Genomic DNA, 444,746 nt, shown 5'->3' with positions numbered 1-444,746 from the left:
ATTTTTTCCGGTATACCTACTGACCAGACGATCGAGCAGACTTTAATGCGAGATATTCATGTTGGTGGTGGCATTTTCAAAACATCTTGTGAAGAAAGTAATGTTGCCAAACATATTGAAGGAAAATGCGATACTGCTCTAACGGTTGCTTCACTCGCAAAATTTACTGGAACTTGTTTTGACTCTTCACATCAGCACGCAGATTCAACAGATTCTCGTATAAAAAGAGATGCTGCTGACGTAAAATTGATAATACAATTTTTCACTGAAAATAATCCATTTCCATTTGATAGAGAGTTAGTTTCTTTTCCAGTGGCGTGGTTGCAGATGAAACGATTAACGTTCACAGAGCATTTGAAGTTGGAGTTGAAACTATGGTCCAGTATGATGGACAAAACTTTTTGGAATTATCCTTGTCCCGAAAAAATAACGTAAGAACCATTTTAATCCATTCCCACGCAATGTATCAGCGTATATCGGTATTAAAAGATTCTCCAGAAGATCTCGCTAAGTATTTCCAGTATGAACTTGCTCCATATCCAGTCGCACTTTTCGATAAAGATGGTATGCGAAAAAGTGAAAAATCTAAATTATATGATCTTGTGGAGCCCTTAGACTTTGATAGCTTTGGACACCCAGACGATTTCACGTATGTAATAGATGGTGGTTTACTGCTACATCGAATGAAAGTGAATGAAAAAGAAAAATTTGCTGACATATGTGATAATTTTTACTGTATATACGCCGCAATTACAAAGAGCTGTTGTATTTGATGGCTATAGTGAGGATGGTACAAAATCTGCAGAAAGAGCAAGAAGAAAAAAAAAAAAAACAAGCTTACGCTTATAAAATTAGTCCAGAAAAAGAGTTAGAGGTAGGTTGGGACCTTTTCTTATTAAACAGCAAAAATAAACAACAGTTCATTGAAATGCTCAAAGAGAAACTGATCGAAAAAATATACACGTTGAGCAAGCAGTATCTGATGCTGATTTGCTTATTGTTAAAACAGCAATTTTCGCTAGTACAAAATTTGATAGAAAGTTGTAATAATATGCTCTGACATTGATGTTTTAATTTTATTAAATTGTTTGCATGCAGAAGATAAGGAAATTTATTACTACAAACCATCGCAAGGATCCGTGGACTCGAAAGTTTATAGCAGTAAAAGTTTTGTACAAAAATATCCAAATGCTACAAAATATCTGTTAGTGTTACATTCCTTCACTGGGTGTGACACTACTTGCAGCTATTTTAATCGTCAAAAAAAAATTCATTAAAACTTTTGAAACATCGGAATATCTGTTTGATCATGCTAATACTTTCTTACTGCCAAATCGAACTGAAGAACAAATTTTTGAGGCAGGAAGATATATGGTTTTAGCCTACTATGGTACACAGTTTCAGTCCATCAATGATTTCAGGTGCCATTCTTATATAACTGGTGTTATAAGAAATACTATCAGAGGAAGCTTGAAACTAGAATCTTTAATACCAACTGAAGATGCTTGCTTACAAAATTTTAAGCGAACATATTTACAGGTTCAAACGTGGTTAGGACAGAATCTAGACCCTACCCAATGGGGTTGGAAATGAAAAACTCTTTACTGCTTCCAATTCCAATGGAAAAAGCTGCAGCTCCTGATGAACTACTGAGAACTTTATTTTGCAATTGTGAGACAGGATGTGGATCCAGATGCGGGTGTAGAAAGGGAGGTGTACACTGTTCACCAGCTTGCTTAAAATGCAGAGAATTTGGTTGTACAAACAATCCACAACCAATCCTCAACAACAACGCTGACATTCTAGAACAACAATTAGCAACTACTATGGGAGACGATAATACTGTTTGAAAAATTAAATAATGTAACTTTTTAAACAATTTAAAAAAATTGTAAAAATATTTTATTTATTAATAAAGTGTACTTTGGTTCATTAATTATGTTTCAAATTATTTTTTATATCGGTACCCTTTAAAATAAAAAAAAAAAAATTCATGAAAATCGAATGCAATTTAGCACTTTTGCCCTTAAGGGTTGCCCTTTGACCCATAAAATTGCAGGGAAAATTAAATTTATAAAATTTTTGTTCTAATTCTTTAAGTTGCTTCCCATTAAAACAACATTCAAATAAATTTTTATGATAATTAACGCTACATACACATTTTGCCCTTAAGGGCTGCCCTTTGGGTTTTGGATGATGGAATATATAAGTTTCAAACATTTCAATTCATTTTTTAATCGCTGCCCTTTTAAACACACTCAGTAAAAATTTTATTGAAATATAACGAAAGTTACCAAATGTTGCCCATAAATGTGCCCTTTTTAACCCTTAAGTTGGGCTCATTTTGTATCTCACATTGGTATTTAACTAATTTTTAATATTTCAAAAAAATTTGGGCCTTTAATTAATTTTTTTCGAAATTTTATAACTTTTTTTATTTTACCCATTTTTACCCCTTTTTTAACCCTTAAAGGGTTAAATTCAATTTTCCCCGCCCTGAAAACTTATAGCGTTTTTTCTACACATCATAACGAACAATTTGAGCTATTAAAGATTAAAATCGAGGCTGTGGTTTTTTTTGTTTCACTTTTCGATATTTACGGTTTCAGGTGCTATACTATATTTTCGTATCATAATGTCTGTATCAGCCATCGAATTTGATTTGGTATGATGCACTTATGCCATGTTTTTCAACCCATATGTTAAGGGAACAGTGAGACACTAGTTCTGTGGGATCAGTGAGACAGTAACTGGGTACAGTGAGACACCTGTCTCACTGTTCCCATCAAGGCTCAGTCTTTCTATCACTTCTTTATAATATTACATTTTTCCTCTATATCTAGTACCGTATCCTAAATATTAGGCTACTTTCTTTTCAGTGAATGTAATGTGATATTGTAAGGTAATTTACTAGGAATTTAATTAAATCATATATTATATTTTTCAACAAATTTATACTTTAAATTGTTCGATAAACTTTAATTCAACAACTTAGAATGTTTTGTTATGCTATTTACAAATAAAATAGCTCACAAATAATAGACCATTGCACTTATTTATTTGTTTCAGATTTCGTACAGTATGCCAAGGAAGAAGAAAACTGACAAGAAAATTGGTAGGTTTCCAGAAACCATTATGAAGGAAGCAGTGATGCTGGTTATGGAAAGAGGACAAAGTGTTCGAGAAGCTGCTAAACAAAAGGTATTAGCTTTCCAGACATTAAGCAGATATGTGAAAAAATACAAAGAAGATTCTTCAGCTAAACTGTGTCCTAATTATACAGTAAACTTGATTTTTCCTGCTGAACTGGAACAGTTACTCTATGATTATCTAGTGCAGTGTTCAAAAATGTTTTATGGCTTAACTCTGTTAGACTGCCGTCAGTTAGCATACGAATTGGCCGTGAAAAACAAGCTGAGTATTCCTGAAAATTGGGAAACACAGAAACTGGCTTCTGTCGATTGGATGAAAGGTTTTCGTAAAAGATTTCCCAACTTATCTCTAAGGACTCCAGAAGGATGCAGTTTATCTCGCGCAACTGGTTTTAATAGGTTCAATGTTGCTACTTTTTTTGACAAATTGGAAGAAGTTCTACTTCAACATCCTAATTTTGGCAATGGACTTCGTGTATATAATTTGGATGAAACCGGAACTCTGACAGTTCAAAAATCCTCTAAAGTCCTAGCCTTAAAAGGAAGTAAACAGGTTAACAAAGCTACAAGTGCTGAGCGTGGAACCCTTGTAACAACTTGTTGCATTGTCAATGCTCAAGGAAACAGTATTCCGCCAGTCATGATATTTCCAAGGGTTCACTTCAAAGAACACATGACATTAGGTGCACCTAATGGTACATTAGGTTTGGCTACCAAAGGTGGGTGGATGAATTCAGAGTGTTTTATCCAGGTAATTGAGCATTTCATCAAACATTCATCAAGTTCAAAAGAAAACCCAACATTGTTAATAATGGACAATCATGAAAGTCATTTGTCTATTGAGGTGATTGACTTGTGCAAGGCAAATGGAATAACAATCTTAACTATACCACCTCACTGCACAAACAAACTGCAGCCTCTGGATGTGGGCATTTTGAAGCCATTCCACACCTTTTATGATGCTGCCATAGACTCTTGGATGATGTCTCACCCTGGTGAGACATTTTCTATCTATAATGTTGAATTGCCTATCCTAGAGCAATGACTCCAACCAATATTACCAGTGCATTAAAAAAATGTGGGATATTTCCATTTGACAGACATACTTTCACTGATGATGATTTTTTGCCCAGCTCTATCACTGACAGGGAACAATCTGCAAACAATATCACGCAAGTGTCTGAACCTCCAGGCCCATCTGGAGTTACCAATACAAATTCCTTATTGATACCACAACACACTGTAACTTCACAACCTCCTGAATCTCCAAGTAAATTGTCAATTCCGCAAGATCGAAGCCCAATAGCCCAGCCATCAGAATCTCCAAACCCAACATGTGGCTCAAATATGCAAAAATTCATCAGCCCAACAGACATCAGAGGGTATCCAAAAGCAAAACCACGAAAAACAACCAACAGATGTGGACGCAAAGGAAAAACAAGGATTGCTACTGACACTCCTGAGAAGTTAGAATTATTGGAGAGAAAACGAAAACTGAATGAAAATAAGAAGAAACCAATGAAAAAAAGATTGTTCAACCCCAATATTGAAGAGAGTGATGCAGATGAGACTGAAGTAGTTCCTCAGGTGATGAAGCTATAGATTCGATTTCAGAGCAATATCCAATCTTATTTGAAGATTTAAACAGAGAACCTGTTCCTGATGACTATATTCTAGTAGAATTCAAAACAAAAGAGAAAATATATTATGTTGGTAAGGTTGTATCCAAACCTGATTCAAACTTACCAGAGTTTGAAGTTTCATTTATGAGGAGAAGCTCTAAATGTCAAGGTAAATTCATTTTCCCAGCAGTACAAGATTTGGCTATAGTACTGCAGAGAGATATAAAACATATTTTGCCAAATCCTACAACACAACATGGATCAACAAAACGGCAGCAGGCGTACCTCTCTTTTGAAATAAATTTGAATTCACTTGATGTTCGTTGAACTGTAATGCATGTCTCACTGTTCCCACCTAGTTGGGAACAGTGAGACAAAATGAAATTCCAGATTTTTAATTTTTTTGTATTTTTTAAATTGTTCAATCAGAATAAGAGTAACTCTTCAATCATCTACAACACTATACCAATATTGTTTCAAGAGATCATTTAAATATATATTCATTTTCAATGAAATAAATTGTATTGAATTTTTGAGTCTCACTGTACCCACTCCTCCCCTACTAAATAACTCGAGTTATTATTTGACACTGAAAAGGATATTTACAAAATGTGATTATAATCGCTTTCTAATGATTCAGAAATCACATTCTTCCCATTATCCACGCACAAGTCTTGAGCTCATGTGGACATCACCTTCAAAAAATGTAGTTGGTAGTTAATTTCCGAAATAACGATTATAACATTTATATTGTTTTCGTGGTGGAAATAAAATGTATTATCCACTTATCATTCATTATTAATATTCCACTAACAATTCATTAATGATAATTTCCACAAACAAGCTATTGAGATTGAATGAAATTCTCAAGTAACCTTTATCATGTTTGAATCATGAATTGAACATAAAAAGGATACTATTGTTTTTTGAAAATGCGATTCTTTAATATTGATAAATAACGTTACATATTGAAAAAAGAAGAGAGGATAGAGAAGAGTTTTTCTTGTATGTTTTTTCTGGAATAGTAAGGACTGTTCAAAGCCTTTTTGGTCTGAGACTGTTCAAAATGTATAATATTTCATCTACTGTACAATGATATAAAAATAATATGGTTGCATCTCAGTGAATGCAATTCAGCATGGAGCCGAACCAACTAGTTCTGATCAGAATTCACATTCACAAGCTTTGTTTTATTTCCTCCGTCGCCTTATTGAACGTATTATAGATAGCCCATTTTCGAAAAATTGAAACTTCATCTCTGCTTGTATAATTTTCAGAGCACCAGTCGAAATCAGGAATGCATTGAATTTCAAACGAATGGAGTGGTCGATGCAAAGATTCCATACTAGATCAAATCCCGGGAGCGTTGAGGATTTCAAGCAATTTGAAATTGAAATAAAAAAATGGTATGCAAAATATGGGGAAGTAAAATTTTCTAAAAATATCAATTTTTGAAAAAGTTATTCAATTTACCAAAAATAACTGAACAAAAAGTTATTTTTGGTTATTTTTAGTGAATTGAATAACTATTTTAAAATAGTGTGTATCTGTGTGATATGTTAACTCATATTGATGCAGCATGTAATAAAGCACGGCAATACAATTCCAAGAGAAAAAAAATCATAAATTTCATTATGAACTTCCTTCATGATACCTGCTTCAAAGGCTGATACCTCTCTCCGACTGAAACCGAGGACGGTCATAGTATAATCTATTGTCCGTATAATGTATTGTCTATACTACAATAGCATTTGACTTCTATGATGACTTCTGCCGAACGTCCTGTCCCATTCTGAGGGCTGCCCGAGAAATCTTTTGTATCAATACCGCAAGAGGTGGGGCAGCCCATGCATGCATCATCGCCTCAACATATGCATGCATGATTAACATACAACAGTAGTTCCAAATTGTTATACCTACACAAACTCTATCTAATTCTTAACTCCGTCCTAGGTGGTTTTGGTGAGAGAAGTTATATGTGCTTGTTGTAAGCATTAACATTTTATATGAGTTGCACTATTGTTAAATCATTGTTGATCAAGTCATAAGTGCTCAGAAAAAGTGAAAGCAAAAAATACTTGATAATAGGTCAGAAATTGAACACAATATTTTTGGATTTTTCCAATGAATTGTCAATGAAATTTGGAAGGAATAATCCTTTTTGAATTGCGCGTCAATCTACAAGTAAAGTGTTCTTCTATTGTATCCTTTAAAAGACGATTCAAAGGATATTAAATAGTATATCCAATAAGAAATTTTGGATAATAGACAATTCTTTCTTATTATTTCTCATCAAAACTTGAAAGTGTATTCTCTCACAAAAACGTCATTGAAAGATGAATCCTAATGTAAAAAAGTTTTATTTCTATCAGAATAAATTTTCAGGAAATTGACTGGCCAGGCTCTCCACTGCATTTGACCAGTCACAATAAATCTTGAACCTTTCAGTCAAAGCTACCTCCATTGGCTGGTTGATCTAGGGGTGGATACGTTTCAATAGCTAGTCAGTACTTCTTAGAGTTTTTAGAGAAAAACGTCAGCAATCTACAGAGTATGAGAAAAACGTAATTTGAACCACCCATTGAGTCCACCCATCATGATTCGATGTACCAATCGATTGAAAAGGTCAGCTTGAAGTTAAAAGCCAATAAAAAATTGAATCATTAAGTTTGATAATTTTTCAACAATAGAATAGAAACTCATATCAACTGAAATAGGTACTATCGCTATTCTTGTAAAAACTCTTCTTTCATTCTAAAACTCTGGGAAAGAAAGAATTTGAATCCGTACTCTTATTATGATAATCTTTGAAGAATAAATCTATATTCGATACAAAGGAATTCAATTGAGATTGCTAAATGCTAAGTGGGACAATGAAAAATACTATAAGATTTTCTGTCTTCAGGATGCTTCGTAGTATTTAGCGTTATCTTCAAGAAAGTTTAAAGAATTTGCAGTGTCGAAAAATGTAAATCATTGTTTCATTTCAAGTTGAAATATTTATTCCTCTCATTCTCATTCCATTACTTCTTTGAATATTTTCCATGCAACATGATTCATATTTAATGCTGATCTGCGTTATTTGTAGTTATATGCAATGAATTGAAATAATGAATTTGGTTTCACCTATTACATGATTGGCATATATTAATTAATAGTTGGAGCATTGTCATCATACCAATCTTACCCTATTTTCTTGTATTTATTTCATATTATTACAATTATTATTATTATTATTATTCAAAATTATAGGAATTGCAAGTTTTTAGTTTATATTGTTTTTTGTTCCTAAATGATTTGTTTCAAAAATGGGTAGGTACTGATTCAATCATCATCAATATAATATCGTATTGCGAGTACCTATACACATACGCTTGTGGCCTGCCTCTGTCACTGTCCCTGATGATTAATGACACTCAAGTCCTCCCATTCTTAGCGTCTGCCTATCCTTATTGTTATTCTGAAAAAAAATGGATCGCTCAACGGACTGCTAACCCCCAAAGTCGCTCATCGGACGTAACCGATCTTATGGATCTTGTAATATCATATCACGGCGGTAAATAAATGAATATGCTACATAAAACATCATCGCGAATATATGTAGGATACCTCTATATTAATAAAGAAATTTGAAAATTCATGCTGTTTCAAAATAAAAAACATGTTTTTTTGAATATTTGTAGGATGTAATAAGGGGTAAAACCTATCTGGATGGGGGCATGGAACGATCGAGAGAGAAAAATACCCACTCTTCAACGCCAGTAGAATGGAAACAATAACTGTCAACCCATGCCAATGCTCAATCAATATTGAACAATAGATCTCTTAATGCCCCCATCCATATAGGTTTAGAATAATAAAATATATTTTCAAAACCTAATCCAAAATCCAACACTCTAGTCCGCAACTCACAACTCGATATAATATTATGTATTGTTTGAAAAATATCAATTAGCACTAAGAAATTAGTTCTTTGATAATATTAAAATGGGTTATAAAATCGTTATAATACTAAACTCATTTATTGCGTAAAACACACCATCTGATAGCAGGATTTGGTTTTCACCAAATGATGGGCATAATATTATTTGATTCGCAATTTGATTGTACTGTATATCAATAAAAACTGGTATATGCCTTCACGGTTTAGATGTATGTCGCATCTTGATAAGCTTTGCAGGAACTCATGTTACACCAAGAGCTACAGAGAATAGACTGTCTAATCTCTAATAGTTGGAAATTATAACTTCAATGGACCTGTAAAGACTACGGAAATGGGAATCTCCGAGTAAAAGTATAAGTGTGGGATAACATCACTAAACTTAACAGGATGGGGGCATACGATTCATTGCACAAGGGTCGAGAATGTGCTAAATCTACCTCGCAATTGTATTGTTCTCGCTTGACCGGCCCATGCCCCCATTATCTAGTCAATAATGCATGTAATAAACCCAAAATAATGTGGAAGATAATTAAAGACAACCTATCATTGAATAGTAAATCTGCTTCACGCCAAGAAAATGTAGACCTGAGTTCTGAGAACTTTAACGTGTATTATGACAGCATAAATGAGGTTCTGGCTGCAATACCAAATAGCTTAAATACTGTCTCCCACTATTTAAATAAAGTGAAAAAAGAGGTCAATCTTTCTCATCCCGTCATGTAGCCGTAGAAGAAGTGATTCTCGCATTGATCTCTCTAAGTAATAGTAGCTGTTTGGATATTTTTCATTTGAATTCCTTCATATGTGAAGCTAGCAGTCAGCATATTTGTGAAGTCCTTTGTCATATCTTTAATCATTGTATTGTCTCCAGTACCTTTCCTGATATGCTCAAGCTGTCTAAAGTAGTGCCGATTTTTAAAAAAGGTGACCTCAACCTATGTAGCAACTATAGGCCAATATCTATAGTACCAGTTTTTTCCAAAGTTTTTGAATTTCTAATAGCTCAGCAGATGGTTGATTCCATTGAGAAAAATAATTTGCTATCTTGCAGGCAATTTGGCTCCAGGAGAAACCACACTACAATGTCAGGCAGTTATGTCTTTCATTCAGGAAATATTTAATGGTATGGAAGGTAAAAAATCTGTGAACGCAAGACTATTTGATATGTCAAGAGCATTTGACACTGTCTCTCATGACATTCTACTTTCTAAACTTGAAAGTTTTGGTTTTAATTGTAGATCTGTAGCACTTATGGAGTAATATTTAATGAACAGATTTCAGGCAGTGTATTTTAATGAAGATATGTCTGGATACAAGCCTGTTATTAATGGAGTGCCCCAAGGTTCAATTCGAGGACCATTACTGTTTATTATCTGTATGAATGATTTGCCAGGCAATATTGAGGATGAGAGCACAACTTGTTACATGTATGCAGATGATGTGTGCCTGAAGTGAAAGAAACCTTATTAAATGAAAAATTAGAACTGATGTCTGATTGGTGTAATGCTAATAAACTTGTTCTGAATTTGAACAAAACGCAAAACTTATCTGTATCTTATAATAACTTGAATTCAGGGCATTCTGTCAAATTTCTAGGCATCAATATACAAAATAATATGAAATGGAGGTGTCATATTGACTGCACTATCCCCAAGTTAGGAAGAGGTGTTTTTACGTTGAGAAGATCAAAGGAAATAGTGCCTCAAAAAATCTTAGTAAATATCTACTATAGTTATGTGCATTTACATCTTTTGTATGGAGCTATATTATGAGCCAATTGTAGTGATTCCTATTCACTTTTTGTGTTACAAAAAAGATCAATAAGAACCATGTGTAATGTTCCTCCCCTTACGCATTGCAAACCTCTGTTTGTTAGATTGAGAATTATGTGTTTGCCGTGTATTTTTATTTTTCAATGTTTATTATTTGTAAAGACTAGCTTGCTCTCATTCTCTAGTCATTTTGATGTTCATTCGCACAACACAAGAAATAGGTTAAACCTTAGAAACGAATATTGTCGGTACAAATCTAGTCATATTAGTTTTAGGGCTTGTGCAATTGGGTTTTATTATCAGTTACCGTTACATATAAGAGGCTTACTAGTGGGTGAATATAAACTTAAAATTAAGGATTTTCTTATAAGAAACTGTTTTTATACCAATGATGAATATTTTCCTTTCAATGTGGAGAATTTTTAAGATGTTGATGTGATGATTTATTGTTGTTTTTATGTAGTATGATTATTTATGTAATTTTCTCATGACGTGGCCTATACAAATTGTAATTTGTCTTTGGCAATAAATGGATTTTGATTTGATTAGATATAGGTTTTACCCGTAATAAGTAAACAGCTCACCAATTTATTTCCAGAAAGCTTCATTTGTTCTATTAGTAGTGTTTAATCAATCTACATAATCAGTACAGTAGCAATATTTTTCAACTTCATTCATCAAATTTATTTTACTACTTTTCACACTACTATAGGATTGAACACAAAATACTGTAATTTTGTCAATAACTTCACTATAAATACTAAAATAACTCAACTCTCCTATTTTTTAATGTTTTAATTGAAGAAGTGAGTAATTTTCAGTTGAATTTTGCATTTGAATAAAACATCATGTTCAATAATTGACTCACATCTATTCAAATAACAGTCGAACAGGTTGTCTGGTAGGCCTATACTAATACCGAATACCACATCAATCATAATTTCCTTCTAGTGATTTTTCACAAAATAAGTCGAGCCTCTCTATAACGAACATTCACTTAACGAAATCCTCTACACAACGAATTTTTACCTTGTCCCTTGACATTTAAGAGTTTTGGCTGCTTATTTACCTCTAACGAATTTCAGTAGACCTCTCAGCAAAAAAGTTTTCTCTCCACTTCAACATACAAAATGTAGTGTGTATAGGAAGCAGACGGTCATTCTCAAGAAATCGTTTAGTTTCAGCAGAAAGGTTGATAGACTGAAAATAATGGCAATTCAGGTAGGAAGAAGATAGAGTGGTAGACAGTCAATAGAGGTTGAAACACATGTCGGAAATTGAATGCAAGTTATTGGAATAGAATTTCAAGGACTTGTCATTCGTAGACCAGGCAGGTGAACGACTGGACTTTCTCATTTTTGCTTTTGTCACACATTTCAATTCTTAGAACTGACTATGATGATGATTATGATGACTGTGACGAGCGAGAAGAAGAATCCGTCAGATCAGGGCCGGATCCATGGGGGGGGGGGCAGCGGGGGCATGTGCCCCGGGCGCCGAGTTGAAGGGGGCGTCAAATTATAGTCAGCATTTTCTTATAAAGATATATAGGTTAAAAAAATAATAACTGCTTTAGGTGTTTATATCTGACATTGTTAATTTGATGATCCAATAGTGTGATATAGCTCTGTGCACATTCTAAATTTATTTCACTAAAATATTTTGGCAAAACCAACAGAACAAAATAAGAAGTATTTTTATAGCCGCAATATACTTCCGCTGTATAAACTAGCCTACTTTGTTCCATGCTCAGCCCACTCATTAAATTTAGTTGGGCTTAATTCAGCAGAGGCATGTGTTGAAGCACAAATCTATTTTGGAATTGTAAATAGCCTTTACAACTACATTCATTGGTTAACATCAAAGTGGGAGGTTTTAAAACAGCATGTTCCTCTTTTATTAAAATCAGAGATTAAAACAAGATGGTCGGCAAGAATTGAAACTGTGGAAGTTATTATATAAACACATGGACAAAGTGCTCTCTGTTCTTAAATAATCAGCCACCCATGAATTTTCATCTCCAGAAACAAGAGCTAAATTTCTCATTTAAACATGAAGAGCTCAGAATTTGTTGTGATTACATGCTTCTGATATTCAGTCCTTAAAAAAATTGATCGAGTGAGTAAGTTTTTGCAATGAGAGAAGACAACAGTAGACAATGCTGCAAGAAACATACAAGGTCTTTCAACTTTATTATCATCAACTAGGGAGGTAACTATTTCAGATGCAATTACTGAGGCAAATTTTTTATCTTGCAACATGGACATAGCAGCAGAGTACAAGGAAACAAGCAAACGAAAGAAAAAGAAAATGGCAGAAGACGCACATGAAGATGAAAATACAAATTTGAAGAGATAAGGTACGGGAGAAGTGATTTTCAGAAGATCACTTTTTCAAATTTGTGACAGAATTATTACTGAGCTGACGAACAGGTATGATGCATTGAAAATGATTGCTGACAAGTTCAGTTTTTTTGTGTGAGGCTCAAATTAAAGCACTAGACATTAAAACTTTGAAAAGTAAGACTACAGAATTGGCTACAACCTATGCAAACTATTTGAACGAAGAAGAACTTCTAAATGAAATCGAGAGTAACAAGTGTTCTAAGTTTCATGCCCTAACTGTAGAAGATGAACTGGAAGCCGCAACAGCAACATCTTTGCTCAGAATATTTTTTAAGAGCAAGTTGTTAGAGGGTTATCGAAACATATGTGTAGCTCTAAAAACATTTGTAGCACTTCCAGTTTCTGTGGCATCTGGAGAGAGAAGTTTCAGTAAATTGAAACTTATTATAAGACCTATTTAAGAAATACCATGACCCAGCAAAGACTAACAAATTTAAGCATCATAAATATTGAACATGAAAGGCCTTCTTTGCTTTCTTTTGATGAAATAATAAACACATTCTCAGCAAAAAAAAACCGAAAAATTAGAATCATTTGAAAGATGTTGCTTTTGCGGCTTCCAGTTCATCTTCTACAGTTAGGGCAAGAAACTTATAACTCTCGATTTTATTTAGAAGTTCTTCGTTCAAATAGTTTGTGTAGGTTGTAGAAACTTAAATTATCTTGTAGATCTATTTTTTTCTTGTAACTATATATTTTCTCGATTAACTGACTTATCATTTCACTGCATAACGTTTTTGTTTTACTTAGTCTGTTATATCTTACGATTTACTTCATTCAATAATTAATCTTAAATCCTTGATTGATTTCATAGCTTCAATTGCAGATTCTGCCTCTGGAGAATATTTAATGCTAATGCATTACCTGGATCATGGAGGTGTTTGGTGTGAAGGTGTAAAACACATGAAGGTGTTTTAGTAAGCACAAGAGAAACTTATGACACAAGAAGTATAATTATAAGTATAATTTTCACTTGAGTTATTTATCAGACAATTTTCTAACAATTTTACTTCTGTACTTTTTTATTCAAGTAATTGGCTAGCACTGAAGATTTTTGTGATGAGTGACTTTTGCTACTGTACTGTAATGATCAAGAACTCCATATCTGTCATTCCTTGTATATTCTGATTATCGCAAATTATGAATTTGTGAATATTCTTTGATTAGATTTTTTTTTTATTAAGATTATCCACCCACTTATTATTCTATTGTTAAAAATGCATTGAAAATTAATCCCTAGTATTAATAGCAATATTCATATTTTCTAAATATTCTCACATCAACAAGTTAATTTTAAAGTCGGGGCTTTGATTTTTCCACCATTGTTTTCAATTATGTATGTAAATGAAAATGAACAATGAGAAGACTTATATTATCATTAAAACTGCCTTCTAATTCAACCCAAGTTTTATTTCAACGTCGTATAGGCCTATGACTAATATAGTAATAATCCCTCTCATTATTGTAAATCGGTCGGTGATGGTCGATCATGAGGGGGTGCCAAAAGTAATCCTTGCCCACCCTCCCCTAGAAAAAATGGTGAATCCGGCCCTGCGTCAGATCAAGAAGTTATAGAAGCTTTCAGAAATAACAGGCAAGGATTAAAACTGTGAAATAGTGTACCAGACAACCTGTTCGACTGTTTGAATAGATGTGAGTCGTTTATTGAACATGATGTTTTATTCAAATGCAAAATTCAACTGAAAATTAATCACTTTTTCAATTAAAACATTAAAAAATAGGAAATTATTTATTTATCATCCTGTTGTTTGACACTTCATCAAATATCAATAGGTCTTTCATGCAACGTTTCTAAACTACTTTACACGGTTAAACGGTTATGACTTGTTTTAAAAAATTAGCTGTGACCATATTGTACAGAGTTTGAAAATATGATCTTCCATGAATTTGTCTCAATTTTTTGGCTCTCGAAACTATTTATTTTTTCAAGGTAACGAATAATTACAAACAATAACTTTCATTAAAAATTTATTTCTCAAGCCGAATTCATAAGATTTAAATATTTATTTAAATATGTACGAGTAATAAACTGATATATATTATACAACACATCCACAAATTTCAGCTATATGAAAAGGTGCAATTCATTTTTATATGACTTGTATCAAATCATAAAAAAAAGAAAATTGAGTGAATACATGTTGAGAATATATATGAAATTAAAACTCATAATATATGAGTTGAAAATATGTGATATAAAATGGTAATAAAAAAATTAGGTGAGGTAAGCGATGATTTTATATATATGTTATAATCCATGCATACATGTAGGAATCACTTGCGAGACTTACAAACTCATTCTGAAACTGCTGCTTGCCAATTCAATAAGGAACATTTCCGAGTCAGTTGAATTTGGAAGTTTATTTGGAATTATACAGTATTTTATTTTTTTAATTTTATGTTTGCAGTGATAGAAGTGACAACTTCAACAAGCTTTTCTTCTTATAATCGAATTCATAGAAATTTGACTGAGTCATTGTCAATATTGTAGAACCGTTCCATAATATTGAATAAAAACTGAAATATGTTGTCAAATTCTACACTGTTTGAATTCATAGAATGTGTACAACAGTATCTGTGATTATACTACTTCCCCGCCCGCTTCAAGCCGGTTCCAATGTTCAATAGGGTATTAGCTGTCGGGGAGACTAGCTGTCGGGGAGACTAGTTGTCGGATACGATCACGACAACCAGACCCCTCATAGACCTATCCAGCAGGGGATTTACTGTCGGGGAGACTAGTTGTCGTGAGCGTGTGAGGAGTTCGTTCTAGTAGGGGATTTACTGTCGGGGAAACTAGTTGACGGCAATGGTATATTTTGCCAGGGGATTTACTGACGCCTGTGATCAAAATAGCGAGGAGACTAGTTGTCGGGGAGACAGGTTGACGGCGACCCGTTTGTTCTCATCAAAACATGCCAACTTGTGGATTGCATACTGGAAAAACGGAAATGATTTAGATCTGAATTTTGCACATAGTTTTTAAAAATATCAATCTTGAGGCACCTCAAAGCCCAAATTTCAATTTTCCTTTTAGATTTTTCAGAATTAATGTTCAAATTCCATTCATGTGACATTAAGTTTCATATGGAAATACGGCATACATTCTATACAGAGTGAGTCATATGTATGGGAACCTTTCAATATGTTGAAGACTGTTGTAGATATTATACTGTAACTTTCAGGATAGATTATTGGTCAAATACTCTACTTTTTGACGTATAACTGAATTTCAACCCCTCATATTAAGAGGGGGACTTGGGGATTGTAACTCGAATATTTTAAATGTAAGCACCCATTGTTTGGTACATCATTTTAAAGGCCTTTTTAAAACAAGAAAGATAACATCATTGAAAATCTGGTGTGGTACACTCACACAACTTTCCTTGCTCATTGATCTATGAGCCTCATTCTTAAAAGAGGATAATTTCGGGGAATAACATTATGCCGATTGGCGGCTAAATAATTAAAACTATACTATATTATACTAATTGTTATTGTTTTCAGAGTACATTTTCCTTTGTTTGAATGAAATTATGAAATTTGAGGATTTTTTAAAAGTTGTCAAAACAGCTGTTCTATACATAAAATATCGACATGTGTTCTTTTGAATAAACTGCTCTACCTACCTACCTCACGCACGAGAAGGAGGTTATTACAATGTAAATTTCTCAGGGATGGGGTGGATCCCCTGTTAGTTTCCCAGGGAGGAGACTCATGCCAGTTAATAGAGCTGATAAATAACTATAGAGGGTATGAATTTGAAATAAATCGGTCAAGTCATTTTTGGGAAAATCGTGATAGAAATTTAACAAAATTCATTCTTTTCAGGAATATTACGGAGCTCCTGCAATTTTCCCAGAAATGAGACTCATGTCAGTTGATAGGGCTTATACATAGCTATCTAGGGTATAAATTTGAAGAAAATCGTTAGAGCCGTTTTCGAGAAAACCGTGAAAAATATGGTTTTTAGCCATTATCCGCCATTTTGAATTATTGAATTTTATTGAATTTCTTACTGTCGGATCCTCATGGTATAAGGACCTTAAGTTTGAAATTTCAAGTCAATCGGTTGATTAGGAATGGAGTTATCGTGTTCACACACACACACACAACACACACACACACACACACACACACACACACACACACACACACACACACACACACACACACACACACACACAGACCAACGCCCAAATATCATGTTTTTGGACTCAGGGGACCTTGAAACATATAGAAAACATGAAATTAGGGTACCTTAAATTTTTTGGAAAGCTATTACCTATGGTAATAGGGCAAGGAAAGTAATGAAACGTATAGAAAACATGAAAATAAAGGTACCTTAAATTTTTTTGGAAAGCAATACTTTCCTTACCTATGGTAATAGGGCAATGAAAGTAAAAATGTTCTAGGTTACTTGCATCTAGAATGGCGGTCGATTGAAATTTTCGTTTTTAAGGAAATGATAGTTTGAACTCAAATATTTTGAATATAAACACCCATTGTCTGGTACATCATTTTTAAGGCCTTTCTAAAACAAGAAAGATGACATCACTAAAAATGCTCTATGATACTTTTATCCAAAATGGCATCTGATTTAACTTTATCAATCATTTCTTTAAAAACTAGAACTTCAATCAGCCGCAATTTTGGATAAAAGTATCATAGAACATTTTTATTGATGTCATATTTCTTGTTTTAGAAAGGCCTTAAAAATGATGTACCACACAATGGGTGTGGGAGCCAGTCTGTGTCAGTCTGCATCAGGCAGCCAGTTATCACTCCCATTGCACTGTTCAAAGCTACATGATCAGAGTTATTTTCCTACTAAGGAAAAAACTATCATCTAGAGTGAACCTGCTTCAGAGATTGGTGGGTTCTTCATGGGGGAGTGGGGCTGATACTCTTGAGGACAGCAACTTTGGCTCTCATCTACAGTGCTGCAGAGTATGGGGCTCCTGTATGGTTGGGTAGCTGCCACACTCATCAGATTGATGTAGCCTTGAACAGTGCAATGTGAGTAATAACTGGCTGCCTGAGACAGACTGGCTCCCTGTTCTCAGTAACATTTCTCCACCACATCTCAGGAGGCAAGAGTTAGCTAGCAGAGAAATGAGCAAGATATGCAGGCTAAAAGAGCTTCCAATTCACAAAGATCTGCTTCTGGATTTTCCTACTCCACTGAGGCTCAAATCCAGAAAACCTTTCTGTCAGATCCCCCCACAGGCAGAACACCCTCAAATAGACATACTTCATGGAAAGAAAGTGGATTCAAACACCTTGGGAATTTGAGCAAATCGCTTGCTTCTCATGAAATAACAGTGCTTCATTGTGTGCTGCTTCTTTCGGTCAGATCAGGATAGAGATGCTTTAGATGATCAATTTAAACAGGAAATTAAGCAACATAATTGACCGAACGTAGTGAGGTCTATGTTTTAACTCTGATTTTCTTATGTCTGTCCTTATGTAACCCAATTACGGCCAAACGTGTTGATAGAATTCGATGAGATTTGGCAGGAATATTCCTTTTCCAACTGGGCGTCAATGTATACACAAGGTTTTTTGAAATTTTGCATTTTAAAGATGATATGAGAAGAAAAGGAATTCCTTCATACTCTCTGATATCACTATACAATATATCATCTACTTTGAAGATAGGACTAATGAGAATATAGAATTATTCATAATTAATCAGCTGACAAGTGGATTATTCATTGCATGCATTACACAGATGTTTGGCCATGTCTATTTCTATAAGGTAGGATTTCAATATTTTTTATTATGCATGCCCATCAGTATCAATATTCTCATATTTGAAAAACAAATTTAATAGGTGATTGCAAATGAAATCAAAAATCATTAAATGAACTGGATAATGCTGAAAAAATTATAATATTCTTGAATGAAAAAATAATAATTTTAAAATAGTTGAGAAATATTTTTATCAGATGAAAAGATTATCACGTAACTGGATAAATTATCATGGGATACAAATTCAAACATGAACTGAGTTAATTAACATAAGTGAGTTTTTGATCTTGGAGAAAACAAATAATAGTATTTAAGAGTAAATTATGATTCAACTGTGATTGTGATTCAACTGAATCAACTAGAATAGGTGACAACAGATACTTGTGGATATGAAAACTGCGTGAGGTCTACTGTTCACAGAACTACTAGTAAAACAGTCAAATGGATCTACTTAAGAGACTTATTAATGCAGTTTTCTTCTTAGGAAAACAGGAATTGGCTTTTCGGGGGTATTATGAGAAAGAAAGTTTGATTAATCAAAGGAGCTACATTGAAACTACTGAAGTACACTGCTGATTACGATCCTCTTTTAGCAGAAGACTTGGAAACGCAACTGTTTTCAAAGGGTTTTCCAGCAAAATTCAGAACAACCTCATTGATGCGGTGGGTTCGCTTTATTATTGTCAATAAATAAAGAGATTAAGGAAGCAAATTTTGTGGCCGTTTTGGTGGGTGAAACAACAAATGTATCAAATAAAGCACAGTTGTCTATTGTATTTCATTATGTGGAATGATGGACAAGTAAAAGAACGATTTTTAGGTTTCACTAACATAAGCTTTGACAAGCATGCTTCTGCTATTTCAATGCATATTTTTGAGTTTTTGAATAATTTTGAATACAGTGAAAAATTAGAAGTACAGACATATGATGGAGCAAGTACAATGACTGGTCATCTATCTGTTTTACAAGCAAGCATCAAAGAGATCCATCCTGAAGCACTTTTTGTCTATTGTTATGCTCATGTTCTGAATTCAGTTGTCACAAAGTGTAAGTGAGATTCCTGAATGCAAAATTATTTTCAGCACGTTAAATAGATTTGCTGCGTTTTTCTCAAGATCACCAAAGCATGTCACTTTTTTGGATGAATTTTTGAAGAGAATGTTGCCCAATGTTTGTCCAACTCGATGGAGCTACTCATCTCGGCTAGTGAACACAGTGCATAAATTTAGAAAAGAACTCTGTGAAGTTTTCTAAGCAATGCTAGGACAACCTGAGGAGATAAGAGTATATCCTTGCAGTACTCCATTCAATGGATCAGTTTTGGAGGAGTTCCAGTTTGTTTTTTCCTTAGAGTTTTTGACAAAATATACATATTCTTTTTGATGTTCTCCAGCACCAGGCAAGTGACATTGTGTACTGCAGAAAAAAATTGGAAGTATTCGTGAGACCATTTCAAAACAACGTGATGACATTGAAAAAAATTATGAAGAAGTTTTGAGTGATGTTGGACGGACCCCCAAATAAAAGAAGGCAATTCAACTACAGACGAGTGTACTGCAAAATTCATTTCCACCTCAGTGGTTTTTCTAACAAACAAAATTTCTGATACTAGCACAAGAAAATCCTACAGAACTACACCAGCGTCCACTGCACAGCTAAAAAGTAACTGGGTGGTGTGCTATGTCATCTCACGGTATTGTAGGCCCTTACTTTTTTGAGAACGAGAATGGCTTTGTGACTACAGTCACTTCGGATCGTTATGTTGCTATGCTTCAAACCTCTGTTGTGCAACAACTACTGAGATTTCCACAAATCATTGATACAGCATGGTTTCAACAAGATGGTTTAACGTCACACACTGCACAAATATTGATGGCAGCTGTACACCAATTGTTCGGGGAATGTGTAATTTCGAGAAATGGTCACATTTCATGGCCTCCCAGATCCCCTAATTTGACAGCTTGTAATTTCTTTTTGTGGGGTCACCTTAGAGCAAAGTGTTCCTTAGTCGACCTGCAACAATGGAAGAATTGAAAGCCAAAATTCGAGAATCCATTTTAGAAATTCCAGTAGTAATGTTACATCAAACCATTGACAAGGTGATGAAGAGATTACAGGAATGTTTGAGTAAAAAAGGAACACACCTGCAAGATGTCATCTTTAAAAAATAAATGTTACTGAATGTTCCAGGCATCATCTTCAAATCAATTTACTGTCGATGCCCAAAGTTTGAATTTGCCTTGCTGTCGCTTTTACTGCAATGATGGAAGATTCAGTTAGCCTTGGATCTTTCCATGCTTTTTCCTGCAAGGCCCCCGAACTTTACTTCTTTCTCGTTGCAATGTAAAAAATTAATGACACCTCTGTTCTGCTCTTCATTAATTATTATTAGATTTTTGTTCTGTTTTTATGTCATTATTTGTGTCACAGTACACTAAAAGTTTCTTAAATAACTGTGTGAACCTTAATCAGTTATCTCAAATGTATTACAGTTTATCTACTTTTGTGAAAATGTATTGCAATCTCGTCTCTTGTTGCTGCTTGTTCAACTCAACTTATGCGTACTCAAGTGCTTCAAATTATTTCTAAAATAGGATTTCAATATTTTTTATTATGCATGCCCATCAGTATCAATATTCTCATATTTGAAAAACAAATTTAATAGGTGATTGCAAATGAAATCAAAAATCATTAAATGAACTGGATAATGCTGAAAAAATTATAATATTCTTGATTGAAAAAATAATAATTTTAAAATAGTTGAGAAATATTTTTATCAGATGAAAAGATTATCACGTAACTGGATAATTATCATGGGATACAAATTCAAACATGAACTGAGTTAATTAACATAAGTGAGTTTTTGATCTTGGAGAAAACAAATAATAGTATTTAAGAGTAAATTATGATTCAACTGTGATTGTGATTCAACTGAATCAACTAGAATAGGTGACAACAGATACTTGTGGATGAGAAAACTGCGTGAGGTCTACTGTTCACAGAACTACTAGTAAAACAGTCAAATGGATCTACTTAAGAGACTTATTAATGCAGTTTTCTTCTTAGGAAAACAGGAATTGGCTTTTCGGGGGTATTATGAGAAAGAAAGTTTGATTAATCAAAGGAGCTACATTGAAACTACTGAAGTACACTGCTGATTACGATCCTCTTTTAGCAGAAGACTTGGAAACGCAACTGTTTTCAAAGGGTTTTCCAGCAAAATTCAGAACAACTCATTGATGCGGTGGGTTCGCTTTATTATTGTCAATAAATAAAGAGATTAAGGAAGCAAATTTTGTGGCCGTTTTGGTGGGTGAAACAACAAATGTATCAAATAAAGCACAGTTGTCTATTGTATTTCATTATGTGGAATGATGGACAAGTAAAAGAACGATTTTTAGGTTTCACTAACATAAGCTTTGACAAGCATGCTTCTGCTATTTCAATGCATATTTTTGAGTTTTTGAATAATTTTGAATACAGTGAAAATTAGAAGTACAGACATATGATGGAGCAAGTACAATGACTGGTCATCTATCTGTTTTACAAGCAAGCATCAAAGAGATCCATCCTGAAGCACTTTTTGTCTATTGTTATGCTCATGTTCTGAATTCAGTTGTCACAAAGTGTAAGTGAGATTCCTGAATGCAAAATTATTTTCAGTACGTTAAATAGATTTGCTGCGTTTTTCTCAAGATCACCAAAGCATGTCACTTTTTTTGATGAATTTTTGAAGAGAATGTTGCCCAATGTTTGTCCAACTCGATGGAGCTACTCATCTCGGCTAGTGAACATAGTGCATAAATTTAGAAAAGAGCTCTGTGAAGTTTTCTAAGCAATGCTAGGACAACCTGAGGAGATAAGAGTATATCCTTGCAGTACTCCATTCAATGGATCAGTTTTGGAGGAGTTCCAGTTTGTTTTTTCCTTAGAGTTTTTGACAAAATATACATATTCTTTTTGATGTTCTCCAGCACCAGGCAAGTGACATTGTGTACTGCAGAAAAAATTGGAAGTATTCGTGAGACCATTTCATAACATGTGATGACATTGAAAAAAATTATGAAGAAGTTTTGAGTGACGTTGGACGGACCCCCAAATAAAAGAAGGCAATTCAACTACAGACGAGTGTACTGCAAAATTCATTTCCACCTCAGTGGTTTTTCTAACAAACAAAATTTCTGATACTAGCACAAGAAAATCCTACAGAACTACACCAGCGTCCACTGCACAGCTAAAAAGTAACTGGGTGGTGTGCTATGTCATCTCACGGTATTGTAGGCCCTTACTTTTTTGAGAACGAGAATGGCTTTGTGACTACAGTCACTTCGGATCGTTATGTTGCTATGCTTCAAACGTCTGTTGTGCAACAACTACTGAGATTTCCACAAATCATTGATACAGCATGGTTTCAACAAGATGGTTTAACGTCACACACTGCACAAATATTGATGGCAGCTGTACACCAATTGTTCGGGGAATGTGTAATTTCGAGAAATGGTAACATTTCATGGCCTCCCAGATCCCCTAATTTGACAGCTTGTAATTTCTTTAAATGGGGTCACCTTAGAGCAAAGTGTTCCTTAGTCGACCTGCAACAATGGAAGAATTGAAAGCCAAAATTCGAGAATCCATTTTAGAAATTCCAGTAGTAATGTTACATCAAACCATTGACAAGGTGATGAAGAGATTACAGGAATGTTTGAGTAAAAAAGGAACACACCTGCAAGATGTCATCTTTAAAAAATAAATGTTACTGAATGTTCCGGGCATTGTCTTCAAATCTACTGCCAATGCCCAAAGTTTGAATTTGCCGTGCTGTCGCTTTTACTGCAATGATGGAAGATTCAGTTAGCCTTGGATCTTTCCATGCTTTTTCCTGCAAGGCCCCCGAACTTTACTTCTTTCTCGTTGCAATGTAAAAAATTAATGACACCTCTGTTCTGCTCTTCATTAATTATTATTAGATTTTTGTTCTGTTTTCATGTCATTATTTGTGTCACAGTACACTGAAAGTTTCTTAAATAACTGTGTGAACCTTAATCAGTTATCTCAAATGTATTACAGTTTATCTACTTTTGTGAAAATGTATTGCAATCTCGTCTCTTGTTGCTGCTTGTTCAACTCAACTTATGCGTACTCAAGTGCTTCAAATTATTTCTAAAATAGGGTTTCCCAATAACAGATCTGGTTTCCCCATTATGCTAGGGAATTTTCGACGCATCAATCTAATGAATTTCTTTGATCTAAGTTGATGTACAACTAAGCATCTGTATGCATCTTCTTTGGCTTTGCTCCTAATTCCAGTTACTTCCAACTACACACATAGGTCAGACACTTTTTATAATCATTCTTGCCAACATTAGTTTGTTGGCTGGTCCTCCAAAGAACTCTAAATATTATCATTCATTAGTTGGCAATTTGAAGCTCCTCTCCCAAGTAGCTACTAAGTAACTTAATGGTGCCCTTATTCTCAGAAGGCTCCAAGAAGACCGTGGTCCTCTGGGCCAGATAGATAATTGCGAGATTGTAATTACTGAACTAATTAATGAACCAGGGACCTGTGAAAAATAACCTACAGTACACATATCTTTCCCAAAAAAATATGTAACTCATTCGTTTGTCAGTATCTGTTACCTGTGTTCAGTTACTATTTCAGTTCCAGTTATGCCTATAAGTCGATCATAAACAAACAAGAACTTTCGTTTTCATTTTCAAAAGTTTCACTTACAAACTTATTTGCATTCAGGAAATGGGTATTTGCGCCTACCTTTCCATTTCCTATCCTGCACTCTCAATATCTATATTATTACTAAAAAAACATTGAAAAAATATAATATCAAGATATGTATATCACACCAATTGGCAAGCTACAAAGGCTTCATGCTTCATTGACTACTTAGCTAACAAAAATAACCAGCAAATTCCGTCACATTATGGAGAGCACTGCTTTGATTTGTAAAAAAAATTTGAAAAGGTAACCGAATACTATGAAGAAAATCATCAAGAAAATGATGCTTTGGAAAATGTTACAAAATTCTCGAAATTAGTTGATGAATTTCAGAATTTGTTTGACAGTGTTACGATTCCTAGCAAAAGTGAGGTTAGCTCTGTTGTTGCTACCCCAACCTCACAAAGTAGGCATTTCATAAAGTCAACTTTTCACATCCTCATCTATAATGGTGAAATAAATCATTGGAAGACTTTCAAAAACATTTTTACTGCAGCCGTGCATGAAAACCATTAATTTTCTGACTCAGAGAAGTTTTGATGTTGAGCACAAGGCATGATCAAGGCATGATGATAAGACAGTGAGCGTGGTAAAAAAAGGTAAAGAAACTACAAAACCACAAATGGTTGTAGATTACAATTCAGGCAAGTCATACATTGATCTTTCAAATCAAATGAGTTCTTATAATTCTGGTTGTCTTAGGAGAAGCATAAAATAGTACAGGAAGTGGCATTTCATCTTCTCATCAATACTGCTGTGGTCAATGCTTTGTCGATTTACAAAATAGTGACTCATAAAGTAATGACCATTACTGACTTCAAGGAGTCAATTGTTGACAGTTGGCTGAAACAAGAAAATAGTAGAATTGAAAATCCTCCTCATCCCCAACCCACTTTAGCCCATGCACTGATCAAGACTAAAAGAGGCAAGTGTATAACCTGCCATTAAAAATTGACTAAGGCCATTGATCATAAAACTGTCGTTTCAAAAACAAGAAGAGTGACATCAAAATGCAACATATGTGACACGAGAATGTGCAAAGAATGTTTCTTTGAACTACACAAATCCATAAAAAAATAAATGTAGCCGACATGAATGGATGCAATATATTCAGACTTTTATTCCTTTACTCATGAATCTTCATGACATATTTTTTGTTTTATGGACATGCTTCTATGAACTTTTACTTATGAATTTTGTAAACATTTTTGTATTTTTATGTTTTTGACTTTTTATGTCAGTAATAATTTTACAATCCAAAAACTGTTATTAGAGTCTTGTTTATTCCTTTGTCTATTTATTTTCCCAATACATTTAACCAAAGTAACAATTTCGATCTCAATTACATTTGATGTGTTGTGACTCATTATTGGTACCCTTGCATGAACGAGTGAAAATCATTCATCAGGCCATGTGTACCAAATGTTTTTCAACAGAAATGACAAAATTTCTAATAGATGTTGGAAGTAGGATATATTAGAAGCTAAATTTCAGAAAAGAATATGCTTAGATGGCTTAGATGAAAGTGTTGCGGATTATTGCTTGGCAGTCAACGTGTTAAACAGTAGAAACAACTTTTAAAATGGCTGATCTTTTTGGACTTGTTTTTCATTATCAAAATTTGGGAATAGAATACTTTTGTACCTGGTCTGTCGTTCTTTTTCAATTATATTCATATGATTTGCGATTGCACCAAAAAATAAATAGAAGTATAATATAATATTTATTATTTTCCAGATAATATAATATTTTCTAACAAAATATAATACGTGTATATTTATTATTTTTTACAAAATTTAATATGTTTTCAATATAATAGAATTACGTTTATAGGTTATGTTATGCATAATAATTATAATGTTAACATACATTTTTGCATTTTGCAACAGAAAAAGCTTCTTATGGAGTATTGTTTAACAGGCTGCAATTTTTTCATGTAATGTATTCAAATATAATTATAATTAGGATTAGGATAATACAAAAATATACTTTTTGGTTAGTGATATCTATTACATTGTGACTGAATTTGGATTCTCAATGATTCTCATCGTGAGGTAAGTTAATGTGGACTACTAGAGTTGAAAATATTATTTTAAAATAGCAAATTTAATTTATTTATAATAGGCTAGCAACTCCCTTATTTTGGGGTATTTTCAGAAATCAAGATAAATATCCTACCAAATTTCCTACAGGAATACAGTGTAAGTTGTATTATAATAGCTACAGTACATATGTACTGTATAGTACAGTACCTGTTCTTTTTACCATATATGATAATAGGAATATGATAATAGAAAGCTTTATTAAAAACAGCCATAATAACTTCCTTGTTTTCAGATATTTTCGAAAATGGGACTTACGCTTTACAGAATTTGGGGTCGCTGAATCCCAACCCGAAATCAGAATCTTTCTATCTTCATTTTCAAGAAAGATAGATTTTGAGAAAAAGTGATGACTGGAGAGACGTAGAATCACCATGTGAAAGCGGCGATTTGTCCGCTAGTATCTTGATCCAAGCCGGTTTCGTCTTGCCTGAGGGGAAAAGATGTGACAAAAGGAGGTTCCTGGCTCGGGGTCACCATGTGAAAGACACGATTTGACTCAATGTACTTCGACAAAAAAACGTGAACACTGTTCAGTGTTCAAGTTGCAAGTCTCCTATTGTGTGCAAGTAGCCTTAGGCCTCTTTCACATGGCAGAATCCTTGCTCCTGAAGATCATATTACAGAAGATCATATTTCATATTTCGCAGCTCTCCTGTGCTTTTTCATGGGGATCTTACAAATAAGCCGACGGATCTAACAATTATGCCAACATTTGATCTAAGTATGACTCATCACTTTTTCTCAAAGTCTAACTTTCTTAAAAATATAGATAGAAGATTTCTGATTTCGGATTTGGATTCAGCAACCCCAAATTCTTAAAAGCGTAAGTCCCATTTCCAAAAATAGATTTCCAAAAATGAGGGAGTTATAGCTGTTTTTAATACAGCTTTCCATTATCATATGATTATATAGTAAACATACAAAGATAACAATACTCCTGCCTCACGAAGAGACAGGCAAAGGTTTTAAGAAGTTTTCAAACACCTAAAACGTTTAAACATAAACATTTTTAATTTTTAAAAGTTCAAAATAATTAAACTTTAAAAAGATGAATCCAAATATGAACTCATAAATCATCTCCACTCATCACCCAATAAAATACGAGGAAAAGGACAAGTAAACTTCACTGAATTTCAGTTGTCATTGTACAATCTAGTTTATCAGGTTCAAATAGTTGAATATAACCCCAAAATATCAGTAAATATTTCTTTGCATCAATCAGAAAAATCTATTATAAACATTGTGGTGATCTGAATCGACCTATGCGAAATAGGAACTGAAAGAATAAAAAATGTCATTCCATTCCAACTAAAACGAAACTGATGTCTGTGTTTGTATTAGAACTGCTGAGTGGATAATGCATACTGAGAAAGTTATGAATAGTCCAGACCAGCCTGGCGACTTTGATGCTTTTGACACCGGAATCTGGTTTTATTTTCATTAAAGAATGAAAACCATGTATCATAGTAAAAAGCAGTTCTATACTTTGTATTATTATATGAGTATTGATTAACATAATAATGGCTTGTCGATTTTAGTCGCTGAGCTGTATCCTCAGTCATAAAACTATGGACCAAGCATGAGCTTTTGCTTTCTATGTTGTATACCGTCGACACAAACTTCAGCTTTTTTGTTGTTCGATTTTTTGCCGTTTTTATGAATTCTGTTGAATCAAACATAATGATATTTAACAAGTTGCGCTGAACCTGGAAGAATTCATAGGAACGGTAAAAATCAATTTTACGGAAATCGATGTGCATGTAACTGGATTTAGAAGATCAATACGATAATGTGTTCTATCATAATTTAATAATTATTATCACAGAAATTTTCAAGTGGAAACGTTGGGTGCAAACCTACTGCCATGGGGAGACAAATAAATTTATGAAAAGATTGATAGCTTGAATAGTGATCTGGATATCTGTTACATGTTTTTAGTTCAAGACATAATATGTCTTAGAATAATTTTTAATCTGTTTTGTCAATCGGCAGGAAAACGTTGGTTTTTCAAAGTTATCTTACTCCCTTATTTTTGGGTATTTTTCAGAAATCAAGATAAATATCCCACCAAATTTCCTACACGAATACAGTGTAAGTTGTATTATAATAGCTACAGTACATACGTACTGTATAGTACAGTACCTGTTCGTTTTTACCATATAATTATATGATAAAAGAAAGCTTTATTAAAAACAGCCATAACTTCCTTGTTTTCGGATATTTTCGAAAACGGGAATTATGCTTTACAAAATTTGGGGTCGCTGAATGCAAATCCGAAATCAGAATCTTTCTATCTTCATTTTCAAGAAAGATAGATTTTGAGAAAAAGTGATGACCGGAGAGACGTAGAATCACCATGTGAAAGCGGCGATATGTCCGCTAGTATCTTGATCAAATCAGGTTTCTGCTTGCCTCGAGGGGAAAAGACGTGACAAAAGGAGGTTCCTGGCTCGGGATCACCATGTGAAAGACACGATTGGATTCAATGTACTTCAACAAAAAAACGTGAACACTGTTCAGTGTTCAAGTTGCACGTCTCCTATCGTGTGAAAGAGGCCTTATAAAATGGTAGATTTGAGCAGAACATCTGTTATTGCTCCAATCAAGATACAGAATTCTCATATCATTAATGAAACTTTTACCTATGTTCATAATATTATACTAGTTATTTACGTTTAGAATCAAGTAATATTGAAACATTTGTTGATTTTATCGCTAAGAGGAATAACATTGATAAGAGTCACTTAAGTATGATGAAATTGAATTTGAAATACCTACACTAAGAATAAATTGAATAAGAGTCAATCAGTTAATTATAGGCAGAAAAGAGGTCTTTTGAATGGTTTAGGATCCGCTATTTCGTGGATCACTGGGAACATGGATGCTCAAGATAAGGAAAGATATGACAAAATTTTGCAGACAGTCCAATCTAATGAATATCATCTTAGTAACAATGTAGACAAGCAATTTGCTGTAAATCAGAAATTAATTAAAGAATTCAATAATGAGATGAAAGTAATCAGAGCGAATAATCTAAAAATCAGCAATTACCGTACTTTAATTCTTTGTTCAATGAATCCAACCGAATGGAAATGAATCAGCAATCCTCTTTGTTATTCGACTCGCTCCTGCTACTGAATAATAAAATATCTGACATTGTAACCAGTCTCGAATTTTGTAAATTGAAAATACTCCATTCTTCTATTATTTCTCATGCTGATATTTTTCTCCTACAAAAAACTCAAATGGCGGTGATTTTAATGTAAATTTGATAGGTCACGATTGTTTCAAAAACGACTTACTGAACTTGTTTGAATGCTTTGGTTTGAGTGTAACAATAAGGGATATTACTAGACCTGGTCTTGATGGAGTTTCAAATGGATCGTGTATAGATAACATTTTAACTGATATTCATAATAGTCTATGGTCATCTGAAATCATTCACACTCTTTTTTCTGATCATGATGGAATTCTGTTAAGGCTTAATTTAAATAATAGGAATGTTAGAACTACTGCAAATAATAAGTTTAGATTAATAAATGATGATAATGCTAGAATCTTTGTCAGTTATCTGAATTCCATTAATTGGCTGTAGGTCTACTCCACACTTAATTATAATGATAGATACAATAAATTTTTCGAACTTTTCATGAGAGCTATGAATGGTTCTTTTCAATTGAAATCTGTAAAATCTAATAATTGCAAACAAAACAGTGAGTGGTATGGTAGTAGTCTTAAAGCATTAAAGGTCAAATGCGATGGCCTTTATCATTTGTATAAAACCTTCAGAACACCTGAGTTGCTCTCCCTCTATAAAGAATCTAGAAAGATGTACAGGCTTGAAATAAAGAAGACAAGAATTTCGTATCATAATGCAATTATAAGTAGTTCTATTAATAAGAGTAGGGCTATATGGAAAATTGTAAATAGTTTCACAAAAAATAAATGTAGTAATAGAACTCAAGTTGATGATATAACCTCTGAGGATTTTAACAATTTCTTTGTAGAACATATTTCGCAGTTGAGCCAAGATATACCTGTTAGTGTTGAAAATACAGCTTTTTATTATTGTAAGTTGACAAGACCAAGTGTGAATTTCTCTTTCAAGCCAGTGACTATTGAAAAAGTTTTCCATACAATTTTAGGTTTAAGTAATAGTAAGTGTATTGATATTTATGGACTTAATGCTTCGATTCTGAAAATAGCAGCTGATAAAATAAGTGAGGTACTGGCTTTTTTATTTAATGATTGTATTATTGCTGGTTGTATGTATCCTGAAAAGTTGAAAAATGTAAAAGTTTTGACTATACATAAAAAGGGTTCTAGAAAGGAGAAAAGTAACTTCAGACCAATTGCTATTGTACCTGTTTTCTCCAAGGTTTTTGAGACTTTGATTCATGAACAGATGTCATCTTATTTTGAGTCCAACAATATATTCACACATAAGCAATTTTGTTTCAGGGCTGGTAGAAGCACAAATGATCCTATTGTTGGTGTTGTTAGTGGGGTTATAAGCAACATGGAGTCCGGTGATTCTGTGGGTCTGAGGTCATACGATTTTTCAAGAGCTTTCGACACTGTTCAGCACCACATATTGGGAGATAAACTGGGTTTCTATGGCTTTACACCAGGCGCAGTGCGACTTGTTTTATCATATTTGACTACTGACAGGAATCAGTTTGTATACAAGGATGGGGTTTTGTCAAATGGCAGATTGGTAGAGTTTGGCGTACCTCAGGGCTCTATTTTAGGCCCTATTCTCTTCAATATCTATGTAAATGATTTGCCGATTAATATTGATGGAAACAGTCTGGATGGTTACCTTTTTGCTGATGACTTTGGCTTAAAAATTAATTGCACATCCAAGTTTGATCTTGAAAGAGAACGAAACCATAGTTATTTTATTCTAAAGGACTGGTGTGCAGCTAATAATTTGTCTCTTAATGATGACAAAACCTCTGATATAATTTTCAATTTCAGAAAGCAGAAGGATGCTACACCACTCAAGTTTCTAGGTGTTATGATTGATTCATGTCTGTCATGGGAGGCGCACATTGATTTTTTGTCATTTAAACTCTCTAAAGGCCTGTATATGCTTCGCTGACTATGTGTAACTGTTGATAGGCCTGTGCTGATGAATATCTATTATGCACATATTCAGAGTCTCCTATCATATGGAATTATGCTTTGGGCTAATAGTGTTAAAGCCAATTCAATCTTTGTCCTTCAGAAGAAGGCTATTAGAATCATATGTGATTTGCCTTTCAATGCTCATTGTAGACCACATTTCATAGAACTTGGATTGCTGACATTGCCATCACATTATGTTTTTAATATTTTATGTCATGTACAAAAAATTTGGATAAATATCAAACAAACCAATACACGAAATAGACATAGACTTAAAATTCCGCAATATATAGCCATTCCAAATCTCAGAGAAACTGGCACTACATGTCAATAAAATTATATAACTCCACACCAGACAAATTGAAGCTACTAGCATTCACTCAATTTAAAAATAAAATTAAATATGTATTAGTTAATGAATGTTTGTACACAGTAAATGATTTCTTTTCTATAAACTGGGTACCATTTCCCTTATGATATAATGAGTAACTTTTGATCTATGCTTTACATTACTTGTTAATTGTATTTTTAAGACTGACTAATGAATAATAGTGATTTAAAAAAGATGTATTTTGACAAAGTCGATGTATTTTTTGTAAATATTGAATGACTAATAAAATTCTATTCTATTCTATTCTATAATGTCAGCTTTATTTCAAATAAAATTAGTGTGTTATGGAAACCAAGCAAAGTACATTGTGGAATATTTAAAGACCATATTTCATATTTTGGGAACGTACCGCTATTGTCAACTGTTTATGAAACGTTTTTTCTATTGTCTTATCCTGTCATTGTCGGTAACGAAATTTTAACAACTATTGCGCATCCTTCTTTTGTTCTTCGAAATGACAAATTATTTTCTGGAAATTGTGAACTCATTTATGAAGATTATTATTGTAGTGCAGTAAGCTAACTTAATGATATATGTATTGAGCAATAATTCTAGATGATAGATTCCTATCATTTAATAATTATTATTAAATGATATGAATCTAGACGGATGTAGTAAGGTATTTTGAAAGACGGAGATTCTTTCATAAAATATGTAGAAATAGTTGATAGTTTTATATTATTTAATTTTAGTACATGTATGGTTCTGAATACTGATGTGAACAAGAATATTACTCTTTTTCTTAATAAGAAAACGCAATTGTTGAAAATTAATAGCTCAGAAACACTGATTGGTTACTACAAACCAAATATATTTTGGGAAAACGAAATTGTACTTCCAACTGAATTTGTAGAAAACAAACGACTATCCAACTTCAACTTTGATCAAGTACATACTGCTAATATAAATTTTCAAAAACTTGATGTTCTAGATGAGTTACCTCTGACCGATAATCGAAACCTATGTATTATTCTATTGCTTATTTTTACTGTAATTTTATTGATTGTTATAATATTTCTCAAATGGCTGTTTATCTGGCACAAACTTTGTAACTTAATCGGTTGTAGGCCTAAATCTGAAGTTGAAAATGATACTGTGCAGCGTGAACCAGAACAAATATGCCCCAGACTATCATGTACTTAGTTCATAATACTTTAAATATAATATATATTTTTTCTTTCTTTGAAGCTGAGGGCAGCTTCACTCTTAGGGGGGAGGAGTTACATTTGAACTGGTTAATCCAGCACAAACAATAAATTCTTCGAACAATTCCACTCCTGGAAAATCAAAGAAGGTGTATAATACTAGCCTAGTTACAAGCACAAGCAACAACAATGCATTGACCTCACCAAGAAAGTCCAATACTTCTTGTCAAATATGCAACAAAATTGATCATATCATATACAATTGTCCAACACTTATTAACATGACAATTGATGAAAAATACAATGTTATCAAAGCTTTGAAATTGTGTTTCCAATGTTTGGGTAATCACAATCTCAAATTTTGCAAATCTACTAAAAGTTGTAAAGTCTGCAATTCGAACAAACATCATAGTCTGTTACATGCTGGGAAGTCGTTCAAATCTGAACAATCTTCACAAAATTCGCCTTCTTCTAATAATGAAAAGGCCTCCAAAGTATTGTGTAATACAATTTTGTCTGCTTCAAATTTTTCTGATTGTGTATTGGGCACTGCTGAAGTTATTGTATTTGACTCCTACAACCAACCTCACACTGCTCGCGCAATAATTGATTCTGCTTCACAAATCACAGCAGTAACCAAGAAGTTAGTTGATAAACTACATTTAAACTCAGTGATGTCTCAGCAAAGGTTGATCGATATTGGTTCTGCCACTACAAAAAGTTTTGGTGAAGTTAATTTGAAAATATCCTCTCCAATTCAAAGGGAGTTCAATGTAAAAACATCTGCTGTCGTTCTTCCATCAATTACGTGTAACCAACCCACTGGTTCACTAAATGCCAAGCTATTCACTAATTTTTCCAATTTAAAATTAGCAGATGAGAAGTTTTACGAATCCAGTGAGGTGGATATTCTTATTGGAGCTGAAATCTTTCTAGACATACTTTGTAATCAAGCTCAGGAAATTACTCTCAAATTCGAAAATTCACCTGGAGCTCTCAGCACTGTATTTGGTTATGTAATTATTGGTCCAATTAATTCTATTGGCACGCAATCACCTCGCACCACCTTGCTCACATATGTAGAGCCTGTCAATTGCTCAATAAATTTTGGGAAACTGAAGAAGTCAGCATTCAGATAGCAGAAGATCCATCGCATAAGTTCTGTGAAGATTTCTATACTGAGACCACAAAGCGTCTTCCTTCTGGGAAGTATGAAGTAGCTTTACCATTCAAGGTTCAAAATGTAAAGTTAGGTGACAATCGCCTGTCCACTATGAGAAAATACTTTTCTCTTGAAAAACGTTTAGCATTAAATGATACTATGTGCCAACAATATCATGATTTCATGCAAAAATATATTGAATTATGTCATATGTCAAAAGCACTCACCTCTTCAAACTTTGTAATTCCTCATCACTGTGTTTTAAAGGAAGACAGCTCTACAACTAAACTAAGAGTTGTATTCAATGCTTCGGCATCATGTAATAATGGATCAGTATTGAATGAAGTACTACATGTCGGTCCTAAAATTCAAAATGAATTGTCTCAAATTCTGTTGAGCTTCAGAATGCATAAAGTTGCTATTACAACCGATATTAAAATGATGTACCGGATGATTTCTATCAGAGAGGAAGATCATCAATACCAACATATCTTCTACCGTCCTTCAGCTGAAGAAGATTTGACTGAATTTCAACTCAACTGTGTGACGTACGGTATGACCTCCTCTAGCTTCCTTGCGCAATGCACCGTGCTTCAATTAGCAAACGACTATGAATGAATAAGAATTTCCACTTGCTGTTCATTCCTTAAGACAACACATGTACGTAGATGACATAGTAGCTGGTGCACCTAATATACCAGAAGCCAAACTATTGATTTCTCAATTGAATGATCTGATGTGAAAGGGAGAAATGCAGTTGAGAAAGTGGGCATCCAACATATCAGAAGTAATTGATGATTTCCCAGATGAATTCTTGGAAAACCCGTTAGCATTTTCCGACTCAACACAGAATATCAAGGTGCTTGGCTTCCGTTGGAGTCCATCCTCTGACAATTTCTCATATGTGGTGACTCCGTTTAGTGAAAAACCAACTAAACGTTCAATATTGTCTTATATTGCGAAATTATTTGATCCACTAGGATTACTTGCTCCCGTTATATTTACATTCAAGTATTTTTTTAAATTGATTTGGTTGGCCAATTTAAGTTGGGATGACCCATTAAATGATGATTTGCTTCGTCAATGGAACAGTATCTCTAATTCAATGTTACTCCTTACAAATGTTCAAGTGCCTCGCCACATTGATACCACCTTTGTAAATGTTTCTCTACTTGGATTTTGTGATGCATCAGAAAAGGGGTATGGTGCATGCACCTTCACATAGCATCCAATGATCGATTCATTTCCATGGATCTGGTAATGGCAAAAACAAGGATATCTCCTGTCAAAGTGAACACCATTCCTAGACTAGAACTATGTGGGGCTCTGCTTCTTGCAAAATTACATAAAAATGTATTATCTGCTTTTGGAAAGTGCATCTCTCGTTTATATTTGTACACTGATGCAAAACTAGTATTGACTTGGTTGAAAACTCCTGCCCATAAACTCAAAATTTTTGTAAGTAATCGAGTTATACAAATACTTGACTTATCTTCACCAGAAAAAATTCTGGATCATTTCAGTGCATAATCTCGTAAGAAGTTGCATTAATCATTGTGTAAAATGCACTCGTATGCGAGCGACACCTCGTCAGCCTATTATGGCAGATCTCCCTGAATTTCGAGTAAATCAGTTTGCTGCCTTCACACATGTTGAAGTTGATATGGCTGGTCCATTCACCACTAAATCCAGTCCACTCAGAAATGCTAAGCAGTATAAGGGCTACTTAGCTCTTTTCATTTGTCTGACCATTAAAGCTGTACACTTTATGTTGGAGTATGTTTCTGAGCTCACAACTGCAGCTTTCCTTGCCGCTTTTGACAGATTTGTATCAAGAAAAGGTCTTCCTTCTGATATGTACTCCAATAATGGTCTCAATTTTGTTGGAGCCTCCCGTCACTTATGTGAAGTTTCCAAATTTTTACAAGAAAATCAAAATGAAATCAATGATAATTTCATACAAAGAGAAATTACATGGCACTTCTCACCACCAGGTAGTCCTACATTTGGTGGAATGTGGGAGAGTAATATTAAATCAGCAAAAACACTGATAAAAACCAAATTGGAGAAACACCCCTCACCATGGAAGAGTATTCAACTATCTTCGCACGAGTTGAGGCTATATTGAATAGCCGTCCAATTCTGGATTTGCCACCAGATCCTTCTGAAAATGCGTTGTATCTGACACCGGGTCATTTTATATCTGCTCGTCCATTACTCCAAGCTCCTGAATTTCCTCTTGATGAAAAGATTTCAATCAATCAACGTTGGAGTAGTCTAAAACAGATAGTGCAAGCATTTTGGAAAAAGTGGTCCACAGAATATCTCCACACGATGATCCAAAGAAACAAGTGGAAGAAGTTCACAGAAGAAATCAAACCAGGACAACTAGTGCTGATTCAAAATATGAATACGCCTCCCTCTGTCTGGCCACTGGCCAAAGTTGAAAATGTACATCCCAGCATTGATAAGGTGATAAGAGTAGTATCGCTCCGCACCTCAACTGGAATTATCAAACGATCTGTTAATTGACTGATAATACTCCCCATTGAATAATCTTCTTTCTTCAAGTGTAAATAAATCTTTGTTGAATGTATTTTCTTCGAAGATACTCATCTTTATAGAATGTTTTACTCACCTTTTTTTTATATAAACTATAAACTTTAGTCTTTTCTTCACTTCGTTTGTGCTATGTATCATTCATATTCTACAAACTCTTTATCTTAAAATGAACCTTGTTCATTTTATGTGGGCGGTATGGTTAGCATTCTCATAAACTTAAAGTGTGTGTATTGACTATTGACTCTAGCAGTACCTACCCCCTCCTCACCCTTCCACCTTGTTGTGACGTTCTCCAAGAGATCTTCAGTTGATGTCCAGATGTCATCGGTTTGTGTTGATTGCTCGCTCAATCACTCTTTCAAGGTAAAACCTCATTTCAAATATTGTTTTTGAAAGTTACAATTTCATTCTTATAGTAAATCCTCGGTCCTCCGTCGTAAACCCTCTAAACAGTAGCTATGCATTGTTATTTACTAGCCATTAGTTTAGTTGCTTTTTCGAGTCAGTCTGTTGCCAGAGCTCATAGAGCACACATCGCTCATAACCATGTATTAAGCTGCTTACACATATAAGCGCCTCCAACCCGCACCGAGCACGCTCGTTCCTCCATCAAACCACAGTCACTCCACCCCCGTACCCATCATGAACGTTATGGAAGATGTTAGATCTTCTCGCATTCCCCGGTCGAACTACTCTTGCTCCCCGGTCGATCATCAATCGCTCTGCTGGAGTGACGTTTGGTTGCAGAGCAGAGCGAAAGTCTGTACGCACCTATAGATATATTAGTATGTTGAAATAAATAATTATTTTAAAAAGCCAGTTGGTTATTCCAGTTCCTTAACTTTAGACAAAACCATATAGAGCCCAAGTTATACATTGGCTGTGATCCTGTTGAAAATACAGATTCTGTTAATCTACTCGGTCTAGAGATAGAATCAAAACTTGCATGGGATTTGCACATCGAAAAATTAATAAATAGATTGAGCAAAGGCTTATTTGTATTAAGTCAAGAAATATGGTGAAATTAGTACCTTTATCTGTTCAAGAATGGTTTATTTTGCCTTATTTGTTTCACATGCAGCATATGGTATTGAGTTGTGGGGTGGTTGTCCAAATATACACTTTCAAAGGGTATTCAAACTTCAAAAAAGAGCAATCCGCTACCTGGGTGGTCTTGGGTTCAATGATTCGTGTAGGGAGGCTTCTGTTGACTTGAACATTCTAACCCTGCCATCAGTTCACATGTACAAACTCATTATTTTCACACACACACAAACATTTCCAAACATAAGACATGTGCCGATGCACACAACTACATATACCGGTAACACAAGAGGAAAGAACAGACTAGCCACACAGCAACACAGGTTATGACTTTATGAGAAGATGCCAACCTATTTGGGAGTGAAATTACACAATAAGTTACCCCTTCAATTGCGGAACATGACTGACATTAACAAATTTAAGTAAGAACTGTACAGTCTTCTCATATCCAAGACACTGTAGAAGGTAGAAGAGTTTATGTCTTGATTAGTTTTGTAGGTAGTGTGTTTCATCATGTGAAACACTCCAACTATCGTAACACGTTGGTCAGATTCCTAGACCGGTGGCATGACTCAGTTACGAGTTAGCAAGCCTAGTAGGCCGTGATAAAGTGTTTGTTTGATGTTATCAGTGCTACCAATGGCGCAAAACCAAAGAATCAAATATTCGCTTCAAGAATGTGTTTTTTTGTTAAAGAATTATTACAACTTTGATGGTGATAGAGAAGTTATTACGCAACTTTTTTCGAATAACTTTCCTGATTCTCATGTACCAGGTCGCAATTATTATCATTCATCGGCTTGCCAACAAGTTTGAGCAGACTGTCAGTATCGCTGATGCTCTGCGCCAAGGTGCACCACACACTGTTCATACAGAAGAAAATGTCAATCTTGTCGCGCAGACCTATGCCTTAAATCCACACCAGTCTGCAAAACATACGGCTATGCAAATGGGTATTACATGTCGTTCACTTCACCGGATAATGAAGGAGATCGGATTGAATGTGTACCGGCCAGTTTTGTTGCAAGAATTACGAGAATCAGATTATGCTAAGCTCTTAAATTTCTTTGAGTGGTATCTCATTATGAATGAAGCTGATCCACAATTTGCAAACAATATTCTTCGGAGTGACGAAGCCATCTTCAAAATGAATGGAAGAGTAAACAGGCACAATTGTGTTTATTGGTCTGATAAAAACCCACATTTAATCATGCAACGAGAAGTGAATGCTCCAGGTGTTATGGTTTGGGCAGGTGTTAGTTATCACAGAGTGATTGGACCTTATTTTTTCGATACAAATGTTAATGCTGAATCTTATTTGGCATCACTGGTAGAATTAAGACAGACTTTGAATGAAGATACTGTATACGTTTTGAAGGCCATGAAATGATCTTGCAACAAGATGGAGTACCGGCTCATTTTGGAATTGAAGTTCGCACATTCTTAAATGAGAATTTCCCTGACTGGATTGGAAGAGGTGGCCGTACTGCTTATCCTCCAAGTTCTCCTGACCTAACATTAATGGATTTCTCCGTATGGGCATTGTTAAAGACAGAGTGTTCACAAATAACATAAATAACTTGGATCACTTGAAGGAACTCATCACTTACGAATTTGACCTCATAAATGGAGACCCTGTTTCGTTGAGTCGAATGGTTTATGCAAATGTACAATGGTACCTGAAGTGCATCGAGTTAGATGGTAAACATTTTCAACATCTTTTATAATTTGTTTAATACCTATTTTATACCTATGTACACAAATCAAATAAATGTAATAGTGTGAGAACAATTGATAAATATTGCTTGATAAATTGACAACACAGAGTGGCGTGACTCGCTCCCGTGCGCTCTCTCTCTCTCTCTCTCTCACCATCTCTTCCATTGCATTTGCTGTAATTTGGTGTTGGATGACACCTATTGTCTTAGTACAGGCTACAGCGTTACTGTACAGGATTATTAGCATTTTGAAATTGATTTTACCTGCTGGATTGAGAGTTGTAGTCAGACGTAGTTGAGCAGTGCTGGTGTACGGTGCTATGGTTTCGTTTACTCTGATTGTGCATTTGGGTGAGTGTTTAATAAACTATGGAAATTCATTAGATCCATTGCTCAGTTCATTACAAAATTTATTATTCAAACTCTAAGACAAGCTTTTCACCCGCTATCACCCAGGATATCAAAATTTATTTCAAAAGTTATTACTTTCAAATTCCAGTGTATACAGAGAAAGAGAGAGCGAGAGAGATGGCAAGATTTTTTTAGTATGTTTCATATATAACTTAAGGAAGAAATATGTTTTGATTTATTAGATGTGTTTTGTATTATGTAGAATGTGAATTGTTTATTAATCGAGATTTTTTTCTGTAACTTATTGATTGTTCAGTAATGCAGTGTTGCGCTATTTATGACTAGTAGATTGTTTAGGTTTGTCCCTTTTATTGCCATTATGATTTTTAATCACTCCAACTTTTGCTTTCTATAATGAGCTTGTTTTATTGAATGTGTTTTGGATTACGTAAAAGGTGAATTGTTTGTTAATCAAGATTTTACTGTAACTATTGATTGCACTGTAACGCAATGTTTTGCTATTGATAACTATTAGATTGTTTAGGTTTGTCCCTTTTATGATTATTATGAGATTATCTTACTCCCAGTTTTGCTTACTTAATGAGCAGATTATTGAAATTTCTTTACATTATGTGTTCGATATTCTTGAGTAGAGGAGAAAGAGGAGTCCTAGGACAGAAAACTTGATCATGTTGGTTGTTGATGTTTTGCTTCAATCTTTGGGAACTTTTGCTTTTATGTAGTGCTCAGAGAGACACATATTAAGTAAATTGAGAATAATGGAACAGAATTTGATTTTCTATAGAATTTAGTTTGATTTTGTTTAATGGAATTAAGTTTGATTTTTCATGAAAGTTAGTTTGATCTTTCAATGGGTTTTAGTTTGATCTTTTATGGAATGTAGTTCGATTCTTTTATGGAATTTAATTTGATCTTTAATGGAGTGTAGTTCAATCGTTAATGGATTTTATGTTTAAAATATATGCTTTTTTAGTTGAAACTTGCCTGTAACTTGTCTGAAATCGTGAGGGTTGGTGACAAATGATATTCTTATCGATATATATTAGGTAATAAATTTATCTTTTATCCCAGCTTGTGTCCTGGTTATTGTGTCTTAGTCATTAAGTTTACCCCATTGTAAGAGTAGCCTTGAGGAGTTCTGCACTGGTTACATAAACATAAATCACTTTTTGAGTAAATATGTTGTTTTTAATATCATTTTATTGCATAATTGCAATTTTGCACCCTGACTTATGCTCACCCCTGTTTGTATTAATATAGATTTTAGTATTTGATTAGTTTGTAGATTCATAATGTGTATTAATGTTAGATTTTAGTGACGATGTTCAACTGCATGATGTTTTCGTTTTGTTGTGTTGAATAAATAAAATATTCTATTCTACTTTCTCTTTTATTTTCAATTCATGTTTTGTAATGTGTTCATTAAGTTTGGCTAAAGGTGCGTACAGATATATGCGCCGCGAACATGAGCAATTCACTTTCATCAGCTGACTATATCTGTATTTTTACAGAAACAGTAAGTTATAGATATAAAAAGCTTGGCATCAGCTGATTAAAAGTGAATTGCTCATGTTCGCGGCGTGTATATCTGTTTGCACCTTAATGTATGAGGCCACCATTGAAGCCTGCTGAGGATTATTTTTGTGTTGTCCAACCATGAAACTTGCATTGTATGATTGAAACTTGTATGATTTTTACTTGGAAGAAAACTTGAAACTTGTATGAAACTTGAAACCATTGAAGCTTGTATGATTTTTACTTGGAAGTTTAGTATTCAATGTCTAAGTATAAATGATGAACATGTATAACTTCAGACCTAATTTTATTTTATAATTATTGAGATAGTGTACTTCCTTTTATATGGACAGGCTTTCTTCTTTTATTTTCATTGCAATAATGTGTTCATCAACCCATATTACTGTATGAGGCCTATATAAATACCATTGATGCCTGCTAAGCTTTGATGATTTATTTTTATTGGAAGTTAGGTTCCAATAGCCTAATATAAATGTCAATGTAACTTTGTATTGATAATCTTGTCTAATAATAATTGATAAACTTTATATTTTCATACATTTTATTATCATAGCTATAAGTTAATCATAGCTAAAAGTTAATAACATCATGATGTATTAATATTGCAGCTTCATGTACTTAATCTGTTTATAGATAGATCTTGAATACAAATTTTGAGATTCAATAAAATTGAGCTTCATTATTATAAATAGTACCTTTTACACTATTCTATAATGGTAAACAACAATGTTTCAAGTTGAATTGAGGACCTTGCTGGAAGAATGGCACATGGGCTTATGTGCCCTTTTTCTGGCAATTGCTTTAACCCTTAAGTACTATCCAATGCATGGGTCTATTAGACCCTGAGGGAAATTTAGATTTGTTAAATTCCTATACTGGCCACCCTGGGCTATCAACACTCCAGGTATATTCTCATAATAGAGTTGACCTTCAGTTGTGAAAGTGACGTTGCGACCCTCTAACTGGTTTTGCTGTTATTTACGGAAACCTGTCTATCAGACCCAGCATAGTGTTTAGCAAACATTTTACTGTGTCTGTGAGACCCAGGCATAGTAGTTGAGTGAAGTATTACATGTATGATGGATGAACCACCGGCATGTTCGAGTAGGCAGAGACAAGTCTATAGTGTAAATATTAATGATAATTTAGAAGAGTTTGTTCTTGATGTTTTATTTGAAAGTGAGGACGATGATGATAGTGATATTGATCCAGATTTTGTAATCGAGAGTGATCATAACAGTGATACAGAAGAAGAAGCAGAAGAAGAAGAAGTGATAGGAGATAATGCAGGAGCAAGCTCTCACCCTTCAGAAGCCACACAAGAATTACCAGGACGTGAAAGTGAAGATGTCAAGATGGAAACAGATCAACCACCTCAAAGACTTCACAGAGATTCACAACTCTATTATTATGGTAGGCAAACCAAAGTCATGCTAAACAAAAAAATTTCACCATTTAAATGGAAAAAACAAATTCCAGTCCAAAATGTACATACAAGGCAACATAATATTGTTATCAATTTGCCAGGTTTACATCCCAAAGCTTTGTCTCTTGGCAATAATCCAAGTGTTGAATCCATTAGGAACTTGTTATTTTCTGAAGAAATCCTAGAGGGAATTTCGAAGTGGACTAACAACAAAATCATAAATCTCAGAGTTCACTATAAAAAAAGGAATTTGTCATATGTGCATGATTGTGACATGTTAGAGTTAAGAGGTTTTATTGGACTTTTAGTTTATTCCGCAGTATTCAAGGCTGGTGCGGCATCTGTACACAGTTTATTTTCAACAGATGGTACAGAGCGAGAAATATTTTGATGTACTATGACAAAAGAAAGGTTTCTTTTCCTACTGCAAGCCCTTCGCTTTGATGATCCTAGAGATAGGGAAGAAAGGAAGAAAGATGATAAGGCAGCAGCTATATCAAATATTTTTACAAAATTCTTCCACAACTGACAAGAACTCTACAAACCTGGTGCTCTGTTATGTGTAGACGAAATGCTTGTCCTCTTTCGAGGGCGTTGTGGTTTCAAAATGTATATACCACAGAAACCTAATAAATATGGCATCAAAGTTAAATGCCTCACAGATGCTAGGACTCATTATTTGGTAAATGCCTATATATTTATGTTGGAAAGGAAGTGATGGTAAATGTCTCACTGAGGAGGTAAGAAATCTGTTAATACCCACACAAGCTGTCCTAACTCTTGCTAAGCCACAGTTTCATACCAATTGTAACATTACAATTATGTTAATAATCTTATGTTATATTTATATGTTATAATTTTATGTAAATAAATAAATAAATTACCACTGACAATTGGTATTCTTCCATCAAACTTTCAAAAGAGCTATTGAAAAGAGGGTTGACTACAGTCGGTACAATAAAAAAAACAAAAATGAAATTCCAGCTCTGTTCTTACCAAATAGAGAAAGGGAGGAGAAAAGTTCTCTTTATGGATTTACATAAGAACTCACTTTACTGTCATATGTCCCAAAGAAAAATAAAGCTGTCCTCATGATTTCATCCATGCACCATGGTAGAGAAGACGACCCTGCAACTAACTAGCAAAAAAGGGACCAGTTATGTGCAAACTACTCATCAATCAGGAGAACAAGAAGATGGCCTATGAAAATATTTTTCACATTAGTAAATGTGTCAGCCGGCGTAAATGGATACATTATTCACCAGGCTCACAAATCTACACCTCGTCTAATAATAATGGATTTTATGAAGGAGTTAGGCAAGGCATTGGTTTCTCCTCTCATGCAAAGGAGACTGCAGAAAGGCTACATTGGGCAGGAGCTGAAGCTAAGCATGAAACGAATCCTAAAGATTGAAGAGGAGGTAGCACAACATACTGAGGAAGTCTTCGAAAATAGAAGAAGATGCAGCTTTTGTTCACCAAAAATTGGAAGAAAAACAAAATTTCCTTGTAAAAGGTGTGGTATACCATGGCATATACTGGGTGCGGCAGGAAGGGTGGATGTTTTTAGAACAGATAGTATTCTGATTTGGGTAGTCAGATTGGGCCAGCTGAAGTGAACATGTGTTCGGTAGATCATACCATTTTTTCTAGTCATTGTTTAATCGGCATCATGGATTCGTGGAATGTGCAACATCGTGTGTTTACTTACGACAGTTTTTTGCGTAATAATGAGAGTATCATTACAGTTCAGCGCGAGTTTCGTCGTCATTTCAATCTTGCGAGAAATGAAAATGTACCCACTCGTAACACCATTTTACGTTGGGTAAAATCATTTCGTTCAGTAGGAACAGTAATGAATAAACGACCACCAGGGGCTCATCGCACTGTACGCACTCCACAAAATGTGGAAAGAGTTCGGCAAACCATACTCCGTAGTCCTAATTGATCTGCTAGGAGACATTCTTATGAACTGAACATCAGTGATCGGTCAGTAAGGCGTATTTTACATAAAGATCTAGGATTTCATCCCTACAAAATGGCCATGGTTCAACAATTGAATCCTGGCGATTATGTAAAGCGGCTGAATTTTGCTCGAGAAATGGAGGCCATATTTGACCAAAATGAAAACATCATTTTGTTCACGACAGATGAAGCACATTTTCATTTGAATGGTACCGTTAATCAGCAGAACTATCGTTATTGGTCAGATGAAAATCCAAAATTAATGCGTGAGAGACCATTACACAGTCCCAAGGTGACAGTTTGGTGTGCTGTGAGCAGTATATTTGTTATTGGTCCATACTTTTTTGAAGACAACGGGACCACTGTAACTGTAACCTCAGAACGTTATAAACAGATGTTCACTGAATTCTTCCTTCCTGAATTAAGAAGGAAACGTATTCCTATCCGGCAAGTATGGTTTCGGCAAGTATGGGCGACAGCTCACACAGCAAGAAATTCAATGGAAGCAATTCGGGCTGTTTTTCGTGGTCGCATCATTTCTCGGTTTGGTGACATTGATTGGCCTCCTCGTTCTCCAGACCTGTCCATGTGCGACTACTTCTTGTGGGGTTTCCTGAAGTCACGTGTTCACCAGCATAAACCACGTACACTTCAAGAACTAAAGGGAGCAATTCGTGAGGAAGTCGAACAAATTGGCAGGGCAATGTTAGAAAGAGTACAATCCAACTTCCGAGAGCGGCTTGTAAAGTGCATTGCTGAAAACGGCCGTCACCTGTCAGATATTGTTTTCAAACATTAATTTTCCAAAATTGTAAAATAATGTGAATATTGTTCTGTAAATTAATGTTTTTTTTATGCATAGGTAACGACATATTACTTTTTTGAAAACCGTTCATCCTTTCTGCCGCACCTTGTAGAAGAAGATGGTAGATGTCACGCACATGTTTGTGCTGAATTTCTGGTGGAGCTGGCGTCATTTTATATCCAATCATCTGTTTTTAACAAAAAAGTTTTATAAATTGCCAATTGGTGTTGAAAACCTTGGTTGGTGGTGATGACGCAATCTAGCTGGCTGGCTACTGCGCACACATTTTGAGACCCCTACTGTTTTCATCTGAATACCATGTGGTATATCAATCTGTTTGGAGTGCACCAGGAAGCTATGTACAGTGTGTTTTGAAAAAAGCAACGAATAAGTTCAAACAAACTTCAGACTGCAGTTTAAGATTTAAATTTTTTTAAGACAGTTTAAGATTTTTCCCTAATTTATAACAATATTTTATTTTTTCTCTAATTTTAAAACAATATTCCATCTTTTAATAATTATTATACAATTTTAAACTTGATACCTCTTTTATTTTAATTATAGTTCCCCAGTACAAACCCCATTATTCAATATTATTTACAAAACCAAAGAATGTCATCTTAACTTGACAACGTATCAAATATAATACGTTGCTTTCAATATTTTTTTTATTTTTCTCTGTACGGTATTTCATTTGGGAGCTGGCACAGTATCATATGTGATACGTTTCTCTACTCAGTGGGATAGTGCTGCCATCTGTTAGTGTTTGTTATAAACAACAGAGCTTGCTGGAAGCTTCAGTGTCAACAAAGATGTCTGCCAAGTGGAAAAACGTGTTGCGTGACAAGGTAAATTATTTCAAATTTCATTAGTTACACGTTTTATTTCAAGTTTAATTGATCAGAATTTGATCTACAAATGACAGAGATTGTATACATATGTTTAAATAAAAACTTCAATTGATTTTAGTATCATTTTTTGAAGATTGAAATTATCGTATCACCAGTAATACATTGCCAAGTGATGAGAGACATAACTCCTTCAAGCATAGTATCACATTTGATACACTGCTCGACTCATAGATGATCACTTTCTTATTGCTATGTATCACTGATAATACATTGCTCAGTTCTATATAGCTTGAATATTTAAAGGAAAACTAATCTACAACCAAAATAAATTATAACTTGTATTAGAATTCACTCAATTATAATATCATAATGTGTTCATTCATGTTATAATTTATTCTAGATGTTGCTGACGATGATTTATTCTAGATAGACACTGTTACGAGCTGAGCCACCCAATCCTAGTTAGTTTAGTCTTATTGTATTGACATTTTGCATAATAATTTCCATGCATGGCAATACGTTGTTGATACAGTATGGATAGAATAGACTCAATTAATATTGTTTTATAATATAAATTAGCCTAATAAAATCCATTTTTTTTTTGTTCCAGATTCCATAAAGGAGAGTAGACTATATAATGTCTCTTGTTCCAAAAGCATTTGCTGATTCAGAGGCAGAAGAATCATCTGATGATGAAACAACATTGGCTGATGGTCCACAAAAGAATTTAGAAGAGCACAGTAGTCTCACCATCCTTGACCCAGTTGATGAACAGCTCATATTTGAAGACATTTCAGATGCTCCTATGGAGATATGGACATTCGATGTGAATCAATCAGGTACAGGCTCATCTCCAACTGCTGAAATGATGCATAGTGCGCTTCCTGGAGTATCCTGCAATTCACCTGCTACAACAGTACAATCACCATTATCTGTTGTCACAGATGAACATCAGTCCAGTAATAAAAGTGAGCAACCATCACCATCTGTTGATAGAGACGAACAACAACCTGGAGTGTCCAGAATCACGACTCCGCCTTCCAGAACAACACGTGCATCATCCATTGGAAGGACTTCCAAGGAGGGAAGGACACATTTGCAGAAAAGGATATCTCATCCAAATATCTATACAACATTGTCGCAATATTGAATAATACATCATGTAAATAATGTTTGGCAATATTGCGATAATATCAAAACAACATTGTCACAATATTAAATTATATATTATTTGAATATTGTTCAGCAATACTTAATAATATCTATACAACATTGTCGCAATATTGAATGATTTATCATTTAAATATTGTTTGACAATATTGAGATAATATCTGTACAAAATTGTCGCAATATTGAATGATTTATCATGTAAATATTGTTTGACAATATTGAGATAATATCAATACAGCATTGTCACAATATTAAATTAAATATCATGAAAGTATCGTTTAACAATATTGAGAAAATATCGATACAGCATTGTCTCAATATTAAATGATATACTATGCAGATATTATTAAACAATTTTCAGATGATATCAATACAACATTGGCACAATATTGGATGATTCATCATGTAAATATTGTTTAGCAATATTGTCATAGTATCAATATAGCTTTGTCTCAATATTGAATGTTATATCATGTAATTTTTTCAGCAATATTTAAGTAATATCTATTTACTTTATCAAAATGTAATGTGAATATTGATCCAGCAATAATGTTGTAATTATGGCTCAATATTTAGTGTTAATTTTCCATATCCATGGAAAAGTTCCGTAAAGTTGTATATATATAGTTCTTATAATCTGTCAGAATATAATAATTTGTCAAATTGTTTTTGAAGAGATATTGTGGTTTTTCTCCATAATGAAAAAATATGACGATTTGTCAAATATTTCTCAGTAATACAATTATATTTCAATGACATCCTTGGAAAAGAAATCTGGTGTGTGGTACACTCACACATCTTTCCTTGCCATTTAAATTGGTATATTGCTGTGTCAATATAGTTTCGATGTACTCTCCTGAGAGAGCTCAGGATCAATAATAGTCATTCGCCAACCGTCTATAGTCTGTGTAAAATGAGTTGAGACTTGGCCCTCCATCCGAAGAAATTACAAGGGTTGCCAAATCGCGTAAAATTGCAACTTTCTCAAATTTCCAATTAAACGTCATAATTGGATGTAGAATATCATCCCCGATATCCTAGTAGTGCTAAAAAAGTTTCAGGGTTGAAGGATTAAAAGGAAATTTAACTTTTATGATAAAATTGGAAACATCGCGAAGATTTGTTTTTCTTTTAAATATCACTTCTCTCAGAATGATGGGGCATTATAATGCGTTATAATTTTATATCAAATTAACGGGGAGAATGTCTCCTTTCTATTAGTGTCTGCGGATGATGTTTATCCGACCAATAGTTATTTTTTAATTAATGATTATGTTTGTCAATGACGAGACATTCCGTGCAGAAAATATGAAATTTTCGACATGCTAGAAACGATTTTTGCTTTCACTACCCACTTATCTTTCGAAACAAAAAAGTTTCCAGCATGTCGAAAATTTCATGTTTTCTGCTCGCTATGTCTCGACATTGACGAACATAAACATTAATTGAAAAATAACTTTTGATCGGATAAACATTATCCACAGACACCAATAGAAAGGAGACATTCTCCCCGTTAATTTGATATAAAATTATAACGCATTATAATGCCCCATCATTCTGAGAGAAGTGATATTTAAAAGAAAAACAAATCTTCGCGATGTTTCCAATTTTATCATAAAAGTTAAATTTCAGCAATAATTTCCTCACCTATGGTAATATGATATAGGGCAAGGAAAGTAAAAAAGGTCATTTTAGTTATGGGCTCGAAGTCGTGCTGTTAAATCCAATATCTACACTCACCAAATGCATTTTAGAGGTTGTGATAGCTTTTTTTGAAAGATGTTTATCGCTAAAAATATGGTGAGAAATCTCGCCAAAAGCCAAGATTCGCCAAATAGTTTATCAATTTTATGTGAGGTATTTTAGGTCTGTTCACAGTAATGTCGATTGAAACTTTCCCCGATGCTAAGACATCGGTTGGATAGAAAAGCATGTACGGAAAAAAGTGAATAGAGCTGCAGTGTGACTTATGTGATGCTATTTCGAGATATAGCTAAATGGGCTTCCGCAAGCGACTGTGCAACAACCAACCAATTATGTCAGTGATTTTAAACTATGTCTCACATAGCTATGTTTGATTTTATGTAACGACTCTGCAACCGGGCATTAAGAAAAGAAAAAAACATCAAAATCAAATTTCATATTCTCGTAACAGTTGTTCTATATAAAGTTTTCTAACTATTACCTTCCTTGCCCTATTACAATAGGTGAGGAAAGTATTGCTTTCCAAGAAAAAGGTAGCTGAATTTATAAATTTCTATACGTTTCAAGGTCCCCTGAGTACAAAAAAAGTTATTTTTGGATATTAGTCTGTATGTGTGTAAAACTCTAAAATGTCATGGGACCAGGTAAAAATTCGTTGTTTAGAGGATTTCGTTAAGTGGAGGTTTGTTATAAATAAGTTCGACTGTAATTACATTACAGAGAGTGAGAGAGAGAGAGAGAGAGCGCGAGTAGGTGGGAGAGAGAGCGGAAGAATAAGTATGAGGGGAGGAGATAGAGAGGAATGATAGAGAAAGTGAGAGAGATTTTTCTTGTCCTCTTGTAAGAAGTTCTCATCGAACTTCCCACTATCACTATAACTATATGTATTCAACTATAGCTACAGTATTTACAAAGCAGGGACCTTGCTCGATGGAAAAAGTTGAAAAGTAGACAATGATTCCAATTCTTCAATAGCTCAGAATTCAAAAGAGTGTGACAACGCCACTAACAGGATTTTTGGTGAAGAATATTCTTGTCTTTGCTGGCAGGTACTGAAAACTGAATCCTAAACTTTAGCCTAGTACTGCTACTACTATCAAGTTTTTCTTGATACATCGCAGTAGTCTACTGTTGCATAATTTGAAGTAGGCTATAGTACATGAACGATACATAGCGTTCACTGTCACTACGTAATCTGAGTTGTGAGTGAACTGTTCACTTATTACTGATCAGTAATTATCTGTATCGGATGAGTAAAAGTAGTACCTATAGCCTAATCATCTTCTAGAAAAATAGCTAATAAATGCTGAGAAGTATGAACTTCTGAAGAATGAATTAACCTATGAAATAGGAAGATTTGCTGCTTAAACTCTCACAAGTCTCTTCCTATCCTGATTTATAGTATCTATCAAGATTATAGTAAGTTTACAGCAAAATAATGTACATGTATCATGTAAGGTTGTTATCTTCCGTATCATGTGAATCACGATAATAATTTGTCTGTGTAAATTTTAAGATGTTATCTATAACATAGCATAATAAAGGAATGAATTGGCTGATACACGTACGGGATAGGAAATTCACGAATGACGCATCGTCACAGCAGAATTACTGTACTGATTAACTTGAAATTTTGCATATTGTTTCTTGATTTACCGAGGATGGTTATAGGCCTATTTAAATTCCCTCAACATTTCAGTGGGTCAAGTTTTCAGTTTGTTAAGTTTTTAATTAGACCCTCGATACATATATTGGACGACACCCTAAAGGATGTCATGTTGAAAGAAAATCGTCCTAGAGTTCCCTCTAAACCCTTTCCACCATTTTCCTCTTTTGTGGGAAATGTTTGAAATGGAAAATGTGGAAGATGTCAGAACTTGCTAATGAACAGTTTGTATAAACTGATTTGGTAACAATATTATACCTACCTCACTTATTCATCTGTCGCCGGCTGCTTACTTTCCTGTGAGTCCCTCAGTGGGGAGTGTGATCCAATCACATAGTTTGTCGTAGTCCCAGCAAGCCCGGGAGATTTGAATTTCTCTCCAAAATTTTCAAGTCAATCTACCCAAATAGCATACACTAACAAGGTTATTTTGTATTACTCAGATCTAATGTCAATAAGCAATAAGGATTATACCGTTAACTTCCCACCAAGCGTAACTACTTATACTGCACTGATTAAAATAATAATTCAATTTCATCGTTCGGGGATCACGGAATCATCTTATATTTTGTAAGTTGACTATATTCTTTACAGGTATCGATTTTGATGTCCAGGGCTACCATTGATTAACAATTCTCTTTTAACAATTCATTTAAACACAACATAATGTTCCACCATCATTAATTTAATAATAGGTACTATTAATTCTGTGAACAGTAGACCACGCGCAGTAGACACCGATATCTCGCCTACATAATTCACTCTGTTGAACATTGGTAACTGCGTGAGGTCTGCTGTTCACAGAGCTACTAGTATTAATTATTATTATCATCATTAGAATGCTAATAATTTGTTGTAAACACAACTACCAAAAAAAGCTTACCGACTTGAAAGCAGAGAAAAGACGGGAGAAAATAATAAGCTACTGTAAGTTATCAGTATTGCATGCCTCATCGCTTGCAATGAATAGTACACACGACAGCTGATATTTCATCAAATTACATTGGGATATTAATTGAATGCAATAATTATTATTAATAATTCACTCGACAGCTGATGTATGATGAATAATTCTATAGTCTGATTTTTATGGTAATATTGGCGTTCAAAAGAGACTCCTTTTCCTTTTGTATTATCGTATCCTTAAAATGCTAAATTTCAAAGAACCTTGTATATACGTCGACGCGCAATTTGAAGAGGAGCATACCTGTTAAATTTCATGGAAATCTATTTCCGCGTTTCGCCGTAAATGCGAAACATTGAAACATAAACATATAAACATAAAGAGAATATTTTTAAATAGATTTTCAACTTGAAAATGACCTAAGTTATGATCGAAACTAGTCGTTGTAATATTTTAAATGATAAAGGGTACTATAAGTTTTTATATTCTCTTCATGTTTATTATGTTTTTATGTTCCGCATTTACGGCGAAACGCGGCAATAGATTTCCATGAAATTTAACAGGTATGTTGAAAACTTATAGTACCCTTTATTATTTAAAATAAATTTTCAACTTGAAAATGACCCAAGTTATGGTCGAAACTAGTCGTTGTAATATTTTAAATAATAAAGGGTACTACAAGTTTTCATTTTCTCTTTATTAATTTGTAAAAGAGTAGCCCATTCAAGTGAAGTATTTTTAAACTTGAACAGAAATGCAAAACCGTCGACTTGAATCTTAGACCTCACTTTGCTCGGTCAATGACTTAAAAATGCATCTAAATAGCAGAACATGTTGTTTTCCAATGAAAATAGTTGAAAAGATAATGTGATTTTTATTTAATACAAGTACAATCTGTAAAGATATGTAGCCCATTTTATGTGGTACAGTTCATGCATCTACTATTTAATTTTATACAAGTGAATAATCTTGTCTTTGATAAACTCTGTACTTCATCCAATACTGAGCGGCTTCTTCATAATATCTAATCTACCAAAAACGCAATAGAATCCAAGTTTCTCTAGAATATTCTTTAATTTTTCTCATTTTTTTGTCTTTAATGCATTTATTTATTCATTTATTAGGTTATCATAAACAATACAATGATCGGAGAAGAAAGAACAGGCTATTGCCCAAAACGTCTTCAATTTCCTAATTCAGTTTCAAATTACAGCATTCATGCGATTTAACAAGAATATTAATATCCCTTCTTTGAACTGCGCGATATGATGTGCAGGCTTGTGTGAACTTTTTGTACTCTGCATTTTGAAAACACGTAAGTAAGGATGAACTATGGAGGAAATCAATGTTCATGTTCCAGTAACACAAAAATATAGCCTGGTTGAATAGGTAGCATAAATATGATTAATTTTGTGATTCCCATTTTGACTAAGTAGTCTAATTTCTAGATTTTTTAGTAGATAGTTTCTACTATTCTCAGTAGATTTTTAGTTCTGCTGATGAAACAGTCAGTGCCATTTCGATTTTATATAAAGATTCTACTCAAATGAAGGAATCGTGTATTGAAAAATAGTAGCAGAACTAAAAATCTACCTGAGAACCAAAAACATTAAAATTTGTCAGACTAGAAACGTACTTTCGAAATATTCCAAATACACATTTTATGCATTCATTTCTCATCTAAGGTCAATCAATACTAAGCTCAAACGAATACTTCGAATTCTTCAAATACAAAATATGCAAAACTCATCTACCTCAAGTAAATGTCAACTTTTCCAATGAATAAAAATCATTTCCCTATTTTTGGTAGACCCTTTTTTGAACCAGCAATCTATGAGGTACGGTATTACAGAACAGCTTTCTGCTCAAGGAGAAGATAGTATTTCATTTTCTAGTAGGGCATTTGGCATTTTCAATTCTTCCAACAAAGAGAAGTTAGCCGGGGCTGATGACTTTAGAAAAACTCTGAGCACCCAAAGTCCAACTCACTGCACACACACACACACACACACACACACACAACACACACACACACACACACACACATCTTCTCTCTCACACACACGTAAGCTACTCCCTCACACAGTCTCTCTTTCTCACACACATACTAAGGGTTAAACACACACTCTCTCTCTCACACACACACCTAAACTCTCTATTCAATACTATAACGGTATATACATGGCATTGTATCCAACCAACACTTCCACAACTATCAGGTTGAAGTAGGGAGGGGGTGGATATTTCTTTTCGAATAAGGCAACAGGCAACCACTTCTGCTCAGCATTCGTCTCTATGACTGGTCTTTCGTTCAAGTTCAAGACATTCCTTCAAGAAGTGGTTTGTTAGCGTTTGCTGTTGCTGTTTTTCCTGTTGCAGTGTTTGTTCCTGTTAGCGTGTGTTACGACGTCTGATCAGGTGAGTAAGAATTAAAATTGTTTTCCTATCATAAATTAATTTAATTCAATTGAAAAAATTTAATGAACAATTCACAAATTTGACTTTGATGTCCTCAGATCCTGCATTGTTTCGAGATCTTAACTGAAAATTTGAATGAGAATTTTCAATCTACACAGCATAACTCAAAAATAAAAACTATCAGAAAAAAATGATATTGCTCATAGGTAGTCAGATTGCAAATAAAAGAATATCTTACAATAATAGGCTTCAGAGTCTGAAATTTTATTTTTTGACCGAGATTTCTGGAGTGATAGAAGTTTTTATAAAGAGTCTCAAAAGGAAACAAATTGAGAGTGATAATTTAATTTTATAAGAAGCTTTTTAGGCCAGAAACACTACGATTTTTAACCGTGTACCTACCTATAAATTCCACTAATTTAAATATAACCTAGCACTTAGAACAAACTCAAAAATTATTTGCATACATAATCTGTTTTCTAAGTTCAGTTCAATTTGTGATGTTTTTGGAAATTGTAAAAAAATCACAGATTACATTATGAATTCAACAGACATAATGAAATAAAAACACACATATGTTTTGTCGAATTCTACACAGTTTTATTCTGTACAGGACCATGGATTCGTGACCACACTGATCACATTTTTCAGTCAACTTAAAAATGTGACCTGTGTGGTGACGAAACCATGGTCCTGTACCGAATAAAACTTTGTAGAATTTGACAACATATGTGTCTTTTTATTTCATTATGAAACGGTTCTAAATATTGACAATGACTCAGTCGAATTTTCAACAGACATACGTGATCCCTTTGAGAATATTGTACTTCAATTTTATTATTCAACTTAAGTATTTTGTTTTTCATTTCTTCAAAGGAGACATAAAGTCGTCATGCGCCGACAAAACCTCAGAAGGACGCACAATCACAAGCATAATGGGGAAGCTGGTGACGCTCGACGTAGCCGTTGAACTTTTCTTGGAAGGGAGTGCAACGGAAGGATCATAAAATAGAGAAGAAACCATTCAAGGATCTGCTAATAGCCAAAGTTATGATTGGTAAGATTCCAGATAATTTCTCCTTCTTTAGTTTACTGTCGCTTGCTTTATATTTCATAAACTACGCTAATTTGGCAATATCAATATCAGGTAGACAAAATACCACTTGAATAGAAAATTCGACTTCACTGACTCAAAAAATTCAATTTGTCTTTAAATATTACATCCACAAACATCGTGGTCAAGTGGTAGAGTGGACATTACTGTCCAAACTTCGCCACGTCATTGAAATAAAGAAGTCATCCTATCCTATTGAATGAATAAAGTAATCATTCCATCCAGGATCTGGAATATTGAATCTCTAAGTTGATTTTTTTCAACTTGGGAGGTGGTCATTATTAGGCTGATCATTAATTCGTATCGGAAATATTAATTGATTTGTCTTTGATTAATACTTCATATAGCTTTGAAAGGGTTTGTCCTATTGATTTGAGGTAATCACTATTCAATTCATACTGGAATTCTATATTGGAATAGAATAGAATCGTTGCCTTCATTTCAACCTCGGAGGGCAAAGTTAGGGCGGAAGGAAGTTAGGTGGTATCATGCACAACAAGACCATCTTTCAATTTCCAATAAAGAAATACTATATGGAGAACTAGAGATAAATTACTTTCATCCAAATAAATTTTGTTCTATTTTGAGTTTCTAGGATATCAAGATAATAGGCCTACTAGAGACTCCATTGTCTAGGACACTCTTAATCCTACATAATAGAAGACAATCATGATTTCATTACTGATTATTGAATATTTTCATCGGAAATTCATTAATACTACAATTTTCTTACAACATGTTCATTAGATTCGCTTGTTCCTTTTAAATTATTTCACCCCGACTTTTTATCGGGTTTTCTGAACCCTTTCCTGTTCATGTTTCATTACAATCTGCCTATTACATGATAAATCATGATCCATGAGGTATTTTTCCTTCTCATCTTATCTTCCTAGCCGATTCCACTTAGAACAAGTAGTTTTGTTCATACATTGTTTGTTCTTTATACATTGTTATTTGTACTTTTCTCTCGCATTGTAATGAGTAATGTGTGAGATTGGTGTTCTAATGATTTTTTTTTGTTACAGCTGCTACAAAACGGTGCTGGCCAAAATCAGAGTTGAAGCAAGTCCAATTGAAAGCGGCTACATGGCTTGCACAAGCCCAATCAAAGTTGGACAAAATGTAAGCATTCATCTCACAATCAATTTCTCTAGAAAATCTGTATTGGAAAAATGTATTACACGACCATCTTCCCATTCGAAAAATTTGAGCTAGGATTCAATATGACTGATCCAAGATGGCGGACCAAATTTTTAATGTCATGATTCAGTGGAAAATTTTAGCACAATCCCCCACGTCACCTACCATCAAATTACCTCTATGAAAAGTATCAAGCCGTTTCCAAACCTTTTACTCACTCTGTATTGAGCTGTTTCCTGAATAAGCATCTTTCGCCCAAGGTTATTAAAAAAAAAGATCTGATTTCAACATTACAGAAACGTGATATCATTAATAAAACATTGGTAAAAATGTAAAACTCAATTGATTATTATTTTTTTGTATTAAAGCAACCTAGTGGATGTTATGAGCCATAAAAGCTCAATATGATTAATATTTTCAATGCACCAGTCGTGATCTCCAGTGTAGTCGGGCGATCTCTGATCTGTAGCCTACTATTTTTCAGGATCCCCATCATGTTTAGTTCTCTCAAATCAGAATAATCTTGTTTTTAATAACCTTGTCTTTCACCAACCAACAAAATTTTATCGGGTACTCTAGCTAACTACATTCTGGAGGGAAAGTTGATTGGCATGATTGTGTAAAACTTGTAAAACTCTTAGAAAATCGAAAGACTAAAATTGATTCAGATGTGCTATGGTTTGACTTTTTTTTCTTCTTTTGATCGGGATTTCTGAAATTTGAGTCACTTTAACACAATCACTGCCATCTAAGGTTTTCTCCAGAATCGGATTCTCTACACTTTCTATCAATAAAAAATACAAGTTTATGATTTCATATTCAATTATAACCCTTCAGTATAAAAAATACAAATTGATCATCTATTTTCTGCTTTGTATTAGTTTCTTTCTGATTTTTTTATTATTTTCATTTTTTTCCAGGAATCAGCCAACACCAGCTACAACAGACCAGCTAATCGACATCGATTGTGAAGATGAGCTTGTCAAATAGATAAGAATATAGTACATAGAAAAGATAGTAGTGACATCATAAACAATAAATTAGTAATTGATTATAATTACGGTTTTTAATTGAATAATCAATCCCTGAAACCTCAATATTGTTGAAAATATTAATTGAAATTTACAAAATTGCAAAAATTTATTTAGGCTATAATATATTTTTTAAATTGTGAAATGAGGGTACAGTTACACTATGAGCAAGTTTGCTCATATAAGTGCTTTCAAGCTGGTAGTGAAAACATACAGGTAAAAACAGAATCTGGTAACATGCATAGAAACACCTCATGACATGCACAGAGAGAATAGAACTAATCCATGAATAATGCAGAGTTAGTTCCATTCTCTCCGAGCACATCATAACGTGTTTCATCCATTTGAAAAAATGTTTTTCACCTGTAAGTTGGCACTAGGTACCTAGGTGCTAGGTTCTCACAACACTGTGGAATAATTTTCTCACAATATTATGGGATAATTTTTCCACAATTTTTTGTGGAAAAATTCGGTTGAATATCAATATTGTGTTAATATATTTTAATATTTCAGGAAAATATCTTCCCAACATCAACCAATATTTTCAAATATCGTAGGAAAAATATTGAAGGTTTCATAAAGATATTGTCAGAGTATTCTGACAACATTGACCAACATTTACAACACATTGAACAATGTTGTGATAATTTTTGTCACAATATTGAGACAATATTTTTTAAAAAATGTTGTCTCAATATTGTGACAATATTTTCCAATATTTTTTCAAAATATCTTAGCAATATTTACCAACATTGCTATAATATTTTCAAAAAATATTAAAGGTTTCATAAAGATATTGTCAGAGTATTCTGACAACATTGACCAACATTTCCAACACATTGAACAATGTTGTGATAATTTTTGTCACAATATTGAGATAATATTTTTTAAAAAATGTTGTCTCAATATTGTGACAATATTTTCCAATATTTTTTCAAAATATCTTAGCAATATTTACCAACATTGCTATAATATTTTCAAAAAAATATTAAAGGTTTCATAAAGATATTGTCAGAGTATTCTGACAACATTGACCAACATTTATAACACATTGAACAATGTTGTGATAATTTTTGTCACAATATTGGGACAATATTTATAAAAAATGTTGTCTCAATATTGTGACAATATTTTCCAATATTTTGTCAAAATATCTTAGCAATATGTACCAACATTGCTATAATATTTTCAAAAAAATATAAAATGTTTCATAAAGATATTGTCAGAGTATTTTGACAACATTGACCAACATTTACAATATATTTAACAATATTGGGAAAACATTCCTTCCAATATTAAGACAATATTGTTTTGCTACTTGGGTGAGACACCGTATCAATATTTTAAATATTTCTTTGATGATGCTCTTATAGATTTGATAGTAGAGAATACTAATTTATACTCTACACAAGAGTCCGGTAAATGTCTAGGTATAAATAAGTATGATATAATGGATTTTCTGGCCATAGAGTTACTTATGGGGGTTGTCCAAATGCCCAGCTATACCGATTACTGGTCAGGTAATCTCAGATTTGATAAAATAGCCAATATAATGCCATTGAAACGATACCAAAGTATTAGGAGGTTTTTACATTTTGCTAATAATGAACACATGAATGATGATCGTTATAACAAGATTAGACCTGTACTAGAGCACCTAAGACAAAAATGCGTTTCATTAGAGCAGGAGAAAAAAACTCTATTGATGAAATGATGATCCCCTATAAGGGTACCCGTGCTGGCTCTAGACGCCAGTACATGAAGAATAAGCCAACAAAGTGGGGATTCAAATTGTATGTCAGAGCCGGCATCTCTGGTATAATACATGACTTTATTATATATGGTGGGGATGATACATTTAGGAATAATGTGTTCACAGATGAGGTGCAGCAACTTGGTTTTGGTGCTAAAATAGTAGTTGCACTTTGTCAAAGTATTCACAATATGCCAGGATCTGTTGTGTACTTTGACAATTTTTTTACATCTCTTGAATTAATGCACTACTTGCGATATGAGTTGGGAATTTTTAGCTTAGGAACAATTCGAACTAATCGCCTTCGAGGTTGTGAGCTTTTATCTGACAAGGAATTGAAAAAAAAGGGCCGAGGTTCATTTGATTACCGTGTAGACAATGAGGAGAATGTCTCCATTGTAAAATGGTATGATAATAAACCTGTGCATTTATGTAGCACTTACATTGCTACTGAGCCAGTCAGTAAAATATCACGTTACTCAACTGAGCAAATAAACGCATTGAGGTACCATGTCCACAAATTGTAAAAGACTACAATCAGCACATGGGAGGAGTTGACCTAGCCGATATGCTGGTAGCTCTCTATCGTACAGGTCTAAGATCGCATAAGTGGTATTTGGGGATATTTTCACAGCTATTAGATATTAGTGTGAATAATATTCTTGGCTGCTTTCTAGGAGATATCATGGTCTGCTGAAAATAGGCGGAAAGCATGTTATTTTGAAGGAATTTCGAACTTCAATTGCTCAAAGCTTGTTGCTTTATGGCAGACGCAAGAGAACTGCAAAAGTAGAGCAAGTACCACGGCCCGAAAAAATCATCAAGACTCCCAAAACTCTTAGGCCTTCACCAGATGTGCGATATGATTGTACAGATCATTTTCCAATTTTCGGTAAAAGGGGGCGATGTATGCACTGCCCCACGGGACAAACAAATGCTATGTGCACAAAATGTCAACTTCGTTTGTGCTTCACTGGTGAGAGGAATTGTTTTCTACTATTCCATAAGGAAAAAGGAAATACAGGAAAGTAGATGTAAGTAATTGTATAAGATTGGTACCCTACAGTAATGTACTATTGTACTGTAAATAGCAGACTAGATTATAAGGTTTTAGATTATAAGGCTTTGCTTACTTAGTATGTAAATAATTCTATAAACATTTTTATTTTTTTTTCATTACTATTACTATGTAATTTACATCATTAGCACTTGGTTCACTATATGACTGTTACCCAATGAATGTATCTTGATTTTTCAATGGCATAATAAGAGAGGGGGAGATACTTCTAAGCTGAGTAAATAATTCTACAAGTGTCTATAATTTTTATATTTCTTCATTACTATTTTACTAAATAATTCACAGCATTACCACTTAGTATATGCTAGCAATTAAATGTATATTTTGATTTCTAAATTGCATATTTTTTTCCAATACCCTGTATATTGTAGCTTGCAACTTGAATTTTTGGAAATTCACAATAAAAATTTATTTGTTATTAGAAGATAGTGAAAATATCTCTGCATTATCAGAATTATAACCATAAACCAAGTTACTATGGTAATAATACTAGTATTTAGTATTAGGTATTATTATGTTTGTCTATGGAATTACTAATGTAATTAATTATTTGGTTTGTAATTTTTTATGAAACAGGCCCAAGGAATTGATAAGAAAATCATGATTATTGTAGAACAATATTCATGAAAAATTAAGATAACTATTTCAAAAAGTTTATGAATTTGATGACCAGGTAGAGTATCAAGAATTATACATGAGCATTAGAACCTTAGATGCTGCATACTTGGTAATGTATCACATGTAATACATACACATTATAAGTTGAGGTACAAGGTACTTGGCATTGTATCACATATGATACATATCATAACTTTTTTTCTTATGATTTTTTTTCAAAAAAATAGTTTTATCTCATCAAGGACATCTATAATAGATTATTCAAAGAAAAAGAAATCATCCCATCACGATATGTGTAGGTCTGCCAAGTTAAGGGTTACTTGGAATAATATCTTATATATTTATTTGTAGGGGAGGTATGTCTAAAATGACATACCAGGGTAAAATGACATACTAGGCTGTTTTGCAATAAAAGGTAATTTTCAGAAAGGGGGGAGAGAAATTTCTTGTGCAGCAGTTGGTATACAGCCATTTCAAACTCTCCAGCTGATTGGCACAGCTCCAGTTCAGTTGCAAGAGCCTGCTATGTGTAAGTTGATTGTTTGGACTAACCTCAAATTTTTCAGTGAACGAGATTTTTACCCTAGTATTTTCGCAAGGTAAGGACAAACCTCATCTTTTTATAAGTTGTCTTATTCTTTGGACTTGTCTGCAAAAGAATTTGTAACTAAAAAGCCTCTGAACAGGCATGGCCCTACGGACTTTGCCGCCCTGGGCGAGATCGGCAACCGCCGCCCCCCCCTCTCAAGTATCCCGTCTAATTGTTAATCCCGGGTTCCACCCCTTCCTTGAGGGATCGTCCAACTTCACTATTGTGTCTCTGCTGTAATGCGATCGCGCCATTTGCAACACAGAGTCTCAGGAAACTCTAAATAATTATGTACTAGGAGTCCTAAGTGTAATTGTACATTTTAAAATTATTTTTGTTTCATGAACTGTTTTATGTTTCTGGTTGCAGATATATTTTTATAAGCCGACTAAAAATTTACCCAAAGGTTATCAGCTGTTCAAGTTACAATTTATTGACATTTAAACAAATATTTGATAAATATAAATATTGGGGAACAGTAACACAAAATATCTGATTAAACTATTTTTATGTTCGAAACAGGTACACATGAAGAAAACAGGCTGTGCAAAGGCTAAAAATAAACTTTCTACTGGTGATATTTTTCAAAGTTTTTCGATTTGTGTATTATCAAGCTATCAAAATGAAAAAGTTCTTTTAGGAAAACATTTTTTTCCAATCATTACTTTTCAAGACATGAACGCCTAAAGTTTAAATTTTTGGGACAGAACATTTCAAATTTTGTACGAGATAAATCCATGAAACTCAAAGGAATTCTTCATGGTTGATTGCATAAAACAAAAATTTTTTGAAAAAAATACGATTTAAAGAAAGTTATTCAATTTACTAAAAATTACCAAAAATAACGTTTAGTTGAGTTATTTTTTGTCATTTTTGGTAAATTGAATCTCTTTAAAAAAATGATATTTTCAGAAAATTTATGTTTATTCAATCAACAATACCATGAAGAATTTATCCTTTGAATCTCATAATTTTATCTCTTACTGAATTTGAAATGTTCTGTCCCAAAAATTTAAACTTTAGGCGCTCATATCTCAAAAAGTAATGATCAGGGAAAAAATGTTTTCCTGAGAAACCTTTTTCATTTAGATAGCTTGATAATACACAAATCGAAATACTTTGAAAAATATCACCAGTGGAAAGTATATTTTTAGCCTTTGCACAGCCTTAAGACATAGACTGCAAGAGAGTCTTAGGTCTTCTTAACTTGCTGAGTAATTAAAACTAAAATTTCTACAATACATTAAATTTGCTCAACACACCTGTTTAATTAAGTAGAACTCGTCTGACTTTTGCTTGGGAGAATTCTTCACCAATTCTTCAAGATTTAGGGACTGAGCTACTTTATGTTCACTAGACCACTCAGACTTCCTTGGACATCTTGGAAAAGTCTTAATTATTAGCTTCTCAATTAGAAGTTTGGAAAAGCTTCTTATACAATTTTACTATTCACATTTATTATTATGAATTTATTGTTTATGTGTATTTTTAAATTTTCCATTCCTTAAAATTTGCCGCCCCCAAAAACTGCCGCCCTGTGCGGCCGCCCGGTCCACCCACCCCTGGGGCCGGCCCTGCCTCTGAACAATGTTTATTAATGAATAATTCTCATTTTTCTCAAATAGTGTATGTCAGGGTAAGATGAAATATGACGCTCTAGGCTAAAATGACATACTATGTCATTTTAGCCTAGAGCATCCATTTTTTATGTTTCAATTTCTCAACATCATCTAGTCATCTTATTGGTTGATTATATTGGTCCTATAACTAATCTTTCTGAATGGCTCATCACATCAGTAGGCTAAACTCAGTTGAATTTCTTTTACTGAGGAATGTAAATTTGGAAGTGCAAGTTTGATGAGAACTTTTCTTGAATAAGAAATATGTCTTTCTCTATCTTCAGAACATAACATCACAGTAGAATTACTATATGGGACTTAATGCTTTCTCTAAATCTGTTATTCTCCACAACATTTTTCCTAACTTACCTTCTATTCTTGTTTTGTTTCAGATGAGAAAATACAAGAGGAAATCCGACAGACAGTCATGGAGTGAGGAGTCAATGGCTAATGCTATCAAAGCAATCGAGGAAAAAACCATGGGATGGCTGAAAGCTGCTAAGACGTTTGGAGTTCCCCAGGCAACTTTAAGGAGGAGGGTAGAGGGGGGTAAAAATAAAATATTTGAAGGTGTAAAAAAAGGTCTAGGTCGTTATCAACCAACATTTGATGTGGCTACAGAAAAGGGTTTGAAAGGGTTAAGTATGAATTAAATTTCGAAAAAATACATTGAAGTAAAGGATAATTACGAAAAAAGTGGTAAATAATATTATTTATTTGTTTTTAACGAAAAATAAAAATCTGGTGTGGCACACTCACACAACTTTCCTTGCTGTTATGAGAATTGATCACCTGATCACCTGTCCACGCGCATCTCAAGTTTACTCATAAACAAAGATCTGAGCCAGCTGGTGACAGGACAATAACGCTGGGAACATACAAGGTCTGCTATCTCTTCATAGTGAATCATTAAATAGATTCAACAGTTGCCAACACTCCCCTGCTAAGCGAAAAGGCAGTACTGTATCTGCAAAAACCAAGTTTTGAGTAAATTGGATTTGAAATTTGGCAACAATAAACTGAGGGCTGTCACCGGGCCTGAACTTTTTTCAACATACTATTGGTGGATTAATATACTTTTTGTCACTTAGAATTGATTTATGCAATATTTTTCTATGTTTTTTATGTTTTCCACATAATAATGCACATACTGCCTTTTAAAAAAGCTTTGTGCTAAGCAAGAGGGCAGTAAGTGACATATACTGCTCTTTTGCTTCGCAGGCTCTTCCTTCATGTAGAACTTGGTGCTAAGCAGGAGGGCAGTAACTGACAGATACTGCTCTTTTGCTTAGCATTCTCTCCCTTTATGATAATGAGCTACAAGTTGTAATGGCAGTATGTGACATATACATTATGCTTATTGATTAAATTGCCTATTTATATTATACAGATTCTTTAATTCTACTTTTTTGTTTGTGTTCCCATCTTCTTCTTTTGGTTCCTATCCGTTCCGGAAGTCGCCAACCAATATGTTGTGTTCCCATATATAATAGGTTGGAAAATAATTTCTTTCTCAATTAGAAAATAAATAGCTCATCTAATTCAATGTATCAGTAAAGGAAAGGCGTACTGAAATAGTGTATCAATAAAAAATTCATTCAAGGGAAGAAAATGAAATTGTATTTTTATTTTAGTGATTTTGTAGAGAAGACAGTTAGTTGGGAAATAAACATTGATATATCAACAACAAGAGCTACATTGCTTATTATGAAATATGAAATAACTTGACAAATTGAAATATAAAAAAAATCATAACTGAGGCTAGCAAGAAGATAATGAAGTTGGAAGTTCATTCCAAAATTTTCTTCTGTTTGGGGGCGCAATGCTTTCATCAGAGCTTGTTTCTTCTCCATAGGGAACCCCTCTGGCTCAACTCGTACTTTTGGAGTTGGAAACCCCTTTTTCAATATCTTTGTTTGAAGAAAATCAAGTTGCTGGTATTCAGTCTCCTCGTTGTAATCTTTCTTGAAATCCAGCGAATGATGACCTCGCCTTGCTCTTACATGTACTATATCTCCCAAGTACGTTCTATCAGCGGTACTTTTCATTTTCGTTTCTGATTTCCAGTCTTGCCACACATAAAAATCATTTATTTCAAGTTTTTTTACATCTACATTTCCTTGATTGCATTTGCCTACTGCTGAAGCAAAATCTTCAAAATCATAGGTCTTTTGTTGAGCTTTAAGGGACAGCTCTACCTGGTGGTGGAAGCTGTCTGCACTCATGAAGCTGTGGCCAGGTTCAAAATAGAACAATTGAATTTCACTGGCAGCAATCTCTTTACTGTTTATTATGTACACTAAAAATGTGTACAGGCACCAGTTTTTATTCTGTGCAGTGCAATTGTCAAGCCAAATAACAAATGTTTTTGTGTCTCTATATTTCCTGAAAAAGGCGAAGAATGCACTTATTATATCTTCCTTATGCCTACCTCTAATCGCACCATGCCATATTGCTGCAAACGGTTTCAGGTCACTTTTATCTCCTAGGGGCACGAATGATTGATTGTAGGCCACCAACCTTGGTGCAAAGATAATGTCTTTAAACATTTCAAGTCGTGGAATCATGATAACTTTCTCTAAATCACAACTTATTGTAATTCTGTTATTGTGATCCACTTCTTTTGACTCTTCTGCCATTTTTCTGTACATTTTGCGGCTCTCACTAGCTAATTCAATGTGTTTTTTCCAATCAACACAGAGCTCGCAATCAGGTACAATATTTTCTTCAGAATGATCATGTAGCTTGAAGCTCTCACATAACTCACATTCTTCATGTCCCAAAATAGCAAATGATACTTTTTGTTCTTTTACAATCCTCCTGTACAAGTCATAGGAGACACACTTTTCAAATTGTGGATTTTTTTGTAAATAGTCCCTATGCATCATTTTTATATTTATGTCCCTTGGTAGATATCTGGTGTTGGGAGCATGCTCCCTTCTGTAGTGCGCCACTGATGGATTGAAGGATTCAATATGGTTTTTTATTCCCTCATGGGGTCCTTTGTTGATGGGTTCTTTTTTTCCCCTTAAACTAGGCCTGGGCTTCAATTCTCCTTTGGGTGTTTTTAAAATTGTTGTTAAGAACTTATCGTTTTTCTTTTTGAACCCCAAAGTCGTCAGAAAAAAGGTCTTACATACCTCGTGCTTCTCATCTTCTTTGTTTTTGAAGAAATATTTCACTGTTTTATTTCTTCTTGAAGTATCCTCTGCACTTATTGTTCTTCTAACAACATCAGATCTCTCACATGAATAAAAAATAAAGCACCTTCTTGTTTCTGAACATTTAATATCCCAGAACATTTCATTTATCTCCTTTCGTCGCTCTTGCCCAATTTGTTGTATGCATTGTTTTTTACAATTATCCGGGCATGGATCTTGGAGGCAGTGTTTAACTCTACACTCTTCTCCTTTCGTCCTCTTTCTCTCATCAACACTGATTCTCTTTCTCTTCATTCTATTCTCTGTTGTAGCAATCTCTTGTACATTTGTTTCGGTATGATATTCTAGCTCCACTGCATATTCAGGCTGAAAAATGTCCGCTGCATCAGGCTTCTGGATGTCGTCTACTGCTGTATCAGCCGCTTCAATGTCCATGCAAGGCTCTTGCAGTACTATGTCACCAAATTGTAGCAATAACATTATATTATCCAAGCAATGAAATTCGTTAAGTGGGTACCTAATAACTTATCCATTACCGGTACCTTACTAATACTTTATGGGGTAATTATTCAATGTTCACTTGTAAAATACTCATTAATCATAGATTGAAATTATATTAGTTATTGCAGGCTGATGATACTTACTTTCTGGTTGGGTTTATAATTGCTGTTAGCACCAAAATCCAGTTGGTTCATAACTCCAGGCTCTTCACATACCGGTATTTGACAAACTGACCGATGCACAATGAATTTCGATCTGTTATTTAGTGAAAAATGTTCACTACAGTTACAACAAACAAACACCATTGTAAGCCTTTCATATGTCTAACATTTATTGTTACTGAACCGGCTTTTCATACACACTTTTGCAGCTAGTAAAAACTCACATCACAGTCTGACCTAGCCTAAAAACATAAGATTTTTGGCGGCAACTAACAAGAAACCGTCAGGCTGAGCTAAGTATAAGAGCAGTATCTACAGCCATTATGTTTAGCACATGCCATCAAAATTTCATGTCGATATCTTTATTCTGTAAGTCAGGAGAAAACATTTTGTATGTGTAGGTTGGTACTGATTTTGAAAAGTGTGATCCTTCTACCATGGCCATGCTTCTTCTTTCAATAGTGAGGTTATTGCATTTGCTGTTTTGAAGTTACACGTTGTTATTCTTCTGAAGTAGACTGTTATAATGTCGTCAGAAACTAATTTACAATCTCGGAAACGAAAAGTTTATAATAGTAACAAAAACTTGAAACGTGAGAGTGCAAAACTGAAGAGAGAGTCTGGAGAAACTTTTATTGATTCAACCGGTAAGACAGTGAATGAAAAACAGTTTTCAAGTGTGCGAGATTGCTGCAGTGAGAAATGTTATGCTTTTGTCAACGAAGAGAACCAAGATGAACTGTTCAATAACTTTTATAATGGTCAAAATAAATCACTTCAGGATTCTTTTCTCGCAAGTTGTTTAACCAGCATTCCAATCAAAAGCGCGACTATTCAGCCTAAGATAGGACGGCTCAACAATTGGCAGTACAATGTTATGGTAAATGGACTGAGAACAAAGGTATGCAGAGCATTCTTGATCAATTTATTTCAAATATCTGTGAAGAGGTTGAGATTATTTCAGCAAAAATGTCTTAACAATTCTGATTTTAGGGAAATGAGAGGATCACATTTGAATCGGCCTAACAAATTGAAACCAGATGTTTTAGAGCTAATGAGAAAACATTTAGAATCAATACCTCATGATCACAGTCATTATTGTGGCAATAAAACTTCCCTAAAGTATTTTGAAAATCCAGAGTTGACAATAAAATCTTTGTATTTAATGTTTCAAGAATTTTACAAGAACGAGATGAATGGAAATTTAAAAATGGGATACCCACATTATTTAAAAAAGTTCAAATATTAGTAGGGTGAATGCACCAGTTACCGACCATTAACCAGTTACCGACCATTTGGAAAATAATTTGTGATTTTAAGAGATTCTAATTGAAATTCGCATATTTTTAATTTTTTCCTATTTCTTTAGGGTTTTTAAAAGAATTTGAAAATGCCTCCCGAATTTTCCCACCAGTTTTGTAGCCGCAGAATGTTTTTGTAGTTGGTACTACTGGCAAGATGGCTACTGAGCGGTGAAAGGATTTAGGAGCGTGGAAGGTAAGCAGCTCTTTCATTCTACCATAAATCTGTTATTTCTAATAATTTTACGGCGTGGTAACGTTTTTACATTGAGAAAAACAAGGGCTTTCAATTGGCATTACAAGTTTCAATTTATTTGCATATTTAATGAAAAAAATGACATGGTCGGCTACTGGAACCATAATGTTGGGGGTTTGCCAGTTACCGACCAACTGGTCGGGTATTGGGTATGACTGTACTTTCTTTCTCTGTTGCTGTTATTGTACTGTATTTGATATAGAAAACATATTGGTTCCATTATGGCTTTATTATATAGCTTGGTTCCAATATCCGACCACTGGTTGGTTATTGGTACAAGATGCTGGTCGGGTACTGGTTCATTCAATCTATTATCAAAATATTATTGTTTTCAGATGCCCAAAAAATATACTCGTGATGATGTTGCAAATGCCATCAATGAGATACGGAATGGTGCCAGAATTCGAGAGACAGAAAGAAAATATAACATACCCCACGCAACCATGATGGATAAATTGAAAGAAAGGAGTTCATTGGATGCTAGAAAAGGGCCTCCAACGATTTTAACACAAAATGTAAGTGAAAATCATTTGTAATATTTTGAGTGTTGTTGCTGTATAGAAATTAAGCCTACTACTTTTTCAAGTCATAATTTATCTTAGAACTTCTTCTTATAAAACCTATTGTTAATTAATCATAATCTAAATTAAGCCTATAAGCAACTCAAGATAAAGCATATTGCTTATTTTGGATAGAAAACATCTGATGATTAAAAAACGCCTGTCCTAGTAGAGGCTAACACATTTTCAAAAATGTACCTAATAGTAAGATAAAATGATTTAGGCCTAGATAAATTCAAATGCCCAAAAACTATTTCTGCAACCCCTAAAATGCAAAATAATACCAGAATTTGGGTACAGTACCAGTAGTCATATTATATTTTGGGGGATGATAGGCCTATTCTCTCTCTTACCTATAGTTATAGCCATTGTAGGGCTTCAAATAGAACTGGCAGCTCAGTGTCTAGGTGTCATGTCTTAAGCCCACGTTCAAATTTTTCTTCAAATTCCTTCAAATCTCTTTTAAGACTAAAAGAATTTAAAAGAAAGGATTTGAAGCTCTTTTATTTGAAGGAATTTGATAAAAAATTTGAATGTGGACACAGGGCTTAGGAGTTAGCTGATTTTCAAGGGTGACTCATAGCCTATTATTAAACAACTGATATGGTTTATAATCAGGCCTATTAGGCTACTACATTATTATATTAAACTTTGAGTTTCTTTTCAAGTTCATGTGTAGTAATAAGATTAATATATTGACAAGTCACTTCTCTTAAATGACAATTCCATGATCAAAATCCATTTTATAGGCTAGGATATATTATCTATATTGATTAAAAATAGATGTTCAATTAATGTAGATAAGATTAATATTCTATTTGGATTAGCTGGAAGAGTAAATGAGTGACTAGTGGATTTTCTGTCCTCAATGAGAATCTAATCTTTGTTTTTATTTCACAGGAGGAGGAGCTTCTATGTTTATGGCTGAAAGCAATGGCTAAAAAAGGGATTCCAGTTGAGCCACGGCAGCTTCTTGATGCTGTAGAGGAGATCATGAAGAAAGATGGTAGACAAAACCCATTCAATGAAGGAAGGCCTGGAAGAAAATGGATTGATCTCTTCTTCAAACGACATCCAGATATTTCACTTCGGAAGCCTGAAGCTCTTGGAATTCGACGGTCATTGGTTACAGAAAAATCCATTAGGAAATGGCATGATGACTTGAAGCAGTACATCATTGAGGTAACAGGGAATACTGATTTGCTTGACGACCCCAAGAGAATCTTAAATGGGGATGAATCAGGGTTTCAAACAAACCCTGTAACATCTCTAGTGATAGGGCCTAAAGGGTTTAAAGACTTATACGAAGTGCGAGGCAGTAACAAAGAGTGTATAACTGTTATGGTTACATTTAATGCAGCTGGAGACATGGCACCTCCTTGCATTGTTCTCCCATATGAAAGAATACCAGCTGATATAAGTCATAATGTCAATCCTAACTGGTCATTAGGGAAATCCAAAACTGGGTGGATGACTTCTCAAGTATTTTACGGATATGTTGCCAACAGTCTTCTGCCATTTTTGAGAAATATGAATTGCACTTTTCCAATTTTGTACTTGATTGATGGTCACAAATCTCATATCAGCTATGAAGTTGCAACACTCTGCAAAGATAATAATATAATTTTGTACTCATTGCTGCCAAATGCTACCCATATATTGCAGCCAGCTGATGTGTCTGTTTTTCGACCAATAAAATGTCGTTGGAAGAAGATTGTTTCAGACTGGCAGAAAAAAACAGGCAATAGAATAGTAACTAAAGCTAATTTTGCGCCATTGGTAGAAGATGCTCTTCAAGCAGCTACAATTGAAATTTTACAGAAAGGATTTCGAAAGTGTGGAATTTATCCATTCAATAAAGATAATATTGACTTCAACAAATGCTTGAGCCATAGTTCCAGAGTGGTTGAAAAACCATGTCAGTTCAAGACTGAACATCTATTGTTTTTAGAATCAATGTCATCCTCTTCTCGAATTTGAGAGTTCCGCAACAGTGGTGAAGAATGGCAAGGAGATGATTCTGCTAAGGAATTATTTTATGTATGGAAGAAGATAAAGAACTATATTATGCAACAAGAAAAATCTCAGATGATTGAGTGCTCCAGCTCTGACAACAACAATAATTGTAGGCCTACTACAAATGCAATTACAAAAAGTCTTGATGCTCCATCTTGCAGTCACCACTCTGTCTTGCCTCAAGAAGAGCTGAATAGAGATCCTGACCCAGACAATTTTGAAAAGCCAACTCTAAGCCAATCAACATCCAACTCTTCCAATTTGACACAAGGAGCTCCTGTACTCTCCGCCTCAAACAATCTCAATGTATTATCCAACAACAAGGATTCAACAGGATTCAGCTATTTACAAGATGCATCTCAATTGGATGACACTGATACACCTGAAGAAAATAATCCTAACTTATCAGTAAATAGCAGCGATCCCGATCTTATCAGAATAGTAGACTTTTTACAAGATGAAGGCGAATCTTTTGTATTCGATATTAGTATGAATAATATGACAACTGAGGAACCTTGCAACACCAAATCAATCTCACCTACTCAAGCTAATCAATGTGTCACACCCACATCAAATAAACTTTTGAGTGAAACAATCAGTCCAGCCTTTGGTGACTGCTTACTATGGCCCACTGAGTCTCCTGTAAAAAAGGGAGGCAAACTTAGAAAGAAGCTGAAACTTCCGGATGCTGTAGGGGCTGGAGCATGGAAGGATTATTGGGAGAAGCAAAAACGTATGAAGATTATCAAAGAGGAAAACAAGGCCAGGAGACTTCAAAGGAAGAAAGAGAAGGAAGAAGAATTGGAAAAAAAGAGAACCCAGAAAAATAACAAACAGGTGGGCCGACAAATGAGAAAGAAAAAAAGAAATTCAGAAGCTTTCACATCATCATCAGAGGAGGAAAAAGACGAAGTTATGGAATTTGAAGACAAATCTGATGAAATGGAACTCTCTTTATCAAGAACTCCAACACCAACCGAGGAAATCAAACGGGAACCAAGGGAAGGGGATCATGTTCTTGTGAAATTTCCTTTTGATGGGGTGGAAAAAGAAGCAAATTATGTAGGGAAAATTCTAAGTATTGGAAAAAGTGGAATCTCAGTGTCATGTATGCGGAAAAGTAAAAGATATGAGAACAAATTTATTTTTCCTCAGGTCCAAGATACCGCCACTATCAACGAGGACCAAATAATTCACATTCTGAAACCTACAATAATGAAAGGCACAAGGAGACAACAATCATATATTTCATATGATGTTGATCTTGATAATTTCAATATCAACTAGCCTGATTCACACAAGAAACTCCAATTCATGAAAAAGAAACCTGTATTAGGCCAATAGGCCTATATCCTTTTTCAAGAAAGCATTGCCAGTTTTTGAATTTATATTTTTCATCCAGTTAATAAATTTATATTTTTAACATCCAGTTTTTTTATAAAATGAGAATTGTGTTTTGTCTTAACATTGTGTGAATATAAACTCAAACCTAAGAAAAATATAAAAAAAACAGTTTATTTAGGCTACATAAGTGCAATTTAAACTCAAACCTAAGAAAAAAACAAAAAAAAAAAACAGTTTATTTAGGCTACATAAGTGCAATTTTATAAGTGCAATTTTTCAGTTTTCTTATTTTTATGTAATAAATATTGTTTTTTGTAACATATTTCGTGAATGTTTTAAAACCCAAAAGAGCTTATTAATGTTTTAACATAAAATTTCTATTGGTCGGTAATTGGTGCAATGCTGGTTGTTAATTGGAGCAAGTGGTCGATTATTGGTGATTTTGCAGATTTTCAAAAAAATGCTTAAAAATCCAATTTAAAAATTATATTAAGCTCAAGTAAAGTATCCTATGCATGTAGAACATAACAAGGATTAGATTAAAGGTGAGAGAAGATTCTACAGTTTACCAATGATCTACTAGAATTTTTCAAACTCGAAAAAGTCTTAATTGGTCGGTAATTGGTGCATTCACCCTATTCGATCTCCATAAACCGACATTTGTGACTTTTGCTCTGAATGTAAACAAAAAATTGAACATCAATCCCAATGATCCATTCAAGGTTGATTACGAAATACACAAATGAAAATTTATAAGTCGACAATCTTTAACCCTTAACTGCCCTGGTGGGGTCAAATTAGACCCCAAGCGTTTTTATTTTCATATACCTCCGCAAGATGGCGTTGTATGGAGCCATGCGTCCATGTAATCCCAGTTCATGGCAGTCACTTGCCAAGTGAGCATTAACCGTGCATTTATTTTTCCTGTTCACTGTCCAGAGGCTCCTGGGGTCAGTTTTGACCCCGTCAGGTTAGAAGTGTAACTTTTCACTGTGTTGCAGATTTCTACATTTTCTGGTTTTATTAAACTTTTATTACTCGTTTTTGTAAGTTAATTGTGTTTGAAGATTAGGTAATAGGTTTTTAGTGAATATCATTCCATATAATAGAAAATAATTATACATTATAGTGTGGTTATAGTGAATATTTTCGTGATTTAACAAGGTATAAGGTATATTGTGTTGCAGATTTTTATATTTGAGTTGTATAATATTCTTTAACTCTTGTTGTAGGTTATTATGAGTACCTAGTTAGGAAATATTTGGTTGCATAAAACAGCATAACATGGCTGGGAGATCTGATGCTTTGATGCCTGAAGAGATAGCAAATATTTTAGATGATAGTTTTTTGAAGTTGAGTTATGCTCTGACGATGAAGATGGTTTGGAAGAAAGTGACCATGACAGTGTATCAGAAATGTTTAGTGATGATTTGGATCAAGATTCGGATTTTGTACCAATTGAACCACAACAAAGAGATGAATCAGATAGTTCCAAAAATGATGAAGAATCACGTAATGAAAACATTCAACCTGTGAATAATGAAGATGATGCTGCAATTAGATTAGCTGGAAGGTGTGTATTGGTAGAAGAAATAAAATGATGATGAAAAAAAGAATTCTTCCTAACAAATGGTGCTTGGATCCTCCACATAACTCTCGAACACGTGCTCATAATATAATTACAAAAGTTCCAGGTGTTATAGGAAATGCTCGTATTCAGCAACCAAAGATTCCATTGGATGCATGGCGTCTACTGATTGATGACAATATGTTAGAGGAAATAATTGATTTTACGAATCAAAAAATAACTGATTTAGCATGGAGGTATGGTGACAAAACATTGGATTATCATCATTTTGAACACATAGACAAAGTTGAAATGGAGGCTTTTTTGGGATTGCTTTACTTAGCTGGTGTCTTCAAATCAAATCACGAGGACCTTACAGCTTTATTTGCAACTGATGGCACTGGTCGAGATATCTTCAGGGCTACAATGACTAAAAATAGATTTCTGTTCTTGCTAACAGCCTTGCGTTTTGATTGTATTGCTACAAGACAGGAAAGAATGAAAGATGATCCACTGGCAGCAATTTCTAGCATTTTTGAAAAGTTTGTGAAAAACTCAAAATCTAATTACTCATGTGGGCAGTATACAACGGTTGATGAGATGTTGGTGCCTTTCAGAGGAAAATTCAGGTACAGAGTTTATATGAAAAGCAAGCCTGCTAAGTATGGAATTAAGATTTTCATACTATCTGATGCCAGAACAAGCTATTTTGTGAATGGATCAATCTATTGTGCAAATCAATATGAAAATCCAAAAAAAATGATGAAGCCAACACTGGAAGTTCTAAACCTTATCAAGCCTATTTCGATGACAAACAGAAACTTAACAGCCGATAATTGGTTCACATCTGTTGAGCTAGTGAATGAGCTCAAAAGAGAAGGTCCAACTTATGTGGGGACTATGAGGAAGAACAAATTGGAAATTCCACAGAGCTTCTTACCCAATAAGGACCGACCAATACTCTCAACAGAGTTTGCCTTCACCAATGATAAAACTTTGATTTCTTATGTGCCAAAATATAACAGGGCAGTAGTACTCATCTCTTCGATGCATCATGATGGAGCAATTCTAAACGACCGTGAAGACAAACTTCCAGAAATGATTGACTTCTACAACATAACCAAAGTGGGAGTAGACTCCTTGGACCAGAAATGTGCTCAGTTTTCTGTCAGTTGTCGCACTCAGAGGTGGCCTATGACAGTTTGGAATGCTGTAATGAACATTGCTGGGGTAAATGCTAACATTATTCTCCATGCTGTTAACCCTCAACTGAAATTGATGCGACGTGAATTCCTAATAACTTTGGGGAGAAGTCTTATCGATGATCAACTGAAATGGCGAATGCTCATGAACAATATACCCAGGGAACTGAAGTCAACCATCAGGCGAATTTGCAATGTTGAAGATCAGCCTGAACATCCCAACAACCCTGGTCCTACCCAACGAAAGAGACAAAGATGTCACCTGTGTCCAAGATCTCGTGATCTGAAACATTCTACTTCATGCTACAAGTGCTACAAAGGAGTCTGCAAGTCCACTGCAAGGAAGAAGTTGTTTGTGAGCACTGCAAAGACTGAAAAAGGTAACTAAATATATATTTTTTACCCACGCACAAGTCACAGACTTATGTGGGCTTCATAAAATAAAATAAAAAATATTTAAAAAAAAGTTTTTTTTTAATTATCAATCAACTTTAAGCATAGAATTTCAACAAATATGGTTCTAAAATCATAATTTTTCTTTCCAGGTAGCAAGAATCATATCTCCAGAAGAGGAAAATAAGGGAACCAAAGCTATTTGTTGAGAATTTTTTTATAATGGTGTTTTTTATGAATTTTGACCAAAAAAGTGCAATTTTTTTGAAAGTTATATTTTGAGTTAACTATTATGTTATAACTATACTTCTACATTGAAATACTGTTTATTATACTTGTATCAACTATTAAATAAAGTCTGTGCATCGAAAACAGTGATCAACAATTTTTTATTACAAAATTCATTTGGGGTCAAAAATGACTCCACCAGGGTATGAGTGTTACCAAAAATTGCCAGGGTAGTTAAGGGTTAAAAGAGAACTTTATTAATAAATGCAAGAATGACCCATCTTACCTAGTGTGTGAATTTGACTATGCACAGAACTATCCAGTGCCACACCTCAATGTCAACAGTCAATTTTATAAGAGAATGCTCTGGTTGTGTGCTTTTAATATTCACATTTACAATGATGACTCATCCTACTTCTACTGTTTCATGGAAACCCAGGCTTCAAAAAATGCTAATTCCGTTGTGTCATTCCTATTTGAATGTTTGAGAATCAATCTCCGGAAGTTTCCTTCAGTGAAAACTATCATTCTATTATCAGATTCAGCAGGAGGGCAAAATCGCAACAGCACTGTAGTAAAGTTTTGTTCCTGGTTTAGTAGGGTCTACAATGTTGAGAAAACTCAAATGTTTCCTGTCCGTGGTCACTCATTTACTCAATGTGACAGGAATTTTGGCCTTGTGAGATCAAGGATAAAGGAAAGAGAAGTTATAGGGACTGCAAAACCTTGGTTGGAGGCAATGGTCCTAGCACGAAATAATCCAAGTCTCTTCCATGTTGAAATGAACAGAAATATTATTATGAACTGGGATGCTGCTCTTGCTCCCTTTTTTTATGATAAGCCGAAATCAGCAGCTGGGAAATTCACCATAATGAGATTTGTGATGTTGAAATACAAAATGGATGGGAGTATACTGTCCTCAAGAAGCTACAATCCTGTGTACACTCCCTTCAAATTCCTATCAACAATGTGCAGAGACGTTTTAAGAACGATTTGACCAACCACTGTTCCTTATCCTGAAGTATCAGAGGCAAAGATCAAAGATGTAAGAAGCCTGATGAGGCACCTCAGTGTTGATGACCAAAACTGGTTGGAAAATGTTATTTGTGAGAATGAATGATTCGAATTTGATCAATAAATGAGTGAATTATGACTCAGCTGTGTTTTTAATTTACATTTATAGTCTTGAATATACAATTGCCAGAAGAAGGGCACATAACACACTTGTTTTATTTTTATCTTTATTCAATGATATTGCAATATTTTAGTTAAAGTTTATGTTTAAGGCATCAACTGAGACTACGTTTTACAAGAAATAATTATTTAACCATATAAAAAATAAATAAATATCTATTCAAGGATGAACTAAATTTTCAAACCTCATTTTTTAAAAGTCAATATTCTTGCTATGAGCCCTTCTTCCGGCAATGTCCTCAATTGTGATTCCTTGTAACTAAAGTCAGATGAAAAGTGAAAACTTGTAAGATCTCCTAAGTCTTCATTTTCAAGATAAGTATTCAATTTAAAATATTGATGTTATACAAATAGATAATATTTTATATTTTATGTAATGTATGTTAATAATATTGTATATTATATTATTATTACATAGATATTATATTATGTTAACATATATTCAGAAGCCAAGTCTTCATTTTCAACCTCATAAGTCATCTAAATAATAAAAAATACACCCATAAAATCAATATCAAACATTATAACTTAATACTGTGATGAGCTCATGCAAGTTTGAAATGAAAATACGAACATTCAATCAATATGCATTTTTAAAACGTTTTTTTCATTTCCTGAATAGTTCACTTTTGCTGGCTTACAAAGTTCCATTTCTAAGGCATCGATATGTTAATAAGCATTGGAAATGAAAGTAGCAAACAACTACTGTATTGTATATTGTTGATAATAATTATTTAAATAATAATTTAATTATAAGATAATAAAGTTGAATGTAAAATAATGTTGTTTAATTGATGTTGGTAGCAGTGTGGCCAGACAGACAGAGACGGAGTTTGAGATGAGAAGTGCTTTTGGTGAACTAAGATTATTTTGTAAAACATCATCAAGTTTATACAATAAAATAACAGTGTATTTAAGTTGGTCTTAAAATTGTGTAGACCCATGAATACAACATGGTGCAGTCGTAGCGGTAAAATAATCGGCGTTAATCAAACGATTAACGTTCATGAACGTTAAGGTTAAGTGTCTTCCAACATGAGTTTTAAACCTCCGGGACCTCTCAACATTCCCTCGGATAATATTTCCAGTGACTGGACCCTTTTTAAAAATCAATTCCAGTTATTTTTAACGGCAACGGAAGCTGGGGAAAAATCAGATGCTATAAAAGTGGCCCAGTTTTCGAATGTGATAGGCTCGGATGCCCTATCTATTTTCTCCACGTTCAAGATTGGCGATGTTGATAAAGTAAAACTACAGGATATGATTGATGCTTTTGATAAACATTTTTCTCAAACACCAAACGTAGTGTACCGCCGGTATTTGTTTTATAAGAGGTCTCAGGCTCCAGGTGAACCATTTAATACATTTCTTACTGATCTTCGTAAGCTTGCTAATTACTGTGACTTTGGGGTTGAAGAGGACAATCTAATTCGTGATCGCATTGTAATGGGCATTGAAGATTCAACAACACAGGAGAGAGATTGACTGTTGAGAGAGGTTAATATCAAGCTACAAGATGCAATTCGGTTTTGTCAATTAGTGGAATCTAGTCGGGAACACGTTAGTACCGTATCATTTCCCAGGACAAAAGACTGCCTACTTTTGAGTATGGCTCAACAACCCGCCAGGATAGTTCTACTCCACTTACTTCAGTAAAAAAGGAGGATGTCATTCATCAAGTCAAGACATTTCAACCCAGGAGGAAAGGCTGAAGGGAAATCAACAGGAACTGAAATTTTGGAGTATAATAGAGCTAGTAGTGAGAAACAGGAAAATCAAGGTAATAAGTCTAATATGTATTTATGTAAAAAATGTAATACTAGTCACTTACCGACTCAGTGTCGAGCCTTTGGAAAGAAATGTTTTGTTTGTAATAAAATTAATTATTTTTCAGTAGGGTGTTTCAAAAATAAGCCTAGAGCTTCTTCAAATGTTCATGATGTATTTGCATCTGATATCAGTGAACTAAGAATTGAAACAGTTGATAAGCAAAGAAATAATGATAAGCTTGATCAAAAGGAGCTGGCATGGTTTAAAGAAGTATTAATAAATGGTTATAAAGTGAACTTAAAACTTGATACTGGTACAGAAATGACCATTTTGCCACTGAGTGTGCTCAGCGAAATTAATTCTCACTTAATGGATTTTGTTGTAAAATCAAATATCAAACTTGTTTCATATGGAGGTTTTAAAATCAATACTGTTGGTTTTATCACCCTTAGGCTAGTTACATACACATCGATTTTTGGTCGTACAATATTTTACCGTCCTTATAAATTCTATTAGATTGAACAGATGATTTCAAACATATGATGTTTGCCAAGTTCCGTTTAATCTCATAGAATTCATAGTGACGACAAAATATCGTACGACCAAAAATCGATGTGTGTGTAAGTAGCCTTGGTTTTATCACCCTTAGGCTACTTACACACACATCGATTTTTGGTCGTACGATATTTTGTCGTCACTATGAATTCTATGAGATTAAACGGAACTTGGCAAACATCATATGTTTGAAATCATCTGTTCAATCTAATAGAATTTATAAGGACGGTAAAATATTGTACGACCAAAAATCGATGTGTATGTAACTAGCCTTACTTGCACCATTAATGGGGTTAGTACAGTATAAAAGATGATTTTGTTATAGTAGAGTCGGCTAGGTGTATACCCATACTAGGTTTGAATACTTGTATTCAGTTAGGTCTTATCAAACGGATTGACAGTATTGAAGTATCAAAAGACAGATTCATACAGAGCAATAAAGATGTTTTTACAGGTTTGGGTTGCTTTATGGGTAAGCACAAATTAAAAGTGGATCCAACTGTGGAACCAATAATTAAACCACCTCGAAGAGTACCATATTCAATGTTGCCTAAATTGAAAGGCACTTTGTATGAGCTGGTTGAAATGGGATTAATTGAAAAGGTTGATAAGCCTCGAAATTGGATAAGTAATTTAGTAATGGTTGAAAAAAGTGATAAAATATTCAGGCTTTGTTTAGACCCTCAGTCCCTCAACTCAGCACTGATATCTGAGCCATTTCTAATTCCAACTGTTGAAGAAATTAAAGCTAAGTTAAGTGGTAAGAAATACTTCAGTGTTGTTGATATAAAAAATGGTTTCTGGCGAGTGTCACTTGATGATGATTCAAGTCACTGCAGTACATTCAGCTCACCATTTGGCTGTTACCGATTCGTGAGGCTTCCTTTCGGTATTAAAATAGCCCCTCAGCTTTTTAAGAAGCTCAATTCTAAAATTTTCTCTGACATAGATGGTGTAACTGTATATTTTGATGACATTCTGATAGCGGCTGAGTCAAAAGAATCACATGATAAAATTCTGGAAGAAGTATTAAATAGGGCCAGAAGGAATAATGTAAAATTTAATCTCCAGCAAAGGTTCAATACAAACTGAGTGAGGTTAGTTTTCTGGGACTTAGGTTTAGCTCTGAGGGGGTCCAAATTGATAAGATGATATCAAAGCTGTATGCAAGTTGTCAGATCCTACTAATAAAAAAGAATTGCAATCAATGTTAGGCTTATTCAATTATTTTCGTGAGTTCACACCAAATATGTCTGATATGACTGGTCCTTTGCGTGAGCTTCTTAAAAAGGAGTCCAATTGGTGATGGATGCCAATTCACTCAGATTGTGTAAATAAATTAAAAGAAACAGTGACTTCAGCACCATTTGTAACATTTGCACCAGGTAACATTTGATGATAATAAGAATATTGAGGTTCATGCAGATGCTAGTATAAGGATGGATTAGGTTGCTGTCTACAACAGGAGGGGAGGCCAGTTTCATTTGCTTCACATAGTTTGAGTTACACAGAACAACAATATGCTCAGGTTGAAAAAGAATAGCTGAGTATTGTTTTTGCTGTCACAAAATTTCATCACTTGCTTTATGGACATAAATTCACAGTCCTTAATGACTCAAAACCGTTAGAATCCATTATGAGGAAACCTATTCACAAAATTTTATCACCAAGATTGCAGAGACTGAAACTCAAGCTAATCAAGTATGATATTGTAATTGTACCAAAATTTTTAATTATTAGATGGAATTTATTCTATCTTAACTTAGTAGTTTTCAGTTCCCATGAAGATAGTAAATTTATTCTTGTTCATTGGCAACTTAGCCAGCATTTCTAAAATCATCATAATTATGATCAGAATCTTATTAAAGTCCTTGGTTCCCACGATCCCACTTGGAATTATCTATTCTCACGACAGATCTAGACGCCAGAAGTATGCTGAATCAATCCCATAATTCTAAACTTGCAAAAGGGAAATAACTTTTCTCTCCTAGTTTCCTTCTTGCTTGAACGTATCACCTTCCTTATTTACTGAGGAGAAAGAGAGTGGACGAAGAGAAATTCACCGGTGATCGGGTAAATATTTCAAAGTATGATGGTAAAACTGATCAGTCTGGAAGCCTCTGAAAACTAGGAGAGCGATCACTCTAATCCCAGCTGTCATAGTGTTAACTGTTTCTTGAGATTTTCTTACAATTTCCAGTAATATGTTTTCGTTTGGGGGTACATTCTCATTCTCTCCAGGAGATTGATTGTCCAAGTAGATCGGACATCTTTTGAAGTTACTTTAAATGTAGGCTAAGAATAATATTTAGAAGTAAAGTCCCCCTTTTGAGAATACAGTAATAATGGCTTGAATTAATAAATGACGATTGATTCCTCTATACTTCGGATCTTCAATACCCCTTTTGGGTGAGTATTTTTATTATTGTCATTGAATATAATTAATCATTTGTGAAGTGATTTATGTATGTTAATAATATTATTTATTTCCTCATAGGAAGCGGTGAACTGTATTTATTTGATGATCTACCTAGATTATCAATTGAATACAATCCTATTAGATATTGGTAATTATTATGTTTCTAATTCTGTTGTAAATTTGTCATCAGGTTTCTGTATTGGGCTGAGAATTTCCATTGTAAAAGGGCCGGCGACTTCTTCCAACCATGGATGGAATCGTACGTCATTGAACACTGATGAGGAGAGAACAAGACTAACTCCCTTTTGGATTTGTCGCCGCGACGCCTGAACATTCCTGGAGGATGACTAATCATCTTCACCCTTCATCCATCTCCGCCAGGGACTCCGGACATCGCGACGACAACTACAAGATGAGTACTTGATCTTTCCCCACCAGAATTCAATGTGTCCCTTAGATTTTGGTCTCTTAAAGACATAAATACAATTAAATTTGGTCTCTTAAAGACAAAGATAATCTTTAATTGAAGAAAGTATTTATTGTAAAGTGTTGTTTGAATTTAAATATTTAATATAGAGGCAATCAATCGTCAAATGATTTTTATTTCGGACTCCTCACCACTGGAATAGTACTAGAAATTTCACTAACCCCTCCACCATCGGGGTCTCGCATGATTTCCAAACTTAATTATAGTTGTCTGAGAATTTAGGTTCTCAAAAGACACTATAGTAATAATATACAGCCCAGGAAAAATATGGTTATTGCAGATTTGTTATCACGTAACATCGCTGATTCCAGCTCTAGAGGAATGTGAGACTAATGTAAGTTCAGTTGAGAAGGTCATACTTAGTGAATTGCCTATATCTGATAGGTAGTAAGAAAGTTGAATTTAGCTAGCCTATAGTACTGAAAATGATCCAGCTCTGAAACTAGTTAAGAGTTACTATAAAAGTGGGTGGCCAAATCATAGAAAATTTGTGCCAGAATGTGCTAAAGTGTATTTCAGTAAACGCAATGATTTATATGTACATGATGAGTTGGTATTTTTAAATGACAAAGTAGTTGTGCCCTCTGACCTTAGACAGTCAATGTTGAAGTTACTTCATGAAGTTCATTTGGGCTGTGAGAAAACCAGACAAATCTTGTATTGGCCAGGTATGTCAGTAGACATTGAAAATGTAGTTAGTAATTGCAGCTTATGTCAGAAATACATGAATTCCAATGTCAAGGAGTTTTTACAGTCACATGAAATTCCAGATTTGCCGTTTTACAAAGTGGGTATTGCCGAATATCAAGATAAGGTATAGGTATCTAATTGTTGTTGATTATTTCAGTAAATGGGCTGAGTGCCTCCATCTGAAATCAAAAACAACGTCAGAGGTTATTAATGAATAAAAAAAAATTGTTCCATCCATGATATACCCACCAAAGTAGTCGAAGATAACAACCCTTTTGGATCATATCAATTTAAACAATTTGCATTAGATTGGAACTTTGAAGTGATTAATAGTAGCCCTCACTATCCTAGGTCAAATGGTCAGGTGGAACGAACTATACAGACTATTGAAAAATTGATTAAAAAATCGGTGGAGGATAATAAGGATTTTGAACTTGCTCTTCTTGAGATGCGTAATACCCCAGTAATAGGCAATTATTCACCAGCTCAGCTGCTAATGTCACGGAGATTACACACGAAAACTTCCAATGGCTGCTAAACTATTAATTCCAACTATTTGTGACAGAGATAAGGTTAGTAGTTTGATTAATGCTAAACAAGAAATTGCTGCTCAGCAGTATGATAAGAATGCTAGACCTACTGATCTGTATAAATTGCATGACCCCGTGTATGTGTACAATGTACACAAGAGAGTTTGGGAGCCAGGTGTAATTATAGGGTACACAAATCACCCTAGGTCTTATGTTGTAAGACTGTGTACTGGTATTAGTGTGTTCAGGAGAAACAGTTTTCATATTAGAGCCCATTCAAATGATCTATTGGATTTTCACAATAATATAAGGACAATAGTTGATACTGGAGTGAGAGATGGTTCAGATGATAGAGAGGAGAGGGATCTGGTTGATAATAGATTAAAAGAGAATATGGTGGGAGAGGATACAGAATTGCTGTTTAATAAAGGTCAAGTATCTAGAATTGGGAGACAAATTCGCAAGCCTCAGAGGTTGTATTTATAAATATTTATTGATGTTTCCAACTGGTTTAATATTGTCCTTATATTATTGTGAAAATCCAATAGATCATTTGAATGGGCTCTAATATGAAAACTGTTTCTCCTGAACACACTAATACCAGTACACAGTCTTACAACATAAGACCTAGGGTGATTTGTGTACCCTATAATTACACCTGGCTCCCAAACTCTCTTATTACCTTATTACCATATTGTTACCTGGTACCTTATTGTACCAGGACATTCTAAATAGCAATTGTGATGGCACAGATGAGCATGCGGCAGCTGATCAGATAGTCTGCCGGTCATTATTCTTTACACCTGTCACAGAGGACGAAATGATAAAAATCATTAATAGTCATAAAGTTAATAGTGCACCTGGACTCGATAATTTAAAACCAGATTTTTTCAAACAGAATAATACTATACTTGCCAAGCCTTTAACACATATTGCAAACAGAATTTTTGAGGAAGGTGTTTTTCCACAGGAAGCTGTCATTTGTCCAATCTTCAAAACAGGAGATAAGAAAGATATGAATTGCTACAGACCCATATCATTACTTAGTACATTATCAAAAATTTTTGAAAAGTGTATCAAAACAAGACTGATCAGCTTTCTCGAAAAAAAAACAATCTTCTATCGCCAAACCAATATGGTTTTAGATTTAGTTGCAATACAAATGATGCTATTCACTATGTGACCACTGAGATTGCCAATAAAATAAACACTGAAGAGATACCATTAGCAGTATTCTTAGATTTAAAGAAGGCTTTTGATACGGTGTCACATGACATTCTTCTTTCAAGGCTTGATAACTATGGAATAAGAGGAGTTGCATGGAATCTTTTCAAGAGCTACCTATCAAACCGAACACAATGTGTCAGAGTCAATGGATGTATAAGCAACAAGCTGACTGTAAAGTTTGGAGTGCCACAAGGAACAGTACTAGGACCAATTCTTTTTCTTCTCCACATAAATCCATTATGCAACATGGAAATTAATGGATCAATCACCACCTTTGCAGATGATACTGTTCTACTGTTCTCTAAAACGACCTGGGAGATGACCTGGAGAGAAGCCGAGACTGGACTTCAGAGGATGAAGGTTGGCTGAAAATCTGCTAACATTGAACCATGAGAAAACCTTCTTTCTGACCTTTTCGGCGACTCATGGACAGCCAACAGGAGATGAGATAGTAATCAAGAATCAACGGAATAACACTTCATACACAGTTCACAGGAAACAGTCACAGGAATACCTGAGAGTTACAATGGACTCTTTTCTGTGCTGGGATTATCATCTCAATGAATTATGTGGGAGACTGAGGAAGACTATCTGCAGATTCAGGATTCTGAGGACACTGGTCGACAAGGGATGTCTAAGAGTTATCTACTTCTCTCTAGCACAGTCCCTCATGCTGTATGGGATTGTGGGATGGGGAGGTGCAAGCTTCTTGCACATCGAACCGCTCCTCAGGGTACAGAAGCTGATCATGAGAGTCATCAACCAGAAGCCTCCATGCTATTCATCAGACCAGCTATTCAATGAGTTTGACGTGATGGATCCAAGACAGCTTTACTCCAAGGAGATACTATGCAGATTACACAAGAACCCAACAACATTTCAAACCAGAAACCACAACCACAACACCAGATACAGGAAACTTCTCATCACCAGTGTTGCAAGGAAGGCACTATACCAGAGACATTTCAATCATTTAGCACCAAAATTATATAATCTACTTCCTGCAAACTTTGAACAGATTGATCATTCTAGAAAGTTCAAAAGAATAGTACACAATTGGTTGATGAGCAAAGGAAGACAGAACATAGAAAACATTATTTCAAATAAAACTAACCACCTGACTTACTAAACACTAACTAATTAATAATACACACAAAAAACTAACAAAACCTACTTTATAATTAAATGTTGTTGTGGCTTAGTAATAAAATAAATCTGTTGTGATTAAATAAATTTATTAGTTAGAAAAATATAGTTAAAAACATATATTTGAAAAACTTAGAAGTTAGTTGAAGAACTTAGAAGCTAAGTCTAAGGGGAAAGTGTTGATAATAATTATTTAAATAATAATTTAATTATAAGATAATAAAGTTGAATGTAAAATAATGTTGTTTAATTGATGTTGGCAGCAGTGTGGCCAGACAGACAGAGACGGAGTTAGAGATGAGAAGTGCTTTTGGTGAACTAAGATTATTTTGTAAAACATCATTAAGTTTATACAAGAAAATAACAGTGTATTCAAGTTGGTGTTTTTTATTGTGTAAACCCATGAATACAACATATATTAACTAATATTGCATGTTATTCGAGCTCTATTTAAACAATGCTTTACACTATCTAATATTCTTTTTTCTTCTATCAGGTGATTTTTTTGAGGTTAGGATTTTCATGCATTAGTATTTGCTCAGATTTTTTTGAGGTTATGATTTTCATGCATTAGTATTTGCTCAGTATGCTTTTGACATTTCATCATGAATAGACTTACTAATGAGCAATGCTTGCAAATCATTGAATTTTATTACCAAAATCAGTGTTCAGTTCGAAATGTGTTTCGCGCTTTACGCCCGATTTATGGTCTACATAATCGACCAAGTGAGCAAACAATTAATGCAATTGTGACCAAGTTTCGCACTCAGTTTACTTTATTGGACATTAAACCAACCACACGAATGCGTACAGTGCATACAGAAGAGAATATTGCGTCTGTTTCTGAGAGTGTTGCTGAAGACCGTGAAATGTCTATTCGTCGCCGTTCGCAGCAATTGGGTTTGTGTTATTCGACCACATGGAAGATTTTACGCAAAGATCTTGGTGTAAAACCATATAAAATACAGCTCCTGCAAGAACTGAAGCCGAATGATCTGCCACAACGTCGAATTTGCAGTGAATGGGCCCTAGAAAAGTTGGCAGAAAATCTGCTTTTTTATCGACAAATTTTGTTCAGCAATGAGGCTCATTTCTGGTTGAATGGCTACGTAAATAAGCAAAATTGCCGCATTTGGAGTGAAGAGCAACCAGAAGCCGTTCAAGAACTGCCCATGCATCCCGAAAAATTCACTGTTTGGTGTGGTTTGTACGCTGGTGGAATCATTGGACCGTATTTTTTCAAAGATGCTGTTGGACGCAACGTTACAGTGAATGGCGATCGCTATCGTTCGATGCTAACAAACTTTTTGTTGCCAAAAATGGAAGAACTGAACTTGGTTGACATGTGGTTTCAACAAGATGGCGCTACATGCCACACAGCTCGCGATTCTATGGCCATTTTGAGGGAAAACTTCGGAGAACAATTCATCTCAAGAAATTGACCGGTAAGTTGGCCACCAAGATCATGCGATTTGACGCCTTTAGACTATTTTTTGTGGGGCTACGTCAAGTCTAAAGTCTACAGAAATAAGCCAGTAACTATTCCAGCTTTGGAAGACAACATTTCCGAAGAAATTCGGGCTATTCCGGCCGAAATGCTTGAAAAAGTTGCCCAAAATTGGACTTTCCGAATGGACCACCTAAGACGCAGCCGCAGTCAACATTTAAATGAAATTATCTTCAAAAAGTAAATTTCATGTACCAATCTAATGTTTCAAATAAAGAACCGATGAGATTTTGCAAATTTTATGCGTTTTATTGTTTAAAAAAGTTCTCAAGCTCTTAAAAAATCACCCGTTACTACGATAATTATTTCTTATTAATTTTTAGCACTATTTACAGTATCCAATTTGTAGAAATAGCCCAGATTGATGTATTGTAAAAAATTAATTTGTACCTATTTGGAATATTATATTTAGAATTTAGACTAAATGCATCCCAACACATAGACTCTATATTGGGATGCTACAAGATAGTTTAAGGAAATTAATGCAAGTATGTAAAGGACTTTTTCCATATTGTAAATGTTTTTTCCATTTTTAATGAATACCTCTGACATGGGTTATATGACAGAGAAAAATAGATGAATGAAAATAAATAAACTGGGTCAGATGCATTGTCAGAGGCAAACGATTCTTTCAACATCACTGAAGTAGTTGAAGTAGGTATAGATTTTATAAGTTATGCTTTATCATATTTTCTATTATTGACGTTGGGTACAGTTTCATAACTGCACTATGCTACTATCAATTTAAAATATTGATGTTATACAAATAAATAATATGTTATATTTTATGTAATAACATATTATATAATAAACATTATTATGTTGATAATATTGTATGTTATATTATTATTACATAGGTATTATATTCATCAACATAATCAGAGAATTAACAAACATTGATATTTTAAATCTATAGTAGCATGGTACAGTTATGAAACTGTACCCTTGACGTTTGATGAATGATGATCCCCACATAAGTCAGAATGTATGAGTAATGAGGTTAATCAAGATAGATAGAACTGCCGTTTTATGTAGTCTCTGGACCATTGAGATATCTTCTGATTCTTCTCCATTATACTTGTACCACTATTTAAAATACGTATACAGTTGTGTTTACATTAGCAACAAAGTTTATAAAAACCCCACTTTTGAAAATGTTTAAATTGGTTTTGTTTAATATTATACTGTACGTCATTCATTCAGTTTCAAGTAATGCATAGGTACACTAAGTACCTATAGACACTAAGACACATGGAAACTCATAAGTTCCCCATAGCAAAGCTGACTTAACAAAAGTCTGATGCTGTCTTAACAAAAGAGGAAGAAAGTATTCTGGGGTTATGGATTCAGTCAATGTCAAGAGTTCACCAAGATTTGTTGGATAGTGTAGCACAACACTTGTCAAGCATCTGGGAAGAGGAAATTTATTCACAGATGGCAAACCTGGAAAATCATGGTATAATGGTTTCACCAGAAGAAATCCATTAATCTATTACAACCAGGCTGACTGAAAATCTAACCCTATCAAGAGCTGGAGTCACCAAGGAAAGCCTAGGGCAATGGTACACAACAATGTATGACTACTTGAAATCAAACGGCTATGAGAGTACCGTATCCTCAGTGATCCAAAACACATTTTCAACTGTGATGAAGTCCTTGTGGTGAAAGGGGATGAAAATGTGTACCAAGTTGTCAACAATGACGAGAAAGAATGCTTGACAGTCTGAGTGACTGCAAATGCTGATGGTGACCAACCCCCACTAAAGATTGTATTCAAATACCAGAGAATTCCACAAGATATTGTCTTTTCTGTTCCTCCCCATTGGGAATTGGAAAATCAGACTCTGGGTGGATGACAAGCACTATTTTTTTTTTAATTTCAAACTTGTTTCACCCAAGGCTAGTGGAGAGCAACATTAAATTTCTAGACATATTGTTTATTGATTGACACTCCTCTCATATCACTCTTGAGGCAAGTGGGTTCTGTGACAAAAATAGAATAGTACTGATAGCACTCCTGAATGCAGAACATTTAATCCAGCCTCTTGATGTATCCATATTTAAGGTCCTCAAGACCACCTGGAAAACGTACATCTATGGTGGCTGGCTCACCTTGACAGCCCTATCTGAAGAAAAAGAGATTTTGCACCACTCCTTCAAGAAATCCTGGGAGAGCTTTCATGAAGCATCATTCAAAATGGTTTCAGAGCCTGTGCCATGGAACCCACAGGAGGGCATCAGGAGTTTGGGAGTATCCACTTTTCGAAATGCACTTGATGAAACAAGATATGAGGGAGCATTAAGAGTGTTTGAGGGAAACATATCACCATCCAAATTGTCGTCATTCAGGAATCAAAGAGATGAATATAATGGTAATCTAGAGGATTTGTCTCTTCAAGTTGTGAAAAACTATCAGACTCAAGAGTATGACCACCCAACATGGACCTGTCAATGGGAATCAAGCCATCACAAATCAAGACATAGCAAGTCTCCCAGATGAGATTCAAGAGCCTCTGTCCAGTGGAGTGATTGTTGAGAACAACCACAACAAAATTAAGATCAACCTGAATGCACCTCAAGCACAGAACAACACTCTGGTTACTACTCATGAAGGAAAAGGCTTGGACAATCCAATTGAATTGATTCCTAGCCCATTCAAGAAGGCACTCTTATGGACTCTGGTCATTAAAAATTCCAAGCATGCCCAAAAAATGGGTAAGAAAGGGATAGGACCAGGAGCAGTTAGCTCCTTAGAGTGGCATAATGCAATTTTGGCAAAGGAGCAGAAGAAACAAGTTGAAGATGCAAAAAGAAAGAATGGAAGAACGCCTCCAGAAAAAATGGAGAAAGAAGAAATGAAGAAGAAACAACTGAAGAAAAAAGTGAGTCAATGGGAACAAGTAAAATTGAAATCAAAAACCAATGTGAAGAAGCAAGCACAAAGGAAGACTAACAGCTCAACAGATGAAGATTGGCAACCTTCACAATCAGATGATGACATTGATTTTGATGATCCCCCTGAAGTGTCAGTAGCCAGTGCCAACTCCTATGCTACATTGCTAACAGTACAACTTGCCAAATTGTACCATGTACAAGTAGTTCTCAAAGACAAATGGGTGATCAGTTGGTGATGAGGGTTGGAGATGAGTTTCGAGTATCCTGGGGTAGAAGACCCTATTCCCAGTCCCCCTGGATCTCTCTTACCAGAAGTGCAGCTCAAAGAACCATCTGTCATCGTCTTGGCGATTCAAGATTCCAAAATAGAAATACAAGATAGTGGAATGACATGATTTATTGACGAGGCTACTACTTCACAAGAAGCTCTGTTAATGTTGACTGATTGCTCCTCTATTGGCAAAATCTCGACTCCACCAGGAACAGACTCAAAACAGGGAAAACCAAAGAAAGAAGCCACTTACTTCATAGCTTGCAGGCACACTAAGAACAAATCATACAAGAAGCTGTTCAAAACCCAGGAAATGATGAATGAAGCCGAGGCAACTGTTTTTCCACTCAATCCTTGCAATAGAATGAGAACGATCTTTGTTAAAAACAGGAGTGTGCTTGATCTAATGAATCCATCCAAAACCGACATTGTCACTTACCTACCATATCCATATTTTGTGAAAGGAAACACAAAATACCAGTTTTACGGACCAGTCAAAGTAGACTTGTAATTAGCCTCAAGAATCTTGACACAATAATTTTTTTCACAAAAATACAATTATTCAATATAAAAGTTTTAGTAAGTTACAACATACATTATAATGATAATAGATAGCAATAGATTACACATAAAAAATCTCAAACATCAGAAAAGAATGCTTGTATGCTGATGTTTTAATTTGTTCATAATGTTACACAAAAAGTTTAGAATTATTGATATCTACTGAATAAACATATTTGAGTATTTCAATTGATAAATTATCATTCGGCTTGTATATCAACCTTTGTAGTTTCAAACATTATGTTTTTATATTATTTTATTGTGATTTTGTGAGTGGAAAGGTTTGTGTGAATTTAAATTTGAAAAATATAACTTTACTTTTGACTTTTGTTAGGCTATCCAAATGGAATCGGAGAAGTTTTGGGTGAACACCTGTTTTTTCATCCATTGATATTGTATTTGCTCTTACATATTCTTTTTTTTCAAACCCTTTTCAAATGAAAATAAGATGAACCACCAATAGCATGCATTTTTTCATCTTTTCAGAGAACCAACCCACTAATGCTCCACTACTGCTACAGACACCTGTCCTGCCACACACTGCTGCCTCTCCACATTCTGCTGATGACCTACACAATGCTGATGGTCCACACAAAGCTCATGATCCAAACAATGCTGATGATCCATACAATGCTCATGATCCACACAATGCTAATGACCCACACAATGCTGATGGTGGGTCACTTTATTCTGAAGTGAATAGTGTAAATTTAAAGTATTGTGCTCACTATAACCTTAGTGTCTGGTTTCCCATTGGGGAACTTTGAACTATATACAGCAAGGTGGAACTACCCTTGGGTCTCCCCACCATTAAAAGCCATACGCTAATAATAATAATAATGCTGATGGTCCACACAACGCTCATGATCCACACAACGCTGATGACCCACACAATGCTGATGATCCACATAAACTAGAACCACAGTCTACACCAGAGCGACTTAAATGTTGACTTCACATGGCTCATGTCAGAGGAACCAGCTCTATCATTGCTTGCTGAAATTCCAGAAATGGAGAAGATTTTATTCTCCAGAGAATATTTGGCATCTGATGATAAAATTTCTTACATAAAATCGGTGTCACAAATATCCAGGAAGGACATTGAGAATGTTGCTCGCATTACTGTCAGTCAGAAATACCAAAAAATACCGTCTGACCGCCAGTAATTTTGGTAAAGTATTATCTGCATGCAAACGGAATAGGTATCCTCCCTCATTGTTCAAACAATAAAAAGGTGATTACAATTTTAAAGCAGTGATAAGTTTACAGTGGGGCAGGGACAACAAGCAGACTGCTCTGTGTTGTTTGGAGGAGGTTAATTCTGTAAAGATTGAAAAAACAGGGGTTTGGTTCCATGAGTCAGGTTTTTTGGGAGCCAGTCCTGACGGCATTATAAAAAATGAAAATGCCATTTTGGAGGTGAAATGCCCATATATTTTCAGAAAGTCAGAGTACATCATTGAATCGATTAGAAGTTGTAAGACTTACATATTGACAGTGAATGACGAAAATTTGATGTTAGTGAACAAGGAGCACGATTACTACCATCAAATTCAAGGGCAACTCCATATTACAGGAGCACAGAAATGTTATCTTGTAGTATGGAGTCCCAGTGGATATCTCATCACGGAATAATCAAAGATGATGATTGGGCAGGGAACATCAAAATTCTGCATGATTTCTTCCTGTACAAATTTCTTGGGAATTTTGATTTTTGAATTAAAATAATGTTTTTCTTATTATATGTTCTGTTTGATTTGCAAGCATTCATTGATATCCTTTACAACAGTGATTAAAATAATGTTCAAAACAAGATTATGTTGGTGGAATATAGTTTATGAGAGTTCTTATACTTTGTGGGTATCTCATAAGAAACTATACTTAGTGCCGGTTGCACAAAAGCCGGTTAAATTTTAACTGTGATTAATTCCATGAGAACCAATCAGAGAAGCTGTCTTTTTAAAAATGCCTCTGATTAAGTCTCGTGGAACTAATCCGGTTGAAATTTAACCAGATTTTGTGCAAGTCTGTTAGTAACATATTATGTTCATTGCTTACATGAGTGATAGGTGAAGTAAATCGTTGCTGTGTGCTGTTCAAGTGAATGATGTGATATATTCAATTGAATTTGAATGAAAATATGAACGATAATATAAATGTTTTAGTGTTATTGCTTAAAATAGAAAATAATACAACTTTCACTCCAGAATTCAGGTTTTGAGGTTTACCTGTAGAAACAATGTTAATTATTGAAACAATGTGTAGTTATTGTTTATAACTACATCTAATCATGTCAGTGGAACCTTGAGTAAGTGACTCAGATTCCTTGAGCTTCACTGATGATGTTGATAAAGACCCAGACTATAATATAACTGAAAATGCACAATGTACAATCTCATAATATTGTCATTCATCTTCCAGTTGTGAGAGGTAATGCAAGAAATGCTCAATCTGCTGTTGAATGCTGGAGCAATTTATTCACTGATAACATCCTTGACATAATTGTAACCTGCACGAACCAGTACATACATGCACAACATCAAGAGCCAATTTTCTAGAGAACGAAACATCAAGCCTACTGATGTTATTGATTTGAAGGCTTACATTGGATTGTTATACCTAGTAGGGGCATATAAAGCAAATCGTCAAAGTTTAGAGGAACTTCGGGGAGCCGAAGGTGATGGTGTAGAGAAATTTAGTCTTGTGATAAATCTGAAGTGATTCAAGACTCTAACACATTGCCTGCAAATTGATGACTCGAGGTCAATGCAATGAATATGACAGGCTTGCTCCTGTTAGGGAGGTATTTAAAAAATTTGTGGAGAATTGTCAAAAGAGCTATTGTGTTGGGGAGAATGTAACCATTGATGAAATGCACCCTGGTTTTCGAGGTAGATGTAGCTTCAAGCAATACATACCATCTAAACCAAGCAAGTAAGGCATCAAATTGTATGCTCTTGTAGATGCTAAAATGACTTACACTCTAAAGATGGAGATATATGCTGGTGAACAGCCAGCAGGTCCATATTGCCAAAGCAATAAGCCAACAGATGTTGTGAGAAGAATGGTGGAACCAATTCTTGGATCAGGCAGGAATGTGACAGCCAACAATTGGTTCACTGATGTTGACCTTGTTGATGAGATGAAAAAAAAAGAAATTTCCTTACGATGGCACTGTCAGGAAAAAAAACCAGCATTGCCACCAGAGTTTGTAAATGTTAAAGAAAGAAGACAATACAGCAGTATGTTTGCATTCAATGATGGAAAAGTTCTAGTTTCTTACATCCCTCGTAAAAGGAAAAATGTTATTCTTTTATCCTCTCTTCATGATGACACCACGATTGACCCTGATTCTGGAGAGTGAAAGAAACCTGAAATTATAACCTTCTATAATAAAACGAAAAGTGAAGTTGATACTGCAGATCAAATTTTCATGGCATAATTATATAGTGTAAGTTGAAACTCCAGGCGCTGGCCAATGGTCATTTTCTTTGCAATGCTGAATGTGGGTGGTATCAATTCTCAAGTAATCTACATTTGCAATCAACTTCAACCCCTGCGCAGGAGAATGTATCTAAAATCATTGGCAAATTTATTAAGGTAAATTCCAGAAGAGAGATTCATGAAGATATAGAAAACAGTTCGATTCTGTTCCGCATTTGCTCCTATGGTATGATTTAGGAGGGGCGGGAGTCAGCTCAAAATTCTTAAGAATAATATGAGGAATTTATATTTCAGCTACGACCATAATAAGTAAAAAAAATGGGACGGAAGAATCTGAGCCTATTCCGGTCACAAAGGGCATTTTGCAGGGAGATTCAATCAGCCCGCTTCTCTTCTCCCTCTATTTGAGATATATTGATAGCTTTTTTAGAGCGAGGGGGTTCAGTGGCATCAGAATGAACAGAGAAGAAGACATATTGATGCTGCTCTTCGCAGATGATATAGTAATTGTCGCCGATTGTGAGTCAGATCTGAGAAAGAAAATTAAATGCCTCTCAGAATATTGTAAGTTCAAACAGCTTACTGTGAATATAGAGAAAACGAAAATAGTACCTTTTCACAAACGAGGTTTAAAGAAAAATTTGGCGTTCTGGTTAGGAGGAAGAAAGATTGAAAAAGTCAGACAGTACAAGTATTTGGGGGTAATTTTTAGCGCTGATGGAAATTTTCGACAACATGGTAGGTCACTTAAGACGAAGGTCAAGTCGATGGGGGAGTCGGTGATTAATATTCTTAGAAAGGCTAAGTCAAATGTCTGGGAGAGTAAGATGAAACTGTACGATTCTGTTGTTCTGCCTGCATTGATGTATGGCTCTGAAATATGGGGATTCCAAAACGTTGAATTATTAGAAAAAGCTCAATTACATTTCTTGGAAAAGCTTTTCTTCCTGAGCCAATGTTCACCAAGTTGGGGGGTACGTTTGGAAATGAATAGATTCAAATTAGGGCATTTCGTGTTTTGTAGAAGCTTGCATTTTGTAAAAAGAGTACTCTCGATGTCTAACAATAGATACCCCAATATTTGTATTAATACCTTGGCTAGGTTGGCGGAAAGTGAAGAAGGTAGAGCTAATTTATCGGGGAACTGGTTGGTTCAAGTGGGAAGTCACATAGAAAAGTCTGGATACCAAGTTGAAATAGCAAATATATTATCTCTTCAAAATTTACTCGAAATCTCATTATCAGATATTTCTGAGAAATATTCAGAATTTTTAAGACTGTCAGACATACAATCAGCTTTAGTGTCGGCAACCTGTTCTCTTTATAAGAAAATAAATCCCTCTTTCACTTCAGGAGAGCAACTTAACATTAAATCACTTTTTGCTAGAACAAGACTCTTATCTCAGCTGCGCCTGGCATCGGATAGGGGTATGTATTTGTTCAGAGATAGAGGAACATGGATAGACTCTTCCAAGAATTGTCCTATATGTAATTACAGAGAGTTGGAAACTCTGGAGCATTTTATGTTGCGCTGTCCTATGTACAGATGCTGTAGAATTCAATTTTTAGGTAAATTTTACCAAAATATAGTTAATAATGAGGACAGGTTGATGGTACTTTTGTCAAATCTTTCAGAGGAGAAGATAAATAGAGTTTTTTTTACATTGTGAAGTCTTTAGAGATAAGAGAAATGATTTGTGATATGTAATTCAATCTGTGATATTTTTATTCTATGTGATATAATGTAAGATAATAAGGTTAATAATTGGTGTCCACTACTAAATAGACTACTACCATTGCTCCTTATTCAATTCGTGATTGATTTGTTCCAGTTGTATTAACCATACATATATATGATACTTGTTTTCAATTTGTCTCCTCCTTGTTTAAGTATATAAGTATATTAAAAAAATGTAGTTATTGTATGATATTGAGAAATTTTAATATGCACAAGAATATCTCATATAAGCTCAACTCTATTTGTATGTTTTTCATGAAAAAAAAATTGATTTATTATTATTATTAGAAAACAGTAAGTCTGGGCCAGGTGGTTTATTATTCTATGATTTACAAGCTGTTCTGCCATCACCTTGTGGAGAAATCTCATCATTTTATTATGAAAGAAGATTGTCAACATACAATTTATCAGTATTTGACACAAAGAAAAAGCTTGGATATTGTTTCACGTGGTATGAGGGGATTGGCAAGAGAGGTGCAATAGAAATTGGAATCTGCATTCTGAAATATATTGAAAAATTTGCGGAGAAAGGAATTGATTTATTGTTTTACTCTGACAACTGCAATGGGCAACAGAAGAATAAATTTATGTATTCCTTGTACATGTACATAGTAATGATCCTTGATGTGCCTTCAATAACACACAAATTCTTGACCACTGGTCATACTCAAATGCCTGTTGAATCCATGCATAGCAGAATTCTAAAAGAAAAGGAGCGAGCATTGAAAAGTGGTCCAATTTACTGTCCAAGTCAGTGGATGAAAGTAATGAAAATGGCAAAAAAGACGGGTATGCCATACCAAGTTCTCGAGATGGGGACAAAAGATTTCCTCGATTTACCAAGACTTTGTGAAATTATGGGGAATAATTTCCAAGTTAATATTGATCAACAGAAAGTATTGCTTTCAGAAGCCGTTGTGATAAAAGTGAAGAAAGAGACACCATTCATCTTATATTATAAGACAGATTTTTTTCAGGAATTCAAAGCTATAAAAGTAAGAAGCGATAGTAGGAGAAATAGTAGGAAAGTCTATTGCTCTATAGATGACATTCAGAAACCAACACCTTTTTATAAAACTCTAACTCCTCCTGCAATTCCAACAGAGAAGAAGGAAGACCTGTTATCCCTCTCTACTTCAAATCTGATACCAGAACAATATCATTCGTTTTATAAAATTTACCGGTAGAAAAACAAAAAAAAAATCGAGGAAATAGATGTCGATCATTTTAATGATGTCATGATTAATAATTAAAATGCATTTAAAATTATTTAAAGTGCATTTTAAAATAAATAAATAATAATATTGATCACTTTTGTAGTATACATTTCTTCAATGTTCCTTCCATTATCAGTTCCTGAATTAAGAATGTTTTGTGATTTATCTATTTGATCATTTTCAAGATGAATTTTGTCAATCATAAAAAGGATTTTGCATAGGCTGTACTTGGAAAAATAAGGTATGGACTAAGTGTATCATAAGTCTAATGAAACACAATAACTTGTTCATTACTCATTTTTATATTAGACTGAAAAGATTAGATTTGAACAAATTTACCATACTTTCCAGTGTAAAAAATTTGTATCAATAAAATTATGTGATTTATTGGACTATGAATTTACTTCGTAATTAGTGAGTAATGCACCAAACTTGAGTTGCAAAAGTTTCAAACATGGACTTATCATCCAAAAATCATCACAACAGTCTGTGTGATTGCCATGATCACAAATTTCTTATAGATAATAAGATTCTACAGTTTTGATTCTCAAAACTCATGAATGTCATTATCAAACTTGGTTTATTCAGGTCTTCAAATGTAGTAAGTATTTATTGTATTATAATAAGTATAAGTATTTCATTTTTTTCAAATGAATGTTGATTGAAACTTCAAGTAAAAACAACTACGGTATGCAAATGGACAAACTCAAAGTGAGTCATTCGAACTACAGTATTGAAAGAAACACATTGAATGATTTTAATTATTGTAAAAATTTTATTTATTCTATTTAACCATCCGTTAAGAGAAAAAATATCTGAAAACCTTATTGAACTTTGAATTTTAAATACAGATACGGTACTTTCTTGTGGTTTTGATAGGTTATGAGTTTTCACTTTGGTGATAAAAAGTGGTAATTAAGTTTGCTGAGGCCCGAAATTTGAAATAAATTTTCAAAACTAGCTATTAATATGATAAATCAATTATTAATTTGTTTTACAGTTCCAGTTTCAAAATGTTTGAATGTTGCCAGATGAAAAATGCACTGTATTAAGTTGAAAGATTGAACTCAACTTTGAATGCATTACTGTACCAACTCAAACTATGCAGATATTTCCTCTATAAAAAAATTCAAGCATTCGAAATCAAATTTAATGAATGAAATTATGAGAAGAAATGTCATAGTAATTAATAAACACATGGAACAAGCTTTTAGGGGTTATAATTAATGCTTTATAGAGGTTTCCCCGAACATTGTGCTCTTCCCTACCTTATGAAGCAACCTGAGCCACGAGTTTTAATAGGTGATAACTTGTCAAGCCACTTTTCAGAAGCTGTTCTAAGTGCTTGCTGAGAAAACAGTATTTTACAATGTTGCCCAAGCATTCTACTCATCTAGCTCAGCCCTTAGATGTGGCTTTTTTCCGGCTACTCGAATGTAAATGTCGATCTCTTCTGCAAGAATGAAGGAATCAGGGTAACAAAGGTACATCAAGTAAAATTAATTTTCCTCCCATGGTAAAGAAACTTCTTGAGGGTATTGAAAATGCTGAATGTAATATTAAAAGTGGGTTAAAGAAAACTGGAATTATTCCAGTTGATCGCCAGCAAATTCTGAATCAGCTTCCCAACAAAGGAGTGAATGCCAATCCAGTCCAAGTTGAAGAAAACATGGACGGTAGTGTGGTGGATTTACTTCGTGAGATGAGATATGGGAAGGAGAAACCGAGGCAAAGAACAGCTAGAAAAGACAAACTACAAGTTAAGCCAGGGAAAAGTGTAAAAAATGTGTGTCAGAGTGAGTCAGAATCAGAGATTCTAGACGAAGACAGTGAGGAAACCTCTGATGAAGAACCAGGTACAAATTCAGACTTTGAGGAAGATGAAGAACCTGCACCGGTAGTAAATTTTAGAAAGGAACAAGAACCTCAAGTCGACTACATGTCTATAATGGAAGAAGAATTTTTAGTTAAGTTGAAGGACTCAATCACAAAGAGTGACAAATTATATGTGTCAAAGGTCTTATCCATAACACTGAGAATTCTGCACGAACTACCAGAGTTGTAGAAGTGAAGTTTTTAAAGCCTTACAGAAACCATAGTGATATATTATCTTTGTGTGGCTGGACATCGAGGAGTCAAGTGTGGCGTGCCCTCATGAAATCTCACGGCGCCTGCCTCTTCCAGAAAATATTCGTTATGGACGATTGAAGTTTCCAGAAAATGTTGTTTGAAGTTCTATTATCAATCTCACGCTTATTTGTTCTATATAAAGTTCTATTATCAATCTCATTATTATCAATCTAGAGAGAGCGAGAGACTCCTCCAGAAAATATTCGTTACGAACGATTGAATTTTCCAGAAAATGTTGATTGAAGTTCTATTATTCATGTGAAGTGATTTTTTTTTTATTACTTTCTTCATTAATATTTTTTTAAAAACACCAACTTTATCTAAAGGGATATTCAATGAAAACTGTATGGTGTATCAATTCACCCTGTATCACGGGGTGACTTGATTCAGAGGGTTTAAAAAAATACAAAAGGAAATAAAAATTTAAAAAGGCCAATGCATGTTTTTACACAGTCACAAGAAGTATCCCTAAAAAATGGGAATTTTTTTGAAGAGATATTTAATGTCAAAATTTTGAAACTGTATCAAATCACCCCGTTTTACGGTAATGTGAACGTTGAGGCCAATATTAACAGTAGGGCCTCTTTGACTTCTCAACAATGAATTGAAGAATATTTTTTGTAATGACATCGTAAATGAATTATTAATCCTGTAATCTGTAAATACATGTAAATGAAATACTGTATCAGTAGGCTAAGTGCGGTAGCTTGTTATTCCAAGAACAAGAAAACTACTGTATTCTCTTCGTGATAATACGAATTGCAGTACAAAATAGTTTGTTCACCCGGTATTTTTGGAATAATATATTCATTATCTCATTGATGAATGAGTTTCATGCATTTTTATTTCTAATATATCTTCTTGTCGTTTTATTTCTCCAAATTGATATAATTTGTGATTTTAATAAATGTATTTGATAAAACTTAATCAATTATTTTGAATTTAATTCTTAAGTAACCTTATAAGTTTGTCAATGAATATCAGCGGTCTGACATGTGCACTTAATTCTGTATGAGCGCCTATGTAACCTAATCTACTTCATTTAAATTATTTAAAACGCAATCCATTGCAATAGCAATCTTTATATTCATGCAATGATTATTTTCATTTACAGAAATTCATTGTTACATTTTAGAAGTTTATTCCATAGTTTCTATCAAACTCACATTTTCGTAGCAGCTAACATAAAGCCTGTTTCACCATGCTTATTTATTAGAGTAGAACACATGAAAATAGTCCATTACAAAGTGGCAAAAAATCCATTACATCAGGTATACTAGTAGTTCTGTGAACAGTAGACCTCGCGCTCAGTAAGTTACATTGACCTGTTGTTATGTCTTCTCACAAATTAATGGATAATTTATCAATTTAAAATGTCTAGAAAAAACCCTAAATAAACATAGAGCTTTCTGTCCTATCGTACCGTGAAGTGTCGTCCCGGAATGTGAGTGTGAGGGCTGTTATCAGGTCTGGCTGCCGTCGATACGCCAATCCAATCAACCCATCAGAGAACATTCTGTGTTGTCGTGTTGGCGAAAAATCGGTGTGTTGAAATTAACAAAATAAACTACCATAATGCTGATTTCCTACAAACTTCATTTCTCACTTTTCATGATTTTAGAAATCAATCTCTTTTTGTTGATGAATGGTAAATCAGCAAAGAGAAAACGACAGCTGTTGTGACAGATAATGCTGCCAATATTGAAAAGGCGGTTGAAATATCATTTGGAAAGAACAAACATATTCCATGTTTTTTGCTCACTTGCTGAACCTGGTAGCTACTAAAGCAATGAAAAATGTGTCTCAGTTGAAGGAACTATTGAAAAAAGTCAGAATTGTGACATGGTTCCATCATAGTGTTTCTGCCAGTGACGAGTTAAGAAAATTTGTTGATAAGAAACTCATACAAGATGTTCCTACTCGATGGAATTCGACTTACCAAAAATGCTGAAGCGATTCATAGAACTTCGACAATACATCAATGACATTGTCATTATAATATATTTACAACGGCTCCAACTATGATATTTGCGTCGGAATGGGAGGTCATGCAAGAGATTACCGATGTCCTCCAGCCTCTACAGACAGCAACTTTGGGAATTAGTTCAGGCCAGTACTTGACTAGCAGTATGGCTATCCCTGTGGCAAGCCGGCTGCATGAAGAGATTACATCTTTATCTCCAAAATTTGAAATTACAAAACAATATTGAAGACGTCAATTCTCACCCAGCATGAGAGCAGATTTGGTTTGATTGAAAATAGTGATTTACTTGGAATTTCAACTCTTCTAGACCCTCGCTTCAAGAAGGAATACTTCCGAGACAAGCTGGCATGCTCAAAAGCAATTCATAAAGTTGCCAGACTGATGCAGGCTGTAACTGCATCACAAGAAGCTGATGACAATCAAACCATCTCTCCTCCATTTTATGACTCTGATAGAGGTACTAATCACTTAATTTTTCTTCTCATACTAGTAAATTATTAATGATTTATACTGTACTTGCAAATTGAGGATACCAATAAGGTAGTCAAACTCAACTTGATTTGAGACATGATACTAGATATTATTGTTACATGTAACAATAATAACTAAATTATTAGTTACTAAATATTACCTATTGTTCAAAACAGAGTGGAGTTGGGCCATATTATTACTATTATTATACTCATTTATGGATGGAGAAGTTCCACATCAATTTCAAATCTACAAATATATTATCAATCACTTGTACTTCATTAGACACACTTGTAGAAGTGATTTATGATTATTAACTAATAAAGGCTGTATTAAGCATAGAGAAAATTGGCATAAATGGAAACTCTATTGCCTCAAAAATTCTCAATGGAAAACTGAGGCTTAAAAGTTATATTTCGTGCCTCTTGCTAATATAATTTTACTGAGATTTTTATGTTACAAGTTACAAGCAGAGCACATACCTAAATTAATGAATAATTTATATTGTTATTGTTATAAGGTACGCATTTGCGGTGAAGCGCACAAGTCTGTAACTGTATGGTATGCACCTTTAGGATTGTTGTTGTATGACAGCAACACCGACATTTTGGATTAGGCTGAAATCACACTAGAATGATTCTATGTCATTTAACTATTATACAATATTGTGATGATATGAAATATCATTTCATATCAATGAAATGATGGAAGATACTTTGATGTAAGGTTACACTAACAAGGACCCTATTGCACGAGAAAATATAAGCTGATAGTTTATTAATAATTAATATCCTGTTTAAGTATTGAAGCTCCTGTTTAGAAGCTCTTTTTGTACTTTTAAGTATTTCGAAATTTATGAAAAATTTATACCAATAGCTCAATAAACTTCCGAAATACAGTAATTGAGTTCCAATCTATAGCAAAATAATAAACTAATACTCTGTAAGCTCATTAACAGAATTGTGCATTCAATCAAATTGATTTCATCCTGTTTTATAATGTTTAAAAGAATAAGTGTAAAGTATCATATACTGTACATTATATCATTTTCACTGTATTAATATTAATACTAAGAAAAATCTATTCATCCATCGTTTCTGACATGTCTTTTGAATATTTATTCATTCAAAATTATTTGATCATTCTTATCATCCATTTAATAAAAAAGTAATATTATTGGTTCAACTTTATTCTCTTTACAAAATTTGGACTAAAGAATACCGTCTTAATTTGTTTTATATTAAACAAATATTCAAGTCTATAAAACAATATTTTAGAATATTGGATTTTCTGTTTTAAATTTGATTAAATATCAATCTCCGTTGCCGAACGTCAAGTCTGATTAGCTACCTACAAAAATGTATAAACTTTTAGTTTGGCTGCTTCCAATCAATAGTATTTCTTTATTGTTAACTACTTTTCAAAAACTCTGTCCCTTTCTTTTACATGTACATAGAAAAGGAAATTGATTATCACTATCTGAGTCACTCTAAGGATAAATAATAGTCTTCATAGTATCATCCGTAAAAACGTAGGGCGATACAATGATGTTTAAAAACATCTATGTTTGAAAACATCGATGTTTACTGTTCAATGTTTTTCACTTATCGATGTTTAAGGTGAAAAAACATCGATGTTCAATAGAAATTTAACTATCGTTTTCAATTTGCCTGTTGTATTAATTACTTTTGTATTCATTGATGATTCTTCAATATATAATCATTGCAATATTATAATTTATAATGATCGGTCGATTTATCACATTATTTGCCTTTCAATTAAAACTTTAAGTCATTTTTCAATATAGCAGCATTTTTGCACTCCTATAAGTTGTGGACTTAAAGCTAGGTTTACACTAGCATGTAGCAGTGGCGCCACTATTACTGGCTTCAAAGTGGCGCCAAAAATGGACCTTGTAAACCATTTCTTTTTGTCTGACAAATTAAAAGTGCCTGGAGAAATTCAAAATTATTTTCAAATGTGTTTTTCCCATACAACTCAGTTTTAGTGAGTTAGGAGTATATTTGATAATTAAAAAAAATCATGACTAGCATAAAGAATAAAACTTTATACATCACTTGTATGAAGAATAAAATTGTTTTATTCGATTTCCCAAAAAAAAAAAATTTCACTCATGTTTATGAAATGAAACTGTTTCAAGTGTGCTTTGGAGAGGAACTAGCATTTAAATGATTTTAGCAATACAATTCAAGCTGACAGAGCTCCATCTGCTGAGCACAGAGGACGTTTTAATGCCCCGACATCATCTGAAGTAGCAGTGATTAAAGCAGAAAATCAGCAAGGGCAAAGGGATATCATAATTGGATCAAGAAATATGATCCCAAAAAGAATCTCTGAACTCTGATACTCACAGATCTTATGACGCACTACAATACCCATTAACGTTTTGACATGGAGAAGATACCATTTTGAGCTGAAGCAAAAGAATCCTTCTACAGGTGAAGTGACAACTCGCAAGATTTTGGCTTTGGAGTTTTATGCTTATAGAATTATGTATAGATAATCTAATTTCAACATTTTTCTTTGTTGCAATAATTTATTTCATCAGATTGAATAAAAAATAAAGGCTTAGAGTTGATGAGTACATTCATTTTAGAAATGCACTTCAATCAGATGGAAATGTTGCAGAAACTGGACAACTTATAATTCTCCCATCAAGCTTCACTGGAAGTCCCAGATATATATGCGTGAGAGAACACAGGATGCAAAAACATACGTAAGGACCTAGGGGCGCCCTCATTTGTTTATAACATTCACATGTAACCCTAATTGGTTGGAGATTAACAATGAGCTATTTGTTGAGCAAAAACCTCAGGATAGGCATGATCTCTTGGCAAGAGTTTTCCATGAGAAGTTGAAAAATCTAATAAATCTGATAACAAAAGCTTATATTTTCGGTGATGTCTATTGTCACATGTATATTGTGGAGTGGCAAAAGCGAGGCCTTCCACATGCTCACATACTGATATGACTTCAAGAAGCACTGCATGTGGATAGAGTAGACCAGTTCATCAGTGCTGAAATACCAAAAGTTGAAGAAGATCAACAGCTCTACACATGTGTAACAACTCAAATGATTCATGGTCCTTGTGAAACTATCAATCCTAACTCACCATGCATGAAAGATACATGACAAAAACTGGTAAATATGGATTGTAAAAGCGTCAAATGCCAGAAGATGGATGTTACACAGCACAAATACAAATGAAACATCCCAATATTGAAATTGATATTAGATGGGTTGTACCATAATGTCCCTGTTAGATTTCATCTGCTGTCCATTCCTTACTTACCAGCTTCTTCTTAGTAGTTGCTCTGGCAGTGTTTGAATCTCGGCGCGCTTCCACTGCCAACTTTATTTCGATCAGCTGACTTGTTCATTCTTATTTTTTGTCATTCTTTCTTCATTTATATCTTTAGAATACATTACATATTTTTTAAAGGTTTTTGTCGATTGTCCTAGTTAGGTTGTTCTCAGTTTTAAACTGTTATAGCTTGTTTTTTTGGTTTTGCGTCATACAATATGGTACTGCTTTTACCCCCTTCTTCGTCTCTCGTAAACTTGGTTTTTCGTTAGTCTTCGCTCCAATTCACTAGCTTCACATCGAGGGATTATGTAGCCCTGCATTCTTCGAGTTTTGAAACCATCTTTTGCACTCAATTTCAATCTTGCACTCAATTTTATTAAATAAGTTATATGCAGCTGGGGTACGAGGCTTACCATACAAGTGGTTTCATAGCTATCTTCGAAACAGAAAGCAGTGTGTGAGGGTAGGGGGATGCTACAGTAGTTTCAAGAATATAGATTATGGTGTGCCCAAGGTCAGTCTTGGGACCTATTCTGTTCTTGTTATATAAATGATTTATGTGATGCAAAATTGAATGGAAGGTTGACTGCTTTTGCAGATGATACTGCACTCACATATTCAGATGTAGCATGCAATACAATATACACAAGAATGAGCGCTGATTAAGAGTCTTGAATTATTGGTTCAGCAAAAATTTCATGGTTTTAAGTGAAAAAACTAAGTACATGATCTTTAACTTGAGGGGAAATTTATTTTTTGATACAGATCTGTGTTATCATAGCTATTCCTGCTCTGTTGTTAATAACTGTAACTGTCTAACAATTAACATTGTGAATACTTTTAAATACTTAGGTTTAGTTATCGACTCTTTATTGTCTTGGAAAAATCATGTGGCGAAATTGAAAAAGGAGTTTTGTAGAGGAATAAGGAGCTTTTACATGCTACGTGATTTGTGTCCTACACGTGTATTATTAAATGCTTACCAAGCACTTATTAACTCTCGTATGAGCTATGGTATTGTTTTGTGGGGTGGAACCTATGTCACAACACTGAATCCCATAATTATTTTTCAAAAATCATTTATACGTATAATTACCAGATCACTCAGAACTGATCATTCTTGGCCACTGTTTTTTCAGCTTAAGATACTTCCAATCAGAAATCTCTATGTTTTCAAAGTACTAAAGCTATTCTTTCTAAGAAGCCTCAATGCAAATCTTACTCGGGATATCAGATATGACTTCAGACGGGTTTTAGTTCAAGTTCCCCAATCTAATTTAACAATTTTTCAACATTCATTTTCTTTCAATGCACCTAGAATGTTTAATTTAATTTCAAGAAAATTTAATACCTCAGTCCCATTCAATATATTTCTTAAAAGTTTGAAGTTCTATCTGTTCACATTGAATGACTGTGAATCTTTTTTGAGGATTGTACATTAGTATAAATATTAGGCAGTATAATCTTATTCTTGAGTCAGTGGTTTTTTCCCTGTCTTTCTGTTTTCATAATTTAATTCGCTGTCCACTAAAAACATTTTTGAATAATTGTATTTATTTACTATATTATTTTTTCCATTTAACTTAATTTTTTCCATGAAAATCAATGGAAATTCATTCAATAACATTACAATTGTTATAATAGATTATGAAGACCTGTGTTGGAGCCAGCTCTAGTTTTCATTTTTCGTTTTTGAATTGGACGCGCGCTCCTCGTTCAGTTCGTATTTCTTTCACTTGAGTGCGTCACGCTCACTAGCCAGTAGGCTGTTTCTTTCAGTTCAGTCTCGCTTTGTAATAGCTTGCCTCGAGTCGGGAATTGATATTATTCGTCGATCATTCCCAGAAGAAAATCGTTCTTCAAATTATTATTTTTTTCGTTAATGTTAAATCGTACACCATAAACCTACGTTTGGAAGAGTGTTTGCCAAACTCCCTTTAGTTGAAAGTTTTAAACTATTATTTTTCGATTGGAAGTTCACCGATCTATAGTCTTTAAAGACATTGTAAATATCTCGTCAGAAATATATGTGCAACGTTATATGATGGAAGCCGAATTTACCAACAGTAGATGACAATTAAGCTTGCCTTTTCACCATCCTTGATTCATCTCCTACCTCGGGGGACACCTGAATACCTTACCTGGGAGTTGTAAGCTCAATAATATAAATATTACATTAGGGTACTCTGCAGATTTTCGGTGAGTTGTTCTTTTATATCGATGGCTTAGAAGTGAAACCTCGTAAGTCGTAATTTTCCTCAATTGTGATATGGATGTGTTAATTTGTAGAAAAATCAGCTGCTTCGAACTAGATTAACCTCGTAAATCAGAAAAATTATTTAGTCTGAAAAATAAGCAATCTAAAAATACCTCGTATGTGAGGTATCAAGAAGGCACTGCAAATGAATGGAGTAACCTCGTAAGTAACAGAGATCCTGTATGAATCTAATGGTGCAGTCTGTGTCTTGATGTAGCTGTCTGGTTTTCGTTACATTTCTAGCCTATTCAATCAGGTAAGTGTTATGAGTGAAGCATTATTGATAACTGTATTAGTCGTTTTGATAGGAAAGTATTGTAACCCTAGCCTAAGATGATTATTTCAACAGCAAAAAACAAACTCAAACCTCAATACAACTTACAAGGTTTCACTTTTCAGTAGTGTTAACTTACAAGGTTTCACTTTCCAGTAGTGTAAACCTCAACAAAGGGTTTTTTTTCAGAAAATATGGATCCTCTTGAAACCAGCCAACAGAATCTGATGGGTGTAGACCTGGATGATGATGGATGGATCGATGATTGGATGAGTGATCTACATAATTGCCCTTCTGCTCAAATAGAATTAACTGAGAATGGAACTTCAAGAGCATCTTTAATTCCACACAATTGCAGCTCAAGCCCACACAAAACTTGTGAAAACGTCACTGAGGAAACATGCATAAGAGAAGATGAAACTGCCTATTATAAAATTGTTGACAGTGAAGATATCTCATCATGGATGCTACTACTTTTCTGCCAGTCAATCCTGAAATAGAAGCTGACAGACCTTCAAGAACAGCTTCAACCCCAACAATGACTACTTGTACAAGTAATTTAGATGAAGAAAACAGTCGTGATTGTAACTTTTTGGAATCTTGTAGTTCTATTGAAATTGAACACAGTTACAGTTCAAGTCCAAACAAAACTTGTAAAAATAATAACATCGACATCATGGAAGAGATTATGAAAGAGCCTGGAACTGGAAATTGCCAAATTGTGATTAATAAAAATAATGATGTCATCGTGGAAGAAAGTATAAAAGAATCTGAAACTGCCTGTGACCAAATTTCTTCATTTCTGCCTCAAGAAACCAATATTAATCTATGTGATGAAGAATATGGAAGTAATGATGAAGCAGCTGCAGATGATCCAGATTATGTTGTATCAGAACAAAGCTCTTTAGATGACATCATTGATGTGAATCAAGAAGAATTAATTGAAAATAATGCTTTGGGTAGGTTCATCAATAAAAGAAATAGAAAAGGCCAAGCAAAACGTGAAGAGTGGTTTGATTCCAAAAATAAAAAGCTCCGTGAACAAGGGAAACAATACACTGGATGGAAAAAAGAAGAAAGTGGGAAAAGTAAAAGAGGAAAAGAGAGAAAATCAAGAAAATTAGGACCAAGATGCCAAGGTAGGGGATGTCAAAGATCTGGGAGAACCTGTAATGAAGTTTCAAATGATGAGAGAGAAACTATTTTCAGAGACTTCTGGACAAATTTATCTTGGGGTCAGAAAAAGACCTATATTGCCTCATTGGTGAGCTGTGGAATGAAGAAGAGTGTCAAGAATCCAGGAGCAGCTTCAAGGCGGAAGTCAACATTAACATACACTGTTAAAACCACAAATGGTGTAGTTCATAAAGTTTGTAAACCCTTTTTCTTAAATACCTTCGCTTTAGGGGAGTGGACAGTCAAGAATTGGGCAGCAGATTCCACCAATGCTGCTCAAGGGCATGCAATCACACCTGCAAAAGTAGCTAGACCAAGAAGAGGGCTTGGTGAGAATAACCCAAGAGCTGCAGCAAAGCTGAATGAATTTTTGGACAACATGCCCAAACTACCAGCTCACTATTGTAGGAGGGACTCTTCAAAGCTGTATATTGAGCCAGTATTTGGAAACCGAATGGCAGATGTCTATGCAGAATATAAAAGGCAGTGTGAAAATGATGAAGAACCAATAAAACCGTTGTCCACATGCACATTTTACAAGATAATCCATAGCAAAAAACTATCATTTCAGCAGCCAAAAAAAGACAGATGTGACTTTTGTGTTGCAAAAGATGCTGGACTAATCAGTGAAGAAGATTACATTGAACATGTTAAATTGAAAGATAGGGCCAGACAAGAAAAAGCTGATGACAAGCTGAAAGCTGATGAAGGTTCTCTATTTGTCATTAGCCAAGATGTCCAAGCAGTGAAGGTGTGTCCAAGTTTAAATGCATCAGCTCTATACTTCAAAACAAAATTAGTCTGTCACAATTTTTCAATTTATGAGATGAAGTCTCATTTTGCAAAATCATTTTGGTTCAATGAGACACAAGCTGACTTATCAGCATCAACCTTTGCCAGCTGTGTAATAGACTTTTTAGAGAATCGGTGGAATAAAGATGAGAAGACTCCTATTGTTATTTGGAGTGATGGTTGCACTAGCCAAAATAGAAATGTGATAATGGCAAATGCTCTGTTATCTTTCAGCAAGGAACATGATGTTGAAATACAACAAAAGTTTTTGGAAAAAGGCCATACTCAGATGGAAGTGGACTCAATACATGCCATGATTGAAAACAAAATCAACAATCAGCCAATCCACTTACCAAGTGACTATATAAGGCTGGCAGCATGTGCCAGATCAAATCCAAGCCCTATTGAACAAAAGGAACTCACCTACGACTTTGTGAAAAACTTTGCTAAGGCAGACCTATTGATGTATGATAGTATTAGACCTGGTAGAAAACCAGGTGATCCTGTGGTGACAGATATAAGAGTGATTCGCTACAAAGATGGTGAGATTTCAGTCAAAACAAAATCATTTGATAATGAATTTCTTGCTATTCCTCAAAGAAAACGGAGGAACACTGTTGCTAAATTAGCTCAATTCAAACAACTACACAAAGAACCACTAAAAATAACAAAAACTAAATGGACCCACTTGCAGCAACTTAAATCAGTGATACCTACAGACTGCCATCCATTCTATGATACTATAGCTTATGAATAAATTAGATAAGGGCTTTCATCTTTGAAATTTTATTTTGATAAGTTTTTTTTACTGATAATGGCATGTATGGAGTCCACTTCCATCTGAATTGTTGGCCCTATCTATGACTTATTTACTATTATTTCTATTTTTATTACTTGTTACTATAATATTAATTAATAATAGACATACTTCATTTGACATTGATGACATGCTCTCTTTTTCATTTTAATTCGATTTTTTGCAAGAATTCATTAATTTTGGTTATTGTATGAGGCCTATAAATAACCACCATTAAAGTCTGCTGAAGTTTTGTTTTGTCCAATCATGAAACAAGCATTTTACTTTGAGGTTTTGTATTGAAAATTTTTATGTAAATGACTATGTATTACTTGGCGCTTTAGTATTTAATATCTTAGTATGAATGACCATGTATTAGTATAAATGACCATTGGTGTACTTATATTGACATGAATTCTCTTTTATTTTTAATTATTTTTTTGAAATGATATGCTCATTAAATTTGGTTATTGTTTGAGGCCACCGTTGAAGCCTGCTGAGGATTAGTTTTGTGTTGTCCAACCATAAAGCTTGCATTGTATGATTTTTACTTGGAAGTTTAGTATTCAATGTCTAAGTATAAATGATGAGCATGTATAACTTCAGACTTATAACTTTTATTTTATAATAATTTGAGATACTGTGCTTCCTTTTATATGGACATGCTTTCTTCTTTTATTTTCATTGCAATAATGTGTTCATCAACTCATGTTACTGTATGAGGCCTATAAATACCATTGATGCCTGCTAAGGTTTAGCTATGTGTTATCCAATCATGTAACCATGCTTTGATGATTTATTTTTATTGAAAGTTAGGATCCAATAGCCTAATATAAATGTCAATGTAACTTTGTACTGAAAATATTGTCTAATAATAATAATGATTGACAAACTTTATATTTTCATACATTTTTATCACCATAGCTATAAGTTAATAACAACCCGATGTATTAATATTGCAGCTTCATGTACTTAATCTGTTTATAGATAGATTTCGAATAAAAATTTTGAGATCCAATAAAATTGTGCTTCATTATTATAAATAGTACCATTTACATTATTCTATAATGGTCAACAACAATGTTTTAAGTTGAATTGTGATTCCTTGTAACTAAAGCCAGATGAAAAGTGAAAACTTGTAAGACCTCGTAAGTCGTCATTTTCAAGATGTGTTACCTCGTAAGTCATCTAGATAATATATACACCCACAAAATCAATATCAAACATTATAACTTAATACTGTGATGAGCTTATGTAAGTTTAAAATGAAAATATAAACGTTCAATCAATAAATGCATTTTTAAAACGTTTTTTTCATTTCCTGAAAAATTTACTTTTGCTGGCTTACGAGGTTTCACTTCTAAGCCATCGATATATTCATTGCATGTACTTGTTTCTGTAGAGATATCACTTGTTTCTTTTCTATTCAATACAGTCCACTTTACATCAAAATTATTGATTACCAATTCAAAATCAATATAAATTTCGTAAAGTTGAACCTTAGAGTTTACATTGGTCCTCCGGGCCGGATTTTATTGGCTATTTTTTATTCAAATATTTGGCAAGCACTTATCCAATTTTATTTTAAATCGTTTGTGCATGCTAGGGTTCAAACCTGTTTGTACATTATGAATTGAGCCGATCAAGTTGGTTCACTCTTATCTCTATTGTCCGATCGGAACCGTTACTTTGCAATGCTGATAACGTTATCGCTTAGCTTGCTTCGTCTATTGAGCTTTCTCTGTTCAATTTGTACTAACATTATCATTTTGCTTGCTTGAATCATCAATGAAAATCGTTCATTGTTGCATTCGTAATTTTATTCGAAAATTAGTAAATGAAAATCATTAAGACCTTTCCAATATCCAATCATGAGTGAAAAGAAGTTAAAGCTCAAACGAGCTAAACTTGAGCAATATTTCTATCGTATTCAACATACTTTCGATTTGTTGAAAAAGGCTTTAAAAGAAGAAGCTAGTGCTAAACAATTTCTAATTCTCTATAGTTCCACTCTTAAAACTGTTCAGGATTATGAAGCTGTTGAAATGGAAATACAGGAGCTTGAAATGGAAAAAGACCCGGAATTTGTACCCAAATTTAGTAGTTCACATATGGAAATGTTCGAACATATGGAAGCAATTGCTAGTGAATTGAAAAAACGCAGTCAGGTTGTACCTAGTGTTTCTACCCCGGCTCAACCTGTATCTTCCAATAAGGATTCGTCTAATATTTTACCGAAAATTGAAATTCCTGTGTTCGACGGAGATCAATCAAAATGGGCGGTATTCTACGAAATGTTTAAATGCATGATTCATGACAACAAATCGATTCCAAATCAACAAAAGGTCCAATATCTGGTGTCCAAACTATCTGGAGAAGCGGCTAATATTTCATGTCATCTACCACCTATTGCTAATAATTATGAAATTATTTGGGATGCATTAATTAAGCGGTTCAATGACCCCCGCTCACTCTCAAATGTGTACTTGAAACAAATTTTCGAATTCAATTGTCTAAAATCTGAGTCTCGTGCAGGTTTAGTTTCTATAGTCGATCAGTTCTGTGGTTCAATTACTGCTTTAAAACGCCTATGAGGTGAAGATGTATCTGATGCAATATTTCTGTTCCAAGCGTTGAAAATTTTAGATCCTGTTTCTCGAAAGGCATTTGAAGCTTCAGTTCATACTAAGGATGATCCCACATATACTGATTTTGTTTCATTCATCGAAAGGCAGATTAAATCGTTACCGCATGACGAATCGTCTAAACAATGCAAGCCAGTAGTGAAACCAATACCAAAATCCAAAGTGTTGGTTGTTCAATCGAATTCGCAAGTGACCAAATCACCGGTAAAAATATCAGAATGTCTGAAATGTTCGATGACAAATCATAAATTGATCAATTGTCGTCTTTTTCGTCAGTTATCACCTTGGGACCGTTTTCGTTTTGTTAAGGAGAAGGGTTGCTGTTTGAAATGTTTCTCGCCAGTCCATCGTAGTAAAGATTGTACTTCTTCCAACTGCGAGGAATGTAGTCAGAAGCATAATTCGCTTTTACATTTCGGAAATGCTTCAAATTCGTCATCAAATTCGGATGCGAAAAAGGTAGAAAATAATACTATTACCTGTTGTTCTATCGATTCGAAGTTGGCACCGTATAGTGTTCTACTATCAACTGCTCAAGTTGAGGTACCTGATAAGAGAGGTAGATTGCACAAAATAAGAGTTTTAGTTGATTCAGCTAGTCAAAGTCATTTCATTACTCGTAAACTTTGTCTTAAATTGCAACTATCGATTTCTCCTTTCCAATTAATTGTGAATGGTTTTGGCGGAAATTCGCAATCAGTTTTTGGTCGTACTTTTGTCACGCTTCAATCTTGACTCGATTCTAGTGTTAAATTTTCCATTGAACCATTAGTTGTCGAAAAAATCATGGAACAGTTTCCCACTAGTAAAATTGATAATTCTAAATTATCAAATTTGTTTGGTCTTCGACTTGCTGATGAAAGTTATCACATTCCCAGCGAAATTGACGCTATTATAGGAGCTGAATTAGTGCCCCATATTTTCCGAAATGGTCGTGTGGAAATTGATTCGAATTATTTGATGGCCTTGGAAAGTGTTTTCGGTTATATTTTGATGGGTAGAGCCCCTATTTTAACTCAATCTTCAGAAAATTCAACGTGTTTGATGACTTGTCTAACATCACTGTTGGATAAGTTAGTTCGAAAATTTTGGGAAGTGGAAAGCGTTCCAGATGTAGGAAAACAACTCACTGCTGATGAGTTGGAATGCGAGAAGAATTTTGCATCGTCCGTTCGTCGTGAAAATTCGGGTAGATTCGTTGTCTCATTATCGTTTTCAAAATCCCCTGATTGTCTTGGTGATTCTTATGCTATGTCAGAACGTCGACTCATCAGTTTGGAGAAACGACTGGCATGTGATCCAAACATGAGTTTAGTGTATCACGATGTCCTCTTGGATTATCTCAAACAAGGACACATGGAATTGATAAAAAATCAGAGTGATAAAAGTGGTTATTTTATACCTCATCATGCTGTAATCAAAACTCAGAGTCAATCAACGCCTTTGCGTATTGTCTTTGACGCAGGCGCGAAAACTACTACTGGAGTATCATTGAATGATATACTTCATATCGGCCCCAAGTTGCAAACGGATATTTTCGTTCTGTTAGTCAATTTTTGGTTATTTTCTATCGCTGTAACTGCTGATATAAAGCAGATGTATAGACAGATTCTTGTCGATGAATCGTGTCGCAAATTTCAGCGTTTGTTATGGAGATTTTCGTCCAATGATCCCATACAAATTTTTGAATTAAAAACTGTCGTATTTGGTCTGAGTGAGTCACCGTTTCTAGCTCTCAGAACTGTCCATCAACTTGTTCAAGAAGAAGGTGAAAATTTCCCTGATGCTAAAACTCGTATTCCGAGTGACATGTTTATGGATGATTTGGTGACAAGTGTGTCTTCTTTAGGTGAAGCAAATCGTCTTTGTAGTCAGGCTAAAGAATTGTTCGAGAGAGGCGGATTTGAACTTACTAAATGGAGTTCCAATTCTCCTGAATTGATGAATGATTTCTCGGAAGATGAAAAATTGGCCTTGTCTAAAGATTTCGAGATGGGAAATTTGTTGGCTGTCCTAGGTTTGAAATGGCAACCTGGTAGTGATTCGTTTTGTTTTTCAGTGAATCCTAATCAGTCTGTTCCTACCAAACGTCACATTTTATCGGTAGTAGCACGCATTTTCGATCCTTTAGGACTCTTGTCACCCCTAACTTTGTTTCTTAAATGTTTAATTAAACAATTATGGAATGCTGGTCTTGATTGGGACGATTCAGTACCTCCCTCTATTGCGCTTCAATGGGAGACATGTCAGAAGGAGTTCCCTTATTGTCCAATCTCTTCATACCACGTCATTTAGGAGTGATGAATGATTCGAAAATTACTGTCATTGGTTTCTGTGATGCATCGACTTTAGGTTATGGTGGTGTGATCTACATAAAATCTCAAATGGATATGCAACCTGCAACTATCACATTGTTGTGTGCTAAATCAAAAGTCGTGCCATCTAAGACTTTATCCATACCTAGGCTTGAATTATGCGCGGCGCTCTTGCTCGCTGAATTAATACAGGTTGTTGTCTCTGTTTTGAGCCTTCGTTGTCACGTGACTCGCGTTGTTGCATTATCGGATTCAACTGTTGTCTTACATTGGATCAGGGGCTGTCCATCTAGATGGCAATCTTTCGTCGCTAATCGAGTTACGAAAATTCAAGACTGTCCTATCAACGACTGGTTACACGTGGCAGGAAATTCAAACCCAGCTGATCCCATTTCGAGAGGTTTATCCCCTTCTGAAATAATTAATCATGATTTGTGGTGGTCTGGCCCCTCTTGGCTAATGTTAGAAGAGAGTGATTGGCCCGTCAAGGTCGATCTGGAATCTATAGAGTGTCTACCTGAGGTCAAGGTTCACTCAATTGTCACTGTAGTACAGTCGGAAAATTCATCTATTAATTCGATTCATCTTTTAATTGCTCGTTGTTCCAACTACCAACGTCTATTGCGTATCATGGTGTTAATATTGAAAGTACTTCGTCTATTGCCTAAACCTCATGAATTAGATTTCGATTTGGCGGAAAAACATTTGTGTAAAGTCGTACAAAAAATTCATTTTTCGAAAGAATTACTGGAATTGAAAGCTGGGAAAGAATGTACTTCTCATCTTCAACAACTGTCACCCTTTCTTGATCATGATATTATTCGTGTGGGTGGACGTTTACAAAATTCTGAGTTGAATTATGACAGCTGTCATCCGATTATATTACCGAAAAATGATCCATTGGTCACGCTTTTGATTGATTATTTTCATGAAAAGCACTGTCACGCTGGACCTCATTTATTGGTGTCTATTTTGAGACAAAAATATTGGATTTTATCAGCCCGTGTCCTTATAAGGAGTCATGTACGAAAATGTAACAAGTGTTTTCACTATCGTCCCACTCTTACACCGCCGAAAATGGGCAATCTGCCAGCCTGTAGAACTCTGTCGTCTAAACCATTCGTCAAATGTGGAGTTGATTATGGTGGACCCATTCGAATCACCATGGCCAGGCGTCGGAATCCTTTCATATTTAAATCGTACATTTGTCTTTTTGTCTGTATGGCAACTAAAGCCATTCACATTGAATTAGTTTCGGACTTATCGACCCAAATGTTCTTATCAGCTTTTCGCCGTTTCCTTGCTCGACGAGGTCCTTGTAAGGTCATGTATTCCGATAATGGTACCAACTTCGTCGGCGCCTATGATGAGCTAATAAAATTGTCACGGATGCTGAACTCCAAGGAATATCAAAACCTGCTCCAGAATGAACTTGCTGATCATAGCATTGAGTGGAATTTTATCCCGCCAGGTTCACCTCACTTCGGCGGTCTTTGGGAGGCGAATATAAAATCAGTAAAGTCACACCTGTTTCGAGTTATTGGTAACCAGTTGTTGACTTACGAAGAATTGAACACTGTCTTAGTTCAAATTGAGGCTGTACTTAACTCACGCCCGTTATGTCAAATGAGCGCGGATCCGAGTGAACCCCTCGCCCTCACACCGGCTCATTTTCTCACTTTGACACCTCTTAAGTACCTTCCTATGTTAAATGTGGAAGATCGTCCAATGAATTGATTGGATCGGTTTGAATTAGTCAATCAAATGGTTCAGTCTTTCTGGAGTCGTTGGCGCAAAGAATACTTACATGAATTACAAACCCGTGTGAAATGGTGTAAGGATTCCACCCCTCTCACGGTTGGTACAATCGTCCTAGTGGATCAACCAAATGTCGCACCGTTGAAATGGCCTCTGGGGGTGATTGAGGAAGTATTTCCCGGTGCTGACGGTGTCGTTCGAGTGGCTATGGTGCGGTGCGCCAATGGTCGCTTCAAAGGGCCGGCTACAAAGTTGTTTCCGTTGCCTACTCAATAATTTTCCTTTTGCATTTTTTGTTTTATTCTCGTTTTGTTTTATTTTTATTTTTTTCGTCGTTTATTCATTGTTTTTTCGTTTCTTTGTTCTCTAGCCTTGTCTGAAAATAGCTTTTCAGCCGGGGGGGGATGTTGGAGCCAGCTCTAGTTTTCATTTTTCGTTTTTGAATTGGATGCGCGCTCCTCGTTCAGTTCGTATTTCTTTCACTTGAGTGCGTCGCGCTCACTAGCCAGTAGGCTGTTTCTTTCAGTTCAGTCTCGCTTTGTAATAGCTTGCCTCGAGTCGGGAATTGATATTATTCGTCGATCATTCCCAGAAGAAAATCGTTCTTCAAATTATTATTTTTTCGTTAATGTTAAATCGTACACCATAAACCTACGTTTGGAAGAGTGTTTGCCAAACTCCCTTTAGTTGAAAGTTTTAAACTATTATTTTTCGATTGGAAAGTTCACCGATCTATAGTCTTTAAAGACATTGTAAATATCTCGTCAGAAATATATGTGCAACGTTATATGATGGAAGCCGAATTTACCAACAGTAGATGACAATTAAGCTTGCCTTTTCACCATCCTTGATTCATCTCCTACCTCGGGGACACCTGAATACCTTACCTGGGAGTTGTAAGCTCAATAATATAAATATTACATTAGGTACTCTGCAGATTTTCGGTGAGTTGTTCTTTTATATATTCATTGCATGTACTTGTTTCTGTAGAGATATCACTTGTTTCTTTTCTATTCAATACAGTCCACTTTACATCAAAATTATTGATTACCAATTCAAAATCAATATAAATTTCGTAAAGTTGAACCTTAGAGTTTACAACCTGTATAATACGCATTATGAAGACCGTAACACTGGTAAATTTATAATTAATTATTTTCACATAAATAAAGTTTATTTCATGTGTAGGGCGTAGCGGTCCTACTACTCTAGTCTTTAAATTTATTTTATTTTAAGAGAAGTGCACTCCAATAGGGCTTATGCCTAGGTGTGCTCATATTTATTTCGCTTTATGTTTTTGTCATCTGAAGCAAAACATATAATTTTCATTAGTATTTTTTTGTATTGTTAGATGGTACAATGTTTTGTAATAATATTATGTTGTGTGGAATAAATTATTTTTTGAATTGAATTGAATTGAATCTTCAGATCACTTTTCAAATGTTATGAAGTGTCTACAATCAAGTCAACAATCAATCTTGAGTTTTAAGCTTCAAAGTCTTAAATTTTCATAACTTTCGATTCAGTGTGTTGTAACTACATGTTTCATGTCTACTCAAGTGTTTTTTCCAAGTTACGTTGGACTCAGGTTTCAATGACTCAGGTTTCAATGAATTCGATCAAATTGCATCTCTCAAACATTCGTTCTGCGATTCTAACACACTTCTTACAAACTTGAGTTGTGCTCCAAGTTATTCACATAAGATTGTCTCACTATTGCATCATGTTGCACTGTGACTTTACTATGTACCATGCTAAGTGTGTAAATCTCACCGCTGTTGAACTGCAACATATCGCTGGTAAGCCGTGGTCGTGTAGTAAATGCCTTAAAATGAAGAGACTTAATCGCTCATTGACGGAAGGTGATATTTCGGTGAGTAATGTCGATTCATTTGATTACACTGATGCTTTCGTGACTGAACCGCTGACTTTGGATCGAGTCAAAGTGTTGATCTCGGACTGTTTGAAAGAGTTTATTGTTCAAATGGACGAAAAAATCTCAAACTCCTTGCTTCCTATTAGTGCTAATCTTGCTAGTAATAATGAGCTCCTGAAAGAATTGCAGAAGACTATCGCTAGTCAGAATGAAACTATCAAGTGTCTCCGTTCCGAAAATGTAGAATTGAAGCATAGAGTGATTAAACTCAGTAGTGATTTTGATGATTTGGAACAATATTCGCGTAGAGAATGTATCGAAATACACGGTGTTCCCGAGGCGAGAAATGAAAATTTGCAAAAGCTATTCCAGGATGTAGGGAAAGCAATTAAATTTAAAAAGGGCTACGAGGCAGTCAGCTGTTGTCATCGACTGAAAAAGCGCAACAATCAAGCTACACCTGGGATAATAGTAAAGTTCACGAGGAGGGAGGATGCGGAGGACTTCATTCAGTTGAAGAAGGATAAGGGAGTTCTAACTACACGTGATGTTGGTCTGACTGGAGCCAATCACATATTCATCAACGCATCGTTAACGGCAAAGCGTAGAGTCCTGTTCGGGAAGGCCAGACAGCTGGTGAAAGCCGCTAAAATCAAATACCTGTGGGTGGATCGAGCTGGAAGAATCAAGGCAAGGGTTGTGGACGGTGGACCTGTATCTGTGATTCAATCGGACGACGATTTGCTGCCCTTTTCTCGATTTGCTGACACTTCGCAATAATTGGTTATTCTAATTGAATAAACTTTAAAATGAACAATCAGTTTGATCTCGTGCTTTGAGTGAACTATTTTGATTGAGTATTCTTGTTATTGTTTATCAGTTTTTTATTTATTTCTTGTTTTTATATTGTGTGCATGCATATTTAATGGGCTGTCTCTATTAATAATTAATATTCTTTCTTTGGTTATGAAAGTGAATATGCAACTGCAGGTGAATGGCTCTAACAATCTGTTTGATGTCATGCATGGAATGAATGTTTTTATTATTATTATTTGTTTTAATATCGCATAATAGTATTATCTTGTTTCATTTTTATAGGCTCCCTTTTTTATATTATTTCTTTGCTTATGTGAGTTAATATTCTGCTGCAGGTGAGTGGTTTATCAGTCAGTTTGATTTCATGCATTAATGAATTATTTTGAATGAAAGTTCTCATTATTTATCAGTTTTTATATATCTTATATAATTAAGCCTATTTTATGCACATATTTAGTGGATCCCCTCATTAATTTTTTTTCTATGCTTATGAGAGTGAACATGCAGTTGGAGGTGAATGGTTTTAACAATCGGTTTGATTTCGTGCATTGAGTGAATTATTTTGAATGATTATTCTTATTGTTCAGCAGTTTTTATATCTCGTTATTCATATTATGTACATATTTAGTGGATCTCTTCATTAATTTTCTTCCATGCTAATGAGAGTGAATATGCAGTTGCAGGTGAACGATTTTTTAAATTAGTTTGTCTCGTGCATGGAATGAATTAACACCACTATTATGCACTTGTTGAATAGCTGAACTCGTAATTGCGTACAATCACTATCTCTATCATTTCATTCAGTGTTATCTTGACTGGCTTGTTTTGACTCCTATAAGTTTTCTCTCGTTTCTCGCTTTACAATTTTGTTTATTACTATTGCCTCTTCCTTCATCTTCTGCATTAACAATGAATAATTAAATACCGTACTGAAATTTTTGTCTTTTTTATTTTGTTGAATTCTGCATGATTTAAATATTTTTCTATTGAGCGCTAGCTATGTCTGGTTGTGAGTTTGTGTGTGTGTGTGTGTGTGTGTGTGTGTGTGTGTGTGTGTGTGTGTGTGTGGTGTGTGTGTGTGTGTGTGTGAGTGAGCGAGGAAAGGAGTATGAGAGAGTGTACATGGTTTGGGGTACTTAGTTATCACTGAGTTTCTATCTATCAAGCTATTTAATTTTGGGTCAGCAAACCCTTGCTTTATTTTGTTTTTTTTCTCATCCATTCCTTCTGTTTATTTTGGAATTCATTTTTGGTTGTTTTGTCTAGATTTAGTTTAGTTTTGTTTACTTAATTATCGGTGATGAGTGCGGAATGGGTTTATCCGTTCATCTTATTCCATATCTTAACTGTTTTTATTCTATTTTAATTTGTACTTTCAATTTTAATAGTACTATTACCATCCAATCATTCTATTTGTTTTTCTTCTATTTATTAAAAATTGTTACTGTCATGGAGAGAGTGAATGAGCAGCATAAATATTTATCAATATACTATCAAAATGTTAGAGGTTTGAGGACAAAGACACACTCATTTCTGACTTCACTCCTGGCTTCTGATTATGATGTTATTGTTATCACTGAGACGTGGTTGTGTAATGGAATCATGGACAGTGAGTTGTTCACCGACTCCTATATTATTTATCGGAGAGATAGGCCACAAGGTATGGGCGGTGGGGTCCTGATTGCTGTTAATCGTAGGGTTCGCTCTAATCTATGTCCCTGTTTAACTCTTGATCCGTACGAGAGTCTTGGTGTCAATATCAACTTTGAGGGTGTTAGCCATACAGTAATCGCTGTTTACATTCCTTGCTCTTCTAGCTTTCAGTACTTCGATACCTATTTGAGTCACCTGGAATCTTGTTATGCAGCTATTGGTGATAAGTTGATCTTTTTGGGGGATTTTAACTTACCTGAAATTACCAATGATAGGTATTGTTTGGAGCTGGGCTCTCCTTCTGCCAGAAGATTGGCCTCTTTCGTTAACTTTTATGAGCTGGCTCTCTGTAATACAGTTCTTAATTGTAATAATCGTATCTTGGACTTGGTCTTTTCCAGCATTGACATTAATGTCGAGCGTTGTGATTATTTCCTGGTTCCAGAGGATGCTCACCATCCATCGCTTGTCATTACAGTTCAGATGTTGTCCACATTTCCTAATTCCCGTTCGAATTGTATTGAACTGTATGACTTCAGGAGGGCGGACTATCTCATGCTTTATACTCAGTTGAGAGATTGTCATTGGGAACTCATTTATAATTCTTCTGGTGTGGATGAAGCTGTTGATATATTTTACAACTTCATCTATGAGTGCTTTGATAATTGTGTGCCAAAGAGGAGGGTCAGGCCGGGAGGCACTAAATATCCACCATGGTTTAATGCTGAAATAATAGGATTAATGAAAAGGAAGGATAGGTGTGCTAAAAAGAAGAGTTTCTCTTTATACCACTTGGAACAATTTAAAAGCTTGAGAACTCGGGTCAAGCAGTTGATTGCTCGGCAATATAGTAACTATATATCCAGGGTGGAGTCGGGTATCAAAAGTGATGTCAAGAGCTTTTGGGGTTTTGTCAACTCAAGGAGAACTAATGGCTCTACTCATGAAGGTATGCATTTGGGTGACCAGGTTTTTGGTTTGCATGATTTGCCGGATGGCTTCGCTCAATATTTTTCTTCAGTTTTTTCTGATGACACACACTTGGCTGATGTCGACGATGGCAACATCAATCCTGGAATTAATATCCCTTCCCTTTCAATTGGTTCTATTGACCTGAGTACAATATTGGCAGCAATTGGTAATCTGAGACCTAGTTCTGGCTGTGGCCCTGACAATGTTCCTCCATTTATTGTAAAGGGTTGTGCTGAAATACTGGGTCCTCCCATGAAGTTCATCTTTGATCTGTCCTTGAGGTCTTCAGTGTTCCCCACCAGATGGAAAATTGGTAAGGTTATTCCCATATTTAAGTCTGGAAGAAGGAATGACATATCCAACTTCCGCCCAATAACTCAATTGTCACCTTTTGCTAAGGTATTTGAGAGAGTGCTTTATGATTGTGTGATTTGTCATATTAGTCCCTTTTTATCTAATAGTCAGCATGGTTTCCTGAGGGGTCGCTCAACCACAACTAACTTGCTTGAGTTCACAGCTGATGTTTCAGAGGCGCTTGATGTTGGGGGTAGAGTGGATGTAGTATACACTGACTTTTCCAAGGCTTTTGATAGAATCAGTCATAAGCGGCTTGTTTGCAAATTATCTAGTTTTGGTTTGGTGCCTCAGCTTGTTAGTTTCTTTTCTGACTACCTGAGTGATCGTCTTAATTATGTTTCTGTCTTGAATTTGAAATCTAGCACTTATGTCAGTTCTTCTGGTGTGCCTCAGGGTAGTAATTTGGGTCCTTTGTTGTTCTTAATGTTTATTAATGACCTACCTGGCTGCCTGTTGCAATCCAATTGTTTGATGTTTGCTGATGACTTGAAGATCTACAGGAGGATTGATTGCCATAATGACTCTGTTCTGCTGCAAAGTGACCTGGATTTTGTCTCGGGGTGGTGCACGGATAACGGCCTCGATCTCAATGTTGGCAAATGTAAATTTATGGTCTTCACTCGTAAGCTGAATTATCCTATTTTCAATTATAGAATTAACGGCTTTCAACTCTCTAGAGTCGATATTTTCAAGGATCTGGGTGTATTGTTTGATTCTTCTCTGAGTTTTGCTCCCCATGTCCATTCTTTGGTTGGTAGGGCTAATAGGATGCTGGGTTTCATCATGAGATCTACGGCTGGGTTCAGAGATGTTGAAGGCTTGATGGCTCTCTTTCCTAGCCTTGTTCGGAGCTTGCTTGAATATTGCGCGGTGGTTGGGATCCCCATCTGGTGGGTCTGATACATGAGATTGAAATTGTTCAGAATAAATTTTTGAGATTGTTATTTTGTAGAAAACAGAATCGTCCTTGTCCTTTGGGGTTTCCAACTGGTGTGTTGCGCAGCATGTTCGGCTTTGAGACTTTGGCATCCAGACGGAAGGTACTTTCTTGTTTATTCCTCTATGGTCTTGTGAACGGTTCCGTGAGCAGTCCTAATCTGTTGGCAAGGCTGAATTTTAAGGTTCCTGTCTTCAATAATCGTAATCGGCAAGAGTTCTCAATCTGTAGATGTAACACGGTTGGTCATTATTACTCACCAATGAATCGTATTCCTCGTATATTCCTCTGCTGTGATGGTCAGGTGGATCTCTTTTGCTTGTCTAAATGGAGCTTCAAGAGAAAAATGTCGCCATTCTTCAATTGAAGAGTAATATAGACCTGTTGTTCTTAATTTACTCTGGTTCACAATGGCCTTTTTTTTGTTCTCTCCATGGTCACCCTTTTTCCACTAACTAACTTTTAATATTTTTTCCACTTCCCTTTTGATCCCTTTTTGTCTAGTTATTTTATCACTTCTCTTAGAACCATATGTAATACGTAGGTTATATGTTGTTATTTTATGTGGTTATGATTGACCTTATTGAATAATCAAAATTCAAATTTTATCATTTACCTTTAACATTGTTCTTTTCTTTTTCAGAGTAGCTATTATACTATTTTTCTTTTCTGTTTTTCACATGTACCATTTAAACATTCTCTTTTATTAATTTTCTAGTATTTATATATGTCCATTTTTTTTTTAAATGGAGATTCTGCTGATATGTATAGTTTGAATGTAGCACAGTTTAGTGTAGAAACAACACATGTCTATTGCCACCCATATAGAAGTTATAGCATGATAAACTTTTGAATTAGTATTGAAACGACACAAGTCCTGGACATGTGTTGTTTCAATTCTGAATGACACAAATAGTTCAAGTTTTGAGGTTATGTCACAACAGAAACAACAATCGTACATCTTACATTGTTTCAAGAAGTCTGTTTACTGTTTGGAAGTGGAAAGAGATAATATTATTATGATAATATGAGTGACATTACTAATGATAGTGATATTGAAAAAGATTTAACTAGCCCAAAACGAAAAAGAGGAGTAGTTCATAAAGACAAATGGAAAAGTAATATCCATAAGCAACAAAGACTGTCAGGGCAGAACTATGTTAACCAGCATGGAAAACAATTCCCCAAAAAACAGCAAGGAGATTCAAGTCAGTAATAACTTAAAATATATTTCCTTATTTTATAAACCTTTATAAACCTTATCAGAAATTTTTGAGTAGAGGTAGACAGCTGTAAATAAATCATCTTTCAGTATATCTAGTTAGTATAGGTTCTCAGTTCATTGAATTCAATAGCTTGTTTCTCTTTCTAGGTGTAATAGAAAATGCTCCAGACTCCTTTCTCAAGAGGAAAAGCATCATCTGTTCGAAACATTTTACTCAATGAAATCAAAAGACCAACAGGATATGTATATTCAGGGATTGATTGAATATGAAAATGTAAAAATAAAACGACCTTGCACAACAAATCAAGACAATAATAAACCAAAAGAAGTTTATTATAAGTATTACTTACCTGGGCTAAAAAATAACAGAGTCAATGTTTGCAAATCAGGATTCAAAAAAATTTTAGCAATTAGTGATGGTAGAATCAGGAGAATCTGCAGCTTGCTTTTAGCTGGAAAAACTCCTGTTGACCAGAGGGGATTAAACAAAAAATCTCATGCAATGTCAGCAGATATTTGTGAACAAATACATGACCACATAACTTCTTTCCCAAAGAAAACATGTCATTATGGAGATTCAGATGCAAAATATTTAGATGCAAGATTATCAATAAAATATATGCATGACATGTTCAAGTCAAAGTACCCAGACACAAAAGTCAAATATAACTACTACTACATGTATTTCAAAGAAAATTTTGATTACAAATTTGGGAGACCTCAGGTGGATGTATGCTCAAAGTGTGAAGAGTTGAGTGTTAAAATTAAATCGTCCTCATTGGCAGAATCTGTGAAGAGAGCAGCTGTATGTGAAAAAATGATTCATTTGCGTAGAGCTAAGAAGTTTTATTCAAAACTGAAAGAGATTGAGGTCAAGTGCCAGACAGATGATAATGCTTATGGCATTGTGATTGACTTCATGCAAAACTTACCCTTACCACATATTCCCGTTCAGGAAATATTTCACTACAGACTACTATGGGTCAACTGTTTTGCTATTTATGATTTGGAAACAGGAAAAAGTCACATGTATGTGTATCATGAAGGAATTTGCAAGAAAAGGGCCAAATGAAGTTTTGAGTTTTATCTATGATTTCATAAAATCTATACCTATGGAGGCTGAAGAATTCTATGTCTTCTCAGATGGGGCTGCTGGCCAAAAAAAAAAATCATTCATTTATACGTTTCATGCTTTCATTGAGCATAATGAAGAGATTTGAAACTGTCAAGCAATTTTTCCCAGTTCGTGGCCATAGTTATTTGCCATGTGATCGACAATTTGGTGTGATCAAAAGAAGGTTGAATAAGCAAGATCGCATCTATTTCCCTATTGAATATGCAGACCTTATCAAATCATCTGGAAAAGGTGTATTTACTGTGCATTTGCTTGAAGATAACAAATTGATTCTGGATTTCAAGACATGGTGGCCAAAGTTTTTTAAAAAGTGTGTACTATCTACTGATTCATATGGAAAATCACTGTCACAAGATCAGAAGGTGACCTTCCAGATTTCGAAATTCAATTCTTTTGAGTATTCATGTGATGGATCTGTAAGAGCATCAGCATTCATTGATGGCCTCAACTGTTGGAATATAATAATTCATGTAAACCTATATTTTGTATTATTTCTATTGTAATGTCAAAATTATTTATGTGTTTGAACAACTATGGTGGCAGCACTGTCATGGTGATTAAAACGCAGTCGGTATGTAAAATCGTTTTCTCTGTGAGTTTCCCTCGTCAATTCTTTATTCTTTAAAAGTAAAACTAAAACTTTATCAGATTATGGGCCCAGATAATGGCCAAAAACGTAAAAACAAGTAAAAAGTTTAATCTTAAAACAAGTAAAACATGAAAAGTGATTATTGGTTTTTCTCTTAAAATAATAGTAAAAGGTAACCTCAAAATGGCGACGATGGACGGGGAGAACTATGTGCATAAGCTGAAGGATGCAGATTCATTCACTATGTGGGAATTTGAAATTAAAATATTACTTAAAGCTAAAGATCTGATGGATGTGGTAGATGGAACTGAAACTTCAGAACAACAGGGTGAAAGTGCTGATAAGATTAAGATTTTCAAAAACAAAGATGCAAAAGCTCAACATTACATCTTGATGACGCTAGACAATGATGTAAAAATACATATTATATCGTGTAATAGTGCCAAGGAAATGTATGACACATTGAAAAATTTATTTAAACGTGACACAACTCAACAAAAATTTGCTCTTCTTCAAGACTCTTTTACATGCAAGTTCTCTACAGATGAAGACATAATGGGTAACCTAACATACATTCAAAACATCGCATACAAATTGAACAGACTTGACCAGAAAATCTATGAAACAATGGTGATTACTAAAATACTGAGTGTACTCCCAGAACAGTATAAACATTTTTCAAGTGCGTGGGATTCTACAGTAAACACGGAAAAGACTTTGGATAATCTAAAGGCTAGACTTCTCCAAGAAGATATTAAATGGTCAGGTGAGAGCGAATCTCTGGCGTTTAAAACAGTAAGACAAGAACAAGGTAAGATCAAGGCTTCTACTTCCAATAGTAAGACAACAAAATGCTACTCCTGTTATGAATATGGACACATTCGTAATAACTGCCCAAATAACAGGTCTAAACAAAAAATTTGTACTTATTGCAAAAAGTCAAATCATAATGAAAAGGATTGTTTTTTGAAAAACAATAGGTCTAGTGATAACAAGTCATGTAAAATCTGTAAAAAAAACTAATCACAATGAAAAAGACTGTTACTTTCGTAATAAGGCTCAAAGTAAAACATCTTTTCCAACTCAAGTAAATAGTTCAATAAGTCATAGCCTAAAAGCAACTGAGGGTCAGGATGTCTCCAATAAAGTATTTATCATAGATAGTGGTTGTACACCAAACCACATGACTAATGATATCAGTATTTTAGATAATGTAAAAACATGTAAACAAACGATATCTGTTGCCAAGAAAGATCTATGATAGAAGTATGGTAGCATTAGCTTCAGGATTTATATTAAAGTTTTAGTAATTTTCATCTGGCATAATGAAAATACAATTTTCATTTTATCAAACTGCATTTACAATACCAGACACCAAAATAACATTGGCATTGTGCAGCCACGCCTGCTAAATAATTGTACCAGGACTAACAGCCACTATCTATGTCACATTCTGTACAGGAATATCCCAAACCATCTGAAGCAAATGGAAAATTTTGTCAGCATTAGCACCTTTAAATGCTACCTTGAAAGGTGGCTGTTTGAAATTGGTAGGGACGCCGCATCGCAGCTCATCCAATCCGCTATATCCAATGAACATCACCCCTGGTTGTGAGTGTTCGTCTGGATATGCAGGACTCTGTATGTTACTTAAAATTATTCAGTTCGTACTACATTTTTTTCTTTTTCAGTACCATATATATATATATATATATATATAATATATAAAATATTTTTTAACTACAGAGATTTGGGTTCAACAACATTGAGTGCTCTCCACATCCTCTAAAGATGCTTTTTCATTTTTATTTACTCTACTTTACTTATTCTATTGTTTTTGTTGTTTTTTTATTGTAAATCTTTAAAATCTGTCAGGTTGTTGTAATGCAGTTCACGGTGCTCATTCCCCACACCCAGACTTGTTGTCTTTGTGGGGAATATTCACTATTGATATAATGTTTCTGCTGCTGTAATACCTTTTTTTGTGAATAAAGATCATTCGAATTTGAATTTGAATTTGAGGAGTTGTAAACTCAGAACAGTGTATACTTAAAAATGTTACATATGTCCCAGATTTCACTAATAATTTAATGTCAGTAAATGCAATTACCGAAAATGGTGGAAAAGTTTTGTTTACTAAAAGTAAAGTCCAAATCATGAAAAACGAAATTGTTATTTTGGAAGGGAATCAAAATAAGCAAGGTTTATATGAAGTTCAATTAAAAGAAGAAATTTAAAATATGTAACTATTGCAGAATATGCCAGTAAAATAGGTAATCATGACAAGGCTATAGTGAATCATATTTCTAAGAAGATTGACAAAAATTCTGAATCCAGTTTCTCAAATCATTCAGAAGCAATGAATTGGCATAGGAAATTAGGTCATATTAGTTTCAAGAATCTTGAAAAATTATCCAAAATTTCAGTAGGAATTCCATCAAATGTATTGAATATTTGTGAAGAGGAATTTTGTAAAATTTGTCCAAAAGCCAAACACGTAAGAAAACCTTTCAATTCCATAAGAAACAGAGCATCAAATTTTTTGCAAGTAATTCATTCAGATTTATGTGGTCCTATTGATCCACAAACTCATGATGGTAAAAATTATTTTTTGACATGTGTTGATGATTTCAGTCATTTTTGTAAAGTCTATTTGTTAAGATCTAAGAATGAAACAGCTACTTATTTGAAAGAATATGTATATGAAGCTGAAGCTCATTTCAATCTCAAAGTAAATCAGGTGTGATAATGGTGGGGAATATGTATCTAATTGCTTGAAAAATTGGTGTAAATCACGGGGAATTGTGCTAGATTATACTATACCCTATTCACCCCAACTAAATGGAACTGCTGAACGAATGAACAGAACATTAATGGAAAAAGCAAGAGCATTAATTTTTTATTCAAATTTACCCAAAAGTATGTGGGGAGAGGCTGTATTAACATCTGCCTATCTTATAAATCGTAGTCCAACTGTTAGGCCGGTCTCACACTGGAACCGACTTCGTACGACTTTTGGTCGTGCGTAATCGTGCGACTACACATGAACATTCCCGACAGTAGAAATATAATGAGCGCTCTCACACTGCAACCGACTTAGTCGTGCGTCTGCGTGCGTTTGGATCCGACCTGCGACTCGATCCCGTCTAGCTGGGATTTTCAATTGACTTGGTACGACCTTTTATAGAATTGAGTATCTTGTACAGTGTTCCAAACTGAGTGTTTGCAGAGTTTGTGTGTATTGTTTTATTCAATATGGATACGGAAAGTTTGATTATGTTGATCCAAGAAAGGGAAAGCCTCTGGAATCAAAAGAGTGAATACTATCATTCAAGAGATGTCCAACGGCGCCTATGGAACGAAGTTGCCCAAGAATCAAAGATCAAAGGTAAATGTAATAAATAATTTAGGCTAAATGCTTTAAATTAGTTTTATTATTATATCTGTGTTTACATAAATGCATTCCTTAGATACATATGAATAGCAAGGTTGTAAGTATCGACCTATTATGATATGCTAGGAAACAAGGTTAAGCTAGCAAACTATATGTATATAATGTTCGAGATTTATAAGGGATTGTTACAAAAAAAGTCTTGAATTGTTCTCGAATATCATATGCTCGTTTAGCAGCTCGGTTTTCACCCAGAGTACTTGCTCGAGTTGAAGTGGGTACGTTGTGGTTATAGTGATTGGTTGTAGGTAAGTTTAAAGGTACGCGCTCTCTTTCAATAATGATGTTGTGAAGGAGACAAATACATTTGATTATAACATCAGCTCGTTCGGGCTCAACTTCAATGGCTTTGGTTAACAGTCTCCATTTGCTGGTTATAATACCAAATGCACACTCAACGACCTGTCTAGCTAATGATAAACGTTCATTGTAAACTAATGTTCACGTCCGCATTTTTGTAAGGGTAAGGGCGCATTAGGAAGGTCTTTAATGGGTATGCCTCGTCCCCTATGATTACATGAGGTGGAACACTTCAGTATCAGGTAATTTTCGCTCTGAAGCAACATTGAGGGAACCATTTTGTAGCATTCTTGATAAATTTGAATTCGAAAATACTCCTCCATCGCTTTCTTTACTGTACGCTCCAACTTCTATGGCAATAAATCTGTAGTCTGGACCAACAAGAGCTTGCAGAACAATAGAAAAGAATTGCTTGTAATTATATGTAAGCTGCCTGAGTGTCAAGGGGCTTTGATACGAATATGCTTCCGTCGATGGAACCCATACAATTGGGGAACTTCCATCGCGCCAAAAGTCTTCTGAAATGCTGATGGATTCTTCATTTGACGAGAAATTCATGTGTTTTTCCACTAGTTTTTCCCAAATAGTCCTGCACGTTTCGTGGACAATGCGACCAATAGTATTGTTAGCGATTCGGAACGAATAGCCAATCGTTTTGAAAGACGATCCAGTGGCCAAATACCTGAAAAAAAAACTATATGATTTTTCTAATCTTAAAATATACAATGTGATGAAATAAAATTCCTCTACTCATTGTTTGCATATATAGTGAGCGTGTTGTTTTGATGTTCGGGCTGTTCATAAACACCTGTCCTTGTACCATACATTCATAATACAACACAACAGACACGCCGTATATTGTTTTCATAACATTCCTCCTTATCCGACCAATCTGCTAATCCGAACAATGTTCGGTCCCAATTAGTTTGGATTAACCGGACTCCACTGTCATAATTATGTCAACAAAGTTTTTGGAACCTTTCATATAGGTCTACATGTAAAATTTTGAAACTAGACATTTTGAAACCGCACATTTTTCTGTTTCAGTTGAAGAAGTTAAGAAGAAATGGAGAGGTATATGAGACATTTTTAGGAGGGAATTTAAAAGAGCTAATGCGCATAAATCTGGTGACCCAGGAGAAGAGTATATCCCTAAATGGCCGTATTACAAAATCATGTTGTTTCTAAAAGATACAATTACTTCAAGAGACTTGATGGGTAGAGACTTCCCATCTGAGGTTGATGAACGTGATGAGCCAGAGCCCGACGTTTTAAGCGAGTTTCCCCCAGAAAATGATATTGCAACCTCACCACAAATTTCGTCACCATCAACACAAACAAAAATACCCTCCCGGACTGTCTTCAAGTCACCACCGAAGAAAGCATCCAAACGGCCCAAGGAGACATCTACTATTGACGACAAACTTCTCAAAATTGAAGAAGAAAAGCTAAAACTTTTTAAAGGGAATATGGCTGATAGCGAAATGCAGTTTTTGATGAGTCAGCACCTTTTCTAAAACGGGTACCCCCTGCTCGTCAGCTGGCAGTACGTGCAAGTATTATTCGAGTGATTGATGATGAAAACACTCAACAGTATTCCCGAGCCCTTCCTTCCACTCATCTAGTGCTGATGAATGTCGAAGTCATTCCGCATCTTCAAGTATGAATTACATGATCCTACAAAACGCTACATCATCTAATCAACAGGGGCTTCAAACGTATTTTGAAGATTTCGATCCTACAAAAGTTCATCTCTAAAGATTAAAAATAGCCCAATAAGTGGACCTGTTTGGTTTATTGTTTAAAAAAATATTTACATATCTCTGAGTTAAAAAATGTATCAAATGGAAAATGTGCAGTAGAGTTTAGTACCCTAAAACACATTTATATAACTTTTTATGATCAGACATTATTAATTTTTTTATGTTCAGGAAGATTTATAGACACATAAGAGTTATTTTTAATTTTTGGACATTTTGACCATTTTCAGTTTATAATAGCCTTAATACGTAGAGTCCAATTTATTAACTACCAAAATGTAAACATAGTTAAAATAATAGTGAAAAATACAAGTAAACACAGAAGAAATGTTGTTTTATTGACTACTTACCTCAGTGTAACAGCCAAACGCTCTTCCGGTGATATCACTTTGCGAAAGTTGCTTGTTCCAGAATATAGTTGAATGTGTCCAAACTCATACGGAAGTAGTCAAAGAATTTTTCCGGATGATTTTTCAAATCACTCATTAAATGGTGAAACTCCGTTCTCTTCTCTCTTCACAAATATCTCATTAACCCATTCCGTTCTTCGTTGACGTCTTTTTCTTCTTCTCCTTGTCAACAAACTATTACTCTCTAACAAGTAAAACAACCCATCCATACTTTAAATTATATATTTAAAGTCTAAAATTTCTAAATAGTGCCCAAAGCTTACTGTATACGAGGAGCAACTACGACGGAAAGTATGCTACAATGTGAGAGCTCAGGTTGTGCGACTTAAGTCGCACGACTACGCACGACCAAAAAGTCGTACGAAATCGGTTCCAGTGTGAGACCAGCCTTAGTATTGATACAACACCTGCTGAAAAATGGTATGGTAGAAAACCGGATTTGAGCAAATTAAACATATTTGGTTCTAAAGTACATTCAAAAGTATTAGGTCCACTTAAAAAACTTGACAGCCGTAGCAAAGAGGCAATTTTTGTAGGATATGCCCCAAATGGTTATAGATTATGGGATCCAGTAAAAAGAAAGATTTTTATCTCGAGAGATGTTTTGTTTAATGAAAAAGAAGAAATGTTCTATTCAAATGAAACTGTAAAAGACCAAAATGAAATGCTTGTAAAATGTAGACAAAATAGAAATGATTTAGAAAATCAGAGAGAACAAGAAAATGTACAAGAAGCAGAGATGATGAATGAAAGAGAACAAGAAGCAGAGATGATGAATGGAAGAGAACAAGAAGTAGAGATGATGAATGAAAGAGAACAAGAAGCAGAGATCAGGAATGAGATGAATGAAAGAGAACAAGAAGCAGAGATGGTGAATGAGGATCAATTAGAAGAAGTGAATCAACATTATAGTTTGAGACCAAGAAATAATATAAGACTACCTGCTAGATAAAATGATGGACAAGTAATGTTAACATTTATGGAATGCATGGAGAGTGAGGACAGAGAAAAATGGAAGGGAGCAATAAATAAAGAGAAAGTATCTTTGGAAAAGAATAATACTTGGAGTATTGTTGATGAAAAATAAAGTACAGGAAAGGAAATTTTAACAAGTAGGTGGGTATTCAAAGTAGAAGATAATGGGATATAGAAGGCTAGGTTAGTTGTTAGAGGATGTCAACAGAAAGAAGGTTCAATCGATTTTGAAGATACTTTTAGTCCTGTTGTAGACAATGCATCATTAAGAATTTTGTTTTCAATTGCAGCGCAGGATAATTTGAAAATCCAAACATTTGATGTAAAAACTGCTTTTTTGTATGGGGAATTAGATGATGAAATTTTTATGAGAATTCCAGAAGGATTTGGTGATGAAGAAGGGAAGGTATGTAGATTGAAGAAAGCCCTTTATGGATTAAAACAAGCCCCTTCTCAATGGAATAAAAAACTAACATCTTTTCTAAAGCAAGAAGGTTTACATCAACTAAAATCTGATCAATGCATTTTCAAAGACAGTTCAAATGAACTTTATTTAGCCATACATGTAGATGATGGAATTTTGATGAGCAAGGACGAAACTAAAATGAATAATCTATTGGGAAAATTAATGAAAAATTTTGAAATGACAGTAAATGAGAATCCAGCTAGTTATTTAGGTTTGGAAATAAGACAAAACAAAGAAGGCATTTTTGTAACACAGACAAGCTATTCTAAGAAAGTTCTTGAAAATTTTAGTATGACTGGCTGTAAATATCAAAATACACCCATAGTAAAAAATGACAAAATTGAAAAGCTTAGAATAGATTTTCCCTATAGAGAGGCGGTAGGTAGTTTGCTATACTTAACTAACAAAACAAGACCTGACATGTCTTTTGCAGTCAACTATGAAAGCCGGTACTTAGATAACCCTAGTGCTAAAGATGTACAAAATGTTAAGAGAACCCTAAGATATCTAAATGGATCAAAAGATGTTGGTTTATTTTTTCCCAGTTGTAAGTCAAATGTATTGAAAGTTGAAGCATATTGTAATTCAGATTATGCTGGTGATCTAAATGATAGAAAAAGCACAAGTGGGTATGTTATATTGTTGGGAGGAGCACCAATTATTTGGAGCTCTAGAAAGCAACCAATTATTACCTTATCCACAGCAGAAGCTGTGGATATTTCTGCTGCAGAGTGTTGTAAAGAATAAAAATATTTGAAGACTATTCTTTCAGAATTGACTAACAAAACTATAAATACAGTACTTAATGTGGACAATCAAAGTGCTATCAAGCTCTATTAAATCAGGTCAAATGAACAGGAAAAGTAAACACATTGATGTCAGGTACCATTTTGTAAGCGAACAATTTCATAATGGCATGTTTGAAATAAAATATTGTTGTTCAGAAAAACAGCTAGCTGACATATTTACTAAACCATTATTGATTAACAAATTTTCGAAGTTTAAAGATATGTTGGTGACTATGTAAAACAAGTAATACAAGGGATGACTTTCTAACAAGTAATTCTGATTAAAATCTTTATTATCATTTGAGAAATAACAATTTAGATGTAAACTGATTTTTTGTTAAAACATTTTGACATTAAGGAGGAGTGTTGGAATATAATAATTCATGTAAAACTATATTTTGTATTATTTCTATTGTAATGTCAAAATTATTTATGTGTCTGAACAACTATGGTGGCAGCACTGTCATGGTGATTAAAACGCAGTCGGTATGTAAAATCGTTTTCTTTGTGAGTTTCCCTCGTCAACTCTTTATTCTTTAAAAGTAAAACTAAAACTTTATCATCAACACGAACGTTTTTAAACTGGGGAAGTCAATACAAGCAATGCAATCCTTGAAATTTCCCTACAGAACCTGCATTTCCAAATAATTCAAAAAATGCAATCAACATTCACAAGTTGGAAGACATTGCAAAGGTTGTACAATAAATAGTGGACGATGAAGATAATTTTTATGGAACGATTTTGAAATGGGAGACAACAAACAATGAAGAACTAGGCAATGAGTAATGAAATCAGGCATTTGAATTTCTTACTACTATTTTCATTTTAATTTTTATCATGAATATATTACCTGTATGTATTCAACTATTTCTATAATAAAAATATTAAACGTATTCTATTGTTTTTAGTTATTTATCCTATCAATTGAATGATATTTACAGCTGTTTACATCTTGAAATTTATGTTTAGTATTGAAACAACACTTGTTCATGAAACAAATCACTACTTATTTTTTTATTAGTTGACATTTTGAAAATTTCAACTCCATAACATGTTTTCTAATATCTGAATACATCAACAAATACTAACATAATTTATGGAATTGGCAACAATGTGAATAAAAACAGTTTTTTTGCTCTGGTGAAAAATTTATATTTATGGACATGTGCACTTTCAATTCTAAACTATTCAATTACATTGTGTCTTTTTGAAATTTAGCAACTTTTTCCCCATTGTCATTCACTGGTTTAAACCTGAATTATCATGTATTTTGTACACCAAATTTTTTGTGAATCTTTTCAATTATCTTTCATTCTAGTCAAAGCTATTACAATTTGACTTATGATTACAATTATCTGCTTCAATTATTTGGTTCTTAGTTCCATTCTCTTGTTTGGATTTGTAAGAATTTTTTTATCATGAATGTTAACGTTTGGCAATTCCAAGCCTTTTTTACAAACTCTAGTTAATCAATTCAATTATAACAGCCTCAATCAATTTGTTCTTAAGTCTATTCTCCAATCTGGACTCACAAGAATCTTTGTAACATCTGCTTATCTTTAGTATCTCAATATTCAAATATTACAGATTATCTTTAGTATCTCAATATTCAAATATTACGTATTATTATATTTTGAAGATTATTTCAAGTTTTACAATTAGATCTGATTCAATTATATTTTCATTAACTGCACTATAAGTCACTTTCAAGATTGTATTATCAGTATTGTATTTCTCGTTAAAATTGCATTCCTGTAACCTCACTTATATCAAATTTATTAAAAGGTGTTCACACTCAATCTTCTTTAATATTTTCTAATACTATAGTTCTCATCTATTTCATTTGAAATTTTGCTTACTTTTAACTACATCTCAGAAGTAATAAGAAATTTTAGCATCACACTGATTTGGTGATTGCCCACATTTGAAAAACATCACAATTTTATTAAATTGTAGATATTAATTTTTTTTAATTTTATCAATTGAATTATTATTATTGTCAATCATTCTTCACTCAGTTATGTTTACTTGCATTTCTAGAACTTTTTTATGTTCAAATTTTATTTTGCACCAATCTTTGATTTATCAAAATATATTCTTATATGATTACCAACCTATTGTTCTCATTTGGCATTGACCTTTCCTAGTATTCATATATTAATTAATTTTCCCTAAGCTATCAAGCTACCAGTAACTTCAATGATCGTTTCGCATTCAATTTCTGATCAATTATGAATGTACAACAATCATTTAATACTTTATGTGTGATTGGGTTGTTTCATTAATTTATTACCAAAGTCCACTGCTCTTTTCATCCAGATCATACAGTCCCCTTTTATCAAGAATTTCCAATGCACACATTAATGTTGAATATTGTAATTCAATAGTGAATCAAGTATGTCTGCAAGTACATTAAATAAGGGTTCTGACTTGGCAGTATTTGATTTGGTCACTCCAAGTGCAAGAATATGACATGGGAAGTTATATCAGCAGCAATGAGGCTATTTGGAGAATCCTGGACTTATCAATTCATGAGCGCTACCCAGCTGTTATTCATCTGAGGGTTATTTGGAAAATGGATAAAGAGTGTACTTTACAGAAAAAAAATGCAGTTGAGTGAGCCCAAAACCCACCAGAAACAATACTTACTGCTTTTTTCAAATTGTAAGATGAAGATTGCATCTGGAAATGGTTTTCTCACCCCATGAGGAAACAATTTTATACATAAAAATTCTCATCATCTTGAAACTCCTGAGAGGTCGAAATACATTCTTCAGACTACTTTTGGCAATAATTTATTGTAAAAATAATTTCAATTATTTCTGGGTAACTATCTTGCTTTCACCAACCACTTACAAAAAGAAAGTTTCTAGCTTGTCGAAAATTTCATGTTTCTGCTTGAAATGTCTCGACTTTGACAAACATAATAAAATAACTATAGGTCGGATAAAAATGACCCAGATACCAATAGAAAGGAGACATTATCCCCGTTATTTTGATATAAAATTCTTACACAATACAACCCCACAAGATCTCAGAGAAGTGATATTCAAAAGAAAACAAATTTTTCTACAACTGCACGTGAAAATAGCTATTTTGCGATTTCCCATTTACATTAAAAAAATAAAATTTCCTTTTAATCCTTCAATCCTGAAACTTTTCTAGTACTACTGGGATAACGGTGATGATATACTGACATAAAAATGGAAATTTGGGAAAGTTGCACACAATTTGGTAACCCTGTTATTCCTCTGGATGGAGGGCCAAGACTCAACTTATTTCATTCACCCTTCACTGCATGGTGATCCGAAAAAGATCATACTTTTCAAACGGAAAAGATAACCTTCAATGATCACAAAAATCGTCACTGGGCATTCTGTTCTATTCTGTGCTATTTCTGAAGTAGTTCTATCATTCATGTTATGGGTATCAATATGTTGTTACTGGTTTGTTCGATACTCGACCCTACTAACTTAGTTATGAGGCTTTCTATGGCATAGTTTGTATAGCACTCTGTACTGTTTTTCAGTGATTTAATAAATAAGTAAACTTATTAAAGACTTTTATTATTGAATCCCATGAAAGGTTATGGGCCCAGTATCAATAAATGACACAATTATGTTTTCTGACAAAGTAAAAGTGTCTAAAGTTGTTTTTGCTTAGTTAGAAATTTGTAAAAATGTGTTCGGTATAACCTCAATCATTAACGTAAATGAAATGTTAATTAAAATGTCGGAAGTTAATATTTCAGTGTCTGTTTTAAATGGTTAAAATTTCAACAATTGGAAGTTTAGAATCCGATTGCTTCTAGAAAAAGAACAGATAGTTGATGTACTTGATTCTGAACCACCTACTGATGCTGACAAAACAAGGGAATTTCTTATCAAAGATTCAAAGACCAAAGCCATCACAATTCAAGGTGTTCGTGACAAACATTTGGACATTAAACGAGTAAAGAAATTATATCAGCTCTACAGTCAGTGTTTGTTCAGTCAAGTGCATTTGGTAAGCTATCTTTATGGAGAAAACTAATGAACTTAAAATGAAATAATGGAGACAATCATTTTCTAAAGTTTGATTTACATAAAGTTTTATATCACACAGGGGTATCAAGAAGGGGGGGCATGGCGCAGTTTGTGCCAACATTTTTTTTTTTGGGGGGGGGCATGATTTTTTTTTTAGATTTTATGTCAACATTTTGAACCATGGCGATAACCAGAAAAATGAGAATGATACTGAACAGTTAAAAATTGAATCATTTAACCATATCATCAAGATCGAAATTGTCTTAGATATTATTCTGCCGTTTAAACTAACTCCAGGATCTCCATGGAAATCCTTAAGAGAAATATTATATTTGTTTAGGGCGATTGCTGCCATCAGCTGTCTGTCACAATCACAGCCGTTAGTGATGGGAATGTGAGTCGTGAGTTTTTAATTTGAGTACCTATTGCAACAGAACCAAACGGTCTCGTTTGAAGAAGTACGGATACGGACTAATGAAGGTTGAATGTGCGTGTATTTGTTATGCCTATGGTATGGCTTATGTTATGTTGTAGATTTGTGATTTGTTTATTACTAAAACTAAAGATGCCTAAGAGAGCAAAAACGTTGTACAAATTCAAATGCCTGGAAGTGATGTACAACATGATCCATCGAAAAGACAAATGGTTGGATCATTGTAAGAAGAAACATAGTTACAAGTTTAGGAACAAGTTTAAAAATCAACCTTTCTTTTGTTTAAGAAAAGTTTCTTTTGTCTCGTTGTCACAGTGAGTGATTAATTCATTTATTATAAAAAATCTGGCTGCTAGTCGTTCTTTTTAATAGCAAAAAGTGAAAAATAGCGAATGCCTCTCAAGTTTCAACAAATCCTGGTTCTTCACAACCTACTTCCATGCAGAGTTCAAGATCCAGTACACCATTAAGTCATCTAGATCTTCCTCACAATAAATTTGTTGATGACCTTTTTGTTAAATTCACCAATCTATATGCAGTCAAGAAAATTGATTGGGAATATTACTGAGAATAAAATGTTAGTTTTCATTGCAATTCTTCTTCTCAGTGGATATGTGAACGTTCCTCGCAAAAGAATGTATTGGCAATCAGACCAAGACAGTCATAATTCATAGGTCAGCAATGCAATTTCTCGTGATCGGCTCCAGTTTATTATGTCCAACTTACATGTATGTGATAATGATAAACTAGACAAAACTGACAGATTTGCCAAGATCCGTCTATTTTTGAAAATTCTAAATGAGAGATTTCAGAATTTTATGCCTCATGAACAAAATCACTCTGTAGATGAGTCAATGGTTCCTTATTTTGAAAGTCATGGAGCGAAACAATTCATAAAAGGTGAGCATATACGTTTTGGGATGAAGCTATGGAGCGGTGGTACATCAGACGGTTATTTGACTTGGTTGGAGCCATACCAAGGTGCAAACACATGTTCAAAAAATTATGATGATAAGGGTCTAGGCTATATGGTGTAGTAATGGCATATGTCGATCAACTGCATGAAAACATTCCATATCTAATCTACTTTGATAACTTGTTCACTATTTCTACTTATTGAGTGATTTGATGAGAAGAGGTATTGGGGCAACTGGCACTATCAGAGCTAACCGAGTTGCCAAAAGCTGTTCTCTGACAAGTGTTGAACAAATGAGAAAGAATAAGAATCGTGGAGCATTTGAATATTGCACAGATGTTGTCAGTGTTATATGTATTACACGTTGGAATGACAATAATATTGTTTCGATAGCATCGAATTTCGATAAAGTTCAGCCGCTGAAAAATGTAAACAGGTTCTCAAGGGAACAGAAGAAAAAAGTGCAAGTCAATCAACCAAAGTGTTGAACAATTATAATAAGCATATGGGTAGCATAGACAGGGTTGATCAAAATATTTCCCTGTACAGATGTGGTATAAGGGGAAAATGGTATTTCCCTCTACTTGCGCCTCTGATTGACGTTTCAGAACAAAACGCATGGAACCTCTTCAATAGATATTTAGAAAATAGCATGGACCACTTGACATTCAGGAGGAGGATAGCATGCTCAGTTTTGGAACAACAAAAGAGTTGTCACACAACGTGGTCGCCCTAGCAGCACGGTGATGATTGACAGCCGATTTGATGGAATTGATCACCTTATTTGCAGCTCAACAGTATCGGAGACAACAAGCAAGAAACAACAGTTGATTTGTCGACAGTGCCACAAGAAATCGACAGCAAAATGTGCAAAGTGTGATGTGCCACTGCATGTTGTTTCATAAATTTTCATAAAAAGTCATAAATTCATATTATTTGTAGATTTCACATCATGACACACTTCTATGAATATATTTTTCCCCATTATTTCGACATTTTATAATAATGAACTCTTATGATTGTTCTGTTGTATGATTCATATGAACTATAATTTTATATTTTCATTATTATTATATTTCAAAGCTAATTTCTAACATACATTTTCATACAAGTGGAAGACTATTTACTGCAAATTACTAATTTGATAAATTCTTCATTTTTATTATTAGTTATTTGAATCAGTTATTAGTGTTAATTGAATAAATATTTTCAAAAGAAACTGAATTATTTCTGGAATCATTGCATTACCATAGCCTATTCGGAGCAATACCATTTGGCAGAAAGATGTCATATTGTCCTGAACACCTTCTAGAAGGATGTGCTGTTACAGCAAGGTGGTGGGGGGAAATTGGAAAATGTTATTTATGAGTTGTGGGGTGCCTATGTAGGTGATCTATCATGAAAAACTTGAAAAAGATGGAAAAAAATTCAGGCTTATCTGGGTTAAGTCATCTAGATCTTCCTCCCAATAACTTACAAAATCTGTCAATGATATCGGTTGAACTTCCAAAAAATATTCAACAAAATCATAACCTTTGTCAACAAAATACAGAATCAATAGGATCAGGTCTTTTATTTCAAAACAGTAATAATTGTACATTCAACATAACAATCAACAACAATATCAAGTAGGTTGAATCTATGCTTTCCAAGTTTCCAAACACTACCGGAATCATTTAGTAATATTAGTATATTAGGGGTATTCACAATGTTGTTTTAGCCAGCTAAAGTGCTATTTGATAACTCTGGATTGTGAACGTCCCATCTAGAACCATCTGCTATTAGCCAAGGTCTATAAAATACAGGTCATGACACTATTGTTGTGAGCAGCCATTTTATGGGGTCTTTATGGTGGTACATTTGAAAATACAATCCAATTCAATTTGCTCATAACAAAATTATGCATTTTAAAAACAATATTCTAGTTCAGATAATATTATGTAAATTCAGGTTTTCAATTTTTTAATAATGAAATTTCAATAATAAATGCTTTAATCAGAGGCGTGCAGTTTCAAAGTGGATCTTGTACACAAAAATAACTTTTCGAGTTAACCCTTTCCTCTAGAGAGGACAATGTGTTTCTACAAGTTTTATGAACTATATACCACCTTGTTTGCTGCCAGTCACACTATACTCTCAAAAGGACATTTCATGGAACGTAATACCAACCTTACATACTCAATTATGATCGTTCTAATTAAGGAAAAAATACAAAAAAAGTCCAATATGGTGTACCATGAAATTGTCAAACATCAATTTGAAAAAAAGATTTTCCATCAACATATTGATATTTAGGGTGCTATTATTTTTTTGTAATCAAGAAATGCTTATAGAAAAATAAGAAATTATTATTTTTGCAGTTGGCAGAATCAGAGTCAGCTGTAGAAAGCCTTTTTCGAGCGTCCTCTGTAAGGGACACTGTGACTGACAGTGTGCCATTTCTGAACTCCCGGTATTGTTGAAAGTAGCCAAAACTGTTGAAGGTTTGTTAGTTTCATAGTTCTCAATGACCGCTTATCTGCATCTTGTAAAAAATGTCTAATTTCAAAAGAGATTATGAACATCTAAATGCAGACCAAATATTGTCTATGATTGAAAATGGTGATGTAAATGATATTGAAGATTTGAGTGATGATGAGAATGGGGATATAGAGCGATTCATCCAAGTTGTTGGTAAGTTGACAATTTTTATATTTTCAGCCGTTTTATATTTGCATATATTTTCATCTTTGACCTTTCCATACACAACATAATTTATTATTTACCTACTTATTAATTTCTAACCTCTTTATCTCTCTTGATAAGCTATCATTGATATCAAATTTAATTTTTCATTGCTTATCATTGCTAGTAAAATGTGACGTTCTGTTTTATTTCCAGATGATTTGGATGCTGTAGGAGCTGCTCTAGATGAAGAGGATGTTGCTGATACCGAAGATGTTGCTGATCCTGAAAACGTTGCTGATCCTGAAAATGTTGTTGATCTTCAAAATAGTGAACCTGAAAGTGATGCTGAACCAGATGAACTACAAACATGTTTCACAGAAGCTCAGTTCCAGAAACAATACCTCATAGATCAAGACCTCACTCCAAAATCAGATATCAAATGGCAAGCTGGCCAATTTGTAAGTACTCCATGTGACATCCCTATTATTCCTGAGGAAGAAGTTGTTTCTCTTCCTTCACCAAATGAGCTATTTCATGAGTATTTCACAGATGATTTATGGTATTGCAAGAAATAGTCTACCACACAAATCTGTATGCTGTGAGAAAAAATGTAGCCAATTTCAAGGCCACAACAATTGAAGAAATGAGATGTTTCAATGGGAAATTGTAGCTACCCTAGAGTTAGAATGTATTGGGAACCGAGGTTTCATGTTCCTCTAATTAGTGAGAATATGAATGTGAATAGATTTTTTAAATTAAGACAGAATTTTCATGTTGTGGACAATGATGCTAAAGACCCCAACTCCAATGATCGCTTCTGGAAAGTTAGACCAATTTATGATGTAATAAGATCTAGATGCAAAGAACTAGTCTTGGAACCACAACTTGCTGTTGATGAACAAATGGTGCCATTCAAAGGCCAGCTCAATGCCAAGCAGTTTGTCAAAAACAAGCCTTGTAGATGGGGGGTGAAAATGTTTTTACTTTGTGGAAGTAGTGGTACAATGTATGATTTCATTATTTACCAAGGAGCAACAACAGAAATTCAAAGCCAGTACAGCCAATTCGGATTGTCATGCAGCTTGCTGATCGCATTGATATTCCAAATGTACATTTATACTTTGATAATTATTTTACATCGTACACCCTGCTGCAATGGCTGAAAAATAGACATATTTATTCCATAGGAACAGTGCGTGCTGACAGATTTGCAAAACCACCATTCAAAACAGACAAAGAAATAAAAAAAAACAGAACAGAGAGGCTACATTCAAGAAGTTTTTTCACCTGATGGAATTGTTCTCACAAAGTGGTATGATTCATCATGTGTAATAGCTGGTTCCAATTTTATTGGAAAGGGGGCTGTTGAAACCTGTCAAAGATGGGACAGGAGAGAATATAAGTATGTTGATGTACCAAGACCGCAAGTCCTCAACTTATATAACAAAAGTATGGGTGGTGTGGACCTGATGGATTTTTGATATCACTGTATAGGAGTTTCTTAAGATCAAAAAAATGGACACTCAGAATGTTTTGTCATTCCATTGATCTAGCAGTAACAAACTCATGGCTGGAGTAGGCTTACAGAAGAATGAGTACTCAAATAGGGGTCCCAACTACAAAAATTATGGACCTCATTCATTTCCGCCAACATGTTGGTGAAACATTGTGTTTGGCAGGGAAGGTCACATCAAAAAAAAGAGGGAGACCATCCACTTCAGCAGATCCACCTATTGCTTCAAAAAGGAAGGCTGCTGTGAAGCCATTGGAAGAGGTTCGATATGATAATGTAGGGTATCTTCCTATGTTTGAAAACAAAAAAGTGCAGGGCGGTGCAAGAATGGAAACTGCGATGGAAAAACGTACATAATTTGCATCAAATGTAAGTTAAATTTCTGCATTACTAGGAAAAAGAACTGTTTTGCAAATTTCCACCAAAAATAATTTTTGTATTTTAGAATTAGTGACAACTTTTTGATTTATGTGTACCTTTTTTAAAAAAAAAATTATGTCCAGTGAATTTTGGCTATGTAATTATTTGGAGAAATGCCTTTAGTATCTACAAGAATAAAAACTCTCTTAACACTTAACAGAACACATCGGTCATTTTGACCGATGCGAATTTTTGTGCCCTCATATTGGCCCTACTGATTAGTGTAGGCGCTTCCCGCTCACAATACCTTCCTCCCACTCCCTTGCCAGCATGCTAACGGAATATTAGTTAGTTTAGCCTTGAGCTTTGCATGGTGCGTGTGTTCTGTTGTTTTGTCAGGCGGTCATATTTACCGGGTGTGTACTGGAACGTTATCCAAGTGTCGGTCAAGTTGACTGTATGTGTTCGGTAATGTAGACTGTTGTGAACTTCTATTCGTCTTATGCGTTATTATAACTGTCATCTATCACTTATTATTCATCATAATCGTTTCATCGTATTCATCGTTTGTTATTCATATTTTGGTTCTTCCTTATACATATTTCTCAAATAAAATGAGCCGACCTGGGACAAGTAAATCCACAAATATGTATTTGACAGTTGGTGATCCATCTTTTGAAGACCGAGTTCATAGATTATTAGATGAAGATATGGACGACCCAAATGATTCTGATGAAGAAGATTCAGTTGTGGATGACTCAGATGCTGACCCCGACTATGTGATGCATGAGAGTGGTGGAGAAGATGAATCAAGTAGTTCGGAGGATGAAGAATTGCTGGATGAGGTCGTGGGTGAGTCAAATGTAGTAGTGAATGCTGTTGCTCCAGATACTCCCCTACCACAATATTTTATGGAAAGGATGAGAAAAACTGAACAGGGCCCTCCAAATGCTTGGAAAAGCACTCATCCTATCAGAAATGTTCGAACACCTGCCCGAAACATCATAAGAGGTGGATTGCCTGGGATTGCGGGGCCTGCTCGAAATTTAGGGGAAGCATCCAAGAAAACTGACTTATGGCAGCTGTTTTTTGATGAAGACATTATTTCTCAAATAGTTACTAATACTAATATAAAGTTGTCATCAATTCGGGAGAGAATTCAACCTGGAAAAAGTAAAGGAAATTTCAAAAACACTAACATTGAAGAGATGAATGCCCTAATTGGGCTACTACTATATTCATCTGTTTTGAAATCAAACAATGAGAATATGGAATCACTTTTCAAAAAAGATGAGTGCAGTCGACCAATCTTTCGGGCTACCATGTCCCTCAATCGCTACAAGGCTCTTGTGGCTTCTTTATGTTTTGATGATGCTCAAACCAGGGAACAGAGAAAACAAACACACAAAGCGGCACCCATATCAGAGATTTTCAACAAAGTCATAGGGAATAGTCAGGCTGTGTATCGACCTTCGGCATATATTACAATTGATGAAATGCTTGTTCCATTTCGAGGTCGCTGCTCTTTTAGGATGTATATGCCTAAGAAACCAAAAAAATATGGCATAATGTGCCTTAATGTGGTAATGTGCCTTGCCGATGCTAAGACTTCTTACCTGTGCAATGCATACATTTACACTGGAAAAGGCAGTGACAGAATCGGATTGACAGAAACAGAAAAAAATCTCAGTATTCCTACTCAATCAGTGCTTCGTTAGTGTAAAACTATCGAGGTGAGCAATAGAAACGTTACGGCAGACAATTGGTTTTCTTCTATAGAGTGTGTGGATGAACTTACCAAAAGGAAACTTACATACGTTGGTACATTGAAGAAGGATAAACGATGCATACCTAATGAATTTCTTCCAAACAACAATCGCCCAACCGTATCTACCCTATACGGTTTCAGAAATGATACAACTCTTCTATCTTTTGTGCCTAAAAAGAACAGAGCAGTTTGTGTTTTGTCAAGCATGCATCACAGAATAGAAATGAATGAAGAGAAAAGAAAACCTGAAATTATTTGTTTCTACAATGGCACTAAAGCCGGTGTTGACCTCCTTGACATGAAATGTGCCATATATTCATCAAGTAGAAAGACCAGAAGGTGGCCACTCGTTATCTTCTACAGGCTTGTGAACATTGCCAGTGTCAATTCTTTCATTGTGTTCATATGTTACACCCAAGAAACAAATGTGACTCGCTTTGCCTTCATCAAGAGCCTTGCAAAAGAGTTGATTTCCCCTCATCTTCAAAAGAGGATCACAGAAGTGGCTAATCTTCCAAGGGATTTGAAACAAGAAATAAACAAGATACTAGGAAATGAACCTGATGCTCCACAGTGGGTAGGCATGCCTGAGGATCGTCTACAGAAGAGGAAGACTTGCGAGAAGTGTCCTGCAGGAAGCGACCGCAAAACACAACATGAATGTATCAAGTGCAGTCTGGCGATATGCGGACAGTGTCAGCGAACAGTATGCACGGACTGTGCGCCCGATTGCATCTAAGAAATATTCATGAATATTCAAGTAAAAAGTTTTTTTGTTCATTTACTTGATGTATTGTATTTTTCCAACACCTTTACTTACTTTTAAAATGTACAAAGTTGAAAAAACACTTCCAATTAACAACACAGTCAAAATGACCGACTGTGTACTTTAACGTTATAAAAAACATGTGTTCTGGTAAGTGTTAATGAAGTAAGAAACTGCGTTTATTGAGGTAGAAATTGATGAGATAAGAAGAGTAAACAAATAAAGCAATTAGATGGTTGTTATGGCAACACTACAATTTTCATATCCTGTCAGTCACAGTGTCCTCTTCAGAGGACAATCCATATCTCGAAAATGGATGATCCTATCTGAAAAATTTTTGCATGAAAAATCATAGAAAAAATCACTTATTTTATAGTAAGTGGAAGATGAAAAAGTGTGACTGAAAGGGTTAAGCACGGATTTGGAATCTGTATCATAAGGCCTATACTTTGAGTAAGGTGTAATGTTGCAAAAAAAATCCTGTCCCATAGAAAATTGCATTTAAAATCTTGTTGTTGTTTCAAAAAGGGTCTTGTCCTCAACTGTTTTGCAGCAAACTAAATCTAGTCCATCTGTTCATATTTTGCAGCAAAAAGAACTTTGTCCAACCAAAGTAAGATGGCTGACTGATGGTGTCGAATCAAACTTGAATCTTGTCCATATTGTAGTAGGCTAGAAGCATTTTCATAATTCAGTTTTTAATAATACTAGTTGGCTAACCTGGTGAAATTCAAAATCATATGATTGATCTCTTGCATTTTATTTCGTTCTACTTCCTAACCTAAACCCTACAGACAAGACGTGATTGTACTAAAAGCATTACCTATTCAGCATTGTACCTGTTCAGACAAGTTTCTGAAATGAATATTGAAACTAATACTGTGAAACCCGTTGAGGATGGATTAGGGAGAAAAAAGAAGAGAAATACTTAAAAGTGGAAAAGATTCATTGAAAAGAAAAAGAGGTAAGCTTATTGTTTGTATTTTAGTCAAGGCTTTACAGTATGGCATGACTGTTCTTGTGCCTTGCTTCTATTCTAGTGTTTTGACAATGCTCACCAAAACACAGTGCTTTAATATCTCACTAAAATAACCAAGATAATTTGATATTTTGATTTAATATGATAACCAATGACATTGGTCTACATTTCCTTATCTTTCTTCTTTTCTAGTATCAACTTAATCTTTGTGTAAACTATTGATATTATGGTAGGCCTATCTAATGCTTGCACATCATATAAATAATAGTGTAAGTTTGTTTATGATTTTCTACTCTCTTAGTATTAATTTCTATGTTTCTATCCATATTTATAATGACTTCAAAAGTTACAATGCATAGGTACTATTAAGTTATGTGTGTTTGTTTTGTTTCAGGCACTCTTCAAAAACTTTGCCAAAAAAGCCAAGCTGCATACACAGAGGGACCCATCAGTTTGAGTGCAGATCACTCACTATGCAGGATGTTCGAAAATTTCATGATAAATTCTATCAAATTGCAAAGACTGAAAGTGAAATTAAAGAGAAACAGGACTCATTTATTTTAAGGTTTATCACAATAGCTACACCAAAGCGGTCAAGACCAAGAACTGATCATGGAGCCAGGAAAGGACTATCAGCTAAGTAGTTTATTCCATGCACTCGACAATCAGGAACTGGTAAAGTTCAGGTATGCCAGAAAACGTTTTTATCAATAATAAATTTGACAAAATCAAGAATACAAAGACTCCTCAAGAACCAAATAAAAGATGTAGGATCCATCACAAAAGAAAACCAAGGTGGTGATCGAAAAACAGTTCTGTTTTTCCCAAAGAAACAAAGTGTAAAATCTTTTATTGAGAAACTGGAAGCTACTGATTCTCACTACACTAGGCAGAAATCTGTTCGACAGTACATAAGTAGTGATTTGACTGTGCGGAAGCTCTGGAGAATGTATAATAACCAGGAAAATCTTGACTTAGCTCTTAAGGTGAAGTATAACTTCTTTAGGAATATTTTTGTTACTGATTATAATGTTAGTTGTTGTAGTCCAGCTACTGATAGATGTTCACGCTGCATTGAGTTACGAGAAATGATAAAAGTGGCTAACTCTTCTGCCGAAAAAAATGATCACATGATTGCTCTAAGATTGCACAAGTTGAGAGCAAAAGCTTTTTTCACAGCTCTAAAATCGCCAAATGACTCTCAGGTCACTTATTCTTTTGATTGCCAAAAGAACATGGTCCTACCAAAAGTTCCTGATCAACAGTGTTACTTTAGTAGGCAGTTCTATGTTTACAATTTCACCATGTGTGAAGGCTCATCAAAATCAAAACAAAACACAGAAAACACATTTACATTTACATGGAATGAGCTTCAAAGTGGTAAGGGCTCAAATGAGATTGTTTCTTGTGTTCATGATTGTCTTATAAACACAAACTTTAATCCAGAGCACTCAGGAGTCAGGTTGTTTGCCGATGGCTGTGGCGGCCAAAATAAAAATTCTATATTGATAGGCATGCTGAACAAATGGCTCCTTGTAGAAGCACCAAAACAGATTAAAACTGTAACTGTCTACTTCCCTACTCCTGGTCACTCCTACATGCCACCAGACAGGGTGTTTGGTAGAATAGAAAAAGTTGTGAGGAAAAAGGAAGTCATAATACAGCCTGATGAGTATCATGACATATTTTCTGAATTTGCCACTATAAAAAAACCAGAAGATGGCTTGCAGTTTTTTGATTGGAAAAATTCAGTTTCAGAAGTTTTGAAGAAGACAGGTAAATGGCATTTTCAATTTGTGCCATCAAAAAAATTTATTTTAAGTAAAAGTAAAAAAGGAAACATTTTAGTGAGAGGGGAAACATCATACAACTGTGACACAGGAATATCACGATCTGTAACTCAGCTGAACAAATCACCTCGTCAAATAAATCCACAACTAATTCAAATAGGCCTTCCACCTAAGCCTGCAAAAGGTGCAGATGTTTATTTATTATTTAGCGTATGGCAGTATACACAACACATTTATGATCACAAAATTCGAAAAAAAAGAAAACAATAGAAAATTCATATATAAATCGAATGAAAATATCTTAGTCACTTTTGACCTGGAAATTAGAGGCATGCTTCCAGGGTATTTAAGTAGGCTATTGATGCTGGTTTAGCCACCAGGAAATCTTCATGTGCACCTGTGTATGCTGATCTGGGACATTCCTCCACTATGTGTCTCACAGTCTGGACTGCTCCACACTCACAGAAAGGGGAGTCAGCCTTCCCCCACTTATGCATCAGATAGGCACATCTACCATGATGAGTTCGTACCCTATTCAATGCCGACCATGTTTTACGAGGCAAATCGAAGCCTGGTGGCCTTTTGGTTACAAATGGGATGTCAATGTTCTGCTTTGCTGACCACGCTTGTCAGCTGCAGATGTTGAGAAGCTCTTAAAAAAAAACATTTTGGGCCGAATTGGGTGGATAAAGAGGATTTGGACTTCTATAAAGAAGCCTTGACACAGAAAAATAATGGTAGGGTTGAAGATGTAGAAGTAGATGAACCCATGGATGACAAAGAAATATTTGAGTAGTTCACTATCAAAGACGGACAACTCAATTTTTTTCGAATTTCCAATATTAACTGAATCTATGAGTATTTTTGACGCTCTTTCCGATGGTGGCATCAGTTTCTTTCAAAAACGAACATAAACACACGTATTACAGTGTTTTAAGTAGGAGTTAGTATCAAAACCGGACAACTTATCAATCAGTTGGCTGCAAAAACGGACTATTACACAGTAGACGAGTAGACCAATGAGTGGCCTTGCTATACATCAAGTGACTGAAATTTAGTAATGGCGTCCACTGCGTTTGCATCAAGATTGTTCCCAAGTGTATAATCCCTTGAATTATTATTATTTTATCAGATAATTGATTGTTGTCTAAAGTGTTTTCTCTTGAAATGGAGAGCGGAATTATTGTTCAGCCCCCTGGACAAACAAGAAAACGAATTCCTCAACCAGAAAAATGGAAACGTAACATTGAAAAGAAGCAAAGGTAGGCATAATCTTACATTTACAATGCTTTTTTTTAATCTAGTTGTAAAACCTATTATGATGGTGGATTTTTGTTTTATAGCATAGAAATACCATCAAAATATGCTCTTTCTATTAAATTTTATTCAAATACATGTTAATTTGGCAAATTTTTTTATAAATGACCATCAAAAGTGACCACATGGCTTTGGTCAAAGTACCCTAACCTCTGAATTGTCAATGTCTGTAGATTCTCAATAGTTTTATCAAATAGCTGTTTTATTGATATTATTGATCGATTTTGTGTAACCTATGGCTATAAAGTCCAATGAAAAGCAATTGTTTTGATTCATTATCTATTTTAATTTTTATGAATCCAGTAGACAGATTGTTTGATTGAGACAAATCTACTTAGCAATAACATGAATCACTAAAATACTAACTCCCATGTAATGTACTCAGTATTAAAATTATTAATAGAAGATGATAAGTTCTATTTCTGTAAAAAATGTAGATTTTCATGGAATTTATTTCCATAAACTAATGAATCCTCATTATTTTCAGATATTCAGCCAAACGGTTACCTGAATATCCAAACTGTAACCACAGAACAACTATGCAGTGCCAGTTGCTGACTATGCGAGATATAAAAGACTTCCATGAATCATTCTACAGTATTCCAGATAAGGGTAAGCAGGACGCATTCATCCTCAAATACTGCAGGACCAATATTCCCAAAACGAGGAAGATGAATCCCCTCAAAAATAGAAGTATGCAGTTCACATATACTGTAATGAATCAAGCTGGTGTCAACTTGACTGTTTGCATAGAGACATTTTTAAAAGTTCTCAATATAACAAAACATAGAGTAATTGGTGTGTTCCAGAGGTTCAAAAATGGTAAAAATCAAGTTCAAGTTGAGACTAGAGGAGGAGATTGGAAGACTGCCTTATACAATGACATAAAAGAATCAGTGATGAATTTCATTACCAATTTGAAAGCATGTGAATCCCACTATGCCAGGGGTAACAGTAGAAGGGTGTATCTTTCTTCAGATCTCAATGTTAATAAATTGTACAAAATGTATTCTGAAAATGTGAATGCTGAGTTTCAGGTGAAAAATAGTTTTTTTACAAAAATATTCAACTGTAATTACAATGTTGGTTTTGCTGCTCCATCAGTTGATGAATGCAGTACATGCTTAGAATTGAAGAATAGGATTGAATTAGAAAAGAATGATGAGGATAGGGCGGAGCTTATCTTGAAACTAAAATAGCATAAGAAAAAGTTTGATTGTTTTTTTTTTAATATTTGAAGAGTAAACCAGAAGATTGGTTCCTCATGTCCTTTGACTGCCAGAAAAATCTTGTCCTCCCCAAGGTCAGTGATCAGATGGCTTATTACTCACGGCAGCTTAATTGTTATAATTTATCTGTTACAAAAGGATTATCTACAGACTCTCTGTCTCCAAATAATGTTTCTGTCTACTCATGGATGGAACATGAGGGCAAAACATCCTCAAATGAAGTTGCAAGTATAGTCTTCAATGAGCTTAAATCTGTTGATCTGACTAACTTCAATACTATAAGACTTGTGGCTGATGGATGCGCTGGCCAAAACAAAAATGTGAATGTATTATGCATGGTTGGGAAGTGGCTAGCATCCTACGCTCCTGAAAATGTAAAAAAGGTAGAATTAATATATCCAATTACAGGTCATTCATTCTTACCTGCTGACAGGGTATTTGGGCTTACTGAGAGAAATCTGAAAAGTAAAAATACCATAATTTGTAAAGAGCAGTATCATGAGGTGTTTCGTCTACATGGTACTTTGAAATTAATTTCTGAAGACTGGTTTCCTTACGATTGGAAAAATGAGGCGAAATAATGTTTGAAAAGTGCTGCCCAGCTTCATTTTAAAATTTCTCAATGCAGGAGGATTTCTGTTAGAAAAACTAGGACTGGACAAATAATTGTAAAAGGTGAGATTGGATACAACCTTGATACAGGTAGGGAAAGGTCCATTTGCAAGGTGGGGAAAACTTTCGATGATGTTAATCCATTGCAAATACCAATTGGAGTCCAGCTAAAGGCTGAGAAAGTTAAAGATGTCAAAAAGCTGCTTAGCAAACATTTTGGAGAAGACTGGGAAACAAATGAGTCCCTATCCTGGTATGTACCAATCATTAATGGTACATACCATGAATGTGAACTTGAGAACAATAATGAAGAAGACTGTGAGTGTTTGCAGTCCAATGAAATTTTTGATGAATCAGAATGATGTTACAATGCAAATTTAATTAGAAGACTAACTTCTCTCATTAGCCTAGTATTATACTAGGACGCTAGCCACCGGACATTAGCATCTGGGTGGCTACCCAAGCATTACATCAGATGGGAGATATTAGCATCCCTAGTCTAATCGCTCTCATCTGATTTAATGCCCCATTAGCCTCTCATATGCTAGCGTCCCGGTGGCTAGCGTCCTAGTTTGACACTCGTTAATTTGAATATCTTGATAATTTGAATTTTTTGTCTGGTCCCTTGAAAAACTGTCTATAATTTGAAAAAATCAATGTATTTAGGTCCCTTTGATAATTTGAAGATTTAGGATACCATCTTGACTATCAACATTCTATAATTTGAATTTCTGTTCCTCTACTCTCTATAATTTGAAGTTCACCAACAATCTATAAGTTGAATTGAATTTTTCCCTAACCTTTCTTGTTTATTTGAACTCTTTCTATTTTGAACTCTCGTTAAATTGAACTTTTATTGAGGTCCTTTGAGTTTCAAAATATCAAGGCTTATAAATTTTAGTTTCAACTTTGTGAATTTCTCCTGTTTTTATGTTATTTTCAGTATTTCAATCTGTTATTCAAACAACTTTTTATATAGGCTTAAGAAAGTTTTTAGTTTGTAGTTGTAATGTATAAGGAACAGAGTTTTTGTAATAGATTCCTGTTCAAGCCTGTGAATTTTTTGTACCTCTGCCAAATGTTATAGGCTACTATGTTTTTGAAAAATATTAATTTGTATTCAATTGATAGTATTGTAATTGACACCATAAATAATAGTCATTACGTTGTGTATAATTCATGAAAAAGCAATTTTATAGATCAATAAAAAATGTTATTCATATTATTCTTTGTGTCTATCTTCTCTAAAATTGGGTAAAAAATTTAAGTAGAGGTAAATCAGTAACCCTTCTATAATATTCATGATATCTTATTGAATCTTACACTGAAAAAAACTTAGATGAGTAATATCAGAATTGTTCACTTTTGAAACTGAAATCTGGAATGTTCACTTTGAAAAGCGGACAAATAGCATGATGTTGGTTGCAAAGTCGGACAAAATGGAGTTTTGGTTTCAAAAACGGACAACTCTAAATTTGAAGCTAATGTTCCACTATTTCCAAATCATTTTTGGATATTATTATTGATTTATCTCAATATGTTAGTTGTAAAGTATAATATAAAAAAATTTCTGGTCTGAAAAGTTATTAGAAGTATTGTAAACACAAAACCGATGTTTCATTGAAATTTGGTTCACAGTAGTTGTCCGTCTTTGATACTGAACTACTCATTTGTATAATAGGCTAGTAAAGAGAAAAAAATACTTGAGCTTTTGTAAGCTTGCTCTTTTCATCTTATTACTATAATATACAGTAGCCTATAATTATTATACTCAGTTATTGATTTCTATTTTCAGGTCTCTTCCAGACCTCTTCTTTTCCTTATGACTGTTTTATATATTCCAAGAACGCTTTTTTAATTTTTTCCAATAAATTAGATGATTTAATTTTTTTTTCATTTTTCATTCAGTCAGCAATAAAAGGTGTATTATTAGTCAATAAATTTAATAAACATTTTTGAGCCTTTTCAATTTTTGTTTCAAATTGGGTCTTGTCCCTCTCTTTTCACAGCAAATCGAACCTTGTACAAGGTTTAGAATCAAAATGGGTCTTGTCCACTTTTATTCTTCAAATATTTCGTGAATTAGTGCATTTTGAATGGATTTAATTAATGAAAATCATTTTATGCACTTCAAACTAAATTCTAAAATTATAAGTAATCCAATAATTAGTCCATTCATTCATGTCACAATAGTTTTTGCTCAATATCTCAGAATCGATTGGAGTGGACAAGACTCACTTTGAAACTGCACTCCTCATTATTATTCATTTATTTATTATTAAAAACTGTTCTTATTCTTGTAAATCAAGGATTATGATTCAAAAGGCATTGGGACAAGACATAAATATGCGAGGCCAATTTCAAAAAGAGTTTTAAGTTCCCGATCAATTGAATCTAAAAATCAACAATTGAGGGCCTTGCAACAAAAAGGATCCAGCTCCACTTTTTGACCAATTTCAGGTTAAGACATTTTCTGATTCCAAAAAAATAGCTGCATCAATTGGTGCAATCAGGATTCAAATCCATTCAATAAAAAACAGAGATAGCATGGGTGTCTTCTTTGGGTTGGCGGGAAAACAGAAAATTAAAGTTCAATATGAACAACACCTAAAGGAAAAAGAGTTGTCCAGGAGTGAAAAAAAGAGATATAGAGGAGAAAAACATTCAGTCTGTTCTAACATTTGATTTACAAGCTGTGCTACCTGTTCCATGTGGAGAGAACTCTATGCTGTATTACAGAAGAAAATTGTCTTGCTACAACTTTACTATTTACAATATTATTCATAAGAAGGGCTACTCGTACTTCTGGAATGAAGAATTGGGAAGACGAGGAGCTTATGAAATTGGAAGTTGTGTCTACAACTTTCTGAAGGAAGAAAGTGGCAGTCTTCAACAAGATATTGTGTTTTACTCTGATAATTGTGTAGGGCAAAACAAGAATAAATTTCTGTTTTCTTTGTACACACATTGTGTAAGGAATTTGAAATATAATTCAATCACACACAAATACTTGGTTGCTGGTCATACCCAGAATGAGGGAGATCATATGCACTCATTGATTGAAAGAGAGAGAAAGCTGATGCTGACTAGAGGACCGATTGTCCATCCATCACAATGGACTACAATTATTCAGTTGTCTAAGAAGACAGGGAATCCTTTCAAAGTGAAAGAAATTGACACGTCAGAATTTTTTGATTTAAAATTGCTGACTAAGCAGATGGGGAAAAATTTCTCAATAAATGAAGAGAAGGAAAAAATACTTTGGCATGACGTATGTTGTGTAAGGGTGGAGAAAAAATGTCCAAACACAATCCTGTACAAAACCTCGTATGAGCAAAAGGACTGGATGAAATACACATCATGGGGAGAGCCAGAGGGTTGAAGCTGAAAACTTCTTGTGAACTGGTTCCTGCATATTCAGACCGACCGGGGATTCCAGCTCCTAAGAAGAAAGATCTACTTGATCTCTGTGATGCCCACGTGATTCCCAGAGTACACTGGGACTTCTACAAAAATTTGAGAGTCAATAATTCAAATACAACGTAGAAGATGATGAATTTTAATTGGAAATATCGCTTTTTTCATATTTAATGTTTTATCTTATTTCCTTGAATTAATAATATCAAAAATTAAATTATAATATACATTTTTGCCTTTTATTATGACATAATAAAACACATTGTGTTGATTTCATCAAAATTCTTTTCTCAAACTCTACAGGAAATTCCCTACCCCCCATTTTTAGGTAATTGCATTACCTCATCATGCAGGTTAAAATGCATTGAAAATGTCTCTGTGGAAGAAAGGGAGGGGTTATTCAAGAACTTTTATGGAATGGGTAGCTTCAAATCACAAAATTCATATATTTGTGGGTTGTGCCAGCAATTCACCCCAAATGCCCATAGAATTCGAGATGGAAGTAGAGGTAGGAAAGGTATAACTATAAAATATTTTCTTCAGCTAACTACAAAAAATGTGCAAGTTTGCAAACAATTCTTTTTGAGAACCTTCCAGATTTCAGATGGTAGAGCATTCAGAGCTCTGAAGAAAATAAGAGAAGGCAAAGAGCCTGGCAGTGACTTGAGGGGTAAGCAAGCTCCAGTGAATAAGACCGATGATGCTCGTCTAAAGATTGTAAGAGATCATATTGCTTCTTTCCCTGCATATCAATCCCACTACACTAGGACTCACAATCCAAATAGAAAATACCTCTCTGAGTTACTCAATATCAGACAAATGTACTTGTTGTACAAAGAGCATTGTTCTTCTATGAACACTGAACCATTATCTGAATCCATGTACCGAAGAGTTTTCAACTATGAATTTAATTTACATTTCCATCAACCTCACAAGGATACATGTGTCAAGTGTGACACATTCAAAATGAAAATTGATGTTTGTGAGGATGAAGAAGAGAAAAAGAATCTTGAAAGTAGCAAGGTTTTTCATTTACGTAAAGCTGAACTTGCTCGGCAGAAATTGAATGAAGCCAGGGAGATGTCAAAGAGTAATCCAAACACTTATGCATTTACTTTTGATCTGCAGAAGGCATTGCAATTTCCAATGTTGACTTGTTCACTAGCATACTATAAAAGGAACATGTATGTGTACAACCTCGGTTGCCATGACTTATCTGATGATTGTGCTTACATGTATAGTTGGTCAGAAGTAACAGGATCTAGAGGGTCCCAAGAAATCCTGTCATGTCTGATTCAACACTTGCACCACAACATTTCGAGAGACAAAGACCATGTTATCATGTTCAGTGACAGTTGTGGGGGGCAAAACAGAAATATTAAAGTCTCTCTTGCTCTTATGCACTTTATTCAGCAGGACACATGCTCTATCCAGATCATAAATTGCAGATCATAAACTGGATCATAAATTTATGGTTAGTGGCCACTCCTTCTTACCCAATGATGCTGACTTTGGTGTCATAGAGAAATATGCAAAGGGAAGAGTAATCTATGAACCTTCTGATTGGTACAATACCATAGAAAAAAGCAAGCGAAAAAGACCATTCATGTTGAAAGTGCTGGAACAGAATGAAATTGTATCTTCTTCAAAGCTGGAACAAGCCATAACACGAAGAAAGGTCAATGTTGGAAAGGAGAAAGTATCATGGCTGAAGATTCAATGGCTTCTATATCAGAAGGATGAGCCATTCAAAATGTTTTACAAAGAAACCTTGAATGATGAGATGCCTTTTGAAGTGTTGGATATCACAGCAGCAAGGAGAGGTAAACGGTGCTTATCACTTGCCAACATTCCAATGGAACCGTTGTATACGTCTGCACGACCAGTTTCAGCTGCCAAGAAAAAAGACATGATGGACCTCCTGCCTTTCATACCGCCAATTCACCACAAGTTCTTCATCGACTTGAAAGAAGAAGGAGATTCAACTGAAGTAGATGATGCACCTATCATTGATAGAGGTAGTGAGAGTGAATCCGAACATTAAAGAGCATACAAGGACAGTTTATTACTTTTTTATTATTATTTTTCAGTGTTTCAACTATTTTAATAAAAGTCTAATAATTTTCAATAAATATCGCTCATTGGCCTATTATTATTGAGTTCCATTGACCTATTTCTAACAAAAAGATTCATGGAAAAGTGGTGTAAGTCATTATTTTCATAGTAAAAACTTGTTTGAAAAGTTAAATAGAGAAAATTTTGTAAATTAACAACTTACTGATTTAGATCGAGTTATTAGGAAACATGTACACATGTTTTAATGCTATATTTTAAGAATTCTATTTACAATATTAAGTCTAATAAACCCTCTTATTTCTCAAAAACTGTGAAAAGTGACTTACACCACTTTTCCTCTCAACGGCTCATATAATTATACTATATACCTCGGGAGTTGCCTACCTTATTTGCAAAATATACTTGTTTTGTTGTGTAAAATAATTATTCAAGTATTCGTTTTTTACTATTTTGGATACGGTATATTTTTCCTTTTTCTATTTGTTTATTCAAATTTATATTGCTTCTTTGTATCTTGTGAAGCAATAAAAATGTATTATTATATTAAAGAGGGCAATGAAGAACAATTTTGTGTAATAAATAAAATGAAAGTTCATATCTTGAATAGGTAGTTATTGATATACTTCAATCGACACATAAGGCTATAACAATTAACAGTAGGCTATACTAAAATCATAATTTCTCAAGATTCGACTTAGTCAACAAAATATTATTTGGTCATAATTTTATAGAACAAATGCCAATTTTTACATGAAAAATGCCCATTCAAATTGACGAATCGGATATTTCTAATGATTTGATATTGTATTCTTTTGTTCTATTGATTTGAAATACAGAGTCGTCATTAAAATATTCTAGTGGTATTTATCTAGAGGTGAAAAATTAAATTTTTAGGAGAGCAACTGAAATAATTCAATACGACGAACTCTTATGACAATAACTTTGTTTTTCTAACAGATAAGTAAAGTAAACATATTATTTCCAAATTTAGATGACATTCTTCATAATAATTATTATTGATTGATTGATTGATTGATAATGCACATAACTAAGTTTCTCAAGCTTCCAATTTTGTTATCTGTTGAACTTGATCTGCTGTAGGCCTACATGCAAATGCTTCCGTTTTTTACTAATTTTTGTACCTGAAGTTATACAGTAAAGATGAAATTAAAATTAAGTTGATTTAATTTTTGTTCACAGACATGGAGAAAAGAAGAAACATCTCGCTGTATGCTGAAGTCGATGAAGACGAGACAGTAGAGGATTTTGGAGCTTCAGCCATGAAGTGCAAGCACAGTGTCTAAACACTTTTTGAGCCTGATCATAATATTATAGGCTATTAAGAAAATTTAATTCCAATCCAGTAATGTACTGTATAAGATGTGAATGCGTTCAAGTAAAGGATTTATTAATTAATTTTGAAGTCATGTAATTTTTCACATCCAGCTGAATATCCATTTATTCTAGAAAGTAGATTATAATTTTTGTCACATAAAATTGAAGATATATTTTCCATCACATAATATTTAAAGTGGATTATCATAGCTTTTGGATGACTTGGGTGATCATGAAATGGTTTATCCTGCAGTTATGCAGATTGATCTTAATCAGACTGATATGGTAGTTATTTTATAATGCTTGGAAACGACTTTCAAATAATATGGTACCGGTACTGATATATGGAATGAACAATACGGTACTGACTCTAAAGGACTTATTCCATCAATTGACAGTGCTTTTCAAATGGTTTTCAACTGGTTTACACATGAAATTTTGCCCACTTAAAGCATTGTAATTCATTAGAAATGAATTCGAATGTGATTTTATTATACCATGAAATGTTATTTAGAGTGTTTTTAGAGTATCCTGTTAGATGTATGCACTACTTTCATTTGTTTTCAGTTGTATCTTTGTTCGGTTCGTCATTTTTGAATCTGGCGCTTCCAGTGCCAACTTAATGTGTTTCCCCTTATTTTTTCCCCGGTCGTAAGTTCGTCACGCATTTATTGCTTTTGCGTCTTGTATTATTATCGTCTGACTCTTTAATCATTTTATGGTCATTGCGATTGTATTTTTTTAATCTCTTTCAAGACTTTCTGTGAAGTTTTGAGTCTATTGCGTTGTGTTTTTCTTGTCATTTCCTGTTAGTTCCACATCGTTCCGCATCCGCCCTTTTGGTTGTAGGATGCTTCACTCGTCGACAACATGGCCGTTCCGTAGCGTCTTTCTCCATAAGTCACAGTCACCAAAATTTCTGAGTTTCCCGTACTTTTCACATTTTACCAATGTCTGGTTTTAAATCTTGTTACGTTAATCATATTCGACGTTTTGAGTCATAAATCCTTAATTTCTCTTCGTTATTTATTGAAATAGCTCAATATTTCAATTTGTGCACCGCGTCCTCGTGGACAACTTTTACTCAAAGTGTGTTTTCTCCGCATTGGCCGTTTCCTTCGGCAAAACTCAGACTTCCTCCTAAGCACGGCAGCTTAGGATAACTTCTACGAGGAATTCGTTCCCAGTTCAAGTTGTTCTGGATCGTCTTCTATTCTCTTGTCAGTCTTGGTCTTACCACGCTGTCATCTCTCGGGGGGCCTTTAACCTTAGAAGGTTCCGTTGATAGTACTCTGCTGCTTCAACATCTCTACTGTGCACTCACAGTATTCGTCGTAGAAGGTCGTCTGGAGTTCAACTTCATTGGGTGTTCAATCCATTTGAACACATACTTGGTGGACATCCATGTTCACAAGTCTACAAGTCGAGGCTGGTCGCACTTTGTCCTCTCCTGGGCATTCCTAATTCTTCAATTCAACATGTCTCAAGCTGAGTAATTTTATATTTTATCCTCAATTTCATTTTGTATTTTTTAGGCTACTTTGTCATAATCTCCCGTTTAATGTGTGTTATTACTGGATTCACAATTAATCGTTCAATATATTTGAAACATCGCATTTTGAAGCTTCACCTTTGCTTCATATTTTGAACAGCAATTTTCATTGCAATTCAATTTTTACATAACCTTACCTTGAAGCCACAGCGCTTCAGTGAACTTTTCAGTTTTTCCTAATTATGTTTATTGTATTATAAGCATTCTAAGTATTGCTTTACTAGTTCTGGTAATAGCTATTACAAATTTTCGGACTTGTCATTACATCGCCTTTCGGCGTATATTTCATTATAACCTTATCATATAAATCCCAATTTACATAAGCATCCAAGTATTGTGTTATTAGTTTTGGCACAAGCCATTTCATATTGTGATCTTGTCATTACATCGCCTTTCGGCGTATATTTCATTATAACCTTATCATATATATACCAATTTACATAAGCATTCTAAGTATTGCTTTACTAGTTTTGATACAAGCCATTACAAATTTGGACTTGTCATTGCATCGCTCTTCAGCGTATATTTCTTTTGTGTAATCTGTTTTGTTTACATTTCCATTTACATAACCTACTTTGTTTTACAACGTTTTATTTGCTAGCCTATGTGTAACCTTGCTACAGATCTTTTCCTATTGCAGTTATTACAATAATTAGCCCTTGCTATTATTATTATCTTTATTCAAGTCACATTTTTACTAGTTTTGAATCTACTGACTTAGTAATTTGATTAAGTTGCTACCGCAATATAGCGTTCAAATAATTGTGCTATTGTTCTGATGTGTGTAATAATCATGTATTGATGAGCTTTCTACCAATTTTAGACAGCACTAAATAATTTTCATTTTTACCAACATTTTTGTCAACTTATGTTTTCTACGATTGAGACGTTTCAAGTCTTTATCTCGATTTATTCAAGACTCAAATCGATCTAATCAATTCAAGCATTTTGTTAGCGTCTTGCGCATACCCTGTTTTACATATCATCCTATATTGTATTATTCTTTGTTTGTTATACTAATTAACCTTTGTATTTACAGCTAATGTTCTCTGTAGATATTTTGTATACCTATTGAATTATCAAATTGTTTTGTCTTTACAAATTTGGTCTAGTACCTAAATTAAATTTTCATAAAGCAATTCACCCCTTTGAAAATTATATTTTCTTAATAATTCATGGTCAATTTGAGTAGTAGGCATTAAAATAACTTTGCAATTTATCTAATTTCATACAATTATTTTAAAGTCAATTTTGTATTTGAGATACATCAAATTCCCTTTTTTCTGCTTTTGTGCCTATGTGCCCATCTGAAATCTAGTTACAGCAACTGCTGTTTTTGTTCATATAAATTTTTTACTATTTTCTGTTGTTTATTAAATTGAATATTATTAACCAATCTTTTCATTTGGTGTCTTACCCTTTTTTCTTAGCTACTATCAGAGTTACCATTTTGCCTCCAAGCTGCAATCAGTCTTGCAAGCACAGTGGTTACTCATCTCGGATATGTGGAATTTCGTCCATGCAAGTAATAAGACTTATTTATTTCTTACTCATCATTTTTATTCATTCGGCTCATTGCCACACAAATAAGATACAGTCCACTAATTTCTCTTGGACAAATTCTTCATATCCTACATTTTGAAAGATTCTTGAGAATGTTTTCAATAATATGAGTGATACAAAATTATTTTCAAGTAGTTGAAAAATCCAAATTTTGCCCATTCACAGAACTTTTGATCATTGTAAAGTAATTCAAACATGATTTGGAAGTATGTGTTACCATGACTTTACTTTGAAATGCTTTGAAGAGATTTGAAAAGTACATAAGTCAATGATTTTGAATGATTCTTAAGAACTTATTCAATCATTTCTAAAGTAATTTAAAGTAGTTAAGAAATCACAATTTTGCCCACTTGAAGCATTGTAAATCATTTTAGAGTGATTTAAGAGTAATTGAAAAGTGATTTTAATCTACTTTGAAATGCTTTAGAGTGATTTAAAAAGTACATAATTCAATAAATTCCAATGATTCTAAAGAACTTTTTTCAATCATTTGAAAGTGATTTCAAATGATTTTCAAGTAATTTATAAATCACAATTTTGCCCACTTAAAGCATTGTAAATCATTGTACAATCATTTATAAGTAATTTAAAAGTGATTTAAATCTACTTTGAAATGCTTTGAAGTGATTTGAAAAGTACATAAATCGATGATTCTAAATGATTCTGAAGAACTTATTCAATCATTTGAAAGTGATTTCAAATGATTTTCAAGTAGTTTATAAATCACAATTTTGCCCACTTAAAGCATTGTAAATCATTGTACAATCATTTAAAAGTGCTTGAAAGTGATTTAAAATTACATTTAAACTGATTATTTTGCTGCTTGGGATGGTTTCACCATAAATGTACTACTGTGACAAAAGAGTTGGGAACATAAAAACGTGTTATCGCAGGGAGTTGAAAAAAGTTTAAGGTCTGGTCGTGGGGCTGAAGACGAGTATGTACCGATGTTATGGTATTTTGACTTTGAAATTTTTACGTGACCAGGAGGTTCAGATTTCTGGAGTCTCGACAGTTGATGTCCACGAAGAAGAAACACAAGTAGAGGAAGCATGTATTGAACAGGGACCTGCTGTTTCTCCTACTATTCCACATAAAATGAACAAAAAACAGTGAGAGATGATTTATCAGAGAGGAATGATCTACTGAAAGACCGAAACAATCTGTGGGGCAAATAACAAAGAGAGATGAGACTGTTTTTGCTGATAGCTGGGCTTGAATTGTATGATACTCGGAAAATATTTTTGCCAAAAAGGCTATTGAAGATATCTTAGTCTTGGGACAACTAAATGCACTGACAATTAATTCAGTTAATGTTCATTCTTTCACAAATTCAAATGCCTTTCAAGTTTCAACAAATCCTGGTTCTTCACAAAACACTGGTCGAGAAATTCATGATGAATCCAATGTCACCAACACAAAAGATTATTAACTTGTCTAGAGACCCAACCAATCTCTCACACTGGTCAAGATATTCATGATGAATACAATGTCACTAACTCAAGTGATTATTCACTTGTCTAGAGACACAACCAATCCCTCAAACTGGTCGAGATATTCATGATGAATTCAATATGGAATCCAATGAATTTTGATTATTCCAATGTTTTCACTGAAAGCAACAGGATTGAGTTCATGTGGATTAGATGCCGGTGAAACATGGTATACCTCAGGGCTCCATTCTTGGACCTCCGCTGTATCTGATTTCAGTGGCGTATCCAGGGGGGTTATCTATCCCCCCCCCCTAAATGTCAGACCAAATGTTTTGGTCAGCCATCAAGAATAAGTCACAAAAATTGACATCAAATGTCTTATTTCATCATATTGTATAAACCAATAAATATTTACCCTTCAACTGCTATTCAAGTAGATCTACGATCGGAGAAAAATTCACACTGTGTGCTGCGCACGTAGATTTACGTTTTTCACTTTACCAGTCCATTGCTGTTCTCGTACATCTACTGTCACATCCGTTTTGATTTGTACTAGTCATGTCATCTATTGACAAAGATTAGGAACTAATTAGAACTTTCCACATTATATCTTCGTTCTTCTATTGACAACGATTAGGAACTAATTAGAACTTTCCACATTATTTCTTCGTTCTTCTATGCAGTCAGTTGTCAAGCTCTGCGTAGTAGAGCATTTTGGTTATTTATTACTTCCTACAAGCTCGGTTTGTTGAAGTGAGACAGCTTCAAGAACTAATCACAACTTTGGAATCGGGCTCAGAGATTGATGATAATGAATTGCATTTAGATGATGATGATGATGATGATGATGATTTCAGTGATGAAGATTCAAATTTCACAGCTACTTCCTCAACACAGACCAGGGAGACTAGGAATAACACACAGACCATGAGACAAGGAACAAAACCACAAAATGTCCATTGGACTTCGGATACGTCATTTATTCCCAGGGTGCACGAGTTCAGTGATTTTCAGTCCGGCTTCAATCGTAATGTTACTTAGAATCCCCAATAATTGATTATTTTAAGCTTTTCTTCTCAGAAGATTTGATGAGAGAAAAAAGTAATAGAGACAAAAGTCTAGATTATGATTATATTTGTGGAAATACTGAAATCTCTTCTCAATCACGTCTCACTAAGTGGGTGGAGAGACCAATGTCAACGAGCTCTACCTATTCATTGGAGGGTCACTACTTATTTCACGGAATGGCAAACAGAAGCTGAATGACTGTTGGTCAAATTATCCACTGCTACATACTCGTACAAAGATTTTCGGAAAAACTATGTCCAGAGGTCGGTATCTCATATTGTTAAGTCTCCTTAATTTTTGAAACAATGAAGAAAAAGTGTGAGGTGAAAGATTATATAAAATTGATATGGACCTTGTGCATCTCAAGACAAGATTTTCAACTCTTTTCAATCCATTCAAAAACTTGTGCATTGATAAGTCTCTCATGTTATTCAAAGGACGTTTGTCTTTCAAACAGTACATCAGGTCCAAGAGGCACAGATTCGGTGTGAAAAATATTGAATGAACATTGAAATTTTAGAGCCATTATGATGGTGCATCGGCAATGAGTGGACAATACAAAGGTCGTGCTGCAATAATAAAGGAATCTCATCCTGAAGCATTGTATGTGCATTGCTCTAGTTATGCTTTGAGCCTTGTTCTGTCACATTCATGCACTGTAATAGCTATAAGAAACGCGCTAGCAACTATAAAATATGTGATAAATTTCTTCAGGTCATCACCGAAAAGGAGTGAATTGTTGAAAGAAATCCTCATTGCAGAAAATCCTAGTGCAAGAAGAAACAGACTACTCAAATTTGGCTAAACACGATGGGTGGAACATTTGAGTGCTTTAGTTAGTTTTAAAGAACTTTTCATTCCCATTCTAAGAGCGCTATCAGATATTCAGAACTCCCACGATGCTTATGGGAGGCGTTCATATTGTATAAGGCTCTCAACAACAGCCAATTTTTGATTGCAGTTGTAACAGCAAGCAAAGTTTTTTATCTTGCATTTGGACTCTGCAAATTGCGGCAAGCACCAACATTGGATTTGGCTGATGCAATAAAGTATGTTGAAGCTTTCACAACAGAGATTCAACATTTTAGGGATGAATCTGACATCGCAAAAGAAATTGTGATGGAAATATCAATGCCTAGAGTAGCTGGGAGGCAAACAAAGCGTCACAACATTGAAACAACTGACCCAAAACAATATTATAGACTGACATTGTTTATTCCTTTTCTGGATTTTATTCTCCAGGAGATGAAGGATAGGTTATTGTAGCATGAAAAAGTGTTGGAAACGCAAAACGCACTTTGATGTACCGTAAGTCAATCATGCTGCTTTCTACTATTTATTATACTAGCATTCTCACAGGGCTACTACTGTATCATTATTCTTTGAAACTATTAAATTTAATTACTAATAAATGTCATCTAAATCACCGTAGGCCTATATGCTATTTTCATTATTTCAAATAATAACTAGGCTACTGAAAACTTAATTAGAATGCTAATTTTTCAAGTAGAAATTGCGTGAAATCGCACCAAATTGGAGGTTTTTTCCAACATTTTCCGGGGGAGACCCCCGGTAATTCTCAAAGTTTGTCGATTCCATGATCCCCCCCCCGATTTTTTTTCAAAATTTGTGAACTATGATCTCACTTTCTTTGCTGACGGTACAACTGCACTCATGAAAAGTGAGAGAACATATTCTTTTGTAAGGGAAGCTGAAAACTGTTTGACGGAACTAAATAAGTGGTTCAGCTATAATGGTCTGAATTTGAAATCCAGCAAAACCAGGTTAGTTCCTTTTCATTCATGTTAAAGCTGCTCAATAAAACTTCAATGTGCGTCTGGACTCGGATACCTCTCTTGAACAGGTAGATGCTGCAACTGTTTTGGGCTTATGCTTGGATAGTGATATGAAGTGGAAAACACACTCTTCTGAACTTTTAAAGAAACTGAGTAGAGCTACATTTGCTATCGGTATGATTTCCAGGGTGGTTGACACCAGGACAGCTTTAATTGTTTACCATTCCTATTTTGTATCCCGCCTCCGATTTGGTATCATTTTTTGGGGCAAGACAACGGAGTTTGAGACAGTTTTCAGATCTCAAAAAAAAGCTTTGAAAAGAGTTTTTGGTCTTTCTAATGGTGCGTACAGATAGACGCGCCGCGGACATGAGCAATTCACTTTTAAGCAGCTGATTATATCTGTATTTTTACAGAAACGGTAAGATACAGATATAAAAAGCTTGGCATCAGCTGATTAAAAGTGAATTGCTCATGTTCGCGGCGCGTATATTTTTGTACACACCTTAATAGATGTTCCTGTAGACCCTAATTTAAGAAACACAACCTTCTTAATGCACCGACTATTTATATATTAGAACTGGCTTTTTTTGTTTTCAGGAATAGAAATCTTTTTGGTCAGGACGGGTGACGCATGTATTAGTACACGTTTTAGAGACCTTATCTACCCAAATCATAGAATCACATTACTTGAGAAAGGCCCATATTACATGGGGATAAAAATTTTCAATGCTTTGCCACTTAGAATTCAAGACAGTGCTACCCATGATCGTTTTAAAGTAAGCCTCAAATATAGTCTTTTGAATATTTGCCCATATAAAATTGAGGAATTTTTTGAAAAAATCTCCACTGAAGCTTAATGCTATACGTATCCTAATATGTATCATGTAATATGTATTATCATCCATTCATTCTCTATTGTTTCCATTTATATTGTGTGATATACCTGGTTTTAATCAGTACTATTCAATGAATCACACAAATAGAAATGGGGGTGTAGTAGTTTACTTGAAAAAAGATTATGATCATCTTCATGTGCGGGAATGCACAATAGTTGGGGCTAGTTGTCTCGTGATAGAGCTGAAAATTTTTGAGGAGGAGTGGGTTATTGTTTGTGCTTACAGATCACCTAATGATAATTGCCAGGACTTTGTTAACTCTTTAGCTGAGCTGCTTTCGAATTTAAATTTAGGAAAAATATTATATTTGTAGGAGATATAAATATTGATATCTTGAATAATAGAAATAACATCCACACTGAATCTTATTTGAATTTATTGAACGAAAATGGGCTTATATCTTATGTGAATTGTTTTACAAGGGTTCCATTTCAGGGAACACCTTCGTGTTTAGATCATTATTTCGGTAATGTTCACACTAATAAGCACATTGAACCCATGGTATTGAAGACTTGTATTACTGATCACTATGTTACTTCTCTTAGGGTTCGTTGTGAAATAGACTTGACTAACAATGCTGCTCAGTTGCCACTTGTTGCCACCAGGCTCGATTATGATAGGCTTTTGTCTCTTATCCAGTCTGAGGGCTGGCAGTCTGTATTTTCTAGTAGGGATGTTAATGTTTCAACAGATAACTTTGTAGCAACTCTACAAAGCTATATTGAAAAATCCACTATAAATGTAGCCAAATCTAGTTCAAGGTTTAAAAAAATCAAGCCATGGATTACTCAAGGTTTAGTAGTTTCTATTAGAAGAAAGCAAGCTCTATTTAACAAATGTAAAAAGGAACCATTCAATTTAAATCTGAGAAATTATTTTAGAAGTTATCGAAATAGATTGACAGTCCTTATTAGAGAAGCTAAACGATTGTATTATAGCAGAAAAAAAGAGGCTGGAAATGATGTAAAACTGACTTGGAATGTAGTTAGGGAGGTAGCTGGTTGTAAAATAAGGAAGGAGTGTTTGGAAGAAATTGAAATTGATGGTAATGTCTATAGTGCTAGGGATAATCCCAATATATGTGCTAATGCTTTTAACGTTTTTTTCATCTCTATAGGAGAGAAAATGGTACAAAATATTCCTAGTGAGCCTGGTGATGATTTGCAACCAGACAATCCCCACAATCCGCAAGATTATTTTACTTTTCAATATGTATCAGAGACTGAGGTTGTGGAGGCGATCGAGAGTCTTAGAGGTGCATCTGGGCCTGGTCATGATGGCATTACTGTATCTGTTTTAAAATCTGTTAAAAGTATTGTTGCCTCTCCACTCAAACACATTATTAATGTAAGTTTTGAACAAGGTATTTTTCCAGATTCTTTTAAAACAACTGTAGTAAAACCAATATTCAAATCACAAGACAAAAGGAAAATTACCAACTATAGACCTATAAGTTTACTTTCGAATTTGGCTAAAATAATTGAAAAATGTGTAAAGAGACAGCTACATAAATTTTTGGAAGTGAATAATATTCTGTCAAAAAATCAATTTGGTTTTAGAGAGGGGATGGGAACACAGGAAGCAATTGCTGCTTTTGTTCAAGAAACAATCTTAAACTTGGATGTAGGTAGGAGACAAATAGCTATTTTTCTTGATCTTGCAAAAGCCTTTGATACAGTTTGCCATGATCGTCTACTTGATTGTCTCCGTAGCCTTGGTCTTGAGGATGTGGCACTGGGATGGTTTTGCAGTTATTTAAAGAATAGGCAACAATGTGTTAGAGTCAATAACACTGTTAGTGAATATAAATCTGTTAAAATGGGAATCCCGCAGGGAACAGTGATTGGACCTTGCCTCTTCCTGATCTATATTAATGACTTTTGTAACCTTAATTAATCAATGGGAAAATATTGTCATTTGCAGACGATGCAGTTTTAATTTTTCATGAAGAAAACTGGGCTAGCACATATGACTCAGCTGCTAGGGGACTGGGAGAAGTAAAAAAATGGCTTGATAGAAGAAAACTGACTCTGAATTTGTCCAAAACAAAATACATCTCTTTTTCCTTGAATATACAGAATCAGCCAGTTAATATGTCACTTGTTTTGCATTCTCCAAATTGTCTTAGTCATGTAGATTTAGGGTGTTCAGTTAATTGTAATAAAATAGAGAAGGTTAGCAGTATCAGATATCTTGGAGTAATGGTTGATCAGCATTTAAAGTGGGATGTACATTTGTCGCAGCTTACTACACGATCTAGAAAACTTATTTATTTATTTGTGAAATTACGTTCTGTTTTGCCTATGAAAGTCATGAAGATGGTGTATTATGCACTGGCACAGTCATTGCTCCAATATGGTATTGTGGGTTGGGGTGGTGCATATACAAATGTTCTAAAACCAGTAAAAACAATACAAAATTTAATATTAAAAATTATTCTGAAAAAGAATAGAATGTATTCAACAAGATTGGCTTTTTTGGAATTTTCAGTTCTACTGATTAGACAGATATACCTGAAACACATCATATTATATTATAAGAAGCTATCACTTTTTCATTTCATTAATAGAACGGATTGTGCTATTACAAGACGGGAGGAGTCAGGTCTGGTTACTGTTCCTAGATTATTGACTACTGCTGGTCAGCGTAGCTTCATATATTTATCTCCATTATTTTTTAATATTCTTCCAAGTAATTTGAGAGGTTTACTCGCCCAAAAAAACTTTGGACTACATTTGAAAAAGTATCTGGTTAGCTCTCATGGCTGGGATAGTGCCGAGAATTTCTGGATTACATTAGTATAGTAATTATTCCAATTGAATAGATTTCATTTTGTACCACATCTTATATCATGTTATACACTAGGCTAGGCAATATCAGGTCATTATTATAATTTATTATAATTTACAAATTTTGTTGCATCTAACACATATTGTATGTAAATATATTGATCTATTATAGCATCACTGATTTATCTTGTTTATTGAAAGGATTTGATTTTAGTTGTTAATGTATATACTGTAATGTTAATTAATAATAAGTAAGTAGTCAAAGTACGGCTGCTCCTTCCCCAAGCTCGAGCTTGCTCTTTTGGGGGAGTAGTTCCTTATGTTTATTTGTATTTCCTATTGATTCATTTTGTTGTTATATTTCTAAATTGTGAATTATTGTAATGCTTTTTCAAGGAATAAATAAATAAATAATAATAATAATATTAAGTTGACGTTTCATACATCACTAGAGCATATATCAAGTGATTTCATGTGAAAATTGTGTAGTAAATAAAATAAATAGTGTCCAAAAAGCCAGAGAGGAAATCACCAAGCACCAACATGATATTAGAATTTGAAACAAAAAATGCTTTTATCCAGAACATAAAATCATTCAAAGCTATTGCCAGACCAAATCACTATAATAAAACAAAATCACTTTCAGAAAAATGTGAATGTTTCAAAAATTGTTTATATATTCAAATCCTACGATGAATATAAAGAAATGAAAGTGTCTCATGAATTATATAGAAGTAATTTCAACTCGAACTTCAATATTTCTATTAATTATCCTTGAGTGGACTCATGCTCTGCTTGTGATGCATTCAAAGCTTCTGTTTCTGTATTAAAAACCGAAATGAAAGTGGATTGAATCAAGAAGATTGAAACTGGAAATGAATTTACACATCAATAAAGGCATTTTATGATCGTAAACGTGAATTAAGAAGGCTTGCTCAGAAGAACCAATCAGTTTTGTCAATTGCTATGGACTTCCAAAAGAATATTAGCTTGCAATCTTTGCTTGATAGGGATAATGGGCGACCTTTCAATTAAAAAAAATTGAAAAAATCCTTCAACTCAATGGTGTGAAACAAATCTGCATCTTTGGTGACCGATTTGTTATTGTCGCTCATTGTAAAAGCTGTCATGAATCAAGGTGTTTAGTAGCAAAGTGAAGCACTCTTATCAGCATTCCATAACTACAAGACTAACTATTTCTCGATTTCAAAATAAAACAGTCGCATCTGTTTACCTGACACCTTTCTATTTTATTTCCAACTTTGTGCAAGAAGTCGATCTTGACAATTGTTTATTATGACTTGGAGTGAACCAAATTTTCTTTTTTTCCTATAAAATTGATCAGAAATCTTTCTGTTGCAATCCACTGATGACTTAATCCACTTTTCGGACATATTCAGTATCTCCTCTCATTTTCAGATCCTCTCCTATCAGTTATAGTAAAGAACTTTGAATCTTTGAGACATTTTTTAGTTGCAGTTGCTGTTCTATTCGTTGTTTGGTTTGTTTTGAATAAATACACATATTTTGAACTATTATATTGTAGTTTTGGATGTTTTTGTTATGTCTGTGTGTAGATGTAGTAGTTTAACTACGGCGCTATGCCGAACCATGTACTGTAGATTAGCAGTTTATTGAATAAAGTGGTGTTTTATCATGCACAATCAAATGGCCAAGCAAAAAATTCTCAAAGTACATAGAACAAAAAATAACTGGATGTTTCAAGAGATTCTGATAATGTATCTGGGGCTTTAAATCGGATATTATTTTACTCTTCAATGTTTCTTTCCATTATGTTTTCAATTTTTCTCGGTTTTGAATTAAGATTTTGAAACCTCTTTTACAGTGTTACTCTGATATAGCTTCATAAAATGTGTGGTCCCTTAAATGACCTTATAACCAAGATCCACAGTAATTATTTTCCTTCTCTGATATGTTGGCTACTCATTTTCCTTTGAAATGTGCAACTCGATACCACCGTTGATCATGTACGACTACGAAATAGCAATGAAGTTGAAAAAATCGTTAGTCTGCGACAAGTGCAATGCAGGCAACATGACAGATTGAAAATGGTTCAACAACAGAAACTAGTTCCTCATTATTCTACTTCTCTGATATTTTGGCTACATATGTTGCAACTCGATGCCAGCGTTGATGATGTAGGACTGAGAGATGGCGAGACAGTCGTTGGCCTGCAGCACAGGGTGGTGCATCATGTCGGTGTTGTCGGTGCAGAGGGCCGCCTCACTTGTGATGGAGTCGAGCAGCGACTGCATGGTGATCTCGTTGGTGTGCACCCGCCTCAGGTGCACCTTCCAGTGCTTCTTCTCCTTGAAGCCGCGGCCGCACGTCGAACACTTGTAGGGTCGGCTCTCCGAGTGCGAGCGCATGTGCGACTCAAAGTGACACTTGCGCACGAAACATTTGTTGCAGTTCTCGCACTGGAACCTGCAACATCAATTACTTTCTGTATAGTTGTGAAGGTGATATTGTCGTTGATTTTCACATTCGATATTGGATACAAACAGATATTATAATAACCAATTATTCATTTAAATAAGATAAATAATAAACCGGAACTAGTCTTACGTTATTTCAATAAATAAGTGGTTGTGAAAATATCTTTAGCACCTTATTCAACTCTTTTAATTTATGATACATTAACAGATATAATAGCAAAACTAACTTCACGGAGAGAAATAAAATGAAATGATTATAAATATTATTTTTATTACTAGCCTATATGATTGTATTATATTAATATGATATAATAATGTTTTCATTGTAATGCATAGTAACTTTATTCATTGTAATTTTACTTATTATTGAAAGTTTTGTTTTATTATTTTAGGATAGTTAACAAACGTGCTATGAAGTAACTATATTTTTTGTGATTTACTTTTTATAAAGGCATTCATTAAAGTATTGCTAAAACAAAAATATTATAATTTTGTACGCTACTTTCTATTATCATTTAATTGGTTAAAGTGTGACTATAGTTTTTTAAAAGAATCTTTATGAAATAAACATGTATCCTATTATTTTATATTCTATAAAAATAGAATTAAAAAAAGGGTACGATTGAAAAAAATTTCATGTAATATATGAGGAAAAATAGTATATTAATGGCAGTAGAATAGAATAATCGTTGAACCTTTTGATAGTTCAACTTGAAACAACAAGAAAAAATAGTTTATTCAATTACTTGAAATCTCCATTGTGAGTCTGCAGATGAAAGACTAAAGCTGATTGACTTTTGAAATTCTTTCCGCATTGAGAGCACGAGAATTGAGCCTGGCTGGGTTCTGAAGATGTGGTAGCTGTGGAATGTCTTTCTTTGAAGTGCTTTTTCAGCGAGTCTTTCCGGTAGAACGATTTAGTACATAGTTCACATCTGAACTGAGGATTCTGTGGAACAAAAACGTTTGAAATAAGCTCAAAAGAGATTAAAAAATGAAATAAAATAATTAGATTTTATCAATCTATGAAAACCTAGGCTCCGAATCATGATGAGATCCTTTATTTTAAAAGCATGAAGGTTAAATTATTTTGACATATATATAGAACACATTGAAAATAGTAACAAGCTGATTACTATTTTGTGAAAATTACTTTCAAAAGTACTGATTAGAAAAGAGCAATTTAATATGAGTAGTACAACGTGTTTAATTTCATTTATATGAATAATTCATAATATTCTACAGTACTTTGACAATAAATTTCGTTTATTTCAAATTCAAATTTATTTTGTCAATCAAAACAATTACAATTTCAAAGAAAATAGTATACATCACAGAAAATAAAATATAATCAGAAAAATCCTTAATAAACAAAAAATGAAATAGAATTAATCATATAACATGAGCTTAGTTTATCAAGAATGTATAAATAAGAAAATATATATAAATGTATACAATAATACTTATAATTTAAAAAATGATTTGACAAATTTTACTGAGCGCAAAAAATATAAAATTTTCGTCCGCGCTCAGGAGTTAAGATAAGTCTTTATGCAGTGTTATAAAGAGTGCCCATGCAGTGTTAAAATCCCAATAACAAAAAAAATGGAAATGAAATTATTATCAAGAAAAAGAATAAAGAATAATAAAAACTGAGAATTTCTGTTTGTCAAGGAAAAGAAAAAACAGCAATGAATGATACATTAAAGTAGTTACTCATCATTATCCAGACAACAATCAATCAACCACCCGATACCAACCCTCAATCTCATCAATACAATGAGTAAGCAAAAACCTCCTAAGATTGATTTTGAAGCGATGCCTCAGGAATGCTGAATCAATGATGTCTCGAGGCAACCTGCTGTAAAATCTGCCTTGCAAAAATAGGAAAGATTTTTGGAAAAATGTCAAAAACGGCCTTGGAGTGCATAGCCTCTCCATTACTCTTGTACTGTAATGTCTTTCAGCTTGGATGAACGCGCCATCATCAAAATTATACTGAACCACTCAAGAACTGAGTGATTACTTTGAAGACATACAAGTATCTTAGAGGCATGACATCCAATTATTGACAAGCATTGAAGAAGGCCCCACGTTTACATCCCCCATCAATGAGGCAGATCATAGACTTCTGAAGGGTGATGAGTGATTTCAGGTGAGTCATATGTGTGCCGCCCCAGCACACCCAGTCCATAAGAGAGACGAGATTGAGACAATGCAAAATAGATATTCCTTAAAACGAACCTTGGACACAATCTTTTCAAATAATGCAATCTGTGTAGTAGGCATCGAGAATATTTCTTCATAGAATCAATATGACTCTTCCACATCATATTATCATCATCCGATAGGCCAAGATATTTGACTACCTGAGATTGCTTTATTACCCCACATCCACAATAATCATCAGCACATCCAACACTGTGGAATTTCAGGGGGCTGAGAAGTCTGTAAGAACAAGATATTCCAAAGTTCAGATATTAAGTCTTCTCGATATTGAGGCTTAATTTGTTGAAACTGAACCATAGAGACAATAGTTTTAAATCATGGGACATGTCTCCATATAGCTCAACATCTGATCCAGCTCCATAGGATAGGGCTGTGTCATCTGCAAATACTGTGAATTTCCCCTTGAAGGGGCCTGAGTAGAGGTCATTGATGTGAATCAAGAACAAAATCGGCCCCAAAACTGATCCCTGGGGAACTCCACAGGTTATTTTCGGAAAGGAGCTCATTTTGGAGTCCACCTTCACAGCTTGAGAACGTCCATGTAGAAACGAATGGAACCACGCCAAGGGCAAGCCACGCACGCCAGCCAGCTTCAGTTTTCGCAGCAGAATCTCATAATTCACAGTATCGAATGCCTTCCGGATGTCCAAGAACATTCCAGCAACTCTTTTCATATCCTTTCTGTTGATGTTGTTTGAAATCTCTGAAATGGATTTTCTCAGAGCCAGCTCAGTGCCCAAGCCCTCTCTGAAACCAAACTGGCTCTTTGAGAAAAAATTAAATGAATTCAAAAAGCACATCATTCGAACCTTTATTAACTTTTCGAACAGAATTGCAACAATGGATAACTGTGATATGGATCTATAATTCTGAACATCCTTAGAGTTTCCCTTCTTTGGAATTTGTATAACCTTAGCCATCTTTAGTGTACTTGGAAAAGTGCCCTCAGAGAGACTCAAGTTGAATATGTGAGCAAGAACTGGACCTCCATCAAGAACTCCATCTTTACTACAAATGTATTCATTATACTCATCCACTGATGAAATATATTTACATTCAAAATCGGGAATCATGATTTAGTATTTGACATAAAAAGAGTTTGCGCTCTATGAAAAAAAGATTAATGAGAAATGGGTGAATACGCTGAAAATGGAAAAGGAAGGCAACATCTTTTTGTTGTGTTACAAATGAGACGAGTCAAGTGTAAGTGAAACTTATGAGTTGTATAGAATCTTGAACACATGAAAGATTGAAAGAGAGTAAAATTGGATTACAATACTTTAAAGAAGAGATTCCTAGAAAAATGAGAAAAACAAAATAAGCAGGTACCGTTCCTACGGTTAGGAAAAAATAAGATACAATAAATGAAGATATTGATATTGAGAAAACATTATTGACAAAGAACACAGCATCTTATCGTTCACATATCAAGTTGAGATTAAGTGAAGAGTCAAAGAATTCAGGAAAATAAAATACTTGTATAGAGAAATTTAAATTCAATTCTATAAGGAAGAACAAACTTCTTACAGAAATGAGAAAACAAAATAAAGCAAAGAAATTATAAGAATATAATATTAATAAGAATAAAGATATCAAAGAAATGGCATTGAAAAAGAAAGCATCATCTAATTATTAATAGTCCAGTCTCTGAGTCCTCACTGTTTATTCAATGAACATCCTCAACGAAACATCGAAAGGTGGATCTTCTAGCTCCGTCCCCGTCAATGTAATGGATAACACCGTCCAAAGTCCAGACTTTATTTCGACCGAACATTTGAATAGCCTGCCGATATTTCATTCTTTCTTTAGTGAGATCCTCCCTAACAACGATTGAGGTACCACATAGTAATTTTTTATTTGCAAATATATCTTTCCAATGGCGATAGCCAGAGAAGCGGACGATGATCGGTCGCGGACGAGTCGTGAGATTGGTGTCACCAGATACAGGCATATAAAGGTGCGTACAGACTTTCGCTCTGCTCCGCAACCGAACGTCACTCCAGCAGAGCGATTGATGATCGACCGGGGAGCAACAGTAGTTCGACCGGGGAACGCGAGAAGATCTAACATCTTCCATAACGTTCATGATGGGTGCGTGGGCGGTGCGACTGTGGTTCGATGGTGGTACGAGGGCGGTACGAGGGCGGTAAGAGGGAGGAGCGTGCTCGGTGCTGGTTGGAAGCGCGAATATGTGTACGCAGCTTAAGGCTTTCTCCCAAGTCGATGTGAACGCTCAATATGAGATTCATTGATATTGAGCTTCAATTTCTCCTTAATAATGTCAATAACAACGTTGACGGGGGACTCCCCCTCAGTCTCAGGAACGCCCAATATTTTCAAATTATTACGGCGGTTGTACTGTTCATAGTTATCCAATCTTTCGTGAAGAATCGAATCACTTTCCTCGATGCGCTTTTTCAAAGTCACCACTTCCTCCTTCAAATCATTAATAGTTTTATTAGCAGCTTGGAGTGAGGCCGATAACCCACCAGTAATTTCATCGATCATAGTTTTACAAGAGCAGATACCCTTTCCAACAATTTGTCACTTTCAAAATACGATACTAGAGATAGATCGATAGACTTCAATATCACCGGGCTGATATCGGCCGTTTCCGAGATATTACAATGAGAAAGAGGAGTAGAAGCAGAAGAATAAGAGTTCGATCTGAGCTTCCTGTCCACGACCTTATCTTTAACAACAGCCTGCTTACTTGTGTCAACCGAACCTGTTTTCTTTGGTGTAGTCATTTCAGCAACGAAAAATTGAAATAGTAAACTATTAAAAATACCTATTGAGTTCAGAGTAAGGATGAATTATACAGAACCATAAAATCCAACAGCTTGCCAAAATTCAGGAAGAAACTCAGCGAAGTCACCACTAGAAACTGTAAACCTTCCGGAGCACAAACTATCGTCTCTTTCACTCACAATTCATCTTATCGCAACTGATAATTATTTCATTAATAATCAATGAATTTACTACTGATTTTTTATACAGATTATGAATTACAATAATAAATAATCAATACCTCTGCATGTGTGCTCATGTGCACAGTCATTTTGGATTTGGTGAAGAAACGTTTGGAGCAGACGTGACAGGAATATGGTTTCAATTCTTGCAGAGATAACCCCACCATATGATTCTGTCGTTGATGTCTCATCAACGAATTCTTTTCCACGAAACTCTTGCCGCAAGTCTTGCACACGAATTTTCTAAAACATGATAAAGCATTTTTAAAGGTTAACAAGCATTCAAATTCTGAAAAAACAGTTAAAAAGTAATGTTTAGTCTGGTGTGAGAGTTTTCAGGTTTCTCAATTTGAGGTGATCAATTTCATACAGCCGGGACCGACGAATATTGACAACACGTATTGAAAAATATTTTGACCGGCCAGGGATAGAACCCAGCGCCTTTGAGCTATAAAGCCAGCGACTTATCCACTTGACAACGTCATTTCCAAGTTCTAACAAAGTTATGAAAGAAATAAAAAATATATATATACTCGTAGGGTCAAAAAATGAGATGTAAATGAATAAGAAAGACAGATTGATTTATTTTCCATGCTGAGTCTTAACAAAGATCACTCATGAATCAGTGATTCTAATAAATCTTAAATCATTCACAAACTGGATGAAAATCGTGATAGAATAACAGTATTATACTTCATTATTATCATTATAGGCAAGTAAAATTAATTTCTTTGAAGCTTCTAATTTATCCAAAAAAATAATAAAATTTCTGCAGGAAGCCAGATAGGCAAATGTTTGATACTGCTGAAAACCATAAATATGTAATAATAACTGATTACCATTGACAGTTACAATATCAAAGGCTTGATCCGTCCTATTGCACAAAAAATCTGGTGTGGCGCACTCACACAACTTTCCTTGCTCATTAATCTATAAGCCTCATTCTTAAACGAGGATAATTTAGGGGAATAACATTATGCCGATTGGCGGCTAAATAAATAAAAACTATGATTATAGTATTTTATTGTGTTCAGAGTACATTTTCCTTTGTTTGAATTATGGAAGTTGAGGATTTTTAAAAGTTGTCGAAACAGCTGTTCTACAAATAAAATATTCTTTTGAATAACTGCTCTACCTACCTACCTCACGCACGAGAAGGAGGTTACAAAGTAAATTTCTCAAGGATGGGGTGGACCCCCTGTTAGTTTCTCAGGGAGGAGACTCATGCCAGTTAATAGAGCTGATATATAACTATACAGGGTATGAATTTGAAATAAATCGGTCTAGTCATTTTTGAAAAAATCGTTACACACACACACACACACACACACACACACACACACACACACACACACACACACACACACACACACTCCCAAAAATCATGTTTTTGGACTTAGGGGACCTTGAAACGTATAGAAAACATGGAGTTAGGGTACCTTAAATTTCTTTGGAAAGCAATAATTTCCTTACCTATGGTAATAGGGCAAGGAAAGTAAAAAATAGCCTAGCATACTCGAGCAGAAACTTGACGCCATGTGGTGGAACAGGCTTTTAAGGGTGATGTGGAGGGCAATTATTATTATTAGTATTATTATAAACATATTGCAATGATGAGTAGTACAATATTATTATTAAAATTGAGTTCACAAAAATATTGATAGGTGAAAGATCTATCAAATGAAGATAGATCTGTTATAAGGTCCTTATTCAAGGGGAAAAATATGGAAGATAAAGGATATAGATTTGGAAATTCTCACTATTGAATCTCACAATTTAATTTTTTTATTCCTACACTCAAATTCTACATTTTTTATTTTTGTTCCTCGGTGATGGAGCCATGGCATTGATTTGAAAATATAACAACAATGGTAGTGATTTGCCAGCTGGCGTGGCCGAGTGGTCTGAGGCTCGCAACTTCAGCCTGCTCCGCTGCACCAGGTTGTAGGTTTGAATCCTGCCCGGAGCATGGATATTTTGATCATCTCTTCCAATTACGCATAAGCAAAAACTTATGTTGGCATCATCCAGCATAGAAATAGCAATACTGTATCAAGGGATAGATTAAGGGCGGTGAACTAACTTGGTGTGTTGGCTGTGATGCCTGTCGTTGTGCTTGGTGAGCTGGTACTTGGTGGGGAAGGCCTTGGTGGGGCGGGGACAGTCGGGCTGCTTGCAGTAGTACCATTGGATGAGATGCTCGTGCTTGGCGCGGGTGTGGCGCGTGAGGGCCCGCTGCGATCTAAACGTCAGGTCGCACTGCGGACAGGATATCGGCGGCGCTTCTATCACCTGCAAATTACGTAAATACTATAAAAATTGAATTATGTAAGGACGATAGAATGGTGGAGCGGATGATGAATATGTTTCAATCTCGAGGGTTCTCCACACGTACAGATTGGTCTTTACTCTGATCCGTCCGTTAAACTGAAGACCGATCACTCACGTGTGGACCGAACTATGAGACCAACACGAAATAGCCCATAATAACAACTTTCATATTTTCGGCCTTGATGGCGTTCTTGAGAACCAGTCTGATCCGGCCTCCATCCGTCTGAGGCTGGCCACTAACGGTTGAACGAGCATGCACGTACACAGTCAACTTACATTGTTTTGTCATTACATGGTTCTGGCCGCGACACCAAATGTAAACTTCACACCTCCAAGTGGACACCTGCTTTCGCATATCCCGTGAGGTGTGACACGCGACCAACTACCCATCGGCACTGCCAAGTCGGTAGGCGAGTATCACAGAGGAGTTTAGCCTGCATTGCAATGGAACCACCACTGTGCAGTTCCGGCGATTCGGGGCCCGGACGTATCATCTGACTCGTCTAACAGGCCAGGAAAAATACTCGTGGCTCCCAATTGTATAGGTCTCCAGGGTGGGCGCTTGCACGTACACCACACAGGCACCCCAAAGGGGGACGCGAACGTTTCGGAAAGAAGCACCAGTGAGAGGGTTTTTACTTTCCTTGCCCTACTACCATAGGTAAGGAAAGTATTGCTATCCAAAAAATTGAGGTACCCCAATTTCAAGTTTTCTATACGTTTCAAGGTCCCCTGAGTCCAGAAACATGATTTTTGGGTATTGGTCTGTGTGTGTGTATGTGTGTATGTCTGTGAACACGATAACTCCATTCCTAATTAACCGATTGTCTTGAAATTTCTAACTTAGGGTCCTTATACCATGAGGACCCGACAATAAGAAATTCAATAAAATTCAATTCAAGATGGCGAAAAAAAATGGCGGATAATTACTAAAAATCCATGTTTTTCACGGTTTTCTCGAAAACGGCTCCAACGATTTTCTTCAAATTTATACCATGGATAGCTATTTATAAGTCCTATCAACTGACATGAGTCTCATTCCTGGGAAAATTGCAGGAGCTCCGTAATATTCTTGAGAAAAATGGCGGATAATTACTAAAAAACCATGTTTTTCACGATTTTCTCAAAAATGACTTGACTGATTTATTTCAAATTCATACCCTGTATAGTTATTTATCAGCTCTATCAACTGGCATGAGTCTTTTTCTTTGGAAACTGATGGGGTCCACCCCATCCTTGAGAAATGGACTTTGTAAACTCCTTCTCGTGCATGAGGTAGGTAGATAGAGCAGTTTATAAAAAGAACACATAGTCGAGATATTTCATCTGTAGAGCAACACTGTTTTTACGACTTTAAAAAAAATCATCGAATTTCACAATTATTTACACAAAGGAAAAAGTACTCTGAAAACAATTATATTATATACACATATACAGTAGTCTGATCGTAGTTTCAAATATGTTGCCGCCAATCGTCATTATGTTATTCCTCTAAATTATTGTCGTTTAAGAATGAGGCTTACAGTTCAATGAGCAAGGAAAGTTGTGTGAGTGTACCACACCAGATTTTTATTTCGACATGCTATGATGCTACTTCCAGAGACGAAGATGCTACCCAAATCCCACAGTCTGGGTCCCATAGTCTGGTCTATGGGAATTTTGCAAGTCTGCTACTTCCAGAGATGGGGTGGTACCCTGATTCCTATAGTCTGGCCTCTCACTGGCTAACCCCGAAACTCCACCGGAGATCCTCCACTGTGCCTAGCTACTCCCAGAGACGAAGAATTCGGGTGATTTGGTCAAACCATGAACGTCCCATGGTCTGGAGCCTTCACCCAGCCGTACTGCAATAAGCCAGGCTACTTCCAGGGACAGAGTCACACATATGTTTATTTTCTCTTCGCTGTTCTATTTAAGGTTAAATTATTTTTCTATAATTATAAATTGTAATTTTTCATAGTGGACCTGTTGGTCTCATAGTTCGTCCACACTGTTATTGGTTATTGGTTTATCTACTGTTATTCACAGTTATTTACTGTTATTGGTTGTTTATTTTATGTTTCTCTCACTGATTTAGTGTACCAGTATGTGCATGCACGTCCAACCGTTAGTGGCCAGCCTAAGACGTCAGTCGGCCTCCAGTCTAATCCGTCAATTGAACTCATAGTCCGGTCAACATCGGACGTAAGAGAATGACTATCAGCACGGCTGAAGTATCATACTGAAGGCCAATCTCCACGTATAGAGGAGCCTTACGCCTCATCAGTGAGAAATTTTATAGATCCAACTCAACATACAACGATAATAAGTGTCTCGAGAAACGATTATGGCTCTTACATAACAATGCCCTAGGATAATCTAGTATTATTTTGCTCTATCATTATATTCCTCCGAGATTGAGCGGCCAACCTCTCCATTCATGAATGTGAGGAGCGCTCGGTTATCATATTGAACGAGGGATCGTGCGTTGATTGGGAAACACAACAGCTATTGATGATAATGCTATGAAAATTGGAAAACACGTCAAGTTTGTAACATACTTGCGGCGTGGAAGTGTCGAGACGACAGGGCGGCGGCGCCGCGTCACTACGCTGCAAGTTGTGCGACTGGTAGTGCGCCTTCAGGTATTGCCGCGTCGCGAACCTCTTGTCGCAAACCGCGCAAGCCAACTGCGGCTGGCCGTGCGTCTTCATGTGGAACGACAACTTGTATTTCGTCGGAAACCGTTTCGGGCACACTTTGCACGGGTACGAGTAGTTTCCTGCAATCAAATCACAAAACAGGATTCTAAATTGGGCGTCGAAATGCATAAATTCAAAATTTGAAAAAGCTACTGATAATTAAAATGTTGGTGTTTCAAATAATTACAGTTTTCAGATGGGAATTAATGAGAAATTTCATTTATTCAGATGCTAATTAATGAATAGTTAATAATTATTTAAGATTTAATTTGGATTTTGGATTGATAATTATTATTATTATTATTATTATTATTATTATAATTATTGAAAAATATTTTTTGTCTTAATAACTAAGTAGCCGGAGATCAATTCTGATCTCAAGACTAAAATAGTTGCAATTCAAAGCAGAGACTCATTCACTCTTCTCCAGATCAGAGGCTTAGAAACTTACGTACAATATTAGTTGTACCAAGAACTGCTGCTTTCTGCATAATTCTCATATACCAGTTCTCCAACTGCAGTTGTTCCATTGCTTGTCTCCATTCTTTTGTGACCAGTCCATTGGCAGATACTACTATAGGGATTATCACCACCTTCCTTAATTTATACATATCTTTCAGTTCAACTGACAGAGGCTGGTATTTTCTTTTCTTTTCGGCAATGGTACTCACAAGATTCTCATCAAGGGGCACTGCCACATCAATTATGTAAGCCTCTTTATTCTTTCTGTCAAACAAGACGATGTCTGGCCTGTTAGCCTCCACTGCTCTGTCAGTTGTCATACAACAATCCCAAAGAAGTCTTCCCTTTTCACCATTCAAGACCATTTCTGGCTTACACTTGTAATAGGGCACCTCAATCGCTATCAACTCATATCTTTTCGCCATTGCCTGATGATGTATTATTTTTGCAATCATTCACAACCTATTTGCATTATCAGGCTTCTCATTATTATTATTATTATTTTTATTCCTTTTATAAGCACGCTCTTGCGGAAATATTTTCAGAGAAGGGGCACTTTAATGCAACCTTCCTTTCATCTTTATAACACTGTTTGACTATTTTATTATTATTATTCACGCTTTTGCGGATTATACAAATAAGAGGAGCATTTACATGCAACCTTCAATTCTTCTCTATTATTCAGATTTTTCTCATCAGCCTACATTTTAACTACCAGGTACATTGCAGTGTTTGAAGTACTATAAGTGCCGTATCTAGAAGAACAGATTTTTGCATTTTTTCTACTAGATTGTCTGAAACGTCAATCATTTTGCAGCATTCCACTGTTGTTTTTGGTATCAGCCCACCCACAGTTATAATAATAGGCAATATTTTTACCTTGTGCAAGCCATACATATCTTTGAGTTCGAATGCGAGTTCCTGATATTTCCTAAGTTTCTCTCCAAGGGTTTTTTTGAGCATTCTCATCAGCTGGCACCGCAACATCAATTATGATAGCCTCCTTTCTCAACATGTCCATCAAGAGGATATCAGGCTTGTTATGTAGGACCTGCCTATCAGTGATCATCTGAGCATCCCAATAGATCTTGACATGGTTTTTCTCAGCAAATGCAGGTGGTGTATATGAATAGTATGGTGGAGTTTCATTTATCATACCATTCTTCAGTTGCAATATTCTAAATATACTATTCTTGCAACATTATTGTGCCACCTTAAGTACTCTCTGGGGGCCAATATTGAGCACCCTGAGGTGATATGCTGAATACTTTCCACAGCAGCAGCACACAACCTACATCTGTCACTTATGCTCAGATCACCCATGATGTGTCTTATTATTATTTTTATTATTATTATTATTATTATTATTATTATTATTATTATTATTATTATTATTATTGATGATGATTACAGTTTTCTTGGATTTCGAGCCACAAATCTTGCCAACATATTGATACTGAAAAAAAAGACTAGGGCCCGATGGCACAAAAGCTTGTTAAATTTTAATCATAATTAAATTCCACAAGATCAATCAGAGAAGGTTTTTTTAAGAAGGAGGCTTCTCTGGTTGGTTCTTGTGAGGGTAAAAAATTAGTATTGCAAGACTTATTCAAGAGTTGGATCAAACTTCCTATTTCCTTAGAAAGTAATAGATATGACAAGTGTTCATATTAATATAAAAATTAAACGAACACAGTCCTTTTATCTCTCATTACATAAATTGTAAAAAGTGATCACATTTCTAAAGTTTGAGGTTAAGACGATGTATTGCAAGACATGTTCAATATCAAACTTCCTAATTTCTTGGAGAGCAATATAATACAATATTATAAGTGTTGATATTAAAACAACATTAAAGAAGTGAAGAGTGAACTGACTTGTATGAGTGAGGAAATGAGTATCACGGGTGACCTTCTGAGCAAAGGCCTTATCACAGATAGAGCACTTGAAAGGCTTGAAACCTCGGTGCACTGACAGATGCAGCTTCAGAGCAGACATTCGCACAAACAGTTTACCACAAACGGCTGCAACATATAACATATAAAACATTCAATGTATAAAACATACACTGTAACTTATAAATTATATTGAATATTATCTATTATATGAATAATTATATTGATTATTATTAAGTTTAATTGTTGTCTGCTTCAGCTAAAGTATTTTAATTAACCTTCTTTCAAGGTTGAGATTAAATGTGCTAACAAAGAATCAACGTAACTCTTTTTGTGGATACGTATTAATTCGTATATATTGCTTGTTTACATTTGATTGGTGCAAGATTTTCACTTGATTGGTGATTTGTCCAATGAAAATATGAAATGTCAATCAATTGGAAAATTGAATTTGTAGTATTACCTAGTATTTATGAATAGATTCATACTGTATTTTCTAGTATTCTGTAGATTCATAGCTTAACAAATATCCGTTTCGTCAATTATTGTCAAAACATAAAGTAAAATACTACAACATTGAAGAGATCTACAACATTGATAATTATTGTTCGGAAATATGAATGTGGAAATAACTATAAAGTAATTATCATCATTTTAATGTATTCATCAGTAATTAATTAGCCGAATTCAAACCATTGTTCCATACAGGGAGAGATTAATAATATGTATCTTTGATTTTTAAAAACTATGATCAGAATCATATACAGGCCTAAAATATTTTTATTAATATTATCAAAATTCCATCTCATGGCCAACTTTTGATTCTGGGTTTTGGTTTTCAGGTATATCTACAATGTTAAATTGATTAAAAAACTTACAGCACGATTTAGCCGATTCTGTGTTGAGATTGTGTTGCCGAGTGAGATGAGCAGATAGGTTTGTGTTCGTTGTAAACAGTTTTCCACAATGTTCACAACAATAAGGTTTTATACCTATAGAACAGATTAATTTTTTTAAATTACAAGAATTCCTGGCAAAACGATTGGCAAAAATTACAAATAAAATAAAAAAACTTGAATATTTTCACACGTTACAAGAATCAAGATAGAATGTGTTTCGAAGATACTTTGACACTTACCGAGAGCACAGCATGACACGACTGGGAGCTACCCAATTGGCTGATTAGGTTGACTGACGTATTGAGTATCAGCCAATAGGAGAACTTTCTCTCCTGTCGTGTCGTGCCGTGAAGAAATCGGTAAGAGTGAAAACGGCCAATGGTGATGGAATATTACTCAAGAACAAGATGAATTGAAAAATAAGTTGAACGTGAATATGAAATTGTTTTTAACATAAGGTATTGGAATGAGTACAGTTACGTCTTCAACGTAAGGTATTGGAATAAGTAAAACTATTTCATGATTTTTTTAGCAGTGAATAACTCACCAGAATGTATATTAATGTGCTTCAGTAGGCTGGTACGACTAGATAATACTTTTCCGCAGTGAGCACACGTAAAACTTCCTTTCTCATTGGCTTGAGTCGTCTTATCCGCCTGAAATGAGATATTTACTAATTAATAAGAGTATTTTCTGAACCATTGAGTGTAGTCAGACCATTTGGACTATAAGTTAATTTATTAATTGTTATTAATTATTAATTTATTATTGACCTATTTATTATTAACTAATCATGACTATGATTATTTATCAGCACATTCAATTTTATAAGGCACATTTAACGGGGGTTTTCTGTAAAATGTGCATTGCTAATTAGTCCAATCAAATGGTCGTTTTTCAGGAAACAGCCACGAAAGAATTTTTCTCGACGGTTCTATATGTATTTTGGGGCGCTGAATTCGAATCTGAAATTTGCTGACACGCCACAGGGCGGCTTTACCCCCCAAAACCCCCAAAATTTCGGACTTTTTTCAATTTTCACATTTTATCTCGTGAACCTTGAGTTTCTCAAGAAAAATCATTCTCGACAAAATTAAGAAGAATAAAATGTCCAATAAATTGAATCGTCACGCAGGATTCTACCATTTTTGGTTTCGGAGCTACGAATTTTCAAAAAAAGGGGTATTTTTCAAGGGGTTTTCAAAATTATGCAAACCTACCACTTCTACCCTATACAACATGGATATTTTTCTAGTATAGATAAAAAATAGCACATCACGTGAAAGAACAATTCATTATGAACAGGATTCCTAAGGAATTTTCGAATTTAGTAGTGGGGGAGGGGGAATATACCCAAAAATAGAAAATCATGTCCTACACCCAAAATACAAATTTTTCATTATAATACCTTTTCAAGGCCTTCCTAACAAAAAAAAACATATTTCGGCTGAAATCATCTCACGCGGGCTATTTTCTATGAGAATCACCCGTAGGAAGCATTTAATTTCAGTATTTCCTAGTGGGGGGGTACGTCATAAGGATACGTCAAAGATCAAAACTTAAAACACTTATAACTTTTGACAGAATGATCAGATCTCCTCGTACTACAGCTCATTCTTCTCAGCTTGTCTAGGCGGTTCAAAATCATGTATCATAGCCTAATTGAAATTTTATGACAAAGCATCTATTGGAACGGTTTCACTTGTTATTCGTTCCGCTACTACGTAGACATCATGTCGTCATCATGTCTGTCTGTCTGCGCGCTGTGTCTTTTGTGCGTCTGCGCTGATCAGTGACGTCTCAATCGCGGTTCTTTACCACTGCTCGATCAGCTGGTTTTCTATACTTTTATTCGTATTTTTTCGTCGGATTGTTTGCCGTTGCAATTTTTATATTTGTGCTATTCGATTTTTTAGAATTTAATCTTGTCTTTTGGCATCTTACCTTTTAGTTATTTGCCACTTTTTCACCAAACGTTTGTGGACGTTGTGGACGTTTCACGTACGTGGCTACATTTCCGCCTTCTCGTTTTTGTTGCTAGCGTTTTTAGCTTTTCCTGTCTATCTATTCATGGAGGTCGTTGGGTATGCATCTCAGGCCCGGTCTAAACCTTTCATCTGAATTCATCGGACTTACAAAACCCTTTTAAAGTGTGAATTATTCTTCAAATTAATTCGTTTGTTCCATTCTTCAGTGTGATTCAATTATTCATTGAGTTCTTCACTCAATTATTCTGTTAAAATTGGATAAACTTTGTCTAAAATTGCAACCTCGTGTGAGCGTTTCATCGCTATTCATTTGATCTACAGAACCTTTTTAAAGTGTGAATTATTCTTCAAATTAATTCGTTTGTTCTATTCTTCAGTGTGATTCAATTATTCATCGAGTTCTTCACTCAGTTACTCTGTTAAAATTGGATAAACTTTGTCTAAAAATTGCAACCTCATGTAAGCTTCAGTTGCCATTTTTCTACAATTGGCTTCACCTCGTGAACCTCAAACTTTCAAGTGCATCATCTCTACTGTTTGGAAATCAATCCAAAATTCCACAATTTGAAGATCGGATTATTCGTTGGAATTCTACTCGCTCCAGCCTACTTTTCCATTGGGGGATTCGCCTGCTGTAATGGACGTTTCCATGCTTGTCATCGCATGGCCTAATCACTTCATCGCTTGCTGATGTCCTGTTCCTGTTGGTATTGCGGAGTCGTTGCCTGTCTGCCTGGCCGCATCTCCTCTTCAAAATTTTATTCAGGTTATGTAAATCATTCTTTTCAATTTTCATTTACGTATGCATCATTATTATTTGATTAATGTCTATCTTGACATGCAATTCACTAAGGCCACCGACGCCTATTAATTCATTGTATTTTACAGTTACCCTTGACTTCACAAGTGATTTTCTGAGGCCACTGACGCCTACTAATTGTTTTATTAATGTCTATCTGACATTCAACTCATTGAGGCCACTGACGCCTACTTATTATTTGATTAATGTCTATCTTGACATGCAATTCACTAAGGCCACCAACGCCTATTAATTCATTGTATTTAACAGTTACCCTTGACTTCACAAGTGATTTTCTGAGGCCACTGACGCCTACTAATTATTTTATTGATCCCAAGATACTTGATACAATTGTTTTTGTATGTGGCCATCTGCCTACTATTATCATCTTATTATTATTAAATCTTATATTGTTGATTCATTTAGTCTTTTATTGGCGTACTTACCACACTTCAAGCTATCAGTATTTTTATGCACAGAATTCAAAGATTTATTTGTAGGTATTTATACCAACTATCATCCACAGTCCACTGCCCTGCCCTTGGATTCTGTCATAAAAATTGGTCCTCCGGGCCGGATTTCTTGATCCAGTGTTTACCTGGGATAATTGTTAATTGGACCAATTGTAAAAATTGGTCCTCCAAGCCGTTCATTTTTGAGCCAGTCTTCACTTAGGATAATTGTTAATTTTTATTACCCATTTCTTGGTCCATTGGACCTTAGGGTTCCAGTGACCATGTGCCTAATAGTCTAGCTTGACGCCAATGATTAGGTCCCACTCTAGTGTATATTTTATTTCATTGTACCTTTGTATGTTTATATTGTTTAATATTAAGCATTCACACACTTCTTTCAAATTTTCAGTACTGGCTGCAACTCAAAGCACGCTGCGACGTGTATGCACCAGCTATCAACTATCTTGTACCCTGAGAGACTGAACCGCACTGAACTGGTCACAGACGGCTATTGCGCATTGAGAAAACAACACACGGCAAACTACACTGCCTTGCGAGCTTGCTACTTGACTCGCCGCACAGCAAGCTTGATACAACTTGCCTCAAACGCACAGGCGTGCCTCTCTGCGTACTGGACCAGCGCCAAGGTTGCTTATTGGCGCAGCAATCGCATTGCTACAGTGTCATTCACTCAGGTTTTCTGTTAATTTTTAAGCATGTCTGATCATGAGGAAGATTCACTTCCTGAGCCTTCTGCTCTTTTCAATACAAGAGACAATTTGCACCAGGAATAGATTGGTTCATAACCAGCTATAACGATTATGTTGTGGACACTGAAGCCACTTATTATCAACTATTGACTGTAAAAAACGAACTTGGTTCACTTAGAATTAAGTATGATAAGATACATCAACAATTATCGAATTCAGAGTTGCAAGTGCAGGACACTTCAACTCATTTTGAGATACTCAATAAGTTTATCTCCATTACCTCTAAGGCAAACGCTGCATTAACTGCCTTTGAAAGCAGACAACGCAACAATGAGGCCACTGCTGGTGCTTCCCAGCGGCCAACATCTCAAAACGCACCTTTGGCAAATTTTCAGTTGCCTCAGATACCGCTTCCACGCTTCAATGGGGAGCTTTCAAAATGGCAAGCATTCTCAAGTGCTTTTACTAATATTATTGGTAATCAAGATAACATTAATGATTCATTGAAATTTTTCTATCTCGTCAATCACTCAGTGGTGAAGCTCTTGCTAGAGTGGAACACATTGAAGCTGACGAAAATGGTTTTCAGCTTGCATGGAACCTCTTAAGGGAGATGTATGACAACAAGAGATTAATTGCTGCCAGGCACATCACGGCAATTGAATCTCTGCCTACCATAAAGTGTAACTGTCCGCAATCATTACGGGCATTCATTGACTTTTGCAAGTCAAACATTACCGCGCTCGAAGCGCTTCAACTTGGAGTCCAAATCAAGGACTTGTTGTATATGCACAAAATGTTGTTGCAGTTGGATACTGCTACTGTTCGAGAATGGGAAAAGAGTGTTGGTATACACGACATTCCCACCATTGATAAATTCTGGAATTTTTTGGAATCACAATGCAAAATCATGGAAGCTGTTGCTTCAAGCTCAGCTAACCATCATCAAGGAAATGTACAGCAAAGTACATCCAACTCGGTTGGTGCTCATAGCAAGCCGAAGTTCAATCAAGGTCAATCAAATGTTCAAGCTAGGATGCAGGTTACTACCTCTTCTATGTCACCTTGTAGTTTTTGTAATTCTGTTGGTCATTTTCCAAATCGTTGTAATGAATTATTGAAGTTACAGGTTACTGATCGTTGGAATGCTGTCCGTGACAAAAGGTTATGTTATAATTGCCTCAAGCCTTTCGCACCCAATCATGTTTGTTCGGACAAATCGTGTACACTTTGTGGCAAGAGTCACCACACTGTTCTTCATAGGTCGTATCCTCAATCACGGGACACCCAGCCTACTTCTAAGGATAAGGTAACTTCAAATCTTATTCATTCTCAATCTTTTGCTCCCTCCAGGGCAAGAATGCTGTTTTGAATTCCGTCATGATTCAGAATGCGGAAGCAACTAAGCAAGTTGTTTCTCATGCAGAACAGCCTCAGAAGAACTCTCATGTCACAATGAGCTCCACTTCGTCTCTGTGTTTGCAACAGCAATCAACTGTCGCTTTGTTACCTACTGCCGAGGTTTTGGTTCAAACTTCTAGTGGGGAATTTATTAAAGCAACCGCGCTTTTAGATTCTTGCTCTGATTGTGATTTGATGTCAACTAGGTTGGCTGAAAAATTGTCACTTGTTACCTTGTATTCTGACACTTTGATTCATAGTGTAGGTGAGAATAAGACCAAATCATCTGTTTCTCATTCAGTCTGCTTGTCTTCATCTGATCGTTCGTGGTCGGTTGCAGAAAATTGTATTGTAGTTGATAGCATATCATCTAATGTTCCTAGTGTGAACATCGATCTCTCCAAAATTTCAATTCCCGTTGAACTTAAATTAGCGGATCCATTGTTTGATCAATCTAAACCTGTAGATTTGTTACTTGGTGCTGGCATATTCGCATCTATACTTCAGCCTGGTAAATTGTATCTGGCTCAAAACGCTCCCATTCTTCAGAAAACCAGTCTAGGTTGGGTCATATTTGGTCCTTGTAAAGCTATTCGTCCTATTGCAGCACCTCGTTCGTGCCTCCCCGCTTCACCTGTGGCCGCTCCCCGTAGGGTCACGTCGAATTTTCTAACTTCAAATGATGTCTCTCATCAGTTTCAGAAATCAGTTCAGGAAAACAGTTCTCAATCAGTTCAGGTATTAACTACTACTTCTTCTCATAGTGATGTTATCTCAGGCATAATCAATAGTTGCTCCACTTATCACAAAATCGTTCGTACAACAGCATATGTTCTACGGTTCATTCATAATTGTAAAAACAAAATTCAGTCACTCCGCGTTTTGGTCAATTAACTATCTCTGAAATTTCAGAAGCTGAAAATTGTATCTTCAAATCTATTCAAGAAGAAGCTTTCTCTGCCGAACTTAAAGCATTGCGTCAAAATCAGGAGCTATTGCCTAATAGTTCTATTAAAGCCTTGTCACCATTCGTTCATTCAGATTCTCTGCTCAGAGTTGGTGGACGTTTGCAAAATGCAATGCTTCCTTTGATTACAAACATCAAATATTGTTGCCTAGCAATCATAAATTCACTCGTGCATTGATTGTTGCTCACCATCGTCGTATAAGTCATGCTGGGGTGCAGGCCACCATGGCCAGTGTAAGACAACGATTTTGGTTTCCCTCCACCCGTCGCACCATCAAAAGTGTATTGCGGCATTGCATATTGTGTTTTCGCTTTTCGGCTCTTCGCTCTGAGCAAATCATGGGTAGTTTACCTGCGGCCCGCGTTCAGGCTAATGTTCACTTTCATAATTGTGGTTTGGATTACGCCGGTCCTATTTCCATTCATGTAGGCGGCCCCAAATCTCGTACTTTTTCTCCACCACTCTTCAGAAAAAAGGCCCATTCCTCAACCACTCTTCAGAAAAAAGGCAAATGGTTAAGCAGTTGTGAAAATTTGAAGGTCGGTACAGTTGTCATCTTGAAGGATCCTGGTTCCGCGCAGTCCACTTGGAAGCTGGCGCGCATTACTGAAGTTCATCCTGGTAAGGACGACAAGGTTCGAGTTGTCACTGTTCTCACTCCCTCCGGCACCTTTAAAAGGGCTATTTCGAGTTTAGCACCTCTTCCCATTGATGAGGATTCTAGTTAATCCCCTTGCTCTCATGGTTCATGTTGTATTTTCAGGTTTCATTGTTCTTTTCCCCTGGTTCTCACATGGGGCCCAGTTTTCAATTTCCAATTGCCTTGCCAGATTTTACATATTTCTTACTTTTTCTTATTGTGCCATACCCCCGTATGACACAAGGGGCCCAGTTTATGTAAAATCTGACAAAGCATCTATTGGAACGGTTTCACTTGTTATTCGTTCCGCTACTACGTAGACATCATGTCGTCATCATGTCTGTCTGTCTGCGCACTGTGTCTTTCGTGCGTCTGCGCTGACCAGTGGCGTCTCAGTCGCGGTTCTAATCAGCTGGTTTTCTATACTTTTATTCGTATTTTTTCGTCGGATTGTTTGTCGTTGCAATTTTAATATTTGTGCTATTCGATTTTTTAGAATTTAATCTTGTCTTTAGGCATCTTACCTTTTAGATATTTGTTACTTTTTCACCATTCGTTTGCGAACGTCTTACCTACGTTTCTAACACATCCGGCAGCTTGCCTTTTTCATTGTAGCTTGCAGGCTTGCAGCCTCTCCATGTCTTCTTCAATGGTGGATAGTCGATGGTGCATTTACGCCTTCGGTCTAAACCTTTCATCTGAATTCATCGGACTTACAAAACCTTTTTAAAGTGTGAATTATTCTTCAAATTAATTCGTTTGTTCCATTCTTCAGTGTGATTCAATTATTCATCGAGTTCTTCACTCAATTACTCTGGTAAAATTGGATAAACTTTGTCTAAAATTGCAACCTCGTGTGAGCGTTTCATCGCTATTCATTTGACTTACAAAACCTTTTTAAAGTGTGAATTATTCTTCAAATAATTCGTTTGTTCCATTCTTCAGTGTGATTCAATTATTCATCGAGTTCTTCACTCAGTTATTCTGTTAAAATTGGATAAAATTTGTCTAAAATTGCAACCTCGTGTAAGCTTCAGTGGCCATTTTTCTACAATTGGCTTCACCTCATGAACCTCAAACTTTCAAGTGCATCATCTCTACTGTTTGGAAATCAATCCAAAAATTCCACAATTTGAAGATCGGATTATTCGTTTGGAATTCTACTCGCTCCAGCCTACTTTTCCATTGGGGGATTCGCCTGCTGTAATGGACGTTTCCATGCTTGTCATCGCATGGCCTAATCACTTCATCGCTTGCTGATGTCCTGTTCCTGTTGGTATTGCGGAGTCGTTGCCTGTCTGCCTGGCCGCATCTCCTCTTCAAAATTTTATTCAGGTTATGTAAATCATTCTTTTCAATTTTCATTTAAGTATGCATCATTATTATTTGATTAATGTCTATCTGACATGCAATTCACTAAGGCCACCGACGCCTATTAATTCATTGTATTTAACAGTTACCCTTGACTTCACAAGTGATTTTCTGAGGCCACTGACGCCTATATAATTGTATTCAATTGTAGCAATTATTCTTTGTATTTAACAGCTACCTTGGCTTCACAAGTGATTTTCTGAGGCCACTGACGCCTATATAATTGTATTCAATTGTAGCAATTATTCTTTGTATTTAACAGCTACCCTTGGCTTCACAAGTGATTTTCTGAGGCCACTGACGCCTATATAATTGTATTCAATAGTAGCAACTATTAATTCTCTGGATTTGACAGCTACCCTTGGCTTTACAAGTGATTTTCTGAGGCCACTGTCGCCTATTACTCGTTCTAATTGATGTCTGTCTTGACATTCAATTCATTGAAGGCCCATGTCGCCTATATTTACCTGGATAATCTTCATTATATTTATTAGCTACCCTTAGCTTTTAAGTGTTATTCTAAGGCCAGTGACGCCTATTAATTGTTTGGTCGAAGTCTATCTTGACATTCAAATCACTGAAGGCCTATGCCACATATATTTTTTGTGTATGTTATTTGCTGAGCATTTTTTACAGCTTATTGTCATTTTTAATCATTATTATTGTACCTTAGTAATAACTTTCATTATTGCCCTCAAATTATATTCATTTCAGGTATCATTATTAATACCTTTGCATTTATTGCAATATCATTATTACCAATATCATTAATAATTAATATCATTAATAACTTTGCAGTTATTGTCATACTTCAATGGTCATTAATGACATTGACCTAATTTCTTTTAAATGTTGTAGTTCTCTACATTATTTCACATGTTGTAATTTTCCCAAGATTTAACTCATTGTTTTTGTATGTGGCCATCTGCCTATTATTATTTAAGGATTCAAAGACTTAACCTACTTACAATTGCCTTTGTATGTGGCCATCTGCCTATTATTAATTTATTGATCTCAAAATATTTGATTCAATGTTTGTATGTGGCCACCTGCCTATCATTATTTTATTGATCCCAAGATACTTGATACAATTGTTTTTGTATGTGGCCATCTGCCTACTATTATCATCTTATTATTATTAAATCTTATATTGTTGATTCATTTAGTCTTTTATTGGCGTACTTACCACACTTCAAGCTATCAGTATTTTTATGCACAGAATTCAAAGATTTATTTGTAGGTATTTATACCAACTATCATCCACAGTCCACTGCCCTGCCCTTGGATTCTGTCACCAATCAAATGGTCGTTTTTCAGGAAACAGCCCCGAAAGATTTTTTCTCGACGGTTCTATATGTATTTTGGGGCGCTGAATTCGAATCTAAAATTTGCTGACACGCCAGAGGGCGGCTTCACCCCCAAAACCCCCAAAATTTCGGACTTTTTTCAATTTTCACATTTTATCTCGTGAACCTTGAGTTTCTCAAGAAAAATCATTCTCGACAAAATTAAGAAGAATAAAATGTCCAATAAATTGAGTCGTCACGCAGGATTCTACCATTTTTGGTTTCGGAGCTACGAATTTTCAAAAAAGGGGCATTTTTCAAGGGGTTTTCAAAATTATGCAAACCTACCACTTCTACCCTATACAACATGGATATTTTTCTAGTATAGATAAAAAATAACACATCACGTGAAAGAACAATTCATTATGAACAGGATTCCTAAGGAATTTTCGAATTTAGTAGTGGGGGAGGGGGAATATACCCAAAAATAGAAAATCATGTCCTACACCCAAAATACAAATTTTTCATTATAATACCTTTTCAAGGCCTTCCTAACAAAAAAAACATATTTCGGCTGAAATCATCTTACGCGGGCTATTTTCTATGAGAATCACCCGTTAGAAACATTTAATTTCAGTATTTCCTAGTGGGGGGTACGTCATAAGGATACGTCAAGGATCAAAACTTTAAACACTTATAACTTTTGACAGAATGATCAGATCTCCTCGTACTACAGCTTATTCTTCTCAGCTTGTCTAGGCGGTTCAAAACCATGTATCATAGCCTAATTGAAATTTGATGAAAAAATAGAAAAATTCACTTTTAGTGTATTTTAGCCCCTATACACAGAAAAATGGCCAATTTCTATATTCAAAGCTGTATATCTCGGTAACCTGGAATGATAAAAAATGGTACTTGGACTTGATTTTAAGAACAGAACCTCCTCTTTCATGTGAGGTAAATGAATTATGTAAAAATATAATCGTGAGGTAAGATACGTTTGATTCAAAAAATCAATAGATTTGCGATATTTTCCTCATTTTCACATTCTAGACAGTTTTTCGATAATACACAGTCATGCAAGATGTGTTCAAGGCAACGTAGCTCATAGACCATGTAATTCTCTTTCATTTGAAACCAATCGAAAGTTTCTATCATGTCTCTTACTCGTTTTAGAGACTCTTGAATAACAGTAAAATTGCAGAAAAAATGAGAAAATTAAAATTATCATTTTTTCAATTAGCTGTATCTTTTGAACGGTATAGAAATCAGGAAAACGATTCATGGGAGCGGGAAGAGGAGAAAATTCTCTACAACATTGATTACTTTTTCGATTTTTTATCTGAAGTGTTTCACAAGTCAATCATTCCCACAGTCTCGTATATTCAAAGTTGCGTATCTTGTGAAACACTTTAGATAAAAAATCGAAAAAGTAGTTAATGTTGTAGAGAATTTTCTCCTTTTTCCGCTCCCATGAATCGTTTTCCTGATTTCAATAACGTTCAAAAGTTACAGCTAATTGAAAAAATGATAATTTTCATTTTCTCATTTTTTCTGCAAGTATTTTTTCTGCACCTATAAGCTACGTTGCCTTAAACACATCTTGCATGACTGTTTATTATCGAAAAACTGTTTAGACTGTGAAAATGAGGAAAATATCGCAAATCTATTGATTTTTTGAATCAATGCATGACAAAAACTCATGACTGTATGCTGGAGATTGAAGTCAGTGGCCTGAAACGAGACTGAAAAATGTTAGGCCTATAGCTTATGGTGAAATAACTTATGACAATTTACTCTGTCTGTGTGTATCTACAAGTTATTGAGTAATTTGTATGACTGAAAATAAATAATATTATTATTACTATTAATTTGAGTCAAGGAATCACTTACATCACCACTTTTCAATCCCTGACTATTGTCCCCACTCCACTGATCATTGGACCCGATATTTTTCAAAGCAGTTTCTTCTTGTTCTTCGATTGGCCTAAAGTTTATTTCGTCATTGTTCAACCCATCATCGTTGTCGTCGTGACTAGCCACTTCCTGGACCAATCCGTCGATAGCCGACGAAATCAGCTGTTCTCCAGGGGTGAGTGAAGGTTCATAACCATCAACATTATTGCTCACTCTCGACTCTTTTTTATCGATTCTCGAAGTAGTAACGAAGGGCTCACTTTCCGCGACTGTTATGAGAGAATCTTCGAAGGTGATGATATTCTCAGATCTTCTGTTATCTATATGATTGCTGATCAACTGCTGACCGGAATTTGGAAGCTGATCAGCTGGGCGGAGTTGGCCGGAGTTTGGGAGTTGTTCAGCGGGTAGCAATCGACCGGAACTTGGGAGCTGACTGGCCCGTAGTAGTTGACCCGAGTTTGGGAGTTGATCAGCGGGTAGAAGTTGACTGGAGCTTGGTAGTTGGCCAGCGGGTAGCAGTTGACCGGAGCTTGGTAGTTGATCAGCCGTTGGTAGAAGGTCTCTCAAATCATTGCTACTGCTTGTGGTTATCTTGTTGAAATTCTCCAAATTATCACAGGCGGTGAATTCAGCATGACTTGTTAATGTTCTAAAGTGGTCGGTAGTTTTCAATGTATCTGAGATCACCTGAAAGCATAGAGTATATTTTTCAAGTGAAAAAACAGCTTGGCAGCAGTTAATTATAAATTAGCAAACCCGTTGATAATCAGTAGCCCTAGAAAGAAGAGTGAAGTTTTATCCTATCCTATTATATTAAGCGAGCAATTTCTGAATTTATATGGTTATGTATGTCCAACGGATCTCGAAAACGGCTCTAACGATTTTTCTGGAAACAGAATTATTTCCAGCTGTGTAATCAATCAGCGAGAAATATTATCTAGAAATTTTAATCGACTTGATCAAAATAATCTGATTTGTTGACATGACATGATAATCATTCTAAACTAGAGTATATAATAATTTTCAAAGTAAATCATTATTTTACAGTTTCAAATGATTAGTGAGTGTTATTTTGTTATTAAATTTTGTTTGTAAACAATCTAAATTGAAACTTTTCTGTTTTCAAATGTTTGGACTGAAAATTAAACCTGAATTCAAGTGTATGGAACATAACTATTTATAGTGTATAAATCAAAATTTGGGGAAGAAACAGTTTTGGCCTGTGCCTTTTAGTCCTTCCCCAATCATTTTAAATAATTGTGTTCTGTTTATCAGTAAATAAATAAATAACAAGCGAAGCTCGATTCCCCGATATTATAATTATATAAGCCAGGCACAGCACCACTTCTCCAGTATTATACAGTGGAGACTCGATAATTCGGACCTCTATAATTCGTAGTGAAAGTTCGTTTGGTACCTACATTTAAAAAACCCTATAATTCGTAGTAAAGCAATGTATTTCGGTCCTCTCAAGTCGTAGTAAAATCGAGCGCTGGATTATCTTCAACCTCCATAATTCGTAGTTTTGACTTCCAGAACTCTCTATTCGTAGTTTATGTTTTTCCATGCATCATGGAAGGGGAAAATAATTACAATGTTATCGCTAACTAATTCTCCAGACATGAGTCATCAACCGGAAATCACTTTGACGCCAGAAGAAATCATTGTTTATTAACAAAGTAGTCAGCCCACTAATATTGGAAATTATTAAAATGAGTACATATTTTAGAAATAAATTATAATCTTGAAAAATAAGTTGAATGAGTTCTAAACCATTTTTATTTAAAATTTGTAAATATTTTTTGAAAATTTTCAATTTAATCTTATTTTTGTGTTTAATTTCCATTCATCTCCGATTGAATTTATCTAAAGTATAATATTGATTTAATCTATTTCAATCTATCAACGTTTTATTTTTATTACTTTCCTTGCCCTATTACCATAGGTAAGGAAAGTATTGCTTTCTAAAAAAATTAAGGTACAATAATTTCAAGTTTTCTATACGTTTCAAGGTCCCCTGAGTCCAAAAACATGATTTTTGGGTGTTGGTCTGTGTGTGTGTGTGTGTGTGTGTGTGTGTGTGTGTGTGTGTGTGTGTGTGTATGTCTGTTAACACGATAAGTCCATTCCTAATCAACCGATTGACTTGAAATTTTAAACTTAAGGTCCGTATACCATGAGGATCCGACAATAAGAAATTAAATAAAATTGAATTAAAAATGGCGGAAAAAATGACGGATAATTACTAAAAAAACATGTTTTTTACGGTTTTCTCGAAAACGGCTCCAACGATTTTCTTCATATTTATACCATGGATAGCTATTTATAAGTCCTATCAACTGACATGAGTCTCATTTCTGGGAAAATTGCAGAAGCTCCGTAATATTCTTGAGAAAAATGACGGATAATTACTAAAAAACCATGTTTTTAGTAACTCAAAAATGACTTGACCGATTTTTTCAAATTCATACCCTGTAGCCTATAGTTATTTATCAGCTCTATCAACTGGCTTGAGTCTCCTTTTTGGGAAACTAATGGGGGGTCCACCCCATCCTTGAGAAATTGACTTTGTTACCTCCTTCTCGTGCATGAGGTAGGTAGGTAGAGCAGTTCATAAAAAGAGCACATAGTCGAGGCATTTCATCTGTAGAACAGCTGTTTTGACGACTTTAAAAAAAATCATCGAATTTCACAATTTACACAAAGGAAAAAGTACTCTGAAAACAATTATATATACACATACACAGAAGTCTGACCGTAGTTTCAAATATCTTGCCGCCAATCGTCATTATGTTATTCGCCTAAATTATTTTCGTTTAAGAATGGGGCTTACAGTTCAATGAGTAAGGAAAGTTGCGTGAGAGTACCACACCAGATTTTTACTATAGGCCTATAATAATTATTTCAAATATCCAATTAAAGTTATACACATTGGGTGAAAAGTCCGAGAACAGCTTAATATCTCATACACAAAGGTTATTTGACGGTGGGTGTGATTGGGGATCCCACTCAAATATTGAAAATACTACTTTACTATGACTTCAAAAATCTGGTCCGCCATTTTGGATCCGCCATATGGAATGCAACTTAATTTTTTTAAATAGGAAGGTGGTCATGCGATACATGATATCGATACGAAATTTAAGAAAAAAAGAATGGCGGAAACCGCATATCGATATCTCAAACCGTTCAGAAGATATTCACATTATTAATCAATGCTATTTAAAGCAGAAAGGAGAGAAAAAGTCTGAGAACGGCTCTCAAAGCCATTCTCGGACTTTTCACCCACCCTGTATAAATAGAACCAAGGTCTCTTGCTACTGCAAATATTGACCAAAGAACTAAATAGCAGAAGGAAATTTGATGACTAATCTTTATTATTATTATCATTATTATACAACTAGCTGGCCCGGCGAACTTCGTACCGTCAAATAATTAATGCATCTCATGACAAACTTTAGCAGGATGCACACCTGAGGAGGCGCGTTTTGCATCCAGGTGCTTCTTGTTTATTGGTTTAAATGTAAGAACTCACACACACTGAGTCGGGCATGGCGTGGAACGGTGTGATAAGGCTATCTCCATAAGATCAACACTTTGTATCACCAAGCCGCGCCTCCTCAGGTGTGCTTAGCCTTAGCTTAATCTAATATGCACTATATTTTTATGAAAATTATCCAACAATCAGTATTTACCTATATATCCCAATATGGAGTTCCTATGTGCTTAGTTAGTTGTGCAGCAGTTTGTATTTTTGGATATAGTTGAATGCAGCTTGCTGGGAAATTGAATTGTATATCTCCTTGCTGCATATTTTCCCGTTCATATTCTAAATTTCCAGCATTTCGAGTTCTACGACCCAAGACACAACCTCCGTTTACGCAGATAGTGCCCAAGACTGTGTTCATTCGACATTCGCACCGCGGCATTATTAGCCTATTGGAATTATTAAAATTTTGTGAATCAGTAGAAAGAATATAGAAAAACAGATCTACCGACGGCTGTTGGATGACGCAATGATTATAACAGCTGATTTTCATTTCTGTGTGTGGCCAGCTCAAAAATCTTCTCCCATGAGGATTACATGTAAACTCTGAAGGACCATAGGAAATAGTCCTGAAGTCGGATAATGAATTTGATAGGCCATAAACCTGCTCCTGAACATAACATACACAACTAAAAAAAATCATAAAATTCGGTGCTCACATAAAAAAGTTATTGAATGTCAAAATTTGAGGCTCGATTTTTATTTATATAGATAATATTCCAGATGTAGGTTAAACTGCAATTTTTCATATTTATTTGTTTTATTATCCCCATATTTTTTTTAATAAAGTATTTCTATTTATAATTTATATAATCCATGATACTCTTTGCTCAGTAAATATTTAGCACTCTATAGTTCAAAATGTTTTCTTCTTCAATCTCCAAAATTAGCCTCCTTCCTCTTCCCTCCCACACTCCCTCTCTTCACCTTTATGGGAGTCCGATCTCACTAGGCATGAAACCTGCATCATTGTAGAAATCTATTTGAAAAAATAAAACAATTCAATCGCAAACCTCCTTCATAGCCTCTATCAATCTTACCCTCTAAAATTCGTAGTAAACGCTTGGTCCGTCAACTACAAATTAAAAAGGTTCCACTGTATAGCATAGACCTACTGTACATTGCAGTAATATTTGTTCAACACAGCTAAGAAAACAACCCTCAAGTTTGAGTAGCAATCTAGAGATAAAGGGAATTTATGTTCAAAAAAAATATGTTTAGTATGATTCACCTTGATTTCTTCCAGGAGAGAAACAAATCTTCCAAGATAAATATCCAGCTTGGGATCATATTTGATACTTGAGTGGTCGAACAAAAACGCATCGAATGCACCAACATCCTGAAACTAATGAAAAATATTTCAAAAATTCTTAATTTATGTAAAAATAACATGGATAAATTAAGAAGTGATAGAAATTAATTTGTCTCAAAGCCAATACCAAAACGACTAATCTATCCGTACTGTATCAACAGCTGTAGTCTGATAGCGCTACCTGGTCGTGGGTTCAAAGCCCGCCGTTGGCATGGACGTTTAGTCATTTGATTAAATCACCTACGCCACGCACTCCCCGCACTCCAAGTTTGTGTGCATCATCCGCAAAAATTAATTAAATAACAATATGAATTAATATAATATAACAAGTATAAATTAAGTTAGAGTCAACGCTTAGAATTAAATCTTATGCCTCACTGCACTCAATCTAATGAAAAATTAACTAAGCTACTCTAAAAAGTGGTAATTAATATCTTGATTATAAAATTCTTTAATCATTCCCTCACCAATCCAATAGTCCTTTTAAACACTCAATTCTACTTTCTGAATAAGAAAAACAAGCAGTGAAATGCATGTAAGAGTATTAAAAATATTTCTCAACTTACAAATGCTAAGATTTTTTCAAATATGCTTAGCACGTCAATAGCAGAGTTTGAGAAAAGATGTGGCATTTTCCACTAATTTATGGAAGATGTTATTTTGACAAAACAGAATAATTCAAGAGTAGAAACAGAAAAATAGCCTAGTTTGTATTTTCCCCTTTTGACAATAAGTCGACATAACCTCACAATCAAACAGGATACAGGAGTAAACAATCAGCTGTTAGAATATAAAAAAAATAGTTATTGTTTATAATAAGTTATAGATTCAGTGAAAATAAATTCTAATTCTATTTTATAATACCTGAATATCGATCGATTTTTTTTTATAAAATAAATTATTTCAATTAGAAAAATATAATGGGGCCTCATGGGTAAAATATGACACTTTCCTTGGAACTTGGAATCGAACGAAGACAAGTCAAATCAAAACTCAGAGTTGGCTTATCCTTATGTTTTTCACGAATGGCGATTCGATTACTAGTTTGGTGTATGTAAATTAATCAATAAATACGTGTAAAAACTATAATTCTATGGGGATTTATTAAACTGTGAAGTAAGTTTCTTATTGTTATAGGTAGAATATCATTTCTACAAAATGACAGCCCACGATCAAATGAGGGCTATGCTTGATCAATTGATGGGAACCGGACGAAATGGTGAGTTCCCAGTTTGGTCGTATTTTTTAGTATTATTATTTGTATCCGTATGCAGAATTTCTAATGTATTTGACCTCTCATATTGACAAAATGTAGGGTTGTTTAAGATAAAAATCAAGTATTGGAAGTCTGCCAAGACATCAAAATAGAACTGTGTTACAGTAGCCCAATTTTACTAATGTAAACTTCCTGCCTATTTTTGAATCATATCAAAATATCTAGTGTTTTGAAAGATTTCTTATAAACATAAATTATTGAAATTATTTAATTGTACCAACTTTAGATGATTCATAACTTTTCATTGAACCTAGGCTATTTGCTTTGGCTGTAGGCCCTAATTCATTTTTATTTCAATAAATTTTATGTCATTGTTCAAAATTCTAAATAAAGGGATGATCTCATTGATTCTCGTGCACGTAATATTATGCATGAGACAATAAACAAATTCTGGAAAGAGTCATTAAAACACGTTTTGCCTATTCTGTTGCTGTTCATACTGAACATTGGATGCAACAAGCAAATGCACGCGTTCTGTGTTTGCTCCTATATTCTCCAGATTTTCGTTTCTCATATGTGTGCTTAGTCATGGATGACCATACGTGCACTTGCACATATACCTACGCATTCAATGTAATCATACCCTAAGTTTATACCTACAATATATTTACCTATGTCTAAAATTCAATTATGTGAGAATTTTCTAATTCTATGGCTTTGTATGAGAATAACGTCTTGAACAATAGATATACGATAAAATGTTATATGTTGCATTAATATTGTAGATCTGTTCTTACTTATTTACTTACGATGTTTTCACCACGGTCCGACAATCGGGGAATTGCCCTGTTCTCTGTCGATTTCTTAATCAGGGTCTTCAATAGTCGAGTGGACAGGTTGACAGAGGGTGCAACTTGCACCACTACCCTCTTAGATGGTGGTATTTGTGGTCTTCAATAAATTCCTTCACTGAATGTTATGGTCTTGCTGTGAGATACTTTTTCAGTTCCTTGTGGAATGTTGATTGTGAGTTCCACATAATTTTTATGCCATCCGGCAGAATATTGAAGAAGTATGAGCCTGCATAAATTGGTGTGCGTTCAAATATTTGTTATGCCTGTTCTGCAAAAGTTCAATATTTAGCTTGGTCCTTGTATATTGTGCCCATGTTGACCATTTCACAAATTTGGATCTGAATTACTTGCGAGGACCACAGTTTCAAGTACCGATGGAGAGATTAAGTGGAGGATGGGAGCTGTGGTATGCAGACGAAAGGCATGTGACTGATGTGAGGAGGGCTCTAGTGCGAGAGGCTAAAGCTCACATTGAGCTGTAAAAAAGAAGACTGTTTCAAGTATGTAGATTGAAACCACTGTAAGCAACTTGCATTCAATGAATAGTTGTCTACAGCTAGTGAATCTTTTCTTAGGATGGTTAGTATTCATCTTTGAAATGATGGAATCAAAGTCAGATCGATATATTGATTTGAAGTCGATATACAGACATATAGGCCTATACTTCTTTTACGAAACCATTGCAGTTTCGAGCTCCGTGGTGGTCTTGGGGGGGGGGAGGAAGCACTTGAACTATGGGAGCTAGCGGTTTCAGGCTACGTGCTTTGTATATTGAAGCTGCAGGATTTCAGCTTCCCCTCAATTTGTTGCACAAAATCCTGTTTCTTGTCGTCATTGACTGGGCTACAAACAAAAATGAAAAAGAGAGGAATAGTTTTTAATTTGAAAAAATTGTTCTTTTCTGCAAGTTTTATGATTGTACTTAATGTAATTTGTAATTTAATGTACTAAGGTGCTGCACCCTTCATTTATTTATTTTACAAAATACTATCATAAGACATAAGTTACTCTTATATTAACAATAAGATAGATAGTCAAAAATTGAGAATTATGAGTAAGCCTACGGTATTCAAAATTTTTCCAAATGAATTCTTGTGTTTCTTCCTTTTCAATCATAGTTTTATTATTCCTTCCTATACTTTTCAAGACTAGTATAATATGTCGTTTTTAAAAAGGATTCCATCTTTTGAATAAAATGGGTACAACACATTTGAGTGGTATACAGTACAGACCATGCTTACATATTATACCATGTTTTGATTGTGAATAAATAAATTTCGAGTGACATGGATGGCTGGCAAGGTCTGATTGAATATTCCTTTTCCTTGAATACGTCCTGTTTTCCAATTATTTTCTGCCTCTGCTGAACAGAATTAGAATACCATGATTGTTATGGGAGTGTTCTAAAATTGACAGAAGACACAAAAAATGGCACCTGTAGTATATTGCCTAGTTTACTAGATTTTACCATAGCATCTTTCCATTGCAAATAAATCGAAAATCATAAGTTTGTTTACTCAGAATAAAATAGGTTGAGACTTTTGACTTCTAGATGACTAATTATCCGCGTTGCCAGATTTTACATTATTGCGAGCTTATCATGCTTTGCTGTGTGACGAAATATATTCAATTAGACAACTTGAATAAATTCAACTGTATTAGCTTGCAGGAGAAGGTCTTCATTTTTCACCATCAGATTTTTGGTTTCTGGAAACTAATATCTCAATTAGTTTTAATCATATATATTATCCAATGTCGTGATCAAGGCCAGGTATAGATCGTGTCAAGTAATTAAAAACATGACTATAGGCAACATCACAGTCCAGCAAATTTTTTGATTCAATGAATAGTCTTGGTAGTATAACTGGTGTATCATTGTTAGAAAGCGGAATTGACAGGGATCGTTCAAGTGATGCCGCGTATACATTTGAGCTTCTACTTGCTATACATATTTTTTATTATTGCGCATGTGGTATATCTTGGATTTAATAGATAATATTAATAGTTTTAATTGTTATATTTGGACATCTATAAGATTATTCACTGAGGCCTATTAATTTTCAAAGTTTGTATGGATAATTCATAAAAACATTTACTTTTTCAGGAGAAAATAACCGGTTCCAAGTAAAGTTTTCCGATCCAAAAGTTTGCAAGAGCTTTTTACTCGCTTGTTGTCCTCATGAAATCTTGTCCTCCACTGTAAGTTGAAAAATCCTTCTTGTCTTTTTGATGAATAATAGTTGTAAGGCTGGTTCTATCAATTGATTTATTATCAAACTGGAAGGATTTTCCAGTCAACCTGATAGTGAATGGTGCATAAATAATATTATACAGTATATATGCTGGGTTGGTGGAAACTATGTACCAGCTCAATATTTCTTTTGCAATGATATTTTGACTGTAGGTTTCATTCGGGATCCTATTTGAATTGAAAAAAAATACTTTTCTGTCGCTTCAAAATTTTTGTCCGCCATCTCGAATCCGCCATTTTTAATTCAACCTCTTTTTTTTAAATGGGAAGGTCATATATGATGATTTCTATACAGAATTTTAAAAGACAATGATTGGCGAAATTCGCACATTGATATCTCAAACCGTTCCAAAGTTATTCACATTCAAAAATTAAAAATAAGTAAAATTTTATAGTTTTTTTCATATTTTCAATGTACACTTTTATTTAATTTTTGTATGCTTTATCTGTGAAAAACTTTGGAACGGTTTAAGATATCGTTGTGCAGTTTGTCCAATCATTTTATCTCAAATTCTGTATCCAACTCATGTATCATACGACCACCCTCCCATTCAAAAAATGAAGTTCAATTCAAAATGGTAGACAAAAATTTTGTAGCAACAGAAAAGTAGTTATTTTATTCGAATAGAATTCCCAATGTAACCTACAGTCACAACATCTTTGTAAACGGAATATTAAGCAGTTTCCATAATTTTCACCAACTCTGTATATAGATAATATCTTATTAATTATTGCTCATCACGTTTTTTTCTATCGATGAATACCTATTTCTATTCTAAATGGCTTGCGAAAGCGATGAAATATATTTTTAATGCTTTTCAAACATAAATGTAGTTAATAGTTTACGGTTCATTTTTTAATAATGAACATTCTGTACTTTGAATATTTTTTGATCTGGAATGATCGATTTGTAATTTTTTAAGAAAAAATTACAAATTTCTGGTAATCAAAATCAATAGAGTTACCCTAGATTTATCAAAGAATATTTTTAGTAATGAGTATTGGGTTATTTTGTTTTATTCCATTAAGTTAGATATTGACTTTAAAACCAAACCAAATGCATAGATCTATAGATAAGTTCTAGATAATCTAAAATTGTAAAGTTGCTTAAATGAACGAAAAACTTCTTGATAGTTCTTATGCAATGTGGATGAAATCATACATTTGGTTGATGAGCTTTCAAATTAGTTCATATACTCCCAATTTCAGAAAATTTAGATCATGCATGTCAATAACTCAGAATTTTATTGTACTTATGATTGAAGTTGATTAGGAAATAAGATACATTAATACTAATTTGAATGATTACAGTAATTAAATGCTATAGGCATTAATTGGAACTAGTAATTTTTTAATAACTTTTCAATGTATTGAATGGATCATACATAATATTTGTAAATAATGAATTACAATATTTTTCGTGGTTGAATATGATAACCATGATGAATTATTTCTTTGGATAATGTTCTAGTACATTTCCAATTATATGTTTTATTAGATTATATTGCTGTTTACTTTGGAAATACAGTTAACAACATGTTGACTATACTCAACTATTGAAATTGTATTATATCTAACAGTTTTAGTATCTGATCATCAACTATTGTAAAGCTAAACTCATATTTTGAAAAAATGAATTGTTAACCATATCCAGGATCCTTTCATTTCTGTAAGTAGCACTATTAAATCATTGATGTTGATTCAATCCCTAAATCTTTTTGTCTGCTAATTTGGGTATGTATAGACAATATTTTCTGTATTACAAAGTCAACAATCCTTGAGCTAGAACTATTTAGGCTTTTTAAAATAAGAATTAATTTGGAATTTATAACTATCGTGGAACTATTGATGTTTTGGTGAGTACTAGCAAATTTTAAATTGAAATTCTAATTTTTTTCCTATTCATATTTCGGTGCTATATGAAATGTTTCTAGTGGTTTGGTGGGAATTATTGGTTTTTGAATTACCACTCAATGTAGCACTGCTTCATGTTTTTAAATTTCTTCAATATGTCTGTCCATTTATAATTTTTCGCTCAAAACAACAGCTATTCCAATTATTTGTTCATTTTAATCGAATATCAAAATATCTGTTTGTTTTGCTAAACAAAAATTATCAATGGACAGGGATCTTTATGCTTGGAAGAATAAAGTAAGGAGCTGTGTTCTTTGTTCTGGTACGTATTGTATTAAAACAGTTGATCGTGTATTGTTAAAAATATGGAAGATTCTCCTTACAAAATGGCCTGTTTTATTGCTCCCAACCTTGTATTCATTGTAAATCTCACGGTATATCTTGTTATAACTTGGAGGTATTTCAAATTATTATAGTTGATATTATTCTTAAATAACGTTTTTTGTCAAATGACTTTTATGTGCAGGTTAACAAATTTTATTTGTTTAGTTTGTTGCTTGCATAATGAGTTTAGCTTATTGAGGAGCACAATTAATTCTTCATAACTATATTATACCCCAGATCAATAATTATTCTATTCAGCACTTAATTGATTTTTAAATATTTTTCAATTGCTTTCTCAAGTAAAGTAGTGAGAAAGAGGTTTCTCACATTTCCCATCTCTTCCTGAGATTTCTTTAAGGTTTAGTCGTATGACAATAGTTTTCTTGCAATCAATATTTCAAAGGGTGGGTTCTACAGCCCTAATCACTATGCTATTGTAAAAGTCAGTTATCACTATGTTTGCTTGGTGGCTATATTCTGTTAAGTTGTGGGAATGACGATTTTTTGTTAATTACCTCACAGATCACTAAACTTACTATATCTTCTAATTCGATGGTTTAGTAGAACTTTGTGTAATATCTTTACCTAAATTATGATTCACACGAAAACTTCTGTTACTTTTTTGAATGTATTGTATGTTATTGTTACATAATCATGTACTCTGCAATTAATGTTAATATAAGAACAAAGTATTGATATAAACTAATAATTAGGGTATTATTCTGCAACTTACTCTACTGGTGGTATAGTTACTTAATTTAACAAATAGCGTTAAAACGAATCCAATTATTCTACAAACTGTGAGTATTTACTAAATAAATTGTCTTGACCAATTGTGAAATATGTAGTTTCCATTTCAAACAATCATGAGTTGAAGGCGAATCAAAGAACTCTATCTGTATACAGTATTTTTATTGAATTATACATTCACACTCATATAATCCCTGTTCAAAATTCATGTGATGAGTGATAATCTATTGCAATTAATTCTATGTATTCTATAATTTTAATTTACTGACAGTTCATGTGTTGCTTGTTGAGCAGCCAATTCATGGTTATTCTAACTTGAACATTAGTTTTTAAAATTTGGAAATGGAATTTATTGTTTTTACCAGACTAGGCCTGTTTACAGGGGCTTGTTTCATGCATTTTTATCCCTATATTATAGGAGAAAGGCTACTATACATTAGACTTACTTGTCACCCATTATCCTCGTCTAAAGTGAGGACCTTTTCATTATTTTACTGTAAAATTTAATGTAACTGGCTTCTTGTATCGAATTCCTCTCTCTAATGACTCCATTGTTATTTATCATTTATATGATTTTAAAGTATTGGAAAGTTTATAATCTTGTTCAATTCGCGTTCAACTCATGATAACCTGTATGTGATAATGTTACTGATAGCACAACAATAATTGAACGACTATCAATGTTAGCTAAGTTACTGCGGCAAACGTGCGTGAAACCGATTGTGAGTATAGACGAATCTATTTATTTGTTTATTGAAACGAATTTTAAACGAACTTTAGCGTTTCAATCGTGCCAACAACTTGGTCGTTTGTCGCGTGAGTATTGCAAAGTAAGCAAAGAACGACAGCCGAATTCAACGTCATCCTCATCCTCTCCGGCGGAGTACGTATGCTCAATCAGTTCTAAATTAGCAAACAGATGTTGAACAAACACGATTTTTGATGAAACTTATGACGTTTGATTGCTTCTCTTCTTACCATCCAGGGAAGGTTAGAGTTGGTAAAATGAGAACAGATGAGTGAAAGGGTGCAATGAGGCTACGATAGCGCCGGGCGGTCGCCTCTCATGAATGCTGTCATTTGTAAGTCACCACTACAAAATATGACAATCTAAATACGATTTTATCTATTTTATTCAATTCGAGTTTTATAGCCATTTGCCGACCGGTGTATAAATACTTTGTGTTTCAATCAAAAACATGTCTATACAACCTTATTCGTTGTTTCGAAATTTCAGGTAGCCTGCATTCTGCATAGAATATAGTATACTAGTATCACATACAATTGAATTGAGTTGTATTTCTCTAATAAAATCATAAATGTTGATGAATTTGTGTCTGTGTTATTTCAATTTCTTTACAGATGTATCTTTTACACAGATATGAATTCTTGTTGGGCTACAATCATATTCATTACACAAATAAATACACGATCAACAATATTAAGGGATTAATTTTCATTCAAGTTACAGAAATTATATATTTATTTAATCGTTCGATATAGTCACGAATTTTGGTCATGTTTCATCACATACTGTATTTTTCAAGCTTATTCCTTTATAATTTTATATGTGTCTCTTGGTTTCTCAATGTTTTCAACGCACTAAGTTTTTGCGTCATTTTAGTGATCTAAATGCTTGTGTAAGTCCTTTGCAATGTTTTATTTTTTTATGTTGAATCTGTTAGGATCCCCTAATATTTGCTTATGTTTCTGATTGTTATATTCAGATACCACTCTGATTAAGATGTCCTTATTTGTGTGTTTTTCATTTATGAAAATCAAATTACATTTTAAGAACTATTGATGTTTTCATTGTCTTTCTCTTTTCAATTCATAAACTTTTTCACATTGTCAATAAACAGTTTTCATAAATTAATGCTCTAGTTATAATAATTCATGCATTTCTATCAAGATTCTTTTTAAATGTGTGTTCATCATGCTTTAAATTGTTGTTTTTTGGTGATGGGAAATTCTAGTTCAAAGTCTGTTCTTGATGGGAATATTTGTATTATTTCTCTTGGCTACACAACACAGGATATCTCATAAATCAGTAAATTATATTTCTTGAAAGCTGGTTCAATGTTATCAAATTAGGGACATGTTCGATGAAAATTTGATAGTTCAGTAGAATGTAGTACCATAATACAGGAAAACATTCCATTACACTAGAAGTGATGATATTGTGAGCTTCATGATAATTTTATTAGTCTGGTGTGTGGAAGCCTTTCTACTGTATTACGGGACCATTGGACTTTTTAAACAGGTCCTGGAATATACAAATAAAAGTACTGATGAATCAGATCTTGTTTGGATTTGAAAACTAATTGATATTTACATATTATTAACATCATATTTGAAACAATATGATTTAACTGACATATCATTCAAAAGAATCCAAATTTTGAATGTTTTGTGTTGAAATCACTAGTTTTACTTTATTGCTCCACTATCTAAGCACGCTTTTTATTGACAGACCTATTGAGGTTTCAATTTTGATTGCAGAATATGTTCTATATATTTTAGTTTTGAATGTTTTTGATAGCACTGAATGGTTGTTACAGCGTATGGACCTGGGAGAATGTCCCAAAATCCACGATTTGGCGCTGCGTGCTGATTTCGAACATGCCAGTAGAGAGCGCGACTACTACTATGATATCGATGTGAGTAGACCTTTGATTACTTTTCTAGAAACCTTTTGGAATTTATCTCCTTATTAATTTAGTTCATGCTCCTATTACCGTATTCAGAATGAATGACATTAATTGCATCTCCAATCAGCTGTTTGGGGTATCAGTTTCTCGAAATTTCATTTCGTCTATTTCCCGTTGCTTCCAGAAAGTCCAGTGGATACAATATTATATATTCGAATGAATATATAATATTTTTCTCATAATACCAGCATATTGCCATTTAAACGCAAAAACCCAACCCAATAACCTGCCCTTTTACCGTTCCATTGAAACATAATTGAGCATAACCATTTATGGTGTGTCGTGATGCCGTGAGATTCGAAGAACTGAACGACTCACACGACTTCCCCACATGTTTGAATTTCTCAAAAAATTTCTTGAGTCAATATAGGCATTAGATGAACTGATATCGACAGGAATGATTGGGAGAGAAAAATAGGCGAAAGGCCAATATAGAAACTTTTTTACTGGTTTGAATTTAATTCATTTCCTCATTGCTTTTTTTATTTAGAATTATTGGGGGAGAAGGTCTGGCGAACCCTACTACAGTGTTTCTCACCCGAATTTAGATACAAGGCAAAGTTCGAAATAGGGTTTCACAAAACACTTTGATTTCCAGTCCACAAAATGTATTCTAAGAATTTGGGATGACTGATTCGATTGTTGTTTTTTATCTTTATCCTGTAGATATAATTACTTATCTACCTACTGTATATCCAACTTTTAAGTAGGGATGTCAATCCCGGGACTGATTTCCAATCCCGGCATTTCGGTATCATCCAATGCATTTTTAACAAATTCTTCCTCCTCAATTACATGTTCAGTAACAGTGTGTGGAGATGAAAAAGGGCTCATTATAGAGGGAGAGGATATTATTAAAATGGAAAAATACTTAGGAATAATATTGAAATTGAAAATTATATTTACAAATGTTTTCAAGATTGGGATAACTTTTTTTATAAGCTGAACCACTACTAAATGAAATTTCGTCGAGCCAACTATATTTACTTCAACTAGATATTCTACTTATGATCAAGAAATATAATTAGAGAGAGAGAATAGTTAGTGCTTATTTACTTCTGATTTCTGAAGCCTTTCAAAGATCTGAGTGCATTTCAAGGACATGACATCAGCACTATTGCAAATATTGCGCCGTCTAGACCAGCGAGTATAGAACTAAAGCGAGTATAGTATAAACGAACTACAGCTAGTATAGTCTTTTTCTGTACTCACTGGTCTAGACTGGTAATTGTGGTGCTGCGTAAACAGAAACAAACGTAGAGGCATAACAACCGATCAACAACCATTCTGCGAATTATGCGAATCGATAATGCTAATTCTATTTAGCCATTACAGAGTACAGTATTATTATGTATATGCAACTGTAGGCTGTGCCTGTAGAATAAATTAGTCAAACACTTGGAACAATATATGCAAAACTCATATTCATCACCGTAAATGAATTCTATATTGAATTGTTTTTTGGAAAAACACGATTCACAATTTCAGGTTTTCCAATCCTGAAAATCCAGTGATTGACGCTGAAAAATCCCGGGATTGTTAGATATCAAAAATGGACCGGGATCCCGGGATTAACATCCCTACTTTTAAGTAATGTATTTTATATTATACTTCAAGTTTTAAACTTTGTAATTATCATTAAGGATGATTAAATTTGAATTTGAAATATTTGTATGAAATAAATTTGCAGTTCACGTACATGTGCTTTAGTTGAATGCAGTAGCTTATTTTTATTTTTTGTAAAGCTTTTTTCTATTTTGTTTTTGACAAATAAATTGATTGATTGATTGATAGGCGATGGAGCACCTGCAGACGTTCATCAGCGACTGCGACCATCGCACGGAGCTGGCCAAGCAGCGTCTGCTGGAGACGCAGGAGGAGCTGTCAGCCGAGGTGGCGCAGAAGGCCAACGCAGTGCATCAGTTGGCCGAACAGATCGGCAAGAAGTTGGCGCGTGCCGAACAGCTCGGCCAGGAGGGTCAGGTCGAGGAAAGTCTCAAGTTTATGGCTGAGGTCAGTTTTGTTTTACAATCGACAAATCAACTTACTTGAGACCATGATGCCACATAAAATAATGCACTGGCTCAATGTAGTTTAGTTCTTCAAACGTCAAATGAGTGCAGAGATAACTTGATCTCTGGTGTCAGATAAAAGAAGCATTATCAATCTTTAGCTTGACCAGCTAAATGAAGCTTTTTGTTGAGTTATGTTATTCGATTTAAGCGTTTACTCAATGAGTAGTAATCAATGAGTAGTAGTTCTACATAATAGCAGTAGTTCAGAGAGCTGAGCTCTGTGTCCAAACAAACTTACCACTTATACATACAATTATACTCGTAAGTCATTCTGGTGATTTAAAGAAATCGATAGATGTGTGATATTATTGTACAATATAGTTCAATATACATCAAGACACTGCGGCCTGAAGCTATATTCACAAGTAGATACTACATTGTACAACAGTATTGAGTGTCTAAAGCTTAAGTTTTACAAATGACTGCTGTTCAGTTCTGAAATCTCGCATTTGATGACTCTGGTTTCATATCTCAATTTCAGGTCTGTTCAAATGTAGTAGATGCTCTTTTTTCCTTCAAATGAATGACATGTATTCATCAAAATGTCCAAAAGTACCTATTTTCGTTTCAAAAGTACCTGTGTGGCATCGGAAAGATGTGCTCACATTTGGCGTACACAGTCTTTTATGGGTGGTGTAAGGAACTGGAAATTTTGAATTTTCTACCTATTTCATTAATTACTAATGAAATGGCGTTTTTGGCTTTGTCATGTTTTTCTATTCTTATATTGTGATGTTTTAACTAAAATTTAACAAAATCAAATTTTCAAGCGGAGGCTAAAACTATTCCTAAATTAGTAACCCTATATACACTTTTCAGGAGTTCTATGAACTGGCTAGGACTTTGTGAAATGCTTAACATGTTGAGCCCATTATTGACCGAAGCGAAGTTGAGGTCTTAGTTTCGACTCGATCGGCTTTTGTGTTTGTTTGTTTGTACCGCAGTTACAGTCGCAGTTATTGTCCGATTTGGATGAAATTTGGTATGCAAGTTCTTTGAAACAAGGCTGGTGTCCAAGACGGTTAGAGCGTAGTTTGACACACTGTGGGACCCAGGTTCAAATCTCGTTCTGACCAGTTTTTTTTTTTTTTGCAGACGATACAAATTGTTTTATCTTTTTCTAATAATGTATCATTATAAAATTATTATTATTACTATATAGAATAATTAAATTGAATCATCTTATTATTATTATTAAATTGATTTATCAAATTAATTGGATAAATTATTTTTAAAAAATCTTTAATATCAATACATGAATAACTATTATTATCTATGTTACAGATAACTCAACTATTCTAGTTGTGGACAATTTTTATAATCATAAAATTAATCAACTAATAAATCAACAACTATTTTAGTTGTAGACAATATTTAACATCATGAACATTTCTTTAAACTCCAACTTCTTTTATTCATAACTATCAGTTATTTTAGTTATTTTCTAACTGAATTTTCAGTTTATCAGGGTACAATAATTATTGTATTTTATGCATTTTTTGTGCATATTTGTGTCGCTCTACAGTGTCAAGTCTTTTGTTTTCCTTAGGTATGAGATCGGAAACCGATTTGTGAGCATTAACATTCTGCATAGGCATAACAAGCCATAACATTGAATCCACTTTTCATGGAAAACATCATTAGCAACCTCCTTACATTGTCACCAACAAATTCATCTTATTTAGAATCATTTTCCATCTCACCATCGTCTGTGAGACGATTCATCATCTAAATTGCCTACTGCATTTTCCATTTTTCCGTCAGTTGACCAATTTCTTATAATCAATTATTAGAAAAGTTGTAATATATGTTTATATTGTAAATATGGAGACGATATAAAGGTACCTCCTTGATAAGTCCGGTGTCCCTGCAAACAATGTCTCTAGCACTTTCAATGGAGAAAATAATAGATGACATGGCTAAATCTTCACAATATACTGTACTTACTGTACTGGCCCTTCTCATTAGATTGAAAGTTGTATTCGTGAGCGAGGTCTACTGTTCGCAGAACTACTAGTGTTATCAACTACTGCTACTTTTTTGTTTGTCTTTTTTCTTTCTGTTTTTCTGTGTCCCAGGACCAGTATATCATATATTTTAATATATTCTATATCACTTTTTTCATAAACTGGACATTTCCATAAGTGGATCTTGATATTTGATATATTTTATTGGTTTTAGAATAGGTTTTTTTTTTAATTTTTGTATAATGTATGTATGAAATTTATCGTATAGTGTGACGAAGGTAATGCTTCTGATGACCTCAGAAGCGTTTACAATAAAACATATTCTATTCTATTACTATTTTTTTACGGAATCATATAATATTATTTATTTTATATAAATCATGAAATATGTATTTTTTTATAATCATATACGAGTTTTTATAATCCTACTCTTAATCATGAAATAAAAATGATTGGAAACATTTCTAATCTTAGACCTTGAACAATTGAGTGTATTCTTTTATTGAATAACTAGCAGGTAACCCGTGCTTCGCAAGGGTATTTTTAAAACTTGACGTAATGAAATCTAGAAGAATTGAAAATAGGCCTATAAGAATCCTCGGTTAATTAAACATTTATATGCAACATTTCAAGTAAATCAGTCCAGTAGTTCAGACGTGATGATGCGTCAAACATAATTTTACTATCCTTTACACGTGTATACGTGTTTAAGCTAGTTCTTTCCTTTTTTATAGTACTACCATACCTATTAATAATTAACTTGATTGCAAAATTTTACATTGAATAATTATTTGATAAAATCCAAGTTCAATCGTAATGAAAACAACCTCCTTCAAAAAATAATTTATAATAATGTAATATAATAATAATATAATATGTTTCGAGGGAAAAAATTGAGAACAAAAAAATTAAAGCTTCTTCGGGACTCGAACCAAGTACCTTTCGCTTTGAAGCCGAGCTCTTTACCAATACTCCACGAAAGCTGTTGATATGAATTGTCTAGTAACTAACGTTATAATATCACATTATCCTTACTACCTAGAATAAAATAAATGTGGCATATTTCATTTAAAAAAGATTCAAATCGTTTCTGTCTGATAATTCATAACGATATCCATTAATTTTTGCATCTATTTATTAAGTGATACAAATAAATTGCAGAACATGCCGGCAATATTCAAATAAAATGCTGTTAAATTTTGGACTGCTATTGAATTCGCCCCCAAAATAGCTAGTAAATGATTATTTATAGCACTTTGTTCAAAATAATCCGACACGTATTATTTAAAATGTTTGTTCAAAGAGCTGAATAATATAGCTCTTCAATTGGGTTCAACAAATTTTCGTTTCTGATACACGGATTTCAGTAGGCCACATACGATACCGTACCTAACCTTCATCATACTTGAAATACATCTCTTATGTTAAGAAAAAGTTTTCAATATTTCACCTATTTAGAAATTTGTCAGCGGAACAATATTATTATTGTATGTTGGCTATATTATTGTATTGATTTCATTTAAAATCAAAACTCTTACATAATTTTATAACATAATATTTAACTCACTGCTCGTACCGGCCGCGGTAGTGTTGTATTGTAGATGATTTTTAGTGTTTAATATCATATTTAAAGATGACAAAAACAGCTTTTCGAGAATTTGAAAGATTGAGAATCAATAAAATGTTGATATTCAAAACTTAACAACTCACAATAATATAATATTATCACAATCGCTATAAGCTGCCAGCATTTGTATCAAAACTCGTATCGAAACATGAGCTTCCTGTATCGAAACACATATTGCAACACATTGTTACCAGCGTATCAATTTCTCTGTGAGCTTCCTTTATACAAACACATCTACATCAATGTAGGTTTGCAGTATGATGTTCCATGAATCAAATTTAAACATTAATTCTGAAAAATTTAGAAAGAAAATTGAAATTTGGGCTTCGAAGTGAACGATTTTGATATTTTTAGAATCTATGTTCAAAATTTGGAGATCTAAATCATTCCCGTTTTTCCGGTATGCAATCCACAAGTTGACATGTTTTGATGCGAACAAACGAACACACGAACAAACACAACCCTACTCTCTCTTATTATATAGATAGTGATGCTATTAAACTTTTGTGGTGTTTAGATCGACGAGCTGCGCAAGAAGAAGGCAGATGCAGAGGACGTGTACCGCAACTCGATGCCGGCGTCGAGCTACCAGCAGCAGAAGCTGCGCGTGTGCGAGGTGTGCTCGGCCTACCTGGGCATCCACGACAACGACCGCCGGCTGGCCGACCACTTTGGCGGCAAGCTGCATCTCGGCTTCATCAAGATACGCGACAAACTCGCCGACCTGCAGAACACTGTCGAGCAGCGCAAACAACAGCGCAGGGCTGAGTTCAAGGACAGGTCAGTATCGATACTATCTAATGAAACATCGATACTTTTGAATCAAATATCGTGTCGTTATCGTTATCGAGTGTCGACACCAATGAATATCGATACTATCCAATGAAATATCGATACTTTCGAATCAAATATCAAATAATATAGGCTTATTACCTCTATTACCTTCCGCTTCGCCTAGGACCAGGATCCTCGATTGGCAGTGTCATATGTGGGTGGTGTCATATAAGTCCTCCCAGGAAGTCATCAAGGGAATAGAGAGGATTCCCTTCCAGCCATGTCTTCATGGTCCTTGTGAATTTGCCAGTCTTTAAAACGCTGATTCAGTTCAATTCAATTTATAATTACATCCTAAACATTTGATAATCAGACAGAGGATGAGTCAAAAAAGAGCATCCTTGGGAAGGTTCTGACACATATCACAATCACATTGATTCTCTGTGGCAACCTGTTGTACATGTTGATTGAGAGGTATGGATGGCTCTCCGTCGTCTTGGTGAGTCGGCATCTGGGCAGCTCAATCATGCTTCCCCCTCTCATGTGTCGTCTGGATCGACAAGCTGCTTACCTCCTCCCTCACAAACCGGAGACACAGCAGGATGTATAGCCCATACACCATACTCCGTGAGGATCCCCAGCCGCCTCCAAAAGATGGATTTGCAATGTTCACGTGGCCCACTACCAGTCATTACTCTTGGTCCCTAACATCCGCCGCATGACCCCCAAGTATCAGGCCGTACCTGTGAAAGAAGTCGTAATAAGCAATTGAAAGATATCCAGCTGGAGCCTGGCACTTCAATTTCCTCAGCAGTTAGGTGACTCTTGGCAATCTGATGGTACAGAGTGGTCTTGAAGCCCAGCAGTCCCATAGTGGCTGGATGTGGATTTGGTGACCTGCTTAGAGTGCGAACCAGATGTTGTGTCTTGTTAGGTTTTGTTTTAAATGACAATATGCTATTACTATTAATCATTTTTAAATCTCGAATCAGAAAATCTGTCATTGTAGTTGACGACACTGGAGCGCTGAAGGTTGGTCCCATTTGGATTTGCAACCTCTTGTCAGTGTACAGTTATAAGATATAGGCTAGTTGAAGTTGCATTTTGAGTTATTGATCGCATGCAACATTGCACACAATTGATAATCGAGCCGACAGCTGTTTTGTGATTTGTAACAGAAATATTTACTTATCCATTTTCAATGTTATCTTGTTATATACTCAAAAAGGACGAAGGAGAATCAATTTTTTGGCCCACAAACTCAATCTGAATAATGGTCCAAAGAATAATTATAATATAATTATGTGGAAAATTCAAAGTTGATTAATGAAAGCAATCGAAAGTAATCGTTCCAAAAACAAACTGACAATGACTTGATCATTAGGAACTTGCTATGCTCGTTCAATAAATAAAGCCTATATTAGTCTCCAAAAATTTTTCCAATGCACAAATTTTTTCATACAGGATTCGAGATGATTCGTTGTTTAATTTTTCAAGTAGTATGTACAAGAAAAATAAGTTCATTAGTATTTAGAGTAGATGGCTATAGTGTTGACAATAAAAAAACTTTAATATAATAATATAAAAAAATTGAATATGTCTCATAAATATTTTTTCATTGTTTATATTTCGTAAAGTTGGAAATTGAAATCAGAATAAATGGATATTGAAATACAGTATTGGATATAGAATAGCAATGGATATTTCAAATAATTTAACTGTGTTGGAATCTTTCTTTTAAAAAGTTCAATATTGGTTTTCGTGAAAAACCACTTGAATGTTTTTTATCTTCTTTGATGAAAGAATCCACTTTTAAAAATACGATTTTGATTGATCAGGGACCGTGAACGCGACAGGGAGCGCGAGCGTGAGAGAGGTGATCGCGAGCGCGAGAGAGACCGCGACAGGGATCGTGACCGTGACCGCGACAGAGATCGCTACCGGCAGAGGGATGGCGGCAGGCGGTCACGTGACTACCGACGCAGGAGCTCCTCTTCAAGGTCACGCAGCAAGTCCAGGAGTTCAAGGTCAGTGGACTTTCGCCAAGGTCATGTTTCTATTTATATGTTGTATGTAATGTGACACAATAATAAAATTGATTCTATAATACAATTTTTGTAAAATTGAACACAATAATTTTTTTGTAAATTTCTATTAGACAAAGGACCCTATCAGTCCTGCATAATATTTTGTGATATGGTCAGTGAAATATGCATTTTGTCGAGTTATCGATCAGATGATACTCTATATTATTACACTATAGTGGGACGATAGTTAAACCTTCCGGCAGTCGCGCCCTACTCAATCACACGAGCAGTCGCGTGTTATATTTTTTACTGTCAATACATATTAATTCATTGTATAATTACTTTTTCCTTTTTCTTGGATTATTTAACGCCTATGAACATTTGAATGATTACCATTTCATAGCCCAATAAGGTACATCAAGAAAGCCATCAATTTTGTGCTATTGGTTCGTTTACAGTCCCCGTATACAGTCTTTCCCTATCTTATGCACTGTCGCGACTAAATGACACCCAAAGACTGAACCATTTCTCGGTTGATACTGCAACTCAGTGGAGTGATGAGGGGGAAGTTTTGGAATGAATAGGTAACTCATTCACTGACATCACCCCATTCAATAGTTTTGTGCAGCAAAAAAAAAACTGACACTGTTGTACTATTTACAAAAGCGCGACTGCCGGAAGGTTAAGGAAAGTAATCTAAGTATGTAACGGAGTTTTTTATATTGTAAATGTTTTTAATAATAAATAAATAAATCCTTAGACATGGGTCACATGACAGAGAAAAAATAAATTAATTAATTGTTGAAGATATGCGGACCACTGTGGTGTAGGTGGTTGGTGGTTGGAGCTTGCAATTCTGTCAATCTATTTAATAATTGGAGTAATTTGACCAAATATCGGCTTTGATAGATTGTGCGAAATATAGGCCTTCTCGTGCAACCCCATGTTGTTTCAAGTCTCGAGTTATTTCTTCGAGACTGTAATTCGGTCGTTGGTCCAATTCATTGTCTCCCAACAATTTTCAATCTGTAATTTTGCATCATCCCAGTTCATCATTATTCACAAACTTATATTCTTCTTCAATAAAATGTATTCAATACAAGACTCTTTAACAAGATTACATTACTTTTCTTCATATTTAATTATCTACTCGCTACAAAAAATAATTTATGTAAACTTTGAATTGGTAGATTGCTTGCTAATGATTTAATTTGCTTCAAGTCCTTTCAGTTTTGTTTCTATAAATTTAATGTTTTAAATTTTTGTTCTGTTGCATGTTTCTCCCCAATCAGACCGTATTATCAATACGATAACAATTTTGATAATAACTATCGCTGGGAATAGAAGGCAAGGATATCATTCGAATCAAATTGAAGAATTTTCTTATTTTATTTCAATCTTAAAAACGTTATGTACATTATGAACTGCTTCACATGTTAATTGCCCATCATTATTTTTGTATTTTCTGTCTACTCTGATTTTGTCGTTCTGATACCGTAGTATTCATAACATTCTAATTATAAACTCAATAAAGTTATTTATTTCTATTTTTTTATTTTCTCTGACTTATTTTTTACGCTTATTTTCTATTAAAAAAGAATTTGACTAATATACTTTCTGACTTATTTGTTTACAGTTTCTTTCAAGTGGAAATATTTTGTTATTGATGTTGAGGCTTGATGTGATGTTGCTCTTAAACTACTGTTTGTTAGGCAAACAATACATGTTATACTATTGACATTTATTGTGCATGATGAATTTGTACATTTTTTGTATACGAACTGTCTCGGGTGACAAGTATTCGTAATGAAATGTATTCTGTTAAGACAAACGGTGTCTGAAGCTGTGGAATAGAATCATTCAATATGATTCACTCTTATCATTCATCAATAATGACCGCCATCTTGTATTTTTCAATGATGTCGAATATTTTCGTTGTTTCCATCTCAATATTCTTATTCGTCTTGTTCTAAAGAAGGGATTGAGACCATTTGCAAATCTCTATCATGAAGTAGTCATGAAAAATCGATTTTATATAGTTCTAGCTTGTTACCTCATGCTTATGGAAAAACGCACCAGAAATCATGCAGGGTTTTCTTTGGAAGGCGCTGGAGAACTTATTTTTTGACGTACAGCGCATGAATATAATATATCGTTCCAAAGTGGAAAAAACGCTCTACATTTCATAGATTCAAAATTTCTCTGTATCTCTTGCACAAAAAAAGTTATAATGCAATGAAATTTGAACAAATTTAGAAAAAAAAGTTTTTTTGGGCTTTTGAAGATTATAACTGAAACAATATGCGTTTTAAAGGAAAATTTTATAAAACAAAAATTGTAGAGGAAGTTTTTTAAAATATTTTCGTCTAAAAAATGGTTGAATATCTTGAATGGTTATTGAAATATAAGCGATATAGCAAAACCCTGAAAATTTTGGCGGCCATCTTGTTTCCGAGGTGTTCGCCTGTGATTTCGACTTATCATCATCACGATCCTTATTATGCTAGACCTAATGAAGAAATTGAGACATCTTCCACCGCTGTTACTCAAAAATGACCACGGAATGACATTTGCGCCCGTACTATTAAGCCTGTTTTTAAATTTCCAATCGTTTTATGATTATGTGTTTTTGTCTCTGTTGAATAAATAAATAACATACATTTCACCAAGGATATGCAGAATGTCAAGAAGATTTTAGAAGAAGAATAAGCATGTTCTTTCGTTCTATTAAGAAGCCTGATGCCATCTAATGAAGAAGTATGTTTTCAAGAGAGAACTGTGTTTTTCTTTCATCGCATGCAGAAGATTGTGCTTCGTCCAACAAGAAGCTTGTTCCTTATTCAATCATGAAAAGTGCGTTTCATTTTCAAGAATTCCCTGTATTCAAGAAGTTTTCTGATCATTCAATCAAGTATGCCTTTCATATTCAATGGTGAAGATTGTGTTTAATTTTCCATGTGTTCAAGAAGCTTGTATTGCATTTAATAAAGAAGTGGTCCTCCTACTAAGAAGCATGTATTTCACAAGTGTATAATGTATTCAAGAATCAGGACCAGGAGTATTCAGAACCAGGAGTTATACCTACATCTTATTCGCTCACGAAGAATGACTTATCCAGTCCTGAAGTGCACTTATCATTGGTCTTTTTCTCATGTTACCGACTCAAGACAGGCGCTTAATCGAAGCTTGCTTTGCAGATCGCACCGATCCCGTAGCGGATCCCGCAGCCGACATTCGAGAGCTCGATCCGAGCGCCGATCACGGTCACGTGATTACAGACGTGATCGTGGTGGAGGGGGCAGGGATCGTGATCAGCCGAGGGGAGGTCATCACGAAGGGTCCACCCCCAGGGACAGAGACGGGCCGGGGGCGGGTGACTGAACTCTACCCACATTTTGATCATCCTACATTATCATCACTGTAATCAAATTGAATGAATGAATTGACCTTAGGTCAGTTTTATGTAATACCGTCTAAGTGGACTGGTTTAATTTTCTTTGAGACTAGAAAACACATAGCAAGGCAAAATTTCAGTCTTATATCCTTTTTGTTTATTTTGTATGAAATTGAGTTTTACGAATTGATTTTATGTAATAGGTATCATCCAAGAATCTGGTTTCATGTTTTCAAAGACAGAATTTTCATTAGTATCCATTAACATTGAGTGAGTGAAGACCATAAATATACACATCATAACACGGCCGAATTTCAGACAAATATCTCTTATCACTAGGTACATATTTAAAATTGAGTATGAGAGTTGAATGAATGAATACCATTCAGTGAGGACAGAAGACCGGATTTTTGACGAATTCTAGAAGAATTTGTAGTAGGCTAGTAGAAATTAAGATCTAATTTCTGACTTCATCATATTGGGTTCGTACGACTAATACGAAGAGACCAAAGTTAGCCTAATCTTTAGAATAAAACATTTATGGAAGAAGAAATTTTCTGATTTCAAACGAAATTAATGAAAATCAAATACGGTAGCCTATGATGAAATTAATTTTAATGTTTTTGTGTCTCACGGCATGGTATTATCACTTGTGCCATGTCTTCCTTAGAATTCTGTTAACTTTGTCAAATAGGTTTTTTACACTTTTTAATATTCACATGCTTTTAGTAACAGAAATCATTTAGTAATTGATATGTATTGTGTTGTTGATATTAAAACTTAGCTATTTAGATTATGCTCATCCCTTATATGAGTGTTTTATTTTTCAAATATTTGTTTTTAAGATGAGTTTAAAAGAGCCAATATTCATAAAAATATAGCCTACGCTGTAATATAACTAAAATATATCGATGAATAATTTGTATTTCAGTTTTTATAGTATTTGCATCTAAGTTGTTTGCTAGTTCAGATTCTTTTAAATCTATTGATATTTACTCTCCTACAGATTATAATTGTTTCATTTCAGATTGTAAAAATAAATCATTTCCTAAACCATAGTTAGTTATTTCATCTTCAAAAATCATTTAATTGAAAAACTTTGGGGAAAAATACGTGGACAATTTTAATATGATTTCAATGTCAATCGTCTATTTTACACTTGAACATGATCATTTAATGCATAACCATTCTATCGTGTTTTAAGGAATTTAAATTACGAAAAATCTGTATAATCATGATATTATTCCTTTATAATTATAGACTATTATCCCTGTATAATGGATAAATGAGTTTAAACATTTTCAAAGCAGCAAGGTACTTGAATTAAAATTAAATAATTGCAATTACTATTTATTATCAATAATTATTATTAATTTAATATTGTTTAATAATTATTATCATAATAATTGGTACTTTGAAATAATTTAATTAAAATTATTGATTTTCTTGAAAATTGAAAATGAAGCAATTCGTGTCCTCAAGAAAACAATTATGAGAAATTTTAAAATGGAAATACAGGATTGTATGGTTAGCTAAAGGCATTTGATATTTGATGCATAAAATATCCTTACTATTAGTCTGTCTATGGCGTTATGAATGACAGTAATTAATAATATTGTTCCACACTCGTTCAAACCAGTGAATTGAATTTGAAGGCATAACAAATGATTTATTAGATTACTGTTTGATCTTAATCTAACATGGGTGAAGTGATTAATTAAAATTATATTTGATTTGAAGGTGCTGTCAAAAGAAGACTAATCATTAAAACAGTAGAATTCTTAGAAACCTTAATAAAATTATTTTAATTTTTAAGAATTTACCAACTCACGCTTCCAGTTGATGAGAGTGACTGCATCATCTACTATGAATTATTTCTTTTTACTTTTAACTTTTGTAGCTTCAACAAATTATTTCGTTCTCTGATACGTTTTAGGTGTAATAAATTATGTATCATTAGAAATGATAGACGAATCCCTCCGTGAATTACACTTGCAGCCTATTGAGACATGTAAATATCGTACACTACAAACACTAGTTACGGTAACTAACAAATTCTATTTATTTCTTTTTGTAAATTATAGAATATAATTTGATTATTGTATTGTAGGTGCGGTGGCTGGACATTGTATTTTTAAGTTTCAGACCAGTTTCTAGTAAATTACGTTTTATAAATGCTTTGAAATCTAAAATTATATTTCAAAAAATGGCACTGGTCCATCTTGTGTGTTAATGTATTATGTTTAATTAAACACTCATACGAAATATGTATTGTTTTTCATGTTAGCTCTAAAACCCCTGTAAAGATCATCAATTGATTTGTTGCATTACTAAATTGCATGGAATCTATGCATTCCGTATTGAAATACAAAACAACTCTTAACAGTTGTATTGCACAAAAATTGAATGATTTAGGTACTGTACTTAGAATTTGAGTATTTAACTAGAAACTTCTCAATTTTTATGCATAATGTTGTCTTGATGTAGGCCTATATCTACTTAATACTTGATATTACTATATTATACTTATATTACTATATTATTATACTTGATGAAGGGACGGATTCAAGGATCCAAAGGTTCAAAGAACCCCACACGTCAACCGTAGCTTATTGTGTTCCCAAGTAGTATGTTAGTTAGGCAAACCAATACCTGTGTCCTTCACAAGATCCAGGAGTCTTTCCCTATGCTAACATCTTATTCATCACCTGGTTGATTGCTGCCAAACAGAGCCCATTTCCTTGCCCTTGGTCTCTTGCAATACAGTGATTGTGTTCATGGGAGGTTGCGGTGCATGTACGGCTTCGGCGAAGTGAGCAGTAACCAGAAACCACGTGACTGGTGCACCACTACTTGCTCCCACCGAACGAAAATCGAATTCTGGTTCACCGTTTTTGGCGCGTACATTTGTACAAATGTTGTCAAAGCAGGTTGACGTCAGCTCAGTAATTCTAGTAGGCAAGAGAATCCTCAAGTTCAGACCAAAACTCTTCAATAAGTTATTAAAACAATTTGCTGCTCTATCTTTCTTCATTATATTTATGTTAAAATCCTCCCTTTTATTATTCCATGCGAGTTCAAAAAATGGTTCTAATGCTTTAGGCACTCAACTTTTCAACAAATATATCAACACTAGCATCAGGACTCCTATATATATTGATTACAGAATTATACGTTGATTATCCAATTCCACTTGTATGTCACAGCACTCAAAAATATTTTGCTCGGAAACATTTTTACCTATCTCCATAATCTTTAAACTCCCAGTCATAGTTGAATCATTTTTATGAATAGCGACCCCTGCCTTTCTCATATATTTTCTTTCAAAATAATACAAGAGGGAATAATTGTGCAATTTAATTGAATTTAACTTACCATCAGTCAGCCCATGCTCGCTTATAAGAAAAAAAATCTAGAGCTTCATCTTCCAAAAATATTTCCACCTGACCCACCTTATCACCCAGTGATCCTACATTGAGATGTATCTCTTTGATCTGTCTTTGTTTTTCATACATTTTTCATGGGGAAAACGAACTTCTACAACCGAGTGAATAATAAAATGATTTTCATTTTCACTTGGAATATCATCTTTGCAGGAATCAAGATAATGTTGAGGAATTGATGACAGAATAAGATTTGTCCTGGACGAAACCGGGAGAAATTTATTGAGGGCTCTATCGATCGACATCTATATGGGGCCTGGAAGGAAACATCATTTGTCCCACCTATTACAACTACATAATCGTCTGTATCAAAGTCACTTGTCAAACTCAATATCTTCAACCACCTGTGCCAGCTTGGCGCCTGGCTTACATATTACCGTGACATTATAACTTACTCCTACTCTTGCTCTTGTAGAAGTCTGTACAATCCTCTACCGTTACTGTCTGTCAATAGCAATATTCTCTTTTTTAATTTATTTGCAGCCTATAAAGTTGATGAGAGTTCATAACTGTCATATTACTCCTAACCTTATTCAATTTACAAGTAGCCTAGTAATCGGCTCTATTGATGTATCTTTACTTAAAACACTGAAAGAATTCTTCGTTGCAGTGACCTTGGAATCTGAGGGACCATTAGATACTATATCACCTGGTGAATAGACATTCTTAACATCATGGAGTTCAATTTCCAAGCATTTTTTTCACATTTTAAGGAAGAATTTTCAATTTCTAGGACTTCAATACTCACCTTCATCTGATCCATTGTATTTTTACATTCCATTAATTTCTTATCCACATCAATGGAATGATTTATTGCGTCATTCCACTGCTGCTTGAGAGTATTCATTTTCTCGTGTAAATCCGAAATTTCTCTTTTCAGTGATAAGACGATAGATTCATTATTTTGTAATTCGCACGGAATAGAGATATAGTACAGTAACAGACATTGCACGACCACAAGTAGGAAAATAGTGAACACAGAACAATTGTTGAAGATTATTTATACCTATCCAATATTGTATGATCTTAGTCATGCAGATCATAAAAATATAAGGATAGCTGTCTATCCTTCCTCAATTGTGGTACAAGAGTATGGTATTCAGAATGAAGGTGAAATGGTATTCACATTTTTTTGGCCTTTCATCTTTCTCAGAGTTTGCCGCCACAGCAAATAATAGTATAGGGCTTATTATGATGAACATCAGTAAATTGAGATGAAGTAGCCTACAGCACAGAGAAGATAATCCTTCTACTTTGTGCCTACCGTAAATTTTAGATGATAAAAGTGCTGAACTGTTTGGTTAGGTCAACTCGAATATTTCCGCGTCCACATTGCGATTATTTCGCTTCCCAGTGTGAGTGCACCAGCGTTGCGAATATTTCATAACGAAAACCTCGTTTCGAAACCGCAGTCTGAATTCTTAAAAATTCCGCAACGAATTTGTACGCATCGGTGTGCGCATACCTTAAATTCTTGAAAATTCCGCAACGAATTTTTACGCATCGGTGTGCGCATACCTTGAGGAGCCTTCCCTGATGTGGCAGATCCCGATGGGTTTGAAGGCAAGGCAACTTCTGGAGTTGCCTTGGAGTTTGGTTTGTTCATGTGGTTCCCACGAACAGGGAGTTAACCCAGACATAGTCACCCGCATCCATACAAGGCCAAATACTACAGGAGGGCGCCTGGTCACGGAATGGATACAGAATGGAAACTGACAATCAAACGCCTATCCAACCAATGCTTTTTACATGGCACAAATACTAGACACGTCACGTGACCTTAGAAAGTTCCAATTTTGGTCTTTTGTCTCGCGGCAGTGAACGAGATCAATTGATCCGGATCAGTAAAGTGTTCCGAACCTCCCATCAATACTATTACAATGCGGCGCTTCCTAACAAGATGGCGGATTTTTGTGCCAGGGTACTAGCTGAGTTTTCATACTGTATGTATACTGTGGCCTGGTATCCTGCAGGCACCGTTAGACACCATATAAAAGCACCACCCATCAGAACGGTCCACATCACACCTTGGGTTGGCCTAAAAAGAGGTGAGAATGTGGCCAAGGAAGGCCTACAGATAGAAAAGGAGAGAAAGAATGGCACAAAGCTAAGTCCATGGAAAAAAGTGCCATTCTAGAAATGAAAAGTTGCAAATCATATTAAGAAGGAGAAGAAGGGCTTTGGAAAGGGGGGTCCCTCTTAGTCGCCTCCTAAGACAAGCAGGGATACTGTGGGTGTATTCTGGTTATCAACAACAGTACGATGTTCGACTCAAAGCTCCTCCAACCCACAGGGGGTTACTTTATACTTACTTCTTGTTTCAATTCTTTTGTTGATTGATGAGAATGTTGATACATTTTTAAGTGAATATGTAACCGAAAATAGTTACATCTAAAGCTACTATAATATTAAATTTACTACACTATAAATAGCAATAATTAGTCCAGTCAATGAGTGTTTCAAATTAAAAAATATTCTTCAAATCCAGCTCAAATCAATTCGAATTTAATAAAATTCTACTTTGTGGGTTAGATGCTGTTGTAGATTAAAATTTTCCAAACAGACGGAGAATCTTCTTTATAATAGTTATCAATGAGGGTAAAATTGGCTAGTTCCGAATTTTTTTCCCTTAAAAACCTTTCTTGACTTGACTAAGGCCCGCCGCAAGGTGCATCCACGCCGTAGGAAGTTTTGTAACATTGTTAGCAATGCTGCTCCGCAAGCTGTATCCAGCCAAGCACAATCCACGCGTGGATCGTTTTTTGATTCGTTCACAGTTATCGTGGATCAATCTCGTTCCAGAAGATTGTTACTGCGCATGCGCACAACTGGTCAACTACTCTGCCGGTTCAAGGAAACCAGAAATAAGGTATAGACGATTTTCTTATTAAAACCACCTAAACATTTTATTCACACAACATCAACAAATTAAAGGGTATTGCTGACATATTTACATTTAAATCGGGAGTTGCACATACAAAAACTTTTACACAAATACAACTTACAGTTGTAAAATAAATAAGAACGAATATCGCTTACAGTTCGTCTCTCAGAAACGTACTTTGATGTAAGTTTGTTTTATCGTCAGCAGATTTTTGGATGTCAGGGTTGTCGACATATATAGTTTGGAACTCTTTGACAAGGTTTCTGGCTTTGGAAAGGTTGGAGGTGCCAAGGTAGAGGTGTATTTCCTTCAAGTAGCGCAGTCGTTTAAGCAGCCATTTGCAGGTCTTCTGCTTGTACTTGCGGGATAGATTAGACCTGTAGACCGAGCGGTAGGTACTCAGCGTTTTTGATATGAGGTTGAGGCAAGTCTGGCGGATTCCCAGCAGACAGTCCTCTTGTTTTTTCACGTACTGAAAATGAACGAAACTCATTTAGTCGATTTATTGAGTATGCATAACATAAATTTGATAATATGTATTGCGTACCATAATCACATAAAATACTACAATACATTATACTATAACCACAATTTATAGAATTGTTCTAAATACCAAAATAGATTGTTCATTTTGTATGCTAACAAATACTAATATCAATACTGACTTATGAAAAGTAACATTTTTTCAATTTGGACGATGCCCAAATGAACAAACCAACTTTGTGTTTATTTTGGGTGATAAAAAAATTGATAAAAATAACTCCTCATATTCTCTGGGAAAAGTACAACATTTAGGCCCATATGCACCAGCTTGGTTTAAACTGTGCCTAACCCATCAATGGCTTAAACTCCAGTTCAAACCTTGAATCCGTATGCTCATTTCATCTGAAGGCCCTAAACCCCGTCGAAACTGGGTTTGGGCGTTTATACAAGCAATCGGGATGGGCAGAGAGCCAGTAGTGAGCATAACCAAACATCTATGACTAATAGAATAATACTTACATTCTTGGGCACATTTCAATCATGCACTGCTGCCTTACGGCGGATTCCCACATATCAGTGAACATGTCCGCTACAATGATATTATTCCCATAAGTTCTAGTAGGACTATTAATCGCTCGGCTGGGCTGAGTAGGCCTACCTGACATTTATTCACCAATTCATGCTACAAAAGCAATAGGCACGGTTCCCCAATAATGATTCCCACATAGTACCAGAGTTAGTGACCGGTACAGTAAATATGTGCTAGCATTTAACCCGTGCTCCACAATGGTCTGCTTAAAGCACAAATAGATTGAATTTAGATGTATATTTCCATGTTGATATTGAAAGTATTAACAACTGTAATAATTTGCAATAGAAAAACGATTTGATTGGTCTTTTATCTTACATAAACTTTGTAAATCAATGAATTCATTTATTTCACAAACGAGCAAATTACAAAATAACAAAGAAAAAATATAATGTGAAATAAAAGTGAACAACCCTAGGCATAAGCCCCAGTGGGGTGTACTACTCCTAATAAAACAATCGTTGTATCACAAATTGACTAATTTTGTTTTAATATTGAAATTATAATTAATTGATTATGGAAATGGCGATTACGATTATAATTAATTGATTACGAAAAACAGGCCTCTAACCATCCTCTGTGAATTAAGAATGTTTATGCAAGTTGATCAGTTTAGTAGTTCAGACGCTATGATAAGTCTAGATAATACTAGAGATGTGCCTATTGCTTCTGTAGTATGATAATATATGATGTAAAATTAATCTTGAATCCAGCATTATCCTTCCGTGATAATCGATTCTATATTTGAGATGTGCGAACGTCTATATTTAGTTGTTGGCAATAGCAACTGACATGCTTGGATCCCCAGCGCTGACACAGGTCGATGGCGCCCTGCAGCCGCAGATGGAGGGGGAGGTTGGCGAGCACAAACTGCGCCAGTGCGTCGACGGTGATCGGCGCCCGCTGCGGGAAGACACGACTGTCCGCCTTGCGGGGCGCCGCCGGAAACAGCAGGATGCTCGGGTAGTGGTGCACGGTGTACTGCCACGGAAGGTCGTTGCTTTCGCCGTCGATGCGGCAGAACTGCACGGTCGGCAGCCGACGCAGCAGGTTCGCCACCGTCAGGTACACGTGCGAAATGCTCGCGCAGAACCCGCAGTACGGCGAGTGGTACAGCACCACCACGTTCTGAAATCACGCCAAATATCAAATCAAATTATTTTTGAATAGACTTGAAATGTTGTCAAAAATCCTCTTTAATTAAATAAAAATTAATATTTTACAGGAGCATGCTTTCGTGTGTGTTCACACATCATCAGCTGTATTTTACAGTACAGTTGGGAAGTAGAAAGATTCCAACCTAACAAAAACAATAGCTAGAGCTACTTGATCATTCTGACTAATTATTATTTCTATTTTTAATTTTAATTCTAATTTATATATTCTTAATTCTAACAAAATTATTATAAATTATATGAATTAGGCCTACTTTTTATGAAAAATACCTAAACTAACAAAAAGAAAAGCAAGAGCCACTTGATCATTGTAACTAATTATTAATTCTAGTTTTCTTAATTCCAACAAATTATTTGAAATTACAATTATTTGAATATTTCATATGAAAACAATAGGTGTACGGCAGTAAAATAGGTTATCTAAGTTGAAAAGATTTCAGAGTGGAAATTTCTAATAAATTGAAGAAATTGTGAAATACTATCATCACTGTTGGAAATACTTGTCAAGAATCCTAAAAAGCTACTGGAATTGGGTTTACAACCTAGTCTAAATTTTCTCTTAAATGTTCAATAAACTAAATTCTTTCAACATGTCTAGGTTTGGTTTGCTTTATTCTAGATGGTCTTGAACTAACCTACTTATATTACAGGGGAATATGTTAATATGATCATTAAGTCTTGTTATTGAATTGTCTTTTTCTATTTTTTGAATTTCTAATGTTTCTAAAATTATTCAATAGCCTGCTTTTAGGACAAAAGTGCAGTATGTCAGTAATGTTTTTTGGGTCAAAACTGTGTCCATTCTCTAATAGATGGTCTGCAAAATTTGAATTTATACTACCCGTTTTCCAGGCTGTGGTATGCTCTGCAATTCTTGCGTTGAACGATCTACCAGTCTGGCCCACGTAACAGGCATTACAGTCAGCACAATTCAGTTTATATACTCCACTTTTTTCCCGATTTGCTATGGGGTCATTGGAGGAGTTCATCAATTGATTAAGAATTGGAGTTAACTTGAAGGCAACTTGCAGTCCTTCTCTCTTGATTGCATTCCCCACTTGTTGGGAAATTCTTCCAATGTAGGGTAGGGTGATCCAGCTGCCTGTCTGATTCCTGTCCTCTTGAGAATAAACTAATCTGGTGGCTTCCTTCTGTTTTATCCTGTTGAAAATGTTCCAAATAACTTCTGATTTGTAGCCGTTGTTCTTTGCAATTTCTAAGATGGTTCCAAGTTTTTTGTTGTAGTTTTCTGTAGACATTGGGATTCTAATCAGTCTGTTGAGAAGAGAGTGGAATGCTGCTAACTTATGTTGATGTGGATGGGAAGAGTTCATGGGTATTATGGAGTCTGTGATTGTAGGTTTACTATAGATGTTGAAGTGGTGTTTTTGATCTTGTGTGATTATGATGAGGTCTAGATAATTCAAATGATGATTTTCTTCTACCTCTTTTTTGAATTTTAAGTTTGTATGTAGATTGTTGAGCTCATTGAAGAAAGTATCCAGTTGTCTAGTTGAGCCTTCCCAAAGACAAAAATATTATCAACATATATGTACCAATATTTGATGTTTTTCTGGAATTTGGATGTTTCCATGAGTTTTTCCTCGAAATTGTCCATGAATATTTCGGCAAGGAGTGGTGAGAGGAGTGATCCCATTGCTAGGCCTTCTTTCTGAATGTATAATTTACTATTGTTTTTAAAGAAATTCTGCTCTGTGCACAATTTAAGTGAGGTCTTCAGTTCTTCTTTGTCTTCTTCACAGTCTTAAAGCATCATTGTAGTTTTGTCATTGATATCATTAGCAAGTTGAAGACTCTCCTGTATGGGTACACTTGTGAACAGATTGGAGACATCAAACGAAACTAACCTGCAATTCATATAATTTCTAATAATTCTGTTAGAATTAAGAATATATAAATTGGAATTAAAATTAAAATCATAAATTAGCTGATGATGTGTGAACACACAAGAAAGCATGCTCCTGTAAAATATTAACTTTTATTTAATTAAAGTAAATTTTTGACAAAATTTTAAGTCTATTCAATTATGGAAAAGTTCCACAACATCAACATTCACGCTACAAACTTAATCAAATTATTTTTATAGCATTGTTGTTCCACGAAAAACAGTCTAATCAGGCACTAAGAAATATCAATTTATTTTTCCACATTGCGTCACACAGATATGTGCAATTACATAAATTTAATTATTAATACAATAAATTAATTTCAAATGATATATTATTACATTAATGTAAAGGTTTTATTATTATAACACTTATTCATTTGTATTAATTTATTAGACATACCGTAGTTATTACATACATCACAAGTTACAACGAACATGTACATCATTTATTAGCGTTGTTGTGCCGCGCATTCTGCCAATGCCTTCTGTATCATTAGAATGACATTCATATATTACATCTCCCCTCTTAAGAATAAAAATTACAAAGAAACACTTTAGTCTATTTTCAATAGTAAACATAATCAACATTTCAAAAGAACCAATTAAAGTACAATAAACATAAAAAATCGTAAATAGTCAAGTAATATTTAAGATACAAAGTAGGATATTTCTACTCAAACATAATCATCAAGATATACTGGTCGTCTCTTTATTCTTTGAGGTCTCCTCACCTCTACGTCTTCTACAACTTCATCATTGGGCATCGAAATTTCAGGATCATTTATTTGTGCTGGACATAATCCTTCAGTATAATCATCATCATTATTAGATCTACTCATTAGTACATTGTACCTTTTCCTAATCATTCTTCTATTCCTTCAAAATTTCTTTCCTAACTCATCAATTATTACATAGCTTCTTGGAGACACATGTTTATCTACAATTTTCCCTGCTACCCATTTATGATTCTTATCAAATAAAACATAATTTCCTACCTGAAGATCATTTAACTCATTAGCAGTCCTATCAAAGTACTGTTTATTATTACTCTCAAAATTCTTTGCCACAATCTTTGGATGTAGAAACTCATCTGATGTAGGCAACTTTGATTTCAAATTTCTGTTCAGAAATAACTGAGCAGGGCTACTATTTGTTCCTGTCAGTACAGAATTCTTATATTCTAACAACATTAATTCTATATCAGTTCCACTAACTTGCGACCGTCTGAGGAGGCTCTTACAAATAGATACAGCCTTCTCAGCCCTACCGTTACTTTGTGGGTAGTGAGGAATGGATGTGATACTCTCAAATTTGTATTCATCAGCAAACTTTTAAAAAACATAACTGTTGAATGGAACATTGTCTGACATAACAAAATCAGGAATACCATAGCACGAAAAGAGTTTCTTGAAAAAATGAATCACACAATCTGCAGTTTTAGACTTAATTCTTTCCATCTCAATCCAATGTGAGTATGAGTCAACAACCACCAAATAAGATTCACCACCATAATCAAAAATGTCACTACAAATCCTTTCCCAGGGACGTTTTGCCTGATCATGACTTAACAGTGGTTCTTTCCCATTCTGATGGCGAAATTTTTCACATATTTTATAATATAATATATGAATACTGTAATATATGAATGTCATGCTCATGATACAGAAGGCATTGGCAGAATGCGCGGCACAACAACGCTAATAAATGATGTACATGTTCGTTGTAACTTGTGATGTAATAACTACGGTATGTCTAATAAACTAATACAAATGAATAAGTGTTTTAATAATAAAACCTTTACAATTAATGTTATTGCTCATGATACAGAAGGCATTGGCAGAATGCGCGGCACAACAACGCTAATAAATGATGTACATGTTCGTTGTAACTTGTGATGTAATAACTACGGTATGTCTAATAAACTAATACAAATGAATAAGTGTTTTAATAATAAAACCTTTACAATTAATGTTATTTACAGATGGAGTGGAATTTCCTCAAGAATACTATAAGTCTGTGAATGGGGGAGAGTAATTGTATTGATGGGAGAAACGCCAATGTTTTTGAGAAAACATCGATATATCGATACCCATCATGAATAAAAATAAACGCATAAATGAATAAATTGAAAACATGGTAATCCAGATTACTTTCTTAATGTCCGAATAGTTGTTGCTAGCTACACTATTAATACAAAGTGTCAGGCATTATCTATAATGATATGAAGAAAAGGATTGGCTTGACAGAATAGGAAATACACGAATGACGCATCATCACGTCTCAACTACTGGACTGATTATCTTGAAATTTCGCATATATATAAATTTCTTAATTTACCGCGGATGGTTATAGGCCAATTTTGAATTTTTGAAGATTTTTTACGTAAAGTTTCTAATAAGGCCCTTTCAGAGTACAGGTTACCTTCTAGTGAGTAATAAGTAGCTTTGTGGAACAATAAATACAATAATTCATATTAATGTATTTTCCCAGTGCCCAAGTTCCGTTTAATCTGGTATATTTCTTAAGGACGATTTATGTAACACATAAAAATCGATGTGTGTGAAACAGACCTAATTGCTTGAACGAGGTCTGAATGACTCCTTTGCCGTAAATTGCAAATGATTAAAGTTTGAGAATGAATAATTTATTTGTAGGTACCTGGGTCTCGTTGAGGGCGACTGCCTGGAATGTTTTCGAAGTGAGTTCGAGCAGAGCGATGGACCTGGTTCGGTTGTTGGCGTCGCTGCTGAGGCCCGGCTTGTAGCGGTTGGGCGGCTGCGAACGGCGCGGCTCTGACCGCAGGTGTCGCTCAGCCTTGCCGGCCGTGAAGTCTATTATGAAATTGGCCAGGTTCGACTTGGTCAGCGGTTTCGATAGAAGATGCACGGTCTCTTGCTGCAATGCCATCACATTTCTCGTAAATTATTTCAAAACCCATATTATACTACTTATACTTATACTATACTTACACACTTCTACTATGGTGGGATCCACTTCAACTGGCAACATTCCTTTCAAATACTCACAGTTTGAAGTGAACCTCACTACAGGATTCTAACTTATCAAACCAACACAGGAGACTAAAAACACATCAATCTCATCTAGAATTGATATTATGAGAAATCAAATGTCTTGGGATTGATGAATGAATTTATTTGCTCCCAATTTGAGAATAAAAATCCCCCCCCCCGGATTTCAACTTTAGGCGTTCATAACGCAAAAAAGTAAAAAAAAAAATATCCCCCAGACATAATATGATCGTGTCATGAACCAGAAGGTTTGACAAACCCCCAAACATCAGTTTCTTCCCTGAGAAGAGAAATAATTTTTTCCAACTTCAAAAACTAAAAGCTGATCAGACAGTTTTGGCTGACAGAGTAACGCTGAGGAGAGGTAGAAGTGGGGCTAGCATTCTAGTCTCCCCTCCAGCCAGCTAGTGGAAAAAGCTTTCCACTTTTCTTCTGAATAATTTTACACACTTTTTGATCGCCTACCTCCTGAAACAGACCGAGCTGCCCCGTGGCTAGACATCCCCATGGCAACTTAGGATGGACATCAACTGTATAACGGTATCGTTCCACATTCAATTTATTTTTCTATATTGTTTTGATTTTAGAAATTCCAAATTAATTATAAATGAATAATGTTTTTTGAACTGTCAAATAGCTTGTTTAAATAAAAAACACAATAGTCTGTCCAACACAATTCTGTCTAACGTTTTAAAAAATCATTGGCAACAAGTTTATTTTAATTTTTTTTTAAATTGATTAAATGCTCAAAATTTCATAACCCTCCTTAATTGTTCAGTATTAGAATAGTTGTAGCATAACTAATTTTATAAAACCAAAATATGTTAAAATTCACATTTAAATCAAACAGAAAATTCTTCTTTTAAATAAAATAAATCTGACTCCTTAAAAAAAATGTTTTTCTTTCAAATTCCAAAAAAACATCTAGTTAATATAAAAAAACCAACTGCCTTTGCTCTACCATCAAATGCTACGCAACAACAATTTACAGTGTTCCCGTCTGGGAACTGGTGGATCGCCCCCTTTTATTACTCTTACCAAACAGGTCACCAATCATTTATTACAAATGATGGATACCACTGTTCAATCAATTTAATGTTACAATCGGTTCCGGGAAATTGATAGTATCCAAATCGAAATCAAATTACTTTGAAAAATGTTACCAGTAAAAACGTTTACAAAAGCGAGGCGCACAGCCTAATGAAAACAATTTGGATACACTTATCATTTGCAAATTATATTTGAAGTAAATAAACAAATGAATATCAAAATAATTATAATCAATCGCATGAAGATATAATTCCTTGACAAAGTTAAACAATTTTTAAAATAAAGTACAAGTAAACCCGTATGGCATTTGTTGGTGGGGAATCCCTTGCGCGAAAGTCCCACCTCACCTGAATATCATGTAAGCCGTCAATAGGCCATTAACGTTACAAAGTTAGTGTAAGGCGTTAATAGGCCATTAACGTTACAAAGTTAGTGTAAGCCGTCAATAGGCCATTAACGTTACAAAGTTTGTGTAAGCCGTCAATAGGCCATTAACGTTACAAAGTTTGTGTAAGCCGTTAATAGGCCATTAACGTTACAAAGTTAGTGTAAGCCGTCAATAGGCCATTAACGTTACAAAGTTAGTGTAAGCCGTCAAGAATAGAGGGTGACGTGTAAACGTTGAATGTAAGCCGTCAACGTTACGAATGTCATGCTTCAGACGGGACCGACAATTTAATGCGCTCATACATTTTGTGAAAATAGAGTTGATAGGATAAATAAGAAAATTACTTGTCCATTGAATATAAGAGCAGCAGTGCGATGGGGGTAGGTGTTGAGGTCGATGCCGAGCCCGTCGGCAAAGTGCTGGTAGATGTTGGCGTCCATAGCCAGCAACGACAAACTGCGATTGGTTTTGCAGGCGAGGCCCATCAGCTGATCGTGAGGCACTTTGTCGTAGGCCGCGCTTTTCCTAATCCGGGGCGGCAGACCCAGCGATACGGCTCTCATGTAGCGACTGCACTTCTCCTGCAGCGACCAGGCCATCAGCGACGTCGCCGACCTATGGTCTCGGTGGCTCGACCACCAGTACAATGCAATAATACACTAATTATTCATACAGTTCAATAACGTCACATTATTACAATCAATTATTATACTATTTCAATTTACAGTCAACACGATATAGATGGATTTGCACATAATAGTGACAGTGGAAGTGAAAGTGACAGTAAAAGTGACAGTCACAGTGAAAATATAATTTCCATGTTTGGACTCAGCACGGCCGAGCGAGTATGAATAGCCTCATTAGAATTTAAGGAGATAATATTCTCACTTTCACTGGCACTGATATGATGAGGGAATCTAGCTTAAGAATGTACTCTATTAAATAAAATTTTACTATTTTAACTGTTAGGTAAAATATAAATTATTTTTAAATACATTGGAATAGCGTTCGATTATGCTGGGCTGCTCCGCACAAGACTCCTCTCACCCTCAAGTAAGGAAATATTCAAATGTTGAGCCATTCCAATTTTCCCAAATCCAGAAAACTGGAGTCGTGTTCTATATTTTTTAAAAACTATTCTAAATTTGGACTGATGCAATATTTCGATCACGATAACTCTTTAGATGTTTTATAAAAAACAATTTCAAAATTGAAGGTTCCCAAGTTTTCTATCAGAAGAAACGTTATGAAAACTATACGCAATAACACCACAGAAAACTACTAATATTACTATTAACAACTATTTAAATATTCCGATCAGAAAATTGTGATAACGTTTCACGGTCATGGTGAGATTCGCTTCAAACATTCAGCATTCCTTATAAATGAAATTAACACTTTCTATTCATCCAAAGCTGACAGTTCAAAGTGAATCTCAAAATATCCACATTTGCTTTGGTTGATAAAAACCAAGCTCGATAAATAACAATTTGTAGATTTATGTCACAAAAATACGTGAGACAATTCTCCTAGAAAAATATATTATTCATCATTTCCTCACTTTTTGGCTGATTTAGGCATATTTTCGTCGACACTGCAGGTAGACGTGATAAACGAAAGCCAGCCTTCAGTTGTTTCACTCAATGTGGTTGGTCGATGTTTTCTGCGATTCTTCTGTGCGCTTGAACTGGAATTGATCCACACATTCTCGACTATTTGAAAAGGAATGCTGGTCATATCTTCACTGTTTTCCGCTTCGATAGCTAAGCTTTTCATCCTCTTCACGCAAGTCTCTAACAGTTGTTCTTCCTTACGAATCATTACTGTAAATTAAAGAAAAAGTTACTCAGTCAGAAAATTATTATTTGGAGGTTTTGTGAGATCGAATTTTGCAAATTCTTAAATCCAGGCAACACCTCTTAGTAACATACATGTAGGTCAAAATGAAGACGATATGCCGTTTAATTGGACAATTATTATATAAATGTTTATCCTTTTTCTTTATCCTGTCAAGATTATATTCATTTATTCATGTTCTGTATCGTAATTTGGCTCGTCAGATAGTAATTCAGGCCGTCTCGAAATCCTTTAAATTGAAATTAAAGAAACTTTTTATTCATCCAAAGCTGACAGTTCAAAGTGAATCTCAAAATATCCACATTTGCTTTGGTTGATAAAAACCAAGCTCGATAAATAACAATTTGTAGATTTATGTCACAAAAATACGTGAGGCAATTCTCCTAGAAAAATATATTATTCATCATTTCCTCACTTTTTGGCTGATTTAGGCATATTTTCGTCGACACTGCAGGTAGACGTGATAAACGAAAGCCAGCCTTCAGTTGTTTCACTCAATGTGGTTGGTCGATGTTTTCTGCGATTCTTCTGTGCGCTTGAACTGGAATTGATCCACACATTCTCGACTATTTGAAAAGGAATGCTGGTCATATCTTCACTGTTTTCCGCTTCGATAACTAAGCTTTTCATCCTCTTCACGCAAGTCTCTAACAGTTGTTCTTCCTTACGAATCATTACTGTAAATTAAAGGAAAAGTTACTCAGTCAGAAAATTATTATTTGGAGGTTTTGTGAGATCCAATTTTGCAAATTCTTAAATCCAGGCAACACCTCTTAGTAACATACATGTAGGTCAAAATGAAGACGATATGCCGTTTAATTGGACAATTATTATATAAATGTTTATACTTTTTCTTTATCCTGTCAAGATTATATTCATTTATTCATGTTCTGTATCGTAACTTGGCTCGTCAGATAGTAATTCAGGCCGTCTCGAAATCCTTTAAATTGAAATTAAAGAAACTTTTAATACAGCTGGGAGTGGCCAATGCAGAAAACATCATCACAACAAATTAAAATACCTACACTGTTAGTGAATTATTAACACCATTACACTTATTAAACTTCTTTTTTTGAGCTATTCAATAATTTATTCACTGAAGGTAATAATAATATTCAATAAGATTCTGAATGCATCAAAATTAGTGTTTCCTTTCTCTCTGTAAAACTATTAATATGCAACTCTGGTTTGCGCACAGGCATTTTTTGCCCATGCAGATTTCTAAAGATTTATTTGGCTTAGTGTATTCATGAGTTGATTTATATTGAAAATGAGTACATAAGATATTTTTTTATAAATATCTTTTGTCTGTCTGTCTGTCATTCACATTCATTTTAAGATGATACATTCAATTCGATTTTTATTTCTAATTTCTTGAGAAAAGATAATGAAATATATAAATAATTACAAAAATTGCAACATCACTCTATAAATTAATTCAAGTGAACGTATATAACTTGAATTCAAATTTACAATAAATTTGCATGAAAATATAGAATCTGGTAGAATATAAATTTGAAAATAATACATCAGTGGATATATACATCATTTTCTCATTTAAACCGTGAATACATACCTAATCTATGAGCCGAAAAATAATTTCGAAAATCAATTACAGCCGAATCATTATCACAATTGTAGTAATCGAAACCAATCTCCCTGATCTGAAAAATAAGTATAATTTATTATTACTCAGGCCTAAATAATTTCAAATTGAATGGATTGAGTCGATTATAGTTTATTTAGCAACTAGCCGGCTGGCTAGCTTAGCTCATCTTATCCGTCCAGCTAGCTTCGCTCACCTTAACCGTCCAGCTAGCTCCTGGCTAGCTATGAGGATACTATCCGATCATCACTTCTTGAGATCTGAAGCTACTAAAGTTCAAATTTTGAAGACGGACTATTTCAAATTCGGTAAGAGATAAATTCATGAAATCTTGAGGGGAGAATCTTCATGGTATTGTTGATTAAAGCGGGGGAACGATGGGGACTTTGCGGTTCCAGGATATTTAAATACTATGTATACTAACACCCTGCAAAAATGTGGTATAATTTGTTGCACATCATGTCTTTATTGACTGGGCTATTAGGCAGAAGTTACAACAGGATAAAATTAGTCAAAACAATGCAATACGAAAGACGTGAAAGGATCTCTTTATGAATTGGTATCTGGACCAAAACTTGAAAGGTTCTCTTTATGAATAACTCTCTTGACCAGTACCTAGTAGGTTATCTTTATGAATTGGTCTCTGGACCAGAACCTTGAAGGTTCTCTTTATGAATTGGTCTCTGGACCAGAACCTAAAATATTCTCTTTATGAATTGGTCTCTGGACCAAACCTGAAATATTCTATTAATAAATTGGTCTCTGGACCAGAACCTGGAAGGTTCTCTTAATGAATTGGTCCCTGGACCACACCCTAAAAAATTCTCTTTATGAATTGGTCTCTGGACCTGACCCTAAAAAATCCTCTTTATGAATTGGTCTCTAGACCAGAACCTGAAAGGATCTCTTTATGAATTGGTCTCTGGCCCAGAACCTTAAAGGTTCTCTTTATGAATTGGTCTCTGTACCAGAACCTAAAAGCGTCTCTTCATGAATTGGAATCTGGACCAGAACCTAAAAAATTCTCTTTATGAATTGGTCTCTAGACCAGAACCTGAAAGGTTCTCTTTATGAATTGGTCTCTGGACCAGACCCTAAAAAAATCTCTTTATGAATTGGTCGCTAGATCAGAACCTAAAAGGTTCACTTTAAGAATTGGTCTCTAGACCAAAACCTAGAAAGTTCTCTTCATGAATTGGTCTCTGAACCAGAACCAAAAAGGTTCTCTTTATGAATGGTCTCTGAACCAGAACCTGAAAGGTTCTCTTTATGAATTGGTCTCTAGACCAAAACCTAAAAGGTTCTATTTATGAATTGGTCTCTGGACAAGAACCTACAATGTTCTCTTTATGAATTAGTCTCTGGACCAGAACCTAGAAGGTTCTCTTTATGAATTGGTCTCTGGACCAGAACCTGAAAGGTTCTCTTTATAAATTGGTCTCTGGACCAGGGACTAAAAAGTTCTCTGTATGAATTGGTATCTAGACCAGAACCTAAAAGGTTCTCTTTCTGAATTGGTCTCTAGACCAAAACCTAGAAGGTTCTCTACATGAATTGATCTCTAGACCAGATCCTAAAAGGTTCCCTTTATGAAATGGTTTCTGGACAAGAACCTAAAAGGTTCTCTTTATGAATTGGTCTCTGGAACAGAACCTGAAAGGTTCACTTTATGAATTGGTCTCTGGACCAGAACCTAAAAAGTTCATTTTATGAAATGGTTTCTGGACAAGAACCTGAAATGTTCTCTTTATGAATTGGTCTCTGGACCAGAACCTAAAAGGTTCTCTTTATGAATAACTCTCTTGGCCAGAACCTAAGAGGTTCTCTTCATGAATTGGGCTCTGGAAAAGAACCTGAAAGGTTCTCTTCATGAATTGGTCTCTGGACCAGAACCTGAAAGGTTCTCTTAATGAATAAGTCTATGGACCAGAACCTAAAAGGTTCTCTTTATAAATTTGTCTCTGGACCAGAACCAAAAAGGTTCTCTTTAAAGAATATTTTCTGCACCAGAACCTTGATGGATATCTTAATGAATGGGTCTCTGGACTGGAACCTGGAAGGTTCTCTTTATGAATTGGTCTCTGTACCAGAACCTAAAAGTTTCTTTTTATGATTTGGTCTCTGAACCAGAACCCGGAATATTCTCATTATGAATTGATCTCTGGACAAACCTAAAATATTCTATTAATAAATTGGTCTCTGGACCAGAACCTAAAAGGTTCTCTTTATGAATTGGTCTCTGGACCAGAACCTAGGATGTTCTCTTCAAGAATTGGTCTCTGGACCAGAACCTAAGAATTTCTCTTTATTATCTGGTCTCTGGACCAGATCTTGAAAGGTTATTTTTATGAAATGGTTCTGGACAAGAACATAAAAGGTTCTTTTTATGAATTGGTCTCTGGACCAGAACCTAAAAGGTTCTCTTTATTATCTGTCTCTGGACCAGAACTTGAAAGGTTATTTTTATGAAATGGTTCTGGACAAGAACCTTAACGGTTCTCTTTATGAATTGGTCTCTGGACCAGTACCTAGAAGGTTTTCTTCATGAATTGGTCTCTGTACCAGAACCTGAAAGGTTCTCTTTATGAAATGGTTTCTGGCCCAGAAACTAAAATATTCTCATTATGAATAGGTCTCTGTACCAGAACCCAAAAGGTTCTCTTAATGAATGGGTCTCTGGACTAGAACCTGGAAGGTTCTCTTCATGAATGGTCTCTGTACCAGAACCTAAAAGTTCTTTTTATGAATTTGTCTCTGGACCAGAACCCGAAATATTCTCTTTATGAATTGGTCTCTGGTCCAAACCTAAAATATTCTATTAATAGATTGGTCTCTGGACCAGAATCTGAAAGGTTCTCTTCATGAATTGGAATCTGGACCAGAACCTAAAAAATTCTCTTTATGAATTGGTCTCTAGACCAGAACCTGAAAGGTTCTCTTTATGAATTGGTCTCTGGACCAGACCCTAAAAAAATCTCTTTATGAATTGGTCGCTAGATCAGAACCTAAAAGGTTCGCTTTAAGAATTGGTCTCTAGACCAAAACCTAGAAAGTTCTCTTCATGAATTGGTCTCTGAACCAGAACCAAAAAGGTTCTCTTTATGAAATGGTTTCTGGACCAGAACCTAAAATATTCTCATTATGAATTGGACTCTGGACCAGTACCTAAAATATTCTATTTATATATTGGTCTCTGAACCAGAAACAAAATGGTTCTCTTAATGAATGGGTCTCTGGACAAGAACCTAAAAGGTTCTCTTTATGAATTGGTCTCTGGACCAGAATCTAAAAGGTTCTCTTCATGAATTGGTCTCTGGACCAGAAACTAAAAATTTCTCTTTATTATCTGGTCTCTGGACCAGAACTTGAAAGGTTTTTTTTATGAAATGGTTCTGGACAAGAACATAAAAGGTTCTTTTTATGAATTGGTCTCTGGACCAGAACCTAATAGGTTCTCTTTATTATCTGTCTCTGGACCAGAAACTAAAAATTTCTCTTTATTATCTGGTCTCTGGACCAGAACTTGAAAGGTTATTTTTATGAAATGGTTCTGGTCAAGAACCGTAAAGGTTTTCTTTATTAATTGGTCTCTGGACCAGAACCTGAAAGGTTCTCTTCACGAATTGGTCTCAGGAAAAGTACCTGAAAGGTTCTCTTTATGAAATGGTCTCTAGACCAGAACCTAAAAGGTTCTCTTTATGAATTGGTCTCTTGACTAAAACCTTGAAAGTTCTCTCCATGAATTGGTCTCTGGACCAGAACCTGAAAGGTTCTCTTTATGAAATGGTTTCTGGACCAGAACCTAAAATATTCTCATTATGAATAGGTCTCTGGACCAGAACCCAAAAGGTTCTCTTTATGAATTTGTCTCTGGACCAGAACCTAGAAGGTTCTCTTATGAATTGGTCTCTGTACCAGAACCTAAAAGTTCTCTTTATAAATTAGTCTCTGGACCAGAACCCGAAATATTCACTTTATGAATTGGTCTCTGGACCAAACCTGAAATATTCTATTAATAAATTGGTCTCTGGACCAAAACCTAGAAAGTTCTCTTCATGAATTGGTCTCTGGACCAGACCCTAAAAAATTTTCTTTATGAATTGGTCTCTGGACCAGAACCCAAAAGGTTCTCTTAATGAATGGGTCTCTGGACCAGAACCTAAAATATTCTATTTATAAATTTGTCTCTGAACCAGAACCCAAAAGGTTCTCTTAATGAATTGGTCTCTGGACCAGAACCAAATTCTCTTTATGAATTGGTCTTTTGACTAAAAACTTTAAGGTCCTCTCCATTAATTGGTCTCTGGACCAGAACCTGAAAGGTTCTCTTTATGAAATGGTTTCTGGACCAGAACCTAAAATATTCTCATTATGAATTGGTCTCTGGACCAGAACCCGAAAGGTTCTCTTAATGAATGGGTCTCTGGACTAGAACCTGGAAGGTTCTCTTTATGAATTGGTCTCTGTACCAGAACCTAAAAGTTTCTCTTCATGAATTGGTCTCTGGACCAGAACCCGAAATATTCTCTTTATGAATTGGTCTCTGGACCAAACCTGAAATATTCTATTAATAAATTGGTCTCTGGACCAGAATCTGAAAGGTTTTCTTCATGAATTGGAATCTGGACCAGAACCTGAAAAATTCTCTTTATGAATTGGTCTCTAGACCAGAACCTGATAGGTTCTCTTTATGAATTTGTCTCTGGACCGGACCCTAAAAAATTCTCTTTATGAATTGGTCTCTAGACCAGAACCTAAAAGGTTCTCTTTAAGAATTGATCTCTAGACCAAAACCTAGAAAGTTCTCTTCATGAATTGGTCTCCGAACCAGAACCAAGAAGGTTCTCTTTATGAAATGGTTTCTGGAACAGAACCTAAAATATTCTCATTATGAATTGGTCTCTGGACCAGAACCTAAAATATTCTATTTATAAATTTGTCTCTGAACCAGAACCCAAAAGGTTCTCTTAATGAATGGGTCTCTGGACAAGAACCTAAAAGGTTCTCTTTATGAATTGTTCTCTGGACCAGAACCTGAAAGGTTCTCTTTATGAATTGGTCTCTGGACCAGAACCAAAAAGTTTCTCTTTATGAATTGGTCTTTTGACTAAAACCTTGAAGGTTCTCTCCATGAATTGGTCTCTGACCAGAACCTGAAAGGTTCTCTTTATGAAATGGTTTCTGGACCAGAACCTAAAATATTCTATTAATAAATGGTCTCTGGACCAGAACCTAAAAGGTTCTCTTTATGATTGGTCTCTGGACCATAACCTGATAGGTTCTCTTCATGATTTGGTCTCCGAACCAGAACCAAAAAGGTTCTCTTTATGAAATGGTTTCTGGACCAGAACCTAAAATATTCTCATTATGAATTGGTCTCTGGACCAGAACCTAAAATATTCTATTTATAAATTTGTCTCTGAACCAGAACCCAAAAGGTTCTCTTAATGAATGGGTCTCTGGACAAGAACCTAAAAGGTTCTCTTTATGAATTGTTCTCTGGACCAGAACCAGAAAGGTTCTCTTTATGAATTGGTCTCTGGACCAGAACCAAAAAGTTTCTCTTTATGAATTGGTCTTTTGACTAAAACCTTGAAGGTTCTCTCCATGAATTGGTCTCTGGACCAGAACCTGAAAGGTTCTCTTTATGAAATGGTTTCTGGACCAGAACCTAAAATATTCTATTTATAAATTGGTCTCTGAATCAGAACCCAAAAGGTTCTCTTAATGAATGAATGGGTCTCTGGACCAGAACCTGAAAGGTTCTCTTTATGAATTGGTCTCTGGACCAGAACCAAAAAGGTTCTCTTTATGAATTGGTCTCTTGACTAAAACATTGAAGGTTCTCTCCATGAATTGGTCTATAAACCAGAACCTGAAAGGTTCTCTTTATGAATTGATCTGTGGACCAGAACCTAAAAGGTTCTTTTTATGAATTGAACTCAGGAACAGAACCTAAAAGGTTCTCTTCATGAATTGGTCTCTGGACCGGAACCTAAAATATTCTCATTATGAATTGGTCTCTGGACCAGAACCTAAAAATTCTATTTATAAATTGGTCTCTGGGCCAGAAACTAAAAGCTTCTCTTTATAATTTGGTCTCTGGACCAGAACCTAAAAGGTTCCTCTTTATGAATTGGTCTCCGAACCAGAGCCAAAAAGGTTCTCTTTATGAATGGTCTCTGGACCAGAACCTGAAAGGTTCTCTTTATATATTGGTCTGTGGTCCAGAACCTAGAAGGTTCTCTTTATGAATTGGTCTCTTGACCAGAACCTGATAGGTTCTCTTCACGAATTGGTCTCTGGAAAAGAACCTGAAAGGTTCTGTTTATGAATTGGTCTCTGGACCATAACCTGATAGGTTCTCTTTATGAATTGGTCTACGACCAGAAACTAAAATGTTCTCTTCACGAATTGGTCTCTTGACCAGAACCTGAAAGGTTCTCTTTATGAATTGATCTGTGGACCAGAACCTAAAAGGTTCTTTTTATGAATTGAACTCAGGAACAGAACATAAAATGTTCTCTTTATGAAATGGTCTCTGGACCAGAACCTAAAAGGTTCTCTTCATGAATTGGTCTCTGGACCGGAACCTAAAATATTCTCATTATGAATTGGTCTCTGGACCAGAACCTAAAAATTCTATTTATAAATTATTGGTCTCTGGGCCAGAAACTAAAAGCTTCTCTTTATAATTTGGTCTCTGGACCAGAACCTAAAAGGTTCCTCTTTATGAATTGGTCTCCGAACCAGAGCCAAAAAGGTTCTCTTTATGAATTGGTCTCTGGACCAGAACCTGAAAGGTTCTCTTTATGTATTGGTCTGTGGTCCAGAACCTAGAAGGTTCTCTTTATGAATTGGTCTCTGGACCAGATCCTGATAGGTTCTCTTCACGAATTGGTCTCTGGAAAAGAACCTGAAATGTTCTCTTTATGAATTGGTCTCTGGACCATAACCTGATAGGTTCTCATTATGAATTGGTCTATGACCAGAAACTAAAATGTTCTCTTCACGAATTGGTCTCTTGACCAGAACCTGAAAGGTTCTCTTAATGAATGGGTCTCTGGACCAGAACCTAAAAGGTTATTTTTATGAATTGGTCTCTGGACCAGATCCTAAAAGGTTCTCTTTATGAATTGGTTCATGGACCAGAACCTAGAAGGTTCTCTTTATGAATTGGTCTCTGGACCAGAGCCTAAAAGGTTCTCTTCAGGAATCATGTTTAAAAGGCAAACTAATCATTTGAATTTTAATGTTTATACAGTATGTTAATATTATTCAAGATGTTTTGATATATTAGATAATAAACACAAATAACTAAAATTTTAAATACTGGACAATTTGAAATGCACCGTTCCCGCTCGGTCGTACTTGCAGGCTACAAGTGAGATTCACTTCAAAAATTCCTTATAAATGACATAAATGCTGGCAGTTCAACTGCAGCAGCCTAATACTATATTTCGAAAATATTGTATGACAATTCAAATATTTACAATAATAAATGCAATACTTACTTATATTTACTTACTCTTACTCCCAGGGCCATCTAAGTCCAAGTAAACAACAAAACGCCTCCAGTTGCAGTTAAAAATAAAAAAACGATCAACTACCATCTATTCAGTTATAAATTGGCACCAATATAGCTGTCTTTTTATAATATTACTGTATTTCAATGGTCTGGTACTAACAGGTGATTGAATGATGTCAGCAAGTATAGAATCTTTTCGACCATTTCTTGATGAGCTGCATTGAAATTATCAAATGATTTTATCATTTCTTACCATGTCGTAGTGATGATTGTGGTCAAGCAGAGGATTATCTGGAGTGAATAAAATTAAAACTGATCCTTCTTCCACAAAACGTTTGAATGAGAGACTCTTGCTACCAGGAGGTGAAAGCCACATTGCAGCTCGTTCAATATTTTGGGCCACCCATTGTACTATTGCTTCAGATTTCCATGTACCCGTATACTCCTACAAAAAAATGAGATGTAAAAGAAGTGAGATAAATTAGATGCTCTGCAAATGGATCTGAATAGGACAATGTAATTGAAATAACTTAAGGATGTTGTCGATCCCACCACCAAAAACGTTTTATTTTTAGTTTCGTATCAAGTGGAGAAATTTTTAAAATAGGGTGATTTTAACTAGTGAGCCCCTGGCTAGAGAACTCGCTCAAAATGCCTGTGATATTCTGCCAGCTGTTCAATTGAAAGCAGTGGAAAGTTGAGAAAAATTGTATTGAGTTATTAATTGCATGCAATTGATAGTCTAATCTAGCTGACAGGTCATTTGCGATTTTTAATTATACTTTCCACATGCACTTTTAATATTTTCCTGTAATTTCCTAAAAAAAAAACGAAGGAGTGAGACATTTTTTTTGGATAAACGAACTTAATCTGTTAAATGGTTCAGATAATTTGTGTCTCAATTTGAAGTTGATTGATCAACAAACAACTTCAGCGACAACTCTAGCCGCGCAGCTGGGGCCTCGCTGCATGAGTCATCGCGGTTGGAGCACATAACCTATAAATTGATTAGATATGAATCGTAGAAGCAATGTAGTAGCCAACACTTCCAATTCATCTGCCGCCATAACGTTCATACAACATGAAAATCCGATGAGTGATAAAATCTAATGGATGAAATTATGTGACGACTCTAGCCGCGTGGCTGAAGTAATTGCACCTTCAGTAGCTTGAAATCAATTTAAAATATTGCTTATAATGTTTGAATAATTTTTCCTCTCGTGTTTGTTGATTCTATCTATAGCATAGATAGCTATATTGAGGGCCTATCCTTTTTTGTCTGAAAAGATCTGAGTCGGTAAATTTTGTTTTACAACTTGATCTGTTAAAAGTTTTGAAGAATATTAATTTTTCAAAAAATGAAGCTGATTGATCAATTCTTTCAAAAGTTATTGTAGAACATACAAACAAACACACAGACGGACAGCAAATTCGACCTTGAGTCAAAAGTAAGAACTTGCTAACGCACGTTCAATCAAGGATAGGTTCTCATAAATTGTCAAAAGTTTTGTACTACAATAACTTACTTATGTAAGATAGCTTACAATCATAAGAATTGAACAATAAGAAATCGAGGACAATAAACAAAAATGAATAGTATCTAAGTGAGGAACAAGGTTGAATATCATATGAATCAATAATACATAAATAGTAAAAACTTACGTAGCAGTAGCATAGGTCAGTAGCCAAAATTCTATCAAACTTATTGATAAAGCGTTAATAAAATCAATGAAATTAGCATTGTGGCAGCAGCTACATGTGAAACTTGTTATTAGTAAAATATTCAACATGCCTAATAGACACTCAATATAATAGATTAAAACTCAGTTATCAGACTTTACTTAATGAAATGAATGAATGAATCTGCAATGCGATATTTTACAACATTTACAAGAAATTGATAATTAAATGGACAATCGAGCTAGTTTCCTGTAATTTCTAATTAATCAATTAAATCAAGTTTTGGAAAATCTGTTTCGACAATTTCAAGTCTGTTCATTCAAGAATGGAAAATTTATAAAAGTAATGGTTTAGATCTTAAATATAAGCTGATGGAAATACAGGTTAATGGTACTTTGACATTAATCAGTGGAGAATAAACAGCTCATTTAGAATTAAATATTCATAATACAGCATTATTTTAAAATTGTAGATAATTTTATGGATAGAAATATTGGTTGTTTAAGCCAATAGATAGTAACAATATTGAGATTTCGGTTCGCATGCGGGTGAATAAATTTTATTTCGAATTTTGGCAATTCTAATGTGCTCAGTTTCTAAAGCTGCTCAGAATGAGAACTTTCTATTTATCTAGGCCATCACTGTTATTAAGCATAATGCAAATGAAGCGTGCGAATGAATGATATATTTAATTATTTCTACTCTGACGTCAATCAAATTTCAGTAAGCATTGGTGGAGAAAGATAATGTTTCTATTTTTAATTTCTTTACCATAGGTCATTTCTAAATTTCTATACGTTTCAAGGTCCCCTGAGTCAAAAAAGTGGTTGGGTATTGGGGTGTGTGTGTGTGTGTGTGTGTGTGTGTGTGTGTGTGTATGAGTGTATGTGCGTCTGTGTACACGATATCTCGCCTCCCAATCAACGGAATGACTTGAAATATGGAACTTAAAGTCCTTACACTATAAGTATCCGACACGAACAATTTCAATCAAATGCAATTCAAGATGGCGGTTGATATGGCAAAAATGTTGTCAAAAACGGGGTTTTTCCGATTTTCTCGAAAACGGCTTCAACGATTTTGATCAAATTTATACCTATAATAGTCATTGATAAGCTCTATCAACTGCTAGAAGTCCCATATCTGTAAAAATTTCAGGAGCTCCGTCCTATCTATGCAAAGTTTGATTTTAGATTCCCAATTATCAGGCTTAAGATAAAATCTAAACAAAAAATTTCAAGTGGAAAGGATTGAGCATGAAAATCTCTACAATTAATGTTTAGTAACACTTTCACCTAAAAATGAAAATAAGCTCGAAATTCGAGAAAATGTGATTTTTCAATTGCAAAATGTTGGCAACTGTTGATTCTACTATTAAATCATTCACTATGAAGAGATAGCAGACCTTGTGTGTCTCCAGCGTTATAGTCCTGTCACCAGCTGGCTTAGATCTTTGCATAGTAGACTTGAGATGCGCGTGAACACTAGCGTCAGGTGATCAATTTTCATAACGGCAAGGAAAGTTGTGTGAGTGCGCCACACCAGATTTTTGTATAACAGTACTGTACCATCACTCCTGAATGATTATGGATCATTATGAATCATCCAAATTTTATCATGAATTGATGGTAAAATATTTTTAAAACGTTCGTAAATCATTTGTAATAATCATATCGATCATCTACAGTGCTTTTCAAAATTCACGAAACGATTGGTTATCTTTCATAAATCAAAAATTAATTGAGTGAATAGTACTTTTCAATTGCAGTACCTATCTAAAAATGAATATACAAGAGTTGAAAAATTGTTGCTGATATAAGTGAATTATGAAGAATAGTTTTGAGAAATACTAGGAATGGTGGATTATACAGACTGGAACATGATGAAGGTATTGAAGAAACGTAAAATAATTCTAAACGGAATCCATGAAGAGACTACTTCATTTTTTTTAATTGTTATAATGATAAATAAAATTACATCAAAATATTTTGGAAAATTATGTTAATATCAAACTTGTACTCAAAAGGATTTAAAGCTCACCAAGATCTTTATTGTAATATTTTGATAGCGTACAGGAAGTGGGAAGGAATAACGATCAAAGAAAATGTTCTGATGTTTAAACAAGTGATTTTCGGAAGTGGCACAAGAAACATATCTCGCCCGGGATGGGATTCGAATCCTGGACGAATAAATCGTTGATATTGCAAAATAACTGTAACTATTAAAAAAATACAACTTCTATTTTGGAAAAACCTCTGTTGTTTGATTACTTTATCGTGTTAAAAGTTATTTTCAATTATTGTAGCATTGTTACAATTTTCTACAACGGCAACATTATCAATCTCAGAGACTCTCAAGATTCGTTCTGATGATTTGTTGATTTAATCTGATGATTTGTTCTCATTGAATTCATTCTGATGAGTTTTCTTATAATTATTCAATCGAAATCTTAAAACATTCCAATTTCCAAAAACTAAATTCGCAACTCTTATTCTGATAATGAGTATGTTTTTAATAACTACATCGCAATCACTTGTTAATCCTTTTCTGTTTATTGGATAGAAGAATAGAAATAAAATTTTATTAGATTTTATTACATGCTGTTGACAGTTGTTACGAGTAAAAATTGCTATGATTTGGTTGAAATGAAATGTGGAGATGATTGTGATTACCTTGCAATCGTCCCATGAAATAAGATACAAAGAAGGCATCTTTGTAATGGTTACTTCGGTCGCAATAATCGAATTGGTTGCCACAGCTACGCCCACGTCTTGGTTGGTTCCTTTTTCAGCCAGTTTCAGGGCCGAATCGTACAATGCTTTATACTCGAGACCTCCACGCATGTTCGAGAATTCTATAAATCCAACTAGAACAGTCTGTGAGAGGAAACAGAAGCTTAATTAGAAAAAAACTAAGCGAATTGATAAGTGAAAATTAGGCACAATGGAATAATAGTAAATAATTTCATTTGTTCGAAGCATAACAATAAAAATGAGTTGATATGAAAATATGTTTATATAGTTAACAATACGATATTAATTTATAGAATGTGTAATATTATGTCTAAATTGATTTCAGATAATCAATAGTTGGTATAAATGTACAAATATCATAGGCGGATAATTTAAAATTAAAAGCATATATTGTTCTACAAGACATAATATTACAAATGATATGAAATATGGCAATATGAATTCGAAATGCCATATAATAAAAAAATTATTGAAGTCCTGCACTTGAGTATCAAGATTCTAAGAAATTAATTTAATTTGTGATTCGAAGTTTACGTAACGATAAAACCCCAATCTGTTTCCTAACTGGATATTTTGGTGTTGGGGTAGCGAGCGGGACTTGAAAGATTGTGCGCGCCTCTCCACTCGGAAATACTGAAATGAAATGCATCTAAAGCTGCGTACACATATACGCGCTTCCAACCCGCACCGAGAACGCTCCGCCCTCGTTCCGCCCTCGTTCCTCCATCGAACCACAGTCGCTCCGCCCACGCACCCTTCATGAACGTTACGGAAGATGTTAGATCTTCTCGCGTTCCCCGGTCGAACCACTGTTGCTCCCCGGTCGATCATCAATCGCTCTGCTGGAGTGACGTTCGGTTGCGGAGCAGAGTGAAAGTCTGTACGCACCTTAAGGGGTGATTCTCATGATCATGAGCTCATGATCTCATGAGCTTCTATCATTGTGCAAAATCTCAATGTGAGGAGAATGTGGTTGGTGATGATGGTTGAAGATGAAAATTAGGTGTTTTTCAAAACACAAGGAGCATTGTTGTCAAGAGTACCTGAAAATCTATATGAGATAGAGCACTCTATCTGATCTTACATTGTGGAGCACAAAATTACGCTCAGAGGAATTTTGCATTATACATTTAAATGGTAACAATCGGAAGATATTGTTGATCAAAAACTTAAATTCATCAAAATAGATTTTTTTCTTCAAATGTTGTTTATTTTTTGAAAAATCATAAATCAGTACTCATTGAAGATAGAGAGTTCCGAATAATCTCATTTTATTCAGAATTCCATAATCTAAAAAGAGCGGGAACGAATTTTTCTGTCCGATTACTGGATTTGGCATAAATTGCTGAAAACTGGAAAATGAACCGAAAATACGAGATGTTTAGGCCATTCTGTATGTAGTACAAGAACATTTTGTATTAAAAAATTGGTTCTGGCTCTCATGCATCCAAACAATATATTACAAAATCTGAACTACAATATAAATTGCAAGTACCAATGTATATAGTGACTGGACTACAAATTCAGTTCTAGAAAATTAATTCTGTGGAATCAGATTGTAGCAAGTATTCAAAAGGCTCGCCAGTTTTTAATGTTACATTGGGCTTATTCCACAAACTCATCTACTCACATTGTGTCTAGCTTGATTCTGATAAAGATCTAAAATGTTTCAGTTCTAGGAAGTAAGATCCGGGGACTACAATATTGTAGCATTGATTCTTATCCAAGATTTTTAATTAAAAGAATTCTGATTCTGAAACATGCGTTGATTCTAGCTATCTCATCAATCCAACGAGAATCAGTTCTAAGAAGTTAGTTGGCGAGTCCGACTGTAGCAAGAATTCCAAAGGCTCACCGGTGTTCAATACTAAGCTGGGCTTCGACCACTGACTCAATAAATGAATTGGTTATTTATTTACTCACATCATGCCTGATTTGAAGCTGATAGAATTCTTTGACGGTATCTATCCTGGAGATCGGATGCAGTAAGTTTTCAATGAACTTGATCATGTGACCAGCCAGTCGTTGGCCCGTGTAGCCGACAGGCGAACCGGACAAAGGGTAGGCGATAAATTCGGGATATGTTACTATTGGAATTTTGCTGGCTTGCGAGCGACACTCACTTCCCGGTTGCCAGCAGTTGATAGCCGCAAACAACACCTGCGAAAAAATTTAACAGTTTATTTACAAGAAAATATATTTTGTTGGAATGGATTAAATAAATAAATTCATTAGCCAAAAAAAAGGATGTCACAATTTGACATATAGGCCAGTCAATATAACAGTAACAAAACAGTAACACTAAGTCAATACAAATACAGTCAATGAAAACAATACAAAGTCACATTTACAATAAAAACATGTACGGTATATTAATCCTATTCATATAACAGTAATATTAATAAAATCTAAATATTGAAATCTTTTACATTCATTTTCATGCTGATAAACTCTTTAATTGAGTAAAAGGGGTTTTTCAAGAGAAATATTTCTAAAATCTGTTTGAACCTCCTATGATTAAGTTGCCTCACCTCAATAGGAAGCCCATTCATCAATTAATTGCGAAATTCGAGGGACTTTGATCAGTTTTATGCAGTCTGCTTCGTGTTACATAGAGCGTCTGATTGGATCTTGTATTATAAGAATGAATTACATTTCTCAACTCCATTTTCTCCGGATTCGCTTTCAGAAATAGTAAGCATTGCAATATATATATATATATATATATTATATATATATATATATATATATATATATATAATGAATATAGAGTTAGAATGCGAAGAACTTTATAAATATCTCTACAATGTGCACTGGCGATGACTCTGACAGCCCTTTTCTGCATTATGAAAATGTCTTGTGCTTGTGAAGAACATCCCCAGACTATAAGGCCATAGGAAATGTGTGGATGAAAAATACCGAAATAAGCGTGACGTAGTCCATGTTGGTGCAGCTGCCCACAACCACACTGCTGCTCAACCTATAATGTGTTGTGCCCAACTTAGAGTAGGGTCAATAATTATTCCTAGGAATTTCTGCTCCTTACCAGTATCATTTGTTGCTGATCCCTTTTTGGGCCTAAAAGTGACTGTTGTGGTTTTGGCTTTGTTGAGGAACAGTTGGCATTCAACCAAGTCTGCACTGACTCCAGATTCCTTTCCGACAGTGCACAGCTTGAGCATCATTTGTATGCTTATTAAGAACTATAATCGGCATACATGAAGATTTTTGTTGGGACATTTATGCTAAGATCATCAATCATGATCAGAAAAAGCACTGGACCCAATACAGACCCCTGAGGCACACCACACTCCACAGGCAAAACGCAAGAGTTGTCACTATTCACGGAGACGTACTGCATTCTGCCTCGCAAATAGGAAGAAAATAGCTCAAGAGCAAGTCCTCAACATGAAGGTGTTTCAATTTCGCCAGGAGGATATCATGTGACACACAATCGAATGCACGACTGAGGTCACAGAAAGAGACAGTGGCAGAGGATTTATCTTCAAAGCAGTCAAGAATTTCTTCAACCAGTTTTATAAGAGCATGTGTGGTTGAGAGGCCTTTTCGGAAGCCAAACTGTGTTTTGCAGAGCAAGTTATTAATTTCAAGAAATTAGCAAAATTGCATTCAGAGCAGAATTTCGATTATTTTAGACAGTATAGGGACTAAAAGAATAGGTCTATGTAGTTGGCAATATCATCTATATAGTTGGCAATATCATCATGCTTCCCCTTCTTGTAAATTGGTATAATTTTGATAATTTTAAGAGAAGTGGGGAATTTTCCATTAGCGATGACTTCATTAATAAGTGCCGTAAATGGGGTAACAATACAATCTATGACCCGTTTAATTAGGGCATTGGATAGTCCATTGTGATATTTGCTTATCTTTGGTGACATATGCTTAACAACTTCCAGAACGCAATTCTCTGTAATGGGCTTGAATCTAAACACCCCAATACTTCCAGGAACATTCTTATTTTTTAGTAGATTATCTGATGTAACTGTATCATTTTTATCAAGTTTTTTCTTGATTTCATTAGCAATATTTGCGAAGAAACTATTGAAACTGTCTGGAGATATAATGTTTTTGAGTAGTTCTTTTTTCTGATTTATTCTTGTTTACTATGTTCCACAGTGTTTTCGACTTATTTTCAGAATTCTCTATTAAACTTTTGTTGGATTCTTTTTTTTATCATTAGTCTGTAATAACTTTTTTCTCGAGTATACAATCTTTATAATCAGAGAATGTGTTGGAAAGAAAGTATAAAAAATCAAGCCTATTTTTATGATTTTTCAATTCTTGTGTATACCAGTTTAGATTGTTATTTGAACGTCTACCAGGACCAGTTTTCCTGTTTGAAATTATAACGTTGAAACTTAATTTGTAGTAATATATAACCGTCTTCAAAATTTGTATCTACCTCAGCATTATTATTGAAAATATCTGACCAGCCTTCTATCAACAGGTAACTCCTAAGTAAATTAATATTACTGTCATCAATTTTATTTACTATTTTATAAATCTTTTCAGTGTTTGTCTTAGATTTCTGTGGATCAATATAATTCACTCTACTCATTGAAATAATTTGGCCCAAGTGATCACTAACATGACAGTTACTCACTAGAACACTCAAACTCTTTGATAGTTGTGAATACATTGTCCAGAAAGTTCGTACCCCTTGTCGGTTCATGAACCATCATTTCGAACCCATACATACAACACAAACAAAGTGTTGTGCATCCTTACTATTTCTATTTAAATGCAGGTTAAAGTCACCACATAATATTGATTTCCGGTTTTTCTTATTTAAATAACTTAGAGCTAGTTCCATAACCCTACAAAACGTTTCAAAACTACCTTGAGTACTTCTATAAACAGTAATGACCATGATATCAATACTCAAGAAATGAAATCCTGCTAATTTACAGTCCAACTCAACCAAAATGTTATTTAAATAGTCTAATACTTTGTATTGGGACCCATCATAATTTGAATAAATGGCCACACCACCATGAATTCGTATTGAGCGACAGTAGCCGGTTACTAAATGTAGATGCTTAATATTAGAGTTTACTTCAAGCTCAGCATCAGTCATCCAATGCTCCGATACACATATATGTGTAACTATAATCTATATGTCCAACTTTTAATTATAAACAATAATCTCCTCCAGCAGTCCTATTTTATTTGATAAGCTCTGTACATTTTGATGTAAGATATTTATTACTTTTCCTAGAGTGAATGGCACAATCATCCCTATAATTCAGCCGATATGGATTGTAATCAGTCTCGGCTGATGGCCTTAGTAGTTTTTTAGAGGAATAAGTTTATTGGTTGGAATTATCACGTCTTTATTGACTTGTTTTAAGATTTGTGCGGCAACGTACCGCTTTCCAAGATCATTCAAGTGGTGCCCGTGTTTTGTATGAAAACGTTTCCCCAACTTACAAAGCTCTAACACAGTGACATTTTCAAAATGTTTAAATGTTTTATGTATCTCAGAATTTGCCCATTGAATTGCTTTATTTACACAAGACCATTTTGGGAGGTCATACCTGTGTGGAATGTCAAATAAAAATACTGTGGTATGTCTTCAATCAGCCAGCCTCCTACGCAGGACTGATATGAAACCTTTGGCATCATTTCTGGCAATGTCATTACCCCCTCCAATCAACACTGCCGCATCCAGAGGCCCCAAATCTGAGCAGTCACCCACGCTCTCCCTGGTCACATCCTCAAAACAAGCTCCAGGCTTCAGTGTACCTGTTAATTTGCATTTTTTATCTTTGTCACGCATTAATTTATCAACAACAGTACGATCCTGGCTGGCTACTCATAAATATTTCAATTTTTCTAACTGGTTTAACAGTTTTTGACTTCGGAGCAAGAGATTTTTTTTCAAGATCTGTTGAGACAGAAGATTGAGAAACATTACCAATATCATCATTCTGCTGCTTTAAAAAAAATTAACGATGGCATCCAATACCTCCAATCTATACTTTTTTGAATCAAATCTGCCTAATTCAAAACTATTATTAATGGATTTACTTTTGTTCTTAGTTCTGATTTTGATGTAGCTTTCAAGGTGAAAGAGCGCTAAGAAACCACAGTCAAATGAGTTTTGCTGTTGCAGACAGTCTACATGAACTATCCTATCCGAATTGAGAACCAGTTTCATTCTTTCCACCAAAATATTCAATGACCTGTTGTTATATTCTCTCATAGTATCAAAATTATAGAAAGTACTGTAATGGTGGGGAAAAAAATGTAATTGAGATAATGAAAAGAAAATACTAAAACCAGGTTATCAGGTGGGTGTAATGATGAAATCAAAAAAGTGAACAATTCACTATATAATTTATGAAACTATCATATATTTACATTCAACACGATCAAGATTACTGGTTCAAAAAGAAAATAAATTTTTGAAAAATGATATAAAATTTACTATAACAAACAATCAAGATTTCTGATTATAATAATCAATAATAAGGGCTACTCGCTTGCTGATCTGTGGTCGTTCAGGTTTTTGAAATAAAAAAAAATTAAAAATGATGGGTCTGGAAAAAAGAATGTACAATGAACTATTATCTTAACTTTACCTTGAAATTGTTGTCCCTTGGCCTGATCCTCAAAGGTCCGGTTACAACCACTAAATAAATAAATAAATTTATATAAGTAATGTGGTTCGTTTTGGTTCTAAAACTGAACTGTTTATTTTTGTAAAATCAACAAATTATAATGATAGGGATAGTGAAGCTGATGTAACAGCTGGGTTTACTATCTGCCCCTCCCCAGTCTTCACTATCCCTGCAACAAACATAAAAACCAAAATAACAATGAAAACAAGCCTATGTTGGTTAGTTCGTTTGGCAATCTGGCGATCGCCTCTTGACTCTCCTTATCTCATGAACATGTGCTATCTCAGAACGTTTTTTCATTCCTTGCAATTTTCCAAGCTTCAATCGATTCCTTGAGAGAAGTTCCTGAACAATAAAAGGTCCTATAAAACGGTGATCTGCTCTAGTCCGTTTATAATGGTTCTTTTTGAAGACGATATCACCAACTTTAATCTTTTCGTCCACTTGTTCGGTTTCCAAATTATGCCGTACGATTCTATTCTTCTTCTCTTTACACATCTTTTCCCAGATTGGTTTGTGCATCTCATGCTGATGAATTAATTCCAGAGGCGTAAGGCCTGTTGTTGAATGAATGCTATTGTTGTAAGCAAATATTGCCCTCGCCATTGCTTCTTTTCCAGTTATTGATTTATCAGCCTCTAAGAGATGAAGATGTTCTGTTAAAGTATTATGTAATGTCTCAATCATGCCGTGGGATCTTGGGTGTCCTGTTGTTGTAAATAAATTGGCAAATAAGATAGGATCAAATAACCTAATAAATTATAATACACCCAACCACATTATGCGACCCCTCTGGTATACTATAGAGGCGGGCATGAAAAAGCATAAAAACACAAAATGGTATAATGTGTAGAAGGGACATAAGAGATCTACATGTTACGGAGACAAACGAAGCATTTCAATTCATGTGTTTACAACTTGGAGCCTATTTCATTACTGCTACAGACATGACGGGGTTCACCCAAACAAAAAAGGAGCCCTGGCCGGGATAATTATGAAAAATGCAGAACCCCAGGGTAATCCTACAATTATGACGCTAAATGACTCAGCTTGTGGCCTGGATGATATCAAAGTATAGACAAACACAGAGAATATGACGGCCGCAGAGAATAGTATGCAGAACCCAGACACCTCTGATCCAACGGAGAATATGACAACTGCAGAGAATAATATACTGAACCCAGACACACCGAGTCAAAAAACGACAAAGCACACAAAGAAGACCACTCCCAATGACACAACCTAATGGAGAGTACTTACCGGACCATGGAAAAAAAGCAACCTATCAAGAGAAACAATAGACAAAAATACAGTAGTTTTCTTCCTGAATATACAACGAGGCCTACAAAATGAGATAGAACAATTGATCGTAGAGGTGGAAAAAATAAGACCCCATTTCTTACTAATAGCTGAACACGGATTGAGCAAGGACAGACTAGAGATTGCTAATATACCAGGCTACACACTACAAACCGACTTCTCAAGGGAACTTCACATTTGCCCCTTCAAAGCAGGAAGAATAAACAGAAAAAAGACAAGACATTTTGAATTTACTGGAAGGATAAGAGACCTGAGACAGAAGCTACTTGATGCCAACACCTTATACCAAATGACCGGAACCCACGAACACAAGACCAAATACTCACAGTCAAAGGAACTATATGATAGGGAAGTCAAAGTGGAGAAAAGGATATACTTAACAGACAGAATAAAGCAGTCAGCAAATCAAACTAAAGAAACATGGAAGGTAATAAATGAGGAACGAAAAATGAAGAAAAACACAGGAAATGACGTACTAAGTTTGGTAATGGGTAACAAACTAGAAACAGACCCTCACACCCTAGTGGAATATTTAAATAACTACTTCGTAAATGTCGGCCAAACCAATATTCAAGTGCTAACTTCACCAAATTCTTATCTTGCCACAAACCAGGAAAACGAGGCCCTATTGGAAAGGTTCGAGAGCATATCAAAAAGAGATCTGATTGACATTTTCCTAATGACCAAACATAAACACTCGGCGGGAATAGATGGGATCCCGGGAAAACTGCTCTACCACTGTCGTGACGAAATTTATCACCCGATTCTACAAATAGTAAACTCCTCTATTGCAGAAGCTACAGTCCCAGACTACATGAAAATATCACTTGTCTATCCAAAGTATAAAAAAAAATGATAAAACAAATACTGTATAGAAAACTTCCGACCAATAGCAACACTGCCTACTTCATCAAAATACCTGGAAAAAGCAATATACCTGCAAATTCTGAGACAAAACAACAAACTACATTTTCACCAACATGGATTCGATAAGATAATAGATGCAGCCTTAGCAGACCTCTTATATTTTGTCACACAAAACTGGGAACAAAAGAAAAAGGTATCCACAATCTTTCTAGATCTTGAAAAGGCCTTCAACAGTCTGGACTGGAACATTCTAAAAACAGAAATTTGCAAAATAGGAATACGAGGCCAAGCAGGGAAGTGGTTGGAAGACTATCTAACAGACAGATACCAATGCGTGGAGCTTAGATACAAGAACAAAGGCAAAACCATGAACGCCAGATCTCTAGCCCAACCTATGAGTACCGCAAGGATCTGTGCTGGGACCATTATTATTTCTTATCTACATAAACGGTTTGCCCAAACAACTTCCAATGTTTTTTAAATGTATTCTATTCGCCGACGACACAACTTTAATCATGAATGGGAAAGACCAGGATGAACTACAATTAAATTATAAAACTACCATAGCTTCAACAAAAACAGCCCTGACAAACCTAAAACTTAATATAAACACCTCCAAAAGCACAGTAATAAATTGCAATACAAGATCAGCAACCGAAAACCAACTAAATACTGATGAAGAGGTACAGCTCGATTTTTGAGAATTACACTTGATGCACACCTAACATGGGACAAACACATTGAAAAGTTGGTAGGTAGACTATCCTCAGCTCTCTATGCCATCGTATAAAGGCAATAGCTGACAAAAAAACTGCTCTGATAGCTTACTATTCGCTATTTGCATCACATATGGGCTATGGAATAATAGCATGGGGAGCAGCCCCGCAGACCTACATTGTGCAAGTTCTAATTCTCCTAAAGAAAATAATAAGAATAATAAATGGTTTACCACACGATATACACTGCAAACCATACTTCATACAGGATAGGATCCTCACTGTAATATCTCTATACATACTTGAAGCAATCATGCATATAAAAAAATTCAAACCAGACAAGCCACACAGAAGAAATATCCACGAGCACAACACAAGAAGAAAAAATGATCTTGAAATTCCCTACAACAGACTACAAAAATTACAAAAACAGCCAGAATCCTCAGGGTGTAAATTTTTCAACTGTCTACCAGATGACCTCAAACAAATTGAATGTCAAAACCAATTCAAAAAGGCTCTCAAAAAGTATCTGACTGAGAACCCTCTGTATTCAATACAAGAATTCATGGAGCTAAGCGCTCAACGGATCTTCCGCTGATACCCTGACCTCACCCTCCTACCTTACCTGACGTGCCCCTGATCTCAATGATATAGGTGGTAAAAATGAAAGTAAAGTAGAGTAAAGTGTAAAATGAATTGCGATTCCAAACTCTTGTAATACTGCCTTCACTTGACTATTGCAAAACTCTTTCCCTCGGTCCATATTAACTCCTGTGGACTTTGGTATAACCCCAAAAGTCTTATCAGATTCACTACTAGGCATTTAGCTGTCTTGTTTTTAAGAAGCCAAGCGGTGGCGAATTTAATGAACCGATCAATTGAAGTTAAATATTTTTCATGATGTAATGGAAAACATCGACTTCCATTGTATGGAAGGGTCGTTCAGGTGTAGGTGTTAACTGTAGAGGTGTCTTGTAAGGGGCTCTATCATATTTAACTTTTTCACAAGTTTCGCATGCACTTAGAACATTATTCACAGTTTTGAGCATATTGAGCCAATAATACTGTCGTTTGAGATATTGAACAGTCTCTTTAACTCCTCGATGATTAGTTCTCCCAACATGATACTGTTTGATTATATTATATTGTTGTATCCAATCTTCTATTGTTTCTACCTTTTTATTACACATGAAGAATTTTATTTTCTTATTCCATTCTTTACTTTTATAGAGTATTTTAATCTTATCCTTTAATAGTTGATCGTCCGAATAAATATAATAGATTTCACCCATGACTGTTATTTCTCAAATTGTATTCATAAAGTCACCATCTGAAGTTTGAGGAGGGATAATAATAGTTGTAATTCTGATAGGCCCATACCTATGCATGTTAGTCTCAATTATTCCATCTTGTTTCTTTAACAGGACTATTGGGTTCCTTTTATCATTGATGATGTCACTTATTACTTCAATCTCATTTGGTTCAATTGTCAAGTATTCATTGCTCTCTTCCATTGAATTGACAGATAATGGATTAATATTTCTTGATAGGCAATCTGCAACAGAATTGTCGGTTTCTTTTATGTGTCTGTCTGTAGTTTTCTGCTCGTAAGCAGGTCCTTCTATATGGCAGCAGCCCTCACTCTCTTCTATTCTCTGCCAGTCGCTTCGTTGCCTAGTAGCTCATCCCCTCCTTGATGTCGTCCAACATTTTGTATCTTCTTCTCCCTCTTCCTCTTCTTCCCTGAATGGTCCCCTCCATGGCATCCACCAACAAGCATTGCCGTCTCATCCAATGTCCCAGCCATCTCCTCTTTCTTCCCTTTATCACATCCAGCAGACTCCTTCTTTCCCCAACCCTCCTCAACACCTCCTCGTTTGTAACCTTATCCCTCCAACTGATCCCCTCCATCCTTCTCCAAATCCACATTTCCAATGCCTCAAGCCTCCTCTTATTCTCCTTTCTTAGTGTCCAAGTTTCTGCACCATAAAGTGCCACACTCCAAACATAGCACTTTATTAGCCTTTTCCTTAGTGTCTTGTCCAGTTGGCTACAAAGAATTCTCTTTTTCTTATTGAATGCTGTTTTTGCCATAGCAATTCTTACTTTGATTTCTTTGTTGCATTTCATATCCTCTTCCATTATGCTTCCTAAATACTTGAAAGATGATACCTGTTCCAACTGTTCACCCTCCAGTACAGCATTCCCCATTCTTGCTCTCCCTGCACTAATTCTCATGCACTTTGTCTTCCTGACGTTTATCCTCATTCCATACCTCTCACAAGCCTCATTCACATCTCTCAACATTCCATTCATCATTGTCCAGCTATCAGCCAGGATCGCCATATCATCTGCAAATCTTATGCACTCTATGTGTCTTCCTCCAATGCTGACTCCTCTTTTGCCATCCAAACATTCCTGCAATATATCCTCCAGGTAAACGTTGAAAAGGATTGGTGACATACAACATCCCTGTCTCACTCCTCTTCCTATTCTACTCTCTTCTCCAATTTCGCCCTCTATTCTCACTCTGCTGGTCTGGTTGACATACAGGTCTGCCAATCAGACACATTTTATGTGTCTGATTTTAAAATTGTAGACAGCTAATTTTTCTTTGCATTTTGTGATTTGTGCAGAGGTTTCGTTCAATTTGCTTAATTTGCATAATAATGGCGTCATATTAGGGGTTGTAAGCTGAATAGAGGTATGGGAGGCCTCAAGTTGTATCTACACCATACAACTGCTAACCGCTCTCTTTCAATGGTGCTATAACGTCTCTCTGTGGCCGGGTGACAGTAGTTGCACAACTACTTGCAAATGCCACATGTGCATCATCCTCAGCCAAAACTCCCCCCCCCCCCTATTGCTTCCTCACTAGCATCGGTTGTTAACGTCAAGGGTTGCTGAAGGTTTGCAAACTGGAGAACCGGTGTACAGCAAATTGCTCTCTTACATTTTTCTACTGCTTGTATAGCATCAGACGACATATTGAACCGCACTCCCTTCCTTAATGAATTTGTCAGTGGCTCTGTCATCTGTGCAAAATTATTAATGAATTTTCAGTAGTAGCCAACCATTCCTAAAAATGTTTTTATCTCCTTAACATTCTTGGGAATAGGAATTTCTAGTATGGCACTTATTTTATTATTATCTGGGCGAATTCCACTAGCTGAAATTACATGTCCCATAAACTTCACTTCTGGTTGACATAAGTTAGTTTTTTCTCTTGAGACCTTAAGTCCAAATTCCCTCATTCTTTCAAACAGTTGCGTAAGATGTTGTTTATGATCATGAAGGTTGTTACTGAATACCACAATATCATCCATGTGAATTTGGATTGCTTGCTCATCTACGTTTTCCAAGAATTCATTCATCCATAAGTCTTTGAGAAGTAGATGCAGCATTTTTGAAACCAAATGGCATTCTTATGAACTCGTAATGTCCTCTTTCAAAACTGAATGCTGTTTTCTCAATATCATTTAGGTTCATTTTGATCTGATGGTAACCAGATTTTAGGTCCAAAGTGCTGAAAACCTGCGCTCCCCTCATCCTGTCAACCATATTATCTTCCAAACGTGGAAGGGGATACTTTTCTGACTCATTCTGATCATTCAGTTGTCTAAAATCTACAACAACTCTGTACTTTGGTGGTTCTCCCGGGGCAGTCTTTTTAGGAACAACCCATAATGGACTACAAAATGGAAATATTGACTTTCTAATAATACCCTGTTTGAGCATGTCTCCAATATGTTCTTTGATAATTTTTTTCATTGAATTCGGATATTTTCTAGACCTTACAAATATAGGTTTTGATGATTTTAGTTGAATTGAATGATGAACTCTTCCATTGGTAGTTAAGATTTGTACCTCTTTATAAACAGTGTCGTTGTACTTGTCTAGTATGTAGGATGCTAGCTGTGCTCTTTGCTTGGTCAACTGCATCTCATCTGTATTATCCTGTCTAGTAATGGAACCCATATAAATACGATTGCTTGTTGAAATTGAACTTCTTGCTTTATAAATCGTATTCCTTAATTTGATAATAATCCATTGGTCCTTGTAAATTCTAGGAGCTCCTTTACTTCTTTCATCACGTAACATCCAATTATGATGTCATACTTTTTATTATTAATTTCTGCCACATGCACTCTCATAATTTCGTGTATCCCTACTAATCCAAATAGATCTATATCTACTTCTCCTTTCAGAGCCCTATTTCCAGTCAATGTAAACATTTGACAGGAACATCTTCCAATCATTAAGCTACTGTCTATTTTTCTCAATGCTCTTTCAGATATCAATGTACTATCTGATCTGTAGACAAATGTCTCATTTGCATACCATCAGACCGTTGATTACGAAAAGTAGTTCTGGGAATTCTTTCCTTATTGGATGACTGTATTGGAAAACTTGATCTCCGCCTGTTGATTATTTGCCAACAAGAAGTTGGCTGTACTTCCTCTCTGTCTGCGTTTCGTCTCTGATCAAAGCAACTGCTTCTTCAAAACTTTTTGGTTTTGTAATCTTTATTGCAGTTTGCAATTGTGTTGAAAGATTGTTTGTCAAGGCTTCCATTGCTAATTCATCATGGACTCTGTTCCTCAAAATTCCTTCATCATTGTTCGGACAAGAGTCTAAAACCTTTGATTTGAGTCTTTTTAATGATTGGGCCATACGTTCGGTGAAATCAAAAATTGATTCTCCTGAATCCGGACTTAATTGTAACAGTTTCAACATACTCGCTGCTACTGGAGTCCGAGCACCAGCATACCGCTCTTTCAACGCCTTTTTTACATCTTCCCAAGTGGATGTGAATGAAACTCCTATTTCTATCAACACTGAGGTATCAATTCTCTAAAGAAAGTAAGAGTACAAATTATTCGTTGTCAAATCATCAAAATTATTTTGTATTATTTGTGAATGTACAGAATCCATCCGTTCCAGGAACAAAGAAATTTATTTTACCTCACCTGTGAATTGATAAATTGTCCATCAAACACCGCACATTCATAAAGGCTAATTGAGGAGTTTCATCATCAGCCATATAAAAGGAAGTAACGAAGCCAAAAACCGAACAAATTTAAACAAAGTTGAACAAAAAGAAATAAATTTAAACAAAAATAAACAAATTTAACAAATAGGGTTTCGGTACCAGTTAAGTAATGTGGTTCGTTTTGGTTCTAAAACTGAACTGTTTATTTTTGTAAAATCAACAAATTATAATGATAGGGATAGTGAAGCTGATGTAACAGCTGGGTTTACTATCTTATATAAAATAAAAAATCTTATATTATATAAAAAAAAAACTGAAAAGAAACTGTTTGAATCAAAGCACTACCTTTTCCTTACAAAATCCACATCCTTAAAATACAATTATGCAGGTTTAAACTGCCCGAACTGTGACAGCCTATAATTGAATTCTCAAGACAGAATTCTTCAGGTAAGCAATGCCTTAACTCAACAACTATACTCCACAAACGATTTAAAGAATACGGGCCTCGAAAGAAAAATTCAAAATCTATTTATGTGAAAAAAAAACATGCAGCCTTGATTCACAGACCAAAAGTCAACTCACTCTTGTTTGTATAACATGGAGCTAAATAAAATCATAATATTGCCTTCACGAAACGTGATAAAATACACGTTTCATCTTTGCACATTGGAGATCTAATCGCTTCATCAATTACATTTAAAAATTAAATCCAGTGTGAGTCACTCCATCCATTTACAGAATCAATTCTGCAATTGTCATTAAGAATAAAGGCAATATTTCTGTTTACTAACGAATTAGGGCATAAAAAGGAGAGGTCATAACTACTATCATTGATAATCAAAGACACTACAGCCGTGTCAACGACAATTAAATCTTTACATCTAGAAAATATTTTCCTACAATACAAATCAATGTCATTGTCTGTGAATAATTCACCACCGATGAATGTATTTAATCGATCAATCAGAGTTCCGCTAGTCCTATTGTCCGTGGCTGGAGCTGGAACGGTCTGTGTCGTAAGTTCCTTAGCTGCATCCAGACGTTGCATTAATTGGATATCTAGTTCAATCGATCTGTCTAAAGCTGCATTACGTCGAATCTGCAACTCCTTAAGCCGAGATTTCAACGATTCATTTTCAATTCTCAAAAGGGAAAGTTCATCATTCAGAGGACCAAATTGAGAATCCGATCCATCGAGCATCGATGACAAACTATTGGATTCGATATTTTGATTCCCCACTTCAGTAGTAAGTCCAACAGAGATAGTGGATGATGACGAAATTGGGGATTCAGAAAGCATTGAAAGTCGAGTATGATTCTTATGAGTACCAGACAATTCAACAACCCTATCACAGTTCACATCAGTCTTCAAGAAAGCCGCACATTCCTTATCAAAGCAACGCCAAGTGATAACATTGCTAACAGTAGAAGAGAACGATTTTTCTATACTTATGTCCTTTATATATTTCAATTTTTCACAACACACAAAAATACAATGAGTAAAAGCAATATACAACAAAACAATAACAATGATATTAACACATTAGAAGACAATATTGCTAAAATGATGTGTGCTGGAAGAAAGAGGGGAAAAATACCTTACCAACTATGGTTTCCCATGTAATAGGCAGGTAAGGTATAACTGAAAGGGAAGGGTGTGTGATAGGGAAGTGGAAGAAGGTAGGTAGATAGGCATGGCTGAGGGAAGGGAAGATAGAATGTGAATTAACCATCCAGGAAACGGTTAAAATAATTTAAAGAATGAAAAAATAATTGCTTTTTATCCAATTAATGATTTCCTGCTTCATTTTCTTTGTAATTTTAGCATTGTTGAGATGATGATCCGGAATTTTATTGATTATTATAGTACTTAGATAAATAAGTTTCCGTCAAATTGTTTCAATATTAGTATTATATATCAAATACTTATTTGAAGAAGGTCTCAAGCGGTAATGTCTATTTAATGAGTTGTTGGTGCATGGAAAATTGGGTCTATTTTTTATCAAATATTTAATTACATTTTCAACATTTAATTGTCTAACTGTCAAAACCTTGAATTCCTAGAATATAAGGTCAGACGGGAAAAATGTGGGTTCATTTAAAATAGATTTAAATATTAATTTGTGCATTATGAACAGTTCTTCCAAATGGGAATTATAACACCCTCCCCCGCCCCCCCCATACTGCTACTCCGTATTGCATTATCGACTGTACTTGAGCAAAATAAAGCATTTTAAGATGAGTTGGATTCAGAATTTTTCTAGCTTCATAAAATTTGTAAGAGAGGTATTTCATCCTTCTGCAAATGAATTTAATATGGATATCCCACTTCAGGTTCTCATCTATATAGATACCTAGCTGATATTTACAATTTTTAACTTTACTAATGATAGGACAAGTGCAGGAGTTGAGGTCAAGGTTGCAATTTGAATGGAGTTTCAAGTTTAATTCTCTGTCAGGATGTCCTAATTTATTGAAAGAAAAGGTAATATAGTTGGTTTTTTGTATTTTCAAGCTCAAAGTATTTTTATCTAGCCACTTTTTATGCTCAAGCAGTTTTTCTCTGCAATTTCATGAGCCTCATCCCACGTTCTTCCTGAGAAAATAGCTGCTGTATCATCAGCAAAGGATATTATAGTTGAGTTTTCAAGTTTTAAACATAATAGATCATTTACATAAATTATGAAAAGTAATGGCGATAAAACAGTGCCCTGGGGGAGGCCGGGGTGATTCGGTGGTATTAGTTTCATTATTTACAGATAGGGATTGGGTTCTATCAGACAAGTAGCTCTTAATAAGGTCAAGGAAGACTCCCCTAAAGCCATATATTTGGAGTTTATCAAAAAGAGAATAATGAGGGATGGTATCAAAAGCTTTTTTATATCTAATAGAACAGCAATGGTTTTTAGATTAGAATTAAGTTTCTGGGAGACGGTATTAGTAAATTTAATTGAAGCATCTTTGGTATTTTTACATATTTGAAAGCCATATTGATTCTTATTTATTATATTATGCTTGTTCAAGAACATCACTAGTCTTTTCTTAATGATTTTTTGCTAAATTACTGATAAGACTAATTAGTCTATACTGGTCTATAGTTACTTGGGTCTGAGGGATCACCTTGTATATATACGTTGAATATTTTCCATTCTTATAGAAAATTGTTCACAGCGTTGTGAAAGATGGAGACAATATACAACGCAAGCAACAAGAAACTAGAAGTTCATTAAGATTGTAGGTAAGTTGCTATCTAGAACAATGCTAATAAGAAGGCACGTGGAATCAACAGGTTAAACACTGAGAGAATAAAACGGGTTGTCTATAAGGTTTGCTGATAACGATTCATTGATGATTATTTGTCCTTATCACTTCAGAGAGGTTTTGCAGTCAGATTGAAAATCAACTATACTCTTGAAGTCACCGTTACAGGAATCAAAACTCACCCGCACTCACAGCAGCAGACTACTATATGGCATGCAACTAGTGGCATGCAACTGAGCACGGCGCAAAGACTGATAACATTGCACTGTTCAAGACCTAGCCAGCCGGCATCCGAAAGTGAGGTTAAAAACACTCTGATCCAGAAAACACACAACAACACGAACTTGATTCAGTATTAACATATTTCAGTAACTGCAATATGAACTCAACACTTTACTTAAGTCCTACCACAACTGATTTTTCTCTATAACGTGAGTAATACTTTAAGTTACGTAAAAGTTTCGGAACAGATACAACTTTGAAACATCACAGGCGGTCCAGGATTGCCATTGTAATGCATTTTACATGGAGAGCAGTTAATATTGTCGAGTAATATGGAAAAATGTTTTTAAAAATATCTTCTGAAAAAGACCAACAAACTTTGTGATGTGTTTCCTTACATCAAAATAAAGAAAAAAGTTCTTGTAAATACTAAGATAATAATGGCGAAAGATTCAACATTTTCTTCAAAAGTTTTATTTAATAATTTTGTGGCGGCCTCTAGTTGGATTCACACACAACAGATGGATGGCAGTGAACTGTGAAAATATATAACTCCTATTAGTTCTATTAGAACTCGTGGGAATTATATTTTCACTGCTCACTGTCACTATTATGCTTAAAACCTCACTTTTTCAACTTCAAATGGATAGAAACAGGATACCTTATTGTTGACCGGTATTTTAAAGAATTCTGAAGAAGAAATCAGTTAAAGAAATCAAAGATTCAGTTACTTTGTCGTCTAAAACAGGGGTCTCCAACCTTTTTTATCCAAGGGCAACATTGTTAATTCTTGGGAGGCTTAGAGGGCCAATAACAAGGATGTACGTGGAATTTGACTTGTGGGGACACACACGACGGGGGATTTGGTGGGTGTAAAATTATTGACCGAGCGAAGTGAGGTCTAAGATTCGAGTCGACGGCTTTGCATTCCTCTTTATGTTTATATTTATGTTTAAACTTTCCGCATTTACAGCGAAACACAGCAATAGATTTTCATGAAATTTGACAGGTATGTTCCTTTTTGAATTTCGCGTCGACGTATATATAAGGTTTTTTGAGATTTTGTAGTTTAAGTATAATATAAAAGGAAAAGGAGTCTCCTTCGAACGCCAATATTACCTTAGAAATCAGACTATAGAATTATTGATTATAAATCAGCTGTGGAGTGGATTATTAATTGCATGCAATGACGCATGCGATTAATATCTCAATGTAACTTGATGAAAAATCAGCTGTTGTGTGGACTATTAATTGCATTCAATGAGGCATGCAATTGATAACTCGAAATAGCATAGTATTTTCTCCCGACTTTTCTCTGCTTTCAATTCGGTAAGCTTTTAATGATAGTAGCATAGTTGCTCACAACAAAATAATTATTAGCATTGTCGATACAATAACCCAAACAGTCATTAGTTGTTTACACACCAATATCCCACCGATACGACAGGACAGGACATAATTTACTCTGACTGACAGAATTAGAGGAGGCTGTGGTTTATAACTGATCTAGGTCTACTGTTCACAGAACTACTAGTTATATTTTCATTAAAATAATATGAGGAGTTTTAAATATGTTTAAGTAGAAAGAAACAAACCAATTCAGTTCATTTTAATACAAAGGCCAATTTATTGAGTTTAAAAAGCTCATAAGAAAACTTGATAATGCATGAATTTACATAAAGTTACCATGCTGAAAGAGAATACTCATTTTTGGTGGGAAATTGTTTTCCACTTGAAACGTCCGCCCATTTAGGATCAAACTTTATGGTTCCGATCATTAGAATTGATCTCAAATGTTCATCTGACAAGGAAGTATTTGGATTTAACAAACTTCATTTTTGAAAATGTCTGCTCACACTTGTAGGTAGATCCAAAAAGAGAAAACATAGCTCGAGCATGATTTTTTATATTTCTAAAGTCTTTTTCTGGGAGAGAACTGTAAAATGGAAGTAGGTTACCTTGATTGTAGCGTTCAAACAGGGACATGTACAGTCCGTGCAGACCTTTTGCTAATATCTCGAAATGGTTGATCGCTGCTTGTTTACAGCTAATTTTACACTTATTAAGAAATGGAGTGGCTAGTAAGAGAAGAGTACTGAACTCACAGTTGTTGTCAAAAATGTGTAAAAATATATATTAAAAAAAATCTGTTGCAATAACTCTCGGCGGGCCGGACAAAATCTATCCGCGGGCCGGATATGGCCCGCGGGCCTTAGGTTGGAGAGCCCTGGTCTAAAACGCACCCAAACTTCACAAATCATGATTTGTAGGAGATGGAACAGATTAAAAAAGCATTTTTGGAAAGATGTCTTCCAAATCTGCATTTTTGCATTTTTCCAAATCTGATGTCATCTACATTTTTTGAAAGTTTTGTCTTCTTCAAGTCCTGATTTGAGGTTTGGGAAAGTTTTAGACGAAAAAGTTACTGAACAATTTCTCTTCAGAATTGAGTCCTCAATAATATTACATACCACACAAAATATCGGTCAAGAACAAGTTAACTAATTTCTATAACTTTGAAGTTGCAAAAATGAGTTTTAATGAATTTTCTCATTTCATCAATAACTGGTTCATTGGATTTCTCACCTCATTTTACATGAGAATTAATCACTCAGGTAGGTAGGTACCTTAACAAGGCCGCTACAAATTATACAATTGAAAATTTGAAACAAATGTGGAATCTTCCGCCATCATTATCTCGGTAACAAAACATTTCAGGACCCATATAATGGAACTTTTGTATTTATATTTTGATTTTAAAAAAATACATCACGAAGTTTTTTGATCTATTTATAAAAACACCAAGTTGAAATTTTCTCAATACAATAGATTGTTTTGATAATAATCTCTAGATTTTCATTTCAAGATTATGAGTCGTCTTGAAAATAATAGAATGAGTTGTAATTAGAGAACTCTAAAAATTGAATGCTTGTAACAAAATATATTTTTTGCAACAAATAGTTTATTAATGTAATGACAGCAGTCTATGCGGTACAGAACATCAGTGAATAAATTAAATTTTTTCAACAAGAACATGCCTTGTTTTTTAACACTTTTTTAAACTTGAACAAAGATTTTATTCCGTATTGGACCTGTGTGCAAGACCATAGAATATCTTATGGAATAAATTTACTTCACGATCAAAGATCGTTGATCGGATCTGATCTTTGAACAAATATTTGTTCAAATCATGAATAATTGAACGAGCGTTAGCGAGTTCTAACTTTTGACTTACTAAAGGCCAAAGTCGTTGTTCCTCTGTTTGTATGTTCTACGATAACTTTAGTAAGAATTAATCAATCAGCTTCAAATTTTGAACACGTATTCTTTGAACCTTTTTATAGGTCAAGTTCGTTGGAGAAAAAAAAATTACCAACTCCTTCGTTCTTTATCAGGATATAAAAATAACAATAAAAGTGAATAAGAAAAAAATGGTTATGATTTATCATTTAGTCAGCTGAAGAATTCATTGCATGCAATTTATTACTACAGTTTTTCCATTCATTCATAACATCAGCTGAGGTTTTTGGGAGCTATCACACGCGCTGACACATGATTTCAGCTGGTTAATATACAACATAATTTTACAACTTTTACACCAATAAAATGATACGGGTTGATGTATCAATGTGCGGTTTTCGAAATTTATTTTAGTCGTAATTTAAGTATTTGAAAGTGATCATTAACAAGCAGTTTGTAATGGAAAGAAACATCGAAAAGTATTTATTTTCTCTTGGAACTCTGAATTGAAATCATGTATCACATGACTACCTTCTCATTTAAAAATATGAATTTGGATTAATTTATGAGGATCAAAGATGTTAAGCGACAAAGTAATATTTGAAGAGTAGTTTTTCATTATCCCCAATGAAAACTATTATCAAATTATTCTTGTAAAATAAATATTTAGGCCTAGCTGTTTTCATAATTCATAATATTCATCAACTCTGTAAAATAAAAAGTTGCCGTTTCAAAGATTACAACAATACAGTTCTTGAGCGAGTTCTCCAACCCAGACGGTCACTAGTTTTAAAATACAAGAAATTTAGATTGTTAATATTACAACTAACAGATAACAGCAGTTCTAATTTTTTTTTCGAATGTTGTTCATATTAGCTTTTTGCTGGTGCTTGGGTAGTGGGAAGTGCAAGGATGATTATTTTATGAGATGATCAAACGACCATGTCTACCGCCGGGATTAGAATCCAGGACCAGTTAGCGCTAACAGATTTAAGGGTGCAAAGCCTTTAGTCATCTAGGCTATGCTGGTCGGCAAATATTTGACCGTGTAATAATATTTTATAAAATAGTTGTTCAAATATTTGACCTTGTAAAGCAGCGTACAGACTTACGCGCCACTCATCTCACAAACATTTATTTTTGCTGAGGATGATGCCCACATGAGCTCTAGGCTTGTGCGTGGGTAGATGATAATGATGAGAGATGACTTTGTTTCTCATACAGAGATTTATTTGCCAAGCCTGTACGAGGCTCGCGAACAGCTCATGAGCTGAGTTTCTTATGTAACATTGATATTCAAGATATTCGTTTGTGAGTTGCGTTATTCGTGGCGGTTAGTGTGTATGTCAAGATATAGACCAATAAAAGCCTACAGCACATTTGAAAATGAATTGAATTTTGAAATAACTATTTATGAATTACAACATTGAAGAGAAGTTAATTTTATTTTTCTTTACTGACTTTTCATCGCCCAAGCCCTAAATGCTTGTTAATGAGTAATATGAAGAATGATTAATAGATTTTATCTACCTTGGAATAAACCTGTAAGACTGGCCACTAACAGTGAGACACACACATGTTCATCATACATGTTTTGTCATCAGCGAGATGCGTCTAGCATAAAATAAACAATCAAGAAAAATAAATAAACCACTGGTAAATTGAGAATTATTATGAAAGATAAATAATTAAACCTTAAATAGAGCAGCGACCAGAAAATAAACGACAAAAAATATGAGGTACAAAAACCTAACCTCAAACATTTTTTTCTAGCCTTTCGCTGTGTTTTGTGATGACACAACGATGCATGACGACATGTATAACATGCATGTCTTATTGTTGTTGTTTATTTTTTCATCACTGCTCTATTTGAGGGTAGCCTAAATTATTTTTCTATCATTATGATTTTTAATTTTTTAGTGGTTTGTTTATTGTTATTGGCTGTTTATTTAATGTTAGAAGCCTCTCGCTGATGACAAACCATGCATGAACATGTGTGTGTGCATTACAAACATGCATGTTTATCATGCATGTCTTACCGTCAATGGCCAGCCTAACTTTAGTGGAGTTGTGACTCATATTGCACAAGGACAGGTCAGGGTTGACTTCTTCTAAGGGTTGGTACCCTTTACTTGCAACCCAGAATACTTGGGAGTAGTCCTTGATAGGACTAGGTCTTGCCATACAAGACCCGTATCCAAAGGTTAAGTTGCAAGATGCGTAGCAGAGTCAACCTAATAAGAAAGCTGGCTGTCACAAATTGGGAATTGCCTGAGAATTTAATCCCTGGCACTTATTTTTTAAACATCTGAGTATTGCTCACCGATATAGCTATACAGCTCCCACACAAAAAAATGGCTGCCCCACTGAACAGTGCATTGAGAATCATTTCAAGCACAATACGACCGACTCCTGTTCCATGGCTTCCAGTTTTAGCCAATATAGCCCCAGCACAGCTTCTTAGAGGAGAGCACCTGAAGAGAGAATGGGAAACGTGCCTTCGCAATCCAAAAACGACGATGTATGATGACATCCCAATCCATCTACAAATTACCCTCAAGTCAAGAAATCCTCCATGGCAAATGTACCCAAAAATTAAGGAGCGTGGTAGCATGGAAGAGAGGTGGAGATCGAAGTGGGTGCAAGATGCGCTCACAAATAACTTCCTAGTTGAGGATCCAACTGGAAGGGTGCATGTATTTGATCTTCAAAGGAAAGAGTGGAGTGCTCTCAATCGTATCCGTGTGGGAAAAGGGCGATGCGCTTAGGAGCAAAACAGATGGTGCATAGAGCAGTCAGATTTGTGTGAGTGTGGCCATTTTATGTTTTTGGAAACGAGGGTCTAATACCTGATTTTTATTTCCTGAACAGAAAAAAACTTTCAAGGCTGATGTTGACATCGGGACCATACGATTGAATGAATGAGTGGAGTTGTGAACCACTACTAGCGATTTTCAGCTGAAAAATTATAAGTGGAGGACTGGGGTTTGTTCAACTAGCATATCGGTCAGGGTCTTTATTATTAGTTTTGCAATAAGTTTGTCAATGATTAAAATTAATAACTGGAATAAATTTATGATTTAAATTATAATTACCTGATTGTGATGATGTTCAGCGGCTATTTCAAATTCTCTCCTTAGAGCCTGGCATTCAGCATCCCAGGGAGCATAATACATGATGAACATCAATTCAACTTCCGATGCTTTCTTAAGCATAATTCTAAGTTCACCATGGTAGTAGTCTGTTACGAAAGAGTCTTCTCTGAAGAATGGTGATGGAGGCGGACTCTTGGAATGGCTCTTATTTCTAGAATATCAAAGACAGACGGCTCATATTATTGCGTCTATGGAAACAGTGAAAACAGTAAGTTAATGGTCAAAACTAATAACTAAAACTTGCAAAATCAAGCATAATTATTTCATACCAGCAGGTAACCATGCTTTGCACTGGGGAAAATTTGGTGTTGTAGAATGCAATCAATCCTTTTATGTCCAGGAAACATAAAAAAAATATTTCGTTAAAAATTAAGTGAATATAATCTCTTTAAGGGTTGAAAAATCCCTTAGTAGCACGCTACTAAGTAAGCAACGGAGTCACTTGGAGTAAAGTCTATTTGGTTGGGCTTTTATAGGCCTACTTATATTTAGTTACGTAAAAATTGAACCACAGATTGAATAAATTTGTTCAAATAATTAAATTAATTATTAGCGATGAAAATACGCCGATGTCCATCCTCGGTGAATTCAGACTCTTTATACAAAAGTTCAAGTTAGGCTGATCAGTTTAGTAGTTTAAAGACGTGATGTGTCATTCGTGATTCTTTCCTTTATTATATTATAAATTATTGTGAATGAGTTAGGTATATAATTTAAAACTTTGACATCTATTGCAATGGAATGTCAAAATAATTGTAACAGCTATTTTCTTATCTACTACCTACCTATTTTTATAGTATATTATACCTTTTCAAGTTATATAATACAATTGAAAAGACCTTTGATATGTGGTGGATTCGCTAATTTATTGTGCTCCTCACAATCGTCATATTTTCTCTTAAACTGGAACTCAACCAGTTAACCAGAAAAGTCAGCCTTTTTCACACCAAATCTAGGTATGGTCACTTCTATTTGATAACTAGTAGGCCTATTTCACTTTTTGGCCAAATTGCACTGTTCCCCACACATTTTACACGTTGTAAAACTTTTAAAAATACTATACTGTATTGTGTTTTAACAAGAAATCTAAAACTACCTCATCTTTGAACCTCGTTCTCGCTAAATATTTTACTTTACAACCAACACAACCTATTTTGAAATAACTAGGTTCAACAGATTTAAACAAACTTTGTTAATTTATTTATATATATTTGATTTATGATTACAATTTATTTTTCTTCATAAGAGCAACGATAATTACATACAGAATGGTCTCTTTTGTATTTATAGTTTTAAATATCCTAATTTTTATAATTTTGATCTAAGCAACCATATGATTGTACCAATCAGTTTAGTGATGATATGAGAAAAATCTGGTGTGGCGCACTCACACAACTTTCCTTGCCGTTATGAAAATTGATCACCTGACGCTAGTGATCCCGCGCATCTCAAGTCTGCTATTCAAAGATTTGAGCCAGCTGGTGACAGGGTAATAACGCTGGAGACACACAAGGTCTGCTATCTCTTCATAGTGAATCATTTGATAGAATCAACAGTTGCCAACAGTTTGCAATTATTGGATAATCACATTTTCTCGAATTTCGAGCTTATTTTTAATTTTAGGTGAAAATTTTGTTACTGAACATTAATTGTAGAGATTCTCATGCTCAATCTTTTCCACTCAAAGTTTTTTGTTTAAATTGTATGTAAAGCCTGATAATTGAGAATCTAAAATCAAACTTTGCATAGATGGGGCGGAGCTCCTGAAATTTTTACAGATATGGGACTTGTGGCAGTTGATAGAGCTTATCAATGACTATTATAGGTATAAATTTGATCAAAATCGTTGGAGCGGTTTTCGAGAAAATCGCGAAAAACCCTGTTTTTGACAACATTTTTGCCATATCAACCGCCATCTTGAATTGCATTTGATCGAAAATGTTCGTGTCGGATCCTTATATTGTAAGGACCTTACGTTCCAAATTTCAAGTCATTCCGTTAATTGGGAGATGAGATATCGTGTACACAGACGCACATACACACACACACAGACCAATACCCATAAACCACTTTTTTGGACTCAGGGGACCTTGAAACGTATAGAAATTTAGAAATTGGGGTACCTTCATTTTTTTCGGAAAGCAATACCATAGAGAAACAATAGCGTAAGTAGATATCCCATGCTATAGGGCGTTTATGTCGCAACTTTTACTGTTATCCCAAGCCGATTACTGTCGATTATTGTTGATTTTTACTGTTTTGACCGGGTAAGAGTGTATGAACGGCACAATATGAGAGACTACCAGCGTCATAAAGCTTCACGGGAAAGAACTACGTGGGCTATCGGCTTGAGATAACAGTAAAAGTTGCGACATAAACGCCCTATGCCATGGGATATCTACTTATGCTATTGTTTCTCTATGGCAATACTTTCCTTACCTATGGTAATAGGGCAAGGAAAGAAAAAGCATTCTGAAAAACATAAACAAAACCAAACATAACCTTGATGAGTAAAGAACGTTAATTTTAGAATTTATATTAATATAATTTAAATGCAAAGAAAAAATTGTTGTTCCAAATTGCACTAAATATCATGACATGATCAAATCCATAAGTTTTATGATGAATAGAGTAAGTATGCATCTTTTTAAATACCTGATGTGTCCGTTGTAAACTGATACCTTCAAAAGTACCAATATTTTTTTACAAAATTTAACTAAACAAACACTTTAACGAGTTAAAGTGTTAAATAGTCAAATTTATGAAACAAAAAAGTGTAGGCCTAAGTAAATTACGGTTTAATCTGGTCTCACTTTGAGGTTGAGCCGAATCAATACGGTAATTGAAAATCAGTGTAATAATAGCAGGTCAATGACTAACCAGAAGGATTTAAGTTTTTTAGATTAAATAGTAGATAAAAATATATTGTTCACAAAATTAGAAGAGATTGTTCAATTTATACTTTAAAATAGACTTTAGACAAGAAAGACAACCTAGCTTGGATGGAAACTACTTACAGGCTAACCTAGGCCTATATTAATCTTAATTAATGTTACTTACGCATTGAGCACGGCTGCGTATGTAGTAAAAACAATTGCAAATATGAAGCATATCTCTCTGCCGATTATGTACATTTTTGATGGAATTTGGTTCTTTGGGACACGTATGTTTTCATCATTTACCGCATCAGTTCCTTGAACGTGCATGACAGAAATCACCCAACGTCATAAAGGAAAAACCGTAGAACAGGTCTGTGATAGTTGTACGTTAAAACTTCCAAGTTGAAATGCGGCATGACTTAAATGTACTCGCCATGACTATTATAGATTTACCTTAATTTGAATTTGACACTAGAAAAATGAATAAACACTTTGTAAAATTATCAGCTTTGCAGACGCCAGCAGACACAGAAGCTACCAATGACAAGATAACTTCTTGATAACAGATGCCATTGAAACCAGCTGATCTAAGCGTCGTTGCTGTTTAGCGCTCCAGGTAAGAATCTTTTTAACTATAGTGAGATCCACGTTATAATGGTAATTTACAGCAATGGTTTTGCTATATTTTGTCTATCACTCAACAAAGCGAATAGCGTTATCTCTCTCTTGCATTGCTCAGTTCTTTCAACAATAATAATTGATTAGGAGAATAATTCATCTTAATTATGAAAATTCATTATGAAATTATTGAATAATATAATTGATTATTTTAAACAAGAATGAACAGTTAATTGACTGAGCGAAGTGAGGTCTAAGATTCGAATCGACGGTTTGGCATTTCTCTTCATGTTTAAATTTTTATATGTTGCGCATTTACGGCAAAACGTGGTGATAGATTTTCATGAAATTTAACAGGTATGTTCATTTTTTTAATTGCGCGTCGACGTATATACAAGGTTTTTGGAAAATTTTGCAATACAAGGATAATATAAAAGGAAAAAGGAGCCTCCTTCATATGCCAATATTAGAGTAAAAATCAGACTATAGAACTAGTAGTTCTGTGAACAGTAGACCTCGCGCTCAGTGTTACATTAACCTGTTATGTTTTCTCAAAAATTAATAAATAATTTATCAATTGAAAATGTTTAGAAAAAATCCTAAATAAACATAGAGCTTTCTGTCCTATATCGTACCGTGACATGTCGTCCCGGAATGTGAGTGTGAGCACTGTTATCAGGTCTGGCTGCAACTGTCTATAACATTGATGGAAAGATACAATTTTCAAGATGTTCGATGTTTTTGAACGGTTAGTATTATAGTTAACTTTCTACTAACGTTGATGGAAAGATACACTTTCAAAATGTTCAATGTTTTTTGAACGGGTAGTATTATAGTCCACTAGACAGCTGATTTATGATGAATAATTCTATAGTCTGATTTTTACGGTAATATTGGCGTATGAAGGAGGCTCCTTTTTCCTTTTATATTATCCTTGAAATGCAAAATTTCCAATAACCTTGTATATACGTCGACGCGCAATTTAAAAACGAACATACCTGTCAAATTTCATGAAAATCTATTACCGCGTTTCGCCGTAAATGCGCAACATTTAAACATTAAGAGAAATGCCAAACCGTCGACTTGAATCTTTGATCTCAATTCGCTCGGTCAATCATCATAAATCAGCTGACAAGTGATTACACAGATGTGTGAAGAAGCCAGTATTGCTGTATTTCTATAAGGTCTATAGTTTCAATCAGCACAGAGAAGAGGAGAGTTCTCCTACTTTGTGCAATCAGGTACTTGTTGATGTAAATACTGCGTGATGTCTACTGTTCACAGAACTACTAGTATTACATCAATGAACCTGTATCAGCGGGGCTACTGTCTAACTTTCCGATTGATCGAACTCTTTATCTTTGCGATAACGCAGCAACAAAAACAACATCATCTGTTGTTTTTCAAAATCAACGGCTTCCACAACTCAACTCATAAATCACAAATATTAACCGGTTAAAGTTCTTTGATCTGCATCCACAAAGTAAAAGGAATAATATTATTGATTTATTAACAAACTGTACCGCTCAAGAAGGATGTCAAGTGTTTGTATTTTGCGCTTGCTCAAAATAGTCTCGAGAGAGACTGTCAGGAGACTCAGGAGCGTCAGTTTTGCAAATAGCAGCTTCTCTTTGTCTCAGATACAGAGTACCGGATAGCAACGGTCACAGTTATCACATAGTTATTCAAAAGTATACTTTGAGTATCTATAGTGAGGTCCACGTTATAACGGCAGTGTGTGATTTGCAATGGTGTTGCTATCCTTGTGTATCATTCAACAAAGCAGATGGCGCTATCTCTTTCACGCACTGCAAGGTTGCCACATCGTTTATCAACAATGTAGAAATTCAACTAATTGACAAAATAGGGTTAAGGGTTAGGTTTAATTAAGGTTATATTTAATAATGTTCCATAAGGATAGGTTAAGTTTTTGCTTTGAAATTGCAATATGCTAGAAGAGGGCTAGGGTCCAGGTAGAGCTATGTTTTTTGTTGTTTCAAAGGTGAAAGGATAGGTTAGGGGGTTAGGAGTTTGCTTTGAAATCCAAAGTATCGAATGTGAAAGGGGTTAGGTTTTTTCAAGTTATATTAAATAATGTTTCATGAGGCTAGGTTAGGTTTTTGCTTTAAAATTGCAATATGCCAGAAGGGGCTAGGGTCCAGGTAGAGTTATGTTTTTTGTTGTTTCAAAGGTGAAAGGATAGGTTAGGGGGTTAGGAGTTTGTTTTGAAATTGCAATATGCTAGAAGAGGGCTAGGGTCCAGGTAGAGTTATGTTTTTTGTTGTTTCAAAGGTGAAAGGATAGGTTAGGGGGTTAGGATTTTGCTTTGAAATTGCAATATGCTAGAAGAGGGCTAGGGTCCAGGTAGAGTTATGTTTTTTGTTGTTTCAAAGGTGAAAGGATAGGTTAGGGGGTTAGGATTTTGCTTTGAAATTGCAATATGCTAGAAGAGGGCTAGGGTCCAGGTAGAGTTATGTTTTTTGTTGTTTCAAAGGTGAAAAGATAAGTTAGGGGGTTAGGATTTTGCTTTGAAATTGCAATATGCTGGAAGGGATTACAGGTTTTACCAGGATTTATGTTTATTAATGTTTTAAATATAAAAGGGATGGTTAGGGGGTTAGGTTTTGGCTTTGAAATGGCAATATGCTGACTTAGTTGTAGTGTTTTTTGACATTAGTTGTATAACAACCGTTATATTTTATTAATTATATTATTGAAAAGTACTCTTTCTTTTATTAAATGAAATGATGATGATATGTTGAATATTAAATCGAATTTAATGATAAATCATCATTGGATGATAATCCAATTCATTATATACGTTGTCACGATGTATATCGTAACTAGAGAAAGGAATTGAGTTTAGGGCTCATTTATTTGATGCTCGGTTATCTTTGATAGAATCAAAGGGGTCAACGAGCAAGCCAGCCGCTGGCCTACCGCTCAGCGGTGCTGCGCATCCTCTCTCCCCTCCCTCTCGGTCACTGAGGGAGGCTCGAGAAAGGCTAGCAGGAAGGAGTCGAGTTCGGAAATCCAGTGCGAGCGGTCGAGTGAGGTGAGAAGGAAGCAGCGAGCAGCTAGCAACAACACAGTATGTCTCGTACTAGAAGTGTACTCCGAATCCTTCAGCGACCGGGAGTTGTGTTTGAGACTAAAGACGATTAGTCTCAAGCACTGTAAGCTCCTCTGCTCAACATCCATTTGGATGAATGCTGATCGACGTTTAACACGTATTTAGACGGCGGACTACCAGTTTTGACCAACGGCGACACGTCAGGTTTTGGTCGAAATCTGACTACACATCGGTACATCACCAGCGGAGCATCGAAGTGCATGATGACCTCAACTAAGGCTAGGGAAGGCCTTTGCGCGAGCTCCGACACCGATCCGGACCCCAGGAAGACACCTGGTGCTCGAGGACTTAGACTTAGAGTCTGCGAGAGAAGTTCAGTGAACAGGCCCCCGTAACGAGTTGGTTTCATCCGGAATCGAAAGAGGACCTCTAGAAAGGCCAGGGAAGGCCTTTGCGAGAGCTCCGAGATCGATCTGGACCCTAGGAGGACACCTAGTGCCCGACGACTAGGACTTAGAAAAGTCTGGAGCGCGAGCCGCCGCACCTTACTGTATCCATACGGAATCGAAAGAGGACCTCTAGAAAGGCTAGGGAAAGCCTTTACGAGAGCTCCGAGATTAATCCGGACCCCGGGAAGACACCCGGTGCCCGAGGACTAGGACTCAGTCCCAACACGAAGATCTTTTTCACTGCTGACACCGCAACGTTTCTACTCCCTTCTTTCCACGACCAACCCTGTTTGGCAGTGCGAAAGCACGGCCCCTCTTTCCTAAAAGAGGGAAACATTCCTCCAAAACACTCAAGACTCTGTTTCAACCCCCGACTCGAACAAGGGTGGTTGACGGACGCCCCACCAAGACTCCCGTCCCCTGCCGCAGCCCACCCCAGTCGCCGACTGAGTTTAGCCGGCCCAGAGCGACACTGGGAACTCTAGTAGAGGAAGGTGTGGGCAAAAATCTACTCAGAACGTTAATGATCTTCCTGCAGCAATCAGTTGTAAAAATGTAAAACCTTTTATGTTTGCTGATGATTTTGCTGTTCAAATAAAAAATAATAGTCTTTCTGGTAGCTTGCATACGGTTAATGAGATAATTGGAGATTGGACAGCTACTAATTCATTGTGTCTTAATAAGGACGAAACTCAACTTTTGGAATTTGGATTTAGATTACAACCTGACAATGCAAAGTCTCTTGGTATAACAGTTCAAAGCAATTTAAAATGGGACTTACACATCAAAATATCATGTGGCAAACTATCGAAGGGAATTTTTATATTGAATAGATTAGATTGAAGTTCATTGTTGATAAGAGTGTTTTAATTTCAGTGTATTTTGCTTATCTTCATTCTCATTTGTATTATGGTGTTGTTGCCTGGGGTAATGATAAGAATGAAAAGAAACTATTTGTGTTACAGAAACGAGCAGTAAGGGTCATTGCTAATGTGAATAGTCGTTTTCATTGTGTGGATTTATTTAGAAAATTCAACATTTTGACAGTACCAGCTATTCACATTCTTGAATGTCTTATGTATGTGAAAATCAATTTAGCAAGTATTTCTGTAAATAGCAACGTTCACAACCATTACACAAGAAATTCTGAATCTCTTAGAGTGAACCAGTGCAATTATGCTAATACATTGAACTGCTTTAAGGAGTTTGGTATAAGAGCTTATAATAAGCTTCCTGCACATTTGAAGGAGCTAGAAGCGGGTAAATTTAAGAGAACCATGAAAAATATTTTAATAGAAAAAAACTCTGGTTGCCTGTAAAGTCGGTATACGGGCGAAAGTTTTACGTGACAACGACTTTGAGTGGAACGACGTTGAAGGAACGTTGCCAGCCTGTGAAGTAGTGGCGCAGTCGCAGGAGATTGCTTGCGGCGCCTGCGCAGGTTGACTGCTCCGTTTCACTCTCTCTCCAGGTGAATGCCTTCGGGCTGTTGCTGCGTTGCTCGCCACTGCTCCTATTCGTGCTCTTTCCAGACGACCGTGAACCGAAACGAACGCTCTCACTCGCTCTCATTGTGAGCGCATAACGCGGAGCGTAACGCAGTTTCTTGAAGTGTCACCCGGCAAACCAATTTATAAGACGTTGTCACGTCAAAATGCCCGTATAGAAAGGAGGAGTTTTTAATTTGAGGGTATTTTTGTTTGCTGTTTGTATGCTTGTGTTTGAATTTTTATTTCTATAAATGTAAATACTTTTTATTTACCATGTTAAATTTATTATGACGATGCTATGCATTTGTATATAAATAATGTTTTTCGCAATAAAGAAATCTTAAATCTTGAATATCATCATCAAGATGGAATGACGGCTCCAGCTACGGTGCTCGGTAACCATCATCACAAAGAACGTTACATTCAAAGTACTGACTGAATGGAACGGGAAAAAACCGTTACTAACGCATGCGCGATACGGTGCTGTCTGAGACTGATTGGTTTGTTTGCAAATAAAATGAGGTTAGTTCAATTTATTTTTATTTTTTTCAACGTTCATTTAAGCCAAGATACAATGTACAATTCAAACTTCATATAACTTTAGTAAGAACTGTTAAAAATAAAAGCTCTCCTCTAAAAATATAAAATCACAATGTCAATAATAATTTTTTCCCCGTCTATCATTTTTGATGAAGACTCGGGTTTGTTATTGGGTAGTGTACATTCATACCTTGATGACAAATGTGAAATTAAAGTGATAGTAATTTACGATAAAATACCATATTATAGTGTTGTGGAAAAGTGTGGGTTTGACAATGAAGTAGGATATTTCTACTGTAGCGAAGTTGGAGGTTTTAGCTTTTCAGAGAAATTTAACAAAAAACAAAATTGGTTGTCACTAAACGTTCTAGAAAAAGAAAAAAAAATAAAGTTAGAAGAGATCAAGATAGATGGATTAATTGTTAATCCAGATCAGTGTCGATTTGTCATTTATGACAAGAGTTTACTTCTCGAATCTGAGCTGTTATCAAAAAGACTACAATCAATGAGCTTCCATCAAATAGTGAACAATTATTTCCTCCTACTTGTATTTTTATTAAGAAAAGCCAATCCACCTATTAAAAAGCCTCGAATGTCTCCTAATGTTCTGAACCCGATTTTGCTCCTGGTCCAAAATATCCTTTCATATATTACAATGTGTATGCCAATTTTAAAGATATCTACACTAGGATTACATTTTCAAAAATCTCTTTCTAATTTTGTTTGGTTTCTGTTATCTACATTCTCAGAAGAAAGATTTAATTTAAAAGTCGGCAATTACTTTTTTTCTGTGATATTTGACATCTTACTGGGTACCATCGTTTTAGATTTCCTGCAAGAGTACTTTACAATGACTGAGTTTTTTGAGCACATATCAAACTTGTCACAGGTAAGTAAGCTGAATATTAGCAAAGTAATATCAATTTGATAAAAGATAAATTATTATTTTAAGTGTAGAGTATTACTACTTTCTAATCTCAATATGATTTTTTTATTCGATCACGACCAATATGCAACCGCATGCATTGGCTCTTATGGAGTAAACTATAAGAATGCAATAGACATTCCCCATATTATGCCATGCATTCTCAAGACGCGCAAAATGAATTCAGCGCGTCTAGGACACTCATATAGTTGAGGCCTTAAGTATATTTTATGGTATCCAATTTATCCAATATCGTAATCGGTGACCAGGCTTCCCCGGATAGATCGTGTCAAAAATTAAAACTGTATTTCACACATAGATGGCAGCGTCACAGACCAGCATAGTCATCATTGAAAAAATACTCTAAAAAATAAAAGCTCCCAATGAGCCACCTTGATAGGGTTTTCTTGAACGCGGTAGGTGAGTGCCCCTTCACTGAATGTGGTAGGCAGTTGAACATCTTGATTGCCAGTACCGGAAAACAATCCCTAACCTTAGACAGTCGACGACGTGGAACATCCAAGTTGGTCCTCCCCCGAGTATTGTAGGTGTGCACTTCATCTCTTCTTGAGAACATTGACTGATGTTTTTTAACGTGCAAGAGTGATGCTAAAATGTAAAGTCCATACATGGATGCCCAGACGTTGAAATATAGGCTGGCAGTGAGCATCAAACTTATTGCCATAAGTCATCACGCGAAGTGCCTTTTTTGAAGCATTAGGATGTCCTTAGCATGAGCTGAATGACCCCACACAAGTATTCCATACTGGATATGACAGCTGAACACAGCATGAAACAGCATCAGCAGTCTATGGGAACTCAGAAGTCCTCTCATTTTCCGGAGCAAATAGACTACTCTAGAAAGTTCTCTAAAGACTTTGATAATGTGAGGTTTCAATGTTAATCCTCTCCACAAGACTAATCACAGCAGATGAGGTCGACCTCCCCCTTCTGAATGCGTGCTGCATGTTTCCAAGCAGATTGTTGCATTTGAGGAACTTTGTCATCTCTCTCAACATAGCAGTCTCAATGATCTTCCAAAGTGTCGGCACAATGGAGACTCGACGAAAATTACCAATATCATCAGTACAGCCCTTCTTAAAAACTGGCACCGTTTTAGACACTTTGAGACAGTCCGGAAAAACACCCTCAGACAGATATGCGTTCACTAGCAGTAGAAGTGGGCCAGCCAGTATATCTGACACGCTTTTCAGAATGTATGTGGATAGACCATAGAAGTCCTGACTGTAGGTTGTCTTGAAGTTCATGATTATATTGAGCAGCTCACTCTCACTCAGCAAACAAAATTGCTCAATTTTATGAGGAGTCTCAGGTACCAGGAAAACTGGGTCAATAATTGAAGCCGGAATCACCTCCACTATCTCAGCCACAGACTTCATAAATGTCTCATTGACCTCATCAGGACTCTTATTACACCTAATAGGAAAACTTGAGTTTTGGATTTGTAGGAGTCATTGATGAGATTCCACGCTGCCTTTGTAGGATTATCAGATCTCTCAATGTAACTACTATTAGACTCTCTATTTGCCCTGTCAATCTCTTCTTTGTAGATCTGCTTGGCACTAAGGTAGTTCCTGTATTCCACACCCTGCAACGATGGATTTTCTTTATAGGAAGCATACAGCACGGCAACAAGCAGTTTGATCCTCCACAACTCAACATCACCACACCTCCACAACATTGTATAATATGTAGAACATGTGAACCAAGAAAACAGTGTATTGTAATATCAGGGCTATGTCCTCTGGTACCACAAAGTAGGTAGATCTCTGGTGGCCGGTAATTTGTAATTTGTTGTAGAGCCTGACAGACAGATGGGCCAGGCCTGACCTGTCCTGCTTACCTTTCGGTAAGGCCGTTTTTTAATTTTCTATCAGCAATGAGCTATTATTTCTCTAGCCTGGGAAAAGTATTCCCACTAGAATAAAAATCATGCCACTGTCAAGAGAGAGAAAGAGAGTACTAATTCTACTTGAGTTAGACAGAGACACTGTCTTGCGCCGGTGCTAAGGCTAGGCGCTAAGAAATTGCATCTTTTCTCTCACAGTTTTGTAAATTTGATTGTTGAAGACTCGTCTGCTGCAGATTCACTCTATCTAAATTGGATAAATAACACTCAAGTTGGGTTTTCGAGTTTTTGTTTCACTTTGAGTAGTAGGCCTAATAATACAAAATTGTTGGGCATCACATTACAAAATAATTTTCTCAACATTTTTAAATTTTGAAGTAAGGGGTAAGGCAAATTAGTTTTATGATAAAGTAATATTGCATTTTTGCAGGATTTGGTTGTCTCGCTGAAAAACCTAATTGAATGGTTGATGGGCAGTCCTGCTGGATTGAAATTGAATTTTCCTTTGAATAGTGTTCTTGGAAAATTCTTCCTTTATCACATTGATCTTTGGTGGTTTTTCTTAGGTGAGTATGCCTTTGCATTTCCATTCCTTTACTTCTACATCTAGAAGTTGAGTATTTTAGGATCTTGTACTATAAATTATACTATTAAAACTTGATACTGCGTGAGGCTGTTACCAAGGACTGGAGACCCTAGATAGACAGCTTTCAACATTTAAAACTTTGAAAAATTTATGATTATTGGTAGAGTGGAGTGCTTGATCCCTAAGTAGAGGCTCCTCAAGCGAGAAAAGTGCGCTGGTCTTTCCACTGATTAATTTCTCACAGTTGCATAGAAACCTAAATTCTATAAATAAAAATATAAATCTGAGTACCCTTCTTAAATTATTCAACTTTAAAATGGTATTAATAGCCGAAACTACTAATACCATTTTCAAGTTGAATAATTTAAGAAGGGTACTCAGATTTTTATTTTTATTTCTATTAAAAAGTAGCCCTAAAGAAAAAGAAGACAAACCTAAATTCTGTTTGGCTTACACTAGAATTTCTTCAAAGTTCATTTCCCTAGGCAGAGTGGCAGACTATCAAAATGTGGTGGATCCTTTGAAATTAAGGTGATGTCATCTGCAAGGAATACAGACGTATCCTTATTCATATAATACACATTTTGTCTTTGAACTTATGTTTTTATTCTATTCTCTATTTTGCTGTTAATCCAGATACTCAAAAATTTTACTTGTAATATTGTTATATAAGGACACATTTCAAGGCTATCATGCCTGTTGATCCAAACTTACGATGGAAATTTTTCAGTAACGTTTTACTATTTTTTTATTGGAGAAAGCATAACGATATGGAGGGAGACTCACGTAAATTGTATTTGAATTTTAAAAAACACTTTTGAAGTGAAAATACACTTACTTTTGTAGTGACGATCGTTTCGACCTGTTGTTGGTCATCATCAGACAGTCTAGGTAATGACTCAGTAATGACTCAGACAGTCTGATGATGACCAACAACAGGTCGAAACGATCGTCACTACAAAAGTAAGTGTATTTTCACTTCAAAAGTGTTTTTTAAAATTCAAGTTCAATTTTAACAGTGAAAAAGTATGGATATACTTCGGAGTAAATTGTATGTTACCTATAGTGAGACTCACTTGGAACTGTCAGCATTGCTTGAATGCGAGGAATTGATGCTATTAGGAATGAAGACAGTTTATGGTTGTCTCTATAGTTTATGTCATTATTAATTTATTTTCATCCTGACGACCTTCAATCTAATTTTTGCTACCTTTCATTGTTTTCAGGTCTCGTTCGGCCTTTCTTAGAGTTTGGATTCTACTTATTACTGCTGATTGGAAGATTGGGCGTAACATTTCAAATTGCAATCCTAGCTGACTTGCTTGCTTTAGCCAGTTTCCATGTTTATTGCATATATGTGTATGCAGCCAGGTGAGCAGATCACTCAATTCCTTACCATCGCTTTCAATTCAATTATTATTATTATATTTTTGTTGTGTGAAGCCACAAAATCTGAGCAGTGCTCAAGTGGCATACAACATGTCATTTTTAGAATGGAGTCACATGAATGCTCTAAAACACTCCTCAATGGTATAAGGACAAGCCTCTACCAGTGTCCTAATTATCTTTGATACAAATAACTTATAGCTGCTACACAGCCTTATATCCTCAGGAATGCAATTAAAACACTTGAGTCCTGAATAATACGGTCCCTTTTCGAGAAGAGTCAGTCTATGGATAGGGAACTGGAATAATCCTGTATTTTTACCTCGTGTTTCATAAGTATGACAAATTCGGTTAGCATTAAAAATATTTTTGTTTTTGAACACAAACGAAACAACTTCAAGGAAGTATATCGCTGGAACTGTAAGTAATCGGAGTGCCTTGAATATGGTCTTACAGAAGAAAGATGGACCCACTCCCCCAAAAATCCGAAGTGCTTTTTTCTGCATTTTTAAGTTTGTGTTCAAATGAATTCTTCCAGCCCCCCAAAACAAAATACCATAACTAATGAGTGAAATAAATACTCATGGTAAACCTTTAGAGCTGTCTTGAGATTTGAATTCGACTTAACAGTCCTCAGAGCAAAGAGAGCATGTTAAAGCCTTTTCTGGAGTTTCTCTATGTGACCATCCCATTTCAAGTTTTCCTGCAATTCATTCCCCAGAAACTATGTCATATCAATAGCAGGACACTCCCATCCCACAATAGCTGGATCATTCTCATTACCTCTCATAGAGAACTTGATAAAATTTGTCTTGCTTAGATTAAGCTTCAAGGGATTATCATAAAACTATCCATTGAGCTGCTGCATGGCAATCTTAGCCTTCTCCATGACATCTTGATAGTTGTTTCCTTCAAGTAAGATTGTTGTGTCGTCAGCATACAACACCAATTTACCATCAACATTGTAGGGCAAGTCGTTGATAAATATATTAAACAATGTAGGCCCAAGTATGGAGCCCTGAGGAACCCCTCGCTTAACCAGCTGCCATTCAGAAAGCACCTGAGAGCCCTCACAATATTTTTTCACAGCCTGGTATCCATCCACAAGATAGGATCTCAAAAACACCTCTGCATGACCTCTAAATCCATAAAATTCAAGATTACTCAAAAGGAGTTCATGATCGTTCATCTCGAACGCTCTGGATAAGTCACAGAAGACACCCACAGTTCTCCGCGACCCATCCAGAGCCCCCAACAAATCGGATATAACATCAAACGTGGCCGACTTAGTTTAGCACCCCTTCTGAAACCATATTGTTTATTATAAAAAAATTCTTTCACTCTCCAAGTAAGCGGACATCTGTTGAAATATAACCCTTTCGAAAATCTTGGAGGAAGTCGTCAATAATGCTATAGGCCGATAATTCTTTACATATTTTTTACTTTCTTTCTTAAGGATGGGTTTAATGACAACGAATTTTAGTTTCTGTGGGAATATCCCTTCCTTCAGACACAAATTTAAAACGTGTGTGAGAGGCTGCAATATAATGGGACATACCCATTTCACTACCCTGGAAGAAATTTCATCCCAGCCACACGAACCAGTATTTTTCAAACCCAAGATCACTCCTTTCAACTCTCTCAGTAATAGCTCTGAATCTAAATATGCCATATTGTCTTCCTATTTTATTTAGATAACGCTTCTCATGACTCAGCCCAGCAGAGCTCGACCGTTCAGCACCACATTCAAAAAAATAATCATTGAACAAAAATGCAACCCTTACTGGATCAGAAACATTAGCATTTCCATTAGTTAACTCAATTATTTGCTCACTATAGTTCGACAGCCCCAATTCTTTCCTGACAACAGACCACGCTCCTCTGTTGACATTACTTGACTGTGAGATGATCTTCTCATTGGCTTTCTGCTTGGCCAATAATATTATTTTTTTCAAGATTTTCTTATAGGTGACAAAAAAAAATCAAAAATGTAGGGTCCCTATTAGTTCTAGCCTCTATGCACAGTTCTCTTTTACTAGAACATGAAATCCTAATTCCATTAGTCAACCAGTTTTTGTTGAAGTGTTTCACTGTAGCTTTAAACTTCTTGGGCGGGAAACATTCAGTAAAACAATTATAAAATAAGGAATGGAAAGCATTAAAGGCATTTTCACCACCATTATTACTGAAACAGGGTGACCAATCTACCGTATTTAATAGTTCGTAGAATGAATTGAGTGACTTATTATCTATACATCTGCCCGACTTATATACAGGACGTTCTACAGCAAACCCGTTCTCTAGAGTCACACTTAAAGCCAATTATATTTCCATGAATTTTTCCACATTGTAATTCGTGATTATATTATCAATACAAGTGGCTGAAAACGAGGATATTCTAGTAGGCTTGTCAAAAACGAATTTATATAAATTCGACGTCGTAATGTTCAAAAACGTATTCTTATCTCTACTGTTTTCTTTTAGAAGATCAATATTGAAATCGCCACATATAAATATCGTTTTCTGTTTAAAGTTGCGCTTGAGCAAACACAAGAGCTTGTCATAGATATTTAAAAAATCCTCCACAGAACTATCCGGCGCTCTATATATAGAAATCACTACAAATACTCTAGAAATCCCACTCCTCCTCAGACTGAACTCAACAGCCGCACACTCAAATGTACTCTCAATAGCCAGGGACTCAATATCTACTCTAACTTTAAAATTAATTGATTTTTTTTTAAATAATACACATACCACCTCTTCTTTTTTTCTACTGTAAGCTGAAGCAAGAATATAGTTATTGAGTCTGTTCAGAATAGTGGTATCACATGGAGCCAGCCAATGCTCATTGAATGACACAACCAATGTATTCCTCAAATCTGCGAGGAGTACATTCAACTCTTCAATTTTGTTTTCAATGCCCTGTATATTCACACTGAAAAGGAATGGTGTGTAGATGGAATTGCCCGACTTTAGTCTATTAACTGCCCGGGTGGGTCCACCCCCAAAAAACTCTGTTCACCTGTAGGGGAGTTACTTTGTGATAACAAACTAGCTGGTGATTGCAAACTGCTTTCAATTAACTCTGCCAGTCTATTACAGAAAATTCTCTTGCCTGATCGATTCATATGTAACCCATGTTTTGTAAAGTTTTGCCTTTTTAATCGCTCATTGAGGAAACATAAGCCTAGTTGCTTAGAATTTTTATCCTTGACGCTGTTGATTAAACTGTGAATTGCTTTATTTGTGAGATCAATCGTTTTGTTGAGTTCTGGCATATCATACCTGTTCGGAATTGTACTTATTATTACATTCGTCTTATTGGAGAGTGACGCCATTTCTTCTATTTTATTTCTTATTTGCGGAAGATGATCCAAGTTTGGAGCAATTATATTATTCGAGCCACCCAGTATAATTAAATAATCAATTTCATTGAAATCTTTCGTTTGGTCTTTAGCTGACTCTACTACTGCTTTTGGTAGAGAGTTAGTGGAAAGGATATTTTTAATATTCTTTCCGAAGAATGGACATTGATATGTCCAAAGCTCCGCCAATTTATGTAGATGCATAACAATATAATTATCTATAGTTATTATATTACAAATTGCTTCTTCATATCATATACAGTTCAATAATTATTTTCTTAGTCTATATTATGTAAATTCATCTATAATTTTGCTGTATTGTATGCTATTGTATATAAGTGTATAAGCCAGTATATATTGTAATCTACATAAATAAAGTACTCAATCTCAATCTCTACTGCTTCAATTGTTGCGCCAGACTTGAAGAAACACTGAACCTCAAACTTGTTTTTCAATCCTTTGTCAAGGAGTTCACAACAATCTCGTCCATGACTGGATGGCAATAGTAAGACTCTACCTTTCCTACTTTTCTTTGTTTCGATTTCAGTTTTCTTAGCAGTCTTCAAAGCTCGTCTTTGTACGTTTCATTCCGCTCATTTCCATCAATACTCATCACCCTATTTTTATTTTGGGCTTTGTCAGTTTGGGCAGATGATTTTCTTTTACTATAATTTGCATCTATATTTTCATTTTCCTTATTAGACATAGCTAATTTTCTAGTTTGGCTGAAAACATTGAAAGAGTTTTCTACTCTTATTGCACCACACTCGAAACATGGATCAATTATAGTGTCACATGGTGAATAGAAATTTCTTAATTCTCCTGTCTCAATTAACAGAGATTTATTCTCGGCTTTCTTCAATAAGATATTTTCTGCCTCCAGAACTTCTATTGTTGTCAACATTCTCGCATTTTTTCACTGATGTTTTCATTTTCTTGTTTCAATAAGGTTTGATATTGAAGGGCCGTTTCAAGTTCATCAATCTTCGCCTGGAGAGACTCTAACAAGGACTTTTTTTCCCAAGGACCAACTCTAACTGTAAGCTCATAGAATGTGCAATTATGTCTTCTCTTTGTTTTTGGAGTTCAACTTCCCTTAGATATTCATTTATTAATGACACACAAGGTGATGGAGAATCTCCACGATAAGTAGGTGTGTTCACCTCTGCATTTTTCATCGTTGTCTCGTCAGATTCACCTACTTTTGCAGGTGTTTGAGCATTACTGGTGGCTGACATAGTTTGTTGATCATTTTTTTTTACTTTCAACGTTGCTTGGGGAATTCAACACACCAATTTTTACCCCTGGAGATTTCAAAAAAGAATGAGCATGAATACCATCAGTTTTCACAACTTTACACTCGCTTGAATCTGTTCTTACCGTAGCTGAACACGACCGGTCCAGACACCTCCACACCACTGTATCATCAGCACGTCGATAATCTCGCCTATATCTATAACCTTTCACGATTAAACCAGGTTTTCTTTGCTGCGTCAAAATTTTTTAAATTTTATCCATACCCAATTTCCTATCTATGACCATTCAGAACAACAACCTATCTATATTCAGTCACCAACACCATACAAAATGGTTGAAGAGAGAAATCTGTAAGATTATAATAACACTTGAAACAACTATTTTTTTTAAATCAGTTATGAAACAACTATTTTAACTCTACTGCTTGGTTACTTACAAATATTATTTTAGCCAGTATAGTTTTTGTGTAATGATATAAATTTGTAAGCCAAAAAACAAATTATTTGATTGAAATCGTTACCTGTAAAATTATAATTACAATTTTTAGAAATACAAAACTAATCCATTGGATATTTTGAAAGATGTTAAGTAGGTTACTGCAATTAGAAATCAAAATCGTATTCAGGCTAGAAAAAACTAAAAAATACAAACTCAGAATAAACGAATGAAATATGTTTTTACTTATTTATTCAATTAGAATATGCTGATATTTATATTTATAAACCTCCTGCAGAAATAAGCAAACCCAGACAAGGATTCAAGTTGGAAAATCAAACTCAAAACAGAAAAAAATACAGAAATTTGTATAAAGAAAAGAATTTAATTTAGTGAAAAATTCTCAAGGAAAATCTATTTCTGTTTTTAATTTACAGAAAAAACAAAACAGGCGAAAAAGTAAAAAATGAAATAGTCTGTCGTCGAAATCGCTCGTACCCCGTCCCACTCCGGGCCAAGAGCGATTACTACAGGATACAATGCTTACAAATATATTAATACAAAGCAGCCGGCCGAATTTTACAGAACCATTTCAGCCTGCAATACTCAACGTTTGAGCACCAAAAACAATCCAAGTCCAGTTCAAAATTATTTAGAGATGATATGTAGAAATTAAGAAGAAAGTCTTAACTAGAATTAGACTTTAATAAAAGCTCTAAAGCTTCAAAAGTTACTATTTACGATAAAAAAATTGTCAGTTTACTTCAGGACGAACGAATACTAAAATTAGAAATTTAATAAGAGAGGGCTGATATGAAATTAAAAAACACTTTTAATTAGATAGATAAAAAAATTACTGCACTATTTAATTTGAAAAAAACTCTATAACCTAATGAATTATTATAAACGAAAGCAAGGAATTTTGAGTAAATAGTTGAGGAAAATTGATTAGGAATTTTAAGAGCGTTTATACCATTAAGAGGAGAAATTTTTTGTGTTAAATAAAATGAAATTAGTATATTTTAGTTGAGAAGTTGTTTCAAAATAGTTATATACAAAAAGTTTACAGTTTCTAGGTTAGAAGCTACAACGAGAAGTCTATTCAAGATTCAATTTCTATAGGATAAAAACGAAAAACAGTTATCTGTGGCAGGGCAAGTAGCTACGAAAACAACCCGTTCATCACCACGGCTCAAGCCGAACTGACGGCTCAATCAATGCTGACAGTTGACTCAGTGCATGTCATCGAGCCATTGCATCATTTTGTATCAATATAATACTTCATCTCGTTGATAATTTTCGAAGAAAATGAAAGAAAACTATTAGCAGTAGAAACTCGCTACGCCCTTGGCGTAGTCTCGTCATACCTTAGATAACCATGCTATCAAATTTAAATGTTTTCCACGTCATTCCGTTCAGTTATTATTCAGTATTATTGGTGCTAAAATAGCCATTTCAGTAAGTTATGTTGAGGTATATAAACAAAATGAGCCGACCAAGCCCCGGTCCCATATGGGAGACGGATTCTCGAGCTTGTACGGTACTGTATTTTATTTTGATTGATTTTTTGTTTTTTCTCCATGATGAATGTATCAAGCAAGAATTTCAATCGATTTCTTTAAATATAATATTATACAACAAAAACGTGGGAAAAGAATGACAGACACTTAATAACTGAATACTTGATGTCGTCCTTGACTGGAAATATCAGACAGACTGAGTCAGGATGATCAAATTTGAAATTTAAAATAGTGTCTCATCAACTAACTCAGTTGATGAATTCATCAATTCCTGTCTGACGATAGATCAGAATCTTGAGCGTGACGCATTTCTTAATTTCACTGAGAGCTGATAACATCCAGCTGTGCAGAACCTCCAAATCCATAGAGGCCTCAATTTATTTATTCAACTTCCAAATGTAAACACTTATTTTACAAAGAAAAGTAGCTTAAAAATAGAATATAAAAGCAAAAATATTAAAGTTTAATATTGAATATAAAAAATACAAGCATCAAAAACAAAATAAAATATTAGGTCAATTTTTATACAGTTTGTTCCAAAACAAAGACCAGCGTCACTATATGTAAAGAACTATCACAACAAAATAATTTAATTTGAAAAAAACTCTATAACCTAATGAATTATTATAAACGAAAGCAAGGAATTTTGAGTAAATAGTTGAGGAAATTGATTAGGAATTTTAAGAGCGTTTATACCATTAAGAGGAGAAATTTTTGTGTTAAATAAAATGAAATTAGTATATTTTAGTTGAGAAGTTGTTTCAAAATAGTTATATACAAAAAGTTTACAGTTTCTAGGTTAGAAGCTACAACGAGAAGTCTATTCAAGATTCAATTTCTATAGGATAAAAACGAAAAACAGTTATCTGTGGCAGGGCAAGTAGCTACGAAAACAACCCGTTCATCATCACGGCTCAAGCCGAACTGACGGCTCAATCAATGCTGACAGTTGACTCAGTGCATGTCATCGAGCCATTGCATCATTTTGTATCAATATAATACTTCATCTCGTTGATAACTTTCGAAGAAAATGAAAGAAAACTATTAGCAGTAGAAACTCGCTGCTAATATGGTCAGCCCTTGTCGTAGTCTCGTCATTCAAGATTTAAGATTTCTTTATTGCAGAAAACATTTATACAAATGCATAGCATCGTCATAGATTTAACATGGCAAATAAAAATATTTACATTCAAAGAAATAAAAATACAAACACAAGCATACAAACAGCAAACAAAATACCCTCAAATTAGAAACTCCTCTTCTCTATAAGGACATATTCCTATTAACATCTTTTTTATGGCTCTTTTAAAATTACCCACTTCTAGCTCTTTTAAATGTGCAGGAAGCTTATTATAAGCTCTTATACCGAACTCCTTAAAACAGTTCAATGTATTTGCATAATTGCACTGGGTTCACTCTAAGCGATTCAGAATTTCTAGTGTAATGTTTGTGAACATTGCTATTTACAGAAATACATGCTAAATTATTTTTTACACACATAAGACATTCAAGAATGTAAATAGTTTTTTAAATTTTTGTAAATTTTTTAAAATAAATCTACACAGTGAAAACGACTATTCACATTAGCAACGACCCTTACTGCTCGTTTCTGTAACACAAATAGTTTCTTTACATTCGTATCACTACCCCAGGCAACAACACCATAATACAAATGAGAATGAAGATACGCAAAATACACTGAAATTAAAACACTCTTATCAATAATAAACTTCAATCTATTTAACATAAAAATTCCCTTCGACAGTTTGCCACATAATATTTTGATGTGTAAGCCCCATTTTAAATTGCTTTGAACTGTAATACCGAGAAACTTTGCATTGTCAGGTTGTAATCTAGATCAATACATGTAATCTAGATCCATAAATCCATAATCTCATACCTTAGATAACCATGCTATCAAATTTAAATGTTTTCCACGTCATTCCGTTCAGTTATTAATCAGTATTATTGGTGCTAAAATACCAATTTCAGTAAGTTATGTTGAGGTATATAAACAAAATGAGCCGGCCAAGCCCCCGGTCCCATATGGGAGGCGGATTCTCGAGCTTGTACGGTACTGTATTTTATTTTAATTGATTTTTTGTTTTTCTCCATGATGAATGTATCAAGCAAGAATTTCTATCGATTTCTTTAAATATAATATTATGCAACAAAAACGTGGAAAAAGAATGACAGACACTTAATAACTGAATACTTGATGTCATCCTTGACTGGAGATATCAAACAGACTGAGTCAGGATGATCAAATTTGAAATTTAAAATAGTGTCTCATCAACTAACTCAGTTTATGAATTCATCAATTCCTGTCTGAATATAGATCAGAATATTGAGCGTGACGCATTTCTCAATTTCACTGAGAGCTGATAACAACCAGCTGTGCAGAACCTCCAAATCCATAGAAGCCTCAATATTCATTTATTTATTCAACTTCCAAATGTAAACACTTATTTTACAAAGAAAAGTAGCTTGAAAATAGAAAATAAAAGCAAAAATATTAAAGTTTAATAATGAATATAAATAATACAAGCATCAAAAACAAAATAAAATATCAGGTCAATTTTTATACAGTTTGTTCCAAAACAAAGACCAGCGTCACTATATGTAAAGGACTATCACAACAAAATAATTTAAATGGAACAAAAATAAAGGCTCTAAAATTAATTGTTTCTTAGTTATTAAAGAAATTGAAAAAAGCTGGATCTACTTTTCCCATGAGATCCTTATTTTCTGTTCAATCTTGACAAATGGGGTGTCAATGGATTCGTAATTAGATTTACTGGAAAAAGTTATTCTTGTAATTTTTTTGTAAAATTAACGGTTTCTTAGTTATTCAAGAAATAAAAAAAAGCTGGATCTAAATTTTTCCAAAAAAGTGGGAATGGGGATCTTCATTTGAGATTTATTGTGAGATTAGGGGTATGGCTAGGTTAAGTTAGTTCAGATTACATTGAATTGGACAAGGTTAGAACCAAGAATCAGCTTTGGGGCAGTACTCTCACTTTACCCCTACTTAATGATAATTATCGAATAAATCAATATTATTGTTGTAGTTTCAACAAAATCCTCTAGAAAGATATAAGTTACATGTTACATTATTTGTGAGTTGTTCTTGAACAACGGTTCTTTAAGTTGTACTTATATTCTTGAATGTTCACTCTCTTGTTCAGGGCTACATAAAAATTAAAAATCTGGTGTGGCGCACTCACACAACTTTCCTTGCCGTTATGAAAATTGATCACCTGATGCTAGTGTTCGCACGCATCTCAAGTCTACTATTCAAAGATTGAAGCCAGCTGGTGACAGTACAATAACGCTAGGGACACACGAAGTCTGCTATCTCCTCATAATGAATGTTTCAATAGGATCAACAGTTGCCAACAGTTTGCAATTGAAATAATAACATTTTCTCGAATTTCGAGCTTATTTTAAATTTTAGGTGAAAATGTTACTGAACATTACTTGTAGAGATTTTCATGCTTGATCTTTTCCACTTGGAATTTTTTGTTTAAATTGTATCTGAAGCCTGATAATTAGGAATCTAAAATCAAAATTTGCATAGATGGGGCGGAGCTCCTGGAATTTTTACAGATATTGGACATGTGGCAGTTGATAGAGCTTATCAATGACTATTTCAGGTATAAATTTGATCAAAATCGTTGGAGCCGTTTTCGAGAAAATCGTGAAAACCCCAGTCTTTGACAACATTTTCGACATTTTCTCCGCCATCTTGGATTGCGTTTGATTGAAATTGTTCGTGTCGGATCTTTATTGACCGAAGCGAAGCTGAGGTCTTAGTTTCGACTCGATCGGCTTTTGTCTGTTTGTTTGTTTGTTTGTACCGCAGTTACAGTCGCAGTTATTGTCCGATTTGGATGAAATTTGGTATGCAAGTTCTTTGAAACAAGGCGCAGAAACGTATGTGTAACGATTTTTGGTAAGACCTCCGGTTTTTTTGTAATATTAAAAAAAAAACATAAACTAACCTCAAAAGTTACTTTGAAGATACAGCAATTCATGCTCCTACTTTTTCGCATCCACTGTTACCAAGGCATGGTGCCCAAGACGGTTAGAGCGTAGTTTGATACACTGTGGGTCCCAGGTTCAAATCTCGTTCTGACCAGATTTTTTTTGGAGACGATACCAATTGTTTTATCTTATTCTGATAATATTTCATTATAAAATTGTTATTATTACTATGTAGAATAATTAAATTGATTTATCAAATTAATTGGATAAATTTTTCTAAAAAAATCTTTATACAATACATAAATAACTATATTATCTATGTTACAGATAACTCAACTATTTTCTGTAATCATAAAATTAATCAACTAATAAATCAACAACTATTCCAGTTGTAGACAATATTTAACATCATAAACATTTCTTTAATCTCCAAGTCCTTTTATTCATAACTATCAGTTATTATTTTAGTTATTTTTTAACTGAATTTTCAGTTTATCGGGTACAATAATTATTGTTTTGTATGCATTTTTGTGTCGCTCTACAGTGTCAAGTCTTTTCCTTTAGGTATGAGATCGGAAACCGATTTGTGAGCATTAACATTCTGCATAGGCATAACAAGCCATAACATTGAATCCACATTTCATAAAAAACATTAGCAACCCACAAACTCATCTTATTTAGAATCATTTTCCATCTCACCATCGTCTGTGAGACGATTCATCATCTAAATTGCCTACTGCATAATTATTATTCCATTTTTCCGTCAGTTGACCGATGTCTTAAATTAATTATTGGAAAAGTTGTAATATATGTTTATATTGTAAATAAGGAGACGATATAAAGGTACCTCCTTGATAAGTCCAGTGTCCCTGCAAACAGTGTCTCTAGCACTTTTAATGGAGAAAATAATAGATGACATGGCTAAATCTTTACAATATCCGTAAGTTTAGTACTTACTGTACTGGCCCTTCTCATTAGATTGAAAGTTGTATTCATGAGCGAGGTCTACTGTTCGCAGAACTACTAGTATTGTAAGGACCTTAAGTTCCAAATTTCAAGTCATTCCGTTAATTGGAAAATGAGATATCGTGTACATAGACGCACTCACACACACACACACACACACACACACACACACACACACACACACACACACACACACACACACACACACACACGCACAGACCAATACCCAAAAAACACTTTTTTGGACTCAGGGGACCTTGAAACGTATAGAAATTTAGAAATTGGGGTACCTTAATTTTTTTCGGAAAGCAATACTTTCCTTACCTATGGTAATAGGGCAAGGAAAGTAAAAATCAAGAATTGATATGCTTGCACTATGAGACAGCTGTGAGGCAACTGTACATACTTATGTTTTGTACAATGAATAAATTCTATTTTCTTTTTTCAGGTTATACAATTTGCAGTTGAACGGTTTAGTATCGCTGTCTCGGTTGTTTATTGGATGCAAACGCAATCCACTGCCAGGAAAAGTGGATTCGTGCCCTTACACCACTGAACAACTTTTTGTTGGTACAATTGCATTCACGGTTCTGCTGTTCTTACTGCCGACAACATTGGTGTATTATGTTGTATTCGCTGCAGTGAGTACAGTATTTCATGATTTTTTCAATGTTTTTACAAGAATTAACCTTCTGTTCGTTGTATCATATACACATTTCTAAGCAACGTATTCCATGTTTGTATTTACTGCAATAAGAAAAGTATTATCTGATCTTTCAGTTTTCCACGAATAACCTTTCTATATTTTCTAATTGATTACTCACGCATGATAGCAAATGATTTTGTGGTCATCATCAGAAAGTATTTTTAATGATCAGGTCAATTTTATTTTTAAAAAATCTTATTTCAAAAATATTTAATCTACATCCGAAATCTGATTATTCACATTACAAAGTTTGAAAATGATTAAAGGTTGGAGGAAGTTGATATTTGCTTATAGAATAGAAGTAAGTTGTTTGATTTTATTTGTTTTAGGTAAAAGAATTAGATTAGAAATTTCACCTTCTATAAAGAAGTTACACAATATCTTTTTTTGAAAAGTAAATCACACAATTATTTCACAGGCTTTCTTATGTAAAATCTGGGAGCACTGTATAAGCTGAGATCTAGTTTTGCACAGAAAATTATGAATTTATTTAAAAAATAAATATCAGTGTGAAAGGAAGTAAAGTAACTGCATATTTATTAATTACTAAGATTGGCCAATGAGATGAAATCGGAGGTATTCTAAGAATTCTGATTATATTATTAAATGTTTTAAAAATCGATCTCACACGTCTTGTTTGATTTACTAGGAGAAGACTAATGTTTTTTCAGTTTATTGAGACTAAATATACATATAAATGATATCATTTATAAGCAAGCAATTAGAAGGAAAAAATAAGAATTTGTATCTTTTTGCAGCTACGGCTCTTCGTTATTATGATCGGTGGTATTCTAACCAGAGGGAGATTTCTGCTTCAATCACTGCCAATCTATGTTTTACTATTGCGGTTACTAAATCCTAGACGTCTCACTAGTAAGTAATCTAAAGTGAGATTCAAGTTATAAAGTGTGCATCTGATTAACATTGGTCTGCTATCCTTGTTTGTCATTAGACAAAACAAATAGCTCTATTCTTTTCTATCTCGCACCGTTGACAATTCTATTATAGGTTATGAAAAATATAATCAACTACCAAAATTCCAGTAATTGAAATTTATTATTGAATCCCGAAAAATATATTCCCATGAAGAATATAATAATATTTGATATACAGTATAATTGATCTTTATTGACAAAAATCAACAATTTACAGTAATACAGTGTCGCTTCAAAATTTCCTTTTTTGAAATGCTTACTCCCTGTTTTTGACAACATTCTCGCCATTTTAGCCGCCATCTTGAATTGCATTTGATCGAAATTGTTTGTGTCGGATCCTTATAGTGAAAGAACCTTAAGTTCCAAATTTCAAGTCATTCCGTTAATTGGGAGATGAGATATCGTGTACACAGACGCACATACACTCATACACACACACACACACACACACACACACACACACACACACACACACACACAACACACACACACACACACACACACACACACACACACATACAGACCAATACCCAAAAACCAGTTTTTTGGACTCAGGGGACCTTGAAACGTATAGAAATTTAGAAATTGGGGTACCTTAATTTTTTTCGGAAAGCAATACTTTCCTTACCTATGGTAATAGGGCAAGGAAAGTAAAAATCAAGAATTTATATGCTTGCACTATGAGACAGCTGTGAGGCAACTGTACATACTTATGTTTTGTACAATGAATAAATTCTATTTTCTTTTTTCAGGTTATACAATTTGCAGTTGAACGGTTTAGTATCGCTGTCTCGGTTGTTTATTGGATGCAAACGCAATCCACTGCCAGGAAAAGTGGATTCGTGTCCTTACACCACTGAACAACTTTTTGTTGGTACAATAGCATTCACGGTTCTGCTGTTCTTACTGCCGACAACATTGGTGTATTATGTTGTATTCGCTGCAGTGAGTACAGTATTTCATTATTTTTTCAATGTTTTTACAAGAATTAACCTTCTGTTCGTTGTATCATATACACATTTCTAAGCAGCGTATTCTATGTTTGTATTTACTGCAATAAGAAAAGTATTATCTGATCTTTCAGTTTTCCACGAATAACCTTTCTATATTTTCTAATTGATTACTCACGCATGATAGCAAATGATTTTGTGGTCATCATCAGAAAGTATTTTTAATGATCAGGTCAATTTTATTTAAAAAAATCTTATTTCAAAAATATTTAATCTACATCCGAAATCTGATTATTCACATTACAAAGTTTGAAAATGATTAAAGGTTGGAGGAAGTTGATATTTGCTTATAGAATAGAAGTAAGTTGTTTGATTTTATTTGTTTTAGGTAAAAGAATTAGATTAGAAATTTCACCTTCTATAAAGAAGTTACACAATATCTTTTTTTGAAAAGTAAATCACACAATTATTTCACAGGCTTTCTTATGTAAAATCTGGGAGCACTGTATAAGCTGAGATCTAGTTTTGCACAGAAAATTATGAATTTATTTAAAAAATAAATATCAGTATGAAAGGAAGTAAAGTAACTGCATATTTATTAATTACTAAGATTGGCCAATGAGATGAAATCGGAGGTATTCTAAGAATTCTGATTATATTATTAAATGTTTTAAAAATCGATCTCACACGTCTTGTTTGATTTACTAGGAGAAGACTAATGTTTTTTCAGTTTATTGAGACTAAATATACATATAAATGATATCATTTATAAGCAAGCAATTAGAAGGAAAAAATAAGAATTTGTATCTTTTTGCAGCTACGGCTCTTCGTTATTATGATCGGTGGTATTCTAACCAGAGGGAGATTTCTGCTTCAATCACTGCCAATCTATGTTTTACTATTGCGGTTACTAAATCCTAGACGTCTCACTAGTAAGTAATCTAAAGTGAGATTCAAGTTATAAAGTGTGCATCTGATTAACATTGGTCTGCTATCCTTGTTTGTCATTAGACAAAACAAATAGCTCTATTCTTTTCTATCTCGCACCGTTGACAATTCTATTATAGGTTATGAAAAATATAATCAACTACCAAAATTCCAGTAATTGAAATTTATTATTGAATCCCGAAAAATATATTCCCATGAAGAATATAATAATATTTGATATACAGTATAATTGATCTTCATTGACAAAAATCAACAATTTACAGTAATACAGTGTGGCTTCAAAATTTCCTTTTTTGAAATGCTTACTATTCAGTTAGTTGATAACATAGCGGAGTGCTTGTAGTCGCATTCGAGAGGCGTGGTTTTAAAGTTTTGTTCTTGCACAGGTCAATCACCATTATGCATTGGAACCGCGCATGGCATGCGTTCGCCGTTGAGGCCTACTTTTCGAGTGGCTGTTCAGCTGTTGCAGCACAGCTCGCCTTTCGGAATCTGTTTAATTTAGCCCCATTGGCCCGTGTTCCAGACCTGAAATCAATTGTTTCTTGGGTTACTACGTTCAAAAAAATAGGCAGTAAAAAACGAAGATCTGTGAAAACATCGAGACAGTGAGAGCTTCAAATTTGCAATTTCCAAGGCGTTCAGGACGCAAACATGCTTCAGCCGTCGGACTTTCTGATCGTTCTGTGAGGAGGATTCTTCCGGAAGACCTTAATTTCCATCCATACAAGATGGACAAAATTCACAAAATGGCTGTTTCGAAGGAATACTTCCCAGAATGCCTTATTTCAATTAGAGGCGATTTGAAATAGCCGGCTGGATCTCCTGATTTGCCCCCATGTAATTTTTTCTGTGGATTTTTTTGGAATTCCATGTCTATATGAACCGTCCGAACACCCTCCAAAATTTAAAGATGGATAAACATACAGGTGGACATTGCCAGAATTACGCGTGCAATGTTTGGAAGGGTGACTGTATAACAGTATAACTTATTAATTAAGAATTCTATTTCTATGAAGAAATTTATTTATCTTTTACTTTATTAGATGATAATGGGAGAAGTTTTCTGATTTGGATTCATTTTTCCAAAGTTTAAAATTCAAAAAAAGTTTTAAAAATGTTCATGTTTAGACCTAACTTTCAAGTGTTTGAACACTTCTAAAAACCTTTGCCTGCCCCTTTGTGAGCAAAAACATTATTATCTTAACCTAGTTCGTTTTTACTATGAAATCTATACTAAAAACAGCCATAACTCCCTTGTTTTCGGGTATTTTCGAAAATGGGACTTCCGCTTTTAAGAATTTGGGGTCGCTGAATTCAAATCTGAAATCAAAATTCCTCTATCTCCATTATTGGACGATTTAGATATTGGTGGAGAGGATAGTCTTGAAAAGTACGGCAGGCCGGACTCGCGTTGCTCACTACTAGTGTGTAGTGATTTTGCTCAGAGTCGTTCAAGGACACAGGCCAAATCCGCAGGCCGCCACAGGCCAAATCCGTAGGTGTGTAGGGTCCTTCTTAATGTGTTTTGTATTTTTTTTTTTTTTGAAAAAAGGAAGTTTGGACGCTGCACTCTGTATTACCTATATAAGATTTTCCGGGGATGACTTGAATCCGGTGGAAAATTGAATCTGGATGAAAAAGGTGGCAACTCTTTCCACTGACTTTATAACGTGGATCTCACTATTTTATAGTTAAAATAATTATACCGTACTGTATAATCTTGTTAAGGTGTTCTTGTGATAATAATTTCGATTGACCTGGCTGGCTTAGGTCTGTCTGGTGTTAGAGTTTTCATGTCGCACCTGATCAGGTGTTCTTGTGATATTTGACAATTTTGCGGTTGTTGGATACTCAATCAATCAATCATTTATTTCTTCCCAAAACATTCATGAAAATGTACATGTAAAAGTCAAAAACTAAAAACTAACTTAAAGCTAAAGAGAAATAGTGACTGTATAAAATTCATTTTTTTTACAGTAAACTCGTTTATACTGTAGCATTCTAAATCTATCAAATATGCTCTCAGCAATTCCTTGAATTTTGATCTATCAGGTTCATGTCTTATGCAACCTGGGAGACAACCAATAAATTGTATTCCCATGTACGTTGGACTTTGTTTATATTTTTCCTTATTGTGTTTCTTTATTGTAAAGTTATTTTTATTTCTTGTGTTGTAATTATGTATATCTACTTGCCGTGGGAATCTAGATTCGTTAGTTTTTATATATAATATTGTCCTATAAATGTACAGGCTGTACACCGTCATGAACTTTAACTTACTGAAGAATGGCTTGCATGATTGCTCTCTATCAAGATTTAGAATTATTCTTATTGCTTCTTTTTGTAATAGGAGTATTTTATTTGAGTTTGAGATGCTTGTTCCTCCATATATTTCAATTCCATATGAAATGTGGGAGTGGATCATTGCAAAGTACACTGCTTTTAACGTTTCTAAGTTGGAAATTTTTGCTAGTCGTCTCAGCGCGAAAATTCCTGAGCTTAATTTTTTACATATTTTTTGCATTTTTTGAATGGTTTACATATTTACTTGTCCTTCAAAATATTTAGTTAGAATGTTTACGACTAGAAATTGAACTCTAATAGATAATGAAAACTCAAATTGAAATTGTCAACCACTTTTATGAATGGTTTATAAAAGTGGTTGACAATTTCAATTTGTGTTTTCATTATGGAAGAGTACCACAACATCACACACAACACAACTGTAAGGTCTAATAGATAAATTGAAAAAATCAATCATTTTCGAATTAGGAGTTTTGTCATTGTAGTTGACGAAACGTCAGTGATGTTGATCGGTAATATTCCCAGTGGGAAGGAACTTATGATTTTGGAATATTTCTCCAGCCAAGAAGTTTTGGGAATTCATAAAATTGCTTCAAAATAGACCTAGTTCAAATTTATCAATTTCAGTCACTCTTGACATGATAATCATATGAATAAATCATTCATTCATATAATCAGAGTAGATAGCTCACACATTAGACATTACATATAAATTCATAATTATTACCTATGATAATTTAGCTAGACTTTACTTTGAGCATAGAAAAATAGAATCTTCAAACCTCATTTCCATTATTACCACAGATTTAACACAGCATCATGACTAGGGATCGAATTATGGGAGCTTGTAGAAATAGAAACAGTCTACAACTTTTAAACTCGTTAGTTTCTCCCCCAACAGTCACTATTGAATGAGTTTGTCTGGTGATTGCCGGTCATGGATGGAATGTACTGAATTGAGCAGAAAAATGAGAAAAATAAGCAAACAAGCTTTGAGCAACATTTGATATTTGAGCAGTAATAGGACAATTTCTGTTTGCAGGTTCCTTCGAAATCATTCCAGACTTCCGCTTTGGCACCATCAGGTTATACCTTAATCCGACAATTAGTCCTCTGTGGGAAGTGATCCAAGAATGCATTCCTGATCCCATCGAGCGACCGGCCCATGTTGAATGGAGAAAACTGGCCAGAAGTCTGGTGATGGGCAACCTTATCTATCCTATGTAGTGTGTTGTCTAATAAAGCTGTTGTGGCTTATGTGTCAATTCAATCAACTGTTGGCCAAATTTCATGTTGAATAGTTAAACTTTCTTAACACAATATTACTATAATTCTTCAAAATATGCAACAATGATTGTTGGGCATTTTTCTTTTTCAACAGAATTGTTATTTTGTATTAAATATATTATGTTTTTCTGTATACTAAACATTGCTGGTTGTTAATTATTTTATTAAAATGTTGTGTTTCAGGGTGTCCACTGGATCAGGCTCAGAAAATTCCCGTACAATTCCTGTACATTTCCCGCATATTTCACGTTTTTCCCGGTTTCCCTCGCTGGTTAAAACACATGATTAATATGTAAAAATATAGGTTGGGGGGGGTCTATGGGGTTACTCAGAAGGAGGGTCAATTTGGAAAAAAAATATCCTTAAATAACAGTATTTCAAAAGTGCACAAGTATATTTTTCATCAAAATGTAGCACCATTATACGATTATACTGTACACTGTATTTCGAATAATATAAAAAAGCCAATTTAGAAGAAAAAACGAAACTCCCTAACCTACCCTTTACCCTTTAAACCGTTGTACTCCGGTAGTCACTACCGGTGTATTGAAATTGAAATTGGTTTATTTGCCATAACATTTTACAATCATTGGTGTTTGCAATAAATATTGTAGTTCTGATTTTTTAATACATTAAAAAATATACATTAGAGAAGTATAGAACCAATTGTGCATGCAAAATTTCCAACAGAAATTTGTGAATACATTAGAGAAGTCGAGAACCAATTTTGCATGCAAAATTTTCAATATCTTCCGATTGCCACAATTTAAATGTATAATTCAAAATCCCTCTGGGCGTTATTTTCAGCTCTTCAACCTGAGACCAGAAAGTGCACAAAATTACGCCCAGAGGGATTTTTAATTATACATTTGAATTGTGGCAATTAGAAGATATTGTTGATTGAAAACTAAAATTCATTTAAATTGATTATTTTGTTGAAATTTTACTCGTTTTTGTAACTCAGAACACATTAGATATAGAGAGTTCCGGATGATTTCATTGTATTCAGAATTTTATAATATGAAAAAAGGCAAGAGCAAATTCAACTGTCCGACGACTGAGTGAAATAAGCTGGAAACTAGAAAATGAACCGAAAATACGAGGTGTTTGGGCCATTCTGTATCCATCACAAGGAAATTTTGCATGCAAAAATTGTTTCTAGACTTCTCTTATGTATCCAAGCAATATATTGAAAAATCAGAACTACAATATTATATTAAAAGTACACCCCCTTTTCATGTCTATATTGACTGGAGACAGGACTAATATTAAACATCCCCTCCCTCAGAGGAAGGACCTACAAAAAAGGCCAGGAGTGGAACTCACGTAGGTCACGAGTTTGTGGGTGGAGAGGACGAAACTCACCACTGGTTAAAGAATGGCGGCCATTCAGGCAAAACTTCTTGGGAGAGATGAGGCTTTCGACCCTGCAAAGTTTCGGAGGGGCAAAAAGAAAAACCCAAGAGACCAGAGATGGGTGAAACTTCAGGCACAATAGTAGGTCAAGAGGCTGAGCCAAGGGTGACTAGGTTCACTATCAATAATTTCAACATCGATAATACCTACACCAGATACGGAACTACACCTCAAATGGATATAAAGGTATTCCCACATGCCCAACCGAACCTCGAACAGCGTAGCGAATCGTACAATCCGCCGTGCTTCGAGCCGTGTGCAGCGAACATAAGCCATATGTTTCATAATGTTAACACTCAGCTGTTAAACAACCCAATCCATATCCAATTCAACGTCAGAATTTTGTTTAGAATATCATCCCCGATATCCTAGTAGTGCTAAAAAAGTTTCAGGGTTGAAGGATTGAAAGGAAATTAAACTTTTATGATAAAATTGGAAACATCGCGAAGATTTCTTTTTCTTTTGAATATCACTTCTCTCAGAATCATGTGGCGTCGTAATGAGTAATAATTTTATATCAAATTAACGGGGAGAATGTCTCCTTTTTAGAGGTGTTTGGATCATTTTTATCCGACCTATACCTAGTTATTTTTACTTTCCTTGCCCTATTACCATAGGTAAGGAAAGTATTGCTTTCCGAAAAAAATTAAGGTACCCAAATTTGTAAATTTCTATACGTTTCGAGGTCCCCTGAGTCCAAAAAAGTGTTTTTTTGGGTATTGGTCTGTATGTGTGTGTATGTGCGTCTGTGTACACGATATCTCATCTCCCAATTAACGGAATGACTTGAAATTGGAACTTAAGGTCCTTCCCCTATAAGGATCCGACACGAACAATTTCGATCAAATGCAATTCAAGATGGTGGATAAAATGGAGAAAATGTTGTCAAAAACAGGGTTTTTCGCGATTTTCTCGAAAACGGCTCCAACGAGATTTTGATCAAATTTATACCTAAAATAGTCATTGTTAAGCTTTATCAACTGCCACAAGTCCCATATCTGTAGAAATTTCAGGAGCTCCGCCCCATCTAGGTAAAGTTTGATTTTAGATTTCCAATTAGCAGGCTTCAGATACAATTTAAACAAAAAATTCCAAATGGAAAAGATTGAGCATGAAAATCTCTACAATTAATGTTCAGTAACATTTTCACCTAAAATTTAAAATAAGCTTGAAATTCGAGAAAATGTTATTATTTCAATTGCAAACTGTTGGCAACTGTTGATTCTATTAAATCATACACTATGAAGAGATAGCAGACCTCGTGTGTCTCCAGCGTTATAGTCCTGTCACCAGCTGGCTTAGATCTTTGCATAGTAGACTTGAGATGCGCGGGAACACTAGCGTCAGGTGATAAATTTTCATAACGACAAGGAAAGTTGTGTGACTGCGCCACACCAGATTTTTTAATTAATGATTATGTTCGTCAATGTCGAGACATTTCGAGCAGAGAACATGAAATTTTCGAGATGCTAGAAACTTTTTTGTTTCGAAAGATAAGTAGGATAAAACCCCTTTTTTGAAAATTCGTAGCTCCGAAACCAACAATGGTAGAATCCTGCGCGACCACGCAATTCATTTGAAATTTTATTCTCTTTAATTTTGTCAAGAATGATTTTTCTCGAGAAACTCAAGGTTCACAAGATAAAAAGGAAAATTGAAAAAAGTGCTAAATTTTGAGGGTTTTTTGGGGGTGAAGCCGCCCTCTGGGGTGTCAGCAAATTTCAGATTCGAATTCAGCGCCCCAAAATACATATAGAACCGTCGAGAAAAATTCTTTCGGGGCTGTTTCCTGAAAAACGACCATTTGACTCGTCTAATTCTTAATTAACCGAGGATGGTTATAGGCCTATTTGAAATTCTTCACATTTCCATTACGTCAAGTTATAAATTGACCGAAGCGAAGCTGAGGTCTTAGTTTCGACTCGATCGGCTTTCGTCTGTTTGTTTGTACCGCAGTTACAGTCGCAGTTATTGTCCGATTTCGATGAAATTTGGTATGCAAGTTCTTTGAAACAAGGCGCAAAAACGTATGTGTAACGATTTTTGATAAAACCTCTGGTTTTTTTGTAATATTTAAAAAACCGCGAACTAACCTCAATCCAGAAAGGATGTGTCTTTGAAGATACAGCAGTTCATTTTCATACTTTTTCGCATCAATTGTTACTAGCACATGGTGGTCGAGTCGGTTAGACCGTGGTCTGTCACACTGCGGGACCCAGGTTCAATTCTGCCAGTTTTTTTGCAGATAATACTAATATTGTTTTATCTTATTCTAATAATATATCATTATAAAATAAATTATTATGATTAGATAGAATAATTGAATTGAATCATATTATTAAATTGATTTAACAAATTAATTGGATAAATTATTTTAAAAAAATCTTTATTGTATTGGAGTCCAATACTGTAGTTGTAGAGAAAAATGTGTATGTAAAGGTATAAAGGTGAATTTTTTCCCTTTTTGTGTAGTTGAGAAGTTGATATTGTGGTAATTACTAACATTAAATTAAAAAGACCAAGAAATTGTCAAAAACCACAGATTTATTGATACTTAGAAATACCGGTTTCGGTAATTACACCATTGTCAATCTCTGATAATGACCGAAACCGGTCTTTCTGAGTATCAATAAATCTGTGGTTTTTTGACAATTTCTTAGTCTTTTTCATTTAAAAGGTATGTATTTGATATGAAGGTACTCCTTGATAAGTCCAGTGTCCCTGGAAACAGTGTCTCTAGCACTTTCAATGGAGAAAATAATAGATGACATGGATAAATCTTCACAATACTTACTGTACTGAATCTTCACAATACTCACTGTACTTACTGTACTGAATCTTCACAATACTCACAGTACTTACTTTGGTGGCCCTTCTCATTAGATTGAAAGTTGTATTCATGAGCGAGGTCTACTGTTCGCAGAACTACTAGTAAAATAGACCCTTGTGGAGCACGGGTTACCTGCTAGTCAATAATAAAGTTTTGATCAAGGAGTAAGGGAGTGTTCTTTTCATCGATTTGCAACATTCAGAACAGTAGGTACTGAACTGTACTCTGTATGAAACTCCACAGCGTTTTCGGCCGACTGTACAGTGCATCAGTCAGTCTATCAGTGACTTTTGACTTAAATGAGAAAGGGGCTGAAAAAATTATAATTAAATAAAAATATCATAGAGATTTACAATTTATTAATGCAAATATAAACACATCAAAGAATGCATTTTCGCATTGCGGGTACATTATTAAAAACAAAAACATTAAGCAGATTAAAAAAGTTTATCCAATATGTTGTTTATTTGAAATGACCCTGAATAAAAACCGGATGAGAAAGGTATATAATATTAATTTTTCGTGATAGGTTATTATTTATAACTTCTCTAAATACTTTTGTTACCAAATATATCATAATATCTTAGAGCTTGTTTAATTGAATCCTCCAATTGGTTTTAATTTATTTAGTACCTATAAATTCAAAATGGATGATCAATCATTATTGATTCACAAGGAAGTATGATAAAGAGAATCCAAATCAAATAATATTCTAATCATGTTTAGAAAAAAATCAGTGATTGGAGCATATATGTTTTGAAATTATTTCAGATATCATTGACAGTACGAAAACTGATGATTTGAAGCCGAAATTAGTAAAATAAATCAACAGTATAAATGTTTCATTATAAAAATTGAAAAATATTCACCACTTAGTATTTTTTTTGTTTGAATTCGCTGAGCGGTTCGCTGCACGGCGCGCTGCGCAGCGAATTGCACGGTTCGCTGCGCTGTTCGAGGTTCGGTTCAGCATGTGTGGACATACCTAAATAATGAATATCGCAAGAAAACCTACTCGTTCTAATAGATCCTATCGATGCAGGGAACCGATAAAACGCCGAATCGATACACGATATTTATAGAACGCCACATCGATACACCAACCTGCATCACCCATCACTATTACATCACTCATCCACTGGCTAAATTTCAACTCTATCCTTTATATACAATTGGCTAGTTGACGGGAGTGTCAAAAAAATCCCGTACCTCAACAAAATTCCCGTACTTTTCCCGCCCAAATGAAATTCACGTACAATTCCCGGATTTCCCGCCGCGTGGACACTCTGTGTATAAACAATAACAATTTAAAATGGGAAAAATCATCTTGCGAGTGTGCAAAGAACTAACGATTGTTCATCTTGTAGTACAGCATTTCAAGACACCAGTCTGATGCAGCGGACCGATTGTCAAAAACCTGTCAGTTGATACTGTTCCAATTTATAGTTTCCAAGTTCTATAACCGTGTTATGAAAAAGATCTTTTCTATTGCAATGATGATACGATTTTAGCTTGTGCATAGGTAATGAAAAGTGCATTAGTGAATTGAGATGATCAAACGTTCATGCAAACAGTGGGATTCGAACCCACAAACCAGGTGGTGCAGCAGACCGAAGTTTGTAACGCTCCTCACCACTAGATCACTTGATCTGGATCAGAACAATCTATGAAAAGTAAAATCTTTGTATAGCAGTAGGGCAGTTGCATCAAAAACAGTTAACTGATTTTTTGTACCTTATCTTCATTTGAGATTTCAGGGGTACATGTTACTGCGAGTAATATATAGTAAAGTCAAATGGTCAGGAAATGTAGTCATTTTTTAGGAAAATACCCCGAAAGAATTTCTCTCGTCGGTTTTGTATGTATTTTGGGGCCCTGAATTTGTATCTGAAATTTGCTGAACGCCAGAGGGCGGCTTCACCCCCAAACCCCCAAATGTTAGGACTTTTTTCAATTTTTCCATTCTATTTCAAAGACCTCGGGTTTTTCCAGAAAAAGCATTCTATACAAAATTGAAAAAATAACATTTCCAATCAATCGAGAGGTTGCGCAGGATTTAACGATTTTTGGATTTGGAGCTAAAGATTAAAAAAGGGTATTTTTCAGTTTTTTTTTTCAATTCATTTTTAACAGGATTCCACAGAAATTTTGAAATTTAGTTGACGGGGGAGGAGGAATACTATCAAAAATAAAAATCTGTACTGAAGCCAAAATACAAATTTTTCATTGTAATAACTTTTCATAACCAATCGAGTCAATATTTTCAATCATATTGTTATTAGGGACGGTTACATAGGCGCCAACTCCATGGGGCCAAGCCCCCCACCCCCAAAAAAAATTTAGTCGCGGGGCTACCCCCCCCCCGCAATAATTTGTCGAGAAGGATAATTTAATTTCACTTGTAAGTTTAAAGCATTTCGTGATACGGTACTTCAAACAGTACTAAACCAATAAATAATTACTCTCAACTCAACACAAAATGGTTGTCATACTGTTTTATGTTTTTACGAACTTAATACGTCGTAAAACATCTGCTACAGATCTCATATCTGTAGAATTTTCAGAAGCTCCGCCCAATTATCAGTCTCCAGATACAATTTAAAACAAAAAAATCCAAGAGGAAAAGATTGAGAATGAAAATCTCTACAATTAACGTTTAGTAGCATTTTCAACTAAAATTGAAAATAAGCTCAAAATTCAAGAAAATGTGATTATTCAATGGCAAACTGTTGATTCTATTAAATCGTTCACTATGATGAGATAGCAGACCTCGTGTGTCTCCAGCGTTATTGTCCTGGCACCAGCTGGCTCAGATTTTTGAATAGTGGACTTGAGATGCGCGTGATCACTGGCGTCAGGTGATCAAATTTCATAACGGCAACTAAAGTTGTGTGAGTGCGCCACATCAGGTTTTCAAGCGGTCGTCACACCAACGTCTGCTAGCGGTAGCAAGCTCGCTCCCGCGGAGGTAGTTTTTCTGGAAGCAGTTTACACCAAAAAACGTCCGCCAGCGGTAGTTTGGTTTTGTTCTTGTTTTGATGAGGCTGGTTCTCTAGAAGTGGGGGAAGGCCGGCAACCAGAGTGCTGTACTTCGTCTCGTGCAGTACTGTACTAGTGTCTAGCTCTAGACTGTCTACTATCTAGTAGCAGAAGTATTCGAGAATGGACATGATGCTAAATTTTAGCGACCAAAAATCACTTCGTAATAATGTACCGTGGTTAGAGGACAGTAGCTCCGATAGTGATGAGGAACTTATTATGCTGTATTCTGTTTCCAAGAGGTCAACGTGGGTTCACCCAATACACAAGAAGAGGGAAGTTTATGGAGAGTTCCACCATCTTATGAGAGATTTGGAGCTGGATGAGAACAAGTTTAAAAACTATTTCAGATTAACTTCGGAACAGTTTATTGAAGTGCTATCATTGATTCAAGATGAAATAACCAAATCGAACACTAATTATCGGCGATCAATATCTGCGAAGGAGAGATTAGCTGTGTGCTTGAGGTAAGTTTAAGCTGTGAGTCTCGGTATTCTGCGCATGCGCTACCGATGGCGAAGTTCTGGAGTTCGCTTTCCATGTTATTAGATTGGCCACGTCAGACCGAGCTCACTACCGCTAGCGGTACTCCCACTAGGAGACGAAGTGAAACTACCGCCGAGGTAATACCTCCGCGGTAGCGAACTCGGTGTGACCTGCACAACTTAATAACATGGAAGGCGAGTTTTTTGACTTCGCTACCGCCGCGGACGCGAGCTCGGTGTGACCTGCCCTTTAGTTTTGTGCATTTTTTGTTCAATAGTGTCTAAAAGAGTGAAATGTTTTTTTTGCGTGTGCCTATGTTCTATATGTACTGCGTAGTTGAATAAAGCATTTCTAGGTCTTATAAATTCAATTTTTTTCCGGGGGAGGACCCCCGGAACCCCCCAACCCCGATCATTTTGACAAGTCGGCGCCTATGGACGGATATGTTCTATCAGAATAACCCGATGCATGTACTTGATTCCAGAATTTCTTAGTGGAGAGGCGCTTCGAGGATAAAAAAATTTATCATTCATAACTTTTGACACAATCATCGGATCTTCTCGTACTACAGCCCATTCTTCTCAGATACTGTAGTGAAGGCGGTCCAAATCATACTTCATAAGTAAAGTATTTATATAAAAGTCAAATTTAATACGAGGCTGGGATTATTCTACAAGTGAGTTAGTAGAAAACTGAAAAGATTTTAAATACTTGTAACGGTTTTATTAAAAACAAACTAGTATAATATTACCATTTCCACCATCACCAATTTGCATAAATATGCTAATGTTTATATGTCAAACACAAAGTTAGAGTTTTCACTGGCAGGCACTCTGTATAGCATTGATGAAAATCTCAACATTTTCAGGGGGTACGTCGGGATAAATTCCATGACCAAGATTAGCAATGTATCGATGTTTACCGAATTTCTCAACCATTGTTTTAGCCATCTTTTCAATAGTTTCTTTTGATGCATATAACGCACAAGGGTCCAGATTTCCCTGAAGAGTCACATTAGGGCCAACCCGCTTCCTTGCTTCTACTGGATCTACAGTCCAATCAATCCCGACAACTTCATACCCCGACTGGCCTAGTTTTTCCAAACCATAATGAGCTCCTTTGGCAAAAACAGTCATCGGAACTGTGCCCAGTTCAGATCCTATCATTTCTTTGACTCTATAAGCGATTTGTTTCAGGTAAGGCAGTGAAAATTCGTCGAACTGTTCGGGCCCTAAATATTCAGCGTTTGATTCAAAAACTTGCAGCAGTTGAGCCCCAGCATTTGCCTGCATTACTAAATAATCAACAATAACATCTGTTAACAAAGAGAGAAGCTTTTTGGTTTCCTGAGGCCATTGATAAATCCATTTTTTAGCTTTGGACATTGTCTTTGATCCACCTCCTTCAATCATATAGCACATTAGAGTCCAAGGAGCTCCAGTAAATCCAATAAGTGGTACTTTTCCTTCCAATTGTTTTCTAGTCATTGTTATTGCTTTTGCCACGTATCCTAGCTTTTCTTGAACATCAACTGGAATATGCTTTTCAAGTCTTTGTATATCATCTACGGTTACAAGTGGTTCGGGTAGTACAGGACCAACACCAGGCCTCATTTCTACTATCATACCTAATGCCTGAGGAATAACTAAAATATCTGAAAATATGATGGATGCATCTAAAGAATATCTTCTGATGGGTTGTAGGGTCACTTCTGTTGCGTAAGCAGGGGTTTGACATATTTCAAAAAAGTTGTGTTTTTCTCTGAATGCTCTAAACTCTGGTAGATACCGGCCAGCCTGTCGCATTATCCATACTGGAACGTGATCCACTTTTTCACCCCGTACAGCTCTAAGAAAATTGTCATTTATCAAAGGTGGAAAACTCATGCTTGAATATTGAATGCACTATTATTTTTCAATAGCAAGAAAACTTTACAATAGAATGAAAATAAATTTAGATGACAGGTACTTTTTAAATTACAGTATTTATAAATTTGAGGTTATGTTTACTTTCACTATCAACTTTCAGAAAAAACAGCTGTTTGAACAACAGTGCTAAAAACCGTAATTATTCCAAGTTATTCGTACTTATTCAAAGTAACTATTCAAATCGTACTTATCCAAATCGCTAAAAATAAATTCCATTCATTTTAAAATAATTTATCTTAAATTTTATATATTTTTTCATTCATGATAATTCTTTCCACAAGAATTCAATCTTCTAAGTAGTTTTGAATTCAAAAATTAGACTTTTCAGGCAGAATTATTTCAAATTGAAATACATCATTCAGAAAATAGCATTTTTCATTATTCATTATATTTTTCAAAACTCAGTTTGTGTGCAATCACACATTCTCAGCTGATTTTGTAAGGATCCTTGAGCACTTGGCAGTTGATTTGTCGATTTGAGTAACATCGACGCCATATTGGAATAAAGAAGAAATCTACGGGTGTTGTCATGTCTGTTTTCGAAAAGCTGTCAATAACAACTTAAATTTAAATTGATTGATCTTAATTAGTCTTTGAAGTAAGTAAATTCAATCTTCTTATTCCTGTTATTCAAACATTGTTTCTAATTTTGGCATAGTGGCATTTACTTTTAGGCTACCAGATGACTCACTTGACGTAATTTCGTAATTTGGAAAATTCAAATTACTTGTTATTGTTTTGTCAGCCTTTTTCAAGAGCATTTTAATCAATTTTTAAGATTATAACAAATACTTTTCCATAAAGCTTCATTATGCCGTGTTTTTGATGAAGTTAATTGACCTTTTGAATTGGCTTTTACTAATCAAGTTAACCTAACAGATTGGCTAATTCGATAATAATATTGTTATCAATTGACTCTTCATAACTAGTATCCATTTTTAAATGAATCATATTTATCATATAAACTCATAATATCATTAATTCACTTTTTTATTCACAAACCTACAATTATACCTACATTAGAAAAAAAATTATCATCTTCACTTTTCATGCTTGTTGTGTTTGTCCTTCAATTTTTAATTGAGTCAAGGGTCCCATTACATCCTATACTATTAAACGAGCAAATTCTGTTTATTTGTCTCTAAACAACCGGATCTCGAAAACGGCTCTAACGATTCTCAGAACAGGATCATACGAAATTCAGAACATAGTAGGTTTATAATTTAAAGATTCGATTGCACTAGGTCTCATCCCTGGGAAAACTCGCAGAACGACATTAAAAGGATAATTATTATTCATCCTTGGAAAAACAGTTGATAATAATTATTTCGTCGTCTGTTGGTGATGGAAGTGAGTGAGCGAGTTCATGTGTGTGGGACTGTGTCAAAATTATGACTTAGCTGTTGAACTTTTGTAATCATTCAATTAGGTACTTGATGCCAGTTGCAAAAAAGCCGGGTTATTTTCAATCCTGATTAATTTCAGTCGATCCATCTTTTTGAAATGGTCTTCTCTGATTTGCCTCACGTGAAGTTAATCAGGCTTTTTGCAACTGGGCCTTTGTGAGGGAAATTTTTGCATTCCTCTGTCAATTTACTGTGATAAGGTAGATCATTTCTGTATGAATGCTATTATAATTTCTTCTTTCGTAATAAATTGTTTATGCTTTTTGTACTCCAGAGCGAAGTTATGTCCCCGATATTTGACCGAGCAAAGTGAGGTCTAAGATTCAAGTCGACGATTTGGCATTTCTCTTTATGTTTAAATGTTTGAATGTTTATATGTTGCGCATTTACGGCGAAACGCGGTAATAGATTTCATGAAATTTGACAGGTATGTTCCTTTTTAAATTGCGCGTCGACGTATATACAAGGTTTTTGGAAACTTTGCATTTCAAGAATAATATAAAAGGAAAAAGGAGCCTCCTCCATACGTCAATATTAGAGTGAAAATCAGACTATAGAATTATTCATCATAAATCAGCTGTCGAGTTGACTATAAATTGCATGCCATGACGCATGCAATTCAATATCTTAATGTAGGTAAAAAATTAGCAGCTGTGTAGACTATAAATTGCATGCCTCATTGAATGCAATTCTTATGCACTATTAAATAGGATGCAAAGAACAGCTCGTCTGGGCGCCTAGATGTCTTCTGGTTTACTCGCGCTAAATTCCGGAAAGCGTAATATGATAATTAAATCTTGTGTAAGCATGATCTGATCAAATAAATAGTTAGTGTATCAGTGTGGATGTGCTTATGGTTTGGGACGTCGTTATAACTGCGCGAGGTCTACTGTTCACAGAACTTCTAGTAGTCATAATGTAAGATCATAGTCTCTTTTCAATCTTTTATCTTAAATTGAATCTTTTATTAAATTTAGTGTGAGTAAATTTTTAATGGCTGTAAACATCATATGTCTGTGATAATAAATTATGAGTCCTTGTCACTGTTAATATAAAATAAGGTTTCCAAAATTGACTTGATTGTTCACCAAATGATGTCAATTTCCAGGTGTTGTAATTAAGACCGCAGCCATGCCGAAATTTGAAAATAAAGATGAAGAGATCAGCTATTGGCAGCAAAGGGCAAATGACATCGAAGCCGAGCTTGAGGAGTTTCGTGAAAGCTCACAGATGATTGAGCAAGAGCTGGAAGCTTCCTTGAATCAGGCCGAAAAAACCGTCAGGGAATTGAGAATGAGAAATAACAGACTGCAATTGGATCATGATTCTGTTCGAGTGAGTTTATAATATATCTGGGTTGGGCGGAAAAAATAATATAACTTGAATCAAATATTGTGTTTTGTGAGAAAGTAAACATTCTGTTGATAATAAAACTTTTCTTGTCGAAAAAAATATTAATAAAGAAACCGCTTTTTTACATTTATAAAATTGAAAATTTAATATTGTTACTATTCAAGGGATTTAATATCTCATCGTAATAGACTACTGAGAAACATTGACTAAACTTATATCAAACTATTTTGAAATTTAATGTGAGCTATATATTTAATTCTCTGTCTTTCTTCTTATTTGATTTGATGGTCTTTCAAAGACCATCAAAGTAATATTCGTTCAAACAGTCATTATTCAAATGCAATTTTTCTTTTAAAACATAATAATTTTCTAAAATTAATCAAGTCAATGCAAAGATAAGCATTTATTCAGACAAATAATAGTTTTTATTTTAAATATAATTTCCAAAATTGATTAATGTAATTTAACAATCAAATCCAGTAGTATGACAATATTTAAGTATTTGCAATGTTCTTTTCAAATTTGACCTGCCAATAACCTTTAATATAATTATAAAAATATAGTTAATAAATTGGTAGTCAATTATTTCTTAGTCTTCAACACTTAGAGTTGAATATAGGCTAATATGATTAGGCTACCAAAATATTCAACTATAATATATTATATTCTATTCAACTATAAATAAAAAATATTCAATACAACATGCATTACTTTATATGAATAACTATTTTCAGTTACTATTCTTGAAATTAATCATCACATTACAGTTTGACAAAGAAAGTTCTTCAATACAAAAAAAATCTGGTGTGGTACACTCACACAACTTTCCTTGCTCATTGAACTGTAAGCCCCATTCTTAAACAAGAATAATTTAGGGGAATAACATAATGACGATTGGCGGCAACTACGATCAGACTTTTGTACTTTTATTGTTTTCAGAGTACTTTTTCCTTTGTGTAAATATTGTGAATTTTTTTAAAAGACGTCAAAACAGCTGTTCTACAGATGAAATATCTCGTCTATGTGTTCTTTTTATGAACTGCTCTACCTACCTTGCTCATGCACGAGAAGGAGGTTACAAAGTCCATTTCTCAAGGATGGGGTGGACCCCCCATTAGTTTCCCAGAGAGGAGACTCATGCCAGTTGATAGAGCTGATAAATAACTATAGAGGGTATGCATTTGAAAAAAAGTCATTTTTGAGAAAATCGTAAAAAACATGGTTTTTTAGTAATTATCCGCCATTTTTCTCAAGAATATTACAGAGCTCCTGCAATTTTCCCAGAAATGAGACTCATGTCAGTTGATAGGGCTTATAAATAGCTATCCATGGTATAAATTTGAAGAAAATAGTTAGAGCTGTTTTCGAGAAAACCTTGAAAAACATGGTTTTTTAGTGATTATCCGGCATTTTTCTCAAAAATATTACGAAGCTCCTGCAATTTTCCCTGAAATGAGACTCATGTCAGTTGATGGGGCTTATAAATAGCTATCCATGGTATAAATTTGAAGAAAATCGTTAGAGCCGTTTTCGAGAAAACCGAAAAACATGTTTTTTAGTAATTATCCGCCATTTTTCCGCCATTTTGAATTCAATTTTATTGAATTTCTTATTGTTGAATCCTCATGGTATAAGGACCTTACGTTTAAAATTTCAAGTCAATCGGTTGATTAGGAATGGAGTTATCGTGTTCACAGACATACACACACACACACACACACACACACACACACACACACACACACACACACACCAACACCCAAAAATAATGTTTTGGGACTCAGGGGACCTTGAAACGTATAGAAAACTTGAAATTAGGATACCTTAATTTTTTTGGAAAGCAATAGCCTACTTTCCTTACCTATGGTAATAGGGCAAGGAAAGTAATTAAACTATTGATATTGTGCAATCATTTATTTGAAAAAATGTATTGTACAATATTATATCCACATAGACCTATACCTATGGAGGGATTATGAAATTGTAATATACATTCTAATCATAACACCTAAAATATGTCAATATCTCACTAGGCAATGTGGGGCTATTTTGCGAGAATCTCGTTTTTTTTTCTTAAACGTTTGTAAATTGATAAGAGTCAATAAAATATTGATATTAGTTCATAAAATTGATATTTTGAACCTCAATCGATAGTTATATTCATCTTAGAAAGAAGATCAGAACAAAAAAATTATTCTCAAGTGGTTCAAATGTAGAATACAATGATTAGACCCTGATAAGACCCTGATAACCTTAGAAGTATATCCCATAGAATAAATATGGTGCAATAGAAAGTTTCCGGAATCTCATCTGCATTGAAAATATGAATATTTCAAGGAATATCTAAAACCGTCATTTTGATGTTAACCCATAACTTGTGAGAAGTGGCCAATAGACAACAGGGCATCCAGAACAATTGCTCTGACTTGTAGACTTGTAGAAAGCATAAACATGTTTACAAAAAGTGAATAAAAAGTCCCTGCGCCACAAAGTTACCCCGCTTATCACAAAGTAACCCCCGTTTACAGTATTAACAAAACGTGGAAAAATTCTAATCCTCTTTATTCTGTGATACTGGTCTACTGTGCCATGGTTTTGTGTACAGTTTCTTTTATGTTTAGTAATGTCCAGCCAAGGAAAATCAAACTAATTGTTGAACTGTTTGAGCAATTAGACATTTATTTTATAAACCTATCAAATTCAATCTAAGTCAACATATGAATCCTTGGCCTTTTCTGCTAATGTCTTTAAATTTTTGTACAAGTCATGGAAATTTGGATTTATAGGTATTAAAATATCCTTATTTTTCTCAATTCAAATAAGATTGTGAATCCAATATTGTGGCATATTACAAGTGCATTATTTGTTGATTAGGATAGAATAAGTCACTTTCTGATACTCAAATAGTGTTCAAGTCAGTGGCTCTGATAGTTTAACTAATGGACTTGTTTTTGCAATCTATTGAAAAAGACGACAATTTATCTTTATTGTAGCCATTCACTTTGACTGGGCATAGAAACACATTGACTATTAGTGCCATATTGTAGATGATGCACTATGTACATGATAACCCAGCTTATCCCATTTTTGACTTTTACACATTTATGCCCGTCCACCCTAGATTTATGTTAGTACAAATAATACTTACTATTTAATTTTCAATATACACTAGAGCCAGTGCTAGAGTAAATATCAAAATGATGTAAGTTACAATAAATTCTTGTTAGTGTTCTGCACACAGGAGCAATGCTGGCTTTCATTAAATCTGGCCATTTGTTGCGGCTATAAAAAACTCCTATTGTCTTTGTTGGACATTGCACACAGGGACAATAGTAGCCGCGGGAACGTTGAATTGAAAATATCAAGCACATTTGATTTAAGGAAATTCCCAATTTCACTTTCCCGCGACTACTAAAGTAGAATTGAAATTTCCGAAAATCAAATGTACATGATATTTCTAATTGCACGTTCCTGCGGCTACTAGTGGAAGATATTGTTGTCCCTGTGTGGAGCGTGCTTGTAATAAAGTGCCTGTGTTGACATTAGTAGCGTACATTAGCTGCAACGGGAAAGCGGAATTGGAAATGTGTGGCATTATTATTTGAATCCGTACATTTCCAATTCTGCGTTCCCGCAGCAGCTAGTGAACGCTACTAATGTCACTGTATGCAACCTGCTTAATGGCATTTTCCGCTACAAGCGGCTACTAGCCAACGTCACTGTTGTCCCTGTTTTCAGGGCGCTTTACGATTAATCGAATTAAATAATTTTTTGCAGTATTCTGTTAGTTATCAGTTATTGCTTGGTTTACAATAAACATGAAGACATGCTTTATAAAATTAAGGTAATACTCCTAATATTGAAATACCTACTTCACTAAATTCATTTTTTTATTTGTTTCACAAAATCTATTTTCCGGATATAGATTATGGCTGTTTCCTTGAAAGTCTATACTTTGGGATGAGTATGCAAACAATGAAAATTGCTTGGAGGTTTTTCTATAGTTATTGGCATGTAACTAACTCTTACTTTTGCTAAATTTTCCAGGACAAACTGGAACAGATGCAACAAGAATTTACTGCTCAGATAACGGAACTGCAAGAAGAGACAACACAGAGCCGTAGTAGAGAGGAAAACTATGTGAAATACATCCGTGAACTTGAGCAGAAGAATGATGACCTTGAACGAGCGCAAAGGTGGGCTAGTTATCTGAATATCTACAATTTTAACTTCTTACTCTGTCAATTCCTCGATTTGATCAATCACAGTATCTATTTATATACTTGTAGCTTATTTAGATCAATCATCTATTTAGATCAGTATCTATTTAATTCTGATGGATTGAAAGTTTTCATAGAATTACCTTTGACCAGTGGCGTAACCTCAAAACTTACCCAAGGCTAGCTCTTCTGGCAAATCCAACCCCCGCAAAGTAATTTTAAAATTACCTTTCAAAAGTCAAAAAACTTCATTGTAAATTATTACAGTTGTTAATACTTCCAATATCAGCATGGAACTATTAAACTAAATTCAACCTATTTATGCCTCAAACAGCTCTTGCAAAGCACGGGTTACCTGCTATTGAAAAATAAAAAAACTTGTAAAAGCAATAAGCTTCAACAGATCAAACAAAAACTGGCAAAAACAAAGTATAACCTCAAACAATAACATTTCACCTGCACTCAACTGTCAACTCGCATCGGCTTCATTCGGCTGTTATCGCCAATATTCGGACGAAGTCATGCTCTCCCATCAGCGAAGCCTTCGCTCCGATTCACCGCAATGGAAAAGGGACCTACTCACTCCCCACCCCTCCTCCTTTGAGAATAACATTGTCATTATAGGCCGATAGGCTAGCGCTCGGCTTTGGGCTATCTTTGCTTATACGGCCTCATCGCGCCGCATCACACACGCTAAATTTGAGTTAAAACATGAAGCCACTACTGTTCTTATGATATTATCTACCTCTCTGAATAGTATATGGATAATAATAATTATTTTTTGAAACTAGTTGGGCTTCGTAGCTAGCCTAGCTAGCCTTGAGAATACGCCACTGCCTTTGACTTACGTTTTTCCACTATGAAATTGTCTGCACGGTTCAATATTAGAAAAAAAATGTGAAATAAATTGAGCTATGGTTTCATCCAATGTACCTAGAATACAAATTAATGTTCAAAATCATTATAATACAAAATTTATACTAGGCTCATTGGTGGAAACTATCCTATTTCTAAGATTATTTGTAAATTTGATATTACTAAAAAAATATCTAGTCAAAAATTCACATAGCTATGATGATTACTTTTAAATTTAAATATTATCGTTTTCATGAGATCGCGAAGAACAATCTCACTAGGCATCACATTTTTGAAACCCGCTGAAATTAATAAAAAACTCAATCATCCAGCTGCTTATAGGGAGAGTAGATACCGAGGATACTGGCTGCCAACGCTTCCTATTTCGTCACAATCAACCAATTTTAACCAAATAGGATATTAATTTATGGAAATTGATGAAAAGTGACGTAACAGGTTGCACTAGTCGCCGTTAACTTATCGTCTGTACTTTCCCTGTCACAATCCAAACATTAAATACCGTACTTTACCCAGCTTTGCATTCAATGCTGTGTTAACAGTCTCTAAAGTGCGAGATAAATTACTTTTAACATGAAGAGGAGAAACCCATTTCTCCCTCCACAGTTTGTAGCGTAGACACAGACGGACATCCTGCGCACAATTGGATGCGCCGTGTCATTTTGCTTCATGTTCTTGTGATGAAAACATCTCTGTAACATACACAAACCAATATACCTGCTATTGCCAGCAATAGATGGAGGGGAGTGTTGCCGCGTCGCGTTACAAAGCTCTCTCACTCAGACACAAAAGAAGGAGAATGCTGCTAGGTAGTGGGAGTGATTAGTGGAGGATAGAGCATCGGACCTCTCCGTCTTCGAGAAAGAGCCGTGTTAAAAGTAATTTATCTCGCACTTTAGACGGTGTAAGACTTGGTTTGAATAAATTTACACTATTGGTCTGTAGAATCACTCGATTCTCTTATTATTGTTGTGAATTTGCAAATTGTTCTATAATTCACAAATGAACAAAACCATTCGATTTCTTCCAAAATGTTCACTTGATGTTTACTTTTGGATTGGTCTAACTAGAATCTCTTTTACTGCCATATAAGTTGATTTTTTTCAATACTTGAACATTCTATAAAAATGTTATGTAAATTTATAGTGTGATTAGATTCATAATCACATGAATTTATAAATATGTTAAGGCAATTAATAATATGACTTAATTCATATTCCTGCTCTGAGGTATTAGAGTTTTTTTTTTGTAAATGTCATGAATGAGACTATGCTATTGTTAGGTGCTTAGATACTTCGTATCTGAGACTCTAGAAATAGTGTGCTGTATTCTTGCATTGGTTCTGCTTTATAATGTTTACGTTCTAGTATGTATTTCTAAATACTGTGATTTGATTCTTGTTTTAGAGCAATGTACGTGTCGCTAGGAGAATTCGAACGTAAATTGAATTCATCCATTGAGAGGAATGTACTTTTAGAATCCGAATTAGACGAAAAAGAACAGTTGAAAACAATGGTTCAGAGATTAAAAGACGAAGCGAGAGGTAAGTTATTATTTATTCCAAATCTCTGTAAAAAGTTTCAATAAAATCTAGTCATAGATCTGTTGAATCTAAACTCTGAAGAGTGTTCCCAGAGACTTTACACACGTCCAGATATCACAAAGATTTTTGTTGAATTCATAATGCTGCAAATTAAATTTGGAAAAGGAACAGCACGTTGTTCCTTTTCCAATCATTATTGAGAATTGTGTATTATGAAATGTATTAATGAATAAATGATTGTTGGAAGATTCTTGTCCCGAGACACATAGAGTATGGTTGAAGACTTCAGAAAAATTGTATAGTCTAACAACACTCTTAATATAGTCTCTGAAAAAGACGACTCAAGTATTTTGGTCTTATTAAAAGACTTCCCGTGAGCAGAATAACACGAAGAATAGTTGAATATGTCTGCTCCCTTAAAAATGGAGGAGATAAAAAATATTGAAAATGATCTCAACCTAGCGAGAACTCCTGAAGAAAGTATAACTGACAGGGAAAAATATTGGAAATGCGTTGAAAATTGGGAGATCAGGCCAGTGGAAGGTTGTAGAAGGAGCGGGACTAGATGGACTGATGTTAGAAAGAAGGCATTCCTAGAGAGAATGAAGGCATACTGGGAGGAGAAAAAACGGAGAGTATCCAGAAATGTGGTTCATAAACGTACTTCGCGACTTCCACTATGAGAGCTAGACGCGAATAATAATAACAATAAATGATTGTGGAAATTCGATACCAGTAGTACCTTAGATATTTGATATTTCATTTGATTAGCAACTCACAAACTCGAGTAACTTGGTAACTCACAAACTCAGTAACAAGTAACTCACAAATAATAAAGGCCACTCTAGATGAACAGGCCGTGCTCCTTCAAACGTGACGTCACAAGAGTAGGCCGACTGGCGGCCGCTTCTAATATTCTATAGCCCATTCTCCGTCCATATTTTCACAATAATCTGCTATTTGGGGGCTCATATTTCAATTAGAAAGTATTGTAATTGGATAGCTCATTTAGTAGACTCTTATGAATAGTGAATACTCACTGTTTATACTTAATTTCAATACTGTCTATACTTACTTACTGCCATGGCCATACATATCTAAGTAGATATTTAGCCGCATCAACAAAACCCCTCCACCTCTCTTTGTCCGCGTCCTCCTCGGTTGCTCCAATTCTCTCCATATCGGCCTTCACTTGACTCCACCATTTCCGTCGTGGTCTTCTCGGTCGTCGTCCTTCAGGATTTCTTTTCAACACTTGATTGAGATTTCTGTCATCTTTACTACTATTAACAACACCTTTTTACTATTTAAACCTTACTACTAAGCTTTTCCAGTTTCCTCTTTCTTGATGATTTTTTCCCTTCTTCAGTCAGACTGGATTTCATCATTCTATTGTAATTGTTCAACAGAATTCACAAAATGTGAACACACACTTTTTCAAAAAAAAAAAACATTCAAATCATTATAACAAGTTTATGAATGTCTACAAGGGCATTCAGCATTACATCCATTAGAGTTTTTCTCTGATATTTACAATTTAGGAATGCGTATTTGTACCGCTCCCTCAATATCACATTGAACACCTTCAATGCAGCAATTAGCAAATTTAATATATTATTTGGAGTGGCCGTAGTCGAGTGGATCAGAAGAAGCTGGCTTTATGATTCAGAGGCCCGGGTTCAAATCCCAGCCCGGGCAAGATATTTATCTCGGGCCACTCCCGTGTTTCGGATGGACACGTTAAGCCGTCGGTCCCGGCTGCCTAAAAAGCAGTCGTTAGGTCATGTCAGGGGCCCTGAAATTGATCAGTTGCGACCTGAAAACTCTGACACCAGACCTGAGCCAGCCAGGTCACTCGATATTATTATTTTATTATTATTAATATATTATTTGATGGATACTTTAGATTGCCTCTGTCTATTACTGAAAAGTAGCTTGAAAATGCGTTCGATTTGAGTACAGAATCTATACTTAATGGGCATGGAAAAAATGACTAACCACAAGTTGCTTTTCTGGAAACATTCATTATAGAATACGTACTGAGAGTTGCACTTACTATTCACACTTTATTATCAAATTATTATATCTTTACTACTATTAACAACACCTTTTTACTATTTAAACCTTACTACTAAGCTTTTCCAGTTTCCTCTTTCTTGATGATTTTTTCCCTTCTTCAGTCAGACTGGATTCCATCATTCTATTGTAATTGTTCAACAGAATTCACAAAATGTGAACACACTTTTTCAAAAAAAACATTCAAATCATTATAACAAGTTTATGAATGTCTACAAGGGCATTCAGCATTACATCCATTAGAGTTTTTCTCTGATATTTACAATTTAGGAATGCGTATTTGTACCGCTCCCTCAATATCACATTGAACACCTTCAATGCAGCAATTAGCAAATTTAATATATTATTTGGATTGGCCGTAGTCGAGTGGATCAGAAGAAGCTGGCTTTATGATTCAGAGGCCCGGGTTCAAATCCCAGCCCGGGCAAGATATTTATCTCGGGCCACTCCCGTGTTTCGGATGGACACGTTAAGCCGTCGGTCCCGGCTGCCTAAAAAGCAGTCGTTAGGTCATGTCAGGGGCCCTGAAATTGATCAGTTGCGACCTGAAAACTCTGACACCAGACCTGAGCCAGCCAGGTCACTGGATATTATTATTTTATTATTATTAATATATTATTTGATGGATACTTTGGATTGCCTCTGTCTATTACTGAAAAGTAGCATGAAAATGCGTTTGATTTGAGTACAGAATTCTTATCTTATCATCAAATACGAGGGAATTTTTTTTACATTCTTTACATTCTACGCCCTTCAATAGTTTACGACATATTATGTAGCCACTAATATAAGTTAGACCAACAACATCATTATCACTAATATTTATATTTTGGATGATTTGATAATCTTCCTCATAATCGGACAGATCACATGGCTGGAAGTTGATTTCAGCAACATTTAGGGCCGGTTTCCGAGCTCAGGATTTAGCTAAGTTCTAGACTTTAAACTCTGCAGTCAGAAAATTGGCTTTCCGAGTCAGAGCATTAACGTAGTTGAGGACTTAAATAGACTCTGGAGTTTAGAGATCATGGAGTTTATAATTTCGCTTTCTGAGTGAAGGGCTTATAAGTCCAGGACTTGAATTAGATTCTCGCCTCTTTCCGAGTCGAGGATTTATCAAAAATCGTCAAGTCCAGGACTTGAAACAGCGTGATTTTAAACCCTCGACTGGGTTAGGGTTTAAATTCAAGTTCTAGACTTAACTGAGCAAACACAATTCAGTTATTATTTTGGAGTAGATAAAAAGCCAGATAGATGTTCATGGAATACCTAAATTATTTGGATTAGTCCATCTAAATTCACAATTTATAGTTTGCAAGTTCATTTTGGAATATAATTGTATCAGAATTATGCGTAAAAAATAACCTCATTTTACGACTGTGACAGAACCTAAAAATGTTCAAGCAAAATAATACAAGGATTGCCTTGGAATTTATATTCCAATCTGAATGTTATTATTAATCAATGTCATATTCAACATATTAATAATAATAATAACAATAATAAATTATTACACCAGTTTTTTTCAAAACAAATACGTTTTCAAACTCAATAGCCTAATGAAATTTTTATTCCAAAATCACTGGTTAGGATCAATGATCAATAATAGCATAACGTAAAATGAAATGTTTATTCATTCACCTTTCAAAGGTTTTGCTTTGAATAGGCCTACAAAGAAATCGAAACGTATTTTTACTTTCCATGCCCTATTACCATAGGTAAGGAAAGTATTGCTTTCCGAAAAAATTAAGGTACCCCAATTTCTATATTCCTATACGTTTCAAGGTCCCCTGAGTCCAAAAAAGTGGTTTTTGGGTATTGGTCTGTGTGTGTGTGTGTGTGTGTGTGTGTGTGTGTGTGTGTGTGTGTGTGTGTGTGTGTGTGTGTGTGTGTATGTATGTGCGTCTGTGTATAGGATATCTCATCTCCCAATTAACGGAATGACTTGAAATTTGGAACTTAAGGTCCTTTCACTATAAGGATCCGACACGAACAATTTCGATCAAATGCAATTCAAGATGGCGGCTAAAATGGCAAAAATGTTGTCAAAAACAAGGTTTTTCGCGATTTTCTCAAAACGGCTCCAACGATTTTGATTAAATTTATACCTAGAACAGTCATTGATAAGCTCTATCAACTGCCATAAGTCCCATATCTGTAAAAATTCCAGGAGCTCCGCCCCATCTACGCAAAGTTTGATTTTAGTCTCCCAATTATCAGGCTTCAGATAAAATTGGAACAAAATATTTTGAGTGGAAAAGATTGAACATGGAAATCTCTACAATTAATGTTCAGTAACATTTTCACCTAAAATTGAAAATAAGCTCGAAATTCGAGAAAATGTGATTATTCAATTGCAAACTGTTGGCAACTGTTGATTCTATTGAATCATTCGCCACAAAGAGATAGCAGACCTCATTTGTCTCCAGCGTTATAGTCCTGTCACCAGCTGGCTCAGATCTTAGAATAGTAGACTTGAGATGCGCGAGAACACTAGCGTCAGGTGATCAATTTTCATAACGGCAAGGAAAGTTGTGTGAGAGCGCCACACCAGATTTTTTACAAAATAGTTTGGAGAGCATGCTCATTTGAATTGTCCCGTTGTAATCAGCTGTTTCCGTTTTGCTATAATGCCAACAATACAACAGCAAAATATTGTGAATTTCCCTGATGTTTACTGCGTTAAAGTCCTGGACTCAAATAAGTCGAGAACTTGATAGACTCCGGAGTTTAGAAGATAAAATGACTCAGAAAGTCAATTTAGACCCGAGAGCTTATTTTAGTAAGTCCAGAACTTATAGATCCCGAGCTCGGAAACCGGCTCTTAGAAGGTCTACTCTCCACCATTTGGATATGGTATCTAGAAAGATAATAGTACCCTCAAAATTTTCATTTTGAATGTTGCATTCTCTTGAAGCTGCTACATTTTTCTCATCAAATACCTGAACCGTCAGGTCGGGTTGCAACATCCTCTTGTATAATAAATCTTTCATCGAAATGTTCTATACACACTCGCGAAGATTTTGTTAATTCATCATTATTACTTCTATGTATAGCTCGAAGCCATATTTGGGCTTTTTTTAAGTCCTTGGGGTACGAAAATACTGTGGCCTTGCTGATATTGAATTTTTGTTCTAAGTGGTTATTGTCTAATATATTAACCATGTTTTGCAGATCTAAAGCAGGAGATGCAGATAAGAGACAGGGGAGGACACCCGGACGACATAATTGCGCCGAATCGAAAGTCGAGCATCAAGAGTCTTGACACCAACAAAATGCCTCCTTCCACGCCCGCCACACCCCTAAGAAGTAAGCTAAAGAAAGCCTACAGCACTGTGTCTATGAATTGCTTGAAAAAAAGGCAACCGAATGATTGATTGTACAAGCTGCATGTTTGGTGTTCTGCTCTGGCTTATTTTGTTGTATGATGGTGTACATATGAACTCGAAACATCCATTCAAACTAAAACAAGTATGATTTAGTTTTTTAATGTAAAACTATCGTAGAGTGACATTTATGAAGAAGATTTAGTCTTCATAGACACCTGTATATGTCGGACGAATTCTGTGTTGGAAATAATAATTGAGATTATTTATATTTTTATAGGGATTTTAATTTATTCTAGTATAATTTATTTATTTGACCCTAGTCTATAGATTATTATAATCTACATAATTTGTATACTAATGATGATCCATTATTATTTGATATTAGAATTTCATCAATATTAATTGGTTGGTTGAGTTAATAAATGGGTTAGTATAGATGGATGGAAATATTATTTTCGAATTTATATTAGTGATATAAAGTATCTCACTGGTATACTCTACCTTGTATTATTATTGTTAATAAATATATTATTATTGTTAGGATTCCATCAATTAATGGGTTGGGTGAATAAATTGGTTGGGTAGTTTAGATTGATAGAAAATGAAAATGTATTCAGTATTTAGCTGGATTACGTTGCTCTGGCAGAATCTCCCTTCAATTACTTTTGTTGATCACTTAATTTTCTTTGTATGTTGATGTTTTGTTATCTATGGTTGAGAGTTCATATTTTTCTGTAGAAATAATTGTAAGTTATAATTATTGAGTTTTAATTTTATTAATTCCTCTCAGATTCTATGAGCATTCTGAGTAATTGTTACATTTTGTAATCGAAAGGTATCACAAAGAATTTAGGGTCCCATGTGAGTTGTACTGTCTCTCAGATCTTTCCTTAGTACCAGGGAAATGACTTCTTTGGAATTTGATAGGATTAAAAAATTTACCCTATGTCCGAAATGTTCATTTCCTTATTTATCACAAAAGGCCTATGAATCCAACCTTGAGAAAGCAACATAATGGAATTCTTTATAGAATACGAAGATTGTGTTGGAAAAATAGTTTATTAGCTTGATATTTTTCTCATTGTTTAGTCAACTATTCTCGAATTACCAAGTTCACTTTAATTCTTCTGTTATTTATTTCGGCCCTATGCTATTCAAGTCCAGTGAAGTTTCTGTGCATCTTCGTCTCATCTTCATCTTTGATTTGTCTCTTTGTCATAAAATCCTTTATAGTTCTTCCAATCAATGTTTTTCAGCTTATTATTAGAATAAAGCAAAAGAAGCGCCCTGGTCACAAGTATTCAATAACAACGTCCCTGGCATTATATTCGTTGACAAATTTATTTGTTTCTTTTCATTCAATGTTCTTTGTAGTAAGGTTTTGCAATACTCTGGCTTTTCTTTGACTTCAATTTTATGTAATTGTTTGAATTGTTCATTTCTTTCTCATAGTGAATTTTTACACACTCATTCTCTAAATATATCTTACCACAAACCATAATCTTACCACTTACCACAAACCATAATTTAAATAATCTTATATAAAAAATTCAATTGTTTCCATTTCAATGCTGAATAAAGCCGTTTTCAAATGTGAAATCTATAAACTGAATAACCGTATGCGAAAATTATATTAATTTGCTATTTTGTTGTTGCGTTATATGTGACATCATATAGGAAAACTTTTAGGCGTATTAATATTCTATAAAAATATTTATAAGGACAGAAATAGGACTAAATTCAAATTTGCAAACATTTGATTTTTTTCATTATATTAAGAAATCTTTGAATAATTCAGATAAAATGTGCAATAAAGTGAAGATAATGGAATACTCGTCAAGTGAACAACAAATCACATTATGATTAGAAAAATTTGAAATAAGGATTTGATATTTAATTGCTGGTTGCTATCTAGTAAGCTTGTGAGTAGATTTCAGTATTGCTTTTTAGTGTATAAAGATAAGTGGCCAAAAATGATATCGATAAAATTAATGAACTTCAGCTTCTGTTTTCTTTAAATATAATGGGTTTGAAATTTCTATCTTTTATTGAAATTAAAATAATTATTCATTTGAGAGGCTACTCTCACGTGTGGAGGCACTTCATGTGAATTTGATTAAAGTAAAGCTTCTCTATAGTTGAAAATAAAGTTGATTCCAGTCTAGCACAATCTCAATTTTTTGAAATAGCTATTCAACAGGATTAGTTTCACAAAGAGTCAATTAATTTGTTTTGGCCAGTTATTTCAAACCATAAGTTGTTTTTCTATTTTCTGTAAGTATCTAGTTTTGAATTTTACTCGTATTGTCACTGCATCTTGTATGAATCACTTGCATCATGTATGACAAATTATGCACGTTGCACCCTTTTCACAACGAATGTGCTTTATTGTTGAGTAAGCATGAAAGGTTGAAGCATATTGAATTCTATTTTAAACAGTGTATTTAGGGTTTTCAATTACATTGCTCTTACATCACTTTATCTTGGACATTCAGTGTGACCTTTTTGAATTCTAGAACCTATGACATCCATATAAATATTTCTTGATTAAAATAAATAAAAATTCAAGGAGATCTAGATTCCAGACAATGAGAATCAATCAAGTGTACCTTCATTCCTGCATTCATGTTATGATGTAGTTATTGAAATTTATCAAGTTATTTTATATATCTAAAATTAGTTAGAATTGGTCTCTCCTTAATTGAATTAAAATAATATCAATTATTTTCTACTACGTTTGCTTTCTTCATGTCTCATTAATGCTGATTTTCAACGACTATCCCGCAATTGAATTGAACAATAACAATTTTAACTTTGATCAATGCAGTTTTCAAGTGCAGTATCTGTGTATTTCAAAGTGATTACACGTTTTGATTTTCAAAACATATTTATAAAAAATGAAGAAAAAAAACTATGAGCAATAGGTACATTGAAAATCTTTCATCCACTATTAATGCTATTCCTGACCAATAGCTAATTGTAGTCCAATACTATCAATTTTTTGTGCTTTTAGTAACTATTTTTCTGTATCTTCAATTGTATTTCTAATATGAATAAACTTTTATGCTGGTCACTGTTATTTTAATACACCTTAGTTCCATTATTTTTTAAATTAATAATTGATCTTTTTTTCAATCCTCATTCTGCATTCTGGAATTTATACACTTTGGTAATGCATTATTAGTTATCAACTCTCACCTACTCACTTAAAAGTGAATTCTCTCATTAATGTCAAGTTAGTAACTAACTAAGTTCCTCAAAAGTTTCTATTTATTTGTAAATCATTATAACTACAAAGCGATTCAGGTTTTGACTAAATAAATAGTTTAGTTTGAAGGATTGACTTTTGTTAAGTAAACTTACGGAACGTTAGGCATTAATTTGACATGTCCTGAAGTAATTAACTTTGTAATGTATATAGAATACAGTTTATTATACTCAGAATATGTTCTCGTTATAATGCAATCACTCAAATCTTATTAAATTGTCAACTTACACCAAATTTACTAGGCATGAATTCAAGGTTTTGGATTATGATTTATTCTTTTTGACTTTCCGTAGATTTTTTTTTATATCACTGATGTAAATTCTAGTATTGCTTCGTAGTTATTTTTTGGTGTTTTATTGACGATGAGTAGGCTTTCAATAATCTACATAATTACATGCATAATCATTAATAATTGCTATATTATAATACTCAGCATTACATATTTAATGAATGTAGCTAGTTTATATTAGAACTATTTTGCTTAAATTTGATCTTATTTAGCCTATTGAATAGCTGATAAGTCTACAAATATCAATTTTTGATCTAACAAGATTGTACTTATTGATACACATTTGTGAATACATCAATACAAATCAGCTTCTTATACCGTTCCAATCAAGGAATCCTGTTCGAAAGAGATTTTTTCATTCAAATCAATCTACCAATGACTCGAATGTAGTTTCAAAAGCTATAAACTTGTTAATAATTATTATGATGTTTTTTTTTACTCAATGATTGTCATAATTTTCTTCTGTAAACAACAGGATTTCTGAGAATCGAATGAAATGTTCATTAGAAGACGTTTCAAATTTTGATGATGAATGGAGAATTCGCAACATGTCATAGATGGTAATCTCATTAGAGAGAGTTTGAAGAGAGGTCAGAAGAAAGCGCTCAAGATATTATATAACTACTAAATATCTCTAGAATTGTAGTAGTGGAGTGACTAGATGTCTCACTTTGATATTTTCATTTCAAAATTGGTTGTAATTAATCTGAAAGTAAATAAATTATAAAATACGTAACCTGCTTTCATTTGTAGAGAAAATTCGCTAGGAAATAGGAAAAGCAACTAGGCAGTAGAACATCAGTTTAGGTGGGTTCCGAATGGAAAGTATTGGTAATTCAAATGAGAAAGTATTTGCAGCTAATAACAGTCAGTTATGGGATCTAACGTTCACTTTCCAAAGAATTCCCGCTCTTCCGATTAACAAAAGAGAACCTCTGGTTCTTGTTGGAGTGTTCAAACATTTTCAGCCAGCCAATGTGTAAACCCTTCCATAAGAACAAAAAAATATTCTTCGAAAAGCATCCTTAATAAATCGGCTTTATAACAGCTGAATCAACCATTTCATTTTTTCTTGAAAAATTACTACAACACAATCATGTTTCTACTGTTTCAAAATACACATCTTTTATAACTCTTCAATGCTTACAGCTTCTTATTATTGGAACTGAAATTCTATTATCAAATGTTACTTATAATTGGAAACTTATCTGCAATCCGAGATGTTTCTGAAATTTGTATTTCGACCTGCTAGAGTTTGAGTAGAAAACATAAATTTACGCAAAATTGCGAAATATTGTAATTAAAAGAATTAATATCATGAAATGTGATCAAAATAAGCAAAAGCAATGATATTTTCTGAAATTTTTGTAAATGTGAATTGAATAAATCAATAATATTGACCAAACAAGGTCTACCAGACTTCAGTATTCCTTATAATTAACAACATTAAAGTAATGCTGAAAAGATGATAGATGGAAGATCTTGCAACTAATACTTTATCATTCCAAATGGCACAATCCAAAAAATTGTCAATTTTAAATTGACTTGAAAACTATTTTTATAAATTAATTTGGAACGTTTTTTGTAGCCGTGAACATCTCAATGGGTGGACAAAACCTGTCAATGTCTCCCACAACACGGATATCTGCCATGAATATAGTTGGCGATCTTCTCAGGAAAGTTGGGGTAAGTAAACATTATTTTGTATCAGGTTATCTAAGATTCATATCCATAAAACTCAAAATTATCGCTCTAAAAATGATTTATATTCTATGTTTTGAGTGTTTTTGTTAACTCAATATCATTTGGTTTTGTCTGTATGTATAATCTTTCATGTGTTACTAGAGGGAACCCTAACAGCTGGATTTCGCATAGCCTAGTAATGTTTGAGTAAGGGGTTTAAAAGTTTATGAACTCAATAGAAAAATTGAAATATTGTTATTGTCAATGCAGTAAGACTCAACTTCTAGCATACGGTATTATAAAATAAGATTGGAATATTGTCGAGTGCTATTTATAATTGGACTCTAGTAAAATAGTATATCGTCTTAGAGACGATAATTGATTATACACTGTTGTGAACCGTCCAGGTTCAAACAACTAATAGTTTTAGAAAAAAATTCTGCTGACAGTGGATGTCTTGTACAGGGAAACAAGAAAACGGTCGAGGGACCACGGGAAACGGACGGTTTTGAATCGCGGAGTACTTGATGTCTGGTGGAGGGGGAAACGTGCCGTAAAGGTCACTTGACCCCCCACAACCTGTCATTTAGTCGCTATTATGCCGCTGTAGTCAAAAGATCATCGCGTGTTTGAATACGACACATTTATAAAAAGTGGTGAAACAGTATTTGAAACTCAACCTAACTTCCAAAGCCCAATAACGACAGTTGTTGTTTATTAATAACCCAATCGAGAAGAAAATAAGCTTTATCACTCATTAACACCGTCAATAGCTGTTCCAGCTATCTATTTCTTGGAAGTGGTTTCTTTTGTGTTAAAAAATTCAGAAATGTTCAATGTCGACCGAATTAATCATGCATACAGAACTCGAGGTAGAAATGCATGTTTGTTCCAGCTCCCAATTCATAGACTCTCTCTGCTTGAAAAAGGACTGTATTATTCAGGATTGAAGTTTTATAATTGTATTCCAGAGGATATTAGGTTGTGTGGTGGTTATAAAGTGTTTTTATCTAAGATAACCAGGACATTGGCAGAGGCATGTCCCTATACAATAGAGGAGTGCTGCAACGCATTCTCAGGATCCCGATCCTGAACTTGACATGTTGCATGCCACTTGAGCCTTGCTCAAAAATGTGTGGCTTTACGCAACTAAATTGAAATAATAATAATGATTATTATTATTATTTTATCTCTTCGAAATGATGTAATATTTTATCAGAAAACGTACGCCGTTGATGATAGACCACTGGCAGCTTTTGGTTTCTGATTCACTACTTTTTATAAATGTGTCATATCCAAACACGTAAAGATCTTTCGACCACCGCTGCATAATAACCGCTAATAGCAACAAAATGGCAGGATGTGGGGAGTCGAGTGACCTTGACGGCGCGATCCGAAACCCTCCGTTTCCCGTGGTTCACCCTATACTTGGAATCTATAAATTCCAAACACTTTCAATTTTTATGTGGAATGATAATTTATCACAACAATTAAATAATTGTAATGTTTTTTATGGTGAGAGTGCAATATAATTATACGGCACATTTTCCAGATTGGAATCTCAACAATGAGCACTCATTAGTCTTTTTTCAAACATCAGCCTTATTTCATCAATCAATATGTATTATTTAAAGTACCTATTATGAATTATTGTAAAAGTAATTACTGAAAAACTTACATACAAAATTCAGTTAGGCTATTAATACATTATTTGGCAATCAATATTGTTTTTTTTTTCTTTTTTTACTACCCATACTATTCAAATTCAATTTTACTTCCCAATTTTGTTTCAATCACTATTTTCACTCTCTCTTCTATAATTTAAATTAATTTGTGTTAGATATCAATAAATTATTTATCGATTTTGTGTTTAATTTATTTTGTTTTGATTTTGGTATTCAGCTTGAGAAGTGGTTATGTTCGGCTTGTGATCGCATCAAGTGCGTATGTCCGAATCCTACGTCTCCTCCATTTTTTCAATGACGAACACCCCTCATTTTTAACCCTCTCCCTCTCCCCCTACCTCATTTTTGCGGTAGTTTGATTGTTCTGTGTATAAACTTTGCTTTAAATGTAATTTTTTCAAACAGGTCAATAACGGTAACCTATTGCAGGTCGAATGTATAAAATGTATCATATTTTTAATTTTAGGCTTACTGTATTTTACGTTTTTAATTATTTTGTAATGTTAATTTGTTGTTTGAATACTGGTGGTTGAGTTTTGTGCTAGATTGCATTAAACCGACAAACCGAGTTTGAATTTAACCATGGGTCATCCTGAGCTCAGTACAATCAATAGTCCAAGGCTAAAAATGATTCATTCTTTTCTGTGCAGTCTAGAAAAATCTATATTTTCTTCAATTCTCTAATCTTTAGTATTCCTCAAACTCTTGAAATTCTTCTCATTCTACGATTATAAATTATAATCGTAGAATCTGTTTGCAATTTTCCACTCACTCACTTTTTCTGAACTGTCTGTTTAATTTTTGAATTCTCTTTATATTTCTGTACATGACTCATTGAAACCAACATAAACAATATATTAATTCCCAATAAATGGAGTCCATATATTAAATCATTACATATCCCTGAAATGGTTAAAGAAAAACTGGTTTGAATGCATGTTCAAAGCTTGCATCAGTTGATAAATAAAGCATAAATTTAACTACATAATCTGGTATCTTTTCTTACCTGACTATGCTTTACATTCATTCTATTTTTCTCAGTTCTTTGTCGAAATGTTTTGTTATTCCTCTCAAAATAGAACCTGTCTTTTTACCACTTGCTAATAACAGTCGTTAGGTCATGTCAGTGTCAGAGGTTCTGTAATTGATCAGGTGCGTCGTGAAAACTGACACCAGACCTGAGCCAGCCAGGTCACTCGATATTATTATGATTTGCCACTTGCTTATAGGAATATAGTCAAATACTGTATCCTATTGTATTAGTATTTCTATCCTAATAGTATCTAATACTTTTTCTGTATTATATTTTTACTGGAACATTCAATTGTTCTAAAACAGGATACTGTTTAGTTCACTGTAAGGCAAGTTACTTTTTGGTTTCACTCAATACAAGTCATTAAGCGTTTCATTCGTATGTGCTGTACAAATTGAATTATCTTTATATCATTCGGTGCTATTTTTAAATTTTGTTTAAAATTTACTAACCATTAATCTCATTTTACTCTTAAATCAGTCAATCTAGTCACAATATTTTACATTTTCATTCCATTAAGGGCCCTACAAACCTAAGGATTTGGCTCGTCTCGGCTCGGCTCGGGTGAAATCCGTGAGGCGAGCCGAGCCGAGCCAAATCCGTCCAGGGCTACTGGCGCGGCTCGACTCGGGCGAAATCCGTGAGTGTGTAGGCTCTCCCGGCCGGGCGCGTGTAGTTACCAAAATCGAAATCGCCTAAAAATCAAGATAGCAAAATTTCGATTTCAGATTCGGATTCAGCGCCCTCGAATTAGTAAAATGGTTCGCGGGAGCTCTAAAATAGTCGAAAATGAAAACTCTGTGAGCACTTTAATGTTATTAATGAAGAATTCTATTTCTATGAAGAATTTAGTTGAACTTATAGCAAGAAAGTACTAGTACTGTAAAATAATATAATACCAGTGTTTATCTCTTTTCTGTATAGGGCTACTTTTATAGAAATAGAAAGAAAAATAAAAATCTTAGTACCCTTTTTAAAATATTTAATCACAACATGTTTCCACTTCATGTTAATGGTTAGTAAATTTTAAACAAAATATAAAAATGACATCAATGTCCGAAACATGTTGTGATTAAATATTTCAAAAAGGGTACTAAGATTTTTATTTTTATTTCTATTAATACCAGTGTTTCCCAAAAAAAATTTATTAGCTGTAGAATAAACATATTTCAATTTTTTATTCAATAAAAATGCAATTTTTTTGTATTATTTTTGTCTACTTGTGGGAAATTTTATTGAGGGAGCTGAAATTGAATCACAATTTTTTTGTCTCTATTTTTAACAGGTCAATATTGAGTATGACAACCTTCTTCGATCAATGAATTGTCATAGTATTTTAAATACTATCTTACATAAGATGTAAAGAGTTCTATACCGTACTTATTGGGAGCTGGTTGAGGCTTTACAATATTTCAAGTATAGAGGGTTCAATTCTCTATCTACTGCCACGCTGAGTGAATTAAGAGCTGGTGTGTGGCTGTATGAGAAAGAGAGAGAGATTGATTGATTGATTGATTTTATTGATGGTGTGCTAGGTCTCGACAGACCCATTGCACAAAAACATCATTACAAAATATACATCCAGATAATTAAACAAAATAAACGATAGTAACATGAACAAAATGGTATTAATGCAATTAAGAAAAAGAGAAATTAGTAGATAATTGGAAAATGACAGATTAATTGTTATAATTAAAAGATAGCAGAAACCTCTATCCAGGAGGTAGAGAGAATAGAGAAAAATAAGGGGGCAGAGAGAAGAAATGAAGAATAAAAGTAAAACATATATAAAAAGAAACTACAAATGAAGCACAATTACTTTTAAGTGGCGTTGAAAAATCTGTTAATGAAACTGCACTTCAGCGGACCTCAAAAAGCTTACTGAATTCACATCCGTCAGAGAGAGAGAGAGAGAGAGATTGATTGATTGATTGAGTACTTTATTTATGTAGATTACAATATATACTGGCTTATACACTTATATACAATAGCTTACAATACAGCAAAATTATAGATGAATTTATATTTATCTGATTATATGTAATGTATAAATTTGAAGAATAAATGAATTTATTATTAAAAAAATTACATAATATAGACTAAGAAAATAATTATTGAACTCTATATGATATGAAAAAAGCAATTTGTAATATAATAACTATAGATAATTATAATGTTATGCATCAACATAAATTGGCGGAGCTTTGGACATATCAATGGAAGTGAAATGGAAGGAAATGGAAGTGAAAATGGTCAGAGATGAATCCATATTCAACTCTTTTCATATTCATAGTTGATTTTCGATTTTCTGATTTCATATTTGGATTCATCTTTTCAAAGTTTGAAATTTAAAAAAAGTTTTAAAAATGTTCATGTTTAGACCTAAACTTTTAATTATTCAAACACTTCTAAAAACCTTTCCCTTTGTGAGCAAAAAATTATTATCTTATTAACCAAGTACGTTTTTACTATGATAATAGAAAGCTATATTAAAAACAGCCATAACTCCCTTGTTTTCGGGTATTTTCGAAAATGGGACTTACGCTTTTAAGAATTTGCGGTAGCTGAATTCAAATCTGAAATCAAAATTCCTCTATCTCCATTATTGGACGATTTAGATTTTGGTGGAGAGGATAGCGTTGAAAAGTAGGGCAGGCCGGGCTCCCGTTGCTTACTACTAGTGTGTAGTGATTTTGCTCCGAGTCGTTCAAGGACACGAGCCAAGACAGGCCAAATCCGCGAGCCAAATCTGTAGGAGTGTAGGGCCCTTTAAATATCGTTCGTAAATTTCACGTGCTCAGCAATGATCTATCATATTTTATCACACATTATTGAATAATATTATGCATGCAATTTAATGTAATTATAAATAATACTAATAATAATTGTTTTCTAATTATAGGGTTTGTTTTTTATTGATAAGTGTTTTCAAGTTATTGTAAAAATGTATGATAATGTGTAAATAATTGCTGAAGGGTGCCATAAATAAACTGATGATTTGTTCGATAAAAAAATCAATACGGAGTGCTAGAGTAGCAAATACGTGATAATTTTGGAGTTTTTATTTAGAAAACTTTCAAAATATATCTGTGATTTTTTTGTCTAGGTATTCTTTTTTATATTAGCTTTTTAATTTCTTGGAACTGTCATATCCACTTTTTTAATTGTATATTATTTCCATTGCTGCATAAAATGATTTTAGGCCATCTATTATCTAATTTTTCTCATAAATAAATTAACTTTCTTGTTAGTATTTGTTTATATGATGGAATTTCTTTCTGAAAACTGATCGGAAATCATTAATCAGAAAATAATTATTGATCTAAACTTGATGAGAGAATTTTATTTTGAAATAATCTAGTTAGTTACGTTTCTTGAATTATTCGTTAACTTTACTAGAAGTTACATGTTGAAGTGTCATGAAATAATTATTGAATAATATAGTTTTTAATGATAGTCTTCTATTATGAAAGCCCCATTAGCCTAAACTAATCGAATTGGTATAAAAGTTTCCATCAATTCTGTAACAATACATTTTACATTCTAGAAAGTGGCGTTTAGTTTATGTAGGAAGACACAGTAGTATCTTACTGTAATCAAAGAATTATTTTCCAAATAATATTATTATATAATAGAAATATTTATTCTATATCCTATTGGTATCACGGAAATTGGGAAATCGGTTAGTGTCTCTAAGATTTATTTTGTTGAAGTCCTACTGAAACTGTTAATGAATTTTCAAACCACCGCAAAATGCAACATCCCTTCCATTATCATCCATTTTCCGAGTAAATCCGAAATTTCAAAAGCTTAGCTGGCACTACAAGTCTTCTGTTATCAGGTCCGTTCCATCAGATTACTATTTGCGCATTCACTAATAGCTTTGATGCATCTCTAACTGTACTAAAATGCTTGAAATCTTTGACAAACACTATTCAAAGTATTTCTGACGATAGAATTATAATGTTTTAATAGTTGCGTTCACTATTGGATCAAAAAGCATTTTGTGAAGCATAGATAATGTTCACTGGAATGTTTAAAAAGATTATGATAGTTGAGAACTCAGTTTAAGATTCACCACTAGGCATAGTACGGTAGTTGATTGAATCGTTCTAGTGATGAACAAAAGTTTTGTTACCTACAGTAACATTCAGTTATATAAAGTATATACAAGAATCAACATCCTATAATATATACACTTGATTCAGTAATTTTGTGGAACAAAAAAATAGTGTCCCATTGAATGAGACACTGATATTGTTAGATAATACCGGTTTCTCAATTTTATTCCTCAGTTTAGAATTTGAATGAAAATTTACACCTTGAAGCAAACGTTTATCACACAACGACGTTTCTAAGGTTGATTACATTGTGCAACCTTCAAACTGGATCACAAAACTCCATCTATTTTCTTATTTATTTATTTAAAATCGTTTGGTTTTCATATTTAGAGAGCTGATTGAATTTAATACTATTTTATCAGAGCGTTTATTTATATATTAGTATTTTCTTTAGATTTTGTTGATTGGTTATAATATAAGTTAGTTGTATGCCATAATGAGAAAAGCACAAAATTCTGTCAAAGAAACTTTCTCCAACAAAGCTAATTATATACGATTTTTTTACTGTCAACAAATGAGTGTTATTGTTCGCACACTCAAAAAAAATTTTTGCTCAAAATTTTTCTTTTTATGTATCTTTTAAAACTTCATAGATAGCTCTACAATTCTCCGCTATGATGTAACCAAGAGCTTGAGGTGAAATTATACTTGAGAACTTTGTCCTCTAGTGACCTCCCAGTGGCTAAATATCGAATTGTGGCAACTAAGCGTTGTTCAGCTGTTATAGCTTTTTCCTACAGGTACCTTGGAAAGTGACCATTTCTACACTGATTGCAAGCCGCAAAGAATCACTTTTCCGCTCTAGTGCACAAAGTATTACTTGCCTATTATCTTGCAGCCATCCCAATCAGCTGTTGACATTGTTGGCGTGTATTTTGAATGCGAATTTGTTCTATCTATTTTTTTCTGATTTTCAAATAAATAAAAATGAGAACTCATTAAATTATACATTTTGAATATTATTAATTATTTCAAATAATATGTTTTTCATTCATAAATTGATTGGTTGAAAAATTATTTAGAAATTAAGATTCACTCAAAATTATTCAAATTTTCAAATTAATTGGCTTAATTTAATTTTTAATTTGAATAAATTATCGATTATTAATTTTCAATTGGATTATCAAGTTCAAAATAAATTAAAGTTGTTATTAATAACAAAATTATACAGACAAACATTTGATGGATTTCAGCCATCATTTTACCCATAATCAACCACTTTTCATATTCAATGGTAACTGTAGGAAAAATTTAATGTGAAATACGTTCGCAAAGTTCCTCTGCTGCACTTGAAAAACCATTCCACTCTCGCCTACGGCTCGTGCGTAAATGTTTCTTTTGTGCAGCAAACTGTCACTTTGCGCACTAGTTGCACAAATAACAATTCTGAAATTAGTGTTTCTATGCGCGGCCCAACCTTTTCCAACACATAACTAAATGTATTGTTATCCATCCGCAAGTAGTTCCTATAATCATTTTCATGATTCTCACGTAATCCTTTCAAAATTCTCATGTCTGAATATTTTTCTCTCTCCTTCAACCAATTTTTCGTCCATACTTGCCTTCTTCTCTTCTTTACTTTCTTGTCTCCCTGGATAGCACCAATCAACAATACTACTAAAGATTTCTTCGTCGTTACTACTGGCATAGCTAGTGAACCAAAAAATATCACTTTCACAACTGACTGTTTAGCACGGCACGGAGCGAACTGAATTTGCAGTGTATGGCGCTCATCGTGCTATGCCAAGCTGATCGTGCCAATACAAAAAATCGCAGGGTGTGCAATGCACGAGCAGTGTATGGGCCGCTATAAGTTTCTATAAAAAATAGAATTTTGACTTGAGAAATCGTTGGAAATGAGCTATAATCGATAAAGTAATGATATACGGTAGTAAAATATGATAATCAAAGTTTAAATTACAAACTTGAAAATACCTTACAGTGTTAAGGCTTTGCTTTAATAACAACGAATAACTTCAAATCAATGACGATAAAATAACACAACTAATAGACAGTGATTTTTTTTTCATCTCAGTCATGGAAATTTTCCATTTTACTGTCCCAAAACCTAAAAGATTTTCTTCCCAAGTTAATATTCACGTTCGTAATCCTGTATTTCTTATAGTATTCTGGCTACAGGATGCAGGTTTTATTGAATGCATGGGTATTGTGCTTACGGCGACGGATGGGTGGTTAAAGCTGTAATTATGTAACATTTTAATGACTGTCCTTCAAATGTGAATGTAGGGCAGTATTTTATGCGCGATTCTAAAGAACGATTGGTTAGTGAGATTCTCTTGAAACTGTCTGCATTCATTTTTTTTTTGTTATCAGCTTTATTTTTACAATAACTCTTACCAATAACTCTTAAATGATTCTGAGAGAAATAATTAGGTTGAATTCATCCCATCCATTAGGCTAGTTTCACACTCATTCGGTTCGTTTCGTTTTCGGTTCGTATTCGGCAAATTCCGATAACTGTGAAACGGTAATTCAGTTTGAATTCGGTACCGAATAGAAACCGCATAGAACCGAACGCCCACTTGACTCTAATAAATTCCATCAGGTTTCAAATCGTTGCTAGCGAGAGGCTACTTTCACACACTTTCGGTTCGTTTCGTTTTCGGCAAATTCTGATAAGTGTGAAACGATGATTCGGTTTGAATTCGGTACCGAAAGCAACCGCATAGCACCGAACGCCCTCTCGACACGAATAGGTTTCATCATATTCGAATTCGTTGCTAGGGAAACAGAAAAAAACAAAGTCTTTTACACACGCTTGCCTTTTTACTTTCCTTGCCCTACTACCATAGGTAAGGAAAGTATTGCTTTCAAAAAAAATTAAGGTACCCCAATTTCAAGTTTTCTATACGTTTCAAGGTCCCCTGAGTCCAAAAACATGATTTTTGGGTATTGGTCTGTGTGTGTGTATGTGTGTATGTCTGTGAACACGATAACTCCATTCCTAATTAACCGATTGACTTGAAATTTTAAACTTAAGGTCCTTATACCATGAGGACCCGACAATAAGAAATTCAATAAAATTCAATTCAAGATGGCGGAAAAATGGCGGATAATGACTAAAAAACCATGTTTTTCACGGTTTTCTCGAAAACAGCTCCAACGATTTTCTTCAAATTTATACCATGGATAGCTATTCATAAGCCCTATGAACCTGCATGAGTCTCATTTTTGGAAAAATTTCAGGAGCTCCGTAATATTCTTGAGAAAAATGGCGGATAATGACTAAAAAGCCATGTTTTTCACGGTTTTCTCGAAAACGGCTCTAACGATTTTTTCAAATCCATACCCTGTATAGTTATTTATTAGCTTTCAACTGACATGAGTCTTTTTGCTGGGGTACTAATGGGGGGTCCACCCAATCCTTGAGAAATGTACTTTGTAACCTCCTTCTCGTGCATGAGGTAGGTAGGTACACGGTTTTTACTTTTTTTCTTCCATATACCGTGGGTAGGTAGAGCAGTTTATAAAAAGAACACAGTCATAGTCAAGATATTCCATCTGTAGAACAGCTGTTTTGACGAATTTCGAAAAAATCATCGAATTTCACAATTTACATAAAGGAAAAAGTACTCTGAAAACAATTGTATATACACATATACAGTAGTCTAATCGTAGTTGCAAATATGTTTCCGTCAATCGTCATTATGTTATTCCCCTAAATTATTCTCGTTTGATAATGAGGCTTATAGTTCAATGAGCAAGGAAAGTTGTGTGAGTGTACCACACCAGATTTTTTTGTTTTTATTTTAACCTGATATCGTGATTATCTGTTTCAAAATTTTCCAAGTCAAAATCATATGGTCAATTCATTTCTGTTAGTTCACAGGAACATTTTTTCTCATTGAATAGTTTTCTAAAAAAATATGAAAGATATAAATTAAAACTCAGGGAGAATTTTCATTTTTTTCCACGAATATTACATGATTTCATCAATGGAGAGAAGAGATGAAGTTTATAATATAAAGGTATATTATACCATGTGTCAAAACAAGGGACAAAATATTCAATTTTAAAAAAATAATCTCTCCAAAATTAACATAATCAAAAAGAAACTATTCAAATAATTCACAATTTTTAATTAACTTTAAAATTTTGTTGTTCAAGAAATAACATCTTACAATTTAACACCAGCTGTTATATTTAAATACACCAGCACGAACTGTGAAAATCCAAACACAGCTGTGTTTGAGAAGAAAATACCTAATTAGAACCGTACGAATTAAAACCTGAGATGTATGAAAGCCTCATTCGTTTTCGGTAACGAACCGAACCGAACCGAATGCGTGTGAAGCTAGCCTTATAACACAAGCACTTTCCATCCAACCAATGCTGACTGCTTGAAGTAAATCTCACTACTGTAACCAATCAATCAACCAATTTATTCAAAATCTTTTAAGATTTGTTGAAATTTTATCAGTTATGCTTATTATTGACTAGCCAGCAGGGGGCTCCGCCCCCTGGACCCCCGGCTGAATCATCTAGAGATGAAAACACCATACTTGCTTTGCTCGCCTACATTATTCATTTGAGCTTGCTTCCTTCCGTCAAATAGTCGAATACAGATTTTTCGCCTATATCGGGCGTAATTTTGAAGTCCTCAATACAAACTTTTCACACCTCAACTGAACCTGTGTATCAAATATGAACATTTTTTTGCTAATTAGTTCTTGAAAAGGCTGAAAAACGCAGATTAAGGGCGTATTTTTGGATTTTTTTTTCAAATCCATTCTCAGTGCGCCTCTAGAAGACCAACTGAACATACATGCCAAATTTGAACGTATTTAGTTCAGTAGATTTCTAGTTAAGTTGATTATGAATGAGTGAGTGAGTGAATGAATCAGCAGTGTCATTTCGTTTCTATATAGATTCACACGGAATTCTTCTAAGTTTGCATGGTAACTGTAATTGTGCATGTAATAGTGTAGTGGTGCTATTTTGAATTTCAAGAATCGGGTGAAGGTGGATAAGAAGCTTTTAAAATAATTAATTTATATTTTGTCCAGAGGTTTTTTTTTACAATAATCAAGTTTTTTTCATTTCCATTTTTCCAATCATAATCGGTTTATAATAAAAACTTGAGGAAAATTATTCTATTTACACTATTGAACACACGCTAAGAATTCTTTCAATTAAGTGAGATTGGAAAAGTTATATGAATTATCAATATTATACTATTAATAGAAACTTCTTTTAATCAAATATAATTTTTGTTTCAGGCCTTGGAATCTAAGCTGGCAGCGTGTAGAAATACGGATGGACCTCGTGAAATGCATAGGTAATTAAAAAACATATTTTCTATTTTTCTAAACTTTTTTCTACTGGTAGGCTGCGTACAGACTAAAGATGTGATCACATTGAATGCGTATGAATGCAAGTACAAGCTTGGTTATGCATTATCAAGCGTGTAGATCAGAAACAAAATCAGTAGCAATAGAGCAATAGGAACATTCACACTGAATGCTTGCACCTTCTGGTTGTGTTCAGTGTGAGCAGCTACAGACAAGTCAAAATGTGTTTCAATGACACTTCAAATTTTGCTTTTTCTCGGCTCCTGCATGATCTGGCGTGCACTTGCACATACACGCATTCAATGTGATCACACCCTCAAGCGCCACGAACAAGCGCATTTTCCTTCATCACTGATTATATCTGTATTAGTACAGAAACAGGAAGATACAGGATTAACAAGCATAGGCTGATCAAAAGTAAAATTCGCGTGTTCGTGGCGCATACGACTGAATGCACCTTATAATTTTGTAGCATGTTTTGGAAATACTGATTTACAAAATATTTAAGAATACCAGTTGACCTGTTCTTTATGGAAGCATTCACCTTTCACTTTTTCACTTCCATATCATTTTAATAAATAATCTTAGGTATTGGAAACTCACCCATAATGATGTTATCATTTGTATATTTTGTTCAAATTAGAACAATAATTGTCTATAATTATAAATAAGAATATAATTTACTCTATAGGCGAATTTTTTATAGTTGAGTTCATCGAATCTCCTCCAGCTATTCTGATGCCATTATGTGATGTTTGAAGACTTTTTTGTTTGACTTATTTTTTGTATTGTAATTTAGAACTTAATGTTCTTATTTTCCATTGCAGAGGAACTAGAAGATTGAATAGAGGAACATCTACACCATCCATTCAGAATTTGGACCGCTCCTAGTACATAATTCATAATAGCTACTACAATGTATAATATGAAAACTATACATTCTTATTGCAAGTATTATAAGATTTATTTTTTATTGTAATAAAACTCATGTAAATATGTATTTATTTATGTCAGTGTATTTTTTTCAAATGTTTTATTTTCTGTATAACTCGACTACAATTATTGTGTAGTTCAGCTAAATTTAATTGATAAGCAATAATAGTGAATTGAGATCTCTGTAATTTGTTTCTTACGTTTTTGTGGGCTTCAATAATTCTATTTTTATATTATTTTTCATTGTAAAACTAAAGCAAAATATATGGAGACTATATAGAATTGTTTCTTTTGTAGTTTACTGTATCGAGGATTGAATGGATTTCTAATTCTATTGAATATTAATTTTTCATTTATTTTTACAATGAAATTAATACTGCTCATTCAAACTAAATAATTGATTTGTATTTGTATACTTGATATTTTAAGGATGTTGATTTTATTTTATTCAAGTGTAAAAGTAAATTTCATTACGAAATTGCTTGAAATACATATTTAATTTATATCACTGTACTCGAAACCTGTCTAATGATATGTTGTGTAAATTGACGCAGAATTGTTCAATTCAAACATTGAAATCTTGCTGTATCACAATTTTTAAAAGAAAAATAACAACTAAATCCAAATTTGTAGATTTGCATTTCTGTAATTCTCAAACAATGTATTAATTATTATGTGTCAACGTAATTTTATTTTTTGTATTCTCATGTTTTTTGATGGAATTTATTTTTCAAAAGCTCTAAAATTATTGTTAGTTATATTATACCATTTTAGCTACTGGTTAGCATTTTAGTGACTATTTTCCAGTGATGAATGATACTCTGTGTTAGTGTTCAAAACAAAGAAATGTCTATTTAAGTTGATTGTGAATAGCAGGGAAAATAATATTGACAATAATTTTATTGATATAATTCATTAATTTATTTTATTTCTATTAAAACTTGCTTTACTTTTTTTTAATTTTGTGTTATTTTTAATTATTAAGGAAAGGTTGCAGCTTATCATTAAGTCTTGTGTAGTTGATTTCTGTAAGATTTATTTTGTAATTTTATGAAAAACATAATGACATTCAAAATCCCTACTGTAAATCAAAGACAATCTGAGTGACCATTACTGTACAAATATGTATTTTGTTTTCAAAAGCTGTTTCGTTGAGAAATGAACGCTTTAATACCATAATCAATTAAACAAATAAACTACAGAACACATAATCATTCTAATAATAAACACACAAAAATATGTTTGAAATACCCAAGATTGAAAATTTTTCGATGATACAAGAACGCTTTGAAATGGTATTCCAAACTACCCATGTATTTTGAATGACACTCAACGTTGTAATCAAGACATTTCCCAAAATTTCATTTATTGCGAGAGTATCTAAGATCATTCAAAAAAATAATCCTTTTTGACTTGAGGATTAGATTTTCAACATCAATTTTCTCTGTTATAAAATTGAGTTGATCTGCGCCAGTAATAAACGCTCCAAAATAATGTATTTATCTGTATGTTGAAATATGGGCTGTGTAAGAATCTTCAATAATTATGTTACAAATTATTATCTGAAAATAATCAAATAATACTAATAATTATTAGATTCATCGATTTAAATATGTTGTCAATATATCAAATCTGTTCAGTACACTGTAAAAATAGGTTTATTATACAAATTGATACGATTGTACGAATACTTTTATTTTTGAAATGGATTTTGACTCCCAGATTATTAATGGAAACAAAATGTGTCGCAGACTCGAATTATTGTAATTGTGAATGAATTCTCATCAGGAATGAAACGTAGAATGCCTTGAACATCAACTGATTATTATTGTACTAGAATGTAGCAAATTTACTACTACAGAATTGATTTATTGAAAAATAAATTTAGAACAAGGATGCTGTGAAGTTTATTGTATCATCTTCCCAATGACCCAATCATGGTTTGTATCATTCTTAGTTCTATTATATAGCAGAATGGTAATATTACAAGGTAGCAATCCCTCTTCAATGATGGCTTACTATTCATTGTCCGGGCTATTGGTTGGTTGTAGGCTCTCTCAGCGTGTCAAGGAGAACTAGCACTTTTTCAATAGATTGCTAGTCGTTAATTTATGAAATTTTAACTGAATTAATAGCATTCTTAATCGCATATTCTGATAGAAAATTGCAAAATTGACACTTGTTATTATCTAGACCAATGAGTACTGAACACACTGCTCTTGGCCCGTAGAGTGCTACTGTGTCACATACTCTTGAGACTCAACATCACCTATTGAATTGATAAATTTCTTTTGAGTTATTAATCAAAGAAAAATTACAGCATATCATCACAAATACTTCCATTATTTGTGATCATAAGAATTTTAGAGTTGAAAATGTCTGGCCACTGGCAGAAATGTGACTAATCACTAACATTTTTGCTGATGGCGTAAGCCGTAAGGAACTCTATAGTCTAAATTCGCCTGATGGTTTTGATGCTTATTTTTGGACAGTGAGCATGCAGAGAGAAGGAATAACGTGCGCGTGAGAAAGTTGGTGTTCTGTAGGCCTATAGAGAGGTCCGCCCCCTGTGGGTTGGGGGAGCTTTGAGTCGAACATCGTACTCAAGAATGTGTTGAAAACCAGAATTGACCCACATTTCCCTGCTTGTCGTAGGAGGCGACTATAAGGGACCCCAAGGCAACTCCAGAAGTTACCTTGTCTTCAAACCCACGGGATCTGCCCCATCAATGCAGTTTCGGAGGGGCTAAATGAAAAAACCAAAAGGCCAGAGATGGTTGGTTGAAACTCCAGGAACAAATGTGGGTCAAGAGGCTGAGTCGAGGGTAGCCGGGCGCCCTAGAGGCAGTTTGGCGTGCCCTCTTCTCTCAGCGGATGGACCTACAAAAAGGCCAGGAGTGGAACTCATATAGGTCACGAGTTTGTGGGTAAAGAGACCAAACCTCACCATTGCTCAAAGAAGGGCGGCCATTTAGGCAAAACTTCTTGGGAGAGGTGAGGCTTTTGACCCTTCGAAGTTTCGGAGGGGCAAAAAGAAAAAACCCAAGAGACCAGAGATGGGTGAAACTCCAGGCACAAATGTGGGTCAAGGGTGGCCAGTAGGCGCCCTAGAGGCCACTTGGCCACCCCTTCCTCAGCGGAAGGACCTTCAAAGAAGGCCAAGCCAGGAGTGGAATTCACGTAGGTCACGAGGACTAATCAGTCTGAAGAGCAGACTGCCAAGCATATCACACTGGATTGTGACAAGCAACCAGGTGATGAATGGGATGTTAGTATAGGGACACAGGTATCGGTTTGTCTAACTAACATATAGGTCTACTACTTGGGAATACAATAATCTTCGGTTGACGTGTGGGTTCTTTGAATCCTGATCCGTCCCTTTAAAAATAATAATAGGGTATTTATAGTGAGGTCCACGTTACCTACGGTACCTTTAATGACAGGAAAGAAAGATAAGAGACCAGCGTTACTGATTCTCTGCCTTTTATAGAGCATAGCTGATGTAATATTACAAATGTAATATTATAATAAATAATACGGTAAGTACCTACTGTATAATGTAGTAATATTACCGTAGCTGTTTATTCTTGTTTGAATTGAATTGAATTGAATTTTATTGCCAAAAATTACAAATACATATTTTACAATACAATATAAATAACATTGATTGTAACTTAAGTGCATCAATAACATCACTGTAATACTTGGTACTGCCAACATAAGATTCCTTGTGTGTTGGCAGTGAGTTGCAGTTTATTTATTCTGTATCAATTCAGGTCAGTATATGAATTAATATACAATTGATAATGCTAACGAAGAAATTACAAAAAAAAATTAATAATGCCAATGAAGCTATACCTATTATACAAAGGTATAATACCTTTTCTCAGCTGGGTTTACACCAAAGTTATTATGTTTAAAATAATTATATTTCATTCGCTGAGAAAATACCTATATTTTCCAATGATCAAATTAGGAATTTCTATAATTGAGATAGAAACTACATTAATAAACTAAATTTTTACATTATTGTTAAAAAAACGATCTGGATACGTTGCGGTACGGTACTATAGCGCTATAGTGAGGTACACGTTATAATGGCAGTGTGTGATTTGCAATGGTGTTGCTATCTTTGTCTATCGTCAATACCTACTATTACCTAATAGTAGGTATTGCACTATCTCTTTCACGCATTGCGATGTTGCCATATCTTTCATCAACAATGTAGAAATTCAACTAATTGACAAAATATTTAATCTCAATCATGAAAATGTATTATCACATCTTTAAAAAATATATTTTCTTGACAAATAAAATATGATTAACCATTTTCAACAATAATGAACAGTTAAATTCATCAGATATACCAGTATCAGCTGTTTGGGTGGCAAGGCTGAGATCTGGCAACCCTTTTCTCCTATCTTCCTACACTGCCATATTATTATAACGTGGACCTCACTTTATCTGTTTTTGTTGATTGATAATAGACAAGCGGTACTAAGTAGCATTGCTAATAGCAACATCAATGGTGATACCATTCATACTAGCATTATAAAGCTGGGTTTACACCAAAGTTATTATGTATCCTTATAGATTCTATTAGATTGAACATAACTTATCATACATATGATGAACATAATAATATGTATTTGACAAGTTCCATTCTATCTAATATAGAATCGATAAGGATTAAGTTATTAACATTTTGTTAATAACATTGGTGTGAACCCAGCTTTAGTTGGACCTCACAATACCTGCTTATTTCCAGACTATTTGGCACTATCAGGACAGCAGGCTCTCTGGATATTGGATAAGTAAACCCAATCTGCCAATTGGAGAGCTTCCTGACCTGTCCACAGACACATTACCGTATTGTGTTCTTACTGTGTATTACATTATTCTTACTATGTATTACATTGTGTTCTTACTGTAATACATTTTCAATGTAGGTACCGTACCGTATTCTCTGTGACCTGTCGTGCTATTTCAACTGAGGAAACGCCTTGTGTATGTCTCAGCTCCTTAACTTCTGTTCTTCATTTCAATTTTTTTAAAAGTAAATTACTATTAGTATTCCAATCTTTATATATTAGTCTATTGACTGTGTTAGCTCTAAAAAATTCAAGCTATATATTATTCTAGGCCTAAATTTTAAAAGAGGGATTAGAGATTATGTTTACTGGATGAAACTTATTTTGCCAATATATTATTAATTTTAAAGTCCTTACTTATTTTCTTCATTGTTTCCTGTTAGAAAACAGATTTTCATGTAATTTTCGTTTATACTACCGTAATTAACAGTAGGCTATAAAAGGGAATATAACTTGATTGATATCTGAATATTTGAATTTGCCGCGCATTTAGAATTGAAAAATTCACAGCTTTTGCTTTTTTGGATAAAATTTCTTTTATAAAAATATCAAATCTAAAAATATAGCTGAAATATAATTTCCTTTATTATAATATAGGGTAGTATTTGTATCAAATAAGGTTTATGTTGGCTATGCTGTACAGAACGGAATTAACATTTTGCATCTGCATCGGCCATTTTGTCGTCGTTCTTCGTTGCTGAAGTTCTCTCGTAACGTCGTAACTAAACTTGTCGCAATGGGTCATCAAAATATCTGGTATTCTCACCCCAGGAAATACGGACAGGGATCTCGATCGTGGTAATTAGATTATTAATTTTATAAATCTTGATGTTTTTTTATTTACAGCCTAGTAAGTTCCTTCAATACGCCGACTTCAATGCAGATCTAAACCTTGTGTTTCTTGTTTCATTTGAACACGTGCACATTTTCGATCTGTTGAATAGGCTATAACAAATTTAATTTATAAATTTTTGTATCAATAATTATTATTTCATACAATTGTATTAATCATATTTATTGAATAATTTGTTACGATTAGCATGATTTACATACATTTACCATACTGTAACTTGATAGGCTACTGTAGAACAATAATCCTCTTAATTTCCAGAGTTGAAAAACATATTTTAATTTGGTATAAAATCTAATCTAACCTTAAAATACATAGCTATAATTCTAAAGTTTCAATAACTTTATTACATAAACAATAATTTAAATGATACTTGAAACTTGAAAGATTAGGTTAGGGTTATGGGTTTTGGGTGGCACTGACTGGTTTACCGATTCCGTATAAACCCATAACCGCTTTCCAAAAACTTTGAAAAGAATAATCGTGGATAAATATTTTGTGCATTGTTTATCACACGACGAAATAGCTCCAGCTCTTGGCTTGAACACTGTAAACAATAGAAATCATTGGCTATTCCGTCGTGAGGTACGACACTGCTTACAGCTTCACACTCACATTGGCCTACCCTACTCATGTAGCAAAGCTACTTGATAGGCTTCTCAGTTACACGGCGTCGCAGCATTTGTTTTTTTTTTTTTTTTAATAGTGCCGCTCAAGATAGGTAATTTTAGTATCATGTGCTCTACATCTATGTTTTTCAGCGACTTGACATGCTGTACGCCTAGAAACCGTTTGTCAAGTATTTCCAATATTGTAAAGTTGACGGCTATTGGCAACTATAGTAGTGGTATAACTGCCTGCAATGAACAAAGCTTCGTTTATCATTATTCATTGAATTCTTAGCCTGGTAGCTTGTGGGGCGTGTGCACACTGAGTGGTTTAAAGCTGGGGTTTCCTTTGTGCGTAAATGCCGTCGTCGACCACGACAGGTGGTCGACATTTGATCGACTTTTGATTGTTCAATTTCTCTACATAACCTAAAAGATTATGTTCAAATATGTTTTAATGGGCCGGTTGTGCTTATACTTTTAAATGGCAAAATATGTTGATATTACTAGAAATGTTTAATTCTTTAATAATAAAGTCAAATAATGAAAAGTTATTTGATCAGCTGTTTTAGCACACTTGAAATTTCGACAATATTAAAGTCAACAATGCTTGACGTCGTCGACTGCAGAAATTTACGTATTAAGGAAAACGTACCTTTAGAAAGTTATAGGTAAATAGTGAGGCTTACTTTATAATTGTAGTAAGGAAAAATAGGAACAGCATTGCTGATTCCCGGCCTTGCCACTGCCTTCTACATGAGATAGCTGATGCCGGTTTATCTATCTAATGTTAAACTAACAACTGTTCATTCTTGAAAATAATAAATAATTATAGCCTATTCGTTAAGAAAATACAGAGTGAGCATAAATTATTGAACACACATTTCATAGGTGAATAAAAAAATAACGAATAGTAGAAGAGTGCCTTTTTTGTGGCAAACATTGGTGTATCTTCTATAATTTGTGATGACCTTCATAGAAACACAGGTGGTGACACAGTCGGCTCAGTGGTATGGGGTGATGGAGCGTCAGGAGGAAGCTATCAATGTGCGTTCTGTGGTTTCACAAAAAGCAGATTATCGCTCATTACCGTTCAAAGACGTTTTCATTTAGAGTATGGCCGTAAAACATTAGTCATTGCAAGGAAGTTATGTAATATAGATGAAATAGATGAATTGAAGCCGTAATCAGGAAATCACTTCAGATCGTTGCTTGGCGTGAAATTGAATATAGTCTAGATATTTTATGTTATAAAAAATGTGCTCACGGAGAAATTTGTCGAACTTGTCATGTGTTATAGATTAAACTATTTGAAATTAGTTAAAATTCGTTATTTTTATTCACCTATGAAATGTGTTTAATAATCTATGCTCACCCCGTATATTTTTCAAGTATTTAATAATATTTCTATAATTGAGATTGAATATGTTGTTAGTTATATTTCTACATTGTTGATAACTATCTGGCGACGTTGCGAAGCTACAAAAGAATAGATTTATCTGATTTTTTGAATAATGGACAAGGATAGCAACGCCATTGTTAATCAAATACTATCATTATAACGTGGACTTCACTATAAATATAATATATATTTATAAATCTGCCCTTCTAAGACTGCTGGAACTCGGGAACGCCTGACCGCTCTTCATGTGCACACACCCGTAATCCAGGGCTGAGGTAGTGATGGGTGATCTATAGTAAGAGTCACTTCGAATTGTCAGCATTGTTTGTAGTTGAATCTGAATCGCTTACTTAGGCCTAAAGAATAATTTACTTACAGTTCAAATAAAATTTTGCTGAAACCAATGGTTTTTCTCAAATATACTTACTGCGTTTTTGTGTTTACAGCCGCGCTTGCGCCAACGGACATGGTCTGATTAGGAAATACAGTTTGAACCTCTGCCGTCAGTGCTTCAGGGAATATGCCTCCGAAATTGGATTCAAGAAGGTATGTTTCAACAGTTTTTCCTTCAGAGTGTGGCGCTGCCATTATATGTTGAAGCTATGCGAGCGGCTGAAAACCCCCTTTTTACTGGTGATATTTTCAATTTTTTTTCTATTAGGCCCCTATTATTACTTTTTAAGAGTGCCTAAATTTGAAATTCTTCGAACAGATCATATCAAATTCGATGAGATCAATTCATGTAATTTTGAGGATACATTCTTCATGATATTGTTGATTGAATAATACAAAATTATTCCTCAAAATATCAATTAAGATATCATAGAAAGTTATTTCATTCTCAAATAACTTGAGTTAGGTTATTTTTATTTATTTTTTTAAAATTTAATACTTTTATTTTTATTTATATTTCCCGATAATAATTTATTTTTTTCAACAATACCATGAAGAATGTATCCTCAAAATTTCTTGAATTGATCTCTTACCGAATTTTAAATTATCTAAAAATTTGAACTTTTAACGTAATTTTTATTTATTTTTTTAAAATTTAATACTTTTATTTTTATTTATATTTCCCGATAATAATTATTTTGTTCAACAATACCATGAAGAATGTATCCTCAAAATTTCTTGAATTGATCTCTTACCGAATTTTAAATTATCTAAAAATTTGAACTTTTAACGTAATTTTTATTTATTTTTTAATTTTGATAACTTTATGGTATCACCAGTAAAGCCTTTTTAGCAGAGCCTCAGACGTCCGATGTGACATAAATTGAACTGATCATTGATCTAAAACTTGTTTCAACAACCAATAATAAAATAAGGCTTCTAATAATACATTTTAAGAATGTATTTAATACAGAGTGACTCAGAATAACGGGAACTTTTTTTAAAAGACGCCATAAAACAGTGGGAAGGGCAAAAATGATTTTTTTTCAAACTAATGTAAAGTTCAAGACTTGCCATTTCAGAATTATCAATAACATCTATCATTTTTTGACAATTACTTCTTTAAGATGGCTTCCTCCTGAACGAGTACACTCTTGTAATCTGTGTTGACGATTCCTCATTGATCGCTGCAACATCTGCGTTTCCTGGTCCCATTATCTGTCCACCTGCGATTTTCTGTATGTGAAGCTATCTCAAATCAAACGTTTTCACAACTTGACCAATAACTGTGGTTGAATCATAACAGACAATTCAAAATGAAATTAACAATATCCCAGCTGTAATGTTGCAGCAATCGTTCAGGAATCTCAACTCAGATTTAAAGAGTGTATTCGTTCAGGAGGAAGACATCTTGAAGAAGTAATTGACAAAAAGTTATAGATGTTATTAATAATTTTCAAATGGCAAGTCTTGTACTTAACATTAATTTGAATAAAATCATTTTTGCCCTTCCCACTAATGTTTTATGGCGTTTTCAAATGTTCCCGTTATTCTGGGTCACCCGGTATTATTAATCTTGATGCAAAATTAACTGTAAATGTCTTTGAAGAAAATATAAAATTGAGTTACCATAGGCCTATTTAAAAGAAACCACATAACAATAAGTATTGGAAAACTCCGCTTCGAATTGTTTATTGTATCAAGACATTCCCTTTATTGAATTTCAAATTATTGAAATGTTTAGCTTCACTTACAAGGGGATGAGGCTTGACGCTCCATCACTCCGCCCAAGTCGCCGATTACTATTTGTTATGGTGCTTATACTAGGGATCAGAGGCGTCCTTGGTTGAGGCTTCAGAGATTGATGTCCGGCTGGTGTTTTATTTGAGACACCAATATCTGGTTTCCACAGTTCCTTGTGCCATAAGAGCTCTAATGTCCCGTGATTCGCTCGGACACCAAGAGTCTGGGAGTGATGGATGGTCGGCCTCACACCTGATGTCTCACTGGTGTAATACTGATTTCTAATGTAACACGAGTTTCATAGTAGTCCAGATACTTTTTTTATTACGAAAGCAACCGACAGTTTTATACATACTAAACAAGCTTAGAATGTTTTGTATAAATATGTATATAAAGAATATTATGTTGTTTTTATTTTCTATTATGAAATGACGCCATCGATCCCATGTATGAAGGAATCGTTATCAGGGATCATTACCCATATTTGGGTGATGTATGAAGAAGAAGGTGAATGCATGTATTTCTGTTAATAGTGTTTCGACCAAAAATTGTATGAAACAGATCTCCTTTTAGCCTACATCCAGATACTGTTTGGTGAGATACCAGCCTTGTTAATTAAATCTGATGGTCGGCTACCAGAATCTGACGACTCTCGTGTAATGAGAGCAATAAGAACTAATGCCCTCTGACACTCATGGTGACCCACTGTTTGCCGAGACTGTTGCCTGAATTTATTACTCGACTAAACCCATTTTTATTTTGTGATTGATTTCAATCGTGAATTACCGTATTTTTCAACAGCTTTCTAACTGTTGCTCTTTTTTCTGTTTCAGTTGGATTAATTGTACGGCCATTCCATGAAAACTGATTCATTTTATATCACCAAACTTAATGATGTTTTAAAATAAAAAAGTTTTCATTAAATAATTATTTTTTTTTACAAGCCTCATTTATGTATCACCCATTGTGAGAGTCTTACCACACAAAGTAAAAAATGGTTTAATACACGTTGTAATTTGATAATTGATGCGTAACTGATTACAAGGATTTGTTTTCATAATTACAGTATATTGTTTTAAAATCATGATTATAAATGTGCTTTTCCTTAGCAATGACACGAGTCGCCGCGACTAGAGCACATAACCAACCTATAAATACATTAGATTCAATGAATCATTATATTTTTATGTTTTATGGCGGCAGATTAACTGGAAGTGTTGGCTACTACATTGCTTTTAAAACTAGTATCTCATAATAATAATAAAATCTAATGAATTAATAGAATATGTGATCTAGTCGCGTCGCTAAGGAATTGCACCTTGAGGTACAAGGCTTCAAAACCTTAGTTGGTTCAGTAATTAGTTTGACCACAGTCTTTTGAAGTAGAATGCCACGGCCTCAGGAGAAAGTCAACACTGCATTGCATAATTAGGTTCAGAGACAAATAATCACAAAGTATCTTTATGGTTCAATCAAGTGGTCGGCCTGAAGCAAGCTGAAAGTCCAAGATGGGTTTAAATGCATTATTTGTACCCAGAATTACAAGGCTGCAAACGCATTATACTCGGAAGCACATTCAACTAGAGATGGTATTAGTAGTTATTATTCAACTGGAGATTGTATCAGTAATTATTATGAATGATAGACGATTTCCAAAGATAATCTCACTATAGATTTATGTTTAGTTTATAGTACTAGTTGTAGGCCCTATTTCAAAAAACTTTGAATTCTCCCACTTCCTAGCCTATATATTCTGGAAACAATATGTTTTTTAAAAAACAAATGAATTTAATACAGGATGCACACCGTAGTACTATGTATGAGCGAGGCGTAAGGAGTTCAGGTATCTGGATGTACAACTTATTGCCATCTCACATAAAAGAAAAGTCAGGTAAAGCCTTCAGATTTTTATTGAAAAAAAGAGCTGCTATCCATATGTGCATACTCAGTGGAGGAATACAAAGATTTTTACAAACCTCAAGATGGAGGTTTGAGAAGATAGAAAACATGTTACTGTTTGATTAATGACAAATTGACATATCCTTATACCCCTTTTACAGGTGGTAAGTGGATGAAATAATCATAAAAAATAGTAAATAACTATTTGTAAAGTACCCTAGGTACTTACTTGAATATTGTAGCAGCCACTTGTTCATTTTAAAACAATGATTAACTGGGAATAGACAAATTCTCTATGTTGTAAGAAATGTAACATGATGTACTAAGTAAGATTCACTTTCAAATGTCAGCATATCTCTGATGGATAAAACCAATGCTGACAGTTTTAAGTAAATCTCACTGTAGTTAATCGTAAGTTTCATTTCTTTTAATTATTCAACATTTTAGTGGCTGTTACCATGGAATACTCTACTCTGTATTGTTTTGGTATTCTGTTTCTCATAACATTGAAGATTGAAGTATTTATAATGTAAATGGCTGAAACTGGATTAAATAAATAAAATTTTATTGCCATCAAATTCATGGAACACAGACAACGTCAAATATCAGGTACAATACAATAATAATGAAAAAACAATGTCACATAACAGTCTTTAGGTAATAATGTGTGTCAATAATCAATCATTAAAGCTTTAAATTGGTGAAATTGAAATACAGGTCACAATACAGTACTATTAAGATATAAAGACATTCACTAGCACAAGTGTAAATATACATCTGGTAACTATAGAGAAATTACATTTTCAAGGAATTCATTGATACAATAGAAAGGATTTAACAGAAGCCATTTGCATAATCTACTTTTGAATCTTTTATCTGACTCTGATATGAGATCTGTAGGAAGTTTATTAAATAATTTTATCCCAATTGTATCATAGCTGTTGGCTGTCTTAAGGTGCGTACAGACTGTCGCTCTGCTCCGCAACCGAACGTCACTCCAGCAGAGCGATTGATGATCGACCGGCGAGCAACAGTGGTTCGACCGGGGAACGCGAGAAGATCTAACATCTTCCGTAACGTTCATGATGGGTGCGTGGGCGGCGCGACTGTGGTTCGATGGTGGTACGAGGGCGGTACGAGGGAGGAGCGTGCTCGGTGCGGGTTGGAAGCACGAATATGTGTACGCAGCTTAAGAAAGTCGGTGGTATGGCACATCAATTCTGTCACAGTTTCGTGTATTATAAGAATGAGTATCGAGTCTCAGATTTAAGTTAGAAATGTTCTTTTTAATATGTAATAAAACTATGTATATGTAAAAATTCACTATTGTCATTATGTTGAGCTCAATAAAAAGGGGTTTGGCATGAGCTAATCTATCGGAACTTGTTAATTCTCTAACCACCCTTTTTTGTAATACCAAGATTTTTTCAATATGACTACTGTTACCCCACAAGAGTATGCCATAGGTAGCAATGCTCTGGAAGAAAGCAAAGTATGCTGACCTAAGGTAATTATCTGGAACATGTGCTTTAAGTTGTTTGATTAAATAAATTACTCTAGATAGCTTGGTACACACATAGTTTATATGAGCCTCCCAAGTCAGGTTTCTGTCAATAAATATACCTAGAAATTTTATATTTTTCGTGTCCTGATCATTCTTATCACAACCATCTCTGAGAGTGAAAAGCATGGATTGAGTTTTGCTTTTATTTAGTGTGAAACCATTGGCTTCGAACCACTCTGCTGCATATTTCAGAGTATTATCAGTTGAAGTTTTAAGATCATGTAAGCTGGAACAATTATTAAAAAAGGTTGTGTCGTCAGCATATAGGATAGAATGACCTTTCAAACCAGAAGGTAGATCATTAATCATTAGCAAAAACAACAATGGTCCCAGAATCGAGCCCTGTGGAACTCCAAATTTTAACAGGGCCAATTTTGATCTTCTATTACCCACACATACAACTTGCTTACGTCCTACAAGATAGGCTTCAAATAGACTGAGATCTACTCCACATACTCCATAGAAACTCAATTTATTAAGCAGTAGAGAATGGTTCACAGTATCGAACGCTCGGCTCAGGTCACAGAAGGTTGCTTGAGCAAATTCTTTATTTTCAAATGATTTTAGAATACCCTTGATAAGGGCATCCATTGCTCCTGTAGTAGACCTACCTTTAACAAAACCGTACTGAACATTACTTATAATATTGTGTCTTATTAGGTATTTATATAGTTGCCTATGTATTATGGTCTCAATGTTACTGATTCAGTGTTCTGTTCAGTGTCAATCAGTGTTACTGATTCCCAAGTATCAGTAACACTGAAGTAAGTTCTGTAATGGAGTAAGTGCTAATGGTAATATTTCCATCAAACGAGATCTCATGAGAAAGATATTTTCACTGATACTGATTGGTGGGAATCCAGCTTCATTGAATGAGTGATCAACATGATCTTAATCGATGAAGAACTATATCCTCTGGGTTGGCAATTTCAGTTCGTTAAGTTCGTGTTGCTTTCAGGGACATAATTATATGCTATTATTTTTTGCCATTAAGAGCAAAAAACGATTTAATAGTCACAATAAAAGTCAATCAACAAAAACTAAAGCTGATATGAGTCATTCAATTTCATACTTACACAAGCACAAACTTTGGCCTAAGGCCCGGTTGCACAAAAGCCGGTTGAATTCTAATCTTGATAAATTCTACGAGAACCAAGGCTTTTTCGAAAAGGAGGCTTCTTCTGTGATTGTTTCTCGTGAAATTAATCACGATTCAAATTTTTTGCAACCGGCACTTGTTTTGTCTCTCGATAAACAGACTTTCAGTCCTGTTGTAAATGAAACAACATGTTTCTCTAGATTGGAATATTAGACAAAGTTTAGAGAATTTGCCAAGTAGGATATTTTTAAATCTTTAAACAGTTTTTCTACATGCTGATTCTTGCTTTTCACATGTTCATTGTTCAACATTTTTTTGAGCTGATAAAATTTTTACGTATTTAAACTGCCCGGTTATAATCATTGCAAAATTCGATATAAGTCTATCGATTTTCCAAGTCGAACAATCAATATTAGTATCGATATGTAACAGCTGTCAAACTCTAACCTCAAAGTATAAAATAAGCATCGTAATGTTATTACTATAAATCGAAGGTACGGTAATACTTATTCATGTTTTTATATTCATTATTAGTAATACCAGTTTTGTATAATTTTATAGTGTTACGGATTGTAAAGATAATTGATCTGATGTACAGTAATGTCTTTTTTTTAAATTTGTATAACGTTTTTATATTTTAATGTTTGTCAATATTTATCAATAGTAGCCTAACCGACCTCTCTTATGTAGGCTAATCCTTTGATTTATTTTTATTATAATCCAATACAGAAACATTTACTTTTCTGAATACAAAGTGACGTTTCAATTATTGATAACTTAGAATGATAATTATTGTAAATACATAATAATTATTCCAATTATCAATAATCAAAACTTTCAGAAAAGTAATTGTTTTTGTATTGGATTATAATAGATTGATTATTCATTGACTGACACAATAGACTTAAAAATAACTAATCTCAATAAATCTTGCGTTGACCTACCTACCAGAATCAACACATATTCCTTAAAAAAAAACATTCACATCTTTGTCGTGACAACAGTGACGACGTAGCTTTAGCTTACCAAAAACTTAATAACAAATAAACTCTTCAATATTGCTAATTATAAAAATATTAAGTCATTTCTTTCTTATTTTACTTCTATACCGGCAAATCGCTCAACAACAGCAATGTAAGCTTATGGGTTTTAAATAATTTGAATGTATACTATTGGTTCAGTGTTCGAGGATGGTGAGTCCCTTGCACTGACCTTGTGTGACTTGAGCAGAGCTTTTGACTGTGTTGACCACCATATCTTATCAAAAAGCTTTGTTATTATGGTGTTGTGGACTCTGCTCTAAAGATCTTGTAGTCATATCTGACTGGTAGAACACAGGTGGTGTCATTGGGAGGAGCTGCTTCCTGTCCAATCCCTGTGAGTTTTGGGGTACCTCAGGATCTAATACTGGGGCCAATCCTGTTTATCATAATGATAAATGACCTGGACGACAATGGCTCAACTCTCCTCTTTGCTGTTGATACATCATTGCTGTCATCTGGTATTGACCTTCAGCGGGTGTTGGAGATGTCAGCAGAGCGTCTGCGGTCGTCAACTTCATGGTTCCAGGTCAATCGCTTCCAACTGAACGAGAGCAAGACACAAAACATCATTTGCAGCTTGTCGCGAAGTCTGCCTCAAGATCAGGAACCTGTGAAGCAGCTGTTGGGCTTTGTATTCGATTCGAAACTCAGCTAGGCAAGCTACATCCAACACGTGACTAGGAGATTGTCCCGAATCTGTTTTCTGTTGCTCAAGCTGAGAGGACAGGTGACAGGGGCATATCTAGTCATGGTGTATCATGCACTTTTCCACTGCCATATCTCCTATAGTCTGCTCATGTGGGGTCATTCAGCCAAGGTTGTAGACATACTTAAGCTGCAAAAACGGGCTGCTAGGATTATAACGGCAAGCGAACATCATGCACATTGCAAGCCCATTTTTGTTAGGCTGGGTATCCTAACAGTAGTCAGCCACTTCCTTCTTCTCTGCCTCATGTATATCAAGAAGAATCAACAAAATCTGTTGACTCGGACTGATGTACATCAATATAACACCAGGCATTGAGTGCTGTTTGACATACCCAGGGTGCGCCTCCAGAGATCGCGGGTATGCTACAGGAGTGCAGCTCTCCGCTACTTCAACAGGCTACCTGCAGGAGTGAAGCAGTTGGATACCAGCAAGTTCGAGAGGGCTGTGACCGGTTTTTTGAGAGCCAGGGCTTATTATGATGTACATGAATTTTTAAACCTGACTCAAATACTATCTGGCTAACTTGCCAGTAAGTTAAAGAGCAAGGCCTTAGATGTTAACTATGTGTGCTTTATCTTGATCGCTTCCATCTTGATAAATTAGTGTTTTGTTGTTTTTGACTTTTATTCTGAAATGACGCCATCGATCCCACAAGTGTGGGTAATGGATGAAGAAGAAGGTATAAAGGTAGACTATAATGTCGTTCTTGCTAATTATATGTGTCTTGAAGCAGACTTTTTTATAGAGAAAGTAATCCTAAACCCGTACGTTATTAAACTGAACGTTAAACTCTAAACTCAGAGTTAAAAACCTAAGGGAACAGTTCACTTACTTCGGAACAATAATTAATTCAAGATTCGTTTATTGTCAGAACATTAACAACAATAATGCAAGACATCGTCAAAAAATATACAATCATAAATTCAACAATATATCACAGGTCATAAAATTACATCACATTATTAAGTTTAGTATTTCAAACTGTAAGGTTAGCCGTCAATTAAAACAAATTTAATATCAATAACTTATATCACAGGTCATAAAAATTACAAATTACTTCACATTATTTATATATTACATTAAGTCATTTATACTGTAAGGACAGCAGTCAATTAAAATATTTTTCACACAAATTTTGAACTGTCTAATCTCAAGCTCTTTCATTTCAAATGGTAACTTATTGTACATTCTTTTTCCAAACTCAACAAAACTATTCAACATAATGTGGTAGTTACACTGAGTAATTCTAAGTGCTGTAGCCTGTCTAGTAAAATGGCTGTGAACATTTCTATTGATTGGAATACTGTTTACATTTTTCTTTGTGTACATTTTTCTTTGTGTACATTTTTCTTTGTGTAAATCAGGCATTCAAAAGCATACAGTGCAGTAATTGTCATGATTCTTAGGTTCTCAAACAATGGTCTAGAATGGGTTCTACTATTCTTATTACAAATTACTCTCTTTTAAATACAAATTACTATCTTTTATTACAAAATACTCTCTTTTACTCTCTAATAGCTCTCTTTTGTAATATAAAAAGTTATTCACATTTGTATCTGTCCCCCATGCAACAATGCCATATGCCAAATGAGACTTAATATATGCATTATAAACAGCAATCAACACATCAAGACTTACAATATGCCTTAATCTGCTAAGCATAAAAATACTTCTAGTTACCTTACTACACAGTAAGCTGACATGTTTCTCCCACTTTAAATTATTTTGTAATGTGATGCCCAGAAACTTCACATGATTAATATCACATCGGCCACTTGAATCAAATTCTAACAACTGTGCTTTGTCTTTGTTGAGGCAAAGAGAGTTTGCAGCTGTCCAGTCTCCGATAGTTGCATTGATAAAATTTAGGATATCCATGTTGTCAAATAATTTCTCACACTTGACTTGTATTGCTAGATCATCAGCAAACATAAACGCCCTGACATCACTACCACTTATTGCTGCTGGCAGGTCATTTGAATAAATAATAAAAAGTATGGGACCAAGTGTGGAGCCCTTGGGAACACCTGATTCAACTTTTAGAAAATTAGAGATATTGATAGCGATAACGTGAACAACAATGATGATTAGTCTATGATCCAGACTATGAGGCTGAAGTGGAATCAGAAGAGTCTGGCATCAACAACGTAACTGAATAAGACAATGAAGATGATAACTAGACAATAACTAGTAGTCCTGTGAACAGTAGACCTCGCGCTCAGTGAGTTACATTAACCTGTTGTTATGTTTTCTCAAAAATTAATAAATAATTTATCAATTAAAAATGTCTAGAAAAAATCCTAAATAAACATAGAGCTTTCTGTCCTATATCGTACCGTGACGTGTCGTCCCGGAATGTGAGTGTGAGCGCTGTTATCAGGTCTGGCTGCAACTGTCTACAACGTTGATGGAAAGATACATTTTCAAGATGTTCGATGTTTTTGAACGGGTAGTATTATAGTCAACTGTCTACTAACGTTAATGGAAAGATACATTTTCAAGATGTTCGATGTTTTTGAACGGGTAGTATTATAGTCCACTAGACAGCTGATTTATGATGACTAATTCTATAGTCTGATTTTTACGGTAATATTGGCGTATAAAAGAGGCTCCTTTTTCCTTTTATATTATCCTTGTAATGCAAAATTTCCAAAAACCTTGTATATACGTCGACGCCCAATTTAAAAAGGAACATACCTGTCAAATTTCATGAGAATCTATTACCGCGTTTCGCCGTAAATGCGCAACATAAAAACATTTGAACATTAAGAGAAATGCCAAACCGTCGACTTGAATCTTAGACCTCACTTCGCTAGGTCAGTAAAAATGTAAAACATAATTTGTCCCATAAATGTGAATTGTTCGTATGAAGGTTCAATATTGCCTGTTGATCTTTTATAAATATTAAGCCAATATTATTATACGTTCGCGTTGAAAATACATGTTTTTTGACACAATATAATAAAAAAAGAGAAACAATATTGAAAAAACTGGAATAGCCTATGATTTTATCTAATCTACATACATTTTGTTAGGGAAAACAATGCATTTTTATCCTGTTGATTGATTTTTCTAGATAAAACGAAATATTAAAAAAAGTCAAATTTTGTGAAATATATTTGCAATGATAACTCCATTCAGGTTTAAAACACTCACAACTAAATTTTTAATTGTTGATTGCATGTTAGATGTGATACATAGAAGAGTTGGAAACAGTAAAAAATATTCCCATGATAAGCTTTGTTTTTAACACAGTTATTTTTTTGAGATCAGCTACTGGACTCCACCTGTCATGATTTGTTCAAAAAATGTTTCATGTCCGTTTGAAGGTTGAAATGTTCGAGTTGAGACTTTTTAGGTCTGAAAGGAACTGATTGATTCTGTCTTCAAATTGACCTTTAATACCTTCTGCTTCATCTACGACACGGGCTCAATGGTATCATGGATTTCAAGTAAGATATTTCTTGATATCGATGTATGGCGTCATGAAATCCAATTTCAATACACATGATTTCGTAAAAAATATTGTGCATAATTCATATTTTAATGAATACTTTTTCTATTGTCTGTTGTGTTGCAGACACACCGTTGAAAGATAAATGTATGCTACTCTCTAACCGGTCCAACTGGTTATAGAAAATTTATTAGAATAAAATGTAAAATTTCCACCATACGGATTATGAACGAAGAACTTATAGAGGTTTTACAATTTGTTGGCTGCTTTATATATAAGCTTGCACAAACCTTCAGTCTGGAGTCGCCAAAAAATGTATGGAAATTAAACTGTATAGAAATAACTTGAGTTTCTAGATTTTATGCGCAAAAAACGGTGAGATAACCAGTAATTTAGAAAGGGTTGTTCAGATTTTTGTAATTTCATAACTGTATTTTATTCTTTTCAGATACAGGAAATCAGTAAACACCTACATAGAAGCGATAAGAACAGCAGTGAGTGATAGCGCTAAACTAATGCAAAATTGACACATCCTTCCCAGAAAGGTTAACAACTGCATTGAATCTCATTAGCATTCGTTATCGTGTTGAAGTGAAAAGGTTATCTGGAGTTTAGGCCTATCAAATGTAAGTTTATTCATGCAATTATTTTTAGAATTAATCAGGATTATATTTGCAATGCTAGAATAGTTTGTTGCCTAATGAATTGCTAAATCAAAAATAACGACACACTTATTTACCGGTATCCATCTTAATGCTGAAAAAAGTTGTGTTCAAATTACCGTGATGCGGTTAAATATGTTCATTGTTATAATTTTATGTGATTTGTACAATAATCTAAATTTGGCACAGAGTAGTGAAATGGGTTCAGCCTAAGAAGAAAAGGACTGGCACTGTTACGAAAAACATGAGAGGGAAAGTGTAATAGATGTGGGCATTGGGCAAATCGCAGAAGAAACCATGAATCTTCACTTGATTCATACATAGGGTCTAATAAGATAATAGTAATACATGTAAGTTGTAGCTTACAGAGGATAAAATTTTCTTTTCCCTATTCTTTTTTCTTTGCTATTTTGTTTCCCTCTTCTGTTATTATAGCATTCCTATAGTTTAACTTGAAACATATACTATGTAGGCTACTACAGTGAACAGCAACACAAAAATTTATATTTATAAACTGTTAGCCTCTCATATTCATAATTTTATCGTTATGTGCTATGCACTCTTTTTTCAAGTGATATTATTCAATTCTTATTTATCCATCAATGTCTGCCATTTTCACTTTCATCAACAAATAATATCCATTTTTAATCAATTTTCACCTGGGAATCCTTGCTTTCATAGATTAATCGCAACCGAATCATCACAATACAAAACTTAAACTTCTTGTATCATTTAGAAAATACTACAATTCATCTATAGGCTGCTATTTTGAAGTAAGATTCACTTGAAATTGAAATGGGAAGCGTTGGTGCTGTTTAGTAAAGCTGACAGTTAAATGTAAATCTCAGCTACTCGGCCAAATCAGGCACTAAGTATTCAATTTGTGTTTTAGTTTTGTTTACTATTTCTTAATATTGCTTTATTCTGTGTCTTTAATTGCAAAATGGTAGTTTTCACACTCACCGATTGTCGGCCGAAATTTAATGGATAACACTCAGATCTGTCTTCCGATTGGCTGAGAATAAGCCAATCAGAGGACATTTCTGAGTGTCCTCAAAAGTTTATTGAATAAATTGCCTATATTAAGGCTGTGCAACAGGTTAAGAAAAAAATTCTACTGGTCATATTTCTTAAAAGTTTTCCGATTTGTATACTTTCAAGCTATCAAAATAGAAACGTTTTCTCAGGGAATTTTTCTCCGATCATTACTTTTTGAGATATCAGCGTCTAAAGTTTAAATTTTTGGGACAGATCATTTCCAATTCAGTAAGACATAAATTCATGGAATTTCGAGAATAAATTCTTCTTGGTATTGTTGATTGAATAAAATAAAAATTTCCTGAAAATATCAATTTTTGAGAAAACTATACTACCGTCGAGCGGGGTGACTTTGTCTACCCCGGGGTGTCTTGTCCCACCTTGTGGAAAAAAAATTGCAGAATACTATAAAAATATTGCAAGAGATTTGTTTGAACTTGAGTATTGATTGCAAGCTGTTTAAAATCTCAACTCCCCAAAATTGGGACAAAGTCACCCCGGTTTACCTGTATTTACAATAAATTTATATTGAGATATTTTTGGACATTTTTTGTAATTGGAATAACTTTCTCAAAAATTGATATTTTCAGGATATTTCTGTTTTATTCAATCAACAATAATCATGAAGAGTATTATCATCAAAATGTAATAAATTCATCTCCTACCGTATCGGAAATGATCTGTCCCAAAAATTTAAATTATAGATGCTCATATCTCAAAAAGTATTGTTCGGAAAACTTTGGTTTTCCTGAGAAAACGTTTTTAGTTTGATAGTATAACTGAAAAACTTGATTTAACTGAAAAACTTTGATAACTATCACTAGTATAAAGTTCTTTTTGGCCTGTTGCACAGCCTTAAGGGCGGAGTTAGAACTCCATGTCTTCACTGCCACACAACCCTAAGTTGAGATTTCTCACTCGCCGCCATATTCTTTTAATTCTTTTTATTAATTCAATGGTACACAATTGTTTTTTTTAATAATTCGGTGGAGGATCAACAGGCACAGCCCTAAACTGTACCTCTCCCGATTTTTTATTCATAAAAATAGTACAGAGAATAGGTTATGTTTTCTCCACTTTATTGTCTAATTTTCTGACTAAACACTTGAAACAAGAAATTTTGAATATAAAAAGATTGAAATCAGAATTAATATCGTCCCTATTCCGGCCCGGTTGCAGTGGATCATGATTCCAGTGAATAATGAAGTGAATGTTTCAGATGACTCGTGAAGACAACTGGTTAATGGTTGACGACATACCTACTAGATTACTATCATGGGGCGAGCGACCCGGAGTGAAAAGCCAGAATTCTGGCAGCAAGAGTGTCATTCTGTTGCTCACCGGCAATCCAGGCATGATTGGCTTCTATGAAACGTTTCTGGCTGAAATACACAATCAACTAGCCATACCAGTGTGGGCGATTTGTCATGCCGGTGGGTACCATTTCACATTTTAATATTATTCAGTTTAACTATAGTAGTAGTAAGTATCTTCTATTAATTAGTATTTGATAAGTAAGTATAGAAAGTATTTTTAATAAGTATTTCCTCTAGTATTAGTTTCCGTAGTAGCGTGGTAGTTGGTAGTATTTTCCTAATAACATGAAATAAATCAAGGTAGATTCATTGATAATTCGTAAATAAATTGTAGAGAAACTACCTTCTTGATTAATGAACTTTATATCAAATGGAAAGTACAAATTCTCCCAAGAGACCACGTAATACCTTCGATTAAACTGCTACAACTAAAGATTTCAGGTTTAAAAATTTCGCCACATAATCTTCTATTGCAAATTTTACTTTGTTAAGCCAGCAAGTAATTAAAATTGGTTTGCTATCCTTGTCTGTCATTAGAAAAGTTAGATAGCTGTATCCTTTTCCAACTCCGCACTTGTGCGAAATCGTTTGTGAGCAAAGGAGAAATATAATGAACTACCATAATTGTATAATTCATGATCTCAATCACTAAAATGCATTATTAAATCATGAAACGATGTATTTCCTTAGTGAATATAATATATTTGATTTGATTTATAATTTTTTATTATTAACAAGAATCAACAATTTATATCAAATGAGATAATCCTGGATTACTTGGAACACAGCTATCTCTATTTATATAAAATGCAATCTCTATTTAATTCAATCTTTATTATTTATTTATTCACGCTAAAAATGACAATGATGTAATAATATTGTTAGATAGAATAATAAGGCATTCCTTGTGCTATTTTTCTCCCAAATTTAGGTAATGACAGAGTCCAAAATAAGGTTAGTCTTTCACGCACAATTTCTTAACAATTTTAGTCCAAAATAAACATGCAAACTATAAATTTTGAATTTGGTTGGATTTAACAGAATAAAGTATTTATCTAGTAAAGAAGGCAGAGGAAAAATATACTTGACAACCATGAATAACTTAGTTCTATTATTTCCATTGACTCTATAACGTGAATCTCACTGGAGATTACACAACGATGAAATTTAACCTATTATTCTTTAATGTCACGTTTGTTTAATGTTTTTTTTCAATCAATATTTATTATTAATTGTCTAATTTACAGGACACGAAATTCCCTCGAAAGAAGAACAAAGCCGGTTTGGCGTGGCAACTGTGAATGCAATCGATAAAGTTTACGACGTAGCAGAGCAGGTCTCTCACAAGGTCGTCTTCATAGAAAAGTTCATTCCAGAAGACAAAAATATCTACATAATTGCGCACTCATTCGGAGCCAAAGTCACCGTCGAACTTCTCAAGATTCCCGAACTCAGGAAGCGAATCTCCAAGTGCTTCCTGGTGTTCCCCACTCTCCAACATATGAAAGAAACGCCCAGCGGCAAGTTTTTGCATCCCATGTTCACTGTTTACTTGTGCAGCACGATTGTTTTTCTGTCTTGGGTGAGTTGGATTCATGAGTAATAGCTCTCTTGATTCATAATTTTTCATACATAAATAAAAAGCCAAGTCACTCTCGTGTGGTTGGAACGTTAAGTTGTCGGTCCTGGCTGATATATAACAATCTTGAGGCCTATTGACGGTTTACATTATAAATTCAGGCGAGGTGGAACTTCCGTCAGGGGCTCCCCACCAATAAAAGCCATAAGAATATTATGATACATGATTTCTATTGTTCTATTCATAAATAATTCAGTTAGTATGCAATCACTCAGATGAGGCATAGAATAAGCAAACGCAAGAAGAGAGTTTATCGCCATGTTAAAGAAAAAGCCAGAATTTTAAACCGTTTGTAGCGCCTTGGAAGATGAATTTGCTTAAATTGCAAGGCATTTAGTGCTCCTAGCTTGAGCCTCAACTTACTGTTGAAGCCGGCACAACCTTGTCTAACCCGTGAGGAATCTAATTGCTTTCTCTAATATTTTAAAAATAATGTTTTTTTCGCTAATCGACAGAAATCTGATTAGCTCATGATTTTTTATTTATAGTCACTACTATAGCTCAAGAGCTGACTTATCTTCCAAAAATGGGTGTGTATAGATCCAAAATACTTGGCCCAAAAAACAAAGATCAAATAATTTTTACACAAAATGATTTGTGAGTGACACGATGCGACCATGACACCCACATTGTCCTCCGATTGGCTGATTGGGTTGATGTGGACTGTAGAGACAATCGGAAGACATTGTGGGTGTCATGGTCGTATCGTGTCGGTGAGAAATCGGTGTGAAAACTGCTATACTTTCATAGCCTAGCCCAAATCACCAAAGATAAAATAAGAGGGATTTCCTTCATGCTTTCATGTAGGCCTACAGTATTGTAAACATCAAATTTGAAGGTAAACTGATAAAAACTTGAAAGTTGATGATTGATTCATTTCATTCATTCTATTTATTTATTTCATTTCAGATCTTCACACTATTTCCGGTATCGATACGCATCTGGCTGTTGAAGATGGTTTTTATTATGAAAGGACACAGCTCAGTTGAGAAGACTTTTATAGATGCTACTCTCCGACTGATACAACCGCTCTGCTTACGAAACGTCTTTGCATTGGCTTACGATGAAATGCTTAAAATTGTTGATCTCGATAAGGAGGTTAGTTCGGTTTCAACATACTCGTATAGTTTGTATGTATAGCATTGTATTTTTTATAAATGACAGCAGAATGCATTTTTTGAAGATATGAGCTTAGCAAGCTAAGCTCACATTGTGTGGCACACGGTGAGACCCTACACCCAGTCATGTAGGGGGCGTTTGACTTATTAAAATCGAACATCGGGGCACCGAGCTTCGCTCCGAAGTACAAAAGCATAGAAACATAAAAAGCATAGTTTATATTTATTTATACACAGAACACAATTCTTTTTCGAGCCGTTTTCGAGATCCGTTGGACATACACAAATACATAAATAAATATCCAAATAAATACATACATACAGAAATTGTTTGCTTAATAAAATAGTTCAAATTGTTCAATATCTTCTGAACAATTTTTAATCTAATTCATTAAGAGAAAATATTTAATGAAGAAACATGATCTGGAACAAACAATAAAGCTGGATGAACTGTTTTGAATCAACAAATCTGATTCAAAACATTGTGCGAATCCAGCATTTAGACTGATCTTGGAGCAATGATGTAGCATTGGAGTCAATTCTTAATTAAAATTTCACCTATAGACAACTAACAGCCGGTTGTGAGAGGTGAAGGGGTTGGCGGGAAATTTATTTGCAACATACCGGTACAAGGTCGCATCTACAGTTCTCCACGTATTGACTTCGTACCGGTCTCGTTAGGCAGTGGAAGACTGGAATAATCAGGCTACAAGTCTATGTGCCGGTTGCACAACAGCCGGTTAAATTTTAACCGCGATTAATTCCACTTGAACCAATCAGAGAAGCCGTCTTTTCAAAAACGCCTCTCTGATTGGCTCTCGTGAAATTAATCACGGTTAAAATTTAACCGGCTGTTGTGCAACCGGGCCTAAGAAACCATACTCTATAAATAAATTCAATGTACCTTCTGAGGCTGTAAAAGCCTCAGTACTTTATAAACCCGCCGTAACCATTCCATACAAAAAAGAAAAACGAAATAAGTTTTATCATGTAACTGAAGGAAAGATTGACTTAAAAACTTGGACCTGCTTTCCATTCTATTCTTCAATAGACGTTTGTATATCAACTGGAATCCCATTCTGGCGAAAACTGGAGCTTGCCGGTTCACAGTCTTCGCTTAGTGGCAAGAAAAAAAAAAGAATCAAAATAAAAATTTTGAATGGTGTATTTATTTTTCACTTGTTACAGGTAATAGCAGAATGCAAAGATAAGTTGAAAGTGTACTTTGGAGCGGAGGATGGTTGGGCTCCGCTAACTTATCAGGAAAGACTGAAAGAAGCGGTGCCTGGCATCGACTCGTCAACTCTTGATCGCCGTTTTCGACATGACTTTGTGCTGGATACATCTGAAGGAGTGGCTCAGATAATCGTCGATCAGCTCAAGAAAATTGTCACTTGAGGATTGCTACAATTTATTTGATTACTACGTGATAGCTTTTGCCTTAATAGAATCTCCATTGAATGTTATCTGTGGATTTCTGCGATCTTGAGAGAATAAAGCTGTATTCCCACATATCAGAAATCGGAGTCCGTGTCCGGTTCAGTGAAAATATAATTCCTATAAGTTATAATGGGCCTATTCCCACTCAGCCCGACCGAGTGAGTATGAATAGTTCCATTTGAACTAACAGGAAGAATAATTTAATTGAACCGGACACTAATGTGTGAGAATATCAGTTTAAGGCTCAGTTGGAAGTTAAACCAATTGAACCGCTATATAATGACATCATTCCATGAACATCAGAGTCCTTCATCAATTGAATGCACAGGCGGCTCTGTCAGATGTGATCATTTTAAGGCTGTTAAATTTGATTAGATTTTCGTTCTACTTGCCATAAGAATTATTGTAATTTTTGAAAATAATTGAAAAATCGAATAATTTGAATGTACTATGTGATCACAGTTGGAGCCTTATTGTTAAGAAGATTTTCAAGACTTGGTTTCCAGAAATCTGTCGTTTTGTTACATTAGCCAGTCAATTCAACGCAATATCTAATTTTTATGCCAGTCAATTCAACACAATATTTATTTTTTATAAGGAAAAAATAATTGAAAATATTGTATCAAGTTAGACAGATGCAATTAATCACTTTCACTCCAGGAAAAATAATAGTAAAGTACATAAATAATACGAGTAGGCCTACTTAATCATCCATAAAGAAAAATAATGATTTAAAATAAAAAATAAATGATGGATAATAATAATAATAATAATCAAAAAAGGTTGAAGATTATTCAATATTGTTTATTTGAACATTGATATCATTTATTTCATTTGAATTGACATTTTTAATAGAAATTCAAATTGTTATAAAAAGGACCATAAAATTATATTGTTGATATGGACCATAATATTGTTTTGAGCATCCTTCAATTTAATAGTAACTTTTTATTCTTCTATCATAACTCACTATTATAGTTCTCTGACAAAAAAGCCAATAGAATAATGATTTTAACAAACAGTTGTTTTTTTGTAAAATTATCATTCAATGAAAGAAAGGTCATTCCTGGAAACTATTTTTTTTAATCTAGTAGGCAACTCTGTGATAGTGGATTTGTTATTGCTCAAAGTTTATGAAAACTCTCATTTTTCATACTTAACAAATATTCACAATTTGATTTGAATACTAGTTCTAGTAAAAATAAATTGTTGGTTACTTTGTTTATTGAATGTTTTGTTTATTTTATATTACATACTTCTATTGTAGAATTGTGTTATCTTGAATTGTTTAATCAATAAGTTTTATTAGGGAGTATTTTATTCAATTTCTTGGCGCTCTTCAATATTAATTTATTTTGCTTGCATTCGATAATTTTTAAAAATTCCTGACTTGAAGGTAAACTAATTCTATAGTGAGATTAATTTTAAACTATCTGAATTCCTTCTAAATAGAATCAATGCTTCCCATTAAAGAAATCCTGATAGTTCAAGTGAATCTATAGTAAAAATAAATACATGTATGTTTATCTTGGTTATGTTTTTGTCTTGGTACATGCTTTATAAGATATTATATTTTGTAGCTCAAATTGAGTCGTGTCTGTTTGTAAGATTATCTAGTATTAAGTACAGTGCAATATACTGGTTGTGAAGATGAGCGATAAATGAAGATTGACAACAACTATAGTGTGGTCCACGTTATAATGGCAGTGAATGAAGATAGAAGAATAGCGATGCCGATTCTCTGCATTAACTAATTATATTTCTACACTGTCAAAAACATAAATGTCATTGTTGTGGACCTAGAAAAGGATAGTACCATCGTCTTTGTCGAATGATAGACAAGTATAGCAAAACCAAAGTTGATCAAATACTGTCATTATAACGTGGACCTCACTACAGTCTATACTACAGTGTTTTACTGATAAAAGTGATAACCTATGTTAATGATTACTGATTTTACTGAATGATTATGTTAATGATTACTAGATTTTACTGAAAAACATTATCTAGAAATAGATGTAATTTCTCAATTTTTTGTTATTAGAAACTCATTAGCTTTATATAGGGAAAATTTTAATTATGTATGTGCCTTATTTGAGATGATATTAAGAATAATCCGCAATAGTTAGAAAATGTCTTCATTACAATTTGGAATTTTAGGTTCCACCAAAAGCAAGTAAATAAGTTTGTTATTATTGTATGCAAAATAAGCTGGAGCTTAGTGGAACATGATTATCCACTAACTAAAACTTGAAAAAATTGAACAGTTTTTCAATGTTTGTCATAATTGAAACCTATTTATAAGATCTTTAATTGCAAAGTACGCTTACCAATCAGAATGATTCCTGTCTTCGCTATGAGCAGTTGAGCGCACATAGGTGGACGGGATTTTTAACATCGGAAGCGCCTGAGGGGGATTTTTTGATTCGTCAATTAAGTAACAGTTTTGCACGGAAAGGATAAGAATTCTGCATTAAAAACGCCAAATTGAACATCTTTTATTGTTCCTTTCTTCAACTGTAAAAAATAAACGTATTGAATGTGGAGGGCTGAATACTATACTGTATTGACTATGGCTTTAAGCATTTGCTGATCTGCACTCTGTCGGATAATCGTCGCAATTTAATTATTCAATTAGGCCACAAATTAACACGTGATTTATTGGGGCTAAATATGTAAAAGCCCATTTATAATTATTGAGTATAAATTTTATTGTGTCCAATGATTGCGGAATTAACTTTGGTGTAATAAATTTTAATAACATCATTTTAATGTGAACTGTTATAACTTGAAATCTCAACCAAACAAAGAAATATATACACGGTTTTATTTATATAATGCTCCCAGAGTTTCCAATCTACTGCCTAATGAAATTAAAACAATACCTTTTCACCGATTCAAAAATGATCGTAAGGAGTGAATACTAAAAAAAATTAACGATATAAAGGAAAATTTTTTAAGACTGGAATATTACCATGTGGGGAAAGTATTTCTGTTAAAACAATAAATATCGGGGACCGAGCTTCGCTCTGGAGTACAAAAGCATAAAAAAATTATTTCGAAAGAAGAAATTATAACATTCATACAGAAATGTTCTATCTAATCACAGTAAATTGAGATTAATTCCCAGAAGAATGCAAAAATTTCCCTCACAAAGGCCCGGTTGCACAAAAGCCGGTTAAATTTTAATCCTGATTAATTTCACGTGAACCAAATCAGAGAAGACCATTTCAAAAAGATGGATCTGCTGGAATTAATGAGGATTGAAAATAACCCGGCTTTTTTGCAACCGGCACTAAGTACCTGATTGAATGATTACAAAAGTTCAACAGCTGAGTCATAATTTTGACACAGTCCCACACATATGAACTCGCTCACTCAGACGACGAAATAATTATTATCAGCTGTTTTTCCAAGGATGAATAATAATTCTCCTTTTAATGTCCTTCAGCGAGTTTTCCCAGGGATGAGACCTAGTGCAATCGAATTTTTATATTATAAACCTACTATGTTCTGAATTTCGTGAGAATCGTTAGAACCGTTTTCAAGATCCGGTAAAATACAAACATATAAACAGAAATTGCTCGTTTAATAGTATAGGATGTATCTCGGAAAAACGAGACGTACACGGTACCACCTGACCTTTGCTATTCAACAATTGGCTACATGACTGATATCCCATAATCACAGTTTTTCGGTTACATTACTAAATAGGTTTTAAATCATTGTATTTTCTTGACCAATATTTATTTTCAATCCCGGCGATGCAAGTCTGGAATAATTTAAAGTGATGAATAGCAGAGTGCAATTAATATCAAGACTGCACGGCTGCAGCACAACATATTATCATCTAGGCTATATTATTTTTGCAATTTTGTCTTATTTGTGCTTGGTAGTTTTTAATATTATTACTAGCCTACTTATGTTTGCCATTTATGTATTTATTTGTAACATCGTTATTTTTATCTTCTTTATTTATCCTCACGGATCATCTCGGGGCCCATTATATTTGTTTTGATATTACTTGTATTGTTTTATTGAATATGTAAAGTGTGTTTTTTATCCAATAAATATGGATTGAATTTAAATTTAAGATTTATTCAATCCATTTGACAGTTACATTTCATCCAGTTACATTCAATCCATTTGACAGTTACATTTCAGGTGGTTGAGTCATGTGAAGAGGATGACTGGGAGGAAAAGATCAACAGGGAGACCCAGAAACAGATGGCTGGATGAGGTGATGAATGATGATAGGAGTTCAGGAGTGAGGGGATGGAGAGGCATAGTCAACGATATGCATGGAGGTTGATAGTTGCGGAGGCCAAGGCTCAACATGGGCTGTAACGCCATACACACATGAAGAAGACTTAAAAATAAGCTCAAACTCATTCAAGTTTTAAGTATTTAGAAGAAAAGTTTGTTGAGCTTCACCAAGATTTTTCCCCGCGAGCCGCCGCTGCATACGTGTAAGCAATAATACTACTTGTGATGCAGTTGCTATGATGTTAGTATTATTAGTGTATGGGGGATTTTGAATTTTGCTTCTGAATTATTCACCCATGCGGAGTAAACAATAAAGTTCTATGGATTCTGAACTAAATTAAAACGAAAGAGAAACCTTTTGATGTATTAACAAGGCTTTATCAAACATTAATGACAACTTAAATAAAACATGCAATTGATTTTCCTAGTAACTAGAGTATATGATTATAGATCATATGATCAATATCATCACATTCACTCCACCTAGGAGAATGAATGTTCATAGTCCTTTAAATAAGTTGGAAGCCTTTTTGTCCTTGTGCTTCTTCGATTGCCGTTAGCTTCACTAACGTCAGGCTCTTGAACTGAATGCGGACCTTCCGTTCCTTGGATGTTTGGGGATACAATTCCGGAATACCCTTCTGACTTTGATTCCGACTCTGGCTCTTGAACTCTGAGAGGATTTGGGAATGATGGTGGTTCTTCTACTTCTTCCGAGCTGGCTATGGGCACAGTGGGAGCTAGATCCCTCGTAGACACTGTCTTTTCTCTCCCATCTGGAAATTGTACGTGAGCATATTCACCATTTCCTTGAAAAGCCGGGTAACCTCTTCAACAAGCGAGTCATACTTCGACGTTCTCACGTGCTTTCTGAGTAATACGGGTCCTGGTGAGATGAGCCAAGATGGAGTTGATCCGCCATTTCCTGTTCGTCTAGGAAACCGGAATATTCTTTCGTGTGGAGTTTCATTGGTGGATGTACATAGTAGGGACCTGATCGCATGGAGTGCTTCTTGTAGGCAGTCCTCCCAGTGTGTGATTGCGAGTTTTCTAGATTTTAGAGTCTGTTGAACTGTTTTCCATATTATCCCGTTGTATCTTTCAGCTTGCCCATTCCCTCTTGGATTATAGGGTGTTGTTCTGCTGCAAGCAATCCCATTCATTGTTAAGTAGCTCTTGAGTTCCTGAGACATGAAAGACTATTTGTTACGTTAGCGCACATTCGGGATAAAGCATCTGCTGTTACATTCTCTTTTCCAGGGCGGTAGGTGATGTCATATGTGAAACAGGAGAGTTCTAAGCGCCAGCGACGGATTTTTTCATTTTTAATTTTACTCTGATGATGTTTGAAAAATATGAAAGCGACTGATCTTTGATCTGTGATAAGTTGGAAGTGTCGCATTAGAAGAAAGTGGCGCCATTTACGGACGGCTTCAACTATGGCACAAGCTTCTTTTTCTATTGCTGGATGATGCCGTTCTATTGCTGATAGGGTGCGGGAGAAGAAAGCAACAGGTTTGCCCAATTGTGATAGAGTAGCAGCAATAGCAACAAATTTTGATGCATCGGTTTCTACAACAAAGGGAGCTTCTGGATCAATGGAAACTACCATTGAATCGAGTATAGATTTTTTCGTAGCTCCAAACAATAAAATGGTAGTTTGATTCAGTGGGAATGTAGTTTGAATTAGAGGCTGTATCTTGTCAGAGAAATTAGGAATAAATTTTGAATAGTGAGAGAACATATCAAGTACTCTTTTCATTGAAGCTGCATTCGTCGGCGGGGGGAAGGATTTCAGTGATTCTAGTCTGTTAGGATCTGGGCGGATAGTCTTGTCCTTGATAATATAGCCAAGGAGATTAATTTCTGATTTCGCAAAAGAGCTTTTTTCCATATTTATTGTCAATTTGTATTTGTGCACAGCATTCATAAAGTTTTTCAAGTTTCTATCATGCTCTTCTGTTGTATTTCCACAAATAGTAACGTCATCGAGATAGGCAAACGTACTTGAGAGATTCTCCTTTTAAATGATATCATCAATCACTCGTTGGAAGGCAGCAACCCCGTTTGTCACTCCAAAAGGTACGTTGAAACTGATAGAGATGGCCAGCTGCTTCAAAAGCCGTATATAATTTGTCACAATTCCTGATTGGTATCTGGTGATAAGCACTTCGAAGATCAATAGTACTAAATACAGAATATCTAGCAACCTTATCAACTACTTCTTCTATATTCGGTAGGGGGTATGCGTCCAGTGGAGTAAATCTGTTAATCGTCTGAGAGTAATCTATCACCATACGCTTTTTATGATTGTCATTGGAAGTTACAAGCACTTGAGCTCTCCATGGGGAGTCACTTGGCTCTATGATACCTTCTTTTAATAGTTTATCCACCTCTTGAGTAATGAATTCCATGTCGGTTTGATTGTAACGTCTTGATTTTACAGCAATGGGTTTGGTGTTTGGAGTAATGTGCTGAAACAGCGAAGCAGGTTTGACTTGAGCAGCGGCAAGACCACATACTTTTAGTGGGTCTTTTGTTCCATCAAAAGACATATACAGACCTGAATGATTAGACAATAGATCATGACCGAGTAATACATCACAACAGAGATCTTTGAGAACAAGGAGAATTACATTTTTGTGCTTGTGGCCAAGAATTGAGAGGTTAACTGAGCATTGTCCAACAACTGATGATCGGAGAGAGGTAGTAGCCATACAAATTTGTTCATTAGAGGGGTAAATTTTTAATTTCAGATCTTTTGCAAGTTGTTTATTAACAAAACTACTGGAACTGCCAGTGTCAATTAGCGCAGCTACTCTAAAATCATTCAACAAAGCCGGTACAGTAGCTTTGAGTCCTGGACGAGGTGATGAATTACAGATTTCTGCTGCTGATACTAGTTTATCACTCTTGTGGGTCTGATTTGATCTGCACATTTTTGCATAAGGCCCTTTTATTCCACATTTCCTACAGAATATATTGCGAGCAGGGCATTCATTTCTGAAGTGTGAGTTGAAGCCACAGTATAATCACATAATTTGAGTTTTTTTCTTGATTGAGTAGCTTGTGCAATAATAGGCTTAGCCGGAGTTAGAGATTCAACTGAGGATTTGACTACAGGCTGTGCGGCGTTGAGTAACAATGAGGACGAGTTGAAACTAAGTGAGTCACGTTATGCTGATTCTAAAGTTCTAGCGTGGTCTACTATTTCATGGAAATCTAAAGACTTTGTTTCCAAGAGACGTTGTCGAATGTCTGGAGACAGCAAACCACTTATAAAGGCATCTCTCACACAATCATCATGATTCTGTTCTGCTGTTACTGCCTTGAATTTACATTTTTTTCCTAAAAGCATCAGTTCTTCAATAAATTGATCAATAGATTGGCCTGGTTGTTGTTTTTTAGTTTGAAGTTCATGACGTGCAAATATTTCATTAACTGGCCTAGTATACAATTTTTGTAATGAACTAAGAGCATCGGTATATAGGCCTACGTACCACAGTGACTTATTCGTTCGAATACTGCTGGAGATATAAAATTGACTAGTATTTTGAGTTTTTCTGCATCCGTCGTTTGTATTGTTGAAATGAGATTCATAAACTTTTTGTGCCAATGTTCCCAATCCGTTTGAGCTGTGGCCGAGTTTGCGTCCAAATCCAAAACTTTAGGCTTCAAGAGGTGATCCATTTGAGTTTTAAACGATTAATGTTTGATAAATTGAACTAAATTAAAACGAAAGAAAAACCTTTTGATGTATTAACAAGGCTTTATCAAACATTAATGACAACTTAAATAAAACATGCAATTGATTTTCCTAGTAACTAGAGCATATGATTATAGATCATATTTATGATCAATATCATCACAGATTCACATAGATCTACAGCGTTGGTAAAAATTATGGAAACAGCTCAATATTTCTTTTTCAAAGATACCGGTATTGGATTTAACTTCATTTTTTCAATAAGAAGGTTGTCATTTGATACATAATTTAAAAACAGAATGCCAAGAGAAAATAAATGGTGAACATTGATATCTCAATAAACCGTTATTAATCATAATTATGAAAATGTAGTAAATGAATACCTATATTAAAAATATGACATCAAATTAGATAATTTTTTAGCCTTTATGGAACAATATCTACCAGTGGACAGATAGATTTTTTTACACAAATGATACAAAACTGAGTGTAGAGTTTTTTGAAGTTTCAGGAATAGTCATGCTCTCTGATGGTTATTTGTGTGTACTGTACTGTCCAAATCAGGCGTATTTTATTTAAGCAATTTGAGGTTATATATAAGACCTCATTAACCTTATTTATAACATTAGAGATAATAATAAGGAATAACGAATTAATGACAGTAAATACGGCGTACCTAAGGTCAATGATTGTTGTATTCTTCTATGAGTACCGGGTACTGTACGTGTACAGTAATAAGTGAGGCAAAAACAACAACAAAAGGAAGATCCCTTGTGCGCCAGTTTGAGTTGTAAAATCAGCATAAAATTAATAAGGATAAGATTAACCAAAATTTAGCCTATGCAGAGTTTAACAATAAATTAAAAATGTTTTCAGTTCTCGTTGCCCATGCTTTAGAATAATACACAGACCTTAAAGATGCATAATCTCTCTAAAGATGCATAATCTCTCTTATCTCTTTAAGGTCTTTGATCACATATTATTATAATGTTAGCAATATTTTTAAATTTTGTGGCTACTCGCGCGTTTAAATTCAATTTGTCGAACCAGCGCATGAGCATTACTTGAAAAGTATTCCTGTTCAAGGTTAGGCCACAGTATACATACAGTATGGAAACTTGGCTATATAGTACCCTGACGCAAAAATCCGCCATCTTGTTAGGAAGTTCCGCATTGTAATATAGTGAGGTCCACGTTATAATGACAATATTTGATCAACTTTGGTTTTGCTATCATTCGACAAAGCCGGTGGTACTATCCTTTTCTAGGTCCACAACGATGCCAATTATGTTTTTGACAGTGTAGAAATATGATCAATTAATGCAGAGAATCGGCATTGCTATTCTTCTATCTTTATCCACTGTCATTATAACGTGGACCTCACTATAGGAGAAAAACGTTGCCAAGTCTCTCCATTCTGCCACTGAGTGTACACAGCTGTTTCCCAATTCATCCCATTAAATTTGATCTAATAATAATTATCATTTCCTTGATAAAATAATCAATTTAATGTCAAATTAATCAAGAGAATATATTTTTCCATAATTTGATTCAAAAGTTTGCTTCCTTAACTGAGATCACATTTTTATTTTTATACAAACCTGAAATGGCGGCTGATTTAAAAAGCTGTGATACCACAATCTGAATTTCAAAACAACAGAAATTAAGTTATTTGATAGTAAATAATAGAAAAATAGAAATCCTTTTTAAAATAAGTAATTTCAATGGAAATAATTCTAAAATAACCTTTCAATATTATTTATACCGGTACGAGTGGGTCCAACCTTTACATGTAGATTAAATAATGAAGAATGGATGAAGTCTATAGTGAGGTTCATGTTATAATGACAGTATTTGATCAACTTCGGTTTTGCTATCCTTGTCTATCATTCGACAAAGCCGGTGGTACTATCCTTTTCTAGGTCCACAACGATGACAATTATGTTTTTGACAGTGTAGAAATATAGTTAATTAATGCAGAGAATTGGCATCGCTATTCTTCTATCTTTATCCACTGCCATTATAACGTGGACCATACTATAGGATGGTTAGTTATCAACTTTTAAAATGTCATTTCAGGTATTTTAATTTGTGTTTCTCATACGGTAATGTCTAAAAATTATTTAATTGTTCCAAAAATACATTTTTAATCAATCATACGTCTTGTGTACTCAAGTATTTTGATAGAATGTAGAAAAAAATGGCAGCTGAGAATTGTTTGTTTACTTTTGTACAGTCACTGTCAAAAGTGAAAATAAAATATTCTGTCAAACTGACAACATTGCAAAGCGAGAGAGAGATAGCGCCAGTGAGTGCATAGCGAGAGAGAGAGATAGCGCTATCTGTTTTGTTGTATGATAGAAAAGGACAGCATCAGTATTGTCAATCGTACACTACCATTATAACGTGGACCTCACTATAGTATTGATGGGAGGTACGGATCACTTTACTGATCCGGATCAATTGATCTCGTTCACTGCTGCGAGTCAATCAGAAGACCAGGATTGGAACTTCCTAAGGTTACGTGACGAGTATTTTTGCCATGTATAAAGCATTGGTTAGATATAGTGAGGTCCACGTTATAATGACAGTATTTGATCTACTTTGGTTTTGCTATCATTGTCTGTCATTTGATAAAGCCGGTGGTACTATCCTATTCTAGGTCCACAACGATGCCAATTATGTTTTTCACAGGGTAGAAATATAATTAATTAATGCAGGGCATCGCTATTCTTCTATCTTTATCCACTGCCATCATAACGTGGACCTCACTATAGGCGTTTGATTCACAGTTTCCATTCTGTACCTATTCTGTGCTGTACAAACTACTCTCGGTCTCAGACAGCACCGTATCGCACATGCGTCAGTAACGGTTTTTTCCCGTTCCATTCAGTCAGTTCTTTGAATGTAACGTTCTTTGTGATGATGGTTACCGAGCACAGTAACTGGAGCCGTCATTCCATCTTGATGATAATATTATCATCTAATGATGATTTATCATTGAATTCGATTTAATATTCAACATATTATCGTCATTTCATTTGATAAAAGGAAGAGTACTTTTCAATAATATAATTAATAAAATATAATGGTTGTTATACAACTAATGTCAAAAAACACTACAACTAAGTCAGAATATTGTCATTTCAAAGCCAAAACCTAACCCCCTAACCTATCCTTTCACCTTTGAAACAACAAAAAACATGACTCTACCTGGACCCTAGCCCCTTCTAGCATATTGCAATTCCAAAGCAAAAACCTAACCTATCCTCATGAAACATTATTAAATGTAACCTTAATAAAACCTTTGAAACAACAAAAAACATTACTCTACCTGGACCCTAGCCCCTTCTAGCATATTGCAATTTTAAAGCAAAAACCTAACCTAGCCTCATGAAACATTATTAAATGTAACCTAACCTAGCCTCATGAAACATTATTGAATATAACTTGAGAAAACCTAACCCCTAACCCTTTCACATTCAATACTTTGGATTTCAAAGCAAACTCCTAACCCCCTAACCTATCCTTTCACCTTTGAAACAACAAAAACCATAACACTACCTGGACCCTATCCCCTTCTAGCATATTGCAATTCCAAAGCAAAAACCTAACCTATCCTCATGAAACATTATTAAATGTAACCTAACCTATCCTTATGAAACTTATTAAATATAACCTTGATAAAACCTTTGAAACAACAAAAAACATAACTCTACCTGGACCCTAGCCCCTTCTGGCATATTGCAATTTCAAAGCAAAATCCTAACCTATCCTTATGGAACATTATTAAATATAGCCTAAATAAAACCCAACCCTTAACCCTATTTTGTCAATTAGTTGAATTTTTACATTGTTGATAAACGATGTGGCAACCTTGCAATGCGTGAAAGAGATAGCGCCATCTGCTTTGTTGAATGATACACAAGGATAGCAACACCATTGCAAATCACACACTGCCGTTATAACGTGGACCTCACTATAGATACTCAAAGAATACTTTTGAATAACTATGTAATAACTGTGACCGTTGCTGGCCGGTACTCTGTGTCCTGAGAGGAGCTTCTCTTTGTCTCAGAAACAGAGTAACGGCCAGCAACAGTCACAGTTATAACATAGTTATTTAAAAGTATTCTTTGAGTATCTATAGTGAGGTCTACGTTATAATGGTAGTGTACGATTTGCAATGGTGTTGCTATCCTTGTCTTGTTCAACAAATGTGAAAGAGTTAGGGGTTAGTTTTCATTTAGGTTATATTTGATAATGTTTTATTAGGATAGGTTAGGTTTCTGCTTTAAAATTACAATATGCTAGAAGGGGCTAGGGTCTAGGTGGAGTTATGTTTTTTGATGTTTCAAATGTGAAAGGATAGGTTAGTGGGTTAGGATTTTGCTTTGAACCACATGTTTGTGAACATGTTCATGAAATGAACCGCATGTTTGTGAACATGTTCATGAAATGAACCGCATGTTTGTGAACATGTTCATGAAATGAACCACATGTTTGTGAACATGTTCATGAAATGAACCACATGTTTATGTTTTGTTCTAAAGATGACAAATAAATCTAAAGTATTAAATGTGAAAGGGTTAGAGGTTAGGTTTTATTTAGGTTATATTTAATAATGTGTTATTAGGATAGGTTAGGTTTTTGCTTTGAAATTGCAATATGCTAGAAGGGGCTAGGGTGCAGTTAGAGTTATGTTTTTTGATGTTTCAAATGTGAAAGGATAGGTTAGTGGGTTAGGATTTTGCTTTGAAATCTAAATTATTAAATGTGAAGGGGTTAGGGGTTAGTGGTTAGGTTTTTTTTTTGATTATATTTAATAATGTTCCATTAGGTTAGGTTAGGTTTTCACTTTTAAATTGCAATATGCTAGAAAGGGCTAGGGTCCAGGTAGAATAATGCTTTTTGATATTTCAAAGGTGGAAAGATAGGTTAGGATTTTGCTTTGAAATTGCAATATGCTGGAAGGGATTAGAGGTTTTTAAAATAGTTATGTTTATTGATGTTTTAAATGTAAAAGGGGAGGTTGAGGGTTCGGTTTTTGTTTTGAAATGACAATATGCTCATCATGTGTATGATAAGTTATGTTCAATCTAATAGAATCTATAAGGATTAAGCTATTAACATTTTGTTAATAACTTTGGTGTAAACACAGCTTAACTTTATTATCATTATTTTAGGTTAGGATCATTATTGTTTTTTTGTGGACAAATAAGCACAGTAATTATTATTATACAGGCGAATATTTTTCTATCTGCTTTGACGAGTGATAGGATAGCAACATCAATGCTAATATAATACTGCCATTATAACGTGGACCTCACTATAGATACTCAAAGAATACTTTTGAATAACTATGTAATAACTGTGACCGTTGCTGGCCGGTACTCTGTGTCTGAGACATAGAGAAGCTGCTTGTGCTGTGGTTAGGCCTTTCCTATCTCTTTCTTTATCACTATATCCTATTACGTGGATCGTGGAGTTTACTGAACTTACTTGCTTCTTTGTGTTATTTTATGATTCAAATAATTATAAGGGTAAGAATTCATTTTCATAATCATTTTGATAAATATAATTTATTTTTCAAATTTATATTAATTTGGCTATTGGTAGTATTATATCAATTTTGTAGATTCAGTACTAATCTACTAACGTTTCTAAAGCCGCGTTTACAACAAAGTTATTAACAAAATGTTAGTAGCCTAACTTAATCCTTGTAGATTCTATTAGATTGAACGGAACTTGACATATGCTCATCATGTGTATGATAAGTTATGTTCAATCTAATAGAATCTATAAGGATTAAGCTATTAACATTTTGTTAATAACTTTGGTGTAAACACAGCTTAACTTTATTATCATTATTTTAGGTTAGGATCATTATTGTTTTTTTGTGGACAAATAAGCACAGTAATTATTATTATACAGGCGAATATTTTTCTATCTGCTTTGACGAGTGATAGGATAGCAACATCAATGCTAATATAATACTGCCATTATAACGTGGATCTCAATGTACTTTATAAGGTAATATTATCAATTACACAAAATTATTGTGGGTGAACTCCTCACTTTCTGCATTATCACCTACAATACAGTTCCAAATAACTTAATTGCTATATTCATTAAAAAATGTGTGTTTACTAAAAATTTGAGAACCTCTAAACAGTCTTTACTTAGTATTTTTTTACCACCTATATCATTGAAATAAGGGGCAAGGTAGGCAGTTGAAAAATTTACGCCTTGAAAATTCTGGTTGTTTTTGTAGTATGTAGGGAATTTCAAGATCATATTATTACTTCTTGTGTTGTGCTCATGGATATTTCTTCTGTATTGCTTGTCTGGTTTGAATTTGTTTATGTGCATTATTGTTTTGAGTATGTATAGGGATATTAATGTGAGGATCCTATCCTGCCTGTATGGTTTGCAGTATGTATCGTAGATTTAGGTATAAAGGTAACGTATGGTACATCATTTATGATTATTATAATTTTCTTTTGGAGAATTAGAACTTGCACAATGTAGTAGGTCTGGGGGCTGCTTCCCATGCTATTATTCCATAGCCCATATGTGATGTAAATAGCGAGTAGTAAGCTATCAGCAGTTTTTTGTTAGCTATTGCCTTTATACGTTTGATGACATAGAGGGCTGAGGACAGTTTACCCACCGATTTTTCAATGTGTTTGTCCCATGTCAGGTGTGCATCAAGTGTAGTTCCCAAAAATCAAGCCGTATCTTTCACCTCTTCATCTGTATTTAGTTTTCGGTTGCATTTGTTGATCTTGTATTGAAGTTTATACTGTACTTTTTGAGGTGTTTATATTAAGTTTCAGGTTTATCAGAGCTGTCTTTGTTGAAGTTATGGTAGTATTATACTTGATACTTGTTGTCGTTGTCGAAGACTGGAGATTCCAGATAGACAGTGTCATGAACAAGATTGGTTGGTAGCCATTTTGGCTAGTCGTAGGACTGATTCAAAAAAGGGGCTTGTCCTCAAGCTCAGCAAATGAGTAGAGTGGCCTGTCGTTCAGCTTCAGCTTCACTGTGCTAAGCAGTTTATCTCTTGGTAAATTTCTTACTTTGCTGGGCAGCCTGTTGAACATTCGAATGGCTGCTGCTGGGTAGCTGTTGTAGGTGCTGCTCAATCGTGTGTGGGATGCCTCAAGGTCAGCAGCTCGGCGCGTATTCTTGTGAATCGGTATTGTTCTTGAAATCTTCAGTAGATCTGGGAACTTACCCACACTAAGACAATCATTTATTGCCCTTGCCATTGGTCTTGCTATTAAGTGTACTGTCGATTTCAAGATAAATGTTGACAGGCCATAAATGTCCTGTGTTTTGGAGTTCTTCAATCCTCTGATAGTGTTCTGTATCCTCCTTGGGTTAACCTCCCCCCACACATACATACTTACACCATCTCTGGTGTTGATGCCAACAACTGGATCGTGGTCGCCTGTTTCGTCCAGGTCCTTCAACACATTACCAGCAGCCTCAACAAAATAATTGTTGAAATCGTCTGGGCTGAGTGGAGAGTCTACCTGGGGCTTCTTTGAACGATGTTCGTTGATCACATCCCAGGCCGCTTTGCACTTGTTGTCTGCATTCATGATGATGTTGGCTGTGTGCTCTCTCTTTGCCTGTCTGACATTCCTTCGGTACTCATTGTTTACTCTCAGGTAGAGCCTGTAGCTGTTTTGTATCTTTTCTTGAGTTTCGGCTGTCTTGTATTGATGGTTTAGCAGCATCACTAGTTCTTCTGCCTACAGAGATCCCCTGTGAACCATGTTCTCTCGTTTGAAGTGTGGGACAGTGGACCTCTATTGAGTCTTGTGAATTTTCTCATCACTTTAGGGTATACAGAGTTGAAAGCGCTTATGTACCCAGTAATCAATATATCAAATGTCAGTTCTGGATGTGTGGTGCTGAATACTTGATTCCAGTTTATGCTGCTCAATTTCTGGCAGAGCTCTGGAATTTGCTCTTCTCTGACTACTCTGGTGTTGGAGCTGTAATTTGATTTCCATGCAGCTTCTGATGCAATTTCACCTTTTCCAGCCTCTTGTTGGATCTGGAAGACAACCGCGCAGTGGTCTGAAATCATGGGGTCAACTACTTTAACTGTATAATCCCAGGAATCCATATTTGTAAGAAATGTGTCCAGGCATGCAGTTCCTCTTGTTGGAAGGTGACTGGCTACAAACAATCCATGATGACGCAAAAGGTTTGTGAAACTGTCTCTCATCCTGGATGGTGTCTCGAGATGTATGTTAAAGTCACCTCCTATCATCACACTTCTTTTGTGGGTTTTTATCAAAAACGATAGGAACTCATCAAACAATGTCAGGAATTGATCAAAGTCCCCATCTGGGGATCGATATACTGTGACTGCAATTATGTCATAATCCACTAAATGAATTGCAGCTATCTCCAAAGTGAATTCAGCACTGAACTGTTCAACATCTATCTTAATACACTTCAGGTTTCTTTGCAGATAAACAGCTGCTCCTCCATTCCTATGTAAATTTCTAGTGAATATACTTCCCAGCTTCAGTGATTTGATGCTACTGTAGATTTCAATCTCCTCCTCCCTCAGCCAATGTTCAGTTATGCATACTATACTGGGGTCCAAATCGTCCACGAAAATTTCAAGGACATCATTTCTCGTTCTGAGACACTGTACATTTAAAAGTATGATCTTGAGTGTATCATAGTGTCTCTGTTCCATCCAAGGTGTAGGTGAGCCTACCTCAGTGCCCCCCCCCCTGCGTCTTTATGAATAAAAAAGGTCTCAGAGTGACATATTTTGGCCATTTGGTGCTGTCCATTATTGAGTCTTTCATGTCATATTCAACACCCAGTTTAAAGCTGCAGTACGACTTGCTTTTACTCACAAGTTTTTCGACTGTAAAAATACAATTTGGAAATGTCCTGGTCAAAAATCTTTCAACATCCTCATTGGTGGTACCCCTCTTAATTTTTCTCAGGTGGAACCATGCTCTCTTTTCTCCAACGAGAGTAGACAGTAATTCTACATCTTTTGGGGTTGTATTTGACCCTATTATTGTCTTGTTTGCCACATTCACAGTTTTCCTGTTTGCCCTTGTAGCTCTGGCATAGTTCATTTTTGTCTCAGTCATATTTTTTAATGAGTCATCATCTTTAGATAATACAGCCACTTGATAATCTAGTGGGATAGTCTTTTTGGTTCTATATTTTCTGTTTGATGCTATCTTCCACTCGGATTTGTCATTTTCTTTACACTTAATTGAAGAAAAACTATGGTTATTTACATTTTCTTCAAGTCTATCGCTTCCCTGTTGCAGAGAATAGTCAAATAATGGAGAATCTATTTCATTTATTTTATTATTTGAAGCAGTGGTTGGAGGAAAATTGGAGTTAGCAACCTCTGGGTCTGGATCAACTTCATTGGGTAATTTTACTTGATTAATTGAGTCGTCCTTGTTTTTGTTGACATCAACGTTGTCACTATCCGGTCGATCATTGCCCTTAGTCGATAATTTATTGTCACATTTATCCAGGTCGATATTCACTATTGACTTTCTTCGAACTGTCGACTTATTTCGCTGACTTCGAAGGCTGTGGCTGGTGGGAATTTTTGTTCCTACACGCTCGTTAAAGTTCGAATTCAAACAAACAGCTGGTTTAACAACGTGTTTTGAACTGTCACTGTTTATGTCACACATATTTTTCAATTTTAAGTCTATTAAAATTTCAATCTTTTCTAATAGATCATTATTAAATGACCTAACTAAATCTAGTTTTGTGTCCATTTCATCTACCTTTGTTGATATGGATAGAAAGTCGTCAAAATTTAGCTTCCTCAATGAAGCTAACCTATTATCACAGACTCCACAATGCCACTTCACAATGCCCCCAAGTGATTGGATCTTCACGTAATTATCATTAGAAAATTTCACACCCTTCGTGTGAAACCATTTTTTAATGGTTTGAAAATAAATCACAGAAAATGGCTTCTTCATTTTCTTTTATGGTTTTAACACAGACACCACACGGCGAGTTTGCAACCTCTTCCACTTGACTCATCTTGACTATATTTTGATTGTAGTTCTTCCTGGTCGTTTCCATTTATGATTAAAGTTGTGTCATCGGCGAATAGATTACATTTATAGAACATTGGAAGTTGTTTGGGTAAACCGTTTATGTAAATGAGAAATAGTAACGGTCCCAGAACAGACCCTGCGGTACTCCATTTTTCATGGGTAGGGTTAGAGATCTGGGGGTCATGGTTTCGTCTTTGTTTTTGTATCAAAGCTCCACGCATTGGTATCTGTTTGTTAGATAGTCTTCCAACCACTTTTTTGCTTGGCCTTGTATTCCTATTTTGTAAATTTCTGTTTTTAGTATGTTCCAGTCCAGACTGTCGAAGGCCTTTTTAAGATCCAGAATGATTGCAGAAAACTTTTTCTTTTTTCGCAGTTTTGTGTGACAAAGTATAGAGGTCTGCTAAGGCGGTGTCTATTGTCTTATCGTTTCGGAATCCATGTTGGTGAAGGTGTAGTTTTTTGTTTTGATTAGGTAATTCCACATTTTCAGATAAATTGCTTTTCCCAGGTATTTTGATGATGTAGGTAGTGTTGCTTTTGGTCGGAAATTTTCTATATTTGTTCTATCATTTTTTAAAAATATTTTGGATATACAAATGATATTTTCATGTAGTCTGGTACTGTTGTTTCTGCAATATAGTCTACTATTTGTACAATTGGGTGATAAATTTCTTCACGACAGTGGTACAGAAGTTTTAACGGGATCCCATCTATTCCGGCCGAGTGTTTATGCTTAGTCGTCATTAAGATATCAATCAGATCTTTTTTTGAATGTGCTCTCAAATTTTTCCAATAGGACCTCGTTTTCCTTCAGTTCATGTGGTATAGTATAGTCTCAATAAAAATGTTGTACTTCTGGGTCACTGTTTTTGATCTTGTAAGTTCCTTCCAATTTTCCTTTTGGAGTGCCAGTCTCACTAGATCCATGTTCTCAGGATTCAGCCGTCTAAAGTTCACCATATCATCCTGTCTGCGGCTTATGGATGCATCAAGACTGCATTCTATTCCCCTGTGGTCTGATATTGCATTTGCATGATCAATTACTTTTATTTTAGGATTGCAGAGGTTTGAAATGCAGTGACCTATGCTTGTTTCAGAGTTACATGTTTGTCTTGTTGGTGGAAGCCGTAGTGGAATCCAAGTCATGGTGGTCTAAAAATTGACATTAGAAAGAATTTGACTCGAGATTGGAGAATATTATCTGCAAGATAAGTAGAGCCAACTCTATAGAGTGGGCCAAGACGAGTTTATGCATTGATAAAAATTATGGTTAATCTCATAGTCGCTAATTATTGACATTTTCCAATGTATTTGTGATATGCTATTAAACACAGCGTAACTGTACCTAATTTCGTGGTAATTGAAGTTCATCGATATTAATAAGGTAGAGTTTATTTTTGTCATTCATTTATTAAAGTATAGGCTTCACGTTTTATTTATAAGTTTTAGTGTTAATTCATTTTTTTCTTTCAACAGTTCCAGAAAATTGGTTTCGCTTAAAGGCTTTGATTATTAGGACAAACCTGGAAGGCGTGGAGGATTAGGATTGTGAAATAATCTGCCAAATTCCAAAATCAAACAAAACTGCCAAACAGGACACCTTCCATTACAAACTACCAAAATGAACTGTATGTTGTTTGTTTTCTATTATTTCATTCCAATTTATTTCATCCAATTCCAATTCTTAAAATATGACACTGAGCCTTGATGTGACTAATGCATTTTTTGGTTCTACTCCAAGTAATTGATTTTCAATTTTTGCCAATCATGTGTTTTTTTATCAATTTATTTGCAAATGCTCTGAGTTGAACATATATTGTTTTTGTTCTCTATTGGTCTGTTTTACATAGTTTTGTTTTCCTTGAACACAAAAAGTAACATTTGAAAAATATTTCAGAACTAAAATTTCAACTTATAACTGAAACCAATTGATATTCTATCAACAAGAAGTCTGTTTTCTGTTATTATATCTTCCATTGTGTCAGTGCTAAGAAAATCCTCTTTCCAGATGTATACATTTTCGAAAAATCATTAACATTCATACATAACATTTTTATAAACAACACTACCTAACGAAGAATCATTCAGCTCAGCGATTACTTGGTTCCTTGGTGTCTTGGTTCTGTTATGCGAAGCATAGTCCAGTCACAAGGTAGAGAAAAAGAGCCTGGGGGAAATTAATTTCGAACATGCTAAATTTCCATGCAAGGATCTTTAAATAGTCAAAATCGGAGATATAGTCGATTAAAAACGGAAATTCCTCTAAATTAGTTTTTTCCGAAAATTTGACTCGTTTTTGGAAAAAATAAGGTAAGATTCAATGAAGATAGAAAGCTCCAAAGTATTTCATTCAAAATTGTATTATCTAATAAAGCGAGAGTAATTTTTTTCTGTCCGATGGCTGATTTGGCGAAAATCTCAAAGAACTGTAAAAGAAACAAAAATCCATGGTTTTTGGGGCACTCTGTACAAGTCTTCAGGCCTAGAAGGTCAACTTTTTGTATTCAATATGTCAAATCCTCCAGAATTATTGCAAGAAAAAATAAGCATGCTCGGAGTTTTTGCCAGCAAAAATTACCTGGTGACTGGACTGACAGCTGCAGAACTATTGAGAATGGGCCTACTGTAATGCAAATATGTCGCTTGGCGCTTTTATGTTTATTACCTTATACTGGATTCTGAAACGTATTACGGAAGTTTGGCTTTCGGTTCCATATTGCTAAATACCCAATCCTAGATAGGAATAATATGTGAATTTTTTCTCTATTTTTTTACTTTCCTTGCCCTATTACCATAGGTAAGGAAAGTATTGCTTTCCGAAAAAATTAAGGTACCCCAATTTGTAAATTTCTATACGTTTCGAGGTCCCCTGAGTCCAAAAAAGTGGTTTTTGGGTATTGGTCTGTATGTGTGTGTGTGTGTGTGTATGAGTGTATGTGCGTCTGTGTACACGATATCTCATCTCCCAATTAACGGAATGACTTGAAATTTGGAACTTAAGATCCTTCCTCTATAAGGATCCGACAAGAACAATTTCGAACAAATCCAATTCAATATGGCGGCTGAAATAGCGAAAATGTTGTCAAAAACAGGGTTTTTCGCGATTTTCTCGAAAACGGCTCCAACGATTTTGATTAAATTTATACCTAGAATAGTCATTGATAAGCTCTATCAACTGCCACAAGTCCCATATCTGTAAAAATTTCAGGAGCTCCGCCCCATCAATGAAAGTGTGATTTTAGATTCCCAATTATCAGGCTTCAGATACAATTTAAACAAAAAATTCCAAATGGAAAAGATTGCAAACTGTTGGCAACAGTTGATTCTATTAAATCATTCACTATGAAGAGATAGCAGACCTCGTGTGTCTCCAGCGTTATAGTCCTGTCATCAGCTGGCTTAGATCTTTGCATAGTAGACTTGAGATGCGCGGGAACACTAGCGTCAGGTAATAAGTTTTCATAACGGCAAGGAAAGTTGTGTGAGTGCGCAACACCAGATTTTTACATTTTAACATGAATCATAATGAAAAAAAAATTATTATTTATTTATTTATAATTTTTACAATAAAAATATTTATTTTCAATTTCTATTAGTTAGAAAACATCATTTTATTCTCCATAAGATGGCAGCACCAACTCCATTTAGCCAAAATTGGCTCTTGGTTCCTTTACGCATAAAGCCGTCCATACTGCAAACAAAAATCCATTAATAATGAACCAATATCGCTCTTTCCATATAAATCCAATAATAATAATAACCCATATCGCTCCTTCTATTTAAATTAATCTATTACTTGTTATATATTGGTTTGGATGGACAAATGGTAACTGGATATTACTGAGGCTCATTGAATTATTATTAACTTAATATACAAACTATACAGGGTGGGTGAAAAGATCGAGAAAGGCTTAATATCTCATACACAAAGGTAATTTGATGGTGGGTGTGATTGGGGATCCTACTAAAATTTAAAATACCACTTTACTATGACTTGAAAAAATCTGGCCCGCCATTTTGAATGCAACTTTGTTTTTTTAAATAGAAAGGTGGTCATGCGATACATGATTTTCATACGGAATTTCAAGGCAAAACGAATGGTGAATCACATTTTTCCATGAGATACTAAGCCGTTCTCATACTTTTTTCTTCACTTTCTGCTTCGAATAGTATTGACTAATAATGTGAATATCTTGGAATGGTTTGAGATATCGATATGCGGCTTTCGCCATTCATTTTTTCTTGAAATTCCGTATCGAAATTATGAATCACATGACCACCTTCCTATTCAAAAAAACAAAGTATGGCCAGATTTTTGAGTCACCTTTACAGTCATAGTAAAGTAGTATTTTCAATTTTAGTAGGATCCCCAATAACACCCACCGTCAAATTACCTTTGTGTATGAGATATTAAGCCGTTCTCGGACTTTTCGCCCACTCTGTATACAGAGTTTGTGAAAATTATGGAAACCGCTTAATATTAAAAGTATAATTTGACAGTCTGTATCCTATTCGAATAAAAAAAACGAATTCTTCCTGTGACCTCAAATTGGGTGTATTTCAAATTGACCAGTATTTCAACTTTTCATTATTTGTGTTGATTATCTCAAATTGTCAAATAATTCAATTGTCATCTAAATTTATAGGTAAGACAAATTGAAATCTGGCTGATCTGAGGAACTCCCTTCAAATTTTTGTTCTGCCATTTTGAATCCAACTTCATTTTCTTTCAATGGGAAACTGGTCAAGTGATTCATGATTTCAATACAGAATTCAGAGAAAATGAATGGCAAACAGCATATTTGAATTTACTAATAGTTCCAGTCAAGGAAGGGTTATAGAGGGGAAAAGTTTGGAACACAATTTTTGACCCCGTAGTTCTATTTAGCTTAGGGTAGTAAGGAAGTAAACATATCAGATGTCCCCCATAAACATGCATGTGTATCATGCACATACACATTTAAGTTCATCATCAGTGAGAGGCTTCTAACGTAAAATAAATAAACTACTGGAAAATTACAAATTATAATGTTGGAAAAATAATTTAACCTCAAATAGAGCAGCAAGAAAAAATAAAACATAGAGATACAAAAACCTAACATCAAAAACTTTTGCCTCAAGCTTTTCGCTGTGATCACAGGTGTGATGACATAACAATGTATGACGACTGTGTATATCATGCATGTTCTACCGTTAGTGACCAGCCTAACTCGAAAACTCTGCACCTTACAAACTTGACTATTCTATATATGCAATTGAAGCCTACATAACTTCCTAAAATATTTATCTAACAACTTTTTCTATATCTTCTATAGTTTTCGAGATATCCGCTCTTGAAGGTGTTTTTGAAAAAACACTTTTGCCTATAAATTTTTGTTATTTTTGCTCATAACTTTCCCAGAATCGATGGATTGAATCTATGAGGAATCCATCCTGATCATGAGCTTATAAAACATTGAATTCTCTTCAATTTTATGTAAAATTTCACAATTTCATGCATTTTTCCACGACTGTTGCAGCAGCTTTAGTGTTGTTTGTGAAATCTTCAGTTTTGCAACAATAGACCAATTGACAAAGAAATATGGAAGGAATATTTTTGATTTTGCAGCTTTGTTGAGACCAGTTAGGAAGTAGGGGTGGGGACTTTTGATACGTTTACCTCCTTAATAGTTACCGGAACTCTAAAAAGAACTGTGGGGTCAAAAATTGTCTTCCAAAATTTTCCTTCTATACCTTTATTCGAGCTTTCATTGTCTTGAGTATAATAATTATTTAAAAACAAAAATGTTATAAATGAGTAACCTAGGAATCGAAAATAATAAACTATCGAATTTTATTTTTCGTGAACTATAAAAGTTTATTCAGTCTATTAAAATTAAACTATCAAATTTTAAGTGTTATGCTAATTCATTATAGGTAATTCATTATCTCCAGTAAGGTAGACCAATGATTACATAATTAAATCTTAAACTTACTGCAATATAGTAACAGTTACAGGTCAAATGAGTTTTGAAAAAATCTTCCATATACAAAATACCATTATTATGACTATAACGATTATGTTGGTCACTTAATAATATTGTAAAAATTAATGTTCTAATATTTGGCTCGAATATTCTGAACAAAGTATTTTGCTTCAGTACAGATCAGGCTACTCTTCTGTAATATAGGTGGAGTGTAATTAATTTACATTATGAAGAATATCACTAGACTCATCTTTCATAAATAATTTAACAAACTAACCAACTCATCAAAAATGGTTCATAATTATAAATTCCAATTCAGTTGGTACTGTATGAAATTATTAACTTTTATTTTCAGCGTCAAATCTTTGGTCCTTCCGGAATGACATGATACGATTACAGAAAGATTTTCTCCGGATAAAAACGACTACTGAATTTGATTTCCCAAGCCTTCAATGCCATCAGTGTCAACACACACCAACTGATATCATACCAGCAAGTCCATATCTTACATTCAGCGATTTGGAAATACATCTGACTAGCAACGAACATAGACAGAAGAATGGTAATCGCGATTTTCATATTTATTGTACTCCATGTAGGAAATTTCTTACCATGACAAACAGTTTGACACACAGTAGAAACAATATTATTCAACATCTTGAAAGGAAGGCTCATAAAGCTGAGTTTCAAAGAGCTGTTGATGAGGCGCTCCCCATCATCTCAGGAAAGCTGAGGTCATTGCAACTTAATTTTGATGTATTTGATGCAAAGCTTAATGACTTGATTGAAAAGTTTTCCTGTATTATGGAGCCACCTAAAATCGATCCTGTACCAGTGCCTGTACCTGCGGCACCTGCTCCTAAATATCATCCTAATTCGTCCATTATTTGTAATGCTTGTAAATGCACTGTATCCACTTCCAGTGACAATAATGCAATTTTCAAGAGCGGTGATTCTGAAAGAGTTGAAAATTATAGACCCATTAGTATTCTAAATGTAATAAGTAAAATTTTGAAAGAGTAGTTTTAAATAGGCTATTGATGCACCTGGAAGAAATTAATTTCATATGTGATGAACAGCATGGGTTCCAGAAAGGGAAATCTACTAAGACTGCAATAGTATCCCTTGTTGAAAGACTAATAGATATAATAGATTCAGGTGAGAAGGCAGCCGCAATATTTCTTGATTTATCCAAAGCTTTTGATTGTGTGAACCATAGAATATTATTGGAAATACTAAAAACTGTAGGTGTGAATGGTATAGAACTAAATGGTTTGAATCATATCTCATAGGTAGAAACCAGTGTGTTGAGCTTACCAAGGTGGATGGGAATGAAATAGTAAAAATTAAATCTCAAAAACTGGAGGTCCAGGCTGGAGTACCTCAAGGCTCAATTCTGGGTCCCTTACTGTTTCTGTTGTATGTGAACCAATTACCAAAAGAGTTAAAAGATCACAGAGCTCTGTTGTTTGCTGATGACACATCGCTTATCTTTAACAATTATTTATTAGATAGTCTAGAAATAAATGCTTTTACTGGAGTACAGTCAATTGTCCAATTCTTGAAGCAAAGGCATTAACAATAAATAGTAAGAAATGTCAATTCCTACAATTCAAAAGTAATATAATTCAGTAGAGGATAGAGAAATAAATGTGTTTGTAGAGGAAAATGAATTAGACCAAGAAGAGAAAGTAGCATTCTTGGGAATTTTATTGGACAGGAAATTAACATGGCATCCTTACATTGAGAGGATATGTAATAAGATATCATCTGGGGTATTTGTCCTGCGGCAGCTTGCTAGGCTGAATGATAAAAAACTACTGTTAACTGCTTACCATGGACTTATACTATCTCATATTAGGTATGCTATTTTAGTATGGGGTAATTCATCTCAACAAAATATGGACAGGGTGTTTAAGATTCAAAAGAAGGCACTCAGATGTATAGAGAAAGTGAATAGGTTAGACTCTTGTAGGCCTTTATTTAAAAAGCTTGGTCTATTAACTGTGCCATCTTTGTATGTATATGAAGTTGTAATGCATGTGAAAACGAGTGGTGTGATCCAGAATTCAGATGTTCATGAGTATAATACGCGAAACAGAGCAGATTATCATATAATGGGTCACAATAGTAGGTTATTTGAACAAAAACCAGATTATATTGGTAGGAAATTTTATAACAAGCTACCTCAAATCTTGAAAAGTAATGATGATTTGAAGATTTTCAAAAAACAAATTAAAAAATATTTAGTTGATAGAGCTTTTTATAGTGTACAAGAATTCCTTTCAAACCTAAACTAGGTTGAACTACTTAGTGTTAGAATTATTATGTAATAACATGACTTGTCTTATACTCCATGACTGGAGTCTTTAGGACGTAATCTTAAAAAATCATGCATGTTCTACCGTTAGTGACCAGCCTAACTCGAAAACTCTGCATCTTACAAACTTGACTATTCTATATATGCAATTGAAGCCTACATAACTTCCTAAAATATTATCTAACAACTTTTTCTATATCTTCTATAGTTTTCGAGATATCCGCTCTTGAAGGTGTTTTTGAAAAAACACTTTTGCCTATAAATTTTTGTTATTTTTGCTCATAACTTTTCCAGAATCGATGGATTGAATCTATGAGGAATCCATCCTGATCATGAGCTTATAAAACATTGAATTCTCTTCAATTTTATGTAAAATTTCACAATTTCATGCATTTTTCCACGACTGTTGCAGCAGCTTTAGTGTTGTTTGTGAAATCTTCAGTTTTGCAAACAATAGACCAATGACAAAGAAATAGAATAGAATAGAAAATATATTTATTGATACAAGAAAAAACATAACATGACCTCAATCAATAATAATTTGATGATTACACAAATATATATATTATGACATGACCTGTTGGTCGTCTGCCAAGTTGAGCTATTTTATTGATTTAAAATTCACATGCAAGTATTTGAAATTGAATTTATCCAATTTGAAAAATTCCAAATTTTAAACAATTTGGAATCAATCAACCAAAGAGATCATGGCAACAAAAGTATTTCATATGAAATTACATTATACTACATATGCAGGAGTAAAAAAAGAAAAGCAGTGAAACCATCAAGTATTATTATATTCCTGTATTAGCATTTTTCTGTAAGCCCAAGCATTCCTCACAAAACCTATCAGCGCCCTCCAATCACTACCATTCAAAAACCCTACCACCTGATCCTCTGATAGCTCTCTATCGCCTAAATGCGCTCCTCTTATCTCTGCTAGTACTGGACACCTTTCGATAAAATGCATTGTATCCTCCCTTTCCCTCCTATTGCATAACGTACATATGGTCTGAATTCCCTCTCTTCCCACACTACTATTCAAGTACCATAGACCTCCCCTTGATCTGAATATGATTGACTTCTCATTGCGGGTGAGATTGGCTCCTATATAATTATTGTGTTCGGTGATTGGGTTCAAACGTGAATAGACAGTATAATTTACAGATTGCCTTGCTCTTTCTCTCCATTTCTCTCTACATTCGTTTTTTATACATTCATTAATATTATTCAAACTTTGCCTTAGTACATCCCGCATTCCTTCCTCCCATCTTGGCAATTCAATGTTATATTTTTCAGCCTGCTCTTTCCACACTTTATACCATCCTACTTTCTGTTCAAACATTTTCTGTGCAAGTTTTCGTGGCAGCCTGTTTGGTCGCAAAGAAAGGGTTCTTATAATATAGCTGTAATGCATCTCAAATAAATAATGGTGTAAATTATACTTATTGACTTCCAAATAGATGATATAATTGGGTGTTGATTGCGGTAACGAAAATAATTTCTTGATAAAGGCTCTATGTAACCGTTCTACTTCTTCAAATTGCTTATATCCCCACACCTGACCACCATAGCTCACAAGAGCTCTTACAACCGCATCAAAATTACCCACTTACTTTCGATGTTTATTTCATTTTGGGCCACAAAACTATTCCACACATTATTCAATGCAAACTTTGCCACTGACACTCTCTCTCTGACATGCTCACTGAACGCCAACTGAGGAGTGAATGTTACGCCTAGATATTTGTACTTGTTTACAACTCCGATCCGCTCTTCTCCCCAGTACCACCTCTCATGATGGGCCAGTCTCCCTCCCCTTCTCATCACCATTATCTTAGTTTTGTCGGTATTGATTGTAAGTCCCCACGTCTCACAGTAATGTTTCAAACATATTATCATTTTTTATAATGCTTTCGGCGTGGATGCAATCAGAATCAAATCATCGGCATACATAAGTCCTTTAATATTCAACTCGTCCACCCATATCCCTTCTTCCATATTATCAAAAATATCATTAATAAACAGGGTGAATAAAATCGGGGACAACAAGCAGCCTTGTTTTAATCCGTTCTCTGTATAGAATGCATTACTCAGCCCATCCTTCTTATTTTGACTATTTTTACACCAAACAAACGCCCGTGTATTCTCATATAATTTCTGGACAATTCTCACAAATTTGCTAGACAACCCAATCTGAAACAACTTATAAATTAAAGCATTACGATCTACTTTATCGAAAGCGGCCTTGAAGTCAACATACAAACAATAAACTCTATCTTTCCTTCTCCTCAGTTTCAAATTGATGATGCTGTATAAACTGAATATATTATCCACTGTACTGTATCCTTTTCTAAATCCCGCCTGTTCCTCATTTATTACTTCATTTTTCTCTACCCATTCGTTTAATCTATTCAGAAAAATTCCTGCGAAAATTTTTGCAAATGCATTGATGAATTGTATGCCTCTGTAATTAGCAACTTCATTCAAATCACCTTTTTTATGAATTGGGAAGATAACCGCTTCCGAAAAATTGTCAGGCACCAATCCTGTATCATAAATATAATTATAAAAATTGAGCAGCAAATTTAAGAATTGATCTGGAGCTGATTTGAAAAATTCTGCCGGTATGCCGTCAGTGCCCGGAGCTTTATTACATTTTGCCTTTTTCAATACCAAATTCAGTTCTTCTTTCGTTATTTTTGCATCTAGTTTTTCGTCCTCTATGAACGGTATGGCATATGCTATTTTATCTGCCTCAACTTCAACGGAAAGTAAGTTTTTAAAATGTTTGACCCAGCTTCCAATATCTATCTGGCCTGTACACTTGAAGGATGTTCTTTTAAACTTTTTCACCGAGTCCCAAAACTGTTTCGAGTCGCGCACATTTTCTAAGCATTTTCTAATATTATCATAATACTCGGCTTTTTTAGTTTTACACAACTGAATGTACTTTTTGTTTTCCTCTGCATAGATTTGTCTAGCTTGCTGACTATTCACCCTCCTAAAAAGTCTAAGACAGGCAAAACTTCTTTTTCTCGCTTTATCACATTCCCAATCAAACCATATCTGTTTCGCATGTTTATTTTCTCTCTTAGAAATTCTTGCATTGTTACCCGCTGCTTCATAAACGATATTGATAATCTTTTCTGCGGCTTGACTACTATCGGGTGACAAGATAACATCACAGCTGCTCCGCGATAACTTATTACGGTACTCTGTTGCATCTACTTTTGACCAAATCAGCTTGGGCAATAGCGTTAAATTATCACATATTGAATTCGAAATGTCTCCTTTCAATGAACTACTATTGGCATATGGTCAGAAAAACTTTCAGTCAGGACTTCAAAACTATTTACAGCTGCTAGTGTACTCATCGTCACACAACATAAATCGATAACTGAGCATCCAACACTTGTAACATAGGTAAATTCTCCCTTATCATCTGTTGCTGTCCTCCCGTTTAACACACACATATTAAATTCCTCACACATATTGAGTATTCTACGCCCATTCCTATTCAAATTTTCATCTTTAGAATTTCGTTCAACATTTATCACCCAATCTCTCTGCATAATTTCATCCGGTATTATTTGACATTTCCCTATGCGTCCATTAAAATCTCCTAACAATATTAAATTCTCACCCATCTCTCTGCCTTCTAAGAATCCATTCAGTTTGTTAAAGTCAGCACTCCAGCTTTCTCCTGGCGTTAGATAAACTGACATAATATGAATTTCTCCATATCTATCACATTTAAGAGTTATTACTGGCCACTCTTCTAAGTAAGTGAATTTACAAGCTTCCCTCCTATTATAGACAGACCTATAAGCCATCATTATTCCTCCCTTTGCCTACCATATCCTGACGTTCTAGTTGCTGGCACCCAAATATATTATATCCTGGAAAATAGCCCTCTAAACGATTAAAATCTTTCTCCTCGACAAACGTTTCGCATAGAATAAAAATATCATAATTCTTTAAGAAATCAAGAAAATAATTTGAACTCACCTTTCCTCTAAGACCCGCTACATTATAAGCCAACACACTTAATTCATTTATTCCTTTTACCTGGCAGACGACCTTATCCTATTCATTAGACTGTTTATTTGAGCGTTCACTAAATTTTTCATCAAATAACGTTTTAATTGTTAATTCTATATTTTGTATTAAATCGTAATTTTTTGAATCACACCCTTTCTTCGCGGCACGTGAGCTCTCAGGCGAGGAACCCATAGTACGATCCCGTTTCTCACCTCGCTGTTGCCTTGTAATGAATTCATCCATACGAGCAGTGGTATCTCGACACTTCTTATAAGTTCACACACACGAAACACACGAAAACTCAAAATCCACGAATTATTAGTTTGACTTGTTCTAACTGTATTTTCCACTAGCCGGCACAGCTTATCGTCTTAGATACGGGAGCACCGATAAATACGTCTGTCTCGTTCGACTGTCCTAGCTCAACCGACAAAGAAATATGGAAGGAATATTTTGATTTTGCAGCTTTGTTGAGACCAGTTAGGAAGTAGGGGTGGGGACTTTTGATACGTTTACCTCCTTAATAGTTACCGGAACTCTAAACAGAACTGTGAGGTCAAAAATTGTCTTCCAAAATTTTCCTTCTATACCTTTATTCGAGCTTTCATTGTCTTGAGTATAATAATTATTTAAAAACAAAAATGTTATAAATGAGTAACCTACATAGGAATCGAAAATAATAAACTATCGAATTTTATTTTTCGTGAACTATAAAAGTTTATTCAGTCTATTAAAATTAAACTATCAAATTTTAAGTGTTATGCTAATTCATTATAGGTAATTCATTATCTCCAGTAAGGTAGACCAATGATTACATAATTAAATCTTAAACTTACTGCAATATAGTAACAGTTACAGGTCAAATGAGTTTTGAAAAAAATCTTCCATATACAAAATACCATTTATTATGACTATAACGATTATGTTCGTCACTTAATAATATTGTAAAAATTAATGTTCTAATATTTGGCTCGAATATTCTGAACAAAGTATTTTGCTTCAGTACAGATCAGGCTACTCTTCTGTAATATAGGTGGAGTGTAATTAATTTACATTATGAAGAATATCACTAGACTCATCTTTCATAAATAATTTAACAAACTAACCAACTCATCAAAAATGGTTCATAATTATAAATTCCAATTCAGTTGGTACTGTATGAAATTATTAACTTTTATTTTCAGCGTCAAATCTTTGGTCCTTCCGGAATGACATGATACGATTACAGAAAGATTTTCTCCGGATAAAAACGACTACTGAATTTGATTTCCCAAGCCTTCAATGCCATCAGTGTCAACACACACCAACTGATATCATACCAGCAAATCCATCTCTTACATTCAGCGATTTGGAAATACATCTGACTAGCAACGAACATAGACAGAAGAATGGTAATCGCGATTTTCATATTTATTGTACTCCATGTAGGGAATTTCTTACCATGACAAACAGTTTGACATTTAGTAGAAAAAAAATTATTAAACATCTTGAAAGCCAGGCTCATAAAGCTGAGTTTAAAAGAGCTGTTGATGAGGCGCTCCCCATCATGTCAGGAAAGCTGAGGTCATTGCAATTTAATTTTGATGGATTTGATGCAAAGCTTAATGAATTGATTGAAAAGTTTTCCTGTATTATGGAGCCACCTAAAATCGATCCTGTACCAGTGCCTGTACCTGCGGCACCTGCACCTAAATATCATCCTAATTCGTCCATTATTTGTAATGCTTGTAAATGCACTGTATCCACTTCCAGTGACAATAATGCAATTCTCAATAACAGTTTGACTCATTTGGAGGGAGGTCGACACTCACTCAACATCGATAATTTGAAAAACAAGAAACAATTTTGGTGCTGTCGTTGTGAATGCGTCATACCAATTTCAGAAGATAATTCATCATCATTTTATAATATTGAAAAACATGTCAATGGAAGAAGACACTCTGGAGACACTGTAACTGAGTCTGAAACTGATAGTTCAAGTGACAGTTATTATTATTATAACTAAACAATTGTATTGTTTGTGGAGAGTTATTAAAATTTGGAGGAAGCTATTTTACTGAGAAAGCAATCAAATGACAATATGTATTTCTACACTTGCGTTTCATAGAATTTTGGAGAAGCAAACTTCTACCATTTGAGTACAATATTGGAATAATGTCATTCTAACGAATTTAAGAAACTTATATCTTACTAATGAAAATATATGCATTCAACTGTTATTTATGTTTCTACAATCAAAATGTCCGAAGGTGCCTCTAATTCTTAAGATGTCAGTGTGCTGCCATTTGGAGTTCACAGGCTGTCATGAAAACTCTAAAATGACAGTAGCAAATAATGGGTGAATTGCATATAATTTTCTTCTTCAGCTCATGGATTTTTGGACATCTTATTCACAGTATATCTTGACTTCAAGATACGGTATTCATTCCCTCAGGGACATGATGTACCTAGCTCGTAATTCTGTTGAAATATTCTCTGTGTGACAGAGATCATTTATATAAAATACCTATAAGGATATAAAATCATTTCACGTTCCACACCAGTTCAAGGATCGGATCCGTAATTAAGAATTTTCATAATTTTCTTAGATTAATGGCAATAAGTTCACATAAATTTTGCAATATTTCGAAAAAACTATAACTACATAAATTAGATTTCTACTCTAGAATATTAACTACTCTTATATAAAAAGCCACACTGATGAAGAAAGCCCTTCTATGAAATAGTTATGGAGAAGGAAAGAGTGAACAATGGGTCAAGGGAAAACAATGATTTTTTTCTCTAGTACTGTTTTTGATGTATAACACAATTTAAAACCTCAAAAGTATGGCATGCCGTACTAAGTTTCCTCATTTTTGTTGAATTATATCAGTACCGTATACTAGGTGTCCCACGAAAGGTGTAACAGCCGAAGACCATAGATTCAACATGAAATTTGTAACAAAAATGTCCAGTAAAGTTTTCTTATATCGGCCTCAGTTTCGAGATCTATAGATTTTTCTATATTTTCGAAATAGGCCTAGTTACCGTCATTGAAACAATTTTCAATAACTAGAAAACTACCAGTCAAAATCTAATTCTAAGGATATCATGGTTGGAAAGAGGAAGAAGCTTCCAATAAGATTCATTCAATTCGTTCCTTTGTTTGACTTTTTTGAATTTTTTATTATCGTTCAAGGTTGAAGAAGTACATTTGTCGAGTTCAAAGCCAAATTTCAAACAGTTTTTTTCTCTCAACATTTTTCAGGGTAACAATAGATTTTCAATTATGTAAAAACTTGCAATTTTATAAGCTTTCGAATGAGTATAATCTTGTTATGAAAATTTCAATGCCAAAGTAATGAGAACTGCAAATTTTATATAGAATCTATGGTCTTCGACTGTTACAATTGTGCCTGCACTTTTTAAAAGATAATAGATAAGATAATTTTGAATAAAATTTAGAATTTAGAAATAGGCCGACACATCTAGAAAATACCTGAGTCTATACCTAATTCATGCAGGTGAACGGGCTAGAGTCAAGAAAACTTCAATTAATCTTGCCATGCCTGATTTAATAGGTTTATACTATAGAAAATCACTACAATTTGAAATAATTGAAAAATACAAACAGTTTCAATAAACATTGGCAACTAAAATCGAACAACAGAAACAACAATTTCATGTTACTTTGTTGACATTCTTCATCTGATTCGGGGGCGCATTACTATCCCCGTTTAGATAGCAATACGTCACAAAACCAAACAATATCAGTCATCAAATAACAAATAATTAACTTCAACATAAAATTACTCAAGAAAGAAAAGCCCGTTGAACCCAAGTTTCGTCGATAGTAACCCATATAACCCATTTCATAATAATTTTGAATCCCCACTTTTTATTGACATTCTCGAATGAACCTTTGTTTCACTACACTGCACTTTCGTTGGTTTGTACGTTGCTTTATCGTCGGGGTTACAGTACCTTGTTTTTGGCGGTGAGCTTTTACCGGTTGAATTTGGCTTGACGGCGACGTCCTCTTACGTCCCTAGACCTGTCGTCTGAACGGGTGTCTTGAAGCGGTTTTACATAAAGTTGCGGAACCAAAGGGGTGGTAGTACAAGAAGTTGGTTTGGGGACACACATGAACCGCTGTAAATAAATGTATTACAGCATTAATTTCTAACTCTTCCTACAATTCATCAAAAGCTAAAACAGGAGTTATCTATTGATTACAATTAATTAAATTCTCTCATTCTTTGAATCCTCATTTTATATAGATTTTTATCTTTAAACTAGTGATTCTTTTTATCAGAATTAATGGATCTTTCTTCACAAATAATTCAAATTGAAATGATGCTAACTTATATGATATTTTTCGTTTGGTTTGCGAAATCAAATATAATTTTTCATATAGTAGCTCGGCTAGTATTGTTGGAAACTTGTGCGCCAGCCAACATTTATTTTATTTATTATTTATGAACTATAGGACGCAATCCAAGTGTAAATAACGGGCATTCGCCCAAAACTGCTCAGAACCTTAATTAAAAATGAACATTCCAGAGTTTATGATTTGATTTACCTTTAATTAAATAAAATTAGTAGACACATAGAAAATAATTTAAATTGTATTAAAATTTGAACATTCATTAACATTAATTTCCTGGAAAAGAAAACTTTCTTCTTCGTCTATTAAGATTTCTATCATAAAAAATTTACTAAATCATTCGACAGCCTTAATGACATAAGAAAACAGAGTCTGAAAAATATAAATTAAAAAATGTCATAAACTCAATATGAACAATTCTTAAAAGTTTCATTTCAATTTAAAGGCTATCTTCCTGACTTTCAGCAATACTCTACGATAATATATCTCCAGGAACAATAACTCAAATGTAACGTAACTGAAAACTTTCTATACTTCTGTAGAAAAAAAATTATAAGTATCTTCCATCACTAATAAAATCAAAAGGATTATTCTCAATCAATATTATTAACTTGAAAAATAACAGGCATTGTTGATAAAATCTTTTGATTGAAGTTTCACTTAATTAATTTCCCTAAATTATATTTTAACCTTAGTTTACGTACCTTAGCGGTTATTTGAAGAAACAATTATTCGTACATGAAGAAGAAACACAATTAAACTTTTCAGGACATGGCACTACTAGAAAATTTAAACTTTAATAAAAATAAAACTAACTAATGATATAAATTTGTAAACTTGCCCAAAAAGGGCGAAACATAATGACTACATCTTTACTCTCGTAGTGCTCCTAGCAAAGTGTCCTCCGGAACGTAATCTGGTCTTTCGACTGGGGAATCCCCACTACTGTATTTAGAAACAGGTCTCCTATTGGGCGAATGGAATCAATTTGACCAATCGTCGCGTGGCTTCTACAGCCTTTGGACCAAATAGTAACTGCAAAATCGGTAGTTTGTTATAATTTCAATGCTTGCTGTTTTCCAACTTATCGCATTTTATGTTGCGACAAGAAGGCTAAGTTTTAGAGATAATTCCATAATCTACATTCCTCGACGACTCGGAGCCACAATTTTTAAATATCTATCATGGGAAACTCGAAGTCATGGCCGTTCATAATAGAGAGAGAAAATAATTTATTTCGCTAACTCACTTACAATAATGGCTCTAGTCTATTGCATATTAAATTTACTATTATAACTTGGGAAAAGGCCTGAATTAAAGAGAGTGCCCGGCACACTCCCCTTCCTTACGGTGTGAAACACGCAAAAAGAAATCTAATCAGGATATGTTACCATAGAGGCATTCTGTATGATTTGGAGAGTCGAATTTCTGGATTGATAGTAGGATCCAATTTGAAGCGGGCCCTCTTCAAAAGAAATCTCTTTAATCATTCCGAAATTCAGCAAAATGTATAACTAATTGAGATTTGTGGCAAGAGTCTTTAAAACTGTGGCAAGAGTCAGGACAAAACAATATGGACGTGTCCACCTTTTAAGTAGGTACTAAAGACGGACCGAGTATAATAATCTTGAATACTTCAATCACTTTATTGAGTCCCTGGTTATTTTCTTGGCAAACTCTAACAAGGGAAAACGTTTAAAAGACATCATAGTTTTAATTGGTTCTTTGTTACTCTGCTGTTGTAAAATATGAAGTACGTTTGATCATAATAGTAAAGGATGAAACTTTTTCACTCAGCTGAATGTATTGAAATCTAACTATCATTACTATAGAGTTGAGAGTGCAACATATTTTTAACAATATAAAGCAATTCAGTAGGCAATACTATTCTACATAGACTACGATTCAAAGATAATAATGATTGAAACTGCATTATTAGATCAACGCGAGAGCTATATGACACAAGCGCGATTTTGCATTCCACAATCATGAGAAAAACACTTTTCATTATAATATTCCAGTAGGAAACCTCTACCACAGAACGCTAGTCAAAACAAAACTATGATATCGAGTGCCAGGCTATTATTTATCGCAAGCTCAAAGTACGTGACATTTTCTCTAAACACTGGAAGAGTAATTCTCAAGGCATGATTTAATAATATTAAAGTTCAGCTCTAACTTAGCATTGATGAACTGCTGCTGCTTGCCTTCTGATTACCAACATTATGAAATTTACCAATACATTAACACATTAATAGACTACTATTACACTATTACTGATTCCCAAGTTCACTGACATTTCTAACCTTACTGGAGCCTCACATAATTATTCCTCAACTATAAACTTCATATCCAACTAGTTTCAATTACTCTACTAGATCTCAAAATATCTCAACTTATTCACATGGAAAACTTGATTGCAATTTTACTATTCATCAGTAAAAAAATTTATCATTTCATTAAAGATTTTCCTATTTTTTTATTTATTAATTCTTTTTGACTACTTATCTCTAAAGGGTCCTACTACTGTTAATTACCTCAATTTAATTTTCCCAACAAAAATTCTATTTCCTTTTTGACACGAATTTTCCTACATATTTCTACCTTATATCCCCATTTAAATTTTTAATCAACCTTTCAACTCTCAACTACAGAATAATTTAAACTCATGCTTAACTCAAGAGATTTTCCCTTTTCATTTCAAATTCAACTAGAAGAATTTCACTGTTAATTTTATTTTAATTTAACCCGTTCATTAGTGTTCCAATATTTATTTCTACTTTCACTGATAACCATTTTAACATTACCTAGGTACTCGAAAAAGTTTCTCTGTTATTTTATTTGTATACCTTAACTAATCACTTTAAATATTCATTGTCTAAAACCTTCAATTTTCGTTACCATACCAAATTTCTAAGCAACTTTAAACTCAATAATACCCCTTTTTTTTACCAATTATTACTTGTGTTTTTGCGGCTGACTTTCCTACCAAACATTAACGAACCTTTTGACTGGGCTTCCCTAAACTGCATTACGCTGATTGTTTTCCTTACAATCACTACGAAGACTCACTAAATATTCTAGATTTCGGTTTACGTTATTCTACTGACGAGCCCCATAACTCTCGAATGAACCAGACCGTTTACTAGATACAAAAAAAACTTAGCTCACACCATCTTCGGTGCCTTTCGCTAAAATTATACAATTCTACCGTACAAATTTGCAAGGTTAGTCACAGCTAAATTCCTTGATTTGTTATGGACAACTATCGGGCAGTGCTCCGTTCTCTCTGGACACGGACCTACACTCGCGCCGATTACCTAAATTCAACAACAACACACACAGGCAGGACATCCCCTTGTCCTCCTCTAAATCTTGAGTCTCAACTAAACAAACAAAAAAATTCCCCACAGTCTACAGGAAACGTCACCAACACAACGGATCTTTACACTATCACTACGCATGCCTACCGCAAAAATCACACCCTAAAAAAAAAATATCTCCAATAATAAAACTGATTTACCTTTTCGAGAATAAACATTACTGATAAAGGGACTTAACAACCTCATCTCAATCAACTTATTTTTATACAAATTCCCAAGGATTTGATTATCGTTTCAACTTTAATCTACAATACCTAATTATTTAGTTTAAACATCTCAAGGCCAAAACTACTCATCAACTTTTCAAAACTACATATCAACAATAACTAATAAAACAGTTTCCTATTTATTCTCTGATTACCTTCGATCTACCTAAACTTATCAAAAAAAATTTCCTATTTTCCTCAAACATTCTCCCATAATAATTTCCGAATTTTCCTAATTTACTTGGGTTGACCTTTAAAATCTCAATATTCACTTTCACTACTACTATAATGATATTCAACTACCAGACGTGAGACCAGAATACGTACGTTGACATTACAATAATTTCTATCATCATTCACGGAATTACAGAATACAAAAATTTATTCAGCACTTAGAATCAGTTTTTTCTCACATGTCCTAGTTTCTTCTACTCATTTTTATTCTAACGTTAAACCTTTCAATATCAATGATCAATTTCAATATGAAGTTTCAGAATACTTTCAACTTAAGCATCAATGATACTTGACTTTATCTTTAAGCACTTCAAAAGATTATCATTTTAATGGTTTAACATAACTGAATAACTTTCCTGTTTCATCTACAATTATTTAAACTTCAGAAAAATTGGAGTAGCAACAATAAATTATTCATTCAACTCCAAACCCAAAATATTGACAGTTAACACGTTCACAGAATGAATTATTAAGTATAGACTCAGAAAAATTGATCTAGTATTATTAGAGTAAGTTATGAAAAATTTAATTTTTTAGAAAATTTGAATTCCAGAGATTAAATATCTCTAGACAGCAGAGTCGGCGCAGTTGTGTTGCCTAAGAAGATAATTTTGAATAAAATTTAGAATTTAGAAATAGGCCGACACATCTAGAAAATACCTGAGTCTATACCTAATTCATGCAGGTGAACGGGCTAGAGTCAAGAAAACTTCAATTAATCTTGCCATGCCTGATTTAATAGGTTTATACTATAGAAAATCACTACAATTTGAAATAATTGAAAAATACAAACAGTTTCAATAAACATTGGCAACTAAAATCGAACAACAGAAACAACAATTTCATGTTACTTTGTTGACATTCTTCATCTGATTCGGGGGCGCATTACTATCCCCGTTTAGATAGCAATACGTCACAAAACCAAACAATATCAGTCATCAAATAACAAATAATTAACTTCAACATAAAATTACTCAAGAAAGAAAAGCCCGTTGAACCCAAGTTTCGTCGATAGTAACCCATATAACCCATTTCATAATAATTTTGAATCCCCACTTTTATTGACATTCTCGAATGAACCTTTGTTTCACTACACTGCACTTTCGTTGGTTTGTACGTTGCTTTATCGTCGGGGTTACAGTACCTTGTTTTTGGCGGTGAGCTTTTACCGGTTGAATTTGGCTTGACGGCGACGTCCTCTTACGTCCCTAGACCTGTCGTCTGAACGGGTGTCTTGAAGCGGTTTTACATAAAGTTGCGGAACCAAAGGGGTGGTAGTACAAGAAGTTGGTTTGGGGACACACATGAACCGCTGTAAATAAATGTATTACAGCATTAATTTCTAACTCTTCCTACAATTCATCAAAAGCTAAAACAGGAGTTATCTATTGATTACAATTAATTAAATTCTCTCATTCTTTGAATCCTCATTTTATATAGATTTTTATCTTTAAACTAGTGATTCTTTTTATCAGAATTAATGGATCTTTCTTCACAAATAATTCAAATTGAAATGATGCTAACTTATATGATATTTTTCGTTTGGTTTGCGAAATCAAATATAATTTTTCATATAGTAGCTCGGCTAGTATTGTTGGAAACTTGTGCGCCAGCCAACATTTATTTTATTTATTATTTATGAACTATAGGACGCAATCCAAGTGTAAATAACGGGCATTCGCCCAAAACTGCTCAGAACCTTAATTAAAAATGAACATTCCAGAGTTTATGATTTGATTTACCTTTAATTAAATAAAATTAGTAGACACATAGAAAATAATTTAAATTGTATTAAAATTTGAACATTCATTAACATTAATTTCCTGGAAAAGAAAAACTTTCTTCTTCGTCTATTAAGATTTCTATCATAAAAAATTTACTAAATCATTCGACAGCCTTAATGACATAAGAAAACAGAGTCTGAAAAATATAAATTAAAAAATGTCATAAACTCAATATGAACAATTCTTAAAAGTTTCATTTCAATTTAAAGGCTATCTTCCTGACTTTCAGCAATACTCTACGATAATATATCTCCAGGAACAATAACTCAAATGTAACGTAACTGAAAACTTTCTATACTTCTGTAGAAAAAAATTATAAGTATCTTCCATCACTAATAAAATCAAAAGGATTATTCTCAATCAATATTATTAACTTGAAAAATAACAGGCTTTGTTGATAAAATCTTTTGATTGAAGTTTCACTTAATTAATTTCCCTAAATTATATTTTAACCTTAGTTTACGTACCTTAGCGGTTATTTGAAGAAACAATTATTCGTACATGATGAAGAAACACAATTAAACTTTCAGGACATGGCACTACTAGAAAATTTAAACTTTAATAAAAATAAAACTAACTAATATATAATTTGTAAACTTGCCCAAAAAGGGCGAAACATAATGACTACATCTTTACTCTCGTAGTGCTCCTAGCAAAGTGTCCTCCGGAACGTAATCTGGTCTCTCGACTGGGGAATCCCCACTACTGTATTTAGAAACAGGTCTCCTATTGGGCGAATGGAATCAATTTGACCAATCGTCGCGTGGCTTCTACAGCCTTTGGACCAAATAGTAACTGCAAAATCGGTAGTTTGTTATAATTTCAATGCTTGCTGTTTTCCAACTTATCGCATTTTATGTCGCGACAAGAAGGCTAAGTTTTAGAGATAATTCCATAATCTACATTCCTCGACGACTCGGAGCCACAATTTTTAAATATCTATCATGGGAAACTCGAAGTCATGGCCGTTCATAATAGAGAGAGAAAATAATTTATTTCGCTAACTCACTTACAATAATGGCTCTAGTCTATTGCGTATTAAATTTACTATTATAACTTGGGAAAAGGCCTGAATTAAAGAGAGTGCCCGGCACACAATTGTGGGCCACCGTGTAGAGGCCCTATGTGATCAAATCGTATCACCAGAGTCAATGAATGTTTGACGATTTTTTATTCAATCAAACTTGATTGTGATCAGATGTAATTAATCGTTCTTGAAAGGTGTGCGAATATTTCATTTGGATTTTTAGAATTTATTGAACTATTATAGATTTGATTTTAATCTCTTTGTGGAAGTTTGTTATCTACAATATAATGGCAATATATGGCAACTGATATGACATTATGAAGAGTTTTGAATCATAGAATGAATATTATCTGTTTTGCTTCTGCATTGTTATCATCATTATAGTCAGTAAAAGTACTTTCACAAACAGAGCTCTAATGAGAACTTATTCGAACACATTGCTTTTTCGTTTATGTTCTGATCGCTGCCATCAACCGAGAAAGAATAATATATAATTGTTTCTAATGAGATTGTTCACACGTTTGCAGGCTGCGAATGATGGTATAATTTTCTTGGTCTTAAAAGAAAACGTACCTTAAAATTGTTTGTTGTAAATGTGAAAAATGGTTGCGTGGGGTTGTTGCAGTAAATAATCAACTGTAGCCTAAAAAATATTCATATGTTATTACTTATCGCTTTGAGTATATGCTCATAAATTTATATTATAAATATATTACTTTGACTATTAAATATATCAGTGCGTTAATATTTTATATTATAAGATCGATAAGTTTGTTTCATTAAAATAGAAAGAAAGAAACATTTTCTTAATGAATATTATGCTGCTAAATTTTGTTAATATAGTTTATCCAAGAAAGCTATTTTTGTTTAATTTCTTAATCAAATTATTATTCTTAACAGGTCAAGTTTGATTAAATTTGGAAAAAATCTAAGAGATGCAGAACATTTTTATTCTGTTTGAATTATGCTTCAGGTAATTTTTTATTGTATTGATTTTTTTCATTAAATTTCTTGATTTTTATTATTGTCTTGATTTTTATTATTAAGTTCTATGCAGAAGCAAACTTGTTCTGCAGGGTACTGCATGGCGTTTTCATTTAGTCTATCAGTGGTTTAAATACTGAAAAAATTCATAAATTAAGTTATGTGAAAATTTACAAGAACAGTTTATTGATGCGAATATAAACGCATTTGTCAAAAAAAAAAAAAAAAAACGTAAATACAATGCGTATCCGTAGTACAGCATTGGGAAAACTGAAGGCGTTTATTGAGCACTATTTTTCAAATAAAAATATAAAATATGGTTTAAGCTGGATTTTTACACATGAGTATCAGTGAACGTGTCAAGTACAGTGCGAATACAATTTCCATGGGTTATTTTATAGCACAGCACTTGTTAGGTCAACCTCTCTCCATTGCCCGAATATCAAACAAATCTGGGAAATTTGCATTTTTCATGAAATCCATGAATAAAAAAATAATGGATTTTTAGAATCGCTCAAACTCTTAGGAATGATAGAACTTGACGAGAGGAACAATAATAAATATGTCATCACATTGGCGAAATTCACTCCTATTCTTGAGTTATAAGCATTTGAAGATGAGTGATTTCTGTGATCTGTGAGTGGAGGAAAGGAACAACAGGCAGATGTCATGTTTCAGTGATTCACTCACTCTGTATTGTAGCAAAACGTCTCATATTATAGCACAACACTGTTAGGTCAACCATAGCCCGCGAATAACAACCAAATCTGGGAGATTTGAATTTTTCATGAAATTCATGAATACATCATGGATTTTTGCAAAAATGGTCAAAAATTAAAATCGCTCAAACTCTTATGAATGATAGTACTTGAGGAGAGGAACAATAATATGTCATCACATTGGCGAAATTTATTCCTGGCTTACAGACCCAGACTACGGTATTGAATTCCCAGCAAGTATTATTCATTAGTCCAATAACATTTTCGAAGTTTTTGTCTAAAATTATTATTTAGATATTAGTTAGCCTACTCAATAATTATCAACTTTTTATTTTCATTTTGTTAAGCTGTGTAATCTTTTTTATTTTTGCTTATAATTTGTGAATTTGATCGTGAATGGTTTGCATAGAAGAATAGAAGATGTTCTTTTCTCCGTGCCGGCAGGGTGACCAGCCCCCCCCCCAAGGGCAATGACGCATGCCCCCCCAATCCAAGTGTAATGCCCCCCCCAAAAGGACCCCAATTCCCAACCCTTCAGTTTTTAACATTAGTCAGTGTATGACAATAAAATTCACATCTTACATTATAATCTTCCAAAGGACATTATTTACGTTTGGTCTTGTGAGGAATTCTTTCTGTTTTCATAATATTGTAAAAATATATACCATCGTTTATTATCTCTTTTAAGATAGAAATAAAGTATATTTTTGATATTATTTTAGAGACTAGCAGTGCACCCGTTCTTGTTTGGGAGGACTAAAAAGTAGTAAACAATTATTAAAGTTTATAATATTTATATACCAGTACAAATGTTTATCAAAGTAGTAAATTACATCAGGAAACACTACATGACAAATATTTTAATAGGATAGTAAAATATAAGTAAGGGAGGCTTTGCCTTTTAAATGTTAAGGTTACCGTACTTATAAAAAGTTGAATAATAATATCATTGATAATTCTTTATTGCAAAAGAATATTGCATAGCAATTTTGGTAAACATTCATACAAATTTGTAACAATTCTATTCATACAATACAGGGTGTCCCAGATAAGGTGTAAACCCCGGCTACCATAGATTCTACATGCAATTTGCAACAAAAAATGTTCAGTAAAATTTTCTCCTATCGACCTTCGTTTTCGAGATATATCGATTTTTCAATATTTTTAAAGTAGGCGTACTTCCATTCATTAAATCGTCAATATCTCAAGAACCATTGGTCTTAAGTGAATTTGGAGGACATCGTTGAAAAGAGGACAAAATTTCACATTGATTTGATGTATAAAACATGCTAAAGTCGATTATAGAGAAGTATTTTTTAGCGGTCAAAGTTGAAAAAGAGTGATTTTTGAAGTTTTTTTGAAAACTTCAGACACATTTTTCTCGATTTTTTTTCCAGGGTTTGAAATAATTTTTATACCGCAAAAACTTCCTTTTTAATTATCTTTCGAATGAGACCAAATAAAGGTGTCTAGCTCAAATCCTCGAATCAGAATTTCAGTTTAAATTCAATTTTTTAATTAAAAACGAGATTTATCTTGTTTGAGTGTGAATAATATTGTCTACAATTTGATAGCTTTGTGTCGAGTGATTGAGGGCGTAAAAATACTTTTTCTATAGGAAATTTGGCTGAGAAATTCAATGAAACTGGTTAGAAGTTCGTATCTGCAATTGTTATTGAGATACAAGTTGAAAATCGTTCAAAGTCGAGTTAAAATCTAAACTTTTCAAACAGTTTTTTCTTGATTTTTTTTTCACGGTAACAATATTTTTACAATAATGAAAAAGCTTTGCCATTTTATAAACTATCGAATGAGTATAAATTTTCCAGAAAATTTCAAAACTAGAGTGTTAAAAAATGAAAATTTTCAAGAAGAGCACCCTAAAGACATCTTTTCGTTGATTTAAATTCATACCATTGAGATTCAATTGAGTGAGAAGAGAAAATCAATCTGTTCATTAATCAGCTGCTCTGATAGAATAAAACGTTTTTCTAATGCTCACCCAACAATAGAGACAATTCTCGCAGTCATTGTATGAAAAGTAACGTGCTTACAGTCGGTCGATAATGATGTCTTTCCTGTCAATAGTCCAGTTTCCCAATTAGCATTCGATGACGTCAGAACGAGGCCCAACGAAGTCAGACGGGCAAGTGGGAGTATCTTGCAACGTAGTAGAAGGTGCAGAGAGAATAATGGAGGATATTTTGAATTTCGTTGAATAAAGTATATCAATTTTATTTAATCAATGGACAATGATTATTCATATGGACTATATCCACAATACTTCCAATTGATGTTAATGATTCATGATAATTTTAGAATAAAAATTTTAAAAAATTAACTAATTTATTTTTAACCTTCTAATATTCAATGTTGGCCTATGTTCAGGCTGGGACAGATAATAAGAGTTATTGAGAGCACAAAACAGGTAGGCCTATCATTAGGCCACAGAGAATACTACATGACATGATAATTATTATACTCAGGTATTTTTTATGGAAAATAAATGGATTTGATTTGATGCATTATAGTGGATGAAAAATATTCATAAGAGGATAAACTTTGTCACAGACTTAACACATGTTTTACCTAGGAATCACCAAGAAAGCTGTTTCTGAGGTGCTCTTCTTGAAAATTTTCATTTTTTAACACTCTAGTTTTGAAATTTTCCTGGAAAATTTATACTCATTCGATAGTTTATAGAATGGCAAAGCTTTTTCATTATTGGAAAAATAATATTGTTACTGTGAAAAAAAATCAAGAAAAAACTGTTTGAAAAGTTTAGATTTTAACTCGACTTTGAACGATTTTAAACTTGTATCTCAATAACTATTGCAGATACGAACTTCTTACCAGTTTCATTGAATTTCTCAGCCAAATTTCCTATAGAAAAAGTATTTTTACGCCCTCAATCACTCGACACAAAGCTATCAAATTGTAGACAATATTATTCACACTCAAACAAGATAAATCTCGTTTTTAATTAAAAAATTGAATTTAAACTGAAATTCTGATTCGAGGATTTGAGCTAGACACCTGTATTTGGTCTCATTCGAAAGATAATTAAAAAAGGAAGTTTTTGCGGTATAAAAATTATTTCGAACCCTGGAAAAAAATCGAGAAAAATGTGTCTGAAGTTTTCAAAAAAACTTCAAAAATCACTCTTTTTCAATTTTGACCGCTAAAAAATACTTCTCTATAATCGACTTTAGCATGTTTTATACATCAAATCAATGTGAAATTTTGTCCTCTTTTCAACGATGTCCTCCAAATTCACTTAAGACAATGGTTCTTGAGATATTGACGATTTAATGAATGGAAGTACGCCTACTTTAAAAATATTGAAAAATCGATATATCTCGAAAACGAAGGTCGATAGGAGAAAATTTTACTGAACATTTTTTGTTGCAAATTGCATGTAGAATCTATGGTAGCCGGGGTTTACACCTTATCTGGGACACCCTGTATATAATGTCGGCAAGTTTAGGTATTCTAAATCCTAAACTATTAAACGAGCAATTTCTGTTCATATGTTTAGATGTTTGTATTTCACCGGATCTCGAAAACGGCTCTAACGATTCTCACGAAATTCAGAACATAGTAGGTTTATAATATAAAAATTCGATTGCACTATATAGGTCTCATCCCTGGGAAAACTCGCTGAAGGACATTAAAAAGATTTGTTCATCCTTGGAAAAACAGCTGATAATTTCGTCGTCTGTTAAAGATGGAAGTGAGTGAGCGAGTGCATGTGTGTGGGACTGAGACAAAATATTATGACTCAGCTGTTGAACTTTTGTACCTAATTCAATCAGGTAATTAATAGTGGCAGTTGTACAAAAGTCGGTTGAATTTTAATCCTGATTAATTCCTGTAGAACCAATCAGATAAGCTATCTTTTTGAAATGGTCTTCTGTGATTTGGTTCACGTGAAATTATTCAGGATTAAAATTTAACATGCTTTTGTGAGAGAAATTTTTGCATTCCTCTGGGAATTGATCTCAATCCACTGTGATTAGATAGAACCTTTCTGTATGAACTATAAATATTTAATATCGGGGGCACCGAGCTTCGCTCGTTATTTTTATTTATTATAAACAGAACACAATTCTCCAAAATGATCGTGCTTATATTTCACAGCTGGCTATATGTCATCTTATGAATTTCGGGGATGCGATATTTTGATTTTTCACATACTCGCTCACTCACTTTTTTACTACAGTGAGGTCCACGTTATAATGACAGTAGTTGATCAACTTTGGTTTTGCTATCCTTGTCTATCATTTGACAAAGCCGGTGGTAATATCCTTTTCTAGGTCCACAACGATGCCAATTATGTTTTTGACAGTGTAGAAATATAATTAATTAATACAGAGAATCGGCATCGCTATTCTTTTATCTTTATCCACTGCCATTATAACGTGGACCTCACTATATCCACAGCTGTTTCAGCCAAGGATGAATATTACCCTTTTAATGTCGTTCAGCAAGTTTTCCCAAGGATGAGACCTAGTGCAATCGAATCTTTATATCATAAATCTACTATGTTCCAAATTTCGTGAAAATGGTTACAGCCGTTTTCGAGATCCGTTAAACATAAATAACCAGATATACAGGGAGTGCCACCAAGGTTGTAACTGTAACAGCCGTTGACCATAGATTCTACTCGACATTTCTGACAAAAAATGTTCAGTAAACTTTTTCCCTATCGACCTTAGTTTTCGAGATATATCGATTTTTCGATATTTTCTGAATATGCCTACCTACTTATGGTCATTAACTCGGAAACTACCGAATGGTACTGGTCGAATTTCAATTTCAAGTGTATTGTTGAAAAGAGAAAAACATTTGAAACAAGATTAATGTAATTATATTTGTTGTGAGATATTTTGTAGGTTTTTATTAGGGCTTAAACTTGAAAAAATGCTATTCTTCAAATTCAAAGTGAAATTTCAAACAGTTTTTTCTCGGTTTTCTCCGGGTGATCATAGTGGTTTCAATATTTCAAAAACTTCTCCATTTTATAAGCTTTCGAATGAGTATAAATACGAAAAAGTAAGTTCCATGATAAAGTGTTCAAAACTGCTAATATCGGGAATGAACACCTTCAAAATGAGGAAATTCACAAACAGCAAGCATATCAAGTGGTGATCCTAGGGTGAAATTACCTGATTATAGCATTATTTTCTGTAGTACATAGCCTAAATCCTACATAAAATATTAATCATACAATTTTTCAAGATCCAACAAAATTTATTCATAGAATAATAATTCAAAATAGATGAATGACAGAATTAAACAAACTGATGGCAATCATTCCAATTTACCTAACCATAGAAGTGGAATTTGAAATGTTTACCAAGATGGCGGCCGATCTTCACAGTGAACTTGGAATGCTGAACTTGGAACTACGAGAGCTACGAGACATGTTTTTATTCTTTGTAGGTTATGTTGTAATTTTAGCGGAAAATAATGGTTATGTTTACTTATAATCAATAATTATTAGTTTGCAAGTTATATGAATATTTTAACACATTTTAACATAAAATAATGATGAAGATTGATGTTATTCTTCACTGTACCAGGTTCCAGGTAAGACAAACAAATTTTGATTGAAAATCAAACTTTTAAAAATAAACAGGTCCAATTTATTATTCAAAAAATAATGAATTTTTTGCCTTTTTATTATTGTTATGATTTAGTTAGCTTTTCAGGATTATCAATAATTATTCATTCCCGTAACCAGTAGCATAACTTTTTGTAAAACCAACAAACATTGCTACTGGAAGATTTGCCCTAGCCCTGTAAATTGCATATTCTTATAATGCATCTTAAATTGCATGTAAATATTCTTATAATGCATTTGACATTAATAATTTATTTTGTGTTAGAATTTTTACTAAATGGCGTCTGTAAAAATTATTGTTATCTATCTAGATCTTTATAGACTCACAAGTTTTTAATGCACTTCAATTGTGCATACTTGTCTACATATAGACACTTTACAAATATTACTATATTATAATATAATATGCTTTTATTATTGTTATAATAACAGTGGAGAGAGAGATAGAAGAACAGAGTTTCCGATTCTCTGTCTACTGTCTTCTATAAAGGATATCTGATGTAATATTATTACCTAACTTTTCATTCTTGTTTGAAATAAGTAATTATGTTTTATTCTTCAGGAAAAAATAATGATTGCAGGAGTTTTGTGGCATAAGTTTCTAATCCATCCTGAATGGAGCAAGTCCCTAGCTTAAACTCTTAATTTGTTTACAATTTTAGTTTTTTTTTCTTCCCATTCATATCCAACACTTTCTCATTTTTCAGAAAACATGCAGTCTGTAATCTACCCCCATGTCAGTGTAGAGAGGCCTGTTCATGAAGACACAAAATACTTTGACGGTGAGTAATGCGTTACTTGATCATTGGTCTTAGAGATGAACAATTATTATTCGGAAATATCTAGAATCCATTAAACAAGTCTCATCCCCAAACAAGAACATTCAAACTTGTTTCACTTGCCTGCCAATTTAAAACTGTCAGATTATATTACGCTTATGCCCAGTTTCTAGGCCATTTATTAAATCTAATGGATTATTGAATCTTGGACACCACTTATTAAATCTAACTCGACCATTAAACCTATAAATTGTTTCGTCAGTGATTATGTTTAAGAGGGTGTATGATTTTAAATTGAGTTGGTAATTGACTAAGAACTCAATTTCAAATCAAACATCTCTCAACTTATGATGCAAAATTCCCAGAAATTCAAGATCAGAAACATGTATTCCCTGGGAGTTGATTCCCAAAATTCATAAATGCCCGGAGTTTATGATTATTTTGTATGATTACCAAGAAAACGCCTTTTTAACTAAACTTATTGATAATCATATAAACAGTTATAAACAAGTTATATTGAAATGATTAGAATAAATAATTATTTATGATAATAATTATTTATAATAATGATTAGAATAAAAATAAATAATTATTTATCACTTCTTGATGAGTGTGAGGAGGAATAAGCATTCATTTTCTAATAATTTAATGCCCCGCGCCACGCTTTTGTAAACTTATTATTGGTTCCATTTCGAAGGTATTTTGATTTGAATTCTATCAAGATACTTGAATAGATAATATTTCCAAGGAAAAAATAGTTTCATAATTTTTTCGTTTTGATATTAGGCGCGTTAAAAGCGCATAACGTTCAAATATTGGGAAAGATCCATCCTCAAAGTATGAATTAATTTGCTATCATTTATGATGTAATGGATCTACCCCAAGATTTGAACTTTTGGCGCTTTCAAAGCGCCCAATATATCAAAAAGTAAAAATGATAAAAGTTTTTTCTTGAAATTAGTCAAATATATAAATAAATTGATAGTATACAATTCGTAATACTTTGATAATTTACCAGTAAAAAGAATCAAAAAGCGTGGTGCACATCCTTGATTATTGTATACGGTACCACTATTATGATGCTACTTTCATTTTATGTCTTGTAAATTAAATCTGTTATACTCATATTCCTAACAGTCAAGTAAGCTTAGTCAACAAAATATTGGGTTTACTTCGTCTTGAATTGCTCAAGAAGTTGAATTTTGGGTTCACTTCGTCTTGTATTGCTCAAGAAATTGAATTATGATAAATCATCTATTACTTTGCAAAGAAGCTCACAATAATTTAAACCCACAAATAAAATAATAAAGAACATACTAGAATGTTCGCTCCTTCAAAATTTCATTAGTATGTGAATATTTAATTTTTTGTGATAATAATGTGTTATATTCTTTCTACGAAGGCTTGGTTTTGGAGCATGTAAATTTGAAAATATTCTAGGGCTGAAAATTTTGTGAAGTGAAGAACTACAAGACTTAACATATTTCGGACTATGTGTAGGCTAACTTTATCTAAATTTGGGAGAGGAACAGCACAGGGTCACCTTATTTTTCCTCTCCCTATCATTTTGATGATATACTTATTATGATAAAGAATAAAGAAATACTTATTATGATAAAGAATAAAGAAAGGGACGCTTTGCTTGAATCATTAAAATCGATAGTATTTAATTAATACTATCTAACTAACCCAACTTGATTCATCGATATAGGATATCACTGATTCACTCAAAGTAAAGTCTAAAAAATTTATGTAATTTGTGAGCTTTTTACACTGCTTTTTTGAATGGATGATTTATTGATTATGATTGTCAAATGTGATTGAAATTGATAAATATAAACTATTTTAATGCAATTTATTCCCATGGTTTCTTGGGCAGAGAAATATTACTCAATCATAAGTTTCTTCCCAATGGGAATATTCCCGACTTACATTAATACCCTCAAAAATCAGCACTAACTTCCCTGGAAATCTCCCCGTCTACCCAATACACCATGTTCCTACCTCACTTTGTTCAAGCAAATCAGTCTTTGCGCAAAACGCCTATAATATAGTCCAAACAGAAGAGATGTAGCACCAAGTCCATTCTGTTTCCATTGGACCATATTTCTATAATTATAGAGGTGTGAGAATCCTCTACGCCACTTTGGTGTGAATTGGGTCTTATGCTTAGTGAACTGTAAGTAGAAGTATATTACAAAATATTTATTCTACCATTCCTACCTATCGCTAGAACTTGAAAATTTTTAATGTTATTTTCAAATTTCACCAACTTATTTTTTATCATTCGATCAATCAATAATTCGTTTGTTTTTTTCTCTTTCAGACACCAAAACATATTACACAGTGTAGATGGACGGATAGAAAGCGTGAACATCAAAAGCCATCGTGTGTGTTACCAAGTTTCCATTCTGCATCTAACAATAGGAACCAAGCATCCAACATCATAACTTTATTATTATATAGTCCAGGCAATGATGCTCAAAAAAGGGTATGGAGAGAAAAGTTTGGAAGACTATTGAATATGAATATTTGACCCCGCAATTTTGTTTTGGGTGTTAAGGAGGTAAAAATATCAAAAGTCCCCACCCCTACCCCTTGTGCTAAGGGGGTGGGGTGGTTCAAAGGTACCATTTTTCGGTTTCTCGCATATAACTCGAAAACTATGTATCTTACGGACATAGCTGTTACATACAAAAGTAAAGCTTATATAATTTCCTACAATATTCATCTCACAACTTTTCTAGTTTTCGAAATATACTCTCTTAAATTTGTGACATTTTTGGAAAAAAAACATATTCGCCTCCAATATTTTTCTATTTCTACTCTTGTAACTTTTTAACAATATTGATGTGAAAAATCAATGCAGATTATGAGCTCATAGAGCAATAAATTCTATTCAATTTGATGTATAATTTATCACTTTTACGCACTTCCCTACAAGTGTTGCAATAGCTTTAGTGTTAAGTGAGAGGGGATGAGGGTGGTTTGAAAGTTGAATTTTTCAGCTTTTTGCTTCCGCGCTCATATGTTGAGAACAATGCGTTCAACCGACATAACTAACTATTAAAAAATTAAGTTTGATAAATTCTCCACACTTTTTGTTCAGTGGAATTGTGATATTCCCAACCGTTCCCGAGATATTCGCTCTTGAAGGTGTGCAATTGTTGAAATAACAGGTTTTTGCTCTTTCAGGGCCTATAACTCTCCAACAATGTATCGTAAAAATCAATGCGTATCGTAAGTTTGTAGAACATTAAATTCTCTTTGAAATGGTGTATTATTCCACTATTCAAAGTTTTTGTTTCATTTTTATATCAACTTTAATGTAGGGGATGAAATTTCCAATGCTACAACAGTTATTCATTTGGCAATGAAATTTGAAGCGGGTGTCTGTGACACAATTTTTGACGTTGCAGCTTAAATTGGACTAGTTAGTAGATAAACATAGCAAAAGTGCACATCTTTATCCCCTCTGTTGAAGGTGTGGAACCGCTGAGTTGACACTAGTTGCAATATTGAAAATGTTGCTACATTGCACTATCATTTTTGACATCACACAACTATTATATGAATACTTTGTATTATGGTAACCAACTTGAATCAATTGTCAATTCCTTTTTTACTGCTTATTGAAATTTACTATTTGTTATTTTTGATTTTCATTAAACGTCCTGTTTCCTACTTAGTGTAGTCATCATAACTCTTAGGGCCATTTGTAAAGTGCCACTTAGATCAATAAATGCAATCATTTGTTATTGTTACATTGTCTTACAATTTCTTGGCGTCTACCTTGCTACCAGGTATTTAGTAGTTTTACTCTTATAAGTTTTACGGTGAGTTTGATTTGTTTCATTCATTTCATTCAACTTGGTATAATACAGTCCACTTGAAGTCCCTCATACCAAACACATCAGATACATAGTTTTCGAGTTATATGTGAGAAACCAAAAAATGTTACCTTTGAACCACCCCTACCCCCTTAGCACAAGTGGTTGGGGGGGGGACTTTTGATATGTTTACCCCCTTACTACCCTAAACATTACTGCGGGATCAAAAATTGTCTTCTAAACTTTTCCCTCTATAACCTTTCCTTAACTGCACTATATATCATCTAGTTAATTTTGATATTGCATTAATATAAAAAGCTTCCCTCATAGTATAATTTTTCAATATTTTACTAATTGTCTAGTACACAAGAAATCAATATATTGCCGAGATTGTCAAAGATGTGCTTTGATGTAAATTATTGCAAAAAAGTAATATCATGCTTAGCTATGCATAACGAGGCATGATGGTCATACTTTACTGAATCGAAATAAGCTGTTATAACTTTTTATACTATTAATTTGGTTTTCAATAAACTATATGATCAGATGCCTCATTACTAAATGCAAAATTCATGTCGGCTATGTAGCTTTTCTGCAATAAACTAGAATTACTCAATAATTAAGTTGTTTAATTAATTTGCTGTTAAAGTTAGGCCACATTCACACAAGAGTTGTCAACTAACTGAGTTCTCAACAAATTGAGGCAGTTTCTGGATATCCTTGTTCTAAAAAAAAAATTTTGTTTCCCAACCAGTATGAGAAACACTGAAAAAGTTGTGAACAAAATCTTCTACCTCTACAAGTCCACGCAGACTATACAATTGCTATTACACCAATTCTTTGGCAACAAGTTCTCTATTCTGTTGCTCTACAAAAGAACAGTAACTTTATGTAGAAAACTATTTGTGGAGAATTTTTTTTTGTTGACAACTTTGGTGTAAATGCAGCAGCTTCAGAATTTATCCTTATCCATAAAATTATATTGTTGTACTTGATTATACCATAGAGAAACAATAGTGTAAGTAGATATCCCATGGTATAGGGAATTTATGTCGCAACTTTTACTGTTATCTCAAGCCGATTACTGTCGATTCTTGTCAATTTTTACTATTTTGTTGGGGTGAGAGTCTATGAACGGCACAATTTGAGAGACTACCAGCGTCACACAGCTGCATAGGAAAGAACTACGTGAACTATCGGCTTGGGATAACAGTAAAAGTTGCGACATAAACGCCCTATACCATGGGATATCTACTTATGCTATCGTTTCTCTATGATTATACTCTTCATTTTTAATTACCCTATGTCGATAGAAGCTATACAAGTATTGTTTCAATTGTCAGGTGTGACACAAGGCTTGCTTTAATGATTCTAATCTGTAACAAATAATATCTATAATATTTTGAAATCAGTTAAAAAAATACAGTATTTACCACAGAATAGGCAATGTCGTTATTTTTAGTCACTTTGGGTATGCCTACGCCTGTATTTCTAATTTTATTTTTTGCAAAATCTCAAATTTATTTTTTCTTTTGAAAGATCATAATGATATCACCAAAATCATTGGTACATGTTAATTTGTGCCTAAAGGCCCCCATCCACGATCGAACAAGTTTGCGCAAACTAATAGCCTACATAATTAAATTGTCAGGCCCCACAAATAGAATAAACACTAAATTTCACATCATATTACAATGTGTTTTGGGGTGTGATGTTGTTAAGTACGCGGTATTAGTTTGTACAAACTTGTTTGACCGTGAATGGGGGCCTTTAGTAATAGGAAATAGAGTGAAATTATGGAAAAAATTTAATGAACCAATTTAATGAGTACAGCTGATGATGCGTTGGTTAACTACGTGAAACCATGGTTCTGTTTTAAAGTTTTTAATAAATTTTTAGTGAAATTTGACAATATCTTTGTTTCTTATTAATGAACCAAATCACATGAAAAGGTGAGTTCTTTTAACAAAAACTATTTAGGCCAACTGGTCAATATTCAGTTTACAGCAGTAACATAGCACAACATTATAAATCATGCAAATAAAACATAAAATTAGTATAAAATAATTCATGTACCTCGTACATTATACAGGCACCACTTTAACAAACCTTTCAAAACAGTTAATTTCCATTGTTCCTACATTATTTGTGGGAAGAAAATTGAAAAGCCTAATTGGCATAGCCTATATATATACATTTGTCATGCATTTAAAGGTTCCCACAGTCATACAAGTTTGTACAAAGTAGTGCTGTACCTTTTTTAGTACGGTACTGTAGGCCTACTTTTACATATCAGGCCCCACAAATAAAAAACGCACTGTTTTCACATCATCATATCATAAGTTCATTTCAGTTTTGGGGCCTATAGTAGGTTCTAATTTGTAAAACCTTGTTTGACCATTTTTATCTTTAAGAACAAAAATGAGTTGATACAAACGTTGTAATAATATAAGTATTATGTTAGGATAATATAATTATTTTTACACATGTGGCAGACTTCTTTGATTGATTGATAAACAAATGAATAGTTTTTGTTACATCTAAGTTGGTCGAATATATGATGATCCAGATTAACATGGAAGAAAGATAAGAATGGCAGTGAAGATACTAAATAAGAAACTGGGTACCCCTTCTGTATAGGGACACCTTATGTATGAATGAATGATTAAAATGATGAGCATGTTAAATAATGATTTAACTTTTCGAGTGATTTCTATCCTTCTACAGCATAGACAGAAGCTGTATGTAATACCTTTTCCACGAATAGTGATAATAAATTAGTGATAATTTATCACTACGAAATTCTTGTTCAATTTATTGTGAATTTTATTGAAAGTTCGAGGTATCCATGAGGTCAAGAAAATATAATGCAATTAGATTCAATGCAGTTTGCTGGGACTCTGCAAGTTACATTTTGATTTTGTGAAATTGAACTTGGCGGTTAAACTGAAAAGCAGTTTGTACCGGCGAAACCAATAATACCTACATTCAGTTATAACAGTTTAATGGCTTTAAAGCTATTACTATTCAACTGAAAAACCTACAATTGAATCAATAAATAGAACCAAACAATAGATTTCAACTATTACAGTGAATATAAGCTATATACATAATAATTATTTGTTAGTTTTAATTTTCATTAGTTTTTGAATTTGCTGGCTAATAATTTGAATTTGCCGGTCAAGCCAACTTGATAATAGTGTTTGAAAAATTATAAAATTAAAAATAATCAAGAGCGAATCCACTAATGAATGTTTTTTCTAATCCCAATAAATTTATGAATCTTCGATAGAAACAATTTTCTATTATTTCAATATCATCAATCTAGAATTACAGAATAAATCAAGCTGGCCATGTTGTCAGCATTCCAAGTTCAACTTGTACCAGGTAAACATTCCAAATTCCACTTCTATGGTTAAGACGACTCGCAATCATTCAGATGGTAATCAAGTTACATATCATGCTCACTGCTTAGAGGAATTCAAAATAGCCTGTTTATGCAACTTCTGCTGCGTTTCATCAATAATCATGTAATATTATCCTTGGTTATGATGAAAGTAAACTCATTGCAGCATGACAATAAATTAGTTTTTTAGGCTACCGTACCTTATTATTTTCAAAACTCATAACTTTGAAGCCGATATCACATAACACATTATAACTTAACTGATATCGTTTTTGCCAGTACCCAGTAGCTGAAAATAACCTAAAAACACCATGAATCTGAAATAGACACAATCTGAAAGTTTTCCATATGATGCGTGACGTCACTGTTGTGACGTCAAGATGGGTGGATTTGGCAGTAGATTTTGGCTACAGAGGCTAGACTTCTCAGCGTGTCTATTCTATAACTGGTCTAAGATTGGGAAGAGATAAGCATTGTGGGCACTTGTGGGTCTATATCTCTTCTTTGGAACAAATATACCGAAAACGTAATTTGCGCATGCGCATTACGGTGTAATATTAGGTACAGATGCCCTTAAGCCAAAATATATAGTTGCTATGACAACCAAGATTTGTTTACGTTCATTACAGTTTGTTATTGGTTTCAACAGAATAATAGGTTAATACTTCGAATTTTCTACTATTTATTTAGAGTATATTACCACAGAGTCCAATCTCAAGTATTACAATAGTGTATCTCAACTTTTATATAAATGCCGCTATTTTCAAATAAATTTGCACCAAAAAAAAACACCCCCACGAAAATCTACAACCGATTCATGGCGAATGAGTGATAGAAAGGATTTAATACAATTTGATGCTGATTTCGGGCCAATTAAACTAAAATTGGGTGAGCACGAAGGTGTTTTTGAAGATGGAGAGTGGATACCAGGTAAGTTAAATTACTTCATTAGTATAATATTAGGTACCGTACTTATAGTACCGCGGTAATGTTTTAATTAGTAATGTCGGGGCACCAAGCTTCGTTCCGGAGTCCGTAGTACAAAAGCATAAAAGCATAGTTTATTTATTTACACCTTTTTATTTATTGGTAAACAGAACACCTTTGACATGATTAGGAAAGGACTAATATGCACAGTCCAAAATTGTTTCTTCCCCGAATTTTGTTTTATACACTATAAGTTAAAAATAGTCCAAAAAGTAGGTTATGTTCCATACACTTGAATTCAGGTCCAATTTCCAGTCTAAACATTTTGATAACAGTAAACTTGTAATTTAAATTGTTTACAAACAAAATTGAATAACAAAATAACACTCACTAATCACTTAAAACTGTAAAATAATGATCAACTTTGAAAATTCGGATATACTTTAATTTATATGCCATGTCATGTCAACAAATAAGATATTTTGATCAAGTCGATTAAAATTTCTCGTAAGATAAACTGATTGATTGCAAATAGTTCAACAGCTGAACATATAATTCTGTCTCTCTCTCACACAGGCACTCGCATCAACAGACGCTAAATTATCATTTGTGTTTTTCCAAGGATGAATAATTATTATCCTTTTCATGTCCTTCAGCGAGTTTTCCCACTAATGAGACCTAGTAAAAACGAATTTTTATATCATAAACCCACTAGTAGTTCTGTGAACAGTAGACCTCGCGCTCAGTAAGTTACATTAACCTGTTGTTATGTTTTCTCATAAAAAATAAATTATCAATTTAAAATGTCTAAGAAAAAATCCTAAATGAGCATAGAGCTGTCCTATTGTACCGTGACGTGTCTTACTTGATACTTGATATCTTCGTCCTTGACTGGGGGTACCAGACAGACTGTGTCAAAGGTTTATTTTAAAATAGTGTCTCCTCAGCCAGCTCAGCCAATGAATAAATTGGTTTGTTCATTAATGCCTGTCTAATGAGAGAGCAGTATCTTGTGTTAGGTTAATTTCTCACTTCAATTGGGAGTCTGTTATAAAATCTTAGTGCAGCTGATGGAAAACTTCTCTGCGTGCTGGCCTACCGGCTGCAAGGAACTTCCAGATTGGTAGCATGGTGAGTGTTGTGACTGTGAATCTCGTTTCTTCTCACCAACTTATGCTGATTGTCCCTGACATAGATCAAGGAGGATAGGACATACTGACTGTATATGGTGAGAATTTTCAGTTCCTTGAAAAGTGGCCGACAATGATCTCTATGTCCTGCAAAAGAGATGATTTTGATTGCCTTCTTTTGTAGTAGTAGCACATCATGACAAGGAGGTGCGTGTCCCCAATGCAGTAGTCCATATCTGATGTGACTGTGAAACAGGGAATGGTAAGCTGATAACAGGTAGTCTCTGCAGACAATATGTCTCAGCTTCCTAAGCAGGTATATCACCCTGGACAATCTCTTGCAGACCTCTGTCTGATGGTAGCTCCATCGCAGCCTGCTGTCTATCCAGAAGCCCAGGAACTTTACAGGCTCTGTTTCCAATGTTGTCCTCTTTGGGGAACAGACTAGAAAGTTTGTTTTCTCGTCATTTAGCATCAGCTTGTTTGCTGCAAACCAGGTCCTGGCAACATTTAGTTGGAGAACTGATCTTTCCACCGCTTCTTCCACAGTTTTACCTCTAGCAGTCAATGTGGTATCATCTGCAAAGAGTATAGAGCTCTCGTTGTTTGGAAAATCATTCATTCTTCAAGTCAGCCAGTCGTCCCGGAATGTGAGTGTTGTTATCAGGTCTGGCTGCAACTGTCTACAACGGTGATGGAAAGATACATTTTCAAGATGTTCAATGTTTTTGAACAGGTAGTATTATAGTCAACTGTCTACTTACGTTGATGGAAAGATACATTTTCAAGATGTTAGATATTTTTGAACGGGAAGTATTATAGTCCACTAAACAGCTGATTTATGATGAATAATATTCTATAGTCTGATTTTTACTCTAATATTGGCGTATGAAGGAGGCTCCTTTTTCCTTTTATATTATCCTTAAAATGCAAAATTTCCAAAAACCTTGTATATACGTTGATGCACAATTTTAAAAGGAACATACCTGTCAAATTTCATGAAAATATATTACCGTGTTTCGCCGTAAATGTGCAACATATTCTGAGTAGATTTTTGCCCACACTTTCCTCTACCAGAAATCCCAGTGTCACTCTAGGCCGGCTAGACTCAGTTAGCATCTGGGGTGGGCCGCAGCAGGGGACAGGGTGCTTGGTGTGGTGTCCATCAACCACCCTCGTTCGAGTCGGGGGTTGAAACAGGGTCTTGAATGCCTTAATGAAGTGATTCCCTCTTTTAGGAAAGAGGGGCCATGCTTTTGCACTGCCCAGAAGGGTTGGCCATGGAGAGACAGGAGTAGGAATGATCTGGTGTTTTCTGAAAATATGATCTCCGGGACAGGAAAAATGTTCCCAATCGTTACTGGATGTCCTCTTGCAATTCCTCTTGGAATTAGCAAGATAGAAGGGCCCTGGATCCGGGCGTCACTAGCAGTCACCGGGTCCCTCACCTCGGGCACCGGCTGTTTCTGGCTATCAGGATCGGGATTTCCGGGTCAGGAAATGTGTTCCCAAGCCTTACTCGAGGTCCTCTTGCTGTTCCACTTGGAAACAGCAATATAGGAGAGCCCTGGAACCGGGCGTTGCTGGCCATCACTGAGTCCAACACCTCAGTCACCAGCTGTTTCCTGCGGTCAGGATTGAGGTCTCCGGGTCGAGAAAGTTGTTCCCAAGCCTTAATCGAAGTCCTCTTGCTATTCCACTTGGAATTAGCAAGATAGAAGAGCCCTGGAACCAGGCATCACTGACAGTCACCGAGTCCAACACCTTGATCACCGGCTATTTCCTGCAGTCAGGATTGTTGTCTTGGAGTTGAGAAAGGCGCTCCCAAGCCTTACTCTTGCTATTCCACTTAAAATTAGCAAGATAGAAGAGCCCTGGAAGCAGGCATCACTGGCGGTCACCAAGTCCAACACCTCGGTCACCGGCTGTTTCCTGCGGTCCGGATTGAGGTCTCCGGGTCGAGAAAGGCCTTCTCAAGCCTTACTCGAGGTCCTCTTGCTGTTCCACTTGGAAACAGCAAGATAGAAGAGCCCTGGAACCAGGCATCACTGGCGGTCACCGAGTCCAACATCTCGGTTAGCGGCTGTTTCCTGCAGTCCGGATTGAGGTCTCCGGGTCGAGAAAGGCCTTCTCAAGCCTTACTCGAGGCCCTCTTGCTGTTCCACTTGGAATCAGCAAGATAGAAGAGCCCTGGAAGCAGGCATCACTGGCGGTCACCAAGTCCAACACCTCGGTCACCGGCTGTTTCCTGCGGTCCGGATTGAGGTCTCCGGGTCGAGAAAGGCCTTCTCAAGCCTTACTCGAGTTCCTCTTGCTGTTCCTGGTCCTCTTTGGAATATTCCTGGGTCCTGTCAGGTTTTAGCCCAAAACCCAACTTGTGGCCACTGGTTGAACCAGGCAGGCTGGCTGCTACGAGTCGCAAAGTCGTCGTATGGGACTCGCCTTCTCACGAGTTTTGTATCTTGAAGCCTCACGTGTCTTCCATTAACTCCAGTTAAGTCAATTTGAAGTTGTCAAAGGAGTAAGAGGATTTTCTGGTCACGAGCTGCACTCACTCTCTGGCCGTGTCCTGCTTCCTTCAATAGTTCTTGACTGACTGAACTAAACTGGCCTCTCTTCTACTCGGTGAGCCTCCCTTGGCAGCCGAGTGGAAGATAAGGGTGTGCGGCATAGCTGAGCAGTAGCCCAGTGCCTGAGCTGATTGTTGCACAACGCAATCTTATAAAAAGATTACCAAGCGTCGACAAAACTAGCTCTAAAATCAATTTCCCTCATTAGTCATGAAATACATTGTGACAATATAAACATATAAACATTTAAACATTAAGAGAAATGCCAAACCGTCCACTTGAATCTAAAGCCGGGTCCAGATGCTCAAGTTTACTTTTGCTTGAGCAAAAGACTGATTGTTTGGTTCAAGCAAAAGACTGATGTAAAATTCCGTCCACACGCATCCGTCTTATGTTGTCCATTTTCCTTTTTTTGTACTCACAAGCTCAGTTCTTGATATGTTTATTTATTCAATCATTCAGAATTATACAACTTACAGAAAAGTACCACAGGCTATCTTACACCCAAAACGGTTCCAATTCTAAT

General features: G+C 34.5%; 11 protein-coding genes, 3 long non-coding RNA genes and 1 pseudogene across 20 annotated transcripts in view; 11 read left to right on the top strand and 4 right to left on the bottom strand.

Annotated features, from left to right (window-relative positions):
* Positions 1–75,393: 75,393 nt before the first annotated feature.
* On the top strand, positions 75,394–76,123 carry LOC120352758. Its single transcript, XM_039434873.1, has 2 exons — positions 75,394–75,866; positions 76,032–76,123. Exons 1-2 carry the CDS (start codon positions 75,479–75,481, stop codon positions 76,064–76,066), a joined length of 423 nt encoding a protein of 140 aa, XP_039290807.1. The 5' UTR covers positions 75,394–75,478; the 3' UTR covers positions 76,067–76,123.
* A 31,105-nt stretch (positions 76,124–107,228) lies between these two features.
* Positions 107,229–119,431, bottom strand: LOC120352757. Its single transcript, XR_005572094.1, has 2 exons — positions 118,788–119,431; positions 107,229–107,327 (listed from the first exon to the last, which is right to left on the bottom strand). It is a non-coding gene; the product is annotated as an uncharacterized LOC120352757 (long non-coding RNA).
* LOC111054395 lies at positions 107,885–112,262 on the top strand. The gene is made up of 2 exons (XM_022341429.2): positions 107,885–108,185; positions 108,393–112,262. Exon 2 carries the CDS (start codon positions 108,664–108,666, stop codon positions 110,926–110,928), a length of 2,265 nt encoding a protein of 754 aa, XP_022197121.2. The 5' UTR covers positions 107,885–108,185; positions 108,393–108,663; the 3' UTR covers positions 110,929–112,262.
* Positions 119,432–130,223: 10,792 nt separating the features above from the next.
* On the top strand, positions 130,224–132,662 carry LOC120352858 (annotated as a pseudogene).
* A 40,262-nt stretch (positions 132,663–172,924) lies between these two features.
* On the bottom strand, positions 172,925–204,765 carry LOC111047399 (zinc finger protein 568). Of its 2 annotated transcripts, none has more exons than XM_022333146.2 (11): positions 204,591–204,765; positions 203,944–204,057; positions 199,139–199,852; positions 188,175–188,283; positions 187,607–187,720; positions 186,711–186,857; positions 184,231–184,451; positions 181,443–181,651; positions 179,419–179,602; positions 174,905–175,107; positions 172,925–174,147 (listed from the first exon to the last, which is right to left on the bottom strand). In XM_022333146.2, the coding sequence occupies exons 1-11, from the start codon at positions 204,654–204,656 to the stop codon at positions 173,823–173,825; spliced, it is 2,406 nt and encodes an 801-aa protein (XP_022188838.2). In that variant the 5' UTR covers positions 204,657–204,765; the 3' UTR covers positions 172,925–173,822. The 2 variants fall into 2 exon arrangements, with proteins under 2 accessions (XP_022188838.2, XP_022188839.2); XM_022333147.2 differs by having other exon boundaries at positions 203,944–204,051; positions 204,591–204,758.
* A 61-nt stretch (positions 204,766–204,826) lies between these two features.
* Positions 204,827–228,175, top strand: LOC111047401 (putative RNA-binding protein Luc7-like 2). 2 transcript variants are annotated; one of them, XM_039434872.1, is made up of 8 exons: positions 204,982–205,243; positions 208,199–208,293; positions 212,319–212,415; positions 213,895–213,993; positions 215,839–216,057; positions 220,231–220,493; positions 222,326–222,514; positions 225,712–228,175. In XM_039434872.1, the coding sequence occupies exons 3-8, from the start codon at positions 212,404–212,406 to the stop codon at positions 225,893–225,895; spliced, it is 966 nt and encodes a 321-aa protein (XP_039290806.1). In that variant the 5' UTR covers positions 204,982–205,243; positions 208,199–208,293; positions 212,319–212,403; the 3' UTR covers positions 225,896–228,175. The 2 variants fall into 2 exon arrangements, with proteins under 2 accessions (XP_022188840.1, XP_039290806.1); XM_022333148.2 differs by lacking the exon at positions 212,319–212,415 and having other exon boundaries at positions 204,827–205,243.
* Positions 228,176–232,230: 4,055 nt separating this feature from the next.
* Positions 232,231–284,146, bottom strand: LOC111047395 (thioredoxin domain-containing protein 11). Of its 2 annotated transcripts, XM_039434871.1 has the most exons (12): positions 283,764–284,145; positions 280,644–280,854; positions 262,891–262,940; positions 258,206–258,442; positions 256,202–256,405; positions 252,103–252,294; positions 244,292–244,379; positions 242,420–242,681; positions 241,203–241,497; positions 239,050–239,286; positions 234,100–234,435; positions 232,231–232,707 (listed from the first exon to the last, which is right to left on the bottom strand). In XM_039434871.1, exons 4-12 carry the CDS (start codon positions 258,290–258,292, stop codon positions 232,387–232,389), a joined length of 2,022 nt encoding a protein of 673 aa, XP_039290805.1. In that variant the 5' UTR covers positions 258,293–258,442; positions 262,891–262,940; positions 280,644–280,854; positions 283,764–284,145; the 3' UTR covers positions 232,231–232,386. The 2 variants fall into 2 exon arrangements, with proteins under 2 accessions (XP_039290805.1, XP_039290804.1); XM_039434870.1 differs by lacking the exon at positions 262,891–262,940 and having other exon boundaries at positions 283,764–284,146.
* A 5,560-nt stretch (positions 284,147–289,706) lies between these two features.
* Positions 289,707–313,327, top strand: LOC111053596 (phosphatidylinositol N-acetylglucosaminyltransferase subunit Q). 2 transcript variants are annotated; one of them, XM_039434869.1, is made up of 6 exons: positions 289,707–290,641; positions 292,978–293,113; positions 294,360–294,504; positions 306,501–306,693; positions 307,517–307,631; positions 312,941–313,327. In XM_039434869.1, exons 1-6 carry the CDS (start codon positions 289,865–289,867, stop codon positions 313,123–313,125), a joined length of 1,551 nt encoding a protein of 516 aa, XP_039290803.1. In that variant the 5' UTR covers positions 289,707–289,864; the 3' UTR covers positions 313,126–313,327. The 2 variants fall into 2 exon arrangements, with proteins under 2 accessions (XP_039290803.1, XP_022196206.2); XM_022340514.2 differs by lacking the exons at positions 306,501–306,693; positions 307,517–307,631 and adding exons at positions 308,446–308,638; positions 309,461–309,575 and having other exon boundaries at positions 289,717–290,641.
* An 8,326-nt stretch (positions 313,328–321,653) lies between these two features.
* Positions 321,654–322,994, bottom strand: LOC111053597 (uroporphyrinogen decarboxylase). The gene has a single exon (XM_022340515.2). It carries the CDS (start codon positions 322,840–322,842, stop codon positions 321,775–321,777), a length of 1,068 nt encoding a protein of 355 aa, XP_022196207.1. The 5' UTR covers positions 322,843–322,994; the 3' UTR covers positions 321,654–321,774.
* A 327-nt stretch (positions 322,995–323,321) lies between these two features.
* LOC111053598 (nuclear distribution protein nudE-like 1-B) lies at positions 323,322–357,904 on the top strand. Of its 2 annotated transcripts, XR_005572093.1 has the most exons (9): positions 323,328–323,482; positions 325,399–325,625; positions 329,691–329,839; positions 332,143–332,279; positions 337,530–337,664; positions 342,830–342,927; positions 344,827–349,483; positions 355,004–355,062; positions 355,903–357,904. XR_005572093.1 is itself a non-coding variant. In XM_022340516.2 (8 exons), the coding sequence occupies exons 2-8, from the start codon at positions 325,422–325,424 to the stop codon at positions 355,964–355,966; spliced, it is 846 nt and encodes a 281-aa protein (XP_022196208.1). In that variant the 5' UTR covers positions 323,322–323,482; positions 325,399–325,421; the 3' UTR covers positions 355,967–357,904. The 2 variants fall into 2 exon arrangements, 1 of the variants encoding a protein (XP_022196208.1); XM_022340516.2 differs by lacking the exon at positions 344,827–349,483 and having other exon boundaries at positions 323,322–323,482.
* Positions 357,905–361,280: 3,376 nt separating this feature from the next.
* Positions 361,281–366,813, top strand: LOC111053599 (40S ribosomal protein S29). The gene is made up of 3 exons (XM_022340518.2): positions 361,281–361,677; positions 364,186–364,285; positions 366,709–366,813. Exons 1-3 carry the CDS (start codon positions 361,616–361,618, stop codon positions 366,715–366,717), a joined length of 171 nt encoding a protein of 56 aa, XP_022196210.1. The 5' UTR covers positions 361,281–361,615; the 3' UTR covers positions 366,718–366,813.
* Positions 366,814–370,860: 4,047 nt separating this feature from the next.
* On the top strand, positions 370,861–386,944 carry LOC111053600 (lipid droplet-associated hydrolase). Of its 2 annotated transcripts, XM_022340519.2 has the most exons (6): positions 370,861–370,931; positions 376,092–376,269; positions 378,563–378,776; positions 379,907–380,241; positions 381,208–381,396; positions 382,605–386,944. In XM_022340519.2, the coding sequence occupies exons 3-6, from the start codon at positions 378,563–378,565 to the stop codon at positions 382,812–382,814; spliced, it is 948 nt and encodes a 315-aa protein (XP_022196211.2). In that variant the 5' UTR covers positions 370,861–370,931; positions 376,092–376,269; the 3' UTR covers positions 382,815–386,944. The 2 variants fall into 2 exon arrangements, with proteins under 2 accessions (XP_022196211.2, XP_039290800.1); XM_039434866.1 differs by lacking the exons at positions 370,861–370,931; positions 376,092–376,269 and adding an exon at positions 376,370–376,655.
* A 9,270-nt stretch (positions 386,945–396,214) lies between these two features.
* On the top strand, positions 396,215–407,314 carry LOC111053601. Its single transcript, XR_005572092.1, has 3 exons — positions 396,215–396,371; positions 402,396–402,547; positions 407,241–407,314. It is a non-coding gene; the product is annotated as an uncharacterized LOC111053601 (long non-coding RNA).
* Positions 407,315–431,490: 24,176 nt separating this feature from the next.
* LOC111044197 lies at positions 431,491–436,806 on the top strand. The gene is made up of 3 exons (XR_005572090.1): positions 431,491–431,544; positions 432,286–432,360; positions 434,684–436,806. It is a non-coding gene; the product is annotated as an uncharacterized LOC111044197 (long non-coding RNA).
* Positions 436,807–440,063: 3,257 nt separating this feature from the next.
* Positions 440,064–444,746, top strand: part of LOC120352756 (protein chibby homolog 1) — a 68,447-nt gene continuing 63,764 nt past the window's right edge. The window contains 2 exon segments of the mRNA XM_039434864.1: positions 440,064–440,418; positions 440,420–440,523. Of these exon segments, the coding sequence (XP_039290798.1) occupies positions 440,345–440,418; positions 440,420–440,523 (178 nt within the window). The 5' untranslated portion in view covers positions 440,064–440,344.

This window comes from Nilaparvata lugens, chromosome 8 (assembly GCF_014356525.2).
Source record: "Nilaparvata lugens isolate BPH chromosome 8, ASM1435652v1, whole genome shotgun sequence".
Lineage (NCBI taxonomy): Eukaryota > Metazoa > Arthropoda > Insecta > Hemiptera > Delphacidae > Nilaparvata > Nilaparvata lugens.
This window is presented reverse-complemented; position numbering and strand designations above follow the sequence as displayed.

What these genes read in the sequence shown, in the direction of transcription:
- LOC111054395 (XM_022341429.2), top strand. Translation starts at nt 108,664, where the DNA reads ATGGATGCTACTACTTTTCTGCCAGTCAATCCTGAAATAGAAGCTGAC.
- LOC111047395 (XM_039434870.1), bottom strand. Translation starts at nt 283,909, where the DNA reads ATGCACGTTCAAGGAACTGATGCGGTAAATGATGAAAACATACGTGTC. An exon ending in ACAATCATCACTACGACATG is followed by an intron (nt 244,380 to 252,102) that starts GTAAGAAATGAT and finishes CTTATTTTTCAG; the next exon opens with ATCAGGGAGATTGGTTTCGA. An exon ending in CTCTTATATTCAATGGACAA is followed by an intron (nt 239,287 to 241,202) that starts GTAATTTTCTTA and finishes ATGGCATTGCAG; the next exon opens with CAAGAGACCGTGCATCTTCT.
- LOC111053596 (XM_039434869.1), top strand. Translation starts at nt 289,865, where the DNA reads ATGTCAATAATAATTTTTTCCCCGTCTATCATTTTTGATGAAGACTCG. An exon ending in ACATATCAAACTTGTCACAG is followed by an intron (nt 290,642 to 292,977) that starts GTAAGTAAGCTG and finishes GCATTTTTGCAG; the next exon opens with GATTTGGTTGTCTCGCTGAA. An exon ending in AAATCCTAGACGTCTCACTA is followed by an intron (nt 307,632 to 312,940) that starts GTAAGTAATCTA and finishes TTCTGTTTGCAG; the next exon opens with GTTCCTTCGAAATCATTCCA.
- LOC111053599 (XM_022340518.2), top strand. Translation starts at nt 361,616, where the DNA reads ATGGGTCATCAAAATATCTGGTATTCTCACCCCAGGAAATACGGACAG. An exon ending in GGACAGGGATCTCGATCGTG is followed by an intron (nt 361,678 to 364,185) that starts GTAATTAGATTA and finishes TTGTGTTTACAG; the next exon opens with CCGCGCTTGCGCCAACGGAC.
- LOC111053600 (XM_022340519.2), top strand. Translation starts at nt 378,563, where the DNA reads ATGACTCGTGAAGACAACTGGTTAATGGTTGACGACATACCTACTAGA. An exon ending in CGATTGTTTTTCTGTCTTGG is followed by an intron (nt 380,242 to 381,207) that starts GTGAGTTGGATT and finishes ATTTCATTTCAG; the next exon opens with ATCTTCACACTATTTCCGGT. An exon ending in TTGTTGATCTCGATAAGGAG is followed by an intron (nt 381,397 to 382,604) that starts GTTAGTTCGGTT and finishes CACTTGTTACAG; the next exon opens with GTAATAGCAGAATGCAAAGA.
- LOC111053598 (XM_022340516.2), top strand. Translation starts at nt 325,422, where the DNA reads ATGCCGAAATTTGAAAATAAAGATGAAGAGATCAGCTATTGGCAGCAA. An exon ending in ATTAAAAGACGAAGCGAGAG is followed by an intron (nt 332,280 to 337,529) that starts GTAAGTTATTAT and finishes CATGTTTTGCAG; the next exon opens with ATCTAAAGCAGGAGATGCAG. An exon ending in ATCTTCTCAGGAAAGTTGGG is followed by an intron (nt 342,928 to 355,003) that starts GTAAGTAAACAT and finishes TTTTTGTTTCAG; the next exon opens with GCCTTGGAATCTAAGCTGGC.
- LOC111047399 (XM_022333146.2), bottom strand. Translation starts at nt 204,656, where the DNA reads ATGCCACATCTTTTCTCAAACTCTGCTATTGACGTGCTAAGCATATTT. An exon ending in TCGACACTTCCACGCCGCAA is followed by an intron (nt 181,652 to 184,230) that starts GTATGTTACAAA and finishes CGTAATTTGCAG; the next exon opens with GTGATAGAAGCGCCGCCGAT. An exon ending in CATCACAGCCAACACACCAA is followed by an intron (nt 179,603 to 181,442) that starts GTTAGTTCACCG and finishes ATCATGTTTTAG; the next exon opens with AAAATTCGTGTGCAAGACTT.
- LOC120352758 (XM_039434873.1), top strand. Translation starts at nt 75,479, where the DNA reads ATGACAGTTTGGAATGCTGTAATGAACATTGCTGGGGTAAATGCTAAC. An exon ending in CACTGCAAAGACTGAAAAAG is followed by an intron (nt 75,867 to 76,031) that starts GTAACTAAATAT and finishes TTTTCTTTCCAG; the next exon opens with GTAGCAAGAATCATATCTCC.
- LOC111047401 (XM_022333148.2), top strand. Translation starts at nt 205,183, where the DNA reads ATGACAGCCCACGATCAAATGAGGGCTATGCTTGATCAATTGATGGGA. An exon ending in AGGGCTGAGTTCAAGGACAG is followed by an intron (nt 220,494 to 222,325) that starts GTCAGTATCGAT and finishes TTGATTGATCAG; the next exon opens with GGACCGTGAACGCGACAGGG. An exon ending in AGCAAGTCCAGGAGTTCAAG is followed by an intron (nt 222,515 to 225,711) that starts GTCAGTGGACTT and finishes CTTGCTTTGCAG; the next exon opens with ATCGCACCGATCCCGTAGCG.
- LOC111053597 (XM_022340515.2), bottom strand. Translation starts at nt 322,842, where the DNA reads ATGAGTTTTCCACCTTTGATAAATGACAATTTTCTTAGAGCTGTACGG.